The sequence below is a fragment of the Rhopilema esculentum genome, chromosome 13, assembly GCF_057945365.1.
Source record: "Rhopilema esculentum isolate cy_ngs chromosome 13, ASM5794536v1, whole genome shotgun sequence".
NCBI lineage: Eukaryota > Metazoa > Cnidaria > Scyphozoa > Rhizostomeae > Rhizostomatidae > Rhopilema > Rhopilema esculentum.
Genome location: NC_142827.1, coordinates 1,692,777 through 2,258,039, shown reverse-complemented (window position 1 = coordinate 2,258,039; position 565,263 = coordinate 1,692,777). Strand labels below are relative to the sequence as shown.

At 36.3% G+C, this 565,263-nt stretch overlaps 42 protein-coding genes and 1 non-coding gene across 52 annotated transcripts; 19 read left to right on the top strand and 24 right to left on the bottom strand.

Annotated features, from left to right (window-relative positions):
- Positions 1-4,829: 4,829 nt before the first annotated feature.
- Positions 4,830-17,063, bottom strand: LOC135691823 (adenylosuccinate lyase). Its single transcript, XM_065209800.2, has 10 exons — positions 16,837-17,063; positions 16,257-16,460; positions 15,057-15,101; positions 14,584-14,663; positions 13,570-13,741; positions 10,345-10,482; positions 9,388-9,605; positions 7,885-8,065; positions 6,511-6,687; positions 4,830-5,045 (listed from the first exon to the last, which is right to left on the bottom strand). The coding sequence occupies exons 1-10, from the start codon at positions 16,969-16,971 to the stop codon at positions 4,959-4,961; spliced, it is 1,437 nt and encodes a 478-aa protein (XP_065065872.2). The 5' UTR covers positions 16,972-17,063; the 3' UTR covers positions 4,830-4,958.
- A 287-nt stretch (positions 17,064-17,350) lies between these two features.
- Positions 17,351-30,399, bottom strand: LOC135691764 (diacylglycerol kinase epsilon). Its single transcript, XM_065209726.2, has 9 exons — positions 29,822-30,399; positions 27,898-28,285; positions 27,221-27,364; positions 26,503-26,651; positions 25,242-25,296; positions 24,529-24,642; positions 22,750-22,949; positions 21,092-21,203; positions 17,351-20,223 (listed from the first exon to the last, which is right to left on the bottom strand). Exons 1-9 carry the CDS (start codon positions 30,133-30,135, stop codon positions 20,083-20,085), a joined length of 1,617 nt encoding a protein of 538 aa, XP_065065798.2. The 5' UTR covers positions 30,136-30,399; the 3' UTR covers positions 17,351-20,082.
- Positions 30,400-31,296: 897 nt separating this feature from the next.
- Positions 31,297-39,202, bottom strand: LOC135691765 (WW domain-binding protein 2). The gene is made up of 10 exons (XM_065209727.2): positions 39,044-39,202; positions 38,603-38,708; positions 37,294-37,371; positions 36,924-36,984; positions 36,463-36,555; positions 35,604-35,726; positions 34,918-34,949; positions 34,076-34,154; positions 33,486-33,538; positions 31,297-32,717 (listed from the first exon to the last, which is right to left on the bottom strand). Exons 1-10 carry the CDS (start codon positions 39,097-39,099, stop codon positions 32,664-32,666), a joined length of 735 nt encoding a protein of 244 aa, XP_065065799.1. The 5' UTR covers positions 39,100-39,202; the 3' UTR covers positions 31,297-32,663.
- A 1,347-nt stretch (positions 39,203-40,549) lies between these two features.
- On the bottom strand, positions 40,550-62,931 carry LOC135692266 (ADP-ribosylation factor-binding protein GGA1). 2 transcript variants are annotated; one of them, XM_065210355.2, is made up of 19 exons: positions 62,791-62,931; positions 61,156-61,240; positions 60,367-60,442; positions 59,726-59,824; positions 58,682-58,805; positions 57,970-58,007; positions 56,445-56,501; positions 55,591-55,671; positions 54,318-54,452; positions 53,614-53,698; positions 52,868-52,993; positions 51,799-51,936; positions 50,562-50,611; positions 49,055-49,502; positions 47,812-47,901; positions 43,398-43,462; positions 42,247-42,354; positions 41,796-41,906; positions 40,550-40,955 (listed from the first exon to the last, which is right to left on the bottom strand). In XM_065210355.2, exons 1-19 carry the CDS (start codon positions 62,816-62,818, stop codon positions 40,863-40,865), a joined length of 2,037 nt encoding a protein of 678 aa, XP_065066427.2. In that variant the 5' UTR covers positions 62,819-62,931; the 3' UTR covers positions 40,550-40,862. The 2 variants fall into 2 exon arrangements, with proteins under 2 accessions (XP_065066427.2, XP_065066428.2); XM_065210356.2 differs by having other exon boundaries at positions 40,577-40,955; positions 49,067-49,502.
- Positions 44,347-48,177, top strand: LOC135692268 (melanocortin receptor 5). The gene is made up of 3 exons (XM_089112086.1): positions 44,347-45,037; positions 45,579-45,643; positions 45,885-48,177. The coding sequence occupies exons 1-3, from the start codon at positions 44,728-44,730 to the stop codon at positions 46,626-46,628; spliced, it is 1,119 nt and encodes a 372-aa protein (XP_088968212.1). The 5' UTR covers positions 44,347-44,727; the 3' UTR covers positions 46,629-48,177.
- A 2,052-nt stretch (positions 62,932-64,983) lies between the features above and the next one.
- Positions 64,984-101,944, bottom strand: LOC135692265 (uncharacterized). Its single transcript, XM_065210354.2, has 20 exons — positions 101,789-101,944; positions 93,688-93,932; positions 91,102-91,284; positions 89,398-89,575; positions 88,932-89,023; positions 87,568-87,805; positions 87,011-87,099; positions 86,339-86,591; positions 86,113-86,198; positions 85,184-85,409; positions 84,436-84,499; positions 83,749-83,807; positions 82,329-82,368; positions 81,689-81,759; positions 80,633-80,880; positions 74,082-74,217; positions 70,001-70,215; positions 66,649-69,403; positions 65,842-65,990; positions 64,984-65,332 (listed from the first exon to the last, which is right to left on the bottom strand). Exons 2-20 carry the CDS (start codon positions 93,919-93,921, stop codon positions 65,177-65,179), a joined length of 5,472 nt encoding a protein of 1,823 aa, XP_065066426.2. The 5' UTR covers positions 93,922-93,932; positions 101,789-101,944; the 3' UTR covers positions 64,984-65,176.
- Positions 101,945-122,519: 20,575 nt separating this feature from the next.
- LOC135692269 (uncharacterized) lies at positions 122,520-140,649 on the top strand. Of its 2 annotated transcripts, XM_065210360.2 has the most exons (3): positions 122,520-122,626; positions 125,513-125,817; positions 138,167-140,649. In XM_065210360.2, exon 3 carries the CDS (start codon positions 138,172-138,174, stop codon positions 139,567-139,569), a length of 1,398 nt encoding a protein of 465 aa, XP_065066432.2. In that variant the 5' UTR covers positions 122,520-122,626; positions 125,513-125,817; positions 138,167-138,171; the 3' UTR covers positions 139,570-140,649. The 2 variants fall into 2 exon arrangements, with proteins under 2 accessions (XP_065066432.2, XP_065066433.2); XM_065210361.2 differs by lacking the exons at positions 122,520-122,626; positions 125,513-125,817 and adding an exon at positions 132,349-134,401.
- Positions 140,650-149,161: 8,512 nt separating this feature from the next.
- Positions 149,162-152,537, bottom strand: LOC135692267 (C5a anaphylatoxin chemotactic receptor 1). Its single transcript, XM_089112129.1, has one exon. The coding sequence runs from the start codon at positions 151,016-151,018 to the stop codon at positions 149,810-149,812; it is 1,209 nt and encodes a 402-aa protein (XP_088968255.1). The 5' UTR covers positions 151,019-152,537; the 3' UTR covers positions 149,162-149,809.
- A 13,777-nt stretch (positions 152,538-166,314) lies between these two features.
- Positions 166,315-167,193, bottom strand: LOC135692042 (neuropeptide Y receptor type 6-like). Its single transcript, XM_065210058.2, has one exon. The coding sequence runs from the start codon at positions 167,191-167,193 to the stop codon at positions 166,315-166,317; it is 879 nt and encodes a 292-aa protein (XP_065066130.2).
- An 822-nt stretch (positions 167,194-168,015) lies between these two features.
- On the top strand, positions 168,016-188,721 carry LOC135696245 (uncharacterized). Its single transcript, XM_089112050.1, has 7 exons — positions 168,016-168,360; positions 169,142-169,298; positions 169,531-169,678; positions 170,620-170,810; positions 185,062-185,206; positions 185,629-185,694; positions 186,045-188,721. The coding sequence occupies exons 2-7, from the start codon at positions 169,143-169,145 to the stop codon at positions 186,863-186,865; spliced, it is 1,527 nt and encodes a 508-aa protein (XP_088968176.1). The 5' UTR covers positions 168,016-168,360; position 169,142; the 3' UTR covers positions 186,866-188,721.
- Positions 173,839-178,550, bottom strand: LOC135682519 (zinc finger MYM-type protein 1-like). Its single transcript, XM_089112049.1, has 3 exons — positions 177,854-178,550; positions 177,019-177,219; positions 173,839-176,684 (listed from the first exon to the last, which is right to left on the bottom strand). The coding sequence occupies exons 1-3, from the start codon at positions 178,164-178,166 to the stop codon at positions 174,439-174,441; spliced, it is 2,760 nt and encodes a 919-aa protein (XP_088968175.1). The 5' UTR covers positions 178,167-178,550; the 3' UTR covers positions 173,839-174,438.
- Positions 188,722-189,697: 976 nt separating the features above from the next.
- Positions 189,698-197,544, bottom strand: LOC135696194 (uncharacterized). Its single transcript, XM_065215508.2, has 15 exons — positions 196,768-197,544; positions 196,260-196,371; positions 195,628-195,848; positions 195,245-195,294; positions 194,882-194,936; positions 194,427-194,603; positions 193,911-194,056; positions 193,482-193,596; positions 193,165-193,260; positions 192,847-193,027; positions 192,458-192,547; positions 191,786-191,855; positions 191,282-191,365; positions 190,986-191,173; positions 189,698-190,515 (listed from the first exon to the last, which is right to left on the bottom strand). The coding sequence occupies exons 1-15, from the start codon at positions 197,290-197,292 to the stop codon at positions 189,836-189,838; spliced, it is 2,790 nt and encodes a 929-aa protein (XP_065071580.2). The 5' UTR covers positions 197,293-197,544; the 3' UTR covers positions 189,698-189,835.
- A 7,296-nt stretch (positions 197,545-204,840) lies between these two features.
- On the bottom strand, positions 204,841-212,147 carry LOC135691666 (C5a anaphylatoxin chemotactic receptor 1). Its single transcript, XM_065209603.2, has 3 exons — positions 210,783-212,147; positions 207,886-208,132; positions 204,841-206,554 (listed from the first exon to the last, which is right to left on the bottom strand). Exon 3 carries the CDS (start codon positions 206,365-206,367, stop codon positions 205,153-205,155), a length of 1,215 nt encoding a protein of 404 aa, XP_065065675.2. The 5' UTR covers positions 206,368-206,554; positions 207,886-208,132; positions 210,783-212,147; the 3' UTR covers positions 204,841-205,152.
- Positions 212,148-213,537: 1,390 nt separating this feature from the next.
- LOC135691665 (polycomb protein suz12-A) lies at positions 213,538-227,168 on the bottom strand. Its single transcript, XM_065209602.2, has 14 exons — positions 226,888-227,168; positions 225,698-225,744; positions 222,559-222,635; positions 221,990-222,079; positions 220,878-220,933; positions 220,275-220,387; positions 219,055-219,313; positions 218,304-218,560; positions 217,105-217,476; positions 216,271-216,416; positions 215,868-215,960; positions 215,042-215,147; positions 214,418-214,497; positions 213,538-213,958 (listed from the first exon to the last, which is right to left on the bottom strand). The coding sequence occupies exons 1-14, from the start codon at positions 226,973-226,975 to the stop codon at positions 213,742-213,744; spliced, it is 2,001 nt and encodes a 666-aa protein (XP_065065674.2). The 5' UTR covers positions 226,976-227,168; the 3' UTR covers positions 213,538-213,741.
- Positions 227,169-228,580: 1,412 nt separating this feature from the next.
- LOC135691667 (uncharacterized) lies at positions 228,581-231,980 on the top strand. The gene is made up of 5 exons (XM_065209604.2): positions 228,581-228,917; positions 229,479-229,628; positions 230,289-230,384; positions 231,106-231,214; positions 231,600-231,980. Exons 1-5 carry the CDS (start codon positions 228,681-228,683, stop codon positions 231,701-231,703), a joined length of 696 nt encoding a protein of 231 aa, XP_065065676.2. The 5' UTR covers positions 228,581-228,680; the 3' UTR covers positions 231,704-231,980.
- A 1,852-nt stretch (positions 231,981-233,832) lies between these two features.
- On the bottom strand, positions 233,833-250,173 carry LOC135691669 (charged multivesicular body protein 6-A). Its single transcript, XM_065209606.2, has 9 exons — positions 250,002-250,173; positions 247,514-247,558; positions 244,370-244,434; positions 239,529-239,616; positions 237,148-237,234; positions 236,537-236,602; positions 235,445-235,525; positions 235,052-235,130; positions 233,833-234,230 (listed from the first exon to the last, which is right to left on the bottom strand). The coding sequence occupies exons 1-9, from the start codon at positions 250,074-250,076 to the stop codon at positions 234,169-234,171; spliced, it is 648 nt and encodes a 215-aa protein (XP_065065678.2). The 5' UTR covers positions 250,077-250,173; the 3' UTR covers positions 233,833-234,168.
- Positions 250,174-252,375: 2,202 nt separating this feature from the next.
- LOC135691582 (actin, cytoplasmic) lies at positions 252,376-254,582 on the bottom strand. Its single transcript, XM_065209470.2, has 3 exons — positions 254,230-254,582; positions 253,999-254,109; positions 252,376-253,459 (listed from the first exon to the last, which is right to left on the bottom strand). The coding sequence occupies exons 1-3, from the start codon at positions 254,482-254,484 to the stop codon at positions 252,695-252,697; spliced, it is 1,131 nt and encodes a 376-aa protein (XP_065065542.1). The 5' UTR covers positions 254,485-254,582; the 3' UTR covers positions 252,376-252,694.
- Positions 254,583-258,314: 3,732 nt separating this feature from the next.
- LOC135691581 (cytohesin-1) lies at positions 258,315-279,961 on the bottom strand. Its single transcript, XM_065209469.2, has 15 exons — positions 279,643-279,961; positions 278,077-278,150; positions 277,340-277,404; positions 276,900-276,969; positions 275,546-275,664; positions 274,908-274,988; positions 272,319-272,431; positions 271,507-271,580; positions 270,444-270,518; positions 268,578-268,689; positions 267,567-267,643; positions 263,439-263,510; positions 262,619-262,700; positions 261,939-262,008; positions 258,315-260,558 (listed from the first exon to the last, which is right to left on the bottom strand). The coding sequence occupies exons 1-15, from the start codon at positions 279,674-279,676 to the stop codon at positions 260,477-260,479; spliced, it is 1,200 nt and encodes a 399-aa protein (XP_065065541.2). The 5' UTR covers positions 279,677-279,961; the 3' UTR covers positions 258,315-260,476.
- Positions 279,962-284,981: 5,020 nt separating this feature from the next.
- On the bottom strand, positions 284,982-294,100 carry LOC148958592 (uncharacterized). Its single transcript, XM_089112239.1, has 8 exons — positions 293,946-294,100; positions 292,323-292,391; positions 289,299-289,391; positions 288,954-289,017; positions 288,250-288,284; positions 287,852-287,978; positions 285,945-286,088; positions 284,982-285,524 (listed from the first exon to the last, which is right to left on the bottom strand). Exons 1-8 carry the CDS (start codon positions 294,083-294,085, stop codon positions 285,444-285,446), a joined length of 753 nt encoding a protein of 250 aa, XP_088968365.1. The 5' UTR covers positions 294,086-294,100; the 3' UTR covers positions 284,982-285,443.
- LOC135692043 (thioredoxin domain-containing protein 11) lies at positions 294,007-319,691 on the top strand. Of its 2 annotated transcripts, none has more exons than XM_065210059.2 (14): positions 294,007-294,274; positions 296,180-296,396; positions 298,809-298,946; positions 299,615-299,698; positions 300,596-300,686; positions 301,179-301,285; positions 302,612-302,680; positions 313,546-313,680; positions 314,017-314,883; positions 315,849-315,903; positions 316,806-316,951; positions 317,335-317,447; positions 318,192-318,272; positions 318,710-319,691. In XM_065210059.2, the coding sequence occupies exons 1-14, from the start codon at positions 294,087-294,089 to the stop codon at positions 318,837-318,839; spliced, it is 2,421 nt and encodes an 806-aa protein (XP_065066131.2). In that variant the 5' UTR covers positions 294,007-294,086; the 3' UTR covers positions 318,840-319,691. The 2 variants fall into 2 exon arrangements, with proteins under 2 accessions (XP_065066131.2, XP_088968363.1); XM_089112237.1 differs by having other exon boundaries at positions 294,140-294,274; positions 296,281-296,396.
- Positions 302,115-311,131, bottom strand: LOC135692171 (uncharacterized). Its single transcript, XM_065210231.2, has 2 exons — positions 310,134-311,131; positions 302,115-306,984 (listed from the first exon to the last, which is right to left on the bottom strand). The coding sequence occupies exon 2, from the start codon at positions 306,939-306,941 to the stop codon at positions 304,557-304,559; it is 2,385 nt and encodes a 794-aa protein (XP_065066303.2). The 5' UTR covers positions 306,942-306,984; positions 310,134-311,131; the 3' UTR covers positions 302,115-304,556.
- A 2,579-nt stretch (positions 319,692-322,270) lies between the features above and the next one.
- On the top strand, positions 322,271-324,251 carry LOC148958591 (uncharacterized). Its single transcript, XM_089112241.1, has 3 exons — positions 322,271-322,569; positions 323,021-323,108; positions 323,894-324,251. Exons 1-3 carry the CDS (start codon positions 322,303-322,305, stop codon positions 323,983-323,985), a joined length of 447 nt encoding a protein of 148 aa, XP_088968367.1. The 5' UTR covers positions 322,271-322,302; the 3' UTR covers positions 323,986-324,251.
- Positions 324,001-331,510, bottom strand: LOC135692174 (nudC domain-containing protein 3). Its single transcript, XM_065210235.2, has 5 exons — positions 331,131-331,510; positions 330,276-330,559; positions 328,826-329,025; positions 327,634-327,923; positions 324,001-326,790 (listed from the first exon to the last, which is right to left on the bottom strand). Exons 1-5 carry the CDS (start codon positions 331,323-331,325, stop codon positions 326,695-326,697), a joined length of 1,065 nt encoding a protein of 354 aa, XP_065066307.2. The 5' UTR covers positions 331,326-331,510; the 3' UTR covers positions 324,001-326,694.
- Positions 331,511-331,726: 216 nt separating this feature from the next.
- LOC135692177 (ribonuclease P protein subunit p21) lies at positions 331,727-334,728 on the bottom strand. Its single transcript, XM_065210239.2, has 4 exons — positions 334,573-334,728; positions 333,601-333,701; positions 332,943-333,025; positions 331,727-332,522 (listed from the first exon to the last, which is right to left on the bottom strand). Exons 1-4 carry the CDS (start codon positions 334,702-334,704, stop codon positions 332,407-332,409), a joined length of 432 nt encoding a protein of 143 aa, XP_065066311.2. The 5' UTR covers positions 334,705-334,728; the 3' UTR covers positions 331,727-332,406.
- A 16-nt stretch (positions 334,729-334,744) lies between these two features.
- On the top strand, positions 334,745-344,425 carry LOC135692172 (signal recognition particle subunit SRP68). The gene is made up of 11 exons (XM_065210232.2): positions 334,745-334,889; positions 335,473-335,539; positions 336,025-336,138; positions 337,576-337,771; positions 338,072-338,154; positions 338,565-338,757; positions 339,847-340,086; positions 340,904-341,223; positions 342,138-342,270; positions 343,366-343,494; positions 344,097-344,425. Exons 1-11 carry the CDS (start codon positions 334,790-334,792, stop codon positions 344,328-344,330), a joined length of 1,809 nt encoding a protein of 602 aa, XP_065066304.2. The 5' UTR covers positions 334,745-334,789; the 3' UTR covers positions 344,331-344,425.
- A 1,831-nt stretch (positions 344,426-346,256) lies between these two features.
- Positions 346,257-349,595, top strand: LOC135692176 (uncharacterized protein C16orf52 homolog A). 2 transcript variants are annotated; one of them, XM_065210238.2, is made up of 3 exons: positions 346,257-346,435; positions 347,391-347,531; positions 348,276-349,595. In XM_065210238.2, the coding sequence occupies exons 1-3, from the start codon at positions 346,333-346,335 to the stop codon at positions 348,467-348,469; spliced, it is 438 nt and encodes a 145-aa protein (XP_065066310.1). In that variant the 5' UTR covers positions 346,257-346,332; the 3' UTR covers positions 348,470-349,595. The 2 variants fall into 2 exon arrangements, with proteins under 2 accessions (XP_065066310.1, XP_065066309.1); XM_065210237.2 differs by having other exon boundaries at positions 346,261-346,435; positions 347,391-347,603.
- Positions 349,596-349,841: 246 nt separating this feature from the next.
- On the top strand, positions 349,842-355,119 carry LOC135692175 (transmembrane protein 11, mitochondrial). Its single transcript, XM_065210236.2, has 2 exons — positions 349,842-349,939; positions 353,535-355,119. The coding sequence occupies exons 1-2, from the start codon at positions 349,899-349,901 to the stop codon at positions 354,043-354,045; spliced, it is 552 nt and encodes a 183-aa protein (XP_065066308.1). The 5' UTR covers positions 349,842-349,898; the 3' UTR covers positions 354,046-355,119.
- Positions 354,480-357,085, bottom strand: LOC135692173 (uncharacterized). Its single transcript, XM_065210234.2, has 2 exons — positions 356,184-357,085; positions 354,480-355,780 (listed from the first exon to the last, which is right to left on the bottom strand). The coding sequence occupies exons 1-2, from the start codon at positions 357,003-357,005 to the stop codon at positions 355,397-355,399; spliced, it is 1,206 nt and encodes a 401-aa protein (XP_065066306.2). The 5' UTR covers positions 357,006-357,085; the 3' UTR covers positions 354,480-355,396.
- Positions 357,086-359,781: 2,696 nt separating this feature from the next.
- LOC135692170 (anoctamin-4) lies at positions 359,782-371,274 on the bottom strand. 2 transcript variants are annotated; one of them, XM_065210229.2, is made up of 10 exons: positions 370,933-371,274; positions 370,032-370,085; positions 368,836-368,883; positions 366,767-367,065; positions 365,239-366,107; positions 364,569-364,929; positions 363,792-363,919; positions 363,173-363,360; positions 362,554-362,759; positions 359,782-361,652 (listed from the first exon to the last, which is right to left on the bottom strand). In XM_065210229.2, exons 1-10 carry the CDS (start codon positions 371,155-371,157, stop codon positions 361,337-361,339), a joined length of 2,694 nt encoding a protein of 897 aa, XP_065066301.2. In that variant the 5' UTR covers positions 371,158-371,274; the 3' UTR covers positions 359,782-361,336. The 2 variants fall into 2 exon arrangements, with proteins under 2 accessions (XP_065066301.2, XP_065066302.2); XM_065210230.2 differs by lacking the exon at positions 368,836-368,883.
- A 2,648-nt stretch (positions 371,275-373,922) lies between these two features.
- Positions 373,923-374,408, bottom strand: LOC148958590 (uncharacterized). The gene has a single exon (XM_089112185.1). The coding sequence runs from the start codon at positions 374,406-374,408 to the stop codon at positions 373,923-373,925; it is 486 nt and encodes a 161-aa protein (XP_088968311.1).
- A 9,283-nt stretch (positions 374,409-383,691) lies between these two features.
- LOC135691755 (sorting nexin-8) lies at positions 383,692-398,323 on the top strand. The gene is made up of 13 exons (XM_065209716.2): positions 383,692-383,860; positions 383,968-384,092; positions 384,764-384,899; positions 386,478-386,671; positions 389,926-390,040; positions 390,705-390,826; positions 391,378-391,458; positions 391,940-392,060; positions 392,751-392,790; positions 393,419-393,551; positions 394,580-394,648; positions 395,858-396,154; positions 396,528-398,323. Exons 1-13 carry the CDS (start codon positions 383,839-383,841, stop codon positions 396,630-396,632), a joined length of 1,560 nt encoding a protein of 519 aa, XP_065065788.2. The 5' UTR covers positions 383,692-383,838; the 3' UTR covers positions 396,633-398,323.
- A 1,032-nt stretch (positions 398,324-399,355) lies between these two features.
- Positions 399,356-400,705, bottom strand: LOC148958589 (complex III assembly factor LYRM7-like). The gene is made up of 2 exons (XM_089112083.1): positions 400,537-400,705; positions 399,356-399,819 (listed from the first exon to the last, which is right to left on the bottom strand). Exons 1-2 carry the CDS (start codon positions 400,552-400,554, stop codon positions 399,502-399,504), a joined length of 336 nt encoding a protein of 111 aa, XP_088968209.1. The 5' UTR covers positions 400,555-400,705; the 3' UTR covers positions 399,356-399,501.
- Positions 400,706-402,632: 1,927 nt separating this feature from the next.
- LOC135692056 (sorting nexin-14) lies at positions 402,633-430,508 on the top strand. The gene is made up of 39 exons (XM_089112087.1): positions 402,633-402,877; positions 403,744-403,812; positions 404,810-404,867; positions 405,392-405,480; positions 405,886-405,913; positions 406,197-406,247; positions 407,067-407,110; positions 407,553-407,640; positions 408,297-408,381; positions 408,712-408,868; positions 409,177-409,252; positions 409,642-409,686; positions 410,127-410,210; positions 411,249-411,363; positions 412,141-412,208; positions 413,270-413,357; positions 413,738-413,795; positions 414,661-414,727; positions 415,503-415,561; positions 415,818-415,900; positions 416,331-416,389; positions 416,547-416,693; positions 417,483-417,540; positions 418,250-418,271; positions 418,855-418,904; positions 421,143-421,243; positions 421,829-421,940; positions 422,361-422,401; positions 422,870-422,946; positions 423,390-423,441; positions 424,303-424,325; positions 425,019-425,050; positions 425,372-425,431; positions 425,900-425,993; positions 426,416-426,486; positions 427,890-427,985; positions 428,412-428,503; positions 429,133-429,192; positions 429,544-430,508. The coding sequence occupies exons 1-39, from the start codon at positions 402,780-402,782 to the stop codon at positions 429,580-429,582; spliced, it is 2,796 nt and encodes a 931-aa protein (XP_088968213.1). The 5' UTR covers positions 402,633-402,779; the 3' UTR covers positions 429,583-430,508.
- Trnay-gua (transfer RNA tyrosine (anticodon GUA)) lies at positions 419,375-419,460 on the bottom strand. Its single transcript is given in 2 exon segments — positions 419,375-419,410; positions 419,424-419,460. It is a non-coding gene; the product is annotated as a tRNA-Tyr (tRNA).
- An 803-nt stretch (positions 430,509-431,311) lies between the features above and the next one.
- On the top strand, positions 431,312-439,323 carry LOC135691866 (zinc transporter ZIP11). Its single transcript, XM_065209857.2, has 9 exons — positions 431,312-431,714; positions 433,253-433,291; positions 433,890-434,057; positions 434,349-434,679; positions 435,433-435,502; positions 435,810-435,908; positions 436,841-436,904; positions 437,674-437,768; positions 439,115-439,323. Exons 1-9 carry the CDS (start codon positions 431,607-431,609, stop codon positions 439,191-439,193), a joined length of 1,053 nt encoding a protein of 350 aa, XP_065065929.2. The 5' UTR covers positions 431,312-431,606; the 3' UTR covers positions 439,194-439,323.
- Positions 439,324-441,539: 2,216 nt separating this feature from the next.
- On the top strand, positions 441,540-455,318 carry LOC135691865 (uncharacterized). Of its 3 annotated transcripts, XM_065209856.2 has the most exons (7): positions 441,540-443,375; positions 443,622-443,676; positions 447,902-449,860; positions 450,392-450,495; positions 451,176-452,897; positions 453,388-453,954; positions 454,188-455,318. In XM_065209856.2, the coding sequence occupies exons 3-7, from the start codon at positions 447,972-447,974 to the stop codon at positions 454,463-454,465; spliced, it is 4,560 nt and encodes a 1,519-aa protein (XP_065065928.2). In that variant the 5' UTR covers positions 441,540-443,375; positions 443,622-443,676; positions 447,902-447,971; the 3' UTR covers positions 454,466-455,318. The 3 variants fall into 3 exon arrangements, with proteins under 3 accessions (XP_065065928.2, XP_065065927.2, XP_065065926.2); XM_065209855.2 differs by having other exon boundaries at positions 441,540-443,676; XM_065209854.2 differs by lacking the exon at positions 443,622-443,676 and having other exon boundaries at positions 441,541-443,375; positions 454,188-455,317.
- Positions 455,319-456,846: 1,528 nt separating this feature from the next.
- On the top strand, positions 456,847-460,867 carry LOC135692058 (uncharacterized). Its single transcript, XM_065210080.2, has one exon. The coding sequence runs from the start codon at positions 458,103-458,105 to the stop codon at positions 459,654-459,656; it is 1,554 nt and encodes a 517-aa protein (XP_065066152.2). The 5' UTR covers positions 456,847-458,102; the 3' UTR covers positions 459,657-460,867.
- A 963-nt stretch (positions 460,868-461,830) lies between these two features.
- On the top strand, positions 461,831-470,645 carry LOC148958588 (mitochondrial substrate carrier family protein ucpB-like). 2 transcript variants are annotated; one of them, XM_089112045.1, is made up of 4 exons: positions 461,831-462,137; positions 464,198-464,454; positions 465,525-465,742; positions 467,832-470,645. In XM_089112045.1, exons 2-4 carry the CDS (start codon positions 464,222-464,224, stop codon positions 468,305-468,307), a joined length of 927 nt encoding a protein of 308 aa, XP_088968171.1. In that variant the 5' UTR covers positions 461,831-462,137; positions 464,198-464,221; the 3' UTR covers positions 468,308-470,645. The 2 variants fall into 2 exon arrangements, with proteins under 2 accessions (XP_088968171.1, XP_088968169.1); XM_089112043.1 differs by having other exon boundaries at positions 461,836-462,137; positions 464,301-464,454.
- Positions 470,646-473,376: 2,731 nt separating this feature from the next.
- Positions 473,377-481,205, top strand: LOC135692059 (mitochondrial substrate carrier family protein ucpB). The gene is made up of 4 exons (XM_065210081.2): positions 473,377-473,591; positions 474,074-474,227; positions 476,721-476,938; positions 478,865-481,205. The coding sequence occupies exons 1-4, from the start codon at positions 473,468-473,470 to the stop codon at positions 479,341-479,343; spliced, it is 975 nt and encodes a 324-aa protein (XP_065066153.2). The 5' UTR covers positions 473,377-473,467; the 3' UTR covers positions 479,344-481,205.
- A 3,258-nt stretch (positions 481,206-484,463) lies between these two features.
- Positions 484,464-518,917, top strand: LOC135691864 (uncharacterized). Of its 2 annotated transcripts, none has more exons than XM_065209852.2 (39): positions 484,464-485,003; positions 489,869-490,025; positions 490,953-490,980; positions 496,322-496,430; positions 496,994-497,086; positions 497,989-498,052; positions 498,743-498,841; positions 499,309-499,409; positions 499,537-499,579; positions 500,097-500,192; positions 500,821-500,939; positions 501,224-501,376; positions 501,703-501,789; positions 502,211-502,459; positions 502,927-503,142; positions 503,669-503,874; positions 503,996-504,065; positions 504,608-504,946; positions 505,362-505,645; positions 505,963-506,077; positions 506,252-506,407; positions 506,813-506,961; positions 507,768-507,912; positions 508,270-508,482; positions 509,589-510,053; positions 510,669-510,836; positions 511,201-511,281; positions 511,984-512,070; positions 512,375-512,452; positions 512,900-513,160; positions 513,641-513,802; positions 514,490-514,618; positions 515,013-515,101; positions 515,311-515,434; positions 515,542-515,625; positions 516,261-516,385; positions 516,758-516,866; positions 517,650-517,822; positions 518,125-518,917. In XM_065209852.2, the coding sequence occupies exons 1-39, from the start codon at positions 484,680-484,682 to the stop codon at positions 518,207-518,209; spliced, it is 5,835 nt and encodes a 1,944-aa protein (XP_065065924.1). In that variant the 5' UTR covers positions 484,464-484,679; the 3' UTR covers positions 518,210-518,917. The 2 variants fall into 2 exon arrangements, with proteins under 2 accessions (XP_065065924.1, XP_065065923.1); XM_065209851.2 differs by lacking the exon at positions 484,464-485,003 and adding an exon at positions 487,831-488,403.
- Positions 518,918-521,223: 2,306 nt separating this feature from the next.
- Positions 521,224-541,703, top strand: LOC135691867 (dual specificity mitogen-activated protein kinase kinase 6). Its single transcript, XM_089112039.1, has 12 exons — positions 521,224-521,514; positions 526,731-526,794; positions 529,612-529,660; positions 530,741-530,854; positions 531,536-531,655; positions 534,859-534,975; positions 536,357-536,408; positions 537,762-537,889; positions 538,406-538,483; positions 538,873-539,015; positions 539,401-539,446; positions 540,482-541,703. Exons 1-12 carry the CDS (start codon positions 521,493-521,495, stop codon positions 540,581-540,583), a joined length of 1,035 nt encoding a protein of 344 aa, XP_088968165.1. The 5' UTR covers positions 521,224-521,492; the 3' UTR covers positions 540,584-541,703.
- Positions 541,277-544,470, bottom strand: LOC135692254 (LYR motif containing protein 1). Its single transcript, XM_065210339.2, has 4 exons — positions 544,260-544,470; positions 543,817-543,877; positions 543,186-543,217; positions 541,277-542,831 (listed from the first exon to the last, which is right to left on the bottom strand). Exons 1-4 carry the CDS (start codon positions 544,407-544,409, stop codon positions 542,703-542,705), a joined length of 372 nt encoding a protein of 123 aa, XP_065066411.1. The 5' UTR covers positions 544,410-544,470; the 3' UTR covers positions 541,277-542,702.
- Positions 544,471-546,687: 2,217 nt separating this feature from the next.
- On the top strand, positions 546,688-559,895 carry LOC135692253 (uncharacterized). Its single transcript, XM_065210337.2, has 6 exons — positions 546,688-547,225; positions 550,903-551,325; positions 553,940-554,002; positions 554,835-554,964; positions 556,164-556,227; positions 558,114-559,895. Exons 1-6 carry the CDS (start codon positions 546,776-546,778, stop codon positions 558,187-558,189), a joined length of 1,206 nt encoding a protein of 401 aa, XP_065066409.2. The 5' UTR covers positions 546,688-546,775; the 3' UTR covers positions 558,190-559,895.
- The last annotated feature ends 5,368 nt before the right edge of the window (positions 559,896-565,263 follow it).

The window sequence follows — 565,263 nt, the reverse complement described above, 5'->3', positions numbered from 1 at the left end:
TTTTATACCTTTGATCTTTGGCAAATCATTCATGTTTTATATTGGAGCAAATTATGGATTTACTAGAGCAAAAATTTGGTTAGAGCTGAGGGGGTTGAGCCCTTTTGCTGTTTTGATCTATACTCCCAATCTATTTGGTTAGCATTAAAATAATGTACCTTTCTAGAAACTGAGCCAAAGAAATTGTCATGTCCTTACCACCTTAACCTATCATTAAATGAAAATATTTAAACTGAGGGCCCGAAGAGAAAATTTATCAGATTTCTGAGCTTCCAGTTAAATAGCGTATTATTGCATTAGAGACAGTGAGCCCTGGGCCCAGGATTCCCCTTGCTTACATGGGCCCCAAATTTTGGAAAATGCTTTTTCAGTACTTGAATACCGCAAAGTGATATTTATATTCATTCTCTATTCACAGAAGAGGGCACCTACCAAACAATATGAGTTTTCCTTTAATAGCAAAATTTTAAAAAAATTGTAATAGTTTTGGGAGGGCCCACCGGGCGATAGCCCGGTAGCCCGACCGGCCAGTCCGCCCCTGTTAAAGAGTCCCTATTTTGAAGCATTTTCTTACAGTTGAATCTAATGGACTCGTTTTAGTGCGTGTGCAGCTACCAAAACTCTCTCTTACGTCTTCACTTGAATTGGAACATATGGTTAGAATAACTACCATTGATAATTATGTATGAAGCCTTTGCTAAAACTTCAGGTAACTGGTTTGCCGCATAAGAACATTATCAAGCGTTTTCAAGAGGGTCCCCCCTACAAAATTTGCTGTAATCAGGCCTGAAAGCCTGTTCAGAAGCATTGTGTCAGTCTTCATTTTCCATAGTTCAGCGTTTAGAACATTGACCGAGCTGAGGTATTGGCAGTTGACATAGGAACTGAATTTCATGCCGCTTGCAATAAAGTTTTTCATCAAATGGTTGGAATGCAATGACGTCATACTACCATTCATGCATTAGGTTGCCATAGTTTGTATGACGTCATGTACGTTAGCTGGCTATGATCTAGTGCCTACCCACTATCAAGTGTAAGCAGCCGTGTCTGAGACTCTATAAAACTGACCCTTATCTCTGATATTTGATTCCCCTTTCCTTTGAAACCAAAGAAAGTTTATAACCTTTTCCTGAAATCAATTAGTTAAAATAAAATAAATATTTAGAATTAGATTTAGAATCTCTATTAAAGAATTCCCATATCATCATCAGCCATTGCTCGAAATTTATCATCGGCATGTTTCGCCGATTACAAAAATGATTTTCCCCCAAAAAAGTGATAAGTAAACACCGAAATAAATAAACAAAAACAACAGATGAAACATTGGTGAAAAGTTCGTTATATCGAGGGTAATTATGATGAAGGGACCTACAATTAGGTTCGTTATATCAGGGGTTCGTTGTACCGGGAGAATTTGTAAGGTGTTTGTTAGGCAGAAACCAAGGAAATTATAAGGAAATTGTAAGAGAAATAAGATAAGATTGACGATCTCGAACAGCATTGGAGAAAATGCATCGTGGAAATTTCGGGTTTTTTCAAGGCTTGAAGGATAGAATGTCGAAAACCTGGTTGCGGATTTCGCCGAGAAAACGAAGATCAATATTTTGGAGAAGATTTGTTCACTGCTCTTTCCAGTTTCTACTACATTAACGATATCCCCCTCTCGTCGTGTATTTTAAATTTTCGCCTATTCACAGGTTACACAAGCCTTCTCTATTCCCATGATAACTAATCGGTTTGGAGCATACAATTAACACTGAATCGATTAAGGATTCCAACTTGCTTACAGTAGAAATCCGCTTAAAAGAACCTAGGTTTTTTCTGGCAGCCTGAATGGGTTCTTAATTAACAGGCTGCTATAGCATAGATTCTAAATTCTAAATAAATTTTAGATTCTATATAGAATAGATTCTAAATTCCAGTCTAAAAGGTTCTTAACAAGGTTCTTATATACGTACAGGCCTTGCACGTACATTAACAATGTTTTCCACCGCAAGAATACTAATGGACACACTTAAACCGGTTTTTTATGTTGAATTTCCACCAATCAAATGAATTTGTGTTGTTAGATTGTCCATTTAGAATGCAACATACCACAACCTGTTTTACTCTAAAAATCCCTTTTTCTTACATATTTATATAAGAACCTTTCCACATTTCAACATCTTTAGGGTTCTTCATTATGGAGTTTTAAAGGTTAAATTTCAGCCTCAATGTTCTTATAAAACAGGTTCTTTTATGCGGGTTTTTACTGTATTGCAAATAAGCTCACATTAAATACAGATAAAATTCCTTCATTATACATCCAAGGCAAAAAAGAGCTACTCAAAAATAATATCTCTATAAAAAAAGAAACACTTAGCAGAAACAGGGTATGCAAACTATCTCGGGGTTTTAGTTGATAGAAACCTTTCATGGCACCTAATAAAAGAGAAGAGCGTTGAAAAGTCTACCAACAATCACGATACGCCCCACCCAAACACTTAATACCCTCATCAGAGCCAAGGTGTCAATAACCTTGTGTAGAAACCCAAAATACAGAACTCCTACTGCCCTATATCCCAAATGTATCGAAAATGGCACATAAGGACCTACTACCAGAATGAAAGCAAGATGATTGACACCCACAGAGGAAAAGACAATTCGGATAAAAGCAAAAAACCCCTAGTAAATCAAATGCTACAACACCCCTCGTGAAATTAACCCTGATAAATTTAATTTTATCAGCATAATATAGCTGAAAATCTAAAAAAATAGGCACATTGGCAAAAACGCGGTTTTACGTATCAAAACAGATCTTAAACAGTTATTTAATACATTTATTATGTCATACATAAATTATGGTTTAATCAATTTGGGAACTGCATCTAAAACTTTATTCCCTTAAAAGTAAAACGAAATTGAGCAGACTGGCATTCTTAGGACAATCTCGTCACAGCAAGCCTCACCTTAACGATTAGATATCGTAAACTTCGAAGTTGTTATTAATGGCAGTGTGCACAATTAATCTACCATGTAGCAAACACGATTAAGAATCTTTCTAAGCCAATCAAATCTACACATACAGTGAACAAAAGGCAGGCTTCGACTTTAAACTTTGCCCAAACAACTGCAAGAACTGCAATACGCTATAATGAAAATGGGCTTCACCAAAAACTAACTAAAAAAGAGGACATAATTAATTACGATCTTTATAGCATCCTGGTAAAGTAGCAGAACGACCGATTTATCTATTTTTCTTTTATTTTCCATTTTTACTTTCCCCTACTTTAAATACATATTAATATTGCAATTTATTCGCTTTCATAAATCTCCTTTTCTTTCTTTCATTCTTGCCATTTTATTATGCTGCAGTTACTGTTCTTAATTTTCGAGGCAGTTAACTAGTAACGCTTTAATGAGCAAATATAACAACTTAAAAAAATTATAATGATACCTCTCGTCAGGTTCCCAAATTGTGGAAAAAATACCAAGTTGGCAAAAATTATCAAGTTGATATCATGTTAACTTGAAAAGTTCTAAACTACTTGGTTCGAGTCATTTCTTAATGAAAAAATGCAAGGAACCGTTATCAACAATGAGCGATACCACTAGCTTCCTGAGAAACTTTTGGAGTCCCACAAGGCGCAGTGCTTGGGCCTATTTTGTCTTCGATATAAATCAATGATTTAACATCAGTTATTAGTGGCGATATACATCTTTATGAAGATGATTCTATGTTATTTGTGGCCCACCCAAAGGCAGAAGATATTTAAGTTAAGCTTAATAGAGAGACCAATTTCGCAGCGAAATGACTTACAGTAACCAGGCTTACAAAATAGAAAAACAAAATACATGATGTTTAGAAGGAAGCAAGACTTAAAAGTATTGACAAGATGCAAATCATGATTGGTAATGAAAATTGAAAAAGTCTGAAAGATTTAAATATCTTTGTGTTTTGTCCGACCAACACATCATGTGGAATGAACATTTTAAAGCATCTGCAGAAAAAACAGCATGAAAATTGGCGAAAAAAGCCATGGCAAGGTTACTGCTTGTCAGCACCCCAATGATACCACATTTTGACTAACGTAAAGACGCATGGTCATCTGCGAGCAATACTAACTTAAAGAGACTTGAATGTCTGTATAGCCATAGTCAATAGAAAAGTCAGTAGGGTTTTTTCTATTGACTATGATATAACATAACAAGGAAAGTGAACTCGAAAAGACAAGTTGCAAGATCGCCTCGGTAATAACTAAGTAACACTGACTTTTGTATCTGTGAATGACCTATCACTGTCGAATCTCAAGAAAATATAATAAGGTATGTGTTGAATGTACAACAGGGATTGATCTATCAAACATTCAACGCCAAAGCTACTCAAGTATTAGTGAAATAACCTCACTACATATTGTACAATAAGTATCAAATTTTTAAGAAGTTGAAAATGTATTCAACTTCATCACAGATTTTACTATGTAGGACCAATAAAAGTGGCGAGGGCTTAGGAAACGTTCCAGGGCTTCAGCTTGACCAAGTCCATAGTAGTGTCTTCAATTAGAAAAAAGATCCTTACTCTTCTCTAAGCCCCTTTACTCAATATAAAAATTCTTTCTCGCAGACCTGGTCACGCAGTTACTGTACAATCACACTTGTCTTGCTCTAGAATAATTACACTGAAATTTGTAAGGCTTCCAGGTTTATCCTAAAAAGGGTCGAACACGCTGTTTCTATCCTTCTTGATTGATTTAAATGCTGAAAGAGATATTAGTAAGATCTTAATACAACAGATCTTGATCTAAAATTGTCTTGCTCAGATTCAGAAGTCTTAAAAATGATTGGTCCAGTAAAGATTTAGGCTTCATTATATGCAATTAAAAGCAACCATACAAACAAACAGCTATAAATTCTCTAGATTTACTCCATTAATTCACAGTTATTCAAGATTCCACTTCAATCTTCTACTTGAGATCAGCTCAGACGTTTACAACCGCAACAACATCGAGATCTTTCTCGAATGCCTTCAAGACAGGCTGAACTTCTTTTTGGATGAAATCACTAACCTATGAAAATAAAAACATTGGATTACCTTAACTCATCGATAACAGCAGGAAAAGACATGGGAATGAATAGGAATTTGAAGGTGACGTTGCGTTCTCAGTTATGCACCATGCCATACTTTTAATGAAGAGCGTGAACGTAATTGAAGTCTTCTGAGCTAGGAAATACATATACATGTACAAGTATACATCGCGATACACACCGCAATACATATATATATATATACATTATATGGTGTGACGTCATCAAACGTATATACACCACTCAATCCCTTTGAAAGGGGATCTATTTAAGCTACAGAAGTTGCCGGAAGTATATACCAGTTCAACACTCGTTCATACTCTTGGCAAGGATTATATGGAATTTATTGACCTGCTAACTGTGATAGAAAAAGGATGCGAAATGGGAATGCCCTCAAATGGCAGGCATAATCTATAAGCGTGGTATGGCCTAAATCTGAGGTCCATCGTGATTAATCAATATCTGGCACTCAGAATAGATTTTCAGGTAAATTCCTGCCTAACTTACTTTTTAAAAACAAATAAAGTGATTTAGCGACAGATTTGCTGCCCCATTTCAGGAATATGGCGAGCTCTTTTGTGACCCTTTCACTTTTCTTGCTGAAGACGCCAAATTTAGATTAGAAGAAATATAGCACAAACCTTATCTTAACTGGAAGCCTTATATTTAAAAATCCAACTTAATTTGCCATTCGAAAAAGGTATTTTAGAAACATGTGCATGCTAACACAGATCTATGATAAAAATTCGTTCTGTCCTGACTACTACTAGCCCTGATGCTATGGTCATTTGGTCTGTGTTTAATTGCGCGTGCGAGTGCGATCGCACACCTTTCCCGGGAAGGCCTGCTTTCCCTCGCAATTGTTCATAGTCAGTGGCTGGCAGATATTAGGAAATCGACTGTTAAGTTTGGTGTACCATAATCAGGTAGGTTAAGTGAAATAAAAAGTACAATTCCCGCAAGAAAACCCTAAGAATTTAGGAAAATAGTGGCCGTATTTCTTTCATTGTGCACCTTGTATTTAAAATGCTTACAAGTTGAGAATGAATTCAGTTATCTAATCGGTGCTTTCATGAAATTTTGCATGTTGACCAAGGATTATTTGAAATTGTAGTCTGCATGTTGGCAATTTTGAACGGCAAACACTCTAAAATTCAAAAATTGAATTAAAGTTTACTTATATAAGATCTCCCCAAATTGCAAGGAAAATACCCCTTAGAATAAAAATCTTCGACCCTTAAATGATCATGAACATTGAAAATGAGAACAAAAACTTATCTCGCTATTTAGTTTTATAAAATTGTTTCAAAATTGCCTCCAAAAATCCGTATTCACCAAATTTCTGGGTTTTTGTTAGTAGAACGGCAAGGAACGTTTGTAAGTTGTTAAACATGGTTCAAACGTCATATAAGCACAAAGACAATATTAGCATTTTGTCAAAAATACCTGTTGCGGTGCTCTTCCTACAAAACTGCTAGGTTCAAGCAACTTGTCCAGATCTTTTTGTACCGGCCCAAAGTAATCCGATTTCTTGATGAGTTCAACGAGGTTATTATCATTGCCCTTCTCCTTCACTTCTGCTGCAGCTGCTTGCGAAAGTTTTCTTATCTCTTCGTGGCATTCCTGACAAAAAACCCTTCTATCAGAAATGTAATATTTCAAAACATGAAATTATGATGCAATGAAATTTTGATGCAATGGAACATATGTTCTCAGTCATCATTAGACTTCCCTGATACAGCCTCCATTTTCATTGCAAGCCCCTTCCCTTAATGCAGGGTTAGGAATCCACTGAGTGAATCTCAAACAAGTCCCTGTAAAGCTTCATTAGACTGAAGCTTTCAATCGAAAAGAGCAAGCAGTGTTTGAAACGGAACTGGGATGAAGAGTTGCTTCTCTAAAACTTTACAAGGGTGGCCTGAGCTTGGGGGTTCTTCTAGGCCCCGCATTTTATTGCCCAAACTATATAGAACAAGTGATATATATAATCAGTGATATATCAACGCCCAACAATAGTTCTAGTTAACATATACATTTGTTAAGCAACGCCCAACTAAAATTACACTCATTCGACGAGGGGGGCTATGCTGCTGGAGCCTCCTCACAGAACCTCTGGAGGGCTGTCTGAAAAAAACACTTCAATGGAATGAACTTAAATGTCCCGAAATAGTTGGCAATTAAGCGGGAAGGGGAAGGGCATTAGAAAATAAAAGTGATAAAACCATCAAAGGTAACAGTAGATTACACTTTGTTAGGTAATTCTTGATAAAAATGGCTATTCAACGCTTTGTGAAGTAACCCAAATTCAATTATAGAATGCTACTCTATTCATCACACAATGCAGTGTGATCGGTGATATATATAGCACGGAGCGTTGGACTGATATCTATCTTTTAAGGAATGTCTTGGTTGCAAAACTTCCACGACTGGTGCAGTCTGACGGGGAGGATGCGTGCTTAGCATTCGGTAAAAGCCAGAAAGGTACGAAGACTGAACCACGAGACAATGCAATCACCCAACTTACAAAGAAATAAGGGCACAAAGAAAAGCGCCCTCTCAGTTTCTTAGCAACTCTAAATTTAAATTATGATTTCATTCACTTTAAAAAATGAGTCGAGCACAAGCAAAATGTATAGGTAACGTATTGTAAAATTTGATTTTCTCATATAATAAAAAGGAAAGAAAGAAGGAAAGCCGCTTTGAGGGTTCGAAGATATCAGGATTGCTTGAATGGAAAACAGGGATGCACTGAAGAAATTTGGAAAGCGTTATCAGTCAATTTAGATCCAGATAATTTAGACATAATGTTTGAAAACAAACCTGCCTATCTCCGCCAGCTTTCACCATAGCCATGATGATATTCTCCGTGGCCATGAAAGGAAGTTCTTGATTTACATGCCTCTCAATTACTTTTGGGTAGACGACCAGCCCCTCAGATATATTCTGTACTGTATTCAGAATGATGTCCGCAATGAGAAAAGCCTCGGCCAGAGATATTCTCCTATTTTAAAAGAAATAAATAGGTTAAAACTGTTGTGTTTTTATGTAGAAGTACAGCTTCAACGAAGTAAGCAACTTTGTAGTCACTGGCAACAGAGCGTAAGAAAACCCAGAGGACCTTCTTTCTGCTATTCGCTTGGCTGTACCACTTTCAGTTCTCAAGCTTTCTAGCCAAAAATGTTGCATAGTTTCTACGTCCAATAGAGAAAAGCCTTGTAGATCTATTGAACAACTTTTTTGCGGTACAGAATTTGAAAATGGCTTTGAAAAAAGCAAACATTTTACGACATACTAAAAGCTTTTTCGTCTGACACTCCTCAGAGCATAAAACGTCAGAATAAGGTTCCGAAAGAACACGATGGAAAATATATACCCAGTTGTGGATCGAAATAGGCCAATCAGAAAGACGCAAGCACAAGACCGGTATAATTGACCAATCAGTGCCGCGAGCCTAAAGAAAAATTACCAATGGAGTCCAAGAGAGAAAACGAACTCCTTTCGTCTACACAATGGCGGCTTTTTCATTTTAATGTAGATTGACTCCAAAACTGCTAGATGGAAGGACGACCGGTCTCTGCCAATTATCCGAAACATGTCGTCATTATAGAGTTTTGCACTATCTGGGTTGTCTTTTATCCAAACTGTTCATGCAAAACACAGAACTATTGTAGGCAAAGGTAAGCGAAAAAAAAACAACTTTGTTTTAAAGCTAGAAGGAGATTGATTGATCTCTTTAAAAAATAATTTAAGGGCTGCGGAGCAACAAAAAAAATCAAAATTGATGCTTTCTTTGTTAATAATTTGAAGGCATATTTCAAAATATAAATGCCCAGTTTCGAGAAAAAAGTTCATTCAAGGACATTGCGAACAACGGACACCTTCCAACAAAGATCAAGAGCCATGATCTCAGAGATTCACGTGTTATATGAGTGCATCAAGGTGATGTAAGTGAATTTTTAAAGTTTCATGATTGTAGTAATAAAAAGATAGAGCGAAATAAAATCACGGAAGAAGTGCTATCAGGACTTTTTAGGGCCTAAGCAGCGAAAGTAACTACTAAAACATTAGGATAGAGAGAAACTTCCATTAAGAATCCACATTCTTTAAAGATATCCAGGGCCATCATATCTGAACTGAGACATTAAATAGTTAAAAGCAGCTTGCAAACCAAAAAGTCCAACAAGCAACAGTATACTCAGGGCTGGCAGAAGCGGGTCAGGGCCGGCCAGGACGACCTTGATTCGGTCCGTAGACCGCAAATTACTTGAAACTGCTTCTTTTGAATGAAAAAATATGAGAGCAACCAGATAAAATCATAGTCACCTGTTTGAGCTATCGTCTAAGGTTCTCTCCATCCACTGCGTGGCAGCTGTTTGCTGCGCATCAGCCACTAAAGCCATCAGATGCCTGGATAGACCGCAACATCGTTCACTTCGCATTGGATTCCTTTTGTAAGCCATTGCACTCGATCCAATCTGGTTCTTTTCAAAAGGCTCCTCCACCTCCTTCAAACTCGCTAGCAGACGAATGTCCGTGCACATCTGTACAAAAGATTGTTAACAGTTTCCCGTCTGCGGCTACGTTCGCGGGGGGAGGGCCGTTGCGCTAGCTCGTGCGTCAAGAACGCATAAAACGAATTTTTTTAGCGGGTAGGAATAAACAAATATTGTTATGATGGCTGTAGACACCGACGTAACGGAAGTGGTGGGGTTTTTTGGGAGTTTGCTGCTAAGAGAATCTGTCTTAAGAGACAAATCTAATTTGTGATAAAGATGGCAGTAAAAATATTCAATAATTTCTCCCTTATCGCAGTTAATGTTTTAGCAAACGATCTTTGAATTTTTGCATGCTTGCTCAATTTTTGAAGACAAATCGTTTTCGATCAAAGCTCTAACTGAGTACTCAAATAATCTGTTAGTTTCTATTTTAAATAGCAACTAACCTAAACAATTTGAGGCAGCTTTTGGCATCATTTAACATCAGGTTAAAGATATCATCACAATGCAAAAGATTCTAGACGAATTATTGCAAGATTAGAGCTGCATCGCTTCAATACATGTTCAAAATTAATAAAAATATCTTTGCGAAGACGTCTTGAGAAAATAAAACCCACGCGCACAAGTTTTGTGACATGAACCCTCATTTTCGCATGACACAGAATCCTTTAAATGTTGAATAAGGCGTTCAACACTTTTGGTTGATACCCCTTTTATGGAAAAGTCTAGCCCCCCCCCCCCATATCGAAGGTGAACGACAAAAGCAACGCAAGGCGCAACATACCTTGTGGATTGTCGCACCCAAACCCGCAAGACCCGACAAAACAATAAGATCGACTTTCCGACTGTATGTCTGTCCAGTGACGGAGTACGACGATGTAAAACCAGCCATTTCGGTTACACGGTTGTCGAGTTTAAGAACCTGGAAAATTAATAGATTAATTAGATACAACATTGAACAATCAAATTTCGGATCAATCTTTTACTGAAAGGCAAAGGAAAGTAGGTGCAGAAACTCAGAAATTTGAAAGGAAGATCCTTTCAAATGATAAAAAGTACGGGAAAACGGCCTAAATATAACTTCACTGGAGAGTGGAGACGAGTCAACATAAGTCAGGTTAATGCAGACTAGATATTGGCTAATGTACTTCAAATTTCTATGATTAAATAAGAATTTTGTCTTTCTAGCGAGGTCAGAAAACCATGCAGCGAAAAGGTTGCAAAAAAGGTTTTCTGGTACAGGTACAAGGTAGTAGGAAACGTATGTAAATTAGCTTGTCAGTCTCCTAGAGCAACGGCGGTGATTGGCTGTTAGAAACAAGACAATGGCAGCTATTGGTTGTTGAAAACAAAGCCCGATCAAAGTTCGATCCTAACCCAAGGGCATTGACTCTGGCGATGGCTTTCACTACGGTCCATTTCTTACTTAATGCAATCAAAGATAGAACAGAATGCCCAGTAAACAATCCAACGAAGGTTTTTTCCTTATAACAGCGCAATACTTCGGGGGCAGATAAAAAAACAGATTTAAACTTGCAAAGATCGACACCAGAAAAACAGATTCATTTCATGAAGATCTACGAATCATGAAAAAACAAATTATACGTGGTGAGATGCTAACCAGTTATCGCGCGTTTTAGTATTAGTATTATTCTGTAAATTTTTCTTTTGTAGATAGTTAGTTTAAATTGTTGTATTTAGCTATTGTAAATACCAACTTCAAATAATGTAATAATAATAATAAAAATAATGCGTGGAATGTTAAAGCTTGCAGACAGGTAAGCAATAATCGAGAATCTGAAACGTGGACCAACTGCCGAGCTAGAAAAGTCTAAAAGAGGGGCCAATCCTTTTCAGGCACCACAGCAAGCTTTTCGTGAAAGACTTTTTAGTTTTCCTGAACCGTGTCAAGGACCTCATTTCTCCCCGTTTGAAGGGAACTCGATCCCAAGACATTTACAGAACTCTCTTACTTCGTATAGGCAGGACCACTGTAAGTTTGTAACATTAAAATAGCCTGAAAAATTAAAATTGGGAAACATTGGGAAAAGCCGCACTAAATAACTCTTGATACTGTAGAAAGGTGATTGGCACATCATCACCACAAGGGGTTGAATATTCGATCGACTAAGATTTTCTTGGCGAAAGCTTCGTAATTCTAGGGAAGGAAAATGTTAAAACAAAGACGCAACGAATAGGGTTCTTTAAAGCTCGCTCAAAAGCAAACTTCGGTTTATCTATTCTTTGTGTACATCTGATACTAAGTGTATTGAGAGATACCCCGTGCAAAGTTCTCTTTAAGCTAGCCCTGGGAGGCATTATAATCTTCACCTTTTAAAAGAAAAGTTTGTAGATGTAAAATCAAAAACCTGTTGGAAACTGTAATTTGCAAATATGAAGTTTATCAGAGAAAGTGTATAGGTGCAGACGCAACATCCTAATGATCGAATTTTTGTATCAACCTAAACAAATATTGCGAAAGAGCTCCAATCTGAAGCTCTAAAAACCATGCTCCCCTGTGTTCCCTATCTATTGATTGTTATAAACAGCCCGTGCTCCAGACCTCTAGTCATAAACCACTAATTCTTTAATCGTATACTGCCTCGTTTTAGAGCTGTATCTTCTTGAGAACCTGTCAAGGGCTGCATAATTTATTATAAGCCTAAAGAGAAGCCAGGTGAAGGTGTTTCAACTCGCAAGGCATCTTCAAACGCTACGTTGGGTGATTTAACCCACCAAAAAGGCTGTTCGTGTGAAAATGAAGTTTGAGAGTACGGAAATAGCCCATTATACTCGAAACTCAAGCTACAGATTTTGAGACAGCTTATTATACAAAAAAGCGCCATATGTTTGCTCATCACAGAAAGACTTGAAAAAAGAGATTAGTGCAGCAACAACTACCTCTCCGTACGAGTCTGATTGAAAAGAAGAAAGCAGACTGAAATTCGTAAGCAAGCAGAGACAAAACCTGGTGTCCAATGGACAAAAACGTCATATTAATGGAATGGTCTAAAAAGACCCTACACACTTGGGATACATTCAAAATGCCTCAAATCAGAACATTTTAGCGCCAAAAAACAAATATTGTGTAGAATGCTTTAGGTCTCTAGGGAGTGACCCAAACATTGAAGGGGGGGGGGGGTTTAATGGCGGAAGAAAAAATGGGAAAATAGAGAAATATTTTGGGCCAAAATAGTAACACTCCATTTACTGTTGTACCACTCAAACTACTTGCTACACCTCTGTTTAACTTCTTGCTAAAGAACTATAAATCTCTCCTCTAGTCTAGAGTGCTTCTCCGCTCTTAAGTAGAGACCTGCATTTTAAAAAGGAAAGAAAGGCAAACTTGAAATGCTCGAAAGGTGATTCTGGGGAAAAACATTGCAGCTCAGCTGGAGAGAAGAATAAATATGAAGATATCTTTAACAAAGTAGTTGAAAGGAAATCTCTGCTTACCACAATAAATATTCGAAATAAAAGCATAAAGGCCGAAACTTTGTTCACGGTGGTTACTGAAGGCAGGTTGAAAGGAAAGACAAACGGAGGAAGGTAGAAAATATCAAGAAGATCAAAGGTACAAACAGTTTAAGATTAGGGTCACGAGATACGAGACTTATTTTAGTCCAAACACGTCTCGTAGCAGAACCCATTTAGGTGGAGTGGGGCTATCCAGACATGACAGTATGTTCGTAAGTATGATTTTATCAGTGCTGCACACGCAGTTTCACTCGTCACAGATGACTTGAAGGAATCTGTCGTCTGAAACATCCCTACTGGCAATTGATTTGACTGTTTGAAAACCTGCTAAGCAATGAGAAGCCAATCGGACAGCTAACTGTCATCTGGTCCAATCAGAGCCACTACTAGATAAACGTGTCATAACGCAAAATCCCTAGAGAATGTAAAGTTTAATCTCAGGCTATGTATGGAGTATCCGTGGACGGTGGTTTCTCAATTTTTAGCACGAATAAAGCAGGCTAGCGTGATTTAAAGACATATATGGACAAACCTTATCGTGGTCGCCGTTAAATAGCGCAAGGAAACTCGCTTGGGTTCCAGTTGTTCCCTTGGCCCCTCTGAACTTCAAATTTTCCTTCACTCCAGTGATATTTTCAAGGTCCATGAGCAAATCCGAGATCCAAAGGCAAGCTCGTTTTCCAACGGTGGTCAGTTGAGCTGGCCTGCAAATTAAGCAGAAATCATGTTCATCCGTCACAATATTGTTTACAGTCACATATAGTTTAGACCCAAATACACAATTAAATTCTGTGTACAGTCACAATCGCTTGATGTCACAGCTTTGTGAGCAACATTTGATGTGACTTTAACCAGAATCTACTGTAACTATATCATCGGATCAATTTGCTGATAAGCATGTCACAGCTTATGTTTGATAGAAACATTGGATTTCTTTATGCTGTTGTCATTTGGTAGCATCTTGCTTATACATTTCCTTGATTATACCAAACAAGCCTTTTCTCAAACATCATCTTCTCAGCACTTGACCATTTTGATTTAAAAATTAAGGAACAAAGAACAACAAAGATACATTTTCCTCTTTATTTGCATTTTTGTAGATATTTTTAGCGCGAACCACCATAAGCACGAAAAAACCGCTACTGTGTAGACAAAAGGAGTTCGTTTTCACCTTAGGACTCCATTGGTAACATTCTAATAGGCAAGCGGCACTGATTGGTCAACCTTTACAGTCATGTGCTCGTGTTTCTGATTGGCCTATTTCGATCCACAACTGGGTATATATATTTCTTAGCGTAGAGTTTTCGATCTATGTTCTGACGTTTTAAACTCTGAAGAGTGTCAGACGAAAAGCTTTAGTTTACTAAATGTTTGCTTTTTTCAAAGCTATTTACAAGTTTTGTACCACCAAAAGATTGTTTAGATATTTTTTCTATCACTTAAACAAGTAAATAAATGCTATCAAATCTAATTGGTCAATTTCAGGCAATGATTTGAAAGAATAACAAAACAACGCACAATTTTAAAGATCATATGTTAAACCTACTGAAAATGGGTGAACCCTAAGCAGGGTAAATCCTTCTGTTCCTCTGCAAATCTTGATAGACGATGAATGCACCTTGCAAGCTAGAAGAAATACAGTTCTGTGCAGAAAAAATACCTAAGCCACTTTGTTTCACAAAAAATGTTCATCATCACTAGCGGCAGAGGTAATAGCAAAAGACAAACAAATAAACAAAGAAAAAGCAATAGAAATGAGAGTATTAATTGTGTCTTTTTATGAACACTTTTGATAACCTACCAGATAGACAAAGCTTTCTACCTACATGTGCATAGAAGAGAAAGGTTTAAAGTTGCTTCAGAGTAGAGGGCCTAGTGGTTTTAAAGTATGGACAAATGCCAATATGTAACAATGGGTTTTGAGACTCATTGATAGAAGGCAATATTTGGTGCAAAATTCTTTGGGCAAGAAAATGCTTTGAATAATCTATTTCAGGAAGTTATGCACAAGACTCTTACTTTTGGAAGTATTATGTCCAGCCCATCTCTGATCACAATCAAGTCCTAAAAAGCAGAAGATTATACAGATAAAAATTTTCTATGCATTTAAGCAACAAAAGGTTGTTGAATATTACCCCTAAGAGTGGTATTTAATGAGAAAGAGATCATTTTAAGCATGCAAATTTCATTTAAATAAAATTATTTTACGATTTCTGGCCAGATTGCCATTGTCAATGAAAACAAATGCCCTTTGATAAACACTTGATGAAATTTTCTAGGTTACCATTCAGTGTTGCAGTAATGTTCTAAATATTGAAAAAGGTGTTTTTAAATTGAACAAAATGAAGATGTAGTCAAAAATTCATAGGTGCCCATGAACGTGTACAGTAGGGCCTAACTTTTAAACTCTAGCAACGGGTGCAAGAAACACTTAAGACTGGGCTGGGGTCAAGCCAGACTGTCTGGCCTCATTGTATTTTAAATTTTTTATATGTATGCCAGAAAGATGAGATAGTCAATAGGCTCTTCACAAAATTATCTTTACTTTGGGATGACAGTAAACATATAATGAGGAACAGTACAACATATATTGAAAATGATTTGTAAGCTAATAATTTAAAATATATGGACGTATATCTCATTCCAACAAACATTGCTTTATCAGAGTTAAAGAGGGTTACAGTCCACTCTGCCTATAGTAATTCTGCTTAAAGTCACACTACTGGTTACAGGCACATACATTTTAGACCCAAATATACAAAACTATTATATTTAGCTCTACTTACAATCTCACTCCATTTACAGTCACAAATTTTCAAGCAAAAATTGGAGTGGCAATAACTTGAGTCTAATGTTGTGGTAGAAAGCTACAACTTCTTTCTTTACAAAGTTAGCAGAGAATGTTTCACAATATCAATATACTAAAAATTACTTATTTCTGATGAGCAAAAATATCTAATAAAAAAGAGAATTGTTTGTTGTCAATTGTCCAAATTCCTATGAAGGAATCTTTTCTCTGGGAGCTTCATTGACATTAAAAGTAAATGCTTTCCTTGTAAATTTTGCCTATCATCATCATGTTGTTCAATCAGTTAATCATTGTGTATATGAACAATATACACCTCTCAAGTCCCTTTTAGGACTCTCTAAAGTTAAAGCATTTTCACCTCCATAGTATTTTATATCTTTAGAAACTAAATGAAAACAAAAGGCGCATACTGTATTGTCTCCAACAAAGCAGGAAGTTGCTCCAAGATGTATTATTGCTGCTGCTTTTGGGCAACAAACTCCAAACGCATGAACATGTGCCATCACATCATGCCTCCTTATCTTCTCTTCTTTTGCAGCTAAATCATAATCAATGTTTTGAACATTGCTCTCCATTTCTGTAATCTGTTCATCTGTGATTGACAAACCAAGTTCCTGAGGGAGAAAAATGTATTTATAATTAAGAGACAAAGGCAAACCACTGGGCAACCTACAATGTGAGGTCCAGTTCAAAAGCAAACTTTTATAGCAGTAAGCTGAGGGAATACTTTGGCTATGCTTAAAATGAAAATCATAGAAGTTCACTAGCCAAACACGGGGGCGCTTTTGCAAGAATGCCCTTGTCCAAACAGTTATCACCCCCCCCCCCCCCCCCAAAGAAATTCCCCTGCGTTCAATTTCTTTAATATGTCTTGGTTTGGCTTTGTCCCCCAATCACTTTAAAAAATATACTCAAAACCATCCAATATCCCCAATCACGATCAAGCATTAATAATAATAATTTTAAATCTAACAATAACCGTCGTCAAACCTTTTCGGCCTTCGCTAGAATAATCCACAATTTTCGCCAAGTTGTGAACTTCTTTTCTTCTGAAAAATTAAATGCCATTTCTTTACTGGCATATCTTCCAGTTAAAGGGCTATTGTACCGTGTTCTATCTGTCATTTTGTGTTTTTTTTTCAGTTCAAATTTTTAGTTTTGAACCACGCTTTGGGATTCTGTTCCCGCTAATTTTGTTCCAGCCTCGTTGACACAGCCTCGGTCACACGTTAACATCGAAAGCAAACAAAATACCATTCTTCTTTGAAATGCATCAGAATTTCTGTAAATCTTCTTAACAGCTGATAGCATGAACTAAAATAACACCGTAAATTGAGATATAGTTTACACCGCACTCAAGTTAACCATATGAAAAGGCCAAAGTGAATATATTTTTCCTAAACGAAGTGGAAATTTCCTTGGTTTTCTTGAACTTACAGAAAAATTATGAAATTTAACCTCAACATATTTTATACGTCGGTTGGTAAGTTGGTTTAAAAAAATTATAAAATGTCTTAATGAAAAATGATCCAATTGATTAGAATAATTTCCAGTGTCCAATGACTTTTTTATTTGCCCATGATGAATTTCTAGCACTTGAATTTTTCAAGGTAATTTCTGTAACATTAAAAAATAATCCACCCTTTACTATGTTATCTAGCGGGTATCATTTTGCATAATTAATTTACTAGGGTTTTCAACTTTTGATAGGTTAATGATTTCCAAATTAACGAATAAAAATAGAACAACATTAAAACCGTAAATGATACGGATCCAAGCTTAAAAATGTAAAATACCGGCCAAGAATTCAGCTTTCGTCGAGAAAATGGTATCAGATTTCTAATTCATACAGACAAATTCTGATATTCTAATTATTTGATATAATATATTCTTGCGTTATACATTATCCGAAATGTGAAAATTTATGCTTTTATGACATCAATATATGACCGTTCCATTCATGAACATAATTTTAAATAAGACGAAAAAGGTATTAACAGGAAATTTCTACTTCTTATAAAATCTCAGACAACCTATGTCGCTAAAAAATTTGCAAACCACTATCGCAATAATTATGGTGGAGTATTTGCAAAGATGAGGCCTCACGGACGGGAGGGACAAAATTCGATGCGGAACATTCAGACAGGGCTTGGTCAAACGTTATAATGTGATTTAGCAAATTGTAGGGGTTTTGAAGGAAGGTTTCTGCTTCCTCATAACAGCAAAGGGTTTGATTTTTGCCTGTCTAGCTCTAGTGCAAAATTAAAAGTCAATTCTTTCTTAACTCATATTTTCATAAACGTATCGACATTTGTTCACGGGCAGGATAAATATAATTTTTGCTGCAGATTTTATCATACGAATTTCTGATAGCATCTTATTAGGCCATTGTAAAAATGATTTGTGGGTTGTATGAAACTATTGAATTATTCGCAGAATAATTGGTTTGTTAAAATGCAAAAAAACTTGACCGTATGAGATGAAGATGAAAAATGACCTATGCCTGGAAATAAAGTGCATATTCCTGCATGCGACTGTTCATTTGTATCGTGCTCATTCCATGTTTAACAGTATTTAAAAGCAATGAGTCATGACAAATAGACGACCTATCGAAACATTTGCTTTCAGTGGGGTCACTGAACCATGTTTGTAATGGTTGACGACAATAGTATCAGTCTCGTGTCCATAAATAGTTTTAAGCAAGATGACCAAGACATGGAGTACTTGGATATAACATCTCCTTTTATCATGACTCAATGCCTTTAGATTCATATAAGAGATTATTTCATAAAATCATAACATCACGGTTAATCTAAATACAAACATAGGGCCTACACATACACTTGAAAAGGATGAGCTACAAAGTCTTTGAATTTAGCCACTTGCAAAAAATGTTTCAAGCATTTAGCTTCTGACACTGATTTAAAAAACAAAAGTATAAAAAATCAAGATCAATGGCTTCGAAAATTTCTCTGTTATTTTAAAGGTTAAACAACAGAGCATAGGTTGTCTAGAAATAAATAAGTAACGAAATTCATTGAAATAATGTCCAGTTTATGAAGCTAAATAGTTTTCGAAGCATAAATCTTCTTCTAGGTAAACACTATATTTTCTTAGAGCTGTATGACGTTCTGATTATTTGATAATTCCATTATTTACGAGTTATAAGTATGTTCCTGCTGAGTATAGCTAGATAAATTATACTGCATCACATAAATATTGTTTCCGGAGAAACCTAAATATTTCTACATTTATATCTTGGACGACGTAGAAAAAATTATTACTGCCAATTTTAGCTTCGGTGTAACAAGAATAGCCATCTTTAATATGATTGGAGAATTTAGTATCTGAAGTCTCGTTTTCATGTGTTATTAAATGAACGAACCCTTTACATTTTCTTAGCTCTTAATTATCTTCTATTAGGAAATTTATATTTAAATAAACTGTTTTCAGTGGCACCAAGGGGTGGTATGGGGGGGGGGGGTAATTACCAGGACGGACATTACCAGGTATGGGGCGGACAAGTATCAAATGAAATTGCAAGGGGGGAAAATCATGTTGTAACCAACGGCCCCATTATTTTGTCAATTTTAAGCAACAGGTTCACTCTCAAGGAATCGATTTTAGCAAGGTTTGTTGCGTGTCAATAATGCTAAGCATTGATTTGGGATATCTTCTAAACCAAATTAAGTGGCGCGTCCAAATATACTTCCATGGGAGCCTTGCCTACCTTTTAGTTCACCCTGGCAATGGCTGAGCTTCTAACCACGCAATGCAGATGCCAAACATGAATCACGGGGGCTTTTTAATGTCATGTAAATGCTTGGACAATTTATCAATAAATCTACGGGTCATTCAGAGACTGTTATCAAGTGACCAGGGGGTAAAATTTGATACAATACATGAGAATGAGCAAATCATAAAATTACAAGCTTAAAAAACTGGAGAATCCCGCTCTCGTGAGACTCATTACATCATTACAAGCCCTGCTTATTACAAACTCCATTTGTTACAAACCCCATCTATTACGAACCCAATTTATCGCGAACTTCTCAACACAATAAACGAACCGTCTGGTCCGTTGGGACACTGCCTGTATAACGAATACTCGGTATAACGGACTCTCGTTATTATGAAGTCTCGTTAATACGAATTTTTTTGGTGTATACAGAATTTGAAATAATGGGATTCCATTATATGCCCAAATATTTGAGAAAGGATTTGACAGCTTGCGAATTACGATTCAATGTGTTTTCTCTGCAGCATTAATGCCTTGTTGTGGTGCGAAATACTTATGCTACATGGTTTTTGTTCCCAAGGCTCTCCATCAATCTGCATTGGGACATTTCGTGCTTGCTTTGTCCCTTTAATTGTTATCTATGAAAAATATGAGAATGACGTCAGAATGCTGAAAGGTCTGGATCGAGGTTAAACCACTGATCTCAAAAAAAGACTGGATCGAACAACCTATTGTTCTCCTACATCAGCATCAGCAAGTGATAGAGTCTCTCTATGTTGGGACATCTCGCGCCTAAAGCTTAGAGCTGCCATGGGTACGAACGGTACACACACAGTGCTGCGCTTTTGACTGTGCATTAATCGTCGAATTCTTAAATAATCTAATAAACGACTGGCCTAAGAAATTAGTGAACAGTGGATTTTCCTTAACATAAACGAAATACCATGGCATAATTTTTACAATCACTTACGAATGCTCAAGTTCTTGTGTCAATGGCTTTTTTGAAATTTGTTATGAAAAACAAATTAAACTAAAGCCAACATGAATGCTCTCCAGTCTCGAGTAGCACATCAAAGTCTTTACACCAATGCTGAAATGTGGAATCAACGCTGGGCTGGAGAGGCTCGACCCAGTCTTTTTTAAATCAACGGGTTAAGCGTCGAGGGCTGTAAAATGTTAGATCGATTGTGGGAGATAATCATTTGCCAATAGGAATTATTGGTTACCAAACTTGCTGGACACCATTTATACACAATGTACAAATATCGGGTCAAATTTAGGATATGATATTAAAAAATTGAGCAACAAATATTTTTGAAACTTCATTAATAAGGTATTTTTCTGAATCACCGTTAAACTTCTTGGAACAATGCTTCCAGCCTGGAGATGGTCTCAAATTGTTCATAACTTTTGTGTGAATCTTGCCAGATGAGGTTAAATGATGAGTTGACAAACGACTACATAGACACAGAAAGTTTAGGGAAAAAACAACTTAATACAACTTGCCTTCACATTTTTTGCTTGTCCGATGATAATTGGTGGTGTTAAATTTACCCGCACTTTGGCGATATGTAACGAAGAATACAGACCAACTACTTCAAGCAAACCATCGCTAAAACTGAAGGCAAAACGAAAGTAAGATGATACACATAAAACAAAAAGTGAAAGAATTAAACCATTGCCTCACTATTTTACGTTTTGATAACTTTCAATTAGAAATTTTGAATCAAATTTGAAAGAAAGTAATAAATATTGGTAATGGTAGATCACTACCATAGTTTTTTATGGGTTTTTGTAACAGTCTTCCACAATATTGCGCTATTTAAATTGCCAATGGGTGTTGTGCGATCAACAATTTATGTTTGATTACAAACAGAAAAATACAGGGAAACGTACAACGTATACGCAAGGGAATCTTTGGCACAGATGCAAAAGAAACGTATAAGGAATACGCAAGGGAAACGTACGACGTATACGCAAGGGAATCGTTTGACACATATGCAAGAGAAACGTATAAGGAATACGCAAGGGAAACGTACGACGTATACGCAAGGGAATCGTTTGACACATATGCAAGAGAAACGTATAAGGAATACGCAAGGGAAACGTACGACGTATACGCAAGGAAATCGTTTGACACATATGCAAGAGAAACGTATAAGGAATACGCAAGGGAAACGTACGACGTATACGCAAGGGAATCGTTTGACACATATGCAAGAGAAACGTATAAGGAATACGCAAGGGAAACGTACGACGTATACGCAAGGGAATCGTTTGACACATATGCAAGAGAAACGTATAAGGAATACGCAAGGGAAACTTATGACGTATACGCAAACCGTTTGACACATAAGGAAAAGAAACTTTCAAGGTATACGCAAGGGAAACGCATGACGTATATGCAAGGGATACGCTTGACCAACAGGCAGAGGAGTCGTATGACGCATATGCATAAGATGTATGGAAAGGAAACATTTGACGTATACGCAAGGGAATCGTTTGACACATATGCAAGAGAAACGTATAAGGAATACGCAAGGGAAACTTATGACGTATACGCAAACCGTTTGACACATAAGGAAAAGAAACTTTCAAGGTATACGCAAGGGAAACGCATGACGTATATGCAAGGGATACGCTTGACCAACAGGCAGAGGAGTCGTATGACGCATATGCATAAGATGTATGGAAAGGAAACATTTGACGTATACGCAAGGGAAAGGTTTGACGTACACGCAAGGGGATCATATGACGCAGACGCAAGGGAAACTTATAGCGTATACGCAAGGGAAACTTAAAGCGTATATGCACCGCAATGTACCAAAACCAACAGTAAGGGGGAAACTGGCACAAATAAAGAAAAGGCAGCGATAATTTTACAGTCTGTCGGAATCTCATGAAAAGAAAATGGAAACATTGCAATGTGAAAAGAGATAGAAAAACAGAAAAGAAATTATTCTGAAATTTAAAAATATTTATTTTCATGGGCTTTTTGATCTTGACAGTCCTATTAAAGAAACTTGTCCTATTTCGTGTATGTTTTGACGTCCCTGCAAATGTCCAGCTTATTAAATCATCTTCCCACAAATGAATCAGGTTGTCCTTGACTCGTAATTCACCACAGTACTCTGCATACAGGAATGGGTATACCTCGGGCTTACCTGACATTTGGCACTGCATCTTCTGGCATGCTTTTCCATATTTCACAGCCACCACACCAGCTCTCGATGTTAAGAATAAGGATTCCTTCTAGTCTCGGCAATTTCACTTTCCTGCCATCCAATTCAAGTTCCAGTCGTTCGTGTAGATTTTTGCATTCCTGCGCAAGGACGTCTTTCGATCCATACATGAAGTACATCAACTGCAAAATGATAAGGATTCGTGGAAATCAATTTAAGACTTTAATATGCAATCATAGCCTTAGAAAGTTCAGTTTTTTGGGAGCCTGGAACGACCAAGAAACATGGTAGATATAACAAGAGGAAAATGCCTGTGTTTGTGAGAAGTAGAGAGTGATAACAAATGCGTGTTTCTCGCTGCGTGAATACAATCAGGCTTATTTGGACTATCGTGCTTAATAGATTGGACAACTTATTTTTTGTGAAATAAACACAAATTGTATATGCAGCAATTAAAGACTCTTGCGCAACCCGCATGCTTAGCGGCAGCTGTTTTGAGAAATTGATTGTGGTTTGTATTTTCATGCAGTACGATTTTAGGCCGGTTTTGAAGATATAGTCGCAAAGCATGCCGGTTGAAAACTGAGTCAACTTTCATTTCATTTATACAATAAAAGCAGCGTGACGGGAAACATTTGCTTTCTTCAAAACAATTGCACTACCAGGGCATGAGAAAAATCATGCATAAATTTCCTGCAAGAATAGGAAAATAAAAGAAGAAAGTGTCATGTGCCAACAACCGTAATGATGTGTCACCAGTTCAATAGAATATAAAAGCTAAACCAATTTTACTACCACTACAAAATCAGTTTTTTTTGGTGAATGAAAATCATAAATGTAAACTTTTATCAAACAAGAATTTTCAAACACATTCTCTAGGGTTCTGAGGTAGAAAATCCATTTTAACCTGTACAAGGCATATATATAAGATACATTTGTTTTGTCTTCATGTTTTTTTCTTTCGATGAACTCGAAAGAAACCAAGCTGCTTCTTGCAAAAGAGTATATTTAAACAAAATTCTTGCAAAACTTTATTCATGAAAATTTTCCTGCGACCGCAAGGTCAAGTGGTCAGGTGGGTTTTCATGCCCTGTGCACTACTGACAAAGAACTTTTAACACGAAGAAACGGACAGCTTTGTAAATGAGGGCTAAAACTGTTAGTTCCAGGAGGTGCAAGAAAGAAATAACGAAGAAATTCGTTTTATTAAATCGGAGTCCATGCAACGCTTTCTTTTGGAATCGGTGTCATAAAGATTTATTGCAGTGTTCCAAGACCTTTTGTATAGATTTGGCAAAGTTCGAAGGCAAAAATATAATACTAGAAAATATATAGATTAACGTTCAATCCTTCTAAAGACAAAGATGTTTCTGAATTGCAAGCGTCCTCATTAAAAAGCCGCCATTATGGGGGCCTAAATGCAAATGAATTTTGGATCTGCCATTTGGCAGCGCTCCACGGGTTACAAAGTCTTGAAATCTAAAACAATTTACTAACTTGGAGAGAGGGGGGGGGGGGTTATCCTATTCCAAACCTGATTGTATGAAGGGTATGTTTCTAGAGGGAGCTCATTCAGATGAGGGGAGCTTGTTCGAGAGGGGAGCTTATTCGAGAGGGGGGCTTTCGACAGGACGGGCTAATTCAAAACATTGGCAACAGTTGAAACAAACTAGTTCTGTTAAAGAACAGCTTGTAGAATAAAATATTCTACATTTTTCTATTAAGGTCAAAGTAAATAAAATGATAGAAAATAATACAAACTTTGTTAATGATCCTATTTGTGAACAGGGAGGGTTGGCTCTCTCTGTGCTTGTGAAAATTCAATACAACTTGCGCATCACAGCCGACTGATAGATAGCTATTCATCTTGAATTCCTGCAAAAGACAACTTGGCTTTTGACTTTTCTTTGTTAACGCCTTCTTGGAACTGATTTTTACGCAAATAACGTTCATTTAGCAAGCAAAATCACTTTTGCCCGGTCAGTTGTCGGATAAATATTAAATTGACTGAAATTATGCAGGGGACAGCATAATGCAACTACCAGCTTTCCAAAAATCTTAATTAGTAAGCTTATATAAATGAGTCAGACCAGATATGCGTAATATAAAAAACTGCATATTTACAAAGAATACGTAAAAAAATTTATTTGCACGCGTTAGGCTTTAAGTCGATTTGGACAGTGGCCTGCAGAAAAAAATCGTTTCCTTATTCCCCTGTTGTTTAAAGAAAGTCAAATGCCCTCCCAAACACTGGGGAGGGGTTCAGCTGATACACTTAAGTTTCTCTTTACACGGATTTCCTCAAATAAACTGTCGACAGCGCAAGGGTGTAAGGGAAAAACTGCCGGTATTCAGAAAAATTTTCAGCCAAATATACGGACGACGCATGGGACTGGAAATTTCTGAATAACTTCCAAAAGAAGAGCTTTTTCTCTAAAGATCTAAATATGAAACAAAACAAAATATTAGCTTACTTTTCGAGAGGACTTCACATGAAACAGGCCCTCCGTTTGTATGTTTACTTTCCATCTGCAAATGAATAAAAAAGATAGCCATTTAGAAAAGTTCGATAATTTTAAGTTAAAATGAAAACAGCAAGAAGAGGGCAACCTCGCAGCTACAGTTATCGCAAGTTAAATCACTTTGCACTTGAATGAAATACTCACATGTCATCTTAGCCAAGCATTTTCTAAATTGCAAAGAAAAATTATATTACATTCACATACTTTTCCTAAGAGTATAAAAAGTCATACCCAAAAGGTTCAATTGAAATTTAAATACAGGTGAGGGTTGAAAAGCTTTTGCCTCTCAAAAGGTTTTTGGCAGTCTTTCTAAAGACAATTAAACGATTGGATGTAGCAAATACTTAAATAGAAGTTTGCAGATTGTAACAAAGGTCATTGGTAAGAAAATGATACGCGTAACACAAAAACTATGCCTTCATTTTTGTGTCTTGTGAGGAAAACATTTTATTGCAGGATATATTGATGCCGTCAGAAAGGATATGGATACAACAGCAGAAGATTAAGATGGAACCTCAGGCAGATAGAGTGGAAAGGGATAAGACTGATTCGCTTGGGTGACTCCTCAATAAGATGTCCGGAAACCTGATGAAGTTTTTATTACTGGAAGTTGGTGAACACTTTTCTGTACTCAAAATTAAACATGGAAAATGATTCAGTTCATCAATCTTGGTTTGTATGCAGGGAGATAGCTGAGCAATCAGGCATTTGCTCTTTAGAAGTTGTCTCTTAATAGCTTGGATGATGTTGGTCTAAGATCTTAATATTTCTTTCAAAAACAGTATTTCTATAACTACATAAATAAATGAATTTCAGTGTAAATTGCTTTGGACCAAAATTGATTTCCAGAAACTTTTGGCAGTTTGTATGCATTTGTATTGAAAGCTTAAATAAATTTCAGTGGGTGAAACTGATGAGAATGTTGAATAGTAATGGCCTTAGAACTGAACCCTGAGGTACATCACTCATTGGGCATCTCAATTTAACCTTTTGACATTCTATAAAGTAGGGAAAATACAGCCTGAGTTGCAAGACACAATTAACTTCTATTATCAGTCTAATCTGTACCCTATTTTAGGGCCTTATTTTACATTCTGGCATAAAATTCAGTTATTCCATGGCAAGGTCACATGTCTATTCATGCAAAGTTCAATCAGGTTAGTCTGCTTAAAGATAAAATTTTTATATCTCAACCAAATGGAAAAAGGCATACCTATCCAATTCTACCAAATCTGCTTCCTCTATATCACACAGGACATCTTCAATTTCATGCACATCCCCAAAATACTTTTTACCCCAATGCAACACTCTGGCAAGATCATTTCCTGTTCCAAGAGGCAAAATTGCTGTGTATGGAGGTTTCTGAAAAGTATTATCAAGAGAAAGATATAATGGAAGATAACAATGAAGGTGGTTTTAAGTCATGTTTTCATACAAGCCTATGTTTGAAACTTTTACATAACATTCCTACATAATAACATTCCTATAGGTGAAAGAAAAGCCAATCTATAGGAAATGGCTTAGATATATATGTAAGAACACAGCCCCAGTCCATATCCTAGAATTGCAAATTAGCAAAAATTAAAGTAATATTTCAGTAAACTTAATGCCTTTTACTGGCAATCTCTCAGCCAATTTTGTGTTGATTTAACCGTTTTGTAAATATAGAGGTACTCATGTCCATGGTTCTTTTGCTTTAACTCATATATGTGTAAATCTTTGAAAACTCAATTAATGTTTTAGAAATTATAGGGAAATAGGTCAACCTAAAGGTTTGAGCTGTCAGGGTTATATTGTCAAGCTATGTATCATATGAATTTTATAGAAATTATACATGACATAGTCATTGGTAGAATTGTCATTACAAAGGAGGCTGTACTGTTGTTCTAACATCATTATGACAATGCAGAAGGGAAGCACAAACATCTTACCAATAATTTTAAAGTTTCTATTGCATTTAAAACCCATCCAATTGTTCCATCACCACCACATATCAAGACTCTAAAGCGAATCTCAGGAAGAAGGTTGCAGAACTCTAAAGCAACTTCTGGATTTATTTCTGAGAGATCTATCACCTGGAAATGATGTATTTTATCACATAGAATATCAAACATTTAAGTTAATGGCAAGATATCATAAGATTTCCAGTTTTAAATGAAAAGTTATTTCATTATTTTCAGTGGTGTTAGCAATTTTTACAAAGAAAACTTTAACTTTGAAAGAAAATACTTTCAAAAAAATTTGTTTTCAAATGTGAAATAAAATTTGCAGTTAAATTGGCAGTCTATAAATCTATGGTGGAAAAACCCTGATTTGATGACAGTATTTTGTTTAAAGATGAATTTTTTTTCAACAAATATTGTAGTACAAATATTGTAGTATTTTCCCCTATAGCATCATAAATTATATATATATATATTTAATAATATATATTGTAGTATTCATCAAAAAGGTCTTCAAATCTGGCAAAAACAAGTCTGGTAAGAATCTAATTAAAAAAAGCAATTAGAAAGTATCTAATTGCTTTTCAGAGGTGACTTGGTACATTTTCATATAAGAAAAATAGCAGATAAAATCTGAAGTCCAACAGAAATGATAAAGAAATTACCTGTGCTGGGTTTAAGAGTCCTCTAAATGCTTTCAGCAAATTTGTTCCCTCATTACCTCCACTTTTTGGGTTAGAAAAAACAAGAAGTGGGCTCCATTTTTTAAATCCAGGATCAGAAACTTCTTTGACAACAACTTTCCTTTGTCCTCTCCAACCAACAGTTTTCAATGTCAGACTAAAGGGTGGAATGATCAGCTCTTGCATTCTGCCAAAATCACATTCATGCTGCTGACGGCAGTAGCAAAACTTTTCATGTACAGTTCTGTGGCACCACATGCACTGGTAATCTGAAAGTCTTGGTTCATTTCCACATTCATTGCCACAAATGTCACATAAACTGCAAAGTGGCAAATTACCTCTTACCCAGTGATGGAACATGATTCTACCTCTGTTAAGAAAAGAAATTAAGTGTTAAGAAAATAAAGCAATTAAAAGCACACCATTGAAGAGTGACAAATTTAACTCTTATCTACATGATTCTAACTCTGTTGATGATAAGAACAAAAAGCAAACTAGAAGCAAAACATTGCAATGTGGGAAACTCTCAAAATGAAAAAATACCTCTAACAATGAAAGGCATTTAACAATTTTGTAAAATATCATTTTTGTTAGGTAATCAAATCATAGAATGTCCCGGTCATGTTACAGTATCTCTTTGCATCAATTGCAAATGGCTTTGAAAAAAGCAAACATTTCACAACATATTAACTAAAAGCTTTTTTGTCTGGCACTCCTCAGAGCATAAAACGTCAGAATAAGGGTCCGAAAGAACACAATAAAAAAAATTAATTGTATCAATTGTATTAGACAAAAACAATTCAACAGAGCCAGCTGAGATATCAGCCCTGATTAACTAATTTCTGTAGCCATTAGATGAAAACTGTGTGTTGCACATGACATCCAAACAGGAAAATGTAGAGCTGGCCCCAAAACAATTTATTGCTGTTGATATACAAACTATTATTATCAAGCTAAAATAGCCAAAAGTATAAATTATCAACTGAAATAGGCATTCTAGTTAAAGCATCAATTAAAATATAAAATAGCCACTCTAATATAGTTTTACTTTCGATTAAGATATTTGTCTATGATTGATTTTGCTAACCCATATCTAATTTCCACCAGGGAAAAATAGCCTTTTATCTATCATTTTATTCATCAAAGTTTACATGGTCTCTATCTGGTAGATTATGCCTTTCTTACAAAAGTATTCTCCAAAATTTTAAACATCCAAGCTTTAAGCACCAATTTATCCAACATTTTCCAAAATTTGATAGCAAGTGGGTAAGTTTGTTGAAAATGATTCTGTTCACACAGAACTTGAATATCCCTTGACTAAGAAACCTAAATCTTTTTAAAATTTTCTTTCATAATTTCACTGTTTTTCAAAATAGAAAGCTTTGAAGATTTGGGACGAAAACTGTCTGGTGCATTATAAGCACAAACTAAACCTTTACTACAATACACAGTTTTCAACACAGTTTTAAATTTAATGTTATTTTAAAGTTTGTTTATCCTTTTTAGCTCAATGGGTCCTTGATCGATAACAATATTTCTATTGAACAAGTAAACCTATAAAAATATTATCTAAATTTTTCTCAGAAAAAACATATCTTACAATCATTATCTTAATAAAGGCCATTCACAGATCAATAATTTGCAATTAACAGACAGCTGCTTGTCCTTTCAAAATTTTCCCTGACCGATACCAAACAATTTGTTTTTGTTTTTAAAGACACTTGGCATTATATCATGCCATTGAAATCTGAAATTGCATCACACAATAACATGTCAGAATAAATCTCTGAAACCAATTCCACCTGCTTCCAAACCCAATTGAGGGTTTTAACAAAACGGTCTTAGAGAAGACGACCATGTATTTATTTATAATCGACTTAGCGCAACACCTGCCAATAAAGCTAACCTTGGGAAACTGGTAACTTTGCAAGCAATTTGGCTGTTGGCCTTCTCTTCACATTCATCGTGCACACAAATCCAACAGGCATCGCAATATGCACCACGAACACACGATGTTTCACAAATGGAGCAATACGTTGGTTTCACAAGAAAGTCGCTGTGATGCCATGTGTGGCCCTTTCGTGGATCTCGAACTTTTATGCCTTGCTTCCTTCTGAAAACTTTAGTTATCACCCAGCACAAGACCATGAAAAATATGTACGTAAGAACTATCTGGCGCGGTTGCTCGAGCCATTCTAGAAATTTTGTTTGCTGCTCCATAGTTTAGCTGCATCTATTCTCTTTGGAGAAACTTGCAGGCCATCTTATCACCATCTGTCTCCAGGATTTATGTTATCATCTGGATATCATTCGGCATGGATGACAGTGCAATTTACTATTAGCCTCAACTTGGGAAAGAGGTTCATATGATTTAAGAATATTTCCAGTATTTCGAGTGATGACGTCACAAAATCCTAGTAAATAAATTTTCACATTATTTTGTGAAAAGCAGTGGTGGCACCAGGGGAGGTGCTAGGGGGGCTGCAGCCCCTCCGTCGGAAGCATCTAGCCCCCCCCATCGGATGAAATTTTAGGTTATTGTCGGAGCAAATTTGACAAAATAACGTACGAAAACTGCTTATTTTAGTCATTTTAGCCCCCTGTCGGAAGCTCCAACCCCTCTGTCGGAAGATTTCTGGCGCCACCTCTGGTGAGAAGTGGACAAATAGAGTGCTCTTGCTAGGATAGGAAGATAAAAATTAAGAAGACATGAAAATAAAAACAAGAGAAGATATGAAACAAAAAAACTATGAAATCATTGCTATCGAGTCCAGAAAGAATACCCAGGTATTGGGAAAGGTTATTGAAAGCAATTCCTGTATCCACAGTTAGATTGTTCTTTCATTTTACTGTTTTTTCAGGAAGGATTTTATAGTTCGGCTCATTAACTATAGGCGCATTTGTCATTTCACGACGTCACGCTTGAAACAGTTTAATAGATAGTCTCTCAATAGCGATGTTGATCGACAAAGATGTAGAAGAAGCATGTCAACAGAAAATGGTAGAAGGAAAAAAGGTCGAAAGCAACAAGAAAAAGACTGCTAAAGGATCCATGACTTCGGCCTTTTTCAAAGGTGAAAAGCTAAGAGCATATTTGGTTAAGCACAATATTATACACGTTCTATCAAATTGTCTCCTTTTCCGCAATTCCGGCTTTAGCTACATAACGTCATAATTATGGGAGGGGAACCAGAAGAAGCCATTTTGTCACAAAACATCAGAGATAGGCGACTTTGGGTCGAAACTAATGAAACTTAGGGTGATGTCTGTTTTTAAACGGCCCTGGAAACAGCAACAAGTATTCTAAGGTGTGGTATAGTCAAATCTGAGAAATATACGTTCCACGAGAAAGTGAACGTAACAAGAAATAAAAAAACTGAATCAGTAGTATCGAATATATTTAATCCAATGAAATGTAAAACAAGAAAGTTAATTTCAAGCCTACAATTCTGTACTTCGAAAATGTCTCGAATTTGGTTAGCGGTGAGAGGTGCAGTGAGGGGAGGGAGCGTAATATGATAAGTAATTCCATTGAGCTAAAACGGCAGTACAAACTGACGCATTGCTGAAAATTGCTGACACATTTCTTCCTAACCTGAGCTTAAGACCCCCGATAAACACAAATGGACTTTCTTGAGTCTATTGTACACTCCCCACCCCACCACATCGCTAATGACAATGATTAAAATATTTTTACTCAAAGTGCATATAAACTCAAGCAGAGGAAATAGCAATTAATCCACATATTTAAAATAATTCTGAAAAATCACGGGATAACGTACAGTCGCTTGGAACAAAGTGACTATGCTTGGAATAAAGTCGCTCATAGAATATTCTATTTAAGCTTTCTATCGATTGTAAATTTCAGGCAATCAAGATTTTTTATATGCTTACGTAAATTGAGAACAGCCAAAAATTATCTTGCTACACGATTTACAACTTGGCACAAGACAGACAACCAATTCCATCGTCACAAATGACTTGGACTTGGAAAGAAATGACAGGATTGTGAGCAAGATTCTATGAAACCTTCAATCAAGGAGGTCCCAGCCCCCTTTTTAGTCCCTGTACGTCCACGATTGGAGGATTCTGCTTACCTTGATTATGCTAGCTGTAAACATGGCGATTTCTCTGCTTAGGCCATCCACATCGACACCCACAAACATTACAAAATTAAGGAGTTATAAATAACAAACGCGAAACTCCACCTCTGTAATGACCATAAAGAAAACCCGGGTAAAGTGCTTGTAATTGCATGGATTAAAATACTTGTGGTTAAATTACGAAATCTAAGATTCAATACTCAATCTCTAAAACTAAAACATATATTGCCAAAAACGTTTTGTGACCGCCAGCCTGGTTTAGGGTGCATATTCTTCTGCTATTTACAGAACATTCCCTTTTGCTCTTGCCTCTAATAATTTCCAATCTCAACTTTTCCATGCTGCTTTTTGAGAAATCTTCAACACATATCAACTTTTCCATAGCAATTAGCTATTGAAAGACTTGATCTTTTATATGCTTTCCCTGGGAATGTTGGATAACAGAAAAATATAAACCCCAGGCTGTTTTTTACAATAATTTCTAATAACAAAATTATACACAATAATCACACAACTAGTCTAATAAAGATATACTAAAGCCTTAAATTTCTCCCATGGAGAATGCCAAAAACTATAGGCAAGCATTCCAAGAAGCATTATTATAATTATACGCAAGCAAAACTCGACGTAACAGCAGTAACAGCACTACTGGTTCTTCTTACTGTCAGTGTAACCCGGAGCGTATGGTGGTGGATTTTCCTAGTGACAAGAAAAAAGAGAATTTATATAGGTCATCTTTATGACATATGTAATACTTCTTGTGTAGGTTTCATTTTAAAATCACTAACCAGCATATTATGCAACATGAAAACAAAAATAATATGAAAACAAGAGTGACCTGGCGAGCAATTTGATGTACCGTAATGCCTCGAACAAGCGCCCCCCTCGAATAAGCGCCCACCCCTCGAATAAGCGCCCATCCTTCAACCTTCAGAAACGGCGCTTATTCGAATTTTCAACGAAAGCATAATTGGAAGGCAATTCAACAAGAAAGATTAATGAACAACACAATTTGCACCCAAATCTACTTTTTAAGTAAGCACCCCCTCGACTAAGTACCTCCCTCAAATAAGCGCCCACCCTGGAGCCTCAAAAATTAAATAAGCGCCTGGGTGCTTATTCGAGGCCTTACAGTAGAAATAATTAATTATAAGCGATTTGAAATTTTGATAAGGAATTTGAAAAGTTATCTATGACAAAGTTAAAATTAGTATTTAATAACGAAGTGGTTGAAAAGTTTGCAGCATTATACTTGAAGACAGGCAAACAAGTAGTGTTATAAAGATAAAAAGAACAGAAAAGACTTAAAAGATACTTATTTTAGTAAATTTTATGAAAAGTGCTCAAAACTCAACTATATGTACAAAACTTGAAAAAAAGAAACGAATCCAAAGAAAACTAGAATTATGCTTTGTGGTGAATTTAAGAAAAATGCAGAGTTTGATCAACTCAGTAAGTTTTACTTACATATTGTGGAACATACACATTAGGCCCATTGCTGTAAGCCTCTCTTTCTTTTTCTGTGGGACAAAAAGAGATAGCAAGTAAAAACCTGAGCATATATCCAAATGAAATATGGTTTCTGAGGTGTGGTAAATTTTAGCTTAATTATATAAAAAAAAATTAATTAACAATAAAAACATTGCATAAAACTGAATTTATGCAAAGTAACAAAAGTGGATATGATCAACATGTATTCAAACATTGTCTCAAAATTGAAACCATCATTTTAAGTGCTGCTTTTAGCAAATCATATCTATGACATATGTAATATTTCTTTAGAGGTTTTTTTTAAATCATTAACCAGCATACCCAAGATATAAACAAAACTGATTCAGCAAAGTCAAAGCAACATAACACAGAAATTTAAAATTTTCATGGTTAAAGGCCTTTTGACTTCCAAAAGACAGTGGTAAGTTGCACAACATTTTAAATTGTTTTTTAAATTTGAATCAGAACTCACTGGCTCGACTACCATCCTCTTTGAGCCCTAGAAATCCTGAATAATTTTAATAATCAATTATTTTATTGGAATATCAAAACTTGCTGAAAATTACCGTTTTGGCCAATGTGCTGGGGTGGTGCAGGTGCTGCTACCCCACCAGGGCCGGGGTAAGGAGGTGGGGCACCTTGAGCCTGCAAAAATGAAAACAAAAATTTCATATCAAAATTGGATGATAATAATTGGTTCAGAAATGTCTTGTACCCTGTAGATGGGTCAAAAGCAAAGGCTGAAACACTGTGTGAAGTGTGATCACAATTTCAGAGCAATTCTTCGGATAAACTGTCATATATTTAAATAACCAGATTACAACAAAGAATCGGCCCAGGATACAATGAAGGATTTAACAGACAGTCTATGTTACAGCTTTGTGAGTAAATATTGGCTGATGTTTGTTTTGGGCGAAAATAATGGCTTGCTACAACCCTCAAGTAAATTTTATTCTTGCATTCCAGACAATGCCACATTTGGAACAGATTCTCCAGTTCAAATTTCAGATTTGCATACATAGCTAATGCTTTCTCAAATTTTTCTTTAAAAAACAAGTTAAGAATTCAGGCATTTAAGAAAAAAAACATAAGGGAGCAACTGCAATTTGCCAGATCTTTGTTGGAGTAATTTAAAGTGACCTTCGTCATTAAGTCTTATTAAATTTTTATTTAGGTAAGTCCCAGCTGCTGCTTAAAGCTGGAGATTTGTGAAAAAATGAGGTTGCAAAAAAATAGAAGGGCATCATACTGTATATATTTTTAATGTGGCAGTCAATATATAAAATTTAGCTTATATAGTGGAGGTGGCTACATCTAATGATTTTTCTTTACTTTTTGGTCAGCAACAGTTAAATGTAATGCATGCTAGACTAACTATCTTGGTTCAAAAATGAAGAAATGCAAATACCTGTTGTGGGGATGCAAAATAAGGTTGTGCACCTGCAAAAATGAATTAACACAATTCAGCTAGTTTTCAGTTAATCAAGATTGATTTTGCTGCAAATTGATATTACTGATATTATACAAAAACTGAAACTTATGATGCTGCATAGTAAAAGAAAAGAACATGTTTCTGACAGCTTTCAAGGAACACGCAGGACAAGGGAATTAATGTGACTTTTTAATTTACCCTTATGGGCTTATTGAGTTTGGATGTTTTGGGAAGGAGGCTAATTTGAGGGGAATGGCTTAAACAAGGTTGTAGGCTTATAATGATTAAATATTGCAACAATCCCCAACAAAATTGTTGAGACAATTTTTGCAATTTTGTTACTTTAGTTTTCCCCTGTACATTTGAACCCCCTTCCCCCCAAATCAATCCTGGATTAACAGTTATTTCATTTATGCTTCAAACACATGCATTCATTACAAAACATTTTCATGTTATTTTCAGGCTGAGGGCTAATTCAAGGAGCATTTATACAAAGGCATCAATTCAAGGATCTATGGTATATAAATCAATTAACCTTGTGACCTCTAAAGTATATAAATCTCTTACTGAATACCCCCCCCCCCCCCCTTGTCCAACAGTTGAATTAAGAGCCACACAACTAAAGGAGAATTGAATTTAAAAAAAGTAAATCAAAGACATACCTTGTGGGGGAGGCTGAGCAGGATATGCAGATTGGTATGGGGCATAGTAATAGCCCCCGAGTGGGGGTGGTGGGTAGTACCCTGCAGTTTGCATTTGTGGAACTGGCTGTCTACCACTCCTTGCTGCAAGACAATGATATATTTTGGGATTACTAGCAATGTTAGGAAAATTACAGCTGAAATGCAATCAATATGTTTTCACAACTATTATAAAACAAGTAATGTTGTTCTTTGAAAGTCAAATTGTAAAATTTCTGTAACTATTGTTATAGACATGAAACAAAAGTTTCAAAAACCCCTGATAATTTTGTCAAACAAGGGCCGTCCATGAGATTGTTAAGTATGAAATTAGATGCAATTTTAATATTTTTATGAAAAAAGTTTGCCCAGTTGAACTTCGCCTAACAGCAGCCAACAGTTCACACACCCAAGGTCACCAAGAGCTGGGGGGTCAAGCCCCCTAAAGGCTGAAATACACGATCAGTTTAAACTGTCAGTTTTCGCTGATGGCAGGAAAACTGATAGTGTAGTTGGCTAAAAACTTACATTTTTTTCGGCAATCAGTTTAAACTGGGCTTGAAACTTCTAGCCTTGGGCTTGAAACTATTTTTATTTTCAATCAACACCAGCTTCAAAAATGCAGGAGGAAATTGATCTGGGATTCATTTTTGTTTTGGTTCATTCTGTGTGTTTCATGGAAATTATTTTTTACAAGGTCATCATAAAATCTTTATTGGTGTTGGGCATGGCTTGCTAGCATGTGTCATATTTTTTTTGTCCATCTAACCAAACCCAAAGTTAAACAATTGAACCAATCAATAAACAGATTTAACAGAATACGAAAATCAATAAATGGCACCTTGGCCAGCAGTTTGTTTTAACTGCTCAGCAAAATCAATGGCACCTCCACTACTGAATTCAATTTTGAAATTTGCATTTCCTTCCCATCCACCTAAAGATGAAGAATGAAACATGAATATATACCTTGAAAGGAAACCCAAACAAAGAGCACAACACTACCATGCAAGGAATAATAAAAATATTAGATAATGATCAAACATCAATAATAATAATAAATAAATGTTGATGAAGCAAAATAATTCATCTGCCAATCAGGCATTCCTATTTATTAGCTGCTAATCAAAACTACCTATCTATTATTTTTGAGAAACCACATCAAATTTAAAGACAAGGTAACCCTGACTGCAATTCAGCCTTTTATTCATTGCTGTTCCTATCATTATTCAGTCATTATCAAAACACTTAAAAATATACATTTAAATTGTCTAATGCAAATGATTGACAATAAGAATTTTTTACCTCCCTGTTCAGCCATCACAAAACCTGACAAATAATTTGCACCAAATATTGGCTGTTTGACCTGAGAGCAATGCAAATTTGATCAGCATCATAAATTTTTAACTTTGCATAAATAGGACATTGGACTATATAGAGATAGAATTTAAAAATCTGCAAATGAATGCTATATCGATTAAAACTTTCATATTAACTGAAAATAAAATTATAGCTTATATCTAAATAAAATATTTTTCAAGACAAAAAGGCCAAGTCTTTGTGCTTGTGTCTTCTATCCATATAGTTATCCATGTTGCTGGTGCATTGTTTCTTGATTTCACTGGTATTAAAGATTTTCCAAGATCATTGAAAACCTGTTGACATGATGGCTCACCTCAATGTTTTTGAGAGATCTGAACTCCATTGAAAATGAAATGTATTTTCCTGTTGAATGTTTATTGACAAATATAAGCTAAAAGGGGAATAAAAAGAACATGACTATAATTCATCTTTTATGCAGCATAATTTTGTCAACAATTTTCACTGCAAAGTTACTTAGAAGGGACCTTAAACTGGAGAAAATCCTGATTAATGCATTTTACCTATTTCTCCTTATTTTAATTCAAATTTTAATATGGTTGTTTAGGATTTCAGCTTCAGGTTCACTGTCGAGGTACAGTTTACCATTCTTTCTTAGAGCTAAAACATTGAAATTGTCATTCCTTTGAACTTAACATATATTCAGAAGGCTATTGAGCTTGCAAGGATGGCTGCAGGCAGTAGTGGTGCCATGGGGGGATGGGGGCACATGTCCCCCCCAGTTCTCGGCAGGATCTACTTCCTACAATGCTAAATTTGATGAGAAAATGACGAGGGAAAGGTAATACTTTGACAGTGTACTTTCTGTGATATAATCCTAGGATTTTCAAACTGCCTTTATGTAACCAAAAATTGTCATAGGGGTTCCCTTCAGTTAAAATTGGTGTTCCCTATTGGTAAAAAGGCATTTTCTGATGGTTAAAAGGGCATGGCCTAAATTTTTTTATTTTGTCCTTCCCCTTAGAGCTTAGTGGCTGGCACCTCCATTGGCTGCAGGGTGATAGGGCAAGAATAGCTACATGAAAAGGTAGAAGAAACCAATTCCTTCTACAGAAAAATTATTGAGATGATTCACATAAATTCTTTTATTCGTATAAACTCTTATAGGAATACGTAGGGGAAGAATGCAAAGGTTGAAATTGAGTATACCAGTTTCTCAAGGCTTATAAAGTCAATAATTTTTCACAGTAGATTCCTGTGTTTAATTTGTCCTTTTTGGAAATTTTCCAAAAAAACAAGAGCTTTTTCCAAAATCTTTTCTTTTTGGTCATTGATTTACACTTCTTGCAGTGTTGGCATAGAATTAACATTTGTATGCATGTGGCCTACACTGAAATTTCGGTAAAATGGTGTAAGGACACAACATAAAGCTCTTTCTTTAATTGTTTGTGTGTACTTCTGCATCATCCAAAACGTACCAAAAAAGGTATCACTAACTTTTCTGATAATTTTAGAAGCAAGGTAGAGTCACAGTGTTGTATTCATTTCATTTATTTATTGAATATGAACCTTTGCCTACACCTGGCCTATTCTTGGTTTGGTGTACCTTTGCCGTGTAGTTTACAAGGAATGCACAATGCAGGCTTGGTCAATGTCACACTTACCTTCGATGCTGTAAGGAAAAAATCTCCTTTCATGGATCCCCTCAAATAGTTTGGTAGTCTGTCCCCTTGTAGCTCAAACTTTACATCTTCTTGATGTTGTACAACGCTGTGAGACAGAGCACGATAAATTTGTTTCGAAATCGAAAGGAACTTGTTTAATCATAACAATCTCGAAAAAGAGCAATATTTCAATCACATTGTTCGTGGTCTTACTAGGGATCATGAAACCTGCACGATAACCCTTTGATATAAGATTGTTAACATTATATTCTACAACATCTGTATTTGCAAGTTTTGCGAGGTCAAAGCCTCAGTTTACTTTCAAGAGTTCATGTCTGTCAATCCAAAACAGGCCTAAAAAGTGCATCGACAGCTGAAGGGCGCAGGCAAAAGCTGTCCTTAGAACAAGGTGCCTTTGATTATGGCAAAAAGATAACTTACAAATCCCCATGCAGTGTTATCCGACCACCATTGCATTCAACTTTGTTAATAGACATGGTTCTTGTCGATATTCTCTGTTGTCAAAACGATGTGTCGTCCTGAACGATGTCGTAAATGTTTATTCCTGCCTCACGAAAAAGTGGCCTGGACTTCAGCATCAGCGCCTATGACGTCATATACCACAGGAACATTCTGTGCCCATGTTAAAACCACGAAAACAGGCGAAAAATCGAAAAAACCTAATCAACAAAAGATAACAAATCCAGAGATTGTCATCCAGAAAATTTTCAATCCATACCACCATCCTTATCGTATTCAAAATTTAATATCAAGAAAATACCACATTTCCTAACTAAAAAAATACTGTGCAAGAAGACAAATACAAATGAAGCAGATTAGAAACTTCATACATTTTCATACAAATCTTTGCTCTTCAAAAGTTACACTAGGGTGACCTTGTTTATGGCAATACTTCATAGACACTACGTCACCAAGTTTAGTTAATTCAGAACTTTGCAGCAAAACTAGTTACTTGTGATTGTTATGATGAATGAGGTTCATTAATTCATTCTTGCTAAATCATGTAAATATTCATTAATTCATTCTTGCTGCAAGTAAAAAGCCAATAGTATTTCGGAACTGTGCAATAAACTACCTACGCTTTCAAAACAATTTCAAAACAATTTAGGATTGACTCGTCATGTAATTCAATAAAGTTCTGCTTGTCACGATGATAATTTTGTTGAAGCAGAATAGGCCTAATAATAGGCCCTTTTGTGCTGCAGCTTCCCTCACTTCTTGGCATGCAGTGTACAGCCATAACCCCATATAATCGAGGGTTAATATCAGTTTGACATAAAACCTCCAGTAAGGGAACACACGAAGAGCAGATACAAGCTTGACATTCACGATGCTTATTTGTTAAAAAAATTGTGTTTTAATTTCGGGTAACCTGTGGATAGAATTTTGGAGTAAACTATCTTCATTTTTATTTCGTCTGTTTACAGGGCTTTTACAGAGTATCGGACTACACAGGCTAGAAGCAACATAATTAATAAGCGAACAAATGCATCATCGAACAGTCCGCTGAATTTCCCATGACTTCCTCTTGATTCAAACAAACTTAGCATAAAATCCACTGACTTTCCCAAATTTTCCCCGACCTTTTCTAAAAGTCATTCCATGTTTTCCAGTCTCTCTACAAACTCTGTGATTAGTTATACTTTACGTGGTAAGGTGCAGCTGGAATTAAGTTAAAGTTCCGAAATGAAAATTTTGATGAACAGATAGTGAAAGAGATGGAGAATTCTTCGACTAAATTTCAAACCTCTCATATGAGCTTCAAAAATTTAGTTGACTTTTTTGCCTTCCGAAGCTCACCACTATTCCACCGATAGGTAATCAGTCCAAAATCCACTGGTACAAGCATAAGAAAAATGATACTGTTGCTATTTGAGGTTTCTCCAATTTCCAATAATCAAAAAAGGGCAACAGACTTTGCAAGAGACATGGGAAAACAAAACCGAGAACGAAACAGCTACACAAGAATGAATAGCACTCAAGGGCCTCTCTTTATGATTCTGATGCATTCAAAATAAAGAAACAAGACAGACGGTTGTTTATTTAGATTAAGAACATCCATATTGAAAAGAATTCGACACAAATGAATCCATATTATTCATTGTGAAGTGGCCTTCTGCTAATTTTATTACTGACAACCAAGCCAAGAAAAATTAATTATAATTATAATTCTAATAACAAGAATTATAATTCTCTAAGAATTTAGATTCGATATGTAATTAGAGATTATGAGATCTGATCACGTGACAGGAAAGCTATCAAGAGTCACAATTTCTGTCTTGTTATTTGATCCAGCTTTGTATGATATTCTTATTTTGAGATGGATGGCCTCCTGCAAAATGAGAGGGAGTATTCGTTAGCAAGAATGGCATAAGATGCAATATGTTTACGTTATTGTATACAATAATACAAAACAAAGTATGAAAATAAAATATTTTACGATATATTAGATAAAGTACCGTTATACTAGTAAAATGACGATACAGAACAATACAATGCAACGAAATACAATAGAACAAAATATAATATGGCACAATACAACCAAATACAATGTAACACAATGAACTAGGGAACAATACAATGCAACGAAAAACAACACAACACAATGCAATATGGTACAATGAAACGAAATGCAATGTAACACAATGAAATTTTAACAATACAGTGCATTGAAATACCATAAATACAAGTTAATTGAAAGGGGATTAAAGATTCATAAAGAATACCCTAATATCATAAATTAGCAAGTATATGCATTTGTAAATTGGACTGCTGGTACTGGCCAAAATTTCGCTATATATACATATCTTGTAGCCCGTATGTAGATCTGATTGCATTCATTTTGGCATTTTTCAGATTTTGGCATTTTTGAGGTTTCAACATTTTACAAAACTACCACATAGAAACAGTTCAGATCAGCTCGAAATTCCTTGAAAATTATTCTCTCTGAAAAATTAAAAACTTTCAGCTTTGTAAGGTTGTTTCATGAAGCAAATTAATATTGTACCCCGTGTAAATTAATTTTCATCATACCCTGTGTTCTTCTACAGTTTCTTCTTCTATTCAACAATTTGTTCCAGTAGGGTTCTAAAATCTTTACTACAGTTCACATTATATACCACATAATAATTCATAAATCAGATGAAAAATTGATCAAATATTAACATTTTACCTTGGACGGATTTGCAATAAGCATAATCTGCGTGATGGCCGAAGGCGGGAGCAAAGGGTTAAAGGGGGGCAGAGCTGTTGTTGACGGGGGCTGTAGCTTTATTTTCATCGCCTAAGGAATAAAAGTTCGTTTATCAAAAGACAACAGCTTCCTAGCTGAAACTTCAATTCTACAGATAATAATGAGCATAAAAAGGTTTTTTATGTGTTGAAGTAAGATCATTCTAAATTGTATTTTAGGTTCTTTATTTTGCTTTTATTTTGACTATTTAAGAACTTAACTGGATAAATCTGTCATATTCTTTACTTTGACTCACTTCAAAAGTGAGGTGAAGCCGTCAAATAACATTGTGAAATCATCACACTTTCATTATGGTAACACAAGCAAAATCGATCTCAATAATGAAGTGAGAACAACATGACTCCCAAAAGTTATTTACCAGGGCACTTACCTTAGGCACTGAAACCTCGACTTTATATTCCGAGATCGAGACTACATTTGTTGATATTGTTGAAAACACTACGACGATTACATTAGGGTTCGCCTCTTCTCGTTTATCCTGCAAAATGAAAACAGTCAACATAAATACGTCAACTACAAACAACACGAGTTTATAATCAACCGTCGCAGTAGAGTTAGAACGTAAGAGCGCATGCTTGCGGGAGGAAATTCTTTGAAACAAAATTTTTCATTAGGATGGCATAATGACGAAGAGGAACCGTCACGAGTTCGGGTAGCACGTGACCTAATCACGATGCAATACAATAAATCGTGCTCTGAGATTCTCTCTGCGAGCTATATAAATCTATAGAACTTTCTTTCTGTATTGGTTGTATAATAAATCATATTGTTTCTTAATACGAATTTTTACATACTATGTAATCAAGGAGGGGTGTTAATATGAAAGAGGGTTCAATAGCCAGGAAGGAGGCTTGATATCCACGAAGGGGGCTTAATAGCCAGTGCTCGTAATAGATTGGAGGACAGGCTGGCTATCAAAAAGTTGTGGCTGATTATGGAAGTAAGAAGGGGCATACATGAAGGCAATGTTTTTTACTGAAAAAACCTCAAAAAATCTTATTGACTTAACTTTTATTGACATTTCGAGGCATGTAGCACTAATTAAAAAAACTTCTTTTCGCATACTTCTTCTAGCATGAAGCGAAGGAGCAGGAGGCTTCAACCAATGATTATAGTATAATCAAGGATATTACAAAGGCTTCTTGATAATGTTTGATTACAAGTAGAACGTAGAAGACTGCGTGTCAAAATTGACGGTGTAAAACGTAAACCATCGTTACTAAAAAGATTGTTAAGCGAATCATTTGCTGAAGGTTGAACGCTGACCCTCAAACACAGGAACTGGGGGACACGGGGGCCATGGTCCCCCACTTATCAGAGACAGAGTCTTTTGCAACTCCTTGGGTGCAGCACTTTTGCCTACATATGACTCCAAACTTTTAACTTGCTTCCTACGTCTATGCTGTTCAGTTAATAGCAATACTTAAATACCAGAAAGCAAATGTCTGTCCTTTTGACAAACTCAGCACTGAAAGACACAGAGCGTCTATTTATAATAACCCAAAACAAACAGGCACTTACCTTGACTATATTAAGTATTATTTTTAAACCATCTTTATCGAGAACGTTGATTGGAGTGTGCGATACTAAAAGATGAAAAAATTCAAATTACATTTATGACAATAAATAAACCAAAACAAATAATCCATAATAGATATAGATCGCAATTGGTTGTATTCAATACCTTTTCTACAAGAACCAGTAAATTTATGTTCAGGCTGACTGTTCGTATTTTTGTTAAAAATCTGAGGCAGGATTGTTCCTATTTTTTTCTTAAATTAAGAGGGTGTAAGCAGTGCTATTGCTAGCTTTTTTCACTCTAGGGAAGTGTTCAGGCCTCATTTGCCAACAAAGTGAATGATACAACCTTCATTTGCCGATAAAGTTGAATATTTACCTAAAAGCACCCACACATCGCTAAAAATCCTCGTTTTTGAGATAAAACGTTGCTCAAAATTTCATTTTACAGTAGCTCTCCCTCAGCCTTTTCTTGATTTGTTCTAAACTTTTGACCAATTTTGAGGCTCGTGTTCTTATAAAAAAGAGTGTATTCCAAATGAACAAGCAAAGAAAATGTAACATATAAAAGAGAGTAAGGAGCTCCCTTTTCCTTCTACTTTAAATTGCTGCCTACCTCTTGCAATTGCGTACTGTATGCAGCTCTTAAGTTTATAAGCCACTCAAACTTTGCGCATTGATGAATACTGCTTAGCATTTACCTATTTTTTGGTACTGAGAGTTTTCACGAGAAAGCCCATTTCCAAGTTACTTACTCAGTTTTTGATTAGGATCCAGATTTTGTTTAATTTGTGTCGACAGAGAGTTGCAAAAAACAGCAGAAAATATACTGCAGTTTGTGAATGCAATTCCGATTTATTTTTTACTTTCGCGCATCTAAATATATTTGATGCCTGTCCCTTGCTGATGCCCCTTACTTACGATGATGGTGAAAGCGACAAAGTTTTCAATTCGAAATTCCCGCCAACCCAGAAGAAAGGGTCTATGGAAATCAGTTGCAATCAAGCATGCCAAATTCCAGTTTTGTTTTTATTATCACAATTCAATGACTCTGCATTGTTAAAGACGGACGTGATTTGCACATGTCGAAATTATAATGATTTCGAAAGCATCATTGTGGCACTGAAATATTTCAAAGATTGGCATCATTGAAATAATTTCTCAAACAGGAAACAAATTCAACAAAGACACGTAGTGAAACTTAGTAGCCAAATAAACATTCGATATTCTGCACTTGACAATCTGAACAAGAAACAAAACAAGAAACATTACGAACAAGGAACATCAAGTTTTGCAGACTTAGTGGACTGCGATAATAGACAAGCTCTTCAAAATGGTGGACTGTTTTCCGGACACCTGGGCACCGAAGAGCCTCTCTCATTTCACGGCTGCTGCATCACTGGTCTTGTGTATCATCATAACAACTGGCAATTTGCTTATCATCCTCGCGGTTATCATCGATCCTTTAAAGAAACTTCGTACCCCGTTCAGCTACTTCTTAATCAACCTAGCCATCAGCGATTTAATCGTTGGCCTAGTCACCATGCCGGTATCCTACGACGTTCATAGCGACGAAGCAAGTGGCCACATTCCCAAATATAAAGTCACTCTTATACATGTATCCAATGAGGTGTATAGAATACGCTAGAGGGTCAACTCGAGGCAGCCCTGACCACAAGAAGTGAAGCCAGGAGAAATCTCATTTGCACGGCAAGAACGGAGAAGTGCCGTACAAACACTTGAATGAAACGTGCAATATTAAGCAAAGAATTCAGGCGAAAATTCAGTTTTAAGTGATTAAACTGGAAAATCTGAAACACCTACGAACCTAAATTATTGGATTTTAAGGAAAATGGGAAAGTAAAGCATAATTCTGGACATTAACAGTGATGGTACCGACCGTTGTTTTGGAGGATCTATAGCGCTTTTTTCGCAGCCCCTAAACATTATTAAACAAAACGAGTTTGTTGATCTGAAGGGGAATACCTGGTTTGTTTTTATTTATGACTTCTCTCATTAATTTTTTTGGCATACCTTCGCAAACAAACAGCCATATATTTAAAGCCGATATTTTTGACGAGGTGTATCAAGTGATCACCTTGCAAGGCATCGGTCATGAAACAAGGAGGAATATAGCAAGTACCAAAGAAATAAAATTTAAGAAAAAATGTATAAATTTTACAGAAAAGCGACAATATATTGAAGAACCTGATGGTAAGGATAGGCCTAATCGTCAACAAACCGGTGAAGTAAAATTGATCCATCCCCACTTATATCCGTAGAAATACTGGCGGGAGCCGTTTACTTCCAACCCTTTTATAAGAATGCCTTTTCTTATCAGTCTGTCAATTCTTAGAACAAATAGAAACGCACGAAACAACAATCCTAATAGCGAGATGCAATAGAACGCCATACACTGTGAGTCACTTCTTGCCGTGCAATGCGGAAATTGATAGGCCTCACTGCCTCCCTACAGAGTTATCCCTCTAGCGTATTCTATACACCTCATTGCATGTATCTTACTTCGTCTCCTCCACAGCAAGTGTCTTGAGCCTGGGTGCGCTCAGTGTGGATAGGTTTGTCGCCATCCGTTGGCCTATCAGGTATCGAAAGAGACTGTCGATGCTTCGATGTGCTTTCATGTCTTTCGCAATATGGCTTTTCTCTGGAGCAGTTTCGATGGTATACCTCAAGATTGGCTATATCAATCATCTAATGGTTTTTGTGCATTTGTCAGTCTTACTAACTTTTATTCTTCTTGTTGTTACATACCGCGAAGTTTACAAAGCGTTTCGAAGACAAGCGAATGAGTTACGCGCCTTTCAGAATCCAGGGAATATCCAAAATACGACATCGCAAGTGATTGACCAAACGGAATTTCGCCGTGTGCGGACGGAAAAGAAAGTAACGAGGGCATTCCTGTACATCCTTGGTCTTTTCATCTGCTGTTACTTGCCCGCTATTGTAATGATTTACATTTTGCAGTTCTGCGAAACTTGCAGTTGCGATTTGCGCCATATATTACGAGACTTGCAGTTCATATTGGTGAGCGTGAACAGCGCTATGAACCCATTTGTATGCACTATACGACTAGGCCCATTTCGCCGTTCGATAATTGCCGTAATACTGTGCAAAAAATTTCGACAGAATAAATATGCTATTCGAAATGAAAGCGCAAGAGGTATGGTAAACCACGGAGCGAGCAACAAAGAATCTTCAGAAGAAACAGTGTAACGCAATTGGCATTTGAGAATATTCACTTGAACGCTTTATCGCTGAGAATAACCGCATAAAACTGTTTTCAGCCATTATGTTTTCAGTCTTTTGGTGGTACAAAACTTAAAAATGGTTTTGAAAAAAGCAAACATTTGAGTATACTAAAGCTTTATAGGCAAGTGTAGTATACTTTTCACACGCCTACGTCTTTTAAAGGCAATCTGTCACGACGTTGACTGATTATAAGAACAAAGATATTTTTATTGTTTCCAGTCCCCCTTTAATTCATCGCATTGTAAAAAATATGACGGAGCGCTGGAATTGTGTTTAGGCTATTGTTCCAGCTATTGTTCTCGTTAACCAATCCACAACGAGACAGATTGCCTTTAATGCTTGATTACTTTTCACATACGACTGAACAAAGGTTTTCAGTGGGAAATTCGAAGAAAAATTTACTTCCATAAATTAAAGAAAAATCAAAGATCCTGGCCTCTCAATAAACTTTAAAATAATCAAATTTCCCTTTTTTTCATACGAAACACCAAAACATCTATGAATCCATATCTCAAACAGCATTAGAAACCATTCAGAGGTCTTTATCGAATGGAGTTCGAAAGTGATGACGTCACAAAAATATATTTTTAGAATTTTTGAATTTAGATCCCATAACCCGAAAGAGCATCATGAAATACCTCTAAATATGCAAAATCAGTCAAATGTGTTACGAATTGGCTGAGATATGGTCACATGTGTATTGGCTTTTCCCCCATCAAACCTTTATATTTTGGTCTCTGTTCATAACTTTATGAACAGAGCGAAAATAACAGTGATTCGTTAGCAAACTTCAAATCTTTCATTGGCAATATCTCAACTGATTTTACACATATTTGACTAATTTTGCATATGTGGAAGTATTTTATGAAGATCTTTTATGCTATGTGATTAAGATTCAAAAATTCTAAGAATAGGTTTTTGGTGACGTCACACTTTAGAACTCTGTAGATAGCTTCTATGCATTATTATCAAACACGCTTTGCTTGTCTTCTTTAAATATCTGACTTCGTATTGCCAATGTTATTTTCAATCATTTACATCAATTGTTTGAGCTTAAATTGTTAAGATTTTCAACTACGTATCTTAATATTTATAATGTTAGTGTAAATGAAGCTAGAGACAAAACAGAGTGAAGCGTATAACTCACAGGGTTCGATTGCTTCTAATGGTACGAAATATCCTCCAACAGCCGACAAACTTTCTGTCTTCGTCTCTTCTATCTTCTCTTCTGGTTTTTCTAATAAAAACAAGTCTACAATGAGAGGTTTGTAGCCATTAAACAAATGAGTTGTTGTGAAAACTGAGTGTGTATTTGCGGCAAATTTGGCCTTAAACCCTGTAAAAATAATTGACGATTTTCAATTCTTTGTCAAACAACGAATTTAATCCTAGATCCTACTGTTGACCTAAACACGCATGAAGTTACAAATTCAAATATTTGGCATGTGTTAATTTTTCTGCGACTTTTACCTAATTCTAACTTGTTTTTCTGCAATTTTATGCTGAGGCCCAATATGCGTTGCTATATCCTCCTATTTCTATGGCGATATCCATCCTCTGCTCGAATATAGGAGTGTTACAATGGTGAAATACATGTTATATCTAAATAAATTATACTCCATGTAACGATTCCTACAGCCCACTTTCAGATTCGGGAAGTTTTTCTTCTGATTCAACAATAAATTGAATGATTTATACCTATTCGAACCATGTTTTTTTCGTGGTTCAGATAGCCTAGGCATGAAGAATCGAATTCACAAAAATTAGATTCCTGAGAAACCTGACGTGGAGCACAAAAAATACCCTCTCTTTATCACGTTTCCTTGAAAAAACCAAAGAAAATCGAGAGCAAAGATGGCCTCGCTTCTCGAGCTGAGGGCCTAATAAGCCAATATTCGCTACAAATAACTGCAATTTTGTTAATCTCTTTATATAAGAAAATATTCACAGAAGTTTGAAACTTTTTAGAAGTTGAAAAGGTGAGCCATAGAGTGCTTCAGTACGACGTCACAATAAAATCTATGTATAAATTTGGATTTTGACCACACAACATAAAAGAACACAATGAAATACTTCTGAATATGCAAAGTCATTTAAATATTCAATAAACGGGTGAGATGAGGTCAATGAAAGATTTGAAGTTTAGTAAAGGAATACCGTTATTTTGGCTCTGTTTATAAAGTTTTGAAGAGAGAACAAATTACAGAGGTTTGATGGAGAAAAGAGATGTTCACACGAGGCCATATCTCAACCAATTTGTAATGTCTTTAAACTGATTTTGCACCTTTAAAGTATTTCATGATGCTCTTTCAGTTTATTGGATCAAAATTCAAAAAATTTTCAAAAATATATTTTGTGACGTCATCATTTAAGAACTCTATTCGTGTTATGATTCAAATTACTTGAATGAAGATTATTCTGAACATGATTATCATCATCTAGGTCCAACAGTGCCCCGGCTTGTGTTGCCTTTTTTGTATCAACATTTTTTGCTTCATCGACTTCTTTCGTCCTTTTCACATCTTCCTTTTTGAAATCAGCAAAAACATCAAATCCAAGAAGGTCGTTTGCCGGGGCTCTGGTCACCCCCGTCGTCCCCTTGTTCTGAGCTGCACCACCGGAGGTTGTGTTTGTTGGCCTAATTTGCTGCGATTGTGGCATACTGTAGTTTTTTAATACCATATTCCCCGATGGCATCATTGGTGCAATGCTACCCATGTTGCCAAGATTTGCATTGAATTGATTGTTGGGGTAGAACTGCCCCTGTTGGGGAACAGCCGTCTGTGGGGGCAGAGCTGATGCACTTCCGAAAGCACCCCATTCATATCCTGCGGAGGCCTAAAACAAGAAATCCCACCAGCGTCATCTCGTAGGCATTTCATGACTATTTGTTTAATAAAAGTTTAATTGGACTAAAGGAAATTTTCATAGAAATTCGTTGCAAGAAAGAGCGGTTGATTGCCAATTTAGTTTCCTGAAGCAAGTTTCATACTTCTATATTTTCCTTCAAATTTTACGAACACCTTTTTTCAATTTACATCCTGATAACTTATCTCAATTGCGCTAGATCAACAATTTCAACATTTTCATGCATGTTCTTACTACAAATTTACTGTACATTATCAAATACATAAAATATTTGCATTAAAGACCACAGGCGATCTCCAAAGAAAAGTGACAGGTTTTCAGGCTCTGGTCAATTCAACTGAAAATTTCACTGAAAACTTCCAAAATTGAAGCTCAATAAAACAATCAAATTTTTACTGGCCGTCTTCCTTAGTCATTAAAATTTTTTTAATGAATGTTCGAATCGCAGTGAATTGTTTACACTGCACGGGTATACAAAAACTGGCTATATGCCGACATCTTCAAAACTTTTGCAAAATTATCTTTTAGATTCACAATTTCAACAGAATTTCAACAATGATAAACCTAGACAAGTTTATCAAGCTTGGAACAAAACTAGCTCTATGGGTTTACTCCCATCCTCCCCAGAACAGAAGGGGGGGGGGACGTGATTATAGATTATAGAAAATTAAATGGAACAGAGTCAGCTTGTAATTCGAATATCGAAATCGACACTCCAATCTTCTTTACGACCATGGCTTCAGACGATTTGCAGAGGCCAATGTGTTGAAGTGAAAGTGGTGAATTGTAGGATATCGTTTACTCTATTCCAAATGATTAATCATGGTCATAAACATGAGCTCATATCGATTAATTCCCAGATTTATAACGGGAACAGATGACAAACTAAAAGATGGACTAAAATCTCAGCCCGTGTTGAGCTCAGCAAGTGTTGAGATTTCATATGTAAACGGCCTAAAAGAAACTTTGGTAGAAAAATTGCGACGAAGCTTTCATTTCAACCGATGAATACCGGTGCACTGCACTTACTTGTGAATTGATTGTATTAATGCTTGATGTCGAGATACCATCGTCAAGGCCTAGGTGAAAAATCAAATTCAGAACTTAAAAGCAACAGTCTCCGTTTCTTAAGGGTGCCATTCCGGTCATTGTCAACTGTATTACATGGCTTCGAGTTTCTAATTAAGCTTGCAAAAACAGCTCACGAAATAAAAGCATATTTAGCGAAACTATGCATTAAAAATGCTTTAAACTAAGTGACAAAAGATATATTGCATAAGGTTTTGTCTCTGGGCCTAGACAAATGTTTTGAAAATGTTAAAGCCAGTAAGAATTCAGGTGTTTTTAACGCAACAAAAAGATCTCTCTCGATACATAAAAATGAAGATATCGAAAAGCAGTTGGTGGAAAGAGTGTGTCAGTCGGCTTCCTTTTTCCAACGGTGTGCAAGGACTTTGATGCAGTGTGATACTTGTTCCGCCTAGCCTTTCTTTTTACACATTCAAAGTTAGTTTAAGTTACCTATGACATATCAACGTAAAATTACAGTTGATTTTCTCAAAAATTTTAAAAAATGCGTCCAAAAGTTTTTTGGTCGGAAGCTTCTTTGCTGTAACTTTTCTGTCTGAAAGTTTTCCATTTTAATGTATTCAAACTCTGAGAAAAAAACCTTCGATTAAAAAGGGAGAAAAAGAAAGGAGGCGAGTGGGAATCGAAACAAAATGATTTGGAAAGGGTAAGGGTATAAACAGGGGAAAAAGAGAGGAAGCCAAAAGCAAAGGAAAGGGAGGTAAAATTGGGTGGGATAAGTGGATAGAGAAGGGGAAGAACCAGGAAGGGAAACAAAAGAATAGGAGAAAATTTGAGCTCTAAGCCTGGCTCCATATAACTTTTATGCGTCAGCGAAACGTCGGTGATGCATCACCGACAGGTCATCGACGGCTAAAAGTTGAATGGAAACACTCCCACAAGGTTGTCGCCGACGTGCCGGCAATGCCCTACAGGAGTTGAATCTAGTTCAACGTTCAACTTTTTATGGAAACATGCATCGCTGACACGTGAGCCACACTAGCCAATCAAAACGATTATCAATCGCCATGCCCACCTGTTACGCGCGGTTTGTAGTTAAAGGGTCCCTTAGGGGGTTCACGTAAAAGCTATATGAAAACCAGGCTTCAAGGTTTGGAATATTTAGGTTAGGAAACGGATAAAACTGGCAAGGGGTAGGTGGACTTGAGGAGAGTTGCCTGTTTAAATTATAACCTACCAAGCATTTTGAACTGCTCATCAAGAAATGACGTAGATGACGCTTGTTGCCTTGATGCATTTGTTGGAGGCTGGTCGTCGAAACCGAGGCCAATGTCAAGCAAGGAATCTACCGAGTTCTGCGGCTGATTTGAATTTTCTAAAACAATAAGATCCACGAGATGTTAGGGGGTCATGCACCGTAATGCGGATAAGGGAGACTGCTGCATATGGAAGTTACAATGCCTTCACTAATTACCTGAAACACCCGACAATTTGCGTTGTATTATTATATTTCCATTTCGTTTCTAGAACATTACTACTTCCACTTCTTCTTTAAAATCAACGTTGATAGTCTAGAAAAACATCATAGAAGTTTGAAGGAAAAAAGTACTCGCTGATCTCCTTCTTTGTTCAAAAGGAGACTATTATCATCCCTCCTAGGGGTGAGGGAGGGGGGGGGGGGGGTTGCTAAATTCGCCTTTGAAGATTGACGTCAGCATTCCAAGATATTTGGCGGACATTGCAGGTGTGTGTAAACTGGCATGTGATACTTAAGCGATACGTTACAACCCTTATCTTCCCAACCTATTTTTTTCATTTTCTTGACACTTTCGGCGCTTCAATATAAAATTGTTATTATCAAACTCTAACCAGACTCTCTCATAACCTGGTTATTCCTGGTTGTAAAATAATAGCATTAGTTTGCGACTATTATGAAATACAATAAACACCTGCACACATGATAAAAAAGGTTATCAAAAATAGCGGTGCTTCTCAACATTATTGTTTGCTAAATATCTGCTACAAATTTGAAAAAAATCAAGCTCAATTCTCGCACTCTTTTAACGTCAGTTGGCAAACCCTTCATCAAATGCTCAGAGTTTGAGCGTCATATATTCTGTCAATTTAATGCATTGATACTGATAGTGTTTTACTTCCTACAAGTCTACGAAGATGATCACAAATATGTTACTTTTAACAACAAATACCAACTGGACAAACAGTTACAATGGCGTGCCTTTAAACATTTACTTGAAAAATGTTGTACACTATTTCATTAAATGGCTTTAGAAGATAGACAAGCCTACCAATTGATGGCTGCACATTTTCTGAAGATGTATCAGTCGATTCCGTTGTTTGTTCCCCCTGTATAACTACACGCTTGTATTTGTCAATAGCTTTGGTTAAGTCATCGCTCAATGCCAAGATTTCAGCTATGAAAAATAATAAGGAAAGTAATATATGTTCTACCAACAGTACTTTGAGATGGCCCTACCAAATTGCTGATGTTGAGAATGTACATGGCTCTACAATATTTGTACTTACTACATAAAAGTCTACAAGACTGTAAGGACATAGTTTTACATGCTTTGGTGAGTGGAATTTAAAAGTTACGAATCTGCTAAAAGCCGAAGTCTATTCAATAGAAAACACATTCTTAAACATTTAAAACCATCAAAACACAAGAAGCTTCAGTAAATAGAAGGAAGAAAAGGATCGAGTAGAGTGGAAAGAAAATGGACAAAGAAAAATGAAGAATGTTCGCTCGACCAAAATGGTAGAGAACTTAATGTAGAAACAAAACAAGACAACTAAATTCAAAACAAATGCAGAGAAACTTAAGGTTAGATTAAATTGTTGCATAAAAGGGAAAAAGCCCTTGGCAAAAAAAGATAAAAAGAAAAACTGCTGTTTAGAAAGTAAAAACTATATAAAGAAGAATTAGATGAAAGAAAACAAAAAGAAATTATAAAATAGGGAAAACGGCATGATGAAGCCAGGGGGTGAAGCAAGAAATACGGACAAAAGAGATGACAAAATCGTGTATACTTACATAGAGTATCATCTTTATCCTCAACGCATTGGCTTGCGATCCGGAAGAGTTGAGTCCTCATGCTTAAGCAGGCTTCATAAAGATCCTAAAGCAAACATTTAAAAAATGATATTTAATCTTATACTTTTATGGTAATCGATCACAAAAATCAGAAAATACCCTCTGATTAGTAATAAAAGTTTTTGTTTAGCGTAATTGACCTTTTTCTCGATGTAGCAATACCTAATGATTCTTACGCATAGAATTACAAAAAGTTGGCGACCCTTCTCATTGTCAGTAAAAATGTGGTGATGACACTTGAATCTTAGGTCCATGACTTATGACTACTGAACCTTGGAGTTTTAATCCTTGAATTAAACCTAAATGATAAACCAGACATGACTGAAGAATATATATGTATAGTTTCATGCTTTAGAACTTTGGCAATTTGGAAAGTAGGTTGGAAAGTGGGGGGGGGGGGGGGATGCAAGGAAGATTTTAACAATCATAAGAAAATAATTTTTAAAAAGCTCTATCGTTTTGCAAAAAAGTTGGGGCCATGGACTCCACTTCGTCGGAGGCCCTGCTAACATTTATAAGAACAAATTGACATCCCATAATTCCATTGCTTGAACAAATGAAAAGGACTTCAGCGAGGCAATACTCCTTACTTGCTGAAGATGTCACCTGGAAAGTGAAAGTTTGGCGAAGATGACGTCACTTACCCTCATGACAACTTGGTCACTCTCAGACATGGAAGGACTGTATGCATTAATCATTTCGTTGAGCAAATCTACATTGTTCGAGACTGTTTCGAGTTCTTGAACTCTTTTGGAAAATTTCTCTAGACGTTCCTCTTCCTATAAAAGAAAAAATAAATAAAAAAAAGAACTAAACACTTCCCTTTTATTTCCCTCCCCCTTATTCACTATCCCATTTTCCTTTGCTACATTTGCTACATTCCTTCCTTTTTACCCCTTTTCTTTGTTCCTGCTTTTGCTTGACTTGGCTCAAAACTTTGCGAAAAATTCGCTTCGAACTTGGCATTGGAATCCGATTCGAATGTTAACGGACATTGACAGCAAGCTTAACAGAACGAGTGTAAGGGGCACTGCACCATGTTTGCAAGGGACACTGCACCATGTTTGCAAGGGACACTGAACCATGTTTGTAAAGGACACTGCACCATGTTTGCAAGGGACACTGCACCATGTTTGTAAGGGACACTGCACCATGTTTGCAAGGGACACTGCACCATGTTTGCAAGGGACACTGCACCATGTTTGCAAGGGACACTGCACCATGTTTGTAAGGGACACTGCACCATGTTTGCAAGGGACACTGCACCATGTTTGCAAGGGACACTGCACCATGTTTGCAAGGGACACTGCACCATGTTTGTAAGGGATACTGCACCATGTTTGCAAGGGACACTGCACCATGTTTGTAAGGGACACTGCACCATGTTTGTAAGGGACACTGCACCATGTTTGCAAAGGGCACTGCACCATGTTTGCAAGGGACACTGCACCATATTTGTAAGGGACACTGCACCATGTTTGTAAGGGACACTGCACCATGTTTGCAAGGGACACTGCACCATGTTTGTAAGGGACACTGCACCATGTTTGAAAGGGACACTGAACCGTGTTTGCTGATATACTTGTCTTGAAGTATAAACTACCCGTCGCAAGCTTCTCATATGTCAAGTATAATACCACAAGAGCTCCAACGTAAGTCAAAAAGTGGGGGCGGGGGTAATCTAGGGCAAACAAAAGACTAAACGAAATATTGTAACAAATGATGGGGAACATTGCCCTGGTCCCCCGTCTTTGGGGCATTGTACAAACCGAGTGAAATGGTCGCGCGACTCGTCGCGCGATTGACGATCGTCTTAAAAATCGTCTAGTGGAGATCGGCCTCAAACTACCATCACTCACACTGCCTGACACCATAGACCAGATAAGGGTCACAGAAAACTGGCTACAGAAAACTTACTTGTTTGACCATAGTTTTGATTAGCTTGTTTGCTGCCTGTAAATCTTCGGGGTTTTTGCTCTTTAACAACATGGCAAGTAGCTGAAAGTGGAATAGAATTACCAAGTTATGATGTGATTCGAGTTCATTGGTGTAACAAGGGAAAGATGTAGGGGTGTCATAGCACGGGGAGCAGCTGCTCCTTTGCCCTCAACACACTTTTCATTTCATTTATTTTGCTACAGTTTTGCCGTTTTCTTTGCACTTTGCCGTTTTCTTGGCACTACAGCTCTTCTCGCCTTTCTGGTAAAATGGATCCGAAGAAACTGGAGGTTAGTTGGAACAGAGGTAATATCTGATACACCCCAGGAAACCGAAACCTCCCAGGACGATTGAAACCCTGGTACCACAATTCATGGAAAGACGGCACGTTGTAAATGAGCGTGGCGGGTGTGATGAAGAAGCAATGTATGCCGTGATGAGAGACAAGTTCGTTTGATCTAATCAATGAATGTCCATGTTACAAACTCTTTTCTCCCTAGTTCTTTGTCTTCTACGTTGTTCTATCTCACCGTTTTCATCGGTCTAATTCATCTGGATTCATCAATTCAAAATCGGTTTTGCCTCACATCATTGCCTTTACATTTGGCAGCCGTGTCGTTAGCATAAAGCTTTACGTCACTCTTTTCTGCTACTCTGGCCTATTCTATTATAATAATTTGTTTACAGTTTTGAAGCTAAAATTGACACTACTTGTAAACATAGATGCTGATGGAAAACACCCAATTGGAGCTCCTTAAAGATGACAGTTAGAGTATATACAACAGAAGATATAAATATATAAGATGATAAATGTAAATTAGATAAAGAATTACCTTTGATTTTTCTTCATCGTCTAATGCAGTATTTGAAGGCCGATTTGCTGGTCTTTGCTGCAGGAACCAATCAAAATAAGACAAACTTTGATACGAAATCTAAAGTTAAGTGATGCTCAAAAACAGCCATATTTTTTGGATAAGGTCTCGAATTCAGCAGCAGTATCCTTAAAAGGCATCAAAGATGTAGGATCGTGTTAGAAAAAGGGAATATTAAAGATAGCACTCTTATGCTTCTTAAGACTGCATTTTCAGAACGTCCAAACATTCATTGACTCAACTTTGAAGCAACATTGCAGATAGTTGTGGTCATGCCGATATCACATTCGTCCAGCCATGATTACAACCAGTGGAATTGCATCAAACTAAAACCTGTTTAATTTCACCAGAGACATGTTCTCATTAGATCTATGAAGCGTGATTGTAAAAATGAATTCTTGATATACAGCAGAAATTGTAGCAAGCAGAATCAAGGTAAACTAGGAAACTGCTGTCAATTTTTATCTAAAAAGAAGGATACATGTGGGTTCAAGGACATCATTGCTAAATAAAAATGGCAAGAAAAAATAAATCAACCCAAAAAATACATTTTGCAAGGAATTAATAACTTGGAAATTAGGGGTGTACCGGATCAGGATTTTCAGAATCCGGCAGGAACCGGATTTACCGGATTTCTTCGTGGAATATCCGGCCGGATTCTACCGGATAATCTGACCATTTATAGAATTTTCAGTAATAAAAGGTTTTGAGCCACTTTGCAAAAAAATGTATAGCGAGAAGATCAAAGAGTTGCCAGATTGAATTTACAAACGAAGGCTAGGCTGGTGAGCAAATTTAGCAAAAATGCTCATAAAAAGGCCAAATCAAAAACTCTCTCAAGAATCCATCGAGCAGGCACTGGTTATATTTCTAAGCTTGTGCCTGTTAGATAATTTCTTAACTTTGATAAGAATCTTACTTTTTTCCAAAACCCTTTGCTAATATAAAGATAATATTTAGGTTAGGTGATAAAATTTGAAATTTGGTTAACACTTTGTAGTTAACTACTAATTATTCTATGAATGTAGTAATTACTTATTAATTTTGGACGTTCTGCTGAAAAGGCCAACAAGGTCAAATTTATGCAGTAAGCAAAAGACAATTTTTCCAAGCAATCTAAATCTAAAAGCCAAAAATGAAAAATTTGGCCTAAAAAGCCAATCTGGCAACCCTGGACCAAATTTGTGAATTATATCATCCTGTTTCGTGATGACGAGCACTTTCATTTCAAATCTGTTTTCAAGGTGCTTGTTTTATCGTTGATCTTGTTTAGTTCTGAAAAATCCATTTTTAATCACTGTATGAAGGGAGTCTGACTTGGTTTTCCAAATTTTCTTAGTTATGATTAAAGTTCTGGAAAATCCGGCAACTGGCCGGATTTCGGAAACAAATTCGGCCGGAACCGGATTTTCAAAAAATCAGCGATCCGGCGCCGGATTATCCGGCCTACCGGATATCCGGTACATCCCTATTGGAAATTGCTTACTGTTGCATCGTCACTGACAGGATCTCTCTTGATAACACCTGTAACATAAAATATGGAAACAATTTTTTCAGAAAAAGGCAAATAGAATAATAAACAAAAATGGGAGGCAGGATAATAAGCAAACCTTGTTATAAATTGAGCGTCACACTTGGGTTTACAGAATCAATGATTCCTAAATAGGTAACATAATCTTAAGAGTGAATTCTCAAATGAAACAGAATTTGCTATCAGATTTCATTGGGAATAGAGGTATCTGTACACCTTTATCTTTTATTTTTATAGACTTCACATTTCTATACTCCTGCTATCTACATAATGAAATAAATTGATAAGTTGTTATATGCTTGCAATTTTACAAGACACTGCAAATCTTTAGTGGTCAAAAACTAAGAACAATGTAAGAACATGACCAGCCCCAAATGGAAAATAAGCTGAAAATGATCATTTTATTTTAACAACTAATTAATTGTGCTACTAAAAAACCTGCAAAACTGTTTATTATTAGTTGCCTTTATAGCATGTGTAAGTTAAACAAAAATCAATGTTTAAAAAGAACAACAGTAGGAAACATGGTACCACAAATGATCCAAAAATAACATTGAGTCTCTGCAAAAATCATCTGGTTCTTATAGGAATGTGTATGGCAGTATGATCAACAGATGATCTTTATTCTAGGGAGTTTTAAAAAAGGCATGGTATGATTGAGATATACCTTGCTGCTTCAGCATCCTGTATGCCTCTGCAATCTTCAGCTCAGATGGCAAACCCACATACAAGTTGTACATTATTTCAGCCACTCTATCTTTGACAGCTTGAGATGTAATGCCTCCGTCATACTGTTTAGTTAAGGAAAAAATTACCCACAGTTACTGAAAATCTAAGTATCTTGCATCTAAGAAGATATAAAAATAAATGAAGTGAAAACAAAATTCGGTTTTCACAACATGGATACCTAATGCCTTCTCTGATACAAACTGAGTTGAGAGCAGGACTACAATCAACACGTGTGTCATCATGATTGAGGCTTGAATTCATGACAAATCATTGTAAAGAATATTTTCAAACCTCTAAAAGAGAACTGGTCAGGTGAGGGGTGGGTGGCAATTCATTTTTTACTGACAGATAAGGTAGAAATGGGCACATTGGTGATAGTTCGTTGTATTTGACTTGTTGGCACCATAGACAATTATTTTTTGAACTTTTGGAACTGCCTGTCAAAAGCCATTGTCACACTGATCTTTCTCAAATAAACTTAATTCTATTGTTTTACTTATGAGTTTAGAAGACATTTGAAGAGGTGACAGCAGTTAAAATAAGTACCTCTTCCATTGAAAGTGCTACTCTCTTTTCAATATGGGTATTTGTGAGTTATTAATTACTTGGAATAGCAAAAGGTTGTTAGAGGATTTATTCAATAAAATTACTTAAAGATAAATGAAAACCAAGCTGTTTGTTAGAAAAAGTTGAATTTTGCAAGCTTGCCATCGGTGCCAGGCTCCATGTAATTGGCTTAAGCTCAATCAGAAGAGAAACTTTAAATCAAATATCAAACATTCAGTAACAGGTAGAAAATTTGCCAGTTAGCTTGTCACAAAGAACTTTGTCACAGGAATTCAATCGTGCAGAGGGACATAGCTTACCAAAATAGAAATTACACCTAGAAGTTCAACTATAGTGCTAACATTTCACGCAAGTTAGAAATAAAAAAGAAACAACAAGCGAAACCTACGAAACAAATTAACCACAATACACAAACCTTTGGAGAAAGGAGTTTTATTAATTCATTCAGAAATCTGTATTTGCCAATTTCTTGATGGAACCTTTGCCCACAGTTTTTCACACACACTTCTAACACCTATGGAGAAGAAAAAATATTTATTTTCTCAAAGGAAACTGGTAGGACAATAGATCATAATCTCTACTTTCAGAAAACATCAAACAACAATGTAGTTTAAAACAAAAAGCTCTGGAGACATTTTGAAACAACTGATAAGATCATAAAATGGTTGATGGCAATACTTTAAAACATTGGACAGTATTGATATAGAAAACTTGAAGAAAGTTATAAAACATTTAAACTAATTTAAAAAATATCTCATCTGGCATAGATTATCATTTTTCTGCATAGATTAAATTGTTAATATTTTGTATTAGGATTCACATCAAAGAGAAGTGTTTTTCCAATAACCTGGATCACTAAATAAATAATGTTATGTAGCTAATGATGATTACTGTTAACAAGAAATATATATGGTGCTCAATGACATGTAGGCAGAAGTTTGGTATCTAGAATAGGATGGTTCTGAGATGCAATTCTAACTTCAACACTAAATGCAATCATCTAGCAATGACAACAATTCTAGTTGCAAAAAATATTCAACTGCTAAACTGACTTACTGTTAAAGTTTGAAGGGTAACAACTTCCTGGTGAAGACTTAGCTTGTGTGATATAAGTTTAACTGCTCTTGCAGGTCTAAAAATGAATACAATCATTACCTGTTCATACAACAAAAATGAATACAACAATTTATTTCTCGATGTTCATACCAAACTCAGAAGATTTTTTCCCTGAATCAACTATTACAGTTTCTCAGAAAAAAAGAATTTTCATAAAACTTTGTTCATAATACCTGTCTAATTTCTGTAAATAAAAAATGGCATAGATGATTTAATACAGTAAGCAAAAAAATTTAACACCAGAATGAAATCAATTAGTTTGATAGTTAAAACCATGATGTTTCAAGCATGTGCTTGTTATCAAGAAATAAGAAATAATGTACATCCTAACTATAATATTGCTAACTATATTATCATCATTTTGGATGAAGTACCACATGCAAGATACATTTTTAATTGGATTTTTCTAGCATAGATGACTGCTTATCAACACAACCCAGTGGTCAAATGCCAAACATCAAACAAAAATATTGTACAAATAAAATATTGTACAAACAAATAAAATACTGCTCAATTAAAATTATAGCTTTAATTCCCTTACTGGTATCTCTACACATTTTTCTTATAAAATCCTAAATACAGCATCATAAATTTTCAAGCCTATGGTTGGTATCACTAGAACATCATTACATGTCTCCTAAGAATAATCTCATAATGTACAATTATCATTTTTACTTCAAAATGCTATAGACACAACTGATAGTGATGGCAAAAACGAACAACACAAACCCATCAAATTCCTTATTAATTTGTTCAGCAAAAACATTTGCAAATGTGGTGTTATCTCCAAAATTTTTTGGGTTGGTTGCTTTCTCTGTGAACAAAGAGAAATGTTCAGTTAATTTTCATGAAAATATTAGATAGAATCATCTTACCAATACTGTAAAATGGTTATATGGTTATAAATATGAAAGTTTGTATAAAGTTTGTTTCCAATGGAACAAGCTATATTTTCCAAGATTATCATTGAATATTGAAGGCAATTACTAAAAAATGTGCCATGGCTTTTGTTTTATTTGTTTCTATTTTCAAACACCTTCAGTTGAAGATCAAGTGGTACGATCAGTTAAAGAAGGTATTTTAAGAAGAATGGAAAGACACAAGATCCGAAAGATGTGTGGAGTGAAGTTTGATGATAGAATAAATACAAAAGAGTTGATGGAAAGATTAGGATTGGAGGACAAAATTGTTGAAACTGATGGTTTGGTCATGTAATAAGGAAAGGTGGTGAAGACTGTTTTGGAGATTGAAGGCAGCAGAGGGGGAGGAAGACCAAAGCTGAGTTGGAAAGAAATGATGAAAAATGAGTGTCATAAAGTTGAATTGACCTTTCTGGACACGAACAACCGATTGAAGTGGAGAAGCTACACCAAATCATGGAACGAAAGTCAGTAACCCCCTGAAAAAGGGAAAATTTGGACTGTAATAAAGTGATGATGACGATTATGATGATTCAGGGGAGCCCTTCAGCAAAGAAGCATGGTATATTAACTTGATATCAAAAAATTGAAATAAAAATCCTTAGAGACAGATCCTTTGGGGGGTTGCTTGTTTACAATCAGCTGAGAGACTGTTTTAAATTTGCGGACCTGTCGTGGTGCTTTTCTTCAGTCACCTTGGAACAGTTAATGTATTTTCATTCTGTGGCTTTTATATTTGTAAATAGAATCTTTCAACTCCATCATTTAATTTTGCTTTGGAAAGGGCATACAAAATCAAGAAGGTGGGTTGAGTTGGCCAAAGAAAAACAGCTAGAAATCATACTTAAGTCGTGTTGAGTCGGACACATGGCTTTGATAGCTCTATCTTGAGTTTTTTCATGTGTTCGTCAGCTGATTTAATTGTATATAGGGTTGTTTTTTCTTTAACGTTCTTATTGTAATTTTGGATTTAATAAGTGAATTTTGAACAACTTGCTTAAATGACGTAACGTGTAATTAATTGATTTGCTGAAAAAATGTTTTGAGTTTGAGTTACTTAAACACAGAAATACAAAAGCCATGGCTCATTTGCCTTGTCAAGCCCAGTCCTGTACTGTTTTCACCCTTAATATACAAACACTACCAAAAAAGTCAATAAATCAAAACTCGTTAAAAGACAGTCTACTTAGAATTGCAAAAAGGTATTCTAATCTCGAAATTAGCGCCGTTCAATAATCATTAGAATACGATGAGGTGTTCCTAATTCCGCAGTACACAACACTACCAATAACACAGCATACGAAATTGTTAAATATCTCGTTTAAAATTCAAACTTTTTCATCCAGATACTGTAAAACAAGCCTAATATGACATACTCTGGATAGCTAAAAACACAATATGATATTAGGATAACAAATTGCAAAATATCAAAGGAAAAACCTACCCAAAATGTCTTCCAGTGTTTCCGCCATTTCTTTGGGTGACCATTTGATAAGTACTTCGTGTAAAGGGTCGAAACAGCGAGGCAGGAAGCACTAAAGGAATTTTGTTTTTTAGACTTGTTTTTATATCAGTTTATAAGGTGATAATTTATTCTTAATTTAACTGGTGCTCGTCTCCATTTCTCCTTCGCTTCCTAACCATCAGGAGCGGGACTATGAGGGTATCACAGAAGGGCCTCCGACGAAAGGGGGGCCGGGGGCATGCCTCCCTACTTTTTTGCAAAACAATAGGGCCTTTTTTAAAATCGTTTGTTATGGGTATTCAATTTTTGCGGTTCATTAAACTCACCTCCTTCCCCCACAATGTGACCCAATAAATCAAATTTCCTTTTTATGTATAAATTCTAGATTTACAGTCATCCGAAAATCATTGAAAAAAGCTAAACCATGACAACATTCATAAATCTTTAATTAAATTCAACCTGTGCCAAACCTTACTATCGCCTTATCACACAGTACTGAACGCGCCTATTTCCCAATGAAAGCATACCTTTGCGTAGGAACGTCGAGTACCCATAAAGCCTTGTCCAGTGACCAGCACAAGATGTGAACCTATTCGTTTGTGATTAATAGGTAAAATCAAATCCTTTTTGCTGTCGTAGTCTCTTTTCTGCAGAAAAGGTTCAATGACTAACTATATGCGAGATTCTCGTAATTGTAATTCATTAAACACATTGATTACTCGTATATTTGAAAAGACACTACGAAAAGCTCAGCATCCAGTGTTTTAGATGCCTAATACAGAAAAGTTTATTCCATTTTCACAACTATTTGACTTAATACTAATGACACTTCTTACATGAATTTTTGTAATACTATAATCGATGTCACCAAATTTCTCTATGTTTATCAGCAAAAACTAAAGCAGGATGCGAAGTTCGAAGTTCGTATTTATCAATAAGTGATAAATATATTTTCTCGCTTAGTTGAGCTACCTGTATTATTTCAAATGCCAAAGGTACAATGTTATCTTGTTACCTGTACAAGTTTTGAATGCTGGTCTGTTTACATGAATAAAACTGCACAAAAAATCTTCTCTCAACAGCACTCAATTTTTTTTATAAGCAAGATGACAAAAAGTTATTCTTTCTGACATGTTGATACAAGGAACTATTGCAGTATTATTGAGGCCAGTGACGGATTTAAGGGGGGCAACTAGGGGCATATGCCCCTCCCTCACCAAGTTTAAGCAAGTCTGGCGCCCTTTTTGGAAATTGTGCGCCTCTTTTGAAGAATGAGAATCAGGTGAAAAGTTTCTGAGACATGTCGGTTAATTTACTTCAAAGAGTACCTCAAAGTATACAACAAATATTGTGATAATTCCCTTACAAAGTGAATAGAGAGCCTTCTGTCAGTAATTAGGGTCCGAAATTATTGTATACAGCGTACACTCGTCGCCCATTTTCGAAAATTTTTCAGCGCCCCCACTACCAAATGCCCCTCCTTCAAAGTTGTTCTGGATCCGCCCCTGATTGTGGCATTGCAAAGATGCCATATGAAACTTTCAAGAACATGTATTAACATAAGAAAACAAGGTAAAGAAAATATTGGTTTTCGTATTGTTTCGTAACTGGCAACATTTTTAGGTAAATTTCTTACTTGCGAATTCCCGTTACTACTTCCCCATTTCGGTGTCAAAAGAATTAAACATCACAAAAATCGAAATTGGATCGCATGCCTTCGGTTAGCTGCCACAAAGTCAGTCAATGTGACAATAACATACGTGAGATGAAATGCCTACACTTACTTTAGAAACAAAAATTCATCCAAACAAAATTAATTGTGGATTTCTGACAGTATACTATTGAAAAGGTTAAAAATACAAACAAAAATCGAGATGCACTGTAGGAAAGACGTTATTATTGAACTGGAGCGGGCAAGAAACAACGAATTTGCTAATAAAAACTCAGACCCGTCTTTCCATTTAATTCCTGAAAATTTTAACAACAAACCTTTGCAATTATTGGAGTAAACAAGATCCCACAAATGAGTTATTAAGAAGCATTTTGTATGAAAATTTGAAGAACTGTTATAGTTTAAAGCAGTAGAAAAATTGGAGATGAAAAATCAACCGTTTCCTTGTTTAGCAACAACCAAAATGAAAAATTCAAGAGAGAACAAAGAAAAAAAGTTCATTTTTACCATAAATGTGATCAAAAAGGCAAAACTGATATGAAAAAACAGGGTTTATAATGTCGGGGTATACATTCTGGGTAACAAAACAGCAAATCCTTATCTGTAAGTAAATTCAAAAGTTCCGTTAATTGTCCATACAATTCCTTGAAGGGATACAGCTTGCAATATACAGACTCTTTATACCAACTGCCTTCAGCCTTGAATAAGAGCAATATTCTGTTGCATTCGTATTCTGCCTTTTAACGTCGCAACATAGCCACATATCTTAAGGGCCGGTCCGAGTTTCATACCAGCGAATTCCATCAAGGATTCTCGCGTTAACAGCAACAATGCACTGCCATCAATCTCCTGGAGAAATAAGATATGAATAAAACATGGAAGCAATATCAAAAGAGTTTCAGGGAACTTAGAAGAAGACAACACGAATACTTCTGCCTGTAACTGCTATGAAAACACACGGGAAGCAATCATAGCTTCAAAAACTTCCAAAACAATAAGTTTCACATCAGAGCCCATCAGCATAATATACATTGATCTAAATTTTCCAAATAAAATCACACATTTAGAGAGTATTTTTTACAATAGCCTGATGATCGCATTATGCGTAAAACTCAGAATAGCAACTTGGAATCGTCCTGTACTATTCACAAAAGGCGAAAGTTTCACCCCCAACAACTTCTCGATTCTTTCTGTTCCCAACAATTCTGCCTTTAAGCTTTTGTGAAAACTTGGTAAAAAGCAGCAAAACAAGAATATATGTATGTTCTTTCATCTTATTTCCAAAGCACATTATTACAAAATAACTATTGTAAAGTAACATGTCAAAAAGGCCTAATGGTCAATTCGTAAAGACGAACCTGATCTTTGAGCGTCTCTGCATACTCAGAGCAATCAGTCGCGTTTAAAAAGCTGGCAACATCTTCCTCGCTCCATGAAGCGGGATTTCCTGGCAATTTGACTTTATCCAGGGGGTCCGTTAGATATTTTGTAAGATTCGCTGACGCAGCTGAAAACGAAAAAGAATAATTTAGTTACATACGGAAAATATGGAACATGCAACTGTGCGCGAAAAAATAACATTTTTTAAAGAGCAAATTTTCAAACATAGTTTTTTGTTTCAAATATGGTATGCTGTGCTGGAGAACATGATCTAACAAGAATAGGAGACTAATTGTTATAATTCAAATACGGAATAAACTAGGTAACAAGAACGCTCTCAACATGAGTATAAGTAGCGTCTAAGACAATATACCTTTTACGGTTATAGTCCAAAAATGGAGCAAACTGTTAAAAGTACCTTCTTAATATGGTGTACAACACCAATGAGATTAGCCTTAAAAGGATAAAACCTCTTAAGGTACCAATCCAAATGAGTACGTTTATTAATAAAGATATAAGTTCTATTTAAGAATCATACTTAAAAGGAACACTCCTAACGGTTACATCCCAAATATGAAAAATATTAAAACGAATTGTTGATTGAGGTGAAAAACTGACGGAAATCATGAAACAAGAAACTTGGTCATTTTCTAAGCTATTTGAGATGCTAACTAGAAATGCTGATCAAAACAGCAAAAAACTATTATGAACAGGCCTAAAACGTTCAAACAAACTTCAAAACCCACTAGCAGCTACAAATATAAACAATCACAATTAATACTTACTACTTATCTTCTTTTTCTTTCTTATTTTCGCGTCCTCTGAAGCATCCCAGTGGTCGAGCACAAAATCATTCTCCAGCCTCTTCCTTTTCAATCCATTCATTTCAATTTTTCCTGTATCTTGCTGTGAATGTTTTGAACCGTTTCCAGATGGCGGCGAGAGGCCTCTTTCCAAAATACTTTCATGTCCAAGACTCGCCTGTGCATCATAGTTTCCAAAGCCACTAGCATTGGCCCTAAACTTTTCGTCTCTTAATTCCAATAGCCCTGACTGACCATGAATGTCACTGTCACTAACTTTCGGGTGACAACCCGCGGGTGTCCCGCAATCATAGCTCGCCTTTGAAACAGGACTTGCTTCTAAATTATAAATGCAGGATTCTTCTCGAGAGATGGACGCCTGCTCTGGGATGTCTGTTGTTCTTCCCTGTGACTGCAGCGATGAAAACGACGGTCTTCTTTCGCGCAAAAACTTTGCTTGCTCTAAGGCTTGCTTGTATTTGACTTTAAACTGTGCACTGACAATCCCCTTTTGTCTCGACAGCAAGCGTTTCTTTATGCGTTGTCGCGCGTGCATCCCGAGGCCCTGTCCATGAGTCGCTTGATTCCCATTGCTCGCATTAACTTCACTTTCAATGGCCTCATCTGAAAATTCTTCACAGCCAAAGTCGCCATCCTCATTGCAATCATAATCATCATCATCATCACCAGATATTTCACCATAGCTCGAATTATTCGAATTATAAAACGAGACTTCATTGTCCAAACGAGAGTCTCCTTGAATCGTACTTTCCGTTCCATGTTTTAGTGCCTCAATCGTTCTGTGACGTGCCACAATTTCATTTTCATTTACTCTGTAATTCGAAGACTTCTCAGATAAATTCCCAGGTGACGTATTTTTCGGTGTGTAGTAGGCGACGTCTTGAAAGCTTTGTGAACTGTTAGACCTGATTGTATTTAATTTAGAGCCTTGTATTCGGACCGTGGTAAGCCCAGAAGAAAGTGGCCCGTTATTGGAATCTCTTTGGAGAGTCCTAACTGTAAATTTTCTAGTGACCCCAGAATAGGGCTGATGACTGATTTCCTCTAATGACGAAATTGGAATCTTATGGTGTGATCGATGTCCGCCACCAGGGATCCCATCTTGAAAGCGCTCCCCGTGCGATCCTGGCTTTGAATATATGAAAATCGGTTGTTGCTGATGTTGCAGTGGTTGTTGCTGTCTGTCCTTACTGAAGCTATGACTAACAGGTACGTATACAATCTTGTCACTTGGCTGTGTTTTCACCGGTATGTATGTGAGCGTCATGGTTCCATTGCTAGCAGGGGTGCTGATATTCGGTGAAAGAACATCGGCAGTTAGAGTACCCATCTCACGTGACACAACTTGCCCATTTGCCAGGCCGTTTGCTGCATCTGAGAAAGTTTTGGAAGATATTGGGGTGCTAGGGTGGTGAATAACACGACCCGACTGGCTAATAACACTAGTGGTTGTAGTTACCGGTGTGAAATCGAAGTGCGAAATCACCGTTGATGGGGTAAGGTTAGGGGGGCTTCGTAACGCAATGGATCGGTGCTGTCCAGACGGTGCAGGGCGAAGGGGCGGTGGGCTGTGTAGCGGGCTCAAGGCTGACTGTGAACCACCAGTATTGGTTGTAGCAACTTTAAGGTGATTTTTCATGTGGCTCGGCAAGCTGCTTGGCATGTGTCTTTTCATTCCATGGTGAGAAACGATATCGTATTTCATAGAAACGTTAGTTTTAATTGGCGAATTTGGGGACATGTTGGAGTGGACAGAACCGTCCATTTCATCATCGACAATATGCATTGATACTCCATCAGACAGCAGGGACTTTGTTCCATCTTGGATGCCATCTTGAGACATGTGATGGTAGGTTGAGGAGGCCGGATGGTGAATGTGAATTGTCGGACTCATTTGCTGCACAGGAGATGACTCAGATCGCTGAAAATGGTGGTCTTGAGGCTCCATCTTAATTTCGATTGGCGGTTTTATGGACCCGAACCGCGACCCGTGGTTGGTTGACAAAGAGTCTAGATTGCCGCTACGATAAACGGGGAAATCAGATGCTATATTTGAATCAGTCTCGTATATCTGACTTGGATTAGACTGGCTCTGAGAAGGAATGTGCAGAGCTTGCCCTCTCTGTAAGAATTTCACCCCGTTTTCGATCCTTGTTGATGATGACAGGACTTGCTTGAGTTCAGAGCTCGCGGCCATTGGGTTCATAGTCCCTGGCGCTTGGTCGAACATAGGACCATGTATTTTGATCGTGCCTTGAGCTTTAGACCTTGAACTACCACCTAAAACTTGGATCTGGCCTTTGCGAGAACTCGGAGAGAGAGGTAATCGCACCCCCTGGTTTGCCACATTTCCTCTGAGGGAGAGTAGACCCTGTCCTTGGTGAGTGGTTCCCGGGGGTTTTGTCACAACTAGTACTGTCGCAAGATTTGGGGATGTGAGGGATGGTGAAGACAAGTCACTGCCTGAAACAACCGATGACTGGGCACCGGGAGGGAGCATCCTCACGTTGACGGGGGTAACCATTCGCGATTGCGTCGCACTGGTAATGACTGTGTTTGAATGTACAGGATGAACGAATGAAGAGTGACTGCCAATTTCATACGGAGGTGGGGGCCGAGCATGATGTACTTGACTTGATGCAGGCATTATCGTGATGGGGGCTTTGGAGCCTGGGGCAATAGGAACTAATGGTCGGCCATTGTAAGATGCAAAGTTCTGCGAAATGGAAATAAAGAGATAAGTTATAAAGAGTTTGGATTGACGTCTTCATCATCGTCATCATAATCATCATCTTAACATTAGCAAGACTACAGCTTTACAACTAGCAAAGTGCATATAAGAGATTGCATTATGAACAGAAATACTTTCACGATAGAATCAGCGACTTCTTTTAACAGTAAATATTTAAAAATTGGCTGCAAGTAGCAACTTTGTTTTGATACTTGATAATACTGACAACTTGAGGTACTAAACACTGAAAAAGTCTCTCAGTTGAGTGTAATGGGGCAGCCAGAGTAAACAGTTTAAAAACAATTTATGGATCACTGTTTTGCATTTAAATTAGTTCAATTATTATGTCGTTTTTGGTTTTATGACAATTTATACAAAACTTTGTTTAAGATTTACTTTTTAATTTGCAAAATTATAGTAGAGGGCCTCTTGCAAACCAACAGTACTGTGGAAGGATTACCCTCCTTAAAAAATTGTAATTATCTTTTGACATGTAAGAAGGGTTAAAATTTGATAGTTAATTTTGTATTGAAATGAGTCCACGAAGGAAGATTAAATCAAAACAAATATAAGAGCCCTCACCAATACTCGCACTTGGGTGGTTGCCACACTTTTGGACACCCCATTATCATTTCCAAGAACAAACTCCCCTTTCATACTGCTGACGTCATGTTTAACATCGTATTCATCCTTGCGTGGTCTTCCTCGTTTCTTCCTGTAATCTTCACTTGCCATTTTGAGCAAATCTTCTTTCGTTTTCATGTTGCGCATAGTGAAGCCTTCCAAGCTGGTCGCACCTGCACAAAAAGTACACAAATTACCGTAAGTGCACGTGCGAGATAAAAACAAACAATTTTTGTGTGCATGTGCCAAATTACGTCATCCCTGAAAGTTGGCACAAGTACTCAATGTTTATATTGTTGCCGTGCAGTTCCATCCGAAGTTGATCTGCCCCTTGGTTGGTTTCAAATAACAGCAGGCTCGTATGAAAGGGTTTCGCTTGACCAAGGTTCGCGCTGGTTACATTCACGTGTTCCAATCACGTGAATGTGGTGGGTTCTAAAATGCACGTGCTTTTTCCGACTTGCTGGTATTACAACATATGGATGCTTCAAACAGTCTATTTCCGGGTATGGTCATCGAAAGAATGAAGGTTGGGTCGGGTAGCTACAATCCCCCAACAATTTATGAGAATAATGGATGGGTAACGTTGGTATTCAAATAAAATAAGCACTCGTATCTTGTTCAAATCTTGAACCCAAAACGCTTTGAGCTTTGACACTAAACTTCATTAATTCCTTGTTTAATTTGCTGATCAGAAAAAGCATGCTTCTTCATTAAAGTTGGTAGGGGTGGCTTGAGCCCCCTCTTAAAATCCCCAGGGGGACTCGAGCCCACAAGCCCTGACGTTGTTGGCGCAAATCGTCATGAAGAAGTATATTTCAAACAAAAAACCGGCCTTGTATTTTTGATTGAAAAACTATTGCTGCCGTCTCATTTTCGGCTACAATAACGCTTTTATTTCATCTGATTCAGAATTTGCTTACTTGCTTGGGAAGATCACTTATCTTTGGCTACTGTCTTTAAAAACATGAATTTTCAAGATATCACAACTTTCCAGTAGACCCAGGTGTCGAATTGCTGACGTAAAGAGATGAAACAGCTTCGATTTTTGTTGCTGAATATTTGCGAAATCCTCTCTATTTTTAACAACAATTTTACGACTAAAGGCTAAAGGGCAACCACACCCAGACCACGCCCTAGATAGTCTCTCGGAGCCCTCGTTTGGTTGCTCTGTTTTCAAAGGAATCACACTGTCTGAATCTGATAAGGTGAGCTAAACAGACTCGAGCGGAACGAACTATCAAATTATCAAATCCATAACCTTTGAAAAAATAGAGTGGTTGCCCATCCCACAATTTCTTCAGCACTGCTTCGGCGTAAAATATTAACTCATGATGATGCAAAGAACAGGTTACGCAAACGGGTAGTTTAATAATAGATATTCTAAATGCTGCCTGGACGGATATGACCAGAGCTCAAGAAGCCGCATGACGCTGCTTTGCAGAAACGGACCTGGCATACCTCCGGCTGTGCTTAATAACACAATGTCTTGTTTGTATTGCCAAGTATCAAAACACAAGGTCAGAAACAAAACCGCATTACCTTGTTGCTGAAAATCTAAGTTACCTCATCCAAAAACTCAGTGCTGCTTCCAAATATAAAGCTCAAGTTGCAGGCTTCATTTCCGCACAATCAAAGCAGGTGAAGAAGGTCTTTTCACAAACAAACCGGGGGTTCCTTGTCTACGGTTTCTTTGGTCAAGGACAGGGGCGAATAAAACGTTTTGCCATTAACACAGGCCGCAAGAGGACACTTTGTGTCTTACGTTATTTGTTTAATGTGGACAGGTGCTTGGAACTGTCACTCGGCATAAAAGGGGGCCAGTAAGGTTTGCGGCTTCATGGCCTTGACCCTATTTCTACGTGCGGCGTACGGATTGGGCAATGGATTTTCTGCAGATTGCGGCTTCAGCATAAGGTGTGTCTTTCGGTGCAAATTGGCAACGGCTTACGGCTTTGTGGATGTGGATGCGCTTTCACGAAAATATGCAGTCAAGAAATTTTGATAAGGTTTGGACCAATGCAACAGCTTTTTCTGTGAAACAGAGCCAGAACTATAAGAACCTGTCACACAGCAACTCCCCCCTTTCCTTGTAAGCAAATAGTTGGCATTTGTGTCACGGCACGTTTTACAACTGCGGCTGCGTCTTTGCAATTTGTTCATCGCGGATTGCGGCTTTTGGCCGATTTTTCACGGTTTTGCAGCCTTTGAAGTCCATAAAGTAGGCTCCCATTAAATGGTGGAGCTTTTTTTCGCCACAAAAAGCCCAAACCGTGCAGTTATACCACTTTCCCCTGGAAGCACCTCTCGGTGGTTAAAATGGGATGACCGTCCTCAAACCCTCAATACAGTCTACATCTTTCCTATGTTCATTTCATTCATCGCAATTATCAGCCACGTCACAACAGGATACCATGAGAAGAGAGCACATGCGCAGCTGGTCATTATTTTTCGATGTGAATAATTACAGAACAATGTAGGCGTCACAGGGTGGGGCCCGTAGAAGGGAGGATTTGTGACTCCTCCCATTTCTGCTCATTAGAGAGAAAAAATGCAATTCCAAGGTATAAGTATTGTATAATTTCGAAATATGATGCTGAAAATTCGCGGTTTTAAAAAAACACCCAAGACCCAGTATTTACAGATACTGTCCCGTCCAAAAGTACCACAAAACAAAATGAAAAAAGCACAAAAAATTTGTGAAGTAGGCTCGCTAAGTTGACAGACATATGCTACTGGCGTGGTTATGGTTGTGCGTACATACTATTTGCATTTGAATAACTTTCCCACGTTTCTCTGCATATTGTAGATTACAAATTGTTGATAGCTTGAATGAACTTAGTATAATTAACCAGAAAGTAACCAAGAGTAGATAAAATAACGATGACCATATTCCAACAGCTATGCACATGAGGCCTGTGACGAATCTTACTCTGTACAGAAAGGAAAACCAGAGTGGAAAGCCACAATAAAACAGGCAGTTGAAGCAACAAGCCATTAACACCCTTACGCAAAAGAGATAATTGAAAACACGAAGCCCAAACCGAGTACCAATTTTATAACGCAGTGACGTCACTTCCGACAGCCAAGCACCCTCTAGGCATACTTGTGAAACATTTTTCTGCTGTACAAAATGTTTTTAGGTATAGGAAAGTAAAGAGACGTGATTCACCATGGATCTGGAAAAGTACTGCACCACAAATGTTGGTACCAGCTACCTTTTAAATGGGATGCAACGCAAATAGCAGAATTCAGGCAACTCAATTCACTGGTAGAGCTAGGTTACATAGCACCTTGGACGTTGTAAACTCCTGCAAGGTGCAGGGGAAGTAGGTAAAAGACAAAATGCATCTCTATACCATCCTTCAGCTAACGACCCTCGTTTCAAATTGACTGAACTTTCTTGATGGTTATTGTGAGAACTATTGTGCGTTGTACGTTAAAAGGCGCAGATATGTGACAATATATTTTCTTAGGAGAAGAATTTCAGTTAGAGGTAATGCTAAGGTTGCTTAGGCCAGAGGAAATGAATCCTGAAATATAAAGCCTGACATCTTTGCTGTTAGGGAATATTTCATTGATAGCACAGGGATACCCCGTTACAAAATAGCAGCAACTGACAGAATGTTCTGGCTGCTTCTCAAAGACAAGATAACGTTAAAGAAACAGGAGAAGAAAGGAAGAAGTGAAAAGAAGACACAAAAGTATGAAGCAAAAAAATTTTCATAACGACCTTTCGTTAAGAGTTTCCATCTAAAAAACTGTAAGCTTTCATCAAACTTCGTTTCTGCAGAAAACTTCAAGTAAATGAATGATTAGGCACATTCCCCATGGGAAGAATTCTCATTCCTCTAAACAGTTAGCCACCCCACACGTCTGGTTAACTATCTAGTTCCAAAAACACCAAGGTCGAGGCTAAGGCGCCATTTTTATATGAAAACGGAGTAGACCCTATCCATTATTGTCTTGTCCTAACACTGTTCTACCACTACGGAGTAGTGTGAATGAAGCCTTAGAAATACGCAGGCATAGGACTTACCTGACGTGCGGCAATCGAGTGGACAAGGCTCCTTCGTAGGATCGAACGACAAGAAGTATTCACAGCTTTTCAGCTTCTTGCATAGTCTTTTAAGAAGTCTGCTGGCTCTAACTTTAGTGTCGAAGCGGCAAAGGCCCTAGAGAAAAATAGATAAGGTAATCACTAAAAGAGAATCAAAAATGCTTTAACAGCATAAGCTTCAAAATGGTTTAAAAGAACGTTAGCTTACATAAAAGGGATCGAGGGTGGCGGCAAACCCTTTCCACGTGTTTTTCAAAATGGGTCTTCATACCTCAATAAAACGCTATTTTACACCCTTTTTCAAAGGCAATAATTGCTAATGGGATGAAAAAACAATGGGTACTCTGAAGCAAGATGCCAGTATTTGGGCACTATACTAGAATATTTTACGGAATTGAAAACAAAATATTAAGACAATGAGAGACAAGGATCGTATGAATGAATGCTCGTGTAATAAAATCAAAAACATTCTTACATAGAGTATTGGCGAATGCAAATCAATGTTTGAATTCCAGCGAACGAAAGATACAAACCGGGTTTAAAAAAGTGAGAAGCATTGTTCGGAAAGCAGACACTAATACCAAAGCTTAAATTTATTTTCTTATATAACCATAAGAAAAAATAAATAAAACGAGAGGCAGTAGTAGACTCAAACAGAACATTCAGGTGTGTGTGGAACCTGATAGCAACAAAGACACGACGATCATGACATTTAGGGCAAGGATCATGAAAACAAGAAGCAAAGGAATATAACAGACAGAAAGAAACCTGTTAGTTTTGAGAAGAACGTAGAAAAGAAAAGGCGGAGATAAGAAAGAGTGGAATAGAAGCGAGGCAAATTAAAGTGATAAGGGTTCCGTCGAATGAAAACATGGAAGGGATATGATTAAAAATGGATGAAAAATAGACATGGTTTTCAGAAAAGTATTGAAACTATGATAACAACGCTACGAAGTACTGACGATAAAATTGAAAAATCATAGTGTAATATCAAGATAAAACAGGGAAACTATTCTATATAAATTAGAGGACTGACTTCATGGTGACTCAGTGACGTAAGAAAGATATCATTAGTACTGGAAAGGTTGCAAGATACCCAACAGCTGAAGGAAAAACACAAGCAAAGTGAAACAGAGGATGAGCTGGATAAAAACAGAGGAGGTTCAAACTGTTCTTTGGCTATACCGTTTATAAATCAAGCCTATGTAGAAGACGTTCGTTATCCAGCAACTTCATGCAGGAACTTTGAATCTTATAAAGAAAAACAACTATTCATTTAAACTAAAAAGCAAAAAGTTATCGAAAGTTATTGTTATTGAACTGAAAGTTATTGAAAGACTTTGTTTTGAATGCATGGCAATTATTCAATCTAGATGCCTCGTCTTCAGACAACGATAATACATATCCTTACCCTGAGGTCCTGTGAAGTAATGGGTAAACCCATTTTCTAATTTGTTTTTAGCTGTTTATATTTTTAAGTCTTGTATGAAAAACCATCCAAACTTTTTGACTAGCCCCCTAATGACTTTATCAAAGTGGTTCTTTTTTGTTCCATTTAACTGAAAATTTGCATTTCCGCAAAAACCCGACGTTTTCGTCCAAGAATTTCAAGACAAATTATTAACGAAGCCGAGGAAAGCAAATAACAGTAATGGCAAAATAAAAAGTAACAAGCACTTGTGAATGTTGACTTTTGATTGAGTCTATCGGTACTCGGAATGCGTTTCTGGTGGGAAAATGCATGCATCGACTTTGTCACCTCTAAGGATTCATGAAAACCTTTTGTGCACAAGCTTCGACAGGTAATAGAGAGCAAAAAAACGAGAAAAACAACACATTTTCACCAAGCCTTTTGTCTAAAGAATTGCAAGTCTATGATCTTCATGCGAAAAACAGCTGCTCTGCTCCAGCTAATGGGAGACAGCTATTATTTTAACGATAGGAAACAATTCGAATCGACTGTATTTATTGGGAAAGCAAAAACATGGGCGTAGCATTAAGATTAGATAGATAATGGCGTCAAAAGGATAAAAGATAATGACATTCTGTGTTTTCATTTTTTAACAAAGAAATGTTAGAGCAGGTACAGCGGAATTCCGATATAACGAACCCCAGAAATAACGAACTTTCCGGTAAACGAACTTAATGTCTGGTCCCTTGGTTTCTGCCTAACAAACACCTTACGAATTCTCTCGGTATAAAGAACCCCGATTATAACGAACTCTCGATATTACAAACCAAATTCTGGGTCCCTTCATCATAATTACCCTCGATATAACGAACTTTTCATAATTTGCACGGAAGTTGGAGATTTCCTAAAAAGCCAACCGCAGGTTTTTTAGGCGTAACGAACTATTTTCTGGTTCCATCCAGAGTTCGTTATATCGGGATTCCACTGTATGTTCTTTTAAGAACGGATGATAGAGTACTGGTTTCAGCGAGTATTAGCTCAGCAAACCCCGATTTTCAGGACTCCATCCGGGAATTTCAAATATTGAGGGTTTTTTACTACTTGTATTTCCGTGTCATTTGTTTCCAATTTTCATACAAAGTCTTCATAAAATTCTGAAAGATCCGAGACCCGGCACTCGAGACTCACAAATTCCTAAACGCGATACCCTTCCCTGGGGATCTTGGTCCCAAAATTATGCACATTGGTCCCACAATTATGTGGAGAAAGAGCACTTGCCGAAGGTACACACTCTCCTAAGGGAATAGTAACAAAGCATTTTGTCCCACTGAGAGCATCTTGATCGGGAAATCAGTAAAGAAAACAGAATAATTCATATCCGAGAACTGGATGATGCTCCGGAAGAAAAGGAAACAAGAAATCTGAAGCTGGAATGACAATTAGAAAAATTGGCAACGCACCATGTTCGAATGTTTATAAACCTCAAAATGAAAATGTCAACCATGAAACTGTGATTTTTAAATGATATAGCTTGCCATGACAACACTGTGAGCTGCACTGAAAGCAAATAACTACAACTAGCAACTTTTGAGACTTACTTCAACAGTACTCCGAACAATCCACAAGGCAGCACAATGGCCATACTGCCAAGCAGCAACAGCAACAACAAAGATGGATAATTTTCAATCAATTGAAGAAGAATATTTTAAAACGAAACCTCGAGAGCTTTAAAAGGGAACAGGTTGAATGAAAGCGAAAGCTATTGCTCACAGATTTGATTTTCCTACAAAACTGAAACAACAAGAAAGCGAAAGCAATAGTAAAATCGTATTCACCTTGCTTTACATGATCTGCTGTGAGTGCCACGAAATTTCAAAAAATTCTCCGCCAGATTTGCCCCTCGAAGTACGATAACGCTTAATCTAAACTCAGACAGTCACAGCTTTAAACTTTTGTCATCACAGTTAAAAACTTTGTTTTAACTTCCCTGTTCAACAACGCAAATATAAAAGAAACTTTAAGCTGTCGAATGACGGCGATCGACGCACCTCGTTTTCAATATAAAAGCTGCTTGTCATTGAATCATAGTAGAGCCGGTAAAAAACACCTGTGGTTATTCACAATTAGTCTGCAAACGAGTCTACATCAAAAAGTCTCGTATTTTTACACGATAGGGGAAGAGACTTAACTGATACTGTTTTAAGCTGTTTTGATAGGTTCAGAATCAAGGTTCTTGTTGATACTGAGAGTTTCGCAGAACGTTTAAGTAAATTGTAAGAAGCGATAGGAAAAACCTGTTAATGCTCGAGCCATTGAATAGCGAGCAGAAATCAAACCACCTGTTGACAGCTGAACACAAAGAGATTCGTATTCGAAACTCAGGGGTACAAGGAATGCTAAATTCTAACAAAGGGACCTATCTTTGGCCATAAAAGGAAATACTTTTCCAGAAAGATTGACACGTTAATAGAGGCTGTAGACCTAACGAAGACCTGACGATGATTTGACGGAGAACGGACGAAGAGCTGACGAAAACCTAACGAAGACCCGACGAAGAACGGACGAAGACCTGACGATGATTTGATGAAGTACGGACGAGAAGCTGACGAAAACCTAACGAAAAATGGACGAAGAACAGACGAGAACCTAATGATGATTTGACGAAAAACGGACGAAAAGATGACGAAAACCTGATGACGACCCGACGAAGAACGGACAAAGATCTGGTTCGACGAAGAACGGACAAAGATCTGGTTCGACGAAGAAGCTGACGAAGAACGGACGAAGACCTGACGAAACTTGACGAAGACCGATTAAACTATTCACAATTCAACAATGTACAGAAAGCAAATTCTTTTTAAAACGTAATGATGACAAGAAATGGCTACCCATCCACCCCCTCCCCTTCGGTTTCATTTTTTGTATCATTTTAATATGTTTTGGTTGCTCTTCGATTTTGATTGCCATTACAAGCAGCAGATGGAGGATTTAAATGTGTGTTTCAGCATTGAAATTTCGAATAACCAAGATGAAAAAAAATCGGTTAAAAACACTGCTTGAGTATTTTATCGAAATAAAAAAAACTCCTTTGACTGGGTTTGATAGCTCAGGGTCTTAAGTCAATATTGCCGTGGAAGAAAAACATGACTTTCTCGTCTTGGAGAAAAGTTTTGGCTTTGGTAACAGGGTATCCATTTAAAAATGGCCACGTGAAAGAAATTACCTCTAGCAACATAAAATCATCAATTATTCAATCAAGACACATGTGGGAACATTTGAAATCTTTCAAATCAATGACATTAAAACACTGCACTAGGAAACTACTTTAGAATCTCGCATTGTATCGAAATGACGGGTTACACAGATAAAAGTGATAAAAGTGCAATGATACTCAGTATAGACAAAGGTTCTCCTGAGAAAGCTTTTCGAGATCGTATGAATTATAACATTCAAAAAATTGCAGCAAAGTGACACAACTTTCCTAAAGTTGCATATGAACAATTTTTTTGCGGTACAGAATTTGAAAATGGCTTTGAAAAAAGCAAACATTTTACAACATACTTAAAGCTTTTTCGTCTGACACTCCTCAGAGCATAAAACGTCAGAATAGGTTCCGAAAAAACACGATGGAAAAATATATACCCAGTTGTGGATCGAAATAGGCCAATCAGAAAAACGCAAGCACAAGACCGGTATAGTTGACCAATCAGTGCCGCGAGCCTTCCAGCCCTCCAGTTTACGTTTGAAAAGGAAGAAAATGATTCCTTACCATTTTTAGATGTTTTGGTCGTAAAGTCTAACACTGGATTTCTTACCAGTGTATATCGCAAGCCTACTTTTACCGGTCAGTACATACGCTGGAATTCATTTTGCCCAAAACAACGCAAAGTCAACCTTGTCAAAACATTAGTACATAGGGCACTTATGATCTGCTCGAAATCTAAACTGCACGCTGAACTGGAAAAACTCAAAACGATCTTCTTGGACAACGGCTATCCTGAAGACGTCATTTTATCTTATACTAAGGAGAAGATCGCAAGTTTTTCGGCTGTTCAAAAGTTTGGTCCGCAAAAGTGCCCAGTTTATTTGAAACTACCATGGATTGGTAACACTTCCTTGCGATTCGAGAGTCAGATTAGGCAAGCCATAACCAATTGTTTCTTTGCTGTCAATCCTCGGATTGTTTACAGCACTAGGAGAGCCCTTCCATCCATTCAAAAGGATTGCGTCCCTACCAAACAAAAAAGTTCCGTCATTTATGAATTTACGTGCCAGTGTGATTCTGGCTACGTAGGGCGCACAACCCAAAGATTGGGGGATAGGATAAAACAGCATGTTCCTTCCAACATACGAAACAAAACTGCCCCTCAAAGAGAACAGCCTCCTCGATCTTGTAGGTCTAGAAACACTGTTAAAACAAGTGATTCTGCCATTGGTCAACATCTTTTAGACAACCCAGATTGTGCAAAACTCTATAATGACGACATGTTTCGGATAATTGGCAGAGCCCGGTCGTCCTTCCATCTAGCAGTTTTGGAGTCAATCTACATAAAAACGAAAAAGCCGCCATTGTGTAGACAAAAGGAGTTCGTTTTCTCTCTTGGACTCCATTGGTAATTTTTCTTTAGGCTCGCGGCACTGATTGGTCAACTATACCGGTCTTGTGCTTGCGTTTTTCTGATTGGCCTATTTCGATCCACAACTGGGTATATATTTTTCCATCGTGTTTTTTCGGAACCTATTCTGACGTTTTATGCTCTGAGGAGTGTCAGACGAAAAAGCTTTAAGTATGTTGTAAAATGTTTGCTTTTTTCAAAGCCATTTTCAAAGTTGCATATGTAGGAGAATCATTTGTGGATGCAAGAAGCTATCATTCGTTTTCTGAAGAATCTCTCAAAAGTTAGGCCTTGACAATTTCCAACGATTTAAGGAAAGCTTCCAAATAGCAAATTGCATGACAATCTTGTGATCTCCCTTTCTTTGCTACTGTCAAAGGGCTTTTCTTGCAATAACGCAAAAACTTAAAGCTTCTCAGAAGAAAAATCTACAGGCCTAATATGACCCTAACAACACCACAAAAAATTCTCAAGTTGGTAAATACAACGAAAGCAATATTCACCTTCTTGAGGACTTTACTCTTTCCCCTGGAAAACAGCTTTGCGCAAAACCCGTCTTGCAAGGCGTCCATTGTTTCGCTTGGATTGATGGCAACAGCTATGAGCCGCTCAAGGGCCAACCTCACTGCGGCTGGGGGTTTCGCGGTTGCAGTGGTAGCCGGCATCTTGGCGACTTTCTCTGGATCAAGAAACGGTCCAATGATACATGACTTGTTGAAATAAACACAGTAAGCGTCTTGTTTTTCTGGATCTGTCACAGAAAATGGCCATATTCAGCGAAAAACGACAAAACGTTGAGAAAGCGGACTACATTAGGTAGCCACTTAAAAAAAGCTAACATGTAAATCGAAAATAAAGCAATTTTTGGTCTGTTCAAACAGAATTAATGAACAATGAAAGCAGGATAGACAAAACATCCCTAATATGTTTCTACTATCAACATTTGCACTATTCCCTTTTAATAAAGCTTTGATAGTCACTTTTTGATTTTTTCATTTACCCCCCCCCCCCCCTTCTGTTTCCCTCTGTAACATGACTATCAAGTCGTACAATTTATGGAATTATTTTATTAAGTTCATTTAGCTCCGCTTTCAGTTTGATACAAAATTTGTGTAGGCATTTTATGAATAGCAAATCGAGCCAAAGAATGATACACAAGCAAATTCTTCGACCTGGTCAGCTAACGTTTCCCCTTTTTCTGGGTTTAAAACCTTTTTATGAGTTTGTAATAAGAAACACAGGCATTAATCACCAAGAATATATCCAAAAGGGTGTTGCCGACATTTTTCGGTAGTTGGCTGTCGTTACAAAAACTCGTTCGGGGGTGCAACGAAGTGCGTTCGCAACAGATAACAAAATGCCTTATGGAAAAGTTCCGAATATGTGTAAATTGCGAAATAATCTCACAAAAGCAACATAGAGGGAAACTTTTCAAGAAATTCTAAAGGAAATGTCTTTGGGTAGTTTTGAAGTCACACAGTGATAAAGATTCCCAAAGTTGTCAAGACAAGGAATGAAAAATCACTGTCCATTTGCATTCACAAAAAACAAAATCTCACCTTCCTGTGTTTTGTCTTTCACGATTTCTCGTACTGTTGGCGTTGAAATGTCATTAGCCACTGTCGTTGACCTACGTAAACAGACCAGCGTGTTAGTACCATAAAGAAAGACGGTTCATATGTGAATATGTTGAATCAACGAGCAAGATATCCACAATCTCCACAATGCTTACGTGACCAGAAGACAAAATCAGCTTGGTTAGAGTCAATTGCATTAGTTTCTTTTTAGGACTTGGCAGTTATTCCTTAAAATACAATAATATATTTGTCATTTTAGGGACTGTCTTGAGAATCTTGCATCTTGAGAATCACATCAAATGAATTTTCTGAGGGTAAACTGCTAACAACTTTCTCATTCAAACCAGGGCCGTAGCACTTATTGTTCTCCGGGGGGGGGGGGGGGGCGAGCACCCCCACCCCAAAAATAAATATTTAAACCTAAAACTTTCAATGAACAATCCCAAAAAAAAGGTGTTCCCTGTTATGAAATCCTTCCTAAGGTATTCTTACCCCCAGTTCTCCTACAGTAACTTAGATGCAAAGTAATAAAAACAGCAAGCAATGAAGAATTTTTATTTAATATCAACGAGAGAACTATTTGCATTAATAGGGGAAGGAACTGAAAACATCAAAAGCATACATATTTTCTGCCTTGGCTTTGAGCTTCTTGTTCAATTCCTCTGCAAATATAACGAGAAATTGAATAACAAACGTTGGCTTGGAATAAAATAGCTACCAATATCAATCGCACAAAATTAATCAGTGTGCAACACTATGACTGCTCGACTCTAGGAAGTTGTGGAGGTACATTGCCTGCCAAAATTACTTGGCAACTTACTTTATTCTATTATTCATTTATTTTCCCGGATATTATCAATGCTTCATAACGAACTGAGGGGCCTTGTTTGATTCACTCACATTTCGCAAGGTGCGAGGATGGCTCAGTTGTTAGAGACGCTGACTACAGACACAAGGGTCCGTGGTTCGAGTTTCTGGCAAGACCAAACTTTCACCCAAAGTGGGGAGAGTCGCCAGCTCTCTGTAATTCCAGATCCAGGCGTAGGAATCACGAGGTGTGGTCACATCGAGAGAAAGGACCAGGACACTGCTCGATAAACAGCTTTTCAGTGTCCTAAAAAACTACCTTCGGAAGCTAGGTAGCAACGAATACAAATACAAAAACATTTCGCAAGTATAAGCGGAAATCGTGAATAAAAACAAATCAACAGGTTTGATCTAGATTCCATGAGAAATAAAAACCCTGGATATAAACATTGCTCAAACAGATGATATTTCCCATTTAGAAATTTACACAAACTACCAATATTTCAATGTGTGAATAAAGAAAAGGCCACTGTAACAGGCTCCTCGACGGACTCCAGGGAGTTCTTGCGGCGAAAAATCGATAAAAATATAGCAAATAAGAAACACCGCAAAGCGGCGAGAATGAACAACAAAAAATACACGTAAATTAACGAAGGCTAATATTTCACCCCGGCATATAGGGCTTCATCAGAGCTTTGCTACAATTTTTCGATGCTTGCAGCATATTGTTAAAGGAGAAGAATACCCAATTCTTAGATGACTGTTCAGCTGAAGCATGTCGTGGCAGCAAAAGTGTCATTGGCATATGATTGTTTCAGTAGCTACTGAAACATATTGCGTTTTAGCTTACATATATAAGGCTCCTGGCAGTCCATTTTCAATAAGTGTCTCGATGTGAAGAAACTGATTCATTGCTTCTCTTGGATAATGCCCCCTTCCGATCCCCCAATAGAAGTCTCTAGAGAGGTGGGGAAACCCAGGTCTCTCTTTTTGGATCACAGGCATAATGCATAGGTTTTTCAGTTTCTGCTTCCCTGTCTGCCATGTCGTTATAACGTAATAATTTGAAAACCACCGAAACTGTAATACCCATTCTATCGATATGTCAATACTGAATGATTTGAAAACGGATTCTAACCTAGACATTTTACGGAGACATATGATAACTAGCATATTGTAACTAGAAGAGGGCTGATCGATTTCTGAGAACAAAACGAAAAGGTAAATGAACTTGCCTTTGACATGGGGCCCTTGTTTGCCCAGAACTGTGTGAAATGATGGCAGCGTCACAAATCTAAAAAGGTAAAGGGGATTGTCAAAGAGACTGACCCGATTAAATCAAATTTTACAAAAGAATTCAGTCTTGTTGGAAGTATTGGCAGAAGAAAAAATTAAAAATTAGCTAAAGTTACTCGTTAAATCCCTCGGTTATGTATAACATTCTAAAAAGGTTATAGTGGTAGACATGTTCACAAATTATATATAAAGTTATAAAAAATGTGTTTTTTACGAAATGTCCTGTAGAATGGGTGACAACAGTCTTAAATTTGCAAAATATACAACTAGAATTCAGTGGCCTTTTTGTTAATTCTGTATTGCTAGACACAAATAACAATCAAGGTACATATGCTTGCTTGTTGATTTTTTTATTTCTTCATACGTCCCCCCCTCTCCTACAACAAGAGCTTGGTAGAAAACCCTCTCATTAATTTTCGCATTGAAATATAGATACGAAACAAAAAGTAATTTTAGATACAAGAAAAGAGGTGTCTATTTTCAATTTTCGTTCTCGTTGCCTTTCGTATCTGCTGAGAACTCTGTTTAATTCTTTCCCTGTCTTATTAGGCCGCTAAAAGTATTCGAATGATATAATAGAATAAATTAATGACTTAAACGACAGAGGCAGAGTTGTTGACACTCACCGATGCCCACTTTCGTCAACGGTTAGCTCCACCCCGGTTGCGAAATCTCCTTTTGACGCGCGGACTGAGATGTAGAAAATAAGAAAGATTGTTTTCTGTTCGTTATCATGAAAACAGGCAACATGCCCTACTTCTTTTTAGAATTGAAAAGAATCTTGTTAAAAACAAGTCATAGTAAATACAACTATTAAATGTTTAAAGGTGGGATTGACGCATTAATATAGGCGCCACTCTCCAATCACAATCCAATAGTTGGCCTCGAAGTGAGTACAAAACCTTTCGTAACGCATTGACAAATATGTTTGCCCCGATCCGAGAATTTTTTTTGTAGTTATCCAAAAACCCTAACTTACAACGGGAATATTTCGTCTATTGTTCCTTATTTTTCAAAAGACCCCTAGGGAATTCTTACATTGTTGCCACTCGCCAAAGAAGGCTAACACATGCAGGTTCAGGCTAGATACGAGACAGAAATAAGGGTTAGGGGCCAAGAAGGCATTAGAACATTGCTACAAAAAACAGCTCTGCCGGGTTGCAGACCTTTCCCACAGGGCAACCACTAAATATTCATCTCCAATTCAGGGCCGTCGGAACCGGGGAGCTGGAAACCCCCAATAATTGTTTAACTATGGTATATTTCTTTTATAAGAGTGCACTGAATGAGAAGGAATACAATGGGCACCCCCCCCCCCCCCAAAATGTGAAAATCGTTTCGACGGCACTGCAATTCAACCAAGCATTGACATACCAGTTCCATTGGGTGTGCAGAGTGGATGACCGGTATTCAGAAGCCATTCAACAGGGTAGATATCTTCACTATCACAGTCGACGTACTGGAATTTGCCTTGTCCGTCAAACAGCAACAGAAGTACGCGTCCAATTATGTTGAAAACAGTGGCAACACGCACCAAATGTGGCTCCTCAAGATCGACTGCCGCAAGCTTTTCTCCAACTCTGAATGCATTCTTCACTCGCTGTTTGAAAACAACATAGTTGAAGAAACTTAACATGGCTAGCGAATCATTTGATAAGAAAGTGCAGTGTTACGCAGCCGACAACGAAAAGCCCGCGTTAGGCCTTACCGTGTTAAACAGGCCGCATGGAAAAACCTTTTGCAAACAAACACAGGAGTTGATTGCCATATCTTAGCATACAAGTGCTTGATTCAGAAGACGAATCTTATTTGGAAAGATTTAAAAGTAGCACGAGCAATCGATGGAGGTTTCGCCAATCATGCCATCAAGGAAAATTAATGGCAGAATAATCCCACTAAAAAACATCTGCAACCTTAGAATTATAGAAGTTTGCCCCGGAATTACAACTGGTTTTAGTCTGATGACAACCGTTCAACGACTGAAAAGTCCTAAACGTCTGGCAGTTTTCAAAAATATGTCTGAAAATTTGAGATTACAGAAAAAAGGGCGGCTAAAGATCGGGAAAACAAAAGAATTACAGCCTACACCCATACCATGTTTTGTTACATGGACAAAAGATTGATGAAAAAATTTCTGGATTATGGGGAATTTACCAAACAAGTCTTTGGCATAGCAAAAGTTGAAAATGGCATGAAATGGCAGAAAAACAGCTAAAAAAGAGAAATGGCGGAAACAAAGTGCTTCAATATGTCATGTTTCCGCTTACTCGTGCTATCTTCAAATATGTGGAATTTTTACATACTCTATTCTCACTATTGGTAGGTGGAGCAGACTTTTTGCGACACATGGCAAGATATTTCTCCTTGGTCAAGCCACTACTGTCGACATCTGAAAAACAAGACATTCATTAGGAAAAAATACGATATATACAAATTAATCAATTAAAAGAGTTTACTTTACTTAAAAGAGTCTCAAACAAATCAATGACTATGATTTCTCGGTAAATTCTTTAGTCGCATGACACTCACACGAGGGCAACGCAAGATCAATGCTGTTCTTTGTAGACCAACCAAAGCTAAAAATGCCTGTGCTCTCGCCTCGCCCATAGAACGTGTGTGAAGGGAGATTTGGAAGTGGCTCCGTAGTCACTTGGTAGAGATAAGGCCCCAGGCTCTTTGTGATTGTGGCTGGACAGATTATGCTCGGTCTCCTAGGGTGAATGACTTCTACTTTCAGTCCAGCCTGGAAACTATGAACTTTGGCTTGCGTTCGGTTCTCGTTCTGAAACACAAAACGACAATCATAAGCAAAGCATTTTTTGTGTATCGTTTTCTGCACGCTATGTGTTTTACAAGATGAAGGGAGAGCATCATCGAAAAGGGAAGTATTTGCATTTCATAACGGAAGTTACATCGAGGTTGCAGGCAGAAATATTCGATTTTATAAGGAGGATAAGGGAGTTGGAAGCAAATACAATTTGCGTAAAGAAATATATAAGAGTTTGTCGAAAAATCAATATTTAGCAAAAAATAGATCACCTTTCAACCTCTCTTTTGATACCTTAAGTATATAAAGCAAAAAAAGATTATGTTTAAGTCGAGGCACACCAAAAGGATCTTCTTTATTTCTCTATAAGGATAACATCAATTCTCTTTCCTTATCGTGAGGTAAAAATCATAGAAAGAAAGAGCTTCACAAACCTCCCTAAAAAGGTCCATCGGTGCAGCTAAGGCTCCTGTGAGTGTTTTAGTAAGAAAGATTTTCCAGTCCTCTAGTGTACTGCTTATACCTGAAAAATCAAAGAAAACTGAGGACATGGAACAAACAAGTTCTGTTGAGTGTAGATTATTTTGCTGTTATTCGATGCATTAGCTCTTGTTTCGTTTTAAGGTGAGGGCGTCATCAAATCATATTTTTAGAATTTTTATACTCTGAAACAACACCATGAAATACTCAAATAAGTAGTGCAAAATCAGTTGAATTTCAGCTTTTTCTCATCTTCATCAAGACATTTTCAGTTCGACACTTCTAAAGAAAATTAAACGTCAGACAGTACCAGTAACATTATATTAAACAGATGAACATAAATTTAATTAAAGATGCAGATGTAGAAAAGCGCGATTCTTGGTCAGAAAAGCAGAAATGTTTTTTCTAGATCGAAAAGTGCGTAAAATTTTCATAATAATTGTCATCCCTTTAACGGAGAAAAGACGGACCAATCACTGTGACGCCGTTTGACAAGATATTTGCAACTCACCCGTAGGAGGCTGAAGCGGGAAACTATTCTCTGCACACCAACCAATAGGGTACAGCTCCTCCGCCTGAAAATTGCACCAGAAGTCCTGACTATCGTTGTCCCCAAAGCCATCATATCGAATCCTAACGCGATGGCCAACAATCTCGATTACAGTGGCTACGCAGTAGTTGCACGGGTTGTTTTTATCAAGGGCCTCCAGCTTCATTCCGGGTTTTAGACCTTTTACAGGTTTTGATAGCTAAAAAAGATCCGAAAAGATACTTTATTCACATACATATGTCAGAAGTAGGAATTTTGTAAAACACAGACCAGAAGGCAAGGGCAGCGACAACTACTGCTTCACTATAGAAAAAGCCAGCCTCTCTTACGCCACGGAGTCTCCAATTTCTGCTAGAACAAATGTAAAAACGCGTTTGTTCCTGGCTCGAAGGTCTTTATCGAAAAGTTGCTGATGATACTGATATTGAAAACACCCTAAGTTACCTAAGGGGTTCTGTCCAAATTCTGTTTCAAGCGGGCACTAGTTTGAGAATACTGAATGTTTAGTTTGGGATGCATTTCCAACGCAGTGAGCAAAATACACTCTAAATTCGTAAGACACGAGTGGAAAGGTGAGGCCTGCTAAGAAAAAATTATTGCGAATTTCACAATAAACAACATAGAACCTGTATTAAATTGAATGTTTTCCTTAAATACAAAACCGCTTTTGGTAGACAAACAAAATTTCTGCGGTATAAACAAACGTCGCGAAATTTCTGACAGTTACGCTAGGCAACTTCAAGCTTTGAAGGAAATCTTTTAGCCAGAATCGCCAATTGTGAAATGCGTGTAAGGTCCCATCTCTTCGATGCCTATCAAATCTTAACACGAGGTCTATATTCAATTTATTATCCTACTTTTACTGCTCCTCTTTTAACCTGGTGTTTAATTCCCTCGAAATCCCCCCCCCCCTTCCAACCGCCATTCAAATGCATTGTTTTGCATTTTTCGCTGCAAGGAGATATTTGCTTTCGGCATGATCAAAGTAGTTTTCTGTTTTCGGCAACCATTCGTCACAAATAATCAATGAAAAACCTTTGCAACGTCAGTACGAGGTAGCTTCATGTGATCAGTCTCGAGTCCACCAATCGTCTTGAAGCACGAAAGTCATGTTGCTCTCCTTTCATGATCTCTCCATTTATCACGAATAGATGCCTTTAAGTACCGGAAAAGGCAACTATTTATAGAAATGCATTTTCCGTCCAATTCCCATTATTTACTTTTTCAGCCGGTGGGAAAATCTCTGGGTTCTTACAAGTGGGTTTTGAATCTATTCTTGACTGTGTAATTTTACATCCAACAAATTTTGACAAGCTATGGCATACCTTGTTAAAGTTGATCAACATTGCAGCACTTTTAAGCATCTCATCTTGGTATTCCTTCCAATTACACGGTGAAACAGCTTGCGTTTCAGCCTCTGTAAACAAATATATGATCAATGGTTAATATAACAATGAATTTAGAAAGATAACAAAGCAGATTTGGGATCACATTGATACAAATAGGTTTTATCACTGCCAAAAAATAAAAATAAAATAACTAAAAGCAATTGAGGAACAGGGTAACTTTGCATTGCAAATTGAACTTGCACATTTTGCAGTCAAAAAGCATTTGGTAAAGAGGCAAATCACTCTATGGGAATCCGAAACATTTAATGATGATGTAGTGCTTGTTGCTTTTGCAACATTTTGTGCAAGAGTCCTCTCCCCCTTGTTATTTTGATAGCAACACACCCCTGCTAGAAATTTTTTGCTGGTTGAAAAATTGTGTCACACATTTGGTAATACCAACCATTGGTTTGTTTGGATACAGGATCGATTTTGTCAGGTGCTGCCTTATTTGTTGCTCTTCTTGGTTCTTCAATCACCACACCCCCGGTAGCTTTGATTACACTATCCTGTCGTACAGCACTATTTCCCTCATATTGATCATTATTGTCATCATTATCCCGGTCATCATCGATAACTGACTACAATAAACCAAAAATAACTGACATCAGAAAATTCAAATGAGAGGAACACTAAACAAAAAGATACATTAAGAAAACCATACACTACTGTGAGATGTGTATTTTCTTTTGTAGAAACACCTGCATATAAGAACCCATTAAGAAAAAAGTGGTTTATTTTCTTATTACATTGATCTTTAGTAATTGCTTTTTAGAGCTGTCTGGTATGTCATCATTTAAGATCTTGTTTCATATATTTAACTGATTTTGTGTTGATTCTGTTGTAATCCTGATCTCTACACTGTAAAAGTTAACTTTTATAATCTTTTCTTAATTGTCTAAACAGGAACCTTTTTTAGCCGAATCAGAGTATACCATCAGAGTATAGCACTTTCTTGTCCACAGGTTTTTACAACAAGCAAGTTCTTTTAAGAAGGCATTTATTTTACAACTAATGTATCCTGGAACTTTTTATCCAGATAACCGATTAAATTGGTTCTGTAGAGCTTTGAAAACCTTACTCTGCTGATTCATGGTACATAGATTTGGAATGACTGTAGTTTGAAAAAAGTTGCTTTATTCACAAAACATTTGTATAATGTTTTCATTTACGTATGTGGTGCAATAATAAAATGGTATAAAAATTATCTTGCATACATGGAAATTTTTCATTGAAACTTTACAGAGTAATCATTGAAAAGTTTGTAAAAAATCTATTAAAATATCAAACACTAGCTCCAAACTTTATTTCAGCTGGAAATTACCCGCCTAAGATAAAATAATTGCCTGCCTATTACTTTTTAAATGTATTAAAATCTGCAAGGCCTTGAATGGATATTCTGTAGAGCTTCAAAGATTCAATTGAAGGTTGAAAGTTAAGTGGTTTAAGGGACATCAGTTAACAGTACTGTAATTTTGTTTGCAAATCCAGTGAAAAATGACATGTGGCCTAAAAAATTGATTATCTTAATCAAACAGTTTTCAATGAAATGTCTCTCAATCTACTTAAAAATATTTATAGTTTTCTTTGTCATGGACCACAAGATAAAAATAAATCCAAGATTTGTCTCAACAACCATTTTATTGGCAGGTTTTCACATTTCAATGCAGTGAATAGACTTTGGTATTCAAAATCAAGGGTCTGCCTTCAACCCAAACATGATAAAAATCTTGCTTTGAAGATAACCCACCAACATTAGTATTCCTTCCAAAAAGCTTAAGGTTTCTTTTTATTTGTTAGGAGGATTTAACAAAAGAAACAATCTAATACAAGAAATACTATCTAAAATCATACCAAAGTCAAAAAACTATTGGTAAGAATAATCTAGCTCAAGTGAAAACCAGCATAAATATATATTTCTCACAATGCTGTTACAGTCATGAAAAACCAATAAAAAAATGGCCTTTTGTATGGTTTTTGATTGATAAATTGATAGATCTCAAACCAGAAAGAAACCTTGTACAACTACCAAAAACATAACTTTTCATTTCACCTATCTTTGCCTTCCAATTTCATCTTCGCTATACTAAAACCATTTCATACATACCTGAGACATATTTTGGCTCTGAGCACAGTTTTTTGAGCAGAACTGCTTCCCACTGTTTCCATATCTCTTCAACTTTGTGATTGGACCATGGCATTTTTCACAAACCATCAGTGCATCAACTTCACAACTCAACAAATTGTCAACACTGTCTGTATTTTGGTTATCAAAATCAGAAGTGATTTCCTGAATATAAGCAAAACAATTAAATTAGTAAGAGTCTTCTGCATCTAAATATAAACTTAAAAAACACTTTGAAGATAGAAGAAAATTTATCAGAAGTGAAGCCTGAAATATGGACTAATGAAATAAACCCTTTTGTGGGTATTCCCTGTTCAATGAGCCTTTCAAAGGCAGTATTCCCAGATATGTGAATTGCAATTTTCCAAAGTAAACTTTGAAGTTGAACTTTGACAAGGAAGCAACATGTTATATGGGGCATCGTGCATCATAAGGAGGCAAATTTTACAAAGAATATGAATGTTTTAAAAGCAGCTAAGTATAAAATAGTTTGTTTTTACATCCTTAAACTTTCTTAATGTAATGTAAAAGAGCCTAAGACGTAAGCTGTTTTTTAATTATTGTTCTACTAACAGTACATATACATATAAAGTCTATGAGAAGAGAAATAATTACATTCTATAAAAATAGCAATATTAGGTTATAATAACAATAAGTCATATTACATGAATTGATAAAGATTTGTTTTATTTGACAAATAGTTTCTCTTATCAGCTTACAGACATGTAATTGATGAAAAGTCAAATCTCATATGATCACGATCTAGTAGTAGTAAAAGTGTATTTATCTTGAACTTTTTTGTACTTTTACTTTAATCAAAAGTCTCTAAATTCAAAATTGAAAAAACCACATTAAAAAAAGAGACCTGGATTAAATTTCAAATTAATAGTACTATTACCAGCAGAATATTGATAATATATGTTGAAAATTCAGTGCTTAAAAAGTAAATAATTTAAGAAGCATCATCTTTTCCACTCTGTTAATTTCATAATCCTACAGACTTCAGTTTGGTCTTTGGAAATAATTCTGTATGGTTTGGGTCAAGGATTTTAAATTATAGTGGTAAAATCTATAAAAAGGTAGAAAACAAATTTGTTTTAAAAAAAGCAGATCAGTTGTTGAGCATCTTTGCATGCAAAACAACATTTTGGGGTGACAGCTCACATGAAATCATATATTGCTAGATTAAGCTGCTCCTTTATGCCTTGTTTAAAAAGATTAATCAGGCTGCAAAGAAATGGTTGCCTGAAAATTTGAACCTTTTTCTTGGTACAAACAACTAATGAGCCATATTTTGATATTTTGAGCTACAATTGGTCACTTCTCTAATTGTAATTAAATGTGTTCTTAAACATGCAATCAGTTCAGTCAAATTTATTATTTGCATTAAGATTAAAAGCTGAAGATTTCATCCTTTTTGAAGAATGATAATTTTTGCACAAAGTGATTTTGCAGGGTCGAACCCCTGTATGTAAATTTTTTTCAGCAGGCAAAGCTGACTCTTCACATTTAGGGGGAGGGGGCTTAGTATGGATCTGCCCAAATGGAGCTTGCAATGCCATGAATAATGCCTGATCAGGGGGCAGGGACCCTCCCAGTTCCTATGTGTCCTACTCCAATGCCCCTTTGGTATTGCCTGTTCCTGCAGGCTCACTTGATGTTACCCTCTTTTTCTTCAAATGGTGTCTGTCTCATTACACACATTTATTTTTCAAGTAGCAAGTCAATTTGCAACCCTGCCTTGGCTCCTTAAGGATACTTTAATAATCAAACAAAAAAGAGAAGTAAATTTTTATAACTGTTCTCTTGTCAATGATGTACACGTTTTTTTATAAGAAATTTTTTTTCAGCCCATCACTCGGACTTGTTTAGCTATTTCCTAAATTAAGCACTAAAACTTTCTTAACACTTTCTTGACGTAAAATCGAAAAGTTTTACGTTAATAAGCATGCGCAGTGATGGAGAAGATGAAATGCTATAAAAATGCTTTATTTCTCAAAAACCCTCAACGTCATACTGTATTCATTGTTTCCTGTTCAGACCATTACTGTATTGTTGAAATATTTCACTCTTACACCACAATTTCCTTTGAAACTTTGAATATCTAAATTTTTCAACTTTCTTAGATCTCAAAGATCCAGCCCCGAACTTTCTTAACTTTTTGAAGAACCGATCACAACTTTCTTATAAAATACACTTTCTTATAAAAAACGTGTAAATAAAAGAACATACAAGGGAAAAACATTTAATTTAATTGTCTCCCTGCCCCTAGTTGGTGCTTTGCAAACACACTCTGCCTTTGATCGCCTGAAGATACTTGCTTCCTGTAAAAAGGGGGAACTGGGCAAATGAGATGGGTTTAAGAATCTCATTCCCTTTCATCATTACTGAAGCTCAAAAATCAAGCAAGTAAAATATTCCAAAAATATAACAACCACATAACTTCCTAAGGCTTTCACAAAACCCTTAAAAATTCTCTTAAAAACTGATGAGATTTAAAATTCTAAAAAACTATTACTGCATGTGCCGTTTAAGAAATCAGAAAACCTGGAGAAACAGAAAACTAACTTTATTCTCTCCTCTGTTGGTGATCTCGCCATGAGAATTTTCTTCAACTACCTCGAGATCGCCACCTGTGTCAATTTGATCATCTTCAAGTGGGAGACTTGGAGCTGAAAAATTCAACTCTGCTCTTTTCGACAAATCTTTCGAAAGAGACCCATCACTACCGCTAGAGTCCGTCAGGCCAACAATTCTTTCTTTCTCCTCCATTGCAAGAAGTTTCACAAACTCCGTCAGCATTCAGGCATGGCCTAGGCAAATGAAATGATAACAAACATGTCAAGATACAAATTCTCAAAATTGTTTATAATCAGGTGATATAGATTCCAAGCCATGTTAATTGAGGAAAACCCATTTCGCGACATATGGAAAGGAAGATAAGCAATAATTTGAATGAAGTGGTTGCACGCGGTAGTATCTTTGGGGTTTTCCCAGAGAATCATAAAAACCGGGGGTAATCTCACTATCATCAAAAAGTAAAGAAACTCCACTAATGATGAAAAGGTGATGAACGCATGACTGGAAATTATTTCAATGGCTCCATCATACAAGGATTTTATTAAAAACATGTCCTATATTGAAATCGAAATTTTTCGGAAAATAATATATTTGAACATAATTTTTCCGATATTTTCATTGTTGCAAATCTGGTCTAGTCCGAAAAACGGGTTCTCTCCGAAAGTTTTGAATACATGTTAAATAGGAAAATACAAAGATCATAATAGGATAAAAATTTCTGAACCTGTGCATAATTTTTTCTGAAATTCTCTGATCCCTATCACTAAAAGTTTCAAAGACCGTTTCTTCTCCTCGCCGTCGCCACAAATCAACTCGTTTCAGATGCTGTGGCTTGCCAAGGCAAGGCCTTTATAATCAGCTAAAGTTACCCGTGATTAATTAAGGTAAAATTTCAATTAACTTTAACTCATATTTTGCATCACCCAAAAACTATTCTTCCGAAAAAATTTTTCCAAACTTCTCAAAAATGCATCCAAAATTGTGTTGTCTGAAGTTTTTCTCCGAAAAATAGCTGTCCAAATAAATTTAATGATTAAATTTAATGATTGTCTACATCTTAAGGTTTACGCAGCCCGGCAAAATCGTGTTTACGTTAGAATTTTTTGCCTCTTGTTTAAATCAGACACATAGTTCGGTTTTGGAGATTGGAAATAAATTTGTAGCAGGGAACCGAAAACGACAAAGCTACTCTCCGCTAACTGTTACGATCAGATTTAAAAAATATCTATATCAAATAGCACAATCCTGAATAATTGTATGGTTCTTTTATTTACATCATTTTGTTTGTTATTCTTGTTCAAATGTGTTCCATTCTTATGCTCTCTGTGTCTTGTTGTTTTATTCAATGTAAAAAGGAACGTTGATAAATCCCTAAAACTTTGTACGACTTCCCTCAGGGTGTCAAAATTAAAATGGACACTATGGCAATAATCAGTGGCGTAACGGAGGCACCTGGGGCCAAGGAAAAACACTGAGACGCTGCAGATAATGTCGAACACAGAAGCAAGAGGTAAAAGTGAGAATATTTCTCGGATCTTGTGTTACAGAAGAGAAATAATCTTTTGTGGTACAGAATTTTAAAATAGCTTTGAAAAAAGCAAACATTTCGAAACATACTAAAGCTTTTCATCTGACATTCATCAGAGTATAAAAGGTCGGAACATAGATCGAAAACTTTAAGCTAGTAAATATATAAACCCAGTTGTGGATCATAAAAGGTCAATCAGAGAAACGAGCACATGACTGTTGAGGTTGCCCAATTAGTGTCGCTTGCTTTTTGCCTATCGATAAGAGGAAGCTTAGAATTCTTGCCTAAGATTTTCCTTGAGTGTTTATTTGTGTTGTGAATTTTGATACAGATCATTTCATCTCTTAGAATATGGTACTTTGATTACACTGACGGCCCTCCCTAAGGACAACATTATTCTACGCCCCCCAACTCCGTTTTTAATTATGATTTCCCGGCCCTGTGTACTTATAACAGTTTAACATCCAGAGATCAGTGGATTCATCTTGGAACCGGCTCTTGCGCAACCGGCATGCTTTGCGACTATAATTGCAAAACAGGCCTAATATTGTACTGCATGGAAATACAAAACACAGTCTGTTAGGCCAACCCATAGTAGTAGTATCTATTTCCGTGGCTCAACAACAAACCTCATAAAGCAGTGGCTTTATGTCTTTATTGGAATCATTCTTCGATCACGTATAATGTGCCTTAAATACTTCCTGTTAAAATAGTTTGCATTATATTAAGAAAAAAATGTTGTAGAACCAATTTAAAATGTTTTCGCTGTCATTTCCAAACTGTATTCTCAATGATTTGTTCTTTCATACACGCATTTTTAAAAGAAAGTTAGCCTATGCTCGGTTCCTCGGTTTCTTGCCTAAGAAGTTAAGAAAGTTTAGGGCTTTGGATCTTTGAAATCTAAGAAAGTTGAAAAATTTAAAGCGATATATTTCGTTTTGTGACAATAATGTGCGACACAAAAAGGCTAAATAATAAGCAATAAATCGCAGGTAACGCCTCTTTTTGTTCGGTTTTAGCCTCCTCCCCCCCCCCCCACATTTTTTCTAGATCCCATTTTTCTCAACGCTCCGCGGTGCCTGCGAAGTACCAACAACGCTTAGCACATATTTATTGGCAGCGCCATCGGGAACGTAAATCGGGGCGAAAACTACTAATAGATGTTCAAGATCATTTCTCATGGTTTTGGATTTTTTGTCGTTACGGGCTGTTCCTGTTCACCGTCTTATTTACATTTTCAAACACAGCATTCTTAGGTCCTGTCAACAACGAGGTAAGGTAACCCTTTTGTAAGGTTTACATTATTCATAAGAGATCTTCAATAAAGACCAAGCCCTAAGATGGCCATAAAATCAAGAAACCATAGAATTCACCGCCATGAACCTTAGGAAACTGCTCGCAACCTTCATTTTAAGAAAGGGTAGAAATTATCAGCACCTATTTCCTTTTTACATTCTTTTTCTATAAGAACAATTAAATGGAAGTACAGGCTGGCTGTTCCTAATTTGTTCTTAAATTTTAGGGTGTAAGCAGTGCAATTGCTAGTTATTGCGCTCTAGGAAGGTGTTTAGGTTTCGTTGGCCAACAAAGTGAGTGAGTGTTTGCCGCAAGGTTAGAAAATTCACCGAAAAAGCACCACTAGATGGCAAAAAACGTCTCGTTTTGTAAGATGAAACATTGTTCAAAATTTTACAGTAGCCCAGCTCAGCTCTGCTTGTTCTTAATTTGTTCTTAACTTTTGACCAATTTTGAAGCTCGGGTTCCTATAAAAAAGAGAGTGTAATTGACAGATTTAAGAAATGCTAAATTTCTAAAAAGCAGCTCTGCGGCATTTTATATCATACAAACCTTTTACAAACTTTTGTTATGAAAATGTACAAACAATTAAGAGACTGGTACCGAAATGAGTACTAATTCAAAGAAATTCAAAGATGGGGAGGTGGGGGCCCATGGAACGCCGAAGGAGCATGCCAACATTCTACTACAACAACGTGTAGATCTTTATTCCTTCCTGGTGGCCTGAAATGTTTCATGGTGGCCTGAATTTGTAAACTGAAAAAATTTGGCCCCCAGTCACTCAATTTAGCCAACAGGGTTTAGAGAAATATACAAAGGCTGGCAATGAAAACGATTCATGATTCATTTTTGCCTTTGTCGCATTTCCAGGTATGAATCTGTAATGGTATTGAAAGCTATTTAAGTCTAAAACTTAAATGCTGAAACGCTTTAATGGATAGCTTTAAATGTTGAAAAAAGAGCCTACGACTGGTCAGGCAACGCTATAAGAATCTCTAGGGTCAAAATACTAGCTTTTGGCTCTGTCCATATCTGTGACAAAGGGAGAAATAATAAATGTGAACAGTGACAGATCAATCATGGCTTGTTTGATGTGGGAAGATATCACCAGGTAAGAAGTTCAATACAAAACCACTGTCTTTTTTAAACCGTTACCACCCATTATTGAGCCTACATTCTCCCGACTACTTATAAGTGCTAAAAGCTTATTTAACCAAATTGTCGTACGAATTCAGCTACCTATGACAATAGTACATAACTTCTGTGAATGTAAAGAAGGAAATGTGGGGTATCACTGATCTCGTTCCGCAGCCACATTTTGTAAAGGCAGGATAGTGAATCCGCCCAGAGGACCTGCAAGTTTGAGTTCATTTGTCGTCCCTCACCTGGCGAATGAACTCCATCTTTCAAAACTTTCGTCACCATGTAGAAACTAAAGACGTATTATTTCAACGACATACAGGTGGACTTCTTCTTGTAGACTTGAAATTATTACAATTTCGATAATAAGTCTAGAATAGGCATTCCAGCGAATGTATAAATTTGTGGCGGGGGGGGGGGGGCAAGTGCAAATAACAGGATCATAACCAAAGATTGTTTCGTTCTACAAGAGGATGTGGATGCTGGCCTCTGATCCCATTCACCGGGGGGCCTTCAGGTGTCTTTAATAGCGCGATTAACTTCAAAGCATATACTTTCAATTTAGCCACGCCCTTTCCCGAATTCAAGCACGACTTTTTTGCCAAACAATATTGCATGACTTTGTATATCGCTACTCATATGTCTTCAGAGTTTAAAACATTGGAGCAATCAGGGAGGCTTGCACTGCAAGAGGACAACGTGAACAAAGAACACAGAAAAGCGCTCAATTTAAAAAAAGAGGGCAAGGGGGGCTACTACCCCTCGCTGCCCGCCTGGCGCAGCCGCCTTTGGGAACAATAGATAGAAAATTTAGAACTTCAAAAGAAAATCAACTTTTTTGTATTTGCCGACAAACCAAAAGTTGTGGGCGGGGGTGCGTCATTCACGTCGTGTCTACCTTGAATGTTGGTCTTAACATGGATGGAAACTTTCTCGAGCCCAGTTACACTTTGGTTACACTTTATCCTGAAAAGTAAAGCAAAAAAAAATCACGGAAATTTGAACAATGGAACTTGTTTGAAGAGGGGGTACCCAGGCCCCGTTTGCCGAAAAAATGGCTAAGACGTCCTTAATTTGGCAACAGGTCTGAAAATTTGCTGTAGAAGCATCTCTACATGGCAAAAAACTCGTAGTTCTTTTAGACCAAACTTTTCTCCAAGAGGGGTGTCACACCCCCTGAAAACCCAACGCAACGACTGCCCTGGACAGCTGCAATGCCAAGCAAAGCCATTCTTTTTTTGGTATATATCAGTTTTGATCCGGTCTATTGTAACCGGATTCTCGGCAACTTAAGGATTCTTTGAGAATGAAATGATCTCCGTTGGTTCCCATTTCTGTGCAAGTCATTTTTATGGTATCATTTGACTTATCCAAACAAAAATAATCTGTCATGCATGAAATAAAAAAACTTTAGAAAAAGTGTCCTACCTTCGGAGAGTTTCTTGTAATTAGAGAGTAGCACATTTAAGCAACCATTACCCCCCTGTAGAAAGCATAAGCAATTTGATATGGATGTAAAATGTCAACAAACATATTTTCCCCGTCACATATCCCTTGCCTCAAGGCCACACTCAAAGTATTTCAACGAAATTTTGCAGAGGTTTTTTAGTCCTAGCTGCATGATACCCCCCTAGTCGAGCTACCAGGGACAACTGGGGTATCAGTAACCGGGGTGATGAAATTTCGTCATGAGCAATCGAAGGCCTTCTAGAAATTCAATGCAGCGTACTCCAGTTTTAAAAATGTATTGCCGTCAATAATTACCCCGCCTTTATCTGCCACCGAGGAAACAATTCAGGTCGGATTTAAAAGACACGAAAGAAAACTACTGATATAGAGAAGTGTCCCCCCATTTTCCTTAGGACAATAGAGCCAGGCAACAAAGCCCATGAGACCTTCTAAACATGCGACCTTCTAAACGCGACCATTCCCAAGGGAGCGAGAGTGCTTATTCAAATGTTCACAAGATAATGCATTATTCTTATTACTTTGGTTTCGCAACAAAGACACACGAAACGCACGATCTACTCGCGCATTGTTGAGACGACAAACGGAAAGTTAAGATTGTCTGGTACTTTCAATTACCAACCACTCCCCCCCTCCCCCCCAAAAAAACACTGTCCATGCGCAGCAAAATTTGACCATCGCATTGACCTAAAAAATACGGGTTTAAAAAAAATAAGTCATGATTTCGTGTCATAAACCTATGGAGTCGTTGAAGAAAGACTGAAGGACATATAGCATACCGCATTGGAGCATGTTACCCCCGTTGAAAAATCTCTGTTTTGCTGCCCCTACCCGGGATGCATTACGTTAGGATTTAATTTGCTTGCTTTATAGAAACACGTCCTTAAACAAAGAATAAAAAATTCTATATGCAAAAATTTAAATTAAAAGAAAACAACTAAAAAGACAAATAAAAAAATTATCAGAAAATGCAATGTGATAAATTTTGCTAAGCAAACCCCTAAGAAATAATTGATAAAATGCAGTGCCGTCGGAACGAAATTCATATTGGGGGGGGGGGCTGCCCATTGTTTCCCTTCTCATTTAGTACACTGTTATAAAGGAAATATACTACAGTCTGACAATTATTGGGGGGGCTACAGCCCCCCAGCCCCCCCGGTTCCGACGGGCCTGAAATGCTATGTGAAACTAAAACAATTGGGCTCGAAGAATGGAACTACAAATTGTTGAGAAGTTTTATATGACATTAGTGCCAACATTACCTGTTGGAAGTTGGCAAATATGTCAAGTGTAACAACCCATGGATATTCACATCATGGTTATCTCAAGGTAACACATCAGCAGCACCCACCATAAAGCATTTGGCACGACCGCATTAACCCAGCGACCCCAGCGCTCGAGACAACAAAATAACTACTAAGTTGAATTTTTAAATGTTTCAGTCTTTTAACTGTTCATAATTAAGTGATCTTTTTCTGTGCGGTTGGAACAAAATTCATATTGAGAGGGAAGCTACTTGAAAGAAGAAAGAAACATCAATTGCTTAAAACTAAAATTCTTAATGAGGAAATAAACCCAGCCCCCGATTCCATGACGGTACTGCTTTTATTAAAAATTGCTCGCACTGTCCTAGTTTCAATGTTGGCAAGAAATTTGTAAGGACTGACAACATGGAACGAACTTCATAAAAGACACACGGCCCCCTTTCCTGGTCTTTTCAATTTACGGATTTCCGTGTTTAATAATATCACAATTACCAATTTCGTCACAATCTAATCAAAACAACAATAAAGTTATTAACACTGAAAAAAAGTTCAGCTGCATGGCACGACACTGCCAATACCAACCCATGTGGTTAAGGGATCTCCCAAATACCCCTGGGAAATGTTCAAGGCTTTCACAAAACCAGGTGCTAATTGACCGAGTCGTCACAATTATTGAGATTCATCGAAAGAATCGCCATGACAGTACCCCCCTGTGACAAATTTAAGAGCCTGGCCCGCACAAAACAACCATGGCCCAAAATACAGTTCAACGTGTCCGGAAGAATTTGACGGAAGGCAAACATCGCCCGGGGCGTGTTCATTGCAAACGCGAGCAGGAAAAGCCTCTACAGTAGAATTTTCGTGATCACGTGGTATATACAGTAATTAAAGCTATAAAAAATTCCAAAATAGTAAAAACTGATTTATCCTGAATTCTAAATTTCACTTCGTCGTAACCTGCCAAAAATTAAGGCTGCTAGGAAACTGCGAATTTTGCCTCAGATCTAATTTGCATATGAGAATGGAAAAGTCAAGTTGAAACACAATACAAGGCTAAAAGCCTTCAAACCAGGCTTCCCTAGTTAATACAATACCTAGGAAAAATATGTTTTCAGTAATCTATTAGACCTGAAATCACCTTGTTAGGCCCAAACAGTGTCAAATTCAGCTTTACAGGCCAGTTTAACGAAGTGAGATTTCGGGCGCCTGCCAGCGTTTCCTACAGCCTACACGTAGCGCCATGTTTACTGTCGGTCAAACAACAAGACAATACTTTACTACTTATGTCGTAGTCGACCTTCGTCTCCTTACGAGAATTTCAAAAAACAACAACAAAAACAAGCTCAACAAAACATTGTAAAAGAATCATTCATCAGTTCAAGGCAAAACTCACCCTTAGATATCTCGATGGATTTTTAAATATTAGATGAAAAACTCAAGTAATTTCTCCATCCAACACGTTTGGATAGTCGAGATCTTGCAATCAGTACCACTGCGCATGCTTAAGCTATTTTGGACTTCCAAGCAAATGGAGTGACCTGATTGGTCGCTGTAGGTAACTTATTCTTCTCAAATTGTTAGGTGCCGCTGATTGGCTGGATTGTGAGTGGGCCTTCGATTATCTTTGTTATGGAAATGAAGGCAACCAGCTGAAGAAAAACACGAGATAGATATTTCCTCGACGAGCAAAGTTTTCCTCACAGCAAAGAAAGCGTAAACCTGTACAGTGCAGTTGTAAGCGTTCAGTTTTTGTATGAGGAATTCATGGTATTTTTAACCGAACGGAGCTCCGGGCCGATCCTCTGCATAACAGAATCTCGATATCTCTTGCGGTGGTATGGTCGAAGACGGGGGTAAACGCAGACGGACCTTGGCAAGTACCCCGGCTTCTTCCTTGACAACGGAATGGAAACCGCTGAATTCCGCATATTAATGAACTGAAATTTTAACGATCTCGCGTATAGGTTCAGGGCCATCGAAAGCGGGGGAGGGCTTGGCCCCCAAATAATTGTCAAACTTGAATATATTTCCTTTATTACAGTGTACGGAATGGGAAGCAATACAATGGGCAATCCCTCTCTCCCTTCCTCCCCCCAATGTGTATTTCGTTTCAACGACATTGTAGGTTAGCCAGAAGCCTTTGTTCGGAGTAAATTCACAAAGCTGTCCCCAATCCTGTTTTATGCTTTCAACAAAATAAAGGAATGAAACAGTCTTTCGCCAATTCTATTCAAACAGGTAGGATTGAAATAGACAAATATGCTGTTTTAGTTTTTAGAGATAAGATAGCCTTTTTGGTATAAGTATGTAGCTGTGAGAAATTTTATATATTTTTTAGTAATCCTCTTGTTAAAATGTAGTATAACACCTTTCAACTAAGATTTGTCTATTTACTTTGAAGTAGACTGTCTCTAAAAATAATGAACTTGGAAGAAAATTTTTGATGTTTTGAGTTTCGATCTCTACCCCTCCCCCTTGGAACCCGCTGCCCGGTCATTGGGAGGGGGGCAGGCCTACGATTTTCCGACAAGATAACATCTTGGATCATGTCTAATTTTAAGGAAACTGCACATTTTGATGAAAATATGTGATTTTTTGGAGGGACCCTTAACAAATCTTTACAGACTACGCCATAATTAAATAAAAAGAAGAACAATCCATTTATGATTTTTGATATCAAGATCGATATCTCATCTAAGACAACTGATAACAAAATATGTCGACGATTACACTTTTGACAAGTTGTGCATGATAACAACATGATTGTAATTGTAACCTTCATCATGCATTTTATCTTGTTTTCGTCAGTGGGAAATACGTTTGAAAACAATTTTTGCTTGAAAGAGTCCGATGGAAAGTTCGGCAAATCTTTATGTGAATTGAAATTGACAGGCAATTCGGAGCGTTGAGAAAAATGGGGGTTCTAAAAAATGTTGGGGCTAAAACCGTATAAAGAGAGGCTTTACTGGTAGTTTATTACTTATTATTTAGCATTTTTTGCAAAAAGTGGGGGGCTAAAGCCCCACCAGCCCCCCCTGCTCCGCGGTGCCTGCTTAAATATGCAATTCGCAAGCAGCTTTAATTTTTGTCAAATGTTGCTTGTTTGATTATTTAGTACAAGCTAATATTTTATCAGCTTTGTTCAAATTTGCAAAAAAGGCACAGAGAGGTTGTACAGGCCCCTATTGTAAAAAGGGAAGACGCGGATCACCTGCGAGCGAAGCGAGCAGAAAATTTAGCAAAAATGCCCCTTGGATTAGTTAAAAATACATTTCAGGGCGATTTCTTGCAGTAATTTCGGCACGTTAAACGTTTGTCAATTATCAGACGAAAGCCCGAATTTTCCGACGAGATCGCTGATTAGGGGGACCCTAGTTTCCCCATACCCCCATTATTTCTTCCACTGGTTGGTAAAATAGATTAAAGGGTGCTATGGAGGGGGCTCTAGAGCTTATTCCTCTTGTTAAACTCCAGAGAGATTTCAGTGACTCAACCCTTCTCCCCCTCACAAAAGAGCACATGTTTGGTTGAATGAATTCTGTGTTGGCAAACCTTTATATTGGTATAGATTTTCCTTGAATGATCGAATTTTTATCACTATCAGTGTTGGATTTTGTTATCGTTTTTTGGTTACTTCGGACCCTTGTGGTCATTCGAGGACAGAGTCGAGAATCGTCCATGCAAGGAGCGGTGACGCAGGGAGTTGTGTCCGCATTTGAAACTCAACGAACGGTTATTTCATATCAATTACAGGTCATTCATTGTATTATCGAGCTGTGTAAGTCACTCAATTGGTTTTATTTACGAAATATATTCACGCTAACTATAGACCTCGTTTTTCATTTTGGACGTCTTTGGTCATATTACGCCGAACACCGCATTCTAGTTGCAGCATAAAACTTCTACAGTTCGTGCCTTGTAGTGGTGTCTGTAATATAGTCAATATTCAACAATCACTTTTAATTCTAAAAATTTACGTAGATGACTGAACCTTTCTTTAGAATTCCATTTCATTTCATGATGTTATTTGGTCAAAAGCTCAAAATTCTAGAATATGTTTCGATGACGTCACACTCTTGTATTCTTCTGTCTGCTCGAACAAAACGATGACTGATTTTGATGAAAATACATCCCTACTTTTTCTGAATGATTGCCAGATTTCTTTTCTAGTCCAAAATTTGAACTCAATTACTTCAAGTTTGTTTATAAGAACTCTTCAGCTCTTTTTTATTGCCAACTCAAACCAAGATCATTTCTTCAATAGACTATATTAAAAGGAGCATTATGTTGGACACGCTAGAATAATGTCCTAAGTTTCAGGTCAACATTGAGGAATGAGGAAGAGATTTTGACAGGAAACTGATTAAATTTTCAAAGGATTTTCATTGACTGATAAATATTGAAACTGCTCGTGAAAAAGGGATCTTTCAGTCCATGAAAAAAGTAAAGAATGGTTTTTGTGCTCCTGAAGACTTTTATGCAGTAGTGTAGTGCTATCAAAATAACAAGGGGGGCTCTTGCACAAAATGTTGCAAAAAACAATAGCAAAAGTAGAAATCTACAAATTTTCAGCATTAACAAGGGGGCTCAGCCCCCCTGACCCCCCTAGCACTACACCCCTGCTTTTATGGCTCATTTTAAGTAGCTTGATAATGTCAAACATATTGCTAAAAAGGTGGGAACATTCAACAGAAACAAAAACAACAACACTGCCTTTTAAATTATCATTGAAAACATCTTCGTGAAGCAAACTTTCCGTTTGAATGCACTCATTCTGCCAAAGTGATGCCAATTTTTGTCTTGTCGCCACATCAAATCACGTTGTCCTGGCAACAAGCCTACCAGCAAGCCTCAACCTGTTGTCTTGTTTACCGTGGTATGAAATAATGAAATAATGATGAAATGAATTAGATATGTTAGGAACTGGCCGAAATTTGGTCACGTGAGCACATGCCCTCTACCAATTAAGCCATTACAATTTTAGCCTGATAACCTTTGTAATGGGCTGGTTATCGAGCTACTATAATTACTCCAGAACAAAACAAAAGAACTCCAACGTCAAACTCAAAAAGTTACTTTGTATACATTTCTTTTATATCAAAATAGTTTTTAAGAATATTAAAGACTCATTTCTAACAATGAGCCTTTGCGAGGGTGGCAAATTATCCAGGCGACAATCCAAACAAGGGCAGTAAACTTTACGGATTTTAACCATAATTGATTTCAGACTGTCTGAAAATGCATTATGGGATGCTTGCGTAGCGCAATGGCTCATTGTTAGCAATGAGTCTTTAAGGCTCGAAATCGCTGAAATGTGAGAATAATTTATGAATAATGCAAGGCTCAAGCTTCAATTTTTTGTTTAGTCGAGTTTTTTGGAAAGCAAATCAAATCCAAGTTTCACTCCCTTAGTTACACATTGTGTCGATTGAGAATAATTTAAGAATAATCTTAGGCTCAAAATAAAAGAATCAAGAATATTGAGGCTCAGCAAAAAATTAGGTATTCTTGTAAAAAAGGGTGTGTATATGTTTCTCAGTCATTTGGTAACAGATGCAAGTGATTTTGCAGTATTTTAATAGCGCCCTTACGCATTATTTGATCGAAACTAAAATCTTCTAAAAATATTTTTAATGACGCTGGCTTTTATACTCTTTTCTGTTACACATCCATGCTATTCGTAGTTATTTCATACCTTGATACCCTGACATCCCCTAAGGCCCAAGAGCTATTGTACAGTTGCATATGTGAATTATCTGTACCGATCGTTGTGTAAAACCACTTAAAAAGGGGGTTTTACAAATGTGAGTTCGTAGGTCGTTCGCAGAAACGTACACGATAAATACGGCAAAAACTGTTATCCAATTCTCTATACACTTCTTCTAATTCATCAGTTCACGGCAAACGACTAAAAATATCTTAAACGGCTAACGGCGACAATGTAACGGCAAACTGATTCTGCAAGCTAGCGACAAGGTACACTGAGTTCGACAAAGCTTACGGCAAGACTCAACCTAACTATAAAGCCACCCCTTATATACCCTAAGAATAATACAATTTACAGAAGCTGATGCAATTGCAGCGCAATGATGCAATTGTCATGTGATGTCCTGCAATGAATGGGAACCCTGTGTTCTAACAGTTGTACATATGAAAAATGCGATCTCGCTATTACGAACCCCCTTATTAAGAACTTCATTTCTCAAGATCACAAACATGGTTTTGTGAAAGTCTGGTCCCTTGGAATGCTTAATTTGAGGCGAGCCTTGCTAATACTAACTTTCTTGATCCCTTCAGAATCCCTTCAGAATACATAATAGCTTGATTCCACTGTACGTTTACAGTCATATAAGGCGAGGGCGGTGAACAAATCTTGAAATTTATTTTAGGCGATCATAGATCGATGATATATGATAACTCTTGGCCTATATTCGTTGAAAATTGACTAACAGAGTCATATCGAAAAAAGAACCTCAACTAGCCCAGTGGTGGGCACTTGTAGTAGGATTGATACTTTGTTTATCACTCTATTGTTGTAATTGCACATGCGCACTGAATATAGTATAAAAAACCTTGTTATAGAGTTGTCAAGTGATGACGTCACAAAAATCTATTTTTAGAATTTTTGAAGTTTTTCTCATAACCTGAAAGAGCATCAAGAAATACCTTTAAATCTGCAAAATAAGTTAAAGGTATTACGAATTGGCCGAGAAATGACCAGTTGAGCACAAGCTCTGGCCCCATCAAACCTCTGTAATTTGGTCTCAGTTCATAACTTCATGAACCGAGCCAAAATAACAGTAATCCGTAAGCAAACTTCAAATTTTCTATTGGCCATAGCTCACCCAATTTTTGACAAATTTAATTGATTTTGCATACAAACTGGTATTTTATGGCGTTCTTTCATGTTATGTGGTCAAAATTCGAAAATTCTAAAAACAGTTTTTTCGTGACGTCACACTTGAGAACTCTATTTGTAATTGAGGGATAGTTGTTGAGTTGTTGTTGAAATGACAAAGTCGAGTGTGAAACTGAATGAAACATAAAGCTCTACCACACACTAGGGGGCGATGGGGGAGGGGGGAATTATATTGACAGAAGAGTTTTAAAATATTTTAAGCGGAGTTTCTCAATACTCAGACAGTACGATAACAGTATAGGCCTACTGTTTTGCAATATAGCCATAATTAAATTCTGTGTTAAAAGGCATTGAGTCATGATAAAATGGATTGGGTATACCCTAAAGCTTGGTTTCCACTATGGGTTAACGTGAGATAATTCTGAGCTAAATTGAAAATTAACTCATGGTCTAAATTCAAGTTAACTTGAGATAGTGTGAAATAGCATGAGCTATCTCAAAATTAACCCATGCACCGATTCGGTTTCCACTTGAGATAGAATTAAGTATTGAACTTTCAGAAATCACATTTTATTTGAGTCTTGCAGCTATGGCGGGCGTCTTACAAGAACAACTTATTTTACTTCTGCTTTTGAGAATACTTAGAAGGAAAATATTTTTTGCTAGAAGTGCCGTTCGCGATCTGCGCCAAGGTTTTCGGTACGGAGAGTCTACCAAAAAAAGATATGCGTTTGGTGAATACGACCACTTGCAACAGGATCTTAGAAATGAGAAAATGTTTCTCTTATTTCACAATTAATTTTTTTAGTAAAGAAAACTGTTTTCAACATCTAAAGTAATACTCAGTGCAAGTGCGTTGCATAAGAACCTCAGTGCAAATTATAGCACATTCCCCTCCCACGCATCGGCTTCTTTTGATAAGATGTTATCTCAAGTTAACTCATGAGCTTGAAATCAAAAAATTTTGTTTCCAAGCTCATGAGATAACGTGAGTTAACACGAGTTAATTTTCATGAGATAATTTTTAATGACCGTTTCCACTATGAGATAATTTTTAAACCATGTCAGATCACAAAATTATCTCAAATTAACTCACGTTAACTCATAGTGGAAACCAAGCTTAAATGCCAAAATCCGCTGAGTCATGATTTTCATGACTGCGATGCTATTGGTTGATCTTGAACTGGTCACATGAACTCACCTCGTACTGATTGACAAAACAATTTCCATCAAAAGCAAGTTGTCAATAACGGATGCCAATATCACATGAATCAGCAGCGATCACGCCAAAACCAAATGACCCCCTATAGAGAAGGCCTATTTACCATGACTCAATACCTTTAACTCTTTACATAACTTAACAGTTTAAAAAATGAACATTATTTTGTCTTTTGATAAAGGCATTGGACAATATCAAAGTGCTGCTTTCTACTGTAAATTAAAAATTAGGTACTCATGCAAAATAGAACCAGATTACTTTCAAAAATCTTTTAACTTGGAAGAAACAATAGTAAATTTCCTAGATAAATAATTGCTTGAATAATGCCCTTCTAGTAGGGGAGTTTCCTGATCTTAAAGTTTCTCGAAACATTTTACGAAGAGCCAAAAACACGTTAACTGCCTTACAACCAATCAACCAATTTTTTTCGTTGGTGGTACAATGTCTAGCTACAATAAAGCTAATTTAAGTCAGCTAATTTCAATTCAATCGCATAATATAAATCATATGTAACTGATGTTACTCACTGTATTTGTTCCTTGTCACAAGTAAAATTGTACGGTGAAAATCCTAAGATTTTTTCTTGAATATTTTCAAAGTTGGGAAGTATTTTATGTCGTTGGTGATTGAGTTCCATTTTTGGCTAAATTTATATGAAACGGTTTAAATCCATGTATTTCATATTGTTTTTCCGTTGATTAAATTGGAAGTTTCCTTAGTTATAATGGCATTCATTTATGGAAAATAGTGGCGTGCTGGCAAGGGGAAATTGCCCCCTGTCGATCAAATGTCAGGGGCGCCAAAATGAAGTTCACCTAAAAGGGACGCCGAAGGCACCCTAGCCAACTAGCTAACAAACGAGGACAATCTACATAAAGTGACCCAACAATACTAAATGCGGACACTGTAAAACAATCCACGATAAATCGCTTCGAAGAGAACAAGAATCACCTTGCAACATACCACCTCTTCTTTCTTACAAACTTTGATGCGCTTAACAAGGATCGTCAAACACCATCTCAACCTCAATCTCGATATCATAAGTCTAAATGATTTTTGCACAAAGAAGATACCAGGGGTGTACCGAGGTAGGGGGGTGCAGGGTGTTTTTGAGGAAACCGTCGATAATTTTGGGCTTGGCGGTAAAAGTTCGGATTGAGCCACAGTAAAACGACTGAACATTTTCACTGAACATGCACTGGACAAATGTCCAGCGTAGAAAATTGCATCGTTTTGCCACCTCGTCCAGTCTTGTTCAGCGATGTTGAGTGTTGTTCAGTCGATTTTGAAGGCTGTCAAAAATGTTCAGTGGACAGGATTAAATTTTTTTTGTTCATAGATTCTTTCACAGTGCATTCCTACCACAATGCAAAAGCTTACCGGACAATGTTCAGTCGTTTTGCCACCAACAAGATTTTCTGGATGTCCACACACTGAACAACGTGAGCAATGTCCAATGCATGATCAGCGAAATGAAATGATAAGAAATGCTAGAAAGAAGAAGCTGAGAGATTATGTCCCAATCTGAAGAAAATTATGTTGCATAAGCTGAAACATTAAACAACGACACCAGAAAGGTGATTAAAACGATTAAAATGAAATGATGATTTAAGAAATTATGAGCTTGACTAAGCGATTTGGCGTAGGCTTACAGCGGCTCTCCCATCGACCACCCGGATTTTTTTTGCATAGAGAACATTTCCAAGCATCAAAATCTCTATGGTCTAATAATGACATCTTCATCACAAAGCCCGATAAAGGGTCAGGAGTGGTTATTTTGAGCAAAAAGGACTACATCCAAAAGATGGAGAATATTCTCCTTGATAACGAAAAGTTAGAAAAACTGGGTGACGTTGAAACACAGGATAAAACGTCCAAGCTAGAGCGGAACTTCAAAAACCGGTTTGGAGCTGGTCGACTCAAAAGTGTTGACCAACGAAGTTAACGATAGGATAAGACACACAGGTTCACAACGTCCACAAATGTATGACCTCCCTAAAATACACAAGCCGAATGTTCCGCTTAGACCCATTTTGTCTATGATTGGCTCAGCACAACACGAGCTGGCTAAGTGGCTTTCTGAATTTTTGGACCCTGTTCTTCAAAATATTCAAAACATTGTATCAAGGACTCTTTTACGTTCGCTGAGTTCATGCAAAACTTCAACATCAAAAACGGAACATCTTCCATGTGTTTTTTTGACATTAGCAGTCTTTTCACAAATGTCCCTTTGAGTGAGACCATCAAAATATGTGCCGATGCATTGCTTTGTACCGGAGCGGGCTTAATAGCCCACCATTCCTAGAGGAAGTATTCAGTGAACTGATGGAAGCTGCAACAAGTTCAGTTGCATTCAGTTTTAACAATGAAATGTACCAACCAGCGAACAAAAGCCAGTTGTCTACGTTCCTAAAACGCCTTGATGGCCTTCACCCAGCCCTACAGTTTACATTTGAAAAGGAAGAAAATAACTCCTTGGCATTTCTAGATGTTTTGGTTGAAAATCTGGCGCTGGATTTCTTACCAGTGTATAACGTAAACCCACATTTTTGGGGTTATACACTCGATGGAGTTAATTTTGCCCAAAACAAAGAAAAATCAGCCTCATCAAAACGCTCACACATAGGGCACTGATGATTTGTTCCAAGTCTAAACTCGACTCGGAACTTGAAAAAATAAAAAAGATTTTTCTGGAGAACGGCTATCCAGAGAATATCATTTCAGTTTACATTAAGGAGAAGATAGGAAATTTCTCGGCTGATGTAAAATTTGGTGCCCAAAAGTGCTCGGTCTATCTGAAACTACCTTGGATCGCAGATCTAAAAGTACAACTAAAACCTGCGATTCTGCTATCGGGCAGCATTTACTGGAAAACCAAGATTGTGCAAAAACTATAATGGCGACATGTTTCGGATTATTGGTAAAGCCCGATCGTCGTTCCACCTAGCAGTTTTAGAATATATCTACATAAGCACGAAAAACCCGCTACTGTGTAGACAAAAGGAGTTCGTTTTCACCTTAGGACTCCATTGGTAACATTCTCAATAGGCAAGCGGCACTGATTGGTCAACCTCAACAGTCATGTGCTCGTGTTTCTGATTGGCCTATTTCGATCCACAACTGGGTCTGTATATTTCCTAGCGTAGAGTTTTCGATCTATGTTCTGACGTTTTAAATTCTGAAGAGTGTCAGACGAAAAGCTTTAGTTTACTAAATGTTTGCTTTTTTCAAAGCCATTTGCAATAAATTTACTTACTCGGGAATAAAATACCAATGCAATATAAAAGGCATAAAGCTCCCTCAGAAAAACTGCCATAGACATCGGAAAGGTCAGTCACGAGGCTACGTTCCCACATCATAGAGAGCAAGTTAGGCCGTTGGTGCATCGGCGCAAATCGCTCAACCTACCATATAGGGGCTACTAAGGGAAGTTACACAATAACCCCCCAAATATGATTGATAATTGGGAGGGAATGAGCAGGAAGAGCCTCTTTTCCCCACTAACAGCCGATGCACCAGTCCTAACTAATAGCATCAGAAAGCGCTAAAAAGCATAAAAGATGCCTAAAGGTATGAGAGGTTTTAACGATTCCATAAAAGAAACTCAACACGCAAAGTTATACTGAATAGGCATTTTGCTTAAAGAAACAAAATGAGGGAGGAGGGGGGCTGGAAAAAACAATAAAACAGCCTAGTTGTATTGTGGCTTCACCAAGCAAGGTGAGGCCCACGCAATGCCTTACCCTAGTTTTACAAATCAAATTCTCAGGAGGCTGAAAGAAATTGCTCATTAACTAGTAAGGCAGATACAAGAAAAACGCGACGAAGCAAGGCACAAAAAAACATAACGAAATAGTAATAACAACAATCTCAAGCGATTTAGTTAACGCTCAAAAGACCCTCGTGAAATTAACTCTGATTAAATTTCATTTAATCATCATTTTTTCAATCATGCAAATCTGTAATAAACCCAAACAAGGCCTGCCTCGCCTCGATCTTTAGTGAGTCTAGAGCGATGTTGTAAATATTTAGCTTGATTTAATAAAATTTAATCACGTTTAATGTGTGACAGGGTACGACGTTTAGGTGCCCCTTGGGCTTTTGTTTCGGACACAGATTGCACGATTGTGGAGTTTGTGTTTATTGTAGCAGTGCTCGAGTAAGCTTTACATTGTGTCTTTTATACGGCTAAAGCAACAAGCGTGCAAGTGGGCATTGGCCTTGGGTATATAAACTTTGCCTTGGTATAGTTTTATTCTCACACGCCACAAGATAACCTGAAGTTAGACGTAGAGAGGAAAGGTTTTTTCTTTGCAACCCTGCCCACCCTACCCATATCTAGGTATTTTAGGTGTTTGTAGGCATGTTAAATTCATCTTTCTTTTCTTCGTGCATTAGTTAATGGCCATATGGCTTGCAATTTTTGCATGAACAAGGTGTTGCTAGTCGGCGGAAGAAGGCCATTTTTCTTCTTCTCAACCCCCTCAAAAACGGTTGGGTCTTTATTATGGCCGTCTTTGCGATTGGCGAACCGACAGCCCAAAATAAATGGTCCAAATGATGAGAGAACGCCACCTTCAGTCCTATGATTGATAATTGGTGAAACATTCTGAGGACCATCTTACTCTTATTGTTTAACGGTTTTTTGTTTGGTAACCTGGAACAAATATTAAGGATGCATTTTCCGACAATCCCTTGAACGTCTTCTTTGTAATTTTTTGTCACCAAATATGGCGACGGCCTTCACTAAACTCCTGAACGATCTTACCGCCCCCTCTCTACCCCTAGTCTCCCTGAATAGTGATGTTCCTGATTATCATTGTGGTGCAGTTTGATGACCCAGCCGCTACAACGATGCCCAAAAATACTGCTAGGTATTACAAAAAATAACATATTCTGTTTGAAAATTCTCTATCACATCCTGTCAGTAATTGACTTCCACCTCTCTCCTCATTTAATGGTCTTACAGTACGTCACAGATCGATAGATATAGATAAATTGTAAATTTCTGCCATTTCCAAAATTTTGAAGGAAAATCCGAAGATAGCTAAATGAAGGGTGCCATTTCGACCCTTTGCCCCCCCTCCCGCGACCCCATACCCAGCACGCCACTGATGGAAAATATTTCATCTATGAAAAGAGGATTTAAGCCGTTAGATATTTTATTAGTTTCAATTGCAAGACATTGTAAATTTTTTCGTATGAGAACTGACTGTTTTATTTTTTATTCAAGTTGTTCAAACTTTGATTGTTAATTATTATGTACTATTCTCAATGCCATTTCATGAATCCTGAGGAGAATAATTAGAATATATTAGAAAGAATGTTTTCATTAAAAGTGTCTGCATTCACAAAATTTTTTTCAGTATGTCCTTCTATTCTAAGTTGTTGGTCCTAATAGACTTACTTTCTTTTCAAGTGAAAACCATTGATTTGAATTTTAGATTGCTCCTCTAAATCCATTGGCTTTAAATGCTATTAGCGTTTGAGTAATTAACAACCTTCTTGTCTTCCTTTTAACAATCATCTTCCTCCTTATTTTCAATGCATCAGTTCATATGTTATCGTTGATTATAATGGTCGACATATCACGTGATCACTATCTACCCTGTGTGTGATTTGTCATCCAACATCCTCCCCCATGTAGTTTAGGCCCTAAATAACATCAACATTTGACGCAGTCACTCAGCTTTTTGATATATTTCTGGTTACGTCACGGTTAATTTTAGGAAATCTCTCCTTAGATCCTAAACTCTGGTGAGGATAACTGGTGGATCTTTTCTGTAGGAGAGGAGTTGCAAAGGTCAAACTTTTGGTAAAGGAGATTAGGCCTAGCGCAAACCCAACGCCATATTTATCAACCAAAAGTCATTGGGATTGTGGTTGTATCCTTGCTGATCCCTTGTTCACAGCAAAAAAGCTATTAGATCAAACAACGTAGGTCCTTTTAATTCTTAAGGCATTGTTAAGTTTTTAGGTTTTTGGTGGCCAGGGACGGATATACTGTAGGAGGCGTTACATCTTAAAGAGCTAGAGGCAAAGACAACGCACTCAATACATTTTGTGTGCTCTATAATTACACTAAAAACTAGCTCTCTAACTAATTACAAACACTTATATATACGTTGATACGTGATGTGACATTGATTAATAGCTAACACGTGATATGACATGTGATTGTATAAGCCTGTCCTATTATAACACCCCCCCTCCCAATATTTCTTTCTCTTTCGGTAGTCAGTCAGATGTTGGTAGTCAGTAGTAGCAAAGCAACGCCAAGATGTTAATTTTTTTTAGTGTTTATTTTTATCAGTAGCGTAGCGGAGGAGAAGAGAAATATTCTGAAATGTATTTTGAGCTAATCTCAAGGGCGTCGTCGCAAAAATTTTCTGCTCTCTTCGCTCGCAGGACTCAGGAGGCCCTCCTCTGTGTCTCTACTGAATGTTCAACAACTTAACCTCATTTCAGAGTTTGTATAAAAAAGTCCTTTACTTTCCTGAGACATTCCCGTTAAAATAGAAACTAAAATGCTAAAGCAGTCCAATCCTTAAAAAATGGATTCTGAAATGCTCGCATGGATTTTGCTCAAAGGCGAACGGATTCGGTTTATAACGTTCAAATACTGTTTATTATTTTTAGATATTTGATTACAACTTTGGAAAATCACTTTTTACATGTCGTGCTTCCTCGCCTTACACAATTAAGGATATAAACATTGTGAAGGAAATAGACAGTTTAAAAATATGGTCAGCCACAAAACACTACATATGACATTGTTTAAAGGGAAATTGCCATGTAAAAATGCCATAGCTTTAACAAATGCATTCATAAAATGGGCGTTTTCCCAAATTCTTAGGGGTCTCGTCAGCAAAAATGTTCTCCTTTTTGCCCCACCGATCTGCCAACCCTCGCTACGTCACTGCTGCTTACCGTCTTTACCGAGAATAAAACCAAACTTTAAAAATGGGCGTTTCTATAATTTACTAGTGACCTGAAGGGTGTGGCACCAAACTTGGTGTCTAACACCAACCCCCCTTCTAATAATTGTTGCTTAAATCCGTCCCTGTATGTGGCTCAATATTTAGTTTATCCAGCCATCAGCATTATGATAATTCGAAAAACGTTATCAGTCATGACTCAGTGTTAAAACCATGTAAACTGTTGGTTGCGTGTAAAATTCTAGACGTATTGTAGGGAATTAATATTTGGTGTGGTCGATGAAGGCTGGTGCCTACAACAGTTGCCAGGCAGCTAATTTTATAGGCATTGATACAGCTCTCCTATAGTTGTAATATGGAATTTGTAGAAAAGAATAACCATCAAAAGGGGACATGAATAGATATACCAAAAAATTAAGATAAGAGTTTTCTAACAACCAGTGGCGGACAGGCTCAGAATCTTTAACCGGCCACAAATACCTGGAGGGGCCCAGATGGGTGTGGTCTGAAAATTAGGGCGTGGTCAAGTGAGCATTTCATCATAATTGATCAATTTCTAAGCAATATAATATATGTAGCACTAATAGCAAAGTTGAGCTGTTGATTACAAATGGGTACTGAGTACACTAATTGAAATTTAACATTAAATAATAAAAATTCTGTCTGATTTGGATTTCAGTAATTTTGCACAAGAGACTTTCTCGAAGAAACAAAGTTAAAAGTTATAAGAAAATTAGCCTAAGATGCATAAAGGATAGCAAGTTTAAATTACAGAATATCTAAGGGTGAGGAAGCCTTATCTTTACTAAAACTTAAACTAAAGATGGCAGACCTAAAAATAGCAAACTAGAAAGGAAGGTGCACTAATTCGATTTTTAGAAGTTGTGGCTCACATGCGGAATACATTGAACGTCTATCGGATTGTACAAATTTCTATCAAAAATTCAAAATGGAAAAACTTGCTTAGCGACAAATAAAGCCAAAGCGAATCATTTCTATATACGAAAATTTGATATCTTAATCATGATATTATAGCTAAATCATAACAAAAAGGTTCCCTTTAATTTTTGCGTAATCATCCGCTAAATTGGTTTGTTGTCTCTATTTTAGACTTAATACGTGCTTACAAACTATATTTTTCGCAAAACTTTTAGGCTCATAATTTCGAAGACCGTTTCAATCAAATGCTACCAGAAGATGCATTTCTTTAACTTGCATTCCAAGAAACCAGTGATCAATCCTGTCCCCTTTTTGCATCAACTTTGCCTTCCTTTCTGAGAACCACTTGCGACTCGAAGCTTATTCGTCCATTATGTGCAATTTGGCTAATTCTTGCCATTGTATTGACATCTTCTCTATGTCAATTTTTCATTCCATGAGGCAATACCTTACCCGTTCGTGTTTTATACTAAACGGTCCAGCGCAAGCAAAAACTAGATTATTCGGTAAACGAATCTTTAAGATGATGCAGCAACCCCCGTTGAATTATCATTCATATCGCATTATCTTAATGCTATGGCTTGAGCCAAAGAAAAAGTTAACGCCGAGTTTGTTACTAAATCATTCCTTACTTTTTTGCTACCTGGCAAAAATTTAAGTGAACTCTATAATTAATGCCGGGCAGATTAACTGAACCTGGGTCTATGAAAAATAAAAAATATCACAAAATTTCCATCATATTAAAAAGTCTCTATTAATCTCTCTCATAACCTAAAAAAAAGTCATCCTCTTTCAGCTTCGACCCAATTCATTTTATAACCACATGCTATGACGTTTATTCGACCTCAGTTTTGATGTAATCCAGGATATTTATTATTCGTAATGGGACATCTTAAGGCCCCACATTTCTAAAATGGGGCCTTTTTTCTGCAAAGATGGGGCCCTTTTTGCCAAATTTTAAAGAGGGCCCACCGTCCACGGGCCAATGGGCCGGTGGGCCTTCCACCACTGCTAACAACCGTACAATTATGTCTCAAGTTTAGGGGCCATCAGAGTTGTTATTTTGCAAGAATAGAGTGCCAAAGCACAAGTGACATGTGTTGCAAAAGGAGTACTAGGGCGAGTGACATAATCTGAAGCCAGTCACTCGAACAAAGCTTTTCAGACAAAAATCATTTCGCATTAAGGAATATTTTTAACAGTTGAGAGAAGTTTCTATTTAAAAGAAGCTCGTGAGAAATGCCTGATTGCTCAAAGTCAAAAACAAAGATACAATTATACACATAAAGATTCATAAGGAGTTGCTTTAAAACACTGGGTTATATGAATGAAAAATTATTTTTTCTTTGATATATTGTTGCAGAGTTTTTGCTTGTTGTGAACATTTGAATGGAAATTATTTTAAGTACGAAGTCATTATCTCGATAATATTCTTTCTCTAAAATATATTAATAAGAAATCGACAAGTTGTCAAAATTTTCAACCTTTGTGTGTTAAACATGCCGTTATTAGACAGAATGTGCTTACGAAAATCAAAACTTTTGGTGCAATTGTTGACTATAACGTGCTGCGTTGGTTTGGCCTAGATTTTATTAAACAGCAGGGATGTATCTTTTAAAGTGGATAATTAGACTAGTATTAGATCTAGTGTTTCATTAATTTGTGGCAAAACAAACCCTCTGGAAGTTTTTATATCATCATGCAGCGACTCTTGACGAACATAGATTGAGGTGCATTACTTGGAATAAAATTTTCTTAGATATTTTCAGTATTTTACCTTGAAATCAGAGAACGTCATTTTTGTTCACCTTTGGTACTTTCAACTTTATTGTTTAGGAGTTGGCTTTCAAAATTTTGCACCATATTCAAAAAAAAAGAAGAAAAAATCTAAAGTTAAGGATGTCACGATAAGAGTCAGAATGTATCTCTGATTCATGCGATGCAATTATGATATGCACTAATTTTGATTTAAATGCTTTGAGACGCCATGGGATGAAAACTTTGTCCACATATCTCATCCTAATTCGCATGTGCATATGCTGCTCTTTCTCATTGGTGCAGACAAATATATATAAAAATAGCTCTGGTAGGGACAAAATACTTCTTCGTAAACACCGAGATTCAGTCATTTTAGGCTTTAAACCTTTCAAAGCTAGCAATATTTTAATGAACATGGACCGTAGTTGGCCTAAGCAACCTTGAATAAGACGATGAGTTGGCCTAAGGCTCTTTCATTCCGTTATACAATGGACTTTTGTTACTACCAAACAACCATTGAAGTGGTAGTAGTTTAAATGCCAAAGTATAAAGGAATCCTTGAATTGTTTGTCTCTCTTTACTGTTTCTCTTTCCAGGCAATGCATTTGTCGGTGCTCATGTGACTGTGGTTTCATCTGCAATATTACATCAAACCCCTCATTGATCATAAAAAAAGCAGAAGTCCAGGAATTGAGCCCTGAAGTACTCCCTGATTTAGGGAGCCTAATGAACCCACCAAGTTTTAGTGTTTTCTTTCTGTTGGGAGTTGCATGTGTTTTTGCATACAAAAGAATACACTGGCACCACAGGCATGCAATTTTACAATAACTATATTCGTAAGAAGGCAGTCATGTGTCTTTGATTAATCCATGAAAACAGCAGCACATAAAATATGAAAAGCTGTTTTTTTAGAAAAGCAGCTAGCTAAACCTCTGCAGTTTGTCAAGCCTCTTATTGGTCGATAGTTTTCCTAATTTAAGGGGACATTTTTAAATAAACTGAAGTAAAAATTGCTTTTTGGGAAATGGGCAGGGAACCTTGAAATATAAACTTGAAAATGGCTTTGAAAAAAGCAAACATCTTGTAATATAATGCTAAAGCTTTTCGTCTGATACTCCTCAGAGAATAAAACGTTGCCTATGGAATCCTAAGGTGAAACACCTTTGCCTACACAATAGTGATTTTCTCATATTTCTGTAGATAGATTCCAAACTGCTAAATTGAACGACGATCGGGCTCTACGATCGGACTGTTTGGCCAACATCGGTGTCTTTATAGACCAAAACCTACAACAAAGCCTCCGTGTCCTCTCAGAATTTAGATAGTGGCTGCGCTTTTATCTATAAGATTTATAAAAGTTAATGATATGGAATGTGAGTATAGAAAAATGCTAGCAATAAAATGCGAGTATAGAAAAATGCATTTGTTATATTCTAAGGTCTGTGTGTAAAGTGGAAGGTTGAAAATTAGAGGCTCTTCCGCAACCGGCATGCTTTGCGACGTTATTTTTAAAACCGGCCTAATATCATATCGCATGGTAGTACAAAATTCGTTACATTTCTCCTTGCTTAATAAATAGCGATAGCAAAGCATGTCGGATGTGCAAGAGCTTTTAATGCAGTGATTGGTTAACCCAATCGGAGACCCAATTACTCAACTACGGAGTTCAGCAATCTTACACAACCATTTCAAAATTCAAGTCACACAGTGTTCATATATTGTGTTATTCTGAACAAGAGAAGTTATGTTTGATCGTTCGATAGTTCGTTTATTCATAAAAAGCTGAGACTTTAATAAAGGCTTGCAGTTAATAGCAAAAAGAGACAGCGAATTCCACTTGTCAAATTGCTAGACCACGTTATTAATGCTCAAAGGTCAAGCAATTGTTGCCAAACTGCAGTTAATTGAAACCTTTTCTTTTGCCTTAAACTCGTAGAAAGAAGTATGACAAAATATATTGAATATGACAAATTTCATGTTAAAGGGAACTTTTAGAAGCCATTTCAATTTTCATAAGACAGACAACAAACGAATACTTAAATGAAGCGCATTTTGCTATTGAGTTGACTGAATTCAACAATCTAGAGACTATCCATTGCAAGACTCCCGACGCCTGGGGGCCAGGGTGGCCTCCTCGTCATTTCTGCTTTGCAAAAAGAATGATGCATGTATGTATAATATATACTATACAAACATCGATCAAATCAAAACCCATTTATTTTTGCAGATTTAATGAAGATGACTAACGCAGAAGATATGGAAATGGAGGGATGATTTGGCAATAAAAGATATTCAGTGAATATTTGTGCATTTTGGTGAGTTCTTTCAGGGGTGTTGCAAAGGGTAAAAATAACATGGAATTATTGATGAATTGAGGTCTAGCCAGCGGTAGAGTTTTCAAGGTGCATGCTCTGACATTAACGTGGTTTGGTTCCTTACGTTTTTGTCATTTTGCATGCTAAAGGACCTTTCCGGACATCTCTAACACAACGCAATCCTCCCGCCCTCAAAGAAAGTTTGCATCATGCCATTTTGCCTAGCAACAGAAATAAAAACATTAACTATAATAATACCCCCAGTTCGAAATGTTCAGCATCGACTCTTTTGCTGTCTTTCATCATCTTCACTTTGTTTTTAGAGAGACTAGCCCAACCTCCTTTCCCCTGTATCCATAGTTTGCGCTCTCTGTTCCATAGAAAGTTATCTTGGAACAGAGGGTACTGGAACCAGTAATGGAGAGGTTTCAAGGTACGACACTGCGTATTGATACACTGCTTGCCATTTTGGTGTATACCTTTCAACGTCATTAAGTAAAGATGAAATGTACCCCAGGCAAAATGAGAACAATCACGATGGATGGAACTCAACATAACGGTCATGACCAAGTTTCTACTTGTAATCACATTTCATTACGCTGGTCTACCTACTATGATTAAATTCTTAATACATAGGAGGTAGACCAGTGTAAAGTATACATGGGAGGGGGGATATCATTTTTCTTTATTCTTACAATCACTGCCAAAAATCTTGGAACATTAACATTAGCTCTCAAAGGCGAATTTGCACCACTCTCCCCTAGGAACAATGCTGATAGAAAAAAGGAAAGTGTGGAGTACGTGTGGCTTTTATAACATCTTCTAAACTGTCAACATTGTTCTGTGGGAGAAAAGAGGGAGGGGTACCAAAAATTAGTATTTGGGAAAACAAACAAAAAAGAAATGCACATCGCAAAGTGCTGGGTGTTTCAAGTAATTTTGACAGTGATTGTAGTTAAATGGGAAAGAACAATATTTAAAGACATCAAAATCCAAAAAGAAATAAATTACTCAGTTCTTTATTAAATCGCTAATTTTTTATCTTGAGTTTGACAAGGTTGAGTTTTGGCCCCATTGCTATTCATCAATTTCATAAACAATCTGATATACCTACTCAACAAACACATTCCAACTTATTATGGAATATATGATGGCTAAGATAATGACATTTATGGGTTATAACTGAAGTAATAGAGGTGCTCTAAAGTAGCGATTATTGTAATTCGTAATCATATCCTCCGTGTATCTTTGTCATTACGGTCACGTAGCGACGCCTCTTAGTAGATCCACGTATTATACACGTTAAATCAGGTCTAAAATCAACTATACCTACAAAAGAACTTTGCAACATTACAGTTTGATATAGAAAAGCACCATTACAAGAGTCTATACTGCTTTTGCAACATAGCTACACCCATTTGATTTCAAAAACAATATTTCTAAGGCATTTCATTAAGTAGTTCAGAATTATACTGCGCATCCTCCCTTCCAAAGGACATTTACCCATTAATCCAAAACATTTTATATCAAGATCACATCAAGCAGCTCATTTTCAATCTAGCTTATCAAACAAATGCGTAGCATGATTCAAATTGTGTGTGCCCTGAATGTTGTGAAAAGTGGTAGCATTTATCATCAAATTATCTTAATTCAGTACTGTGCAAGGCCAAGAAGCATATCACGAATTGAAGGAGATAAAAGATTGGGAGGAGTAAAGATAAAATAAAATACATAGTAAGATAAAATACAAGATGATGTTATGAAAATTGGAACTTAAAATGGAAAAAGTCGATGATATAAAGGCTTATCTAAATTTCAAACACCAAAGACATTACATTATGGAAACTTCTATGGAAACTCCTTCCATTTCGCAGCCCCAGACAAATATTTAAAAACAAACGGTATACGACTGACTACATTGGCTTGACTATAATCGAGATCAGGAGTGGCTTGGGGGAGCGTTCCTTTGGTTAGAGAGGAGGGGGCAAAATTTCCCTGTTTAGGGACAATTCTTTTGATTTTCTGATACGAATTTTTAAAAATAGTGCCTTTTGTCAATCGATTTTCCTGTTGTTATAATTAAAGCTCCTTATCCTTTTTTTTTAAGAACTTTGTGATGATTGGTGACAACAGGGTTTGGCCTTCAAAAATTCCTGCCCCCGACACCCAAGTAATATGTGCTTCCTACAAATCTGAAAAATTTGTAAGTACTTTACAAGCATTTGTGGCAGAAGAGCCATTTATAAAATATCTTATCCTGTGAACATTGCCATTTCAATCTTTAAAGAACGGGAACGTTTCCACAGTCTAAATTGAAAAACCATTACAAGTCAAACGGAATCAAGGAGCCAAGACAAGGCTTAAAAATACAAATTGCCTTTCAGAAAAGGGATGGTTTGAAGAAGCAAAAGATTGCATTCCCGAAACAAGAGTTTGATATTCCAGACTTCCTCTGTTTCAAACATTTATTACATGTTTTGATATTCTTATCAAAGAAGCTGAATTTTTACGCAATAGAATTCAATCAGACTAGCCAGTTACAGCCTATCTTGAATAAGCGAGATTTGTAATGACATTATTGAATTAGAATAATAAATTTACAGATGTAAAAACAAATAATTCACAGATGAGTTTATTTTTATTAAGAATCAAAAACAATAATTATTTGACCTGTCTATTCGAATAAAAACCCTGGTTGGATTTTTGCTATCTTTCAAAATATTATAACAATGAAAAAGAATGAACAATAAATTTTCATTACAATCAACAGCAACGAAAGTTTTAGGTTATTGTACAGTTTTCAAGAGGAGATAATGAAGCCAACTTATAAATTAATTAATAGCATAAAATAGCGTAAACAAGTGATTTTATTGTTCGTGCTGCCTGGAACTTAGACCTATGTCAGCAAAACCCCCATTAAAACCTCTGATTTTGTTGAATTGTTCCCATACATTTAAAGCCTTGTTTTTATATCGAAGGTCCTTAATTGGCTTAAAACTATTTCTGTAGAAACAATTAAAACATTGATGTCTGAAAGCTCTTAATCTGCAGTCTGAATATATCACTCTCTAGGTGTAGTGCTCCTTCAAAGCGTTGACTGTCATGGCCTTCCACTCTACCCTGCTCTTAGCTGTCTTAATCAATTCTTTAGCTTCTACATTTGCCCACGTGCTCAAAGCCTTCACATATCCAATTCTTGGTCTTCCTCTTCCTTTCTTTCCTTCTATCTTTTCAGTAACCGCTGGGTGTTCTAAGCCTTCCCTTCTCATTACGTGCCACAAAAAACCCATCTGTCTTTTCCTGATTGATGTTAGTAGTACTCTTTTTGTACCCGCTCTTCTCGTTTGAATATACCCATTCATCGTGGGCTCCGATGCAAGTTGGAAAGTGGGGGGGGGGGGAGGCAAGGGAGATTTTAACAATCAAAACATAAGAATTTTTAAAAAGCTCTATTGTTTTGCAAAAAAGTGGAAGGGCCAGGGCCCCCCGGCCCCCCCCCTTCGTCGGAGGCCCTGTTCATTATTACGGAACAGCATCAGATAAATGTGGGTAGGTGGCAGGAAGAATTTCATCTATAAATAGTTTTCAGTAGAAATAGCTTTAAAATTTATGATTTTATCATATTTAAGAACAGGAAATAGATCGAAAGGAAGACTCTCAAATTTAACTTTTTCAAATTTTTTGAACCTTTCTTTCAACAACCGGCAAAGGACGAGAATTGATGTATTATTAAAAAAATTCAAAATTTAAATCTTGCCTATTTTCAAAAGTAGCTTTAAATAACATTACTATATATACAAGGTCATCTAGAAAAACTTTAAAAGCTTCGGACGGAGAGTCTCTTCTTTGAAGAAAGCGCACTTACTCATTTTGTTATTTTACGGATTAGCAGCCAGACAATTGATATACTTTTTCAAGCAGGGATCAAACAAGCACGGTAAGGAGCTACGGGGGTTCAGCCTCCCTCCCTACAATTTTTTCCCTAAATGCACTTTTAACTGTTCGCTGCATTTTCCAGCTCCATCTATCTGTAATATGCAGCGTGGTCTCCGGTTGAACGAAATATAATAAGAAACGACAATTACAATAACCTGGGTTTGGAAATAAACAATCAATTCTATAGACTGCTCTTTGCGTGTTACTGTGGGTTCGATTGTTTGTGCCAGTCTCTTTGCGTGTTTCTGTGGGTTCGATTGTTTGTGCCAGTCTCTTTGCGTGTTACTGTGGGTTCGATTGTTTGTGCCAGTCTCTTTGCGTGTTACTGTGGGTTCGATTGTTTGTGCCAGTGTGTCTGGTCAACTTGAACATGCATGGGGATTCGGCTTTCGATGGGTGTGTCACTTTTCCTAATAAAGCTAACGGTTTTTAGAACAAATGGGTTTTTAGGAATTTTTGGGGTATTTTCCTGAAAACAAGGGATTTTTGCCAAAGGGGTGCTAGAATTTCGTGGAGAGATATGCCCTTCATCGGCACTTGTTCCTGAACTAAACACACAGCTAGCTCCAGCTCGGTGGTACAAGGGCATCTATAAAATGTACGGTATGGTTAGATTTCTACTAATAGCATTTGCGTAACAGATTGCTAGAATTGTTTTCAATCGATCTCTTTTCCTACTCAAAGCCGATTACAGAACTTTGAATGCTTTCTCTCGGAACCTTATCAAAGGAGTGTAGCGATAGAGATAAGATTGCTTTGCAGAGCTTTCGAATTAAAACTCTAAAACAACTAGTAACAAGCAAGTTTGATTGTTTAAGAAGGGACCCTTGAACAAACGGACCAGCAGGCTGTACAATGAAAAAAAGATTATTGACATTGCCTTTGTGTTTATTGAAAAGAAAAGCCAGCAGTACGTCTTTTTGCCTTTTAATCTGCCATAAATGAATAAAGATATCATAAAATCAACAAATTTTCAAGCAAAGTCTTAGAAGGTTTTCAATGTCTAAGCAAGCTAGGGCTGCCACACACAAGAGTTAACGAAACGTACACGCTAACTGCCCAGGAAAGTCTTCAATTGATAAAGTATTTCTTGGTATTTAGGCACAGTCAAGTAGCAAAGCGATGTAAGCCTTGAGGTTTTTCTTTGTTCAAGGATTCACTCGTGATTAAAGTGTTTGATGTATGGAGGGCAAAATGAAGCGATACACTCTGACGTCGAACACTCGCACAAACACTGCCTGCGTGTGATCCAAGATATCGTAACAGCCAAGTGCAGTTTGATAAATACAAGTTCGGTTGCCAGAGAGTGATGTAAGAATTGAGATAAACGACTTACACTAACAAAACATCAATGAGGAGCTACTTGCTAAGATTTCCCTCAATGCTTAGCCCATGCGAGTAACTTCATTGCAACGAATCCTCCTGGTCAAGTCAAAAGAAATAGTCAATCAATACAAGGTGAGTCAATACAATTAAAGTCTATTACAAGCATTTAACCTGACATTATATTCTATCGTGAGTATAAGAAATTTAGACTTACACAGTTACAAACGCAGTATTTTATTGCTTTCATTATCTCAAAGCAGCCTAGGTGACTTTTCATAAACCTTGACAATAATTATGCCACAATAATTACTGGATATTTCAGAATAGATTCCGATTTAGAAATAATTATTTATCATGTTTTGGACGTGGGCAACTAATCGTGAAATTAGTAGATGTACAAAGTCTACGAAACCGTCAAAAATGTTTTGTTTATTTCAATCCAGCACAAAGTTTAATAGAATCTTTGCTTATTCGTGAAGTTGCAGCACTGATAACATCCTTTCAGGTTATCCATGCTACCGGCACTTTTTCAAGATTTATCATTATTTTTTTTGGCCTTAGTAGGTTGATGGAACATTTGGAATTTGTGACAGGCCGCGCCAAAAGCTGAAAAACAGTGTCCTCAAGCACTCTTTTTCTGTGAATTGTTGACTATTTTTCAACACTTGCCCGGCAGTCTGTTTACGTTCTTTCAAACAATGAAATGCTGGGAATTTAACAGAACAAGCTAGTAAAGAAAAGCAATTAACCGCATCTATTTTGAGTGAAAATTCTGCAAGCACCTTTCAATGAGAATTGCAACTTTTACTTCTTTTTAGGAAAATCTCTTTCGAGCTGTTTTTATGAAGAATTTTTCATCAACCTTCATTACGTTTTGGCCGAGCGATTACATTGTTTGGCATCGTCTTCTGCAATGAATGGTTGTAAACTATCTTTAAGATTCCATTCTTGTTATACAAAAACAATATACTTGAACTCGGTCTAAAAATCGAGATCGTGACCTTTTGACAACCAAAGAACCAAGTACTGTCTAGCATCAGACTGATCTTTTTCCAACTTAAGACCTCCTCATATAATTGAATTCAATTAGAACGGAGATGCTGGCACCAGAGATTTGTGTCGAGGGGCATTTCACTCTTGCAAATAGAGTACAAGATTTCCATCAAAACAAAATGATTTCGAGGGATTTTTAGGCAAAGCAATAGGGTGTACGAGATTTCCATCAAAACAAAAGGATTTCGAGGGATTTTTAGGCAAAGCAATAGGCTGTACGAGATTTCCATCAAAACAAAATTATTTCGAGGGATTTTTAGGCAAAGCAATAGGGTGTACGAGATTTCCATCAAAACAAAAGGATTTCGAGGGATTTTTAAACAAAGCAATAGGGTGTACGAGATTCACGTGGAGTGCCCCTCGACGAGTGCTACGAAAAGAGCAAAAAGGAGCTCACAATACCTCCCTTTGGCAATTTTTCTGCTCTGCCCAAGGGAAATTGATGCATGGTTAGTGTTGCAGTTGTCTGGGGCTACGTTCCCCTTTGCTGAGCATATAAGTGTGTCTTATGCAAAGGCTTTTCACAATAAGAGTAGTGTCGAATAATTTATAAAAAGGTCATTCTTAGCAAGAGATGTGTCGAATATATTATACAGAAGTCTTTTATCATAAGAGATGTCTCTGTGGACAATTTGGCAAGGATGCACCAGTTCCAAACCACAGCTTGTGAATAGGAAACCAAATTGTTGGTCTTGAGAATCTCTTATTTATTTTGGTCATATCTATGCATACTAATGTATGATCCTTGCGTCAAGATAAGATAATTATGGTTTTTTGGATAAGCATCTCAGCTACCTGATCTTAACAGCGATGATCTTCGAAGGCATGGGGATGTATGCGTGTACAGAAAGCTGAGAGACTGTATTACATAGTAACGTTTCAACATTTTTCAACAAGCTTTTTATAATTTTAGATAAACAATGCAATGAATTGCACATGGAAATATTTTTGTTATCAAAACGCAGTACTTCAGAATTAATTACTGAAGAATAATTTGGCTAAAACACGAAAGGAAAAAGCGCCAATTTTCACAAATACCACCCTTAAATTTGTCACAGTTTCACATCTGAAAGAAACGCAGATACGTTCGCCTTTAAATCTGTGAACACTACTGGGAGAGTGTGCTTTGGAAAACATATTTTTGTATAGGCTGACACCTGTGTTCACCGACGAAGATGCAGAAGAATGCAGTAATTTCTTTGAAATGTCAGCTAGCTAAATATCCTGCAATAGGAGTAGATCCTTGAGATTTATCATTAAGACGTATCTTACTGACCCCTTTTAACACTGATAATAAGCAAAATCGCACTTTATAACAGTTTCCTGAAGAAACATATTAGCTTCCAGGATCGAATGGCTCCACGTGGACAGAATCGAGAGTGTGGTAGCCTAGGGCCTGTTTTTTAGAAAGTGTGAAATTATATGTAATGGCATTGGTAATTAAAGACATAGAGGTATAGTGAAATTATCAAGCATTACTCAATAAGGCAATGTAAACTTACATTGCGTTGTTTACCAGTCTCGTGTCATAAAATACTCGATGAATGAGCAAAGCTGTACATGCTTTTGTTTGTAGTAAACGACGGCTCTAAGTTGCAACTGAAAAAAACTTTTATCGTTGCACAGACCAGGTTACCGAGTTCCTCGCTGAGGGTGAGCATAGACAACACACATTGTATTTATAGGAGGTATAACTTTTTTATTGCACCACCAAATACACTGCCCAGAGCTTGAACTCAAACTGGCAGAGCTATTTCGGAAGTGAATATGTTTTTATTCTCAAAAGTTTATTTCTAGACATTTCGGTCCTTGTTTCTTCTAGCCCCCCTTTTTCATTCCATAAAGTTACCTGTTTACCCTGCACTGCGTGTAAGTGACTAGGGGGACGGTGTTATGGGTTGGTTCTTGTTTCTTTTCAGACTATCTATTCTATCTTATCAGACATATCGTGTCGCTTTATATCCTGTTGAAGGTATGAATGTTTGTAGCCTTAAATACAACGTGTTTTACTACCACGACTCGAAAAAAAAGAAGTTCGTTTTGAGCACTTCCTAACTAAAGAGGGCACTTTATAATGAACCTGTAAAAAAAGTACACTTAAGGAAAAAATATTATATTGAAGGAAGGATAGATTACGAAGTTAACTATGAAAAGTAACTGATACTGATTCAACGTACAAAATGACGCGTCAGTCATTATCTCAACATTTTCAGTAAGGCATTCTCAACTGAAACAACTGTCAACCTTGATAATTTTATCTGATGTACATCTGGCTTTAAAATTTATTTTCATTTAGGTGACATTACTCAGTTTAATTGCTGTCAACCGAATCTTGTTTCCCTTGAAAGCTCAACCATATGGAGGAAACTTTCCAATATTTTCAGACTTAAAACGCAAGATTTGTTAGTTACAGGACCCTAAAACCGATGTTATCTCTTATTCAATGATAGATTAACCAGACTAATCCAGGATATTGATTAGTAATTCATTTTCAATTGCGCCGTTTCGAATGTTCTGGCTAGGCCAGGCCTGTGCAGCAGAGCAAGCATGAGTTTGAAGCGCATGCTTGCAACGGTTATACGCCAGAAGGAAGTGGCGGGAACGAGGACTTCTCAAGGACCGTGGTGCATCTTACGGTCTGAAAGCGCTAGAAAGTTTTTGGGGGCAAAACTTGCCAAAAAACAAGAGCAAGGTGATTTTTCTTATGATTTTATGAGAATTTTGGAATTGCTGGGGGGTTACGCCCCCTCACCTCTTCCCCCGCTTCTGCTGTCCCTGGGCCATCTATGAATTTTGCGACGAAAAACTTGTTACTAAACGATAAACAGGAGAGATGAAGAACAATCCAGTGTATATAAATCCAAATAAGAAGACTAAATTTATCTAAAATAAAGCTTAAGTAAACTCTTGTTGGGCCCCGACATACGGGACTTCATCGGAGTCGAAATCGTTAGCCTCGACACGGGAAGGAGGTAAATTTTAATAGCTATAATTGCAATCCCTTGAATTTGAGAAGTCCTTTGAATTCGCCATTACCGATCAGAATTCATCCTAGTTTCTTAATTTGGAATCCTTTAGAGTAGACATGGGTTAATATGCACCAGATCGTAGCAAATGGGCAGCTTTATATGAAATTGTCTTACGTGAATTACAGGTCTGAAACTTTAGGGGGGTATTAACTTGCGATTTAGAAATTTAATTGCCGAAGCAAAATATACCTTGTTGGCCTGACAACCGATCAAGATATTGCCATTTAACTACCAAAAATTGATAACAGGAAGTATTTTACGACATTTGCCATAGGATCAAACATTTGACTTATTATATGTCTGTTAGTTTGTGTTTGACAAAGAATTGGCGAATCTCAAATTCGCTCGATATCGCATTCGTGCTTCAGGAGTCTTAAGCAAGGTTGTTTTCCTAAGAAATTAGAAAGGGGGGCTGTGCTGCAAAAGCCAAACCCAGGACCACACTCGTGGCGACACCCTGTATTCTTGCACTTGTGTTAAAGACTCTTTGTTGTTCATATGAAACCATTCAAACTCCATTCAAACTCCATTCACCAACTCCAAAAGCCTAACAGAAATTTACCCTGGGTACCAGAGCCGCAAAAATTAAAAATAAATAATAAAAAACAATGAGAGCTGCGGAGGCGAAGGAGACGGAGAGAGGTGTGCCGCTTTTCTTCTTCTCTCCTCTCTCCTTTTCCTCCGCAACTCTCATTATTTTTTATTATTATTTTTTAATTTTTGCGGCTCTGGTACCCAGGGTAACAGAAATTGCTCATTCATGAAAATTCACCGGCATAAGAAAAGGTTTATTGAGATTGCCAAGTAAGGAATTTTCCCAACCAAATATATACTGACTTGTTGAGAGGGGGGAGGACTGAGCCCCCCAAAATCTCTCTTAATTTCAACCTCCTTCCACAGCCTCATTGGTTTTGAACAGGAAACTTCCGAAGAGTCTCCTTGGATAGGGCGAGATTTTAGGCCAGCATGTCTCCGGGAGTGCTATCCTGGGTACCAGTGCCTAGAAAACGGGGATGCTTAAAACGAAGTATTTAAGGGGTGTACTTTTTATTGATTGTGTGACAAATTTTACTCCAAAATATTTTAGTTTCTTCCTTAATGTTTCGTTTAATTTGGTTTTTGCATTCGTCGCTGAATGTGTTTTCAATCGCGGTTTGTCTTTCATCGTAGTTTTGGCCCCATCAGGACCTTAGCATGTTAAGGGGGAGTCTTTTTCGAGAATCAACGGGAATGATTTTGATAGAAGAAAAATACTATACTCATTACAAATTCTCCATCTTTTTAGCATGATTGAAAGCCACGAGTTGTTAACAATGTTTGAGCCTTTGACCTTGTTTGTGGGAATTCGATAATTTTTGTTTTCAGTAAAATATTTACAAAACAAATCATTCTAGCCGAAAGTCTGTTTTGTACCTATGTTTTGTTACTTTGACCCGTCATTGTTTATCAAAAACCTTACTGGGAGGTCGTTTATAACGATAAAGATTTCTATGTCCTGAGTCACGAGAATGGAAAGATTCTAATATGAAAATAAATATCGTTTATCTAATTAAGAATGACATTTATCCAAACAGGTAGCTTTTTAAAAAGAAAGCGTTAACCTAAATCCTGTTAAATATATACTTGCTGAAGAAAACACATTTCTTTTTATACAGGATTAGGAATATCAAATTATAGTGTAACAAAGTTTTCAAATGGTTCACTGTTTAAAAGAGTAAATCGATGGTTTGAGGCAGACGATCAAACATATAAAGGTTAAAAGAATAATTTTTTATATATGTTATGGTATGAGATAAACCTCTGAAATAATATCTCATTTTGCGAAATGTAGAAATTAAACGTTTCAATATTAACAACTCATTAAACAAGATCATCAATGTTAGTTTGTCGTTAATAATATTGCACAATCTGGAGACGTTGTCAATTAATTTTACAAGATTCTTTCCATTTTATTGACCATTATGTTGATAAGCGTAACCCTCAAGCCAAGGAACAGATCGGTATAGGAAAAACTGTAGACTCAAAAAGATGTGGGACCGAGGACAACCTCATCAATTGAGGCAGAATGTTTCGTTTTGAGGAACAGTTTTGGTCCGTTCCGTTTTAGGCCCCGTTTACACGAGAACAGATTGTAGTTTAGGCTTTGTAGTTTAGGATCCGATCTTGCGCATCGTACCCATATCGTACCTAAAAGGTCTGGATCTTTTGGATCCGTTCCTTTTTCTCTCGTGTAAACGGGGTCTTAGTGTCAAAGCATGACTAGCCAAATGGCTCAACACAGCCGGAAATGTATTTGCCCGTGTTTTTCGGTGGAAAAGAATACGTATATTTATTTGTTTGTACTCCAGAACACCTTTAATCAGGGACGGCGTCGGAGGGGGGGGGGGCAACCGCCCCTCTTGCTCTTTGAGAGGCGGAGCTAGGGGGGGGGACCAAAGTGCCTTTTTCATAATAGTGACCTTATTTTCGGCCATTTGTAATTATTAAAGAGATTCATATCAAATCCTGACTGTAGTGCCTTTTCATAACAAAATTTTTCAAATTTAAGAATTTTTTGAAAAAATTAAATTGCAATTTTTATAGATGAGATAGGGTTGCAAAGCCGACTATTAACAATATTCGTTCACAAATACCAAACTGCAAATTAAACGCAATTAATCTCATAAAACCACAAATAGTAACCAAAAATCACCAGACCCTTTCCTTGTTTATGCTCCTGTTTTTGATGCGACATTGATAGTATCGTCAACATCACGGCCGATAAGGTTTACGAAGATCAATAAATTTCATACTGGAGATACGTAACAAAGCTTGCAGTGGTTTGATTGGAGTTATATACAAGAGGCGGGGATCAAATTCGGAACCTTGTGTTAACCCAATACATATATGAAATTTCCAAGTGGCACTTGGACAACACGATATATACACTCATTTTTTTATAAGAAACAAAGGTCGATGTTGAGCACTCCAGTTTCTTAATGTTCTTGAAATTTCAATACTTAATGTTTCTAAAGAGTTTCTTAATTATGATGTCATGAATGATGTTATGAAATGTTCATGACCTCTTTTATCACGTCAAGAGATTCGCCTCCGTTCCGATGCTGTATTTAGATGTGGGAAGTATGTTTTTATCCCTTGTGTTTTAAGTTATAGGCCAACAGGGCAATCATGTTCTTGGATTTTACAAAATTTCGTTGTTCTTAGTTTTATCACGATTTAATAGTTTCTTAATATTTTTGCCTCGAGTACTGAAGTTTCTCAACTTTTTCTGACTGTCCAATACTCGTTTCTCATAGCAAGTTTAAAAAAATGAGTGTATTTCTATGAAGTGTTGCTTTCCGTTGTGATAGTTTGCTAATCAGAAAGGATTTAACAAAGAAAATCGAAATGATTTCATAATACTGGAATACTTCTGTTAAGATGAAAAACGATCACGATGGCCTTAGAAAAAAAGTTGGGACTTTTCCGTTCCTATTTCGTAATGTTTACATAGCTGATATCACTAGGCCATTACTTCTTTACTACTTAGGTACTGAAAAATTGCTGGATGAACTCATGGCTCTTCCTTTTCCTTTAGTAGTTTGCAGAGTCTGGCATGCAGTGACGTAGCCAGGGTGGTAAGATTGGGGGGAGGGGGCAAAGGCGAGTTGAGCTTTATGGAAAATGGGGCCCACACCTTTCGGAAGGCAAGATAACGCACTTTTTCAAATATATCTTTTGTCGTTTGGGGGGAGGGGGATATCGTCCGCCCCTTTTGCCTCCACCTCACTACGCTACTGCTTGCAAGTGTTCTTTGCGAGTTAAGATTGCATATCATGTTATTTGTAATTCAAGATGGGTCTCCTAGCATGAACACACTTTAAGCTAAACAGAGACAATCAAGAAGGAAACAAGATTTGTTTTTTTTGATAAACATGAGGTGAGACATTTGTGAGAATTTTAAATGACGGTATATGACAGAATGCGGTTTAGGTAGACAGTACCAAAGTCATTCCAAGCTTTATAAACTATTTGTTGGCCATTAAAATTTGATTGCAGAGGGAAAGAAAATTGAGCTTTCTCACTAATTTAGCGTTTTCTTGGTACAGCAACATGCTGTTTTGACATCCAGGAAAATGTTTTGAAGAATAAGAAGGATATATTGTGCAGCTGTGGTTTTCCGTTTAGTTATCCGAACGTGAAAAATGAGAACTTCAAATCAAAGAGGCAGATGATGACAATAATGATGATTATGATGATGACGATTCGTTGCATTTTGTTTCCGCGACAGAAAACGTGGTGTCGAGTGGGATCGAGTCTCGCACGTCGATTACCAAAACAAACGAATGCTGGAGATGTCATTGCCAACAGATTTTGAAGAACACACAGTGACTGAAAATTTTTACGAAGCATTGCTTAATATGCAGATCTAGAATCAACTGCCTGCACAAATATTTGCTAGGCCAATCAAGCTGCGGTGAATGGTCTTTTTAGCGACCAATTTGAGTATTTTCCAAGTAAATTCATTGACAAACGTGTCTTTAAAGAGCATTTAGTGTGGAAACAAGACAAGAAGGAACTGAACATCGCAATGTGTTGTGGTGAATGGGAAAGGGAAGGTGCTTCTGCGGAATCTTTTTAACGATTTGAGACAGGTAAAGCTTCGTTCTAGAGTTAAGAGCACAGAATCAACAACATTAGGTCACTTAAACATTTCTAGCAGAGAAGGTTCAATGCCAAACTTTGCATTTTACAAATTCACCGTCGCTTGACAAATTTAAATCGAGCCTTGGCCGCAGTATAAAGTTATAAATGAGCCTCTTGGTTGAGCCTGGCTTTACAGTAGTACAGTAATTTCAACACTAGAACTTTTTAGCTTTTCTTGTACCGGCCTTGACCTCAATATGCTGCTTCTTTGAATTATTCGTGATTTGGAAGATTAGTGAATTTATTGGATTTTTCTTAATGCGTATTCTATATAATGTACTCTGTTTTTGTTTTATGGGGATTCGATTCGAGAGGTCCTGTTTGAAGTTCTAACTGTGGATTCTGATGTTGAATGACAATTAATGAAACTATATATTGGCTAAGATGTGAAAAACTATTGGCTTATCTAAATAGACTTGATATCGGTTTTCAACAAAACTTAAAAAAACACTTCTTTTATATAGTCGCCTGTTTCAAGAGTCTGTGGCCACCGCTGGTCCCTTTTGAAGCAAGCCGCAAATTTGAACAGTTCTCCGACGACGCTTTGTATTGGCAATATGTTTAATCGAAAAAAGGAATTGAGTATTTCAATGTCTAAAACTTTGTTTTATTTCGTTTGAAAATTTAAAGTGTAATATTTATTTTTCATTTCAAAGATTTCATAGCGCGTCTCCTTTGCTTTCTGAGCAATGGCACATGTTTACTTAATTGTATTTACCTGCAACTTTGATCACGCAACGCATAAATATTCTGTTCGTTAGAGAAGGCGTTCAGCTTTGTCCACTTTTCATCAAAAACTAGAAACTTTTACCCAAATTTGCTGAAGCTGGGATGAAAACAAGAAATAGGTTCACAGAATGCAGACGCAGAGAGATGAAGGATATTGGGGGGGGGATTTTGAGGGGGGCCATCTATAATTTTTCTTCTTTCAAGGGACGCCAGATAAACAATCATTATAGGTGAACAAATTTTGCTCAAAAGCATATTAAGTTCATTTGTTGTTGAACAAAACATTTAGCTAACGTGTTCAGTCATTGAACATTTTTCGGTGAATGTTTGCTCGGAGTGAAAAGCGTTTGATGAAACAACCATTTAGCTAACTTGTTCAGTCATTGAGCATTGTTGAACATTTTAGTTACTTGGCCACTCAAAAGAACAAAAGCCATGAAATCCTCTTACATCGCCAAATGGAAAGAATCGAATCAGTCCAGTATTCTGCTGGCTTAGCTATAACAGGTGCATGGAAAGGTACTTCGAGAAATAAAATATACGAGGAGCTTGGCTGGGATTCTTTAAATGACAGAAGGTGGAGTAGGCGTCTAATTCTCTTCTTTAAGTTCATTAATAACCCTGCTCCGGAATATACAAGACATCCTTTCCACAAACTCGTTTGTCATCTTACGCACTTAGAAATCATGCTGTCGTTGGGCGAAAAAATGCAAGAACAGAGCGCTTTCAGTCACGCTTCTACCCAAATTGTTTACAAGAATGGAATAGCCTTGTCTCTGAGATCAGAAAATCGCCTACAGTCAGCTTATTCAAAAATAGAATATCTTCTCTTATCCGCCCTGCCCAGAAGCCTCTTTATGGAATTTATGATCCAAAAGGTGTCGCCATTCTCACTCAGCTACGCGTAGGCCTCAGTAAACTAAATTCACACAAATTCAGTCATAACTTTCGGGACACAGTCAATCCTATATGCCTAGTTAACGACGGAATTGAGGATACTGAACACTTCTTGCTGCATTGCCAGGCATATGATGATCAAAGGTGTGATCTCCTTGGCGCGATTAACGAAATACTACAACTAAATAGCATTTCAAACCCATCAAATCAAACCCTTGTGCGTTTTATGTTGTATGGTGACAAAAGATTTTCATATGATGAAAATAAAAGAAATTTGGAATCAACGCTAAAATTCATTCATACATCAGAACGTTTCTTGTACCACCAGAAAATACCACAATTGTTTAACTTATCTAACATTTCATCCTTCTCTATTTATCTTTTAGCATTAAATGTACTGTAATGAAGAATCAGCACTAAAGACCACACCAAAATCTTGTCCAAATTTTCTCTTCTTTTCAAGTTGTAGCCTCTTTGTCTTTTGATCGAACCAGCTATCCGCATGGACTAAACAGGATTTTGGTATAGCCTTTGGTGCTACTGTATTGTTTTTTGTTAAGGTCAATGGGTAGCCATGCCTATCATGCTCTCATTGGCATCGTCTTTGTAATCTTGTTATTGTAAAATGTATTTTTTAGACTGTGTATAAAAAAAAGAACAAAAGTGATATATCCCATTCACGAAAAAGAGCAGCGAAAGATTGGCGGTATTTCCTGAACGTTAAAATGACGGGTGAACGATTATACATGTTATAACTGTTTAGCCAACGTTCACTAAAACGTTTAATGGAATACAGTAGAATCCCGTTATAACGTACTCGGTTATTACATACTTTCGGATATAACGTACTGGTGTGCTTGGTCCCAGCAAAAGGTGTGTTTGGTTTTAGTCAATTTTTACTTACCCTCGTTACAACGTACTTCGCTTACACTGGTCCCTTAAAGTACGTTATAACCGGATTATACTGTATTCATTTCATTTCACCACTGGACTCAAAACGTCAATGAAAATTCTACAGTAGAATGCTCAGAGACTTGCTCAGAGGCCTTAAGTTTACAATTCATAATCATATTCCTTTTGAATATGAAAGAAGCCTCAAAGAACATTGTAACTAAACCCTAACTTATTTAAAATTTCTTGTAACTAAGAAAAAGGATCTATTTTTTGGAAATATTTTAACTTTTCTTTGCTTTACTTTTATAGGACACATATTGATAACAGTGTTCATTCGCTGAAGTATTTTATTCCTGTATTAATATTCGTATTTTCATTATTTTTATTTTTATTAGTCATACACCACAATGAAGTTATAGTTATGAAATTATATGCTGAAGAGCATCCTTATGTGAAGCTACACGGCTTCACCCCCCCCCCCCACTTTTTTGGAAAAAATTATATTTTTGTCAAAATCTTTTGTTGTGGGTGTTTGATTTGGCCTTTACCCCCACTTTCCAACCTGTGTCGGAGCCCATGTTATTAAGAACAAGGGGGACATTTCCACCGTCTCCAAGTCCTTCCAGGTCACTCACTATTCCTTCTAGTCCCCCCATTATCCCCTCCAGTTCCCCAGTTACTTTCGTCTTATGATGGATTTGAAAGAGTTTCGGCCTGATCAAAAATCAAACGGCAGGTGTAGGTTTCTTTTCCATTTGCAAATGGCAGAGTCTAAGCAGTGTACGCGCAAGTGCTCACAAATACGAACCGGTTGCATTGTGATAAAACCTTAAAAAAGCCAGTTATAACCAATTAAGCCAATACTTTCTTTTTAGAAGACACCATTTTCAATTACCTAGCGTTAGTTTGCCGACCACCCGCGCAAATAGTAGCAGGTTTCTTCTAGGCTTCTGAACCTAGATAACATCTTAAAGGACATTGATTCTATTTTAATTACCTGCTGGCCAAATTTGAATAGCATTAAAATCTTTCTGACACTTTTTTGCGTTGATAATGGAAATCATAGCCTTACTTGAAGAAGGTTACTTTAAAGTGCTTCTTTATGAATTTGTTAAATGTGCTGCAGGTGGCAATTTGGGAAGCATAAAAGAGCAGGTACAGGGAAAAATAAAAGCTTTTTATTCGTCTTTCAGAGGAGATGGATGCAAAAATCAAATCAGAAAACAATGTAGTAAAAGACAAAACAGCGCACGGGAAAACGGAACAAAGCCTCAGATTGATGAAATCAGCGCGCGGCTCTGATTCTGCTTTAAAGCGGGACAAACTTGCCTCAGGGAACTTAATAAAAAGAGCACCACGGAGAACGAATGCAGAAACAAGTGTTGAAACGTCAAGAAGTCGTGCGGCACAAAACGGAACAACAAATACGCCAAAATTTATCAGCCAGCGATCCAGAACGATGTCAAATCTAGAGATTTGCAGTGATGTCAAAAGAACAGGAGAAAGATCTACAAGTGGCAACCATAAAAGCCGCGGCAGCATTGAAAATGACATTGTAGGTTCCAGGCCTCGTAGAAAGATAAGCGGTTCTGCGGTTATTTTGCAGCGACCTCGAGCAGGAACGTCACTTTCAGACACGACGTCACCGCGAATTGCTGAGGAGAACGCGATCAGCAATAATCGTTCAGTCGAGGGAGACGACGGTTATGATCAGGTGTCCTTGGTCTCTGTTGAAGAAGAGCCGTTTGGAAATATGAGCAAGAAACGGCTGGGACGAACTAAAAGTGGACCTTCAAGGCAGGTGCTTGATAATGGCCGCGAGATTGATCAAATTTTGGGAAGCGCACGGAAAACGAGGAGCTCGTCCGATGTCGATGTGTGGAGAACTCGGAAAATTAGCGCAGGCTGTTCCGAAAGGAAGGAGATTATCGAGAAGTATATAAAAGACAGTCCGGAATCGAACAAGAGCAAGGATACATCGAATCCGAATATTCAAGAAGACAATAAATCGGACCAACCCAAAAGTAATAGTAACAAAAGTGTTAACCGAGGCTGGGGTTTATTGAGAAAGAAGCTTTTAGAAGTGACAAGACAAAACGAGGAAAGTGACACAATAGTTGAGCAAAATGAGCAGAGTGATAAACTAAATGATGACGAGGCGACGGCAGAGTATTGGAAAATGCTTCGAGAACGTCTGCGGAACTGCAAACCAGCTGATATTGTTGCGAGTTCTGATGTTGGAGAGATTACCAAAAGGAAACAAGACATTGAACGGCGTAAAAGTACAAATAGGCTGAAAAACGGAAGGAACTCTTTCTTTGAGACTGTTCTGACGGCGCATGAATTATCGAAACAAGGCAGGCTGGATACTGGACCTAAAAGGAAGACAAGCACGTCATTATCCACAAGAAGTGCGAGAAGTGATTCGTTGCAGTCATTGCCCGACATTTCATACAATTGCAAGTTCAAAGCCAGCCCCCACTTCCAGCGGGCAATGGAGCAAATTATGGGAACTGATGATAGGTTGCCCGAAGGGGGTAATGGGACGCTGCCTCTAGAACGGCCTAGGACTCTTGCGACAAGATACACGTTTTAATTATTTCGAAGCGTGTTTGTTCGTGGTGTGTTATGTAGATGCTCAAAGAGTTTGAGGAAATTTTAGGCCAAGCAGTAAAAAGTTAAGTTCCCAGTATAAGCTCGGCGCATGTCTCCTTTCCAAGAGTGTTTATGTACACAATTTACAAACATGCTATTTTCAGTACTGAATATGCGAAGAATTTACTGAAAAGAATTAATGTACTGGTGTATGTTGATATTTCTTTAACAGTGTTTTAAAGGGTTGTTTATCCTGACTAGGGTTTATAAACCATTCTAACTAACGCTCAACTCGGTCAACTCTTAGTTGAGCTAAATCATCAATTCTCCGATCGTTTTCTCTCTCGGTTTATTTCTTTGATAAATATACACCACAAACTAAATGCCATAAAAGCTAGTAGTTTGAATTTCACAGTGCTCAAAGGGGCTTTTTCTAGGTGCCCAAAGATCCACCTTTCATATACTCCACTACCTTAATTGTTTTAACAATTTGGATTTGATTTTCGATAAAAAGAAAGAAGAGCACAAGAACCAGAATCACGGTAAGGAATGTCACCTAGAACCTAGAAACAATTAACTTCTTGAGTTGTGCAAGCACAAGAAATACTGTTCATGTTCTTTGATGTTATTTACATCTCAGCATTTCCGAATTCCCCCATAATGCAACCTTCGCCATAAGAAGAATGCAAAATATTGAATCTTCAAGGCAAATATTTCAAACTAGCTGGCGCCTTTCCAAGACCCAACAGGTGCAATTAATATCTTTACAAATATCATATTTAAGTGCAAAAGAACCAGACATTTTACCAAGGAAACTGTTTAAACTTGGTGTGGCACTTGCATATGTAATGCTTAACGTTGATATGTTTCTTTTAATGTCAATATTGTACATACAAGCATGGCTCGAGAAATGAATCCTGATCGGCTAAAAAGCTGTAAACAGATTAAAAGTGGACGAATTTCTGTTGTAAGATATAGAAAGACTTATACCTAAGTAAAATTAACAAGGTATTCCTCTGTGTGTTTTCTCTATCTTTTCAGTTTACAAACATATGATAATTTAAGTAATAAGATCTATTCTGAATTCTACTGTTTCAGTTGACCAAAATGATATCAACGAGGCAGGGAATCGTTTTCAAACCGAGGCACGAAGTTGTTGCAGCTCTTTCTGTGCCAGAACTTTTTACCGGTAATGATGATTGCAGAGATTGTGTCGCTTTTCATCCAGATTTTGAAGCTTTTCGCAAACTTATTTGCAAAATTAAGTCAGATAAAAGGAAAGGCTAACAAATACAACAGAAATGGCTGATTCCAGACAATGTATGCTTAAAAACGAGTTGACAACTGCTCAGTGTTTGTTGAGAGATTTTTGCGGATTTGCAGAGCTGCAATAGGTTGTGGTCACCAAGGCTTTCCCAGCAATATTGTCTACGTGCTTACAATAAAGCAAGGCTTTGTCAGTTTGAGCACCATGACAATAATTACCCATTTGGATTCGTACTTGCTATCAGAATTGCAGACTGCTGATAATTACGCTTGCCATAACAGCGAAATTCTTTAAAAAGTCAAATCGGCTTTGAAAAGTTAAAAAGAATCTTACAGTTTATGAATTCATGTTATAAATACTCTTTTTTCACTAATCTGTACACTGCTTTCATTCGTGATGCTAAATAGATTATGGCAAATTAGCATATAGAGAAATGGTCTTAACTTTTTCCATAAACATTTCTTTTAATCAACATGTTTAAATTGATTTCAAAACTGGGGCGAGAGATTAAGTAGCCATGGGAACGTAAGAGGATTTCTGTGAAAGTATCCTTGGGGACTTACTGCAAAGAATGCCGCATTTAAATTTTGTTTCTATTTGCTGTTATACTTTCTGCTACCAAAAGTCAAGCACTTTTTTATGGAAGCATGTAACTTTGCATCGTCTCAGTCTGCTTAGACTTTGCTACATTTTTGTGGCCTTAGCCAAAGCGGGAAATGCAAACGCGAAATTCAAGCGCGAAATGCAAGCGCGAAATTCAAGCGCGAAATGCAAGCGCGAAATGCAAGCGCGAAATGCAAGCGGGAAATGCAAGCAGGAAATGCAAGCGCGAAATGCAAGCGCGAAATCAAAGCGCGAAATGCAAGCGCGAAATTCAAGCGCGAAATGCACTCTGCAGAGCTTAAAGTGATGTGTATTTTTTCGCAGCATGAAAACGAGGCTGACAATTGAACAAATCTTTCGTAGCTGCCATGAAAGTTGCACGACAACTTTCAAGGTGATACACCAACACGGTTTCAACATAGCCTGGTACAGAGTCTTGCATTGAATGCCTTCCAAAAGGATTTAACCAAAAGTATTCAAGAAACGTTCACATTTCAACATTACATCAAATAGAGGCTAGGTTAAAAATCATGTTGGTGCTTGAAGAATTATAACATCCATTTTCAGGCTTATCAGAACTAGTAGTGCGGTGGAAACAGAGTTATCTCGACAGTTTGGAAGACACATCCCATTAAAACTTTATTTTATTTAAAATATCTTTAAATGACAATGAAAGATCTAAACGCATATATCACAATTTTGCATCTACTTGCGTTTAAAAGTGTTTAGAAGTCGATACTTTGTCAGATACAGAGAAAAAGAGAATACCCAACACCAATCAACTATACATTAACAACCTTTGGCGAGAAAAGAAGACACGTTTTATTGATGTTTTGTATAATATAGGGCTGTGCATTTCATGCGATCGATCCCTGGCTATATCAACAGATATTGCGAAAGGTGTTGCAAACGTTTTATGAAGAAGGATTGGTGTACCCACTTATGCTACGAAATAAATTATCCACTATAAAGGGCGGTTACAAACCACAACTCAAGGTCTGCAACGGCTCGAACTTAATTCAATGGCACTGCTTCTTGCCAGCTAAACACTTCACCGTGGACAAAAATGGAGTAAATTGTTATATGACTGTTGTCAACAAAGAGGCAATAAGCTTTACACGAACCAACCAAGGATGCCCAACCAACCGATTATTACGCATGTGTTAACTACAACTCATTTGTGCATGAAGACGTTCGAATAACAATTTGCATGCAGCTCTTTGCAGGTGAATTTCGAAGTTTGGAGATAACACTAACGAACGGAAAATAGTGTCCAGGCTTAACTAATTCTCGTTCTTTGTTTACGGCCAATCGGCGGTCGATAACCTATCACCAGGTTAAGAGTCCAAGATAGAAAGCGAACTCTTTCTCTCTACACAATTCGATTTGTTTTGATGTAGAGAGATTCCAAAAACCCTAAATGAAAAGACAAACTTGCTTGCTCAATGATTCTAAAATTTTCGTCACTAAACATATGATTTCGCTTATATTCAGATAAAGAACCATTCCATTCAAGCTGACATGCCAAACAAAGAGAAACTTGTCAAAAAACGTTTTTGGGCTGCATTCAAAGCCTCTTGCCTTTTGAGACAGTTGTTATATTTCGATTACCGTTATTAGTTGATGCTTGAGGGAACTATTTATATGAAGAAAATCATCTCACCGTCCGGCCTGTGAGCTGAGAGGTGAGATCCACCGTGCTTTGCATTTATCGTATTGCATTGTTCCATTTATCGTATTACGAATTCTTTGCATATGCCAGTTCGTTTAGGTGAGATCCCCCTTCGTGAGAGGTGGGATCTCACTTCAGTGGGATGAATTTGTTCCATATACACGCTGGAAAATGGGATGAAGCTGGATGGTGGGATGAAATTTTTAGATTATGGGCTGAGCGGTGGGATAATTTGGCTGATATAAACAGGCCCTTGGTGAGCACACCGTTTCATGAAATCAATTCACTAATCACAAACACGCGGTAAAACGAGACGCCATATTTAGTTCTGTGCGCACTGTAACTGTCACGTGACGAGCCATAATATCGAACAATAATATACTTGTTTGAAGTTTGCCGACTTTCCCAACCAGTCCCTGCGATTAACTCAGTTTTATTAATCAGCTTAATTAATGCCCCTGCGTTCATCTATGAATGTAAAGAGAACTTTTAATTTCCTTTAGATTATTTTCAAACTCATCTGAAAAGTTTAGCAGTTCTCATATTGTTGGTAATTTGGCAATAATGATCAAGCATTCACACAATAAAGTTGATCTAATCAACACAATATTTAAAAAAACTGTTCGGTTAGGTTTGGCTGCTTTTCCATTTTAACCTAATCGATTAATTTCTACACATTCATCGTGTTTTCTTGTTATATTAAACTTCACTTTTCGATTTAATGTTTATGATCTAAAAATAAGAACAAAACATAATTATTGATCCAACGTTGAAAATTTGAGACTGGTTGTCGCCCTAGTGTTCAACTGTTCCCTTGCATTGGTTGAAAAATTGAGGTCATATTTCTTGGTTTTCAATTTTTGTATGAATAAAAAAATCTATAAATGATATCAATATACATGAATCGAAAACTTTAAAATAAAAAAAAACGGTCTTATGTATAAAGATTGATAGGAACTTGGAGAATGGCAAGGACATAAGAGGGTATAGATGCGGCAGGAAGTAAAAAGGGGTTACAGTTGGCATGGAGAAGGGAGTCTCAGGCCTCTGAACCCCAAGCTCCATACCCCTAGATCAATCAGATTTTACAGAATTCAGATATAACTACATTATCTTCATGTACAATGCTTGCCAAAGATCTTGGAACAATTTAGCAGTTTCAGCTAATTTCAATTCACGCCTATAGAAAAAGCTAACTGCTCCCTTTACCCAACACAATATGTAAATTTTAATACAAGTTTAAACAACTATCTAGGTAATATTATTCAGAAATGGTACCAACTTAAACTAAAGAATTACAAGATACATCCAAGTAGAAAATTTGCATGGAAAAAATCCAACATCGTTTGAAAGGGTTACAAAATGCTGTTGGTGTTCCGCAATTTATGGCAGGCGTTGCATTTCAGCTATACAATTTTCTGCATGGTGTGATTACATACAAGGCCCCCCACAAGCAGAGCGTGCAGAAAATTTCTGCTACCACGCCCTCCAGATTAGCTTAGAATGCAATATTTCTTGCTTTTTTTCAACGCTGTGCTAATTTTAGGCATACTTTTGCTACATTTGATTATTCCCATTCTTATTGTCGAATTCATTACTTTATGAGGCTCTCTATACCTGGGGTAACCCGTCCCCTTGTCCCTCCCCTCGGCGGCCCTGACTATTTATGCAAGAGAGACTCGTTAACTGTTTGTTTTTAGTCTTGCTTGTGTTGATGATTTCCTCGTCGCTGGCTTTTGTTTGCAAGCATCGTTCACCTCTTTTTCAACCCCTCGTTCAACCCTCTTTCAACCCCTGTTCAAGGACCTTCGAAATAATCTTCGTTCAAAAATTTCGAGGTAGGAATCTCTGAATAATACTTTTAATTCGTTGGTATCTAGCCATGGTTTACATAAATTGCCAAAAACTGTTTCCATAGTAACTGATCTGCCATTTATGTAACCTGAAGATAAAGCTAATGAAAATTCTGACAACTATGTTTGGTCGGCATGGGCACTAATTCTTTGAATAATGCGTTATAAATTTCTCCACTTTTTATCATAAAAGCATATTCCTTCATTTTGGGATCTTTTTACATGAGTAAAAGTTAAGTAACATAAAGTGAAATTAAATCTCTTCAAATTATATTGGATTATAAAAATGATTTCACGGTTGTTACAAGCTGGCTAGATATAATGGTTGATTTCGCAAGAAATTCTGTTTTGATTCCAAGAAACACCATCACAATGTTCATGTGTGCAGAAATAAAAAGTGAATATGTAAGGTTTGAGTTATCCCAAATTATCCCAAAGGCGAATGAGACAAATATGTGAAAAAGTATGGACTGGAAGGAACTAGGCAAATCTGCTAGATTGATTCCCAACACACGATTGGATTTATCCAAACAATTTTTTACGTCGATAAGTTTAGGCCAAACTACAGCTCCAAACATCCCCTATTCTCGAAGCAAACTAATTGTGCAGACACATCAATTTTTAGCTTTGTAACAAAGCTTGCATAATGTACACTTTATGCTAAAGTATGTGGTACTACCAAGTATTAACGGCATGTCTTCAGCTCATCTATATACATGAATCTTTTATCAATCTTCTTTTGCAATTCACAGGACTAAGGTAAAAACAAACGCTATCAATATTTATCAATCTTAGGGATTTTTATGCAAGTGATTTTGCACCAAAATGTGGGCAAAGGAGTTTTCTTTACATCAGCCTGGGCGTGAACACCAAAATACTCAAGAGAACACAATGCAAGAAGGTTCCAACATGGCCCCCCCATCCCCCAAACCGCCACGAAACCACATTAAAGCAACTATGTTCTTCAGAGGAAGGGGAAGCAGGCGCGGATCTAGCCAAAATTTTGACCGGTTTCGGGGTGCTTTACCTCGTTACAGCCCTGTGTGTTATAGAGTTCTCAAGTGTGACGTCACAAAAACTATTTTAGATTTTTCTAATTTTGCCCACATGAAATAAAAGAACGCCATAAAATACTCCCATATACGCAAAATCAGTTAAATTTGTCAAAAATCGGGTGAGCTATGGCCAAATATATTTTTGTGACGTCATCACTTGACAACTCTATTGGTCCATTAATATTGTTAAAAGTTGCTAATGATGTTAATTCAACTCCTGTCCGTAAAAAAGATATTGATAAAATAATCGATATATTTAGTTGCCGTGGTTGAAGAGATTTGTATTTCTTTTGATAACTCCGTGAAAATTTAGACATTAGTATTTTTTTGGGCGAAAAAATTTAAGACAGCCTTGCCTGAACTCAACCCGTACGCCTATGGGCGGGGGTGCAGTGTTTTTTACGAATGTGAAATCGATATGTACCATCTCCAAGAAACTTGTAGGACAAAGATATCTCTGGTTTACACATGCCACACTGTGCAGACTGGCCGGCCACACCAGCCAAGATTTAAGGTCTGTGACTCCAACTTTGAGGAAATGAAAATTATCTTAAACTAATTATCCAAAGATTTGATTATTTCAAATCAAATGCAGAACATTGTGCTCCTTTTCAATTATGTTTTCCTTACTAATCGGGCTACAAGCCTCGTTATGAAAGTGTGGAAAGTGTCCCTTGAGAAGTATGAAACTTTGCCGTGAAAACGATTGCGTCGTGGACGTTGTGGGCCACCGTAATAGGGGCACCGGTTTTCACAGGTTTTCAGAAAACAATAGCCACCGGTTTCAATATTGTCGCATAGATAACATACTCCGAACTGTCACTTCGAGTGGCGACTGATTTTCTCGATTTTGAATTCTTCGGATACTCTGGGATAAAAGATGAATTAGGAAGCTGGGAACTCTGTCGGAATCTTGTGGAGGTTCAATTCATTATGTAAACAGTCAGGGAGAAGTGCAGCAATTGTTGGAATTGAAATTTTAGATCAAAAATTCAAGATTTACGGAGAAACATAGGTCTTAAAATTTGACCGGTTTTTTTAAACCTGTGCAACCGGTCTAGATCCGCACCTGGGAAGGAGATAACAGCTCTATTTAATTGATTGATTATCAATCTTGAGCTGAGATCTTTATCAATGCATCTTGTTGAATAAAGCATATCATTTCAACTAAAAACAGCCTAATTATCCGACTTACAAATTTACTAAACGAGGGTGCATTTTCACTTATGAGATAGGCACAAGTGCGCTTATAGCATATCATGCTGTAACGTATCTTTGCAAGTTTGTGGCCCGATGGACATTAGACTTTTGGATCCAAATGCTGCTTGGTTAGGTATAACGTGAACCAAGTTCTTTGGATTTCTTAATAGTTGATTTGATGAACGAAAAATCCTCGTTACAAAAGGTGGGTTCAACTGCTTTACTGTTTTAAATATTTCAATGTAAAGAAAACTTGAACAATCAACAAACATCACGCATTTGTCTGACTTCAAAAGCAAATCATTATACGAAATAGAATGATTATTATTGAGAAATAAAAAAGCGTGTTCGTAAGTGTTCATTGTTCTGTGATGATTTAGGCCCTGTTCACACGATCCACAGCTTGATATTCGTATCGGATTGGGTCAGTGATTCCGATATGGAATGAATCCGGTATCGTGTGAACCAGTGACGTGCTGGGGGAAGAGATCGCAGGGGGGGGGCAAAGGGTCAAAATGGCGCCCCACATATCTTCCAATTTTCCTTCAAAGTGTTGGAAATGTGCAGAAAAGTACAAGAGTTCGGAAGCACCCCAATCTATATCTAACTATCTATCTATCTATCTATCTATCTATCTATCTATCTATCTATCTATCTATCTATCTATCTATCTATCTATCTTTGGAGGTACTGTAAGATCTTCAAATGAGGGGAGAGTTGGTAGGTAATTACTGACAGGACGTGATAGAGAATTTTCAAATAGAGTATGCTATTTTTTGTAAAACTTAACATTATTTTTTAGTATCGTTGTAGCGGCTGTATCATCAAACTGTACAACAATGATAATCAGGAACGTTACTATTGAGGGAGGTTGGGGGTAGGGAGGGGGCGGAAATATCGTTCAGGAGTTTAGTGAAGGCGGCCACCATCGTTGGCGGCAAAAACTTGCAAAGAAAACATGCTAGGGATGGTCGGAAAATGCATCAAAATATTTACAACATCACTATAGACTCATGGAAAATCCTTGAGAATACCTATAAGCTTTCTTCCAAATATGGCCCCAAGGCCGTAGCGAGACAGGCCTTGTTTGGGTTTACTACGAATTTGCCGGATTGAAAACCATCCTCCGCAATACATTGTGTCAATTTACATATTATCATCAGACCTTCCATCCCTTTAGATATATCGGAACAAGCACAAGATATAACTACACTGTCCGAGGCGGCACCATGGTTGCCGCCTCAGGGGAAAAACTTTGAATTTTTGTGCTTCCAGTTTGCTGGAAAATGCACTTTTTGAAGCACTTTTCAATAACGCAAGCTTTCTCTTCAATAAATATCCACAGGCTGAAAGCTATTAATCGATTGAACACATGGTTTTAATCGATTTTCCGGTGTTGTTGTTACATCTTTTAGCTTTTGCAACACAATTTTCTTCAGATTGGGACACAATCTCTCAGCTTTTTCTTCCTACCATTTCGCTTTATGTAAGTGAATCAAAACTCTTTGCACCCTCTCAATATTTTTATGAAATGGCGCCTTATCTGAACTTCTACCTCCAAGCCAAATTTTTTTTGACAGGCTCCTTAAAACACTCCCCACACCCTACCTCGGTACGCCCATGGTATCTACTTTGTGTAAAAATCATTTAGATTTAGCGTGGGATCTTGAGATGGTGTTTGACGATCGTTGCTCTGTACATCAAAGAGAGTAAGGAAAGAAGTAGTACGAGGTGATTCTTGTTCTCTTCGAAGCGATTTATCGTGGATTTTTATACAGTGTCTGTCTTTAGTATTGTCGTATTCTTTTATGTAAATTGCCCTAGTTCGGTAGCCATTATAACGTGAAAATCCATTTTGGCGCCCCTGATATTTGATCGGCAGGCCCCCCCTGCCAGCACGCCACTGGTGTGAACACGAAAACACTATACCTTAGAAGCTGAAAACACTATACGAAGAGACAGAAACAAAATATAAACGGGGAAGTGCAATTTCATACTAAACAATGAACAACCATCTCCTATTTTGAAGTTCTTTATGACTTCAAACCGCAAAGAAGTTTTTTCTGGTAATCTATAAAGAAAAACTATTTCAGTTTGGACATGTTGTTGTTGGCATAAAGTATATTGTGTATGAGATTTTTCAAAGGCTGTATGTCATTGAACGTTGTAGACTTGAAGGCAGAACAGAAACCTCGTTCTTTGCATGTTTCATTTGCAATAACATTATCAAATATCATGCTATAACATTACAACATTATCATTGCTATATAATCACAGTTGATAAAAATGCTAAGAAATGCATGTTAATGCCACCTTTAATGGTTGAATAAATACCACTATAATTTAAAACTTTATGTTGCTATTAATTCCAGGCATCTTCGAACTACATATTTCTAGGCATCTTCAAATGTTTATCCGCACTAATCAAAAAGTGAAATGAAAAAAGGATGAATGTTCGCCTCGATCAGTAAATCTGTTACTGCTTCCAGTCCGTCTTTTAGGGCAACACTGTTCAATAAAGTTTACATTTGGTGACACGTGACCGATTTAGCATTCGGTGATCATTTTTCCAGAATCGTCGACATAGCCAGTCACCGACTTGAAGCGCGCTGAGAAACGACATCGTTGTTGAGCGCAACCATCTGCATACCTGGAACAGTTTGCTGTCGTGAAACATGCACAAATATGTTTCCCCTTTGACGGCTTTGAGTAAGATTTCCATCACTGGCACAGGAGAAAATTGCATGGAACAAGGATCTTCTTGCCGCGCCGATCCTCTCCAAAACCGGACGAAAGTCGCGATGCCGCGCTCCATAGATGAAAACGTTTACAGCGGCATTCGAAGTTTGAAAGAGATACAGTACTGTATTAACACTGCGAAGCCACGCGAAAACTTGCGCGTTGACGCTTGCTCCGTCCACTTGCAAAGCAATGTAAAAGCAAAGTTGAAAAGCATCGAGCGGAATCGTGCAGACGCTGAAAACCACCAGCATTAAACGCAGCATTCGACGCGTGCTGTTTACATGATCAAGTCTATTGGCCATTTTCGTGCCCATGTAGCCATGTTTTGCCAGATTGTTTGAATTTGTGACTAGTGCCGTGCCTATCTTGCGTCCTGTGATCCCTATAATCGTTGTCGACACGATGTCGCGAATGAACATGGTAAAAGCGTAGGACAACGTATAGAGGTTTTTGTGGCCTACTGGATTACACATTTGCCTTGACGAACCTTCGACTGAATGAAGCTCCAATGCGTGAAATTTAGGCCCGGCTAGCAGAGTCCCAAGGAACACAAATGAGATCACGCACACGATCGTACGCGATTTCGTAATGCCGTTTCGAGCAAATGGTTTCGAAATTACGCGATATCTATCGACAGACATGAGCATTAGAATACATTGCGAAATAGTTACATTGATAGGCAAAACTGACAGCAGAACTTTGCATCCTACCATTCCGAAATCCCATCTTTGGAAATTTGTAAGTGTTCCGTATGCGAACATCGCAGGCACAACAATGACACAAACAAGGTCACTTACGCTGAGTGATATCAGCATTAGGTCGTACGCCGTCGCAGGCCCTTTCTTTACGAACCTAAGAATGGCGATCGTAAACAAGTTGCCGCAAACACCGATCACAAAGAGGAGAAACATGCAAACTAAAGCGAATATATCGAGCGGAGCCGTCGCATTGCCGCTATTCCTGGCGAAAGTCAATGTCGTATTGGCCGTTGTTGTTGGCGAAACAAACATTGCGGTTGTCGACGTCAAGCTAGCAAAGGTAGTGCTTGTATCATTCATGTTTCGACCTTCTTATTTTCTATATCAAGGCCACAATGCCGTCGTCGATATTACGATTTCGAGGTCATCTGTCCATATATCGGCATGGAAAGGTGCTCGAAAAGTAAACAAGTAAAAAGAAGTGAGTACCTTGTATGTTTTCGAAAATCCTCCTTCTTGACTGTGGGCAATTCAATTTTTTCACCTGAAAGACAGAATAAAGACGACTTTTAATACAGCCAACTCAGTGTGATTCGAGCTGTCAGGGACACTGTCAAAATTTTGGGATTACAAAATGCTCGATTAACATGGTGAGGTTTTTGAATTATTTCACCTCAGTTATCCCTACATCAGTTATATACAGCCTAAATCCATATAATTGCAGCTTGCACAAAAGTTGTAAGAAGGATACTTTTTGTTAACTTATTCCATCAGTGCTAATTCAGTCTTTTGATATAAATGCAACACAAAAATAGGCAGTGTTGTTATCTTTTTCAGTGCTCGGCACGGTGCAGGCAAAGATAATTCAATTTAGTCGTTTCATCTCCAAAAAATGACTTAGGCTAAATACCCTCCAGTAATTACAATAAAGTCAATTTCTAGAAAATTCAATGCAATGAAGGACTAAAGATCTAGCTAGAAAGGCTATTTTTTGAGGAGAAGGACAAAATTGATTGAACTACGAAAAGTTCAAATTACAGAGGTTCGAAATATAAAGAGCTTTCTTTAAGAGAACAACAAAGGAACTGGACATTTTGTTTGATTTGAATTAATAAAAGATCGAATCACACGAGTTCCAGTTTGGTTTAATTCCACAGTATGATTTTTCCTTGTGGTGATGTCATAGTGTAGGTGATTTTTAGGCCACAGCAGATACAAAAATATGCTTCACTTTCAACCATTTAAAGAATGTTCGCCTTGCATTATATCCCCAAGAAAAGACTTGGTTTATCCTCCATTCCAAAGTCAAATTCAGGCAATGTTGTAATCGGATACTTTAAACCAAGTATTTGTGGCTCCCAAACCGAAGTATTTGTCGAGTGTTTCGTAGAAAATGTGTACAAAGAATCATAAAATAAAACAAGTTTCCTATACCAGGCAAAGTCAAGTGCATAAAAACGTAAGTATGGAAAATAATGGAATTGCCAACCCACTCCTTGTAAAAGCCCCCTAACAGATAAGCCCCCAACCTAGAAGTAAATTTTTTTAATAAGCATCCACCCTCATAAGCCCCCACTCTATCATGCAAATTTCCTTGGTTTAATAAGCCTCAACACTTTTGCTTTCTTGGCCCTTGTACTTCAACTTGAATCTTTATCTCCTCCGTCCATAAAAGGAAAAATCAAACCAAACGTTTTCTGTTATCGTGCTAACACTTACAAAAAGCAAACAGTAACAAAATAACAGAAAGCTCAACAAGGTTGTTGATAATATACACCCTGAGCAAGTTTGATCCCATTTCATGGCTTTGTCATCACGAATTTAGATTAGCCAAAAAGAGAGTTTTCAATGACTTCTAAAACTTTTGGTTGACTTTAAGACTTTTACTTCGTGGACCTCAACAAAAACGAGGCTGTGATAGTTAACGATAACGTGAAAACTGTTAAACAATGTACTGCCTTTGCAAGTACAACAAAAATTAACAAAAATATTAGAATTATGATTATGAGAATATCAAAGTTAAATTTAAATAGAATATAAAAAATCAGCCTTTTGAATGTGACTTTGTGAGTGAAATTATGGGCTTTGAGCAACCACCCCCTTGTGAATTTTCAAGATGACTGCGTCTTTTTGCAGAACACGTTTTGAAAGGCAATAAAATCGCAGGATCTTACCACTTGTTTAAGCAACGGCAAATCGAAAAAGCTGCTTTAAGTTATTAATGTTCTCTATCGAAAAACGATCAATTTGTTAACCGTACAAGCCTCTTTTTAAAACAATATTTGGAATTTTATTTCCCCCTAGAAAAATTAAAAGTCGGCGTAATAACATTATCACCCCGTCATCAACCAGGGGCGGATCTAGAAATTATTCTGAGGGGTTCTAAAACGTAAGGCTTGGTAACCCAGGGTGTTGCTATGCACAAACTCCGTACCCCTGCTAATAAGCCATAATGAAATGAAAGCCTTCCATAAACTAAAAAGCCTGGATGCCTTGATTTATATAGTAATTTTTGGTATCAGCTTTTATGCCAATTGAACGCAATTTGCAGCTCGCCCCTCTTATATTCACTTAGGGTACAAAAGTATAGAAACTGTAGTCAAAGATGATATGATGGCCCGCAGTGGCAAAAGGCCCGAGCCCACAAATTTTCAAAGCAAAATTTAATTTTTGACTCTTTGCAGCCATTTATTAGAACTTGATCAGCTTGACCAAAATAATAACGTGGCTGGTGGAATGAAGCCCTTGAAGTGCAGTGCAAAAGTTGAACACAGGGATTCAAACACAGCATGCATCGCCAAACCAAACAAAGAAGGCCCTGAACGTTTCGCTATGGGCCTGGCGTTTTGAGTATTTTTATGTATTTGAAATTCTTAGAGAAAAAAGGATTCACAGGAATATAAGTAGGTATAAAAAGGAAACCCCTTTTGGTCAATAATAGTAAGGGCAAGTTTTTGAGATGTTTTTTATGTAGTTCTTGAATGACTAAAAAAAGAATAACAAGGGCTCGGGCAAGCTTTATCCTCTGAATATAAATCAGGGGCGGATCTAAGGTGCCGCAACTGCCTTACGCAAGGCACTCATCTGCCGCTGACAAAGACTGAAACATTTAAATTTCGCCAAACACTTCAGTTTCAGTTTCATTTATTTCAAATTCCACTATATACATCCTTTGATTTTTTTGTTAATGACTCATGCCCTCCCTGTCGTTGTGAGACCCTACTTTGCATCTTTGCTTCGCCTCATATTGATCGAATAAGTGATTCTTTCCCTGCGATTATGTGATCCTCTTCCCTGCCTCAGATGATTTGACATAAATTATATTTTGCGGCATTTCGCATATTAATTTTTGATGCCCGCGCAGTTTTAAACAATCGTTTTTGAGACCCTACGTCATTTTTATTGTTCTCCTTGCGGCATCGATGAGATGTATGAGAAATTTTTGTATATGCAAAATATGTGGGGTGGGCTCAGCGTATGGTTATTTGGAATCTTGAGGTGCCGCAGAATGCCGCATTTGATATCAGGGTGATACTTGTCATACGTAGGTGATCCACTAGATCAGTGCGGTGATCATGAAGACGATTAGCAGCCTCATTTCACTCTTGTACCGTGATTTTGACAGACAGGAAAATAAAGCTGTGAAGGGGAAAGGATATCCTGAAAAAGGTTAAGTTCTGTCAGAGATGTGAATATTGGAAGCTTCATGCATGACCTTAGCAATATTAAGCTTAAAAGACATGGAAATTCTGCTTCTATCTCTGCAGCTAAAATATCGGAGCTAGGCCTACTTGGTTAAAAGTTCTATATTGAGCCGAGAACAAACTTTTTTCTTTGGAGGTGAATTATTATTGAAGAAAACGTTTTTGAAACATTGTTATTTATGCTTCATTCTTGTTAACGCTCGGTTTCTTTTAATTTAGACGTATTTGAATAATGTTCTTTGTTATTTAATAACAATATGATTGCCAAAAAACTCTGTTTTTTATCGCATAAAATGTGTATATTATCAGAGTCAGTTAGCATTGTCAATTCTTTCCCAATACAACATAAAGTATAGAAAAAATATTATTTGTTTGATCAAATTGACTCGAATCATGACAATGTAAATTTAAAAATAATAGACAGAGTATTTAATAAGTATTTTATAAGTTTACAGACACAAGTATTTAATACACATAGAAAATCTGGTTTCAAAAATTCTGTGGAGGTTCCAGGGGAAATAGCTAGCCTAACTTTTTCTATAAATTTTTTTAACTTCAATTTCGATTTGTTTCAAACATTGCATCAGAGCATGCTGGGTTTTTTTTTCTAATTTTGTGTGCTATATTTCAAATTATGTTATGTTATGTTATGTTATGTTATGTTATGTTATGTTATGTTATGTTATGTTATGTTATGTTATGTTATGTTATGTTATGTTATGTTATGTTATGTTATGTTATGTTATGTTATGTTATGTTATGTTATGTTATGTTATGTTATGTTATGACACAGCAGACACAAATGTATCAGAGATCTTTCAAAATGGGAAAGCTGTTGCTGTTAGACTTAAAAACTAAAAACATAACATTACAGTCCGATGAATGTTTTTCTTTTTTCAGAAGTAAATGTTAAGCAGTGCTTTTATTTCTAATAACTTGGCATAGCTATCACCTGATTGGCAAATATGTGTTATTGTAGTAAGGATTATTGAATTGCTATTTATCGTTATGAAATTAGCTTATCTTGTCCTCTCTGGATGCCCTTGGTTGCTTTTTGAGATATTTTGGAGAAAATGCCTTTAAAAAGACAAATAAACTTAAGAGAAATAGAATTTGTGTATCTGAATGACTCCCAAATAAATATTTGAAAAATACTTTATTCTTTGATGTCTGTAATGTTAACTGTCTGTATAATCTTTATCTATGGAAGTAACTTAGTATGAAAAAATATCAATTACTTAGGGCATTTTATAGCAAAGCTTTATCTGTATGTAACCTTCAGTGCATTCTTTCACAATTTTGTTTCTTTGCTGGCAACAGACCAGACCCATAGGCTTATTGATATGCTTTTAAACTGTCAAACATTTGAGGTGCTTAACAAAGCAACATCAAATAACTTACACCCTGTCTGCAAAGCTTGATCAAAACACCATGTATCTAGAGGTTATTGGCATGACTGAAAAAAGATATCAGAAGTCTATATAAAATTCTATTTTGATAGAATGTTATCTTTGTTCAGTTTTTGATGGTGACAATGTTTTATAAGTTCTGGTAGTGCAAAGACTAGTTTTTAAGATTCAAGTGCAAATGCAAAGTCTAACTGTTGTAGCTTTACGATGAGAAGAAGCCATATTCAAGCCTTCTCACTTAGACCTTCATACTCCTAAAGAGAGTTCTGTTTCCTTTCATAAACTGAACCATAAAATCTCAAAACAGAAAATGAATTGAAATTGCTGTTTCAAATTATTCTGATAGTGGTTTTTTGGACAAGTTGAACTTGTTGGAGCAGCTCAGTAGTAGGACCTCTTTAACAATGCCTGGGAACCAGATGCAAATTTTAGAGTTCCTTCCAAATTTAGGAAAAAAGAAAGTTTTTCATTCTCTTGGCTTAATAGTTACCCATGGTTTCAATATTCTAAAGCTTAATATTATGCAATTTGCCTGCCTTTGGACATTTTTTATCTAAGAATTGGTGTAAATTCATCCAGAGACAAGCTGGTGAATTTTTTTGACAGAAGTTTCCTGTGCATTAGCAAGATATAGAATCAATGCAGATTTGATATCAACCAAACCCTATTATTAACCATGCTAACCTTTGTAACTGTAAAAGAAGTAGGCAGTGAAGAGTCATAATTGGCAGTGAAGAATTACTTAAGAGAATGTTGTTTTATAGTTTCCTTGAATAACATAAAATATTTACATGCAAGCAACGCCACTATTTAACCACTTTACATTGCGCATGCGCAAATGGGTTTTGACCACGCCCATTTTGCTATTTACTTTTGGACCACACCCTTTTGCGGCAGTCAAATTTTTCTTTAGATCCGCCCCTGTAAATCATACCTCATGGTCTATGAATAAGACGTGAAACACGGAGTTGAAACTTGAAACCGTTCTGTTATATAAACCACAGCGTTTACAAGTTCTGCCGTTACAGCATCGAGCATCAGGTAAAGATCGTCAAAAGATCCACGAAAACATATTGCAAATTTGCGCCTAAGCATTCGTCGCGTGCTGTATCATAATTCAACTCCCCCTGGTCAACCTCAACTCCCCCTGTTCAAGCTCAACTCCCCCTGGTCATAAAACCACTTATACATTTGACTGTAGATTGAAGCGAAGAAACTCCCCCTGGTTTGTCGGTATTCTTTGATGTTTTGGATTTTTGAAATCCATGGGTTCTGTTATACAACTTGTTTTGTCTGTCGTGCATCGTGTTTGTGGTTCGTTATTGTTAATGAGAATGTCTTTCGATGTTTGCGTCAGTCATTTTGTTTGTCATCGTGCCATCTCTATTTTAGTTGTTATTAGTCCATTTTTATTAGTCCATTTGCCGTTAATTTGTGTCATTAGGGTTTGTGTGCGTCACTCATGTTGTTAAAAGCGTATGTTCTTTCAGTGCAAGTCAAGTCGAGTCGAAGTTGTCGTTGAATGAAGTCGTAATGTTGTAATCGTTGGTTGTTGCTAATTTATACTTTCACTATTGAAGAACCTTGGTTTAAAAAAAAACGTTATTTTACAGTTCTCGCGCCAAAGTTTAGAACCCCTCGACCTGGCACCGTGATTGGCTAGATTCACTTCCACGGGTGCAGAAACTCGTATAATTTACAGGCCACGGGTTCCTTAAGTGGCTGGATATAAGAGGAGACAATGCTTTCCGAGTCTGTAGAATGCTATACAGGACAACCAGGGGGAGTTTCATAACACTTCAATGCATGGACTGAAATAACAATGTTGAACAGTTGTGAGACGGGGCATTGAAGCGGAAATAACAATTTCAGGAGATGTGCATACTTCCCGGTATTATTTAAATGGTTTAAATAATAATAAACAAAATTGCGGTAGAATAAGCTTTAATCCCCAAAAAGTTTTTTCTCAAATCTGAGGGGTGCTCGAGCCCCCTTCGCACCCCACTGGATCCGCCCCTGTCAACCTTACATATATCGCACCTGTTGGTAAAATTAATGATATTAAAATGAAGTAGACTCGTTGACTCCTATTTTCTATTTCTGGCAGTTTTTATATATCTGTCACTTTCACGAATCCTTTCTGTCTTCGTTTGATTCATAAAAATAGCTTTACTTTGTACGTTAAGGACTTCTTTTATTAGCTTGTTTGATATTTTTAGGAATAAACCACGTCATCGAGGACGAGGGGCAAATCACTCTTTAAAAATTTCATACAATTTTTGTAGAAATCTTATTGCTTCATCTGAAAATCCCTGGAAATCCTTTTGTTTTCTTGAAAATCCCGCAGCAAGAATGAACTGCCCCTCGATCGAGGGCATGCGGCTCAAATGCTCGCTGATGTCCTTTTGAGCAAATGGCTTATTAACTATGACTTTGTTGTTATCTGATCCATTTTTAGCTTTTTACATCCTTCATTACCCTGCATTTCACATCATTCCTTCCGAGAATATCTATAAAAAAATGAAATAAATGAAATTTTGTTAAATATAAATGAATGTACCTTAACCCTCAATCCTCTTTGAATTGAAGGGGAAGGAAGTCCGTCTTACTATCCACATTTTTCAACAAAATCCTGATAATGAAATGAAAATATACTTGATCGTATAGCCAGTCTTCACTGCGGTTTAGCATTCATTTACCGTCATTTAAATATGACCGGGACGAGTATTCCTGCACGACTCGATTGAGCTGAGTTCCATATTTGGCTACATCTGTATGATACGGTATTAAATCCATATATTTTGTAATGTTGTTCCGCTGTTTTGAATTGAGAGTTTCTTAAGTAATATGGGCATTCATTTATGCAAAATATTTCATCCATAAAAGGTGGATTCAAACCGTTAAATGTTTTGTAAATTTCTATCGCAAGATATTGTAATCTTTTCTTATGAGAAGTTATTGTTTTATTCTTTATTAAAAGTTGTTGAAAAGTTGATTCATAGTCATCATAAGCTATTCTCATTGCTCTTTCATGAATCCGGTTTATCCGGTTATTACTTTTCCTACTGCAAAACATCCAAATAAGAGGACAATAATTAAAATATGATATTATTAAAGTTTTCATTAAAAGAATTCGCTTAGATTTGTCCATATACGAAGCAATCCTGGCTAGAGCGTTTACCTTTTTCCCGGCTTCTTTCTAAAAAACTTCAATATGTTCTTCTAATCTAAGTTGATGGTCTAGTGTTACTCCCAAAAATTTAACATTCTTAATTTCTATTATAGTAGAACCATTTATTTGAATTTTAGATTCCTCTTAATTGGATCGATTGGCTTTAAATGTTATAAGCTTGCTTTTATCGCCATTGAGCACCATACAATTTTCATAAAACCATTTATTAAGAATAGCTGCTTTTGATTCTTAGTCGTCAGTTAGTTCATTCATATCAGTACTTGACAGCCAAATTGTATTATCATCTGCATAGTTGCATTAATTGCTTTTGTTCAAATGCAGAAAAATACCATTTATGTAAATATTGAAAAGCAACGGGCCTAAGACTGATCCTTCAGGAACTCCTTGCTTTCTTTCCACCCAATCACTAAAATTTGGGTATTTTTACTCATTGTACTCTTTTATCTAGATAATTATACATAAATTCCATTGCGTTGTCGCTAAAGCCATAAGATTTCAATTTGGCTAGTAGAAGTATATGGGGTAAACAATCAAATGCTTTTGATAAATCCATAAGCACTGCACCAGCCACATCTTTTTTATTCAGGCACTTTTTCAGACCTTCAATAAGTCGTAATAAAGCGTGTCGTGTGCTATAACCTTTTCTGAATTCACAAAGCAAAGGGGACAGTTTAACAATGTTGTAATTGTAGATTTGATTGAACATTATTCTCTCAAATACCTTTGAAGCTGAGGGGAGCACATTTATTGGTCTACAATTCTCTTTAATAGTTGAATCTCCTTTTTTGAAAATAGGGCACACATTAGCCATTTTCATAAGAAAAGGAAAAGAATTTATTAGAAAGAGATCGATTGAATATTTCAGCTAGTGGTTCAGAGAAAATGCCTATTGCCATTTTAAGAACTTTAGGGGTGATATTATCGGCTCCTGTTGATTTGTCTTTCTCTAGGTTGTAAATTTTCTCTCTTACCTCCTTGGAAGTTACATTTTCAAAGTTAAACTTAGGAAATTGATCAAACGTTTTTCTTCATATTCTAGGGTGGTTTTCAAAGCATTTCAATTGATCTAATAGTGACGAGGCTGTCCTTTCGTCAGACGTCTGTTGCACATTATCAGATAAAGGTCGGGCTATATTGAGGCTTTTAGTAATATTTACAAGTGATTATTCAACGTTTGTGCTACTATTTTGCTGTCAGACAGGATTTTATCGTTCTCTATCAGTATGATTTTATTTGCTTTTGCACTTTATCGTTTAAGAAAGGCTGGATAGTTTTCCAGAATTTTTTATTATCCTTGACGAGTTTTACATCTAAATATCGAAATATCTTCTTTTAGTGCGTCTAATTAATTTAACATATTTATTTCTGACTATTTGTAATCCTCCCTGTTAGAGACTGTTTTGTTTTTGTTGAACTCTCTTTTTGCCTTAGATCTCAGCATTATCAATTTTCTTATATCTTTATTCATTAAAGGCGCATTATTTGCTCTCACTAATTTTTTCTTCGGAGGGGCATGTTTATCAAGAATAGAATTCATAGCTTGATTGAAAACGTCGTACGTTGCATTATCTTTAGGTATTTTAGCTAAATTAAATAGAAAATCCTCGGTAAATTGATCGGTAGAAAACGTTTTATAGCATCTGTATGAAATAGAAGTGGGTTCAGATTTTACGAATTCAGTTTTTAGTACAGTATAGGTTAGTTTATGTTGGTCAGACAAACCTGTCTCATATGTATCTGTATTTATATAGCTGTATTTCTTGTTTGTTAAGATCAAGTCAAAGCATTTTGGCGGATCACTTTTGTATGTTGGCTCTTTCATCAGATTATAAAGATCATGGTTTTTCATAAAATTTTCTATGCTAGAAGAACCAGGTTTCATATTAAAGTCCTCAAGTATTAGAATTATTTCATAGCTTCGTGAATAAAAATCCAACAATTTACCTAATTCATCAAAAAATAGATGCCATTTTGGTTTGGAGGGTGATAGATTCCAATAATTATCCATTTTTGTTTTTTAAAATTTACTTCAACAGAAAAGTTTCAATATCATTTGCTGGGCTGAGATTTCTTAGTTCTTTAGCTGGAATATTTTCATTCACATAAAGTAGTAATCCTCCAGCTCCAATTTTATGTCGCGTCTAAAGGGCTTCCTAAACCCCGCAGCAGAATACTGAGATGTCGGGAAATATTCGTCTATCTTTGTTTCTGAGATAAGAAAAATATCTAATTTTCCTTTTATTAGTTCCATAATACAATTTATGTTAAGGTACCCTACAATTGTCTTTTTAGGGTTTTTTACTCTTATTGAACTGAAATTAGTTACTTCATTTAAAGCGCTATCTATTACATCGACAGAGCTCTGTTTGTTTTTAATTTCATCATGCTCTCCTTGCTCCTTGGGTTATAAATGAATGATTAGTTTTTGATTATAAGGGCATGAAGGCTCAATCATGGTTCAACTGTGCATTATCTTACCCACTTTTCATGTTTACTGCAGATGATTAATTATGTTTCTCGCAAGAAGTATGTTCCCTTGTCTGTTTAGATGGAGTCTGCTACCGTTGAAGCTATCAATAGTGATGTTATTGTTGTTTATAAAATCCAGTTTATATTCTCGGCATAGCTTGTAGTCCTTGTTCACTTAATCATTATCTCCTCTCATTATGATAGAACTGATGTACATACGTGTACACTGACTGTTTTCAGGGGCGGATCTAAGGTGCCGCAACTGCCTTACGCAAGGCACTCATCTGCCGCTGACAAAGACTGAAACATTTAAATTTCGCCAAACACTTCAGTTTCAGTTTCATTTATTTCAAATTCCACTATACACATCCTTTGATTTTTTTGTTAATGACTCATGCCCTCCCTGTCGTTGTGAGACCCTACTTTGCATCTTTGCTTCGCCTCATATTGATCGAATAAGTGATTCTTTCCCTGCGATTATGTGATCCTCTTCCCTGCCTCAGATGATTTGACATAAATTATATTTTGCGGCATTTCGCATATTAATTTTTGATGCCCGCGCAGTTTTAAACAATCGTTTTTGAGACCCTACGTCATTTTTATTGTTCTCCTTGCGGCATCGATGAGATGTATGAGAAATTTTTGTATATGCAAAATATGTGGGGTGGGCTCAGCGTATGGTTATTTGGAATCTTGAGGTGCCGCAGAATGCCGCATTTGATATCAGGGTGATACTTGTCATACGTAGGTGATCCACTAGATCAGTGCGGTGATCATGAAGACGATTAGCAGCCTCATTTCACTCTTGTACCGTGATTTTGACAGACAGGAAAATAAAGCTGTGAAGGGGAAAGGATATCCTGAAAAAGGTTAAGTTCTGTCAGAGATGTGAATATTGGAAGCTTCATGCATGACCTTAGCAATATTAAGCTTAAAAGACATGGAAATTCTGCTTCTATCTCTGCAGCTAAAATATCGGAGCTAGGCCTACTTGGTTAAAAGTTCTATATTGAGCCGAGAACAAACTTTTTTCTTTGGAGGTGAATTATTATTGAAGAAAACGTTTTTGAAACATTGTTATTTATGCTTCATTCTTGTTAACGCTCGGTTTCTTTTAATTTAGACGTATTTGAATAATGTTCTTTGTTATTTAATAACAATATGATTGCCAAAAAACTCTGTTTTTTATCGCATAAAATGTGTATATTATCAGAGTCAGTTAGCATTGTCAATTCTTTCCCAATACAACATAAAGTATAGAAAAAATATTATTTGTTTGATCAAATTGACTCGAATCATGACAATGTAAATTTAAAAATAATAGACAGAGTATTTAATAAGTATTTTATAAGTTTACAGACACAAGTATTTAATACACATAGAAAATCTGGTTTCAAAAATTCTGTGGAGGTTCCAGGGGAAATAGCTAGCCTAACTTTTTCTATAAATTTTTTTAACTTCAATTTCGATTTGTTTCAAACATTGCATCAGAGCATGCTGGGTTTTTTTTTCTAATTTTGTGTGCTATATTTCAAATTATGTTATGTTATGTTATGTTATGTTATGTTATGTTATGTTATGTTATGTTATGTTATGTTATGTTATGTTATGTTATGTTATGTTATGTTATGTTATGTTATGTTATGTTATGTTATGTTATGTTATGTTATGTTATGTTATGTTATGACACAGCAGACACAAATGTATCAGAGATCTTTCAAAATGGGAAAGCTGTTGCTGTTAGACTTAAAAACTAAAAACATAACATTACAGTCCGATGAATGTTTTTCTTTTTTCAGAAGTAAATGTTAAGCAGTGCTTTTATTTCTAATAACTTGGCATAGCTATCACCTGATTGGCAAATATGTGTTATTGTAGTAAGGATTATTGAATTGCTATTTATCGTTATGAAATTAGCTTATCTTGTCCTCTCTGGATGCCCTTGGTTGCTTTTTGAGATATTTTGGAGAAAATGCCTTTAAAAAGACAAATAAACTTAAGAGAAATAGAATTTGTGTATCTGAATGACTCCCAAATAAATATTTGAAAAATACTTTATTCTTTGATGTCTGTAATGTTAACTGTCTGTATAATCTTTATCTATGGAAGTAACTTAGTATGAAAAAATATCAATTACTTAGGGCATTTTATAGCAAAGCTTTATCTGTATGTAACCTTCAGTGCATTCTTTCACAATTTTGTTTCTTTGCTGGCAACAGACCAGACCCATAGGCTTATTGATATGCTTTTAAACTGTCAAACATTTGAGGTGCTTAACAAAGCAACATCAAATAACTTACACCCTGTCTGCAAAGCTTGATCAAAACACCATGTATCTAGAGGTTATTGGCATGACTGAAAAAAGATATCAGAAGTCTATATAAAATTCTATTTTGATAGAATGTTATCTTTGTTCAGTTTTTGATGGTGACAATGTTTTATAAGTTCTGGTAGTGCAAAGACTAGTTTTTAAGATTCAAGTGCAAATGCAAAGTCTAACTGTTGTAGCTTTACGATGAGAAGAAGCCATATTCAAGCCTTCTCACTTAGACCTTCATACTCCTAAAGAGAGTTCTGTTTCCTTTCATAAACTGAACCATAAAATCTCAAAACAGAAAATGAATTGAAATTGCTGTTTCAAATTATTCTGATAGTGGTTTTTTGGACAAGTTGAACTTGTTGGAGCAGCTCAGTAGTAGGACCTCTTTAACAATGCCTGGGAACCAGATGCAAATTTTAGAGTTCCTTCCAAATTTAGGAAAAAAGAAAGTTTTTCATTCTCTTGGCTTAATAGTTACCCATGGTTTCAATATTCTAAAGCTTAATATTATGCAATTTGCCTGCCTTTGGACATTTTTTATCTAAGAATTGGTGTAAATTCATCCAGAGACAAGCTGGTGAATTTTTTTGACAGAAGTTTCCTGTGCATTAGCAAGATATAGAATCAATGCAGATTTGATATCAACCAAACCCTATTATTAACCATGCTAACCTTTGTAACTGTAAAAGAAGTAGGCAGTGAAGAGTCATAATTGGCAGTGAAGAATTACTTAAGAGAATGTTGTTTTATAGTTTCCTTGAATAACATAAAATATTTACATGCAAGCAACGCCACTATTTAACCACTTTACATTGCGCATGCGCAAATGGGTTTTGACCACGCCCATTTTGCTATTTACTTTTGGACCACACCCTTTTGCGGCAGTCAAATTTTTCTTTAGATCCGCCCCTGGTTTTATTGAATTTCGTTGAAGTTTTTCCGGTAGTTGTCTATTGTTTTAGATTTTGATGCAATATCGTTAGTGCCAAAATGTACTATGATTTCATCAGAGTTTCTTGTTAAGATAGATTTAACATAGTGTATAGCATCTTCGGATGTCGCTCCAGGTGTCGAGTGGGTCTTTATAGATTCATTCTTGACATTCTATGGCCTTCTAGGTTTTTAATCATAGAGTCACCTATTATGTAAACCAGCAGTTTTCTTTTCTGTGAGATTGCAGTGTCCTTCGTGTTTGCTACACTATGAGATTGGCTGCTGTGTTGTTCCGGGTTGAATAAGGTTTTATTTTGATATGAGATATGTATAGGATTGACTTGCTTTTGTGATTTTGCTAAGGATTGAAAATGATTTGAGTTTGTTATAGATTTATAGAATATTGAATAGAATGGTTCAGAGTATGATTGTGGGGAAGGCTTTTTTATGTGGATTGGGCAATTTGTTTGTGTTACCTAATGTTTGAGAATGTATTTTGGTGTAATCCGTGATTGTTGAAGGGGCTTGTCAAGTTTTGGTTTGCATTTGTGGATTTTATTTATATTGAGATGGAAAATGAATGGGTGCCTGTGATGTAGTTCTTCTTATAGTTAAGTCCTTTCCATATTGATATATTCCTAAACATAAAGTAGATACAGTTTTCAAATGCAACAGCTAACTCACGAGGATATAGAGAGCTACAACTCACAAATGAAACAATCGAAGCCTTAATGAATCTCCAGTAATTTAAATGCACGACAAGCAATGGGCACGTCGTCTTAAAAAATACACTTAATGCGCATATGAGAACTCACGCGCTGGTATATCTACCAATTCTTGCCAGGTAGGTATCTAAGCAGTAGCGCTAAATATACTAAAGCCCTCGACGCAGTTTTTAAGACGTACATTGGTACGGGTAAAGTGGTTTTACTTACGTTAACGATATATGAGACTTAGAGGGTTTGATAAATAACAATACAATAGAATTTGTTTACATAACTTATACTGATATAAATGAGAAACAAGGAGGCTGAATATGGATTTATTATTTCAAACTATATGTTGCTAACAATTCAAACCTATTTAAGGTATTAAACACTAACAAAATTACAAGCAGTGTTTACCTGCACAAGGAAAGTCCATAAGAAAATGAAGAGAGTATAAACTTTTTGCCTTGACGAATAAATCTATTTCTACTTCCAGTCCGTTTTTTAGGGCAACACTGTTCAATAAAGTTAACATTTGGTGACCGATTTATCATTTGGTGATCAATTTTCCAAAATCGTCGACATAGCCAGTCACCGACTTGAAGCGCGCTGAGAAACGACATCATTGTTGAGCGCAACCATCTGCATACCTGGAACAGTTTGCTGTCGTGAAACATGCACAAATATGTTTCCTCTTTGACGGCTTTGAGTAAGATTTCCATCACTGGCACAGGAGAAAATTGCATGGAACAAGGATCTTCTTGCCGCGCCGATCCTCTCCAAAACCGGACGAAAGTCGCGATGCCGCGCTCCATAGATGAAAACGTTTACAGCGGCATTCGATGTTTGAAAGAGATACAGTACTGTATTAACACTGCGAAGCCACGCGAAAACTTGCGCGTTGACGCTTGCTCCGTCCACTTACAAAGCAATGTAAAAGCAAAGTTGAAAAGCATCGAGCGGAATCGTGCAGACGCTGAAAACAACCAGCATTAAACGCAGCATTCGACGCGTGCTGTTTACATGGTCAAGTCTATTGGCCATTTTCGTGCCCATGTAGCCATGTTTTGCCAGATTGTTTGAATTTGTGACTAGTGCCGTGCCAATCTTGCGTCCTGTGATCCCTATAATCGTTGTCGACACGATGTCGCGAATGAACATGGTAAAAGCGTAGGACAACGTATAGAGGTTTTTGTGGCCTACTGGATTACACATTTGCTTTGACGAGCCTTCGACTGAATGAAGCTCCAATGCGTGAAATTTAGGCCCGGCTAGCAGAGTCCCAAGGAACACAAATGAGATCACGCACACGATCGTACGCGATTTCGTAATGCCGTTTCGAGCAAATGGTTTCGAAATTACGCGATATCTATCGACAGACATGAGCATTAGAATACATTGCGAAATAGTTACATTGATAGGCAAAACTGACAGCAGAACTTTGCATCCTACCATTCCGAAATCCCATCTTTGGAAATTTGTAAGTGTTCCGTATGCGAACATCGCAGGCACAACAATGACACAAACAAGGTCACTTACGCTGAGTGATATCAGCATTAGGTCGTACGCCGTCGCAGGCCCTTTCTTTACGAACCTAAGAATGGCGATCGTAAACAAGTTGCCGCAAACACCGATCACAAAGAGGAGAAACATGCAAACTAAAGCGAATATATCGAGCGGAGCCGTCGCATTGCCGCTATTCCTGGCGAAAGTCAATGTCGTATTGGCCGTTGTTGTTGGCGAAACAAACATTGCGGTTGTCGACGTCAAGCTAGCAAAGGTAGTGCTTGTATCATTCATGTTTCGACCTTCTTATTTTCTATATCAAGGCCACAATGCCGTCGTCGATATTACGATTTCGAGGTCATCTGTCCATATATCGGCATGGAAAGGTGCTCGAAAAGTAAACAAGTAAAAAGAAGTGAGTACCTTGTATGTTTTCGAAAATCCTCCTTCTTGACTGTGGGCAATTCAATTTTTTCACCTGAAAGACAGAATAAAGACGACTTTTAATACAGCCAACTCAGTGTGATTCGAGCTGTCAGGGGCACTGTCAAAATTTTGGAATTACAAAATGCTCGATTAACATGGTGAGGTTTTTGAATTATTTTACCTCAGTTATCCCTACATCAGTTATATACAGCCTTAATCCATATAATTGCAGCTTGCACAAAAGTTGTAAGAAGGATACTTTTTGTTAACTTATTCAATCAGTGCTAATTCAGTCTTTTGATATAAATGCAACACAAAAATAGGCAGTGTTGTTATCTTTTTCAGTGCTCGGCACGGTGCAGGCAAAGATAATTCAATTTAGTCGTTTCATCTCCAAAAAATGACTTAGGCTAAATACCCTCCAGTAATTACAATAAAGTCAATTTCAAGAAAATTCAATGCAATGAAGGACTAAAGATCTAGCTAGAAAGGTTTTTTTTGAGGAGGAGGACAAAATTGATTGAACTACGAAAAGTTCAAATTACAGAGGTTCGAAATATAAATGTTTGTTAAGAGCTTTTTTTAAGAGATCAACAAAGGAACTGGACATTTTGTTTGATTCGAATTAATAAAAGATCGAATCACACGAGTTCCAGTTTGGTTTAATTCCACAGTATGATTTCACCAGCTTCGCATGATCTAAATAGCGTTAATCTACAATTCTAAAATTTAGATCCAAGATTGTATCTTTGAAATATGGTTCGATTTACCATCTGTTGCTTTAGAATATAGATTAGAGTCTATTGTCTAAATCATATATCGACAATTCTGTCGCTTTAAGTGGTCAAATCCCGGCGGAGGACTTTGTATAGGCGACACTGGCAAGACACCTGGACCCCGCCAGGCTGTGAGCGCGCTTTTAATTTCGATAACATTTTTGCTGTGCTGTGGCTGACCTACTCTCATCGCGTGTGCCTAATTTGAGTATAACGTTTTGTTGGAGGCGACAAGCAACGATCTAAAGCAATAGAAAAGGTAATTGTACAACATATATATTTTAAGATCTGATGGCAGGTTTAATTTTATCTCTCTCAATGTCCGGTCTCGGCGGCCATGTTATGTTATGTCGATTGATTGGCCTAGTGGCACACTAATGAAGCATTTAACTTCAGCGTATCATTTTGTGTTTAATACAGCTAATAACAGAGATATAAATATTAAATTGTATATACAAGTTACTTTTGCCTGTATCGTACGTTAGATTGACATTTTGCTAGATCGTTGGTTTATGGTCTTCAATGTTGCGGGACGATATAGGCCTAGGCCTAGATCCTTTTATTCCCTTGGACACAATTTTTGATTAACCCTTCCATTCCGCTTGTTTGATAAAGTTAGAATCACAGTCAAATCTTAAATATCTCATTGCAGTTGAGCATTGATTTTTAACCATGCAAATATAAAAACCCCATGTTATAATAGAAAGAAATGCTGGGACATCATTTTTCTCCCTCGAGTTGCGATATTTAATTTGACCAAACCGTTTCTGATTTTTGCATGAAGGGTATGTTTTATTTATTGCCCTTAATCTTTGGAAGTGAATCATATATTTTCACCAAGATGAAGAATTCATAATTTATGTTACTTTGCCCTGTCAGGGATGGGATTGTCCACTGAAAAGCATTCTTTGCTGTGAGTATGGTAACTGTGAGAGGGAAAATTAGCAAATCCAGCAGTGTCTAATGTTAGCAATCATTTTACCATTTTACAATCAAATTTGTGAGTAATGGATGAGAACCAAAGTACTTTTGTTTTCAAGGATGGATAGCAAACGACCAGCAACATACATGTTGGTTTCTGATGAACAAAGAGCGAAACTGATATCAAACTACAATGAAGGTATGAAATCAACTTTGGAGAAAGAGAAAATTAATCAAGCATCGAAAGAAACTGGTCTCCCAGTTGATAAGATAAAGGTAACATGTACTTTCTTGTTCATATTTAACTGGCACAAAATATTTGATTTTCCCCTTCCTGCATACAAAGTCTACAAGAAAAAATAAAAGACACAGAAACATACAAAAGTATTTTGCCAAATTGAACGTGATAACAATATTTCTACAATTAAATATATTGGTTGAAGTAAAACCATTCAGAAATGTTTTCTATTTTTGATGCTGTATTTTAATTGTGTTTTTAAATTTAAAGAAATGGATTGGAAATCAGAATACAAAAATGCAGAAAAGGTCAAGAGCAGAAAATGGAGATCAAATAGAAGAAAAAGAAATTAAAAGAGTAAAAGGAGCAAGAAAACTGACAGCACAGAATGTTTTTTATAGTAGTTTGTCCAGAGAAGGTATATATTAAATTATGATTTTTTCTGGTAAACCGTTGCAATTGAGATTATATACAGTATTTGTAATATGAAAATAGGCATTGTGCAGCATTTCACATGTCTTTATACTTTGCATGCGGGATGGCATGCAATACCAAGAGCTTTTTATCTGCTGTTTTTCATCAAAAGAATATTTTACCATTTTAAAGCAATGCACACATCTGATGATTGAAAATCAAATCTAATCAAAGCTAATCAAAAGATTATTGCAGTCCCTTCCTCCAGTGAAAACCCTAGAAGAGGTTTCAAAAATTGCAATTACGAAAAAACCCTGCACTGAGTGAAAAACAGAGTGCATAACTGAATTCAGTGTGATATTTTAGGTAGGGGTGGTGGGTTTACCACTGTCTTAAAAAATTCACTGCCGCATTTTGAAAACAATAATTCCTTCAAGGCTATTGCAGTACATTTGATTTGCTGAAGCATAGTTTTAGGTTTTATGAACATGCGCACATTTTCCCTTTAAATTTGAAGAGGAAACCCTTGATCCTCAAATTGAAGGATGTATGCATTGCTGTTTAATCTAGCCATTTTTGATGATAATGTGGCAAGCATATAATTGTATGATAAATCTTGTATTGGAATAATTCTACACCTTGGAAAATGATAGAACTGCCTTTAGATTTGGTGATGTTTTGCATGCCTCTCATAATTTGGGTGTTTGTGGATATGCAATCACACACCTTATGCGACAAAGACTGTATATATAAATATATATATATATATTTATGTGAAAGTTTTAAATCAAGAACAAGTAATGTTTTTGGTCTAAATTATTGCTTATAAACTTGATTTCTAATAAGGCATGAATAAACATATGAAGAAAAAGGTGTGCACTGCCCAAATAGAAGCTGAACACAAGCTTTCAAATAAAAAGTAAATATTAAAAACAATACTTCTAGGAAAGCTTGCTGGGTTCAAGTCAAATGGAGAGAGACATACGTATATGTCAATCATGTGGCACAAGCTTGGTGACGCTGAAAAGCAGTCATTTAAAAATGAGGCAGAAAGGCTAAACAAAAATGCAACCAACCTCACACAGGATGAGAAATGTATCCAAATACAGCGTGTAAAGAAAATGCTTGTTAATAATGTGAGTATTTCAATATCATTGCTAATACCTTTTTACACAAATATAATTTTTTGATGCTGTTCCAAATGTAACATAAGCATGTTTTCTGCATTAAATGTTTAGAAGAGAGTGTTTTCTACATCTCATTTACACCAAATCAGTTGGCAAACAAAGCCCTACACCTCAACATGTGGCATAAGAGACAGGGCTGTTGTTTACCCTATATTGGATAGCAGCTTCCTAGCTGGAACATTTTATGCCATGTGCTATAATTTACAGTGGTACATGTGCAGTTTTTTTAAAACTTTTTTTATTGTTTGAAGAGTACTTATAGTAAAGACTATGAATAGTTTTTTATTTACTATTGACAGAAAAAATTCATTTCTAAAGATACAGATAAATACACAAAGATGGTCAGAGTTTTGCTCAAATGAACCTTTTCCTCTGCCCTTTATTACAATGCTGAATAAAACAATATCAAAACATCTCCTCACTATTTAAACTAACTGTCTTGAATGGAAGTGTTATTAGGAATTGAATCTAGGAAGGGAGGTGTAACACAAAGAGGATGGCAGAGAAAATAGTTTTATAATTTTAGTAACTTTAACTTCTTCAAAAAAAGAAAAAAATGTTTGTAATGGAATGAATAGGCCAAAACCTTCATTAAACCATCAACATAAGCCACCACATTGTTCTTGTGAATCCCTTCAATTGTGCTTTTATTCTGGCTTTATCTTTAGCACAAAGTTGGCCACATGCTTGAATAATGTGTTTTCCGACATAATTTTTTAAAATGAAGTGATGACTCATGAAAACAGAGTAAAAAAATTGCAGGGGCATAACATGTGTTTACATGTGTCTCTACAATTTGTGAAGCTTAGTCTAATTCAACTCATGCACACTACAGTAGAATCCCGTTATAACGTACTCGGTTATTACGTACTTTCAGATATAACATACTGGTATGCTTGGTTACAACATACTTCGGATATAACGTACTTAATACGCTGGTCCCTTAAACTACGTTATAACCGGATTATACTGTAGATAAACTTTGCAAAAATTTTATGAGCATCCCCATCATATGAACTAGTAAGAGGGATGGAAGAATTGGCCCCACAAAGTTAAAAAAAACGAAGTTTTGGGTTGACAAATTTCAGATAGAACCATCTACCTGTTATCAGGCCTTGCTCTAAGCAAAATGAAGGTGTTACAAAGAACCAGCTCCTAGAAAACTCTAGTGCTCTGTTTATACCCATATATCAAATAAAATTACCTTTAATGCATCTTTATGAGGAGTGTCCTTTTTTGTAGAAAAGTAGAAATTCGCTCTTTTTTGGCCTTGATAATGGGAATTGAGCTCCCATGGCTCCACACCCCTGGGCCCTGGGTATGGTATTGTGTGGCGTTTTTTTGCATACAGTATCATGTTGTTTACAGGTCTCAGCCCATATCTACACACATATCATCTTCTAAATCTCGAGATACCCCTACCTATTGTGAAACAAAGCAACCATTATATATTCTGACTCCTCTGTAAATGTATTATCAGAAAAAATGCTTGTAGGCGCAAAAGTTGTGGCAAACTCGAAATACTTGGGAGAGGAAGGGAGTAAGTTCAGTGTGTCTGCTTAGTACAAACGAATCAACTGTTTTGCGTCCAAACGGAAATGGAGCATTTTCAAATGTCATTGCGTTTTCAAATGATGCAACTTAGGCAGCCTTTCCATTAGCCCGGGTTAAAACAAAAGCGGGTTAAAGTTATCCGTTTCTGCGTCGCGTTCCCACCAACCCACTTGAAAAATGGATAAGTTTGTAAACGGGTTTTAGAGTGGGTCAGTTTTATCCCGGCTATCTTTTGACCCATCTGTGAGTTAATGGAAACACCGATACCCGGATAACTTCTGACCCACTTGCAACAACAGCAAAGTTTGAGAATTGAGATGGCGCCAAAAATCAAAATAACACTGAGCCAAACGGCCCAATAAGTCATATTTATATTTATTAGTCAATAAACGCGATCCATGTCATAAAGAGAAAATCCACGCCAAAAGGAGAAAGAAAACACAGACCAATCAAAATCAAACGTGATTAATCGCAATCGGTAGAAAAAAGCAGCTTCTACCGCCTAAGCCAATCAGAAGTCTGCATTTTCCCAAAAAATCGCATGCCAGTGATATTGGCGCTAATCCTGATGACAGCGCATGGACGGGTGATAATCCTGCTTGATGCCTTTCATATTCCGCCTTCGCGGCAAAACACTGCATGCAACACAAAAAGAGTTTTTGACTTTTTCTACAGGACTTCGGGCGTGCTATCGCGACACTTTCTATGCAGAGGGGAGGGGTTTTTGGATGGTAGTCGCCCCACTTTCATGAAAAATCGGAATGTTTCGGTGAAACAAATCCTATGTTAGTAAACGCTTTATGTTAATTCCATGAAATTATTAAAAAACTTATATTGGAAATTTCGATTATAAAACGAAATGAGGCATTACCTGGTTACTGTAAGGTTAGCAGCAATCTCAACTCCTTTCTGTCCTTTGTATGAGCTTTAGGCTTTGCACCACATTAACCAAACCGTTTTCGCGCCAAATCCCATGCACGTGTTTGCAGTCTTCCCGCGACAATTTTCGCTATTTGGCATTGAAAATCTTGTAAATACTATTTAACAAATAATCCGATGGTTGGTATGGTCCTTCCTGTAAGTTACTCATGTTTTCCTTGGTGTTTTGTGAGAATTAACATGATGCGAATTGCTGTTACCATCGATCGCATGGTGTAGCCTGCGACACAGACCAAATCGAATGCATTCGATTTGGTCTGTGTCGCAGGCTACACCATGCTATCGCGGCTGGCAGCATGTTGAACAATCGGCCATTGATGGCTGTTGACAGCTAAACAGCTTTGAAAAAAAACGGAGACACCGTTGTGTATCCTCCGCTGGCTACGGTTGCCTTGAATCCAGGCGAGAAAAATTGCGAAGAGCCCCGTCTACGAACTAGGGTCAAAGTTAGAGTCCTGCTATAAAGGGACGTAAAAACGTAGAAGAACACTTAAACAGTGGTGGCGCTAGGTTTCCTCCGACAAAGGGGCTAGCACTTCCGACGGAGGGGCTAATTTTTTTAGAGAACGATAGGGCTAGGGGGCGACAAGGAATTGTAAGGGTACTGGAGACCGAAGGCGAGCGTTGCGAGCCGAAAATTCGGGGGGTCCGGGGGTACTCCCCCGGGAAAATTTTGGTGGCTACACCCATTAGATTGGCTAAAAATGCTATCAAAATGGTGTAATCGTGTTTTTTACTACGTTTTTTGACATATTACTAAGGGCACGTTTGCCCCCTCCCTTGCCCCTCCTAGCAAAGGGCAGGAGGGGCGCTTGCCCCCCCGCGCCCCCCTTCTCCGGCGTCCCTGGAAATTTTTTTTGAAAGCTGCCTCTAGATAAGCTTAAAACTACTCTAAATCTTTACAACTCATCAAACGTTGCCAATTCAAGTAGGGCCTATCTTTGGAAAGTATGAATTTAAATAAAAAGCAACCAACTGAACTTAAGGAAAACTGGAACACAACGTAACTTTATAGGAACAGACCTAAGCGGTGGAATACGCACTTCTACATATCGAAAATTCAAGTCCAAGAATCAAAATTGTTTCACAGAGCAATTCTACTCTTCGGGAACTTAGCCTTAAATCTGTCTACTACTGAGTCCAAGTCAAGAGCACTTCCACGGGCACGATGAATACCTAGCATCATCAGACTGTCTAGACGCTCGTCCTTCATAAGTGAGCGCAGATCACTCTTGATGAGGCGCATAGAGCTGAAGCTGCGTTCACATTCGGCTGAAGAGACTGGCAAAGTGCATGCGATGGATACAAGCCGGTGCAGCTCAAAGAAAGCTTCATTTAGCTTTTCCAAGTGTGCCTCTAGTTGCAGAAGTGTGCTTGGGCGGTGTTTTTCTTCTTTTCTTGAGAGCATATATTTAAATGTGGCAATTTCACTGCGTAGTGCACCAATTTCAGACTGAAAAAGCTCAGCAAAATTGACAAGAGTTGTTGGGTCCAAGTAGCTTTTCGACTTGGGGGCCAATGCAGTTATGCCTTTCATGATCTTTATGTTTTTTTCGTCAAACCGCTTGCAAAGTTCTGCAGTTGTTCTGTTTAGTATTTCTTTGACATTTTGTACGTAGCCATCAAACCCGCTTGCTACTTGAGGCTCTGAAGATGCTTCCACAACAAACTCTCGAAGAGAAGCAGGCGTTGCCCTCTTTCTTGGTGGTCTTTTTTCTTCCGGCAATTCCAAGCGATCCGCTGCTTCTTCGGCAGTATCCCAGAACTCTTGAATCTTATCCCTGCTTTGACAGTCATCCAGTTCATCTTTCAATGTTGCAATGAGATCAATGGCTTGACTCAAATCATTGGAGGGTTTCTGCAACATGTCAGACGCAAATTTGGCTTTGTTCAAGACGTGTCGGATGGCAAACAGGTATCTCACAAATTTCCTGTCAATCTGCAGAAGATAACCAGTAGCTTCTGTTCTGCGACCGGGGTTCGTATCTGTGTCAATCACATCCTGCAGGACTTCCACCAAGATATCCAACCGCTCCCAGAAAACATTGAATTGCTTCGCCTGGCAAGACCATCTCGTGTCAGAAACTTTTCCAATTTCCATCACATGAACCTTGTGATCCTCTTGGACCTTTACCCATCGTACATGAACGGTGCTGCTGCTCAGAAAAGAATGCAGGCTTCTGAATAGCGATATCATGTCTGCCACACAACTGATTGATTTCACAACATCGACGATCACAAGGTTCAATCGATGACAAAAGCAATGGACGTAGTAAGCCATTTCAGCACCGGTTTTCAGAGGAAGTTTCCTTTGAACGCCATTCAGGTGACCAGAAACAACAGAAGCTCCATCGTAGCCTTGCCCCACGCATGCTTTCATGTTGGCTTCGATGCGTTGCAATCGTTCAATTATTGTGTCTGAAAGACCATCTGCATCTAAACTTTGCGCCTCAGCAATGCCAATAAATTCCTCATGTATGGCATTCTCGTAGCAGTAACGGACTGCAACAACAAGCTGCTCTTTTTTGCTTCTATCTTTAGACTCATCTGAAAGGACGGTAAAATACTGAGCCTTATTGAGCTCACTTTTTATTTGCTCAAGAACCATGTCTTTCATAATGTCTAAGATGGCATTCTGTACGCTGTGGTGAGTATACTTTGCATTTTTCGGGCCAGTGCGGATTTTGTCAGCAACAACTGGGTCATGCCTTGCAAGAAGACCAAGTATCGCAAGAAAATTACCACAAGAAGGTCCATAGTCTAGAGCTTCTTTATTTATATCGGCAACACGAAATGAACCTCCAGTCTCACGTTGGGCAATCTTCCGCTGAGCAGTGAGAAGCAGGACTTCGCAAATCACTCGCATGTAATGCCTGTTGTCTTTAACCAGTTTCGAATAAGCGGCATCATGAAGTGTGGCAATGGTCTGAAAATTTCCAGACTTAACGTTTTCATAGTGCGCTTTAGCAGCTACACTTTGGGCATGAAGATGGCTGGTTTGATGTTGCAAGAGTTTGTTATCATTCACTTTGGTGCCATAGCATCTTTTCCAATTGCGCAAGCCTTGACTAACAAACGCTGGATCCTTCCGATTCTCTGAAAAATTACGACAGTGGAAACAGAAGATGGCATCCTCCATTTGCGAATACTCAATCCAGGGATACTTTTCATACAGCAAAGGTGTGAATGCGCGATGCTGATTGCCAATCAAATGTGTAGGGAAGGAAATATTACGAGGCTGCACAGGTCCGCCGTCTTTGGTTGAGGATATGTCCTTGGGGCCAGCGACGGATAGTGTAAGTTGCGGTCCTCTCGAATCTCCTTGAAGTGCTAAAACGAAAAAAATTATCCATCACACTTTGCAAACTTTTTTCCTGTTAAGTTCTTGGCAGTGCCCTATTTTATATCTGAGAAGTGCCTCTTTTCATTGTTTTAGACTTTTCTTTGAGCTTTAGTGCGAAAGAGGCTATGGGAGCCAAAGTGGCTGCTTATATGCAAAACTTTTCCGGGCGAGCATGCCCCCGTGCCCTTCTAGCAGGGTTTGCCTTCGTCTTAATTACATACCAAGGTGCCCTTTTTTCACGCGCCCTTCCACTTTTTAGTACCCCCCTACGCCGCTGGTTAATGGAGAGTTACGATTATATCTGATAGCTAGTTAGTATACCTTCGGCTGATAATCCTGCAGGATCAACTTCATCTTCCAACTCGAGTTCCAACTGTTCCAAATTTTCCTCGATATCCTCGTTGCTGTCGCTTTCATTTGCTGCTTCCACAATGTCCGACATCGACTGTTCGGCTTCCGAAATGGTGACGTAGTTGTCAGCATCTACATTCGTGACTTCGGGGTCCAAGCTAGAAGTTGTACCTGGAAGTTTAAACAAATGATTTACTACCCTGTTTTACATGTGTGAAAAAGATTATAATATCTCCTGGGAGATGGACAAAAAGGCATTTTTACTAATCAATCTTTTGTGACTCTTAATATCAAAATCATCCAAAAAATTATTTTTATTTGTAAATAAAACGAAGAAATTTATACGTCTAACAAGGTTTATTCCTCATCCAGTCATAGCCAGGTATATTTGTTTAAATATGTCGCAGTCGCAGTGAAATCCCATATTATATAGGTCCGAAAATAAGAAACTTTTAATTTCTGGAGAGCTAGGTTTCCTATAAAAATACACGTTTTTTTCTTAATAAGGAACTTGTTTATAAAAAAAACTAGAAGGATTTATCGTAAATAGTAATAGATGGTTTCCCTTAAAAATAGTAAAAAATAAGAAATTTGGAAACTATTAGTACTCTGGGCTTGAGTCAAGTTTCTTATAAATAAAAAAACGTGTACGTAGAAGCAAAACACTACAAATATGTATGGTTGGGATGGGGTAAAATGGCTTAGCTACTACGTAAATGAGTTTGATTGTTTTTATGGCTGAAGCCCTTTGCTAAGTGTTTTTCCTCGTATTAAAAGGACTTAAATATTAAAACGTATAACATACCACGTTCGATTTGCTCTTCGTCTTGAATTTTCGAAATTTCAACTTCTTGTTCTTCGGGGTCTTCTGTTGTTCTTTCAGTTTCAAAATCATTAACCTTTCGTTTCTTTGGAAAAGTACCGCCTTTTGATTGAAAAAATGTTTTTATTTTTCTCTGCTGCGAGTCCGTTTCAACTATTGCCGTCGTAGGAGCAGTCCTTCCCATTGCAGCCAAATCTTTGTGCTTGGACTTCGTGTGGCGGGCAGCGTAATCATTGTTAAATACGTCATTACATATACTACATCTAACACTGAAACGGGTAACATTTGTTGCCATATCGCTATCGCACAAAAATATTCCGATGTTGTAGGTTGGTTATAGCAAGCAAGATTTGGACGAACTGCACTATCCATAACATAAGATCAAATTTAACAGCATGCGGAAAACACCTGGTACTGAACATCTAAACAACCAATTCAAACTTCTTATAACAGATTATTATTTACCATGAAATTGATGTGTCGATGAGTTGTTTTGGGATGAGCTTCCTGAATTCTGATAACAGTCCTTTTAGAAATTTCTATTTCCGCCAAAACTTAAAAAATTCGCTCCGACAAAAAAAATTCAAGCATAATTTATCTTCCGACGGAGGGGCTAGCCTCCTCCGACGGGGGGGCTGTAGCCCCCCCTGCCCCCCCTCTGGCGCCACCACTGCACTTAAAAGGACTTCAAGAAATGAAATTTTTTTGAAAACATAGAAGAATGTTTAATGATCAAATATTGTATAGTTATTATTCTTGTGAACATTTATATACGGGAAAAATTGTTTTTCTAACTTTCGAAAAGATCAAAAGTGTACCCTGAGCATCTCTATAATGGGTTTTCCAAAGTAAGAACCGTTTCAATTTAGTTTTCATTATATAATTTACACTTTGAAGAAATGTTAAAGTCAAAAAAACTGTGGTCTAATTTGCTAGTCCTTTTAGTTTTACACTAACTTTTTGCCAAAAACAGGCTCTTCCTGCAAAATTTCCACGGTGTATGATATGATCCTGTCAGAAATGTTTGCCTTGTTCTTGTAACCTGTGCTCAAGACTCCTTATTTGAGGGGTCTGGAGCACAGTCTATTTCCTAGCTTTTGATAACTTTATTTCAAGTTGGATATAATGTTCTAACTTAATTTTAAACAATTATCATGGGCTATTAAATACCAATGACAGCGGTTTCTATCACAGATTGGAGGAGCTAAAGCGTTTTTTAGGGGGGGGGAGGGGGCTTAAGATGCTAAAAACTAAGAGCAGATTGGGGCCAACTTTTTGTATGGTTTTAAATATAATTTGGGAATTATTGGGGGGCTATTTAATTTCTTCTTAAATTAGAATGAGCATTTTCAGTTACGTTCGCTAGTGGTAATTATCATGACATCTAGAGAAATTTTGGCATTTGTGTGCCGCATTTTTTTGGAATACTTTTGTGGGTCAGGGTATGCTTTTGACAAATTTTTATAGGACAGGGTTAGGGTGCAAAAAGGTTTCCCGCACAGCCCCCTTGTCATTTTCCTAGTCAGGTCCCCCCACCCTCTGGGAATCTATCTATGTGATATATGCTAGCCCTGCTATATCCGGGTTCATAATTTGCAGGAGCACAGAATTTTGGTTTGTTTTATTAGCTTTTGGAAGATCTCTAGACTGTTGACATTTCTTACTTCGGCGGGTATATCATTCACAACAGCTGGATTTTGGTTACTGTTAGTGGATCCGAGTTATTTTTCAGCAGTTTTATTACTCTTTTTACAAAAACAATCATTTAAGAACACGAGCCTCAAAATTTGTCAAATGTCAAGAACAAATTAAGAACAATAATGTGAAATCACCCTTAAAAAATTTATATAAAAAACGAAGAGTTTTTTGCCATCTAGGGGTGCTTTTTGGGTGAACTTTCAAACTTGTCAGCAAATAACGCCTGTCGCACCAATTTTGTTGGCAAATGAGGCCTGAACTCCAATAATTCAAGGAATAATTTAGAACAATCCTGGAGCAAATTTTCGAAAAAATTAAAAACATCCAGGCTGAATTTCAATTTGCCGGTTCTTAAGGAAAGTTTTTTTTATTTATAGATATCTAGACCGAGATCCGATTTTACAAGGCATTGTCATATTTTAGAAACACGGCACAACTAGTGTAAAATGTGGCCAGAGAATGGCTTTTAAACATCACAAAGTCATTTTCAGATAGACTAACAAAAGTTTGGCATCTGGCAAATGATCTTCCCACTTACAATTATGGTGCAAAAAGTGTGAACGGGAGAGGGTCAGAAAATATTTTTGGGTGCTCTTCGTGGCTATGAATCCTCTTCTCGGGGTTTTCCAGTATAACTGTGTTTTCAAGGCATCGAGAAAGCTTCCTTGCAATAATGGAGAGGAAATTGCAATAGAATGACGTCATAAATATCCTTTTCTATAAATTTCGAATTCTGATCACATAACCTGAAAAAGCATCGTAAAATACCTCTAAATATGAAAAATCAGTTAAAAGAGTTACGAATTGACAGAGTTATGGTCAGATGAGCACCGGCTCTTGCCCCATCAAACCTCTTTAAGTTGGTCTCTGTTCATAAACTTTATGAACAGAGCCAAAATAACGGTGGTCCGTTAGCAAATTTCCAATCTTTCATTTGCTATATCTCATTCAGTTTTTGACTCATTGGCCTGATTTTGCATATTTAGAAGTAATTGATAGAGTTCTTCTATGTTCTTTGATCAAAATTCAAAAATTATAAAAATAGTTTTCTTGTGACATAACACTTAGAACTCAATGCCGTTAATAGTCGTGCCACAGATGTTGCGAGCGCTTGGATACGCCGACGAAAGACACTTGGATACGGTCTTGCTACGCTTTAATCAGTGGATTAGTCGTGAAGATTTAGAAAGTTTAACAGCAAAGTTAAAAACAAGTCAAGGGCTTTATCAGGGGCGGACACTTGGTGAAATATTGGGGGGGGGGGCAAGCCTATTGTTTTAATAAGATGAAATCACATTTCCCAATGTCTTAGAACAAAAGACCACTGTTCTCCAAGGTATTGGGGGCGACCGCCATCGAAAACCTTAATTTTTTTGTCTCTGTTTATAACCTACCATAACATAACCTGTTTGGCAGATTTAGAAGTATTTCATGTTGTCCTTTCAGATTATATGGTCAATTTTCAAAAATTCTAAAAATTTAATTCTAAAAAGATACAAAGCTAATGTCCAATCAAGAATTCTTGAAATTTTTTTATTGCTCACCTAAGGTTCAATTGAGCGTGAAGTTAGTCAACTGAGTTCAAGATATTTAGCACCCACCCAAAAGACCTGAACTGCCATAACAAGCATATGTACCTATTCCAAAGAATTCTTAAAATTGACATTACAAAAAAAACAATTTTAGAATTTTTGAAAATTGACCATATAATCTGAAAGGACAACATGAAATACTTCTAAATCTGCCAAACAGGTTATGTTATGGTAGGTTATAAACAGAGACAAAAAAATTAAGGTTTTCGATGGCGGTCGCCCCCAATACCTTGGAGAACAGTGGTCTTTTGTTCTAAGACATTGGGAAATGTGATTTCATCTTATTAAAACAATAGGCTTGCCCCCCCCCCCAATATTTCACCAAGTGTCCGCCCCTGATAAAGCCCTTGACTTGTTTTTAACTTTGCTGTTAAACTTTCTAAATCTTCACGACTAATCCACTGATTAAAGCGTAGCAAGACCGTATCCAAGTGTCTTTCGTCGGCGTATCCAAGCGCTCGCAACATCTGTGGCACGACTATTAACGGCATTGAGTTCTAAGTGTTATGTCACAAGAAAACTATTTTTATAATTTTTGAATTTTGATCAAAGAACATAGAAGAACTCTATCAATTACTTCTAAATATGCAAAATCAGGCCAATGAGTCAAAAACTGAATGAGATATAGCAAATGAAAGATTGGAAATTTGCTAACGGACCACCGTTATTTTGGCTCTGTTCATAAAGTTTATGAACAGAGACCAACTTAAAGAGGTTTGATGGGGCAATAGCCGGTGCTCATCTGACCATAACTCTGTCAATTCGTAACTCTTTTAACTGATTTTTCATATTTAGAGGTATTTTACGATGCTTTTTCAGGTTATGTGATCAGAATTCGAAATTTATAGAAAAGGATATTTATGACGTCATTCTATTGCAATTTCCTCTCCATTATTGCAAGGAAGCTTTCTCGATGCCTTGAAAACACAGTTATACTGGAAAACCCCGAGAAGAGGATTCATAGCCACGAAGAGCACCCAAAAATATTTTCTGACCCTCTCCCGTTCACACTTTTTGCACCATAATTGTAAGTGGGAAGATCATTTGCCAGATGCCAAACTTTTGTTAGTCTATCTGAAAATGACTTTGTGATGTTTAAAAGCCATTCTCTGGCCACATTTTACACTAGTTGTGCCGTGTTTCTAAAATATGACAATGCCTTGTAAAATCGGATCTCGGTCTAGATATCTATAAATAAAAAAAACTTTCCTTAAGAACCGGCAAATTGAAATTCAGCCTGGATGTTTTTAATTTTTTCGAAAATTTGCTCCAGGATTGTTCTAAATTATTCCTTGAATTATTGGAGTTCAGGCCTCATTTGCCAACAAAATTGGTGCGACAGGCGTTATTTGCTGACAAGTTTGAAAGTTCACCCAAAAAGCACCCCTAGATGGCAAAAAACTCTTCGTTTTTTATATAAATTTTTTAAGGGTGATTTCACATTATTGTTCTTAATTTGTTCTTGACATTTGACAAATTTTGAGGCTCGTGTTCTTAAATGATTGTTTTTGTAAAAAGAGTAATAAAACTGCTGAAAAATAACTCGGATCCACTAACAGTAACCAAAATCCAGCTGTTGTGAATGATATACCCGCCGAAGTAAGAAATGTCAACAGTCTAGAGATCTTCCAAAAGCTAATAAAACAAACCAAAATTCTGTGCTCCTGCAAATTATGAACCCGGATATAGCAGGGCTAGCATATATCACATAGATAGATTCCCAGAGGGTGGGGGGACCTGACTAGGAAAATGACAAGGGGGCTGTGCGGGAAACCTTTTTGCACCCTAACCCTGTCCTATAAAAATTTGTCAAAAGCATACCCTGACCCACAAAAGTATTCCAAAAAAATGCGGCACACAAATGCCAAAATTTCTCTAGATGTCATGATAATTACCACTAGCGAACGTAACTGAAAATGCTCATTCTAATTTAAGAAGAAATTAAATAGCCCCCCAATAATTCCCAAATTATATTTAAAACCATACAAAAAGTTGGCCCCAATCTGCTCTTAGTTTTTAGCATCTTAAGCCCCCTCCCCCCCCCTAAAAAACGCTTTAGCTCCTCCAATCTGTGATAGAAACCGCTGTCATTGGTATTTAATAGCCCATGATAATTGTTTAAAATTAAGTTAGAACATTATATCCAACTTGAAATAAAGTTATCAAAAGCTAGGAAATAGACTGTGCTCCAGACCCCTCAAATAAGGAGTCTTGAGCACAGGTTACAAGAACAAGGCAAACATTTCTGACAGGATCATATCATACACCGTGGAAATTTTGCAGGAAGAGCCTGTTTTTGGCAAAAAGTTAGTGTAAAACTAAAAGGACTAGCAAATTAGACCACAGTTTTTTTGACTTTAACATTTCTTCAAAGTGTAAATTATATAATGAAAACTAAATTGAAACGGTTCTTACTTTGGAAAACCCATTATAGAGATGCTCAGGGTACACTTTTGATCTTTTCGAAAGTTAGAAAAACAATTTTTCCCGTATATAAATGTTCACAAGAATAATAACTATACAATATTTGATCATTAAACATTCTTCTATGTTTTCAAAAAAATTTCATTTCTTGAAGTCCTTTTAAGTGTTCTTCTACGTTTTTACGTCCCTTTATAGCAGGACTCTAACTTTGACCCTAGTTCGTAGACGGGGCTCTTCGCAATTTTTCTCGCCTGGATTCAAGGCAACCGTAGCCAGCGGAGGATACACAACGGTGTCTCCGTTTTTTTTCAAAGCTGTTTAGCTGTCAACAGCCATCAATGGCCGATTGTTCAACATGCTGCCAGCCGCGATAGCATGGTGTAGCCTGCGACACAGACCAAATCGAATGCATTCGATTTGGTCTGTGTCGCAGGCTACACCATGCGATCGATGGTAACAGCAATTCGCATCATGTTAATTCTCACAAAACACCAAGGAAAACATGAGTAACTTACAGGAAGGACCATACCAACCATCGGATTATTTGTTAAATAGTATTTACAAGATTTTCAATGCCAAATAGCGAAAATTGTCGCGGGAAGACTGCAAACACGTGCATGGGATTTGGCGCGAAAACGGTTTGGTTAATGTGGTGCAAAGCCTAAAGCTCATACAAAGGACAGAAAGGAGTTGAGATTGCTGCTAACCTTACAGTAACCAGGTAATGCCTCATTTCATTTTATAATCGAAATTTCCAATATAAGTTTTTTAATAATTTCATGGAATTAACATGAAGCGTTTACTAACATAGGATTTGTTTCACCGAAACATTCCGATTTTTCATGAAAGTGGGGCGACTACCATCCAAAAACCCCTCCCCTCTGCATAGAAAGTGTCGCGATAGCACGCCCGAAGTCCTGTAGAAAAAGTCAAAAACTCTTTTTGTGTTGCATGCAGTGTTTTGCCGCGAAGGCGGAATATCAAAGGCATCAAGCAGGATTATCACCCGTCCATGCGCTGTCATCAGGATTAGCGCCAATATCACTGGCATGCGATTTTTTGGGAAAATGCAGACTTCTGATTGGCTTAGGCGGTAGAAGCTGCTTTTTTCTACCGATTGCGATTAATCACGTTTGATTTTGATTGGTCTGTGTTTTCTTTCTCCTTTTGGCGTGGATTTTCTCTTTATGACATGGATCGCGTTAATAGCCCTTCATTGATGATATCAAAAAGTAATCTTTTTTCTCAATAATCTGATAAAATTGTTTCTGATTGTATTACTGAATTTATGCTCTTTAGCATATTAACATTTACTTTATACTGTTTAGTATACCATTGATGAGAATCATTGAATTTACTTGGCTGAAAACGATGTAACCAGATTGAATACCAAGCATTAGACTCAATTTACTCTTTAACAAAAATACTCTAACAATCTAGTTACCGGTTGACCTAATCTGGCTTATTAATTTTTAGATAATGCAACTGGAACAACTTGGAGTTGAAAGCGCTAGCATGATACTCGATGAAAATAAAGATGTTTCATACTTTGGATCTCGTCATGGCATAGAGTTTTTGAACACTACTCCTCAGATTGACTTTGAGTTTAGAAGTTTTTTTGGTAAGAACTTACATCTTTTGTTTGACTTTTCATGAATAGATTCACTTGATGCCAAATTTCAGTCAACTTCAGCTTTTCCGGCCAAATCAATTTTCGGCAGCCAAGGGGGTTGTAAAAAGACCAGAATGGAGGAATTTGGATGCATACCTTTTTTTGCTACACTACCTCCCTCGTGCATTGCTACTGACAGCCAAATTGTGGCTCTAAGTCCTCATTCAGTCTAGCTGTACAGTTGTACTTCTTTTCTTAATAGATTAACTATCTGCTCAAAATGTTTCCTTTGTGTAAAATAGAGGACAACTTTTTGTAGAAGGTTATAATGTAAATATATCATACCCTTAATTTTCTCTGGGAAATTTGGGAGTATTTCATTGCTACATTTTAAGGTTTGTTTGTATGATAAATCAATCTTAATATTTTAGATGTGAAAGAAAAAGATCAAAATTTTACATATAAAGATTTGCAAATTGCTTTCAACAAAGCGTATGGTAGGTATCTTGTATTGTAATCATGGTCCTCAAAAAAATTAAGTGAACGAAACGAATCAAAAAATCTTCTTGCAAAAGTAATGTTGTGTATTGTCTTCTAGTCAAACTTGTTCCATTTTTTACGCATTTTGGGGGCTCTAGGATATTTTATTTTTTTGAAGCTAGAAATATAAATAAAACATCCTTCGAATAATATTTTCTGTATTAACTTTTAATTAAAAATGAGACGGCTGCGAAAATTCCATTGCTTTTCCTTTGAAATAAAACTTGAGTTTACTTGAACTGCATATGGTTTTTTAAGCTCTTTTAATAATTGTCTGCGACGTATATTTTTTTCTATTGTTTTACAGCAAAAGCCATCAACTGCAAAAATGCCAAGGTTCCCTATTTGAAAGGAAACTTTGAGATCGAAGGCATCCCAGACGACATTCCATGGAGAAAGGAGAATGGCATTATCAAGAAGCCTTCGGATTATGGGCAATCTCAAATTAATCGAGTTATGACTGTTAAAGAGTCTATTACATTCAAGGTCATTACGCCACTATTAGCTGCACCACCAAATGTAGAATTTCTTGCTGCAACACCAAGTGTATTGGATGCTGCAAGTGTATCAGATGAGGAATCTGCTACGGAAATCGAACCCCAGATAACACTGGACACGGATTTACCAGTCTGCATGTTAAAAATTGTCGAAGAGGAAGTGGGATTAAGGGCACTGAATGGTGGTAGAAAGATTGGGGATAGTGAGATAGACGTTTTCCAAAGCCTCAGGGATGAAGAAGTCAGGCAGGTGATAGACATCTATTCCAAGTTTTTTACTGGGGATGCATTGGAGGTTTTCAAGAAAAATTATGCATCACAAGAAAAGGGTGTTGTCTTGGCAACATATACTGATCATGCGAGTGTCTTTTGGCTATTTTATTATGAAGGCTTTGCAAGGGATCTTGCAAATTTGAATGGTGATGATTCGGTGCCTGGATACTGGCTCGACAAAAAGAAGGGTCCAGTTTACCGTTTTTTGAATACAGCAACGTCTATTCAATATAGAAATGTTGTCAAGGACGATCGCCAAAGTGTTATAAGCTGGAAACACAAAGTGGAGATTAACACGAGGCAACTAACAGTGGACCGAGAGTTTCTCCGCTTGTTGAAGAGAAATCTAACTGTTTAATTAAGTGCTTTGCTTTAAGAAACAATGTGTGCTATTCGGGAGACTTTTAATTTTCAAATTTTGATGACTTTTGTATTTTGATGATAGTTGGTAACTGTTTCTTATGTTTCACTAGTACTGTCTTTCTCACCGAGTAAAGTGTTGAAGGTGATTTCTTCCTCGTTCATTTTTTTTATCTTGCTGAATAGGGTATGCAACACAGTTGCTCCTGTTTTTCTGATAATCTTAAAATATGTTTGTATTTTTGTAATTTTTTATTTACTACTTGCAACTGATTAATTGTCTTAACTTTATTATCCTAGCTTAATGTTTGCAAGATTTTTCAAAGCCCTCTCTTTTCACATAAAAAAACCGGAATACTTCATCACTGGTGCTAATTTTTAACTTTAGGGTTTAACGCGACTTTGACTGTTTATTGTCAAGGCTCTCAATTTTAAGTATTTGATCACAAAAGTTTTATTTGAAACTCTAAACATTACAAATGATCACAACATTTGCATACAGCCCACATATGACGCTTCGCCCTCACAATTTTTATTGAAGTTCTAATTTTGATATATATGCTTTTGAAAATGGCTTCGGAAAAAGCAGTCAAACAGCCTAAAATCGTGTCATTTGTGAGAATGGAGGTGATGTTTTAGACTAGTTAAAATAATGGAGGGTCTTATACCCCCACACCCACGGCTTTTATATGTCTTGTTGCCACGCTGTGGTATCATTAGCGAGGCGATAGTTACTGTATTCCTCATGTGAGATGCGGTGGGCAGGTGCTCCGTAAGTTAGAGAAAAGAAAGCGTGAAGCTAAATTAAAGGTAAAGGGAATTTTCTTTACGGTATGATTGCACGATCAAGTTCAAGTCATATTTTTCACCAAAAGGAAATATAATGGTCATCTGTTATCCTATAAATGTGCTAAACATTAGCATGATATTCAACTTTTAGCACTAGAATTCTTATCAAAGTTTGAAAGAGTTTTTGACCTATCAAAATTTTGTCTCACTCACCATATTTTTCAAAGAAACAAACCAGTAGCTTCTTTTAAGTCTAAATGAGGCTCGATGAATATTATTTTTGAATCGAATCAAGGGAGAGGAAGGACAAATAAAGGCTAGAGGCTTAACAGAAACTCGACGACAGCGCGCAATTTAATGGGCCTCAATCCTAGTCTGGCTAAGCTTTTGTCGTACATGAATCTAGAACATCAGACAACGGAACAATAGCGAACATAGAGATGTAGTCACATTTCAAATCTAGCAAATTCATTGAAGTCTAAATCTTTCTTACTGCGGAATTTTACGTGGCCGGAGCCAAGTAAATACAACTTTTCTTATAAAATTTCCAGCTAAAAAGTAGATATACCCTTCATGTTGCCCGGTACGATAAATATTCCCGTATATCTACAGTTATTTTGAATATAATGAAAAACGAAAAACTTTCTAACAAAATATCCATCCAAACACTAGATATACCCTCCATGTTGCCCGGTACGATAAATATTTCCGTATATCTACAGTTATTTTGAATATAATGAAAAACGAAAAACTTTCTAACAAAATATCCATCCAAACAGTAGATATACCCTCCATGTTGCCCGGTACGATAAATATTTCCGTATATCTACAGTTATTTTGAATATAATGAAAAACGAAAAACTTTCTAACAAAATATCCATCCAAACAGTAGATATACCCTCCATGTTGCCCGGTACGATAAATATTTCCGTATATCTACAGTTATTTTGAATATAATGAAAAACGAAAAACTTTCTAACAAAATATCCATCCAAACAGTAGATATACCCTCCATGTTGCCCGGTTCGATAAATATTTCCGTATATCTACAGTTATTTTGAATATAATGAAAAATGAAAAACTTTCTAACAAAATATCCATCCAAACACTAGATATACCCTCCATGTTGCCCGGTACGATAGATATTTCCGTATATCTACAGTTATTTTGAATATAATTAAACACGAAAAACTTTCTAAACAAATATCCATCTAAACAGTAGATATACCCTCCATGTTGCCCGGTACGATAAATATTTCCGTATATCTACAGTTATTTTGAATATATTTAAACATGAAAAACTTTCTTGCAAAATATCCAGCTAAACAGTAGATATACCCTCCAAGTTGCCCGGTACGATAATGATTTCTGTAAATTTTTAGATATTTATGTATATGTATGATACGTGAATAACAGGGCCAAGCCTAAAAATTGTTTGCAGTTTGACTAATTTCTGCTTTTGTATATTCATGGCCATTTCCATATTGAGTAAATAGGTTATTTCTCCTGAAGATCGTGTGATGTGTAAATAGGCAGTAAATGAATTGTTTTGTTTTTTGGCAAATAGGCTTTTAGTAGCTTTATTATCTATATTCTATGTTCATTATTCTGAAGACTTCCTTCAGATAAAGGTCTTATTGCGAGCTTTCATTGAAGGTGCATTAAAAGTTTTTTTATGAATTTACACATTCAATCACATATTCACCAAAGGTGAGAAGTGGTCGATTGTCAATTTGCTTCTTTTTGTAGAAAATGACAACGTTCATTTTATTCGGATGAGGTATTATATGGTTTCTATGTGCAGTTTCATGAAGACGAACCAACTTAATCTGAACTCCAGCTGAAACGGACTCTATTGTACATCAACGAGATAAACAAGTTGATATTTTCTGTATAATGAAAAAAACACTTCTCTTACAAAATACCCCACCCAAATAGTAGATATACCCTCAATGTTGTCTCAATTCTGCAGCTATTTTCACCTAATTATCATAATCAATTTGACTGAGGTAAAAAGAAATAAAACGAGAAAAAAGAGAGATTAATCAGCAGAGTCTACGAAATTTCAAAAGAAAACGTTTACAAGATTAGGTTGAAAGAATGTCGGGTTAGCAGGTTTGCCCTGTAAATATTAATAGCATCGTAAAACATGCTAACAAATTTGATTGCTGAATAACAATTAGAGTTCTTCAAAACCATCTTCATCGTCATTGTCATCATCATCATCATCATGTTCTTCGTCGTTGTCATCATCATCATCATCAGTTTCATTGATGGCATAATCATCGTCATCATCATCAATGTCATATTCAGTTCTCCTTGAAAATGCGACATTCGCCAGAAATTCACAGCTTGTAGACGTGATAGACGAAGGGACTTCCTTACCAAATTTTTCGTAGGTAGTTTTTTCAAATAAAATTTGGTTTCCAATAATTAGCATGTGCTTGTTTAGGACACCTCTTAGACCCAATGAATATGCGCTTCTGCTCCTAGATAGTTCTTCCACCTTTTTCTTCAACATTTCTATTGTTTTTAACTTTGACGTCAATAGAAGTTCGCATTCTGCATAAAGAAAGCCTTGTTCTTCATCGCATCTTTTTTCCAACTCATAAAGCTCGATAATTCGGCGTTTGGCAGCAAAAGGTATTTTGTCTCTAAGAGAGGTCAAAGTAGCTTCGAATTTTTGATAAAGATTCGAATTTGGATCTCTTGCTTCCTCGAATGAAACTTCTTCAACGGACAGCAAAATATGTTCCTTAAGCAACGATAGTTGGGCATTGTATTTTGATATTTCGAGCTTTAGTCGCTTTGTGTATTGGCCTACCCGTCGTGCAAGACGGATTGCTTGTTTCTGTCCCTCTATGAAAGGAAGGCATAAAAAATTAGGATAGCAATATTTATTGGTGCATTACTAAGAGAAAAAATGATACTTAATTGGTGCAGAAAATGTAAGGCAGCATTATCATATTTTCCAGTATCTGGAAGAACTATAATATCTTCTTCTTAAACAAAAAATTTAGCTATTAAACAGCATCGGGAAACACATTTCTCAGCTAGCACTTGTAAAACATAGCGCAAAGTAAGGAAAACAAAACAATTGATTGTAATATCTTTGTATGACACAAAAATTTAGCTGGAAGCAATAACTTGGTCATTCACATTTGAAGTTACCTAGGAAACAGATTCTTAGAATATTACATGAATTTTTGACAGCATTAAGTATTGCCAGTAATATTTTATTAGTATCATCTGTTATATCATTATCAAAATATCGTAGCAGTGTTTCTTATTCATGAAGTAGAGAAAAAGATAAAAGGTTTTTCACGAACGCGAATATCTTTCTTTTAGCATTAATTGCAGATGACGCTCAACAGCGATTGAGCGAAGGTTTTGAAGAAACATGTCCCTCTTTTCGACTTGAATATCTTGCATCGTGGTAATCAACTTTGGATTGTTTGCTTTCCAACGAATTGATATTCCTCTTTGTTTTTCAATTTGTTTGAGTTTGTCATCAACTCTGTAATAAAAGAGACAAATCAAAGTAAATGTAATTAGAAATATAGAAAAATAATGCAGTGCTGTAATTAATACGTCAAGACAACATATATTTTAAAATATTATTTACCCTTTTGCCTTTGAAACCAGTTGCGAAGGACTTGAATCATTGAACGAATCAGCTGCTGCTATGTCACATGTCCCTAGCGTGTTCCTGTGTTAAAATAGAATATTAGTTTTGGCATCTGGCCCCTTCGAGGCATGTCATAAGTAAAATATTCATTTCATGCTGTACAAATCATGATCATTCCAATAATCTGAGAGGCCTATTATGATGAAATTAATAAATAAATTGAGTTTTTGGATTGTTTTTTAATCTATCCACCCTACAAGGTAAAGAAATCGTATAAAGAATGGAGAAAAGAATCGGAAACAAAACCAACAAAAGACGTTTTGTATTGCAAGTAAATAATTCTCAGGTACTTGTATCATTTTTATACCCTCAAATGTCAGACAAGCCTTTTATGAAGGAATAAAATCTGTCTATTAACCTGATAGGTTCAAAGAATTCGACGCGAAAATTGTGAAATAGCTTCAGATGCACTATTTTGCATAATAATTCATAGAAACTTACAATAATTGCATGTGTTCCCAAAGTAGTTGCGCATACTTCTGCTCCCAAGAGGAAGTAGATTTGGCAATGGCTAAATGACATAAAAAAGTTATGATAAATTTCTATATATTCATTAACAGAATTGGTTTGGTTGCAATGCCCTTTAAGTGGCACTTTTATTAATGCTAGATATGTTTTTGATTCCTGGAAATTTAGATCAAGCTATATGAGGCCTAGCCACAAGTACAACCTAAAAATGGACGAACCAGAAGATTAAAAACCATGGAAGCTTTAGCAAACTCTTACAGTTGGTATAAAATAAACATAAAATATAAATGTTTAAAAATATAAACACTTTAGCAAACTCATTTATATTTTGAGCGTTTGAATTTGTTATAAAAATATATAAAATATAAATGTAAAAATGCAGTGCAAAGACGAATACAGCAAATCAACTAACTTTTATTACTGTTAACTAGAGCAAGTTCTTCTTCTTTCCACTTAGAGATGGTTGACTCAGTCAATGGTTTGGCATCAGTTAAAGAAATTAACAATAAATTAAAATACAGCCAAGATTAGTTATGATGAAATTTTGAAAGCATGGACATGAGAAACTCATTTCCTTTTCTGCTTTCCATCAATAAGAATAAGAATAAACATTGCAATTTTTATTGCCAAAACAAGAAAGCACACCTGGCAATGCGGATATGATTTTGTTCTTTTCCATTGATGATTTCATTTTCAAAGTCTCTGCCTTCAATAGCCCATGGGAGAGATATCTGCCTGTTGGTTGTAAATGCTATTCATTAACTGTTATTGAATTGGATACATTAAATGAAAACAAAATTGCTATTTAACCAAAAAATATTTCAACATTATAGGTGGTCACTGGCTACTGTTCTCAATGGGGTCGCTCAAGTTCCATGTGCTGTTAAAATGGGCAGACATGTTTTAACATGGCAGAAAACTCAAAGTTTTTGCAACAGAAAATTTTGTCACACATCCCCATGCCCCATCACAATGACAGCCCTGCTAACATTGCATTCAAACATTAAAAAACAAAAACATTACAAAGATACGACCTTGACTTCTGGAAATTCTCCTTGCATAGTGTAGAAGGGCCTCTGAAAGGATATCTGTTCGACGACTTGGGGTCATTTCTTTTGTCATGAAGCAAAATCTTCTGAGGTATGACCAGAGACGTTCTATACCTTCACCATCTGTTAGACCAAAACCTTCATTGCGACGTGGTGAATATAAAACCTCAAAGAAAATATCCATTTGTAATAAAAAGCATTATTATACTGTTCCATGTTAAAAAGCTGCCAAAAATAACCGATCCTGAGCAACTAGAATGTATGTGCAGTACATGTGACAATTAGAAAAAATTTGTTTCTTACTTGGCACTTTGAAACATGAACATAAGCATGAAACAAAGGAATTCCAAACTCTATTCGTTCTGTTAAACCTTCTAACCCATAACTGGCAGAGTGCACCTTTTCAAAAAAGAACAGATTTAAATTCCTTTTGATGTAAAATTTGCCGGAACAAAGATCTATATTTCTTCAAGCAAATTTTATAACATGAGCAGTAAAAAAATTCAATGCAAGCAAGTAGTCTCAGGCTGTTTTGAGTTAAAATTGGAAAGGATAATGTTGAGCATTTAGATCAGAATCTAATAATACAAACACAATGTGGATTTTACTAAAGTAATTACCTCAAGGTGTCTTTTTAGAATACATGCAATATCATACATGCACTTTAATTTGACATTCCCAGAGTCCATATATGGCTCCACCATTCTTTTCAATTCATAAACAGCATAGGCAATACTGAAATGACAAATGCATTGAAATGAGTCCCAGAAGCTTGAGATGATTATAATTGAAAAAAACCTTCAATTTCTTGACAAGCTTGACAACTTTTGTTCTACATATAACAAGAGATTTTTACTTAAGTTTTGATAGTGAAGGAAAAAAGACTATAAATTTACATGCAACCAAAACAAAATAAATGTTGGATAATCCAAAAATTCAGTTTTACATAATGTGGAAGATATTTGGTTATTCCTGGAATCAAAAATAAAAACTGTTTGCATTTCAATCACTTGATAACCTTATTTAATAAGATGGTTTGAATATTTTACCGCTCTCCGTGTTTGAGGCTTATGAATCCCTTTGGGAAACCATGTCTACAAATTCTACCAAACACAGCTTTCTCATCGTAACGCTTATTCTTTCCCTTTGATCTCAAAGATGTCTCAATCTCCCCAGCTTTGTACTGATTACAAGTCTACGGAAACAAAAAAAGCACAGAAAATTACAGTACTGAATTACAATATTGTATGGTTTAGATCAAGCCTAATTCTTGGAAGTAATATTAATTCTTTCAAACATTCCCAGAGAGGAAACAATGTAAAATCTATAGAAATATACAGAAATATACTGACTCAAGGTGATTCTTTCAGGATAAATGATAGACTATGATTGTTGAATAGATCTAAAAGTTTAAATATGACATCTTTTGCATATAAATGTGCTTTAAATGACCAAGTTAAAATGTTTTAGTTGAGTTAAACTTTGGTCTAAAATCATTCCCATTGATCCATTCAAAATTACTGGTCATTTGATGAAAAGCTGTACCAACATTCCAGGATACTAACATTTTCTGTCTTTTTCAACACTGCTGTGTGCTTTTCAATAAAGTTGTCAACATCTGCTTGATCTGCAAACATATCACAACCAAATCTAGGTTCATTAACACTTGACCCTGCACTCTTCTTTCTTGGGAAGCCGAAACATGCATCCATCATTTCTATGATTGTTCCACTTTCTCCGGGCTATAAAAATACATAAGATATAACATATTTGTTTATTTTCAGTCTGATCTACAGCCTGAGTAATGTCAGAAAGAATCTTGAAGTGTCTAACATAATTGCTTGATTCAAAACCACTTTTAAATTAAGTATAAAAAGAAAAATTTTTTACATTACATACATCCTATTCAGTCCATTTTGAAGATCAAATTTTGAATAAATAAAAAGGGTTCTGGCTATTTCCTTCTTTGTTGAGAATAAAATGAGAAACAGAAGAATGACTCTAATGAAGTATTACTTACTGATGGACATAAGACACATTTGTCATTCTGAATCCCCATAGAGTACAGAAACAATCTTAAAAATAAGGAACATTAATTTTTCATGACTGCATGTAAATAATCTCTACAATGGAACAAATAAAAACAAATAATTTCATGCAAATCATCCACATTAATTTTATCATTCCCTTTAATCAGCATCAAACTGGCTGACATTTTGCAATTTCATGGAATTTTCAAAAATAAAGGCAGCCTTCACTGACACTATCAACAATAATAATAAGAATGTATCATATAGACAAGGAAATAATAGAATTGCATAATATAGACAAACTGTAAATAAACAAGATAAGCATCTCACAAGAATAATGTAGTAATTCTAACCTGAATTCGTCAAACGCTGGACCATTTAGAATCCTGTATATATTGGTGGCCTAAAAATTGATAAACTTACAAGATAAACTAAATAATGTATAGATTAAAATCCACTAAACATTAGGGAACAATGTTGATTGATATTGACGTTGGCTTCCACTTTGTTTATATTATGCACCAGCACTTCAAGCTCTGATAGGTTCCAAGACGGTAGAGAGTTCTATTAATCAAATTGTTACCATTGTTTTTTGACAGACTTTATCATTTTTTTTCTCTGTAACATACAAACATACATTTTTTTGCAACATACAAACTTCTGGAATACCATACTAAAAATTCATGCAGTTAAGTGTCATAGAGAAGAAGTAAAATCAAAATTAGAAATCACTTACATATGTAGGCAGCAAAGGATTTTGAAGCAATTTTATGGCAGCACATAGCTTATCCAAAGAAGACTGACATTCAAAGAGTAATGTCATCAATAACTGTAGTAATCTGAAATCAAATGCAGTCTGGGGTCTATCACCTGTGCTTGGCCAGAACCCCATTGATACAAGAGTTTCAGCTTCACTTTGGCATTTGCAAAATGCTACCCTTTTCAAATGTTGTCTTCCTACAAAACAATTAGAGACTTAGATGTCTACTCATTACAGACTGCAGCCCTATTATTACCAATGGTTGATTATGTCATGATTTCACAATAATTGAACATTTCAAAGAAATTTGATTGAAAGAAAGATTGTGCTTGCACATGCATCTACTAATACTAAAATTCCTATTATGCTAACAAGCCAAGGCAATAGATTCCCACCACACCACACCACAGTTCAAACCCTGTTTCCGCCTGAAGGACAGAAAGGATTTTCCCTAGGAAGATTTTAATCAAAGCTAGGAGATTGATCTGGACCGTTAATAGTAGTACATCTTTTTTGGTGTCTTGATTTGCGATATATTTGTATAAATTCTTAAGATTATTGATCATTTATAAAATTTTATGAATTGAATATTTCATAAAAGAATATACCTTGGGAATCAACAAAAACCATCTGTTTGACATAGTTTGCTGTACTGCACAATTTGTGTCCAGGTGGCTCTAATATAAAATTGTTGGCAAATAGTGGCACAAATGCTCCATCCTATAACAAAATATAGCCTAAATTGAAAGTTAATTTTGTACAATCAAATAATTAAACAGGTAGCAATTTATTCAGGAGGTGCACCCCAGTTCTTCAATACAGTTATCCAAAACATTTCTGTATGTTGATTTTTAGAGACGAGGCAAGGGTCATTTACCATATATTCACCATACAATATTTTGGGATATTTACAGATCTGCTTTTACCAGTGAACATGAAAATCGATCAAAGCTGACGTTCCTTGGATTCCTCTATCACCAGGCAAGAACTTCAGAAGAGTATCATCACCGATTGGTACCAAATTTTGCACTAAATGGATGACTTTGAATATTTAAAAACCTAAATATTGATGTTCGTAATCAGGTTTCTTAGGCATCTAAATTATTATGAAATTACCTTCCATAGTTCAAGAATATGGAACAAGTTCTTGTTCTTGTGCGTAGCCGTAGCACAGTCAATACAAAAATTTTGCTGCCAGCCACAATCTTCGCACCTACATACAGCCTTCCGAGGTTCAGTAGGGTTGGTATCAAGGCAAACAACACAGAAAGCGTCAGTTGCTAGATACTGCTGACTCAAAAAGGCCAACTTCAACTTCTCTCTTATACTCTCCCAGCAAGTTTCCTCGCGCAATTTTCTTGCTTTGTAGAGATTACTCCCTTCATTTGACTGATCCAGTACCAGTTCAGAATCATGGTGTACATTTCTACAGTAATTGGCCGGTGATAAGGCTGATCTTGATGGGGTGACTTCTGGGGTGACACAAGAAGTTCCATTGCGGCCTGGACATTCAGCATCTTCTAAATTATGATCACTTTTATTCAAGCTTATTGTGTAGTGTCTTCGCTTCTTTATACCGCCGATATTTAACGTATATTTATGACTAAATTTTTTAAATTTCTTTCGTGATGGTGCCATCATCTAGTCTGTTGGAAACCATCTGGTCGTACACCAAGCGCCAAGCAAAACAAAAAGTAAAAAATGCTTAGGTCGTTGTCCTGGCAACGCCGCAACCGCCGTGCTTGCGCCTTTAGAAAACAGGAGATGATTTAGACAATAGACTCTAATCTATATTCTAAAGCAACAGATGGTAAATCGAACCATATTTCAAAGATACAATCTTGGATCTAAATTTTAGAATTGTAGATTAACGCTATTTAGATCATGCGGACCCGGTGATGATTTTTCCTTGTGGTGATGTCATAGTGTAGGTGATTTTTAGGCCATAGCAGATACAAAAATATGCTTCACTTTCAACCCTTTATAGAATGTTCGCCTTGCATTATATCCCCAAGAAAAGACTTGGTTTATCCTCCATTCCAAAGTCAAATTCAGGCAATGTTGTAATCGGATACTTTAAACCAAGTATTTGTGGCTCCCAAACCGAAGTATTTGTCGAGTGTTTCGTAGAAAATGTGTACAAAGAATCATAAAATAAAACAAGTTTCCTATACCAGGCAAAGTCAAGTGCATAAAAACGTAAGTATGGAAAATAATGGAATTGCCAACCCACTCCTTGTAAAAGCCCCCTAACAAATAAGCCCCCAACCTAGAAGTAAATTTTTTTAATAAGCATCCACCCTCATAAGCCCCCACTCTATCATGCAAATTTCCTTGGTTTAATAAGCCTCAACATTTTTGCTTTCTTGTTTCTTGTACTTCAACTTGAATCTTTATCTCCTCCGTCCAAAAAAGGAAAAATCAAACCAAACGTTTTCTGTTATCGTGCTAACACTTACAAAAAGCAAACAGTAACAAAATAACAGAAAGCTCAACAAGGTTGTTGATAATATACACCCTGAGCAAGTTTGATCCCATTTCATGGCTTTGTCATCACGAATTTAGATTAGCCAAAAAGAGAGTTTTCAATGACTTCTAAAACTTTTGGTTGACTTTAAGACTTTTACTTCGTGGACCTCAACAAAAACGAGGCTGTGATAGTTAACGATAACGTGAAAACTGTTAAACAATGTACTGCCTTTGCAAGTACAACAAAAATTAACAAAAATATTAAAATTATGATTATGAGAATATCAAAGTTAAATTTAAATAGAATATAAAAAATCAGCCTTTTGAATGTGACTTTGTGAGTGAAATTATGGGCTTTGAGCAACCACCCCCTTGTGAATTTTCAAGATGACTGCGTCTTTTTGCAGAACACGTTTTGAAAGGCAATAAAATTGCAGGATCTTACCACTTGTTTAAGCAACGGCAAATCGAAAAAGCTGCTTTAAGTTATTAATGTTCTCTATCGAAAAACGATCAATTTGTTAACCGTACAAGCCTCTTTTTAAAACAATATTTGGAATTTTATTTCCCCCTAGAAAAATTAAAAGTCGGCGTAATAACATTATCACCCCGTCATCAACCTTACATATATCGCACCTGTTGGTAAAATTAATGATATTAAAATGAAGTAGACTCGTTGACTCCTATTTTCTATTTCTGGCAGTTTTTATATATCTGTCACTTTCACGAATCCTTTCTGTCTTCGTTTGATTCATAAAAATAGCTTTACTTTGTACGTTAAGGACTTCTTTTATTAGCTTGTTTGATATTTTTAGGAATAAACCACGTCATCGAGGACGAGGGGCAAATCACTCTTAAAAAATCTCATACAATTTTTGTCGAAATCTTATTATTTCATCTGAAAATCCCTGGAAATCCTTTTGTTTTCTTGAAAATCCCGCAGCAAGAATGAACTGCCCCTCGATATAGGGCATGCGGCTCAAATGCTCGCTGATGTCCTTTTGAGCAAATGGCTTATTAACTATGACTTTGTTGTTATCTGATCAATTTTTAGCTTCTTACATCCTTCATCACCCTGCATTTCACATCATTCCTCCTGAGAATATCTATAAAAAAATGAAATAAATGAAATTTTGTTAAATATAAATGAATGTACCTTAACCCTCAATCCTCTTTGAATTGAAGGGGAAGGAAGTCCATCTTACTATCCACATTTTTCAACAAAATCCTGATAATGTGATGAAAATATACTTGATCGTATAGCCAGTCTTCACTGTGGTATAGCATTCATTTACCGTCATTTAAATATGACCGGGACGAGTATTCCTGCACGACTCGATTGAGCTGAGTTCCATATTTGGCTACATCTGTATGATACGGTATTAAATCCATATATTTTGTAATGTTGTTCCGCTGTTTTGAATTGAGAGTTTCTTAAGTAATATGGGCATTCATTTATGGAAAATATTTCATCCATAAAAGGTGGATTCAAACCGTTAAATGTTTTGTAAATTTCTATCGCAAGATATTGTAATCTTTTCTTATGAGAAGTTATTGTTTTATTCTTTATTAAAAGTTGTTGAAAAGTTGATTCATAATCACCATGAGCTATTCTTATTGCTCTTTCATGAGTCCGGTTTATCCGGTTATTACTTTTTCTACTGCAAAACATCCAAGTAAGAGGACAATAATTTAAATATGATATTATTAAAGTTTTCATTAAAAGAATTCGCTTAGATTTGTCCATGTACGAAGCAATCCTGGCTGAAGCGTTTACCTTTTTCCCGGCTTCTATCTAAAATACTTCAATTTGTTCTTCTAATCTAAGTTGATGGTCTAGTGTTACTCCCAAAAGTTTAACATTCTTACTTTCTATTATAGTAGAACCATTTATTTGAATTTTAGATTCCTCTTAATTGGATCGATTGGCTTTAAATGTTATAAGCTTGCTTTTATCGCCATTGAGCACCATACAATTTTCATAAAACCATTTATTAAGAATAGCGGCTTCCGATTCTAAGTCGTCAGTTAGTTCATTCATATCAGTACTTGACAGCCAAATTGTATTATCATCTGCATAGTTGCATAAATTGCTTTTGTTCAAATGCAGAAAAATACCATTTATGTAAATATTGAAAAGCAACGGGCCTAAGACTGATCCTTCAGGAACTCCTTGCTTTCTTTCCACCCAATCACTAAAATTTGGGTATTTTTACTCATTGTACTCTTTTATCTAGATAATTATACATAAATTCCATTGCGTTGTCGCTAAAGCCATAAGATTTCAATTTGGCTAGTAGAAGTATATGGGGTAAACAATCAAATGCTTTTGATAAATCCATAAGCACTGCACCAGCCACATCTTTTTCATCCAGGCACTTTTTCAGACCTTCAATAAGTCGTAATAAAGCGTGTCGTGTGCTATAACCTTTTCTGAATTCACAAAGCAAAGGGGACAGTTTAACAATGTTGTAATTGTAGATTTGATTGAACATTATTCTCTCAAATACCTTTGAAGCTGAGGGGAGCACATTTATTGGTCTACAATTCTCTTTAATAGTTGAATCTCCTTTTTTGAAAATAGGGCACACATTAGCCATTTTCATAAGAAAAGGAAAAGAATTTATTAGAAAGAGATCGATTGAATATTTCAGCTAGTGGTTCAGAGAAAATGCCTATTGCCATTTTAAGAACTTTAGGGGTGATATTATCGGCTCCTGTTGATTTGTCTTTCTCTAGGTTGTAAATTTTCTCTCTTACCTCCTTGGAAGTTACATTTTCAAAGTTAAACTTAGGAAATTGATCAAACGTTTTTCTTCATATTCTAGGGTGGTTTTCAAAGCATTTCAATTGATCTAATAGTGACGAGGCTGTCCTTTCGTCAGACGTCTGTTGCACATTATCAGATAAAGGTCGGGCTATATTGAGGCTTTTAGTAATATTTACAAGTGATTATTCAACGTTTGTGCTACTATTTTGCTGTCAGACAGGATTTTATCGTTCTCTATCAGTATGATTTTATTTGCTTTTGCACTTTATCGTTTAAGAAAGGCTGGATAGTTTTCCAGAATTTTTTATTATCCTTGACGAGTTTTACATCTAAATATCGAAATATCTTCTTTTAGTGCGTCTAATTAATTTAACATATTTATTTCTGACTATTTGTAATCCTCCCTGTTAGAGACTGTTTTGTTTTTGTTGAACTCTCTTTTTGCCTTAGATCTCAGCATTATCAATTTTCTTATATCTTTATTCATTAAAGGCGCATTATTTGCTCTCACTAATTTTTTCTTCGGAGGGGCATGTTTATCAAGAATAGAATTCATAGCTTGATTGAAAACGTCGTACGTTGCATTATCTTTAGGTATTTTAGCTAAATTAAATAGAAAATCCTCGGTAAATTGATCGGTAGAAAACGTTTTATAGCATCTGTATGAAATAGAAGTGGGTTCAGATTTTACGAATTCAGTTTTTAGTACAGTATAGGTTAGTTTATGTTGGTCAGACAAACCTGTCTCATATGTATCTGTATTTATATAGCTGTATTTCTTGTTTGTTAAGATCAAGTCAAAGCATTTTGGCGGATCACTTTTGTATGTTGGCTCTTTCATCAGATTATAAAGATCATGGTTTTTCATAAAATTTTCTATGCTAGAAGAACCAGGTTTCATATTAAAGTCCTCAAGTATTAGAATTCTTTCATAGCTTCGTGAATAAAAATCCAACAATTTACCTAATTCATCAAAAAATAGATGCCATTTTGGTTTGGAGGGTGATAGATTCCAATAATTATCCATTTTTGTTTTTTAAAATTTACTTCAACAGAAAAAGTTTCAATATCATTTGCTGGGTTGAGATTTCTTAGTTCTTTAGCTGGAATATTTTCATTCACATAAAGTAGTAATCCTCCAGCTCCAATTTTTTGTCGCGTCTAAAGGGCTTCCTAAACCCTTCAGCTGAATACTGAGATGTCGGGAAATATTCGTCTATCTTTGTTTCTGAGATAAGAAAAATATCTAATTTTCCTTTTATTAGTTCCATAATACAATTTATGTTAAGGTACCCTACAAATGTCTTTTTAGGGTTTTTTACTCTTATTGAACTGAAATTAGTTACTTCATTTAAAGCGCTATCTATTACATCGACAGAGCTCTGTTTGTTTTTAATTTCATCATGCTCTCCTTGCTCCTTGGGTTATCAATGAATGATTAGTTTTTGATTATAAGGGCATGAAGGCTCAATCATGGTTAAACTGTGCATTATCTTACCCACTTTTCATGTTTACTGCAGTGGTGGCGCTAGGTTTCCTCCGACAAAGGGGCTAGCACTTCCGACGGAGGGGCTAATTTTTTTAGAGAACGATAGGGCTAGGGGGCGACAAGGAATTGTAAGGGTACTGGAGACCGAAGGCGAGCGTTGCGAGCCGAAAATTCGGGGGGTCCGGGGGTACTCCCCCGGGAAAATTTTGGTGGCTACACCCATTAGATTGGCTAAAAATGCTATCAAAATGGTGTAATCGTGTTTTTTACTACGTTTTTTGACATATTACTAAGGGCACGTTTGCCCCCTCCCTTGCCCCTCCTAGCAAAGGGCAGGAGGGGCGCTTGCCCCCCCGCGCCCCCCTTCTCCGGCGTCCCTGGAAATTTTTTTTGAAAGCTGCCTCTAGATAAGCTTAAAACTACTCTAAATCTTTACAACTCATCAAACGTTGCCAATTCAAGTAGGGCCTATCTTTGGAAAGTATGAATTTAAATAAAAAGCAACCAACTGAACTTAAGGATCTATTTCCGCCAAAACTTAAAAAATTCGCTCCGACAAAAAAAATTCAAGCATAATTTATCTTCCGACGGAGGGGCTAGCCTCCTCCGACGGGGGGGCTGTAGCCCCCCCTGCCCCCCCTCTGGCGCCACCACTGGTTTACTGCAGATGATAAATTATGTTTCTCGCAAGAAGTATGTTCCCTTGTCTGTTTAGATGGAGTCTGCTACCGTTGAAGCTATCAATAGTAATGTTATTGTTGTTTATATAATCCTGTTTATATTCTCGGCATAGCTTGTAGTCCTTGTTCACTTGATTGTTATATCCTCTCATTATGATAGAACTGATGTACATACGTGTACACTGACTGCTTTATTGAATTTCGTTGAAGTTTTTCCGGTAGTTGTCTATTGTTTTAGATTTTGATGCAATATCGTTAGTGCCAAAATGTACTATGATTTCATCAGAGTTTCTTGTAAAGATAGATTTAACATAGTGTATAGCATCTTCGGATGTCGCTCCAGGTGTCGAGCGGGTCTTTATAGATTCATTCTTGACATTCTATGGCCTTCTAGGTTTTTAATCATAGAGTCACCTATTATGTAAACCAGCAGTTTTCTTTTCTGTGAGATTGCAGTGTCTTTCGTGTTTGATAAAGTATGAGATTGGATGCTGTGTTATTCCGGGTTGAATAAGGTTTTATTTTGATATGAGATATGTATAGGATTGACTTTCTTTTGTGACTTTGCTAAGGATTGCAGATGATTTGAGTTTGTTATAGATTTATAGAATATTGAATAGAATGGTTCAGAGTATGATTTTGGAGAAGGCTTTTTTATGTGAATTGGGCAATTTGGAATTGGGCTTGTCGAGTTTTGGTTTGCATTTGTGGATTGTATTTATATTGAGATGGAAAATGAATGGGTGCCTGTGATGTAGTTCTTCTTATAGTTAAGTCCTTTCCATATTGATATATTCCTAAACATAAAGTAGATACAGTTTTCAAATGCAACAGCTAACTCACGAGGATATAGAGAGCTACAACTCACAAATGAAACAATCGAAGCCTTAATGAATCTCCAGTAATTTAAATGCACGACAAGCAATGGGCACGTCGTCTTAAAAAATACACTTAATGCGCATATGAGAACTCACGCGCTGGTATATCTACCAATTCTTGCCAGGTAGGAATCTAAGCAGTAGCGCTAAATATACTAAAGCCCTCGACGCAGTTTTTAAGACGTACATTGGTCAGTGGTGGCGCTAGGTTTCCTCCGACAAAGGGGCTAGCACTTCCGACGGAGGGGCTAATTTTTTTAGAGAACGATAGGGCTAGGGGGCGACAAGGAATTGTAAGGGTACTGGAGACCGAAGGCGAGCGTTGCGAGCCGAAAATTCGGGGGGTCCGGGGGTACTCCCCCGGGAAAATTTTGGTGGCTACACCCATTAGATTGGCTAAAAATGCTATCAAAATGGTGTAATCGTGTTTTTTACTACGTTTTTTGACATATTACTAAGGGCACGTTTGCCCCCTCCCTTGCCCCTCCTAGCAAAGGGCAGGAGGGGCGCTTGCCCCCCCGCGCCCCCCTTCTCCGGCGTCCCTGGAAATTTTTTTTGAAAGCTGCCTCTAGATAAGCTTAAAACTACTCTAAATCTTTACAACTCATCAAACGTTGCCAATTCAAGTAGGGCCTATCTTTGGAAAGTATGAATTTAAATAAAAAGCAACCAACTGAACTTAAGGATCTATTTCCGCCAAAACTTAAAAAATTCGCTCCGACAAAAAAAATTCAAGCATAATTTATCTTCCGACGGAGGGGCTAGCCTCCTCCGACGGGGGGGCTGTAGCCCCCCCTGCCCCCCCTCTGGCGCCACCACTGACATTGGTACGGGTAAAGTGGTTTTACTTACGTTAACGATATATGAGACTTAAAGGGTTTGATAAATAACAATACAATAGAATTTGTTTATATAACTTATACTCATATAAATGAAAAACAAGGAGGCTGAATATGGATTTATTATTTCAAACTATATGTTGCTAACAATTCAAACCTATTTAAGGTATTAAACACTAACAAAATTACAAGCAGTGTTTACCTGCACAAGGAAAGTCCATAAGGAAATGAAGAGAGTATAAACTTTTTGCCTTGACGAATAAATCTATTTCTACTTTCAATCCGTTTTTTAGGGCAACACTATTCAATAAAGTTAACATTTGGTGACCGATTTAGCATTTGGTGATCTATTTTCCAGAATCGTCGACATAGCCAGTCACCGACTTGAAGCGCGCTGAGAAACGACATCGGTGTTGAGCGCAACCATCTGCATACCTGGAACAGTTTGCTGTCGTGAACCATGCACAAATATGTTTCCTCTTTGACGGCTTTGAGTAAGATTTCCATCACTGGCACAGGAGAAAATTGCATGGAACAAGGATCTTCTTGCCGCGCCGATCCTCTCCAAAACCGGACGAAAGTCGCGATGCCGCGCTCCATAGATGAAAACGTTTACAGCGGCATTCGAAGTTTGAAAGAGATACAGTACTGTATTGACACTGCGAAGCCACGCGAAAACTTGCGCGTTGATGCTTGCTCCGTCCACTTGCAAAGCAATGTAAAAGCAAAGTTGAAAAGCATCGAGCGGAATCGTGCAGACGCTGAAAACCACCAGCATTAAACGCAGCATTCGACGCGTGCTGTTTACATGATCAAGTCTATTGGCCATTTTCGTGCCCATGTAGCCATGTTTTGCCAGATTGTTTGAATTTGTGACTAGTGCCGTGCCTATCTTGCGTCCTGTGATCCCTATAATCGTTGTCGACACGATGTCGCGAATGAACATGGTAAAAGCGTAGGACAACGTATAGAGGTTTTTGTGGCCTACTGGATTACACATTTGCTTTGACGAACCTTCGACTGAATGAAGCTCCAATGCGTGAAATTTAGGCCCGGCTAGCAGAGTCCCAAGGAACACAAATGAGATCACGCACACGATCGTACGCGATTTCGTAATGCCGTTTCGAGCAAATGGTTTCGAAATTACGCGATATCTATCGACAGACATGAGCATTAGAATACATTGCGAAATAGTTACATTGATAGGCAAAACTGACAGCAGAACTTTGCATCCTACCATTCCGAAATCCCATCTTTGGAAATTTGTAAGTGTTCCGTATGCGAACATCGCAGGCACAACAATGACACAAACAAGGTCACTTACGCTGAGTGATATCAGCATTAGGTCGTACGCCGTCGCAGGCCCTTTCTTTACGAACCTAAGAATGGCGATCGTAAACAAGTTGCCGCAAACACCTATCACAAAGAGGAGAAACATGCAAACTAAAGCGAATATATCGAGCGGAGCCGTCGCATTGCCGCTATTCCTGGCGAAAGTCAATGTCGTATTGGTATTGGACATTGTTGTTGGCGAAACAAACATTGCGGTTGTCGACGTCAAGCTAGCAAAGGTAGTGCTTGTATCATTCATGTTTCGACCTTCTTATTTTCTATATCAAGGCCACAATGCCGTCGTCGATATTACGAATTCGAGGTCATCCGTCCATCATGTTACGGCATCGAAAGGTGCTCGAAAAGTAAACATGTAAAAAGAAGTCAGTACCTTGCATATGTTTAAAGATCCTCCTTCTTGACTGTGGGTGGTTCAATTATCGCACCTAGGGGTTAGAATTGGAATGGTTTTTAAATGTATTTGATTTGTGATAGGTATTTAAGGGTGAACAGGTTCTAGAATGGTATTCACATGCTATCGGTAGTTTTTTTGTGGACAATTACCAAAACGCTTTTTAGTCTAATATTCACCCATATTTTTAGCAGAGAGGCTGCTTACAATCGCTTCATAATTGCCTGCCCCTTTCGTTCCTATTGCTAGTGATTTTAGTCTCATTGATAAAATTTCTATACATTATCCAAAAGGATAATCGAATGACACAACTGCAAAAGAATCTCTCAAAGCATGAAAAAATTTGTCAAGGGGATTTTTCTCTTTTTATAAAGACTAGTAAACTTTTGATTAAGGTAGGCCGATCTCAATTTTCCAAGAACTTTGTGTCTGCACTGTTCTTTTGTTCTTGGGGTGTAAGCTAGAGAACTTCAGATGTAAGAAAAATTTCTTACTGCAGGCAACATTGTAATAGATGTTAAAAATAAAACAGATATTGCTTTAGAGTCAAACAAAAACTTGCCGTGTGCTATGTTTTCGTTATTTCGTTCCATCTTCAGACGTTCCTTTTCACAACATTAACAACAGATAAATCCGGTCATAAAAGATTTTTAGCTTCTTAGCGACATTTGAATCAAGGTTAAGAAAATATCAGTTTCTTATCAGTTGCATTTCAACATTGTCAATCTCTTGAACAGAAATTCGGTCCTCTGTGCCACCTGAATTGTTTCTAGACATTTCATTATTTCTTTAGATCAATACGAAGGCTGTTACTGAGTTTTCTAAATTTCTGTGTTCTTTTTCTGCAGTATCTTGTAAATGGGTTTTTGTCATAAAACGTGTGCCTCAGCCCCAGTTTGTTTTGAGCTCGTTTCTTGTTTTGACTTGTTTTGAGGCTTGAGGCTCTTACGAGTTCCCTTAAAAAAGGGTTCTTTCTTTGAAGTGATTAATTTTTTTTAACATACCAACTAGTGGGTCTCTTCAACATACATCCAGCCCCAGTGTCCTTCCATTACTTTTAACAATAGGTTATTGTCCTTCTTTTCATATAAACAGAGACTTACCCCCCCTCCCCCTCCCCTTCTCTCAGCTCATTTCTCTTCGAAAAATTAATGAGGTAATAAGGTGGGTAAGCAACAAACTGGAACAGCTCGATCTCCAAAATTATACTAACAAGACTAAAATTTAAGATCTAGCAAAGACACAGTAAAAACGAATCACAAAGCTGTAGTTGTATTTCCTTCCAGTTTGGAATTTGCACATTCATGAATTCTTCTAAAAAAATATCTTTCTCACAAACAATATACTCAGCTTTATCAAAGTTACCTGTTTAAATCAATGTGCTTATCAATCTCTTGCATTCCATCAGCCGTGAGTTTTTAAAATGTCATCATTCTTGAGCAGCAGAGTTTGATCAAGTCATATGTAGTAGCAGTTTTTGAGCAAATCAATATCATGGTAAATGATCACCTTCAGCAGGATGTCGCTCACTGTTTCATCCTTGAATCGCTGCAATCGCGTCTTATATAGCATCACCATAACCTCGGCTTGCTCCTTCTTAAACATGTTATTTCTAGAAATGCATCGGTTTTCATTAAAGTCTTCGTTAACAGCCGGGTTGCATGAAATCAAAGCCACATTGTCACGATAATGTCAAAGCAAAATTTGATACATTATCTTCTAAAATTATTTTTTTAATTATCTGTACACTTCAAAATTGCATAACGGTGGCAACATAAATATCAAGATGATTTGTAATTTTAATACAAACGATGACCACGAAACTCACTCAAAACCTTGCTGATAAGAAAAATTGTTTTATAGAGATCAGAGAAAGGCCGGTTTTAATGAAATCTAAGAAATGATTAATTCTCAAGGCTTAAAGCAGTTCTTTTTGCTTCCACAAGGATTAGAACAAATAGTTTATTTTTGATAACAAAATGCTAATTTTAAGCTTTCTTCAACAACCAAAGATAATTTTTATCTTCTAGTAAAATCGATTTCCCATCAACTTGATCACTGACCTAGCCATTCGGTTAACTTGCATGAAATATACAGCATTTATTGCAAGGAAAAATTCTACAACGATAAAGAGTGTTGACAAAGCTTTGAGGTTCTTAGCTCGAGCAACCTGCTTACATTCAGGAGTGCATTGTTAAACGATACAATGCTCAATAAACGGCCTATCCTAACGCATCAAATGTCAAGAAATGGTTGCTTTTTAACTTGTATTGAGTATCGTACACCATACGAGGGACCATTCATTATCCAGGGCTGACAAGCAAAGTCATAGAAAGCATTTTAAAAATGGGTTAGGGCACGTGTAGGCACAAAGGGGCCACCTCCGTGTTTGGCAAATAGGTGCTTTACTTCTGTTTCTGAAAACCAGGAGCAGGAGCCCCCTTGTGCCTCCGTTCTCTACGTCTTTGCTCATAAATGGTCGATAGTTCTTGGTGCTTTTGTAACATCACGCTTTAGCACATTAAAGATACTCATTTCTTTGAATCTGGTAGGCAGGTGTAATAAGTGAATGTCTTCTCAGGCACATCTTCCTGGTGTTGTCTTGAACATACGAGCTTTGATTAAGTTATTTTATTTTGTCTAATTTCGAACCGTCTCCCTTTTCTGGTTTCGAAACTTTTTAAATTTTCGAAACATGAAGGATAGGCGGGCAGTGACAATAGAGTTTTAAAATGTGACGTCTTAAACATATATTTTTAGAGCTTTTCAATTTGAATCATAAATCCTGATAGAAAACCACGAATTACCTCTAAACATACAAAATCAGTCTAATATGTTTCAAATTGGGTGAGGTATGTCCAACGAACGATTTTAATATTTTGGGAGGTCGCTACAGACAGTGCCGTCGGAATGAAATTCATATTGGGGGGGGGGGGGCTGTCCGTTGTTTTCCATCTCATTCAGTGCACTGTTATAAAGGAAACATACTACAGTTTGACAATTATTTGGGGGCTCCAGCCCCCAAAGCCCCCCGGTTCCGACGGGCCTGACAGATTTCTGCTGATTTGGCATGGTTCATCAAGTTTAGAACAGCTCTAGGTCTGATGACTTCTCTACTTGGTTTATAAATGTAGTAAGGCCTTCAATTCGGTTCTTAATGAACTGAAACATACTTAGACACCTTGACAGTTTAAGTCAAGATAAAGACTTTAGCTGCGATTACTTGTACCTCTAATCTATGCAGGCAAGTCGGGTCACTTGGAGGGACAAGGGCGGCCAAATGCGCCCATGCCTGGTCCCGGTCGAATTAGACCCCTAGGGCCTTTTTTCATATTTCTAGATGAGGGGGGGAAGGGCAATTTGAGGATTTACGGTATGTGTAAATGAAGTTACTTTATGTGACGTAAATTGCTCTATACACTATAAGTAAAAGTTGAAATCAATCAGATTAGAACCCAGATTCAATGTAACCCAGATTTGGGTTTATCTAGATTTTTCACTTCTCGACAACCAAAAACCTTATTGCATAAGACCCCGTTTACACTGTCCCGGGACAATTTTGTACCGTTACGGTTCGCAAGTGTTTACACTGTCGCGGTTCCAAATTGTTCCGTTTAGCCGTTCCGTTTACACTGTACCGGTACGACCTTAATTTAATGGTAGAACATTGTTTAGAAGAAGCTGTATTTAGTCAACCAAGGCTTTTATTTTGCCGCTGTAGTCAACAATCGAATTTTTATTGTGAGTTAAAATGGAGCGGAAAGCCGATTAAAACTTTACTTGGACGAAAGACAAGGTGGCTTTAATTTTCAGTGTTATTTTAGACTACAAAACTGCCAAGTCCAATCAAGGCTTGGACTGGGAAACACTACAAGCCTTTTCTGTGGTCGTCTTTTCTTCAGAATTTCCTTTTCTTCAGAATTTGAGAACGTAGTTACGCCACAATCAAAGCCTCGATTACCTGAAACAGCCATACAAAAGACCTCTTTGTGAATCCGTGACAAAATCGTCTCGGATAGGTGTTTACACTGTCCCGTTCAAAAACGGAACCGTGACGGTACAAAATTCGTTCGCTTTCAAAGCAGGGTCAAAACTGTTCCGGATAGCAGAGCAAAATCGTCACGGTTCCACAGTGCTAGTGTAAACGCAAGGGCGAACCGCGACAGTTTTGTCACGGTTCCAAACTTGCACGGGACAGTGTAAACGGGGTCTAAGCCGTAACCGACCGGAAACTGTAATGAAAACGAAACTAAAATACTTACCAATTCTCCGACGACGGTTTTGTAAATATGACAATTATATTCCTTCAAAGACATCCCTTGCTACGAACACGTGGACATAAACTGCAAACGCTCTTTTCACATTGAGTCTTTTTGCACACTCTCTATAAACACAAAGTTAATGGGCACTGGCCAAGATGATTATTGCCCGAAGGAAGATTCAGGCAGTTTCCAATTCTTGATTGAGGAATTCGCAACTCATGCCTCGTTTATTTAAAAGAATAGCCTGCTTTACATGCGAGAGCGCGGAATTCATTCATCTTGTCAATTTGCATCTTACCCATGCCATTGACGATGGTGCCATCTTAAAACCCCAAGGGTACGCGAAGCAGTAAACATGAGAGCTAAATATAGTCGATAAAGACTGCGCGGGTTCACAATGGGAAAGGTTGCTAGATTGATTAATGCCAGCAGGCAAGACATGTGACCAGTTTATGCTAAAACGTAAAGAATGCGTTCAAATTGAATTTTTAACAAATGGAATACAAATGCTCACAGGGGGCTATTTCATATGGAAAATAATCTGGTGACTTCACAATTACGGTACAGAGTTATTCGGACGTATGATCAAAAACAGCCGACATGGCAACGAAACAGCCAAGAGCATTCAAATATATGACTTGATCAGACCGATTCAACTCATGCCAGAAGCTTATGACATGATGCTACGGAATGAAAGCTTGGATGGGCTGATTTTTGTCTTTGAAAAAATGTGAGTCAGCATAGTTTTGAATCGAATTTCGTCCATATCAGTAGAAAAAACAACAGAAAAAGAGCACGGTTTCCAGAACTCTTAAATGGAACATTTGATTTTAGAAAGAAATATGGTATTTTCTATGCATTGTTAGCATTAGCAAAGTACGAAAGCAGAATCAATTGTTTCAACAGGGTTTTTTGACCTTCAAGATCGAGGAGGCTGTTCTCTTTAAGGGGCAGTTTTGTTTCGTATGTTTGAAGGTAACTTGTTTTATCCTTTCTTTGGGTTGTGCGTCCAGAATCAAACTGGCACGTGAATTTATTAACCACGGAACTTTTTTGGGTGGTAGGAACGCAATACTTTTGAACGAATGGAAGGGCTCTCCTAGTGCTGTAAACAATACGAGGATTAATAGAAAAGAAGCATTTTGTGATGGCTTGTTTATTTCACAAGGAACTCGGACTTTCAAACCGAAAGAAAGTATTACAAATCCATGGCATTTTAAAGTAAACTTGGCAATATTGTGGACCAAACAATTGGTCAATAGAAAACTTGCAATTTCTTCCTAGTGTAAGAAGAAGTGGCATATAAAAACCTTGCTAATACTATGTTGTAAATTCTGTGCGATTTTCAAAGCCATTTTCAAATTTTGCACCGCTAAAAAACTGTGAAGATAAAAATCTTCGAGCCCTCTTAATTACTGCATGCTCGTTAAAAAGATGTGAATTGGTTTAACTAAACAGCAGTTTACAACAGCACTGGCAAGCAAAGAGCAGACTGGAATAGTTGAAAATATTATATGTAAACCAGTTTTAGGAATAAGGGAACAATTTATCAAACTGCGAAGAGATATATACTCATGGGGCAGTTGCATGGCTGCATTCCATTGAGAAGACGCAATTAGATTAATTCTAAAAAATTAGAAATACCAAGCCCAGGGGCCACTCCTAGCTAAAACACGCATGACGCATAAATAGGGGCTCATCTTGACTTCAATTTCTTTAGTGGGTGCTTCAAGTTTGCCTTTATGGGAAGAAGGAAGATTAACACACTTCTAGAGTTGTCTAGAAACAAAAGAATAGATAACAACGAATAAAAAATCATGGAAGGTATGATTAACAATGTGACCAAAATACAACATATAACTTTAAATAACAGATAAAAGCAAGAAAAATTGTAATTAGAAATCAGGCTTAAGTATCAAGACTTGAAAGCACTACGAAATTAAAAAACCTATGGCCTAAATGACTGAGCATGAAACTTAGTGATAAATGATCAATTCAATGAACAGAATGTTTTTCAAAATACCGAAAGTATTCAACATTATACATCTCCTAGTTTAAGGCCTTTATTTACATAGTCTGCAGTGCAGTTCCAAACAAATCTAGAATAAAAACATGCATTTGGCTTATAAATGAATGCTTCTAGATGCTTATCAGTTCTAAGAAATCTTCCTACTTCCGGGAAGCTAAAAACGGTCATCGCGATTTATTTACATGTGCGAAACAACACATGCATTGACTTCTACTACTTAATCGTTCATTTTTGTACTTTACATGCATGTTTTGGAATCATCTAAATTAAAGCCTGCAACAGTATTGCACAGTTGATAAAAATTTCTTGAGAAAATTTCATCTCATGCCACCGACACAGGGGAATTGTAAATTCGATATGAAATAATTTCTATTTGGCAGCTAAAGGTAAAAAAGTTTTAAGACATTTGAATAATCAACGCTAAGCTATTCAAACACTGCAACAATGTCAACTATAAAAGAAAAACGAAATTAATATTCTTCTTTTTCGCTTGATGCAATTAAAGATTGCATCATCAACTTTCTTTTCAACAACTCGCTGAATCTTGCTTCGAAAAACTTCGTTATCAAGATAAAACCTGATCCATGCTAGAAATGTATCCACCCCTTCAATTAAATAACATAAGTTACACCTTTCTCCCTTATTATCAACAATTAGATTTCCTTCTCTTTTCTTTCATTCTTCAGTGATCACCCCCCAACCTAACTCTTGCACAAATCGTTGTCTCTAGTTCCTCTTTCACTTACAAATCCCACATTAAACTATCATTGAACTTCTCCATAATCTTTTCTCCGTATCTGATCAACACCAATTCCTTTTTTGGTCTCTCCCATTTTTTTCTTTTCATGTCAAACTGACGGCAACTTTACACAAAACAAGCGAATATCTTACAACTATTCCAAACATGTCCCTAAATCCATCACGATTCTATCAAATCTTTTCATTGTCCCCGTGCCCTGAATCAGAAACAATGTTTTTAAAAACAGTCATTGTTGAGAATATAGTTGGTTGACTAATCATATTGAATTCACACAGGTTTACCAGATGCAGTAGCAAATTTCTCGCCAGTTTTTTCTCCATTATCTCACGAGCATGCTCTTCGACGAACGATTTACACGCAAGCGGCAGTTGAAAATCCGATATATAACTAGGGAGGAAGTGAGAAACACGTCACAAGATGGATGTAATTTTTATATTATTTATAAATGAGGCTGAGAAAGGGATCTACAAACAGGAATGAAATTGCTTTCTTTATTACTATAGTTCTATTACAAAAACATTTTTAAAAGTGACAGAGAAGTGCAATTCGGGCAAGGTGCGAAAAGGAATCAATAGGGGCCACAGGCTACAAATCTATGCATCCTGGCATAACAAAAGTGTCATTCACAGTGAGGAGCATCGCCAGCTCTCTGTAATTCCAGATGTAGGAATTATGAGGTGTGGTAACAGACCGGGACACTTCTCGACAAGCATAGCATTTCAATGTTCTAAAAACCTTCCGACGCAAGGTAGAAAGAAGAAAATACAGTATATGTATCTGTTTTTCCAAACACATCATACAAACAAAATGTAATAAATGATAATATGAAAAATAAGAAAAACCCACCATCCTTTCATAATGTGACTATTCCACATTTTCATTAGTTCTTTCTCACCCTCATTTACATCAGTAAATTCGTCTATCATCTTTGGAAAAAAAATACAAAAATTACCAAAGAATGGAATAAACATAACAAATGATGTTCCTCTACATAAACTGGAAAAAGACAAAGAGACCAGCTTCTCAATGGTTCGAGCACTCATGAGGACCGCAGCTCGTGAAAAATGAACGATTTGATAAATAGAAACATTTCATAAAACTTCCGATCAACATTTCGTTGTTAAAAATTTCAATTCAACTCAGTTTCAATTTAGCATCAATTTAGTCCAAATTCGAAGAATAACTCAGTTAAATTGAGCGATCAACACGTCGTAGCCAACCAGGAGGATTTGAAATGTTTTGCAGCGAAAATCGGTTAACAAAAAAAGAAAAACGCAAATTGCTACACATCCCACAAACCAAAAATAACTTATTAAGTTCTTGGCATCCAAAAGCAAAAACTAACAACTAGAAAGTGGTAGATAAGCTTGCTGATAAAAATCGATTTGAAGCTTCAACTTGAGAAATGTCGTCTATGACGTCATTGACACTGAAAGTAAACAAAAGAGAAGACAATGCAATGTCTCATACGTATTCCATCTGGGATTTCAGCCAATCAGGCGTCGCATCGTGTTCACTGTTATAATCTATTTCAGATGTTTTCATCGGGATGCAGCCATCTGAATGGTAGTAAACTCTAAAATTGAAGATCATTAAAATCAATTAACAGCTGATTTCTGATTCATTTCACTCACTAGTTCACTTATGCAAATATTCACTACGTAACTAAATTACTTAGCTAATTCATTCTTTCATGCATATGATTATTCCATCTTTTGCTCTTTCATCCAACTAGTCATCGATTCTTTCTTTATATAAAGTTATGGTTTATTCATTTAATGAATATTCTTCCTTTTTTTCCTTTTATTTAATTCAGTCTTCAACGTTTTGCATTTTATCAGAGGATACTTGCATTTGATTGCGTTAAATACAAAATCATGTCAAAGATTATATTACGAGCGAATCGTTGAAAGGTTTATGTTTAATAATAACAAGATTCGAGAGTGTATTCAGAATCTAGTTAAATTTGAAGGCACACAAAAGAATAAAGATTTATTTTTCCATGTAATCTGTTAACATTTAGACATTTTAAAAAGGGGAAAACCCACCCAAATAAAAGCTACCAAAAATTGGCGAAAAATCAATTTAATCACATACATCCAGTATCACAATCACCCGTGAATGAGTTTCATCACCAAGTGATCAAATGATTGTGTGTCTGTCACAAAAGCTTTTCGAAAATCAGTTCCCAGCCGACATAAGAGTGACCACGAGCCACTCATGTACACTGGTGCTTAAAAAGCTCCCATATATTAAAGTCATATTGTAACTTAACATAAACAACTGGAGCTGTTACCTATCATGTCCTTTAAAAAACGGTTTTACTCCATCTATATCAGTGCAGTCAGGCTCTGTGAATTCCTGTAGATCTTCGGCATCTTTGTGTGGCCTGAAAACAAAATGAGGTCATTTTAGCACAAGGAAACAAAGACCAAAGACCTATTTACGAGTTTCTCTGTGTAACATACTCTACCACACAAAAATTGGACGTAGATCTTATCTTCAAGCAAAACCACAAACTCAGGCCTTGATATGATTTCATGATGTCATAAAAGCGGGTCAAACATGCCTAAAAAGGTTGCATAGGGACATCATGTAGTGTTCCAAAACTCTGAAAACAGATTCTGTCCCTGGCAAAAGACAATTTTGCCAGGTAAAGGCATCTTTAGAAACCGATTGAATATCATTTAATGACATACCTCCATACTATACATTCAGTTACAGGCTGTTTCCTAGTTGGAAATCCACTGAGCCCTCCAGATGGGATGACTCTGTTCTTTCCACCAAATGAATACCCGTAATTTTCATTGATGCAAACGTCTATCCGAGCACCTTTCGATAACGACTAAAAGATTCAAAGAAGATAATTAGTGAAGTAAATAAACATTTGGTAACGCAACATCTGAAATAAACCGGAAAAGCTGAGATATATTGTTCTGAAGTACTTTTCGCACGAGGGGCCTAGGGACCGATCAAACGGACTGTTCTTCTTCTCGTGTTACTTTTGATTTGCACATAGATGCATGGATTTCCGCTTACCCTTTTATCCGACTTCTATACTCTGTCGGGTGTCGGATGAAAAATACATCAGCATTACCTGTTTCTGCTTTTCCCAGCAATTTTTAAATTAGTAAAGCAGAAATTGATGCTGGATTTTAACCTGAAATGAGCTGAGATTTTACCTCATGAGCACAGGCTCTTCCCCCCATCAAACCTCTTGCACTTTGGTCTCTGTGCACATAGTTATGAACAGAGCCAAAATAACAGTAAGCAAACTTCAAACCTTTCATTAACCATATCTCATCAGATTTTAGACATATTTGACCGATCTTGCATAATTGGAAGTATTTCTTGGTGTTCTTTCAGATAATGTGATCGAAATTCAAAAATTCTAAAAATATATTTTTATAAAGCTACACTCAAGGCCTCTATAACATACTTGATAACTCAATGTCGAATAGGTTGCAAACAAAGTTGCCTGGCGATAAGAAAGCCATCTAAAAGTAATAGAGCTATAGGAGACAATTTCGTACCGTATACATAAAAATGAATCTGCTATGACAAGTTTTTAGATGCTTTAACAAACTATACAACTTCATGCAATCGAGGGAACACCATGGGCAGTAGTAATCATCCCGAGCCTCGGTCTGCTGCCTTGTGTTGTTGTTGTAGATAAATTGATAAAAAACTCGCTGCGAAGGAACGCTCAGCTGTTGTTGTTGTGGCTGCTGTTGCTCTTTTGATACAGACTCAGACGTTTCTTGGCCTTTCTTGCTTTTGTTTTGCTTTGAAAGCTTTTGAATTAGAGAAACTGATCTGGTTTGGAAAGGCGCGATAGGCTTGTCCTTCCAGGCTAGTTTGAACTTGATCGTTGGACCAAATGCGAACATTTCAAACGGTCCAAGCTGAAAACCAAGCAGATGATTATTACATAAAGTATCTTAAAGCATGTAGCCTTGATTAATGGACACAGTAACTTCATGATTTGGAAACATTCTAAGAGTAATTCGCCTTTAAAAAACACAAGGTAGGGTAAACAAAGGGTATGCAATTCTAAACCATCGAAGCAACATTTCTAGATAATAACATTTCCCAATAGCTAAGAATGTTAATTTCAGACGCGCAGTCTCATATTTTCAGAGTAAACCTGTCCGCGCAGGAAACAAAGTTTCTAGTCTGGCCAGCGTTCTTTCTAAAAAGCCTTCCTTTTCAATGAGAAATTTGAAACATGCTCCTATTTCTGTTTAGCCCCCGATATTGTTTTGATGATTTCTCGCGTCATATCTCTGACATCCAATGGCATGTGCTTGAACCAATTCTGCTCTTAATATTCTGGTAGCCTTTGAGACCTGCAGTCATAAGAAATAAGTGTTCCTAGAACAACCGGTCAAAATTTAGTATCCTTTGTTCGATGTGGATATGAGAAATTCCCTTTAACGGTCAAGAAAATTGCAAAGAAAGAATGACAGCTTGATTGGCAAATAACTAAAATAATTTTGGTCTTAAATTCTTAAAAATCGTGGTGTTATATCTCAAACTGCTAAGGCATAATGTTTCTTTCTTGCCCCTCTCTGAATTCTCTCCCATATTCAAACCCCTCTAGAGTCTCTATAAATAAATAAAACCAGCCGTGTGTTAACTGCCCAATTAACAAAGCTTATATGGTTAATCAAACTGCTTTTGCTACGGCACTGGAGTCCTTAACGTCGTTTAGACCTCTCGTAAAATTCACCTTATTCCTGAATCCGTTTTCCCATGTTTTTCCCTTCTGTATGGTCTCATCATCTCCGTCTTGCATCCAGTAGTTATGAAGCAGCAATTCATATTCGCCATTTGTAAGCAGACAGTTTTTATGCTTGTCAAAAACAATGAGCTCCGCAGTGTAAATGCGTTTCTTGCATTCAGGTGTGGAGGCCACGTCATCAGCACCATCTGAAAGCAGAATCTTTGGCCTCTTCGTAGGAGGCTCCGACACAGTGCTTGAGGAATCTATGGATAAGACACCAAAAGTCAACTGAGTTTTGGCAATTCACTTCATTTTTTACATGAGGACAAGACAATTCTTCAATACAAAGAGGAGGTATGACAAAAATTATTCCAAATCTAGTCTATTGTGAATAGAAGTAAAACATTTCTGCGTTGCACTTCCTTAGAATTTTAAAAATTCTAAAATTATAGTTTATCATAGTCATAGTCATATAATCATAGTCAATACTCGGAGCATCAACTTAAAATAGTCCTGTCTTACTTAAAGCGGCATCAAGCACTTTTTGACAGACTTGTTATCAGTAGTTTTCATAAACTCGCAATAGGTGAGTTTATCTAAGGCAGCAATGACGATTTACAACCTGCTTGGGCGTAGTCCCTAACTGCTATGGCATTTTCACCGGTCTACTTTATGTACAGCGTACCGAAAGGCAACAAGCAGGGCATAACCTACGATATGTTTATGACCCTTCTGATGCATTAAGCACTTTATTTACCTTCAGCGTCCTTGTCTGACTGACTTGCGTCCTCAGAACCACCTTTTTTCCTGGAAGACCTCTTAGCTCCCCGTTTGGAAACTGGCACAGTCACCTGAATAGAGAGAATATGCGTTTTGACAGTCTTGCCCTCCTCTTTGAAAGCCTTGCGTGGAATGGAAACAGAGCTTGACGCTGGAGCTGAAAGGGCCTGGGAACTAGGATTCCACTTTGATGTACATCGACCAAGATCAAGTGAATCGACTGGGAACTCTTCACCCTGTAAGCAAATTTTGATCTCGTGAGCTTTGTAACATGTATATATCTATCATTATGGGAATATAGAAACAAACAATGGTTTGTGGTCACGTGATTATCATCAAAAGCAATTCACGCTGGCCTACACTTGTAAGCAAGCGTTTTCAATTCTGAAAAACGAGCTGTATGCAAATGGGGTATAACAATCACCTTTAAAAAACCCTGTACAAAGCCTTGAAAAATAGTGCATGCATTTAAAAGTTAAACGCTGATGCCTGGAAACCACTAGTGTCCATTTTGAAAGAATGTAACAATCATACTGTCATAAGCTTTTGAAAAAATTTTTTTAAAAAGAAAATAGTATGGACAGACCTATATCCTGAAATGTAGAAAAAATCAAATAATGTTCACAGATTAGATTAATCTTGATTTGGATCAAAGTGACATGAAACAAAGATTTTTTATGGATTAAAATTATATGACATGTGACATTTCAAATAGTCGACGCATTACATCACAACATATACCCGTGCGCCTTATTTCTCAGAGAAATATACTAGCGACTTTTGCTATTTCATTTCTTTTTTCTCCGTACAAGTAAGAGGGCAAGGAAAACCTTCTTCAACGGCATGTCTGGAAACTATGAACTGAAAAAGCTTATTGCGTATCATTTCAAGCTTTCCACGTGCACACGCAGAAAACGTACGTGTTTACGCCTTTGGCATATGCAAGGCGAAAAGGCATGCGCTTCAAAGCTTACCCTTGTGCGGTATTTAGCGCACGCTAATAAGTTTAGAATTAGAACTATGAGCCAGGGTTAGGTGGAAATGACTGAAATCGTCACATATTTCTTAATAGGAATAGCGCAAATGGACGCTGAGTTTCAGTGGAAAGTCAGCTATAAAAAACTTTTGAAAAAATGAATATCTAGCACCAAACATAAATGTGTGTAACAAAAACAAATGACAAAATATCTCAAATACCTTCTTTTTTCTTGTCAAAATTTTCATCAGCTGCAAATTTACATCCACAAACTCATCTTTTAGCGAGGCTTGTTTACTTAAGTCACTGGTATTAAATATTTCTTCACCAAACTCTGGAAAAAATTGTTTTTCAAGTTTAGAATGCTAAGACCTGAAAATATACGGCATCCCCTGCTTCCTTAAATTAACGTGCATCAATGCTTCATAATCAAACGTGCTTACATCAAATAAGCATAGTATGGCCTAATTTCGTAATTCCTTGTAGAACTTGCAACAGCGAAAAACAATTTTATCTACTGATGAAACACTTAAACAACTTTCTCCTAATTATGGAACACATGGTTGAAAAAGTCATTGATTGATTTCACCCTGGTAGTGCATGCAGCAAATCATGATGAAAAAAGGAGCTCATTTTTTACTGATGCTTTCCTGTAAAAAGACCATTCTTCTGAGAGAGTTTTAATGTGTGTTTTTAACAATCATAGGGTTACTTCAAATCAAATAGCAAAACTGTGTTTGTGAATAGCATGCATTAACTTGCATTGATCAAATACGTTTGCTGAAATTAAAGGTAAATTGTACACTTATAAATAAAAGAATTACCTGGACCATGGAAGAACCCAGCAAATGTGATGTTGAGAAAGTTTTCATTTTGATTGCTAAGAATGAATGGGAATTGAACTACAGACACTGGGATCTGATGGTTTAACTACAAAATATGGCTTTTTTGGATAGAAGACTTATAGCTTCTTCATATCATATACAGATCATGTGCATATTTCTATTCGTTCGTTTCATTTACTCTGTTGAAGCCCGGTATGCCGGGGCGAAATATTAGGGTTCCTTAGATTTAATTTATTTTGAAAATTTTATCTCATTACATTTGATTATCGTCGTCATTTTGCATTGTTCCTGAATTTCTTTCATATTTTAATAGACCAATTCGACTTACGGCCTCATTTTGAAAATTTCTTCAAATTATTTTGTACAAAATTTTTGACCTCAGATTCGGATTGCGAGCAATGATTTAAGTATACTTTGAAGTTTTCACTATGGTATTGCTCACGATATTGATTTTATGACGACAAAAAGATAAAAATTGTATAAGGGATTTGACCGTGATTTGCGACTAGGGGGGTAAAGTTCCCCCCCCCCGAATGATTTTTGCGGTCAAATCCCTTACAAGTTTTCAAACTTCATTTCTCCGTAAAATCTAAAATACAAGCACAAACAATATGAAAAATTGTATCCGGCCTAAAATTGTGGTGATAAAACCAAATTTGAGCTTTAAAAAGTCGTATAATTAGGTTAGGAGAAATTTTCAAAACGAGGCCGTAAGTCGAATTGGTGTATTGACTGAATTGTAAACAAAAGACCGTTTCGAATTTAATTGATTTCTTGATCTTTTATCTTGATCAACTTTGACCTTGAAAACATGGACAAACAACAATGAAGTCTTCAGAGGAGAATAGAGACTGGGGTTGAGAGCAATAAATATTTGGTTGGCACCTGTCTCTTGCTCTCAAGAAGTCTGGGATACGCTTGCTATGTTAAATAAGAAATAGCTTACCCAAATGGTATTTAATTAAGTGCTGTTTACGGTCAGGGCACCAAAATGACGTACTTGTGTGTATGAAATTATCAAAAGTCAAATATAGAAAACATAATGAAAAATATATTAAGTTACAAAATAGAACACAACAAACATAATAAACCTTGAGAACTCATCATCATCAGTCTTGTTCATTATTTCTTGCAGCTGTGCCTTTCTTTTGTCCAGTAAATCATCAAGTTTGAACTTTTTTCTTATAAAGAAACATTGAAAATGTAAGAAAAGTGACATCAAACTTAACAGCAAGAATTATGATTCTATGAATAAAAATTGAAAAAATTGTTGACCAAGAGATCTGTTTTTCAGTGTATGTTTAATTTGGTTAACTACAATGGATTATCAAAATGCTAGCACTTAACTGTGTAAAGAAACAAAGGGATAGGGACTGGGGGCAAGAGTGCCCCCTCCCCCAAAAGTTTATGTGTACTATAACTTTAGATTAGATTAGCTTTCAGAAATGACTTATAGAGCAGTAAATTGGGTGAAGACTGTTCTATAAAGCATTTTATGGTTAATGTCATTAGCTCCTTTCTTCACTAGAAAATCTGCAGATACAGCTTCTGAATTAATTATCATCAAATGTTTAAACTGGACCAAAATGATATTTATCATAAAACTATTCAGCATATTATTGAAAACTGATAAACTGAAGATGAGCTTCTTATTGCATACCTTCTTTCTTTTGAACTGTCTGCATGACTTGTCCTTCTATCCTTCATGTATGATAGAGAGCGATGCAAGTACAGTGGCTATGAAAAAAATTATCAAACAACATCATAACTAATAATGAAAGATAAGATTTCAGTGATTCTGACAATGGTCACTGTTTCTTAAGCATAAATCAGAGGCTGAAGTATTTAGCATACTTAGTTACCTAAAATAGGTTTTGATAAAAAACTAAAAAATAAGCAAAATTTCTAGTGTTGAAAGGGAGCACAAAGTGCATAGCAAACTGAAAAATCTTCAGGCAGTTCTTAGCCCCCTAGAGGAACAGGAAGTGAATCCCTAGACTCAAAGAAACTCATAAACCACCTTCAAACAAAGCTATTAACTTAAATAACTGTGGCAGACATAAGTGTTTAGCAGAGATGCAAAAATGCTTGCACGAGTGCCTGTTGCAAGACACTTTAAAAACAAGCATACACCATTGAGAAAAGATGTGCAACACAAATTAAATGCAAATTTCAAAACTCAGTTGTGTCATTTTAATATTTGAAAATCTTGACCAAACAATTAAGAAATTAAGAAATATTTTATTTAGAAATTTATGACACTCAGATGTTATTTAAACCATTGGTATCAGACTAGTGACTTGACAACATGGTCACTAATATCAATGGATTTGAGCTGTGAATAATGAAGCTAATATATACATGACAGTAGTATTATAAGAGTGGCGCAGCATGAGTTGCAGGAGTGGGTATGTCGTATTGGGTCTAGGGCCTGTGGAAGAACCCAGTGGGGTCAAGGGCAAAGCTCTGTTGAGGACCAGGGGGCAAAGCCCACAAAAAGCTACAGCTTTTTACAACACCTGATAGTAAAAAATGGAACTTTTTACAATAATTTCTATCATGTCTAAACAGAACATCTACAACACACTTCGAAATGAAAATTATGAGAATAAAAATATGTCAATTTTTGCTACTACAGCAATATTGGTATGGACGTTGTCAAATAAGTGAAATGTATACTGTACATTTTATACCCATAGTCAGGGTCGAAAGCAAAGGAGGGTGCGTTGTTACAGCTATGTTCTTAGAAAGAAAGTACTGACATTGAAAATTTATGCCATTAATCCACATTATAAATTACTGGTGGTTTTGGCTCTATAAAGTGCAGGAAAATTCAGAAAACATAACAAGCCAGTAACCTACTTGTGCAGCAGCTCAAGAAGTCTTTTTTTACTTAAAAACTTAGTTATAACTGCATTATAGAGAGCGTTAATCTCGTTCAAGTGTTGAAGGAGTTCTCTTTCAATAAAAATGAGGCTCAGATTACATAATCTGTCCTGTCCCTTGGTGCATCTTAGGTAGGTATGGATTCTTTTCTATCTGGAAAAAGAGCGTTCAACAGAGGCTGTGGTGCTTGGTCAAATTCAATGTAGCTAGTTTGAAAGCTTCAGAAAAGAAAGTTTTGTGGAGAATTCAGATGAAGATATGATTATACTTGATTTGTTACTTGATCGTATCAAACATGCCACCCAATTGATTGTTCATTGAATAATTGAACAAACTACTTGATTGTTCTTTGAATTTTTTGACCTGAGTCGTGGAGAACTCCTTCTTATAGCTGTCGTGCATTTCTTGATGCAGGAGGTTACGAAATTCCAACTGGTCAAAAGAGGTATAACGGGTATCAATCTGACCACAGATGCTGTCCATGATTTCGGAGAAAATCCAACGATAATCCTGAACTCCAAATTCTATTCTTTTTTTGTTAAATTATCTGGCTGCTGAGAACATTCATGGCTAGTGATTGCTGACTTCCAGAATTCATCAAATACATGCTGGTCATCATTACAGAGTTGTGCTAGTACTTGCCGGAAGGGCAGAACTCTCCAGCTCCAAGAAAACAAACAATGTCTATCAAACATTTCAAAACTGTTTTTTAATCTGTTTGTTATGTAGTATTTTGTTCCCTCATCTGTTAGTCAATGAGTGTGTCAATCTGTGAACATTTTCAGCTCAAAAAGAGTCAATGATACTGTTGGTTTCTTCATGCTTTTTCATGCCAGTTGCCAAATTGTTTGCTCTACATTCCATTCTCTGGAGAGAATAGATACAAGACCAACAAAAAAGTTCATTTTGAAGTTGAACCAGCCCAGTCCAGTCCAGTTGTCACCAGTCCGCATTCTCATACTGCAAAACATTGCAACGTCTAACAAAAAATAACTGCTTCCATTTTTTGTGCAAGGTCCAGGTAGCTCTGGCTTAGGCTTACCTGCAGTGATAATACTTTTCTTTTCCTCAAAGGTTCCCTGATAAAAGCATCTATCCAATAACTCCTTTACAGTATATATCACTAAGTTTTTGAGCACCTGAAATTGATCCAACTGAAATAAGCAGTATGCTTGCTTGAATCAGAGTACAAAAGCCAAACATCATGATGGGTGTCAAATATTGAATTTTGTATTTCACTGCAGATGGTAGGTGACCCTCATTGTCTGGGGTAGTTCCACCACTCTATCTATTAGTGCCTTTCGTGACTCTGTCACTTTCAGTACAAGGGTAGAGTTGCAGGATTTCTGCCAGATAGTACAGAGGCCCAAACCCATTGGTAGGGCTTTGGGAGGTTGCCTTATCAGTTGGTGAATAATCCTGGGCTACCATTTATGCCAGTTTGGTGGGGTCTGTGCATTTTTTTGTTCTGATGTGCAAACATCCCCGACTGGGTAGCCTACTCCTCTGGTACTATCAACCCTGCCAGTCTGGATGCAGAGGCCTTTGCCATTGCAAATGATATAAAACAAATGTTATTAGAGCCTTCTCAGATTCCAGATCTTGCAGGAGACACAGCAAATACCCCTGACTTTTTTCTGACTACTAACCCAAATATCTGCAGACTGCTTTTGATAGATGCACCTGTTGGCAACTCTGACCACTGGAAAGACTCTGAACTGAGGAAACGCTATGCTACTCATACATAATACATTTCCAGCTTGTCAAAAGCTATTTGCTTCTAAGCAAAACTATAAATAAACTCAATCCAAACCAAAGAAAATATAGTTTTATTTTAAGCACAAGAAAAGATTTTGTGACTAGATCTCTAGGACCAGGAATATTAAAAAAATAAAAATTCTTTGTTTACTTACTGAAAGAGCTTGTCTGCTCCTCAAGTATCTGTAAATTTGTGTAGGCTCTGTTGGAAAGAAATAAGTCATCAGTGGTTTCCTGGAAATTTAATCAACTTTGGAAATGTCATGGATTATCTAGCTATGTTGAGCCAGAGCTTTATCAAAATTTCCTGGAAAATCAGGAAGTCAAGATTTTTGAGAGAACGTATATATGATGAGAAAAACTGTCCCAAGTTTAACATAATATTGAGAATTTTCCTACATATACATACATAAATACATAATTTACATTGTACATGTTATCTTAAGGCAGTTTAGGTAGCTGATGTGGACCTGTTTCTACATTGGGTATAAATTATTTGACAAAAACTTTATGAAATATAGTGAATATGAGAAAATGAAACCTGGCTAAAAGTAAAACTATAAAAGAAACATAATGACAACATATTTATCCAACCTTGTTTAACAATACTGGAAGCAAAAGTCAGTTGTATGAATCAAACTGATTCTTTTCTAAACCTGTAGCTCTATATTTGCCCTTCTTTAGTCAGTTGTTCTTTTATTATAAAAACATAGCAAGGACAGCAAAATATATCTACAAAAGCCCTTCACAATGTGTGAGAATTGTGTGATTTTTTAATTATGCATGAATAATAGGCTGGTGTTAATGAAGCAACTGAGCTATTTTGTACAGTGAAAGCTTAATTGTGCACATTGTTTAGAATAACTGACTTGATTAGAATGTTTAGAATGATGTTTTGAACAGAAACTTACACATGTGGGCTAACTAAATTAAATCTGATTAATTTGAATTCCCTATGGCATTTTTATGGTTGGAAATCAGATTTGATTTTGGGCAATTGCGATATGTGAAATGGAGAAAGCAATAATATGTATTGTTACTTGTTAAATTCATTAATCCTATTGAAATGTTTTGTGCACAAAATGACAAGAAAATGAGCTAATTTAACAAATTTTGAAAATTCTATCAATTTCAGGTAAACATCTTAGTATATTTTCATTTTTTGTTTATGATATCATATTTATTTTGAAATTAAACTACTGTGACATTGATTGTTGATGAAAATGAGCTTAAAAAGTGTTTAAGAAGCAAGATAATTCGTTCAGATAGATGGTGATACTTACTTGTGGGCTTCCCAATTCCACAGACTAAGTTGGAAATGATACTGAAGAAATAACTAACTTACTTTCAAAAGTCTGAAGAAACAATTCATAATCGGCGCGAAGCTGCTCAAATTTCAGTCTTCTTGGACTTGGGTTTGGTGATTCCGCCATCTTTCCTTTCTTCTTCGAGCATTCATAAAAGAGACCGAGAAATTGTTTATCTTGCTGTTTAACTTAGCAGCCTTGCAAACTGGCGTGTTGTGCGTTATTTAGGCGACCTTTGCTTGCCGCAGTTCCTCGAATTAGTGTTTCGGTGCGGCCATGCCAAGGCCTATTGTGCCCAAAGGTTCATTCGAAGTTGTTGATGTTGTCATTTTGTTCTTTTATGCAAATTCTTTGTTCATTTGTGGCGGGAAACCAAGATTTGGTATTTGAAGACCACCGCAGATAGTGGCAGATGACAGATGGAGGCCGACTGGAAACAGTTAATCAGTTATCCTCAAATTCTCGAAATCCTCAAACTGCCGAAATCCTCAGATGATCATGTTATTCAATTTGGTATCGATGCAGATCATAAAGGCCCCGTCAGATCCAATAAAATTTTATGAATTTTGATTTTAGGGGATAAGAATATCTTTAATTTATTTGTGAATGTTACCAATGGAATCCTAAGGTGAAAACGAACGCCTGTTGTCTACTCCTATTGGCCAACCTTAATTCATTTGTGTTTGTTGTTGTTTGTTATCTGCGCTTGCAGTGTGTCTTATTTTCATTATTTGATCGGTATATCAAATTTCTCATTAGGTCATCAATTTTCCCCGGCCTGGACCTTCTATACCTGAATGAAAGATATCACTTCCTTGATAATTTATCGGAAGGAATTTTCTCGTTCTTGTCCTACTCAGAATAACTTCCGCAAACATTTTAAGGTCGGTTAAAGGGAGTACCAGGTATCCATGCTGAATCACGCGTGAAATAATTGCAAATCACGCTTTCACGATACTAGAAATTAAATTTCACAATCACGCCGCTCAGAATCTCTTTGAATTTTAACAAGGGATCAGCCTGCCTGAGCCGCCCTGAGCCCTCCCCCCCCCCCTACGTCAGCACTGGTAATTAAAAACACGTAAATTACATCAAAGGTAATTAAAAAGTGCCGAAGAACATATGAAATAACTCTAAAGAGCTTTCGAGTCGGTGACGCATTTTTTATCTAATAAAATAGAACATTAAAGTTACAAGTCAACATCACAATAAATATGGTGAAATGTCAATATGCTAAGAAAGGCATTTAATTTTGCAAAGGTTTAATCATTATTGAATAATCATATCTAACATTCATTTAAAAAACAAGAACTGAAAGATAAAATAAAATGAAAACGTGAAAAGGAATAAAATAATGCGGAAAGTAAGGGTTCTGGACAATGTATGTATTATATTGCTGGTCCGTTGTATTTAAAAGCTATATAGTATCTAATAGCAATTTTTTGAAGTTTTTGAGAATATCCCCACGCCCTTTGCTCGCCCATTTCATTGGTTTTCATAAAACTACTTCGAACCTTTTCGAAGACCCCCAGCCCGTGTCTCTTTTTATTCTATGAATACGTCCCGCACTCCTTTCTCTCCATTTTTGCTTGTTTTCTTTTTCTTGAGTGTTTTGAAAACAAAATTTTACACCACATGCTTTGGAGGAAAACTGTCAACCGGAAAGGTAATTTCAAAAATAGATCCCGGAAGTTGTAGTAGAATGAAAGTGAGGCTGCACCATGGATACCGATTTAGCGTTACAGTTGCTTAGGCCTTGAAGAAAGATGAGCAGGCGACTCGACGACGAATTATGTTAGATTAGCAAAATGTCGAAAATATTCTTGATATAATGGAATCATCAGTAAGGCTCGGAGGACACGAGTCAACTATTCTCACCAATGCTTCCAACCACATAACGATAGTCTCTGATTTGCCGTACAAAGCAAGGACCAGGACAAATTTTGAGAGCTCTTCGTTATCTGCAACAACTGGGAAGTACTTGAGGGGGTCGCGGCCAATGCATAGAACGACCCTGTGCTTTGAAGATAAACCATTTAAACTTGAATACATAACGTCAACACAAAAGGTTTGCCTTTTCTTTTTCAGGAATCGAATTTTTGAATACAGATTAGGTTTATTCAACACAAAGCCTCTTTTATTCCCCCTTTTCAATTTTGTTGTTATCAACGATAAATGCTGATTATTTATTGAGAAATACTGGAGTTTTTTGGAATGCTTTTTCGTCTGAAAATAAACATAACCAGGGTAACCTTACATACCAATTCTTATAATGGTCAAGAAAAGTTATTGATGTTCATGAAATACAATCATTTGTTTAAAGTCAGAGTGGCGGGAAATGCATTGAAATTAGAGATGTAAGAAGAGCTGACGGGCAAGGGGCTAAGTGCCAAGATAAGGACAAAACAATAGTTGAATAAAGAAATTTGCTAAATTTTGGTAGGGCAAGGGTGCAACTGCAGATGAAATTTTCTGGATTTTAAGCCTTTTGTTGCGTCTCTTCTGAAGCCCATAACAAATTCATTTCTGCTTTCTAATCAAAACTGAAATTGGAAAATCCCATTCGGATTTCATGTTACCAAAACAAGAACGTTTTTACTGATAGTTATTATGATTTCCTCTCACTTAGGCACATTCAATAAAACAGAATATTCCAAGAAGCAGACCCCCGTACAAATGCCAATCATTGCATCATTCACACTTCTCAATTGGCACGACAGGAAGCCTTGATCTGAACACACAAACAATGACATCCTTTGAGAAGAAGCCATTGATACCAGTGAGTACCGTGCTAGTTTTTTAACAAATTCCACGGTAAAAAGATCTTGATACATACTGCATCAGATGATGGCCTTTTGCCTGTGTAGGACTAACAGCCCCTATGAGATTTGCCCAAGGTAGGGGTGCTCCTGTCAAATGCAGGAATTTTCCAGCAAGGTTTTAGATTAGGGATACACCAAGAAACAAAATAATGTAAATTCTCCCCATCCTAAAATGAACTGAGCATTAGTTTTTTAATGGTTAAGCATGGGCTCTGACACAGATTGGAAAGTCGGGTGGCCAAGGGAAAATTTGATACTTGTGACAAAAGATTTTGAAAAAAGCTCTATTGTTTTGCAATTAAGTGAGGGGGCCATGGCCCCCTGCCCCCCCCCCCCTTCGTCAGAGGCCCTGTTAGGATGTGATCTCAAGAAAGCTTGTGCAACATGGAAATGTTTGCATCGGTTGAAAATGTTCAGGCAACACTGCAACACAAGCACCTTTCATTTTTCTAACAAACAAAAATATGGTGCAGCCAAGGTTTGCTTGGCATAATTCTTTTGACAATGTTAACCTACCTTCTAAATATTACCTAACCAGTGCTACAAGTTATTCATTTTCTGTCAGTGGAAGGGTTTCTTATAAAATAGATATGTTTCTTATATGGACATTTCTTTAGGCTAGCAAGCTTCATCAAGACAGAACAAGATGGAATGACCAAGTTGTTGCAGGTCATCACATGGATAAATCTTTAAGACATATTGGCTTTGAAAAGGTATGTAATAATTGTTCTGTCCTATAATCAGAGTTTACAAGTAGTTAAAGTTCCTCCTAAAAAATTGAGGTATATCAACCAGAGGTAACAGAAATACAATGACCACCAAAACAAGTTTAAATGCTGAGTTTGCGCTTTTAATGAATGCATGTTTTCCATCCTTTTACTTATTTCAAATGAACAGATCACCCTCCCCATTAAAAAAAGTTCGGAAGGAAGACAAACATTTTGCTAACATCTGAAACAATGTCTTTATTCCCACCTTCATTTATTGTAATTTTCTACCCAGAATCTGAAATTTCAAAGGGAGAGGAAAGCCTTTGAGTCAAATGATGATGACTTTTGGTGGACATTGTGAATTTCTCCTTCCCTAGAATTAAATTAGGGACATTCCACTATATCAAAACTACTTGTGGTAAGATCAAGAGCTTCTGAGATGACCAAGAAGAGACTGCCTCAAGTAATTTCTAAAATGTATTCTATAATATGTAACAAAGAGTCTAGCCTGCATGCAGACTTTACTATCCATTGCCAAGGAGAGCCAAAAATTCCTTCCGTATTTGCTCTCATTCACAATGGATAGTAAAGTCTGGACTCAGACTACAAAGATTCATGAGTAAAAGAATGTCCCCTTTATAATCTCACAACCCCCCTAATCCTAATATCTATTAAAGCAACCCTGACTGGTACTACCAAATTCATTGTGTTGTGAAAAATATAGGTCACACATGAAACAACATATGACAATGTGCATAATCTTCTGGCCAAAAAAATACCTTGTGGACTTCCAAGAATCAAGAAGCAACCCGAAAAGTTTGATATAATATCTGGTGAGTATTGAGTTTTCTTTCTTGGAATTTTGGGGTAAAATACTTTAAGGATTCACAGACATGAGAACAAGGTCATTGTAATTGTAAATATGGGGCACCACAGAAAAAGGAAAAAAATCAAACATATTTTACACAAGTTTGAAAAACCCCAGCATACTAATGCAAGGTTCTTTTTTTAGAAACTTATCTTTCAAAATTTTAGACAAATCCAACAAATTTAAGAAAGGGAGGGGGAATTGTGATCCTGCCCCTGTCATGACATCAATATATCGTAATCTATATAGTGACCACCTTGCTAATCACCTTTTCACAATGGTTTAGAGATGGGACTGGACTGTCCTTGATGAAAAGTGATGTTGAAGTAATATGTAATTTCTTTTTCAAGGAGCCTATATTGGACCAGCAGCACAAACATCACATCGATTGTGTTCAGGAAATAAAGTGTTGCAGAGAACAAGACAAGATACAAATGAGAATATATTTGGATGATTGGGATTTAAAGGAAGTTTCTTACATTTAAATTGAATTTCTTTTATCTGTAAAAAGAGTAAAACTTAGGTTAACTATTATATATGTAATTTCTTTTATCTGTACAGGTTAGTTTTCACACAAAATTTCAAGCACTATACGAAGCTTGTTAAGAAAATGCATATATTGTATTAATCCAACATTAGGCCAGTGGTTTTAGATTAATTTTTTTATTCTTTTAGAGGACAAGGCTAATAATTATTTTATATATTAGTACTGCATAAGTTTTTTACTAAATTGTTAAAGTAGCGAGAAATACTCGTTAAAATATTTATATCATAGCAAAAAAATGAAAACTTGACACTTTTTCTGTGTTTAAGTAACCTGCTTACTTTTTAAAAGAAATTGGGAATTAGATTTATTCCATGAGATATTACAACTTGTTCTTGATATTACAGCTGGTTCTTCATATTCAATTTAGCTTTTTCTGAATAAATATTTAGAGGAAAAATATAAATCTTCCAAAACAAAAGATTGTCAAAATTTTTCTAATTTTTTGTTGTACTACTATTAACAAGTCATTCAGATATAAGAACAATTTTTTACAAGGTTTAGATAATTTGACACATTTTCATCCAAGTTCTGAAATATACTCTGGTTTGTAGACAGGAACTGAAATAAAAGGATTTTTTTGGAGGATAAAGTGTAAGAAAACTATGGTTGACAGTAAGCCAGTTGAAATTTACTCAGTAATAGATCCTTAACATTATACAGTTTGGTCATTTCCTTTCTTAATTTAGTTAATTCTTGGAATTTGCATTATGTTATATTATTCTCTGACGGAAATAAGCAGTGGAATTATGACTTAGATTCTCTGATTACTTTAAAATATTCCAACTAATTTGAGGAATTTCAAAGATTGGGGATATGACAGCCCTACATCCATTGGTATTTACATGCTTGTGTGTAGAAAATGGATGTCCCTGAGTATTGTGCTTTGTTTGGTGATATCACAACAGCATGGCATATATCACTCCATCAAGAACTAGTAAGAATAATCTTTATTAAGTACTGAAACATACCAATAGTAAGGTTGAAATTAATTGATTTAATCTTGACTATAAAAATACAAGTTTACATCAAACAAATCAAATGGCAAGAACACAATATTAGTTTAAATATTAAAAACCACCCACTGTGTGAAACAAGGATTTTAGGATTTTCCTCTTTCCAATTTCTTAAATTTTTTTAGACTTTTAACAAAAAAAACTTTGCTAACAAAAAACCTTCAAAATATTTCAAGAAACTGTAATTACAGTCGACTTTGCTTATTGTCACTCTGCTTAAAGTCACACCTCTGGTTACTGTCGCATAGAATTTAGACCCAAATAGGAAAAACTATTAAATTGAGCTCCATTTACAGTCACACTCTATTTACGGTCACAGGTTTTTAAGAAACATTTGATTTGACTATAACCAGAGTCTACAGAAATTAAAGCAGAAAAAGATTTTGCAGTGTTTTTGAGCTTAGATAAGGATTTGCCACCATACATTTTTTCCTGATGCATTTGATTCATACACAATAAATATTTTGTTAAAATTGTTTGTGCTTTAAATTTTTTGCATTTGACTTAATATTAAGGATTTAGAATCCGAGAAATTAAGGGATTTGACTGCAATAACCGTTATGGGTGCAACTTTTCATCATCAGTTGTGAATCACAGTCAGATTGATTATAAAATTTTTCACATTTACTTTGACATAAAATCAATTTCATGAGTACTAACATCATCGAAACTAACATAAAGACTAAAAAACTTATCCTTGAACTGATTTTGAGGTCAAAAATTAGTACAAAGGAATGTTGAGTATTTTTTTGAACATGAGGCCCTAAGTTGAATTTATAGACCTATTTTTGTTTGGACAAATAGTTAGAAATTCTTGACAAAAAGTATGTCATTTAGCATTTGATGGTACCGCTACATTGAAAGAAACAAACAGTTTGGATGGGAGGGCCAAATAGCAGGAAATGACTGGGCAGGAAATACAAAGTTGAAATGGAAAAAGAACCAAATCTGTCATCTGAAAAGCAAAAGGGGACATGTCTCCCTGTCTCCATCACCTGCCATGCCCCCTGGCCTCAAAATTGCTTATTATACCAAAAATATAAGCTGGTTGGTCAGAGATACTGATCTTCAGCCAAAAATCTAGCAAAAAACAAATTCTAGGCTTGAGGTTGGATGGTACACACCATTGCAAATATTTCACTTGAGCCATCAACCTTGACAGCTCAACCATACACTAAATTACTCAAATTATAAAGTGTTCTGAGTTCATTCAAGTTATTTACAGACAAACATCCAATCATTAAGCTTTAGAAGAAAATTAATAACAACTATTAAATGCACAAAAATTATTATTGGAGAATTTCTATACAGTTGAAAATAAATTTCAAAGATTATTTTACTTTTTGTGCCTCCACTTGCTTATGATGCAGCAACAGCAATTGGTTTTTGCTTTGCACTTTCTTTTGCTGGTTCAATATCACCTGGAAGCAAAGAAAAGTTATTCAAACTTGCAAATCAAAAAAGCTACCAAACTAAAAGATACAGAGGATGCTGAGGACAAGGGCCTCTGCACATCTTGAATTAAACCCTGTTCTTGAGAAAAACAATATTGAATACTCCTAATTTGTGCAATTACACTTTTTAATGTAGTTATCGAATTTTGCCAAATATGCCAATTCATCATCATCTAGAACCAAGTTCGACATATTTTGCTTGTTTACAATCAATGAAGGGAATCAAGAAGGATGGGGCTAGGAAGAAGGAACATGACACTTTCTTCATACTTCTTGCTGGATCATTTATATCTGGGGTTGCTTCTAAACTCTTTTCCTAGAATCTATGTTTGATGCTAAAAGAAACAAACACTAATAATTTTCAAATTGACTTTTCCCATTTGTAAAAGTAAAACTCTTTGCCCATGTTGAGGTATGCCTAGACTCCAATTTGTTGCCCATAATTACAACAGAGTGCAGTTGCCCTACGTCTATAGTGCACCCATGATTTCCTGAAATTGTTTTTTTCCAATATTGATTCCTTTGAAATTGCCTTATTTATTGGATTTGTGAGGTGCAGTCTTCACCTATACACTGTTGCTTCACATCTGAAATGTCTATTGCTCTCCAGTTAATTAAAAATCTAGTCTGGGTCCATCAGATTTCTATACCTTCTTTCTTTATGAGAAAAATATACTGCCTAGTTTGTGTCTGTACCCTAAAGAACTGTTTTCCATTAAAGAGCTACTAATAGAATAATATGCTATCGTCTCTAGCAGCGAGATCAATCACATGGAGACAAATCTTACTTGGCTCAGCAACTGGAACATCTGGCAGCTGATCAGTTTCTTTTGAAGGTTCTTCAGTTGGCACAGATGGCAGTTCAACCTACCAAAAATAATAAGATAAACATTAGAAAAAAGGTCACTTACACTGATTTTAGGAGCACAGAAGCTAGATGAAAGTGCAGTGAAATCAGAAATGTTGAACAAATTTTCACAAGGAAGGCATTTTACAGATGGTCAAAAAATTAAATTAAAAAATGTGATCTGCGTTGCAGAAAATATCAATGAAAAGAAAATGAATGGTACAAATGCAATGCAATAAATAGTTACACAAAAGATGCTCTGGCAAAAAGTAAGCAAGAGACATTGAAAGTAAAAGAAAATGGTGGCATTTCAAACATCCTAAGAAAAACAAACCTTAGTTAACTCTTCAAGTTCAGCAAGAATGTCATCTTCATCCTCTTGTGTGAATGCACCACTTATAAGAGCATCTATTTCCTATCAAAGTATTAGTATTGTCAGACAAATTCAGTTATTCATCAAATCCTTGGAGGTTAGGGAATATCATGTGTCTTGAATGAAGCAAATTTTCCCTGATTCAACATTTCTAGATTATCGATTTAGGAAATATTGGAATATATTGTTATATATTCCTATATACTCCATGGTTTTATACAAAATAAATCTAGGAAGTACAACAATTAAGTAATTTGTGTTGAATACAAGTATCTTAAGATACAGGATGCGAAAATGGTAGTTAATGCAATAAATATTAATTGCTTCTTTGGTAACTTGTGTTATGAATTGTGTTCATAAACAGTACAACCCTGCTAATTTGAGCATCCATGGAACATTGAAAACAGTTTAAGCAAACAAATCTTCAGGTTAATGTGCTTTATTAACAGAAAAGTAGATTTATGATTTGTTTATCACTATTGATATTGATTAAGAACCATTTTGCAGAACACAACTGATTTTGAAACTAAGACCCCATCTACACTACAGAAAGAAGAACGGAACTTTTCGGTTTTGTTCTTGTTTGGGCATCATATCTCTTTTTCATCACGTTTACACTGGAGCAAAATGGAACAGAACCAAATTTTTGCCTGTTTACACGTGAGTAAAAAAAACAATGATGTCTGATACTATAAAAAAGCCTCTTCCCAGCACTAGATTAAGCCTGTTTCAATCATAACCAAAAATTCCGTTCCTGACCATTTACACTAGAGAAAACAAGCACAATAGTGAAACCAAGTTTCGCATTTTAGTGAAACCAAAGAAGAATAGAACCATTCCCAAACTAGCACAGAACCAAGATGCCAGGCCTATCATCGCTTTTTCAGGCAAGTAACCAAAGAGTTATCTTTTCTGTAGTGTAAACAAGGTCTAATTTAACACTTGAAATAATTTAATTCAAGTGTAAAACAAGTGCTTTGTTGGTAGTAAAGTAAAAAACATGAAATTTCAAATTATCAAGGGTTCAAGCTATCTTGATTACATTGTACTTACATTCTGGTATTCAACAGCTTCCTGGGTGTCTTCCATAATTTTCTCAACATCTTCTAAAGTCATTATCTAAAAAAATACTCCATTGAGCATTAAACAGAAAATACAAAAGGGTATCAGATACAGGGGCGGATCCAGAGCAAATTTGAAGGAGGGGCAGTCGGTAGTAGGGGCGCTGAAAATTACAACAATTTCATATCTATTTTCAGAATAAACAACATAACTTTGAGGTATTCCTTGAAGTAAATTTGGTCTCAGAAACTTTTCCACCTGATTCTCATTCTTCAAAAGGGGCGCAAAATCTCCAAAAAGGGGCACCAGACCTGCTTCAACTCGTTGAGGGAGGGGCAACTGCCCCTAGTTGCCCCCCCCCTTAAATCCGCCACTGATCAGATATCAAATATACATCATTCATTATTAATACTGACAACACCTTGCAAACTGATAAAACCCTGTATGATAGAGGGGTAAATGAGCTCAATGGAAATGGCTGCATGGAAACATTTTCTATAGCTTTAAACTAAAAAAGTATTTTAAAAAAATTTCTAAAATAAATAATCATTTTGGAACATCAATTGTTTATCAATCAAGAACAAAATACTGCTTCAAAATACCTTGTGCAGGGCAGTAAGGCAATCATTTCCAACTTTAAGGTTCTGGACAACTTTGGCCTGTACTTGGGCAAATTCAATTTCATGAACCTAAATTGAAACGGAAAATTAAAAAATAGCACGACAAAAATCAGAAAATAAAAACAATTCAACTTTTGAAAACATCTTTCACTGTCATATGTATAACACAGAGGTAGCAGGACAACTTTATTCCAGATTGAACAAGTCAGAGTTTCTCAAAAAAACATTTTCAATATAAAATAACTCTCAATCATACAGAAATCTTTTGAACTATAAAAAAAATAAACACTAATCTATTCAATGGTGGCGCCAGAGGGGGCAGGGGGCTACAGCCCTCCAGCAGAGCTGCTTAGCCCACCCATCGAAATATATACAAAGTAAATTTATAATTTTGTTGGAACAAGATTTTGCTATTGTTTGTAAAATTTTTACAAAAGAAAAGTAGTAACTGATTACAGAAACCCATTGAGTATAAATGTACAACCAGGTAAACTCCAGAGTCACTGGGACATAATTTTAAAAGATAAATAACTACAACAATTATGGAAACAGCCCCCTATACTAGGCTTTTAAAAGACATAAAAAATTGGAGATCTTGTAACCCACACTTGGGGACACATTGGTGATACCCGCCTAAGGGCTCAGAAACTGTTCTTAACTCGACAGATTCAGCATTTTTGGTGCCTAATCAGGCCTTGCCCGGAAAGGCGCTCGATCGAACGTGCGCGCCTAGAGCGCACACAAAAGAAGCCTAAGAGAGCGATTTATAGAGCCCCTCAAAACGTAAAAACAATATTACCACGGAGCAAAATAATTTGTTGGCCTTTGTCTAATAAACTTGATCAAGCATAAACAATCTTCCCAATAGACCGCAATATTATGTTTTGCGTAAGATTACCCCTTGAGAAAAAATTTCAGCAAATTCAACGTTGGGTTTTCGATACCCTTTTTAATCTAATAACCCTCTGATAACCATCAAGGACACAGGCCATCAAGCGTATTCTCCGGCAGATTTATTTGATTTTCGAGCAAGCGTTAATCTTCTGTTGAAGTATTATTTTCTGTTTTTTCTAAATAATTTAAAATCACCTTTGCAAATCAGGGATCACATTTCCGTCCAAATTACCGCATTGCTTTTCAGTTTTCATTTGCTTTCGCGAGTAATAGATGTTCTAGTGTGTCTTATAGAATGGATAGCATAAAAAGTGAAAACAAAGTTAATGTTCGACTTAAAGCCATGCGTTTTCCTTTATTTCTATATTTGTATAAGAGGCTCTTTTTATGGAGCACCTTCATTTTGCTTAGAGCAAGGCCTGCCTAATCGGTAAACTTGGTGGTGGCATTGATTAAAATATCAATGATAGTTTATGGTATATTTGATTGTTTTTATTTATAATTTTGATTTAACTCTCATCACTCCTCGGCACGTTAATATTTTAACTGTTAAATGGCAAACTTTAACCAATGAGAAGCAAACTCCACATTAGAATGTTTCAGGGTTGATTTGTGCGAATGGCAAGAATAATTATAAAAAACACCAATTAAAACCGTATTCCGCCTGTGGATATTAATTCCAAGAGTAAGGTTGTATTGTAAACAGGTAGAAAAAATTGATCCAATGAGTGCATTTTCCAGTGAACTGGAATCATCAAAAATCTTAAAATTTTCCCACCTTATCTGGCAACCTTAGGTGTTTATTGAGACACCAGCAATTACCAGCAAAATGGTTCCTATTCTGTTTTCAATGATTAAATTACACCTTTCTATCACTCAGAAAAGTTCCGAACCTTGAGAATAAAGAAAAATCATTGAAAAAGATTTACAAAGAACTTTCATAATTTATGTCTTTTGTCTTTTTAGGGACATTTTGTTATTAAAGTGAATCCCTCATAAAAAATATAAATCCCACTCTAAGTAGCTCCTCTTTCCTGTTTGTTAAATTTATGTCATGTCATTATCTTAATATTTGTGCGGCTGTTTGCAACTGGGATTCTGTGTTTTCTCTCTGTGATTGTCTACAACCCACCCTCCTCCCTATCAAAATTTCAGACCCTCTGTCGGAGAATTTCTAGTGCCATCACTGAACCTATTGACAAACAGGCACAATAAAATTTGATCACATTTTGTTCCCAGGTTTTTTGGTAGAATTTTCCAAAAATATGTGATGATTCTTATTTAAATGTTATTAACCAAAGATTTTCCCACTTCAGAATTTCCAACAGATTTTAAAATGCCTGAATAATAATTTGATATCCTGCTAACAGTTGTTTTAACACATTCAATAAAACATATTTGGTTGATGAGTTGCTTGGCTTAAGTATCAACCACCTTTTATAAAAATTCAAAATAAAGTTCATTCTTACCAGTTTTTCTAATGTTTCAAGTTGATCGTCAGTTTTTGTAAGAAGCGACTCCTGGTATTTTTTCTTCTTGAGTAATAATCTTGCTTTACTAAGTAAAAAAACAAAACATAGAAAATCATTCAAAAAGGCATCATGAATAAAACTTTCAACCGACGATTTAAGAGACATGTTAAAGAAAGGACCAATAACTTAGCTGAACAGAGATTTGTCTTTTTCCTGAGCAAGAATTGACAATTCAGTGAATAAATGTTGACTTTAAAATGTTTTTGAATCTTTATGATTTAAAATCTTTAAAAATCTAAGACCATAAATTATCAAGAAATAGGGTTTTCCTTTCCAACTTACTTTATTTTATAAAATATCGTTTTCTTATCTCTTTGATGATAACTGATTTATGAACGCAATGAAGATTTATTCCATTTCCTAGCGCTACTTCAAGGCAGATTTTTAAACTTGAATTAGGAGGAAAAAGATTGTATGTAGGAATAAGTTGATGTTGGAGGGATCAATATCTCTGAAAGGAGAAACGCGGTGCTAGCTAAATTATTCAATTATGAGTTTGATTGTCGTTTAGGCTTTTGGTTTGCATAGCATACCCGGAATCGACCACAAGTTGTCGAAGCAAACACAGTGATATCAAACCAAGAAAGCTTGTATGTGGTGTTCCTCAAGGTTCTGCTCTTAGTCAAGTACTTTTTGTATTCTATACAGAAAAAATTCCAGAAATTGTTGTAAGGTATTGCAGAGATTCAACAGCTGAAGTCAGTATACATGGCTATGCAGACGACTTGCAATTTTGTCCAGGCTGCGCAACACAAACAACTGAAGTCTGTATTCTTAATTTGGAACGATGCTGTAAAATAATATGAGACTGGTTTTCTCACTATAAATTAAAAGCCAACCCAGATAAATTCCAATTTATTATCTATGGAACAGGACAACAGCAAAAAACATCCCTGCTTAGCTCAAATCTTTAACTATAAACTAAACATCTTTGAGAGCAACTCTAGTTGCAAAAAATCTTAAGAAACCTGTGCTCGACGACTCATTCAACTTTCAAAATTAAGAGGATTCATGGGCAAAGAAAAGTTTAAAAATGTTGTCAGCGCCACAGTTATATTGAAAATAACATTAAATATACCAGTAATACCAGTACCAACTTGCAGAAAGTTCAACAAATTTAGAACTTGACAGCAAGAGTAATAAACAGAGTACCTAGACGCCATCACACAGGGCACCGCGCAGCAATTGGGCTAGCTGGGGCTATGGCGCCCCCACTTTTTGCAATAATAGGCTAGAAACATTTTTGCAAGGTTTACTCTAACGCAACTTGTATCGTTTACTCCTATGAAGTAGCAGTTTTTTTTGACTGGGAACCTTTTTTGTTCATTGTCTAGGTGTTTTATCTTGTTAAATGATATGACATATTTTCTAACTTGGTTAGCTTGGTGTTTTATTACCCTTTTTATAGTTGTTGACATCTTCTCTGAGCCAGACTGTTTATAAAAATTCAGCCGAAATAAGCAAAAATTTGCGGCCACACCCATTCCAGCCCTTCCACCCTTAGACTAGTGCGCGGTCCCTGCATCACACTTCCAAACTAATAAGACATATTGACTGGAGGAGAACTGAACAAATGAGACAATTTCATAGTCTTTCGGTGATATACAAAAGCTTCAATGGAATTGCTCTTTGACATTCATCTGAAAATTAACTATAACAGAGATATTCGCATTCATAACACAAGATAAGGGAGTAATTTGCATGTGCCAATATCAATTTTGTCGAGCCACCACAGAAGACTTCCAATCCACTACCAACAACTGTGAAACAAGCTCCAAACTTTGGAAAATCTAGGTTTTCACTGAACTCGTCTTTTACTACTTAATTTTGCACAAAGAACATAGGTTGGAACTTTAAACGATCATTTCATAAACAAGTGTAGATAACGTATTTAATTCGTTTATCAAATTTATTATGCGCTGTGAAAAACCTTGTATCAAGATCTGTAACCAGTAGTGTGAATTTAAGGAGTTTGACTATAGGCGGAGTCAGCTGTATCCTATTCCAATAAACTGTACCTGGTAAAATAATTTATCTTATTACAATGGTATCCTATTAGACTTTGCATTAAAGGGTGTCTTTACAAAGTAGTTGTTTCCATCCCTTCTTATGATGCCGATTGAAGATTTTCTGTCAAAATATATTTGATACTTGATCTAAATCCGATAAGCAAAGTAAACAAAGATTTCTGAAGTTTCTATCCTTTTTGAAAATTTTGTACTTGGAGATTCTAGTACAATATCTTGATTTTGATACAAGGTATCGTTGGGTGAATGCAAGACAACCCATACACAATAAACACAAATACACATAAATAATAAATAATAAACAGTAAATAATAAAGTTTGGAAGATTTATTGAAAAGTTTCAAAGGATGACCACTCTGATCCCAACAATATTTACCATCGTTAAATTAATGGAGCGTCAAGTGTAACAATCGAATTCAAGGCACATTCTTAAAATCAGAAATTTCGACTATGGAAATACATAAGAAAATCCATTCAAACAACCAACTAGGAAAATGGGTTGCGCTTCCCCCGCCACTTAAAAAGCTCAGTTTTTGCCACTGCTCACACAAAGATTATGCATAAATTCAGTTAAAATTCAAGGGTGAGGCCAGTAACATATTCGTACGTTACGTAGAGGAAGTGTCCATTAGGGCTGAGACTTGTCCGGAACCTGAATTAGAATGACGTGGAATTGGGGGTATGGTGACGTGATGGAGTGGGGTCGAGATGAAAGCTCTCATGATTATGACAACGTTTCTTCGTTGTTTCAAGAATTCTGAAGGAAATCTGCTGAAATGTTCAAGTAAAAGGGCAACTTGAGTCACACAACCCTTACCTATGCCCCTGGATGAATCATAGAATAATGTATTCAAACAAATAACCTCTATGCGGTTTAACAGACCTCCTGCTTCACCTTGCTTATATCAAATTTAATGATCATTTTTACTTTAACACACAGGATGTTTTTTTACTGGTCATAATAGCAACGTGTCTGCCCCGAGGTGCACTCACAACAAAACAATAGATTCCTTTGTATATTATTGATAAAATACTAGACTTTTTCTGCGTTCGGTACAGCTTTAGCAACGAGTTACCTAATAAAACAGTTGCCATTCATTGAACAACGTCTATACGCCATATGCTTGCATTCTTTTGACCATCTGTAGGATGCACTCCAATCGTGCGACAGGTGGCCTATGCAACGAGTCAATTACAAACGCGAATAGTCAAATACTATCTAGCTTGTAATTAATCCTTCCTAAATATCACTGTGTGCTTTCATTCAGTCGAGCAATGACTGAAACGATGGCAAGACTCGCCTGCTTAATTTTTCAACACCATTATGATAACTGGAGATTCATTGCAAGCAACTCCATTAATGAAATTCGCCTCCCCAAATACAACGCTTATTTCAATTGCAAAATGAGTTACAAAAGTTCAAAATATTGACTTTTGCGTGGGTCCACATTGTTCCAAATATGTCTGCCAAACACTGTTTAAATTAAACATATGCCCAAAAATTTGAGCTGTAGAACTGGATATTTTCTGGTGGTAACTTTTCACTTCATACTTTATGCGCTGTTCCAATAATTGCAGCACAGATCTAGTTTCATAACATTAATCATTGGCAATAAATCGTCTAATAACCGCTATTGACATACAAATCTAAAAAGCCATTATTTCAATAACTAGAAATTTGTATGATACCTTAAATACTGTCAAACTTCGGTTTTGTATGAGGCAAACAAAGAAAACTAAAGCTGAAACTGTTACCATCCTAGTGATATTCAATTATATTATCCTTAGTTCTTAGAACTTCCTCAACTCTTCGTTTTCCATATCGGAATCGATATTCCATTTTATTCATGGCGTCTTAATCTACAAAAGCATTGCTACTGAAGACTAATAAAACATGTTAGAGCTTGCTAAGACAAAAGGTCGAGTTATGTGTACAAGCCAGAGTTGAAGTTTGTCAATAGATTAGTCACAAGTCAGGTCTTAAAAGAATTTAAACTGTTTTGATGTCATGAAATCAAAACTGAATGCTGTAAAAGCCATTGGGCTTATTTGATTCTAGAGGATTATTTGATTGATAAGACATTATCCCCTTTCCATTTCTCTCATCCATCGTGGAGAAGGGGGGCTGGGCAAGCTTGAGCCCCCCCCTCCATTTGCCAAAATGCAAAAAATTTAGTTATACCCCCCCACAAGTCAAACTATTCTATTCAGTTATAGCCCCCCCCCCCACTTTTTTAGACCCCCACTTTTCTCAATACCTGGCAGTGCCTGTCTCTTGTGATTTTCAAGGCTGTAAGAAAACTTAGTGGGCTTTGAAAATATAACAAGTATTAGAGCTGCTTTCTTAGGCATGTATCATCTGCACTGTGAGGAGTACTACAGGATGCACTGTATGGTTATACTGTATCCGTAATTATAAAGAAATTAGATAAATCAAATGACAGATCCAGCTAAAGCTAGAAAAATGAAAAGCAGAGCTGGAACAATTTTTTTATCTAAAATGTATCAGAATTTAGAAATAGAAACCATTATGCATAAAAACATCAGGAATGATGCCACTGTCTTATATTTTTGTATTAGATAGGTGGTGCTCCATAGAGAGCGGGCTTGTTTCAAATTTCTGCTTGGATGGTGTGACTTATTTGAGAGGGGTCTCAATAGAGTGATAAATAAAGCCTTACAGTAAGCACAAATTATCACACCCAACTCCCAGTTCAAAGTAGAGATTACAATCTATTTATGAGTACTTACTCCTTTTTTCCATCTTTAAGAAGTTCTTTTGCAACTTGTCTTTCTCTCTCAAGATTTGTTGTGATCTGATGGAAGATATGACAGTATGTTAGTGACAAGGCTTTTATAACATTCTATCTTGGAAGCAAGTGCTGCTACAGTCCCAGAGACTTTCCATTGTTTCAAACAATAGGCTATTGTTCTACTCTTTAGACAAAGTCTTACAATTTTCTTTGAAAATACGACAAGTAGGAAATCATTCAGGCTTACTACACCCAAAAAATGCTACTCAAACAAAAAGAAAACAGGAATATTCATGAAATAGCTAGCTACATACTTTGTCTATTTAAAACTTTTTTTGACAAATTTGCAACATATAAAGGGGAAAGAAAGAGCAGCATCAAAGATTATAGTTGTTTGTAAGAAAGTTAAAGATATCAGAGAATATCACATGAGTATAAACATATTCAAGATTTTGCAGTAAATAAAATGTTATTTGATTTCTTCTACCCAGTAGTGTAGGTAGGGTGGTAAGATTGGGGGGGGGGCAATGGTAAGTCAAGTGAAGGAAAAATGAGGGTTCACACCCATTTGGATGCCAGAAATCACCCTACATCAAAGACAATTTTTGTCATTGAGGGAGCTCCTGCCCCTTCTTCCCTCCTCCTCACAGTGATACTGTTTCTACTTTCAAATATAATGATTTGTTATTTTGCTATGCCAGCTTTCACATAAGAAAGACAAGTTGCTAAACTGTGCAAGAATCTAAGATATATTTAAATCATTCAATGACATAAACTAAGAGTTTGTTTAACTTCCCATTAGGCCCAAATGGCTGTAAAGATAGAAACTGGAGGAGCATAAAATTTCATGCTGCAGGACAGGAAATCTTTTAAGAAAATTTTTTTCATAAACTGGGTGTATAAGGTTTTTGCAGAAAAAAAATCTCATAAGAGCAACAAACTTTGAATGATTTACTGGGATGCACTTCCAGTTCTTTTCCTGAGCAAAATTATGTGTGTGTGGCAAATCGCACATGTAAACAAATTTGCATGAACGATCACACTTGTAAGAAAATTTGAAGTGCCAAATTGATAAAATTGGTAAAAGGAACAAGAAAGGTAAAAACTACTTGAATACATGCAAGAGCAAAACTCAATTCAATCAATGCATAACAGACTTTGTTGCCCTTAGCAGCCATCTTTCAAAAGTCGTCGTCACTCTTCAAAGTTGCAAGAGCAAATAAAAACTGTTTCCAACAGCTACTTGCTTTCAGGGCCTAATTACGTTTTGACAGGAAATCAGTTATTACACTTAACATGCTAATGGCGACTTAGCTGAAAGACAAGACGCTAAGTTGAAAGGAGCATTCAGTCAAAAGCCAAACATCACTTCCGAAAAATGGAAAAATCATATTGTGGTCAAAAGTGCTAATCAAGTAACAAGGGAAAATGATAAACAATCATGAGACCATGCGAAATTAATATTAATAGAAAACTGCAAAAACACCTGTTTGCGCGTGTGATGAAAAGCAAACGCAATTTAACTTGGGCATGCGCAGGCGTGTGCGGGTACTATCGCACGCGCTAACTAAAAGGACTGGCACTTCATATAATGACTGGCCTAAAAAGTTAAGTAAATGAACTTCAAGCAAATCAATTATGATGAGGAGGATGATGACATAATGATAACAGTTCCTTGATTCTGTTTGAGAGCTTATTTTGTAGGAACATTACCTAAGACAGGGGTGGGCAACCTACGGCCCGCAGCCAGAATCTGGCCCAGGAAGAGAATTTTCGTGGCCCACGAGATTAAATATATCATCTTGTAATTTTTTTGAATAGCAAGGATGATTTTCCGAGGGGTTGCAAATAATGAATTAAACATATCGATTCAAAATTAGATTATCTAATGTCTTCATCAAATTTGGGAATCATGGAAAGATTAGTTTACTATCTGTTGTCAAGAATTCCTCCTGCTTGAAGAAAGGACAGCAGAATCATTGAGGGACTGGGTGAAAGTTAACAAATGCAGCAAGGACGATTGCATTGGGCAGACTTGACCAGGGATCAGGGTTGTCCCTATTTTGTCATGTCTCAGTTACCAGTGCCCCAGGGGTCTATATTAAATAATGTGAAGTGTAGAAAACCACTGAAACATCAACTAGTCGGCTGTAGACCGGTTTAACCCAATATTAGGGCTGGTCAGCAAGGCTGAATGAGGACCCAATGCTGACCTAGGGCCAGCAACTAGGCTGTCCATGGCAATGCATGTGGGACAGTGGCAATGCATATGGGAGATAGTGTCAACATTAAGCATCTGTTTTTCAGCTCAGACCATTCACTTTGACATACGTAAACACCAAATTATCCAATTATGAAGGTATGCATCAGTCTTCAAGATTTGACAGTCTCTAATTACCAAAAACCGCACCTCAAAGCAGTGCTGAAGTCCTAATTTCTTTCCTTTCCACTGGAAAGCTGGAGTACTTTATGATTTTCTTAAAGAGACTGTCAAGATTCTAAAACTCGTGCATAATTTCTATATTGGATAATTTGGTTCATACGTGTATAAAAGTTAATGGTCTAAGCTAAAAGGTCGATGCTAACCATGATTGGTGGATGATTCTTCAAACCCTGAATCACATCCTTTTTAATTTTGGTTGGTTATTTCAGTTTTCCCTTTTGAGCTAACGACTGTAACAGTTATTTCTATCATTGCAACTATCTATGTAAAAGAGAAGCTTGTACTTTTAGTGTAGCTGAGTTAAAATGAAAGTTTTCATAACTATCATTATCGTTTTATTAAAACTATCGATTTCATTCTTCTTATTGCCTTTGTCCCACCTAAAAAAGGTTTGAAGGATCTTGCCCAGTCCCCAAAATGGTTGCCCGCCTCTGATCCAAGAGCTACTTCCAGGCATTGAAGATTCACAGCATCCCAGAGGTTACAGTTAAGAGGTTTATATAGTTAGGGAAAGCTTGCACCAGGAGAGACAGAGCTTTGATTTCCATCGGTAAAAAACAAAAAATCCCTTTTAGTAATCTTTATTTTACAAGTTGTTTGCAATCTTTGAAAATATGCAGACAGTGTCTTTTGAAATGGCAAATAAAAAAAGGCAATGGATGGTAAGAGAAAGGTTTTTAAAATAAAGTTCAAACTTACCTTTTTCTGGTATTGTTTCAATTTGTCTCTTTGATTTTTGAGTGACTGCAAGATAGAAACATCATTTAAGGTACAAGGTTGTATCAGATTCAAATTACTTAAAACTCAAACTGAAGGACATCAAAACATTCTGAATAACAGGCCTTTTCATAAGAGCCTGTTACTTAGAATGTGCATTAGTGGCCTATGGCTCCTATGACTTCTTATTTGCGAGTGATCGCTCTTGGTAAGAAAACTAATAATAAATGAATTTCCACCCAAAAATAAATAAACATGCTGTTTCAATTTTATTTTTACAAATAATTTAAGATTATCCATAACTTTTGAAAATCTTCATATTAATTCAGTTCCTTATGCAGTCATTGACAGGCCTTTTCCTAAGAAAGACCAAGGTTTTCCTTTTGTAAAAGATAACCTATGTTTATAATGAAGGTCAACAATTCTAAAAGTGTTCACTCCACAACGTTGTAAAAAATACAATCTTATGATAGCATACTTTGGTATTAGATAACATTAAATAAAAATTGATGTTTCAATGATCCTTGATGCACCCCAAGAAAGATTAAATACCTAATATAAATGTGCTTCATTTAACAATTTTTGCGTTCGTCACCAAGATCATATAAAGCACCCATATCACTTGTTTGGGTCACCAAAGATGTGTCTATTGTTGAAATATTTATTCATCACAATTAACCGTTTTGCCCAAGCGATCAAACATTTGTATGGTTGAGTTTGCATAATAAATTCCACTTAGAAAACAACCCATTTTTAGAAAACAAATAACATCAATGAAATCTATTTGAAATGGAAGTTTTTTTATTGAAATAAGAAACTTGCATAACACTGTGATTTTTGTCTTGTTTTCTGGTGTGAGGCTATTCTAGTGCTTGGGTATTAAATATCATTTTTTTGACCCATTTGTTTGAGCATCCTCTTCTTTTCAAAGTCTAAATTATGGATTTTCCATCATTTTAAAAGAGGTATCATCCCTTGGAGAACAGCTACCCCAAAATTATCCAAACTGTATGGCAGGAGAAGACACTTGGTCAAATATTGGGGGGAAGCCTATTGTTTTAATAAGATGAGGTCACATTTCCTATTGTTTAAGAACAAACTGCCATTGTCCCCTAAAGCAGGCCTGGCCGTAAGACTTTTTACAGGAGAGCAGTAAACAGCTCTCCTAGTAGTATTCAGGTGAGCTATAAGAATAGAAACAAAGGAAAAATTGATTTCAAGGAGAGCTTGTTTGCTTTTTAGAACAATTTAGGAGAGCAATCTGTAGCTCCCCTCCAGCGTTTGAGGAGAGCCTGGAGGGGAGCTAGAGCTATGGCTCTCCTCAAATGGCCAGGCCTGCCTAAAGTATTGGGGGCAGTCACCCCTTGCCCCCAAGTGTCTACCACTGCTGTATGGAGTAAATATCTTAACAGTTTTCTATCATAGACATTGTTATGATAATAATAGCTGACTTGCATTGCATTATGCTTACATTATACCTTATTTGGCCCTGTTAGAGAGTATTCCCTTTATTACTTGCTCTCCATTACCTTTATAGACCGACATGCCACAACACCTGACTTGTTTATTTGAGTCGGATAAATATTTGGAAATAGCATTTAATTGGAAAATAATCAGATTCAAAGGGAAACAAGAAATGTTAAATCAAACAACAAAGGCAGATTATAGAGAGTATAGAGATAAGAAATATAGAAAATATTAAATTGGTCTTCTAATAGATATTCAAGACTCCAGATACAGCTAATTTGCTGAGTAAATGAAATTTCAACATGCAAACAGCTAGTTTTCTTATGTTCTTGCCACACTGTAAAGTTTGGGAATGTGCGCAATACTTTTTTCCTTATTTCGTCAGCGCATTTTTACAAATATAGATTTATCCATGCAATTGCAGCACAGACTTTTGAAGTCAATCCCACAAACAGCTTCACCACGAGGCTTAGAAATGCTATTTAAAAATAAAATCCCATAGCTTTTAACCTGCTATTGTGCAACATGATTTGATCCCACGCAAGCATAAGTGGCAGAAAATAATTCCCTGAACACAAAAAATACTTTTGCACTCTGGGGTTCTTGTTTGTACTACTGCATACAGCACATCAAATGCAAGGGATTCAGAATTTATTTTTACAAGAACTGTTTTGTTTCAAATTCTTACATTCACCTATTTATTTCTAGATATGGTTTATACCAATAGCAGTGAAAACCAATGGTTATCAAATTTTTGAGTTTTATCAGAATTTAGTTTGAAGTGCTGGACAGGACAAATATTGAGGTTTTTGTCGATTCTATGACAATAAAATTCGAAGTTGGCATGCAGTTTTCTGAACATCGCCGGGTATCACCAATTATTCCAGATGGATATAATGGGACACAATGTTTGGACCAACTTGTGCATGTTTGTGTTGTTGTAAGCCTAAAAGCCTGGTTTATTTTATCGAGGGCACTGATGTCAATATTAAGTACACTTTACCAGTATTGCTTTATCCTGTTCGGTTATCCTGTTAGCCTTCTTGGGCTGTTCCTTCCTAGAAAATAATCCACCCATTGCTTCCACCAGCCCACATGAAACAGAAAATCATTTCCTGACCATTTTGAACAGGTTCCTGTTATTCAGTTGCTGCCTCTCTTCCATTTCTTTGCCCGGATAGAGACCCACAGCAATTAGAATTTTCTTTGTAACTGCACTTATCTTTAGCACTTATCTGCTAAATTATATTTGAAATTATTAAATTTTGAAACATTCTCTTTCTTTAAAAGAGGCAACACAAACAAATGACTTTTTGGATAAGAAAATGGTTTGGAAAAAGAGCAGAAAAAACAAAAAGATTTCATTGTAAAAACTGTATCATGTTTAAATAAAAAGGCGGATCAAAACCCAGGGGGGTACTCGTATAGATTTAGGATAGGGGTGCTCAGGTTACTTTTTTGGGTCTGAAGATATTTTTTGGTCAGCAAATTATAGAATTACTTTTCTGGGTTCATGAAATGCCGAATTTTTTTCTGGGTCTTGAATGTGAGGAAAATGTAAGAAATGGAGAAAAAAATAGTTTACAGGGCCTCCGACAAAGGGGGGCCGGGGGGACCTTGCCCCCCCCCCCACTTTTTTTGCAAAACAATAGAGTTTTTTCAAAATCTTTTGTTATTGGTGTTAAATTTTCCCCTGGCCCCTCCATTTTTCAACCTTTGTCGGAGCCCATGGTTTACACACTAAACATGATTTATTTTTCATTGATTGCAGATGAAAACTTCATAATCATAAGAGAATTCAGAATGATAAAAGGAATTCTCATAAAACTCAACACATAACGACATAAACATGGCCCTAATTAGCAGCCCTAGACAGCAGACTGACTGGAACATTCGAAAGGTTTTTAGCCAAAATACAAAAGTGAAACTACAGGATGATGTAAATTGTGTATCTTTGATAAATATACTATACTTGCTTCTGTGTTGTGCATGTGATCTCAAGATCACGATATGGAGCAGTGCTTCTTTGCTTTTTTTTATTGTGCAAGACAAGAAAACAAATTTTTTGGGTCAATTTCTAGGCTAAAAATTATTTTTTGGGTTGATGGTTCGTACCCCCAGCCTGAGCACCCGACATATATATATGAGAACTCCCCCTGGGAATCACAGTGTCACTATAATTACAATGAAATGGTGAAAGCCCCCTCTAAAGGCTCTTCAAAAGTTCAATGTTTTCAAACAACATTAGGTAAACCAATAAATTTCCTTCTGTCGTGCCATTCTGGAGATTCTTTTTCGTGACTCTATACACAGCACATCATGCAAAGTTTGGTTGCTATCCAAGAGTTACTTTTATGGGTCCAAAGTTTGAGCAAAAATTATTATTGGCTCAGTCAATTGGACAGTTACTTTTTAGGGGTAATTAAATTCCGACTTATTCTTTTAATCTTGAATATGAGAAAAACATGATTTACAAATGAAACATTGGCCACCGATTCACGATGTAGACTTCATAACCACAAGACTATTGAGAACGACATTAGTAGCACTCACAAAGCCAACTAGGTCAATATTATAGGGCCCTTAGAAAGATAACTGACAGGAAACTTTGAAAATTTGACCACAATCCTAAAATGAACCTTCAAAATGTATATTGTAAGACTGCATATATAATAAATACAGTGTACTTTGCAATTTATGGGCAAAGGCAAGACAAAGTTTTTTGGGTGAATTTTTATGCCAGAAATCATTTATTTGAAGTGATGTTTTGTGTCGCAGCCTGAGGAACTCTATTCTAAATGTAAACGAGTGTCCCCTCCCCCGCTAGGTTGCCATTAAGTGACGGGTAAATAGAGAGCCCCCTCCCAGCTCAACCCCAGGGGTACCCTTTCTTAAATAAGGAAAGGTTTATTTCGATGTCTATAGCTAAATGTAATTAGTATGTAGGAAGTTTTTGTGAGCAGCTACCACACCCCTCTTGAAGTCCATTTATCTACTTCCTTCGTTTGCTGTTTGTCCATTACATTTGCTTGAGCTTTCCGCAAATCTCCTTCAGTTCGTATTTTCAGAAAAACGCAGAGCATGAACCGATTCCATGCACGGTTTGTGGACCTATGAAGATGATGGTAAAAATGGACGACCCCTAACAGCAATAACTAACAGACCACCAAACAGAGTGCTTCCCTTCCATTATTTTAGGTAATTTAACTTTGATTTCTTCGGTTAATCAAGGTAAGTAACTTGCTCCAAAATACTATCAAATTCATTGTCTATAATTATTAAAGGCAAATTTATATCCAATAATAGAAAATTTGATCCTTAACTAGAGGTTCTATATCTGTAAAATCAACCAGAAAAAAGTAGAGGGAAACGAAAAATTGCGATTTATAAACTGTCTTCAAAAATAACGTCGAATTTAGAAATTTACAATTACTTGACCTTAGTACATATAGCGTTAATTTTGCAAGCAAAGAAGACGAAATTGGAAAAAATTTAGTAAGAAAAGTGCTGGGTTTAGATTCCTTTTGCATGCGTACAGAGTTCGTTTCAAAAGTTCTACCCCATCAGTTGAGTCGCTGACTTATATACACAATACAAAACTAACATTGAAAGATTTGCAAAATTATCAACCATATATATCAAGGATAGGCGTGAGAAGGTGAAACAGAAACGGCAAGAGCACTAAAGTTCTTCTATTTAGAAGCACTTCCTGTGGACGATTGATGGGCCAGATTCATCATATTCCTGCTTGGAGATCCACATCTGTTGGAAGGTGGAGAGTGAGGCCAAGATGGAACCTCCGATCCATACAGAGTACTTCCTCTCTGGTGGGGCAATGATCTTGATCTTCATGGTTGATGGTGCGAGGGCAGCAATTTCCTTCTGCATTCTGTCAGCAATACCTGGGAACATAGTCGTACCTCCGGACAAGACGGTGTTGGCGTACAAGTCCTTACGGATGTCGACATCGCACTTCATGATGGAGTTGTATGTGGTCTCGTGGATACCGCTTGATTCCATACCAATGAATGATGGTTGGAAGAGGGTCTCTGGGCACCTGAATCGTTCGTTGCCAATGGTGATCACCTGACCATCAGGAAGTTCGTAGCTCTTCTCCAAGCTTGAGCTGGTGGATGCAGTGAGCATTTCCTGTTCGAAGTCAAGGGCGACATAGCAGAGCTTCTCCTTGATGTCACGAACGATTTCACGTTCTGCGGTGGTGGTGAAAGAGTAGCCACGCTCGGTCAAGATCTTCATCAAGTAGTCAGTAAGATCACGTCCAGCCAAGTCGAGACGAATGATGGCGTGAGGAAGGGCGTAACCTTCGTAGATTGGGACAGTGTGGCTGACGCCATCACCAGAGTCGAGGACAATACCAGTGGTACGACCAGAGGCGTACAATGAGAGGACAGCCTGAATGGCGACGTACATTGCAGGGCTGTTGAAGGTTTCGAACATGATCTACAAAAAAACAAAAATATAGTTAAACAGTTGTTTATTTACAGTTATAAAAATATCGTAAAACTTGTAATTGCACCCGAAAACCCTGCGCAAAAAACGCAGTCGAAAGACTTCAGAAACGCCCACACTATTGTTTACGGGAACAATGGAACGGGTGGCGTCTACATATGAAGAGGGCGTTGTCACATGGTAGGAGACTATTCGTCAAAATGTGGTCTTTGGCTGCCTTAAAAATAAACAGAAATTGCCCCCTGACTAACGCTGATAAACATTTAGGAATTTTAACATGTTATTTGTAAAAAAACTGGGCTAACACAAAAACACTTCCCAAATGAAACATCTTCCTTTGCAAATTTCAGGTGGGTACTTCCGTCATGGGCGTTGGCCTAAAATATTTTTCCTCTGGACGTAAAAACGTAATAAGAACAGGGCCTATTAAACTGTTTTAAAAGCAGGCAAACAACGGTGACAAATCTTAATAGAGTTTCTTGCAGTCAGCGAAATTCTGGGCGTAGCCCTAAAAATTCATCATCACTCACCTGGGTCATCTTTTCTCTGTTGGCCTTTGGATTCAATGGAGCTTCTGTGAGAAGTACTGGGTGCTCCTCTGGTGCAACACGAAGTTCATTGTAGAAAGTGTGATGCCAGATCTATAAAACAAGGAGCAAAATTTTTCAGAACTCGGCCTAACATAAACTCCAACGAACAGTGAAATTTCTTGAAAGAATGAGCAGTTGATATAGCTAGATATATGTGTTGGAAGCATTTACCTTCTCCATATCGTCCCAGTTAGTGACAATTCCGTGTTCAATTGGGTATTTCAAGGTAAGGATACCTCTCTTGCTCTGGGCTTCATCACCAACATATGAATCCTTCTGTCCCATACCAACCATGACACCTTGATGTCTTGGCCTTCCTACGATGGATGGGAAAACGGCCCTAGGAGCGTCGTCTCCAGCGAAACCAGCTTTGCACATACCAGATCCATTGTCAATGACAAGAGCTGCAACATCTTCATCACCCATGTTGATAGATTTTGTGTTTAACTAAAGTCGACGAGTAGTACTAAATAGTCTGTGACCTGACCGTTTCGAAGTTTCACTTCAAATAGGATGATCTAAGGTTGTGCACGGCGATATCTATAGGATGGCCATGTGAAAAAGTTGTCGTGCGTATGACCATATAAGGTAATTTCCTGTAGCTGATCCTATTGTTTGTTTACGCACCATGTTTTACATACCTAACAAGGATGTAACGGTCGGCCTTCTGCATTCACTCAAAAGGGTCATCCCCATCTAATGAATTGGCGTACTCTGATTGGACAGCTTAAAAATTTCGCCTTTCTTATTGGCTTAGTCAACAAATGATTGACTTTCAAAATTCTTTCTCAATACAGGTGCTTTCGACACAGCCACATCAAACAATACGTTCGTGGTGAATAGCCGCCCTTTGTTAGGCCACTGCCCACAAGGAAATCGTTCTGCTTTTCAAGGGTCATTTGTTTGCTTGAAAACAAAAGCTCAAGCAACAAGTTCATTTTTTAGCTTGGACATTTCCGCTAGGTAGCGTTTTGTTGAAAAACCAACAAGGGTTTGCAGAAAAATAATTCCTAAATTCTGCAAATTTTCCATGGATTGAAACAATTATACTCATTTATTTGGCTTTGAAAACAAAAGTTTATTCCTGGATTATCTTTACAAATGCAACCAATCCTAAGAATTTTCTCCTCCTCATTTCCAAATCGACTAATTTAATTTCGTTTGTTAAAGGGCTCAATCGACTCTTCAAATCCAAAAAGAGTCTTTACTCCGCGAAATCCTTCTTGATTTATGCTTTCCGAAATCTCTAGACAAAGTATTGATTTTTCAAGATAGGCCTATGATGTGGTTTTCAAAATAAAGAGAGAAAATATATGAAAACTGAAAAAATCATTTTAACTAGTAGCTATATTTTTAATGGCTCGCAGATGTATTATTTCATTAAATATGTTCTTTTTCAATTTTGTTAATGTTTCCTAAAATTCATTTTTCGCGTCCGATATAAGTACAGTATTTCCTTGTTTTTGTCGATCGTATCAAATGTCTACTATAAGGGGCTGGGGGCCAGGGGTGCGGCTATGGTTGAAAGCCTTGAGAAAATGAACAGGACTTGCGTCGCTTGCTGTCTAAAAGGAGAATGCCCCACATGACGTTTGCCTGAACCTTTTCTTTCAGTTTTTTGGCACGAAATTACCCTAGATTTTCTGTTATATTGTAACGTTCGTGTGGTTACGTTGACAATTTTGAAGGTCAAAGTGCTAATCGGTGGACTAAACACACTCAAACAATCACAAAACATTTGCACAAGACCAAGCGGCAGAAATTTGGCGTTCCTTCATGGTAGTATTTAATTTGACAACAGGTGTAAAATCGAGTCCAGCAATTTTCTTGCCAAATCATTTGGTCTCAGATATTTTGTAAACCTTTATAGCAGTTTAAAACAAGTGAATGAAAACTGCCTAAAACCCTCATTTCCATATGAACTAGCAAAATGTTTGGGCCTAAATCGGAATGTCTCCTTACTGGAAACAACACGACATCGTGCATGGAATGTCTTCATCAAAACAGCATGAGAGTTAAACTCCGTTATCTCGCCATGTTACCAGACGAAAACACATTGTTTGTGCGATAAACACAAAAATCACAAGATCTTGTCAACTTTCCTTCCCTCTAGAGCCATGCTGTGAGAGGTAATTTCTTCGAAAGAAGCGATGAATAAGCCAGTGTGATGGAAGGTGTGTCCAAATAATGGGCGTTTCTACACAAAAGGTTCTCTATTGCTTTGTGTTGTTGCCTTTATAAGGCATGTCAGATACCAGAATAATTGCTCAATGAAAGGTGAAACAAAACTCAAAATAATTCCTTAATAGATTCTCTAAAGCAAAAATATGGGAGGGTAAAGCCTTTGTTTTTTGACATTCCTTTTCCGAATTGGCAAGAAGTATCCGGTCGCCCTACCAGTGCTAGAAATACACAACCAATGGCTGCCACATCCAAAAATGTTCGGCTTCAAGACTATCTTGCAATGCCACGAACAAATTGCATTACAGAACAGATGAATTTGGTAACACGTTTCAAGCCATGGTTTTCGAAAGTAAATTATAAGATGTAGCTTGGCCAAGGATTCCTTGCGAATGTTCATTAAATAGTATATTTTCTGACAGAAGCCTGAAATTTCAGTTGCCTTTTCTGCAACAAAATCCCTTTTCAACCTCTGCATATAGGAAATTGGGATGTAACTATAATTATTTCAAACGATGCTGTATAGAGGTATCAAAATTTACATTTTCCGGGAAATTAAGTTTCTGCATTGAATATGTAGTTGCTGGGATCTTTGCTAACCCACTCACGACTCCTAAAATCATCATTTGATGGGGACGCCAGCAGAAGGGACATAGGTGGAAAAATTGATACAGCCTTAAGCAGGACTAGAAAGGCCCCCAGTCACAAGTGTAAAATACAAGTGACGTTGCTGAAGGATGTAAAGCATGAAGGACAATGGCTGAAGTGCATTTTTTCGCTACAGCGTTTTAATTGGAGTTCTAGAGGGTTTTCTTTGCTTCTATGTGGTCCCGACTATAAAAGGGCTGTGGAATGGAGTATTGAAACGGTTTGGAGCAAAGATCCTTGTTCTTTGTCGGCATTTTGATATGTGTTATTAATCTAATCTACAAACATTCAAAGGCAGAATCGAGTAAAGATGGAACAAAACTCAAATTATTTCAGAAACACAAAAGTTTACCAACAAAGAAGCACAAGGAAGGTTACAGGCATGATGTCCCATTTGTGGAGGTTCTTTCTGAATAAAACGTGTTGCGAAGTTTGTGTGTATTATCCGAAAAATTATGAAAGTTAAAACCCCCACAACTGTACTGCATCGCCCCCTCTAAATCTCAGTATGCCATATTAAAACAAGTATGAAGTGCCTTATTAGATAGAAAAATAATTATCATTATTTACTTTAATGAGTGCATGTGCCTTTACAGTGTGACGTACCTTCTGAAGTCATCACAAACCCAGCGAGGCACCATCTTCTAAACGTCGCCATTGATCCATCTGGCAACACCCTTTTTGGCCTCTGTACAACATTACCTTATCTATAATGCTATGAGTCGCGAATGTTGTATTAGAAATGCTACGTTTCGGGCCTCATTCTTCAAAGGATCTAGATTCAATTTTTATAGATAGTTAAACAACAATGTTGCTTTGTTTGTGGACATCTAAGCAAATTTTCAACCTTGGTTTAAGAAACACAGAAAAATCAAGAGAATTAGCACTCAATAAATAAAACCATAGGAACCACTAGCTGTTTGGCGAAACTCTCAATAATTTGTTTGCATTTCTTCGAACCCTGCTTCAAACGCCCTCCTGGCATATGAAATTCCTAGTTTGGGTGAATGTTTGAAGGAGTGTCTCACATAATAGCATTACCCTCTCTTCCAAATTGAGGTCTATTTAAGGAAAAATTTTCATCCATATGGCACTTTGCAAAGAATTAGCATTCGTCTTATTGTGTCAAGTCAAAAGATAAGAGGGAACCTTTTGTCTGGGGTAGGCCGATCGTGAGCCGCAATAAAAAGGATTTTCTTATAACAACAGCGAAATCCCCTTAAATCCATGATTCTTATGAAGATTAACAACCATTCAGTCCGTTGAATCTGGTGATCATGCCCAAATATGGAGCAAGGAAAACATGGTAGTAGGACGAATGGGCGGTGGTGAATATTCACCTTGAATTAATGATAAAATAACAAAGGAGTTCATCGTTTGAATCTAGAATTAACAAGACTCGGAAAAACGAGAGAGAAAACAAAAAATGCACCATACTTCAACTGCAAGATCATATAAATTGTCTACAAGATGCAACTTGATAACATAATTGGTATAACTCTATATATTTATATTAAATAAAAAATCAAAAGCATAATTCAAAGCGAATATTGACTTGAAACAGATCTGGGATCTGCGAACATTACACAAAAAATTCACTCTGTTGGTTGCCAGAAACAGCAATAACTCGGTTTAAAAACCAATTTTTCTTCCAATTAAATGGGGTTACAGTAAAAATCCAGCTATATTGGTTGCTTTATTGGTTGCTGAAATCTTCAACCGTCAAACCTCAATCAAAAAACTGTTTTTTAAGACCACGAACTTCGTGTTGACTTGCATTCTGATTTATTAAAACAAAATATTATCAGTTAAATTCAACGTCATAGTTAACAGATTATTCACTGCTTCAGGCAACCCATTAAGACATAGTCACTAACACTTTCTTTTTTCCTAACTTGCGTCAACAAGTAAATGTGTCCGCCATTAAGGTGACTGGACGCAAGCAAAAAACGACAGTCGAACACACAACTCTATAGATGATGATAATTAAGTTTGCTGTACATCGTTGATCAGTAAAAGAGTTCGCTTATTTTCAAGACATTTATCAATAACAAAACCTGAAGGAGCCGGGTGGAAATACGGTATCATAACTGGAGGTGGGGGTGGAAGTGGGGATGTGAAAAGAGCCTGAAATAAATACCTAGTTTCTTTCAACGCGACATCATACATCTTTTACTCAGAACGTTCTTTAAAACATGCTAAGATTGGAAGTTTATTTCAGTTGGACTGATACTCCTGAGCCTGTTTTTGCAAATAATACAAAGGTATAAGGGGGGGGGGGGGGCTAAAATTGTCAAAATGAACAGTCAGTAGAACAAAAAGATCAAGGGGAAAAGATTGGGAAATACAGAGGGTCATCATTCCAGTTTTTTGCTCGCCTTTCTATGATAAAGGATGTGTTTTCATACAAAACGATTATCTTTTAGTTAGGATTGTGAAAAATACGTGTAAAAAGAAGGTTGTTTATTGAAGGTATGACATAAAACCTTCAGGGCAAGTTAAGGAGTACAAAAAGCAACTTATTAGACACCCTAAAATGGGAGAGCCAATGACAGGGACGCAATGAAGATCGAGATTTTAAATATGTTGATAAAATTATGAGAGTAAAACCTATCAGAAAAATACTTAAAGGGACTAAAAAAATTACCCCCAGGGGTTGCCAAAAAACCAAAAGTGCATATAGATTATTAATTATTATATATAACATTAATCAAAGAAAATATCAAATCAATTCCTTGTTTAATTTATATATATATATAAATGTATAAAAAATTTGTAGAATTAACTAATAATTTCGAAGAGAGGAATTGCGCTATATTCATTATACAGCCCCCTCCCTTTGAAAAGCTTCCACAAAAACTTGAATTTTCAAATATCTACAGCAAGAAGCTTTATCAATGAACTAAGGTACTTTCTCAAAGAATGTGAAAGAAATGCTGATCAGCCAAAAGCAACCATTCTAATTGAAAACAACTAAAATTCTATACAGAAATAAGTTCAATTCAACGATCTTGCAGATTGTGCTACAAGGCAAGCAGGCTAGAATAAACTGCTAGAATACTGCAAAGATTGAAGAATATCACGTTGAGTGGATACGTGAGTTTTATCAAAATACGAGGGCAATTAGCTCATATGAAAGACAGGGCGCGTGTGATTGGATCAAAAAGTAAAGGAGACGATTGTTTCTGCGTGTATAACGATGATAGCGGTAGAAGGGCGGGAAGAGATAACAGATTCCAGGGGAAGAAAGAGGTTCTGGGGAGAACTTTATGCACCGAATTTTTTAATATCTTCTTCTTGGAACAGTCAGCCACGCCATTTTCAGGCTACTGGCCAACCGCGATGCAGGCTTTCGCCCTCTGCTGTATTCTAGCAAGTCAAGTGTATATAAACAAAAGATATCCTTGCAAGATTAAAGATGCTTCGTTCTTAATATTCCCTCTCTATAAATATCAAGAACAGCGAATAAGATATGGCCACGTTCTAGGCACACTACTAGCTGAGTTGCTATGAGATTGAAAGATTTTTATCCACACAATGTTTAAACCTCAAGATTGATGTACACGTTCAATTCATTTTCACATTCGCTTTAAGAGCCTTGCAGCAAATGTGTGGCCCTTTTCTTCCTGGCTTGCAACATCTCGTAGAAAGGATCTCTTGTTATGCTATTGCTAAAGAAAGAGGAGAGTTCACTTGCAATTTGCTGGCAACAAGGCTAAACAAATGGGCAGAACAATTTTCAATAATATGAATAACAAATATAAAATGACGTTTACTTGGCAGCAAAAGCCTTGTATTCAAGCATTAAAATGTTTTCTAGGCAAAAGTAAATGTTTCTTCTCGGTTGTTTTTTCCACAATGTTGTAGCTGACATGCAGTTAATTAAACCGTATTACAAATAAAAAAGTTAATGTTATTTGCGGATATAACCGTGGTATTGAAAAACTGGCTGACATCAAACTTGAATCAAGGATGCCACATTCCCACAATCAACTAAAACTCTGACTGAAAGTAATTTAAAAACAATTTTCTGCAGTACAATGAATCACGAAACTAATCTTTATTAATAGTGTATTTTTATTGCAGTCACTCATATGCTTTGATGTTATGAGATGTTGTTAGAAGCAAAACGTATTTTGTTGCTACCATTGTTTTCACTTTGAATAAAGAAATGACACTTGCCAAAATATGAAGGGTTGGGTACACGATCAAAGGGGCCAAACAAAGTTAAACAACCTGCCCCGAAAGATGCAGGTATCGGATTACAGGACTATCGCTCTCGGGAAACATTCAAGCCCCTAACTCCCCCTCCCCCCACACCGTTATGTATTGTCGATGAAGGGATATGTATATTATAAAAAGTCTGAGGGCAAGTCAACATGTTTGATAATTATTGACTGTAGTGCAGATACATGGGTTAAGAGATTGAACTCGAGAGACCTCGAATGATCAAGCTCCACAACTAAATAGCATTGTAACAACTCTTTTAAACCATGAATACTCATATTATTCCTATTGCTTTGTCTCTAGGCATGTGATACCATTTTGGTTCAGGGCAGTAACATATATAAAAAAATGGATTCTTGTTGTTGAAACAAGATGATAACTTCATTACAATTTCGTTGTATTTCCTCAGTATAATTTCTCTTAAAATCCACTGGCAACTTCTTAGGCTATTTATTTCCCAGAAAATCGAACAATTAGATATGCGACATCAGAGTACCATGAGCTTGGGACTCAAAGTCACCCCGAAAGATAGGTCATGTGATTAGGCCCATAGACGTAGTAACCCCCCCCCCCCCCCTCCTCCCCAAACTTCAAAAACAAAGATATAGTGTCTACTTGCGTCCACCTTTCGAAATGCTTCCCACGTCTATGGTTAGGCCCTTCGCCGACGCCAAAGGATTCTGATCAATCGATACGAAATGACATTTGGTTTCAGCGGCTCTATTATCTACCAGAGCCAGGCCACAAATATTCCAAGCTTCTTATGGACTCCACAGAATTCAACCCAATATTATTCTTATATCAAAGGAGTATATCTCACTTACGTTATATCTATAATCCAATTTTCTCTCTCGTCGGCAGATGATGCGCAAATTCTGTAACTATCGTGGTGACCTGGAGAAAATTTGATGCAAATGAAGGAAAATGACATTACAATTCTTGTAAACTGTAAAGGTGGTGGCGTAGTCAAGCTTTAACTGGCAGAGTAAAAATTAAAGAAAAGATGTGGAAAACGTGGATACCAAGGAAATCTGTTGGGATAATGCCCTTTGAAACGTCAGGAAAATGTACTCTCATTCAAAATGATAAAAGAGTTAATACTCCAAATTACTACAAAGACATTGCCCCCCCCCCCCTACCCCTTTCAAATTTTCACATCAGATTTAGCAGAATTATGTGGACCATTTTGGCTGACCAGAAAAGAAGCAACTGACCTATTTGCCCCTCCGTCTTGGCTAAGCCATTCACTGACTGTGGATGATTCTACAACCTTGGCCAGGCCGCGTTGTGATGTCCTCACCCCAGCCCCCCAGCTCAATGTTAATATATTTGCTATAAAAAAGCATGCACCCCAACTTTGAATGGGGGCAGGGTGGTAGATGTTGGACTTTGCAGGCATGCTATCTGGCTGATGCTCAAGATATCTAAATATAATGGCATCTAAAATTGATAAGATCCAAAGTAATACAAAGCAGCTGGTCAAGAGCAAATATTTACTACCCACCAACGACAACTTTGCCATCTGAGTCTGTTTTGCATGCTTTGATAACGGAACCACTGTTTGGTGCATAAATCTCAAAGCAGAACTGCAAAAATAAACACAACACAGGCATAAGATGAAAGACATAACACAGTATGATTATCAAGAAGAAAAGTAACAGACGGCGTTGGAAAAACATTCTCAGGACATGTATTTGAAGACTGGGACACCTCGCAAGGAAAGAAAAACAGCGACACGTAGACTAGCATAACAACAAAGCAACTGAAAGACAGCAGGGATATCGATTGGTCTCTAAACAGCCTAATTCTCTCACAACCTTTTTGTAACTTCTTCTCAAGACATTCCAATGTCAAGATCAAGTTACGTGATTTTTAGTTTTTAATGGATGCTTGAAAGATTGATAGTTTTAAGTAAAATATGAACAGTCTGCTCCATCTGATGTGTACTGGACAAAATATGTCTACACAAATTTTATATAAGATAAAATTCTGTAAAAAATCGCTGAGAATTAAGAAAATAATCTTAAAATAATGCAAGGCTCAAGCTTCACCAAGAACTAAATTTTTGCTTTTTTGGAAAGCAAATCAAATGCGAGTTTCACGCTATATGTTTTGAAATAGACGTAACCGCCCTTGGAGCCTCAATTACATCTTGTGTCGCTTAAGAATAATTTAAGAATAATCCTAGACAAAATAAAGAATAAAGAGACTAAGTATTAATTAGATATTCTTATAAAAGTTTTCGCACGAAAAAGCAAGAACATGGAATAGCAAAGCACGGTGTTTCATGGGGACTTCATGAGTTGAAATGTTTGGTTGCAAACCTTTCGTTTAATTTCATTGCATTCTTTGACTCGAAGGTTTTCAAGTGGTATGATCCCTCTTGGTTCTTTGTCCTGGGTGAAAAATAAAACATTTTATGATTGATGTAATTTCGTAGTAAAAGCCATGCTTTGTACAACAAAACAAATCAGCAATAAAAACACAATTCCCGATAAAAACTTTGTCGTCAAAATTTCAGCCATGAAAGAGACAATAAATGATAACAGCTTTATTGCTCATGGTTCACAGAAAAGAACGGATCATTGCGAAAATTTATTGCTCGTTAACACTTAGCTCTGCATTAGACACGTTACTAAATCTGACGGTTAACAACTCACGGAGCATAAGCTCGAAATAATCTAGAAGCATTGGAGAGGAATACACTATTCCTTGATTTTTTAGCCGGCACGAAAAGTGCACTTAAGGTTAAAAAGATATTTTCTAAAAGTTTGAAAAGGCATTTTTATTTCTATGGCTTTTTGTAAGACATGTTAACTTGTTTAATATCTTCTTAGATAATGTAATCTTGTGTTATCTAATTTTAACAAAACAACACAGACTTAATCTACAAAACAACTGTGATACTAAAAACGTCTCAAAAATAATTGTTAGTATGTAGTTGTAAAAAAAGTCAATTTTCGAGAAAAGGATCATGTTTTAAGAATAAAAACAACATTATTCTCGAGCCTCTAACACTCGAGCCTCCAATTTTGGAAAAAATTGAGACTATTAAATGAGACTATTAAACCTCAACCAAAATTATCCGGTTAAATGTAGAAAAGGAGTGAAATGAAGAAAAAATAAAGAAAAAACATTTTGAATGTTAAAATCAGATCCTTGCAGGTAAGTTACAAAGAACAACAAGTTTAATAAAAATCAGACCTGGATCAAAAGCATAATATTTCGGAGAAAAAACTTTGTCTGCCAAGCAACCTAATTTGTTTTTCTCGACCGTACTACCTCAAAACACAATTACTCAATTTGTTAGAAACTGTCATAAAATGCGTATAAGTGGTTTAGATTTTCACCAGGGAATATTCTGACACACCACAACAGTCAATTATTGAGTCGTAAACTTTTCCTTGGTGGGGAGTCACCAAATTTTTCTATGACTGTGTATTCAATTATTAATTCAGATATGAAACTAGAATATTTGTCGTGAATAGAAAAGTGAAGACCTCACAACCAAAAATGTCATTTTCTTAACCTTATAAGGAGGGTATTTCGAATATTTGACTTCTCTACATAAAACTGTTATGCTGGCTATTTTTAGAGACTAAGGTTACGGGGAAGTTGAATTATTGATTGGTGGTGACTCAAAAGTGGAATCACCCTGACGGAGGTTAGTCACGCATTACCAATTGAATAAGGGCTGGTGGTATCAAAGAAAACCTATATTTAGAACAATGATATCTCTTCTACAAATCTTTAATTATTCCAATATATTGACGAAAGCTGTTTTTTACAGAATAATATGTAGCCATAGCTTTGGCAAAAGTGAAAATATCGTGAACAAAGCTATCAACATTTTAACTCAAAAAAGGGGCACGTTAAGTTGCAAATTTTTCAATCAAGGGTTTGGCCTCAACACTTCGAAAGCCAGGGGATTTCTGATCTCAGGGGCACGAGAAAGAAAACGTTACACTGAATTATTTTATAAGGTGGCTAAATTGTACCTTTATAGAGTACAAAAATGCGGTTTAACTTTCAGTTTGTTCGATTCCCAAAAAAAGTTTTTAAACAGAAATATGTACCTTAAGCATTACTCAGTTGATCAAATAATCCATCGTCCATAAAAATATGGTTTGTTCAACGATGCAAGTTGCCTGCTTAATAGCGAAAGATTGATAATGGAATAAATACCTGAGAAAACTTCAATGTAGGGGATAAACTGGATAAAATTATGAAAGGCAGAGAAGAGCCTTCTTCTAACAAGATGGTAACAGAGGGTAAAGCTTACTGGAGAGCGAAACTAAGATGTTTGATATATGCTTTTACTAGTATCAAAGATGTTTGCATCTGCTTCAATCAGTGGCGGAAAATCATTGTCCAGTTGGAGGCAATGCACACAAAAGCAATTAAATTTGCCGACAAAAGACATTATCTACCGACAAAAGCGTGTCTTAACCGACAGTTTAGCAAAACCTGGAGCACTTGCTCCCCACACCCTGGCTTAAATTGTCGCCCTGGATCAATTGCACAGAACAAAAAATAATTCAACGTATTCCGCGTCCTTTTCTCCACTGAGCGATCATAGAGTTGTGGCAAAGGTATATGTACTTTGCATAATGCTATGAGGCCTCTGCGATTTCTATTAGTTGTTTTCCGATATCATTGTAATTAGTATAAATTTACCTAATACTGAACGTACTTAAGCCGGTTCTTCGCTGCCTTTTCCGGATGCTCTTTCGTACATTACTTGACAAAATGAGCCGAGCTCGGTACTATGCCGAGTAACGTGGCCAAAACATAGACAGCATCCACAACCACGATGTTGTCCATATTGTGATTTCTGCTCCAGTTCTGTTCCAGGATTCTCTCATTCATGTTTAGTCATTAAGAATGGATTACTTTAAGAAGTCTAATTCATGAGAGAATCCACGAGGAAAAGTTAGCAGAACTTAGGGTTCATATGCAGATTGGAATAAAACAACCTTTAAAATCTCCTCATCCAACTATACTATAAGCTGTTAAGCGAGCCAGGCAGTTAGCAGTTCGATTACCATTGTGAGTTATGTTACACTTGAAAAGATTGTACCACAGGAAATTGTGTCGCTTTATAAAAACGATTTTTTCTCAAGCCTCAAAAAGCCTACAGTCTATTCGTGACTGGGCGGGTTCTTCATACTTTTCAATGTGAACAAACTATTAGCGATTTTCGATTTTTTTTAAAAATTTCTCAACACTCCTTATAAAGATGCAAGCTGTGTCAATAAGCGAAAACTTTGAACATTAACATCCGAGGCTGCTTGATTGTTCAGTCGTACTAAAAACATAAAATAAATTGAATTTCTACAGGTTCACTTAGCTTGGATGTAACTTACAGTGAAAGTAAATAAAGGCTTTAATGACACTCCTAAAGAGAAGCAAAACTGAAAAGAATCTGGATCGGAGGGGCAGCTGCATCATCCAATCTATTTGCCATTTGCAGAAGTTCAAAGTGATATATGACCTCGCTTTCAGATGTGGACCAGGAATACGAGGCCGATGAAAGGAAGGAAATATATTTTACATTTTGGGCAGAAAATTTTGCAAAAGTCGTAGCCAATGCAATTAAAAGCATACTTTTATGTCGCCACAAAATGCAGCTTCGATGTCAGATAAGTCCTGGTGTCTTAGAGGTAATCGTCCCCAGCCCTACCCCAAAGGTTTACGTCACTGCTTGGTCAATAAAAAAGAGAGATAGTCTCGGACTGTGATGATCTCACCCTTTATTTTAATATTCTCTCTTGTTGTGCTTTATTACATTGCGATTTCTAACAAAACGCACATTGTTGACCCAACAATTTTGGTATCATATTCACAGTAGTACAATTGTTAGCCCTATGACGTGATACAAGGAGCTTATTTACTGACTAATTCTTGGAAAATAAAATAAGGAATTACAAGAAGATAACGCTCCGTTGATGCCTGTTTATCGACTGATACCCGTTCAGATTCAACAAGCATTGTTTTATGGCTGGGATAATCACTACATCGCCATACTAAATGATAAAATCCATCACAAGCAATATACTTGAGGTATGATATCTAGGTGTGATAGTATCTAAAGGATGATAAATAATAGTGGGTCTACGTCAACATCATGACGCCAATTATAGACAATTGTAAATAGTTTTTACCCAACTTTTAAAAACGAACTGTGATAAACATCCTGGTTAAAGCCAAAAACTTCCTTGCCAAGAGGGGAAATAAAGTTAAAAATAGATAAAATTAGCTAGAAGAAAAAAATTATGAGCCTGGATCACAATGTAACAGAATTCATATAATTTCTGAGTAAGCGTTTATTGAAATAAATACATAATTTAAACTAAACACTTGGGTATCATAACCCCATAGCCCCCACCCTCTCCAATTAAACAGCCTTTCCCCAACCTATTTAGCAAAGAGATACACAATAAATAACTCACCCCTTTATTCTTGAAATAGTATAGACAGTTGTCTTTAAGGATGAAATACCGCGGCTTCCATGTCTTGTGAAGTCCACCTGAAAAATTTACACCACGTGAACACGACAACTGCAAGATTTTGATAAACGGATAAAAGCTATGAAAATGATCACAAAATACCTTCTGTTCAAGCCCACAATCCCTTCATAGTCGCAATAGAGCGGTTAATTTGATGTGATAAGAATTTGAGCTATTAGCATAAGATAACTGAAATGGAACATTAAACCAAGCTTATCAAAACAGATGGTATGAGAGACTTCAATTTTTTACCGGCTCACGCGATTCACAACGACAACGGCATTGAAGAAATTGCAGTCGTTACTATTTTAGACTTCAGAATCTACCACAACATATTCAAGGGATGTCCTCAGAATGGAAAGAATTTCGAAGTTTATGGTGTTCTTTATTTTCAATTCAGAAGGCAGCAGTATTTTCTCTCAAAAATAAGCTGTAAGAGGAGGGGGTGTAAGTTAAAACCTAAAAGATATGAGAAACAGGATAGGGTAACATGGAGGAAAAGAGTCTGGGGCACAACTTAAGAGATAGTATCACCTGCCAGATTGGTAGACAAATATGATCTAACCGGCCTGTTATACCGTGATCGATTCAATATTAACAGAGTTTTCCACAAATTGAACTCAGAACGGTCCTGTTCCTAAAACCAAAACAGGAACATAAAGGGGCGTATCAAAGAGAGTGTGGGGAGCTAAGACACACGACAATTCAACCTTTTGAACAAATGTCACGGTGTAAATTTCGCAATTCATTTGTTTATTTCTGCTGGTGGCAGAAGTCACGTGAATCTTTCCTATAGATGACAAGCCTCCTTATTCTTCAACTGCTTTATGCAATCCAAGAACTTTCCAAAAACACTGTCCTGTGCCCTCCCTTGCAAACCAGCCTGCCCAAGTCATTGCTAAGACTATATACAGTATTTCTTAACGAGGAGGCAATCCAACATAAATCGATTACCTTCTTTGGTCAGCATGCCTTCTCTCTCGGCATTAAAGAATGTTTTCGTCAAATCATTGCCATCATCCTCGGGGATTTTGAAGGGCTCGTCTCGAATACTTTCATAAAGTTCCTGAAGAATAAAAAGTTTCTCTTAGATAACGATGTTTTTAGAGATAAGGAAATAGACTTGATCTGCATTTCACTAAAAACAGCATCTATTGCAGGATAAATCAGTGAATACCGTGAAGGTATATTCGATGTAGAAAAGTGGTGGGGTTCAATGCTGTTGAATATTTTTCAAGGGTTTGTCCTAGGAATAAGAAAACAAATAAAAAAGTAAAGAGTAGAAGGAAAGTGTGAAATACAGCAAGAAAGAACGAAAAAAGAAAGGAAAGGTGAGAAGAGATGAACTGAAAAAACATTTTGAGTATGATAGAAGGACTTAAAAGTACAATAGAACATAGATAACGCTTAACGTTATGATGAAGACGTCAAGGATCGGTTCCGGTTTCTACACACTTGTGGTATTTGAGAATCATTTAGTTTCATTGCTTTATACGTAAAGTACGTTTCATGCAGACTGAAAAATCAATCGCATGACGAAAACCATGGTAGACAAAAACAATTTGACGCAAATGATTTAGTAGTGTGGATAAGGAAACTTAAAGGACAAGTGACACACTTTTCATTTCATTAACTTATAGATCAACTTTTCTTTTCATTAACTTATAGATCATCTTTTAGAAGTAAGTTTTTCCTGGTTTGGAACAAAAAATTCTAATCAGGGGGCGCAGGGGGCGCGATTTTGCTTTTTATCATGTGACCCTATGACGTACATTGTGATAACTCAGAATTTTCCTGTAATTGATAGAGAGTTTACGAAACACGACGCGACAGGTCCAGACGAACTGTATTCGTTTACAAGCGTGTTGTAAACGTTAATATTGCACTCTATACCAGTAGCAGCAATAACAAATTATCACAATCTACGTCACGGTGTCACGTGATTCATTTCCCGCCATAATTTCAAATGGGTTTTTAAGTGGGAAAATGAAATCAGAAAGGAAAAATATTTCAACAACACTCTCATACAGCATCTTATTTAATGTTAAAAGAAAAAAAAAATTTGGCGCCAAAAGCGTGTCACTTGTCCTTTAAATATAAGTTTCTTGTCGCGTATCCACGCATAAAGATTACATTGTTTTGTAAAAGTAACTGTAAAATTTGATATAGAATTTAAGGCTAATTCTGATCTTCTTCCTGTTGAAGCTTGTGTATATTTTCAGTAAATATCCACCATTCTTTACAAAATACATTTTGTCCATTAACACGGTATCCTTTCTTGTACGGTCGGTTTTCCATCCCTGCTAGTAAGTCTAGATTAAATTTCTTCCTTGTTTAGTTCGTTTATCAAATCAAACACGAAGTTTCTACACTTTTCAATATTCAAATAGTAGAGATTGTTGATTGTTTCAGAGGAAGTACCTTAAAACTTTATAATCCTGAATCCTGCAAATGGCCTTCGTCGAATTACCACACTGTTGTGGCTCTTAACAAACTTTGAGGGTAAAACATCGTTTTAAAGGGCAAAAGACAAGATACATTCGTTGTAAAATACAATCAAAGAAATGTAAAGAAATGCAACATTGTGCAACATGGGAATTTGACTTATCAGGGCTTTTTCTAACTACAGGACAATGATTCCACGAGTCCAGTAAGTAAAGTTTCCTTGTTTTAATCAAAAGCTTATTGTATCTTTTTAGAGGAACGGAGACTAGGCCAAGCAGCTAAAGTCTTGTGACTATCGAAGCGGATTTGTTAGGGTTTCAGAATTTCTTTCCAATCTGAGAAGCAACAAAATATTTCAAAAAAATCATAGAATACCTTGAGCATTTCTGGAGCTAGATCACCGCCGTCATTTATTCCTCTATTCATATTGATGAAACCATCCAAAGATTGCTGTGAAAAGATAAATTCAATTTGAATCTAAACTAAAAAGGGCATCTACTGGTATATTAATTAAATACATAATTGCTTAATATCCACATAATATCCACACAGAGAGTTGTCTGATGATCATATTAAGCGTGAAACTCGGAATTGCAACTTAGAACCGTCCTGTTCTATTTACCAAAGTGTAGTTAGAGTATTATATAACAGCATAGTTGCACATTTTATTAGAACTGGCGAAAATGAACAAAAGAACTTGGACCTGAAACTTAAACTCTTTGAACTAAAGAGCAGAATGTTATCATAATATCAACATGAAATTAGAATAGTCATTGTTAACAATGAGGGCCACACCTAAACTTCGCTTTAAACAATAACTACGGTAGGTGCCTTTATTATTCAAAAAGTTGAAGAGAAACATCACAGTTGAAGAGATTTTTTGGTACACTTTTTTGGTACATTGAATTTAAAATCGTGAAGAGAAAACAGCTAGTATAAACAGGAATGTCGCCAAAAGAGGGTATGGTGAACGCTGTACCCCCCCCTCCCCCCTACCAACACTTTGTCCATCGGCACATAAAAGTTTTTGCTAGGCAAAAAAAGAAATTTTTCTCTCACCCTGTAGCATAATTGTAACCTTTTTTCAACAATGGTAGCATATAAGCATATCTGTAGCAGTTGAACTTTCAAAGTATGACACAAAAGAATGAACTTTGAAATAGAATCGCATAAAAGATTATTTACCTAATGGCTATACCCTTGACAAGAAACGCCTTTTTCAGCAAAAATCATTTTGGTACCACCTCCCAAAAAACCTTTTGGCTTCGCCCCTGTGTATAAATCCATTAACAAGGAACCTTCTGTCCTAGAAACAGTCTTGTCATCCAAGAGTTTCAAAAACATCTTTAGACCAGCTTTTGGGGCTTTAAACAACTAAATTTTACTAGAAGCTTTGAGATATGTTTGATATACATCGAAAATGAGCAGGCATACAAACCTTATCTTTAACACTTGGATTATGCAAATTCGTATTCAGCATTATAATTGAGAAACTTAGGACATAGCATGTATCTACAAAGAAAGTAAGTATCTAAGATCAAAGCAAATTCGCAAGGTTTCAGTAACAACGATGAACCGGGCTGTGATTTACAGAAACTCTAGCAATATTTTTTCAGCATAGTTGATGAACTGTGCTATATAATCAAAAATAAAAGAATATGTAAATAAATATATATACAGTAAAGATAGATTTCTAGGTTACAAATAGTGAAGGGCTCTCAGAAGTTTGTTTCATTTTTATCGCGAACAGTTTGAATTTGAATCCAACCCCAAAATCTCTTAACAATCATCACCATCATCACCATCATGACAGACACTCATAAAATGCCATGATAGTGATTGACAGCCTGTCATGTGCTCGCGCTTCTGATTGGATTATTTCAATCCACCAACTGATCCATTTATTTTCTATCTCCACACTGTTTTCGATCATTATTCTAACTTTTGGAAGTTTCAGATGAAAAACTTGAGTGTATCTATAAATTTTTAGCTTTTTTCAAAAACATTTTTAAAATTTGTACCATCAACAGATTCTTTGCAAATACTAATAGTCATTTTTATGTAACTCCTGATAACAAGTAAATGCTCAAAATGTCGTGTTTTTAAAAATCATAGCTTAATTTAGTTCATTTTTGTACTTAATTCGTTCGCTTATTCTTTCTTTGTCATTTTATGGTTCAAAAAGGTAATATTGTATGGATTGGAAAATACACACAGAAGGTAAAGTTCGGAAAGGAAAAGTTTTGTAACCTGGCATTTTGAAAGCAGTGTTGTTTTGTCTACAGTAATGCTCTGCAAACGCTTCCATCATCCTGTCTATTTTTTGGGCCTCTCCTGGCAAGCGGAATTTCCAAAGATAATCCCTGGAATAAAAAGGAAATTACACTTGTTACAGTGCTTCGAGGGATTAGCTTTACAGAAATAGGACATAGGGTAGTGGAATTGTGGGCAAGTAACCAATTAAATACAAGATTTGGCAAGACAAAAATATTAACGGGAAAGGGTCTAAATTAAACAATGCAGTATTCACGATGGAAAAAGATGCCCATTGAAAAAGATTTAGGGCTGGAAAGAGAATCTTTTGATCTTCCTGAAGATAAAAAAATCTGCCTGCATTCATCCTTTGAAAAATTTTCACTATAGCTTGATTAACCAAGTTTTTATTCAATGTTAGATTGTTTGAAATCAGAGTAAAACTGAAGATAGCAAAATATCTTTGAATATAAAATGTTTTTGGTTTCATATTTATTGCACTTGAGATCATAAAACCCCTTCTTATGAATCATATAAGGAGGGTTAGGAAAGGTTTTGGAAGTTGAGTGTATTTGAGTTCAGTGCTGCAATCCTGAACTGGTAGCATTGAGGCTTTGCCTCCTTCCTGTTTAATGTTGATATCCTTGTCATAGAAGTATATAAAGTCCAACAATGATTGAGGGGATGAGTAGATATTAGACTTTCTACATAGCATATGATTCAGTCAGGGTTTTTTAAGGAAAATTTAGAGTTGCACATTTTCTTTGGAACGCTGTGTTGAAGGAATAATTGTTGGTTCCTATAAGTATAAACGAAATGTACATGATGCGCAGGTACAGGTAGGTTGTGCCCCAGGCCAGTAGCGTAGTTAGGGTTGGAAAATTAGAGGGGCAAAGAGGATTCTGACAGCAGAGGGTCCGGGCTTTACCCCCGGGAAAATTTTTGCTGACCACACCCTTGAGAATTTGGTGAAACACCCCCATTGTGTAAATGCGTTTGGAAAAGCTATGACATATTATGTAGCAATGGTTGGCTAACCAACCACAATAACCGTCATATGTAGCTTTTTGTGGCTGACCCCCATTCTACAACTGTCTATTTTCTTCACAATTCCTCTAACGTTTATATTCTGAATTGCGTAAGGCGAGGAAGCGCTACGTGTAAAAACGTTGTAAAAGCGATTTTCAAAGTTGTCAGCAAATATAAAAAAAATAAGCAGTATGTATAAGTTTCAGGATTAAAGTATTTTAGCATTTTAATTTCTACCTTATCGGGAATATCAAAGAACATGAAGGACTTTTCTATACAAACCCTAAAATGAGGGGAAGTTGTAAACAAGACGAGGGTCCATTGCGAGCAAAAAATATTTGCGACCGCACCCTTTTGATTAGCTTAGTATTTGAGAATATTTCTTACAGCCGTTTGTTTGCAGTCTTTAAAACATTTCAATTTTGTCTGAAATATCAACTCCCCCCCCCCCCCCTGAGGTACTAATTCTTTTGCAGATTTGCACTATTTTCAGAAACCAACCTTCTGAGCATTGGAGGGGAGGTGCCCCCTTGCCCCCCTTGCCCCCCCTTGCCCCCCTTGCCCCCTCGCTACGCTACTGCTCCAGACCCCTTATTGGAAACAGTTAGAACATTGTTAATATGCATGTTTAATCGCCATGCTCATCGGTAATATATTTTAAGCTTTTTTATAACACTTCATTTTAAAGAAAATCTTTCGAAAAAGATTTATAACGTAATATCAATTTTCAGAAAAAACAGGTAGATTCTAACTCAATTTGGAAGCAAATTTATAAAGAACATTATAAGAGAAAACCAAATTTTCGAGTATATGACAACCATTTGTTCATATAGAATCACAAAAAACCAAATTCAACTACATAGAATCTGAAAAAACAAAATTGTTTTTGGAGCGACATTTAGTAGCGATGTAAAATATAATTTTTTAAAAACTTTAAAATCGTCTTTTTTCGAGCTATGCCAGTTAGGCGGATGAAACTGATGACGACAAAGCAAGGTATAAATAGCAATTGCACAGCAGCTTGAGAAGTAAATGTTAAATTGTCTCCAGTTTAGTTGTCGGTCTGTTTTGTCTGACCATACAACTGTAAAAATTAAATTCAAAACTAGTGACATGATTTATTTTTTTGCTCTGAATTTTTAACGTTCTCTGATTTGATAGTTTAGAAAGGCTCCTGCTTTCAATTTCATTCTTTGTATATGTGTGACACAAAAGCGTTATAGCGACTATGAAGTTATGTACAAATTATATTTCCTCTACATCGAATGTTTTTCAATACCTATAAATTTTATATCCCAATAGGACTTTGTTTAGTTTGAGCGCTATCTTTGATAAATTTTCTGTGTTTCACTTTTTAAACTTTTGTTTGTTTATCTCTGCAAAAGTTTTCCTGAATTATCTTTTTATTTAATTAAAATTTTAGAACAGCAAAGATTTTTCTTTAGCCGGCACAAAAAAACTTTTAGAACTGCACATTTTGTATAGAACTGCAAGTTAAAAAAAACCCTGTGGACTCAGTTTGTTATAAGTATTAGAGATTAAAAAATGTATCTTTACCTCAAAGCAGCGACAAGGTGTTTGTCTTTGAAGTCATGTAGCCAAACATAATTTTTTAGGACTGAAATATTAAAATCATCCCTGGAAAATAAGGATCAAAATATCAAATAAGACAACAACAAAATTTATTAAAAGGCACTAATAGAGAGAGCTAAAATAAAATCCACACTATACATGTATTATTAAGTACTGAACAACTTGTGGCTAGAAGCCTTAAAGGCAGTGTGTCACCCTGTTCACTGGCAATTGTTTGTTAAATTTTGAGGGTCCTTGAAATTAGAGAAGCATGACAAATTAGTAGAACTGATCAATAGTAAGTTAGAGGCGTTCTTTGTTACGAAATGAAACCCAATGGAATATAAATTTTGTTCTTTGTTTCAATAAACTAATGAACAGCGTAATGTACTTCCTTTAAATTGCAGAAAAAACAGCTGGAAATTAATTCAAATGTCAAAAAGTCGTCAAAAAGTATTGTTTTAATCTTATTTCAAGAGAGCGCTAGACTGGGAAAATCAGTTATATCAAATGTATAAAGATGATATATCTGTCTTTTCTAAAACACACCCTTTACTTAGCATAAACAGAAAGTAAATATTTAGCAAAATGAATAATAGATCTATCAATACAAAAACTCATACTTTTCCCCAAGATATTCTCCTTTCTTTACTTTATTCAATCCCTCTTCCTTGTACAAGAACTGTGCAACATCTTCAACAGTCATATTAATAAGACAGTTTTTGTACAAGTATTCAAGGCCCTGTAAGAACAAAGTTTCAATAAAAAACAATTTAAAAAATAAGCACATGCTTATTGCATCTTTTTGCAACTCTAAATGGGAAGTACCTAAAAATTATTTTGCGGAGTTGAGGTAAACGGATGTCTGGCTTGAAACCAATGTGTAACTAGCTCGATTACTGAAAACCAACACAGCTATTCGTCTGTGAGCCAGCATCTTTTTAGGTTTTACGTAAATTTTAGCAAATTGATAAAAAAAATCATTTCAATAGTTAAATTGGCAAGACTAAAAAAGACTATAAATTTTTCCCAATAACTTACTTCAGTACCTATCTCTAACCATTGGGTGCAAAGAGCAGATCAAAAGCAAAATCAGATTGTTATAAGCAGTCACCAAAAGATCAGGTGTAAAAAGTAGCAGAAACAATTGGAATCCAATAGGTATCCTGATTGCATTTTTGTGGGTATTATCCTCATAGCTTTATTAGCACTATTTTATTTAATTAAGGACTGCAAGCCCTGTCCAAAAATCCTTAATAAAGAGTCTGTTGTTGAATAAGCCCCCCACCAACATGAATAAATTCCCACCTCTTTACTCACTTTTAGCAATAAACCCCTTGAATAGCCCCCCCCCCCCCCTGAGAATCAATTTACTTGTACACTAAATGATGTTGATCTGGCTGCACCATCCAAAAAGTTAGCTGATTGATAAAAAAAATAACTATTATAAATTCGTATTTGCCCTAGTGTCCGAGCTAAAAGCTCAGTTAACATAAAAGGTATGTCTACTAGGCTTGTGTTATCCACCACATACATAATCACTTCATATAAACTGTGAGACACAAGATTTAGAAGTCATTCAATGTGAAAATGTAATATAGAACTTATTGTATCTGATAATCGTAATAATAATTATTAAATAATTATATTTGCACGAGATTGTGAGTTTGAAATAAGGCTTTAAGTATTCATTTTTACAAATAAGCTCCTGGGGCTCACAGCATTTATGCAATAGAGCAACTAACCTCCTGGAAAAATTAAAAGTGTTTATCAAAATTTCTTCCGTTAATTGCTTTTAGGATAGAACATCAAACTGAAGAGCACCACTTGCAATTTAAAACTCCATCTGCAAACTGTTGAGCGGAACAATTCACACAGTTTACGCAAGGAACTTTGCCATAATCAACTGTGCAATCAGCAATTGGCAAAGGACATGGAAAGTATATTAAGCAAAAAAAAATTGAAAACAAAAATCACCTTTGCTGGATCAATGTTGAACTTCTTTCGACCAATATTTCGCAATTTACTTTCATTTTCAGTCTGCGTACTGTAACAAGGACAATAATAATACTTGCAAAGCCTGATCTACTGAAATCAGACTAGCTACTAAAGGAAGAAAATTTTTGCGGTGACTCCAGTAATTGTTTCTAAAAACAGGACAAAAACTCAATAACAACTGCATACCAATTATGAAGCATACTTCTATTTGGAGATAAAATGACATTATTTCCATAAAGGGCAGATAAACTTGGATAAATTAAAGATTTTCTTAACTTTTGATTCTCTAACAATGACAAAACAGCATTTTAAGAATGGCTCCTATCCTGAAACAAAGAACTTTTTGAGAGATAACTGTAATTAATGCTTCCATTCTACTGACATTGAACTATCCTAATCAAGTAAATGTGTTTACTAACTTCTCATCCATTTGATCCATGTAGTCAAGTTCCTTTTTTATTTCTGAAATTTCATCCTTCAATTGCTAAAATAGAGCAGAAAAACTTAAATTTTGAAGCTTCCATACACACTACCAAAGCCTACTACGCCACCAGCCACACAAACAGGAAATTAGGACTTACCACAGGAACCAATGATATAAAGGAGTCTGACAAACCACATTGAACCCAGCAAAATTTTATCAATAATAGCATTGATTAATAAAGGGATGATGTTATGAACCAATAAACTTTTCTATCACCCCTTGATGACATTGAAAAAGGAATATAGCTTTATATAAAATCAACACTTGAAAAAGTGCTAATATTGATTTTTGATTTTGAAATAAATTAAGCAATGTTGCAAATACATTTAAGAAAACAAATAAAAGAACTCAAAGCCAAAAAACAAAGTAACCTCCATTGTTTCTCCTTCCATAAGCTTAAGAAATTCTAGACATATCAAAGAAACTTTAAAATTTTGTAGATCTACAGTTAATTTGGTTTCTAAATGATAGCAAACTGGTTTATCTGCCTCATACAGTTAGAATGATCACCAAAAAGCAGGAAACAAATAAGGAGAAAGATCTACCAAACAGCGAATAATTTAGAGCAGATGGACAATAGCAGTCACTAAAACAATAGGAAGTTGATATGAAGAGCAATACATTTAGTAAACATAAACCTGGCAGGTTTTGTTTGGCAGATTTTCATCATACCTGTATTTCAACAGTTAGTTCTTGCTTCCTCCGTCGAATTTCTTGAAGTAACAGCCTTTCTTTAGGAGTTAATTCTGAAATTTGATACAAAAAACATAAGTAATAACAATACCAGCCAAAATTGCTGTTACTTACAAACTTACTAACAGGAAACAATGTCAAATATTGGTCAACCAGGAATAGTCTCTGCACTTTCACACAAGCAATATCATTTGACAAGACACCTGTGAATTACACCTACTGCTATGCTTTGTTGAAAACATCACACATAATGCAAATTTCACATGGAGCATGTGGCTTGTTGAAAAGAAAATAGACTAAAAACAGCCTCAAGTACTTCCACATACTTATAAATAATCATACTGAAACACAAACTTATTGTCATGACTTAATTCCATCAGATTCATAATTCATTATTTCATTAAATGTCATTCTTTTATCTAAAATAAAATCAAGCCTTTTAGAAGGTCAAGATTTAGGACTCCACATGAGGTTAATTTGCTCCTTTTCATGAAACAGCCAAACACAAAGCAAAATATTAACTTTAATCTTTTGCTGTTTGTTGGTCACCACTTAAAATGCCTCTAAATCTTTTTGAATTTTCTCCCAGTTCTATATTGCATAATATAACTGGTCGAGATGACAAAGAATAAGGGAAAGGAAATTTTCAATTCACACCCTACTTGATTTTTTGTCAATTCAACCTGTCTAGTTTCAAGTCTGGTTCTTTGGAAATGCCTACATTTAGTAAGCACCAGTTATAGACACCTTTCTATTCTGTGACTTGTCCTTGGCCAAGTTAGGAAGGAAAGGCTTTTGATAGGATTTTGATTAGGATTTGCAGTTGGCATAGACTTGACTTTGGTAGAATAAGTGTTTTTGGTTTTTGATACGGTTTAACAGAACCAAATTGCAAAATTAGGCAGCAATTCCCCATGTTTAGAAAAGAATCAGAGCAGAAATTTTTGAGGAAGAATTTAATGCACAGAAAAATTAACTAAAACAAAAATTTTATACGATTAAAAACTATTCAGATTTATTTCGGAAACACACTTTAATACTTGGTACTACAATTCATTAAAAATATAAAATTTTATGGGGAGCCTTTGATGATCAACATACTCTTTCTGAGACCCAGATACCTGGCTAAGATACCAGATATCTAACAGAAATTTATATATTTTAATCTAAGATTGATGGTCAGGTAAGCTTTATAACTTACATTTCATAAATTTCAAAGATATCTTCAATTTCAAACCAAGAAACAATTCGTAATTCATTTCCTACTTTTTTGATAGCATGCAGAACAAAATTCGTGTTGCCAAATCGTTACTCGCTAAATATAATTTTCGATTGTCTTTTTTTAAATATCCTACATACACAAGTAGCTTTATTCGACATTAAGGATTTGAATCACTTCCTTCGTGTAACCAAAGTTTTTTTCACTTCCTGTTTGTTACAATAAAATCAGTAGCCAGATGGTGGGTTTTCTGTTAGAAATAGTATTTCCAATTCTTTACTAACTATTAATTCGCAAAAAATAAAGAATATTTTTAAATAGATCACCTGTTCTAAAAGCACCGTTGTTCGTGAACTCCATCAGTACAGCTGTTTATTCAAAACCAAAAACAAAACCAACACGGCCTAAAATGTACCGGCGATCTTGGTATTGCTGCTAAACAGCTTTAGTTCCGACACTTCCGTTAATTATCTTGGCAAATGGTGTCACAGGAACTCGGATCGATCTCTGTTTCTATTCTACTGTCCAAGGAAGCGCCTTTCAGCTGACTTGAGAATGTTTCCGACAGCACAACTACTCCTTGACACAAAATGGCGACCTTTGGTTGCTATCATCATGAACTGTGACGTCATGCCCTGTTGTTGAGATGCCTCTGTACCTCCATGGGGAAATAAAGATTACCTCGTGAAATAAGTGAGCTTGGGGGTCCTCTGTTTGATATTTCTTAGCAAGTGAAATCTGTTTCTGTTAACGATTAATCTGTTTATGCTATAATGGGTAGAGCTGCCCCTAAGCTTCGCTTTTTGGGAGTTCTCGCATATAATAGATTGTTACAGTTACTGTATTCTTTGCATTACACGAAATGAGTGACGAAAAAATAATGGATTACAGGCCTGCCACAGCCGTTAATCCTAATATTTTTCAAGCCGAAAATTTGTGCACTCAATGTAGAAACTGCATATTAATGTTCTGGTATGGGCTTTTCTCAATAGTGGTGAAAATATCAACGAATATATGAAAAGAGATCTTTATATGCAACGATTGTCAATTCTTCATCAGTTAAAAATAAAAATCAAAGAATAGCGTGTTTGAATGGTCCTATGTTTTTGCCCAATCGCACCCGCTAATCACCTAGTTGAAAAATTCAAGAGAGAAAAGCCACGGGGCGCAGCGGCGCGGCACGGGGGGCAGCACGGAGGTCAGTACGGGGGCAGCGGGGGCAGCACGGGGGCAGCAAAGTGCCCTTTTCACGAAATTGATTTTCCAAGCAATATCAATTTATATCAATATTTTGGATGCTAATGAAATCTAGGTTTAAAGTATCTCTTGATACCTACATGCAAGAGAAAAACCAATATTTTCCATTTTGATAAGAACTGAAAGTCGATTTGCCAAGCAATTTGATCGCAAAACACTTTTTGTTAATAAGTTTTCTTTAACCTTCATGATCATGTTGAAGATGTTTCAGATTGCTACCAACGTTGGCTCGCAAATGTTCGATTTATCAGTCAAGGCATCAATGATGTCTTAAATTCAAGCAAAGGCGTAGGAACCGGGGGGCACAGTGGGTACGTGCCCCCTTTTTTCCAAAATTCTGGTTACCTGCCCCTTTGCAGCTCACCGAGTTGCTGCTTTTGCCAACTGCATAATCAAAAAGTGCCTTTTAATTGCTTAGGTGCTATACGAAATGAGCAAAGAGGTGACCTTTTTGGGCCAAGATCTAAAATTTTTCTTCTCTTTCTACTTTTGGAAACACCAAAAATTAAGGTCCACAAAAGGGTTACCGAAAGGTAGTGGCGATGGAAAATTGGCCATGGGCCTTGAGGCCTAGGGGCCTCTCGATGTTTCTAGTTTGTCAAAGCAATTAGTAAGACATAATTAAATTGTGCAACTTCATAAATGATTGCAAGAAAATGTCTGCAAAAATATTCTCAAATGTTTTGTTAGTTAATCTAAAGGGCATGGTCGCCAGAAATTTTCTGCTCGCTTTGCTCGCAAAGGGCTTCCTCTTTTCGCTATGCCACGGGCCTCCGAAAACCTCTCGGCGGCACTGTTCACAACTAAGTCAGAAAATGATACCTATATCATTGTAACAAGGCTTTATGTGACAGCCATTTTAACCTTTCTAGAACCTCTATTGAGATGCCTCTTAAACATGCTTTTAAACCTTATAGAATGTTTGTAAGGGTGCCCCTTCAAACAGATGTCCCCCATTTTCATAATCCTTCACTCAAGATGTTTTTTGAATCAAGAAGCTTTCATGCAACACGGTATTTCTATTCGAAGCTTTTAACATACCGACTGGTTGGAAATTTGTTCCAGTGGGCCAATTTGCTTGTCCTAGTAGGCCCTTCTGAATCCCCACTAGTAGAAGTCCTTAAGAAATATCCTGAAGACTTGGCTTGAATTTGGCAAGCAGTGCTAGAATGCACGTGTATTTTTATGAGCCAATACTAAAAGCTTCTTAAAGATTTTGAGTGATTTGAGTTTCTTATGAGATCCTTATGGGAACCCTGGTGCAATCGGAAATTTCAAAAGCAAGATTTTGAAGCCTTTTTTAAGCCGAATTGTCTCTCTTCAGAAGTAGCAATAATAGAATGATATGATCCTTTTTTTCTCAAGATCTTTGTCATACAAATGTAGCCAAATATGGATCTCAGTTCCAAACGAAATAAGTACTCCCTATCTTTACAAAAATAAAAAATCTCAAAATTTTCATCGTTCAATTGTATTTGAGACTTTTGCAAGGAATATGCATGCTAACATGAGTTAGCGTTGGTAATTTAAATTAGTCGGCTTTACTTAGCTTCAATATAGCTACAGATTGAACCAACTTTAAATCAAGCCATGTAGATGATCATCAAAACCTCATCAGAACAAATTTTTGTTTTTATGTAAGGTAGGATTAGGTCCAGCCTCCCTTGATGGCTTATATTGGGGTGAAAGAAATTTGCGAATGAAGTTTGACTGTAGTCCTGATTTAAATGTATTTTAACGTGTGTTGCCCCTCATTTCTAAGAATCTTTAGGGCGTAACAACGCAAAATTTCTCTGAGGCGTAGCCCCCAGACCACACGCCCTATTTACCTTAACAGCACCTTCACCTACATCCAGGCTTCATCATTGGCTAAACGACGATTCCCTATCTGTTTCAGCAGCAAACTTTGATACCGCCAAGGTTCCCCGCCGCGACAAGAAGCATCTTCCTCTCACATAAGGTTCCATCCGCATCTGGACATAAATTTTTTGCTTACCTTTGGACATCATCCACTATTTATGCTCTGACGATTGTCGGACGAGAAGCCTAGGGGGGGAGGTAACTCTTATGCATGGGCTCTGACGCAGGTTGGAAAGTGAAATGGCGTGGGGGGGGGGGGGTGCAAAGGGAGATTTTAACAATCATAAAAAAGAATTTTGAAAAAGCTCTACTGTTTTGCAAAAAGGTGAGGGGGGGGCTTCGTCGGAGGCCCTGCTATGTGTAGCTGAACGGGGTCGTGGCGCCCATAGAGGTTGGTTGGAAGTCCTCGAAGTCGCTGAATATGGGTCTCAAAAATGCATTGATTCTCAAAGATTAGCCCTACCTTAACTTTGGGTTTACCAAAAATCTTTCCTGACCAAAGCGTCGCTCTATCGAGTATAAAGTTGAGATATTAACTGGTTTTTAGGAACTGTATAATTATTGCGCTTATTACGTAATGTAACATGTCACTTGTTTGTCGTTTCTTCAGTATCTACCATGCTACCTAGAGGTTGATTTCATCGACCATAAAACTGGGTATTTTTTCTCCAAATCCTGAAATGTTCGTCGACAATAAGAGCGGTGTTTTGTATGGGTGGGCATTTTGCTATATTCCGTGTGGCACGCCATCGCACCCTCATTCTTTGGTTCAAGTCTCTCCCCCCGCCGCCCTTCCCCAGGACGAAAAGCCCCATCCATTTTGCTAGGTTTAAGTTTGCCATTGTTTGATTACCAAATTGTATCAATATTACAATCATAAAACATTATCAAACAATTTCCAGGCTTTTCTGTTTGGTGTTTCACAAAGAGATGACGAAACTGAACATTAAAACAGTTTTGAGCTGTACTGCGCCACTTTGGATAATCGGTTCATTAATATTAGTTTTAATAAGACTATGTTTCGAAGTGGAATGCATTTAGAAACTGAGATCTGAAAGAAGGCTCTGTGAAGCAAAAATTCACCGAAATGCAGCTATAATTCTAAGTTGTCTAAAACTTTCAAGCAAAGAGAATTGTAAAACTTCAATGAGTATTATGATTCCAGAGTCATTATTCAAACTTCATAATTCAGGAAACTCTTCTCGAAATGCTTGAGCTTAATTAACTATGATGAAGGTGACGATACTTAGACTTTTATTATACAGATTTGATGAATTGTACATAATTGGTTGCATTAGAAGAGAGATTTACTAGAACTGTCAGATTACTTGCAATCGATTCCATCTTTTAGAAAGCTAAACTCTGCAATGATTCTTTGTCAACGAACAGAACGAGTCATGAAAAATTCATATAAATTTTAAATTTCCTAGTTCGAGACTGAAGTTACAATATAAGTTGCAGAACATGTAAATAGCCAGACACTCTTGCCAAAACAGGGCCGTCGGAAGCGGGATGGAAGGCTGGGGTGGGGGGGGGGGGGGGGCTGGATTTCCCCAAATAATTGTCAAACAGTATTATATTTCCATCTAGCTACATCTTCATCATGTAACCACAATCACAGACAAAATGTTGAGACAAAATGGAATTTTTGTAATTTGCTACTTTACCTTGCCCCTGTAAATTCGAATCACCCCTTTCCCCCCGAAGCAATGTTGGATTTGTAGTTCTATCATTTCTTCTTCAAAATCATGCATTCAACATTGAATTGTGGGAGAGGGGGGGGAGTTATTTTTTTAAAGGAAAATGAAAATATAAGCTTTCCTTGAAAAGTTTCAACCATTTTGTCCTTAATCTTCATCTGAGTACAGACACTCCGATCTTCTGGGCAAGCGTTTTAGTGCAATAAAAATTTTCATTTCTAAATGGGAGCCTGGGGGCTTCTTTTCTCTTCAACAGAAATACCAAAAGTCAGTTATTTTACAGGGACGCAAAATATCCATAAGGGGGCCCCAAACCCGCTTCAACTGCCCCCAGTTGCCCCCTAAATCTGCCTTCCAAGATGGAGAAGGGTTCATGAATCAACCTTTAAGCCTAGCGCACACTAGCGATTTTTGTCGCCAGCGACGGCGATTTTTGTAGCCAGCGACTAAAAACTGAAAATCGTGTGCGGGGCGCAAAAACAAATTTTCGTTGATCAGCCAATCATAAAGTGTTTTCAAGGCACGTGGAAAGTGTGTTGATTTTTAAGAATATTGACAAGATGGAGGTCACAGGAACATGCTCGTTCTCTTGGACAACGCATAAAGAGGATTTCTAAGTCGATTTGTGGCGCGAGAAACCCTGCTTGTACGCCATATCCTTTCGACAATACGACGATAAGACGGCAAAAGCTGCAGCCGTGGCTGAGCTTGCTGATGCTCTTAGTGCTACGAGCGGGTACTACTGCGACAAAAATCTTCGTCGCTGGCGACAAAAATCGCTAGTGTGCGCTTGGCTTAAATATTACCTTACGTGTTGTGAAGCGTGACAAAAAGGAATAAAGAAGATATCAATAAACAGAAAGTTTTATCGTTACAGAGTTCATTATCAATACATTTTATCAAATCCAAAGATTTACTTTCCTTAAAACTTTATTCACAAACAGCACAAGCTATTCATCATGGATTCTAATGGATGACAAAAAGGTTATTTTAAATGTTTGTTCATACGGGTAACTTCTATCGGAAAATTGTGTTCACCAACTTTACTTAACTGTAAACCGCTTACAGTAAGCGTGGTCTAGCTAGTTTCGCAATTTTTTAAACATAAGACTTTGCAGTTACTTAGACTGTAAATGGCTAATTTCTAATAGCTGAGCTCTTCAGCAAATTGATTTAAATTGGAATACACGAGACATGACTTCAAAGGCAGGCCAGTTGTATTGACGACAAATTAAACGAAGTTCCTTGCAAGTGTTCATTTTCCTTTCAGCCACAAATTATTCGCGTTGACGAGTTCTTAGAAACAAGCCTCACCACCATCGGTAATGTGCAAATGCTCTATTAGCTTCCGCAACCTTGTGAAGTTCAGTTTTCTTCTTGATCACAGTTCCCTGTTTAAAAATGAAAAACAATATTTAGAAAAAGTCTCCAAGGCGCTGAGACGGACTATGGAAGGAAAGCTTTTAGGAGCCCTCTCGGTTGATGGCATGAGTAAATACAGATGTTGGTTCCAGGTTGGTCAAATTAGTAAAAGGGAAAAAAATATTTAGAAAAAGTCTACAAGGCGCTGAGACGGACTATGGAAGGAAAGCTTTTAGGAGCCCTCTCGGTTGATGGCATGAGTAAATATAGATGTTGGTTCCAGGTTGGTCAAATCAGTAAAAGGGAGAAAATATTTATGCTCGGGTATACTAGTCAATTCACTATATCATCAAAGTGGTGCTCTATCAGCTTAGAGATTAGCGGGATAGGGGAGAGGGGGTGGTGGATAAGACGCAAACTTCCCCTGAATACGAACATTTCGAGCCTACCTCGTTGTAATAAGCGTCAATGAATTCTTTGGCAAGTTTGTTATGCATTTTGGCGTCTCTTGGGCCATTCTGTTCACGTGCAGCTGTTATAATCCATTTCATTGCAAGAAACCTCCTGCGACTTTCTGGCAACGGCGTAGGGACCTGAAAAATAATTTGAAAATTACAATAAAGGAAAAAGCAGCCTCATGAGAGTAATGAAAAGTATACCAAACAAATGGCTAGGGATGGGTATCATGCCCCAGAGAATTGGAACATTCGAGGATGAGTGAAATATATGACAAAGAATTTATCCTGACGTAGTTCTAAATAAAGAAATAAAGTAGATGGCTTTGAAAAAAGCAAACATTTAGTAAACTAAAGCTTTTCGTCTGACACTTTTCAGAGTTTAAAACGTCAGAATATAGATCGAAAACTCTACGCTAAGAAATATATATACCCAGTTGTGGATCGAAATGGGCCAATCAGAAACACGAGCACATGGCTGTAAAGGTTGACCAATCAGTGCCGCTTGCCTATTGAGAATGTTACCAATGGAGTCCTAAGGTGAAAACGAACTCCTTTTGTCTATACAGTAGCGGTTTTTTCGTGCTTATGTAGATAGATCAAAACCCATCCCCAAAGAGAACAGCCACCTTGGTCTTGCAAATCTAAAATTACAACTAAAACCTGCGATTATGCTTTCGGGCAGCATTTGCTAGAAAACCCAGATTGTGCAAAAAACTATAATGGCGACATGTTTCGGATTATTGGTAAAGCCCGATCTTCGTTCCACCTAGCAGTTTTAGAATCTAGCATGTCGTTATGAATCTGTGTTGAATGCTCACAAATATGGTACACGGCAAGCCACAAAAATGAAATTTTTTAATACGAAAAAATACTTTGCAATCTGGTATCAGATCTGTGCGTTTCTTTGGTGCTAGACTTTTGGAACAATATTCCAGTAGATACAAAAAGATCATTGTCTGTTATCAGTTTTTGTCGAAAGCTTAAAACGTTTTTAATCAAAAAGAACTATCAAATTTGATTCTGAAGCAAAATTGATTGTTCTGTCACTCATGTAAAAGATCAGTTACATTCAAAACCACCTTAGAAAAGGTGGTGCTCTCTTCTCGATTAGTCCAGCTACTGATAGAGTTCTTCCTAAAGAAACTCCCCTGCAAACAACATCTTACGTAATTGTTATTTTTTGTTTGTTATTATAAGTATTTTATGTAATGCGTGAAAATTATATGTAATTATTTGTAATGTAGTTGTAGTAAGATATTGTATGTAGAGAAATTTTAGAATATAAAACTGAACTGAACTGAACTGAACTGAACTGAACTGAACTGAACTGAACTGAACTGAACTGAACTGAACTGAACTGAAATGAACTGAACTGAACTGAACTGAACTGAACTGGTGTTCATATGTATGAAGAATTGAAAAATGCTTGTTAGATTTTTGACTGAAAATCACAGTTTTTTGCCCCTCCTGTGAAACTTCCTAACTACACCACTGTATATAATTATATCATAGATAAGGTTATTTGCTTTAAGAAACATACAAATAAAGCTAAAGGCAGACTTACGAAAGTAGTTTGTCTGCGAACGAGTATCATTAAACATCAGCGCCGAAAAGGGGGAATGCAAAGCAAGTTTTAAAATATTCCTACTCTGCATTTAGGTCCGAAAATTTTTTTGCTTGTGGTAAAAAGGGACCCAACTACAATTCATGATGGGCCTTGGTGTCCCTTTCTTCAAAGCAATTGTTAGGCCCCGTTAGATGCAAGCTGTGATGCATTATAAGAAAGCTTACAAAAATTCTGATGAGAAATAAGAATATAAATGAACGAGCACTTCCCGAAGTTTCTCACGAGGAGCATATAAAATGAACATCAATAAAAAATTCAATACTTAACAAACCGAGTAATTTTTCCCTCCTTTTTTCATGGTTGTACATCCAATTACAGGCTTCGAATTTTCGACAGCTGTCTTGAATATTTTTAGTGGATCAAGTTCAATTGTCTCTGGATCTGAAGATTTTTGTGCTCTAGGAAAATAAATTTTGATTTTATAAAATTTTACACAAAATTTTATAAATACTATGCTATTGACAATAAATTTAAGTGTCCTTTTAGCATAAGAAACACTAAACATTATCAGACAATGATAAAAGTAGCAAAAATTCTATCAAAAATAATGGACAACATATTTCAGAAAAAAGTATATTTTGATAAATTTTCCATTGGAATGACAGCAACAAATACCCTACTTTTGAAATTCAAGTCAGCTACATGGGATATAAACTATTAAAAGCTTACTTTGAAATTTGAATCTCTTTTACTCTTTCAAATGCCTGTTAATAGAAATTTCTGAACATGAAAAATGTGGTCTAAAAGTTGTCCTGAACTTTGGTGATTGGAAGCAAATAAGTTACATGATTGTTGCCAATAAACACAGAAAATATTACCTAAGATTGTTGAAAAACCACATTCTGGTATTATCGGAACCCACCTAACCCCTAGATTCTACCAAAATAATTTATTTTTAGAAAAATGCTATTGGAACCCAGAACTTATGTAGGAATAAACCTTGATAGCAGAATAATCATGAACCATTATTAACACCTGAATTTGCCTTGAATAAAGGGGTGGCCAAGTAATGCAGCTACCATGGACAATGCTATCAATTGTCTTGATTGAAGAAGATTAAAGGAGTTCAGAAAAGCACTTGATTCTTATTAACTGAAAGAAACAAGACACAATCAAAGTAGTGCCTCCATATTCTAAACACATGTGGGACCAGGGCATGTTCCATAAGGGGCATGATTATTGTCAAGTTCAAAGAAGCACCAGTTGACTTCCTGGGGAGTTCAAGGCTTTCATGAATTGAGTGAAATGTTGGGACACCATACTGTCTATTGTTTGGAAGTGTTAGGTAGGTGCCAGCAAAGGAAGGCACTACTGAATCAATACCAGTAAAATTAGAACATTACTTAGATGGTTTTTATTAATCATTTACTCACCGATTTCATGATATTATTTGCAAGGGCCTTTTTTCCATCCCACATCATACAGTTGACAAATTTGCTAAGAAAAAAAATTTAAAAATTTACAAAAAAATTAAAATAAATGACCTTTCTCAAAATGAAATGTCAAAAAGACCTTTCTAAAAAAGTTCTTGAGAGAACTTGAAGACACTTTTAATCACTAGAAAATTTATACGTTTTCAGAAAGCAAGATTAAGACATTATAACAAGGATTTTTGTGTATGCTCAATAAACTTTATAATACACGAATCTTGGACAAGTGTTTACTTACATTACAAGCAGAATACAATTTTCATCAAATCTCGATTTTTGTGTATTTACCTCACAAGGTCATCATCAAACTCAGAGAGATTGACAAAATGTGAATTTGCAGGCTTTTTTAATTTGGCTGCTTCTTCTTCTGTTACAATTACTCTGCAACAAAAATCCTTAAATCAATGATTAAGTTTCAAGAGACTTTTAAAGGTAAATTTTTGCCATCTTTTCATGAATTTAAAAAGATCATCAAGAGAATACCAAATGGCTTATCAAGGTGTTGTTAATTTTTTTAAGTTTCAAGAGAGTTTTTAGAATATGTTTTCACAATTTTTTATAAATCTAAAAAAATCATCAGGAGAAACAGATAAATTAAAGGGGCTGTGTCGCAAGGGGCATCCTGCATGGCAACACGCCAGGTGAGGGAAGGCTGTTTGGGTGAAACAACCAGGGTTCAATAGGAAAATCAATATACAAATGTTGAAATATAGTAATTGTCCTTTCCATGTTTGACAAATAAACTCATAAAATATAATTTATCAAACATATTGAAGTACCAGAGCACCATCTGCCATTATTCCAATTAGCAAAACTGTGTATTTGGTTTGTTTACAAACCTTGACACGGTCCCTTTAGTTTTATTGAAAATTGTCAGGCATTTCTTTTATAAGTATAAAGAAGCTAGAAAATCCTAGCTACATGTCTGATAAGACGCTAATATCCACATAAAATTTATTTTCATGCCATGATATCTTCGAAGCAGTATGCTACGAAACATTGAAAGAACCTCAAAGCTTGTGAAAAAAAGAGTCAACTTTGTTTGAAAACTGATACCGTTTCTTCAAAGTTTTTATTTTTACAATTACAAATAAAACCGCAACATGGGGGGTAACTTATCAGTTCCTGAAACCTTCACATCCGGTGAAAATGGCATATAATCCGCACAAGTCGACTTTTAACCCGCCTTTACTATTTAATATCACTATTCAGTTAACTCGTTTGAAACATTGAAAAACAATCATAGAATGCTACACTAATAATGAATAACTTGCAGTTCCGTTTAGGGCATCATAGGCATTTCAGTGAATTAGGCCATACAGACAAAGCAGTCTGGACAAAGAAGCCTCAATCTGAAATGAAATTCTAGTTTCACGATATCTGATCTCATTTAGATTGTAGCAATAGCATTGTTTTAACAGAATTTCCATATCAGTTTGTACTTCCAGTCGGTTCTTTGTTCATAACATCGTCACTATTGAGCCATGGGACGACTGTCTGCCCAAGCGGCAGCGCTGGTTGGTAGCAAAAACTCAGACGGCTTAAACTCTCCATTTGTCTCGAAATCAGTGTAATAAAACTCCGATTCAGAGCCCCAAACCATTGAAAAAGTCAATTATGTGTCAAAAATGCAAAATTAGCTCCTTTCACATGCACAAAATAAACATTTGTCCGCAGCATTTTGTTAAAGGTTTCTATTGAGAAACACAATACTTGCTGAGAACATGTCACTTGTGACGTCAAAGATGATCGCCCACTCGTGACGATTTTCGCCTCGAGTCTCAAGTTGTCGGAACAATTGTCGTTTCTCAACTTAAAACGCCTGTATTTCAAAAACGGTAACTGTGATTTAAAAAAATTTTTCGATCCTGGAATTTGCTTGTCACAAACTACCGTTTTAGCCAAACTTATTTTTGCGTGTCAGTTCTCCTTTAAGAATCAGCAAAGAAATCTTAGAAATACTAAATAACAATTCAAAGTAGATTTGCTGATTTATCTTCAACTTTGAAAGCACAACTCTAATGACATTTGCTATCAAACTACCCAGCCATCATCCAGCAACACCACCTTTTGATGGTTCAACTGGTTAACGTGCAAGCACCTCCAGTTGGAAAACAGCCCAGACTGACTGCATCCTAGTCAGAAGCTATTAATCATTTTGATGAGAAAATAATAGTGCTACACTTCCCTAGAAACAAGACCAACAAGCGCAGTCCAATGGATTTTGACACCTGTCTTATGGGTTCAACTTACATGAAAAAGGGCCCCAAACCATAAAAATGCAGCACCTGCAGCCAAAAAAATAAAAAGAGCAGTGTCATGCTTTCAGATAATTGCAGAGTTTGTGACTCAGTCAAAAGAGAAGTTCAATGAGTCTTTCTCATACTTTGGAGAAAAGTAAACATCATAGATGCCATCTACCGCTCCATCACAGATCCAGTCAGGCTTATTAGACACCACATCACAGTACTTGTAATAAACATTTGAGCACTACAAGGTAACCCTCAGTATTTTTTGTTAAAAATACTTCAAGCCAGAAGGAAACCATCTATAAACCTTTTAACATCAACACAAATAATGTATATTTCTTTATATTTATGATAAACATGGATATTAAAAAGGTTTCAACAACCATGTGCAGGTAAGGTATTTTGTATTTGTTTGTATTTGTTTCTACCTAGCATCCCAATGTAGTTTTTAGGACACTAACAAGCTTATGCTTATTGAGCAGTGTCCTGGTCCTTCCTCTCGATGTGACCATACCTCATGATTCCTATGCCTGGAATTACAGAGAGCTGGCGACTCTCCCCACTCTGGGTGAAAGTTTGATCATGCCAGGGACTCGAACCACAGACCCTTTGGTCTGTAGTCAGCGCCTCTAGCAATCCTCGCACGATAGATCATATTCTGAAGCAAACAAGCCTACAGTATGTCATCATATTCACTCAAATGACCACCGTCAACAAACACAATGAAAAACAGTTCCTTCAAGAAAAATGCTAATGAACATTCTAGCAACATGTCAGACTGTACTGCAAAATATTAAAGAAGAAATTATCTGATCAAGCCTTTACTTTAAGCCTTCAACTTGGGGCTAAAAAATGTTAAAACACAATCATCAATAAGTATGCTTTATGTTATCATAGGGCACAAAATCAAGTTTCCCTGGAAGCAGATTGTGCTCAGTAGAAGGCATTTAGACAATCTGGAGAAATGATCCATGTGACAGATCACAAGGTTGGTGTCTTCATGTTTTCAAAGAATATATTTTTATTTGTAAGTATTATAACTTTCTACAAGACATTTTCTTACACTTTTTGCTTTCTTTTTGCTTGAACCTTGGGAACATCTTTTGCTTGAGCTGCTATTGAACTTAAACACCTGAAATAAAAAACATTTTATAAATTAGACTTTGTCTAAAAACTCAAAGTCTTTCATTAATTAATACAATTAAAGTCATTATTTTAGCCACATATTTTCAAAATTATCTTCTTCTCTCAGTATTTATTATTTTTGGAAATGGAATCTCTTTGACACAATTAGCTGTAAGCAACAGTATTTAAGGTGGAAACTAAATATGACATTTTTTTCTGTGCTAACACTTGATAATATTGTACATTTGCCTCATCATGCAAACAAATACTTCATAATTGTATGATAGAAACTATTTATCATCATTTTCATAACCACTGGTTGTCTATAAGTTATACAGTGGCCCAAACATAGGCAGCAAACCCACCCACATTATTTTCCTTCATTATACACCAGTACGCCAAGGAATGCAAATTATGAAATCCACACCGGTAGGCTGGTAAATTTCACTGGTTAGGGATATGTTTAAAAAAGTAGAACAAATTCTTATGGCTTAGGAGTTCTGTAAAAGGTATAGTTTCATCATCTTTTTAAAGGCATTTTTGTTGCGGATATTCTTTAGTTCAATTGGCAAGGAGTTCCAATGCTTAACCCCATCGAATGTCAGGAAGTTTTTTTTGAAACTATGATTTTCCTGTTGATTTGAAACATAAATTTCGCTGTTTCGAGCTTGTATAGAATTTCTAGGTTTAATAACTTGAAACGTTTAAAGATTGGCTCTGTGTGAGCTGTGTAAGAAGCAGCAAAGAAGCAAAATCTATTACTCTGACAGCTTTACGTAGGGTTATTTTCAATGGTTCGAGAGTAGTCTTATTAGCACAGCCCCAGTTAAGAAGTCCATAAAGAGCATGAGATTGAATAAAAGAGTTGTATAGTGTTACAAGGGTGCTTTTTGGTATAAAATGTCTTAATTTATAAAGGATACCAATACTTTTAGATATTTTGGTATTTAATTGGTTTATGTGGTGTTTCCAGTTAAGTTTGTCATCAATTAATACACCAAGGTATTTTGAGGAGGTTTCTTGTTTTAGATTTTCGTCATTTATTTTTAGATTTACAATTCTATTATTTTTACGAGGTCTTATTATGAGAAAATTTGATTTAGCTACATTGAGTGATAACTTATTAGCTAGAAGCCATTCAGAAACATTTTTCATTTCATAATTGACTGTTTGTTCAAATGTATCTAGGCTTTTATCAGCAAATAAAATATTTGTGTCATCAGCAAAGAGACGAAAATCAAGGACTTCGGAGGAGTTGTAAATATCATTAATGTAAAGCAAGAAGAGGAGGGGGCCTAATATGCTTCCTTGAGGGACACCACAATTAATTTTCAATTCTGTAGAGTTCTCACCATTCACAGTAACAATTTGAGTTCTATTATCTAAGTACGATTTAAACCAGCTGTGACCTACACCCCTAATTCCATAGTGCTCTAATTTACTGGAACTGCTTTGGACAAATTTTTGCGGCGTCAGGAATCAGGATCTAAACACAGATTTGTATCATTTTCGATTTAAAAAAGGAGAAAATGTGGAAAAATAGAAGCTGTATAAAACTAACCTGCATCCATGTTTGCTTGGTAAGAGTAATCGACTTGTCAATCTAACAACATTTAGTGTAGCCATGATAGCAATATTCATGTGAATTGGAAGGTCTGTTTCCACACCCTCGATTTCAACCTGAGAAGGAGGCGGGGCCATAATGACTTCACCTTGGAAGCAACACGACATTGATGCTAAGTCGCGATGTAGCCTGGAAGTTAGAGGAGAAATGTTGGACCCTTGTGAGAGAGTGGTGCCCAGATTTATTGTTTGCATCATGAGACATCCGTGTGTATTTGGATTTATTTTTGGTTTTTGCACTGTGATGTTTTGGTGGACCTGCTCTCGGTAAAATATTTCTAACTAATAATTTGTAACTGAAAGTGTGATGATCCATTATTTACTTTTGGTGCACAGGTGTTAGTATCTCAGACCACTGCCTATTCACTAGCAAGGAAAATACAAATAGTACAATGCTTTTGCCATAATGAATACCTTATATTTCAAAGCTGAAATTTTGTAAGAATATCTACCAATTGTTCATGATCTCTTGAATATTATACAATATTTTGCAGTAGTGGAGGCTGGCACGCAAAATAATATGAATCTAGTAAAGAAAAATTGTGAGCAAAGCAAACCAGTTTGTGATAGGATAGTGTAGGGGCGTGGCCTCTGGAGGGCTTTTTGTTTTTAGCTAACATCACCAAATTGTCTTTGAATGGCAGATTTTTAATACCTTGATTTGCTTTTTATTGTTTTGTACTGTTAAAATTGCTGCTGGGGTTAAATAGTCATGCAGTATTACATCTGGAGTACTGCAAATGAAGATTACTGTTGTATTTTTACTGAAATAGAAACAACTTTACATCATGATGAGCCTCAAACTGTAGTGCTCCTGGGTATAAGCCATGTAAACCTCATGCAGGATATTGGCTAGTAAATTATGAAGATGTGCTAAAGGTTCTGCATCTTAATGCTAATGCCAAAAGCTGTCTGTTACACCAAAAGCTGCATGATACAATGCATAACAGAAACTATTAATCATATTTATCAGCGATGGTTATTTAAAAGTCAGGGATAATTCATGTGCTGGTCCAAGCACAGGCAGAAAACCCACCCACCTTTAGGCCAACACAGTATTTTTTCTTCATTTTAAGATAGGACACCAAGGAATTTATGAAGTCCATACCAGATATCTCTGGCATAAGTTACATGGATTCCACCCTGGGCAGTACTGGATGAATGTACTTTGGTGTACTTTGTAATTTCCAGTACTTTGGTGTACTTAACAAAGGGACTTTGGTGTACTTAGATTGAGTGCCATATCAGAAACCTTTCTCTTAGCTTGCCAGGTATTGCCAGCCCATTTCTTAGTGCAGCCTACAGTTTTGACAACATGAGGTTTTCTCTGTTTCTGTACAAATAAGCCTGCTTTGTGTGATAAAGTGGCTTGCTTATTTTTTGGCATTTTTGACAGGCATCTTTGCTTTTGAAAAGAAATATTTTTCGTGCAAATTGTTTATGCATTATCTTTCATTGTCTGTGTAAATTTCCTGTAAGTTTTGGTTAATACCATGCAAGAAAGTAATTCTACAACTTGTTTGCACAAGGAGATAGCACAGTTTTATAGTTTTGTGTGCACCAAGAAGATAATTTGCTATTGTTATTGGTATTTGTTATTGGCAAAGTGAATAGATCTGTTTCTAAACTGATGCTCGTTAGCATGAAGTAGATTCAAGCAATGTTGAAGCATTGTGCATTTTTAGATTTATTTACAATACACAGTACTTGATCAGATGATATACATAACAAACCTAGTAGTCCATCATAGGACCATCATTTGTTGCACCTTTGACTGTTATCTCTACATTGATATGCATCTTAACTTCATTGTGAACAAAAGATCTCAAATCTCAAAGCTCAAAGCTCAAGAATCAAGAATCTCAAAGCTTAAGAATTCATAGTCATCTCCATTTCTTGATATGATCGTGAAGTTTGATAATTGAAACTGAAGTCAGGAAGATTCGTCATCTAAAGCATAATGACAAAGGCAGTCCCCAGTGTTTTTGGGCATTCATTTATTAAAAAGACAGGCTGAAAATAGTTCAACTCAATGTTTTGTAATCAATGAGCTAATGTGAATTGAACAGTTATTTTTCTGTTAAAATCACAACCAAATTACACAAAACAAAATATGCTCTTAGCTTTGTTGGAAGGCAAGCATGATTTTCTTGATCTCTGTTTTCATTTCAGTGTTACATTAGCAACAAGGAATTTTCCAATAAATCAGATGCAAATGTTTCCAGTTGGTAGTTATGTGCAAGACATTTATGATGGCTCACTTGATTCATTAGGCAACATTCTAAAAACCACTGATCTGAGGTTTGTGGTATACTATGCACCATGGTGTGCTCAGTCCAGAAAAATAGTGCCTCAAATGGGTCAAGCTGCAAAATTTCTTAGTCAAACTGTAAGTATCATTTTATAATCAAATTAGTGCTTAACATAGGATATGATTTCTGAATTTGATATAATAGTTATCTGTTAAATTATCTTTGAATGTTATCTATAAGTCTTGTCTGTATGTATTTTATCAGCAAGGCAGTGTTTTGAGGATAATGTCTTGTGTTAGCATTAACACTTTGTTGTGGTTTATAGGCAGTGTTATGACAGTAAAATTATCCTCACAGGAAAAGGTGGTATTAGAGATAGTGGGCTAAAGTATTGCACAGGCTGAGACAGAAATGGCAGCACTGTGGCAAAATTCTTTTGCAAACCAAAATTCAAATGGCAACAGAAAGTTTCATAAAAGTTATAAGATGACTTTTTAGTTAGAATATATTGGAAAATTTAACAAGGTTTGATGCTAAAAGTAGCAAATGCAAGAATATTCTTAATTTTGTCTAGGTATTTCTAAACAATATCAACATTTGCAAAAACACCAAAATTGAGCTATGATGATCAAAGTACCTGTGAAACACATGCAATCAAAAACTTTGTCTTTGCACCAATTTGCGATATCTTATAAAAATTAACTTGGGGAAACTTACTTTATGGTTTGGTGTCTAGAACTGTTCATTTTCCTTACTGTTATTGGAGAATATGCTAAACTTTTTGGTCGGAAATTTTTGGAGCTGCACTGGGCCTAATGGCAGCAGCTGCTTTGTGATAAATTCCATCAGAATTCAATCAATGAAATGTGTCACAAATCATCAAGCCCATCTTTTCCAACCAATTGCGATGCTGGTAAGGGAACAAATAATGCTCCAAATTGCTTGAATCAACTTTTTATCTTCTCAATGAATAAAAAGTCCTAAATTCCTGCGATAAACAGGTACACTTAAGTGCCTCAATAGCTGCAAAAGAGTCAACATAATAAAGTGCTAGAAAATATGTCACTTTCCACCAAATACAAGGCCACCAGTTTGGCACTCCCAGTCCTGGTAATATTAGGCGTGCGATCGTACGCACACACCTCCACACACACCTAGAACTCCCGAGGCGTGCTTTCTATCGCACGCCCAGTTCCACGTTTTGATTTACTATTCTTTTTCTCTTTTGTTTTTTTCTTTTTTTCTTGTTTATTTTCTCTGAAATAATTTTTAATTTCTTTTGTGTGGGTTATATTGATGGCATTCCCGGAGGCATTTTAACTTTTTAATTCGTTTCCATTAGGCCCGGTTTCCATTACTCCGTTTTTCCATTACTCCGTTATTGTATGTCTCCGTTCTCTCTCTGCGTTCTTTTCTTATTTTCTTGAACACATTGCCCCGGGCCACTCTGTTTTGGTCAAAACAATAACGTGGGTGTTTCAATTACTCCATATTTGTCTGTTATCATATCCTTAGCTTGAGCTCTTTTTGAAACTGAGATTGAATGACTCCGTTTTTGAATGCCTCTGTCTTCGCTGTTCCCAATATAACGACGCATATTCAAATGATTCTGTTCTCGGATGACTCCACTTTAAACCGCGTTTTTGAATAACTTCGGTTTGGTATCTGATGACACCGTTTTTGGGCGTATTAATGAAACTCAAATTCTAAAACAGATTCACTTGAATCTGTTCTCATACGGAAACAGAGTAATGGCAACAGAGCCTAAACTTGTATCCTTTTTGTTAAATTATTTTGTTTTCAAGAAACTTCTTCTAAAATTCCATGAAACCTTTTTGGTTTTACGAAAACCTCATACGCTTTTTCAAGCAGTGGTACACACATTCTAATTCAATAAAAATTGTAAGGTCTCTATTTTATTGATCGCACGCCATTGCACGCCTAAACTTTTCAAGGCCTGCAATTACCAGCACACCGCCAAATTTCAGATTACCAGGACTGCACTCCAATGACTAAATGTGATCTTGCAAATGTCTTTCTGAACCTATAATGTAGCAATTAACAGAACCTGTTACTAAACATTTTGATAAAGTTTTAGCAACTCTCACAAAGGTTTCAAAGCTGTGAGACTGTCCAATAAGAAATCGATATTGTTTACTTTTAAGAAAAATAACATTTTTCAATTTTAAAATTAAAAGAGTTGCCAATGGTTTGAAGTTTGGTTTAATTGGTTTTTAACTATAAAAAGATGCCTGTTTGATTAACAAAAATGGTTTGAATCTTGATCACCATGTTGTTTGCAACAACGAAGTTGCCATTGCTGATTTGTCAAACCTGTGCAGTACTTTTGCTCACTAAGAGTAGAAATAATGATACTGCAAATATGTAAAACACAATTGTTGGTAATTAGTTAGAAACAAGCCTGTTTGCCCAGTGTCCACAGACCTTTGACTTTTTTGGCCACTAAATCCATCAAGCACAGATTGTCACTTACAATGTACTGCTTGCATATCCTAAATCTTACCTTATTTCTTGTCCTCTTCATACAGGTTGATTTCATTGCAATCAATTGCTGGGTTGGAAGCTGCAAACAAAATTTCTCACTTCATGAATTCCCAAAGTTCTTTGCATACCATACTAATTATCCACCAGTTGAATTTCTGGAGCCTCCTGACGCATGGAGAATTGTAAGTGTTTTTGCTGGTATCTTATTTTCCTTTCTGCATTAATCTTAGATCTTAGATGTGACTGGTGGCATAATTGATAATGTTATCTTCAAAATGTAATTGCAATTTTCGTATGACATACATTATAGATGAGAAAGGGGTGTTTTCTGACCCAACAGAATGAATCTTATTGTAAATTAAGTATTTACAAATGTTCCCTGTGTGAAGTTGAAAAACCTGCTCTGACCGGGCTGTCAGGCTTTACACCAAGATTGTCAGTTTTCTGTAATTCTAAGTGTAATAATGCCAAGGTAATCACACAGAGAAAAAAGGTTGGGCACAAATGTCACTTCAATATGCCAAAAAAATTTCATTGAATGCTTGGTATTAGGTTACATATTATGAGGATGTTATTAATTGTATGGCTTGGAATTCCAAGGAAATATTTTAATGAGTATTTCCACTTAAAAAGGTAGCAAATGACTGAATGTCAACAGGAGGATGTCAGACTTACAGGCTATTTGCCCCTCCTCTTTACCTTCTCCCACAATGACTACAAAATCCACAGTGCTGTTCCCATATCAAAACATTCCCTTATTTGTTATTTGTATGCCAATAAATCTGTCTGATTCTTGCTGTGTTTTATTCTATGTATGGGATTTTAACTTATTGTATCATTCCCATTGTAGGTGAATTTTCTTCAGAGTATTCAAAGGCCATTTCATTACATTGGAAATGAACAAAAATTACAAGAAATTTTATCATCCAATGAGGTGAGAATATTTCACTTTCAACCATGTCAAAGGATTTTTTTCATGATTTCAGGATAAACATGAATCATGATTTCAAAACTTTGCATGAGCAAAGATCTTTAATTGTATATTAAAAAGTGGCATTTGTCTTATAAAAAACCCACATGAATGTGAAAAATGCTGAAAAATAGAATAAAAGTAAGTATTGCTCAGTTTTGAATTAAACCTTTATAATTGTAGTGCCATATTTTGTTTTGGAGAGATAAAGCATGTGCTAAATTGTGACTATTCACACAGTTTAGGCGTGACCATGGCTTAATGTTATAAATGAAGATCCCTTTTTATTGAGTTTTATCCACTCCAATTATTGTGCTCAGTAAGTTCTTCTGATGTCTAAAGGAATCCATGAATTTCAACATATATTATAAATGTGTCCTTAAGTGATATCTTGATATCAAGTTGTGTATTTTTCATGTGTCTTCAAGTTTAGAAAGCTACTCCACCCAAGGATGTAGTGGATGCAAAAATTTAGGGGTACTTACCATGGGTCTTGCCTGAATATTGTTGCTTCGTTGAGATAGAACTGCAATAAAGTTACCTGATTGGGGGGCTGCAGCTTTCCCAGCCCATATATCCCTTACGCTTATGGAAACAACAGGTTGTTTTTATTGTTTCTTTGGTGACACTTCCTAAAACATACAATTTAGCACTTTTCCTTGTAAAAAAGAAAGTTTCTGCAATCAAAAAAAAAACCTGCAGCAAATATATCCATTGTTTTGCCTGTGAATTATTTCAAGCATGCATTGCTGGCCTTTTGTCGCTGTTACAAATTACTTCAAAGGTCCTTGAAAATAAATGCTTGTGGGGTTAACGAGCTTTTTTACAATATATTTATACTTTATATTTTTCTTTAAACAGGCAATAATCATTGGTTATTTCAACATGGATAGTAAAAAAAACAAACGATTTCATGTATTTTTAGAGTTGTGTGTTGCAAGTGTCAGTAAAGGTATCCATTTTTAATATTTTCTCTTTTGACCTTACACCTTTTCTGTTACACAATCCATTTTGTAAATGAATGAAATCAAAATGAGATGCAATGTTAAATGTGTATTTTATAGTGTTTAAGTTCATGAGAAATATATGCTTTCCATCAAATGCTTTCCATTGAACTTCTCATCTTCCGTCCATAGTTAGTCTGTAAACCGGGCTTGGATGGTTGTTATATAGTACTTGGGCCTGACTGGTATTAATTGGGTTTAGGGAGAAAACCACATAAATTATTGAATATTTTCTGATGGTTGGCGTTTGTGGCTCGAATGTTTTCACATTTCTGTGCATCTATTACATCAGATCATGTTTTAGATTATTTTTTGTTCACAAGCAACCTTGCTTTTCAGCAAACGGTAGTCCCAATTTATCCTAATCGTAGACTCAAAACTCTCTAAACCTGCCTCAGATTCTTATATTTGTTTTTCATTGCATTTTCGTTTTATCGTAGATTCAAAAACATTATTTGGAATCGTCACAAACAGCAGAGTAGCAGCACTAGTTGGTTTCGAAAAACAAGGACAAATCGTTTTGCACCAAATTTTAGGACAGCGGAATGTAAGATCATGTCTGGTATTTCAATTATGTAATAATTCGTCCCTAGTCCCTTAGGTCTTCTTAAATAGCAGCGAGTTATGGCAAATACTTGTTTTATGCATGGTTCATCTGCTCCACGTGATCAGTCTCAGGTCCACAAATACAACAGCATCGCAAAAGTTATGATTTGGCTTGTATGGGTAAATCATTTTATCATGACTCGATGTCTATAAAATTTGAGGGGAGATTCCACCAAATTTTGAAAAATGACTAAGCACACACTGGAACCAAAGAACAATGTACTGTTAGATTTAAATTCTTAAATAATTTTCTGTTGGTGTGTTATAGAGTAAGCTAAGAAAATAAATGCATGAATAAAGAGTAATTCACTAATTAAGGTGAGATATAGTTTATGACTGCCCAAAGCTAACTCGATCTTGTAGGTCTAAAAAACCGTTAAAAAAGTGATTCTGCCATCGGACAATATCTTTTAGATAATCCAGATTGTGCAAAACTCTACAATGACGACATGTTTCAGATTATTGGCACAGCCAGATCGTCTTTTCATCTAGCTTTTTTTTGGAGTCGATCTACATACAAACGAAAAAGCCGCCATTGTGTAGACCGAAGGACTTCGTTTTCTCACTTGGACTCCATTGCTAGTTTTTCTTTAGGCACGCGGCACTGATTGGTCAACTTTACCGGTCTTGTGCTTGCGTTTTTCTGATTGGCCTATTTCGATCCATAACTGGGTATATATTTTTCATTGTGTTCTTTTGGACTCTTATTCTGACGTTTTATGCTCTTAAGAGTTTCAGACGAAAAAGCTTTTAGCCAATATGTTGTAAAATGTTTGCTTTTTTCAAAGCCATTTTCAAATTTTGTACCACTGGAAATTGTTCAGAATTATTTCTGAATGGTGCAATAGTTATCCTAAGTTTGGTACCCAGATTGTGTCAGAGAAAAGGATCGCAATTTTATCCCAAGTTTATTGATACACCTTCCTTTCTTTATTGCATTCTGTACAGTAATGTCATAGAAATCTGAAGCTATGACTGATCAGAAGTTGCCTGGCATTGACAATTATTTGTCGAATGATTTTCCTCGCATTATTCAGGGGCGTCGGAGCCGGGGGGGGGCTAATTATCAAATAGTTGTAAAACTGTAGTATATTTCCTTTACAACAGTGTATTGAAGGAAGGGAATACAATGGGCAGCCCCCCTCTCAAAATGAATTCCGTTCCGACGGCACTTATATTCTAAAACCAGTGAATAAAACTAGTTTCATTTTCAAAATGAAATATTCTTTCATCTTACTAAAATTTCTTTCATATATATCTATTTTAGTTTTTTCCAAGCAATTTGAATTTCACCGTTGAAACGATTTTCTCTTGGATCTCCAAGCACCATATCGAGGTGAGCTCAATTATAATTCATTTTAAATGAATTGCGATACTCTTTGTGCTGGTGACCTTAGCCATCTTCTGACAAGTTAATAAATATTTCTTCGAAATGAAAGGAATGAAAGGTATTAGCAACGCTAGATGCGCTGAATTTCTTCAAGTCATTTCTTCCTGCTGTTTCGCGATACTCTCAGAAAAGGAACATTCTATTTACAATAAAGGCCTTTTTTAAAATAACTATTTTAATATTCCTAATGATTTATAAATATTATCACTTGACTTTTCAATAACCAAGAATTTTATGAGACAGGAAGATTATCAAAACAAACTGCCCCTGCCTCGTGGTTGCTTATTCAAATGCAGAAATTGACACATATTTCTCGGTAATTAAAATTATTTCATGCAGGTGCCATTTTCGACCAAATTGAGACTCTCCTCGTTATTCGATACAACGTATTTTTTACCGGTATCAAGAGCTTCTATTTCAATAAAAATAATATCCTTTTCTATTTATCTTTCTATTCATAAAAGATCGAAGCGCTGAACTTTCCCGTCGTAATTTACTGAGTTTCCAATTAAGTTATGTTTTGTGATCCTTCTAGATCCCATTCAAGCTCCCATTCTTAAAAACAACGTGCATTTAATTTAAAATTCATAAAATACTGAGAAGTTAAAACAACTTCCATTGATTGTCAGAAGTTAAATAATTAAAAATTAATTTTTAAATCCTGCAATGTCAAGCTGCCCTCTACTTGATGTTTCCCCCCTTCCTTAATGAAGTGTTTGTAATTAATTTGTCTAAACGCATCTTAAATTTGTGACCAATATAGGGTGGGAATTGTAAAATGGAATCATTTGACCAATAATTGTAAATCAAAATGTGAAACAATTTGTTTGGAGCTGGCTGTTGCTAAATGCAGATGTTCGCTAGAAGAAACTTCAATCTAAGATTTAACTACACTTGATGTTTTCTTTTCCAATAGATATCTCTTAAAATATTGTCTGGCCCTTCCCATCACGAAAGGCTCTTGTTAATGGTCTTTCCTTCTAAACAATCCTATCTTTGCTGTAGGCTATTGCGGTTTCCCAGACCTTTGATACCCTGTAGCTACAGTTTCATAGACTCCAAAATAAGAGCCACAAATTATGCTGTTTTAAAGGAACTAATTCAGTGGGCCTACTTTGTTTTGTCTGTCGATAAGATTGACAGATAAGATGGAAGATTCCTTTGTACAGAACAGGAATTTCGAGGATTTTTCTCAGGAATGGCATAGCAAAGATACACTTAAGAACAAAGTTTTATTAATATAAGTTGAATCTACATAGGTTGACCCTAAAAACAATATTAATAAAATGTTATACGGGAAAGAGTTAGCTACGCCACTTTCATTAGCTGCTAAACCGCATTTTATGATTATTTTCTAAAGGTGATCCCCTTGCCGGATTCTTCGTCTGGTTTCTTTGATTAACAACCAAATAAATGTTAATAAAAATGATTCTAGCTATGTATCAATGTGTGTTTCACCTTTTTCTTATAACGTTAAGTCTAGGTTTGAAATAGTCAATATCCTGTTATTAGACGGGCTAATAAACAAACTTTAAAGTCAAGAAAATTAAAGATGGTTGCCTACAGAATCAAGGTATCTTGAAAATTTACCCTAAAAAATCGTCTAAATGTAACTACAAAAATTCCAGAACTAGATGGTGTACATCTCCGGTGTACAACTCGGTTTTCTATGGAAGGCGTACAGCCTATTAAGACTCATTGTCAGATACAATTTGTAGCAAGTATAAATATGCTTCGAAGTTGAAGCTGACGTCACAATGGCTGGGCCTTGATTGCGTCAGAACAAGTTCAGCGGGTAAACTGCATAGGCCAATAGTGTATCTCAGTTGGTCGCTGTAGCTTGAAACCCTTCAGAGTTGTTTCTAACGTCATTTTCTTGGTTATCCCGAATAACAGTTTTTCTGCATTTCATGTTTATGTTATTCCTGATCATATTGGCCTTTGTCAGCTGTGCATACTCGTTGGGGTACAGATCACTGGCAAGTTTTAAAATCGTGCGAAGCCTTCTCGGACAGAGCTGTTCTGTTTCAGTGTTATTTCCACGATACTTTCTAACCCCACCAGCAACTCTGCATTTCATTAGCTCCTCCCTAGTGTAACAATGATCCATAAGCCGGTATATGAACGACATACAGTTCTTGCTACCATGGTAGATTTTCTGGACAACTGATAGATCGATTTCTGCAATCAACGGAAGACAGCCCATCAATGCCAATGATTGATTCAAAACCCGTTCCATGGATTTCCTTGGTGCATCTTTGTCATTGTTTTGGTCAGAAGGAGTGACAACCAGAACTTGGACGATTTCAGACGACACACACATCGTACTTAGCGTCAGGTGATTGACGTTTGACATCATCTTTTTATTGTCAGTTGACTCTGCTTGCTTTCCAACCTCGTGTTTCATATTGTCAAACTCTTTGCCATTCACTGTAAAGGTACCCCCGTCACCCTTGCCACTTCCAGTTGTAAGTGTACGAGCAAGCCATGGTGTAGGTTCAAGACTTTCTCTCTTGCGAGAATTAGGGCTTTTGAAACCATCTGTGAGACTGTCCTCTTTCCAAGGCTGTTCATGAAAGATATAGGTGATCCCCTGCTCGCCAAGAACAGTGTCGCTTTTCACATCACTCGGCTCCACCGTTTTGCCGCTTTGTGAATACACATTAGCTGGTGCATAATATTTTTGTGGAATCAAAGCGTTGTTCGTTTTAAATAGATCAACCATTGATGGCCTACTGTCCCGCTTAAGGCTTCTTTGCGACTCTGTGCTGCTTCTTCCCATGGTAAACTCAGAGGAACTAGCTGCGTGTGACGTTTCTTCTACGTCACCGTCAAGCTGTTCAGTACGACGGTACTGTGGCTCATCATTTTGAAAACATTCACCAGTCGCTAAAGCTGAGTTTTGCTTTCCAGTGGCGGGTTCTTGCAAAACTTGCACTCTGCCTGGCGAAGGAGGATTCACAACAAAATTTTCTTCCAAGCTGGTGGAATAAGGGCCGTTTGGTCGACGATCAATCTCTCCACTGAAAGAGTCTCGGGACATTACTGTGGGGTCATGGCTTCTGTACCTCTCAGTTGAAGGTTGCCTTTCTTGTTGCCTTGTATCCATGCCTTCACTTCGAACTGAGTAATAAGACGATATTCTTGGCTGTAATTCTTCATTCCCACGTGTCGCCTCATTCCGATGTCTTATCCCGTTCTCAGAAGAGACCACGTCTCCTCCAAGGTAGCTGTCAGCAAGCCTTGGTGACAAGTCTTGCTTTAAATGATACCTCGGCCTCTTTTCAGACGCATGTGGCTCGTAATTGGCTCTGCTTCTATCGGAGTCAGAAATCCCCCCACGTGGTCTTTTTCTTCCAGAATATAGCATGTCATCATTCCTCCCATAGTGTGAATCTCTTTCCTTTGCAGTCAATGCACGAACGGTCTTTCTCAAAAGATTCACCATAGCATCAAGTTTTGTCACCATTGTATCCTGATTGCGTAGCATTTGTTTGAGGAGACTGGTGCTCTCCGGCTGATGCGGACTAGATACGCGTCTGCTATTTGGTCTTGTGTCATTTTTCTCTGTAGTCAGGTAATGATGATTTGAAAAATCGTTATCTTGATGACGGGCATGGTGTTTCTTGCCTGATTTCTTGTGTTTTCCTCGTCTGTTTCGTGATATTTTATATGCCAAGGTGTCTCTTTTTGATCTAACATCTTCTCGCCCCCACCCTTGCTCCCTGTCAAGTGACCCATCGCTTGCACTTCCCTCTGAGTCAGAATCAGCAGAGCTCAACGAATCGTTATCCTCTGACAAACTTTCATCCGAGTAAAAATAGTCTTTTTGCGTTTCGTACATACTTCTTTCCCTTTCCAACGACCTTCTGTCTTCACACATTCTCCTATCCCGTGACCGTTTTCGGTGTCCTTTGTCAAAACGACTTGATCGTCTACGACTATTCAACCTATTTTTGCCTTCGCGCCCTTGGATTAGCAAATCGGACTCTCGACGCTGACCGGACCGGTTAGAAATTCCAACACCGTTTTCCTGTTTTTCACCCCCATACTTAGTGCGTTGTTTTGCTTTGTCATGCACAATTTGTATGTCTTTGTTGTGCGTTTCTTCAGCCTTCATCTTTCTTGTGGTGAAACTGGTGGCTTCGACTGCTGCTGGTTGATTTTCTGGATCCTGATTGTACTCCACCAATTGTTCGTCTGACATAACTTCGATTTAGGCAGCTTCCTCTATTGGCATATCTTCAAAGCTAAAGAATAAAGACAATCACCCGTACAATTCATGTTTGCATGTCATCAAAAATTTGCAATTAAAATAGAGAACAACGTTACTTTGCTTGGTGTTCAGATTGATGAAAATTTAAGGTTTGACGCTCATATCGATAAGATCTGCAAAAAAGCAGCTAAACAGTAAAATTCTTGAAAAAGATAAGTAAGATTTATGGGCGACAGAGGAAAAAAGATAATTACGAATTTATTTATACTATGTCTCTTCGATTATTGTCAATTGATATGGATGCTATGTGGTAAAGGAAGTCAGCATAAGCAAGAGAAAATTAACGAGAGGGCATTAAAGCTAGCCTATTCGGACTATTCATCTTCTTACAAAGATTTACTTGCTAACTCAAAAGAAACTACCATACATGTCCAATCAGTTAGAATTTTAGCGCTCGAAGTTTATAAAACACTTAACAACCTTAATCCTGTTTTCATGAAAGACTATTTTCTACCCAAAACAACAGGTCATAACCTTCGACTCAAAAACCCCCTTGACATTCCAAAAGCCAGAACTACCAATAATGGTATCAGATCATTAAGTTTTCATGGGCCTAAAATCTGGAATACATTTCCGGAATCAATAAAGACAGCACAAAATACTAGACAATTTAAGAATTTGATCAAAACTTGGTTCCTTGAAAACAAGTGCGCATGCTCATTTTGCAGTAAATGAATTGTCTTATGCAATCTTTGAAATTGCTTCATGTTAGTCTTAATTAGTGTATATTCACTATTGTAAAAACTAACATTAAATAATTTACGATACAAATACAAATCATTTAAAGAGGGTCTTTTATAGAGGGTCCAAATGCTGAAGGCCGCGCGTAAAAAAAGGGTCCAGGCCGTGAAACCGCAAACCTATAATAGGCCCCCTGTCTTCCAGCATAAGCGTCAAATAAATCGTTTTTATACAAGACTGTTATCAACTTAGCCTTTAGGGCGACCAACCCTAGTCAGCTTTTTTTTAAAAGGAAGCATGGCCACTAAAAAGAAATTTTGCAACGGTATCAAACTGATATTTATACGATTATTTGTGCTTTTATACAGACAATACAACGGATATTGAATTCATTTTTACTTTTATTTAATGCCTAGTGGATCTCACTTTTATATAAGTGGAGCTTAAGGTGCTAGGATGTGAAATAAATACATTCTAAATCGGATGTATTTATTAACTTGTTTGGTCCATATCTTTTAATGAAATTTCCTTGTTATCCTCGTTTTCCTATTATTGACATATTTTTCGTTCTCGTTGTTTTAAAATTAAGACAGAGTCAGAGAACTGTTTAGTGACAAACGCCATGCCAAGGGGGGGGGGGTTGGGTCATATTGTCCCCGCGCCTTTAGGTCGGAGATTTTTCAACTATTACTACACTATAGCCCCACCACTTTGAAGTTGAAGGCGTGGCCTCTGTTGAAGCATTCATTTTTTGGCATTTTCTAAAATCATAATTCCTTAAGATGCTTCAAAAGGTATACACTCTAACGAAAGGTGTAGGGCTATGTGCTCATGGGGGCTGAGCCCCACTTGTCAATCACGAAAGTAAATATCCACTTCTCTTTCCTATTGCTTTTTGACAAATTTACACGAGGGCCCCCTTGTTTTTTTATAGCACCCTTTCTGTGTTCCAGAGATCTACGTGAGGACTTACGTCAGAAAATACACTAAAGGAAAAAATTCGCCAAAAAACTGTTCACACCAACGGTCTTTGATTGGAAGGGCTTGGAATGCAGTGGGGCATAGCATTTCACCCGTGCCCTCAACCCACGCTTAATGCTCGTCTTTTCACAAATCCCTTTGGCATACCACTATACCCAGTTGTGTAGTGCTATCAAAATAACAGAAGGGGGGGCTCTTGCCCAAAATGTTGCGAAAAACAATAGCAAAAGTAGAGATTTGCCAATTTTCGGCATCAACAAGGGGGCTCGGCCCACCTGGGAGGGCATTTTTTAACATATAAAGTAGTGGGAAAATACCCCACCAGCCCCTTTCATTGCCCCACCAGTGGAATATGTTTGCCCCACCACTTAAGTGCCCTTATGATTCGGTGACTTTTTTACTTTTTACTTTATTTGAGATATTTGTGGATGAAATCTTTATTGAACAGGTTTCAAATCTCAGTTCATTTTTTCCCTGGAACTGTTGCTTCTATATGTGATTCTCCTTCTAATTCACAAAGTCTATTTTTGAAAGCCTGTTTATCTGTAAATTCTTCCTTTATCTATATGCCCTTTTCTCAAATGCCCCACCAGTGGAAAATTCTTAAAAAATGCCCTGCCCCCTGAGCCCCCCTTGTTCTACACCCCTGACTATACCCCCAGCTATAGGATCCCTTTGGCATACCACTACCCCAAGCAAAGATGCCTACACTACCTACAGAAGCCAATTATTTTTTCTCGCCGATATCAAAAACATGCCGCATAAATCTTGTTGTTGGCAAGTTTCAATGTAACAATGACCGTGGGGCACATCACTCAACAAAAACTTTGTACGCCTTTGGCAAAAATTCTTATGGTTTCAATAAAATTTCACAAAAAACACTTTATACTGTATTGTTATAAAAACAATTTGGTACGCAAAAGAATGACAACGACAGTCATATTTTTCAACAAGATCAAACCTTTCGCAATAATTAATAATATTAATAATTTCGTAATAAGGGCACGTTTTCCAGACTCGCCTTGCTAACGTTTTTCGTTTATGGCACCACGTTAAAAGAGAAAACTTATTTCTGCTTATTCATCCTATACTTTTTCCAATTGTCTTTATTGTATTTACCCGATGTTTGAAATCAGACTCTATAAATCGAAGAAAAAACGCACGATAGTTCCCTTATTCAAAGGGGCAGTTCGTTTCAAAGCAAAAATTGATAGTAACTAATCTTTAATGAGACGAAAGATGTTATCATCAATTAAACGCGAACATTTTTATAGTCGAGTCCTTAAAATGAAATTTAAAAGGCCGATTTTTAATTCTCTAAAGTCTTATATAGTTTCGAAAATGACCCTTGTTTCCGATTTGTGTTAAACTGAAAACACACGAAAATTGAATACTAGATAATGGAATGTTTTGCATCCTTATATAAAGCAATAACGGTGCAAATTAAAGTCGTCAAAGTACCTGTCAGCAATCGCCCGTTGGTTTTCTGCTCTCGGACTTGCGATCTTCTTCAGCTCTTTCGATGGCAGATCTACACGCGTATTTTGAAAGGCGTACGTCTATCTATCCTGCAGCAAATGACGTTTGTGTCAGCTTGTTTATATTCGAATGTTTAAGCGGGAGACGTGTTCCGATCGACAGGCGATCGCGTTCCTCAGGCTTGCTTCGATCTCAAAGTAAATCCGAAACCGATGTTAAATGGGAATCGGCTCTCATAGGAAATTAGCATAACAAAAGTAACAATGGCCGTCTCCGCCATTTGACGATTTAATTGTTCGTGAAATTCAATAGGAATTGGAGGAAAGCCTCAAAGGATTATCGGTTTGCAAAGCGCCTTGAACAAAAGCCAGAGCCTGTTTCAATTTCCACAATAACACTCAACCCGCCTGGATCAAATTCCTTTTGTGTTGAAATAGGCCAAAAAGTGGTATGACCGTTAAAAATCATTTAGCGTTGGTTTCCTTTCACCCTATATGCTCAACAAAAACGCCATCTTAAAATTTTCTCTAATCCGTATTAGGCAAATGTTTTAATTGGCTCGAAGCCCTTTTTTTAGGGTGGCATTTCATAGATTTTTAAAGTAGACAAATCCTTTCAATACAGTATCGTTCTAGAGCCAATTATCAGCTCACAAACACGTATATATTCCCAACTTCAATTGAAATATCCGATGTTATAATGCAAAAATTGTTTTGTGAAATCATAATGTAATTTCTGCAAACATTTCGGCGTTGTATTTCTTGTCTTTACATAATCAGTCAAATTGAGAGTCAGTTTCAATTTTCAAAATGAAAGCACAAAAATTCCATCATTGGCCCTTCGGTAGTATCCAACCCTGCTTAAAGGCATTTGACATGCATAGGTACAGTGAATCCAAGAATAACTTAGGCCAAATTGATCAGAGCATGCGCGCATTGAAGTACATTGAAAATTGCTCACGTGAAACCAGCTCGGGGGGGGGGGGGTAAACTAAGCCTAATTTTTGACGGGGACGTGCCATTTTGGTTAACATTTTGGACCCATAATTCCGCAAATGTCTGAAATAATGTGACCCATAATTCCGCAAACATGCTTAAAATTATACCAATAATTCTGCATGTTTCTTCAAATGGTACCCATAGTTCCGCACATATTTCAAAAAGTGATACTGATAATTCCACACTTTTCAGAAAAAATTACCCCTAAATAATTGCACGTCCCCGTACCTTCAAACATGTTAAGGTACCCCTCCCCCGAGGAAACCAGTGTGTGCTGCTTTGGAATTCCACCGCTTTGCAGATGAGCGTTAAATGTTCCATGTTTTTTCTCTGTGTGCAATTTGATTGGGCAACCGCTGGTGGTCTAATGGCTGTAAACCACTTTAACCTGTGTCAAATGACTTTAAAATGATTTGTTTTTTTTGAAAAATTTTTTAATCATCACTGGTATATTCTTTCCTTATGAAAAATACTGTTTACCTTTCTGCCATAAAGTGCTCTAGTTGTCACAAAGTCCTGATGATGATCGCAATATACATGAAATTCGGGGTAGCGACTTAAAACCGTCCTGTTCTTTACACCAAAACTTTACACGTTCTTTACACGGCTTTGCCCCTCGTTCCCCTTTTTGTATTAAAAACCACCCTTTGAGACTGACAGATGACAGAAATCATTTGATCCTTTCTTCTAGTAATGCTAAACTTTTAAAAAACGGATAGCTTTGCTGGTATAAAAAACTTTGCTGCCTTTTCCAGGACCATATAGCGACGATAGCAGGGTAGTGAATATCAAATGGATTCATTGCCTTGATAATTTGAAGCAAAATGGCGCTTTGTTGGTATTTAGTAAAATATAGAGCCCATAGGAGCTTGTGGAATCCCAACTGAACAATTGAACGTGTTTAATAGACGCTTGCTTTTACAATACCGCTAACAGCGAAGTGTCATAAATGCTTTGGGAGTTGCCAGATTCGATTGGTAGCATTGAATGCTGCTACACAGAACCCGAGTGTCAATGAATGCGGCTAGGGTGCGTGTTGTTATGGCATGAACATCGCTTTATCTTGTGCTGAGTTCAAATCCTTACTGGATAACGGGATTGTATATTGTTGCTAAGTGTTTTCAGGCAAACGTATTCCTGATATATTGAGCCCCGTATTCAATTTTTCCATAACCCCCTCCCCCAGGGGTCTACCCATATATTTAGGATAGGTTTGCTAAGGCTTATGTATGTGCAAGCCATCAACCAAAAAATTTAATTTCTCGCATAAAAATTGACACAAAAATTAAGTTTCTTCCCCCTGCACAAGTAAATTTGAATTTTTCCAAAAATTGGTTACCTTTCTCATATTCAAGGCACCAAAAAGTGCGAAAGTTCAGTGAATACAGACGGACGGACATATGTGTAAATAAAAGAGAAGTTTGTATACAAGCTTTTGTGAATGAGCAACATTTTAGCTCAAAAATATCTAATAAAAAGATCAGTTGTCTGTGGCGAAAAGTTTGCGTACAAAATAAATTTTTAATCTGTTTCAATCTCGGCGCATTGAGTGTGCCTTGTCTCATTTTTCCAGGCCCGTCGGAACCGGGGGGAGGCTGGGGGGCTGGAGCCCCCCAATAATTGTCAAACTGCAGAATATTTCCTTTATAACAGTGTACTGGATGAGTAGGAAAACAATGGGCAGCCCCCCCCCCTCTAAATGAATTTCTTCCGACGGCACTGTTTTCACATCCACTTCTGCAGTCAGGGCCTCACAGTATTTTCCAACATATCACAGTATTTTCCAACATATCACAGTATTTTCCAACATATCACAGGATTTTCCGACGGTATACCAGATTTGCCGACGGTAGACCAGGTTTGCCGAAGGTAGACCAGATTTGCCGACAATATTTTTTCCAGGAGGGGGGGGGGGTTGTGACGCCCCCACGCCCCCCATCCCTACGGGCCTGTCTGCAGTATTCGTTTGTAGATCTTCATGTTACCGTGGCCTTTCATTATTTGCGTATAAATCATCTTTTTTATTTACAGCTATTTGATATCTTCGATTTTATTTAATTTTTTCTTACATCCTTTCTTGATCCTTTCATGCAACAAAATTTAAGTTACAGAATAACCTGCTGCTCTAAAAAAGCCCTCCAGCCCGCAAATCTTATTGATTTTCTCCGACAATTTTTTAAGTTTAGACTTTAGAATTAGATTTCCAAAAATTCTTTGAAGCCCACACCGTGCTACATTTCCACATTATCGGAATGGAATTCCTTCAACGAGTTCCTTAAACCACAAGAATCTTTTGTAAAACAAAAGCCGAAACCTTGTTTTTCCAAATATACATTGTTACCTTATCGTATTCACAACTGAATTCAAAGACTGAAAGCTATCTTATTTCTTTTTAGTTTGTCACAAAGCTGTCCCCAAGCATGGCTACAATGGACCACCATATTGCACATCTAAAACGAGGTCCTGCATTGCTTTTATTCTTGTCACAGAAAGGAGGCAGCTCAAAGCGGTCTCCAGAAGTACTCCGAGAGGTTTGTATCAAAAAAATTTTCGCTCTTAATTTTTGTCTCGACTCTAATTCTACCTTGAAACGTTTAAGCAAAGAGTTTTTCTATATTTTCGGCCATTTTTATTGAAGTTCATACTTTAAGAAAATAATATACACAAAGTAAAATTAAATTGATTTTGATGTGAGGTCAAGAGATTTCGCAAAGACGTACGAGGTATCCAAGTAACAAAATATCCCTCACTCTTTGATGAGATAATACACATTGGGCAATATCGTGCGAAATTATTCGTAATGCTAGCGATAATTGACTTGTCCTGGAAATACTTCTCCTAAAAATGTCTTCTCATTTTTGTTGCAGTATCGCCGTTTAGCTGCAGTTTATCACAATTGCAGTGCAGACTCTTTCCTGCCTCCAACCCTGAGTTCGTCTTTCATCAACACAAGACCTAACCGACGAAAAAACCCTGAGATGTGTATCTCTCTTTTTAGACAATATAGCAAACATTTATGTGACATCTGCCAGTATCCCTTAGCAGATTGTAGGCCTCGTGAACAGAAACTGGCAAGCTTTGAACATTTATGGAATCATCCAGTGCATATAGAAGATATTAGCATAAGAACGAATTCGTGCCGCTGTCTTCGTCGGCATTACCAGAACATTTGCGACTACAACTCATTATGCTGTGTTGAAATTGGTGATTCAAAAGGCAACTCTGCGACCGATTTTCTAGAGAAAGTTCAGATAGAGAGCAAGGAAAGAAAAGATGCGATAGCACGGGACCTCAAGAGTTTAAATGATAGTTCAAACAGTAAAGTAGCATTAAATGAAGGACTGGATACGCTTGTTGATGCTTTCAAGACATTACTAGATGTTGTTTCCGAAAGCAACGATGAAATAATGGCTAAACTGCAGGGAAACAGCTTTTTCAGTCGTAAACTGTTTCACAAAAACTTTGAAGAAGCAGTAAAGACCGGACAACAGGAATTACGAAAGTTGAGAGCGAAAACAAAATCACACGAAGAAGAACGAAAAAATAGGTTTTCAGATATTGTGTCACCGAGGAATTTTTCATTTTCTGATTTCAATGGATTGAGATGTAAAACTAACAAAACAGTTAATTTCTTTTACTTGGACATTGATAGACACGAGAAGATGGTCAGGGATCTAGGGATATTTGAGAATGCATTACGGCCACAAATGGTTTTAACTTTGGTTGATGTAAAGGTGGGTAGTCAGCGCTTAGTTCGATTTGCTTAAATTTTCACTTTGGATTGCGAAGATTAAGGGGGGCTTGTGGATGTATTGTAATGCTTGCTCAGACGTGAAGTGCCCCTCATCCAAGCACCATATCAATACGGCCTGAAAGTTCTAGGACCGGTCTATGTGAAATTTCTAGAATTTCTGTACCTAGGTATTGACTGTAGCGATTTTTCAGCAATACACAGACAAATTGATTCTAGAAGGTAGATATCGAGTTCTGGTCCTTCTGAATTTGAACTGTGCTGCACTTATGTATAAAAAAAGAACATTCTACCCCATAGAATTGATGCTACAGCAGAGATTATAGGTCCTTTAATGTTTTTCATGATTTGCACCTTGGACCAGTTTTCTGATCAAAACAGTTTTCCCCACGCCCTTATGATTATCCATGCAATGCATGGAAGAAAAAACATTACTAACAATTCCGATCTTCTTTCTTACCTTTCACAAGACAAATATATCTTAATTTTTCATAGAAAAATTTCAATTAATCTGTTTAATTTGTGTAGATTCATCATTTCTAAAAAAAGGTTTATCTATGATTTTGTTGTGCAGTATTTGGTAGATATGAGATATTCAGTCACTCCTAACAGATGGTGATTCTCGTAGGGCTTTCCTGCCCCAAAGATAGCCCATTAATCTCTCAAATCACTTGAGTCGTGGGCCCATGTCTAATTTTCCTTGTAATTTATTTGGATTTTAACGCGATGAAGTTATTATCTTTACCAAAAGCGCGCTTTCCAAAGAGCCTAGGAGTCGATTTTCAAGTGAGAAACGGCTGTCCTTTGGCAAAATTCTCGCACGCTTTCTCTACCATATGCAGTGTCCATTTCTAATTCAATTTGTAGCCATGAGAATTTGAGGAATCCCTAAAGGCTTAACCTTATCATATGTTTAACGTTGCTCAATTGTTATCCCTTTTATTGTAGAATGAAGCTACTTACGTTTTTAACAAGAGCTTTGCCCTGTCTTACAACAACGTTGGTGAGTCCCCTATTTTTACTCTTTAGACTCTAAGCTTCTCTAATGCAGCTCTTAATTTATTTGTGCTATAAAACTCGTCCCCCGTCAAATAAAGCGCTTGAATGACCTACAATGCCTGCCAAAAGTACTTGGAACACCCAGCAATTCACACTGCATTTGATATCTTTCATTCCTTTCATGGAGAAAAATTACTACTTCCGCCCCCTTCCCCCTAAAACAATGTTGATAGTTTAGCGAAATATCATAAAAGAAGCGCAAAGGAAAGTGTTTCCTAATGTCGTAACCCGTTTGATAGTAAACCAACATTGTTCTGTAAGGGAGAGGGGGATGATTGATTTTGACCTTGGAAACCGACATCAGTGTTCCAAGACTCTTGGCAGGCACTGTACATCAGATTACGGAAACTTCCATGATATTCAGAATAATTTCTCTGCAATTCTATTTCCTTGAAAACCAGAGTCCTTAAATTTTTAATTTTTAATTTTTATTTTTAAATTTATTTTTAAATTTAAATTAAATTTTTAAAAACCCTTAAATTATGTTTATTGTGCATGAAATACATGATTAAGGGGTGTTAATAAATGGAAATGGGTATGCAAAATTTCTGAAAATGGAGTTTACCCTCCCCCCTACAATTTTGTCTGAGAACCACATTGTATCATTATATTCCCCGTGTCTTGCTGCATCTTCTAACATGATTCATTTTTTGGTGCATCCATAAAAATGATGCATGGTCGATAGGATTAAGCTAGAGAATATCAAAGGGGATTTCCTGAAATAAAATTTTACAAAAAATATTTGATATGCTAACTTTAAGCTTATCTTATTACTTCTTTTTCCTCTATTATGTACCACTTACATTTTCATTCTGGCAATCTACAAAACTTCCTTTTTATATCTAGTAAACTTTATCACAAATTATACAAACGGAAAACTGAAAAGGATACTGCGATCGAGTGATGACATCAGAGACTGCCCTGGAGTTGGAGCATGCATACATGAAGTAACGACGAATTCGTTTGATGACATAGTCCTAGATAACTCTGTTGTAAGTAAAGAGTATTTTTGATTTCATCATTTTTATGTTCAACAACTTAAAAACATTAAGAAACGGATACCTACTATGAACGAACTGAACACAAAATACAAAGCCATTAGCTCATAGATTGCGTTTCAGGTCTTTGTCGTCTTTAATTCTAACGTATTCCATGAAGAATTTTGTGAAATAGTTACCCTCTATAATACCCTTTAAATCAAACGCTTTGAATCAATGCACTACAAAGTGATCTTTCAGTTGAAATGAATTGATAATCGAAACAGACAATGCAATTTATTTAGATACTTGACTTTAGGTAGGCAGAAGATTCTTGTCTAACAAGACGAGCCATTCTGTTGAAAGAAGTCTTGGAATCACTTTTCTTTGTTTTACAGGATGTTTTTCTAATGTATTACGCACCGTGGTGTGGCTTTTGCAAGCATGCAGCTAAAAGCTTTCTTCAGCTTGCTAGACTGTTTCAAGGAATAGATACGCTACGATTCGCAAGGTTTGTTTACCTTGACATTACGTCATCAATTTGAAACTAGCTCCCAGACTCCCGCTCATTACATTTATTGCTGAAATTCTTTTCAATAGCAATATCGAATTCTGTTGAAGCAGTTGCCATGGTTGTTTAGATACCAAAGCCTACCACGAAGTAGATGATTATCTTTGACTGATTTTGTACGGAAACCACTCTGAAAACGAAAAGATTTATAGAACTTTGCCTCTAATGCTTTACGTTGACCAAATAAGATAGAAGGTGTGACTAACGTGTACTTTTTAATGGAACACCTTAAGAAACATACGCACGTATGAAGACATGGACAATAAGCATTGAAGTTCCCGATACCTCAAGGGACATAAAAATTTAAATATAATATTCCCCATAGATAGATAAGTTTTAATAATTTGCTGATGACCTGATTAAGCCTGAATCTCGGTGTAACAACTTAGAGCCGTTGTGTTCTATACACGAACATCGTATAAGTAAAGACAGATACATTTTTATCCATTTATCGTATATACAAATGTTCTAAGATTTAACCCTTCCTCATTCAGCAACACAAAGTAGCATGCAGCTTCCTTTGTTTGTGCACTCGTGTAGCAGGGTGGATTTTCTGAAAAATGAAATTTTATGCTTTTTCTAGCTTATAACTTTCCATGCATCGTTTTATCTTGCATATGTACAACTGTAACTGGTTTTGTAAGTTACAATATCTCACCCTATCCTTTCTCTCTTACCTCCTAGAATTGATGCTGATAAGAATGACTTGCCTTATCATTATGCTGTGGATGGTTTTCCTACTTTTATTCTTTTTCCAATTGGCAGGTGCGTAAATTTGTAAAATTAAACCTGGCTTTTTTATCAGTAATTTCCATTTCCTAGGCCTTTTTTAAGCTCTATTGAAAGTTGATAAAAACGGCATTTGACGATATGTGTTTCCCGCATATCTTAACTTACCGTGATGCTTTGCTGCAAACACAGCTAGCCATGATGCTTTGCTGCAAACTCAGCTAACAATGATGCTTTGCTCTCAGTTATGCTAACCATGATGCCTTGCTGTCAATGCAGCTAACCATGATGCTTTGCAAATTTTGTTCAGGCGCAATGCTTGCGACACCTAGTTTCTTTACTTGGGACAGTTTCTTATTTTACAGTTGCCAATTGCTTGGGACAATCATCATTTATCTAATTTCAATCCCCCTCTTTTACTGTCATTTAAGTATCCAATACATAATAAATCGAGTGTCTGTTATTTTTTGCAGGAAGTCTTACTCCCGTCCATACCCTGATAGCGAACCCATACGAGTGAACGAAATGAGAGACTTCTTAACAAATTATACAAGCTACAAGACAAGATCGAGTTTAGAATCGTTTTTAAGGAATGTAACCTAGAAATGAAATGTAGAATTTTTTAACCAAATAAAACTGTTTTCCACGGATATTCAGCCTAGCTCAAAATATGGTGAGATTTCGTGCATGTAATCCAAAACATTTTTATCTTGTACGTGCATGTGCCTAAACTTTGGATAAAGGCCAAGAGGTGGCCATGATTCTCCCCATATATGGACAGAAGCCAGCCAATAAGAAGGAAGACGGTCTTCATTGGCTATATTTCGGCGAATCAGGGTTTCCAAACGTCTGACGTGATCAAATCGTCCTACAGAGAAAGCGTTTTGTTTTTATGACAAATTGATACAAAAAACTATTTGGATGAAATGGCCTAGTATAAAAGGCGAAGTGCCGAAAAGATTAGGTCGTTTAGCTTCAATTTTAAAGGCTGTTGGTTCGATTTCAGGCCTGGCTTGTGAGTCTTGCGATCAACCGCTCTTCTCCTAACATAAACTGGTGGCCAGTTTCAAAACTAGATAGCGAGAAAGAAGACTTGCCACCATACGTCTTTGTGCTTTTTGGGCAGGCTTCTTTTATTATAGGAACGCCTCCTAACCTGAGGGTGGTACGAACGTACCTACTACCTCGCTTAAGTTTAGTGTATCACCCAACAACTCATGTTTTAACACAAATTATTTTGCCTGTAAACATGCAAACGGGGTTTCATTACCTTTTCGAGCTTTGCTGAACCTCTAATTAAACATTACAAAGCTATATTTTGATACAGTATATTTGTTAATCAAATAAATTGAGTTTGTATGTTGAGACGTGTAACAGATTCCTCGAAAACGTAAAATTTAGGTTGGAATTTTTCATTACAGAATGTACCTACAACAGATGCCCAAATAAAGACGAGATTGATTCTCTTTTTTATGGATATTATTCTTTAACCTGATTAGAATTTCCTGGTCAGTCCAGGACCGAACAAGTAGTCAATTGAGTCTGTATAGGGCATGGGCAGCCTTCAGTACTTAACCCCTCTTGCTTGGAGAACAGAGAAGGTTTCGATTAAGGTATCTGTTAACAAATGTTTGCAAGAAAAAAGAATCTAAATAAAAAAATACATAAGACTATACGAATCTATGAATTGGGAAGTTTTTAAGTTTTTTGCCCCCCCTCCTTTTTGCATAAAATTGAGCGTATTTACATAATCCTTTGTCATGGGTCTTATTTGCTTTTGCCCCCCCCATTTTCCAACTTACATCGTAACCCCTTCAAGCTTGTCAATTGTGAGTAATCACTATCTGATTAAAAATAAGTTTTTACGCGCACCTCGTAACTGATAGAAAACCCTTTTAAGATTAACACTACTTTCTTTTAAATTTATGGAATAGATTTTTACAAGCTGTGGGGATCTTGGGCAACCACCTAGCCAACCTACCAGTAAAGCCAGGATTGGTTATAAGAAGACCTCCTTAATGTTTTTAAATCGGACAAGATTGTTGCTATGCAAATAGTAGGGCAAAATTACCCCTTATAAAGTATGCCATTGACATTGCTGAATCAGGGATGAAGCTACATCCCTACAACAATGGGAGAGATTTAGCCATAGATGCATCGGCACAAATCGCTCAATCTACAGGGGATAGTCACACCAAGAAGTCACACCAAACCCCCAAATTGATTCGGGGCAGGGAATGGAAAATTAAATCCTTTTTTCTTCTCAATGAGCAGGTGCACTAGTCCCCTACTTTATAGCATCAAAACCTTGAAAGATGCCTAAAAGACAAAGAAAAACTACGTGATTGACGACAACAATGTTCATATTTTCGATGGCAGCAAGAAGCATAATGGTCACTTAGAGCAATTTTTAAGTCCTCTGATTTAGGAATGTTTTCAGGGAGGTTCTTTGCGATGTGATCAATCCATATAGCAGTGTTCAGAGGTATCGCATATAGTAGCTATGTTTCCTACATTAAGAATTTTCCAATAATATATTCACAAAACGTTACACCAAGAAAGACAAATTTTTTATTTTCACAATCGAAAAATTGAGATAACTTTCGAGCTTTGTAAATGGTGAATCATTTGAGTCCTGCCCAGTCAGAAGATGTTTAGAGTCATCAACATAGGCAACTCCACCATATTAAGGGGATACTGGCAGGGGGGGGGGCATTGCATAAACTCAATTGCATAAGGGGTGTTTTTGAGGCACCCATCAATAACTTTTGGCTTGGCTGTAGAAGATCAGATTAGGCGCCATTTCATAAAATTATTGGAAGGGTGCAAGAAGTTTTGATGCACTAAAATGATAAGAAATGCTAGGAAGAAAAAGCTGAGAGATAATGTCACGATCTGGAGAAAATTATGATGCATAAGCTAGAATATTTAACAATGACATCAGCAAATCGATTTAAACCATCAAATAGCTTTCCGTCTGTGGATACTCATTCAAGAGAAAGCTTACATTATTAAAAATTGCTTCAAAAGTGCGTTTTTTCAGCGAACTGGAAGCATCTAAATTCGAAAGTTTTCTTTCCCTTTGGCGGCAACCAAGGTGCCGCCTAAGACATTAGACATATATTTCTATCTTGGGCTTCTTCCGATATATAGATCTAAATGGTTAAAATGTCTGATAATATTATGTAAATAGATGTTAATGAATTTTCTAGGTAACCAAACAAAGTCGTTAGCAAATAAAGGGTTAAAAAGGTGGTCCACAGAATAATTGGTTTTCTTTCACCATTTGGACCATTTATTTTTGGGCTGTCGGGTCGCCAATCGCAAAGACGGTCATAAGTAAGATCCCAACCGTTTTTGAGTGGGTTGAGAAGAAGAAACAATGGCCTTTTTCCGCCGACTAGCTACATCTTGTTCATGCAAAAAGCCGAAAACCATACGGTCATTAACTAATGTACGAAGAAAAGAAGCAGAAAGTTAACATGCGTGTAAAAACCTGACAAATACTTAGAGATTGTTTGGGTGGACAGGATCCCAAAGGAAAAACTTTTGCTCTCCACTGTCCAACTTCAGGTTGTCTTGTAACGTATGAGGATGAAACAATGCCAACAAAAATTAAATATATCCAAGCCAAGGCCATTGTTACTTGATGATACAGTACCCTGGGTACCAGGGGCGCCATTTTGACCCTTTGCCCCTCATCCCCAGGCGTTTTGGGCGGGCATCAAAATATTAGATTTTTGTAGCTTTCATGATTGAGTTCCAGATAATAATTCCATGTCGATTATAGAAATAAATTGCAGAAAGTACAGTATTTCATTTCTTTACTCACCGAAATATTTTCTTTCCACCGGAAATGTTGAAATTTTTAGCCGAAATTTACGCCGAAATTTTAAAAATATGATCGAAATATTTTCCACCCAAAAGTAATCCACAGAAATTTTTGGCACCGAATTTTTTGGTACTTTAATGGATAGCAAATCTGCATAGATGTTTCATCCGCTCCGAAAACCGTATACCCAAAATGCTTTGCAGCATCGAGGTCTGATCCTTTCTCGTGGTGAAAATGGCTGCCACACGAGCTTGCTGCAACTTTGCCCGACGTATGCTGACTACACAGCTCAGTATAGGCCAAAAAGCATTATTTTCCTACAATCTTAGGCCTAGACAGTTGTGCTCACTTGTAAGTCGAGCACCTCAGATCGCCTTTGCTACAAATAAATGGAATCAACCGACAAGACTGTATGGAGACTATCCTATCAAAACTGTCGAAGAATTAAGGGACATGAGCTTGAGTGTGCTGAAATTATTTGATAAAATAGACCCTTCGAAGGTAGGAATATAAATTATTGCGTGAATTTTTTTATTAGCAACACTACCAGTTCATTTGAGAAAAATTTGAGAAAGCAGTACTACACTACCAAATTTTAGGCCACCCACCTAGTCAGTCGTGTGCTGTCAGGTGAGAAGTTGCAAGTAGAGAACATTTTATGTTAGTCGTTAATATACCTAAAGTTCGAAATAGAATTTGAACAACTGTGTAGGACAAGTAATCTTGAATTTGTAGTAAGATGATTAACTAAGACATAAAATTGTTCTGGTATGTAATTTTCTCAATATTATATAATATTTTATTTTTGTAAAGTAACTTTTATTATGTTATGCGGCTTTTAATCTATGATTTTTCTTGCTTTAATTTTTTGCAGCATTTACCCGAAAGAAAATCGAAAAAATTACTTTTTTCTTATAGATGTGTTTTTAACTGGGATATTGTGTTTTTCCAGGTTACCCCAGAGGCACATTTTATAAATGATCTTGGTCTGGATAGCTTAGATGTTGTTGAAGTTGTAATGGCTTTTGAAGATGAATTTGGTAAGAAATATTTTTCAACATATTTTCAAATTTTTGTTTGTGTGATTGTTGAATGCTTTCTGTTATTTCTTCAAACTCCCTTCAGAAGCTTAGTAAAAAATTCCAAAACAAATCAGTACCATCAAATGAAATTCATATTTGGAGGGGGGGGGGGGGCTGCCCATTGTATTCCTTCTCATTCAGCAAATTGTTATAAAGGCAATATGCTACAGTTTGACAATGATTGGGGGGCTCCAGCCCTGCAAATTGGCAAATTGCATCTAATGATTGTCTATGTCCATTTTTGATGTTGGAAGAACTGCTAGATGCAAAATGCCAGAAGTATTCTTTTCTGTTTGAAGAATGCCAGAACAATAAATTCAAATTTGCAGAAAATGAATGCTTCGTGAGAAATTACACACAGCTATTTGTAGCAAAAAGATCTTGCTTTTGTTTTTTTTTCTGTCATCAAAAGTCAGAAGTTTGAATTGAAGAATATTGGCAGGGCGCATGACCAGCTAAACAATTATAATGCACCGACTCTATGACGGTTTTTAAATAATGCAACAGTGGCATGAAAGATGAAGATTATTGTGCGGAACATTTGTTCCCTATGAAGACCAAACAGTCTAGGAGTAAAATGTAGGCCTAGATTTTGGTGCCATCTGCAGGATTCATTTCCTTCACAAGTGAAACATTTGAAGTTATTGAACTGAAAACATGCTGTATGTAAAGTGCCATTTTGAAATATATATAAATACATATTTTTAAAAACAAATTAATGTTTTTATAACTTGCTTCCCTAGGCTGTGAAATATCAGATGAAGAGGCAGAAAAGATCTTCACAGTGAATGATGCTGTTGAGCTGTTGAAGACCAAACTAGGCGTTGAACACTAAAGTTTTTTCAGACAATTATCACCAGTTTGCTTAATTAGAGTGACAATGCTACAAAAGAAAACATTAATGTGAAGGGGCATGGCCCTTTCCTTTCATTGTTATTAGCAAAGTTAAAAGCAAGATTTTTTCAATTGATTCAGTAGCCACAGTAATTCTGCCAACTATTGGTACATTCTATACCCAAGAAATGCTTGACCATGTCTCTCACTTCCTTTGAGACTATCAACATGTAAATTTGCGATGACTAGATGATTGGCTGAGCTTTATAGCATGTATTTCTTGCTCAAAGTTCCTGCACAATATTTGGGTCTGTGTTCTATTGTATTCTGTTTCCTGGCCTTACCTTCTTTTTAAGGCCTGTTTTTGCAGCATTAGCAATAGCATAATTCCTATTCCCTTTTGAAAAATTCTCATGGCAGCTCATATTTTTGTTAGCATTCCTACAGGTAACTTGCTCAAGGCAATGAATAATCTCCTTATTTTGAATAGTGTGGTTCCTATAAACGTTCTCACAATTTGTTTGTTACATTTGTTGAACCTGTACTGATATATTGCAAATGAAACATATTTTACTGTCTACATGTTTTTTTCTTCCCATCTCACCAAGTTTTCCTGAATTTACTTAAAACTCTTGAGAAAGTGTTGTTTCTAGGTATATATATTTTTATACCGGGTATATATATTTCTTAGCGTAGAGTTTTACGATCTATGTTCTGACATTTTAAACTCTGAAGAGTGTCAGACGAAAAGCTTTAGTTTACTAAATGTTTGCTTTTTTCAAAGCCATTTACAAGTTTTGTACCACCAAAAGATTGTTTGAATACAATTAAATTAAAAACACTTAATACAAAACTACAATCTAAACAAAGAAATGACATTACATAACTGTATAAAATATTGATTGATTAAGTTTATCAGTGTGGTTACCAAGTGTTTGGACCATGTGAATATTATAAAACAATGCTTGTATCTTAGTCAGTTACAAATATAGTAAAAAAGATTGTTTTATTTACAGTTATTTGATCAGCAAAACTGTAAAAATTGGAAATGTCAAATCAGCTCCAGCACTTCTAGTGTTACCACAGTCAGTTGCATCAGAAAATGTATAAAATTTGTTTGGTTGAAAGCCTGATGTAGCAGCCTTCAATGTCCCTTTGATTTTACCAAAAATGCCATTTGGAACAACTTTTACATGTCTTGTCTTGTAGATATTATTTTTCGATCCACAGAATGTTGATTACAAAAAATCTTGGACATAAAAAAATTTCAGACAAAGATTTCAGAATTTTTTTGCTTGAGATGTTTTACTCTACTCTTTTTGAAAATAGAAACACAAGGCAAGTAAGCAAAATGGCAGCTTATAATGATCAAAGTTATAACTCAACATAAGAAATATTCTTCTAATATGTATTTCATTGGTTTTGGTCTATTTTGCCTTTCCCTCCTTGTCACACACATGGTTGTATGCCCCATAAAAGTCATATTCTGATAATTTTGGGAAAGAAATTTTGAAAAAATATATTAACTTTACATGCTTCTTCTTTAAAAAGAATATTTTACAAAAACATTGAGTCTAAAAAATGCCAAAATATAATGAAATGAGATAAACCTTTTCAAAATTGGTTCCGAAATTTTATCTAGAATCTCTCTAACTGTCAAAAAACTTTATGTTAAAAAAGAATATCCAAAATTTTTACTTCAAAAACTTTTTTAACTTATGTATTCCATAGAGTGAATGCTTCAGATTTCCTTTAGTCACTTCAACAAATCTTATGTTGTCTCAGTACAGTCAATGCTGGGCACTTATTGTTCTTTCAGTGTTTTGAATTATCCATAATATGATAATAACAAAAAGAGGTACAATCAAAATATCAATTTAAATAATTTTGACCACATAAACAATCTTTATTTATAATTCAAACAAAATTCCCTCCAGACTCTGGTACCATCACAACTCACTTGTTTACTTAAAAATCATGGTTTAAAGCTTGAGCAGAAGTTCAAAGAATGTGTTTTAGTTGGTTTCATTAATGTTGGTTCCCATGGCTTAGTCACAGGCTACTTGTTAGTACCATTAGACCCATTTTTACAATGTGAACTTCCATGCTGATTCTTAACATGGAGCAATGTCTAAGCATACTAGATATGCCTTTTTAAATCAAATCTCCTCAAAGGTAAAACATTTAGAATTTTGAAAGAACGACAAGCTTGCCTTTATATATACCAAAACTAGGATTTTAAAATATAAGAGAGCTTAACCAACTGCAGTTTTAAACAAAAGACAACAAATTTATGGGAAGAAGATTAATCTTTACAAGTAGGCACTCTTTGCATACCTCTAACAAAGCAATGTTATTTCAGCATGTAATATTAATGGCCTAGATTGACATGTCACATTCAAATTTGCTTGATGCCATTAAAGATCTATTTCCCTATACAAGCGCATGAACCTAGTGCTGCCAAAATTTTTCATTGTTTAGAAAGTAACATAATCTTTCCCCCAAATGTCAACAGTTTTCATAATCCAATGTGTTCAGTCCTCCATAACAAAGGAAGGTTGGATGTCTTAAGACCAAAACAACACCAACCACGGTGAGCTTCGACTTTGTTGGTTGAAAAATCAAACAATTCTGGGGTAAGATTCATCAAAGATTCCTTTAGAGATTTGGATAAAGACTTTGAAGGAAGATAATTTTATCCCTGTTCTTCTCAGCTGGAAATGTTGACACTTGAAGGATCAAATGGTGTGCCTTTGAATGGTGAGCCCTCTGCATCCCATGCTTGCTTCAATAGTTCATGTGTTTTCTATGTAAAAAGATGTAGTCATCTTTAGGCCAAATAGAAACAGCATTGACTTTAAATAATAAGACCTAATAACAAATATTTTAGCTTCAAATTTCCAGTATCATAAGTTAAAATAATCAAATTAAATCTTTTTTGTTCTGCTGTAGAGTGTTTAGGTGTAAAGCACCTGGATATTGGGTTGCCATGGAATGATTGAATATTTTAAAGCTTAATTGTCTTTATTTGGAAAATGGACAGTTAGATTTTTGGAAAGAAGCTGTGCTTTGCTTGCTGTTTACTCAAGAACTTAATTCAATACACACACAGCAGTACAATGATCATTTCCTGGTAAATAGGTAACTTTATATAGAGAGAGTAAGAAAAGCCGCTGACACTTTGAGCATTTGTTGGTAGACCCAAAGCATCCATTGGTTCACCCAGTACCTCAGCAGTACCTGCTACACTGAATGAGGTCTTAAAGCTACCCCTGGGTCAATCCTTAGGCTGTCAATGGTAATGCAAGTGGGAGAAAGCATGAAAAGAAAAGAAGAAAGCATAATGATTAGAAACACTAGCAGTCTTTTCATGAAGATCACCAAGAGCTGCAGTGGTGTAAGAGGCTTTGGCAGACTGTGTACCATCTCAAAGAGCTGTTGTCGAGCAACTAGATTCAGCCTCTGAATAAGCTGTCAATCTGGTCACAGATAAAGTGAGGCAAATTATGTTAAATAAATTCCAAATTTATAATTCCAAAATAAATGTAATAAGCCAATAAAAAAATTTCATTGGATACTTTGCAGATCACATTGAATCATATGGGAAAAAATTGATTGTGAAAAGGGGAAACTTTTCAATTTGCTTTACCTGTTCTTCACTAGTTGGTTTTCCTTGAATCTTCTGGCGATGATCGTACATGACTTTCTGAAAATCTGCTTGAGTTTGTTCATCAAATTCAGAAACGTCTCTTGTTGTGTCCAATTGCGTTTTGTCAATTTCAGGCTCACCTTGCAATAGAGCAGTCCAAAAAACTTCCTTTGTCTTTTCAATATGAATCTGTATGCATTCACCAGGAACAAGACTCCAAATACTTTCTTCATCTCTTATTCGCTGGGTAAATTTCCCATCAACAATAAGCTTGCTTGTGAAACCAGAGTCTGTAAAATGCAAACACCAATAGCAAGAAAGTGCAGTCAATTTGGTGCATATCACAAACAGTGGGCAGTCAAGAAGTGAAGGGGTGATGCATTTGAGTTTCTGCACCCTTTTAAAATCGAGCCATTTGATACACATATCAGACAGGCCTTGTGAGAAGCAAAAAGCAGGCACTTGACAAACTGAGCATCTTCAACTTTCTAGGTGCTCGATTGAGCATCATCAAAGACTATCAAAAACAAAGTTTGGTTTTGCGCATTCAATTTTTAAAGATCATTAAAACGCTAGATGCATTATCAATCAAGCTCCTAGAACTTCCTAGGTGCGTGGAGTTGTTTGATCGAGCTCAAGCCACTCTCCTTGCAAGGCCTGATATCACAAACAGTGGTGCCACAGACAGTCAAGAAGTTGAGGAGTGATGCATGTGAGTTTCTGCATACTTTTAAAACAATGTTTTTTATATTGCAGAATGTTCCTTTTGTGCATGCCAGCATTAAAATCCCTCTAACATTGCTATTTTCTTTGGAAAATATAAAAAATGTGACTCACTCCCTTAAAAACTAAATCATTTGCATTTAAGAAAAATGCAGTGAACCTTATTGCTTTGATTACCTCTACTTGTCATACAAATTATTTCCATAAAAATTAAAGGTATTATAATAAAAAGGATATATTATGATTGAAATTATCTGATTGTTGGACTAAACCCTTTGTTTGAGCAAAAATTGTTGTTTTCAACAAGAGACAATGAGGTATTGTTTTCCAAGATAAGTTACAAAAATAAGCAACCCTTCCCTATTATAAAAAATCAAACTGGAGATTAAAATGAGGATACAATAATAATTCAAGAATAATTCTATAAAAATTGAAATACAAAATGAATAATCTTATGATATATATTTACCAACTGGGGGATTATTCTTCAGTGATATCCTCAGTTTATCTGGCTTTATTTCAACTTCTATATCTTTAGATTTCTTGACAAAATCTGGGATAGGAACTTTAACATCAACATCAATGTGTGTTTGTGCCCATGAGTATTTGTCAGTGACTGCTCCATTGAAAGAATCAGCATCTTGATGTGCAACTGCCTTGCCTTTCATTCTAAAATTTGCAAAACATAAAATATGAAGAGGAGCCCATAATATTAATGTTATTGTTAAATATTTTCTTGCAAAATACCTGATTACTAGTGGAATAGCTCCTGTGCATGGTTATGGAAACTGAAACATCTAAAGACGAGCAGAATAAGTTACATGCTTTAGAAGTGTAGCTACTCAGAAAAACTTTCCATTTCTTTTAGTTTGGAACTTGCATTTTACCAATGAAGAAGAAGTTTGAGCACAATACATGTGCGTAGAAGCCTTATCATATTGCTGAGCAAGGCCATTTGGATATCATTTGGATGTGTTATGCATAAAAAAGGGCTAAAAACCTATTACTGGTGGCCAGCATTGAATATAAATGTAATGTTGCAAGAACATTCATCAAAAAATCTAAAATTTTGTCTAAAGGTTATAGGAAAAACTGCAAGTGTTAAAAGCAAAAAGAAAATACTGGCCATCAGGCCAGATCTGTGTAAGGCACCAACAGAAAGATAGCATATATCAGTCTTTGTCATTTATTCAACTTTTACCTTGTTCCTGTTTTCGCTATTATCAGGGTAAATATCGATAAAATTGCTCAAAAGAAAATGGGCTTTTTTATCATAGATGCGAGAGGCAGGCAACAAATAGACCTGCAAAAAGAATATCTTCCAACAATCAAGGTTAATATCAATCTAGTGATGAAGATAGAAAAATTCATAAAAGGGGCGAGAAAATTGGAATTTCCAACAAAAATTTCATAAGAGCCTTTATTTTTCAAAAATTTGTACACAACTTCACATAAGTCACATGTCATACATCATGCTAGTCAAAGATTCTTCTTGTCTTTCCCTCTAAAAAAGGCATTTTAAAGTTCTATACCTTATTGAAAGAGATTGCCAATCTGATTCAGAACAACAGAAAAGATCACCATATTCAGCTTTAAAACATTTTCTCTCAAAATTTAACATTTGGAATAAAATAGAAAACCACGTAAATTTCCGATCAGATCAGAAGTTTTCCGACAAAACAGCTAGCAGTTTAGCTGTATAAGGGGGAGGTTTGCCCTGCCCCTTGACCCCCCTTAATCTATGCCACTGTATCAATCAATATTTCCCTATATGTGAATCGCACGCATAAAAGAAAAATAATGAGTGTGGTTTACCACATGCATGGTGATTTCCTTATGATGAAAACTGATATAAATAATTGAAAAATTATCATTTATTTAAACAATATTAGCCATTTTGTTTAATAGGGATCACTCACCCTTCTGAAGTTGTCTGCTGTTCGGTCTTTTTTTCTTTTGTATTTCTGGCAGTAAGGCTGTCATCATCACCCACATTCTTAACTTTATCTTCTGGATCCTTTGGTTTTGTAGACTCAGCTTTTTCAGCTAAACTTGTTTCTACCTCTACAATTTTGGCAGCATCAGGAACTTTTGCAGGTTCTACTGGTGCCGCTTTTGTTTTCTTTTGAGGGGACTTTGTTTTTTCTACGTTACTTCTCTCCTGCTCATTTCCAAGAACTAATTTCTGATACTTCTCAAATATCTAAAAAAATAGAATAGATTTTGGCTAGTCTGCACTTTAGGGATCCACTTTTTTGTTACCTTGTTGGAAGTTTTAGAGTCATAAAAACATTTATAAAAAATACAATATATCTAGTACAAATACTAGTCCAACAAATCAAGGTAAAATTCAAACCATTTTTACAATCTTTCTTGATATTAAATTATTCAAATAAAAAATCTCATGGGTATGTTCTTTACTTCATCTGATTCTAAAACGTTATATATGATGTTGCTTGATAATTTTTTGCTCCATTTCAAAAACCAAAATTTGCAGAAGATTTTTTCAGAATAAATTTTTGAGCATCTCAGAACATCTGATTGTTTGTTTATTTTGCATATTTTCTGACACCATCAAAGTTTATTTTCATGCCAATCGCATATACGGGTTAACCCAAGCTTTGCAGTATGTTTTTCATTAATGCAAAGGTTTTTATCTGCCATTATTGTTATTTCATAACGAAAATATGTCTTCTTTAACAGTCGAGGTTTATTAAATAAAGAAGGCAATACGTTAGACGCAATGGATTGAATAGAAAACTTATTGTTTTTACCCTTATCACGATCTGTTTTGCAACGCCTGGTGGAAAACCCATTTTATCTTCTCTGTTATGCATTAGTTTGAAAAAGTCCGTTCTCCTAGCAAGGAAGAAGAATATTGCCTCCAGAAAAGGCTCAATTCTTCCCAAATGCTGTAAAATCCCTAAGAAAACGTCGTCAAATTTTGCAAGATCCACTTCGGCGGCCATTTTGTGATAAATTCACGGGCCTCGTAGCCAACCGGGGTCTGTCCCTTGTTCATGTTTCATATCAGTTCAGCGTAGACAGAAACAAAATAAGATTTCAAAAAACATATAATCATCAGAAGATATTTTGAGGATCATTTCAAAGTTAAAGCTGATAAAAATGATATCAAATACGCCTTTAGTAAGAGACAATAAGGATGAGCAAACCACTCATTTGTTCACGATTAGCAGGAGGTACCTCAAGGCTGGTGTCTTGGACCACTGCTCTTTCGTTATCTGTAAATACCGTATTCTCTCTTGTATTCCCGCCCTCCCCAATATTACTGCCGCACTAATGATCCCGCCTTTTCTCTATGTTTTGACAAATTAATCCTGCCTCCCTGATAATCCTGAACGTAGGTTTGATGTGTTGCAAATTTGGGTTCAACAGAGAGAGAGTTTGAAGCAAAAGACAGACAACGTGTTTCAGTGAACTCTGTTAATCAAAAGCTATTAGAGACCTTTAGCAAGTGGTTATAAGCATAAGCTATTAGCGGAAAACAATAACAATTAGTATACGCTTGGGTTAATATTAAGATCACGCCAATGCATTACAGATGAGAAGAGATAGATGCTGATGTTGATTTTGTCGATGGAATATCGTAGAAAAAGTGACACACGACGCTAGAAGCATAAGACGAACTTTTTCCCACAGAAATAGGCATAGGAGAGATGGGGCTGCGGCCCTCCCAAAACAGCAAAATTTATGGTATCACAGGCTCAATTTGTGCAGCTTTACCTTAATTAAACGACGATATAAGGGCAAGATCCATCACGATTAGCATCCGCTCCGCTACGAGGCTACAACTATGTCCAGAGGTCTATTGTTTAATGAAGATATAGGGCTATTGCCATCATCTTGTTCTTTATTATCTTGAAGATCTTCAGTGAATAGTCAATGATTTATTCACGGGTAAAACTGCAAGCCATATCAAAAGTCTGACAAAAATATATGCAGTGATAACATGGGCTAAAAGAGTCTTTATTGAGACTATTTTTTGGTTACAAACAATTAATAATATTACTCATAGAAAAAAAACTAATATTATTTTTCATCCAATTCCAAAGCTTCATCCTTACTAACATTACATTTACTAGTCCTCCAACGCTTTACTGTCTTACATGTCAAACAAGACACAACCATATGTTTCTCTCTTTTACCTGTGGAAAAGGGAGAAAATAGATAAACAACAGTTGGGGATTTAATCAAAGAGCCTGAACGTTTCAAAGAGCCCGAATCAAAGAGAATTTTAAAGTTGAGGGTTCAAGACACTTCAACCATAGATTCAAACATGACCTTATGAGATAGCCAAGACACATATAGCAAATGTAAATGGCAAAAAGAGAGATAAAGTAGGCTTCTGTTGAAGTCATGATTTCACTCTAGTTTAAATTGCTTTATTGTGAAACGTTTTTAATGTTTGGCTTCTACCACAAGCCAAATAAAGTGGCACACTCAAAAATGAGAAATTGCTTGCAAATGAGAATGAGGAATATGACAAAAAGTTCTTAAAAGCAGTGACAAATAGGTAAAAATAGCAAGAGAACTTGAGTAAAAATAGCTGGATTATAGATTCAAACCTTGCAAACGGTGTGTTGATGTGATTCCAGGAATAAGAAGAGCATGACAGCACTTGCATATTGTCCTTTTGATTTTGGGATCACTTCAAGAAAATATCAAACAAAATCAGCCTTAATACCAAATATTATTAGTCAGCAATGACATCATTCAGGCAGCTGTGATCATAAAAACATGATGATTGCAGTAAGTGTAAAACTTGGAGTAGTAATTAAGAAACTCAGATATTAATGCTCAGGTCGTAGATTGCAATTTTCAGGGATTTTCCCAAGTCTTGCAGAGCCTTCAAATGCAACATTTTTCTCATTCTGAGCATTAATACACTTATTCAAAGCCTTCATATCCACACCACACCTGTCATTGGCACTCTTCATCTTCCCTTTTGGCAAATTATAGATAATTAGAGCAATTTATGATTGGTCAACAGTAGTTCTCATGTCCAGCTTGATAATTCCATCAAGATTCAGTCTCATCTAACATGATCAATCAACTCATGATCTGTAGATATCATCAAGTTCTTTCAAAATACATCTATCTTCTGGTAACTTACTTATAGCATTAGATATCCAATAAAACGAGTTAAAATAAATTTACTAATTCTATTGTATCTGTTGGTATTTATACAACAAGGATATAAAAAATTCTTGGCATATAACATACATTTTCAGTACAAGTTTTTCCGTTATTTTTTTTGCTGTTGATATGTAGAATCTTGACAATTCTACATTTTCCGGGTTTTGTGAAAGTGTCAAGTGTGCTGCCTGTAAAAAATCAGAATGAGGGATATTACTCAAGAGTTAAAAACACTACATTACATAATTTTCATTTGCTCTAAGAATAAAAAATCAGGATTAGACTTGACCAAATTTCAGGGGTTTTGGTTGATACCAGGGTACATTTCATGTCAACCGTATGCCAAAGGTCCACCAGGGCATTTGTTTAGGTACGCCAAAAATATAAAAGCAGTTGAGTTAGTAAAACTGTAAACATTGTTGCGCCAGACAAAGAAAACTGATTATTAAAGAAAAATTTGGTGTATGAGTCTTTGTTTTACGTTAACTATGTACATGGCTTCATGTTTAGCATGCCAACTAACGAAAATTTTAAGTACGCCAAAAAAATCTTTATTGGTTTGCACGCCGAACGCCGAAATAAACCTGGGTGTACGCCGAAAATCTTCGGGCCTAAGTACATTGAATACACCTTGGGATTGATAGCGGCATGGGGATTACGTAAAGATAGCGGCTAGTAGCTTGTTCATCAACATACCCAACATACCTAAATTCTGTTAGATCTTCATTTATCTTCCTAATCATATAAATATTGCTTTTAAAAAGGCTCCCTTGTATTGTTTAGCGCTGTGTTTCCCTTTCCATACAGAGAAAATTTAAGGAAAATTTCAATTTATAAAACTTAAAGTAAATTCTACCTTTCATCTGATACGAATAATAAAATATTTGCTGTTCCAAACAAACATTCTATTGAATTCCTTTTTGCTTTTACTTCTTGTTATTTTGACCATCGCATATTATTCGATACAGTATGCTGGATATCACAATTATTCTTGAAACTTAAAAAAAAAGGTTCACGTGACGTGAAAAGTGGACAAATAAGACTGGTTGAATTTTTCACCTGATATAAGAAATTTATTCTATCATATGCTTCTCTGTTAGGAACAAAGAACGACTTTTGCCTTTTCTTCAATTTCTTTGAAACATCTACTTTGCTTGATTCGTCAACCATTTTCAATCTACTGTTTACCATTTGTTACTGCCATTTATCAGATGCCTCGTATATGATTCAAGCAATTTGCACCGAGGCTAGTGATTGTTCCTTAACGTGTATCAAAATGGCCGCCGAAGTAGCCATTGATACGAAGCGAAACCCTGATGAAAAGGAACTTGAAGAAGTAGAGGAGAGCAAGAGTGACGAATTTTTCACATTAGAAAGTATCTTTCACTTAACACTTTGTTTTTATGTAAGTCAACGATAAATACAGTAAGTGGTTTGTAACGGAAAGGGCTGTTCTGGTTTGACAGGCCGAAACGGGGCCTAAGAAATCCTGTTTCTCTTTCTGGTACATAAAACTTTAAGATTTTATTTAGAATTTAGATCTTGAAAATGGCTTTGAAAGAAGCAAACATTTAAGTACACTAAAGCTTTCCATCTGGCACTCTTCGGAGTATAAAACGTCAGAACATAGATCGAAAACTCCACCCAGTATATATTTCCTACCCTAGAGTTTTCAATCTTTGTTCTGACGTTTTATGCTCTGAAGAGTGTCAGACAAAATGCTTTAGTTTACTCAAAGTTGTGCTTTTTCAAGTTTTTTACCACCAAAAGATTGTTTGCATAATTCAGATCTTGGTCGATAGAGAATGCAAAAATATTTTTGCTGTGTTGATTATCTACATTATTATCAAGCTGCGCTTTGTAAATTATCGTTAATTATCTACATTATGGTCTTCTTGAATATTCTTTAACTAAGATTTAACTTTTGTTGCGAATTCTGTTTTCTTAACACAATTAAAGTCCTGCCAGTATTAAAGGATGCACAACAAAGACATGGGCTGCGCCATGGAGATTACCAAAGATACAGGTATTATAAATTGTACATAACTCATTGTATAACATCAGCATTAATATGGTGGTGGTTTTTAAAATTTAAAAAGTTAACTGAAAAAGAAATTAAAAAAAAGAAGTGGGCCTAGACTACACCCAGAGTTTTTTCTTTGAAAATTATGGATTCCTTGAAAAACAGAAGCACCTAAAATTCAAGGACAGCATCTCAATTAGCTGTCATTTCTATCACTTCTGGTGTGAAATAAATGGATTTTTATCACAATAGTTAATCCACTTTCTAGAGTCTCTAAGACATTTTTCTATATAGCTATGGCTTTAAAACTAATGAAATATATCCATTTAATCCCGTTTGTCTGAATGATCTGTTGTTTATTTGCATTGAATTACCATGAATTAATTTGTTGCCAATGAACTGAAGCACCGTACCCTTAGGATTTCTATATGCAGTAAGCTCATGTATTGCCCTGGAATCTGACGCTTGAATCTGTGCTTTATTCATAGGCAGTATTGTGCCAGGAGGCTAGCCAGAGTCAGGCATTCACTTCATTTCCAACTTGGATCCAGACATGGTTACAAGGGAAAAAAGTTAACAAAAGAAATCATTAATAGTGTCAGGTAAATTTTGTTTTGTTTCACAGGCCTTGCTCTAAGCAAAATGAAGGTGCTCCATAAAAAGAGCCCCTTATAAACTCTAGGCGCTCTATTTCACACCTTTAAATAAAATATCCTTGAGAGTATCCTTCAAGAGCTTTGGAAGATCGAGAGCTTCATATCGAAAGCTTTGGAAGAGTGTTAAATAAGAAATTCAATGGTGATACCAAAAAGCACCATAATATGAAACAACAAAACATGCAGCAAACACTATGTTAATTTGATACAAATATAGAAATATAGGAAAACGCATGGCTTCAAGTCGAACATTAGCTTTGTTTCCCTTTTTATGCTATTCATTCTATAAGAGACACTAGAACATCTACTACTCACGAAAGCAAATGAAAAATGAAAAGCAATGCGATAATTTGGGCGGAAATGTGATCACTGATTTGCACAAATGATTTTACATTATTAAGAAAAAACAGAAAATAGTACTTCAACAGAAGATTAACGCTCGCTCGAAAATCAAATAAATCTGCCGGAGATGAGGGTTGATGGCCTGTGACCTTGGTGGTTATTAGAGGGTTATTAGATTAAAAATGGTATCAAAAACCCAACGTTGAATTTGCTGAATTTTTTTCTCAAGGGGTGATCTTACGCAAATCATAATATTGCGGTCTATTGGGAAGATTGTTTATGCTTGATCAAGTTTATTAGACAAAGGCCAAGAAATTATTTTGCTTCGTGGTAATATTGTTTTGACGTTTTGAGGGGCTCTATAAATCGCTCTCCAAGGCTTCTTTTGGGTGCGCTCTAGGCGCGCGCGCTCGATCGAGCGCCTTTCTGGGCAAGGCCTGGTTTCAGTGTCTTTATTTTTCTAGTTTCTCTTATAACATTCAGAGTGATAAGATCAACAATAACAAATACTCTTTCTGTGTTTCTTACAACCTGTTTCATTGTTTTTATGAATTTATAAAATTTTCTAAGATTGTTCTAAGGTTTTGTGTTTTTTCAGATATCTCAAAAATATTAAAAACTGGTGAATTTTGCAAAGCTGTCAGAAGTTGAAAGACAAAATCCTGATAATTGCTTTCCCAGTTGTTGCTATGAATATTATAATTATGCTGGTTTTCAGGATTCATCATCAAGACTGTTATCGGAGGGTCCATTGGCACACCCATCTCTTGACATTCAATCGCCACCACTCTTTATCCTCTGCCTGATGGTAACTCTCCAGTCCTACCATCCTGGTTGATTCTCTCGTGCCATCCTGCCAAACCAGCATCTGCCTTCCTCTACATCTATTTTCTTGCAATTCCTTTGCATAAAAAAGATCTGTCCATGCATCTCTCCTCACTTAAGGACCAAAGAATGCCAGCTTCCTTCTCATAGCAGCTTCCATCAATCTCTATGGTGTTTTCCCAACACTGATTATAAGATATAAACTTGCCATTTTAGGTATCTCTATATTCCACTAATGAATGCTGAAAGATCTTGGAGTTATGCTATGGAGTTAAAATTGCTTGCCAACACGGAACCAAGAAAAAAATTTCACATGACACGGAAGCTGCATAAAGCTGTTTCATATGCAGAGGAGCTTCACTCTTTATGTGAAATGGACAAAGTTGATGCAAGAACGAAACTCGAGTCAGAGGTCTGCATTCTTTCTTTTTGTTACATGAATATTTTTTAACTGAGTAATGAGTTTATTGAAAATTGCTGTTTACATTGTAAAGTTCAACACAATTATGGTGTCTGGCACTGTTTATATCATTAATACTGTTTATGAATGTGGGATTTGCTATATTTTTTGAAGCAGCCAGCTCACTTCTTTTCGAGGAACTGTGAGATTTCATACGGATGTTACGGGTTATAACAAGCATTGCCTTTTGTTTTGTAGTTTAACTTCTTTTCAGACTCATAAACTTCAACTGTTTACTGATAATTCCTGTAGGCGTATTTATATTGGATGACTGCCAATCAAAGATTTGAACTTCAAGATTGGCAATCAGCTATTGATCTATATGGAAGTGCAAGGTAATATAATTTTCTAATCCAATGCCTGCCTTTTCCTTAGTCTTGCCTTTCTTCTAAGATAATTAAATAAGTAAAATCCCATTTTTTCAGTTGAACCTTTTAACAACTTATTGAGTTGAAACATGTCTTTTCTACAGGCCTTTTCTATGAAATAGGCACCACACCTCCACAGACCTTTTCCTATAAAATAGCTACCTATTTATTGGGTGGGCTATTTATTTCTTGTCAAAATGTTTCCCAATTCATAGAGTGCTTCTAAGTAAGCATGGAAATCTTTCTACTTTACTTTTTTGTAATTCTACTTTCTTTTTACTTTAATGTTTGTCTTCATACTTCTTTGCATTCATATCTTTGCTGTTCTGATCATAATTACAAGCTCAATGTGCTTCACCCTATCTCTCTAATTCAAGGACAATATACGAAAAGCTTGCTAGTGCGTTCATTGATGACACAAAGATGCTTTACTTGCAAAGAGTGGAAGAAATTGCTCCTAACATTAGATATTGTGCATACAATCTTGGGGATACAAGTGTTGATATTAACGACTTGGTGAAGCTGCGAATGAGTGCCGCTGGGCAGGACCTGCTTATCGCTAAGATTGATGTGAGTATTGTCTATTTGTGAAAGCTGTTCTTTGTCTAGAAGTTTTGTTTTCTTTGAGCACATGAAGAGACCTTGTTTGAACAACTGACTGAACATAATACTCTCCCTTATATGTCAAGTCATTTTGATGTAGATTGCAATATAAAATATTATATTAACATGTAATATTCAATATCTAAAGTCTGACACAATATCTATTTTTTAAGAATACTGCAGCTTACAACAAAACTTTAAAGTTCATAGAAACTTTCAAACATGCTGCTAAATTCTGTATGGAAAGGTAGCTTGCTTTGTACAGTATCCGAAAACAAATTTTGTAAACCTACCTTTTTAATGAAACTTCATCTAGACCTACGGTTTAGTTAGTTATAGATATTCATGAACGGAAATAAGAAAAAGTGCTTGTTTGCCAGTTTCATTTGGTAATAAGTACACAGCTTCCAAGTTTCAAGCTACTCAAGACAACCACCAGTGAATTCCTGAACCGATTTTGATGTGATCTAAAATTATAGATTTTGTGCTTTGCCTTAGAGAAAAATCTAATATTTTTGCACTTTGTCCGAAAAGCTTCAATGTACATAAAGAGCCGGTTAGATCACACAATCAGATTCCTTTGCAAAACTAGGCTTTCTTGTAAAATTTTACAGCAAAATCATATATATTTAAACCACCTTAAGAGGTTAAAGCTAATACATATCCCGGAACCAGGTCTTTTTGCTAAGGTTACCCCTTAGACTCTTCCTGGTGACAATGGTGTAATGTGTTGCATGCTTAGCTTACTGTATTTTTATTTTGAAGTGGTAAGAGTCCAATGGTGTAACGGAGGTAGCTGGGGCCCTAAAGAAAATCATTATTTGTGGACTGACAGAATGTCCTACCAAGGGTGTAAGGCTTGTCATTTGTTGTTTGTAAAGCAGAGTTATTTGCTTACTTAAAGATCTTTTTGAAGGCAAGGTGAACTTTGGATATAAAAACATGGATATAAAAACAATTTGGAGGGCCCTGTTTCCATCCCGGGCTCTAAGTTATTAAACTGCGTTACGCAACTGTAAAAGTCCAATTTTGATATTGATTTTTTTGTCTTTAAAGGCGGCAATCAGCCAGACCAGAGAGAAGTTATCAGCAACTGTTGGTGAGGTAACATGGAGAGGAAAGACAGTGCCGGTAAAGACCGAAAAGGCGCGTGCATTTATTCTGAGGAACCAAACAAAGGATGAAGAAATCACAAGATGTGTTACGTCTGATGAGAAACTCGAGTTCTATGATAACTTTCTCATGGACTGCAAGGAGGCCTCGCAGGCTGTCAAAGAAGATCTCAATTATGAAGCTGTAAGTTTGCTTTTTGGTGACGTTGTATTAAGATGTGATTATTTGAGACACCGCACCCTCTTAATATCTTGAATATCCTTCGTTTGAAGCTTGACGTTTTTGTTGTTGTTTTAATTATGTCAATAAACAATGAGAAAAGCTCTCTGACCTCCGTTTTGTTGCATAACAAAATTCACTAGGCATTGTTGACATCACAAGCAAGTGCGATTCGGCATCCTCTGGTGATGCTTGCATTTTTGTAAGCTTACAATGCCTGCCAAAAGTACTTGGAACACCCAGCAATTTACGCTGCATTTGATATCTTTCATTTCTTTCATGAAAAATATTGCTACTTCCGCCCCCTTCCCCCTAACACAATGTTGATGATTTAGAGAAAGTAAACCAACATTGTTTTGTAGGGGAGAGGGGGATAATTGATTTTGACATTGGAAATTGATGTCAGTGTTCCAAGACTTTTGGCAGGCATTGTCGGAGACAAGGTTGCTAAACTAACTCGTTGGCTGATAGTTCCATTTCAGTTACAACTTTGCAACCTCTGGTTCTTTTTTCTTTTTAAAGTCTTCCCAGTTTTGTTACATTAGGCTTTTGTGAAAGGTACGGCACAGTACAGTAAGAGTAAATACTTTGTGAGCTCGTGTTTGATTAGTCTGTAACTTGGTTATACTAAACGCGTATCTGACCTTGATGGAAAACTATTATTCTTTCATGATTGTATCATTTTCCAATAAAATCTTATAGTTACACTTATCTTCTGAAGATGTGTTTATAAAATCGCCACCATTCTCTTTCTCTCATGTTATTTCCGTATCTTTTACAGGGCCCAAAAGGACAAAAGAATGAGTCCAACATTTCAAACCTGCGTTTTGTCAACACTTATTTGTCATTTTTGAGACAAACCTTGACAATCGAACGTAACTTGGTTATCATTGAGACATTGAAGTCGAGGCTGCCATCCCTTATTGCTGGTGATACAAAGTCAACAAATCGAGGCAAGCAGACCAAGCCGGAGGATTTAATGAAGATGTATGACGTCACAGTGCAGTGTTTAGTAGAAATAGGTCAGCTACCAGGGCTAGAGGATGACGCAGATCTTAGGTTGGAGTTGGATGCACAGATGACAGGATACAAAGCGTACAGGTAAAATAGCGATTTCAATCAATATCTAGATGACAGATTTTATAGCCGTTGCTTTCTTGATTGCTATAAAAGAAAGACACAGCATGAAAGAGACAGCTTCATTACAAAATTGATGATTTTTGAGGAAATTCAAAAACCTTCGACAAAACATTTCTAATCCTCTACCATTAGCATATGCTGTCCTTGAATAATTACTGTTGTTCAACGAGCTGCTTTCTTAATGGGTACGTCGATTAATATGTAATAGGCTATTTAACAGCTATTTTAATTTCCTTAATTTTTACAACAATTTCGTCACTTATTTTGATTATTACAGGCGCATATCTGTAAACAACCGATTCTATCGAATAATATCTACCTCGTTTTATACAGTATCAATATTAGACTTATATCGAATGAAATCCCAAATTATATAAAAAATCGAATAAATGTAAAAAGAATATGCGAGTTAAGCTACAAAAGGGATCAGCTGCTAGTTAGAGGAACACTCAAAAGTAAAAACTAGAAACAGATTCAAAGAAAATTTGCAAATTTCCGCCGGCTCTTCAGCTAAATCTTGTGTAAACTTGTCAAGTTAGAGTTAAGCAAGTCATGGTTTGGGTAGCTGGAATTCCCTTGTTTTCTTTACGATTTTCCGCCGTACTACTCTTTTCTAGGTTCAAGCTATAGGTTTCAATGCTTCTTCTTTTTCTAAGTCCTTTCTTTTCTTCTTTTGCTCCACCCTCTTTCCTTTTATTTTCTTTATCTACTCCCTCTTTGTCTTGTTCTTCTTCCTTTCTTCTTCCTCCACTTCCTTGTTCGCGTTGCACGGTAAAGCTTTCAATCTGATTGCATTCGCGATGCTTTTTACATCAGAATTTTACCCTGCTAAACAACTTGGCTTCGGGATAATGAGATTTTTCTGTATTTTCCAGGTGCTACTACATAGCTCAGTCGTACCACAACGGGAAAAAATTGAAAGAGGCAATAGCTTTGTATGATAAGGTTATAACATATGTCAAGAAAGCCTTAGAATTGGCTGCAAAGTCATCAAAAACATTGTTTAAGGTACGTCACATTTTCAGCTGCTGCTTTGTTTGTTATATGGTCAGATATTTCTATCAGATATTCATTAGATGGATATTAATTTTTGGATGTTAATGCTGCTAATACTAATATATATTAATACTTTTGCTAAAAATAACCTTTTTCTTGTTTCCGTATAAAAGTTGCAATATTTCTGCAGAAAAAACTCCCTCCGTTTGACAATATTTTCTAAAGAAAAAATCTGACCGTGTAACAGGGATTCAACAATTGCAAAGACAGCAGAATATTATCATTCGAATGGTCTTGATTGTCATGAAAGGATACCTGACTTCCACCTAGCTAATTTAAAATGTCTTTGTGTGAAGGAAAAGCTTGTGTTTAAACCAACTGAAGTTGATTTTCAAGCTAAGACAAGAGGGACTAGAAGCTACAATTGTTCTCCCTGTTGTTGAAAACAGCCATAAAATGACTACAAGAGCGAAAAGAAGAGCATATTTTCAAGTTAAAGAGTGACAACAAAAGAGCAAAAATTTTTCCAGAAATCAGCTATAAAAACATGGGACATACTGCCTGCTAGCATAAAAGAAATAGGAACCATGACACAATTCAAGAGAACTTTAAAATCTTTCTTAACTAAGGAAAGAAATAACCCATTTTCTCTCCTCAAGTAAGGACAATACGTGAAGTTTTTTTTAAGTAAATTATGCGTACAGTATAAAATGATAATGATGTTTTATACAAGAGTTGGTTGGTTTAAATTGGACATGTCAACAAGAATTAAAAAACCACCCAAAAGATCATAAGCCTGTTGCACCTCTTCTTCAGCTAATAAAACCTTTCAATGGAATTTTTCGCAAATAGGTTGCAACTGGCCTAAATTAGGGCTAGACAGGCGTGGGTTGACTGGAAAAGGCTTCTAGGCTTTTCTGACCGTTGGATAAAAATATGGGGACAAAACTATAACAGCGTGGCCGTATAAATTAGAGAGATTTAAACTGTACTAAAAATGTTATCTTGCCGACGCAGCTTTGATATGTTATTTGTGGAGCAAAGCGTTTGTGACTTAATTTTGTTTTTATATTAATTTTATTAATGTTTTGGTTAAATTCCCTATAGGTTGAAATTGACAAGTTGCAGGAGCTTGCGAACCAGGCGAAAGGTCAAAGATGTGCCGCGCATGCTGCCCATATTCTTGAAACTTCAGAAGTTGAAGAAGTCGTTGAAAATCTTTCAATTGATGACAGGGTGAGCTGAGCCTCTGGCAATCTTATATTCTACCTGAGATCATACTGAATCCAACGCTTAATTGTACTAAATGTGGATTTAGGCATATCCATCTTAGAGAGCTTTACACGAGAATTGGGCTAAGTTACGCTCCACCTGCTAGATCCTTTCTCTTGGGGAAATCGTCTACGTAAGAAAATTCAACCTGTATCTTTATCCTGCCTTCTGACTTTCTCTTTCATACAAGGACCGCGGAGGCGCGGGGCGTTTGAGGGGTCTTAGAACCATACAGAAAATCTGCTTGCTCTTTTGTTTAGCCCCCAAAGACGTTTTAGCCCCCTTAAACTGTAATATGCTTCGTGGCTTAGAGAGGAGCGTGTAGAGTCCTTAGGCGGTTTCTGAAAACATCTCAACCCTGTATCCTGGCTTACATATCGAGACAAAATTCGCCCCTGTAAGTTTTTCTCATAAAATTTCGCCTTTAATACACATTTTATACTTTTTTGACAAATATATAGTATAGGCTAGATAGCTAGCTCCCAAGTTACAGCAAACTAGTAGCATTTTAATTTTGCAACCCCCGACATGTTTTGATTGTTCAATTTCGTCTTTCATTCCATCAGCCCTTGAAAGATCGCCCGGATGTTTACCGGGAGGCTGCCGGTGCATCATTGAAGAAACCGAACTTGGTCAACTTTCCACCAAATTTCCAGCCAGTGCCCTGCAAACCATTATTCTTTGACCTCGCCTTGAATCATATCGAAATGCCGAATCTGGAGGCGAGGATGGAAAAAAAGAAGAAGGCGGAAGGCGAAGGAATAGCTGGTTTTGTCAAAGGATGGTTATGGGGAAAATAGATATTTATGGGTCATGACTACCGGCTAAACATTACATTATAGCAAAAATATCTTGAGAATTATCACAATGAATTATATTTCATTTTCTGACTGAACTGTTGTTTTTTCTTGCTCACCTCGCTGAAACATTTCTTGTTTTGGTAGAAAAGTTAAAGGGACAGGGAAAAGACATGCTACCTGGTTTATTAAGAAAAATCCTTTGTGTTAAAGATTACTGAGGCAAACTGTCTCTTGGTCTTCGCACCTCTAGGAGAGGGGGTGCCAGATCTCTGTGCTTTGTGCATCCAAAAAGCATGGTCGTCCAAAATGTTTAGATAACAGCTCGTTGTCTTGTAGCCAATTTTCAATGCAAGACAGCTCTTTATATATCACTTTTAAACTTGAGGATCTGCTGATGAATAAGCGTGTGATTTGCGTGCATGCTTGCCTTTGCCTATTTAAAAAATTGCAAATCATTCATGTATGTTTGAAAAAAGGGGCCCAACCAGGATCCCTGAGATACCTCAATATTGATATTTTCTTTGTTAGATACCGAATCATGGACGCTACAAACTCATCTCGATTTTCTAGATGGAAAACCCCCTGAGTCCGGTAAGGCGGTAATATTTCAGAGGTCCACCATATCGGTACTCTGGGTACCAGAGCCACATAAATCCGGGGATAAAGTATTGTATACAGCTGTGGTAGCAAAAAATGTATAGTTCCTATCTATTTTTCTGAGACTAAATAATGGAGGCTCTGGTAACCAGGGTATCGAGGTTTTATTTAGATCTAGGTAGATAAACATAGTCTTCTATACTTCATTGGCCAATCTCAAAGTAGCCGGGGAATACTTTTTGCTGGGGAGTAAATTACCAGGGCAGTTTACTTGAAAGATTTTAACAAGAGGCTTTGCTTATTTTTGAGGTCCTTTCAATTTTTTTCTTCTACGGCTTTGGGAAAACTTTAAATTTAATTCTTGAGGCGGTCGATTAAAATGCTGAACAAATGAAATTTTATCAGAGTTATTTTCATGAGGGATGTAGAATTTGATTTCGCTAGAGGTTCTTATTGGTATTAGTCTCATTTGGGTGTCAATTGTCATGCTTCAATTTGGTATTTAAGTCCTTGTGTGCTTTTTTGATGCCATTGGGAATGATAGACAAAAAGGAGTTCTGTAGTTTGGGCTTCTGCACATAAGTGTGGGTCCCTTCACTCAGATGGATGTATTTAATTGCCTTGGGTCGGGATTATCGTGCTTACTTCGTATGCTGTCTCCACGCTGTTCTCTTCTCCCGTCCCTCACTCCCCTTTTGATATCAAGCGTAGTGTGTTTACTCGAATCCTTTTTTATCATTTTGTATTAGGCTAGGGCCTGTTTACATCACGGGTTTCATTTCAAAGTTCTTGTTATTTTTCGTTTAGGAAAGACTAGACTCTTAATTCAATCATGTTTTCTCTTCCCGTCTCTTATCTTATGTATCTAGGGTAGGACTGATGCATCGGCTCTATGGTGGGGAAAAGTGAACTTTTCTTGCCCATTCCCTCCCAGAACTTACAGTTTTTGTGAGTCTTCAGAGGGATATGGCAACGTCAACGTCGTTAATATTCAGCATCGGATCTAGATTTTGGAAAGCAGCGACTCGGGTAACAATTTGCTGCATTGCTAAAAGAACTTAATTTTATGTTACGATCCAAGCATTTGTTAATTTTCCGAGTGTCCGTGAAGCTGCTGGGTAAAGTGAATCATTGTGTCGTGGTAACTGTGTCTTCTAAACTTTCATTTATGTCTTTATTGGTACATATTATTTCATTTTATATTTATTGGTTCGTGTTTTGTTTGTATTTATTTTACCATTCAAGTTTGTATATATATATTTAATTATTTTCTGGGCGCAGCATTCTCAGGGTGGAACGTTGCGAAGGCGATCGTAAACAAACGGAGCTGCGCAACTGCCCTCAAAAAATTTTCGGAGAGCAATGGCGGCGGTGTGAATTGATTTCAGTTTTGTTTCAAGCAAGTATGGCCAGGCTGGGTTTCATAACAGCCTCGTTTTTTATAGTAGCAGATGCTTTAGTGACTGTAGCCTTGCTGAAACCTGAATGGATCGTATCCAAATTTGCTGGTAAGAGTGAATTGTATTATTACAGTTTTTGTACACTCTAAATTCATCCGACAGATTTTGTGTCAAGTTCAAAGGTGCTGGCTTTGCGCCAAGTTTATGAATCCTGATCTCTGACGAAATGAGAGGGCTTTGAATCATAGCATAAGCGAAGAGAAAGCTCGACTGCATATATTTTCATCAACTTTTCATCAGCAACTGTCTTAAACGAAGCTACCTAGTCGATTTATACTTTCAATTATGAGCAAAGGCTTCCTGCCTAAAGCAAGCAGACAAAAAGATACCTCAGTCGAATTGGATAGATATTTTCATGCCCCTTCAATTTAGGCCATCATAAAACCACAATCTCGACTCTTAAAATTTTGTTTGTCCCTCTAATTTCTGTTCTGTTCAGGGTTGCCAGATATGATTTACAAAAGAAGGCCAGGCGGGTAGGCAACTCAGGCCAAAATGCTCATAAAAAGGCCATAATTAAAAAATATTTCTTGAAAATACATTGTGCATGCGCTGTTTACATTACTACACACGTGTCTATTAAATAATTTCTTAACCCAAATAAGAAACTTACTTCTTTAAAAAGATCTCTACCTGATGGTTAGGATCTACTTTTTGCCTGACCAATAGGTGGTGATATTTGACCAAAAACAAATTTTCCAAGCAATTTAACTATGAAAAAAGCCAAAATTGGAAAATTTGGCCTGAAAAAGGCCAATCTGGCAACCCTGGTTCTGTTCATTGATGATATACGTACAATCCCGCCTAATTTTACATTTTTCATCTCTTTTCCTGAATACTACTACTTCTGGCCCCTTCTCCCCCCAGGAGCGATTTTGTTTGTTTAAGCAAGTGTACAAAAGAGGATTTTTCTTCAGCAAAATATTTATAATATTTGGACCATAAATGGTTAATTGTCTCTCAAAACATGACTCTAAATGGCTGATTGATTTGTTGTTTGCAGGATCTACCAGCTTTGGTTTGACAAAAACATGCATCACTTTTAAAGGGCAAAAGGAAATTTGTACAGCTCCTCATTTACCAAGTGAATGGGGAGCAACATTGGTGTTTCTTGTTATTGGCACTATACTTATAATGGCTTCAGGTATTTTGATCATTTGTTCACATTGGAAAGAAAGTTTTCTTAAAGGAGCAAGATGGATGTCATTTGTTGGAGGTACATAAACATAGTGAAAATTTTCTGTTCAGTTTATTTTTATCAGTGCCCTCAGAACAAAATTCATATTGGGGAGTGGGCTGTCCATTATATTCTTTCTCATTGAAAACACTTTAATGAAGGATATATACTATAGTTTGACAATTATTTGCGGCTCCAGCCCCCTGGTGGCCTTTTTTATTGTCACTCATACTCAGCTTAAAGCAATGCCATAGTTTTTTTAAATATATTGGAGTGAAGCTTGTATGTTTTTGCATTTATTATATTTCTGGTCCTTATGAACTTTTCTAGAATCTTTTGCAACCAAATTATTTCCTGAGGTTAATTGCTGACTTTGTCTGAAACCACCTCATCCTATAAAACTAAAAAACCTTTGAAAAGGGTGGTAATACACATAAGGTTTGCCAAATAGACTTAAATTTGTGAGTCTATTCACAAATTGGCAATTCCATAGATGACTGCCTCATGAAGTTTCCACAATGTTGTATCTCCTATGGAGTGGGCTTTTCAATCCTTTGGTTAAATTTTTCCTTCTTTTAATGAACCATATTAACTTGCTTTTTTTCAAAAAGCCACTTTTCTCTACCCTAAATTTATTTCTGTGTGCATATCAATTTTTTAATATAACATAAATGTTTGAAATGTGATAAAATGTTTGCGTTTTTCTTTCAGTGATCCTATTCTGCTTGTCAGCTGTTATATTCCCATTTGGTTTTGATATTCCTGAAATTGGCGGAGAAGCGTACAAGTTACCACCAAATACAGAAGTTGGAATGTCATATTACTTGTTCTTCGCTTCACTGTTTTTTGCTGTTATGGGCTGTGGACTCTCAAATTTGTATGTTCTGCAAATAAATTTTCAATAATTTTTTGTTTTGAGAAAAGTAAAGAGACAAATTGTATAAATTAAGAAAGGTCTCTGAAGTGTAGTAAATATTGAAAATGATTGTGTTCCTAAGATGTTGTACATAATAAACTGGGACTGATCAGTAATTTCCGTATTTGCTAGAAATAATTACTGTTCTTTCAGAATTTCCATTTGATCAGTTTGCTGATCAAATTGGAATGCTGAATCCAGTACTAGTTATCCTAGGTAAGTAAATTATCAACTAAATTGAAATTCATTGTAGACGACAAGTCACAGTCATGTTGTCCCATTATAGGTAGAGTATTTTCCCCAGTATGGAAGCTTTCTGTTGTTCTCCAAATCAGCTGTTTTTTGCTTGTATTATTTGTATTTGTTTCACTACCTAGCAATAAAAGGTAGTTTTTAGGACACTGAAAAGCTCATGCTTAACGAGCATTGTCCTGGTCCTTCCTCTTGATTTGACCACACCTTGTGATTCCTATGCCTGGAATTATAGAGAGCTGGTGACTCTCTTCTCTCTGGGTGAAAGTTTGGTCATGCCAGAGACTCGAACCAGGGACTCTTGGGTCTGTATTCATACCGCTAACAGCTGAGCCATCCTGTTGCCAGGCGTGTAGTGCTAAGGGGGCTTTGGGAGGCTGAGCCCAACTTGTTAATGTGGAGATTTAGCCAACCTCTAATTTTGCTATTGTTTTTTGCAACCTTTTGCATAAGAGCCCCCCCCCCCCTTAATATTTTGATTGCATTACACCTCTCGCATTTGCCAATCTGAAGCTTCGTACAACTTTGAGTTCTTCTATAACTGATGAAAATTTGATTGTGATTTTGGATTGTTCTGGATGGTTTTGCTCATAATATGTCTCTTTGATCATTGATGTATTATTCTCTATAGCTTGATCTTCGATCATAATTTATGTATTATTCTTCGACACAGTGCTATTTAATTAGCACTTATTTTTGTTTTGTAGCACCCTTTTTGCCAATCTTGGCAAATTAAAAATGCCTTAATGCTCTTGAGCTACATATGGTTTGCAAAATTTGATTGTAAAATTGGTTTGGTAATTTTTTGCATTTATAATTTAAATGTGAATAGTGATTTAAAAGTTAAGAAAGCACATCGCATATGAAGTTTGTTTTTCTTTTGTGAAAAATTCTGCCTAGTGATAGCCAGAAAAAGTGGACCTCATCAGGTCAAATACAATTGTAAAAGCATCTTGTCCGATTCTGGCATGGAATTTATTTCAAATTGTAGGTGCAAAAAATAAAAAGAGTAGACTTTTCTTCTCCCAGAGTTAGTGTAAAAAGATACTGTTAGTGTAAGTGATTTAAAAAGAGTTAGTGTTAGTGTAAAAACGATTTTCGAGTTGTGACGTCATCTGCTCCTTTGCATGCTGGGATTGGGTTGATGACCATGTTACGGCGGCAAAATGGCGGATGAAGTTGTGGAGTTGGAAAACGGCGTATACAGGTAAAAATGCTTTTTCAAGAATTAGATCTTTTACTTTTGCGGTCAAAGATTTATGCCTTACTCACCTGAGACCCTGATCTTGAAAAATTACTTGAATACAGCTTCAAATAGTAGTATATATAAAGTGGTGGTATTTTGGCCTATAAGGTCTTTAATCGTCAACAGGATCAAGAGTAATGCTGCACACCGAAACTCAAAATTGAAGACCAAAATTGCAACTACTCTAATGTCAAAAAATCTTCAGTTCAGCCACCAACTAGATGGCACAGGTAAAATGAGGAGCACGCACTAGAGATCTCTGGACTTGAGAACTGCCATCATCTCCCCGTGTAGACTGATAAATATGAAGGTTAAGGCAGCTCGTTACGTTGTTACTCATAAGCTTAAAGTCTATTCTGCCATCTTGTCTGCAGAATGTGACTTGTATTTTTCTTAGATTGAACCAGCTCTCTGCAAATGTGTAATTAAGTACCAGTATTTAAAGGGCCTCTCCAGCCAAAAAAAAAATTTTTTTTATTGACTGAAAAGTTAGCATCTGGTGCGTGTATTATGGCAAAGTTGTTGTTTTTGCAAAGTTTCAATTAGTTTAGAAGTTATAAGGCTTTAAGTTGCACCTTTCCGAGAAAAAAACGACAAAAGCCAAATCAGTTTTGTGACATTCTGACGTCACAGTGTACGGCTCTCGTCCGTAATGAATTTCGTATATCTTCCACTGAATCGCGAAGAAGTCATGGTCATGCGTTGATAACTGCATCTAAATCTAGAGCAGGAGTTTTTTAGGATCGAAAAATATTAAATGTTTACAATCATTCTAAGTTTGTGGGTCGGAATGTGTCTATGCTGTGTCACGACTTTGTTTTGATCACCTGTGTAGGCCCACAAAGCTATGGCTTCCTGTTCCAGCTCTTCCCTCGCGTATAATTAGTCGAAATTGACACTTCAGTTGTTCTCCAAAAACGATGAACAACTAATGGCTTCAGAACTGATGTCTGAAATGCTCAAACTAAAAGCCGGTGGAACAGAACTGAGAGTACCATCACTTGCAGTGTCCAAACCGAAAATTTTTTGTCGGTTAATTCAATTCAATTAACGAAATGCAAGAGCTTATATCTCACAAACTGTAAAAAAAATCGAAAAACAAAGAACGAATTCGTGATCAGCAGGTTCAACTCCTTTAGATTAGCTAATAAAATGCAAGTGCAAAATTTGGCTGGAGAGGCCCTTTAATTACACAGTTGGCAAGTTTCCTGTGCCCACAATTCTTCATATGCACATTAGTTACGAATACAAAAATGTTTTACAATTGTGTCTTGCTTGCTTGTATTGCTTTTATTTAGGATTTGTATAAACCAATTGTATTAGTTGGATTTTGAATGTATAAGTTCCTTGCATATTGAGCAGTTAACTGGGGGTGTTGGCAGTTCTTGATATAATATTTGGACCATATCATATCCTAACATCGCTGCAGATAAAAAAACTGTTGCCATACCAGAACTGTCATTAATAAAACACTCATTTTGTGTTTAAGAAGTTTTCTCTAAAGTTTGGGTTGAGTTAATAGGTTAAAGGTTTCTTGAAAGATTTCTCTACTTCAATCAGCAAAGTTATCAGTCTTCCAGCTTTAATAGATATAATGGCTTTCTTAAGGAAAATCTGAATCTTTTGTAAAAAAGACCTTAACGTTTGTTGTAATTTTTTCAGTATATCCATAAGTCAATAATTCAACTTTCAAAGACCTTCCCCACAACCGGAAAGACCATTTTAATGAAGACAAAAAGTCAACCAAGGGATTGTAGAACAAAATAAAGACATTAAGAAATAAAAATATGAACCTTTTTAATATTTGTCACTTATGCTGGTTATGAAGGAAAATCTCTAAAACTTGGCTTTTTTGCCTTGACTTTGGCAGCCTTGACACCAGGGCTTGAAAAATTATTTTTCTTTCTGGCAGCAAAATTTGAAAGGTCAAGATTTCCTGCAAAGTTTTGACAAAGCTCCAGCTACTGAAATTGATATATTAATTTGCTTGATTTTTTATCACAGCTATATGAAGAGGAATCATTTTGTTTAAACTGTATTAGATGATCAAGGAGAATGTGATTGAGCACAATACTTATAGTTTATTATCAAGGTTAAAGTTAGTAGATCTGAAAATCTATAAAATTTTGATTTAATTTCATATCAGTACTATTGAAGTATTGATGTATCCTACATCTTGCTCTGGGTTTCATGTTTGCTGCTCATTGTTATCGAAAAAGCTAGTAGTCATACAATATGTAAGAATAAATTTATTTTTCAATGATTAAAATTAATGTTTGAAATCAAGGGTGATGCTAGAGGCAAAGATCATGTAAGCCCAAAACACTTACATTCTATTCAGCTAGCGATGAAAAATGTATGGGAATGCCAGGAGAAAAGTATATAATGGACACATCAACCTCTCTTTTGGGGTATGTTCACCTTAAATGCAATTGACATAACAAGATTGGCTGTCTTAAAGTGTTTTCACTTATCTGGAATGGCTAATGTAAAAAGAGAAATGAAATTTGTTTTTGCTTGCTTGAACTAAAATAGTCGCTGAAAATCATCCCCAAAATTGCCCGAAATATGGTATAACAGATGCTGATAATACCTGATGATTGTATTTTGGGAACATTATACAGTATGTATGTTTATCACAAGAAAACAGCGTTTCGGAGAAAGAAAGTAGCATAAATTTGATGTTCATATTTAAATCAAGCAATGGATATTTCACGCTAAAAACTTTCTGGCAAACAGCAACAATTTCCTGCATCAAAATTGTGCTGAAAATTTCCTGGCAGCTTGACACTATGAGTGGCCTCTTTGAACCTTTTGAAAACCTAGCCCTTTGCCTTTTTAAATAAGATGTTGAAAGCAAACAAGCTTTTACCACTTCTCAAAGTCTAAAACTTTGGCACCTTCAGGGTTTTCTAGTTAATTTTAATTGGTGGTACCCTTGGTCTTCAGAATTTTGAAGTGATCACACCCTTAAGTTCTTTGTGGCTGATTAAAAGTACTGAGCCAGTCTGCCATTGTTGACATGCATCTTTGCCTATTTTAAAATGAGGAACAAACGGAACAACCCAGTAACAAGTGGAACAACTCAGTAACAACCCAAGAACAAGCAAACAACCCAGTACCAAGTGGAAATGTGAATTAATTGTTTTGAAAATAACACTTATTATAATCCAACTGTGGGCAAGCACGTATACTATTCTGTGATACTGTAAGTTACTGGACATGCACGTGCATGGCAAATGACAATTCGCCAAACATTGGTTGCTTGTTTGAGTGGCAATTAAAAGAAAATTGAGTGGCAATTTAAGTCATTCTTGTCAAGAAATTTGACCCACAACTTGCCACAGTTCTTAACGATCTACTTCTTTTCCTCTAGTTCCTGGATACATTCCAATCTTCAGGACATTTTTTTGTTTTTTTTCTACATCAGACTACAGTTTTAATTTCAATTATCTCAGTCATTTCAGCTAGTTCTTGTTTTGGATCTTTTTGGTCCAGTAAACCAAGGAGATTTAATGTTTAGTCTAAAATTATTGAAATTTGTATTTTTTTCAAGGGAATGGAGCCCTGTTCCTGAACATGTTGTTATAAGGAAAGAATTTGAAGAGGAACAGGAGGAGTATTATGAAGAGCAATTGGAAGATGCATTAGATGACAAGGTGCCGTTTATTATAATTGAACCAGAGCAGATAGGAAATGAGACTACAAAATGGATACAAATGGGAAACTTTTTGCACAAGACTGGAGTATTGTCAGGTGCTGGAAGTCTAGTGGTGCAACTTATCTGTCCTCAAAAGTATAAAGATTATCTATGCATTCCTTTAGGTGTTTTGAGTTTGTCATGCATAACATTATATAATGTTTCTTGGCAGTTTGATCCTTGTTGCAAATATCAAGTTGAATATGACACAAGCACTTTAGAAAAACTGCAGTTAGAGCACCTTACATCATCATCTGTTGTGGTTTTGCAGAGACGTGATGATATATATAGAAAAAGACTCCATAACTGTTTGGGAATTTTAGTGGTGACTCTATTCAGCTGGAAAGTGTACAAATGGTATTCATAAAGTTTCTATTTAGGCTATGAAATTGGTGGAAGAAGACAGCAGGGCCAATATTAACTGGCTTTATATGAAAGGACGGGCCTAGCCCGAAGCACAAGCTTTTCAGCAATAATTCACTTTCATTCTGGAAACTGCAATGTCAAAAGAGATCAAGAAAAATTTAATATCAAATAATCTTAAAGTTAGTATAGCTGTTTGTAGTTTATTTTGTCTTTGTTTATTTTAGATGTGTTAATGTTTGTTTCCAGTTTGTTATCATGAAACTAATAATCAGCTTAGTGTAATTGATATGAAACAACTCAAGTGGAACCAACATTTGTCCAGTATTTAATTGATCATTCTCTTTATGGTTCTTAAGTACAAAAGTTGAAATGTATAAGTAGATAATAAACCTTAGAATTTTGTGACACAGGTTTAGCACTATCCTTCTTTCTTAAAAAAAGATTTTAAGAGATAAAAGATGCAAAAAGATTTCAAATTTAGTAAAATGGATTTCGGGGGTAAACTGGTTTCAAGTAAAACCACCTAAAATAATCTCATCCTATGACTTGTGTCTTTAGAATGTAGCAAGCTAGTATATCCAAACTACCAATTTAAGGCAGTGTGTCTTTCTGTGTTTGATGGTTTATTTGTGGTTGTATTATCATATTACTGTGTCTACTTTTATTTTCTTAATTTGTTGAAAATTATTTTTTGCTTCCTCAAGTTAGTGCACCTATTAGTTTTTGTGAAAATTAAAATAAATGGAGAAATAATACTGAAATTTAAAAAATTTTTAGGATTGTTATGACTTTTTTGCAAGTGCTCAAACTTGTTTCAGATTGTTTCAATCTAAAGACATTTTTCATATGTGCACAATATTCCATGGACCTTTTTCTAATTTCCAAAAATATGTGCTATTTGGATTTCCCCGAAGTGTCACAGGAAATGAAAGAATTAGAATATGTATTTGGTGTTAGATTTAGAGGGAAAATGTTAATTACCTGTGATGTTAAGCAAGTCTATTCACTGTTTCTTATGAGGTTTTTCAACCAGTGTTTGTAAAATGTTCTTAGACATGTATTTACTATTTGCAAATATGTGATTTTATTCTTGTGCTCTTTGACCTGTAGTTGTCATATCCTCAAGAGTGTTGTTTGATAATATACAGTGTTGTGTTAAACATTATATTTCCATTTTGAAATTGTATCTCATTGTAATATTCTTGTAGCATTTACAATTTGGTTGCAAATTTATAAAAATATTCCATTGCAAAGTATTCCATTTAAGCTTCAAGATTTGTTTCCAGGTGTAATTGACCCTCAGCCTTGTTGTCTTAACTAAAACTAAAACAGCAAACAAAGGAAAAATTAAGCTACTTATCTACTAGAGAGTAAAGTTTTGTGATTTCTCTTTGGTAGTCACATTCTGGTGTCTCAAGAATCATTGGTAGATTGTTAAATCGTGCATCATTCATTAATGCTTCAAACCCAGCTATTCCAATCTTTCCATGACCAATGTTCTCATGTCTGTCAAGATGGCAAGAGAACTCACCCTTGGAGTCATTTAAATGAATAGCTTTAAGATAATTCAAGCCAACAATCTTATCAAAACTGTTCATTGTTTCATCCAATTTTTCCTTGCTTCTTAAGTCATAACCTGCTGCAAAAGCATGACATGTATCAAAGCAGACACCAATCCTGTCTTTAACTGCAACTTTGTCAATGATTGCTTTCAGCTCTTCAAATTTGCCACCAATCTAAAACAATTGATTTACAATATGATTGAAAAGAAACACTTAAAATCCAAAGGTTGCATGAATGAAATTCTCGCTCACAAAAGAAGGGAGAAAAGAAGTGACTGGCATTTTATAAATTGTTTTGAGGATGGAGGGAACTACATTCTTGTTTAGCAGAAAATTGCAATAGGAAACTTGCAGTGTTTCATGAAAAAATAAGGAAACAAGTGAAGGTTTGACATATATTTTTTTGGTTTTGTTTCTACCTAGCATCTAAAGGTAGTTTTTAGGGACACATTAGATATGTTTATTGACAGGTGCCTTTCCTCTCTGCATCAATGCTTTTATTGTATATCATGAACAACAGCTGGCTGGCAAATCTAAGTGACTGGGATTAAATCTTTAAAATAGCCTTTTGACTCACAGTGTGGCCTTGACAACACATGTTTTCAATCAAAGTCACAACATATTTTGTCTCTTTGTGGGCAATGTTAATGCTTTCTGCAATCCTATCAATACCCTCTTCTCTAGTGATCTTTCCACATGTAGAGCCTGGGTGAAAATTGTACAATGTCAGACCCAATTTTTCACATCTTTTTAGCTCGTCAATTAATGTATCACGGCTTTTCGACAATGATACATCATCTGGAGAAGCGCAGTTCACTAGATATATACCATGCGGTAAAATATAGTTGGGAGAAAACTTAGCATCAATGTATGCGTTTTTGAATTTTTCTGCATCTTCGTCTGTGAGTGGTTTCGATGCCCATTGTCTCTGATTACGTAGAAAAAGGCCAAACGCATGTGCCCCTAGGTCCAGCGCATTTTTAACTGCCTTGTGCAAGCCCCCAGACATGGACACGTGCACCCCAACTTTCTTCAATGGCCCATTCAGAGGCTTTTTGGCCGATGCTCCTATCATCAAGGATGCACCATCTTTGGACTCTTTCTTCTCATGAACTGGACTTCCATATTGATTGTTTTTTAGTTCAATGGTGCCTTCCAAATCAGACTGTGATGTCGGCTTATTTTTTTTGTCACTAGCCACCTTTTTTATCACGTTTTTTCGCTTTAAATTTGCGTTTATTTGTCTTCCTTTTGCTTTAGAAACCCCACCTTCTGTTAAATTATTTCGTGACCGGCCTCGCTTCCCACCTGTCAAAACTCCAGCATCATTATTTTCATTTCCTGCATCTTTCTTCACCGTCTCCTTTTCTGCAACTCTCCTAGATTTTCGTTTGCCCATCCTTTACCAGTCAAGGCAATCAGCTGTTTTGACAAGGCCCTATGGACATGTGCACATGATATTTCCCGCGCTTTTTATGCAGCCTCGTTTGAAAGACTGAGCCGATTTACAAAATAAAATTGAGAAATGGATTCAGACTCGATGTTTTTAAAAAGAAAGAAGGTTCCTTGCTACAGTTTAAAAATGGAAAAACCAAGTTATTCGAAGTTAGTCAAATTATTTCTGTTTGCTTTAAATCAAACTCTTGCATTGAGATTCTTATTTATTTCTTGGATATCAACATTTGTTCATAAAGTATCTTACTAAGAAAGCAATTGCATAGCACTTATACTGGGGCAAATCGCAGCATGCAGATAAACAATTTTGCCTTTGGCCTAAATTTGAGTGTAGTAAAACGGCATCCCTGAAATTATGGATACTGCCAAAAAATCACTGTTGACGAATATCTAAGAAGAAACGTCGCGATGTGGGAAAGAGCAGAACCCCTTTAACATAGGCTCCGACACAAGTTGGAGAAGGGGGGGGGGGGGGGGGAAGCAAGGAAAATTGAGCAGCCATAGCAAAAGATTTTGAAAAAAACTCTAAAAGTTTTGCAAAATTGTGGGAGTTCATGGTCCCGCCCTCTTCGTCGGAGACCCTGTATAATTGGCCCACCTAGAATGCCGTAGGTTCAGGGCCGCCAAGAGGGAGCAGGGAGGGGGTAAATTGACTGTGCCAATGGGCCTCGGGGTTTGGAGCAATGAGGTTTAATCACATACCTCATTGGCAAATGGCGTAGGGAACGTCAAGGGGGTATCACTCGATGAAAACCTTGCTCTCCTTTAGCAAAAATCCTTTTGTTTTCAAGAAAGATCTCCAAAATTCCCTGAAAATAATTTTTTCTAAACAACGATTGAGAGAAAGTATTTAAAGCTATAAAAAGCGCGGTCGCAAAGATCTCATCTTTCATCAATTCCTTAACCAAGGGGTAGCGTGGGGTGGTAATGCAACCTCTGGAGCAAGAGAATACCAGCTTTTTCCTATCTCGAGAATTTTACTTCTAAATTCTTTAATGGAGGTTTCCTTTGTTTTCGCTGGATAGTCGTGACAGTTTGAGTCAAGTTAATACAATACTGCAGGGAAGAAAATGCTTTTAGGACTTAAGATCAGGGGCGTAACGTGCGGGGGGGGGATGTGGGGGTGTACATCCCCTCAACTTTTAGAGAACTCGTCGGTAGAATTAGATTTATAAAAAACATAATTATGTAAAAAAAAATTTTGTCAATGTAACAAATAATTAATGTAACAAAATAAAGTATGGTTTTGCATCTCTTATACCACCCCCCCTCCAGCAAGAATGGCCACGCCCCCCCCCCCTCCAGCGAGAATGGCCACGCGACGTCACAGCTTGAGATTTTGTCTGGCGCTCAAAAAAACTTTCGCTGCCAAGCAAAAACTGAAACAACTGCCTGCAACACGATGGTCAGGGCATTTTGAATTCACAAATTATATGAACAACAATTTTGTGGACAATGTACTGTAGTATATAGGCACGTAGTGGTTTAATCAGTGGCTTTTAAAGTAGAAGTGTCATATTCTATTGTAGAAAAGACGAATTTTTTGAGTTAGTCTTTGAAATAATATGATATTGCAAAGCAGGCACTAAAAATTACCTGAAAATCAAGATCATCAAAGAAGTTAAGAAGCGAAGACCGTTGCTTGGATAAAGATTTGCTGAATCAGCTACAAGAGGATGAGGATAATTCATTGTTCATTTTTGTGAATTGCATGCTTTTGGACTTTCTAAAGCCAATAAACATAGTCATGAAGCAGTTTCAATTTTCCAGTCTAAATCTTTCACAGCGCTGTCTGTAGTAAAAGCCGTGCAAACTTGGCTGAGGCTCCATACACGAAAATGTTTGCTGATTTCCGAAAAAGCAAACTAAATGCACTGTGAAAATCTGATTTCTCACCTAACCGATCCAAGATGGGTCCAAAAAGATTTTGCATCAGAATCACGTGATTGATGACGTCATCGATAACGACAGAAACAGTCACAAATCCGCTATAAATTTATAAAAGATGACAAGGTTCGAGAAGAAAGTTTTTTATTGTTGCTGTCACGATAATTGTAAGATTACTTTAAAAAGTGTTGGTTTGCATTTTCTAATTTGTTTGCAGTTAGATTTACTTCTTTTTTGTCAATACTGAGTTTACAGTTAACAAAGCTCCCTGCTTTAATAAAAAAATTATTTTGCCCATAGCTTTTAATCAGATTTATAAAGACTACCTAGATGACAATCTTAGTTGACTGGTGTAGAAAAGGAGGGGGACTATTCATTGTTCACATTTACATTTCGTTGTTTATCTTCTTTAAAGCATGTTTGTTTAATGCACAAACTCGATGTTGAAATACACATTGTCAGAAAGTGGTGGGTTGGGTGTTTAACTAATCTGTCTAGGTGGGGGATGAAATTCTTCTTGAGTTCAAATAGCTCATTTGTAGGTAACAAGGCCGGTTCCATCAACTTTTATTTGATCCTACAAGGTCTTGTTGCAAGAACTGCAAAACTGTCTCAATCCTTCTCGAGGCAGGTTTGATAAGTAGCTCTTATATTTAAAACGAATAATTTATTAGAACCGAAACACATCGTGTTAACTCCCTCCCGCTATCTTCATCGCTTGAAAGCCTCCTTCTCCTCGCTTGTGTTTTGATATAGGCCTTCAGGGCCATCCCTAACATAGCCAACAAACAAGCACGGAAAATTGCAGAAGAAGAAAAAGGAAACTCATTCAATCCTTTTAATAATTCTGTAAATTGTAAGAAAATAAAGCTTGATAGATTAACATAAAAAATTGTGTTCCAACAACTGAGCAGCGTTTTTATCCGGTGCTACAAAAAATGCGACATAGGAAAACGTGACTCGCGTAAACGCTACGTCTTGACTGGGCGGCGCTAGGGAAATTTTTTGGGGGCGGTGTCAATCACAGCTTGGCAGGATGATTTCATGAATAATGCCAATCACAAAGTTTACCGGATAAGCAATAGTGCCAAATCAATCGAGTAAGAAACCAATTAATGACTCTTTGAGGGATGGGTTGGTGTCACACCCCCAAACTCTCCCTAGCACGGCCGCATGTTCTCTATTACAAGGCCTACAAGGTGTCAACAAATAGTTTGCTTATTGTGCATGCTGGGAACCTACGTGTTTTGCTAAAAACTAAATTGTGCATGGTGAAAGGATAGAGATAGGGGTAGTACGAGGTTGATTCTAACAAATATGTGAAATTCTGTTTACTCCTCGCATCTCTTTTAGTGGAATGTTGGTGTCTATGGTGCATCACTCGAGCGGGTTTGGCTTGTTCTTAAAATACCTTAGAAAGGGGACTCCTCGTAAGTTTTATTGTAGGAAATCTTATGTTAAAATTAGTAGAGGAAATATGTGTTCTTATAAATAAATAAGATCCAGCAAAATTTTAGGCGATTCCTGGCAACAGCTCGTTAAAGTGGGAAGTAGTTTATCGGAATCAATTGGAGGAAGGAGGGAGGTACAAAAAACCGTATGGACAACACGGTATACGAGCACGAAAACGTCAAATTAATTGCAATTAATAATTATTCAATTTTCTTATATACCTTAAACCCAAGATTTACAAAAAAACAGTAGAAAAATAATACAATAAGCTCTAAACCTCCATTTACGTGCATAGACTAGTTGCTTTTACAGCGAAATGTGGAATGATCGTATTATACACAAAATACCCTGTATAAATGACAAAAATTTAAGTTTTAAGACTTTAAATATGACATAAAGAATATGCATTCTTCAACGAAAACTCAAAATAGAATTAAAAGTTTGCGAGGCGATCGTTTGCTACGATAAAAGAGATGAGTTGAAATAAATACTGTTCTTGTTTTGAAGTAACGTCACAAAATTAAACAATCAATAAGAGATTGATTAGCCACAAAGAGGACATAACAAACTGGGGTAGGTGTACGACTGTGGGGAGGGGCACTGGAGGTAGATGACTTTAAAGAAAATTATAGGGAATGTGATGTACGAGGGTGTAGCTAATATCACAGTAGCATAGATGTGATATATACATGTGCTGCTCGTACAAGGAAAGATAGTGGATTGCCAATATACAGAGTGAGGGCAAGAGAAAGATAGGCCTCATTTCAGCACTTTTTCGAAGAGAACATAAAGCAAATCCAGGCTATAGTGAATACGGACGAGTTCTCTGCTACAAAAAATACAGCAACAATTAAATACAAAAATTATCAATAGCGATTACATTGACTGATTCTTAAGATTAACTAAAGATTAACGTACAAAAAAGTTGTCCCGGGATTACAGCATTTGTGTCTCGGTCTTGCTGAGGTCCTCGCTCCACTTCGAATCGCCTCTCTGCTTTTCTTTTGTGCGTGGTTTTCTCTTGCCTGTTGCTTCCCTGTGGGAAATCTCTTTCTCCTTGGCAAGGAAGTGTTCACGCTTGATTTTCAGATCGAGGCTCTTTGGCATGTCGGGGATGATGTAAGCAATAACTCTGCTGACGACTGTGATAAACCACTGGAAAACAAAGACGAAAGCGAGACGAGCTGCCAGTGTGATCCAATATACCTTGCTGTAGCTATACGGGCTTGAACCATCGTGGAATCCAGGATACCTGTGGCAAAATAAACAGTCATTCGTTTATCTACACGTTTATCTAGATTGCATGCATAGTAGAGAACAACTGACAGCTATTGATAGCCCTGGTAGATTCTTTTTACTAGCTAAGATGCGAGCCGCTCGCTTCATACAAACAGAACTCAAGACACATTTAATGTATATAAACTTGCTAAAAGTCAAAAAAATATGTCAAAATCGACACATGAATAAGAGTCATCAATTCCTAAAGTCTGCTAGAAAATAACAAAGTTTCCAAACATGATTTCCCCATTTACCATACCCATTTTAAATGTAGCAAACGTAAAAACGGAATCTGGATCATGATCCAGATCATTTTTTAGTACAGAGGCCACATAAATGGACACTGTGCCTGGTGCCCCCGTCCTAAGGGAGGGCCCAATCCTTCTGGTATATTTTTTTCAAGATATGCGAGGATACATAAGATTTTCGATAATTGTAACGGATTTGAATTTTCTTATTCCTGAACCTCACTCAAGGCACAGTGACAGGCCTGATTCTCACAATATTGAGTAAATAGCTGTGTCATAAGCAAAGCTCCATATATCTGATTCAACTACCATATAAAACAGGTTTATAAAGATATTGAACAGTAAGGGTCTAAAAGCAGACCCCTGTGGTACTCCAGCTGAGATTTCCGTTGGCAAGCTATATGTAGAATTATCTTATGTACCCTTCTCAAAGTATTGGGCGCCCTAAAAGGTCCAGAATATAGTCGTGTGTTAAAGAAACTGAAACTCTGACGCAGCACTGAGTATGCTTGCCTTTAGTTCAAAAATCAACTTTAACCATAGAAATCGCCATTCAACTCAATTAACAACACAGTGAAAATAAGTCCGCCATTGTTAACAAATGCAATTCAATTATCAACATCTCACCTGCAAAAAGGCATGGTGTAGTTAACATTGGCGGTTGGGTTGTCAGGTCTCGATGAGTTCGTAAAGTCAGCAACATTGAAATAGGACATACTGAAATCAACGTAACCATGTAATGTGCCTTCGATGTTGTACTTGTACGTGTAGACCAGTTTTGGGATAAGCTCTGATGTAAATGCAAGCACGAATGCATTGACCAACACTGACATCTGCGAAGAAAAAACATGTTTATACATATATTGAATATTGAATATACTCACTGCTATCATGCTTCAACGAAGCTTGTTGATAGCATGGAAAGCAGGGGCGAAATGCTATGGGGCTTCTTGGAAATCACCTCTTCTTGTTAACCATCAACCCAACACGTCGCTCCTGAATAAACTGAAACTGAAAGCACTAGCAATGTTTTGAAGAGTTATGTTTTTGCAGAAAATTATCGTCAAAATTATAAGTGCTGAAATGAGAGCATTTGGAAAAGACTCAATGTCAGTCTATGTCCACATGTAATTCTTATGGCATTGAATGTCGAGCACTGAAAAAACTAAATCTTCCATATTTCTCTCATGGTTCATCCCAACCCGTTCATTACAGCTTTCCTCCAAATAAATTCACTAACACCCACCTCTGTCAGTGTACTCAGGACGTAGAACCAAGCTCCGATGTCTTCAGCCCTCTGGGCGACTGGTCTGCGGAAATTCTTTATGAAATTGACGGCATCCAATCGAATTTCTACGATGTTGTTCAACCAGGCAAAGAACGGAGCCAATGGGAATGCGGCAACAAACATTGTGACGAAGCCGTATTGCAGAACTATAAAGTAGAAGCGAATTTAAGCTACAACATGTTTGTAAGAGAGCTAGGAGGAGACAAATAAGGTCTTTGCACAACTGGGGTGAAACCTGCTAATGAGTTGTTTTAGCGCTCCAGATCAGCTACATGGGGTGGCTTCCAGTTCTTTGAACAAATCATTGGGAAGGCTGAAGCAGAAGGTGCTGTTTGACAAATATGTAACATTGCAATTGGCCAAACAATGTATGCCCATACAATCCCATGCCAGTAAAATAAACGGGTCAACCCCCCGATTAACCTCACTTTCAGTATACTTGAATTGAAAACAAGTATATGAAAATATCTACAAAACTTTGACATATTATCAGATCAAGACTAATGAATGATAAAGAAAATCAGTATGTTGAACTAGCTGTGTAGCTGTCACAAATGCAATGGAAATCGGCACGTACCAATTTCAAGATACTGCCAGAAAAGTGACAATTCGTCTTGGGACTGCAAGTCGTAGTCCATCTCCCACTGGGGTCGAGAAGCTGTGTATTTGCTGGCCTCTCTTCTTTTCAGCATCTTCATCAACCAACTGATAAAAAAATTCAGAATGATTCAATTCAATATGAATCAAATATTAACACAGGAATTTAATCGAGTAGCGATTGGCCACTTTATCGTTCCGTTTGATAACACTTCTGTTTAGACTCAAAATGAGAGAATAAACAGGAGACATGCAATTATTGATGTGATTCTTTTGGCTTTAGAATGTACAACGCCTGCCTACAGTTTTAGAAAAACCCAAAAGTATTTTGTCATTCGCATCAGCAGTTTTCCCTCTGCCTATTCAAAGAATGTTCGATTATCCTCAATAGAAATATACTATTTGAACGACCTGTTTGAAACTAGAATGGCTGAGGTGCAGTTGCAATATTGTGCTGGGAGAGAGAGAGGGCAACTTAGCTTTGCTAAGGCATGAGTTGTAAACAAACGAGGAATTGACTAAAACTGAAGAATTGACTAAAACTGAAGAATTGACTAAAACTGTTTCAAGCAGTTTTGGCAGGCATTGCACAGGATGAAAGTCATGAAAAGTCGATTGATAGAAAAGCGCTTTAATACCTTGCAGTTTTCAATTAAATTTTCGGTGAATATGTGCACTGGCCCAAGTAAAATAAGTCCCACGGTAAAAAAGCTGCGACATCATAGGATAATGTTTATATGGGATCAAAGGTACGTACGGGATTCCGATTTCTGTGACGTTTCCAATGAACTGCTGACCGACCATGATGATTATCAACTGGACACACAACTCCAAGAAGCAACCCTGTGCTGAGCACCCTTCAAATCGGAAAGCAGTTGCCCCGCCAAATCGCTTGTACTTGCCAGGAGAGCCAATAAAATACTCGTTCTTGAAGAAAGCGACGTAGAAAACCGATGCGTATGTGTTGACAAACTGGAACCAGAACATTTTGACGGTGAAGCTGTCTTCGTAGTCAGTCTGTGTTCTAGGATTCTCCCAGTCAGTAAGCATCACAGCAACCCGTTGGTACACGAATTTCAAAATGTTGATCACCAGCAAGTTGATGCATGCCGCGGTACCTATAAGGTGAATAAAAGAATCTTTTGCTGGCAAACCAAGAAGCATTTAGGAAACTGGCTGCAGCTGATAGGGTGCAATCTGCAATCAATATTCTGTGGAGACTGATCATAGTGATCGTGGTTGAAGCTGATCAATGACGGTGATTGAAGTTGTTTGATGATGGTTGATAACTGATTATGGCTGATCACTGATGATGGCTGATTACTGATGACGAATGAAGATGATGATGAATATATTAGACTCATTGATGACGTGAAAAGTGTTAAAACGTCACTAGTATGTTAAAAAAAAGTTTCGATTCAACCTACCTGCAACAACTATTTTGGCCCTAGTTCTGATCTCAGTTGAACTAGTTGAGAGCAAGATGGCGTAAATGGCGGCACGATAGACAATCACACTTGTTACACCAGCAATGACGAGGATAATGAAGAAAACAACAATGCCCCCTGCACCAACCAGCCTTGGTACTTTCTGTGACGGAGGCATCACTGGCTCCATATTTCCAGTCACTGGATCTTCTTTCAGCGTTGTCACCCTTGCAACGTATTGTGGTCGAGGGCGCTCTTCCTCTTCTTCAAAATCCATCGTATGCCATTCATAGGCCAGAGAAACCTGTCGCCTCTTCCAGAATTCCAAGAAAAACACAGCCCAAAATGACATGAACAATGCAAAGAAGAGGGTCGCCTGGTTGTCAAACCAATGTGTAACCTTGGCATATAAACACGTAGTGGTGCTCAACAGATAGTAGGAACAGAGCTTGTCGCAGAGTGGGCACATGTAGAACAGACTCTCGTTGGACGGCTTGCAAATTTCCTTGACGGGAACATAGTTGAACGAGCTTCCAATACCGTACAGAAAGCATATAAAACCAACAATAGAGGCAGGCAAAAGCATCGTAGTGTAAAACCCAAGCCATGCGAAGTACAAAGCAACTTTCTCGCCAAAATATTCTTTGATAGCTGGTATCGGCTGGTACTTGAAAATGCGCTTGAAGCTGGCCCAGTCATGGTGCAAACGCTGCCGGTCGTTTTCAGGTTGCTGCCCTTCCTCTTCGTGCACTCTGCCATCATGAAGTGTATACTGCGCCAAGAAGATTCCCTCGTGGACCATGTGATCAATCCCAATTTGAAGCCTTCCATCTCCGTAACGTGTTTTCTCGCATATGTAGTATACAAGTCTAGGAAAAGGAAATAAAACCGAATTTATATCTTCCGTGCTTTACGTTTCACTTGTTCCTTTTCTTTCGATGTTAGTTAAAGGCTGTTGGTTTTAATTACTTTCTGCTAAAAACGACACTACCTAGAGTGGGAAAGTTTGTTGGCATATTGGCCTAACCTTAAATCGGTTAGGTAGGCAATGACTGTTGATGAGGTGCAACAGCTTTTGAAAAAATTCTCGATATAACTCGCTGGTGTAGGTTAAGCAACGAAAAGCCAAGTATCAGGGGGTATGGCGTGTGAGGATATGGCGTTGTGGGTTAACTGGCATGTGGGGATATGGCGCTGTTAAGTCTTGTTCCCGTCTTTTCATAAATGGTTGGCAAAATCATTAGATGTTTGTAACATTCCCCGAATGTAGGAAAAAAAGGATCAGAATTTGTGTTTATCTGTATCTTCGTCTTAAAGATATATTTCAGACAAACAAAGAGAAACTTATACAGAGACACAACTACACAGAGACAAAGTTAGAAGGGTATTGCCTAAATTTGGTTTGTTTTTCAAGACAGATAAACAACATAAAAGTGACCAGCAAATGCAATAATAAAACTGGAAAATTGCACGTAAACACCGCTCGTAAAGAATTTATTCAGATGGACTTATGCTTCCATCACAGTACCTGCTTCTTTCTGCAGGTGAAAAAAACTCGTCTTGGTTTGATGAGCCGATGAAATCTTTCAACCGGAACTTGTCGAAGGTGGCTACAAAAAAGTTTGGCTCTTCCTTTACGTAACTGTCTCTTACAACAAAAGGGTCGTTCTTTTTAATCGCCCTGTCGAGCCATGGTAAATTCTTCTGTACCCAAGACGTGATTACGACATCATTTTCTTGGATTGGCATTTTCATCTTCATATCCTCCGCAATGTCAAGAAGCTCGTCAAACGGGGCATGAATTTTGATGAAATGGGTCAACTTTTCCTGTAAACGAGAAAAATACCATTTACTTGCTTGGGGCTCAAATAGAGAGATCAGGCAACACTTTCAAAGAGCCTTCACCAAAAACCCCGAAAATTCTGACGCTCTTTATTAAAAAAATCGTGTCAAGAAACGAAAAGAACTCAAGGATTAATTAAGGCTTAAAAATCAGAAGTGATAAATAAGACGAGATTTGAACTCGGATTTAATTGCAAGCCCGATTTTCGGGGCTTAGGTATGTGTTGATTATTACTAAAACTTGTGAAATCAAGTCACGCAAAAGGTTGGTCAAACTAAATAGCACATAAAAAAAGCATTTTAAAAAAAGATAAGAACAACTTCGATGTGATAGATAAGGACAGTTTTCTGGGAATAATTGATTCATATTCCTCAAAATTGACTATTTTCTTACAATCAAAAAGATTTCTTCAGGTTATTTGACGTAGATGAAGACGGGGATACCACTGAAATAACGTTAAAAATTACCAAAGATTCACGGTAAACATTTATTGAAGCCTAAAAAATCAGGACAACCTTCCCTTTCTTACAAGCAAAGAGTCAGGCTCCAGCAAACTGAGCCCTCTTTTCGCACTAATGTTTAAATCTGTTTGAAATATTTAAATCCTGTAACATCCTTATAGTCAGTACATTACTCTTAAAATCAAGCATAGACTTCTTAATGTGAAACTTATTGAAAAAGTTGGTAAAGAATAATAGTGATGCATACACTCATGAAAAATCAACAGCAAACATCAAGAGATTGGACAGAAATAATTATTGTGTACTCTGTAAGAAGTACATTAAATAAATAGGGTGTGGGCTTCTTCCTTCCCCATGCTTCTAACCCTGCTTTTGTTCGTTTTAAATCCTCATGGCCTGCTACTTGTTAATTTCTTGACAGAAAATCATTTTCAGACAGTATATATTACATTTTTGCCAAAATAGTTATGCAAGACAGACTTATCTAGAGGATGTGTTGCCATCAACAGACTCTTTGATTTTAAAATTGATTAACCTGTTTGTGGGCAATGGAGGATCCTTGGACACATAACTTTGATTTAAAAATGCAAATAACTGATAAAGAGGAAATGCAGGGCAACTGACGTGTGGAAACTGTCAAATATAACTTATTGCAAATTTTCTATTGCAACCATTTAAAACTTGCGAACTGGACAGCACATTTGAAAACTGATTTTAGCATAGGAACAACAATCTTAAAGTTACTAGCCACCATAAAACTTAGAAAGTTGTTTGCTAATATGGCTTGTTGGAGAAACCACAAACATTTTCAGAAATCACAAAAACAGACGACAAACAAAAGTTACTCAAATTTAGCTATCATACATTTATACCAAAACTGATTTATTTGAAACAATTACTGACTTAACTGACAACTAACTTATCTAGAAATCTGACATTTTTGATACTTGAAAATTCTTAGATACTTCCTCTGTAGATCAAGAACCTATTAAAGAAACAGTCAAATCACAGGGTCTGTGGCAATAACTTCTGCTTTGACCCAGTTTTCACAAAAATCAACACCTTTGTTTCTCTGGAGATCTTGTGACATATTTACACAGAAAAAACCACAACAAGGACACTTCCTTTTTGTTGCTTCACAAATGATTGATCTACTGAGGAGAACTTAAGCTTGCAATGTTTCTAACTATTCTCTCAAAAAGAAATACTACCATAATGCAAAATCAAGGATAACTAGGAATTATGTTTACAATTACCTGTCAGTGGGACCTTAGTTCATAAAAGGATTTTTACCTTTTTCTTTGTGCTGGATTCAATGATCTGTGTTGCTGTTTCATCAGTCTTTGAAAAGGGAAGTTTATTTGAAAGACATTGAGTAATTTTTTAAAGTTAACATATATTTTCCTTGAAATTGAACAAATAGTTACAGGTTAGTAGGTTATATATTATTAGAATTTAATATCAATTAAGACAGTGATTTTCAAGTGTTTAGTTTTAGACAGGCAGCAAGTGCTTGCAAAAGCAATATTAAAATTATCATTATGTTACTGTTAATTAATTGTAAAAACTCTTGTGCTTTGTTTGATTTCTCATCACAAATAAATCTTGAAACAAGAATCATAAAGGCAAACACAAAATTTGAGATCGAATTAGAGCCAAGTATCCCAAAAAGTAGTTAAAGACATTTTGACATCTTTAAAAGTAGAATAATAGCATGACTCAAAATGTTGATAATTTGCTTTTTGGTCAAATTTAAATAAAATACATCAGAGGACAGAAAGTTAACATCTTGCTGGGAACTGATAAGCTCTAGGCTTGAAGTTTATTAGAACCCCTCCTGATGAAATGTTTGTTCCACAAGAGATTTTACAATACAACGCTTTTAGGATGGTTATCTAGATGGTAAGATAAGATTGCTAACATTAATTAAAAGATGTTATTTGTGGTTAGTGGGTTAGACAGACAAGTTATAAACAGACTGAAAAGAGAAGTTTTGTTAGAGATATCATGTTACATTAGATTCACCTCAAACGTTTAATGGTAGTGATAACTAACAACAACAAAAGTCATAAAGCAGAACAAAATAATGTCAAAACCATAAGACTTCAATAATTTAGGATACTACAATAAGCTTTAACAAAACTAGCTTCATAACTTGTTTCTAAGGTAGAAAAACTTTCTTCTAAAGTAACTGGAACAAACTTCAGCAAATGACAAAGGGACAAAACAACATGTATCACATAAACTGGAGGCAAAAGTGCAGGGCACAGCCCTGGCAATGGTTGCCATTGTAGCGTCTCTATCAATTATAATATAAGGATTGATAACATAATGTTCAAAACATCTACAGTCTCTAATAAAACACGTACACTCAAACTTTGATTGGAGGGAGGGAATAGATTATCAACCATATATGCATGCTACCGGGTCAGCAAGCATGTGAAGGTACCCCTGACTTTAAAGGAAATATAAAGAGATGGCCTTGATACCTTTTCACCAGAGGGTGTGGGAGACGTAGATCCATAGTCATCTCTTGGGCTGTCCTGAAAACAAAAACATGAAAATAAATCATTATCTTGACCACAACTTGTAGGAAAACATGAATAAATGGGAAAATTCGATGGAACAATCAGTTTTTAGAAAATAGTATTAATTGGACTGAAGTTTTTTTGGGGTGAAATTACGAGAAGTTCTCGTTGCGTTTAGCGCACCCTCTTTTTCAGGACTGAAATTTGATCGTTGAGCAAATCATAGGCACCCATACTACCCCCCAAGCACCAACACACTCCCTTCCCCTTCCCCCACTCCAGATCTTTTATGTTTCTATCCGCCCTGCACTGTTTGGGAATCAAACAATGGGAATACAAAGAAAAAATTCTCGGTAGGGAATTTAATTAAGGAGAATATCACTGTTTCTGAAAAGGGGTGTGGCCATTCCATCGATTGAATTGCCCTGAAAATCGAGAAAAACAAATCGACTCAGTTGACATCAGTCAATCTTTCTGAAAACCAAGCTTAGAGATTGCGATAAAACCTGCCAAAACAGTCTCTTTTTCGAATTAAATTTATATTTCCTTGATGTGAGTGACAAATACCAGAAAACTACGAAGGTGTTTCTTGTTCATATCACGAGACACTCTTTTTGTGGTTCTTTCTTTGTAGAGCGGCGAACCTCAATTTAACAAACGATAAGCAAATCGTTTGAATCGAGCTTCATAAACCTTTTTTCGGCTGCCTGGATATTTTGGAAACAATTCCAGCAACAGGGTACCCCAAGAATTTGCGAGGCCTCAAAGGAAAACGCCCATTTTGTTCCCGTTCATCGCTTGAAACTGGATAACATTTTAGAACAGCAAATATAAATAAAAAATGGCCTAAAAAGCAGATTACCTTTGTGCTTAGGGCCTCTTCGACCTGCAATCCTTGATGTACTAGATTTTCAAGGAAAACTTTTCTCATTTCACTGTTCTTCTGCAGTTCCTCTTCATCCTCCTCGTCATCGTAGGCCAACACATAATCGATCCTGCGAATTCCATCGTCAAAAAAGAGTGTTTTCGTAGCATCATCAGTATGTTGCAGCTCCATTCCGTTGATAAGACCAAGCTGCTCAGCCATCCCTCGTTGTCTTTCTAAACCTTGGTATGCACAACAAGGAGTGGTCCTTTCGGTCGTAGCAACCTATTCACACTGGTTGGCAATCAGATGAATTTTCGCCCACTGTCACGACGGCACCGATTGTTTCAGAACATTTTGGCTTCCTGTAAAGATTGTTTTGTTACCTTTGTTTTCACCGCACGTGATTGTTCCGCAACAGGAAGTACGTTCTAATCGACGCCTTCGCTGCGTACATTTCGCATTAAAGAAAGCCCGGGAATTGTATTAGTTCAAAAATCGTTTAAATTTATAATAGAACAGGCTGCGGTTAAGGCAAGTACCACAAGAGCCCGGAGAAATTGTGATGGGCATTTTCAGTTAGCTATAGACATGGGTGTTCAGAATTGCGATGGTAAACTTGTTCGGAAGACGAAACCTTCAGTTCGTTGTTTCGAAACAATACCGTTATAAACCAATCAGTGTTGCAGGGTCATAGCACATGCGCATTAATAACAGTATTCGCACAGGTGTTCTCTCTGGGACCAGACAACTTCCCGCCAGTGCTTCAAGCGATAATGCGCACGTTCAATGACCCTGAAACGGGGGTTAGTGCATGTCTAGAAGACAGGCATGGTTCATCTCCCGAATAAAAACCGGAATCTGCTGGTGCGTCTTGGAGCTGGGGGCTTTTCTTGTTAGTCTCTTTGGTCTAGTGCCTCTGCGGAGGAGGTTTTGAATGACTTTTGAAATATTTTGTTGACAACACATCGATAATCATCAAAACAAGTTTTGGCATCATTGGGGGGGGGGTGATTTTGCAGGTCACCTGACTTATAATACCCTTTGCCAAATATGGAAACTTGTTTCTCTTAATGGTATGTCATTGAAGATTGGTAGTTGAACCATTAGGCTTCAAAAGGCTATAGGTGCGATCTGAAAAACTGCTATATTCAGTTTAAAAGAATTCTGTCCATAGGGTATGGCTACTTTTCTTGACAGGCTGTCACACTTTACCATGAAAGGAAAAATATCCAGAACCTTTACACGGATCATCAGTAATAACTTCGCTTTTTTTCATTTTGTCAATTTCGATTTAAAGAAATCAAACAAAACAATTCATCTGATAGATCTCTTGCTGGGTCGGCCAACGAATCTTCCTTTTCATCCGAAAATTCTTTATCGAGCCATTTGACTTTCCAATTAGAATTCAATTCTTGCAACTAAATGTCAGGTGTTTGTAGCTGTGCTCTATCCATAGAGATTTCTATGGCTTTATCAGAATATCTCTAGATTCTTGCAATAATATTGATTAGCATGGTTCTCAAAATCTAAATAGAAATCTTCTAGACAATCTATGAAGATACCAATCATAATGACATTGATATTTGTGTTTGCGGAGGACGATCGAGCAGTGGTTGCTTTCTCAGGTGATCTATCCTAACCATAGAACCACATAGCAAGAAGAACAATCCATTTATGATTTTTTATATTAAGATCGACATCTCATCTAAGGCAATTTATGATGCAAGTGGTCGACCAATTACACTTTTGACACGTCGTTCATGATAACAAAATGATTGTAATTGTAAAGTTCATTTTCTGCATTTTATCTTGTCTTCTTCAGTGGGGAATACATTTGTTTGGAAGAATCCGATGGAAAGTTCGGCTAATATTTATGGAATTGAAATTAAATATGCAATTCGCAAGCAGCTTTAAATTTCGTCATATATTGTTTGTTTGATTATTCAGTACTAGCTAATATTTTATCAGCTTTGTTCAAATTTTGCAAACAGGGCACAGAGAGGTTGTAGAGGCCCCTGGGGTCAAAAAATGAGCCACCTGCGAGCGAAGCGAGCAGAAGAATTTGCAATAAAATTACGTAATAAGTAATGGCAATAAAATTACATATCCAAAAAATTTTCTTAATGCCTTGCGATAAAATTGCGATCGTTGAATATTATAAGTCAGGTGATCTGCAAAATCACCTCCCCCAATGATGCCTAAAAAAGCATTCGGTGTTGAAATTTGCCCCTACCATTACAAAAATACAAAATTTTTGATATATGTTTTGACATAGCTACCATTAAATGCAACGCATGAAAATATTGATTTGTGAGTCGCCCCCTCGGAAATTATGTTCAGTTGTTAAATTGTTTCCGGGTCTATTCTTAGTTACGCCTTATTTTTAAGTCATTTAATTTCAATCAGTTTGCTAAAATGTTTTATGAAACAGAAGAATTCAGACGTTTCTCGAATCTCGAGAAGACCTGCCATTCATTGTCGCGTCGCTACTCGATGTAAAAACAAAGATTGAATTTTAAAGCACTATAATGCGGTTGACCACTTGAAAAATATGATTAATCAATAATAAACTCAATAATTTTAACGAAATTCCTCTTAGCGCAACGCTTTTCCAAGTAACGATCTAAAGGTCCGAATAATTGGCATTTAACAACGGTTGGCATAACAAGCTTTTAGGGGTTTTACAATATAGCATGGTCGCAAAGGTTTGAAAAGATCTTCGAGATGTCATTAATTTCTCATTCCATTTATTTTACGCTTGTGAAACCTTTCTAGAATTTTATATCCACGAATACGAGATCAATAATAGGTACCTCAAAGAACTTATTGTACGATTTAATACTGCACTCTAATAAATAGGAATTTGTTTGTTATGAATAGGAAATTTTCTCAAAGACAACCTTCTTCACAGTTTCTCTGTTGATTTAGCTGAGAGAAGAGCCAAACTGTAAAAATGATAGCATATCAACGATCTATCTATCTATCTAAGTACCATGTCCCTTGTGGACGTAGGCGACCATGGATTTCCACAACTTTCTGTCCTTACAGGTTCTTATCAGACTCTGGACCTTATACCTTCCTTGCTGTTCCTCGGGAACTTGATCTTGCATCCACTTGCTGAGACTTGTCAGGTAGTTCAGCCGAGGTCTTTCCCTTCCTCTCTTTCCTTCTATCTTGCCTGTGATAATAATCTCTTCTAAACCCTCTTTTCTCATGATATGCCCAATGAATTCGGCCTGTCTCTTTCTAATCATTTTATTTAGCTTTCTTTCTTCTCCGGCTCTTTTCAATACTTCTTCATTTGATATATGGTCCACCCATGATATTCTCAACATCCTTCTGAGGAACCACATCTCAACGGCTTCGATCCTGCTCTCCATACCGGCTGAAATTGTCCAGCATTCGCTGCCATATGTTAAGATGGAATAAACATAGCAGCGTAGAATCCTTTTCCCAGTTCCCAACGACATTTTTCTATCTTTCAACACTCTCTTTAACTTCTGAAAAGCTTGCTTAGACATCCCAATTCTGCGCTTGATCTCGGAGTCGCATTTTCCATCGTCTGTTATTAGGATGTTGTTATTAGTAAAATTTCTTCTGATAGTTTGAGAAAATCAATAGTTCCCGGTAGAAGCTACCGACACCAAACTGTCCCTTCTAAATTCCTTGAAGTGCGAGATTTCTCTCTAATTTCGAGAAGGGATTAATTTGACGGCATTGAACTTCTGAAAATAAAATTAACAACATTGCTCAAATGAAAATCTTAAGCTGAATTCTAAAACAATTTCCAGGAAATGAAAGGCCACTTGTCTCGTTTCTCCTTTGTGTTCTATCATTTTCTACTTGTTTTGTTTTGGTTTTTCTACTTCCTACCAGATTTTCGTCGAAAGTACTTCCATGGAAGAGGAAAAATAGGGCAAAAATGACTAAGTAATAACGTTTTTATCAATAGTGCACTTTTTAGATTGATCAATATAATGGGCGACTCTGGCTGGTTGAAGAAGTTGTCCGTTTTTCTTCTTCTTTACAAAGGTTTGTACATAAGTCATGTTGGCTCTCTGATGATATCTCAAGTAGTTTGACCTTATTTGTCTCTTTTCAATATCAAACTATTTCCTATTTTAAAAATTGCTTTTACAATTCGGTTTTATCTATGTTCTGTTATCATAAATTTACATTTTTCGTCATTTAGTAACAAAGAATAATCCTTGAAGCATTTTTAGAGTTGCTGTTTCTGTTTCTAATTTATGTATAATATCATCAACATAATTACTTAAAGTCAAAATTTTATGATAATCTGCATAATTACAGAGGTTTTCTGTAGTTGCGAACTAGAAAAAATCGTATTGAAAAATGTTGAATAATAGGAGGTCAAGTAATGAACCCTGTGGGACTCCTAGCAAAATGTTGTTCTAATTTCTTGTTTGAAATTAATGTTTACTCTTTGAGTTTCTTCCTTTAGATCCAGAAAGAGACGAGCTGACTGTCGACTTGACGCAAGTCATATCCAGCCAAAGCTGACTGCAGATGAAATTGTAGGACACAGTGGGCACTAGAACACGGGTGAAGGTTAACACTGGGATAAACGCGAATACCTTTCCCGGAAAGAAAACCAGAGAAGACAGGGCTTTAATCGTTGCAGAAATCGAAGGACAGTTCACTCTTGCAAGTGGCATGCGAGATTTTTGCAAAAACGAAAGGATTTCCAGGTATTTTTTAGATAAAACAATAGAATCTCCACAAAATTTGTGTGAGATTTTTTGTGAGTGATTTGCCCCTCGACAAAACTAAGCCAGATAATAGCAAGTAAAGCAGTATAGTGAGGTAAGAAAGTCTATACTTCTGCAAGGTAACAGCACTGCAAGCAAGCGCTACGAATATCAAATGGAACAACTATGTGATGGCTGAAAATATAGCTACACAAAAGTTAAGTTATAGATAGACAAAGTAGAGTTTATTTGTAAGTGGTGGTTTCGTTGGGACGGTAACTGTTGCCCATATGCAATTCAACAAATCGGCTGCAGTAAGGCTTTATATTGTCATCTTCCAATCAGGCGTGTTGGCTTTCGTTTTTTGAAGAGGGCAGCAGCTATAAGTATGCTTGCAAGAGCACCAACCAACACCTCTAACAACTGATAAGATTTTTCTGTAGAAAAGATCAATTTCACCATTTGCAGGCACAACATTTATCCTTGTCTTATAACGGTTATCGACACCTCTTTAACCAAAGTCCTTGCTGGAGTTGGAGGAAGGCGGGGAGGGGGGGGGTTGGGGTTGTAGTTCTCTTTCTTTTTTGCTGAAGTATGATATTGATGTTGCAGCATCAACGAAAATGGTAGAAAAACTATCATAAAAATTGTCAATTTATCTAAAACCACCTCCCCTCGCCTCAAAATGTGTCCCGGCATCCAGAAATTATTTTACTCTTGTCAAATCTTTCTAGAATTTTATTCCACGAACACGAAATCAATGATAGGTACCTCAAAGAATTTGCCGTACGATTTAAGACTGCACGCGAATAAGCCGTCTTGGTATGATTAGAAAATTTTCTCAAAAACAACCTTCTTCTCAATTTCTCTGTTGATTTAGCTGCGAGAAGAACCAAATCGTGAGGATTATAGCAAAATTTCTTTTGATCTTTTGAGAAAATTCCTTGAAATGCGAGATTTCTCTCAAATTTCTAGAAGGAATAAATTTGACGGCATTGAACCTCTGAAAATCACATTAATAACATTGCTAAAGCAAAGAAAGTAGTGTGCCATTCAGCGCATGAAAGTTTAAAAAATTTTAAGCTGAGTTCAGTTTTCAGGAAACAATTTCCAGGAATTGAAAGCCAACTTGTCTCGTTTCTTCGTTGTGAAGGTTCATCTTCTGCTTGTTTGGGTCTGTACTTCGTACCAGATTTTCGTCTACTGTTCGTCAATGAATAAAGAAAAGGAGGGCAAGGATTTTTAGTGACCAAGTATAAAAGTTTTCATCAACAGTGCTCTTTTAAAATTTATCAATTATATTGGGCGACTCTGGCTAGCGTTCTAGAAGATGTTTTCTGTATTATTGCTTCTTTACATAGGTTTGTTCTTCAAAATCAATTTGGCTGTCTGATGTTATTTTAAGCAGTTTGACCTACTTCGTCTCTCCAATGGTGGTATTTCCTCTTTTAGCATTTGCTTCTTCATTTCGGTTGTATTTATGTTCTTTTATCATAAATTTACATTTGTCTTCGTTCAGTAACAATGAATTTTCCTTGAACCATTTACTTAAGGCTTCTACTTCTCTTTTGACATACATGATATATCATCAACATAATTATCTACAGTCCACATTGCATTATCATCTGCAAAATTACAGAAGTAAAATAAACGTTTAAAATAATATTCAATAATAATAGGTCAATAACTGATCCCTGCTGGACTCCTTGTGAAATACTTTCCTGTTTGCTTGTCCGAAAATTAATTTTAATTCTTTGAGTTCTGTCCTTTAGATCCAGAAAGAGACGAGAGACGTTCTGCTTTCGTTGTTTGCAAGAACACCAGCACCTCTAATAATTGAGGAGATTTTTTGCAGAAAATCTCCATCGCATGCACAAGCTTTATCCTTATCTTGCAACGACTGCGGACACCTCTTTAACCAAAGTCCTTGCTCAGAAACTTACAATTATCAGTTAATGTTGTTTCTAGATGTGTTGGAAATTTCGTTCCATCGGCCAACTGAAAAGCTCTAGCAATTCACAATAACTTTAACTGCTGAATACTCAGAAAAACTTTAGCAAAACGCATAACCCGACTTGTATAGATATCTTGTCATAAACTTACAGAAATTTATAAAATTGCCGCTGAATCCCAGCAGTAGGCGCCAATTTAGACCAAATTATGACGCGCTTTGAGCTGAGCAATGAATTCAAACTAGTTTACAACATGACAAGCATGAAAATGTTAATAAAATGGATGTTATAGGTGAGTACAAAAACCAGGTAATATTAAACACGGCATTAACTTTCAGTTGACGGCACGCTTAATTAAAACGTGTGTTGATATATGATTAAAACAAGTCATCCAAATTGCCCTTTAACTTTGATTGTTCAGTAAATAGTAGATCACATAAAAGGGTTCTTAATCTATAATTAGTCATTTTTGACAATATTATCTTGCTGTGATATGCACACATGAACAGATGTTTTTGCAGACAGATGGTAAAACATCCAAAGAGAGCCAGATGAATTTCACCTTTGCATGGCAATCAATTAGAAATGGACTACAACATTGACAGCATTCGTCATCAATCAAGATTCACTTCTCTGAAATTCGAAGGTTTAGATATTCTTAAAGGGAAAAGAAAGTAATTGAACGTGAGCTACTTCGAGAAAAGGCATCTTTTATTAGCAGATACCTTCTGATAACGAGAAAAGAATTTTGTCCTAATTTCACTTGTCGTATCAGAGCTTTTTTCAACAAGGAATAGCTAATAGCAAAGCAAGTGAAGTACTTCCATTTTGAATAGCATTCGAAGGATCTTTCAACACAATATTGAGAATGGAGGTAACACATACTTTTGCGTTCCTGGCAATAGGTGTGGCTGGCATCGTCTTAAATGTCCTGGAGATGATCTTGATTTTGAAAGGAGGACAATACAGAGTACCATTTCAAATGTCTGTGCTCAGTCTTGCAATGACCGATTTGCTGGCATCACTGTCACTTGCAATCAGCAATGCTTTGGTCTTGGTACTGAAGTTAGATCCACCATATCCTGAAATTTTGACTGAGGTTCACAGATTGTCTGTCGTCTTTAGCACAATATCAAGCCAACTTTACGTAATATTTATAGCCATACAGCGACTGATTGCAGTACTGCTCCCGTTCAGCTGTAAGCGTATAGTGACGTCATTTCGATGCAGTGTATTTCTAGCGTTGATTTGGATCATATCATTGACTGTTACTGGTTTAATACAAAACATGGCCGATTACATACATGCATTGACTGTAGCCACTGGTGTTGTAATTGCCTTTCTGTATGCCTTGATAGTGTATCTGGTCCGAAATCGTCCCATTACTGGAAGTTCAAACTCAGGTTCAGAAGTTACTTTATACTCAGGAATTCTTTTTCTTCTTTATGTCGCTTGCTATTTTCCATTTGTTTGCAGCGCGATCATCTATGGTAAAGACAAGGGATTTGACGGTCCATGGATAACAGTGTTTTATTTGTACTGGCTAAATATAGTTACAAACCCTAGCGTTTATTTCCTGTTTAAAGTGTTTAAAGGTGGTGTTCGAAGGTGCTTTAAGAGCCGAACAACCACAGTTACTATACAAGACGCCACGATAAACTGAATAAGCAGCTCAGTAAAGTATGTTCTTGTAAGTTTGTGGTACATGACTGAGCGCTTTAGAACCTTATAAAAAGAGCATCGTCATTGCTTCTTGCTCCTACAATCACTGCCAAAATTACTTGGAACACCTAACACTTTCCGCTGTGCTTTTCTATTTTTCATTTGTTTTCCTGAATACAACTACTTCCGTCCCCCTTTCCCCCAAAAACAATGTTTAAAGTATAGAAATATATCAAACAAGCCACAAGATAAATCATACTCCATAATCCTTTTCTTTCTTCTATAGTATATCAACATTGTTCCGAAATGATAATGGGGGGGGGGGGGGGGGTGGCTGAATTTGCATTTGAAAACTACATTAGTGTTCCAATACTTTTGGCAATGATTGTAAAAAAATATTTGCTAATTGACTTTCTCTTCATTTGAGAAACGTTTGTTAAGAAGTTTGTGCTAAGCATTTCTTCCCATTGGTTGTTTCGTATTTAGGGAGATTTTAGTACCCACGTCTTTAAATAAAACTAAGCCTAGCTCAAGTAATAAAGATAAACGCGTGCAGATACAGAGTCGTCCAATAAAGAGTAAAAGGTGCAGATATGATCCTTGCAGGACGTCGCACATCAGTCTGATTGTTTTTTGATGAAGGACTGTAACAGATACTGCAGGTTATTCTAATTGGCACACAGCTTCTACTTTTTGGCTTTAATTTTATATTTCACCGTTTTGAAAGCTTTGTTAAAGGCTGTGTGTGTTTGTCAAAGTGTCATAATTCCAGGGGGTGCAAGTCGGTTTACGCCAATCAACTCACGAAACCGCTGTATTCATGTCAGTAAAATCAATAGCTTTAATGATCGTGCGTGAAACGTGAATCTGCATTTGGTACTGGCAACCTCCGGCCCGAAGGCCAAGTTCAGCCTGTCGCCGTCTATAACCAGGTGGTAGATCGTATCACTTGGCAAGCTTTTTTGCTAGACGAACCACTAGAAGGCAGACTGACACTGAAATTTGTGAATAGCTTTTCAGGTGATTTATATCCAGGGGCGAAACTACCGGGGGGTGTGGGGGTGTGACACCCCCCCAATCCAAAAAATAGTCGATTTCGCAGGGCAATCGAAGATTTCGCAGGGCGCCAAGAAGAGCTTTGTTGCCACGCAGAAATGCCACCTATGAAGTTCGTAAAGGGCCGTTCACGAATTTTGAAATGGAAATATTATATTTGTTATAAACCTCCCTTCCTGACATTGCATTTTAGAGAACGGAACAGGTATGTCAGGAAGAGCTCCGTTATTAGCAAAGCGAAAGCATTCCTTACCGAAAGTCATAGCCAATGGATGCAATGATTGATGCATATGTTTATGAGGGCAAGATTGAGTCCATATAAATTAATTTAAGTTGTAAATTATTTTCATGACAAGCACGGCGTCACTGGGGAGGAATAAGGGGATGAAGTCCCTCACTTTGGTCAAGATAGGATTTTTTTATCATTTTTTCTATTACTTTTTAACAGTGCATGAACTAAAAAACATAAAAAATCGTTAAGATACCGATTTTGTTTCATCGAATTGCTAACTTTTTCACGTAAATTTTTATTATTTTTCTTTTATTTGCATTAATTCAGTAAATCATTTTCTGTATCATTGCAATGTTTTAATTTTGGATGTGTAAACATGGCCTTCTTGACACAAGAAACTGCACATTTCTGTTCAGGAAAAAAAAATTCTCCCAATAAAACAACATCTTCCTCTGTCATTCACAACTACGTGCAATCTGAAACGAAAGGTTGCCGTTTCTTTCCTTCCCCAACGTCTAACACTAGAGTTTTAGCATGACATCCCCTACCTATTTTTCCCAATCAACAATAATATTTTCAATAAACAATCAGTTCTTTTAGCACAATAGTATTTTGCTAAATTTTTGTCTGAAAGATGCTTTTCAGCCCTTTTACAAGGTATAATTTCAAAAAAAAACTTCACGTCGGACCCAACCATGGTGGGTCCTCCTACCTCACTAAACTCGACTTTTAGCCCCACTGGGCTAAATTTCGTTGCGCTGTCTACATCATGTACCCCCCCCCCCCAATTAGCTCTTTATTAGCTTAATTTTGCAAACCAACACTAAATGAAGTGAATATAAAAAACAATTTATGCTCACGTAGAAAAATAGAAATTTCATAGGCAATGAAATTCCAAGTTTGTTTCTATTGCTTAGAAGTTTGTCCTTGGTAAAGACCAGTGTACACTGGTAAAGCTTTCACTAGTAACCTATAGACAAACCGTTGCTACTAGGTCTGCAGGGCACCACTCAGTTTTGCAGGGCAGAAACCCTTTTCACCCCCCCAAAACTATTGGCCAAGTTACGCCCCTGTTTATATCTTAGCAACAGAGCACTTATTGTTGAAACTCTGCGGCTTTTTAATGCAGTCCAGGAGGTGTTCTTCTTAAATTTAGGATGTTAGCTCTTACGATATGCAAGTTCTTACATTTATCTTGGAAGTACAGTCGAGACAATTTTTCCACCAGATGCTCAGGAATAATCGTAGTTGCAGTACATGGTGAAACATTAATGACAAACATTAATAACATGAACTCTAGTTTAAAACACAATACTCAGACATTAAGTTAAGATTATGTAACAATATGCACAGACAAATTTTTTATTAATGCATGGAATGTGTGATGATACTATTTTCTTTATTTAGACTTTATATATTCCTATTTTAAAGCCGATTGTAAATCTAAATACCTGTGTGAAATCTTTAGATGATTATTAAAAAAATTGTCGAGATCAAGTAGCAGAAGGAGACAGCCAAATTCGGCAATAGTTTATTTGTGTGTAATTAGTTTAAGATATGTAGTTTCCATTTTTGTTGTATTCAGTCATTGATGTTAAGTTTACAAATGATTGAGTTTACTAGAAGCCTGTCAACGTTGTATGACGACTGTCAGCAATTCTAGGCCGTTAGTAGGAGTGTTATGACTTTTTCATAGTTCAGCAACTCAAAGCTGCTGATTTGAACTCACGCATAGATTATGCTCGAAGTTTGAAGTAACCATAGTAAAGGGAAATACCAATGCCAAACCTGCATTTTCAGACAAAGTTTTTGGAGACTTTTCAAGTAAGTTTATGCTTGCTCCTTCCTTCAAGAAAAGCTTCTCCCCTCCCCCCAATTCAATGTTGAATGCAAGTTTTTAAAGCATATTTAACAGAATTATCCAAAATTGATTCGGGGAAAAGAGGAGATTCGAGTTTGCAGAGGCAATGTAAAGTTAGTAGGAAGTTGCAAAAATTGCATTTTGTCTCAACAATTTTGTCCAGGATTGCAGAAATAGTCTCCTGCAGCAAAAAAAGAATTGAATTTTTGTTTTTCGTTTGACATGGCTCATTAATTTTGGCCACCTGTGTATAAAGAACAATGTTCCAGCTGTTGTGGTGTTTCAAGTAAAGCAATTAAGCAAACATTTTGAAAGTCCTCTTTGCTCAATTAATAGTGGGAATCTTCAATTGATTTTGAAAATTTAAAGTGAGGAGCAGAATGTTCCATTCAAAAAATCCCGGGGGTGGTAACTTCAATAGGCAGAGGAAGGAGGTGTGCCATTTTGAAATATGGAAAAGTAGACTAAAATTTACAAATTCTCCAAAAACCCAACCCAAAAATTTTTTTAATATAAAATGCATACCCCTAAATTTAATGCAAATTTGCAAATTTCCAACAGCTCGATTAAGTAAATTAAAACATATTACCTTTCTTCTTTTATACAATATTGAAACTTAGGTACTAAACAGCCTTTCACAAGCACTGTTATGCCATTAAATTATATATATACATGAAACGAAACCTCGAGTGCTTTCACAAGCCACTCGGGTTGAATACCATCAGTCCTTTCTTGGAGAGAGACTTGTAGCAAGTCCAGCCCTTTCTTAGCCTTTCAATCCATGACCGTTCTGTGTGTGTGTGTGTGTGCGAGTGAGTGTCTACAAGTTTGATAGCAGTGGACTTTCGCAAGCACCACGCTTCTCTCTAACTAACTCTGTTTCTCCTTACTCTACTTTATATAACAGCATTACAATATAGCAAACTAACATCAATAATTGCAGGTGTTATTGTCGGTATCTATCGTGCAATACGTAAATGAACTAGTAGGAGGTGTTAGATATATTAGGATACGCGGGAGAACTTTGTAGGTTAAAGGGCATGTAAAATATTACGTTACCGGAAAACATGAAAAACTAACGCGCGACAAGCTAATATTTCCTAACTAAGAGAAGCTTAAACAAATATAACCATTAACGCAATACTGACCTAAAATAAAATAAGTACCTATATTACAAATAAGTGGGGGGCTATGGTCCCCAGCCCCATTCTCCGCGGTGCCTGCAACAGACCTGCTTGCATGTATAGTGAAACAAATAGGACTCAAACATCTGCAAAGGGAGAAGGGGTTTTCACTGCTCCTTCAGTATCTGATCTGCGACCCTCCAATGCCCCTTTTAGCTGTTGGCCAACTAGCCAACCATCAAGCTGTGAAGGAGCCTTATACTCATTTTCGCAAAAGGGGCAGTGGTGAAACGATTCGTCTAAAATGGCTGCACAGCTCGCATTTGGTGGGTATTATTCTCAGTTTTAGCCAAGTGTCACTTTTTTCTTTTAACATCTCAGGGAAATGAGTGAAGAGTTCGATTTATTCAAGTAATTATTTGCTATTTTTCAGGCACTGTGCCCCCCTTCTATCGTGAATTATTTGATACGATATGCGGAGGGCAGGAGAAGATCGACTTCGAAACTTTCCAGACTCTGTTAGGAAAATCGGGCCTAGCCAGACAGAATCTTAGTACGGTGAGACAGCAGCTATTTGATTTTCAAAATATCGCCATCTTCTTTTTAACTTTAATCTAATGTGTCTTTAAAAAAGTCATGCTACTTGCGGGAATCATCAACTTGCAGTTACTCGACATCATCTCTTTAGAATATAAACACATGCTCTGTACTTCCTTCAAAATTATTTTGTGGTTAAGACACCTTCCAATAGAATCCTGGTTCATTTTTTATTTTGACTGATTTTAAATTGGTGTCACCAGCTATTTTTGATTTGTTTGTAATTGCTAGATAATAGCATATTACTATAATTTCATTTGCATTTCATTCCTATTATCAATTAGTCCTAAATACAATTTAACATTACAGAACACTTAAATATTACAACATTAATAACTAAAATACATTAACAATAAGGAGTAAATAAATCAATCTGCATCTAAATAAATTATATGTCTTTGCAAAGAATCACTTTTGTGCATTTGTGCCCAAAATGCCAAGAAGAACTGCTAATACATGTAAATTTTTCTTTTTTATATATGTTTATATGCCTTGAAACTTCTTTCAAATAGCAAAACTATAATTCTGTGATGCTGTTTTGTAATTGTCTTATACTATAAATAACTTTGAGAATGAAAAAATACTTCTTTATCTGAAAAAAATATTTAAAAAAAATACTTCTTTATCTGCAGATTTGGGAGCTAACTGATCCCCAGAAGAATGGATATTTGACAAGAGATGGCTTGTACAAGGCATTTGCATTGATTGCACTTTCACAGCAAGGAAAAACTGTGTCAGAAAAGTCCCTTGAACTGCTCATCGACTCAGGTTAGGGATTTTTCATTTCATTTCCATTTATAGATATTCAGAAAAAACACTATCGCTTAAACGTTTCAACCAAAGTCTTCACCAGTAATACTTAACAAATAAAATGGAGCTAACAAAATCAATACAATAGAATTAATACAATAGAGTTGGTACAATAAAGTGAATACAATGAGGAGGTTAAAGGAAAATTGCCTTTTGTAGTTACTGTTAAAAGTGTAACTCAATGGGAGGGTTTGAAGAAAGCACAGGAGAAGGTGCTGCTAAAGTAGGCAGCAATGCAAGTCGCAGCTTTGTCTGTATGGCCTAATTGGCTGAAATGCTCAATGTAACATTCTATGATTGTTTTTCAATTTTTCAAATGCCTTAACTGTATCGTGATATCAAATAGTAAAGGCGGGTTGAAAGTCGCACTTGTGCGGATTATATGCCATTTTAACCGGGCGTGAAGGGTTTTGAGAAACTGATAACTTACCTGGCAGTCAAAAAATCTGGAGATACAAAATAGGCTCTTAGCAAGAAAAAACCGCTACTGTGTAGACAAAAGGAGTTCGTTTTCACATAAGGACTCCATTGGTAACATTCTCAATAGGCAAGCAGCACTGATTGGTCAACCTATACAGTCATGTGCTTGTGTTTTCTAATTGGCCTATTTCGATCCACAACTGGGTATATATATTTCTTAGCGTAGAGTTTTCGATCTATGTTCTGACGTTTTAAACTCTGAAGAGTGTCAGACGAAAAGCTCTAGTTTACTAAATGTTTGCTTTTTTCAAAGCCATTTACAGGCTCTTAGCTCTTAGTCAAAGAATTTGATTTCTTAGTCAAAGAATTTGAGTTGCTTTTTAGATGTCTTAGTAATATTAACTTGCGTATTATCTTTTGCAAACAGTTTTGAAGTGGAAGGGGGGAAGTGGTCTTTTTGTAAGAGGAGGTTGTTCCGTAGTGCCTCAACCTCTGTTAAAATATGATAATCAAGTTCAGTGAAATTATTTTTCAGTCACACTCGCAGCTACCATGATCCAACATTTATTCTTGAATTCTTATTTCTGCACCCAAAGCAGGTTGCAGGATTGCTTTTACCGCTGTCTCGACTGGATTTCGCTTGACTTTTGGCTATTGCTTCAATTCTCCCTCGCCTCTGTTGCAATTTTATTTGTAGTTATAGAAATAAAAACTTTGGGGAAACGGCATCAGTTTTTCAAACAAACTTGACTCCTTTTTTCATTAGCTTAGAAGTTCTTTCAATGTTTCAAAGCATGCTGGCTCAAGAATATAATGGCATAAAAATAAATTTTATATGGATAATAGCAACTTAGCAGACCTGCAGCTAGGATTTCTTAGCTTCTTTATACTTATGAATGAAATGCCTGACATGTTTTTGTCTTTTTATCTAGCAGTAATCTTGTTTTCTTCAACTCCCCTAACTCTAGGTCTGTGACCTTAACCACTGAGTTTTCCTCACACTAAAAGAATAAGATAATCTTATTATTTAATTTCTGTATGATTTTTCTTTTATTTTCTGTCTTTAATTTTGCTTTATTATTTATGATAATTGATGTTAAATATCTTGTTTTTCAGATCTTCCAAAGCCAAATCTTGGGGATTTAGCCGAACTTAAATCTTTGAAAATCAAATTGAAAAGGACGAAAAACCCAAATGTTCTTGGTTTTTCATATCCTGAGCTCTTAGAGCTGGACAGAATAGAGGTAGAGCTTGAGCCAGACAAAAAAGGATTGATCTTAAAGCACAGAGAGTACACAGTGTCAAGTAGGGTAAGTCTGAGATTTCATAAGTAAAATTTTGTAGGAAGACTAAGGTTTCTTCTGTCTATTTTATAAATAACCTCCTTGTAGTAAGGGCTAGCTATGTCAATGCTAACAAAAAGAGATATTGACATATATATTTAGATGAAGTTTTGATTGGAGAGAAAAAATTGGTTTTGTGCGGGTACTTATTATCAGGAATTTAGTGAGGGCATATTTGTGGCATTTGAGTTTAATTTTTTTTTGATGAAATTAGGTTTTATTCTTGTCAAGATGAAAATTTCTAGATTAGAATGTCAACCACCTCAGCAATCATTTTGTGATCATGTTTTTCCAGTTGCACACACTGAAAGCAGAATCAATATATTGTTTATTAAACAACCAGCTGCTGAAGCAGAAAATATTTGGGCAGGATTGTTATTGATATGATAGTTGGTTTGTTAATAATTTACCAAAACAGGTTCTCTGTGTAAATAAACATGGCGTTGTTTGACAAATTGAATATTTTTATGCATATCTGTGCAAAGCTATGCACAATCATTCAACAGTTAAACTGCCACATGTTTGCAGTTACAGGTGGGAAGTAGCTGAGCAAGTTGCTTTTGATAGAATATTCCAATTTTGCTTTGTATTGATGTATCAAATGTAATGTATCAATGTTTTAAGATTTATTTAAGTGGCCGTGTAAATGCAGATCACAGCCTTAACAGACTTTGTTTTAGATGCTCAGTCAAAATGAAGATCATCCCTTTTATTTTAATTATTTGTCTATGTGTTATTTATATAACAGAATCTAAGAATTGTATTTGAAAAAAAAATTTGCCTGAGTAATGGTTCAAACAATGCCATTCTAAGACACTCTACCAGGCCCTCCTGGGAAAGCATGCGGTGGCACTCGTATGCATTGTTACATGCCACCCTGCACTGGGAAGTGTATTTTATGGCAGGCCTGTCTTATAATTATTTGTTTGTTTTTTACCATAGCACAGGAAACTGCTTAAGGTGACTGAATGGCTTTGAATCAAGTTATCTCTATCAGTTTTACCTGAAAAATCCTTCTATTTGCTTAAAATTTTTTCCAAAATGGATAAAAATTCTTCCGATTTCCCTATTGCTAGATTTATATGGATTATTGACCTTCATCCGTTGTTTTCGCTTTCAGCTTACTCAATAAATTGTTCCTAGTGTTGCCTTGAATTCACTAGCTTTATTAAGTTTCAAAACTCACCTTATTTAGTTCCCAAACTTTCTCGAAACTTTTTGAAACTTCCAAAACATTTAGAACTGGCAAGTAGTGACAATAGAGTTTTAAAGCGTGGCGCCATCAAAATATATTTGTAGAACTTTTAATTTTATGCACCACAAATTATCTTTGAATATGCAATATCATGTTACAAATTGGGAGAGCTATAGCCAATAAATGATATTAGGTTTCCTACATATTTCTGCTATCTTTGCATGGTTCATCAGATTTAGAACAGAAACAAAATTACTGTGATTTGATGGGGACAGAGCCTGTGCTCAAGTTGCCAAATCTCTATAATTGTTTAACACTTTTCACACAATTAGAGATCTTTCAGGTTATTTAACCAAAATTAGAAATGGTAAAATTCAGTTTACTGGCCTCAGTTTGCATAAACCTTGAAGCTCTGTTGAAAATGTAGTTGGCCCGCTTACTGACTGACAAGCCCATTTTCTAATTTTTATATCAGAAATATTCATCTCAATTTCTTACAAATTCCTTCTTTATTTGTTCTAATTTATGATCCTTTCTCTTTTCCTTCCAATAAGCCAAAATTCCTGAAGAAAGGAATAAATCCTTCCAAGTGAAAGCACTGTTGAATTGAGGGCTGTAAAGCTCTTCATCATTTCCTCTCTTCATCGAGGCTCACTCGGCAAAGCACATCTTTTTACTTTCTGATTAGAGATGGAATGTATTCTTTATGGCTATTACAACTCCCTCTTGACAGTAATCAGTAAAATTTACATTTATTTTAATCCGCCCTAATCCACCAAATTTTTCCAAGCACCTTTTCAGCTCTTTACTGAACACTAAGCACGCAACAAGATGGCTCCTGCAGACCAAGCTACATCGCTTGAGGAAGACTCAGGCACTGCGCACCAGTCTAAAAGTGGGTGGGGTAAAAATGGTGTGACCAAAATTTTTTGAAGCCACACACTTTAGAGTGCTGGAAAACGCCTGTATTAGTAAATACTTGCTTCTTTCCAATTTAAGCAATTAGATCCAGCGAAGAAAAAAAAGATCTGCTACTACTTAGGATCTGTTAGAGTAAACTTTTCGAAGTTGCATTAGAGTATACTTTCTAGAAATTTCCTACCTATTATTGCAAAGAAATGGGTGGGGCTATAGCCTTTGCTTGCCCAATGGCTGCGCAAGCCTGTGGAAGACTTTACTACATCAAAAGCAACAAAACTGTAGGAACTAACAGGAAGTTTATCTCACAGACCCAATCTGATGACCTTTAATCAACATTGATGGAAATGAGGACTGAATCGACCGCTTTTACTTGACCACTTCAAATTGACCACTACAGTCCTCCTATTTGTAAAACTTAGCTATAGAACTGGATGCAGATGTGCATGAGAATTGCAGCCAGAATCTGAGCTACAAAACAATTTGATAAGGATGAGTCCTTGGGACCAAACATTTAAACAGAACATGCAAAAAATGTCCAAGAGGAAATATTGAAAGTGCTTTTTCAATGTCATGGCAACTGTCCAGCAGGAAGTGTGCCCACAATAAACTCTAACCTTTGGGCATGCTTGCCAAAGGCCTAACAAGGGCTATTGTGGTCAAAGAGACTCTAATTAAACTTAAAACATACCTTGATAAATTTCCAATTTATGTCATGATCATTTTCTGGACACATCTTTCCGATAAAAATAAATGAAATACAATAGCCTGACACACACTAATTTTAAAGTTTCTTCTAGCTTACCTTGCTTTATATATTTTTGTTAAAGTTGTGGGAGAACTGAAGAAATGAGTTCAAAAATGAGGTTTTTATGGCTCCATATACTATGAACCTTTTGTAGAAATCATCACAGGCACTCCATCACACATCAAAAGCACTCCATCACACTCCTACCACAGTTTAGGACTTCAAAATGCCACATTTGTGCTAATTTTTTCCTAGGAAGGCCTGCTGTACTAAATTCTGGTGAATTCTCAAATCTCAGTCTTTAACAGGTGGACAATACTTCTTACTTCCAGTTCAATGTAAATTTCTTTTTTTATTTAGAAACACAATACCAGTGTTCAGCGGAGATACAATGACTTTGTCAGTTTTCATGAACTTTTGATGTCCAGGTTTTTGTACAGGCTTATACCAAAACTTCCACCAAAAAAGATTGGAGGTAAGTTACAAATTTGTTCTATAGCTGCTTGATTGAGACTCTTTCAAGATTTCTAAGTCTAATTCTAATTGTATTAGCACCTTGTGAATTTAATTTCTTTATTTCTTGTTAGCAATTCTTCTTGATTTTAAGTGCAGAACTTCAAGTGGCCACTAATTTTGATCCACACAATTTAACCTGGGTTTTATTAACGAGCATGACCTGCATTTTAGGCCTGCAATCAAGTTTACCCCTTAGGTTTAAATCTTGTGAAAATGAAACAAATTGTATCTTGAAAGCTGCATGTATCTCAAATGCATTGTGTCCCATGAGTCATAGTTGACAATAGGCTCTGCAGCATGCTTTTGATTGAGAAAACATTGATAATTAGCCTCAGGTTTCTGACTGGATAGAGACAATGAAAAATTTAAATGTCCATCAAAATATTGTGCCTTTAATATATGCTTTTGCTGAATAGAATAGGACAGGGAGCTGCTATTTTGAGTTTCATGCTTGACGTGATGTCTGATGATCAAACAAAGCCAAGGTGCAAAAATAGATCGATAAACTTCTAGCGTTTAAGATAATGAGTTGGTAAGTATGCTCAAGTGTATATTCATGACAACATTTTTACCTTTTTAATTTTTATACGTTGTTATGTTTAAAATGTGTTGCTTTTTCACAGCAAGTAAAGAATTCATTGAAGCAAGGCGAAGAGCCCTCAAGAGATTTATGATGCTGGTTGTGAGACACCCAGTCATGTCAAATGACCCAATTGTGACATACTTTATGACCTTCAAAGGATCTGTAGGTTGATTGTTTTGTTTATCTCCATTTTGCTGTGTTTGTATGGCATAGTTATGTGAAGAAAACCAAATGCAAACTTTATTAGAATTGGTTAAAAGATTGTAGCTTTGAAAGAAACTGAAAGCATTGTATGCATTGTTATTCCTCATAACATATAAGCCCTTTTATAAGGAGGTTTCCACAAGCACAGCACGCTTCCTACGCAGTCTTGCTTGGTGAAGGTGTCTTCTTTTTAAGTTTATATAGAAATATACAAATGCCTTCAAGGGCTTAAGAATTTATTAGAAAATGGATCTTATCATGAGCTCCTTATTTTTGATTTTCTTTTTGTATATAATTAACAACATTTTGTACAAAAGTGTTGATGAAGTAATGCTAAGGTTTGAGAAAACCCAGTCATGATTGTTGTGTCTTGTGAGTTAGGCACATTTGCAAAGAGCTGTGGGGTAAAGTAGGAAAATTGTATTGATAATTCTGTGTGTGTTACTACAATTCAGGGTTTCTTTTCATTAATTTGTGCTGTTTAGGGGTTTTATTTTTTTGTTTAACAGGATGTTGGACATAAAATAAAAGAACATTTTAAAGGTGCACCTGATGAATTCCTAACCAATAGTCTTGCCTCACAAGCAAAGGTAACCATAGCAAGTTTTGGGAGATTAATTTTGAAATTTTAATCAAAATTACAATTACTGCAGTTTGTCTCAACTATTAACATTGAAAATCACATGATATCTCTCATGATTCATAAAATAACTATCATCAATTGAGACAAGTATAATGACTCGCTAATAAAGAACCAAAGTTGACTTGCAATATTTGCTTCTTTGTCATCATAGGAACTCTGACTTGATGACCTAATTATGATGATGATTCTTATCAACAGCATCATAACTGTCACAGTTTAAGTTGAACTGTTTTTAATGAAAATAAAATGAAAAATGATTCTATGAAGCATGCAAAACATGATGTTTCTCTGTTGACGATCTGCAGCATAAATAATCATCATCTCCAATTTTCATCACCTTTCTGTATTCTTGTCAATTTTTGCTTTGCAACCATTTCTAGAAATTCCTGTTTTGCCAGTTTTGTCCAAAGTCAAAATTTTTTATGTAGGAATTGGTGCCTGCTGATACCCAAGTATGTTTGTCATCCAGCAGACAACAGATACAAAATATTCATGTCAGTGTGCAAAAAATGAAGGAAATGATGGACCGATTGTCTCTGAGATCATTAGGTGTGTAATAAAACTTGTAGACATAAAGCCCTCATGATGTGTGGCAATTGCAGTCCTTAGCTGTATTGAAGTTTAGTTTGTAAGTGGGCATTAACTTTTATATTCTGAGAACATTACAGCACCAGGGAACTCTCTTTTGTCCAGGCTCTTTCCCAAGTTTTCAAAAAGTTGTAATAAGGTGTGCTGTGTGCTATAATCTTTTCAGAACCCACGAAGCAAAGTGAATTTTTGTACATTAATGTTTTAGATATGATAAACAGGATTCTCTCAAACAATTTGAAGCTGAGACAAGCACCCTTATTGGTCTATAATTTTCTTTACTAGTTGCATCTCCTTTTTTTGAAAATAGGATGCACACTAGCCATTTTGTAAAAAAGGGAAACATTTCGTTAGAAAGAGAATGATTATGTATTTCAGCTAGTGGCTATTCTAACAGAAAATATATCCCCATTCAAAAAACTTTTGATTCATTCTTATTGACTAATTTGGTACTCCCCCTAGTTAGAGACTGTTTTATTATACACATTTTTCACTTTAGACCTCAGCATTATCAATTTTCTAATATATTTGAATAGTCAATACAAACTAATCCTATTCTCTGCTCAAATAAAATACAAGGTTTACCAATACACTCAGTTTTATGTTTTTGCTTATCTTCCTTTTGTCTTAAAAAAGTTCTACTTTTTACAGGAATGGGAGGGGATATGTACAGCTTCTCAAAGGAACTCGTGTAAGATGTCACTTTTTTATTATTTTCACTTTACTAAATGTCTCATATTACCAAATATCTATCTCTTTAGCATAGATTTGTGACATCGCATGGCTTATGAAAATATCATCTTTTAGCCACATAAAAACTTATGAACTTGTAAACTATGTTAATTGCCCATGGTCTATTTTAAATCATGTTCTGTTCTTAGAAGGCCAAAACAGCCGAGACCTATTTCTTTTTCTCATTTTGAAAATGTGTGGTTTTTAATAGTGGCATGTTCAGGGGTGGAAAATTTGGTCTCCTACACACCAAGGACGGACGACCAGTTTTATCTGCAGGAGACCGCTTATCGTTTCACAGGGTTACCATTGTGTGACCAAATTGTTACTGGAAATGTCCACCCCTGCCATCAGAGTTCTGTTCTGGGGCACCACAGGCCATATGCGGAAGACCACTGGTAGAGCTGCTGGTATCCCACTGGGGAACCACTTTCATATCATTTCCTCCTTGTCTTTCCCTGGCATTGGGAATGACCACACTAGATTCAGTATTCAGCTTGATCCCATATTTTTAGGTACCATTTTGTCATTATTCAAAAACATTGAATATTCTTATCTTCAGTTTTCTTTTACCTTTTGTGCCTCAGATGCCTAGCCAATGATCAGCATGGAGCAACAAGCTGGGCAACTGGTGGAAATGACACATGGGATAAACTGAAAAAAGGATTTCGATCATTGTCAAAACCTTTTGGATCCTTGGCAGAGAAAGGAGTAGTTTTTGTATGCACTTTTTTTTGTTAATTATGCCCCTTTCATTTTTATGGTGTGATGTTGAATACATGGATAGGAAAGCTAGGGCTGTCCAAACCTTCGGATATTCCTATTTGGTTATTCAGTTTAAAATTTAACGAATATTTGGTTATTCAGCTAATATGAGTGTGGTCAAATGGATGTGGTGGGGTCAGGGTCAAAAGCTGAGATTTGAAAATGTCTGTAATTTGATGAATATAACAAACAGCTAATCAGTTATAACTATTTCATAAGTCAGAACCTTTAATATTTTGTTTTCCTATTGACATTTCCTATGTTTCATGTTACTTCAAAGGATGTGCTGCAAAGCAAATTTCAAAGCGATTCTTTTGTCAAAAATAAAAGTTGCCCTCAATGGCCAAAAGGGTTAAAGTCAGTATAAAACACCTACCGAAACACCAAATTGCTTTCTGATCAGTCATTGTTATTCAGTTGACAATTACTTTTTGACCAGTAAACGCTATTTGATCAGTCACGGTTATTTTAACACCCATGTTATCCAATAGTGAGCTTGTTTGAACTATTTGTTTGTAACTAAGTAATTATACTATTCAAACTATTTGCTTGCAACGAAATATTGGCCTTGGGCTTCATCTAACCAAATAGTGAAACAGGATATATTATTCTACCTTCAATGGACAGCCCTAGTGACAATCAATGTATGTATTTATTTTTATTGATCATAGCTATGAAATACCACACTGAAAAACTGTGTATATCAGGTCAATATTTATATCATTTATTCAAGCTGATGTTCCCAATATCTTTATTTTGATTTGTTTTAATGGTTGAAACAAAACAGCCAACAGCAATGAATATAAACTACCTGGGACTGTTATATGCTGACATTGAAAACAATTCCTGACAATGTTTCCTCATGGCTCTATCTTTTTTTTAATGACACCAAACCTACTGTTCTTTGCTGCAGTTTTTTTATGCATTTGCCACAGAACTTGTGTGATCATTTCATCTAATTGTCTTTTGCTTTCGATTTTCAGGGGGAGAAAGAAGAAGACCAAGTATCTGACTATTTAGCAACATTTTTAGACCTAACAACTGGTTATAAGGTATGGCTCTTACACCACATCTAGTACACTGTAGCATATCAGACGATAGTAATTTATGTAGGATTTTTAAGTGGTTTTAAACAGATAGTTAAAGCAATTCCAATTTCTGGTTCCAAATACAACAGAAACAAATTATCTTATACACAATTTCAGAGGTTATTAAAACCGGCTAGATAAGTTTAATATATGAAATTCATTTATTATAGTTGATTAAAATAAATAATTTAAAGGTTAACTTAATAATGTTTTAAATATCTAGGACCCCATACCCCATATGTTTCAAGATACAATTAACAACTTTCCAATGTCTCACACAATATCATAGTGGAGGTCCACCCCTATTTACTGCTTAACTGCTTTTTATCATACCCAGTACACTATAGCAGACAAAACTATAGTAATTTATGTAGGATTTTTTATGGTCTAGAAAAGGGGCAACGGCACTCTCCTTCTAAGAGTTTTAAATAGATAAGAATTTTCAAATGATTAGAGTAACACAATTGAATACCTTTAGAAAAGTAAAAATAGACTAATTAAGGGCTAACTCTATCTCATTCAACAAAAATTTATTGAAATCGCCCTGGAGGTTTCAAAATTTCCCTATTTTTGGGTTAGCCAGTCTATTGCTAATTTTCTTCAAAATTCAGGAGAAGCAACTTTTTCATGCAGCTTGCAAATGTTTGGTTGTTTACCTCCAATACTAAGAATCTGTCATAGGTTCTTCATGTTTCTTTCTATCAATGGTAATATTGAGTGCAAGCAAATATAAGTTTTGCTGATGAGATGGACCATTGTTCAAGTTCACAGAAAGGATCTGTCAAAGTGCCTAGACATATCATATTATAGTGGTGCATTGTTGACTGCCTAGCTTCCTTTAAGTTAACAGCAAAGAAACACATTAGTATTGTTTTTCAAAATAATGCCATTATTGAGTTAAAAGATCCTATGCTTTTTAGCAGAAATTTAGTTTATGTTGATAACACCATATATTGCAATTCATTTATGGTCCAAATATAATGAGTTTCCTTTCAGCAAAATGGAACAATTCAAAAATATTTTTAGATGGCTGGTTGGATTTGTCTCACAATACATTTTACTTGGGTGCATAAATTTTTAACATTTTCATTTAAGAACTCATGAAGTTTTTCATTTTATATAACTCTTACTGCAGTAAATGCAAAAAAATTAAAAAAATCTCTAAATTTCTAGGAGTTGCTGGAAAGGCACGAAAAAGGAGTCTTGCGTGACCACCAACTTGCACTACATCGGATGCAGCAATATAAGCAAAAAAGAATGTCAGCAACTGTTAAAGGAATGGAAGATGCTGCAGACCAGCTAGAACACCGAATTGTAGAACAGGAGGATGCAATTCACACAATGGAAAACAGAAATTATTTCTCACTTTATTGTTTGCAAATGGAGACACAGCTAATTCATGCCAATATGGAAATGCTAGCTAACATGTTAAGGAATTTAACTGACCTTCAAATAAAAAAGCATAATGAGGTATTATTCTTCCGTTGATTAATTTTCTTGATAGAGCATGAAGTCTAATAATTCCTAGTAATTTTTAGGCTGCTTCTAATAGTATAATAATGTGTTTCTAGTGATGCTCAGTTCAAGAAATGATTAATTTACATCAAAAAGCTATACATTCCATTTAAAATGTACTTGGAGATAAGCAGTACAAGTGTTTAAAACTAACTTAGCTTTTTTCTAGAGTGGCATTATAATTGAAGGATACTAAAAAACTAGTATATTGATTTATATCTATATTTGCTTATAGATGAATCACAACATGTCACCTGAAACACAAATTAATAGCCTGGTATTGTAGCAATCCTGGTTCTTAATGTTAAATTGTTCATTTTTACTCTAGTTATCACTGATTTGGCAAGAAATGAAAACAACAGTTGACTCAACTTTGCCTGCAGAGTTGTCTCCCAGTGGCACACCAATCCGAGCTGGGTCACCACCATTCTAGTTTGCTGTTTGAGTATCAAGTTAATTTCATGCAAACAATGGGTAATCAGCTTTATACCACCTATGTATATATATGTAACTCTTGAATTTTACCTCACATTATCTATTTTTATAGAATTTATTGGCAGTGATCATAATGCAAATATGAAACATTGTCACTTTTGATGGGACTACAATTTTACCTTGAAATAACCCATTCCCACCATGATGCATTCAAGGTTGTGTTTTGATGAATAAGCATGCTTTTTTCTGTATGTATGCTGCTGCAGTATCCACATTTGGTTCTGAACCAATTATCCAGGTTCTGCAGAGATCTGTAACATGGCCCTGTGTATCTGTTTATCAAAGACTTTACCAAAGAATTAGTTGTCTTTGGGGAGCTCACATCTAATTATTTTCTTTTTCAAGACCTCCTCCTTCTTCTTTTTCTTCTTCTTCTTCTTTGCTTTATTCCAAGCTGGGGTTGGCAATTCTTGTACCTCACCTCCAAAAGGTCTATCTCAAGCATCTTCTATTCTGATGTTTTTTTTCTCACATCTTCTTCAAACACTCTCCATCTCAATCTTTATCTTCCTACAGATCTTTTATTTTCCACTGGTAGTTCCCATGCTCTTTTCAAAACCAATGTTTTCTAATTTGCATTTTCCCTCAAGATTCCCTCTGCCATTTTGTAGCTGCAAGAAAGAAGTTATCCAACCAGCCTCCAGCATTTTGCATCTCCATTTGTCTCAGTTTCTCCTATAGCTAGTACAGTGACTTGTATAAAGAGCTGTTTATTTGACATTCATGAAAGAAAATTTGTTATAAAAGAAATTCTGTAATGAGGAAAAGTATTAAAACAATCAATAATGAAGACACCCAACTAAACAATCTTGAAAGTTAAGTCAGTATCTAGAGCATCATATTCAAACTGAATACTCACTCTTTCTGGTCTCCAAATTTGCCAACACAGCAATCCTTTTTGTTCTCTTCACCCTGAGAAAAGCTATTTTTCAAAAGGCAGATAATTGGCATTACCCAATCAATAAATTCCTGTGACTGGATACTTTAAGTGTTCCTGCCTCAACTATGATAGTCTGGTACTATTATGTTATTGGAAAATCAGGATTTTTCAAAGGAATAACCTTTCATAGCTTACCTCCCCTCCCTTCTTTGCAATTGTGAAACAATCTTGTCAACTATGAAATGACAGTTAAAAAACTAAGGTGAGTTTTCTATCAAAATATTTTGTTTTTGCCTTTGAAGATCACTGAAATATTATTATGCCTTATTTTGTGGTTAATTGCCATCCTTATCTATCATCAGAAGTAAACTACACAAAGGTTTAACAAGTTAGAATACTTCAAAAATTAATGTGATTATTGATGCTCAGTACAAGAGTTTCTGGTCAATCTCTATTTTGAGATTTATTGTCAATAGTATTTGATTTTGATCTAGAAATACTCAAGTTTGTTTGTCAAGCAAATATATTTTTGGTATTGTTTAATGCATTTTGACACATAATAATATAATAAGTCTTATGTTTTATTAGATTATGTTGTATAAAGAGCAACTAATGAATTGATCACTGCTTGTATTGCTTTTGTGATTTAATCTGATAATACAGATTGTAATTTGTATTAAGTAAATCACACCATGGTTAATTCTTTTCGTTCTGATTTCATCGATGAACAAGAATATTGATAACCAAACTTGTGTTTATCTTATGTTTATCTTTATGATATGAGTTAAACTTGCCAGTTTCTGCTGCTGTTATTGTAAACAAAGGAAACTTAGAGAACAAAGTAAGTAATATGGTTTGTTATATGTGGTTTATAATATTTAGATGTAATATTAGTTTAAAGCTTTATGTTTAATGATATGGTTCCAGGGTTGCTATGTTTTTTTAGACTCCTTGTGGCATCGTGGTTGCTCCTTGAAAGGAATAGGCTGTTGACCATTCCCCTCCCCTCAGCTATTTTACCAGGATATGATCTTAATGGAAGGTTCTTACTTATGGAAATTGATTCAAGTTTAAAGAAATGCCTTGACTTTTTATGTCAATTTTTATGTTGTATGATTTTTATGTTTGATTCAATGGTGCAATAACTGTACCTGCTTGATGAATCCATTAGCAAATTTAGTTACATTACTGAAAGAAATATGATGGAGCTATAAACTCTGTTCAAAATTTTATCAAGGAGATCTGCGAGAAAAAAAACCTTCAAACTAAATCACATCCAATAAAATCTTTAAAGCAGCTTTAAGTGTACATCTGCATTTATAACAGAATAATTCAGATGAATTGCCTTCTTTTACTTTTATTCCCTCAATTCTCTTGAAAATTCCTTAGGTTCTAAGAAGAGGGGAGATTCAATGGCTGTTTATTTAATTGTTCACTAGGAAAAATAATCAGTAAAGGATCAATAAGTAAATGAGGCAAGGATCTCTTCAATATTGCCTCTTAATAAAATATGGTTGTATTTGATTGTTCATGACCAAATTTCATTTACCTTTGCTCACTGCTTTTTCAAATAATAATTGGATATTAATTTGTTGTCATTTTTATTCATTTGTTGCTGGTTTTTATTCATTTAGAGTCATTCGCATTGATACAATGTATTTGGTTTTCGTTTTGAACCTTAGGCTTTTTACTGCTTCTAGGCATAGAGATTTTATAATTGCATCATTATTTTTGCCATTTGAAATAGTAGATTTGAAAATTCTACATTCACAGACACTGTATTAAATCTCTGAAGCTAAATATTCATAAGACTTTATTTAAACAGAGTATATTCACAATTAATCTTAAATGCATATTCTAATAAAAGTTGGTCCGAAAAGAACTACATGTATGGCAAAACTATAACAAACAGCTTGCAAGTGTAGATTTAAATTTGTTTCTTTTCTCTTCTGTCACACATATTCTTTTTTACCAGCATAACATTATTTTGTAAAAATGAATCATCAGTCAAATTGAGTTTGTAATTTCCTTTATCATTCAAAACTGCCTGAACCACTGTTTTTCTTAATATAACAGCAGTTTCTTCTGCAATTTTAACAAGTTCTTGCACCTTTTTTTCATCTGTCACTTGTGCGTGCTTCCGAAACTCTTCCCTTATTTTATATTTACCAGCTTCAAGTGCCACATTGTCATTTTTGAAAACATTTTGTCTTGTTCTGTGCAGAACTTTGTATGCAGAGAGGACCTGCAATATAGAGCATTACATTAGCACGTGATATTTTCTAGACCATTTGGTGGCTGAATAAGCTAATTAATAAATTTATATTATATTCAATTCATATGATAATGTTGGTTATTAAATACAATTGTTATTGATCACTGTCATTACTAACATTTTTAACATGCTATGAGTGAAAGGTTATTGTTTTCATATTTGATAAACTTTATTTGTTGTGTTTCCATAAACCAAAGAGCAAAACAGACTTACTTTTTGTAGAAATACACTCAAGAAATTGCAATGACAGCCAGCAATGAAAGAATGAAAAAATTGCTTGGTTCTTTAACACACTTCTACCAACATTTCAAAACAAACTAGTTTTCGTTTAAATAACTGTGGAGAATATTAGGGAATAAAATCACTACACAGAGGCAAAAAACAGTCAAACCTACCTTTCTTACTAGAGAAAGCTTAGCCACACAGGAAAAGGCTAAGCATCTAACGAAATTTATCCCGTCTTAATATCACAAGAGTAAATGGCTCGAAAGCTAATTTGTAGGATTGTTTCCACGCGCACTTCTCGACAAAGTATTTCATAACATACATACACTTGACAGTAAATTTGATGTTGATGTTGTAATTATACTTTACTCTATTTTGTATAAGCTAACAGCTTAGAAATGATAGGAAAGTTACCCACACAAGGTCGATAATTTGCCTTTCAATTAAACTCTGTTTACTTACCCTTGACCTTAAGGACATCTTCCCACTCAGCGAAAACTTTAAAAATCAAGTAAAACTGTGGCATAAACACCAAAAAACCTTGCCAGACACCTAGGCATTCGCCTAATACCTCTTCTTTACATCTCGCCAGACATCTCGCAGTGTGAAATGTTTTCACGGTGGACTGCATGTGACAATAACCACGTGACTTGATAAATCAACCTCTTTTTCAATCCCCGCTTTAAAACTTTGGACAAAGATGACCCTAAAAACAGGTAACTACAACTAATGCACACAGGAAATGTCAGTGAAATGTCTAGGTTTAGCTCAGGGGTGTAGAGCTAGGGGGGAGAGCCCCCTTTGCTGATGCCGAAAATTGGCAAATTTCTACTTTTGCTATTGTTTTTCGCAATATTTTGTGCAAGAACCCACTTGTCATTTTGATAGCACTAGTTTAGCTTGTTGTTCTCAATACATTTAAGGTTGTTCTCAATACAATTTGCTGACATCAAGTGAAGACGTTACCAGTTCCAAAGTGATGACGTCACAAAATTTTTTTGAATTTGGACGATATTTTATTGCTTATTGACTCGCATGATGCATGTTGTACAACAATATTTCGTAGAAAGAATGGCTTACTACGTGTGAGATAGAGGCCAATGCTAAATCTAGACCCGATAATACGATATATCTTGTTGTATACTAATCATGAATTGTGCCGTCGACACGAAATTAACGTTGGGGGGCGCTGTCAATTGTATTGCTCCCCATTCAGTACACTGTTATAAAAGATTAATGGTACTGTTTGTCAATTATTGGGGAGCTCGACCCACCCAGTCCCAAACTATTGAGGAAGCACCTTTTATAGATAATTCCCTCCATGCGATTTAGTTTGTAATGTTCTTGCATAGAATTTGAATTTCCTGAAATAAAATCGCTGTATTTTTAATTGTTTGTTTAGTTATCCTAACTAAAATTGTATGTAGTGAATTTAAAGTGAACTGAAGTGAACGGAACTCCCGATCAAAATATTTACACTTTTTATAGTTAGACGCCATGTGACTATCCTAGACAGCGCATGCGTAACGTGAACACAAAGTGAACCTGTTACAATTTCTAGAGATGGGGTCAAAAGACACACTGCACCTTGCACCCTTCCGGCCTCGTGCCTGCTAGATAAAGCATTGTTACCCTGGGTACCAGAGCCTCATGAATCCGGAGATAAGTATTGTAGACGGCTGCGGTGCTCAAAAAATTTTTTTCTGTGACTTCTTTCTAACTATATTTCTGAGACTGAATAATTGAGACTCTGGTACCCAGGGTAAAGCATTGTCAAATTCGAAGACTGATTTTTTTGCTGAACCATGAAGAAGTGCAGAATACCCATGCTCTGTATAGATTTTTGAACAAATCCATTTTGAAAATATATATTGAAAATTATTCGCATTGCTCCATATTCAAATTTTCTTTTTTCTTTTCAAAATCAGCAAAATATCCCCCAGGCCCCCAGGATTTCATTTTCCAGCGCAGAGGGCTCCGACGACAGGGGGCCGGGAAGGGGCATGGTCTCCCAACTTGTTTGCAAAACAATAAAGCCTTTTGCAAAAACTTGGTTATGGGTATTTGATTTGACATTTGCCCTCTCCCACTTTTCAACTTGCGTTGGAGCCCCTGGGCCATGAAGCAACAAATATTGAATAAATTTATTTATTGAAAAAGAGATACAGTAAATCTAAAAATTATTACATTGTTTCAACAAAGTTGCCAAGTTTTGGAAAATTAAACCTGTGAGATTTCAGGAGCGCAGCTAGTGAACAATGGAACTGGGTCCAGGGTTGGGGGCAGAAGGATTCAGAATTTCAATAGATCTGGAGTGCTCAAATGACTTAAAACTAGACCATTCAGAATGCCTAAACATTTGTTTATTTCACATTTAAAACATTCCAGAAAAACACAGAGAGCAGGCTTTTAAACGTAAGAATAAACAATCGAAGCAATGAACAATAATAATTTATAATACTGACACATTAACGCGTTTGACAATCATTCTCGCGCAAGTGATTGTCATAAACAATTTAGTGCAATGGAATGTGTGAGAAGAGGTGAATATCCGTGAGTCTCACGGCCAAACTGTGAGATTTGGCAACCTTGGTTCAGAGAATTATTTTATTTATATAATGAATTTTTACACTGAAGAGAGAAAGGAAGCAATCTGATGACATGCCCTCTGTTTCCCTGTGCGTCGGAATCACTTGACTAAGAAGATGGCGGAGGCGTCTCCCGGTCATACAACCGGGAACGTAAATGGCTTCATTGTCTTTTGTGCCGTGTCATTTGTGTTTTTCACATTGAGTTTAGTCAGGTACGAGATTATTTGTCTAGAAAGATAACTGTGTTTAATTACAATAGCCAAAGGTCATCCATATAAAGATAAAAAGAGAAAGTTCATCCTGACTGATTTGATATTGTCCAGACCCGACATTCGTGACATTAATCTGTTTGTCCCTTTTCTTCTGGTCACAATGGCTTTATTCATTCGTCTCTATGCTAAAAGTATCCTTTAAAAGCTCGATATATATTATGTTTCTGAAATATAATGCAAGGGTGGGCAGTTTATAATATTAGACGTGCTGGAGGAATTCCGCCTCTGAATTGTGAATTGTTAACGATTATCTTTAGGTCTCGTACAAATATATCTCATTATTCTCATTTATCACTGTTTCAAATTTTGTTTCATGTACACATGAAAATATTCTAGATGAAATTTGTAATTGCATACTGAGTGCTGTCGTCAAATACTCAGTTATTTGTTCGGTGCATGCAAAAATCAATGTATTGTTGTTTGCAAAATTCCTGTGTCTTTCTACCTTATCTACCTGTTGCCATTTTATATCTTGAAAAGATTTGTTTAGGAATGCACAATAGACAGTATATGAATTTTTTATTTGTTCATAGGCAGCTATTTGCATTGGGGGTAGGAGGTTAAAGAGGCACCCAATAATTTCTCATTGCTGTTCTTTTATCTCAACAAAAGAGCATTAAATATAAGATAACAGATCCCTTTATATTCTTCCTGACCCCCTCAAATGTTTATGTTGTTCCAACCTCTTTGCTTAACTAACAATCTCAGCAATCCCTAGTCCTTGACTTTTTTATTCAATATAAACTTTGATTGACTTATCAGAGGTATTATTATAATTTTCAATACTAAAATTATCTCTTTTTCAGATATGTATTTGTTGTGTTCACTGTCTGGTCACTTGCATTAGGGGTTGCTCTTGGGTTTCTGTTGTTAAGGTAACTAAAAACATCTTCATTTATCTTTTTTGTAAACCTCTTATATGCATTGATTTTGCTTTTTATCAATTAATTTTAGCTTTTTTTCCAAACAAAGATTGATTCATTTTCATTAGCTCTTATGTTAAAAATGTGAATGAAATTTAATTTGAAAAATCAGTAGAACTGGTATATTGACAAGAAATGTGTCTTAAATGTGGATTAAGTCAAAACTTCTATTTGTAATTAGATTCTGGAAACTTTTTCCTGTTATATTTATTGATTTTATTACACTTATTCCTTTTATAATCTACATTTTGTAGATTATAATTCTCTCAAAATCTTTATCATTTTCAATGCCAAAGACATGCACAATTCATCCTTGTTTTTAAATAGTATATACCTATAAGAATTTAATAAAAGATTGATGCAAGTATAATGCAGTTAATGAAGTTATGCAAATAAGAAATACTTATTGGAAAATTTGTAGATTTTACAGAAAATGTTCCTCTATTATGAGTCCAATTATTATGGAGAACTGAAAGGCTTGTGTTTAATAGTCTAGTAGTCTGCAAAGAAGCAATCGCCGCAAATCTTAAGAGCATGGTTTGTAGTCCCCATCCCATCCATCCCGCCAGAGTTTACAACATTGAGTTCCATGTCCCAGGATAAAGGAAGGCAAATTGTTGCATGCCTGATCAATTATCAATCAATGGCATATAGCCTATTTGAAAAAATTTTTATAAATTAATCTACTTTTTCCTTAATTTAAAGAAACATGATACACATGCTCTGTTTTGGAAACAAAATCAATTTTTAATCTATTCCTGTAATGGAACATCCTGTCACAGCTCCAAAAGTTGACAGTATTTATACAGGGCTGGGAACATTCTGAAGCAAATATATTATACTTTTTGTCTTTATCTTCTTAGAGTTATTATGATACGAAGTGAATTGACTTATTATTAATTGTTTACTATCTGAATACATCCAACTATCTAATAAAACTTTTTTGTAGCAATTATCGTGAAATTCCAAATTTGCTGATATTGCTGTCACCATCAAAAGTCCTAGAGGTAAAGGGTATTCTTTTTCTAGAGGCTGTTAAATACTAAACCATGTTTTTCCTGTTCAGATCTTATGGTTGGTTGTCACTTGTTTTCATCCTTGAACCTGCTGAAGCAATGAATGTCTTTAGGATTTGCCTTAGACAAGTTTATGGAAAGAAATAGTCCTGATGTCATTGTCATCACTGCCATTGTCCTGAAACAAACTGTGGTTGATGATAAAGCCAGATCATCAACATATTGTTTATAACTAATGGGCTTCATTGTCCAACACATACCATTGTACCTTTTGTGTTTATCAATCAGTGATCATAAGGCACTAATAGCTGGTAGGGCATAGATTTTAAATATGAATTAAAGACCCATTAAAAATAGAACATGCGTGTGATTGCAAACCTTGCTTTGTTACAATTGCATATTTTTTATGAAACTCCCCAAAGCATTAGGTAATGAACACATGTACGCAATAAACATTGTTTCTAATGGTAAACCATAAAATAATTTTTTGAGGAATAAATACATTTCATTTGCAGTCATTTTCAAAGTACAATGTTGACAAGAAGAAGGAAATTAAAGGCACTGTTTGCACTGCTTGTGGAGCAGCAAACTGCCCTAGACACAGGTATGATTTAAGTTTTAATGAAATTGCTTAAAATAAACTGTACATACATTTTTTTCTTATCTAGTAATCTGAAGAAGATCTGAAAGTTAGGTGAAGCATGTCAGTTTCAATAATATATTTGTTTGTTTTGGTTAACCCTAGAGATCTATTTAAGAGATCCATTTTTATGTAGAAATAAGTAAATAGGATACAATTTTCAAAGAAAAATAAGAATAAAAACTGAATGGTTTCTGGCACACTTCAGCCTTAAGACACATCAGGGCTTTTATGGCACCATGGCCTTTTAGACTCCATCCAAGTTTGATTGAGAGTATCCAAAATGATAAGATAGGACTAGTCATTAAAGAATATTATTTTTTTCTACCTATTTAAAGATTATAATTTTTATTTCTTTCCTGTTTGTAGGCCAGAAGTCTCATTTGAGAGCCTAAATGTGAGTTTGCCTTGTTTGTCTTTAAGTATTATGCTCGTGGAATATGCTAGAAAAGAATATTTTCAACTGATATTACAAGTTGCCATGTTTAGTACCTATAAATTTTTAAAACAGTGAAATTTCGTACTTAAAGGGAAGTTTTCAAAGTGAGATCTTAAGTTAAAGTTTTACATTGATAGATTGAAATAAGGGCTTTCTGTCATCTTCTTCAATGTATTTTAAAAAACATTTTTGTTAAATGATATATCCAGAGTAGCTGATCTTCTCTCTGTTTAATTTTTAGCCATGGGAAGGGCTAGAGATACCCGAAACAGTAGATAAGGCATTCACAGAGGTAAGTATTGTAAATCATCATACCAGCAGGGGTTTAAGGGACTCCCGGTGCACAGGGCAAAATATTCTGTGGGGCCTTGGACTGAATACATTCGAGGGTCCTTTATTCTTCTGTGGGCCCCTTCTGGCCATGAAAAGCTGTGCCCCCGGGCACCCTCTTGAAATTGCCAACACATCTTACAAAAAATCTTCTTTTTTAGAGAATTATGCTCTCTTTGTAACCAAAAAAAATGTTGCTTATTCAAAGGAGATTTCTTGGTAGAAAATTAGGAAACTTTATACCAACAGCTTGACCTGAATTCTCTTAGTTGAATGCTATCAATAGTTAAGGCGTTAATGCAAAAATAAGATAGTCAAACTTAATATAACAAGGTGTTGTGTCATTTTTTGGTTGCCAACAAGTCGATTGTTCTTTATCTATCTTCATACATACGTATATTCATACATACATACTCCTAAGTATAGATATCCTTATATAGTTCATATAGCTGATGTTTACTTCTTTTGTCATATGTTTTCTTGAACTTGAGCACTTGTTGATCAAAAACGATAGCAAGAGATATGGTCACCCCCTTTGGCTCCAGCAGCATGGCTGCTGTTCTGATGAAAAACTTTTTTATGTGGTATTGCCATGCTGAATGAAAGTACATAATACTAAATATATATATAGATGAATCATTTCATTTATATAACCAATTATATGGAAGATGTATATGGAATTATTAGTAAATGAATTTTGTACCAGTATCTGTTTTTATGAGTGCATGTTTTCTGAAAAAGTCATTCTTTTATTTCTTATAAAAATGTATTGTTTTTTTAGTTTTTAGAAATATTACTTAGAACTCATGTGTATGCATGGTATTGGTGAGTGTTTTTTGATACTTTTTTATATAATTTAATAACCATTGGCGTGTGTCCAATAGATTTTCCTACTTTTTAGCACTTATAGCAAGCTTTATTTGATAAATCAAGTCAGCAAGATATATTTAGCAAATATAAGGATTTCCCGAATTTCGTTTCATATTTGTCCGAATCTTAATTCGCTTAAGAGCTTAGGCTCCATGTTAAGCAAATTTAATTAACTCGGCAAGTGATTCTTAAGAAAATTGAACTGATCGCATCTTTCAAAGCCTGTTTTACTGATAAATCCTGCACCTGCAACGCTGACAGTGAAGCTCATCGTATGTCGAAGAGATATTTAAGATATTTATTTTGCTTCCTTTCTCTAAAATTTTCATGCAAATCCGATAAGCCGTAAATCTGTTTCATTTCAACATTCAAATATGTTTTCATCTTTATCTTGCAGGGACCTTAGCCATGATCAGAGATTTGTTGATGAAATGAGAAAGAATTTGCGTTTTTTGGTTTCAGTTCTCGTGCATAGGATCAAAAAGGTACAAATATATTGGCAATGATAAGATACACATAGATGTATGAGTTTATGTGTTATTAAACATTAAACAGGGAGTCTGTTGCAGCTGATTTTGAATAGCCTTAGTCAGAGGTTAGAAGATAGACTTGATCCACCTGCTCCCTGAGGGGAGGACAGATCTGAAAAAAGAACAGCCATGGCCTCGTAAAAATCAGAATGCTCACATAAAATGCGATTTTGCCATATCCAAGTCTTTGCTCAGATTCAAGGGTCCGCCAAAATATAAGTTGACAAAAATTCTAAAAGCTTCGACCTAGCAAAGTCGTCTTTCATTTCCGTGTTTTGGAATAGACGGAATGAGTTCGTTTTTCTTGTGGGCTCTTACCCAGGTGAAAGGTTATCCGCTGCTGATTGGGCAAAAAAGGAACCAATCAAACGCTCTATTTTTCATGTAGCACCACTTTCGAACGGCATCTAGATATTAATCCATAATGTGGATTACTAAATTCAGCAGAATTGGATGAAAGTGTAGTAGTTTGAATTTATTCCAATCAGCATGGTGACCTTTGACTTTCAAAATTGGAACATTTGGCCTTTGACCTTCACAATATAGATTTTAATATCACGAGAAAGTTTAGATAGTTTTTAGTGCCAATTCTATCTTTATCTCCCAAATAGATAGATGTTCCGAAATTTCTTCTTGGAAAATGTCTAAAAAGATTTATGGTCCACCTGGACTGTTATGCACGAACCAGAGAGCGAGGTAGGTCGGGATGTTCCCTTATGCTGTACTCTATCTGCAATTTTTGTTCTACATATGTGCTTGTACTTCTGATAGTTTGCTAAAATGCGTCTTAAATTCGTCAGGGGGAATAGATTTCACCTTAGATTACAAACACAAGTACGGTATTTTAAAGAAGATGACTGCACCATGATATAGGCACAGTTTCTGCGTGAGAACAATTTGGACTGCTAATTAGCAGGTTAGGAGGATGACGAAATTAAGATGATACATTCTAACAGTAACTTTTAATGGTACCAATCAAATATTGAAATATTGTTTAATTTTCTTTCACGACTTTTTTTCATGCAGTGTTACACGGTGAAGATCTGCAGATGGCCACTCTAAACACGTTGGGAAACCAGAAACATTTTGCATTAGAAAATGAAGCTACGGAGGTCGATTACGTCAGATGCCTCTCAGAGACAATTATTCCATACCTATTACAACCAAATTTTCTTAGATGCAGGTATTGGCATGTTTGATTTCTCTACCAGTTCAACTCTGTCATTCTGGCTTTGCCAGTTTTGGTAGTTTTAACGTAAATGAGTGCCTGAGACCACCCCTTCATACCCCTGTCTTCAGGGATACTGTAGCGACGTTTGCAGATTTTTTGCAAATAAAAGTATCTATTTTCATCGTGTTCAATAAAGAACAGAAGTCGCTTCTTTTATTAGAAAATTCACTCTTACCCTCACCTTTGCACCTCTCTCTGTTCAACGTTTGATGAAAAGGCAGTTTGTGTCTGAAAGCCACGATTTCCTTTTTCTGTTGAAGATCTGCAATAGTATTCATACGAGAGCTGTTAACGAACATCATTCTTGTTCCTACTGCAGAAAAGGTAGCTGACCCGGTAAGTTTTTGTTTCCCAAGCCTAATTTTGTCAATTTTTCTTATTGCATCTCATTAAAAATAAAACGGTATATTGTAGCTATCTTCGTCTTATTGCGATTTCGTGCCGTTTAATTCTTAAGTTCTATTTTAAAACAGTTAGCTTTTGTTGTGTGCTTATTTTCATTTCACTTTCAGCCAAGGCTTTATTTTCTTCCGTCATTCAGGGACCTTTCCCTGGGCTCTTTAAATTCATTTATCCCAACTTCTTTGATTTCTCATAGCATCTAGAAAACATTTCCAGTAAGTTTCCTGTTATTTGTAAGCTTTCCATCGAGAAAACCTATGCCTGAACACTTGAACTTCAAGAATAAACCTACTGTTATATTCTTTTGTTTTTTTTGAACACAGGACTTTGTCAACCAACTTTTGCTTGTGTTGCTTAGTGACGAGTCGGTAAGTCATTAATTCACTTCAACGCTTCACTTGCAAATTCATATCAATGCTTGCTCATTCTTCCAAAAATTGTTTTAATTCTTGGCCTTTGGGTTTTTTTTTCATACTGACTTTTGAGCTAGGCGCTCAGCTCAATACGCTAAGTGAGATGTCTCTCAATTTGTCATTCAAACGAAGATTTAAAAAACCTTTTAGAAATCGGTATGACAACTAATTCTAGATTGACTTCATTTATTTTACTTTAAGAGCCTCTTACTTTAATTCCCATTTTTCCCTTGTTTCCAACTCCTTTTCAGTTTCTGTTGATATACCATTTTGATGATTTTCGAATCATCATCTTTTGCAGCCGAATGAAAATCACAAAGAATATAGTGTTAGTGAAAGTATAATTTCAAAATTATATGTTTTTATGTTTTATTTTCCATGGCTATTCATTCTAGCTTAAAGAGCCGACAAGACCGCCTAGCCCAAATGTTAAAATACTCGAAAACTTTGCCAAAGCAAGGTCTACACCCGCCATAACGGTACGCTCTGTTTATGATATGTTCCCTTTTTATTTGATTCAGATGTTTTAACACATCGCAGTTAGTTGTTTCAAATCAGTTGTAAATGCCACTAGATTAGCAAATATCTCATGACCTAATCGAGATTTGTTTTTCTGTAACTTATGTTTTGTCCTAGAATAATTATTGCTGAAATGTAATTTTTGTTTCCTTTTTCTAAAAAGTATTGCAGCAAAACGATAAAATGCCTGTGTGTTTAAGAACATCCTGCTTCTACAACCTGGCAATAGACATTATAAATAATGACAAGAGTTTTGTTTCATCAATAGTCTTTATGCGCACAAATTTGCCTCCTTTTTTACATAACTGATTCATGCACAACTTCTTAAGTCTCGATTAGGCCCAGCAAGCATGTTTGCGCGGAAATATTTCTGATACCATCTTCATTTATAAACACATGTTTCAAAGATATTAGTATTTCACGTGCATATGAAATGCCATACTAGTTAATGTTTCCGCTTGCCTGCAGGGTGTATAAGTACACTTTTTCAAGATTTTTAAGTCTTTTCGAAAGAAGGGAAATATCTCGGTTGCATGAGCAACAAAGCCATTGCGAGAATGTATTTTAAAACAAAGCTCGTGTTGTCATACCCTAAGAATGCGTATAGTCTATTAAAGAAGATAGAACAACTATTTTTTCATTTGGATGCTACAAAACGATGCTATCACGATGCTATCAAGGGTTGACATTTGTTCTTCGTCTTAATGACTAATTATCTTTGGTGCAGGCATTAATGTTGGTTTGGGGTAGGGCAGGGGGAGAGGTTGAAAAATAAAAGAAGACTTTTGTTTTGATTCATAAACTCTCTTATAAAAGTGAGTTTAAGTAGCGAAACAACTTGTATAAAAGTGGGGACATGTGTTTAAAAAAATGAGTTATTCATGATATTTGCACTAGCAAAACGAAGAACCTTCATCTTTCTTTCCTGTCTATAATCTGCCTACTTTTCGTCATCAGCTAGAAACTTTGTTGATTGTTAGTAATGTTTTCTATACCAGGCGCTGAATCTGTCCGTGTTTGATTTGATCCACGACCCAAAACTGTTGTTGCCTTTTATGCATTTCATGAGGAAGGAAGGAGCATTAAACGTCCTGCAGTTCTGTCTTGATATCGGTACGTAAGGCGATTTCATGTAATCTACTTCACCTTAAAAAGTCATTAACTTTTTGACGCCTGTTATGATATGTCTATTTTATAATCTTATGACATGCTGATTTGTGCACCTTAGGCTATTTGATTCAGGTTTCTCATTTTGTAAGTCAACCATTTAACACTCCTGCTCCTTTTAACATCACATCTCATTAATGACGCCTTTTAACCCTGCTAAGTAAAATATATGCACCTGCCCTTTGTTAGGATTCATTTCTTTCAATAAACTGCAGAAAACAAACAAGGTACTTTCAACCTTTAAATTCTCTCCTTTTAACTGTCAAAAAAAAGTTATTTTGCGAAGCATCATTCTGATATACACTGATTAACATCAAAAAGTAAACACATTTGTTTTCTAAACATTTTTTGACGCCTTCTGTTTGAATCCCAACCCTTCCGATTAATTTTATTTTTCAATAAGTTGTCTTTGGATTAATTTTGCCCCTTAAAATCTTTCATTAGAAATCTTTGAAACTTTGAAATGATCAGAAAATGACGGATCCCTGTAATTCTGCCATAATGGAAAGCCTGTACCAGGGGCAGGAGCTATGGGGGCAGACACTGGGGTTTTGTCCTCATAGAAAAAGCCCTATAAATAGGACAGCTTCGAACTCTTTAATTTATAATTTGTAGAATTTTTAAAAAGTCAGCAGTTTCATTAGCTGTAGTATACAAAATAATATTGCATTGGGTTGAATAATTGTTTTCTCCACGATGACCGTTTGATACTCGCTGTTGTAGAGGATTTTAACAAACGAAGCTTGGCACCAGAACTTTCGGACGATGAGCAGAAAAGAATTCTCAAAGAGGTGAAACTTTTTTTATTACATATTCTTTTCATGTTAAGTTTAATTTACTTTATATTTATATCTATTAGGTGATAACTATGTATTTAAACGTTCGTTTTGACTTTTGATATAGAACGCACTTTTTTTGCAGTATTTGGAATTAAATTCCATCCTTTATAGAAAACTTTTTTCAGTTGCTTCTAAACAAAAATTATTGATCGTATATGAATTCAAGACCTTACATTCTCATATCCTGTTCTTGTAATAGCATCTGTTAAGACCTCATCCAGTACAAGAAGTTTAAACAATCTTTTGGTGGTACAAAACTTGAAAATGGCTTTGAAAAAAGCAAACATTTATTAAACTAAATCTTTTCGTCTAACACTTTTCAGAGTTTAAAACGTCAGAACATAGATCGAAAACTCTACGCTAAGAAATATATATACCCAGTTGTGGATCGAAATAGGCCAATCAGAAACACGAGCACATGACTGTTGAGGTTGACCAATCAGTGCCGCTTGCCTATTAGAATGTTACCAATGGAGCCCTGAGGTGAAAACGAACTCCTTTTGTCTACACAGTAGTGGTTTTTTTCGTGCTTATGTAGATAGATTCCAAGACTGCTAGATGGAACGACGATCGGGCTTTACCAATAATCCGAAACATGTCGCCATTATAGTTTTTTTGCACAATCTGGGTTTTCCAGTAAATGCTGCCCGATAGCAGAATCGCAGGTTTTAGTTGTACTTTTAGATCTGCAAGACCGAGGTGGCTGTTCTCTTTGGGGACGAGTTTTGTTTCTAATCTTAGCCGGAACATGTTGTTCTATTGTTGTTGGCGGAACATGTTGTTGACAAGAAGTTTTATTGAGACAATTTTATAGGAACATAAACCTTTGCTACGTGAAGGATCCAGAAGTCTTTCTGCCATGTTCAGGTTTCCAAAGAGTAGCAACCGCCCAGTTTTGTACTTTGCGTCACGAAATTTATATTCCTTTTCAGAATACCCCCATCTTCCCAGCATGTTTTTACTAGCCTAAATTGAGTATTATAAATACTTTAACTATCGATTAATGTTTACAGGCTCAAGAAATCCATTTCTCGTATTTTCGAAAAGACGCCGTTGACCGGATAGATTTCCCGGAACAAGTTGTTCAAGAATTTGAAGAAGGTTGGTTATTAAATGATTGTACAGCGTTCCATCAAAGTTGTTTAGGAATATTTTTGTTTCATCTTACTATTTCGTTTTATAATGCCTGTTCAATTCAATTCACAACGTACGAAAGAAAAATGAGCGTAAATAAACTATATATATATTCATATGGCAGACTGTTCTTTTAAACCATGTTTAGAATATGTGTTCATAACTGCTAGACAATAAGTGTTTTGAAGTTACCAACAGAAGTCGAATTTCATATACATATGGTTTTGAGTCAGTCAAAGCTTGGTGTTATATTATGCTTTGACAACGTATGATAAGTTTAAGCAAGCATTTTTTTGCTTTATCAAAGATAGGGGTATAAATCAATTTGGTATGTTTCTGATTTCCAGGTATTGCCTCTCATTGGACCGTAACATCGAAACTTCGAACGGCTGAGCCTCTTTTCAAGTAAGGGAAACTTTTTATCATCATGATATCTTTATTAAAGATTTAAACAAAGACGTGACAGTCAACTCGAGGTACCCTTATCGATTAGAGTTTGTCCGATTAGCGCATGAATCTCGGAGTAACAGCTAACATGTCTCCTATTGGATTGAACCTCTCATATTTCAATTGTTTTTGCCTCTGTGCATCGAACACTGTTATATAAGAATAGGCAATACTTGATTTGATTAAATTTATAGCTATAATTACTTCATTAAACTTTGTGAGAGGTGAAGTGACCAAGTTTTAACGCGCCTGACAGCAGTGCTACATTATCCGAGGTCTTATCCACGCTCGACCCATGATATGGATGCTCGTCTCCGATCCACGCAACAGCAAATTGGTAACACGTGATGATACTCGACTTGATAAATCGTGGCTTTAAGACTTTGTAGACCTGCCGCTAAGTGTAGAAAAGTTGCTGCTTTTTGGAATGGCCGGAAGTTTACTTGTGCTTTTGTTTCAGCGAAAAATTGACAATCTTTTCCGTATCTCTTTGGTGAAACTTAAAACCAGGAGAGAAAAGATATTTTCAATATCGTGATGTTTCAATCCACAACTCAGTTTGGAGTGATTCCAATTTTCAACATAAGCACCATTAGCCAATCAATAAATGAGATGCCACTCACACGCTCATCGATTGGTCAAAGGTTTGATTGGCAGGTGGCTCACGCCACTTTAGCCACTTTAGTATCTTTCCGAACAAAATTCGAGTGAAATGTTTAGTCGGTTTGCCAGGGGTTTATTTGCCAAAATCGCATTTTCATACTGGGACAAATTGTCGTCATCATGTGTTGATTTTCAATGCATTTGTGTTTTCCTTTGACAGAGCCTACGAATATGCGTTTAACCTCATTGAATACAAATTCGCTCCACTTTTTCATGAAAGTGATGAGGTGAGAGACTTACCTATCATATTTTTTATTTGCATCGAAATTTTCTGGCGAAATTCAATTTTGTTTACTGTATTAGTGTTTGAAACTGTGATTTATTTGTTAAAAGCTGCAACTCGTGGCCGAATGCCGAGATATGTCGTGTTTCATTCCCCTAACTAGTATATCTCATTACGCCATATTTTGCACCACCTTTCGTCCCGCAACGCTGTCGTAACAACCAGACAACAAATTAAGCATTCAACATTGCCCTGCGACTATACGTATTCCTACTAATTTTAAGTTATTGAATTTGGGTAATAATTATTGAGTAGATTATCATAAAAATTTTCATGCTTGCATTGCTGCTGTTTAGTTCCATGTAATTGCTGTTGTATTTGCTGCTATGACTCAATTGGTTAGATCAAGATTGATTTAAGTGTGTTTATCTATGTGCAAAGAATTAAAAATAATCCTCCAAAATGCAAAATGAATGCATGTCAACAATTCAAAGTATTGTAGTCTTTGAAGAGTATTTGAAGTTCGGATAATACATTCTGAAATCAAATTTTGCTAAAAATAAATGCAAAGCTAAATAAATTTGTTAATTCTTGATTTGTTAGTTTGATAAAAGAAGAAAATTATCTGGACTTTCTTTCATGAAAAGTCTTCCATGTCAAGTTTTTCTTTTTTGCAGCTTTTAATGGCGGTTTTTGCTTAGTTTAGAAACTAGGCAGTTTGCTTTAGCAGAAGTAATCTTTTGGTAGCTTTCTAATGCAAACTTCTATTTGTTTTGAAGTTTTACCGTATACTCTGTGGCCCAAGAGAAGTCGAGCAGCCAAAGAAAGAACCAATCAAGTAATTTGACGATATCCTTGACTTCTTTTGATTTTGATTTTCTTTTTACTTTGGAGTGCATCGTCATGATAGATGAAAATCGTCATTCCAACTTTTATGCCGTTAAGTATTTTATTCTACCTATTTTGAAGTTATCTAGGATTCGTAGATATTTTTTCATCTAGCCATGTGCACTCATTTTAACCTTAAGCAATATTACTTTGTTTACCGTGAAATCTGTCATGTTTTGTAAAAATCAAGTACATCTTGTTTCTAGAATTCCTAAAAAGAAATTTATGCCGCTGGCTGAGTTAACGAGGCTGGCGAACCGTATCAAGATGAGAAAGAGAGTAGCTAAAGGTAAAGGATTGTGATCGAAATTACTCGTGCACTGTCTCCTCTTCTTAAAGTTGCCCTGACAATCGAACCTATATTGTATTGAAGAATTATTATACTGAGTTTTTGAGGACACATCGTACTATGTTACTCGCCGTGTGGTAATTGAAATTTTCCAGACCTTCTGCCAAAGCTTTACTATTTATAACCGATCTTTCCTATTTTTCTAGCCTTGTAGCTAATCTCCCAATTTTCACCCTTTGATATCTAAGTTTTCCTACATGATTGATATTCAGTTTTTTTATCGAACGTCAGTGTCAAAGTCAAGATGATGTTTTTGTTCTCAGAAGTAACTTTTCTTAGAATATCTTTGGAATAATAATAGACTGTTGAAGACATATCACTTCCGCTTTGATTTGAAATTGCAGTGATGTTAGAAAACCTTTAATTGTAGAAGATAAGTCTCTGGCAATTTTTCTTGATGAAATGGAACCATCGGAATCATCTCCAGAGGTATGAAGCTCATTTCTATTCGCCTTGAACAAATGTCCTAATAACTCTCTATTCATTTCAATATTCTCATCCTTATAAATCCACCTGAGCTGTGGAGATGTAATCGCCTTAGAACCTGTTTCTATTTTTATTATTAATTGCTTGCTTGATTGTGCAGCTTTTAGATGAAGAAGAAGATGAAGTGGAAGATTTTTCTGCTGGTTTAATCACAGAAGAAGATGTTGATGTATCAGAGAAAAGAGATTTAAGTTATTGGCATATTACAATTCCCAGAATTGAATCAATATTTGAAAGAAATAAAAAAGTGAGACTTTACTTAAAACTTGTGCTATCGAAATGACTAATTAACTTTTGTATGTATCAGGTAATAAATGGGGATGGGATGAACAGAGCTTCAGAAAGGATCGAAACCTGGGAGAAACTTTTAGGGTAGAAAAATTTTTCCTTAAAAAGTAATGCACCGGCAAAAGCTAAAATGGTAACAAACCAAAGTCTGACAACAAATTTATATTCGTTATCGTAAAGGTTTAAATGAAAAAATAATTACTTGAAAGCTTTCTATCATCATTTTATGTGAAAAGTTTTTTTATATAACAATTTCATTTGTTATTTGTATTCTCGGAGGATATTTTGGCAAAGCCTAGGATGATAATTTTCAAAAGCTGCTTGCAAGTGTTGAATGCATATTAAATTATTACACATCCTCGTACCAAGTACATACTCGTAGAAACCGAAGTCTGATCACCAAATAGATGATTTAAGCTAAACTGTACGATTTAAAATCAAAATATACTCTATCATGGGTTTTCACAGCAGAAGATGAAATGTCCTTCAAGCTGTCAGTAAGTTGTGAATCCAAACCAGGTCGAGAAATCCTTATTAGTACTGCTTTTGCTTTTGGACCTATTCAATGCAATACTTTTATCCAGCAGGAAATCTTTCAACAAATTCCATGAACGAACTTTTTTTGCAGCCATGGGGATGAAATAAGCCACTAAATTTTCGTCTGAAATTAACTCTTTTCGTCTGATTTTTTGCTGTGAATTAAACCACATTTATTTCTTTGAATTAGTTATCCTTTTCTTAACCGCAGGTATATGTTTTTGTTATAAATATCGAGTCTATTGGCACTGAAAATGGAATACGTGCAGGTATTTTTTGCATTGGCATTTCTTTTCGCGTTTCACGTTTTGCATCTTCAGTTTCTAATATGAATTTTCTTAGTTATTGGTTTAAGTTTTTATCTCAATCGTTATTAATGCATTAATGTGATGGCTTCATAAAAATGTTACTTTGATCCATATCAAGACCATATTATATCCATATTATTACTCATATTTTTTAACTTATCATTGTATTTATTATACTTTATCGTTGTAATTTACTTTGAAATATTGAAACTGTACTTAAAACTGATAAATAAGGGATTTTATGTCAACATCTTTTTATCTAAAATATCCAGTTTGTACTTTATTACTACGCTTACTTTTAGGCCGTTGTTGTGTTTTTTATATTCTCTTTTTATCTTGTTTATTTATCCATTCATTTTATGGGCTTCTAGCTTCAAGCTTTGTAAATGATAACTGAATAAAGATGGCCTTATTCTCTCTGTATTACAGTGCTGTTAACTCTGCCTCATAGAAAGAGAGTCGAACAAAGCGATTCTTAGCTGTAAACCGAGTTTCACACTTAATGCTTTCATCACCTTTGCTCTCATACTTGATGCTTTTATCACCTAACTCCGTAAAATCATTATAACAAACAGTTGCCCTATGACTTATGTTCATCTACTCTACACTCAAATGCTTATGTGAAATTTTATATGCTGCCTCTAATAGATCTCGTATTTTTAATTTATAGATACAAAGTGGCAAGTTTTAAGGTAACGTATTTGCTTGGAATTATGTTTTTTTCTTTTTATTTAATTGTTGCGATTCTCACTCAAAGCCATGCCATATAAATCGGCTCCTTGTTTCGGTTGTTACATAAATCGATTCCTTGTCAGGACAGAGGCTGCGAAAAAGTCATTTCGTTTCCAAGGCCCTTCTTGCTTCAACGAGATCTCAATTGACATCCGCCAATTAACATCGATTGTTCAATTCAAGCATCGATTAAAAGAACATTTCCTGGGCAACTAGTTCACTCCAGATCCACTAAAAACGATATTTACTCTTTATTACTTTCATTTTTTAACTTTTTATTTTCAACTTGTAATTACTTTTCATTTTTAACCATGTAATAACTTTTATTTAGAACAGGGCCGTTATTGATAACAGTTCCTTTGGCACTGAAAAGGTTTTACCCTGTATAAATATATCATCATTATAAATATATCATCATTATAAATATATTATCATTATTATTATTATTAATGCCCAATGTTTGACTTCGGCGAATACTGTTAGATTTTTTAAGTTTGTTCCGCTGTCAGGAAGTTCTTGAAAATCTTCTGATTTCTTTTCCAGGAAATACAACGAATTTTTCGTTTTGGATAGCAAACTACGTCGATTTCATGGTAATTATCATCGTATTTTTGTATTTTTATCTTATTTTCTTTACATGTGTGAGGCAAGTTTTAAAAACAAAACTGAAAATGTTGCCAAGAAAAAGATAGTGAATGCAACTTGTCCCTTAGTTAGCGCTGGTATGAGAACTTTCTTTTCTCCAACAAAATAAATTTTTACGGTATTGTCCAATTTTGTAGAGGAGAGGAGAGCTTGCAGAAAAACTTAACCTTTTCAACCAGATTATCTGTAAAATCCTTTTGCAAATGAACCTTATACCACTAATTTTGGATGCAAAATAGAATTATTCACGAATTTCCATATATTGGTAAAATATTTTTGAATCCAACTAGAACAGGATGAATAAAAAAGCCCATCCATTATAAAATATTTCGACCAGCCCTCGCTACCCGGTTGATTTCATGCCACTGCGCAGGAGCTTCTCGCCTTGCGACTGGTTGACGAAGAAAACAAAATGGAGTCCACCGAGCCGGATTCGAACCAGCGACCTAAGGATTTCTACATTTCTTCTACAGTCCTCCGCTCTACCAACTGAGCTATCGGTGGCCACGAATAGTAGTGTTTGTTTAACTGTAAATAATGTTTGTTTTCCTAATTACGTCATTAAACATCTTTAAATGCAACGAGGCACAATATCATGTGAACCGTCGTTGTCAGTTAAATGGGCCAACTCCTTTCAACGAAGCCGGAAACGTAAAAGACATGCCAATGTCCCCGAAAATAATTTAAATTGTAATTACCCTTTCCTTCACAATGAGACTCCCTAAATCGCATTTACATTTTTTTTATAAGAACCAGTAAATTTAAGTTCAGGCTGGCTGTTCTTAATTTTTTCGCTCGTTCTCAATTGCTAGCTTTTTCGCTCTAAGGAGATGTTCAGGCCTCATTTGCCAACAGATTGAGTGAGACAGCCTTAATTTGCTGACAAATTTGAATTTTCACCGAAAAAGCACACTTCGCTAAAAATCCTCGATTTTGAGAAAAAACGTTGCTCAAAGTTGCATTTTGCAGAAGCTCAGCCTCAGCTTGTTCTTAATTTGCTCTTAACTTTTGACCAGTTTTGAGGCTCGTGTTCTTATAAAATTTTTCTTATTAAAAAAAAGAGTGTAGTTCGCAGATCATTCACAGATCAAGGGGAAATTCATGCAAGTTATTATCTGTATTGCAGATATTGAATTGTCTTTCATTTAAAAGTTTAGAATTTTCATTTAAACATTTTCTGGATATCAACTGAACTTTTGTTGACTATCACGTGCACTGAAGAGTCATATCACGTGTGCACTGGCAGCATATCATGTAGATGGCAAATTACCCATCTTTTTGTCCTTGGGCCCCTCCATGCCCCTTTTGCCCGCTCCAAAAAGATGCCTATAACGGTACTGTTTCTATAAGCTTTTAGAAGACTTCTCTCTCTCAATTTTTTAATTCTATGGTCTCTACTCGTCCTGATCGAAAACTCAAGGAACTGAATAATTCAACATGTGGCCCATCTTGCCAATTCAGAATATGGGTTTCTGTAATTCAACAGGAGATACACTAACATGAAATTGGAATTTTTTGCCAAGATCAAGTCTGAGGGGCTCCCGTTTCTCGAAAATGAATTTCCCAACAGCAGGAAAACATAGATTTTTAGATGTTTAAACTAATGTATATCCTAAAGCTTTAGAATACTGGCGACCATGGCCTTTTGCAAGCATTGGCGTGTGTTTTCTGGAACTACTAGGTTCTAGTTTAAATTCAAGACTCGCCATTACACGTAGATTCCGGCAAATTTACTGACGGCGAATGCATAAGGTTGACTCAATAGTGGATGAGACTCAGTAGAAGATGAGTTTGACTCAATAATGGTAAAAGATTGGTAAATGATATGCTGTTCGATAAGCTTACTACTTTATGAATGAAAGAATCAAAAGTATCACTGTCTTGCCTAAACAATATTTCTATTGCGCAGGCTTATGGTCAAAGTGAAGACTAAGACGATTTTCACTGTATGCTTCAGGGTTTTAAGATACTTTTGCTTGAATGACCCAAATTTTCATTTTTTTTGACAAGATGAAATATGTTTTAGTTTTAACTTGATTGTCTATCGCTTTTGACATTCTTAGTCATGCAATTTAATCGTTTGTGTCTTAAAGCTCATTTTACGTGCACAATTTTATTCACAGTCGATTTCAAATTGTTTAAACGATTTATACGTTTTCGTTATATATTTTATGTTTTTTCTTTAGGTACTCTTCATCGTGCTGAACTTCCTGGAAAACGAACGATTCTGAAAAAAGACCTTGATTTCTTAGCCACATGTCGCCTGCCCTTTCAAGAATATTTACAGGTATATAATGAAAGCAAAACACAGTCAAAGTAAAATAAGTTTTACTTGTATAAAATAGAATAATTTAAAACATTAACGAGATTGCCTTCTCTATCATAATTCATACAGTATCGTCCTAAAGGATGTTTTTTGATGCTTGAAAATAACATATGTCAAAGGTGTATTAGATATGCCAGGAAACCGGGTTTTTAGATGATCCGAATTTTAGGTCAGAATTACTGCCGGACTCAGCTGTTGAACCGTGGTCATGTTAGAACCTCACACTATGACAGTGGGTGCCTTCCAAAAAGAACTGTTTTTGTCATGTCATGTCTCTTTATGATTAGATCAATTACTTTCTGCGATTTAATCTAAAATATAATATGTCTGCTGAATCGTCAAGGAACAGTTTTTCAAAAAAATTAGTTTTTTTCATATTTTGATCCTGGAGCTTCCAATAAGTTTCCCGTAAAATATTTTGTCTTATTTCATTAGATCAGCAAAGAGTAGGGATTCTTCTGGCAACTCAAATCTTAGATGACCTTGCTCTTAGCAAATTTCTTTGTAAATTTTTTCAATATTAGGTACTGTTGTTTGTTATTTTAGAGTCTGGTTCGAAACCCGGTTCTTCGTGGAAGCGGTTTGCTACACATATTTCTTTCACCCGGCTCGGAACTAACTGGAATGTTCGAGCCGGAAAGTATGGGGCGAGAAGCCGGTAAGTGAGCACGAACTGCAAGCATATTCCCAATCTTCTAAGAAAATCTTAGAATGAGAGTTTCTTAAACCTCAGCTAACCAACGATTTTCTTAGGAATATTAGCATTCTTTTCTTTGTTGGTAGTTTTTGTCGGATGTCTACATAAACAGCTGCCTGACCAAGCGTGTACAGGTCTGCCTATACGGTATCGAGTACATCAAGGCAGACCGGTAAACAATCATTTTAATTACAACGGCAGTTATACAGAAACAGGACCTCTTGCATCCCAATAATTTTCAGCTCTTTGATAACTCCACATTTGTTTGTAGCCACACTCGACTTACTCTTCTATGCAGTTATCAACTGTACATAACTCTCTGCTAATTGATTCCATCCTTATTCAATATGTTTTCTATTTTTGTTTTTACTCTGCTAACAGGACGAAAAATACAGTCAATAAAAAGCAAACTTGTCATAGAGGTACGTCTCTCGTTCAAGTTTCAATTTTTTCTCTGTCCATCTGTCCATCATTATTTGAAATAGAAAGAAGGGTTTCGATTTTTTGCTCTTCTTTCCCCCCTGTAAAGGTCTTACGCTGTGTTGCGCAGATTTATGCGAAAGGATTTCATGAGTCTAAAGAAATGAGATCTTATTGTGTGCTTACATCCTTGTAATCGTGCATTTCCAAAATCTAGTGATACATAAATACATGATTGACATAATACTAAACGAGATACAAATGAATACGAGACAAAAGACGATTACTGAAGTGCAAAACCCTGTTACACCCCCTCCACGTACTTTTATTTTAGAATGCCTTCCTATGAAATCAGTCCATCAGATTCTCTGTCAAACTACTTGTTCTGATAGCGCTGATTTTTTTGTAGAAAACATTTGCATGTTCATTGTTTTTAGCTCAAAATAACCAGTCTTAATTTTTGATTGTAGAGAGGTCAGAACCTTGACGAGTTTCTACAAGCTTTCCTTGCTTCGGCTGAACCACCAAAAAAGAAGATCCCTCCAAAGTAAGCGGAAAGATCGATTCATCTACTTACCATGATTGAAATTTATAGCAACAACCGATTTTGATAGTTATTGTCAAAAGTAATTTAGAATAACTTACATGTGCTTTTTAACTGTGCCTTGTATGATTGGAAAAGGGTGCATAAAAAGTTGCGATTTAGATTTGATTGTCAAGATGTGAAAAGTCTCCTCTAAAATGTCATATTGAATCTTTTTGGAAAGTCAAAGAAGAAACACTTTACTAAAGAAATATTTAACTCTTTGAAGCAGATGTTTGTATCTGCCGATAATAGATAAAACTGTAAATGTCTGTACTTTTATACTTTTATAATTCATATTGTCTAATAGATATTAAATGTATTTCTAGAAAGTAGCTTTTTGTTGAATTTAAATTGAAGGATGCGTTATTTAAAGTTGCCTTTTAAATGAACTGATATGATTCTAGGCCACAAAATGAAAAGATACAGCGACCCACTAAACAAAGAAAGAATAGTAAGGTAGGCGCTAAAGATACGCAAAACTGATTCTAGCAGTTAAGTTTTTAGCAGCCAGGTAGCAATAGGATTTACCCTGTAAATGGAGACATATAGGTTTCAACCCTTTACTGAAGCTAGTCGCATATTGGTTAGTTGGATTACTAAATTTGTGTCCAGCAGTTATTGAAGTGGCGCCAGTTGAACTTGGATTGCACTTCTGTTTCATGGGGGAAAAATTTAGAAGTGATATCCAGTCAGAGGCTTGATTGCGCTGGGTCCAAAGCTGTTGGCACTTATAAAATTTTTGAAGTAATAACACAAAAATAAATCATCAAAATGGATAAAGCTTTAAATTAAATATTAGGGTGCCCGCCATCAGCATTAGCCTTTCTGTATGCTACATTAGGCAATCCCTATATTAAAAGCATGATTTTGCAGTTTGTAATGTTGTCTAGACGATGAAAGAACATACTGATTGCGCAATCCCACAAGGAGCAAATATAGCAGATAGGATTTATTGTATTCAATATAAGGCAATTTGGCCTGTTAATCCAAGTTTTATGTTTGGGCGTGGCGATTCGTATCAAAGTGTATTATTTTGCATGTTTTAAACACAAGGATCTTAACTATGAGTTGCGTCTTTTTAACTGCTCACGGTTGTCTTGATAACAAAGAGACCCGGCTTGTAGGCATAAAGATCTAGGTAATTTGTCGAACAATAACAATTTTTGAATCTATAACGACTCTATTGAAATCACGTGGAAATAAAGGAGCATAATCAAAGGTGCAGATTAAAAATCATCGACCTTACCCAAACAAAATAATTTGTGTTTTTGAGTTTGCTATCTAACAGTTGAAATATTTGCCTTTTTTATTTTTTAGCTTTATTTACCATCCAGACCTTGGTGAGTTTTTCATTCTAACTGCTTTTGGACGGAGTGTACATTTGAAGGAAGGGTGTTCATTCAAGGGGGAGGTCATTGAATTTCCTTTTTTGGGGGGGGGTGCATCCTCTTTCAAAGAGGATGCTCATTCGAGGATTTGCGGTAGCCTGCTATGCCCATGTGAATTCACGTTATCATGTCGTTTAGAAGAATTCCCACTAGAATTTATCTCAGAAGTAAGTAGCAACGGAAGCTACTTGTTGGTCAGATGACAATCCTATCTTACCTCTGACCACCTTTCCTCTGATTGATTTCTCTTCATCTTATTCCTGTGAACTGTTAAAACATTTTGGGAGTTACTTTGACAGCTCGTGGGAATTAGTACTAGGGATATTTTGGAGGTTCTACCCTCAATTGTTATTACAACAGGTGATCAATTTTTACTGCATGCTATTGCTTTTGGACATCCATACGAGAGCTCCCTTTTTCTTTAGAGTGAACTGCGCTGTTAACCGCTACTCCAAAAAAGCAACCCTTACCAAACAATGATGTCTTTTAAGCTCATGGGTACAAATCAATCGTATTGTTTTATAGTTCTCACCATTTTCTCTCCGATATATTGAATTTTTAAAACATGAATACTTGGTGAATGACATAAATTGCAAGAAGTTTTGAAAGAACTTTTTCAAATGAGTTTAAAATGTTTTATTGTAGGTCCAAGCGCCCTCGAACGTCGTCTATTTCAGGTAAATTTTAAACAAATTGTTGTATATTTGTATAATATTTATATCTTAAAATTTGTATTATATATTATATTATATTATATTATATTATATTATATTATATTATATTATATTATATTATATTATATTATATTATATTATATTATATTATATTATATTATATTATATTATATTATATTATATTATATTATATTATATTATATTATATTATATTATATTATATTATATTATATTATATTATATTATATTATATTATATTATATTATATTATATTATATTATATTTTATTATATTGTGCCTAATACTATGTCATATTTTGTTTAGAGAATACGACGAAGAATCTTTCAAATGAAATGACAATAACTGATTACATAATTTATTCAGGTTAGATATTGTGTTATTCTTTAGTCATATACTGAGTGGACCATAACTTTCTTATTTTTAGCATATTATTTTGCAACCACTTCGAATATGCCTTCCTACAAATGCAAATTAATTTTGATAAAAATATCAAAGTAGATATATATATATAAGTGAAGTGAAACACATTGCCTTCCCTTTTGTACAAATTCCTCAAAATGATATTTTTCTGCAGTATATCCTTCAGTCAAAGGCTAAATTCATGTATTGTTTCTGTATTTCACTGTCTAGTTAAATATATTATATAAGTTGAGTATATTTTTTTGAAATTGCCTATCTAAAGGTGTACTTTTGAGTTTTTTCTTAACTGTTATCGTTGAGAGAAATCTTTTTCAGTATTTGTAATTTTTTAAATTTTCATGGTAGAACCCTGCAAATAGTTGTTTTACACTTTTCTTAGACAGATTGTCATAATAATTTTTTCATTTTCAGCCCGTGTACTGCTGAAGGTTTCTCCGTTCTTGCACCATGTTTTAATATTTGTTAGATTTCTCGCAAAAAATACCTTAGATTATTTTATTGAACGGTGAGTTTGCAGATCTTTGCTGATTTCAATTACATTTAAGTTCAAAGATATTTAAACCTATACTTAGCTCTTCAGTCAACCTTTGTCTTGGTTTGAAGATGTCTTAAATTGGCTCGATATGCTTATAATCTACATTATCTGTATTTTGACAAACGATTGTATTTGGTATAAACGATTGTGTAAGAAAACTATTTGGTAACAAACTGATTTGAATTCTAGAAGAGGAAGTTTGTCGCATTTTTGAAATGCTCATGTAAGGCTGTTTTCATTATAAGTAACAACTCAACTTCATCTTAACTCCATGCTTATTTGCCAATCTCCATGTTTAGCAAGCTTAGCTATTGGTCTCCTAATTATTCTTTTTGCTTCTTGAAATTTATTTATTTCTGTAACTTAAATGTGATAATTTTCTAACCTTTCAGATTTGTCTCCTACAAATTTGCACTGGCGACCCAAGAAGATCAAATTGTAGACTTAACTCATTTATTACGAGGTATGTCTCCCTTACCAACTTTCTAGCAAACTTCTATTTTCTATAATTAAATTTACAACGTAGCTAGTGATCTCCGCTATGTAGCTTAAGTTCTATTCAAAATTCCAAGCTAGGTGTAAAATGTCAAGTCTTTTTCTTGCCAAAGGCTTTCAAAGTTTGCTAGATGTGTTTGATAGATGGTTGAAAATACAAATGGCCCATAGTCCGCATGGCATTCAATTGACAATCACCACCTGCTCGCGTTTCAATTTGTATACAATATGGATTAAAGCCCCGGCAAAACGACTGGACATTTTCACTGAACATGCACTGGGCAAATGTCCAGCGTAAATGTTGCGTCGTTTTACCACCTTGCCCAGCCTTGTTCAGCGATGTTGAGTGTTGTTCAGTCGATTTTGAACGCAGCCAAAAATGTTCAGTGGACAGGATTAAATTTCTTTTTTTAGATCTCTAATGAACATTGTCCAGTTCGCGCACGCGCAAATGCTGTACTGGGTTGGATTTGGCGTCAATTTATTTCCCATATTCAAATCTTCAATAAACTTTCCTAGTAAAAAACCGCAAAAGAAATGAAATCAACATTAACATTCAATTCAAAGAAAAGCAGAAAAAGGGATTTCATTAGTAACGACGAGTCTTATGGAGAGATAAGCTTTAGTCCCGATAAGAAAGTCCGCGATGGTAGAGAGCGGGAGTACGGTGATTGTGGTGAACCTAGCAGTCCTAGCAATTCTTTGATAATACACTCTATTTCATACGATGGCGTGGTTAGGGCTATGAAAAGTGTATTTTCAAAGGTAAAGGGATGCCCTTTGCCAGTTTTCCCACCCGCATTCTTCAACAGGGAAAGAGTTCACTGGACAATGTTCAGTCGTTTTGCCACCACCAATATTTTCTTGAAGTCCATACTCTGAACAAATAAGCAATGTCCGGTACGTGACCAGTGCAAATGTCCTGTCGTTTTGCCGGGGCTTAAGAATTTGAATCTTAAGAATTCTAAACATTCCCTGAATTTGTAAAGACAGCCCTTGACCCTCAATTGCTAATGAATTTTTTTACCCTCAATTGCTAATGAAACTGAATTGGTCATTTTAAAAACAGTTATCAAAGAAAACAGGGAATGTTTAGAAATTTAATTTTTTTCATACTTCAAAAACTAGCGAAATAGCATATATTTATACATGTATTTATAATAACATAAAATTATGGATGTATTTTTTATCAATGTAATAACTGTTTGCTTTAGGGGCTAAGCGTTCGATTATAGGCAAGATTACTCAACCCTTCCTTCAGGCACTTCTTGCAGCTTTTCCTTTTACAAAGCACAGCCTGTTGTTCATTGCCTTAAAAACCCGTTTGAAGCTTTCCCTTGTATTGATATAAGACTATCCTTTTTCTCCAAGATGTTGTTTTCTTCGACAATGATCCTCCAAGAACAGACAGCGAGAAAGTTGCTCGGAGGGACGAAACTTTTGAGAAGATGATGAAATTTTTACCTGGTAAGAAAATTCGTATGACTATTTCATACCTATCCGCTAAAATTATTTTCTTTTTTTTCTGTTTCCTTGAAACAATATTTCGTTTTCTCAGTCAAAATGGCTGGTTTAATGTATGATTTTTTGTTTAATTTTTCAATCAAGGAAAAGAAAATAACAAAAGGAAAACAACATAGACATAATGCTAACACTAATTACCTGTTTTTCGAAATTCTCGATATTTCTATAATTTTTACACGAAGCAATTTGCTGATATAACTTGTAACTTCATGATAAACCGTAGTTGTTGCAAAGAATGTCCTAAGAGATGTTATACTGAATACTGATACTGAAATACCCCGGCATCCATACTCTGATATTTCTGACCGATATGCTCGGCTATTTAAGACATAACATTCTTTATACATTTGTTCTGGATCTACATTCTAGATATTGTTAAGAAGATAATTGGTAATGATACTCATGAATATGGCATTAGGTTGATCTTTGAAGTTTTTCAGCATCCGAAACTAAATAAGCAGGTGAGCTCCCCTTTATGTCAAAACCAATTCTGTGGCATCCTCTTTACTTTATAGAAGACATACCCCATAACACATACACCTTTTGAACTTAATTATTTGACGTTCACCCAAGGCATCCTTTCATTTATACTCGTTCTAAATATATAAGCAAAAAACTCCCTTTTTAATCAAGCAAAGCAGGCAAACCCTAGTCTACATCACTTCTTTATAAATAAAATCTCTAGCAGATGTATGGAGCAGGACGGTTCTCCAAGATGGAAATCCAAGTTTCATACTTCGATCGTCAGGCAACTACTCTTTTGTGCATGTAACTCAGGTTGATTTTTTTAGAAGAGGATAGTTGTACAAGATCATACAGGAACCAAGATTTTCTCGTTTTTGGCTGCATGTTCACTGGCATTCGTTCCTGTTCCTGAAATATTCTACAATTTGTTCTTGCCTTTTTTGTAGGTCTTAATCTCCAGCTGATTATTCCTTAATCTAGCTAAATTATTCTTGATCCACCTTTCAATAATTTCATCCGCGTTTTTTCTGTCTTCTTTTCTGTTTTCTATCCACGTTTAAGCCTGGAATTCCCCTTTAAAGGAACCCAAACAACAAGTTTTATTAAATCAATTCGTTTCTTTCAGTTGGTTTATACTCTTCTTGATGAACTGGTTGTTGAGTTATTTCCCGAGATTTCCACACAGGTAAATTAATTTTCATTCTTAGAAATCTTGTTACTTTGTAGCTTTAAGCTACACTGAGAAGCGGCAAAATTACTGAAGTATTTTCCGTCTGATGTTTTCCAGATGACAGTAATTTTCTAATACGACAATCCTCCGAGTATTGAACATCGAATAACGACCAACATGTGAGCGAAAATTGTTGATAAAAAATAGCTTAGGAGAGTGTTTGGTGCGATTTACAAATGGGTTTCTGTTACGAATAGGTTGCTTGCTGTTCTTTGTACCCATGTAAAAAAAAGATGGCCTAAAATTTCGCAAGAAGATAGTGCTGTGGAGATTTTACTGTAACAGTTATGATCTATTCTAACGCAGGAAGCATCAATCACAAACGATGCTCAAGAAGTCTACTGAACTGGAGGCCCGCTTCGGAACGAGATTTGCTGAAGTATCCATCAAGGAGGTTAAGTGACCAGTTTGTTACCATTGTCGACAGAATGCCTATGTGAGACCCAACACTGACTCGAGGCAATAAATTCAGAGTATCATTTCTATTTATTTAGAGACAGGATAGTTCAGTAGGCATTGGTTTAACTAAGGGAAAGATTATGACAAATTATAATGAGTTTTTATGATCTGGTTATGGTTTGCAAAGTAGGATTATGTTAGGTTCATCTTCTTCAAACACATCTACCCTGTGTACATTTGGCTGTATTGAAAAAAACAGAAGCGCGAGGGATTTATCCCCATTATTGGAATCTCAACTGTGTCTTTAGTCAGTAGTGCCTTATGACTAGATGAATGCATTTCTAAACTATAATGTGACTTAGAGTGAAACACTTCAGAGGGAGCTGAGATTCCAATAATGGCCTAAAAGTAATAACCAGTTACCAGACGTTTACCATTTATCGAAGAAGTACCCTCACTTAATCCTAATGGTATATTCATTTAATTTAGCTACTAGTTTCCAACAAATACGATAATTCTGTTGTTTTTTGTTTTTAATAATGAATTTAATTCAAGTGTTGTAAATTCTCTCTGTTTACAAATTCAGTTAAAAATCAAACAAAGTGCGTCCTTTCAATTTATTTTTCCCATCGTTTGTAAATCAATTCCAGCTAGATTATTTATAGTTTAATTTATATGTTTGTATTAAATTCAAGTAGTCTCGTTCATTTTCATATAGTTTCAATTTTTAGAATGCTTCCTTACGCAAACTGGAACAAATGTTGTGTTGATGGGAAATAGATGATAATTCTTAAATGTGCTTTTTACAAGTAGGACGTAGAATTTTGTCTTAACTTAGAGTAAATTATAGTTGAGAAATGAATCAATCTTTATCGTGTTGTTGTTACTGATTTTAGTTCATTCAGTCTGAAACCTGTCATTTTTATTAACCCCCATCAAATTGCTTAAAAGCTTAGCACTGTGTATATCCATCGCAAACTATTCGTGTACAAACAAAAACGGATTTTAAGTTATTCGAAGCAATGTTTTAAAGCTAACTAAGGATTCTTTTCTCGAATCAGCCGAGTCATCAAGCATTTTAGAAGACATCAATATCTGGCGTTTTGTGGTAGGATTCTCATAAATACCGTTTTATATGACGCATGGGAAATACTTCAAAATAAATCCAACAATGAACGTTCCCCTGTCTTAGCACAGGAGTAAGCAGTTTGCAGTTTCTGTAGAGGGACTATTGTATGTGCACTCAGAGTCTTGAAATGATAAAGTTATATCATATATTTGAATCTTTTGGGAAATTTTAATCTTATATTGATTTCAAAGATTTGATACATAAATTAAATTTGAGAAGCAAGCAAAATAAATTTTCAAACGTCATCTTAGGATTTCTCGCCTGAATACAGTAATACCCCCTAAATGTTCCCACAGTTAGACTCGGGGATGGGGGCTGCCCTTCTGCTAGCACCTTTTTGGTACCCAACTAAAACTTAGTTATAATGATAATAATTTTAATCAATTTCATCTCCTAACTCACCCCTCTATCTTTTTCTATAAATTCTTTTGTTTTCACTTGAAATACATTTATACTTATCATTACCTGATATCCAGATTAAATAATTTTGGTGATGCTGATAAACTAAACACAAGGTTTCTTTACAAGCAAGAGATGGTTTCATACAACAGCAACAACCCAGCGACGTGTCCATGTTGTCCTACGAAAAGAAGCGGGAACAATGCAGGTTCATATATCATGCTGAAAACTTTAAGATCGTGTCCATTCGACGAAGATTAGTACACCTCCGGGTCTTGACCTTCATTTTAGTTACAAAGACCTCAAAAGGAAAAAATCTGGTCATAGTACAATCTAAGGATCTTCCTGGTTCATCCGTCCAGCTTACAATAGGCCCTACATAGTAGATTGGCCTTGTTTACTTTGATCGTATCGGACACGTCAAATATTGGCAGTAAGCAGAATGATTGCCGACGCTAACCCAGTATTTCAAGCATTTCTTGGAACACTCTTCACATGGGGGTTGACTGCTGCTGGAGCCGCCCTCGTGTTTGTTTTCAACAGTGGCCAGGTATGAATAAATTCTAAATGAACTTTTTTATCTTGCTGTGCACATTTCCGTGAATTGTAGTGAAAGAAGACGTTTTTCAATATGTCAGTATGTTGAGTTCGGAGTCTGACTATAAAGAATATAAAACGTTTTCTATGATGTACCTGGAATCAGTGTTTCAAAGAGTATTTTCTTTATGACAAAAATTTGCTTCAATGATTTTAGTGTCCAAATCATAGATTAGCAGCTAACCTATCTATATTAAAGATACCTGTTTTGCCATGCAGTTGAGAATATGCGGCAATCCATGGTAAAATGCTGTCCCTGTTGCTTCTTGTTGGAAGTAAGAAAATTATCGTTTTAATTAAGTTTCATTGTCAAATCTGTCTTTATCATCGAAGTTTGTTTTTAAGTTATTTTTAACACATTTGAACTCAACTGCACTCGAATTTCCCCAAAAAATTCACATTAGTGTGAAAGCTTCAGACCTCAGTAATTTAGTGTATCATGCAGCATTTCCAGCAAGGTAAAATCTCACTTATAGCTGATGATTGCATTGGCTGCATTTTTCACACCATATTGCAAATGAATAATTTTCAAGAATAACCTTTTATGACAGAAACTAATGCCAATGTGAAAAATATGATTTATTGAAATTATGGAGTGACATCCTTAAATTAAACCAAGGCAACTCTTTACTTCTGTCAGAAACCTAAAATGTTTTTTTCAGAAGTTTCACCTGTTCTTTGTGTTGATTTCAAAAGATCTGTCATCACTTTTAATTTTCTTCCATGGGTTGTGGTTGATTTGGCATTGACAGCTTGTTGCTTACTTGACTTTGAGGTCCTTCTCCCCTGGCCTTTGAGCACACTTGTAATTAAATACCTCTTGCATTTACCTCTTGTAGTTTTCTGTGCAGGAACAAGGGTTCTGCTAAGGATGAACTGATCATGATATTGTGTAAAGTTCCGCTGCTAATTTGAGTAAATCGATATCCAGTAGAACAAGGGATGCTCTGTCCTTTAATTGTGTATTTTCAAGTTGCTCCATTCAGTAATTCACAACACATCTATATCTATTATCTTCTTCCACTTTTTATTTATAATCATTGCTTGGTTTTATCCTAAGTTACTTTCTGATGTTTAATTTTAATTGTCTTTTGAAATGTTGAGACTTTAAAATGTGGATTGAAACTAAAACTATACTGAAACTCTATATGCATGAAGAGATTTATCAGTAGCTCAGGAAGCTTTGCCCCCTTTTTACCTTTTTTGTGTATTGCATATGTATTCCCTTGAAATAAATATTATAGTGAACAAAAAAGGAGAGTCCTTTCACAGTTTGATTCTAGATTATCAAAATCTGCTGCAATTTGGGTTCTGTTTTTGTAACTGATTTTAAAACTTTCAAAAATATTTTTTTGTTTGACAATTTAACAAGCAGTAATTATCTTAGTGAATTAATTTTTTTAAATAATATTTTGAAAGTTGAGTCTGAAAGTGTTAATTAATTTTTGTTTTGTCAGTATATTTTGTCAACTATCTAACTTTTATTTTCAGAGAAAAGTTCTTGATGGAAGTCTAGGATTTGCTGCAGGGGTGAGTTCAACTGTCCATATTGTCATTAACAGATAGTACATGCTTAGCTAGTTTTTATTTATTTAAATCCTTTTGATCTGCACGTTGTTAAATGTTGTTATGATTTTTCAAACTATCAGTTAAGAATGTAATAACTAATACCAAGTGTTGTAGACTTCAATTATCAACTGTTTCCCTTGTTTTCTGTTTTAAAATCACCAATTTGTTCAGTTTTATGAACCAACTGAAATAAAATAGACTTTTTAGAGGGCTTGATAAACATTTTTAGGCAGCATTGTGTTTATAATCCAATTACCTTGTTGATAAAAAATTCAACATAAGCATCCACTAACTCTTGGATTTTGAATGACCAAGTTATGCTATCACTCTTTGATGCAAATAAGACCAAAGTGACTGTTTTTTAATTATTCAAAATACCTCTGCTTTCAATGCAAGGGGATTATTTGAATATATTTTAAAGTGCTATCTCAAATATATTGTAAAGTGCTAATTTGTGTGTTTAATTTGAACCAAAATATTACTTAAAGATGTTTCTAGTAAGATTCTAATTGTATGTGTGACCAGCTATTAATCACGGTTGATCTTTTGAAATTTTTAGGTCATGACAGCAGCCTCATACTGGTCTTTACTTGCTCCTGCAATTGAAATGGCATCTTCTTCAAATACTTATGGTACTGATGGAAAATATTCTTTTGTTCCAGTTAGCATTGGGTTTTTCCTTGGTGCCTTGTTTGTTTATGGCTCAGACCAATTTTTAACATTTATGGTAAGAATACCAGTCTTCATTTTATTAATATTTTTTCTGCATGTGGGATTAAAACTGTGCTAAATGTGGACAGATCTTTGCCTAAATATGCCTAAATTCTGGTTAAGGGTACTGAATTAAGTATCCCGTTAGATATCCTTAGATGCAGCATTGGAGTTGTTTGTACTTTGCACAATATTTTGTTCAGTTTTGGCCATTTCAACCCTGTTTATTTTCACATCTCAACTGTAACATTAGCTTTTTTTGTTAAATGGCAAAATTTTAAGATTGTCTTCAATTTTATCTTTATAGGGTATATCATCACCAAACATAGCCTTGGCTTTGGAAAAATCAGATAAAGAATTTAAAAATGATGGACAATCTTCCTTATATGGTATGGAGGGCCAGTTAAATGACCAATTAGTATCAGAAAGCATAATTATAGAACAAGCAAAAGATTTTTCCCCATTCGAGGATGGAGAATCGACTGTGCATGCAAGGAAAAGAAATCCCAAGGAGAGCTCAATGAACGAGCAAATATCAGATGACACTTACGCAGACAAAATAACACCAGATGAAAAAAGGAGAAGCTGGAGGAGGATATTGCTGCTCATTGTTGCAATAACTGTTCATAACATACCTGGTGAGTAGATTCTGGCAGATGTATATGTATGTATATATTAATGGTTGCAAGAAAGGACCTTTGTAAACAAAGTGATTTGAAGTCACAGCCCTTCCATTTCCCCTTTCAGGAGATTTCCGCTCTATGGTTTTTTTAATATGATCCTTGTCAGTTTTGCTTTCTGCTAGATGTTAAATGTTGATCAAATATTTGCACTTTTGCTCCACTCTTTTCAGGAGATGCTTTTTATATCCTTAAGAGGCTTTTTAAATATCTTATGATAGATAAGATAACTAGTTCAAACTCTTCACAATCCCAGCTTTAAAATCACTTTTCTTACACTTCATCAGAGGAGTAATCTGATTTTCACAATGGCCCTTTAGCTTCAAATTTCAAACTATAAAAATGATTTGTTATTGCCTATTTTAATTTTTGAGTAGATGGGAATGCTTAAAGGCACTAAAAGCAATTGTTTTTTTTTACATTTTATGATATTACTTCTACCAACAATACAACCTGAGTTATAGTTTTAGAACATTTATTTCTATCTTTGGTCCTTTTAACATCCACAATTATGGCTGTGATACAATACAATGTATGTTGCTGTTATATATGTTTTAAAATCTCATTAGTCTTTAAAATCTGAAAATTGGCAATGTTGTATTTTAAATCATATGCCTTTAAGTTGGGTCCTACCCACAAACTAAATCTGACCCTGTCTTTTTAACAATTTTACATACTAAATTTTCAATTTTGATATTTCTATAATTATAGAAGGACTAGCTGTCGGTGTTGGTTTTGGAAGTATTGGTAAGTCAAAGCTCTCCACACTGGAGTCTGCAAGGTGTGTTATTGCTGCTATGATATTGTCATGATTTTTGAAATTGTTTTTGAAGTTGACTTTGAGATTGTGTTTAGTGAACTTTCTAGTCAACTATTGAAGTCTTGCTGCAAAGTGGATGGCTAATTCATTTGGGGAGCTTGTATTCAAAAATACCTGTTTGTATTCTCGACCTGGTAGTCTCTTGACTTTCACAAAGTCTATTTTTATCAAAGAAGCAAGGTATTCATACTACTGCGAAGGAGACAAAACTGCGAAGAAGTCTCCTTCGCTTCTTCTAAAGTTTTATAATCTTCTTCTTTACTTGAAGAAATCTTGCGATTGGCATTGGCATTCAGAATTTCCCAGAAGGATTGGCAGTTAGTCTCCCGCTTAGAGGCTCCGGTTACTCTGCGCTAAGAAGCTTCTGGTAAGAACCCTTGCGTCCTCTATTTTGCTCCATGAACTGTTTTCTTCGTGGCTTTACTTTTTTTCGATTTGATGTGGAATTTGTAACGCATTAGTTCTTACAAATATTTGTCTTGGTAACCTCAAAACAGTTTATTAAAAAGTTTGAAATTTCGAGCCATATAACAAGTGAAAATTAAAGCCTTCACTTATTTAGAATGGCTTTTAGAAGTTCCCAGACAGAAGTTAGAATTGCACAAAACTTTAGGACTGGAACACCGTTTTTTAAAAAAATTGAGACATTTGAAACTTTTTCTTTTTGTAAGATGGCATTAGAAGATATTTTCTAAGCTACGAAACTTCAGCTTTGTTACTCTCGAAAATTGGAAATTTCACAGACAATGCATTTCACTTCATATTTACTTATCGTGTAGAATAATTTATAAATTTATAGATTTTTAATTTAATTGTTTAATCCAGTTGTTAAACTATTAAAAAGAGGATTATTAAGATATCGTAAGATAAGACATGATAAGGGATAAATTCAAAGATTTATGACCACATCAACCGGCGAAATTTAGTTCTTTCGCAGAAAAAAATTCTGCAGTGATTGTAGTTCCAAGAAAAGCCGAATTATTGCAGCTATCGTAATCAAATATAAAAATGTAAGAAAAAATAATTTGCTTAAGTTAATATTAAATACATTCTACTTTTCGCATACAAACTCCCAACTATGCATTCTCTTAGGAATTAGGATTAGGACTTCGAAGTTTTACTATTCTCTAGAGATTCAATCTTCTGCAGGTATTAAGATTGAAGTGAATCGCTCTCTCAGAAAAATTTATAGCTAGTTTTTTTATCTATTAATTAAAAGGGTTGTTAAGTTTTGAAGCAAAATTTGTAATCGTTATTTTCTTTTCCCTGGTTGAATTATTGTATTTATTGATTTTTCAGGTATGGACAATTAAGTGGAATGGTTGAGCCTATAGCGGGTATTTTTGGGGCATTTGCAGTAGTGGTATGATGTCTTTAATTTTCTTTTTTTGGAACAGAGTAGAATTTGCAATGTTTTAAAAATGATTGGAAACTTGCATCCTGTTAGTTTTTGTTTCAATGGATTTTAGATACATTTCTGTCAATTATCTGCAACAATTTTTCGGGTGACCAAAAGCTTTTTAAAAATAAAAAAACGGCCTAATTTTTACATGCAAACCAGTAGTGGTTTGCTGTTGAAGTTCCCTTCACAAAACTGGAGAATGCTACGCGGTACGCGGGCTCAGACCAGATGTTTCTATTTCCTCCTGCCAACTTACAGCAGTACCTATGACTGATAAACTGGATAAGTACGAACACTAAAATGGCTGAGTGACATCACCAATATGGGGTGTTTGTGTAAAACAGATAATTTTTAGGCAAAATCGTCGTTTTTAGAATTTTCTTTTCGTAGGAGATCATTTTCAAAGCTTTTTGAAGTCCTTTAGTAAATACTTTCAAAAATCAGATTTTTGTTCTTAAAAAGGATCAAAATTTTGAGCAAATGGACAGTCGCTAATCAGTTTAAGTTCGTTGATTGGGAGGGGGTGAGGTTTCAATTCTTTGAGTGGGGGAGGGGTGAAACAGCCTCTTAAATCTGCAAAAGGATTCCAATTGCCAAGTGATTGATAAAAATGGTCTAATTAGTCCTAGTTCCTCCCTCTTTAGGTGCCTGAGGAGTCACTGGTACCCACACTTTTGACAGTCAAACTATTTTTTGTTGAAGATTTCATGAAGACTTTTTCTTCCAATAGATAGCAGAACCTTTACTACCATACGCTCTTTCATTTGCTGCTGGTGCCATGATCTATGTCGTTGTTGATGATATCATTCCAGAGGCCCAGATGTCGTAAGCATTTGTTTAGTTTTATTTAATCAATTCAGGTTTATTAATTCTGTATGAATTGTACAAAGAATCTAATGTGCCGTCTTTGTCGCTCTCCATCCGTTCTTGTATCACAGTTCCAATGAAAACCATATCTTTTGTGCTCTTTTTATGAGTTTAGATAAACGCTTGACAGCGAATAAATCAGAACCACCGACAAGCAAAGTGAATGACAGGGGCTGATTAAAGGTTTTTCTTGCAACGCTACAAACCTTGTCAAAGCGTCCTACAAAAACCCCATAAACACTGGACTGTCTTCAAGATAACTCATGGAAACCAATCACTAAATTCAAATCGCTTAAGTTTGGAGATAATTTTTCTTAGTCTGGTAAACAAATGTGTAGAGCAACTTTCCTAAAAAGATATCCCGAAGTTTATATATAAAAAGATATCCTGCAGAAAAGATATCCTGCACTCTCCAAAATTTCCTGGGAACGTTGTTTCCATATTCCCATACTTAATAAAACTGATGATCAATAATTCCAAGATATGAACCACTGATCAAAGAACCACTTTTTTTAGGTAGAGGAGTAGTATGGCAACTCCTCCTCTTATAGGGTGGAGATTCCATCGAAAACATTATCTTTCTTACACTCCTTTCTTTATTTTTCCGTTCTTAACAACTGCCAGCATTACTATCTATTCTAGTTGTGCCGTCGTTACTAGCTGTTCTAGCTGAAGTAATACGAAACACGAAATTTTGAAAATAGCCTAGCAGCCTTAAGCTAGAATTCAGCCTTTTACAATTAGACTTAGAAAAGTTTCCAACCCCCCCCCCCCCCCACCCCTCCCTCTGTAATGAGTTTTTTATATTACGTTATCGAACTTGTTTATCTTCCTTTATCTTAAGACGGTTCGGTTGTTCGTTTATCAAACCCTTTAAAAAGCTGTTTTGTTTAATCCATGTTTATCACAAAAGGGAGCTTGTATATTGTTTTCGATGTAACTTGGGTTGGGTAGAGATGAACAAAGGAAAGTTTCTTGCATATGTTTCTCAAATTTTAACAATGGTCTGAACTGTGGACTTCTTTGCATTTGACCAAACAAGTCCACTAGACAACAAACTCAATTATGGGTCTCAGACTACAATTTTCTTATAAGGGACACCATTCGATTTCCATTGGATTAATCTACATTTGAAGTCCAGACTTCGAAACCGACAAGGGTCATGGTAACGTTAAATTCAATAAGGAATTAAAGAATTCCATGTCCTTGATATCCTAAATTCAATCCACCAAGTTTGTTTAATGCTGCTAAAATCTCAAGTTGAAGTTAGCTTACTTTAAATATATTACTTTTTTAATTTTTAGCGGAAATGGCACATTGGCAAGTTGGGGTTCAGTTGTCGGTTTCATCGTGATGATGTCACTCGATGTTGGCCTAGGCTAGAAGTACCAATGGTGTTATAGCGTGAGGTCTTTATTTAATTAACTCTGATTTTATTGCAGATGTTGTAAAGTAAATAATAGCAGGAATATTATTAATGTTAACGCTTTAGAGATGAAGAAATTTCTCTGAATTTTTGTTTTTTTGTTAGGTCTCGCGTGTTCTTATCCTTTCTTATATTTTTGCCAGTGTTGCTTCACTCGTGCCTAGCTCTCCCACTAGTGCGTTAGTTTCAAACTATGCAGGATGTATCAGTCCAGTTGTAGAAAATTAGTCTTTGCAAGACTATCACAGCGCTTGCAAACACATGGTGAAAAACCACTTCTCCTCTTAACCTGAACACCAGCCTCCGTCACGCTTGCGTTAGAAGACAGCTTTCTATGCAGAAGTTACTCTTAAGGTGGGCAAATTTAGAAAAATAACCAAACAGCTTTTTGCACCTTTAGCGTAACTCACGATAGCGTATTGGGATACAATATTTAAAAGAACCAATGGTCAAAGTTTCCGGAAAAAGTCTTAGTTGTGGAAATTTTCTGAGAGAAAAAGGATCTAGGAGATGATATAAAGAAAGGGTCCTTTTGCTATAAGAAATTCAAACAGGCTATTTTTTTAAAAAAGTGCATTACTTGAAATGAAATCACTTATTAGAGGCATTTGAATGTATAATTTTCAACATTCCTTTGTGTTATTATTTTCCCCCCGAATTCTCAAAGCAATATACAGCTGTTATTAAACAGTCTGGTTTAATCGGAAACTCGTCCCAAGTTACCCTTTTATCCTATTTTCTGCTGTAATTGACTTTGTATTCAACAAAGAGGCACGATAAAACATTTTAAGATTTTCTCATTCGAATAATGCTAATAACTAGTACATTAATGACTTATTATTTAGCAATATCCTGCTAGTCTATTCTAGTGAAATTATTCGGGATTATAATTTCTAAACATAAGGGAAAGTGGCAATCGACCAAAATGAGGGCCTGTTGAAGTTCCTCTTTGTTATTCTTGCCTTTTTTTATACGTGAAAAATAATTAATGGAAATGAAGAACATGAACCAGATATGAATGTCATTACATTTCCAGACCCTCAGGATTCGACCTGTGATTCGAAATTCCGTCACGTGGACGTCGACAATAGGTGGGCTTTATGGGGTGGGCCCCCAGTTTTTTAAAGAATACACAGTGAACCCCACTGTTTTCAAAGACTTTTTAGTGGATTTGTGGAACTTGCTGAAATTTCTGCAAACTTTGTGATCTTGTATCGTATCCTTTCTAAGGTTGCTGAAGTTTCATCTGCATAACCATCACATTATTGTTAACGAATATCAAACCTCAGGCACGACTCCACTTGGGGGCTGAAGTCCCTCCCCCCCTTTTTTTTTTCTTAAGAGATCGAATTTTTTTGACCGTCTGTTTTATAATTTTTGAAAACAGAGTATAAAATAAAAAGAGAACAAACTGTTTATATACTGCTTGATTTTATTTGATCTATTTACAAACTTATTTAGGCAGATTTCTATAATTTGTCTGTTATTTTCATCAATTCAGCAGATAACTTTTTGTATCAATGCAATGTTTGCATTTTGGATGAGTAAACATGGTCTACTGAAAATACTCGAGACTAGGAAGATGCAAATTTCTGTTCAGGAAAGAAATTCTCTCAATTAATACAACAGCTTTTTGCTATTTACACCGATGTGCACTCTGAACCAAAGGTCTTTCTTTTTTTCCCCAGCGTCTGTCACTAGAGTTTTGGCGTGACTCCTCCCCTCCAAAAATTTTCCTAAATATCAATAATCAATGTTTTTTTAAGAATCGTCGAATTGTCTATTCTGAGCGGTGTAGTATTTTGTTAAATTTTAGACTGGGATATGCATTTTTAGCCATTCTAGAAGGCTAAATTTCAAAAATTCTCTTTCGCATCGGACCCAACCATGGTGGGTCCTCATATATCACTAAACTTGATTCATAGCCCACCCAGGTTCAATTTCGTGCGCGTCTCTGATCCTTTCTGAAGAAGTTTTTCGGACCAAATAGGTCTCAGCTTCTTCGATTAAACATGAGAAAAAGCTCTGTTGAATTGAATGCAATTTTGGCCAGCAAGAGCGATCAATCCATGAATAACTAGCCGAAAAAGATTTTTATTAAACCTAATCTAAGAATAGCATTTTGTAGCATTTTATGTGATAGACGCTTTTTACTCTCAGTAGCTTTTCAGGCATTTAAAAAAATTATTTTCTAATAAAACATATTACTAGTTTTTTATTTTTTAGAAAAGGTGGCCGTGAACTCCATCCTTAGTGTTCATTTAAGTTTTGCATGAGCCCAAAAATGGGTACAACACGATTCTACAAGTTCCGTACAAGGGGTGTAACACGATTCCATCCTCTTGTCTGATTCCATGCTATCATATCAGATAGCAAAGTAAATATGCAACAATTTTGTTCAAATTTGCACAAACCTTTCTAGACTTACGTAAAATAGCGTTTACACAATTTGGCATGTTATTTGTTAAACATTCTCTCCAGGAAAGCGTGGGTTTCGCAACGAGCCCCCAAGACCAGGTGGGGTGGCCCACTTTTTGCAGAACGAAATAACTCGAGTACAAAATCTTTTGTGATGAGTTTCCCGTGAACCCCCTCCCCGCCTCCCATATGCACCTAACTGAAGACCCAAAATTCCCACAAATGAGTTATTTTTCGGCGGAATTTTTTCCATTCCTGACATTTGTGCAAATGTGCTTTGTTGTTATTTAACTCGAAAAGCAAGTCACTATTTGAACTTCCGTGCGTCTTGTTCTCCCCCGATCGGCAGTCATTGATGTAGGGCCTAGGGTGTTAAAATAAGGACGTTTTATACTCTGCGGATTGTCCAACCAAAAGCTTTGGTGTCACCGTTCTGTCAATTTCATCAAATCGTGGCAAGGCAGCAACTTTAAAAAGGACGCCATATTTATGGAATATTTCCTTGCGTTTTCTAATGCGCTTTTGCTAACGACGTTTTCGCGTTGCAAACCTTTGTTGCCAGAAATGATTCTTGGAGGTTCATTTTACTTCGTTGAGAGAAAAACTGCGTTGAACTAAACGTTTTTTCAAAAGAATTTCTTGTCAATAATTTGATACAGGGCCCGAGGTTCCAACAGCATCTTAAATCTTAAAGTGGCAGTTCCCCCTCTCCTTTTCCCCCACCCCCACACCATTTCTTGTAGGTCACTTGGACGTTATAAAGTGATCCTAAGGGATCAGCCCCATTTCTCCTCGAAAAAAAAATTTTTACAACCAGAAACCTCCCGAAATCCGAAAAGTGTGGCAAATACGACACCTCTAAACCTTTCTGTGGCTCTCTGAGCTCTACGTGGACTTACGCCGTTAATTGTTATTGTTCTCTTTCATAAGCACCTTGGCATAAAATTCAGACCAATGTGCGCGAACGATTTCCTGACGAACTCCAGAGCAATCTTTGCAATGCAATTAAAATTTGTTTGCTACTCACTAACTCAAAACCATAACACTTTCTTCGTCAAATATCTAAAGTTGGGCATGAATTAATTGACAGTCGAGTTGGTGAAGGTAGATTTGCAAAAGCTATTTCTAGCTGTCAATGTGATATCTGAAACTTGAGTTTTCCCTTCCAGAGTTCGCTCCACAATAGCACAAAGCTGCAATGTAAATTATAGCAAAAAAATTTGAAAAACCCTCCTTCTGCGTTACCATACAAACCAACAATGCTTGTATTTCATCTAAAAGTTCAACGAAGTTTTATTTGGTCCGGATTTTGTGTCTGGGCTAAGTTGGCAAAATCCCTTGAGCATCGTTTAAATTGATCGTTGACAATGCGCAGCTGTGTCGAGTACATTGTTATAGTCACGTGGGTATGAATCAGCCGATTTGATTGGCGTGGAAGAAAGACTCACGTGCTTAATAAGTGGGTTTGTCTTTAATAAAATAGTCCAACACTTAGGATATTCTTTCGCTGACAGTATGTTTGATTTCATAAGATACTGAAGAACTTTATGTTCACAGAAGGGAGCAGTCGTTTCGTGCTTAATGTATGGCCTTTGTTTCATCAGCTCATTATGTCTGAGTTATAAACCAACTCGATGAGACGATTTTGCGAGTTAACGCGAACAAATCAAGCAATTCCAATGTAAGGGAATCACCACGACTGTGCTTGCTAACGTTTATTGGTGAGTAAAATGTTCATAACGGGTGTCAAGTTGCTTTGGTGTTCGTGTCGTACTGATTTGCTTGTAGAAATTGACCTTCCCCTGGCATTGGCCTTCAGTGTTTGGAAATTCTGTTGCCCGCATTGTTCAACCCGCGCTGCAAATGAGCATACAATAGTTAATTTTCTCAGGCCGCATTTGTTTACAGCTCAAAGCTTAGTTTCATTTAAATATCACAGTTGGATATCCAGCTTTTATTTTCTACAGTAGACGGTGATGGACAGGTAACTCAATGTTTACGCCCACGAACTACAGCAGCAAGGTAAGGATGATACCAAATCACAAAATTGTGTGGCCAAACCCGTGAAACTCATTATAATGTTAACAGCATCCACTGAACGTGCAAAAACATAATCTTGTTCTCAAATTAATGTGCATTCATGCATATCGCATGTAATCGCTTCCTTTAATTCGCAACTATCTGGATAACAAAAGCTATTATTTTAACATCCAACGAAAAGTGTTGGTTTGTAATAGGGACTTCCGTTCGGCCTTATTCAATTGACCCTTTGTTGTTACTTCCCCAATGAGGAGCATCAAGTTGGCTTCGTTTGCTCACATGACACCCTACTGAAAAGATGCCCTTCAACTGACCCATTTATACGGATTTCTCGTTTAAGACAACTTTTATGGCCAGTGCGCTTTATCTTGCTCTTAATAGCTGGTTGGAAAGGTTTTATTACTTATTGTGGTTTTCCTTTTTAAGCGCCCAAAAACGAGGAGAGATTCACTATCATACACGAGATTCCTACCAATACAAAACGATTTCTAGGGATTTACAGATAAAACAATAGAACTTCTCCAAAGGTGTACGAAACTCACATGAGGCTATTTGCCCCTCGCACAAGACCATTGCCACGGTGCCGTGCGCACCGTGGAAAATCCTCCCATTTCACCTAGATTGTCATAAAGATTGATAATTTTTCCTGTTATAATCCTCATTATTCGTGCAATAATTATTACCCTCAAATAATGTATCGTGCTGTCAGGACCGTCGCTAAGCACTTTCACTTGGGGGGTGGGGTGCTAGTCACCAATTTGCCGACAAAATAGGGCGTGGTCAAAGACACGTCAATTTCTGGGTGTGGCATTTTGACGCAATTGATTTGTTTATCAAAGAGTATGTTTTCGTTAGTCAATCATCGCTTCGATTTTCGAGTAACTGGGGGTACTTTCTTCGATTTTATCCTGGAAGTCAAGTTTGAGCAATGAGATACCCTAATTAATTCAAATAGTTCAGCACGTTGATCTTACTGACAGAACCGCCGAGGGGCTTCGGAGGCCCTGCAGCAAAACTGAAAGACGAGGCCCCTTGCGAGCGGAGCGAGCAGAAATTCTTTGCGACCTCGCCTTTTTAATGTCTTAAATCTTAAAATGCATTTCAGAATATTTCTTGCAGTCATCTCTTGCAATCAATTTAAATATTTGCTTATGGCCTAGGGCAATCTTTTCATGAATGGATGTTAATTACCAACAAGGAAACAAAGGGGCGTCGTGGCGAATGAATTCTAGGGGGGGGGGCAGAAAGAAAAATTTTCCATCAAAATTTCTTTGATCTTTATAGATCATATTGAAGCATTTCATGTCAGTGTGTAGTAAATTGGAATGAGGCAGAAAAACTCATAACTTTTGCCATAGCTGGAAAGATATTCAAAATGTACTTCTTTTGTCTCTGTTTTTTCGTACTTCCAGTGAACGTCCATGACATCCGTTGATAAGGACAAGGGTAGAATGAAGTTACTGCATGAGGCGGCACCATCGTTACCGCCGAAGGGAAAATTTTTTATAATCTTATGCTTGAAATTTGCCGGAAATCGCAATCTTGGAAGCAAATTTTAATAATAAAATCTTATCCTTAAATTGATTATCCACTGGGGGAAAGCGATGGTTTTGACCAATTTCCATAACCAAATTTGGCCCTTGAAGATTCGGATCTTAACTGACAAAATCCGACCAGCAAATCACTCTACGGTAGGAATAGGTAAATCCTGAGAAATCATTTTCATTTATGGAAATCTAGTATTTTCTTTACAAAAGTGAATTGCCCCTTGAAATTACGGTAAGCACTTTAGTCCAAAAAATTTATGTTGCTAAAAGTTTGAGAATTACCCACAGCTCAAGTTTGAGAATTTCCGTCAAAACGATGAATTTTTCAAAAATCCGTCAAATTTTGAAAGCAGAGAGGTCCATGGCCCCACATCCCTGCTGCCCCCGACCACGACGCCGCTGAGGAAACACCACTCAAGAAAAAACAATTAAAAAAACACATACGCTGGATATGACATGAGACCACCTCAGGTTGCAATGTTTGCTCACGAATGGCAATATTCGCCGACATATCACAGGACTTTCCAACATATCGCAAATCTGGTCTACCGGGTTTGCCGACGGTAGACCAGATTTGCCGACGGTAGACCATATTCGCCGACAACATTTTTTCCAGGGGGATTGTTTTTAGTACGTTAATTCGAGGACTTGATATTACAAAACACAAAATATATAAATATTTCAGTATAGATATTTTGGATATTTCAGTATATCGATACCGAGACTCGCCCCGTTTCTTTGTACAAGCTACTGTAACAACAAACTAGGTCCCAGATCTCCTAACGACACAATATTCTTTCACAACTCCTAGGACAGTTGTTCATAGTCTATTCAAAGGGATATTAGCTGCGGGGGGTAGCCTTTGTTTAAATGGAGAGGAGTAAAATAGCCTATTGTTTAAAACAATATTTTGTTACTCATTATAAAATCATATATCCTTTACAGTTTGGCTTTCAAGAAAATCATTCGATTGATCATGCATTAATTAGTATGACTAAAGCTATCAAAAGTAGCCTTGATAACAAAAAATATGAGTGTGGTATATTTTTGACTTACAAAAGGCCTTATATACTGTAAATCATAAAATTTTGCTTTCCAAACTTGAGCACTATGGAATTAGAGGGAATGCATTTGGGTGGTTCAAATCGTATCTTACAGACACAGCACAGTTTGTTTCAATTAATGGTAGAATTAATGGTTACATATGGTTTGCCCCAGGAATCAGTGCTAGGACCCTTGCTCTTTCTTTCATACCTCAACGATTTACCAATAGTTTTAAAACATTTAAAATTCTTCCTCTTTGGTGATGACACAAATATCTACTTGGAATCAGAAACACTTGAAAAGCTCACTAAGAAGGTAAACAAAGAACTAAAATATGTCAAACGTTGGCTTGATGCGAATAAACTCTGTTTGAATATAAGTAAAATTAACTTTATAATTTTTCATTCTTCCTCAGCCTCATTACCATTAGACATTATAATCCAAATCGGCAAAAAGCACATTTCCAAGGTAAAATACATCAAATTCTTAGGACTCCTCTTGGATGAACACCTTCGTTGGAAAGATCATCTTGCTGAACTCTCAAAAAAACTGGCAAGAACCTGTGACATTCTTTTCATAATAAGAAACCTTCTTCCAACAGTTACATCAATATCAGTTAATAATGCTTTGTTTATGTCCTTCTTACAATATGGTATTATTGTTTGGGGACAAACGTTTGACTCGCATATTGAGCCACTATTCAAATTACAAAAAAGAGCTGTTAGAGCTATATCACATCAAGAATTCCTTGCTCATTCTCTTCCTATTTTTAAAACTTAAAATTACTTAGAATCTCAGATATCTTTAAACTGAAACTATTATATTTTGTTCATGAATCAATCAATAAGCTAACCCCTTTTTCACTGTCACGGCACAAGGCAATCAACACGTGGTGATCTCGTCCTTACTATGGCAAATACTTCACAGTACGGCTTGAAATCAACTCAATATATGGGGGCAAAATTATGGAACAATCTCACTGTAGAAATAAGACTACCTCTTCTAGATTCTTATTCAAAAAATATTTGAAAAATTATCTTCTAGAAACTATTTGAAAGTCAGTGAGCTTTGCAAAATTTCTTGTTTAGTCCATAAAGTAATTTTATTTAATTCAACGAGACATAATTATAGATGACCATATGAACTAAAATTTTCTAAACAGCGTTACGCCACTGTGCTTTAGTTTTCCCTTGCTTTAAGTACCTGAAGAAACTTTGGGTATGCATTCATTTTTCGACGTTTATTACTCGAAGAGTATCGGACTGTGCCGTGTTTCCGCTGTTTCGTGCCCTCTTCAAATTTTGCGGTACAAAACCTTGTTTGGTTATTTCCAGCGGAAATCACTTAATTTTTTTGTAACCTTCAGAGGAAAAATATGGGTTTAATGGTGTGCTTTAATTAGCTTCGCAGCTATCATGACGTCAACTTTAAACAAATAGTTTATTAGCTATTATAATTATCTTCCAATACTGACCAGAACCAGGGTCCCTCTGTGGCCCCCACTCCCTTGATTTTAACTTATGGCAGACATATGCCAATTATTGAAAAAATTTTCTCTTGTTAAATTTATCTTTCTCATTTCTGCCTTGTTGTTGACTCGTACTTTTATTTCCCAGGCCAGAGAATAGAGGATACGAGCAATTGCATGGTTTTTTTTCGCTAAATCAAGACTTCTGCTGTATAGTTATGAACCTATCTGAATCGAAAGAGAACTTCATTCATGCATTGGGGTTACGAAAGCTGTCAGATGATGAGATCATGCTTAGATTAAGTGAAAGTAATACAAAGACCAGTCAGTCAAGAAATTTGCAGAAAGTTCGAAAGAGACCGTTACGCAAGACAAGGGTGACAAACGTTGTACGAAAGCACATTTTTCACTTCTCACCAGACGGAAAGCAAAGTAAAAGAGGGAAGTCAACGCGAGCTACTGAACCTCCAAAAAGTAAAGCGGATACCTCAGTAATGCCCAAGTCGGTTGTTTTCAGCTACCCGAACAACGCCAGTGTCAAAGCAAGTATGGCGCAGCACTCTTCATCTCCAGCCCCATCTCCCCAGCTTTCATCTTCACAACTTCCCTCTCCTCAACATAACCTCATCCTTCTTCCAACGCAAAATAAAAACCAACAGGGCATTCAAGCTCAACCAAGTATAGTTTTAGGCCAAACTATTTTTCAAGGCCCAGACGGAAAGAAGTTTATTCTCATTCCCAGCAGTACGACGAAACCAGCTAGCCCTGGAGTGGGCCATGCACCTAAAGCAAAAGCTTTCACCCCGGGACACACCCCGATTTTGCCTCTGTCAGGGAATTTGAAGATCAAAACCAGCACAGAGGCTACAGCTCCGCAACCAGGATACTTGTATTTACCACAAGGCCAAACTGTTATGTCAAGCACGACGGCGACACTTAGAACTACAAGCGTGGTCACCAGCGTTACAAATGTTCTACCTGGTAGTCAAGTTATTGTCAGCCCGTCGCAGAAGCCTGGTACCAAGCAGTTTGCCAAAAAACAAGTAACGTCACAACAGAGCAGCAGCCAATCTAATATTATGCATCTTCTAAATATGACAAGGACGGCCCTTAGTGAAACGCAGTTCCCTGTGGCCTCTGTGAACTTTGGTGTCTGGCCACCAAACAGCAATCAAACAATTCAACTCATGAAAATAAAACCTAATGATATAACCCAGAAAGATGCCTCCTCTGTAAGTACAGCCTCGCTATCAAGGCCAACAGCTATAACTGTGCAGTCGAATGCTCTTACTTCTTCGATGGTGGCATCAAGCACAGTTAACATACCAATGGCTTCGTTAGCTTTAATACCTAAAAATACCACTAAGCAGGTTTCAGTAGATATCCCAAAAGTGGACAGAATATTGAATTCCTTGTCCATCGCAAACAAAGCAAGAGCTACTCTAGTGGGCACAAACTCAATGTTCACATCGCCATTGTCAGTTGATTTCAAAACTGTCCAGGCCAAAGTACCAATCTCATCTTCAATCAAAATGTCTATTAACACCGATACAGCCAGCCTTGGCGTTGCAGCGTCGCCCGCTGGTGCTGCGAAGCGTACAAATGTGCATATGGAGACCTCTTCGAAGAATATAAGTTGCAGTCCCCAAGCTAAATCTCAAGTCAAAGTTAGCCACATCAGCCGGTATTTAGGAGATCCAACTAAAAATGTCCTCAACCCAGACACGAACTGTTTGGTGATTCAAGGCAAAAAGCGACGAAAGAAGAGAGAATTCAAAAGTTTTAACTATCTCCAGTATCGACGCTACGGAGGACCACCCTTTGTTCCATGCAAAGCACCTCCTGCCCCAAATACCCCAAGCAGTGGCACCTGCTGCCTCTACGAGCATACATTATTGAAAATGGCAACTCGGGGTTTCTGGGGATGTGAAATGGGTCAACTTCAAGACGTATTTCGCTCCATTAGAAGCGAATCTATTGATATGGATACCGTCGAAGACGTGACCAAACGTTGTTATGGTTTCGTTAGGCGAAAAATTGTTGCTGCGGGAGAGGACAGCAAGGCGATGTATCGGTACATGAAAAACTACATCGATGAGTTTGACAGGTATTGTTCACTTTGCCTTTTTTGTTATGTTTTACACCATCTTGTATTCACTATGTATCATCTTAGTTTCCAACCGATTGTTTTAGACTAACAAGAAGCAATCAACCAGGCAAAGCATTGTCTGTACTAATCGAACTGTCTTCAGTAACGGAATGGTTTTGATATACTGTTGAACTCCTATGGCACTGTCGTTTTCCACAAGAAGATCATCGTTTTTATTATATGTGATCGATGTCATATGTACAAAGATGTACGCGCTTTGGCGTGTAGACTAGGGAGATTTTAAATTGCTTTTGGTATTTTGCACTAAATGTGATCATCAGAATTGTTCTACGCCAAACAATGATTACTTTGCGTTACCCTTGATTCAGCCTCTATTTTCTACACATACTTATCTTTGAGATTATTTGCAATGACCAACCGACACTGCATCATAGAGTACATGTCACAAATATTTATTTAGATATTCAAATTACTTCTCTGTTAAAAACCTATATACTGCTTTATCCAACCAAGCAATTTTCTTTGAAGTTTTTTAGACCGTGTTTACCCCGTTGCTATCATTGCGATGCTTATATACCTACCAACTGCTTCTGATTACTCTCTGGTCACGTGGCATGGAATACCACCCACAGGTAAGTCTTTATCACTGCCACCTTGATAGCACCACCTTAAGAATACGAGAGTTTTTACAGATGGCATATTTGTATGTGTTCATTCCAATTGGGAAGACAGATACGCAAAAGGCTTCTTTCGAATGAGCCACTCCCTGCTTATAGCTGGTTTCAATGCATACGATCATTGGTTGTAATGAAGGGGGATAGCTCTAGAGACTCACAGACGGGGGATAACTCATTCGACTTAAACATTTACTTCCTTGTGTGCCCAACACATTGAAAATTCCAACGATTCAAAATGCTTTTCACCCAAATGGTATGATGTCCAGAAAAACGAGAATGAAATAGTACGAAAGTGAATAAGGATAACAAATTTTAATGCATTCTTTATACCATATTGCATGCTACCTTTATACTTTATACTGCATGCTACTTTAATTCTCATAGCAGAAAAGTTTATCATATTAATAGCAATCCAATTTTGGCATGTATATGTTTCGACCATTACAACTCAGTTGTTGCCATTTACCTGTTGATTCTGCACTTTTTTTGTTTTCCTAATCCACTGTTCGTTTCTTATTCTCTACCTGGCATCAAACATCAACAATGTTATTTTCAGAGATTGGCGGCCGTTTTGCCTAAGGTCCCCTGAACTGCACTGACTTAGTCACTTCAGTAACGTTATTCCTCTCCCGTAGGTTGGTCCGAGTACCGTCGAGCTGTCGTCATGAGAGAGGTTTTTGAAGTTGTTTATCGCTTTGGCACTGAGTTGGACGCTGTTCCTGAATATCAAAAAGAATTCTTTGATAGTCCGGTTAAATCAGCTCTGCTTGTCCCGAGAGTTTTTGATTTGCGACAAAGCTACTCCGATCCGACAACCTGTGTCGTACAAAAACTGTCACAAACCGATAAAGGTGCTGCTACTGACGAATCACGGTCACTATCCTCGGAGACAGAAATGTGCAAAGAAGACATCCTGCAGCGGAATATCAAGTCGGAGAATTTACCCGGATCAATGCCACAATCTAAGATAACAACAGCTACAACGTCATCTACTTATGAGACTTCTAAGACTAAAGGCTGCGATCTCCTTGAGCACAAGTCTGTTATCGTGAATCTGACCGAATCAGGTTTACCAAATAATGATCCGGAAAGTGGCAAGAGCTCGTCTGCAGCTTGCGGTAGTCAGGCTGATGATGTAGATACACGCCGTCAAAGTGAGGCTGCAAAGGTGTCTGAATCTGTGCAAAATCAAAGAAGTGTTCGAAATAACCTCCAAGGGAAGCCATCTCAAAATGGCGGCCTTGGTGAAAAAGATAAAATGTTAGTGAAACCTAGAAATAATTGTTTGCACGATGAGAATTGCAGTTGTCACAACAGTGAAAATATAATAGATCAATCGGCGTTCACATCTCAATCAGGTGGAACAAAGTTACCTTTTAGTGATTATAACAATTATTGTGAGCTGTTATCGCGAGATGGTGTCAGCCAAAGAAATGAAGGAAGCACTAGTTTCACATTTGACAGTAATGCGAACAGGATAATTCGATTGAAAGAAGAACGAAATATCTCCCCGATGCCAAAGAACGGTGCAGAGTTGACTCACGAAAACACAGAAGCGAAAAATGGAGAGGAACACCAAAGGGTCATAACCGCAGGATTTGCAGAGAGCATTGTTGCCGCCTGTGGAAATAAAAAGGCGTGGATGCGAGACAGTATTAAACAAAGAATCGAGGCTAGGGACGTACCTGAAAATACTGGTGTTACATTAGACAGTGAGAAGAAACTGTCGCTCAATACAGTTGTCAAGAACTCAAATCCGGTGACGTTGCCAACAAGATGCCTAGAAACAGGAACTAGTTTGTTAGAAACCGGACTAGGACAGGATTCAGTAGAAAACCGACAAACACCATATTTGCGGTCGGCCGCAGACCCGGTACCACAGGAGAATCTGGATGCGGCTGACGCGAATGAACAGATGGTGTATTCTGATCAAGAAAACGGCAGTTGTAGCAATGACGGGAGCTTGATGAGCCGACGAAGGACATCACGTCGAATAACAAACTCGACTCGTTTTGATCTTCTTGGAGCCTCAGACGAACTGTCGCTTGAACGTGATCTACGCAAAGCTATAAAGCTAAGCAAACTTGAGGTTTCTGTTGGCAGTAGGCCGACCAGTGAAAATGAGGAAGCTCCTTCCGAAAGCCTGCAAGTCGAAGAAATAAAGAAGACTGAAAAAATTCCAATAAGAAATTCTTTAAAGCCGTTTAATATCAAACACTTTGGAATTAAAGATGGCAGTGACAACGATGTGCCTACGCTTAAAAAGATTAATCGTTCTGTAGCTTTTGAAGCTCTCTGGACGCAGATGTCAGTTGAAGAGCCATCTGTCATACTGGACAACAAAACCTACAGTCTAGGTGAGAAACGATTCCTTTTTTCATTCAACAATTACGTCTTTTTCTGTATTGTGTCGAAACAAGCCTAAACCATCAGTGGCGTAGATGGGGGAGGGTTCAGAGGGGGCGAGAAACCCCCTGCAATGCTAAATTGCTTTTTTGTCGGAAAACATCTAAGTATTGCATTTGAGTGGGAAGATTTTATAGCTGAATATGATGACTTCTAACTTTGTTTTGAACCAGACTGACAATCTCTTTAATAAAGAATGATACTTAAAAATGCTTTTTTGAGGAGAGGATCAGCCAGCTGTATGGTTTATGACATTTAACTTTGCATAAATTATTAAATGTCACAGACTTTATCTCTTGGTTTATTTCAGATCTGATGGCGTTATGTTGCGTTCAAATATAGTTAAAAATAAAAGTGCTTATCAAATTTCTGTCAGGAAACTTGAATTTCTCGCCCCTCTCTACGCCACTGCAAAACACTTGTTCTTCTCTTTCTTTCTAGGAGAATTTCTCGAAAAGTTCCCAGTAGAGACACATTGCCCACCTGAAAGAACTGTGATTCGAGCAAGTGGTCATGAATACAAAGCTCGTGATATACTAGGGTACCTTCGACGGGGGAGCCAGCTTGTAGAACAGGTAGACAACGAGGTTGTCATTGATACAACTAGAACAGTAAAAAGTGATGCCGTTATTTTAGCTGTTCGGAAGGTACCCCCTGGAAAGATCAGCAAGCTTGTACACCCAGATCTTCATTTAGAAAATTATACAGGCTTTTTACTTCCGATTGGTGTTAAACAGCCAGGCAAAGGAAGGAGAGGAACAGGAAGATCTGCAGCAAGATTGAAACGCAAATCAAGTCTAACTAAAGAGGAAGGCGTTATTAAAAGCGAACCTGAAAGCCCCTCCATTTGCAGCTCTCCATTCCAAGAAATCGAGGACAGCCTCGCAAGCCCGCCTCCGCAGAAGCTATCAAGACTCAGGAGTACAGATGAGCAATTTATTGGAGAGAAAAAAGATGCAGAAACAGAAACCTTTGTGGCAAAGGAAAATAAAGAAATGCAGACAGATGGTGAGTTAAAATTTAATGGTTTTTTCAAGAAGTTCTTATTTGTAAGGCCTTCTAGGATAGAGAAGTTGGAAATTTGCTTCATTTAGCCAAGGTATCTGACAAAATATGACCAAACGTTTCCTGTAGCATAAAAAAATCAGAATAATTGCTTTAGTAGCAAAATGTGTCTCATATGAAGTTTCTATAGCTAGTATAACTGCAGTAAATATAAGATATATTTTTTCATCAATCAGTTATGGATCAGAATCATAGCATTTCGTGGGCACCATCTATTACCAATATCACTGACGTTGATTCGTTGGAAAAGGCTCTGAATTCCGTTCTCGAATCCGCGATGGGTGCCATTCTCAGATCTGATTCAGCTGCCAACGTATCTGGAACTTCTGAAGACCCTTTCCAGTCTTTGATAGCAAGTTATGAAAAAGCTGGTAACTTTTTAATAAATACTGCTAAGTCACTCAGCAGACTACGAGCTAAGGGTCTTCGTGACCCTTTGAATGAAAATCTATGAAGATGTTATGATGCAACCTCCCTCGTTTCGAGCTGGATCTGGACACTGGTGTGCATGTCCCTTTCGCTGGTCATTCAAACGTTTTTTACGTTCAAAACATCATAGCCTTCAAAGTGATATTTTGTAATTGCATTGGGATAAAGGAAAGCCTCTATGCAGGTTTATATGCTTGTCCAGCCAATATTTCTGCCAGTTTGACTGTGTAAAAGTAACAACTTAGATTATCAAGTATACAGTGTTTGTGTGGTGTCGTTTTGAAATAAACAGAATACGCCATGAGTCCTTTCAACCCGGAGCAGGGCCTCTATTAAAAGAATTCTCGTAATGGAATCTCAAAAAACGAATTTGACAGACCCCTGTTTTTAAAGTACTTCAATTTCATGGGCCAGCCAGTACTTGGAAAATTTGATCCTTTATTTCATCATATAGACGTGCACTTGCTCTTCGTCTAAAAATATTCCATATATGTTTATCTTTTACTTAAGCGCCGATGTTATTGGGTGTGTTTTCACAATAATGAAATGATGACTAGGACAGATAAGCTTAGATAAACGAGTACACCTGCGTCGTGACTGGAATTACAGTATTTAGAGACCTATCATACATGTTGATGTCTTCAAGTTGGAATAAATTGAATCTTTTGTAATTTTAAGGATTTAAGCTCGCTGAACTTGAGAATTTTGATAAATTTTATAATGCATGAGAAAAATTTATTCAATATTCCATTGATTTGTTGCGTTTTTTTATTTGCGGTTTCATATGAGTAGTATGAACATTTTGTAAAATTATTGAGAATGAGATTAATATTTTTTTTTATTTCACTGCTTATTAACATGCATCTTTTCTCCGCGATTCCACTTCTAAGATTTTTTGTCTCCTGAAAAATGAGGAACTTGTATATAAGTAAAATTCAATCTCTAAAAGAACAAACTAATTGACAATATGGAACCAGTAACTTTTCGAATAATGCGTAAGGTGTTATTCACAACTCTATTCTGGCTCCTTTCCTTTTGCATATCTTGCTAGAAAAGCTTAGAATAGTCTATATCCTGTTCCGCTCAAGAAATCAAACCTTCGTTAATTTACTTATCGGGAAGAAATACCAATGCAATATAAAAGGCATTTAATTTCATTTAATCATCATGAAAATCGTTCAATGGTTCTAAGGCAAAGGTTTCAGGGAATCTGCTCTTCTCGATGACATTTTTTTCATAGTAGTTCCAGGGGACCGGCATTCAATCTTTCTTGAGACTATTAATGAAGTTTAAAAAAGTTTATTTTTCTATTACAGCTTGATTCAGCTGTCGAAATCGCGTAGAATAATTTAAAGAGACCGGAAAACCCTCTGAATAAATCAAAACACAATTTCCATTTTGTTCCTTTTGGTCAAATTCTCGCTTCTGCGGAGTAAATGATGGCTGTACTCGGCCTACATCTATCCACTCTCCAGTTGTCGTTGTAAGGTCTGGATAACCTTTATACTTTTTGAGTCATTGCTAAAAATGATGTGCAGCATTGGACAATGGTATACTACATCAAAGATTTTTAATAAATTTTTCTTCATCAAATGTGCAGCTGTCTTTATACTCATGATCCTTTTGTTAGCATTTCTGAATTCAACACCCTGCTTGTTACCTAGATCTGATTTACGTTATTTGTGTTATCAACAGAATTAGGAACCAGAGAGCATCCTGTTGGGCTTTCATTACCAAGTTCAAATATTGAGAAGGCCACCTTGTTTTCTATCATCCGGGAGAACCTGTTTTCATCTTTGTATACATTAACTTGCATATTTTCTAGCCATTTGTAGTAATTCTTCAAACACAGGCAGTCCAATAACCCATATAACAGCGAGACACGACAACTAATCAAACTAAAGATAATTTGTTTGACAGATTCATTAAACCATTCATTAAATTATAGGTTCTTTAGCTCGACCGATTCCAACTATCAAAAGCATTGTTGCGACAGTTCTAGACTCATGCTCTCTACAAAACAAGAACGTTCGATGGGCTTACAAAGAGGTGTTCTGTCCTTAACATGACACCTGTTGTTTTTCAAATTACAGTCTACGGGTAGCCTTGCGAGATTGAAATGAAAAGATGAGATGAGTCTTTTCGTATCAACATAAAAAAGTTTTATGTATTATGTCTGAAAAAGTAATTCTCTTCTCTATCGGGGTGTCAAAGGATTAAACAGTATTTGGATAGAGTAAAGTGGGAAACAGGAACATGCATCTATTCCTCGATCATTTTTAATGTTCCTCAAAGTCCTCTATGTTCAAACTGGGCTTGTCACGACTGCAGATAACGTATTGTAGTAGAATCATAGAGGCTTTCTTTTCATAATTAACATTATCTACCATGAATACAATAATATATGAAAAGCTGTCCACTTTTTATGTGCAAATACACCTTGCCTTCGGGTTGATATCATGAAGAGATTCTTTACTTGGTTCTCTTGCATCTGATGGCATAATAAATGACGTATTTCCTTAAAGCTTAATAAAATCTTGTTACTATGCAATGCTATTTCGCATTCGTACTTCACAGGAAACACGCAAGCGTTTTGTTGTACAAAAAGTCTTTCATGCTAAAACCCCCGGATTTGATTATGTTTCGACGTTGGTGGTACTTGATTATTAGATTGCTGTTTTCAAGAGTTTATAATATATCACGGGAGTCAACCTGCTTACAAAGGACGTAATCAAATCATTTATTGAAGCCATTGACATTGATTGTTATCACGATTGTATGTACATCCAGGCTTTGTCTGCTATGATATTTTTCTTGCTCAAATGTCTAGGCAGGGAGCTCTTTGACGCTTTCAAGTAGCTTGTGTCCTCGAGTTTTGTTATACTGGTTCTCTCAATGCTTGATGTGTGGTCAACGATCAACGAATGCTGCATCCTCGGATAAACTGTAAATTACAAAGCATTCTTTGCGGATTTTGCACAGATATTTTCGTCGTGATAAACCTAATGGCTGCAAATAACACGAAGATACTTATCTAGGAGGCAATGCTGATAACACAGCTGTAGTTCTCTCACTCTTCAGAGGTTGAAGGATAATTATCTGTGCATATCATCTTCGCTAGAAATTCACGACAGTGTACCAAAAGGATGATGGTTTTACAGATTCTTTACGACTCGTATTAATGCCTGGTTTGTCGTGGACGTGTTTTGACTTAGCATCCTTCAGTAAGCATTTTGCCATATAATGCATTGTTAAGAATCAGTGTTACTCTAACTTGTAAAGGAGAATGAATCATCACGTTTTACAAAGGACCCATTCGATATTCGGCATCAAATAATCGAAGATAGAGTGTGGACAAACGTGCACTAATTTGTAACATTGCAGCTGTTTTTCAAACGAAAGTCAGCAGTTTGTTTCGATAGGATTTTATTGGAAAATGGTGCAGTTGAACACAATGAAAGACACCCATGCCTTGGTTAGTTCAGTAATATACATGAAAGGAATATACTGTTCTTTAATAGAAAGAGATATCTAGCTCAATGTTGCAGGCATTCTAACATCGAACCTGTTTGGAAAGCTCATGAAGCATCATCTGAAACAAACGACTGTCAAAAGAAATAAATATGTTATGGTTTAGAACCTGAGCGTAACTCATAACAGTAATGGAATCAAAATATGGATCAGATGTTGTTGTTGTCTACTTCACAGCTATCTTTATAATTGCGTTTCTTGGAAATGTGACGACTATAATTGTTGTGGCGGCCTATCGCCAGCTACAGAATATCAACAACTTCTACATTTTGAACTTGGCAGTAGCTGATCTCTTGAAGTGTATTGCTACACTTGCCACTAGAAACATGCTGGTATTTAAGCCTAGGTATCTCTTCTGTGCGATTGATACCTTCCTGTCGGTATTCTTCTTCAATGCATCCGTGTTTGCAATCCTATTCATTGCCATCGATCGCTGGTGCTTCATATGCAAACCCTTATACTATCGGACGCATATCATCACGACCAGAATTGGTTATTTGATCGTGACGTCATGGGCCGTTTCCTTCATCATCGCCATTATTCCGTTAACTGCTTGGGCCCTTCCAAGTGCGGCTCATCACAATCTAAGTGGACCGTGTACATACCGGTCTGTGTTTCCAGCTTCGTATGTGTTGGTGCTTATAATTCTAACAGAACTATTTCCACCATTTGTTTTCTGCCTTGTGTATAGCAAAATAGTTATTGTTGCCCGTCGACATGCAGTTGAAATCGCCCTGCAATTTAGGAACAGTAAAACAGTGGAAATGGATTGGTTAGAAAGGAGACGGTTCACAGAATCCTTAGTATCACCGTTCAGACACCGGTTGAGCTCGTCCGACCGGCCTCTTACGGCAGACTGCGACCAATCCAAAGAAATAAGATCGATTTTATACCGAAATTATGACTCGTGGATGCAAAAGAGAAGAGAAGAACTGCAGAAAATGTCACAACAAGAAAATCATGACAGCGAGGATGAAGTATTTGACAATCTTGACCAAGCAGAGAACTTGACAAAAGTTGGAAAAAGTTTGAGGGAATGGAAGAGAAGGGCGATGTTGACAGGAGGGTCAATAATGGAGAGTTGGGACCCTAAGGACAGAGAAATTATTGAAACAGAATGTCAAAAACACAGAGCAAGAAAAAACAAAGTAGCACCCAGCACAACTCAGGAAGCTAACATTCGAACCAACACGAAGATACTGAGAACATATTCTCAACCAGTGGAAAGAAAATCACCAAACGCTGATTCTAAGAAGACTTTGAGACGTTTCTTGTCCTTTAATGTGAATGGACAGACAAAAGTTGAAGAAGGGAAGGTTGGGCCTAGAGGAAAACGCAACATTGCCATCTTAGCTAGTATATCGAAGTTCTCGGTTTTGAAGAAGGAAAAGCAAGGATCTGCTAAAATCAAAGTGAAGAAAGAATTCAGAGCTGTTAGAATGCTTGGAATAGTCGTTGGAATGTTTGTCTTGCTGCATATTCCAATTGCTCTTCTCGACATAATTGATATATCAATACCATCACTGAAGCTGCCATCTTGGATGTGGAAAACAGCGTTATGCCTTACCATGTCAAGCCCTGCAGTGGACCCACTTATCTATGTTATCATCAAGCGTCAATTTAGGTCTGCATTCTTAAGATTTTGGAGTTGTGGACAGATAGACACGCGGATCAGGGAATGTTGACTTATTTTGGGAACAGGAATGCGGCCAATGGGCGCTGTAAATGTAATATTGATTTCCGTGTAATGTAACCTGTGTTCCAGACCCCTAACTTGAAAGTAGAGGACTAGTATCGAATGAGTCCTCTACTTTTAAGTAAGGGGTCTGGAGCACAGGCTAGCCAAATTTTACAAAGACGTTTTTCTTATGAACACTTGCTTTCCTTGGTTTGTAAAAAGTTACACCCAAGAAGGCAGTGTTTCAGTCTAGCAAGATCTTGGACAGAAAAAGATTCACTTTATTGTGCTTGTATTGTACTGAGATAATAGAAGCACGAACATTTACAGGTTCAGGATTATGTGACTGCATCCTGCTATTTCGGCAACCTTTTCCCAAAAAGGCAAGTTATTAAAGGTTTTGCAGGAATGGCAGCATGAGCTAAAGATGTCTAGCACAGAGAGTGTGTACGTAAGGGTCCTGGGGCCTAAAGAAGTTAAACATGCGTCACAGACTTTCAAAAATCCAATTCCCTTTTCTACGTGAATGTAAACAAAACCAAGTAGCTTGATAACCATAAAATCACTTGACGTCAAATCTTCACTATACACAATACCGTGGGCTCGAAACTTCATCGTTTATAACTTTTGATTTTAAGATTTGACGAGAATGCTTTGATCTAATTTTTTTTTAAATCATAACAAAAGATTTTTACAACTCTGTCTTGAAGGAGTTCTGATGGTCACATGTTTTGATGTCCTTTGTCATCCGACCTTGACACAGATAAAATTCAGGAAGTTCGTAACACCTTCTCTTTGCAACATTTTCTACCAAAGCTCGGGAATTCCTTAAAAGTATGCCTTATGAACATTTCCAACAGCTTCATTTCTTAAGACCATTATTGGTCAATGGAAGAATTTGGAGCCAACGAATGAATATCGAAAAGTCTATGTCAATTAGCTCTGTTAATTCAATTCGTAACAAAAGCGGTTAAACAAAGGTTGCCTCGCTTCAGTGCCGGAATGAAGATGAGGATTTGCTCAAACCCTATGAATATGAACTAAGCTGTCTTCAAAAGTTGATTTATACGGATCCAAAATCGTAATTCACTTCTTAAGCTCTAACAGATTCTCGATCCTGTACGCAATCCAAGCACTTTGTTTGTAATTAGGAAATATACACTGTATATTATTAATAGAGTGCAAAAGATGTGTAGTAAAGATGTCAAATTTATAGAATAAAATCTTTATATGATGTGCAAAGTCTGCCGGAGTATTGGAGTGTAGTAGGGAGGTGGTGTTCACCTAAAAACCCAAATTCTTAAAATTCCAATTCTCTCAACAGCTCTGGCATCCTTTGCGTACTGTTGTTCAATTTCACTTCTACATTTTTGCTGGCCTACCGTTCTTAGTGTAAAGATTGTTCTTCCATGCATATTGGAAAATATCTGACGCAAAAAACTTTTTGTGTTCCACTAAGTTTTCACATCTTGTGCGTGTTAAACAGGAAACATGACAGAAAGATCCGGTTTTAAGAGAAGCGAAATTTCAGGGGAAAGAGAAGAATTAGTAACATTAAAAGTGTTGTGAATCTGTGAAATTATCAACATAAATTTCCATTTTAAATTTATAAACTATGCAAAAACTTCAGTGGATCAGACCCTATAAACTGTTCGAATGTAAAATGGTTATACAAAAACCAAACCTCACTTGCAGCTGAGGAAATCCACGAATCTTTTTTCTAAAACTGAAAATAATATCATTTAAAGAAATAGTATTAAAAATAAAAGCTGCTGTTTTTCCTCAAAAAGTTCAACATAAATCTTGGAAAGTTATTTTTACAACTGATTCAGCACATATACCCAGTTATAACTGGTTGCAGCTGGTTTGAGACAAAAGAGGAAAGGTATTTTGAAACTGTTGTGTTTTGTGGGAAAATGTGGCAAAACAGAGAATAGTCTTATTCGATAAACAAGGTCTTAACTTTCGGGATAATACTTTTAATACCGGTTGTAAGGGAATTATAGTGCTTTGTACCCGAACATCGTAGATTGTTACGAAAAGATGTTGTTTTGCGGTTAAATCACAGTTTTTGTCCACGTGAGCCACGTGAAAAACTCTGATGTTTTTGGAAAATTGAATTGAATTTAATGGTCACATGTTGCACCTGACAAAAGAAAACAATAGAAATTCTCTTGAACCTTACGTAACAAGAAAAAAGGCATTTACAAAAGAAGCAAATATCGAATTGCCACGAAGTTCCACCCGAGAAGATCGACGTTCTAGACCCACTGTCGCTTGAACTAAATGAATTTAATCTTTAGTAAGAAAATTCTTTTCACAACATGGACTCGCCGAAGATGCAAAAGCCAATTTAAAGTTTCCAGCAGGTAACTGCAAAAGCATGCCAAGATGGGATGTCTGGATAGGCACGTCGAGCAGTATTTGGAAAAGGACGTCTTCACCCGCATTGGCCTTGCTGGGCTGTCAAGCATGGGCGCGGCTGTAGGTAAGGACTTAAGTTTGAATTTGTGAAAGAGATTGCTTCTAGCTTTTTGCTGGAAAGAAATGTCTGACAATTTATAATTCCATTATGAATTCAGTTCAACAGATTTAATTGTCATGACACTCTTTCACTTTCGATTTTGTTACAGTTTCAGTTCAGTTTGGTTTATCTGCCAAAAAAGAATTTCTTTCATGCTAATGCTATTTCATGCTATTTCATGCTAAAAGAGAGCAAATTTTATTAGCAAATCAACCCTACAACTAAAAATGTGTTTGCAGAGCTGTTTTTTAGTGATCTAAAAAAAAATTTAGATAAGATATTTAATAATAAAATCATCATATTAGCAAAAGATAAGACCATCAAGCCTTGACTTGAATTTTCCAGGTTCTTATTAAAACAGAATATATAATGAAATGGGTGTTTGCATTTGCATGTCAGATGTAGCTTCCCAATCCAAGATAATGACCAAAATAATGGGGCAAATGGTAAAAATGTTAACTACCCCTGCCCCAGATTTTATATCAATCTGAAACTTTCAACAAAAATTTTATATTTTGGCAAAAAAAACCAAAACAAAAAAGTCTTATTTTTCTTTAACTATATAGTTTGTAGAGTATGGCAGATTCTGAGTTCTAGCAAGACCTTGGTGCCAACAGCACCGCACATGGATGTGAGTGCCCAAAAACCATTCAAAAATACCAGATGCACCAGCTCTATCAACTTTTTCAGTAATTTGATTCAAAAGTTCTAGGTTTAAGTCCTTCAGGGTTACCATGTCTGCCTCTTGTGTGGGCAAACTCCATGATGAAGGTAGTAGAGTAAATTTACTTCCTTGAAATAAAAATGGCTCTCTGTTTAATGACATCCCAAGCAGTGGCGGACACTGGGGGGTGGGGTTGAGGGGGGCCACTGCCCCCAGTACTTTATAAGGACAATGGTCTTGTGTTCTAAAACAATGAGAAATGTGACGTCATTCTATATTAAAACAATAGGCTTGCCCCCAATATTTGACCGCCTCTGATCCTAAGTTTTGGTGTGAGGCATATGGTTTGGTGGCTTGCAGTGCCATGATAATGAAATTAATATTTGGGCGGGGGGCTGCCCTTTGTATTCTTTCCCATTCAGTACACTGTTATCAAGGAAATATGCTACAATTTGACAATTATTGGAGGGGCTTAAGCCCCTTGGTTTGAATGACTCTGTGACTGAGAGATCCATCACAACCCAATTTTTGCAATGAATGGCAAGATTTTGAGTGAGTACAGAGGATTTTGATTGAAAAAGCAAGGTGCAAATCTTTGTGGCAGACAAATGTTTGAGTTTGGCAAACAAAATAGAATGGTGTGTGAGAGTGACAAGGATGGAAATTGTTGCCTGCCATTTATAAAAATTATCTGCTGAAATGCTCAACAATTTTTTTTTAGAATCGTAGGAACTCACACAATTAGATAAAGAAATTGCTGCAAATCAAATTTCCTATTTTTATGTATTAAACTTTTTAACCAAGCTAAAGAATATTATTTGGATAAAACTGTTAATTTAAGATGAAGTTTAGCTGGTGTTCTAGAAAGAATGATAAAGGGCTTTTTCCTGAATTGCTAAAATTGCCAAAATCGCCTGCAAGCCAGAATTGGAAATAGAGATTACCTGCAAACTTAGAAAACAAATTTTGTTGAAAACTTCTTCTCAAATCCAAAAGCTCTTAAGTTTTGTTGTTAAACAAGTGACTTCTACTGCATAAAGACAGTGCAAAACAGCATTGTAATAGTATTGATAATGTTTTTGGCAAAATGGGCACCTTGTTAATTATTTATGAACCATAAAGTATTCATATCTTTTCCTGTTTCACTTATATCTTGCCCCACCTTTGATTTCTAAACTACCCTCCAGAAGAGGCATTCACAAATATGTTTCATCAAATTTGAGGGTATGCAATGTTTCAGTTTTTTGGATCTCAATAAGCTTTCTTTGGCATGGCATTAGTCTTTTATCTCTATAGATTCTTTTCTTAGCAATTTTTTCTGGGGTCCTTGATTTTAAGCAGGATTATAACCTTTTTACAGGTATTCAAGGTATCATGATTTTTCATGATAAATTTCATGCAAAATAAGAACATTGCTTTTGTTATATCATTACATCATGGTAATGATAACAAACCTCCTCTAGTCACCAATCCCATCGATGTCATCAAGATCAGACTTCAACTGGACAATGAATTGTCAGACCAGAAGAACATCTTCAAGAATAGAAAATATAAAGGATTTGTTTCCGGAGGATCACTCATCTTAAAGGAGGAGGGTATTAATGGCCTTTACAAGGGGTAGGTCTTTTATTCAGTATCTATCTTTTGCTGTTTATGTTTCGTGTCTGCCATCAGGTATGTGTAATACAGACTTGAGGTCAATATAGCCTAATGCTGATCTGCAAGGATAGGAATCTCTGGGTACACTGAAGATCTGCAAAAGGGCCACTCCATGTGAAATCAATTTTTTTCACATGGAGTGCCCCTTTTCGTAAAGTTTATAGTCTATAAACATTTCGTAAAGTTTATAGCCTACTCTACGAAATTTAGCTGAACTTTAATTCCAGTTGATGATGTAATTGAAAAGAAAGATATAACTTGATTTTATCAAGACTGTATTACAAAATTGTTGCTAGCTAAGGCAATATTTAACAAAACCAGATTCAAGACAATATTTTGCAAACCTGTAGAAGCATATTTCTTTGTATTTCCAAATTTATCCAAAATTTAAAATGGGGCATGAAGGTGTAATTTCTATTGACTGTTGATCATAAGTTTTAGGTAATTTGTCATTTTTTTATGACAAAACAGTTTGTAGCATGTCCTCCAGAAAATACCTCTACTCTCTGCCAATCTTCACTTAAATGAAATATATGAATGGTATTAATCACTACAAGCCTGAAAAGGATTGTAATTGATTTAAGCCCTAAGCATCAATATTTTTTAATTTAAGTTTAAGGCAGCATCTTTAATGGTTGTTAGATAAAGCATACAAAGTGTCACAGAAAACTCGGATAAATTTTTTTTATTGATTAAAGCTGGTATTGATCCAAAAATATTGCAAGCAAGTCCTGTAAACCTTATTAAATATAATCAAATTTTATAAATTAGATTTTAAATTTGAACATTGTCAGATTTTGACATTTTTTTACATTATAGTACTCAAACTGTATTTTTAATTGACAAGGGAGAGAATATGCCAGTCTGAAAATGGGTAAATTGTTGGGTCCCATCAATCTCATCTCTATCAGACCGTGTGGCATTTATCTTCTGTGTTTGTTTGTTTGTTGTGTTTGTGTGGCATTTATATTAAACTGTGTTTGTTTCCTTCAGTAATTTTTGCTCTCTTTTTTCTTTGGAAATTGCAGAATATCAGCTTCATTGATGAGAGAGGCAAGTTATAGTTCAATAAGACTTGGTCTTTACGAACCTCTTAAAGAAGTGCTTGGTGAGACGAACAAGGCAAAGACCCCATTATTCAAAAAAATTATCTGTGGTGGAATTTCAGGTACAATTGGCAGTGCTATAGCAAGTCCAACAGATCTTGTCAAGATTCGGATGCAAGGAGAAGGACCCCTTGACCCTGGTGAGTAATTTGTGGACCACAACCTTATACTATTTTTTCTTCAGGAATTGAATCTGTATGCCAGACTGTCATTCAAGTGTCCCATAACCACACTGACAGGAGCATAGCTAGCAGGGGGTGTAACAACCCCCATACTTCATGAATTCATCAGTAAATCTTTGCTTTGTCTACAAAATCCTTCATTTGGTGGTAAAATCATCTATCAGTCGTTGAAATAGCACCTAAATTCTTCTCCATGTATGTCTTCATCAGTAATTTTTTCTTCTGATGACTCACAACTGCACATTGATCATAATTTGTTTGTTAGTGCCTGTGTGAATTAAAGGAGGCACAGCCCAAAGATTTGATAGAATTAAACAGTATGTCCCTTCCAGCATCAATAACAAAACTCTCCTCCTAAGAGAACAGTCTACTTTGATTTGCATTTCTGCCAGTCTTTTGGTATTTGAAGCTTGTGACATATTTTTCTCCTTACTTATGTTTCCTTTTTTCTATTGATTTTGCTACCAAAACCAGACTCACTTTCGACTAATTCAAAAAACATATCAAAATAATGCAAATTTGGATCAGGATCACATTGGTCATCCTCTATTATTTTATTCCCAGCTTGATGTGATTACCTTGGTCATTATAAAACATATCATACTTTTTAGAATAGTCAGACGACTAAACATTACAGTGCTAAAATATTTTTGCTTTTCAGGCAGTTTTAGATTAGGGGGCCTTATTTTGGTTTGGGTATCAGATATTGCTTAGCCTCATTTATTGTCAATACTGAAGTTGTCCAGTCTCTAGCCCTTAATGCAGTTTGATTCCTCTGAAGGATGATAAAGGGTGATATTTTGACAAGGTCTGACGTTAAGCTGGTTTTTTATTCAATGTGCTTAAGCTGCTAGGTTACTATGATGATGTTTGTGCTTTTTCTAATGTTCCATCTTTCTGACCCCAATGGTTCCAAGCTTGACAGGGGTTGAACAAGGTCTTGAAAATCGCTACATAACATGACATTTTGCCTTTGTGTGTCACTTCGCAATTTACATACCCATCTTTTCATTGTCTCGGGGGATGAAATGGTAGCATTGTCACCCAAGCTGGGAGTTTTAGTTTTTTAATAGCGTAATTTTAAAGTTGTAGAGTAAGGTTATTCCTCCTTTTTATTTTTCATTCACATTCTTCTTTTGAAATCGAACACTACACCTATACACGTCCAATCCGGCATATGATCTAGATAGCTCCTTGTGAGTTCTTTTCATATGTCCGACAGCAAACATACCAAACTTTGAACTATCTACTGTATTTGGTTTTTCTTTTTTGTAAAAAATAGTTGTTATTTGTGGTTCAAGTATTAAATAGAAATGTAGTAGTTAATTATTGCTGTGAATGAAATGTTTTGAGTTTTTTGAGTTTTTTAAGGTTAATTAGCGGACTAGGTACAATCGGTAAAGCTATCCCTGTCTAAAAATAACCTTTGGGCATGTTTAAAGCTAGGTCTGCATTTTCTCCTACATTGATATGTCTTCATGTTGAATTACGCCAAAAAAGGCCAAAACAGATGATTGGGTGGGGAACAAGTACCTGTGTCTAAATTTCAAAGCTGACTCTGCTTCTAATCCTTTTCTGCATATCAAATTATGCCAGAAACATAAAGTCAAGGCTTACAACTCGATTTTTTTTAGAATAGAGTAAGACCTAGCATAGGACAATGTACAGGTATCTGTCTAAAAGTAGACTTTCCGGCGTTTTCAAGGCTGGGTCTGCACTTCACCTTACGGTTTGGTAACTGTGCCAAAGTTGCTCATTGCTGATCTTTAGTCGTTTTTGTAATGCCACATTGACAGGTTTTTGTCAAAAAAACAGGTTTTTGTAACTGCTCAACTTTGGTTGGCTATTTGACAAACATATACTAGAAACTTTGGTTCCAATCTTTCATAAACTTTAAAAATGTACTAACTATTCAACAAGAAAAGAGAATATTGAGGTAAAAGTTGGCCTAAAATGTTCTTTTGCAGTATAGCTTTTTATCTCAAATGTTTTGCAATGATTACCTATTATGTTTTTTTTTCCATTTTATAGTTTTTCGATTTCTTAGGCCAAACCCCAAGATACAGAAGTACAATGCATGCGTTTAAGAAGATTGCTCGCCATGAAGGAGCATTGGGGCTCTGGCGTGGTGTTACCCCAACTGTTCACCGTGCTGCAATTGGAACCTCTGCTCAGATCTCTTCATATGATCACACTAAACACTGGCTGCTGAACACCAATCGTATAAGAGAGGGGCTGCCCCTTCATATTGTCTCTGCAATGATGTCTGGATTCATAACTGCTTTTATAATGTCTCCAATTGATGTTATAAAGACACGGATCATGAACCAACAGGTGCAGAACAAGAATGGCAATACCTACAGGAATGCTAGAGACTGCCTAGTGAAGACGTTCACTTCTGAGGGTATCTTCGGATTGTACAAGGGCTTTATTCCAAACTGGCTTCGACTTGGTCCTCATACTATCACTACTTTTATTTTGTTCGAACAGCTCCGATTGTACTTTGACCTTGACCCAGTGTAGGAACCTTTTATTTTGCATTTCACAGTTGACAACAAGGCACTGGCTGGCTGGTTTGCGCTTAAGTAAGGTTTCCTATGAAGGCTTATCGGGTTTACCCTCTAAAGAAATGTTCTAAATCGTACTCATATACCTGATAAAGAGCTTCATATGCAGGCTTGCAGAGTTTCACCTGGGTGACTCATAGACAGGCACTACTACTCCCAGACACAACTCATTGGCATATTTAACATAAAAATTCTTTGTTACTTTCATTTGTCTACAACCAAGATGTCCTGTTTAGATACTCTTTAGGTGTTTGCTAATGCTCAATACTAGCCAGCCGGCCAGTACCAGACTCTGTGACCCATTTTATTGTTGTCATGCTCGTCACTATAGGGGGCATGTGGGGTATGAAACTCCCTTGAAAAAAAATTCCATTTCAAAGACGTTTAGTTTTTGCCATCTAGGGGTGCTTAGTGGGCAAATTTCCAAACTTGTCGGCAAATAAAGGATGGCTCACCTTCTTTGTCGGCAAATGGGACTTGGAAATTCCCTTGAGCAGAATTGCTAGCGATGGGTCTGATTGTGATTGAGGATTGTGATAATCTATATTTAGCTGGTGACAAAGGTGCTGGCCCTGGGGACCTTTTTTGCCTTAGGCCCCGTCTGCAAGAGTACGTTTTCAAATGAAAACGCAACTTTATTTTGCGTTTAAGCTTACTGTCTACATGAAAACGGATCGTTTCCTTTTAGACGGCCGAAAACGCAAGTTTTTGAAAACGATTAGACAAAAACTCAGATTTTTGCGTTTTCATGTAGACGGAATGGACAATGTGAAAACGTGCGTGTAAACGGAAAACCTTTTATCCGTTTTCATCAAATTGAAAACGCAATTTTTTGAAAACGTATTTGTGTAGACGGGGCCTTAGCCTCAAGTCATTTTCCATTTTATATCACTTCTTACAGAGCTGGCATCTGTCCCTCCGTTCTTTGTATTGCTTTTAATTTGTGACACCCAATGAGGTGTATTCTTTTCACCACATCAGTGACACCTTTATAAAGCCCATATTGCTAAAAATGCTCTACTGTGCTCGCAGCGTCCTTCTGCAAAATTATTCACAGCTGATATAAGCTAAGCCCCGAAGCTCATTAGTCTGTCTCTCTAACAAAAGTTACCTCGCTGAAACATCGAGCTGTCATTTTCGCAGCTGTTACATTTTCTGACACCAAACAAAATAGCGAAATTTTTTCTCATAAGAAGCTCTTAGTAGCGCAAAGTAAGTGTTGCCAAGGAAAAGATTACTGTTTAGCGTTTTTTCTTTTTCTCAAATATTTAAAGAAGTGGATACGGATAAAACTTTGTATATGTACTGAATATCCGTCTAAAAATCAGTTTCTGTTTCCAAGGAGTACTGAATTGCAAGCTACCTGATACTCCAAATGCGGATATTTAACTATCCGAGGATCTTTGGATTTTGTAAGGTTCGTTTTGAATTAAGTAAGGTCAGACCTTATGAAATAGTGGAATTAATCAATTGTTAAGAATTTGATAAAATATTTCTACATTTAAACATTAATTTTGTATTTAAGGTCCAATTAATCTTCTCTTGCAGAATATAGATTAATTAATTATCTTATCCAAAATATCTTAAACTTTGAATCTTTCTGGGGTTAACTTTGAACCTGTTTTTTCTTTCTTTCACTTTATATCTTTCCTTAATTCTGCAAGAATTATCGTACTAATGATAGTTTTAAGAGAACAAGTAAGTTAGGTTTCTTGTTCAACTTTTTTTCTTTGTGTTGTCTATTTGTGTTCATTTTTGCCTCTTCTTTTCTGCTGAATTAGTTAACTTTATAATTGAGTAAAATCAATTTTCCTAAGTCAAAGAATATATGTATACATTGCCTGAAAGGGTTTTAAGCGCAGAAATGCAATTACTATAGGTATTATTTTTTTTAATTTAATGCTATCGATTAGGTAAGCATTCTGCAAAGACTTGCAATGCAGTATTTCGTTTCAGATTAACTTCTCTGTAAAAGAGAAGGAGCTTACATTTTGTGGACGAATCCTTATTTTATTGTTTATCGAGTTTATGTTCTGTAATGAAGCCGAAAAACTGCCCAGACTTCAAAATGTAAGCATGTTATTTGAAGACGAATTTTGCAACAAAAGAGGTTGGTTTCCTTAAGAATTTAAACAAATGTGATTCCTGTTCCTAATTTTTGTATTACAGTAGTATGGATCGATTTATAGGTTCCTAAAGAACTCATCCAACCGCATAAAATGTAAAGTATAACATTGAGTTGGTAAAAAGAAGACATTTTGAAAAATACTTTTTAATGTAATTCTTTTTTTAAAGAAGAAAAAAACCCATTTGCTTCACACTATCTCCAAAGACTTTTTTTCGCTGGCAAAGTCAGTTAGATATTTTGCAAATTTGTAAGCATTTATGCCAGGTGGAAGAGAAATTACAAAAGACAAATTAGATATTTTGTATGTTAGAGCTAGTACCTTTTCTGGCCGATTTTCAGGTCAAGGATAGAGCTTTTATCTTTGATAAATAAATTCATGGAGGGTATTTTTGTATACTTAATAGTCATTTCTCATATAAGGCTGAAAGATGTATCTGGCTCTGAGCCATTTGTCTATTGTAAGCGCCTTGTAAAGGTTATTTGTATACTAAAAAAACCAATTTGTGTTGTGCCCTTGTCTATATCTTCTAAAGGTATTGAAACGCAATTATACTATTAAGATTGTATTTGATATACATAATGAAGTCTATATGTAAACAATTCGATGCAATTAAGAAGTTTATGAATTTCAATAATAAAGTGTTGTTTTTTTGTTGCACCTTGAAAAATTTCCGGAAATGCGAGAATTTTTTCTTTTAAAGTTTTGTCGGACCCATTCTTCCCTACAATCACGTGTACTCTATAAATTCATTAAAATTTGGGGCAGGGGTATGGTGATGTCCAACATCAGTTGAGAGTGTTTTCCCTAAATTGCAGACCAGGTGTAAGAGAAAAGCGCATTTGTGTCGGGAGAGCCATTTGTGAAAAAGGCTGTGACAAATGTGAGAGGTTTATTTATTGTGTATTTCTATGGTTTTATTTTTACTAGCGGTGGAAAACACCACCAGGTTTGCCTCTACCAAATACAAATCATCAAATGAAGGGACGTTGGCTTTCAAAGCCTCGCACTTGTGAATTGAGGCCTGAAATAAGCGAAGTGAAAGCAAGAAATGAAGTTAAATATGAAGTAAGCCGTTAATACATCCATCAGAAAATCAATTAAATCTGATATAAAAGTATGGTATTCCAAAATCGAATTCAAATGGACGGTATATCAAGTATCAACCAAGGAAATCTGTGATATCTTCAAAGGTTGACACTTGTTGCTATAAAGTGTAGAATACCTAGACGAAAGCAGCTGCCATTTGTCCGGAAAATTTTGATGAGAGAAATTTAAATCAACGAGAAAAAAATATTTTTATAACATTTATGAGAAGAAATTTCATTTCATTTGATTGTTTATTTGAAATTAAACATTAATGCAAATCTAAGCATACGAAGAAATCGTACAAATGATGAATGCAAGTCCATGAATAAAATTGCGATGAATGATAAGTCGAATACCAAAATAGTAAATGTTAACTAGAATATATACAAAAAAGTACTGTCTAATTTGCACATACTAGAATTTCTTAAAGGAGGAGCTCCCCTAGTAGTTCGAAACTAACGAGAGAAGAGAGAGCATTCCCTTGGTTGAGAACATCAAACTCAGAGCATATATTTTACATTTCCTTACAAAGCATTTTTAATTGAATAGTTACAAGGAAAGTTTAATGTAATTTTTCGGATTCTTTTTAAATAAAAATGTAGAATACGCTTCAATGTATCAAATTTTTGTTATATCCTTGCCTTAAGCATGCTTCATGCCTTTGCTCGCTTCATTTGCTTCAGGGGGAGATAAGGGACCATTTCATTAAGTTAATCTTGTATGTAGATTACCACAAATGCATTGAACCTGTAAAATGTTGCTTAAATCGATTCTCAGGGCCTTTTAAAAGGCAGAGGATGGCCAATAAATGATGCGACGTAAATCGGTTAAATCTTTCCTTCTTTTCTTTCGATAAAATCGTCCCGGCAGCTATATAGCTTGCATGCTAACAACGGCATAATAATTAACGCGTGACATGGGCATAATCTTTCTCAAGAACTATCCCAGAGGTCTTCCAAAACTGACACATCTCCTATAAATATCTCAAAACGACTAAGAGCAAAACGAAGGCGACAAGATCTTTCACAAGCATCTTGCCCCTAAAATGGTGCATGCCTAAACTGCTTTCTCTTGCTGCTACTTTTCCATAATTCTTACCGCCTAAGATGAGGTACGGGGCTCCTATGAATTAAAAACAATAGACATACGTAAATGAAACGGTGAAAGGAAGTAATTTACTTAGTAACGAGCGGGGTGGGGGTAGCGCGATATCCTTAAATACTGGGTTGCTATGGCGATCTACTTAACATGCTGATAATTGACGTAGGTATGAAGTTACTCATGATAATACAAAGATTATCCTAATACACGTGATAGAAAAATGCGGAACGAGCAAGGAAAGTTACAGATAAACAAGAGTGATTGGTTAAGGAAAATCAAACAAATGGACTAGAGAGAAAGGCCTAAAATTAGTAGTATTACAAACCAATTAAAACAACGTCAGAAAAATATTTTCCACAATTGAGGCTGAGGGGGTGGTAAGAGGTACATTTTTTTCACTGCTGGCCCCTCCAGGTTAAAAATCAGTGGTGAGGGCCCTGTTCGTGCTTGCCCTTGGGACTCCACCGTTCCGATGTTACCTGCTTCTCCTTTGCAGGACCTTTTTTAACATACTAACTGGAAGATTTTAACAAAAGATAATCTTTCTCCTTTGTATTGTCCTCTTCTTTATATAAACAACGACAAAGGCTCTGCCAAATTCCCTTTGGAAAGGCTATGCTCTTTTATGTTCTGTGATCTGTTGATTTGCTGTGAAGGAGCATGTAAAATCACATAACTTGGAAAGTAATAAGTGAACACGTGCTTTACAGAATTGCGTTATGTTGTTCTTGTGACGTCACACTGGTCATCTCAACGGAGCATTGGTAGGGGTCAGTCGATGGCCTAACGATCTCGCAGATATGACCGCTCTGGATTCAAAGCAAGAAGAAGCATTCACTGTTATTCAGAAGAGCATAATGGTTGAAAATGAAAATGCCACAAGATTTGCATTGTCTGGTATATCATGCATGTCGGCTGGAATTGGTAAGTCTGACCTCTTGGCAAGCCCGCCCGCCAACTTTTTCCTCGCCTGGGGGAACGGGAAGGAATTATGTATTCCTCATCTCTTTGTGTGGGTTTTGCCTATTAACAGCTTTATTATGACGGCATCCATTTAAAACTCTGTAAACACTTACCAGATGAAAATACAGTTTTGTTCCAGCCTTTGGCCTTTGTCATTTACACCAACTGTCCGATCTCTTGTTTGGTATAACCGGATAAAATAGTTTCGATTCACGTGTGTGGTACTCTGGTGAAACTTCAAATAGAATGTACGTTTTTTATCTCCCCTGAAGCAATAATTCTGTATCATGTTAAGTGCATTGCCGCACACGACAGCGAATATTCGTTGTTCCACACTCATGTATTTTGATGTAATTTCAGAAGTGATAGGTAGACATCTCTACATCGATTACTAGAGTAGAAAGATTTTTCATGGCAATGTTGATCTGTATACTTTCATTTAGTTACAAATCCAATAGATGTCATTAAAGTGAGACTTCAACTAGACAACGAGCTGAGTGCTTCAAAAAGTATCTTTGCTGACAGAAAATACAGGGGATTTTTTCAAGGTGGAATTAGAATTGTCCAAGAAGAAGGAGTTAGGGGATTGTACAAAGGGTAAGTCTGAATTTTGTTAACACCTACACCAACAGTTATATGTTTTGTGTAGAAATCAAACTGGTAGTGTCCTGAATATGCTCCTAGGGTGACCACACAAACACCTATTTTCTAAACACATGCTTGCATTGTGCAGGTAACCCACACAAAAAACATGTCAAGCGCTATTTGTACTGGGGAATGTAGTCAGGACCCTGGGCTCTAAGTCTAAATCAAGCATAATAGTTTCATTAATAAGATTAACAGGTGGCTCTGGTTTTGAGTAGCTGTTTCAAGATATTTAATCAGAAAGTAATAGAATACATGGACAGAATGCACAATCAGTAATGGGGTGGTCTTCTTTCTAGAGATGCCACAGGCCAAAATGGAAAGTAGTGGTGTAGCTTTAGGGGGCCACATCCTTAGGCCCTATGCTTATAATAGCCAGAAAGGGTACAGCAGATGTGCACCAAAGAAAAAAGAATAAAAATTGTCAAAAAGCAAGGGTCCCATAGATTTTTTGGCCCTTGACCACACAGAGTTGGTGGAAAGTACTCTTTCTATTGGTTGAACATTAACTGGATTTATAACAGGTTGCGCTAGATTCAAAACTACTGAAGTAGATATCTAGGGAATATCTTTATCTAGCAAACTAATGAACTTATGGTACAAAGCCAAACAATGATGGGGTTTCAAACAGAGACATAGAAAAGCTGTTACTGAATATACTTTCAAAAAAGACCAGAAGCAGCTCTGTCAGATTGCTATTGCCGCAGAAAGTAAAGTTAAAGATTCTTACCAAAAATCTAACAATTTATTTTACTCAAACCATTTGCATTAACTCCTATCTTTCAGGCATTATGCAAATGAAATAATAATGATAATACATTTTTTATACAAGGTGATTCAATCAGCTTGCAATGCACAATTAGCTGCTATCAAGAGAAGCCCTGTTTTTAGAGCAAATAGGAAATAAAAGATCTGTGACCTAAATAGATACTATAATATAAAAAATGTTTACAATTTTGCTAAAAAAAACTAATCCATAAAATGTTCTCTGAGTGCTTGCTTGAATGGGAGATAAAATTTAACTGTCTTAAAATTTTTTGGCAGTGTGTTATAGACATTAACTCAACCAGGGCTGGAAAATGTCTGACAAGAAATTTTTAGCACAAATTCATTGCAGGAAATTTTTGCTGTTTGGCAGGAAATTTTTAGCGAGAAATCTTCATTGCTTGATTTTATTATGTAATTTATGTTAGGTACTTTCTTTCTATGGAACGCTGTTTTCTTGTGATATACATACATACTGTATAATTTTTATTCTCAAAATACAATCATCTGGTATTATCAGCATCTGTTATACCAAATTTCGGGGATGATTTTCAGCGACTAATTTAATTCAAGCAAGCAAAAACAAATTTCATTTCTCTTTTTACATTAGCCAATCTAGATAAGTGAAAGCACTTTGAGACAGCCAATCTTGTTACATCAATTGTATTTAACGTGAACATTCCCAAAAAAATGTGTTGATCTGTCCCTTATATACTTTTCTACTGGCATTCCCATATATTTTTCATCGCTAGCTTAATAGAATGTAAGCATTTCAGGCTTACATCTTTGCCTCTAGCACCACCCCTGGTTTAAAACATTAATTTCAACCATTGGAAAATAAAAAGAATTCTTACATGTTGTATGAACTACTAGCTTTGATGATTAAAATGAGCAGAAAAAAAGAGATCCAGAGCAAGATGCAGGATACATTGATACTTCAATGTTATCTAGTTTGCTAGTTCTGATATGAAATTTAATTAAAATTATTAGAGATTTTCATATTAACATTAACCTTAAAAACAAACTATGAGCAATGTGCTTTTTCGCGTTCTCCTTGATCATCCAATACAGTATAAACAAAATGATTGCTGTTCAAATATCTATGATCAAACATTGAAGACAAACAATTAGTTCTTTTTTTGTATAATATGTTTTTAGTAGTCATTTTAAAGATAAATATTTAAACAAATCAAGCGACTTAAAGTATCACTTTCAGTGGCTGGAAACTTTGTCTAAGCTGGAGATTTTGCTGCCAGGAAGAAAAATTCTTTTTTCAAACATTTAACTTTTAAGTTGCATTCATTGGCTCTTGTAGCTTTGTGGTGGTTAACCCTCTCAAAATAGTCATAAAAATCATAGCAGTTTTGTTCAAACATTTGAACACAAAATCAGCACACTGCGTTTTCTGAATATTGGCAAATGAGCAAAACATAAAATCATAAAAAATATGTGAAGACACAGATTTCTGTTTTCTCCAGATATTGTCCTCCACTGGCAAGCCTCAACCAAAAATTTAATGTTGAAAGTACAAACTGTAAACTATAACTTAGGGAATCTATTTAAACCAATAACTATTGACTATCATTAGACACTTAAAGTGCTCATAACTATTCAAAAATTTAATATTCTATTTTTATTTGGTAGAAAGCCCGCGGTTTGAAAGTAGATGTTTTTTTGTAGAGTGTATGCATCAGCATTGAGAGAAGGTGTCTACAGTACAATTAGACTGGGACTCTATGAGCCATTCAAAGAATTGTTTGGAGAAAAAGACAGATCAAAAACACCTCTGTATAAAAAGATTATGTCAGGTGCTCTATCAGGATCAATTGGAAGTGCAATTGCCAATCCTACAGATCTTGTTAAAATTAGACTACAAGCTGAAGGCAAGCTAGAGCCAGGTAGGACATTTTATTTAAAAGCCTTATGGGTGTAAGCTTAATCATTGTATTACGTTAAGCTCTGGTTTTTGTAGAAAATTCAGGGTTGAGTTTAGCCAAAAAAAGAGGTTATTCTTAGGTCCATATTTAGTTAAGAGACACGTTACATTATGTGACTTGTCTCTAAGATTTTATGGTAATGTGCCTAAGGTAGCTTAATGTCCAGAAAAATTTGCATAGTTAGAATTTTCCTCAACCATTCTTTCAAATGTATTAGGTTTCTTTACTTTAGTTATCCATTGGTTTGATCTGCCATGAAGACATATTGCGTACCCCTGGAAAATACTTTGACTAATTCAAGAAGTTGTCACATACATAATTTACTTTAGTTTTCATCTTGATAGAAATAGTTTGAGAGTTATGAAGTGGGTTTTACAGCTTTCATTATCTTCACAACCAAATAAAATATGGTGAATTACCAATAGGCTGGTGGCTTCACAAGTTATATTGTCGCATGCTGTTGTTTGTGCCACAGAACTAAAAATTTCTCAATACCTGGTAGACTTTCAAGGCTAGCATTTCTGGGGGCCCCCATATTCCCTACAGACCTAAATAAAATTTTTAGAAAATATTAGAAAGAAATGTGTTTATTGTGCTCAATATTTCCTTGCTTAAGTTTAAGTTTAGTTACTATGTCTTTATCATATTATATGGGAACTTGGTGCCAAATCCAAATATTGGAGTTTCATGTTTGTATGGCCAAAATCTGGCTGACAAACTCACAAAAATGTTGCAAAAAGTGAATAGCATTTGTTGAGTGAAAGGAAAGCACTAGGAAAAACATTTTTGACAATCTGAGAATTCCTGTTTCATCTCAACACTAAGATAGATAAAACTTTGGGACAAAGTGATTGAAGAAAGTTTTAAAATGTTGCCTTGAATTGTCCTTCAGTCAAAATCCATCCCTACTGGCCATCCCTAGAGCACCATATTTCAAACAATTTTCTTCCTGTCAACCATGGTGACGGCCTTTTCTAACCTTTCTGCAATTGTAAAATTTTGAAACCTCAATGTTCAAAAACGTTTTGTCTGCCCTGCATTTAAATATGTCTGGTCTTTTTCCCCCTAAATGTCTGGAGCAGTATCTGATACGCCCTTGTGCTGTTTTAGGCAGGGGACCATGAAATAATACATAATATACTTTTGGGCTGCAGGGACAGATAACTGAATAAGTATATGAATTAGGTATTGAAAGTATCTAAAGCCAATATATTCTTGAACACGTTATATTTTGCTTTAAGATGTATACATTTAGGCCTTGATTTTTACAAGTGATTTTATGCCACATTGGCTTCTTTTCAATTAAAAAAGATCGGTTTATGAAGAGATTTATTCAAATAAATTCGGTATTTACAAAGCACTTGAAGGATAGCTTAGGAAAGAAATTTCAAGGGAGATCGACTCAAGGTCGATGTACTCATTCTTGGTTTTTTGGTACAGATGATTATATTTGTTACCTAAATGTGTTATTCAAACATAAGCAATGATTTAACCCAGTCTGTATCCAAATGAAAATCCATAGTCAATAGTTAAGTAAAGCTTAGCATTTGCCATAAAATCAACACGTTGCTAATCACGACAATGACAAGAACTAAAGTGATCACTAAGGTGACTTGTTGTAAGTTTTTGTGGCTCATTGTTTTATGCAACCAGTCTCGGTAAGTTGACCCAGTGCATCCACCCTGCCTCCCATATTTTCCCATCAAACTTCGATAAATTAGAAAACAGATTCTCAATAAATATAGCACCATCCCAGACAAAAGTGAATGCATCAAAGCAAGATGTAAACAATGTTTTGTCTAAATGCATTTTTTCTGCCTGTTTACATAATCAGTTCTTTAGATGCAGCTCATTTGCTGTTTGCAAAATTTGTGTCTAACTTTCTAGGTCAAACGCCAAGATATAAAAGCACGTTTGATGCATTTGCTCAAATATCAAGAAAAGAAGGGGTGCGCGGACTATGGCGTGGTGTTGGTCCCACTGTGCAACGAGCTGCCATTATAACTGCCTCCCAGATCCCTTCCTACGACCATACGAAACATGCACTACTTAACAACAAGGTAATGCATGAAGGTTTACGCCTCCATTTCGTGTCGTCCATGGTTGCAGGACTTGTTTGTGCTATTGTTACTTCACCTGTTGACGTCATAAAGACGCGGATAATGAATCAGAAGATCATGGCTAAAGAGAATGGATTACTGTATAAGTCGACCTTGGATTGTTTGTACAAAACATTGAAATTTGAAGGGATTTTAGGACTTTACAAGGGATTTATTCCAAATTGGATGAGAATTGGACCTCATACTATAATTACATTTCTTATATTCGAGCAACTACGGAAGATTGCTGGATTAAAGCCCCTATAGATTTTTTGTATGCAATATTTTTCACTAGCTAGGTAAGTTAGTAGCAGTTTGTAAAATATTTAATAATTTTCTCACTCTGCTGACAACTGGGGAAACTTTAGGGAAATTTTAGGCAAAATCACTGAAAGAGGAAAGTTATAAAATCCAAGTTATAAAAACCTACATATAGTCCCATCTATTAGGAACTTTTCGCTATTAAGAAATGTTTCCTCCTGAGGTGTTCCCTGTACAACGAATCCCCGGTATAACGAACTCTCGCTCTTACGAACCCCCTCCTTTATTAGGAACTCGTCACGATTTATTTTATTTAGCCGGTATATTTATTCCTTTAACATGTATCCATTGATTTACTGTAATTGAGTCCCATTTAAAAATGTAACAGGGTATTATACGGTTTTACCCTTGGACATTAGATTTTTTGGCGAATTCTTGAAAATTTCCATGTTCCTCTTTGTGGGTTCCATTGATGGTTCACCTTAATTAAATAATTTCTCTTATTATCACCTTAGAAATAACATTCACTTATTTCAAGAGGCTCGCTCTTTTTTCTATCTAGGCCTCTTTTATGTATTTAATATTTTTTTATTTCAATAATTATGACCATATTGATTATTATCGGACGAGGCAGATCGAATTTTGAATATGGATTTTGAAGAAGAAGTTGATAAAATTTTGAATATGGATTTTATGGATAATAATTTATTTATTCCTATTTGAAAGGGGTATAAAACCGTCAAGTTCCGAAAGTCAACGGTCCATTTACCTTTCACATCAGAAGCATCTGTGGGCGCTGCACTAACTTACTTACTATTGTATCCTGATTATTATGGAAACGTAAGAAAAACGTAACAAAAACTTCCCCATAAATGAATTTTAGATATGGAAACAATACCTCAATAATCATTAGATTATTCAATACTTTCAGATTATTCGAAGGAACTCGTAGTTCCTTTTATTATATTTCTTTGTGCTACTTTTATCAAAGATTCGTATCGCCAGGGTGTATCTATGCACAAACCCTTATTCCGCAGGCTTTTCCCAGTCAACCAAAATTTCCTTATCGCAAATTGCGGGTGCCCTTCTTTCCATTGAAATCTAGAATTGTGTTATCAAACGAATAGTTCTCTTGAGCGCTTCCGTTCGGGAGTGTGTATTTGGCCATTAAAAAATTTTCTTACTTTTGGGTTTCCCTTAGGTTCTGAACTTTACGGTTTTGGGTTATTTCGAGGTTGTATTAATTGTTATTTTAGATTTTTGTCAAAATGCTGTCACGGTATCATATCAATTTTTACATTCCCCCTTTTATTTTTTTCAATTTTGGGAAACCGCCCGGGCCTGAAAAGACCAAGTGGAGATGGGCATATGAGGCGACCTAATATTGTATGCACTCCAGAGTACACTCCCAATTCCTAGGGTTAACAAAACCTCTCCTGTGTTGTCTTATTCTGTAGATTTAGTTTGCCTAGCTACATGCCATTGTCTTAATTCCTCACCCACCAGTATTTCTTTCTAAGTCACCATCCACTTTCACTCGTTCAATAACTTGTCTCGGCTATAAAGCTGAAGATATAATTATTATTTTCCAACCATCGAGCTAAAAAGTTCTGTTTATAGTTTAAGCCCTTCACCTTCACACGCCCAGGTCTCCAGTCCCGGCGGGCACTTGCTCCAGGCATTTTTCCTTATATACATCATATGCATACATTTGTTGTTTTTAAAATTTTTTTTGTAAATATATGCTATTATTCTTCGGTTAAATGTTTATGTTTCTATTTGATATCTAATTGTACGTTGCAAAATCAACATTAACATCATTTCGCTTAATATGTTGCTTTACATTCATAAATAATTTTTTCAATTTACTCCTTGGACTTTCACTATATTTCTATGAATAGGGAGGAGAGGGGTATGAGGAGAGGGGTATGAAGAGAGGGGTATGAGGAGAGAGGTATGAGGAGAAGGGTATGAAGAGAGGGGTATGAGGAGAGGGGTATGAGGAGAGGGGTATGAGGAGAGGGGTATGAGGAGAGGGGTATGAGGAGAGGGGTATCAGAATAAATAGGGAATGCTAGAGCATTCCAGAATACTCTCGTCAATTTGGCGGTGCTTTTTTATTTTATAAGCCCTTTTTCGAAGATTCCTGATTTATAATAACATCATTACTTATATGTTCGCTGCGTTCTGAGTTCTTAAGTGTCCCTTTTCCCAAAAACCTATTTGTAGATAGCATTTCTGGTTGACTGCGCTGAAAATTCGTGAAATTTAAAGGGAATTTTGACCACATATGCTCTCAAATCGTATGATCGTTTGAAGACCTAGGTACTGGTTTCAATTCAGTATTTCAATTCTTATTAGTCACTGCGCCGACAACCCTTCCTTTGCTTCGGTAGTGCCAAGATAAAATAAGAGAACTATTTTATCTTATTTTTCTCTTGTTGTATCTTGGTGGTACAATAAACTTGCCCGCCAAAGTTAATTAGATTTTTATATTTTCAATTGATTTACTGTTGTTACTTACTTTGTAAATAGATTTTCAAAAAGGACGTTGTCAAAAAGTGTGATTTCTGGCTCATTCTTTTCATCACAACATATGGCGCCCAACGTGGCAGATATTGATGACGATTACAAACGATACACAGATAAAATTTTGCAACAGTAACAAAGCATTTAAATTAGCTTGAAGTTAGTGGGGAAGGAAATGGTCATGAATTTCTGGTTCCGTTTTCCAACTTCTACCGAAAAACCTCGCTCTTGAAACTAACACAGCATATTTTTACATAGCTAGCCTAGCCAGTGTTCCAGACCCTACCACAAATGTTTTTTATATTCATCTGCTTTCCTCACTGTCGCTGGAAGCTTCCTTTTTCCTAACCTTGCTGTTAGAAAAAATCTTATTAGTAATTTTGACAAGATTTTTTCTATAAGAAAGCTGTAAATTTTTTCAAGCTTCGATATTCTCAAAAAATTTTCGTTTTTAGTCTGAATATATTCTTAAAGCATTCATATTTTTTCAAATCTGATATGGTATTAGGGGAACACCATCTGCTTTTGAATAAAAGCCACGCTTTTTAAGAAACGAAATAAATTTGACAATTCTAAGATTCCTTTTTATGAACATAGCAATACAGGCAACTACTGCTGAAACATTAGACACAAATAGACCAGTTGAGACTGAGAAATATTCTTGTTACTATAATCTTAAAAATTGTATGTTTCTGATTCTGAATAATCTTATAAAAAATTTCTTATAAAAAGGAATGTATTTGATTGCAGTTCGCTAGCTATTAGTCTACAACGAAAATTTCCTGTAATAAGTTAGTCTTGCTAATAACATAGTCAATAGAAATATTTCTATTGACTATGCTAATAAGTAAGAAAATCTAATTTTAACGTAAATTAAAAGCTATAATTGATTTTCTGAAGCAAATTATTTTAATATTTATTTTTTCCTATTTGATCCTTAATTTGATCATTTATTTGATTTTTCATTAATTTAGTTATTTATTCCACAATATATGACAAATGACATTTTCACCGTTTAGGTCTTGTACTCGCCTCTTTTTTTTAAAAACCTTTGCCTTGATTTGGATTTTAGTATAATGTTTGAAAATCTGGCATAGTTTCAAAATAGGTTTGGCATAATTAAATAATTTGAGATCTGCTCTCAAAAGAGCTCCGAAAGCTTACTGATGTAAAACAGGCATTCCGTAAAAGCTTTGATAAGCCCTGGGGAGAGCTTATTCATTTGTTGAGTCCTAGAGGAGGGTTTAAAAGAGAAGGCGGCTTATTAGAGAGGAGGCTTATTTATAATCCAAAGTAAAAAATGTTATAAAATGCCCTTTTACATTCTTTGTTATACAGATGTTCTCAAAAACTTTGCTAGCAGCTTCGAAGTTTATTAAAATTAATTAATTATAATGTCCTCATCTTCATCACAGTCACCAGGATCAATTGATAGTCCTTCAATTGATAATCCTGGGACATCTTCTAAATAAATTTCGACTGACTTGACTTGACTGAAAGGCACAACATGATCTTATCATCATCACACCCATCAAGATACCCACTCAATGCACATGATTCCTTTGTTTGACATCAGGGACTAAAGAGGGGGACCTTAATAGAGAGGGGGGCGTATTTAAAATTTTGTTTTATTATCAGCTGTCATTCAGCCTGGTGGGCTGCTTGTGCTCCCTCTGTTGACCATCATCCACAACATCCTATCCTGGATTTGCTAGCCTGCGCGCAGACTCTGTTGACAAAATTTAAAATAGGAGAAAAAGTGACTCTCCTCTTTTAAATTTTCGAGTCTGCACGCAGGCTAGGATTTGCTTGATATTGGAGGCTTGATAGAGAGTCAAAAATTAAGAAAATTTCACTTTGTTGGCAAATTACGCCTGTACACCCCCCTAAAGCACAATAGCCAGCAATTGCACTGCTAACAGCATAATAATTTAAGAACAATGAAGAACAATCCAGCCCCAGATTTTCGAATAAACAGCCAGCCAGAAGTTTAATTTACTGGTTCTTATAAAAGTGTGTTATGTATAAAATCGCTTCACTACTTTTTTTTTCATACAGAATGCCTTTATTATAAGAATGTGTATACATTTTTTAGTTTTTAATTGTTTGCATTACTTCACCAGAATGTTATTAAACAGCTTTGAAATATTTCAAATTATACCAGATAGGGATTGCATTTTTGTGTGTCTGGCATCCAGTTTGTTTGTTCTTTTGCATAACATGAAATGCGTGTGTCTTCATAATATTGTTGGGATCAATCTGTTTGATGCAAAGCTCTAATTCGAAGAAGCAAATGTACCATGAAAGGTATCTTTAAAGTCTTTTGTCAAAAGAAGCTTTGGAATTTCACCTTATTGATTTCACTGCTAAAGCCCTGTTTATAAACAGGACCAATATTTTGAGAATAAAGAGCTCCTCGCGTTCATACATAATGCCTTCTACAGCTTTCGGATAAACTCTTTGAATAAGTTGAGCTTTTGCATAATTTAATTTTCAAGTGTCTTTTATGAAGCACTGGCGTTCTGATCCTTGCTCAGCCAATCAAATGCTAAGCTCTTTCAAATAGCGAGCAGATGGGCGACGTCCGTAAGTGCCCTAACCTGGAGAGGCAACACTTGACTTGGAATGCAGAGGCCGTTGTAGGCCATCCAGTTTGTCAATTGTTGCTTGCACTTATGACGTGAGATAGGTCAGCATCGGAGCCTCTTTCTTATTTTTGACGAGTCTTAAGGATTCTTTTGACCAGGAGACTAATTACAACACGAAATATTGTCTGAAGCTTGTCCTGTTTTCGTCAGTATTTTATTCCCAGCATGGAGAATGAAATGAAATATCTAGTGGCCGACAAGGGACAATTGGCTGACCCAGTTGCGAACGCAGAATGGGCGGCAAAAAAACTCGTCTGGGTTCCCAATGAAGAACATGGTTTTATTATTGGAAAACTCAAAGAAGAGAAGGGCGAAAAAGTTGTTGTTGAGTTCGACGGTGGGCGAAAAGTTACTATGAGCAAAGATGACATCCAAAGAATGAACCCACCAAAGTTCGATAAAGTGGAAGATATGGCGGATCTGACATGCTTAAACGAAGCCAGTGTTCTCAATAACTTGAGGGAGCGTTACTACTCAAGTCTTATTTACGTATGTATGCTTTTTATTTTTTAATAATGATCATAAATCGATGAAGCTTTGCAGTTTATCTATCATGAGGAATGTATAAAAGATATGAGAAAATAATGTTTACATTTAAATGGGTAATACATAAAGTTCTAACTGAGTCCTAGTCATAAAATTGCCTGAATCGTTAATGCTAATAGGGGCGTGTGCTCTTACGTAAAGAAACCTCCTTTCGGATTATGAGTGTGAGGCGATTATATGCATTACGTCACTATCAGCCAGTAACTGTACTCTTTTGGTCTCAGCCTCTGATTGAAGGTCCCAACCTCGTTAACTGTCTTCTTTCGAATTCACAACCTAATAGTTTTTGAAATACCTGGCAACCGGGATGGGGGTAAAGTGGGTGAGCACAGATAGTTATTTGTCTGTCGGAGCGTAGGTTGATTGAACGGTGTCATCAAAACAATGGACTTTAGCAGCCCCCTTCTCCTTTCCCCCGAAGTTTTCCTCATTTTATTTGACTATTGCTCTGTCAGGACAAGAATCAGCAGTAAGTAGCCACAAGAAGACTTGCATTTCAATCAATGTTTGAAATATTTGCTTCACTGGTAATATCATCAATGCAAATGTGTGAGCCTCTTTTGAAGGTTAACCTAAAAACGACAAAATTTCATTCCAATTATGGAAAAGTTATAGAAATATGCTATATAAAAAGTACGTTTGCTGGTCAAATTTCATCTCTGGTCAAGCAAGGATACAGTGTATTTCTAATCTGTGGCAGGGAATATAGAGAAAAACTAGTACTCGAAGGGGTTGGCAAAAGCATGTCACAGTCATATTTATATAAAACTGTACTCACTTTGAGGTGGGACGTAGGGCAGGAGCACATATCGGGCTGCCTCCCACTCCGTTCAGGTACTCACAAATTTCTAGGACAATGTTGTATCAGGCGCGAGGGTGGAAGGGGCTGGAGGGCTAACCCCCCAAGATGGATAAAAAGACTATTGTTGGGTTTATGTGCTATATTATAGTTTGAATTTTTAGCCCCTTCCCACCCAGGAAGTTTCTCCTGGTCTCGGGGTAAGGGTGTATCGAATTTATTCAAACCAGTCTGGTAACAATGGAAAGTATTCTTGATTTTACTGCACCAGCTCAGCTCTAGAACGTAATTTTAATACAACTTTCTCAGTTACAGCCTACAGAAATTTGGCTGTTCCCAAGTTCTGGTGTTTTTCAATTAATGTGGCATCTCTATCTTTATTTTTATTTGCTTCCCCGGCTTCCCAAAGCACCATATTTTAGCGGCGTTCTCGGTGGCCAAACACTCTTCGTTAAAATAATTAGCCATAAATTGGCGAAGATCAATCAATATTAAATTTGCATGTCGATTATATATGTATGATATTTTTTCTGGTTATCTTTAGGTAAATGAGGTTTTATAGGCCTAAGAATGGAGGGTGTTAGCATATCAATATTACTAGATTGATTTCACTTCAAGCTGTGTGAGTCAATAGCTTCTGTTTTGCTAACAGTCTTTGACGCAAAGCTTTTGGACAGAACCAGCGGAAATATAAAAATCACCAAAAAAGGAAATGAATTAATATCACATTGGGCTGCCACTGTACACAAGCATTCAAAATATTTGGATTGACTTTTTGACAGTAAAGAACTGAAATTCCATTATTCAATACTGACCGACCGCAGAACGTAATCGTTTACTTACAAGTTTTTATTATGACTTCGTTAAGACGCTGGAAAGGTTTACACAGAAACATTTAGCACACGTCATTGGTAGACATTCAATAATTCGAGTCCACGTGGGCGTAGCCTGCCCCCTCTGCGAAGTAGTGTCTTCCTCTTGGGGCGTGTAACATACAAGGAAATCGTTGTGACGGGGGTAACCGATCAGACATCAATAACATTATCAAGATCTCCTTTTGTTTGAGTTGTTGAAAATATTATATTGTGAATGGTGGAACAAAGGTGGATTAAAAGCTGTGTGCTAGGGAATGATAAAATGCGAATTGGTCGGTGATATTTTATTCTTGTATCCCAATTCATTGCTTTTATTGAGGCCCATCAGGGCCCAAAGGACGGGGGTCGAGGGCCATAATCGCCATTACATCACAGAATAAGAATAATTATTCTTATTCAGTGTTTACATGTGCAAAGCAAAATAGCGTTTTTGCAAAATATCTAATTATTTTTTCATAATCTGCTCTTACCCCCAATTTCTAACTTGCACTGGAGCCCCCGCCTGTTCGTAAAGTAGAGGCGGCGTCAACAGCAATATTATGTGGTTGAATTAATTATGCCATTAAAGTATCTGTGGGTATATCATTACCAAAACAAGATGAATTTAAAATCACAGCATAGCACATAAAGCACAAGTGAAACATTGGATTTTAATCATTGGTTCAAGGCTTATATTAACCACAAAATCATCGCGTTAGAATATTTACGAAAGGGCTTGAAAATGCGAAGGATATAGAAAAATAACAGAACTATTATTTTTATTTGGAAATATTAACGTATAACTTTTTGCAACGTTTCATCTTTCGTTCAAAAATATCATCGTATAAATACTGTAAAATATGACAATAGATGAAATCTAATAAAAGTATTTTATTCTTTATTGTTTGAGAATTATAATGTAAGACGATAAAAATGTTTTGTAATTTGTTCAAATTTATTTTTTTGTTTTTGTTCCATATATTATGTTTATTATTTTGGTATTTACCCCCTGCAAAATGTATGGTTGGGTGTTACTTCCGTAGTGCATTGCCAGAATAATTTAGAATCAACCAATCACATTTGGAGCTGGGCTTGGTTTAAATGTAGGCGTTTGTATTGTACATAATTTCCATGTTCTCCCTTGCCGTGGGATTCACCTTCGATACAAGCTGCAGCCGCTTATCTGGCTCCTTAAAGCTATAATACGGATATTATACTTCTCAGAAGGGCGCAAGAGAAGATATTAGCAAAGGTAGATAGCCTTCGCCAACGCTAGCAAACATACAAAAGGACTTTGACTTACTTCCTTGAGAGTGGCTTAGGCCCGAATTGTTTCGCTGCACCAGTGACAGTGTAAAATATGGAGGCAGATCCCGATTTTAAGTTTTTGAAGGTTGATAGGACCAGCGTTGGTGATCCAGTTGCTCATGCAGAATGGGCTACAAAGAAATTAGTTTGGGTGCCAAGTGAAGAGCATGGGTTTATTGCTGCAAGCGTCAAAGAGGAGAAAGGGGACAAAGTTGTTTGTGAAATTGAAGGTGGAAGGAGACAAACTTACCACAAAGATGATATCCAAAGAATGAATCCGCCCAAATTCGAGAAAGTAGAAGACATGGCAGACTTAACATGCCTGAATGAGGCCAGCGTCTTGCACAACCTCAGGGATCGGTATTATTCAAACTTGATCTACGTGAGTATGCAAGGCCGTTAGTAAGGAAAACAAGGCTATCCGAAATAAACCATCCCAGCCTTTGGGACAAACTTTATTTAACATTACCGGAGCTATCTAGGGTTATCTCCCAATGTAATCAGTCTTCACCGGCTAGACAAAGAGGGTTAAAGATTCAAGGGGTATTTATTTGAAATATACGAAAGTGACCTGGAAGTCAATTCCACAGACGCGGCGCACTCAGGGCTAAACCTAGACTGGCTGATAATTTTCACAAGGTTGAATTTAATGCACCTGGGGAAAAAGTTTGTTTTTGAAATATATTGGTTATAAAATTTATTTGACAACGGTGCAAAATATGGAAATTAATCACAGGATGTTTTTTAATGGCACATCTTCCCATGATTTTTTCCCAGTCATTTCCTGCTAGTTCAGTTTGGTGCAACGGTTTCGTGTCCATTGATCTCTTCATCATCTATGCAGAGGAGTCGTTGAATATGTAATTAAACCCAGCGGTAAAACTGTGCATTTAATGCTTTGTCCCTGCCAACTCAATTCAAAGGCGAGACATAATTTCTAAGTCGTACCTGTCCCATTGTTTATTTAGTGAATGTGATAACCACCTTTATTGTCAGAACTTATTATGATGGCTTAAAGAATGTTGTTGTACTTTTTGAATTTTGTTATTCAGGGCAAATATATATCAAAGCTTGGTACCTGTTTTTTCTGTCAAAATTCTAGAAGCCATAAATTTGTGTCTAAGTTTTTTGTTGTCTAGTGTTTTGGTGAACTTTTAGCTTCTTGGCTATTTTTATATCTCTTGTCAAAAACTACTGATATACCTAAAGCTCTATTAAATATATAACTCTAAATTTTTATTTTCAATACCTCTTTAAGCAAATGTTTTGGTAGATCATTGTTTTTTTTCACTGAATAAAACAATTAGGCCTTTTCTAATTTTGTAATAAAAATATTCCCAATGTGATGTTGAGAATGTTTTATGCAAACAATTCTTTTTACTCAGTGTATTTGCCAGCTTTAGATTGAAGCCCTCTCTGGATTGAATGTGAATTAAGCATATAACTATTTCTATTTCTATGGTTGAGTCAAAGTTAAACTAAATTTTCATGAATATCTCTGTATTGCCTGTTAATTTGTATAATCATCAGTGAAGCAATAAGTTTATCAATCTTTTAAGGTAATATTTCAAAAAGCACTTGCAGTTAACAGTGCAATCAATGGTTTCTAAATGGAATTTTAAATCCTACCCTAGGGATTTTGCCATAATCAAGCAGTTGTTTCTTCTGTTTTGTCTTGAAAGACTTCGTCAGAGTAATATGTCCATGTGTATTTATGTATATATATATTTATTCATTGAGTCAATGCTATATACATTTTTGTATATATGTAAGTAAGCAAGCATTTTGCCCAGTTTTAATATGTGGTTCTATATATATATCAAATTTTTTTGGACAATTTTTTTTAGACTTACTCTGGCCTGTTCTGTGTTGTTGTCAACCCTTACAAATGGTTGCCAATTTACACTGACAATGTGGTTGAAAGATACAAGGGAAAGAAAAGACACGAGATGCCTCCTCATGTGTATGCCATTGCAGACAATGCTTACAGAAACATGTTGCAGGGTATGTATGCTTTTTTCTATATGAACAGTGTTCAAGTGCGGGATTGCTCTTGGCCTCATAGTTTTTTATGAGACAAGGTATCAAACTTTAAAGATCCACTGTCAACGAACAAGAAGCCTCTATGTTTTACAGGGTCTGTTTTTGTTTATCAACATTGTGCCTGCTCAATTTCTTGATTTTCTGTGTCAGAAAATAAAGAATACGTAGTTGTGTGATTCTTGAAGTGTTGGCATTCAGAAATTAATTTCAAATTCCATGCAATTTGCATAGGCATTAAGCTGTATCCAAGGACATGATTGTATGGAATGTCTGATAACAAAAACCAGTTCAGTTTCACATATCCCCATAGCTTTCATCATGCAAATTGTTTTCAAACTTTGCAAATTGCAATATTTTGTTTTTCTCAGTCAAATCTGATGTGGCTGATTAGCAACTTTCTATTCGTTAGCATGCATTCTACAAAACAGCTCTCTAACTGAAATCAGCAGCTTTGTTTGTTTGTTATGTTTACCTTCCTGGTGTATATAACTGCGCATATTCTATTTTCTGACACAGAAATTTGTGAAATTGAGCAGGCAGGATGTTGATAAACAAGAGAAGACCCTGTAAATTAAAGAGGCTTCTTTGTTGGTTGACAGTGGGTCTTTAAAGTTGGATACCTTGTTTAACTTATAACTCAATTGTTTCTAAATTCCAAGAATTTATAATTGTTTTATAAGAACTTATATTTGTTTCTAGAGGTTTTCTTTGCTATAACATGGAATTTCTGTTGGAACAAACAGATTTGCAATAAAAGAGCTTTTAACTATAATATGCGAATGACAAAGTTTTTTTAACTTTGTTTGGTTGATTTTTGGTATATAATTGGATAATTTGACATTTTGTGGGAAGTTTAAGTGTTTAATAATAATCTCTTATTCTCCACAGATCGTGAAAACCAGTCAATTCTTTGCACGTAAGTTTTTATGGCTTTTATGCATCCATCAGGGGGCAATTGACTGATCACTTAACTATAATTCCAAATATATATATTTCTAAGTTTTAGTTTGTTATTAATCTCATGAAAGATTTAAGCAGGGTAGAATAGCAGTGTTGCCTTCTATGCCCCAACTTGTGCATAAAATTTTTGTACATAAGATTTTTGTACCTTAAATTTTGCTGAAAGTTCCTTAAAACAATGCTCATTTCTTCTGCTTTTTCACATTTCTAACAGCATCATGAGAACATATGAGCCAAAACTCATTATAACTTTAGAAGCGCCATATTTTTGTAATTTTCTTAAGATAAGTCCTGTATGAATGGATTGACTTAAGAGATCGAAAGTTCAATAGCTTTCTCAAAGTATTTGATACATGTGGTACATCCTGATGCCATATTGATGCGAGAAAAATGATTTTTCACATTTTACATGTTTAGTTGGTAATCTTTTTGTGCTATTTTGCTGCAAACTTCAACATGTTGTTTTTAGCTTGTTAATTTTCTTACCCAAGTGTACAACACAAGATGATATCTTCATTACAAATTGTTACCTTTTAATTGCTTGTTTATAAAATAGTTTATCCAAGTACACCAAATAACAAACCCCTAGTTTTCTTGCATCTTTATTTTGGCTTCTGTGCCTATGAATAAAGTTTTGTTCTATTGTCAATGACCTCCATGGTCGAAGAATTTTGGTTGGTTTCATCCTCCAACTTAGGATATTATTTTTTAATAAATCCTTTTTCTGCTAGCTTCTTTGTGGCTTTGCAGACAGATTCCGATATAATCAGCCTTTGTGTTGAGTGTAGATTTTGTGTTGGGTTTCAATAAAGACAGAAATTGTTTGGTACCTTGGTTTGACTCCAAGGCACGTTCTTGACAAGCTCGGTTGTGTGGTTTTTATAGACTTTTAAGTCGATCTTTGTTAAGATATCTGATCTTTTTCCTCCCTTGTAGAGGCTGGTTGCCTCATGCACATTTTCTGTATCTTTTAGACATCATTGTGTTGAGTGAACACAAAGGTGTCATCACGTATCTTGATATGTGATATTGCTAAGATGTTTCAGTCATGAAGAGTCTGTTAGTGTCCTGCAAAAGAATTCAACACCAGACTAAATTATTTTACTGAATTTTCCTTTTTGTTCTAAGCCATTTGCACCTTTCAATTTGATAATAACTTTATCATTTTATAAGTATTGGTATTTGCTTTTCAGGGGCTAAACCACAATAAATTTTAATCATATATAATAAGTATAAGAAGTATGTTATGTTTCAAAAGAATATCATTTATAGCTACAAAAAAGAAACCCAGTTTTAATTTTGATAAACTCATGATTATTTTGAGAAACCAGTTACAAGTGACGACATGGCTATACAAATTTTCAGGAAAAATAGTGAACTCTCCCCCATTCATTGTTTTTATTATAACATAAATCTTATGGCCCCAAGCTTGTTGAACAGCCAGTTGTTTTCCCTTCATTTATTGTTCACAAAAGCATTATGTTTGATCATCAGAATCGGGCCCTGAGGATGTCCATATATTATCATTATCCATCTTGCATTCATATTTTGGCCAATCTCTTCATGGATGATTCAAATGTAGCAATTTTGTAAGAACCTCATCTCCTCTGCTCTTTGAGTGGCTGTTTTGTTGTCCATTGATTCAAGAGATCCATTGATTTGAGACTTAGTCTTAAGTCACCTAAATCTGACAAAAACAACCGATTTTCTTCCATTATTTTGAGACTCTGTCTTTACAAATACCACATTTGTACCGAATTAGTTGACTTTATACCGGATTTGACATCATAACCACTCTAAAGATAGTCATTTGGCAAACAATCACATTGACGGATCTATTCTGCATTTCACATTGCTATGGTCATGGTCATCGCAAAGAATGAAAGTGATTTAACACACAGTTGTAAACATGCTCGGACTTTCAGAAACCCTTCAGCTGACTTATTTGGGCGATCGTTTATTAGCTTTTGCAAACGCTGGCTAATCCTCCAGACTTTTTAACAGCTTTTCTTCATCGTATTCCTGTTTTGAAATAGCAGGATGTGGTCCAAGGTCTATTCTCTTGATCTCGTGTCAGGTACAATATGGTTGGTTTTAAAGCTTTACTGAAGCTTTTTTATTTGATTTGGCCTATTGTGGCTCTAGAAGAAGCTCTGCTAGAAGCACGAGGAGTTTGACTTTTCTGAAATTTTTAGTTTCCAAATTTTCAAACTTTTTTGAAAAGCAATGTAAACAAAGCGTGATCTAGGTAATTGTTTTGCTTTTTATGACCTTCTCCCCGGTCACGGGCTGTGTAACCGCCATTTTGTCTGGATTCTAGCAATAGATGGCTCCAGCTATTCTGTGACCGACTTTGGACGATCACTTGTTTCCAGCAGTTCTCGTTATTCAATGCTTATCTCTTAAATCGTGCGTAAAAGTGATGAAATTTCGGATGTGGTTTGGAATTCTTTTTCTAATCTTTTAAAGCTGGCTGGTTAAAGCGAATAGTCAAAGATTCTTTCCTGGATTTGCAGCAGACCTCATAATTGTCTTTTACTGTCAGTTATTTAAAACCTGAAAATGAGTTAAGCCATTTTCTATCCCGAAGCATTACGTTTTAGGCCCCTTTTACCGCTGTGTATGTCAGTAGAGCTACTTTTCGAACTTGCTCCCTATTCGTTTTTATCCATTTTCATATCGATCCGTTTTACCTGTTCACACTGCTCCGAATACATTTGATAACGGTGTGAAAACGATGAAGCGTTCACATTGTTCCGCTCTGGATGAAAGAGGAAAACGCCACGAACTGGTTCACAGACATTGCGACTGCTAATAAACTTTTCAAACAATTCGCTGCCACTATTATTCCTCCAAGTAGTGTACTAACTTCGAGTGAATCAGCCTTGTTAAGAAAAGTTGTTCAAATTGGCGCGGTCTAAGCATCTTGCTGTGTTGTTGTTGTTATCGTTTTCAAAAGTATCTGTTTTCGGTGTTCACACTGCGTTTTGCGTTTTCGAATATCTCCTTTTTCAAAGTGCGTTTTCAAAGGCTCCATTTTCGCAGCGGAGCAGTGTGAACGCAAGGTGAAAACGGATACTTTTTATCCATTTTTTTTAGAATCCGGGGCAATGTGAACGGGGCCTTAGGCTACTCGTTACTCCCTATTCGTTTCGCTCCGTTTTCGTTAATGAAAACGCTGTCCGTTCACACTTATCCGTTTTCAAATTATTACGATTTGAATACGGTAAGTGTTCACACTGCTCCAACAAAAACGCTGATGGTGGTCTCATTTTGGAACAGAGGCTTTCATGAATCCTCATCAAACTGGCGTCATTATGAATGAATTTAAATAAAAGCAAATCGTGAAAAAGATTTTTGTAACAGCTACCAGTCCATTGTGAATCCTCGATTTCAAAAGTTTGGAAATTTGGTGTGCTAGAAAGCACGTATTTTGTTAGCGTTTTCAAATGTATCGGTATTCTGTGTTCACACTGAAAACGGAGAGTATTCAATACGCACCGTATTCGAAAGTATCCGTATTCATCAGCGTTTTCAAACGACTCCGTTTTCATAGCAATGTAGTGTTAACGCAAGGCGAAAACGGTTTGACTCCGTTTTCAGTTGAAAACGGAGTAGTGTGAACGGGCCCTTAGAGAAAGCTTCCTTTCCAGAAAGCCTCATTTTACGTCCAACACCCCCTTGCACCGGTTCTTCTAGAGCATCATCCACAACTTTTGTCGAAATGATTAGAGAAGCCTTTGTACACTGGCATTAATGATAGTGGCAGTACAATGCCAGCAGGGACATAGTCCTATGAATAGAGAAGGGGTGGGGCACTTGCATGTAGTACTATAAATAGTCCAGGGGACATCTTGTCAGAAGTGTCTCAATATCAGTTTCTTGTTTTTCTGTTTTAGAAGCTAACCCCTTGAGCTGTCAGACCTTTACACCCCTGCAATCCCCAACAACACAACTCCGGGACAACTATACACTTGACCTCCCGGACCACAACATCCCTGAGCTTCCGGATCCCTACATCCCATGTCGAGTTTTCTCCATTAGCGTTACCCCAAAGATAAATTTCCAATTATTGAATTCATTTTCTAAACGTAAATGAACGTATCATTTTGTCACTAAACGTTGATGCTTCTGGACCATCTTGTTTCGGACTTTACTGCAACAACTGCACCCACATCAGCTTTATCTCGAGACATACTAAAGCACATACATACGGCTACTTCAAGTTTTAATCTTCCATTTCGCATTGGTAGCCGTTCTTAAGCCGATTGTTTCATAGAGCTATGAATCTTTTGAGATTGCGCTCCCACAGCTATGTCGAGCATTTAATCCCTAGATGTTTCGACTGTCTTTACCGTGTTTAAAACAAATTTGTGGCCGAACCGCATACCCGAAGTTGCGTTAAGAACGTCATAACCAGCGGATTTATGCAGGCATTGGCTTGTCGGTGTTTGACTTTTCTTGTTATCATTACCGAAATCGAGGCTAACAATGTTCTTCGAAATTAAGCAGCAGTGAACAAAGAGAATAAAATATTTGAAATTTTCTTAACTTCTACCGCTTTTAAGTATGATTTAAGATAAGATTTAGATATCGAGGATTGTTGAAACAAGTGGTTGACCAAAATCTGTCGAGCAAGCTTCAACATTAGCAAAATATACATGTTACCGTTTATACTGGAATTCACACGTAATGTTTCTAGGTACAGCAACTCGCCTGTGTAGAGACACTTCGCTTACTGAAAATTGCCACCGTTTTCTCACCGCCTTCACTAGGCAGCATGACAGGCACCAAAACAGTGAAAAAGAGCATGCAACTCATAATTTTTTTGAAAACGACCCTGGCAATTATTTCAACGTTTTGATGCCCTTGTCTTTGTTACTTCATGATAAATGCACGAAATCCTGATTTGAGAATACTGCTCAAATGCTTTGGCTCCTCCCGATCAGGCCTGGCCGTTTGAGGAGAGCCATGGCTCTTACTCCCCTCCAGGATCCCCTCAAATGCTACAAATTGGGTACAGATTGCTAGCTACAGGTTGCTCTCCTAAATTGCTCTAAAAAGCAAATTGCTCTTCTTGAAATTAATTTTTTCCTTTGTTTCTATTCATAATGTCAACCTGGAAAATACTAGGAGAGCTGTTAACTGCTCCCTTTGTAAAAGTCTTATGGCCAGGCCTGCTCCCGATTACGTACGAGTATGTCAGTTTAGAAATTTAGTACTTGAAGCAAACTACAAGTTTGCCAGTCTCTTTGTAATGTTCATTCTTAAATGTTATCTGCACGTTTTCTTTGCAGTGGTGAATCGGGTGCAGGAAAGACAGAAAATACGAAGAAAGTTATCCAGTATCTTGCAAACATCGCAGGAAGACACAATTCTAAGGAGGTCAAGGATCAATCTGGCCAGGTGGGTAACACTGACTGTTCGTGTGTGGATGGTAATATGAATCTTTGTTGATCAGCTGTGGACTGTTTGTGATAGGGATGCAGTTGCCCCAATCCCAATAAAATTTGACAGGAATAATCGAAATTTGTCAGTTGACTTCGAGAACACCACCTTTTTGGGAAGCAGGGCTTTGGCTCCTCAATTATTTGCCAAGTTTGCTGCATTGATGACGTCACATTTTGAGTCTTAGTATTCGAGTTAAAAAGCTTAGTCATGCACAGGATTGACTTAGATCGACATCAGCTTTTGCTTTCTCCCTATAACGTAGATCGATAAATACAATCAACCCTTGGAAAAATATCAGCTCTCAATTGCGTTCATTTATTTTAAAGAAGCTTGCTGTTTTCTTTTCAAATTCCTTATACAAGATGTTTATTGGCAAATTTGTTTCTTGTATTTTTAGACTTGACTGGCTTTTTTACGCTGCTGAAAAGTGTAAGCCCTCGATTCCTTCACCCGATTGGATAGAACAGAATATGAATTCCTTCACTTTGATTTAAAAGTTTATCGAATTTCTCTTCTAGGTCAAACTGGAGGTTCAGCTTTTGCAGGCCAATCCAATTATGGAAGCCTTCGGAAATGCAAAAACAGTGAAGAATGACAACTCATCTCGTTTCGTAAGTTCCTAATTTATGATAATTTAAGCAGGAATAACCGTATTTTGTCAGCTAATGTGATTGAAACCCCCGTGGAATCACTTCAAGGTTCTGAAGCTTTCTCAACCAAGACCATGCTTTGAAATTTTCCTGGAAAGGCAAAAGAGACAGATTGGATCAGTTTTCCTGAGAGTGTCACTTTGTTTGATATTTCCTGTTTGATTTAAGTCCATCTGATACTTTTTGTTGTCAATTTTTTTTAACCTTGCAACATTTAATACACTGATGAATATTGAAAAAAAAACATTTGGTTCCATTGTTTGGTGCCACCCACTAAATATTTTCTATGTTTGTAGATTCACTCTCCTATTAGAAAGATCCTTTTGTTTGCGAAATAGTGATGAATTCGAACCGTTGAAGCTGGGGAGGAGTAAATCGCCCTCATTAATTTTCAAAACTCTGTTTAAACAATAAAAAGCTATCTTTCTTTTGGCTTTTTGCATGTTTATCCCTCCAAAACCTGTTACAAACCTCCCCCATAAACTGTAATCGATCGATCGATCGCCGGGGACCATGCTCCTTGGTCCCCGGCGATCGATCAAACCCACGAACGAAACTGCTCTTCGCCTACGACGATCTGATATCATTATTATGATATTAACATGATGATATCGAGCGATCTTGGCACTGTCTTCCTCTCTTCCTTTGTTGTTCTTTTCTTTACTCTCTTAGTGTCTTAAAAAGCTCTCAATGTCGAATTCAATTTTATAAACATCGTAAATGAGAGAAGTTAGAAATTTCTAAGCATAAGAATATATAGATATGTGAACAAATTATTTTTTTATGCTTACGTATCCTCCGTATATACCTAGTGATGAAATGACAATAAATGTTAAATAATAATGTTTTCGTGTTTTGTTTAGGGAAAATTCATCCGCGTCAACTTTGACAATTCTGGATTCATTGCTGGAGCTTGCATTGATACCTGTATCCTTCAACGATATATTACTTTTTAAGCATGTTTATATTCAAACTATGAACACTTTTGTGTATAGAACAGGACAGGCAACTGTTGTACTTCTCTCTAAAATGAGCAATTGGCTTAACTGTTGTCTGATGAGCGCATTAAGCGTGAAACTTGGAGTTGTAACCTAAAACAGTCTTGTTCTATACACCAAAGCGTTAACAGCTCTGCCTATACGCCATCGAACACTTTGTGACAAACTGGTAAACAATTATTTGAATATATAGACACGGAAGTAGTACTTGCAAGTTACGATTTCCAAGAAAACAACTGCCCAGTATGATCACTGCTATTAAATTGCTGCTAAAATTATGTTGCAGAACATAGAATTTTTGAAAGCATTGCTGCTACTTTTTTTCATTATTAATTATTTGAGTGTTTCGTTAAATAATATTGAAAAATAGTAAGTAGACTGAAAATTTTTCTAGACGCTTTTTCCTGAAGATCAAAGTAGTCGGCTGTCTCATAGAGCAAGAATGACACAAAAACAGATGACATGTGACTGGGCCTACCACGAACATGGTCCTTATATTTTTCCAGTGCTATACACTACGAAGTTTTAAGATCTTAGTTTGTCCCAAGATATTGTTGACTCTGTTCTTGTGTTTATTGAAACTCATTTAGTCATGATAGCCCTTAATTCGTGGGCACAGATTTGTTGGAGAAGGCTCGTGTCGTCCGCCAAGCAAAAGACGAGCGTATCTTCCACTTTTTCTACCAACTGCTCAACGGAGCAAGCGCTGAAGTCAAAAGTAAGTTTGTGTGTATACATTAGTTGGTTATTCTCACGTGTTTCTCTGCAGTCTTGATCATGCAAGGCTATACTGTTTGTGTCTGCAAAAAATACATTTATATTTACTACTACCTATGGAATGCTTCGGAAGGTTGTTTTGAGGATACTGAGCAGCTTTAGATGTATAAGAAACCAACTTCACTATATGCTATGTTTTTTAATGTTTGTTTTGCCCATATATTTGTCCATTATGTATTGGTATTTGGTGTTTTAAAGTTGTCACCTATTTTCTTGGAGATTGGTGTCCCGCAAGTGTTCGAAATCAGAGTATGCTAATAACCCATTTGAATTTAGTCTCAGGTGTTTTCATCTTTTGTTTTTTGGGCAGAAATTATTTTCTACGGAAATGTATGTGAACTTATGTGATATATCTGAGTATGCAGTTTTTGCAGGGTTGACATTGAATTATTCCCTCTTTTTTTGTAGAGCAATTTCTGCTGTTAGACCCAAAGCAATATAATTTCATGTCAAATGCAAATCTGTTGGTGCCAAACATGGATGAAAAGCAAGAATTCAAAAACACGCTTGTAAGTTTCAATAACCTTATATAAATTCTCAACACCTTTTTCCATAAACAAGTAATTATTGCTCCTGTTTACCCTGTGTTTCAGCTTCGTGTCGTTTGCTTTACATATTTTGTTTTTGCTTTTGTAGGAAGCCTTGCGCGATATGGGAATCACCCAAGAAGAGCTGAATGGTAAGTAGCTTTGACTGCGATTCTGTCCAGTCCCTGTGTGCTTGCGTGTAGCTTATAAAAAGATTTATAATTGATTTATCGTTCATTGGGACATAATTTCAGATTTACGAGGTAGATCGCAAGGTATATTAGGCGAGACTGTGGGCCAGTTGGATCATTACGTCATAGGTGATAGGGGGTACTTCTTGTCGGCTGCATTTCTACATTTCCGCATTTGTCAGTACAGGTACTCATTCACTTCAGTCTATGGGGTAACTGACGGCTAAGATATTGGTTCGAAGCAAGACCAGCAGAGAGTTGTTGGTGACGAATTGTTTTTGATGTGTAAAATTACAAACATTGTAGTGAGCTCGATGGATCATCACAATTTGATTGTAAGATGGTATCGTCAACGTATATAGATATTTCACATCTATGTAGGTCAGTGTTCTCGTCTGAGTTCTTCAAGATTTTCGAAGATAATCCTCTGTCGCTATGATGCGAATTTCGAATGTAATAAAATGTTTTTTCTTGGCAGCCATCTTCAAGATCATCTCTGCCGTTCTTCTCTTTGGAAATTTGGTTTTCAAACAAGAGAGAAACTCTGACCAGGCAACGCTTCCCAACAATGAAGGTAAGTTCTGGTTCCAGTTATTTGGTTAGACTGCGCTGTGACAGATAAGGAGTTCTTCATGTTAGCTGTGTCCATCATAATCAATAAATACTTTTAAGCATGTTCAAAAGTTGGCATTGTGATACACAAGAACAACATTATGCTGTACGCGTTCTATGGTCACCTCAGGCAGGATTTTTACCCATGATTTGGGGCAATATCTTTAAGGGACAAATAATTTTATTTAAAGGCAGTCTGTCCTCTCCGCAATTGGCAAATTCTAACCTGAAAGCCTCGCCTTGAAAGAAGGTCTTCCTCTGCTATTTTAGCATCCGACACTTGTTATTGTGGGTGAACAAGACAAAATATGCCTAATCTTTATATCATCGAATCTGACTTAGTCGTTTGACACCAAAACAAAATTCACAGCAACTCGCTCAGGGAGAATACGCTTGTGTGGTTCTTAATTCTGATTGGTTATTTATGTATTACACTAACGATGCATGAATATCGTGGCCACGAAAAGAGATTCTGAGAACAATGGGGGAGAGACTGCCTTTAAGAGACTGCTTTTATCCCCCTTTAGATGTACAATATTAACATAAACTAATTCCTCTTTCATCTTTCATTTTGATGTTTTTAATTATAGTTGCCCAAAAGATCTGCCATTTGCTCGGAATGAGCATTGTTGATTTCACAAAGGCATTGCTCAAACCAAGAGTCAAAGTGGGACGAGAATTCACACACAAAGCCCAAACCAAAACACAGGTAATTAGAGACAGAGTTTCGAAATAATTTGATTTTTAAACAGCTTGTTATTTGTACTGCTTATTTTTTGTATTTGTACTTTGTATCAATGGCAAAGTTAGGATGTCACGACTTCAATTTTTATAGAACCGGGTAGTATCTGGTCTTCGGTAGAGGCTGAGATTCCTTTTTGCCAATTGCGATGGCTGGGTATTTTGACAGTTGGATGTCATTAACTGGAAATATCTTGCTCTCAGTTCTTTGGAATAAACATCGGTTTTGAGATAACTGTGTTCCTGTTGTAGGTCGAGTTTGCTGTAGAGGCCCTTGCGAAGGCAACGTATGAAAGACTTTTCAAATGGCTTGTTGCAAGAATAAACAAAAGCTTGGACAGATCAAAGAGAGAAGGATCGTCATTCATTGGAATTCTTGATATCGCTGGTTTTGAAATCTTCCATGTGAGTTTCGAAATTCGATTTAAAGTCCCCGTTATTGATTTGAGGCATATCACTCTTTTTACCTATATGTAACTTTGAGAATAAATTCTTTTAAGTTAAATGTAAAAACAATATTGGAACAAATTATAAGGTGATCAGACAATTTTTGATGTTCTTGTAAACGATTCTTATTGTTTTACCTGGCATTTGCTGAAATTATTTGAAGGCGGTTATCAATGACAACGTTTCGGGTAAAGAGGTCGTGTTATTTTTTATCATGAACTCTGACCACATCAAGTACAGAATTAATTACACCAGCTAGCTTAACACTTTGTTCATGTTTGTAGCTGAACTCCTTTGAACAACTCTGCATCAACTACACAAATGAAAAACTGCAACAGCTGTTCAACCATACCATGTTTATTCTGGAACAGGTAGGTCTCATCCGTCAAATTGATTGATTGACTGGTTGATTGACTGATTGACAATTTGACATTGATTTGACATTGACATCTTTCCTTGCGGTAGTGAGTAAAGATGTCGAACTACTTTCTATCTTTGAACAGTTAACTATATTCAGTATGTAACAGTGTTTTATTGCTGTACAAATTCATTGCCTTAAAGGCAGCCTACACGCTATTGTCTTGAACGAATTTTCATAGCCAAAAATAGCGCATGAATGACCGTTTGTTAGAGAGTGCCTATCGGAGTTAGGGATCCTTTATTGATATAGCATAGCATTTATGTTTTTAAATCAGACTATTAGTGTGGGTATAGATGTCTACATTCTATACCATTAAGCTTCCCATCAGAATGTGTGTTTTTCCTACCCACCATTCCTACCATTTTTCACAGGAAGAGTACCAGAAAGAGGGCATAGAATGGAAGTTCATTGACTTTGGCCTTGATCTCCAACCGACCATCGATCTGATCGAGAAGCCCATGGGTATCCTTGCCTTGCTTGACGAAGAATGCTGGTTCCCTAAAGCCACCGACAAAACATACGTGGACAAACTGCACAAGGAGCACAGCAAGCATCCAAAGTACTTGAAGCCGGATTTCAGAGCCACTGCCGATTTCCTGGTTATTCATTATGCCGGGCAGGTGTGTATGTGAATGTGTTAAGAATATTTAAGATTTATTTTGTGCTGCCAGAGAGGCATGGGCCAAATAATACTAGGTTGTTACTTCTATCTCTACATCTACGTCTATTCTTCGGTTATATCCATATTAGTGCTTTCATATTTTTTGTTTCGTCTTTCTGTATTATTTCCTACTGTATTTTCAAAATTTTAATAATTCCCCCACCGCTACAGATCCCTGATAAACTGTAAGTATTAAGAGGGAAGTTTTCTAATTATCCAAATGTTTACAATATATGGTCTTTTATTGTTAGGTATCAATACGTCCCTTTAAACTTATCGCTTAGAAATCATTCCAAGTAATTTAAGATCTTGACATTTTTCCTTGACAATATATTGATCAGAAAACGTCCAATAAGGCGGTTGGAAAGTAACTTACTTAAATATAGTAACAAAACCCCCTGATAATTGTGGGAATGTTCGTCCTAGGTCGATTATTCTGCCAATCAATGGCTGATGAAGAACATGGATCCACTGAATGACAACATTGTTAGCTTGATGGCAAACTCAACCGAAGCCTTCATTAGCGGACTGTGGAAAGACCAAGACAACATTGTTGGCTTGAACGTCACAGAAGGGTCAGACACACCTTTTGGTACCAGAACAAGAAAGGGCATGTTTAGAACAGTTGCACAGCTGTACAAGGTAAGGCAAATTTTCAAGCATTATGTATCTTCTATATTGGAGCTTTTGTATAAGTTGCTCTGTGAATGACTTACTGGCTTACACGTTTTCTTAAACATGTCGCGTCTGAATAAATTTAGACTCTGGCTAAATACCTTGTTTTGTTGATTCGAATAGTGGTGTGTTGTATGTCATGAAATATGTGTATGTTTCTTTTTCAACATTTCACAAGCTTCCATTTCTTCATCGTAGTCCTGGATGTTCGAAAATCGAAAAAGTTTTTATTTTTGTGTGTTTTATATGCCTAGATGAAAGTCAACACTGAAGTAAAAATTGAATAAATTTTTTGTCATTGTGTATTATAATGCTTTGAAATATAAAGTTTGGAAGTTTTGATGTTAAAGAAAGAAAACAATCGTTAATTACGGAGTTAGCCAGACGAAGGTTAGCCAAATTGTGATTAGGCCAATTATTAAGTAATTGTTTTTATAGTATCCAAATAATGTAGCATCTCTAACGTTTGTTTTGTATCTCCTTTGATGCGCAGGAACAACTGACCAACTTAATGAACACACTGAATTGCACAAGTCCAAACTTTGTCCGTTGTATCATCCCAAATCACGACAAAAGAGCGGGAAAAATCGACGCACACCTTGTTCTTGACCAGTTGAGGTGCAATGGTGTACTCGAAGGTATTAGGATCTGCAGACAGGGTTTCCCCAACAGAATTCTTTTCCAAGAATTCAGGCAAAGGTATTTTATTTGTTTCTTAAATTTGCTAGGAATGTTTGGCGTTTTAAAATGATTGAAGATAATCTTCATGCCACCTCCTATTTGTTAGAAAGAAAGCTGAGCTGCAATTGTCTTTTGTCAGGTACGAGATCTTGACTCCAAATGTTGTGCCAAAGGGATTCATGGATGGCAAGAAAGCTGCCCAAAAGATGGTAAGGGTTTTAGTTACTGTTCTTCAGTTTTGTCTTTTGTCATTCGTTTTAGTGGGTATAACTGTCAGTTAAATACGAGTGTTGCTTGAAGTCAGAAATATATAGAAATTTATAGTGATAAGAACAAATAAAAAAAACATTCATTTATGATCTAGCCTATTGATAATCTCCCACTAGGTTATTTTAAAGTAAGAAATATGTTGATGACTAAAATGAGCAAAAAGTTCATGTCGCAGGCAATTTACAAGCAACATTCTTTTTGTTGACTCATCAATTTAACGTATTGAAGCTATTGTTTTCCTTGGTTCAATGGGGACCACTTTAATTCTAAATTCAGAATCTAGATTTTTTAGTATTTTAGTATGAGCAAAGTATTTGTACCTCATAAAATTTTTCATTATAAACATCACATATATATTGACATTTCGTAACTTTTATTTGTAATCTTTAGAATATTTGATTTATTAAGTCGATAATTGAATACGTAATCAGACCTGCTCTATAGCAAGCGTGTTTTGAAAGGCTCTAATTGCGATTTTAAGGTCGAAGCGATGGAATTGGATCCAAACTGCTACAGAATAGGGCAGTCGAAAATTTTCTTCAGGACTGGGGTGTTGGCACACTTGGAAGAAGAGAGAGATATCAAATTGACCGAGATTATCACCGTTTTCCAAGCATATGCGAGAGGAAACATTGCGAGACGCAATTACAAGAGGCGCATCCAGCAGTTGTCCGCCATTAGAGTTATCCAGCGAAATGGAAGGAGCTACATGAAGTTGCGCAACTGGGCCTGGTGGAGGCTGTTCACCAAAGTCAAGCCTCTTCTCAATGTCACAAGACAAGAAGATGAGCTACATCAAAGAGAGGATGAGCTTCGAAAGGTAATAAGGGGTCTTGATTTAGTTATTCGAATGCGGAGCTCGCTGGCTGTAGTGGGTTTTTTATAAAACAAAACAAAAAGAGAAAGTTAGATATGAATCTGTTATAAGATTGGTTAAGCCTCCCTGTGTTATATTATAAATTGTGTAGGGAGGGTGTAAGATGCTTTTTTACAGATTAATGTCAGTTCTTTTGCAATATTCGTGAAAAAGGGTGGTCTTATCTTCACACCCTTCTCAATCTAACGTTCACAGTAACTTTGACAGCTTCCAACAGTGAAGCGACACGTTTTTCTGACATCGGCTGTATCCTGGTATTTTCTTCGTCATCTTTTTACTTAAACGTTAAGACCTAATAGAATTTCAAGCCTAAATTCGTTGGATCTGATATACGATCTGTTCTTTTTAAAACGCGTAGGTCAAAGAGAGATTTGACAAAGTTGATGTTGAATACAAAGATCTCATTAGAAAACACGAGCAAATACTGGATGAGAAGAACATCCTTGCAGAGCAACTGCAGGCAGAAACTGAGTTATGTCAAGAGGCAGAGGAGGCCAGGAACAGATTGCTAGCCAAAAAGGAGGAGCTGGAAGATTTTATCACCGAGTTCGAGGCGAAACTCAATGAAGAAGAGGACAAAGTTATTAAATTGCTAGACGAGAAGAAGAAGTTGCAAGCTGGTATTCAGGATTTGGAAGAAACGTGAGTTTCATTTAATGTTTTGTATCGAGGGATTATGGTGATAGTATCAGATCATAGAGTGTTTTATAGGTTTTCAATGAGGTTTCGACTGCTGTTAGAAAAGAAGAATTTACTAATACATACCCTGGATAACTAATACTTTCACTAAATTGGATTGATTTTCAAAAGCCACTGGATTTTCTTACCCGATCGAAGTCAAAAGTCATTCCCTGTAATTAGGCATTCGCTAAGCCAGACCATTCTCTTACATCCCTTGGAGGTCCAGCTTAACGCGATTCAGCTGTAGGAATGTGTATGATTTGAAATTTTATTTTTAGTCTTGAAGAGGAGGAAATGCAGAAGCAGAAAATACAACTGGAGAAGGTTCAAGTCGATGCAAAGCTTAAAAAAATTGAAGAAGATTTGTTGCAAGTTGAAGATGCTAATACCAAGGTATTTGAGGAAATCATGTGTATATTGAAAATGTATGATGCAGCTTGCCACTGGCCTTGGCACTCGATATTTATAAGGCAAAATTCTAAAAGTAGGTTTTGGGAACGTCAAAATTGGTTTTAACTTCAGCCAGTTTTAAAAAGGAGATTTTCAAAAGACCTTTTTTCTTGGCAGCTTCTCCGTGACAAGAAAGCATTGGAGGACAAAGTGAATGAGTACACGTCTGTTCTGGCCGATGAAGAAGACAAAGGGAAACAACTGGCAAAAACAAAAGCCAAGCAAGAAGCAATCATTCAGGATTACGAAGATCAAATCAAACAGGGAGAGAAGGTCCGTGCTGCTCTGAAAATTTCATTATTGATCGAGCTTTTCGATTTTGTCTCCTAGATTCTTACTTACGTTCTAAATTAAGCAAAACTCTAGATATCAAAATAACCATTTTTCTTAATTATATAATTTTGTTATTTGTATTTGTTTCTACCTAGCATCTGAAGGTTGTTTGTAGCTCACTGAGAAGCTATGCTTATCGAGAAGTGTCCTGTTCCTTCCTCTCTATGTGACCACACCTCGTGATTTTTACGCCTCAAATTACTTTACTTTGTTCATGGCTTGAAATTAGGTTTTTAAATAATATATATTTTTTCTTACGTGCCTGTCGCACATTCCTAGCCCTTTTCTTCCCAAAAAACTCACTTGTTTTCTCGAGATTCATCGAGACCCTATTAATTCACCTAGACTCGTCATGATCTTGAAAAAGATAGAAGAAAACTTGAACAAGAACTGCAGGATTTGAGAAACCAATTGGAAGAAGCCAAACAAAAGATTGCTGAACTCGAGCAAGCATTGGCCAAAAAGGAAGCAGAGTTGGCTGCAGCCCTGAAAAGGTACATATTACCAGCAGCAATATTGTATCGGATCCTTTCAGATCCTTTTCTCATCTGCAGATATTTTCTTCCTGGTCATTTTCTCAGAACTCAATTATAACTAACATCGTTACGGTTTTCTCTGAATTTGTCCCCACAAAGTCCAGCTAAACACCTGATTAAAGAAGGAATATTAGAAGAAGGCACTTAGCACTCAACGCTTGATGCTTAGGTATAAGGTTTCTCTATAAATTTGAAGCTTTTGTTACACCCTAGGATTCCAATTTTTCATTGACTAGAAGCTCTTTTGTTTATTGTCGTGAAGGTGTCTCTCATTGGGCATGACTTTCTTAATTTACGCAAAGTTTCCTCATTTGACCTGCGTATACGGGCCATCATAAAGGAGCCTGTTTAGCGGAAGCAAAATGAGCTTATTTACAACAGTGGTTTCATGTCACATGTTCCTGTTGAAATCATACAAGATCTTGCACCTTAGCTTACGATATTGGATTTCTTTTCGACAAATTTTGGCTAGATTGACTACACTTGGATATTGTTCTTGGTTTTTAGAGAATTTCCGGTGATTGCTTAATGATTAATGAGGTAGCCTGCCGACCTGCTGGGGTTTGGAATGACCTAAAAGGCCTCAAATGCAAGCTATTGTTATTGTCTTAATGGTTTTATCGATCTATTGCTTAATTATTCATTGCCAATTTCTGCTACCACTGTAATTGTATCACTTGAATTGCCTATTTGAATTGATTTAAAACCGAATGTTTGTATGAGACGAGGCGAAGGGCTTACTACAAAGTTTGTTTTTGTGCCAGGGGAGAAGAAGAGGCGACGAAAAGGGGTGATTTGGAGAAACAGCGAAGGGATTTGCAGGTTCAATTAGAGGAGCTAAGGGAGGATTATGAGGCTGAAAGAGCTGCCAGAGAACGAACAGAAAAGCACAGAAGAGAACTCGCTGAGGTATCAAGTCTTTTAATTATCTCATCGGTTTTAAATGTCAGAAACCTTATGCAGAGACGCTGGAAGGGTTGTAGGGCAAGGGGCAAAGCGCACAGAAAAGGAACAAAACAATAGTAACATAAAGAAAATTTCTAAATTTTTCGATGGTAAGAAGGCGACCGCCCCCTGTGCCAAGTTATATCGGCAAATATCTTAATTTAACATGGGACATAATTTAGAGATTTTGCCATCACCTTCCTGCAGCAGTTATGGAACCTAAGTTCGTCACATCCAATTTTTCTACTGTTGTACCATTCAGAACGGAAAGCATTTCTTATTGTCATCTTCTATTATGACATTCTTTGCTCTGTTTCATAGGAACTCGATAATTTGCGAAGCGAGCTCGAAATGTCAATGGATACTACGGCTGTCGCTAAAGATTTGCAAGCGAAACGTGAAGGCGAACTTACAGATTTAAAGCGAAATATCGAAGAAGAGACGAAAAGTCACGAAGCTGCGATGCAACAGCTGAGATCAAAACACGCTCACCTCGTGGAAGAGCTTAATTCTCAACTGGATAACATGAAGAGGGTAAAAAAGAGTTTTCTTTTTCTTAACAGTTTTATTTGGCCCCCCTGCCGTTTGCAACTTGTTCACTCCCTTTTAGATCTGTATTGTAAAATACCACCTGAAGCTAGTGCTTTTTCCGGGAGAGGTAGTGTGTACCGTATTGGACCTAATGTGGCTGTAAATCTCTTCTTACTTCATATTATGAGTAAGTTTAGAACTAGAATTTGCTATTTCATCCCCAAAAACAAAGACTTAAAATTGGTTTTGGACTTAAACAGTTGTAAAAAGGTGAATCATTTGCATATTTAAATTAAAGCTAGGAAGTTACTGAATTTCTACAATATATTTTTTAACAGAATCAAAATTATTGAAATTCGAGTTCCCCTACACATGAGCGACTGTTCGAAAGAGTACCCCCTTAGCCAAACATTTAAGGTCTCATTTTGAATAAGGCCCCTGGCGATCATTTACATTAATAAAAATTTGTAAGAAAGCAAGCCTCAAAGTTGGTCAAAAGCAGAAGAACAAGTTGACTCTTAAGTACTGTAAAATGTGATTTTAAACAAATTTTTTTACATACTGTTTTTAAAATTCTTCCTACCAAAAATATCGGTTTCAGAGAAAGAAAAGTTTTTTGCCATCTATTGGTGCTTTGTCGGCGGGTTTTCAAAGTTGTTGACAAGTTAGGAATGGCTTGGCCACTTTGTCCGCGAATGGAACTTGAGCCCCATAATATTACCCTGCTTGCACCCTAATTATTTCAAAACAACAAATTAAAAACAAAATCCTGCCACAAAGTTTTTGAAAAATGAAGAACAGTCACCCTGAACCTCGATTTACTTGTGCTGGCAATGCCTATGAACTATGATTTAAATTCTTTATCTAATGAAAAAACAACTGACCTTTCGTTTAACTGTAGAAATCTGCCGGACCATGTAAAACCCCCGCGAGCCTCATGCATTTCATATAGGCCCACTCTATTTTGAAGCCTTTTTTAGGGGGTTAGGGTTATTATTTTTAGCTTTGCACAAAGCCCAGCGGTAATCCATTATAGAATGTGTGCTGTAATTATATTTATGGCTTTATTTATTGATGCTGTTTCTAAAATCTGTTTGTATTGGTTTTAGGCGCGATCAACGCTGGAGAAGAACAAAACCATTCTGGAAGAAGAAAATGCTGAATTAGCACAGGAATTGCAGAGAGTAACGGGCGGCAAGTCTGAAAGCGAGCGCAAAGCAAAGAGCTTGGAGCAGCAATTAAACGAGGCGAACACAGCTCGTTTTACAAACGAGGAATCGATCCAACGTTTGGAAGGCCAGGCCGCAAAATCAGCAAGGGAAGTTGACAATCTCAATGCACAGCTAGAAGAAGTTGAATCGAGGTGCTCGAATATCGAAAGAGTGAAATCCACTCTTGATAACCAGCTGAATGAAGTGCAGGATCAGTTACAAGAGGAAACGCGTCAGAAGCTTGCATTGAACACGAAACTCAGGGAAGCTGGCGATGAAATCAATCGTCTCCAAGAACAACTTGAAGAAGAGGAAGATGAGAAGAAAGCGTCGCAAAAACAAGCTCAGACCCTCCAATCTCAAGTGGGTTCTTTTTTGTGTGTATTGTCGGTCCTTTCATTATTTGCGTGTAGGGTGTTTTTGCAGTCTCTTTATGTTGGGTTCATCACATGGTACATCGCATGAAGCATACAGCTAAAAGAATGATCTTCCGTATCATCCTCTTAATGTGTCTTATGATTTCTATGATTTGTATTGTTCACTTGTTAGTACCTTTCTTTATTGTAAAATAATCCTTTACATATTTAATCATTAAAGTTGATTCCAAATCATTCAGAACTTTCCCCGTATTGTTGGTTTCATAATTATTATCCAACCCTTTTGTAGTTCATCCATCTCTTCCTGTTTTGTGCATGGATAATTCAAGTTTTAATTCTTAATTTCAGTCAGTCGATCTATCATCTTGAAAAAACCCCGAATGCTAGGACATTTTGAATAAAAATGAAAAAAGTATAAAGAAAATTATATGAGGGGCAAATGAAAATACAGGGGACCCCCACACTTAGCTTGTTTTTATGAAATCCTGTTTTGTCAATATGTAGACTCGATATGTTATTTGTCGAAATTCATTTGTTTCTAGATATAAATGTCTATTATTTTCTCGATGTGATTAAATCTTTTTGTTTTCATGAAATTTAGTTGGATCAAGTGAAGAAGAGTTTCGAAGAATCCAAGCTTGCATTTGAAGACATGGAGGGAGCCAAGCGAAAACTTCAGCGGGAAAATGAAGGCTTGCTGCAACGAGAAGAGGATCTCCTGGCGGAAAATTCACGGCTTGAGAAGAGCCGAAAGAAGTTGCAGGAGGAGGTAAGAATTCGATCTTGTTTGAGAGTCAGAAAATTCGAAAATTGTTAGAGGGTGTGAGCTTAATTTGCAATAAAGCGCCATTGCAATTTATACAGGTATATATTTCAAGGACAAGAATAGATTGCTCATCTCAACTCAACACGGCAGATGCATGACTGCACCACGTCTTGCAGTCGAGTCTGGAGCTAATTAACAAAAAATACATATCGTCAAATTAGCAGGGTTGCCCACCCTTTTTAAAGAAGAGCCACTTGCAAATTGAAGTCATGAATTTGCTTTTATGTAGCATCGACCTGTTTGCTTGCATTTAAATTTACATCGGTAGAAATGCAGATGATTGATGTTATAGTTCGTTTAATTGCAGAACGAAGATGTTGTTTTGAATCTTGAAAAAGAAAGAGCTAATGCCTTGAATTATGAGAAGAAACAGAAGAAATTCGACCAGGTCAGTTGAAGTTATCTAACTTTCTGTATCAATAATTTGTTTCCTGTGTCCTTTGTGTGGTCGGAAGTACGAACATCTCGTGTTTCTTTATACTTTGGCGTTTACTGCAAACAAAAAGGTAATGAAATTAGCCACTTTAAAGCGCCAACCGCCCAGAAAGATGAATAAAAAGCCAATTTAATCATTGGGGGTGACTTAGTTGGAATTGTCTAGTTTCCATACTGCTCGATCTGATAGTCATAAATAAGCATGATTAGTAGTCATAAATTAGCATAATTAATTATTTCAAGTAAAGGGTTAGGGTTAGGGTTACGTTTAGGGTTAGGGTTAGGATTTGGTTTAGGGTCAGGGTTAGGGTTAGGTTTAGAGTAAACTAATTACGTCATCAGGTCGAGCAGTATGAAAACTAGACAGCTCCGACTTAGTTTTTGTGTTTTAAAGTTACTTGCAGTAAGAATGTTTCCATTTGTAAAAGCTCAAATTAAATCCCGTTTATTGACAATATATAATTAATTTTTTCTTTCTGCTTTCTTCGAAAGAACACTAATTAGCTTCGGTAGATAAGTTAATTTTTCAGATGAGTTAACTCCAAAAAATCCACACTGTGTTTCTTTGTTTTGCAAAGAAAACCAGGTATAAAATTAAGCAAAGCATTTCTTTCTTGTATTTTTGACACTTTGAGCAACCTGATTTCTTTCTCAGATGCTTGCTGAAGAGAAACATGCCTCTGAACGTTTGGCACAGGAACGAGACAATGCTGAGAAGAACGCAAGGCAAAACGAGACAAAGGTATGTTTACTCTTGCTTTATATGCCTCATTTTCGAAACCATGCCTCTTTTTCAATAAATACCTGGATCACTATAAGCTTCCATCAATCATTAGCAATATTTGTCTTCATCGTAAACCATAGCGAGTTATTGGCAAATAATTGAATGGCGGATAGTTTATGATACATAGATGTTAAAAAATCGGGCTCTTTTATTCGCTGCAAGTTTTTAAATTAGTTTTTAGACTGTAATCTGGATTTTTTTTAGACTGTATAAAACTTCTTACAAAGGATTTTTTTATAGCTTGATCTCTCTATTCCTTTAGGTCCTGTCTTTAACACACCAATTGGAGGAACTCGAAGACAACTTGGCTGATAGTGAAAGAGTACGAAAGCAACTTCAGGTGAGTATCATTGAACTTTTTGATGCGCAAAGCTTTCATTCTTCTATTTTTTAATTTCGAATTTGTCATTTCCCTTAGGTACTCCTCAGCTAATTTGAATTGTCCAGGTCCTGAACAAAAACTTGTGTTGGGAAACAAAGTTATTTGTCTCTTTCACAAGAAAGATCCTTGGGAGTTCCAAAATCAGGCAAATGGGAAATGACAGCTAGCGAAATTGTCTTTTCTCTTAAAAGGGTGAAAAAATTATGTCGACTCGTCTCTTTTCTGTTCAAATACTAGAATCTGCATTCTGCATGTTTATTCTGTCCTAATTCGTTCACGATAAGACACCAAACAACTTAAAGAACTGAAAAGTTTTTTTGGCCAGGGAGCTTTGCGAATTGTTTTTCAAACAAGTGCCTTTCATTTCCGTGCCCTTGATTTAGGAACTTTTCCTTCCTTCTTCAGTTTGAATTACAAGAGTTAGTTGACAGCAAGGACGATGTTGGCAAGAACGTGCATGAATTGGAGAAGGCAAAGCGTCTGCTCGAACAACAGGTGCAGGAACAAAAAACCCAGGTCGAAGAATTAGAGGATGAATTGCAAGCAACGGAGGATGCCAAGCTGAGACTGGAAGTGAACATGCAAGCGCAGAAGGCAAACTTTGAACGCGACCTCGCAGCCAAGGATGAGCAGATCGAAGAGGCTCGTCGTGGTGTTCTTAAACAGGTGAGCTTGTGACAATTGCACAGAGGTTTCCCTTTGTTTTAAGCCCTTTTCTGTCATGGGATTGTTTCGGAGGTTTAAGAAATTCTAATTTTTGAATCATTTTGTCGCTATTCTGAAGTGAAAATGGTCGATGACTGAGTTTTGTCCTCAATATCGGTGTATTCTTTGATGATTCGAAGAATTGTCCAAATTCTCTATCAAGAGCGTTTTAATAAAGAAGGTTGGATGTATGTTTGCAGTTTGCATTTTAAGGCCAAGGGGGCAGTAGTTTTGAGATGATACCAGGAAACAGCAATTTCTGTGGTGGTGGTGGGGGTAGATATGTTGCATTGCCCAATATTTGCCCTGGAAAGGGTCTCTGAATAAGGAAAGAGTAACTTGACTGGCAGTTTTTTATACGTGAAACCCTGGGAAAATTTGATTAGACTGGTTCTATTGCACACAACCCAGCTTATGTGAATATGATAATATTCTTTTTAGCTTCGCGAGCTTGAAGCTGAACTCGAGGAGGAGAGGAAAACCAAGTCGAATGCCGTCGCTGCAAAGAGAAAATTGGAAGGCGACATTAAAGATCTCGAAGGGCAACTTGAGCAGGCGAACAGGATCAAAGAGGACGGCTTGAAGCAACTCAAGAAGTACCAGGTGAGTTTTAATAATGTTATTGAATGCCTTGATATGCCGAAATAAGAAGGCATTAAGTTATTAATTGATGTGATTTAGGCATCTTGCTTACCTTGATTATGGAACTAAAGATCCATTCAGGTAGGAATTACATTTTCTGTCATTATTCGACTATATCTGTATATTGTTAGCTGAACTAAACTTTGGGATATATCACGAGAAGTATGTACAGGCCAAAATTACACTAGCAACTTGCATTCAACAAAAACTTTTATGTGTAAGTTGCAAGTGCTGTACTGTTAAAAGAATATTTCTCGTCAAGTTGTGCCTTGTTTTAAGTACTTCATGTAAAGTGATCTGAATGCAAGATGCTATCGCGATCTTATGGTTCTGGTTGTGTCCATTAGAGTACTAGTTGTTGATCATAACAAGATTGGAGTTAGTTACAAATTTAGTTTGTGCATAACGGTTTTTGTGCTCTGTATGTACCTTTTGATGACTCTGCTGCCCATGGAAAGCTCTTTAATCTAATCGTCTTTATCCATGCCTCTGGTCAAGGGTTCTAACGGAGGGCTCCAACTCGTTTTTTCTTCTAATTCTTCCATGGTGTAAAATCTTTTGTATAAGCAGTGAGTTAGGCAGATTTTTGCTTGCTTTCCGCCAGAAGATTTTTTGTATATACTATAACAGCATTTTTAATGGTTCCAGGGACAAATGAAGGACGTTCAGCGTGATCTTGAAGACGCGAGACATTCGCGTGATGAACTCACTGGACAGGTTAGAGACAACGAGAAGAAACTAAAAGCTTTGGAGGCAGATTTCATGCAGATGCAGGAGGTAGGTAGAACCAAAGACCAATTGGTTAAAAACTGTTGACTCAACCTTTAGAGATTCAGAATTAAGGCAAAACAGGGCACATGGGGCGTCAACCGAAAGAAAAACAGGAAAGCAGGTCAGATATTCATATCAGTGTGGTGTCCTTAATCAAATTTTCTTTCCGCTGACGCGTTCCACTATTTAAAACTTTGATGACATTCATTCTCCATTTTGAATTCATTAATAGTAGTGGATATTAGCTTTATTGAGGATTTTTATGGAGTATTTTCTTAGCTGGAAAAATGGCTAAACCTCTAGGCTAAATGCCCATGATTTCACGCAGTGGGTCCCCCGACTTTCATAGCGTTTTATTATTTGGTTGATCGTCATGCTCACTCCATTTTTGCAATTGCAGGACTTGAGCTCAGCCGAAAGGGCCAGAAAGGCCATCGAAGCAGAGAGGGATGAGTTGCTGGAAGAAATCAACAATAACTCTACAAACAGGTAGATGATTTGTTTACATGGATGTACCCCTATTTTTTAACTTAAATATATTAAACCTATTACGAGAGAATTGCCTGTTTATAAAGTATGTGAAGTTTTTAGTTAGCTTCGATAAGGAGAGATCATCACTAGTTATTAAAGCCTAGCTATTACTATAGCCTGGTTATGAGAAAATTTTTCTTAGAAATGATCTTGCTAACCTTTTCCAGGAACTTGATGGCGGAAGAGAAGAAGCGGCTTGAAGCTCAAATCAATCAACTTGATGAAGATCTTGAAGAAGAGAGAACTCAGAATGAACTGATGCAAGAGAAAGTCAAGAGAGCGAATCTCCAGGTAATTTCATATAATAATCGAAAACAGTGTATTTGCCTTTCCTTTTGTGGGGTTTTGTTCCATTGTTTGTTTATTCTAACGTCATTTTGAATTTTATTGAATTTTAGATGGAACAAATGGCAACAGATTTGGCATCGGAGCGAAATGCTGCTCAACAACTGGACAACACTAGGATGATGCTTGAACGCCAAGTACGTTGCATTAATCTTGTTAATTTGTATCATGATTTGCCGTAATTCAATGCTAGCCCTGTGGGCTTTTAGACTTAGTTGGATTTCAAAGTTACCAGTCAAATCCAGCCTTTATCAACATTACTGTCAGGGAAACGCCAGGTCCCTTATGGGGTAAGGGTATTCCTTCTCCCCTTCCCGGATTTCTAGAGGTCGCTCAAATCCAATATTCATTTATGTTTATTTTAACTGAAGTGACAGAAAATTTCATCAATTATTTCCCCAACCTTTTCAGTATTTTTACATTTGGATGGGCACCGACATTTAAATGTTGTCCGCCTCTCTCTAATTTAATCTCTGTTGGCTTTATATAAATCCACTCCTCAAAGCCTATGTTCCTCTATATATTTCGGTCTGATTCTGTCAGCATCATTTTAGGCCCTGCCTTTTTCTTGTGTCTGGTAACGGATTGTTGACATATATTCACGCAATACCTGTACATCTGATTTCCAAGCGTTGTGAAACCAAAATATCTTTCTGTGCTTTTCAAAAAGTCTAATTGCTTTGCCTTCTGCTGGTTTTATAGCTCGAACCTTCTAACCTCATTATAAGCCACAAGTTCTATTAAGTTATGAATTGCGTTTTATTTTTCAAAGAACAAAGAGCTGCGTGCCAAATTGGCTGATATGGAGTCCTCTCTCAGATCCAGACAAAAGACAACAGTGCAAGCTTTGGAAGCAAAAATTGTCACCTTGGAAGACCAACTTGATCAAGAAACAAAGTGAGTCTCTTACAGCGGTTTTGTTTTGGAACTTTGATGTTTTTTCCAAGAGAGCTTACTCTGTGCGTTGCCGTGAAACCTGAAATTTCCCGAAGTAATCGTTGTCAGATCTGGGAAAATAGATTCGGGTGTTTTTAATGTAGTCAAATGATATTTCGATGATTATTTTAAAAACAGACAAGAATCTGCGGTTTGAGAAGGGCTACCGCCAATGCATTTTCTGTTCCGCATTAGACCTCTCGCAAGCTTTGTCTTTTTTCGCTTGCATACTTAAAATGCTGCATTCCGCTAAAATTTGCTAACAACGAATGAAATCAAAACTGTAAATTGGTGGATAATTTTTTGACGATAGGCCATATTTCTATTATACAGAGAGAGAGCCAATCTTACCAAAGGAAACAGAAGGTTGGAGAAGAAATTAAAAGAAGCAGCTTTGGGCGTGGAGGAGGAACGGCGAAATACAGATCAGTACAAAGACCAGGTTTGCGTTTTTTCCACTGGTTTTGCAAAGAAACCCTTTTTGTATTTGAAGTTTTGTTTACTGTTTCCACATTAGGGCTGCGATACTCGCCACCCTAATAGAAATAAAGATATTTTAGCCAGGCCAATCGATCTGATGAAGATTTTAAGACGATGTAGCAGCTGTTCGGAAGAACCAAACAGAATTTCCAATCGGAATCTGGGGCGAGTCACAGATAGCTTTTGTTGTGTTTTCATATATTTAAACGTAGCTTTTCTTATTACGGTGACACTGTAGAACATATTTGCGATCATTAGAGCGGCTTTTCCTTGAGAATCGTCCGCTGTTGGCATGCACCCACGCGCATATTTCCCAGGATTTGATTTATTGTCTTGAAGGAAAGGCCAGTTCATCCATAATTATTGACTAGCTGCATTCAACTTCATTTGTGTCTAGAAATATGAGGCATTTCCTGTTTGGGAAGATTTGTATATCAATTTCCCGGCATGATATTTCTAGGCTCATCCTTCGGTGAAAAGCATGGATGTTGCTTGCTAGCAATTTCTGAAAAATTCTTTTTTACATCTAAACGGCGAAACGTCTGAAAATGCTTGCTATGTCAATTAATGTAAAGAAATCTATTGAAAAAGTAGAAGTAAATATCAATCTTCTGAATTTTTTGTTAATGGTCTCAAGTCGTCATTTCTAGTTTTGCTCTCAGTTAATGGTTCTAATTTACTGTATTGTGGCTGAAATTTCGAATAATTAATTGCATTTTTGATTGTTTTGTATTAATTACATCAGGTTGAGAAAGTCAACCAGAGAATCAAGCACCTTAAACGCCAACTTGATGAAACGGAGGAGGAAGTGACAAGACTGAACGCCGCAAAGCGCAAGTTGCAGAGGGACTTCGACGAACAAGTCGAACAAAACGAGGCAGCTCAAAGGGAACTCACTCAGCTGCGAGGGCGTATGAGGTAAGGCCTATTTTCATTGTTTGCAGCTCTTCAACGAATAAGCTTTTTTTGTTAGTTATAATTCGGTATTTTAGCAGTATGATGTTCTTTTAACGTGTCTTCTCAAAAGTTCATAGTTTTATAAAAGTTTTCGATGAATTGTCTTCAAAGGCTTCTGGCAATGTTTATTTAACGTTTTTGCTGGAAGGGTTTTGCAATGATCAGTATTCAAACGGACACATGTGCTGTCTCTTCCCCAACGGGTTTGCCTTGACAAAGCTGAATGACTGAATGACTGAATGAAGAATCTCTTCTTTCAACAGGCGTGGTGCAGGTGGCATCTCTTCTACTTCACGCAGACGAGGCAAGGACGACGAGGAGGCTGATGATGATATGGACGACGATTGAAGAAATGAACTGATCAAATTTTAAAATTAGCTTCAAAGGGCTGTCTCAAAAAGATTTAAGGGATTTTTTCAGCAAATAATAGAAATTTTGAAAATCGACCTGTATTCAATAAATTCTCGTAACATACGTGATTGGCAAAATGACAGTGCAGAATAGTTTGACTTTTCTGTTGTAGATTGGGGGCTTAAATGGGGTTACACCTGCAGTCCTTTGATCCCTGATTTCAATACATCTTTTCACATTTTTTCGTAAGCTGTGCGTTTATTCTCGGAAAGGCTCAAGAAATGGTGAAGCATGGACAGATTTTCGCAGTTATTTGTAATCTCTTTGTGGACCATTGAAGACCTGAACAAGATGTCGTGCCTAGGCCATGCTGTTTTCATTTGTTTATAGTGAAATGAATTCAGAAAGCTGGGAATTAGGGCGGACTGCACGGGTTTCATACATGTTAAAACAAATTCTTTCCATCAAAATACTTCATGCGCAAAACACAAATGCTTTATTTTTTAATCAACTTACTCTAATCATCTGGAATTTCGAGCGCAAAGATTTCAAAGTTATTCATTTACTTATATATCTACGGCGTCAGAGCAACACCGATGAAACTTCAGAATGAAGCGCCGATATCTAGATCTTATATGTCAAGTAAATTTGTAAGAATACAATCGCTATTTTAGATTTAACGAACATTTTGATATTTACATCTAATTGTTTTGTTGTTTTTGTCTGCTCACCTCCGATTGCAGTTTTCAACGTGTTTTAGTGGATTTTGTTTTATCTGTGCCACCTGTGAAAATTTGTTCCATCGCGATGCTATAAGTCGTGCACCAACTGTGGCAGTGAAAAGGAAGTTGTTCTGGGTAAGGGTATTTTCTCCATGGTTTATTTCCACCACTGAAAATCGTAGCCCATTGGCTTTTTCAATATTATTCAGGTCTTTTTAATGCCTCGGAGACCCATTTTCATGCAGTTGTCCTTTTTTTAGGAAATTACGAGGAAAGATCATTTTTGGAAATAATAATATTTCGCTTGCACACAGGTCAACTACTAAAGATAATAATGAATAGCAAAAGCAATTTGTCTGCAAACTTAATCCAAAAATGGCATTGTAGAATTTTAGAAATGTTTCCTTTTTTGTGGTTTTCCAAGATTTTGTAGTTTAGCAAGGCTGTGCATTTTAGTTCTACCGACTTAAATTCAGATATCGGTGTCAACGTGAATGTAATTTTTCGGCTAAGTTAAACAGCAATGCAATCTAATTTGAAAATTTTGTGAAAAACCAATTTTTGGTAATGGTTTGAGAATAAAATTTGAAATTGATAACATTTAAGAATTTACTCTCAGAAATATTTGATGAATACCAAAATACAGTCCAAAATTGCATATGACCAAAAAATTACAGTCAAAATACAAAAAATACAGTCCAAAATAGCATTTTTTTCAGAACTCGCCTTGAATATCTGTAAAAGGCCAATGACAAAATATCAAAGCTGGGTAGAGAATGCCCTTAATAATTTTTCATAAGAAAATTTGTTTTTAAGGCTGATCCGTGAAAGCTTCTAGCAAGGCCTATAGTTCTGCATGATAAGAGACTGTTCAACGGGCGCCGGGAATTACAACTTACTGTAATTGCTTTGGTGGATCATTTTCATATAAATATTTGAAAAAAATTGAGACATAGAAATTAAACAAAAGTGCTAATAAACTCAGGGGCGTTCCTCATTCCGTAGGAGGGGTGTGCCTTTCTAATGTGGTATAAATGCCAGTAAATTGTTGCTTATTTGATAAAATATATATGGCCATAGAAAATAATTCAGTTCGAGAGAAAGAAATTAACATTTCGGTCTATTATTTGCATCTATATTTGGTCTGTGCCTAAAAAAATGATTTTTTAAATCTTTCAGTATTTAGTGTTTGTGCAACACAAGAATAATAAAGCTTTATGCTTTAATAATTCAGAATATTGAACTTACCAGATGCATCGTGTGAAATTGCGTCACTAAAGTGAAAGGACATTCCCGAAACTCATGTGACCGGAAATTTTTGGCAGCAGCAAGAAAATTGATTGGGACTCTGTGAGCATATGTTGTGAGTTATTGATCGTCGTCAAATAAGCTGTGCGTGCTATTATTTTATATCATCTTACGGTAAATGCGACTCCTTTATTTGTCTATCCTATCAACTGGCATTCAAACTCAAACACAATTTTTTCAGCATATCAAGCTAATTAATTACAATAATTAATGGTAAATTGTAAGATAAGACAATACAAGATAGTTAAAATAAACAAAATAAATTTACCTATTTCTTTGAACATGGTAGCAACATAAATGATGCATCTTCTGTAAGATGAAGTTTTCATGAAGAGATAGCAAAATGCTGTTATTTACAGCATCATAAAGTTAAACAAAACAAAACTGCTTGTTTAGGGAAATTTATATATATGGACATAGTACGCATAGACGTAGGAAGCCAGTAGCAATCATTTCAAAAGTGGGGGAGGGGGGCACCTGAAGTCAAAGTACGGGCACCTCTCTGAAAGCTGCAAGTAGGTACTCTTCCACTGTTTCTGAAAAGTGGGGGCACGTGCCCCCTGGTCTCCACGTCTATGAAAATACATTTAATCGGGTGCTAAGAGCTGCAACTCAAATATTAATTCAAATATTAAGTCTGGACACAGCCCCCTCTCCCAAATAATTACCACCAAAAGGTCTTTACGCCGTCAACTGAAATGTTTTGGGTAATTGATCTCACACTTTGGAAATTTTTGGCCCCCTCTCTCTCCGTATGATGCTTCACAGTCACTGAATGGGAAACAGTTAAGGATATTAAGACCAATTCGGGGATTCGACTCCTGGTCTTTCCAAACTCTTTCAGTTTAATTTTTTCTTCGTATGTACATAGAAAATTTCCTTTGCAACGTCACTTTTGCCAACTTCCTTGTCTCGTTTCCAGAAAGAATTCAGGGGAAATCCCACTGAAGCCGCGTGCCATTATTTAAAGGTATTGCGGGCGCATAACAAACGCGCCTTCTTTCGAGGTGCAAGTTGTCAATGGTGCAGGCTGTGCTCGTACGTTGTCGATTGGTTTCCTGTTGATGGATCCAGTGCTATCAAGAGAAAAAAATATACTCAATAATTGCTGTATTTCCGCATTATGATTGCCAGTTTCAGCTGTCCAGTCGGAGAAGTTGGTCACTGAATCGCAGACGAGTGATCTCAGCCTTGTCCGAAATCAAGTACTCTTGCAGTTAGAAAGCATTGCTCAATAAAAGTCTGTAATTATGTCAGCTTCTCATCCAGGAGGTAATTGTATGCTTTATTATTCAAGTAACGTTTGAGAGACCTCATTGTTCTGCTTATTTATAACATTTATCGGTTTTTTTAATCATGGTAGGAAATGTAACAAATAATGTCGCGGAGTTGAAGCCAAATCGGCATGTCGCACTCCCTGAAGTGGACTTTAATTTAAAAGAGATATGCCTTTTTATTTCGTGCTGTCAGGAAGTTTTGTTGTTTGCGAAAACCTAAATTCACTCCTATTTGCATCCTTTGCCAAGTCTTGATTTTCGAAGAAATATTTGATATTTAGAGTGTTGATTATTTATAAATTACAATTGTATTGTTTTGTTTTATCGGGCTCGAAAAGCGTCCCGATTCTCTTATCATCCTAGGTAACTATACTAACAAAAACATTGTTATTTTAATTATCTTAATATTTTATACACAGCGTATTAAATATCAAAATCAATTCTAAACCAAAATTATTGTTGCTGAATTACATGAATTTGAATTTTATTCATCATTAAAACATCGAACCCAGGTAAACATATATTTGTTGTTTGTCAAAAATTGCAAGCCTTTCGTCAGGCAATTTTAACATAGACAGTGTCATATGATATACCAATTAGCTATGGTATTGTTTTGGTTCGTTTCCAGGGCAGTCAACTAATTAATTTTAATCCGCTTTGGGCCAACATAAACCATGAAACTGTGTTTGAGGAAATATTTCCCAATGATATATTTGTCTTATTTATTAAGAGAAAGTTTGTCTATAAATCGATTCATTTTTTGAAAAAAATCAATCAGTTGTAGACAAATTTATCATCAGTCCATTGGTTTCACCTTGGGCTACTTGGTTTGTGATGTTTTGTATGGTGTCTGTTCTTGATATTTTGCACAAAATGGAGATATTAGGAAGCATGCAGCTGTTTTGCAAACATGTGTGTGCTTCAAGATCTGAATATGTGTGAAATGTCAGCTGTTGTAGAGTTAATGAGGTTGTTGGAGAATGACTTTTGAAATCACATTTAACATTCTAACATGTCCTATGAATATTAATTCAGGAGAAAGTTTTCTAAATTACAATCCGTTTTAAATTTTCATTTATATAAAGCCTTTTTGCAGAATCCAAGTTTACATAAATTTTCTGGTCATTGTTAATGGAAACCCATGCTAGTGAGAAGTGTAAAATATTTTAACTACTGGAAGGTCAAAATAATCAAAGTGGGACTCTATTGAAAATAACCATAGAGTCTGGAAAGAGTAATTTAATTATAGACTAAAAATAGTATGGAATAAGAAAACGTTTGGACTACAAATTTGCAATACACAATTAGCCTGAAGATTTTAGCAATGTAAACTTAAGACGCATCATAGAGCATGTTGGAGATTGGATTGGCATTAAAAGAAACTGGCAAATGTTTTCAGCTTTGCTATGTTATTTTTACCCATTTTGTGATTTTTCAACTGTTACAATGAACAGAATTTTCCTTAGAAGAAATCTAGGTTTTACCATGTTTATTTGAATATCCATATTTAACTGTTTTTGGTAGGAATGTATACTTTTGAATTTTTGCTACTTAAATATATATATATAAATCTCTTAAATTTAATTTAAATTTTTAATAATAAAGTAAGGATTGTTTATAGTAGTTTTAATCATTAGGGGGTCAGTTCATAGCAAAGATGATTGCTTGAACCATTTAATCATAGGTTTTTATGATCTTTGATAGGAAAAGCATAAAAGCTAGAACAAGCAACTTAAGTTTTATTTCTTTACCCCTTCAAGAATTAGATACATGTCACAAGTCATCTGAAAGAAAAATTTATATATATATGAGCACAAATTAAGGAGCCAGAAAAGCAAAGCGACCATGTTAATTCCACAGAATTGTCAAGAATTTCAAAAAACAAATTTTAATCATTCTAAGTAAGTTGGTTTTTACAACGACAATAAAAAGTAAACAATGATTTGGCTGAATTTTGAATTGTATGAATTTTCAAATTTTTTGAGTGCTCAATAAATGATAATCCTTTCCAAAGCAAATAAAGTATCTGCTGAAACATCGCACACCTGAGCCCAACTACCCAAACAATGGTATATTATTTCATATTAATGCTTTGGGAACACAACTGTTGTTGTCAAAGTTGTTCTGGAATCAAATGCAAATGAATTGATAACCAACATTGTTTCAGGGGGAGATCAAGGCAGGGAATTTTTTAAGAACATTTCCGTGTTGGGAAGAATAGCAGCAAGTACCTGGATAGCACAATCTAACAAATTGTAAATCAGACAGAGTAACAAAATCATCAATATACTAAGAATAATAGTTTCATATTTTCTCTTAAATATCTAGTGAATAGAAAGTGATTATCACAACAACAACAAATATTTGATGAACCTTTAGTTCTTTAACTACATGGCAAGCTATCTTAAAAGTCTTTTTACAAAAGCATGTTTTTTGTATAGGCTAATAATCAGGAACACTATTTCTTTTCTCTTTTTGCTTCAAAAGTTCAAACACTGCTGATCTTTGATTATTTGTTGCAGTTTCTATACAGTTTATTGAAATTTGCATTGCTGCATTGAAGGTGCTTTCTGTCAGCCTTTTTCTATTTGAAATTTTCATGTTGTTGCAGAGACACCAAGCTCTTTTAGTAGCCATACTATGTGGAGTCCATGTTAGGAATTCAGCCTGTAGTCTCTAGAGTATTTTGCAGTTTCCAATTTTTTATTTGTCCTGACTTCAAAGCATAATGTGCACCAGATTTATCCATCTCTTCTTCTTCATTTTTTGTTTCTTTGCCCTCAGGCAATGTTAGCCCAAGGCTGGTGCAACAAGAGTCTTGCGTCAGCTTTTCAACTGCTGAAATATCTTCCACATAGATTAGGTTGCCATGCAGATTTTACCATGGCACCATTTATGATGTAGATGTTCATAAGGGCCTCAGGTACTTGGCCAAAATCTGGAATTTTACTCTCAGTGGTTGGGTAGCCCAAAGGGCCCAGTAGGGGGAAATTTTCAAACTCTAAGTTTGCTAAAGAACTGCCAGGGTTGTAAGGATAAAGTGTGCTGTGTTAGCAGTTTGGTTGTCTTGAATGGTAAAAAGAGCCCTGTGTGTTATACTTTTGGAATGTTTTTGCAAACATATTAAAGAAAGAACTGTGATAGTGTTTTTGTTTATAACATGCTCATAATAGCCATCAGGCCTTGCTCTAAGTAAAATGAGGGTGCTCCATAAAAAGAGCCCCTTAGAAACTCTAGGCGCTCTATTTCGCACCTCTAAGTAAATGTCCTTGAGAGCATCCTTCGAGAGCTTTAGGAGATCGAGAGCTTCAAATCGAAAGCTTTGGAAGAATGTTAAATATGAAATTCAGCAGTGATACCACGAAGCACCATAATATGAAATAACAAAATATGCAACAAACATTATGTTAATATAAATATAGAAATATAATAAAACAAAGTCGCAAAATTGTTCAGATTTTTCTAGATATGTAACTTGCCATCATTCGATGAGCTTTCAACAGTGTCAGTATCACTACTGTTATGTTTAGCTTCAAATATTGCTTCATCAATACGCATGGCTTTAAATCGAACATTTAACTTTGTTCCTTTTTCATGTTATCCATTCTATAAGAAACGCTAGAACATCTACTACTCGCAAAAGCAAATGAAAAATGAAAAGCAATGCGATAATTTGGACGGAAACGTGATCGCTGATTTGCAGAGGCGATTTTAAGTTATTAAAAAAATAGAAAATAATATATACTTCAATAGAAGATAAACGCTTGCTCGTAAATCAAATAAATCTGCCGGAGAATACGCTTGCTTGATGGCCTGTATCCTTGATGGTTATTAGAGGGTTTTCAGATTAAAAATGATATCGAAAACCCAACGTTGAATTTGCTGAATTTTTTCTCAAGGGGTAATCTTACGCAAATCATAATATTGCGGTCTGTTGGGAAGATTGTTTATGCTTGATCAAGTTGATTTAATAAATTCCAAAAATTTTTTTTGCTCCGCGTTAATATTGTTTTTACGTTTTGAGGGGCTCTATAAATCGCTCTCCAAGGCTTTTTTTGGGTGCGCTCTAGGCGCGCGCGCTCGATCGAGCGCCTTTCCGGGCAAGGCCTGAGCCATATAAAATTATCATATTTTTTGCAATGAAGGAAGGAAGTTATTTCTATCCTTTTCTGACCTTGATCTCCTAATTATTGCACATCTTTTAGACCCTGATCTCCTAAACAATGCACCCCATGTAAGCCTTTTCAAAGCTTTATTATATCACCTAGAAATTTTTGAATTGAAAGATGTCATATTTCTCGAGCTTTTGTTGATTTCAATAAGAAGTGCTTATGATAATTATTTGTCATTTCAGTTATTTTATGGTTATTGTGTGAAGATAACATTTAAACTTTATAACTTTTCAACAATGTATATGATTTTAAGAATTTTTCAATTTTTAGAACTTGTTCTTAACCAAACTTATATTGCCTCATCATTCAAAGCTGATCCTTTTTAGTTTTTGAATGTTCCTCAATGTGTTGGATATTAGAATCTAACAAATCTCTGCTTACCTTGGTCAATTAAACACTCCCCCCTGGCATATATGGATGCATAAATTGGTTTACAATGCAATCTTCTGAATAGTAAACCCACGTTTTGGGACTCAGTCAGTGTTTTGGTTTTTTTAACAAAATGTAATACATCCAGTAAAAAGGCTTAGGCAGTTAGTGAAAGGATTTTTAAGAAAAACTAAGAATCACCCATCTCCTTGTCAGTTTTATCATTAACACTTCATTATTACCCTTGGTATATAATTTTTAGTTATCAGTAAACAATGGTTCACTTAAACAGGGGCACAAAATCTAAGTAACTATAACCAATCAACCAAAATTGAAATGAAGCATTGCCTCCCTCCTCTGAATTATCTAAAGCTGGACAATCAGAGTGCATCCTGTATCTTATGTGTAGCAGTCAATGACCAATTCAGGGTGTTAATACACAATTGATAACTGAACGAAACTGACTGAGCCCTTGCTCTTGAAGTGTTATTGTCTTAAACTAACATACGAAGTTGTCATGGAAATAGCTATTAGGAAAATGCAATCTTGAATTAAGTGTGCTTTGCAAGGAAGCTGCCTTCACTTTGCTGTTTGCAACTTGAATCAAACTTAATTTCATGTGTTCAATCTGCTCTGTGTGGCTGTTGAGTGTAATCTCATTATTTTTTAGGAAAGGAAAAGAAGTACAGGCCAACAAAGATACCTTTATCAAAGAATGGAAAAGAAGAAGCCAGGTAATATTATTTTGTTTTAACTTTTCCTAAATACTGTTTTTCCAAAATGGCTCAATAAAAATTGAACCATGCATACTTGTGTGTTTTCAAAGTTATCTTTTGAGAAATGTTAACCTTTGGCCTTGTTGCCAGTGTTCTTTTTGCAACAGTTTGTGTTTGCAACAACTGTCAATAATGGCTGGCCTAATGAGAGCAATCAATGACACTGTTGAATTTAAAGCTGGTTTTGGTGTGGTGTCATTGTTGGCAATCATCTCAGAACGCTGTGATTATCACAGTAACTATTGTATTGTGCTTTATGATTAAATTGCCTTGTTTGTGACAATAGTTGTCCATTGCCAACGCTCTCAAGAAATCAAAAATTGTAATTTTTCCCTGCCATTGCAGACTGCAGTGTAAAAGTTTTTAGAAAGCACCCTGTCTGCAAATTTTTGAATTGGTTGATACTTTAAATTTGATTGCCAGATTCCGTACAACTCCACTTTGCCTAACTAGTTCAAAATGGCTGCCGCTAACTTGCAAGGTAGCAAAAGAGAATGCAATAGTGCCCTTGCAAGCGCCCAAGTATTTTTTGCGCTTGATGATGGCTCCTGGCATAAAAAGTCATTTACCCGTTAGGCCTAGTTATTCATGTGCTGTATTAAATGAAAAGGAACCAGCTTTCGTTCCGTTGAACCCTGCGACATGACCTTGTGATGCAGGCAACCTTACATCTTATGATTACAAATTATAAGAAACAGGGATTGATTGACATGGCCTGAAAACAAATCCTCTTCTTAATGCGGCAAGTTTTGTAGTATAACTAAAAGTTCTTTTTCTTCTTCTATCTCGGTTGTTTAGCAGTACTAATTTCAATTTTTTCATTATCCCCATCTTGGTTGCGGTTCTCACTCAGCAATGCTTCATAACAACGAATTTTTTATGGTAGAACAATAACAACCAAATAAAAACGGTTTGCATTTAATACGGCGTTTGAATCAACTGCCGTATTTTCTATTTTATTCGAATCAAATAGCCCATTATAGAATATAGAATCATGATACGGCACGTGAATAACACGCCGTCTAAACCAGGCCTAAGAGACACAACGAAAAATGGCAGTACAAGTACTTTCGGACAATTTGAGTTCTGCCGAGCTGACGGGTCAAATTGTAATGAAACCATAATTGCTTAAACTTTAACGTTTTGCAGCATCCTTTTTCAGTACGTTCATTTTAACCTCAACACTGAGGATAATTCTGCTTCAAAAACGATTTCTACAAACTTAGAAACCCAGAGTGAGAAATTGTAGTTAAACCTACCCTCTAGGCCCAATTTCGCTTTAATTTGTTTTCACATAAAACGGATTGATTTGCATTTTTCTTGCCCTGCCTCCACACAACGCCACAAAGAAAACGGATACTTAAGAATATCTATCTTGGTACCAAAATGAAGATGGGAAAATTATAACACCAGTTGGCCTATAGAACAATTCGGATCGTTTAGAAAATGAAAATGTAGAGCATCCGCATCGTATAAAAACAATGAATGGTCATACATTTTGCAATATTCGGATAACTTTGAAATTAAAGCTGTTTGTAAAAAGTGAACTAAAAACGGACGTCAATAAGTAGGGAGCAGTGTGTACATGCACTCATATGCTCCTTGGGACCTTAAGGAGATTCTTCATTTTCTTCTTTTAGGCGATTGCCCCACAGCATAGCCCACAGGTAGCCTGCTGCCTTTGTGGAAATTTTCCCACAAAAAGGCCTGTCTTGCGCAATGATGTTTTCTTTTATTGGAGCTTCACGTATTAGGGACCAATTTCTTTGCAAAATTGAAATTAAATGCAGCTGTTTTGTTTACAGAATTACTTGAGAGTTTACTGTGACGGAGAGCCGAGTTGACACAAAATTTCACAACGACGTAGATCACTTGTGCTTTGAATGTTCTCACAGAAAAAACCAGCAGCGCAAGCACGCGTGTAATAAGAACGGAATGTTTTGATGTTCTTGTGCGTGTGCTTTTGTTAAGCACTTCCCTACTGGTGCAACAGTCCCTTGTCTCACTAGCGAGGGAAAGATTTATCGAAACACCTTCCGCCATTAGCTTAGTGGGCAAATTCGATTGAAAAAGCACAATATCCGTTTGTTTGTACAGTGTTTTTGTTTGTTTGCAAAATCTTGAAACAGCCCCTAAAAGGCAAAACCTAAAGGCATAAAGTCGGGAAATACTGTTGATGCATCCATTAAACCTGAGTCCACAAGTTAAGTGATTTCAGCTTTTTTCAAATTCTTCCACATTCCCGAGTTTTATGAATTTCACGATTTATAACAATAGTTGTGGTTAAAAGGAAATCAAATTGGGATTGCTTTACGAGATGAATTTAGTTAATTCTAAGGTTTGGGAGTGGGCGAAATTCACCTTTCAGCCATACACAAAGAGTTTGGCAGGTCTGAAATCTTATTTTCCGTCGCGTGTCTTCTGCCAGAAATTGGCTAGTGGATCAAACTGCAAATTGGACATGCACCTGTCTCTTAAGACCAAACTGCCAATCAAGAAGTCACATGGGGTTTGGACCATTACAAAGATCTTGGTTGATATTTAATGCCAAAATAGAGAAACAACTTAGTGATTACAAGCGAGATTTGCAAGATATTTCTTGTTTTTTTATCAGAGACTGCATGGGACATGGCAGGTTTCCTTCTCTTTTCTGGTGCATAAAGCTTATCATTCAACCACCACCATGTAATTCCAAACAGAGTTACTCTGATAACCTTCTATTCGCCGACGAATTATTTGAAACATCCAATTGAAATGTTTGTATTTTGATTTTAGACCACCAGGGAATTTGTCCGATAGTACAACGTTGACAATCGATGGACAGGTTTGTCCTCTAACTCTCGTTATTCTTTGTTTTTTTCGCGCCAAGTCTTCTTGGTGTGGAGAAGCTTTTCTGTAGCTATTTAAAAATTGCCTGGAGTAGGAAAACATTTAGCTAACCAGCAGTGATTGGGCGGAAATTAAATTCCAAGATATCTTTAGCTCTGAAATATGTAAGAAATTATTTTGAATTTTTTTCGAATTTTCTGCTAGTTTAAAGTTAGTTTTACAGTTTTTTCCTTTGGACAATTATCGAAAATTCTGCTGTAATGCGTTAGAGCAGATACCAAGAAGAAACATACCAAAAATTGTTTATAATAGCAAAAATTCTGTCTTAATGACCTTAAACTGTTCAACAAGCGGACTCTTTCACTCTTATTTGAACCATTCATTTCTATCTGTCGAGCTTTGAGAAGGAGCAAAACTTGTTGATTTTTCGCTTTTGTTTATAGAGACATCTTTCTAAGCAAACACCTTTATTGACCAGCAACGTTTTTCTTACTTGTCTTAATTATCGTGCACACATGAAATTCATATTTCACCTCAAGACTCTGTTGGCAACCTTAGCAGTCACGTGCTCTGGTTTCTGATTTTCCTATTTCGATCCATAGTATATTTCCTAGCTTAGTGTTTTTCATCAATGTTATGACATTTTATACTCTGAAGAATGTCAAACAAAAAACTAAAGTATCTCCAAAAGTGCTTATTGTTTCAAAGCCGTTCTTGAGTTCGTCTTTATAAATATTTAGTATATAAGAATATGCTGCAGATTAAAAAGCAATTCCATCCAAAGTCTTTGTAAAAACTGACCGAAATGAAGTCAGCATTCGGCTTATTTATAAATCTGGCGCTCTTACGCGGTTACCAGAACCAACCCAACATGAGGCTCCTTTCACCCTTTCTCTATATGCTCTCTGTTAATGCCGCTTTTGAACCGTAAAAATTCATTCTCTTTCTTTGATGAATATTCCTGAAGCAACTTGACTAGAGAAATGTATTGTAATAGTAAATGACAAAAAGAGTCGATATTTACTTAAATCAAACTTATTTTTTTATTTGAGATAATTTTTTCTTTTTTCAAAAGAGGGTCGAAACACATTGTAGTGACCTAAAAAGTGTCAAAGAATTGGGGCGTGGAGCATATGGGGTTGTGGAGAAAATGGTTCATCAAAAATCAAAACATGAAATGGCAGTCAAAGTTAGTATCAATGATTGTATGGCAGTTTTTTTGCTTAAACAAAACCTCCTTGCAGAACGACCGTGTGTCGTTTATAGGGCTTTTCTTGTTGTGCCTAAAAGAAGACCATGTTGATTGTAAGACATCAAACCTTATTAGAATCTTAGTTATACACTAGTTCAACTTACAGCCTCATTTTGAAAAATGCTTAGCCAGAATTGAATAATTTAGAGCTAGAAACTTAAGTCTACCTGGGAGTTTTCGTTCTGTTATTGCTCAAGATATCGATTTTACGACGACATAAAGATACAAATTTTATAAAGGGTTTGACCATGATTAGTTGATAAATTTTCACCCGGTAGGATTTTTGCGGTCAAACCCCTAACAATTTTTCAAACTTCATATCTCCGTAAAATCTAAAATACAAGCACTAGCAATACAAAAACCCTGTATCCTGTTTAAAATTATGGAGATAAAACCAAATCTGAGCTCAAAAAAGTCGTACAATGAAGTTTGGAGTAATTTCCATAACTAAGCCGCCAGTTGAATAGTTATATTGTTTTCTGTTTCTTTGATGCTTTTATCGATAGTATTAGAAAATATTATTTTTATTTTTAACGAGTTTGTTAAAAACTGTGTCAAAAAGGCAGACTAATTTTTACAAATCCTCCAGTAATTTTCTGTGCAATTCTCGTATTACAGCGCATTAGAGCAAGCGTTAATACAACTGAGCAAAAGAGATTGCTTATGGACCTCGATGTTTCAATGAGATTAGCTCAGTGCCCATACACAGTACAGTTTTACGGTGCTCTCTTCAAAGAGGTAAGTACTGCATTGGTTACCACATGAATTATAATCAGCTTAGGCCGGATTGAATTGCTTTTTGTCTGTCAATCATGTTTGCTGAAATTGAATATTTGAATAGAAATCTTAGAAAAAGAAAAGTTATTTTCTCTTTTTTATGATGAGTTAAATCTTTATTTCATTGAATTGAATGTTTGTTTTGTGAAAGCTTCTCATCTTTAATTATCACACGATTAAGCCGAAGTACGTTTTTATGAGACCATGAAATCCCCTTTTCAAGTTATGTAATTTCTAGATGGTCTCAAGTTATTGTTAAAAAGCGTTGTTAAGTTAATCGCATCGTCTTGTTGAGTATACTCACGTGGACGCTTCTGCCATTTTGTTTGTCTTTCTCGGTCAAGGTGGAAAAAATGACTGCTGCTTATTAATAAGACGTACATAAAAAATTCAATTTGAAAAGTCAATAAATCGGCATGATAAACTGAATGCAGTTTTAGACAATACTGTAGTAAACATTAACAAATGTAATTGATTAAAGGCAGACCTGGGCAACTTACGGCCTGCAGGTCTCATCCAGCCCTTCGGATCAGAACATAAATGAAAAAGTATTATAAAAAGTATGTTATGATGATCATGTTATACAATTGTGTTACTTTGACTTTGAAAATCTTTCCATTTTTTAAAGATACTTTTATAGAAGTAATTTTTTCCAATTAACCTTCACCGTAACTTCAGATAGTTATTTAAATATTGGTAGCCAGTGGTAGCTAAAATAAAGTATGATCTAGTGCTTTTAACATTGGGAGAAAATGGACACTGCTCAGAAATAAAGTTATCAATGGTTCGGCCCTCCAACACGTCTCTCACGAGGCCCCTTGTTAAAATCAATCACCCACCCCTGATTTCAGGCGTCCTTTAACACTTTGAAAGATAATTCAAGTTTAACTGCCATACCAAAAACGTTTCACACTCCAGCACCGATATAAAAATTCCTGCTATCTTAAGTTGGAATTTGGTATAATTTGCTGTAGTATCCGATAAAAAGTATTGCAACATCTATACAGAATCTCAAAAAGCCTCTCTTCTTAGAAGAAACCGAAAGACAAACGCTTAAAATCTTTTGCTTTCTACCTGTTATCAATGCCCCCAATTCATTTCCTGTCCCTTTTCTCAGCTTGTCCTTCGTTCTACTGCAAGAAACTCAAAACATGAACTACACAGCATTTTCTTTCATCAAAAAGCTGTTCAAGCTTATTTATAGCGTCCGTCTAAAAGGATTAAATATAGCGAAGTGTGTGTTTGCTAAGGCTCTCATTCCGCGTTAGACCGTGATGATAGAATTTGTTCCAACAAAAGGAATAGGGTAGGTTGTGAAGATGGAAAAGAAATTGCAATAGAAAACAGCTCGGGATTTGTACTGTTATAAGTATAAAAATGAACTTTTCGTTGTTAAGGTGCCACGCTTAGAAAATATGTCTCCGTGATTACTTCAAAGGCAAAACGATTTTTGAATTATCATTCGAAAATGTTTAAGACCTATCAGGCTTAGTCTATGCTGGCAAAGACTTCTCTTTTCCCTCAGAGGCTGCTGAATTGATGTGATAGTTCAAAACGGGATTTTTTAGCGGATATTTGTATACCATATCTATTCGAAAATGACTTTGAAAAAAGCAAACATTTAGTAAACTAAAGCTTTTCGTCTGACACTCTTCAGAGTTTAAAACGTCAGAATATAGACCGAAAACTCTACGCTAGGAAATATATATACCCAGTTGTGGATCGAAATAGGCCAATCAGAAACACGAGCACATGACTGTTGAGGTTGACCAATCAGGCGAAAAGCTTTAGTTTACATACCAAGTCGCTTTAAGATATGTTATAATATATGCTATGGTATCTACTACGATGTTTGCTGTGATATTTGCTGTAAATTGAAAGGAGCGATGTAGAGTGACTACATGGTCACGCTGCATAAACCTATTTTAGACGTTTTTGAATTTAGACCATGTAAAAACACAGACCAAGACCTCTAAAATGCTAAGTTGGTAAAACCAAGCCATACCCAGAGACGTATGCACCAACCCGCGCCTGTCCCTTTTTCAAAGGCACTCGGGTTTTACATTTGCTGTTTTTGCAATGCAAAAAGTTGATCGCTGTTTGTCTAATTATATTTATACCCCCAGTTCTCATGCTCTTTTGACGTTACATGCCTGTTGCAACTTCTTCGTATCTTGAATTTCTCCCTTGTTGTTTAAGCAGACGCAACACATATTTCCCTTGCTATTAGCTTGTCAAAAATTGCCTTGATAAAATCAGGAATATTAATAAATAGGCATTTAATACATCTCCATGTCTTGAAGCTGCTTTTCTGGTGAGAGCCTTTTCTACCCTCGGTGTCTTTCGGGGGAGGTTTAGTTAAATCCGTTACCATTTGGCTAGGAAATGGTTATTGAAAAAAAACCAATAAAAGTAAAATTGGGAATATTATGTTTTTCGTTTGGATTTGATTTTGCTAATTTTGAAGTTCGGAAATGTAAAGATAATAGATATGTCGTTATAGATTTCTTTGTGCGTCTACGGTGCAAACTTTCTTACCCTGCGTCAGCCCAGTTGGAAAGAATGTTTTTTTGCACTCCTGAGTTTTTTTAGCAAAACAGACCTCGATCCCTGCAAGTCAAATCTCACCCTCCTTTAAAGGAAAGCTGATCAGAAGTTTCCTTTATGATTATCAGCTACAGTAATGGTGCAAAGATTATATTGCATTCCTTTCCTGTATATGCTGCCCTCTTTTTAATCCTCTATTTCTTTTTCAATCCTTTCATTGCCTTCTCTTCTTCCTCCTTCCTCCGTTTTTTCTCAGTCACCTTTTTCTTCTCGTTTCTTTCTCTGATCTCGTCTCCAACCCTCTCTTTCAATGTTTCTTTTCCTTTTCTTCATTCCCTTTATTAATCCTTTCTGTCATTTCCTCTTCTCAATCATGTTCCTCTTCTCAATCATTTTCCTTCTCTATTTGCATTCCTACAAATATGTTTTCTCAGGCTTGAATCGTAACTCCTCTCCCTGCTTCTCCTGTCCACACCTGTTCTCAAGCATCCATCCCCTATTCCCTTTGTTTCTCTCTGTCAATTTTCATTCTTCGTATAAAATTTCATTGAACCTGCTTTTCTTTGGTCATCTTTCCTGTTCCACTGCCTCAGATTTATCATATGTTTGCATTATAGGGTGACGTATGGATTTGCATGGAGCTGATGACGACATCACTTGAAAGGTTCTACAAAAGCGTGAGCACCAGTGGGCAGCAGATAACAGAACCAATCTTGGGAAAGATTGCGTTTTGTGTAAGTAACTTGCTCATTGCAAATTGCTAGCTAAATAGCTGCTGTTATACCTGATTTAATTAAAAATAGATCAACAAGATGATCTGTTGTCTGAATAGCTAATGTGCAGAGAAAAAGCTTCAGTGCGGAAAGGGTCACTCAAGCCCGAACAAAACATTGTATTCATTTTTATCTATTTACAAGTGTCTGTTGTGTCTAGTTAATAAAACTGCTTTTCTTGCAAAATTCCAATTATTCATTAAGCTATTTGGCTGAAAATTTCCCCTTTCCAAAAAAAAGGAACAAAGGCTGATTTGTTCGGGGACATCGCTTTATCACAATATTAGGCTCTTATTCATTTTGAATCACTAGCTTACTTGAAAATTGTTATAGACGACTTGAAGGGCCTTACCTATAAAATATATTTCTCAGGTTGAGAATGGTTCAAGTTAATAACACACTTCTAAATCTGACAGTTTGATTTGATCAGTTTGATTGCAATTGTGACGTGTTGACTGCACACGGTAAATTTATTTTGGCCAGGCATTTTGGTTTTCCTCTCAAGTATCTTGACTTGACGTGATAGGAAGCATCTCGACTTGACGTGATAGGAAGCTTTTATTTACCTTATTTAGCATTGCTAAACAATTGAGAGCTTACTATTTGCATTCAAAGGCAACAGAGCTGCTATTTTACCAGTTCAAACAAGCATTAAACAAATTGCCATCGTTGGAATCTGTGTCTTAAGATACAAAAGGAAGGTTGTCAGAAATACATTCTGACATCAAATTTAGGTGGCAGTGTCACCAAACAAAAATTTCCTTTCTCATAATTCAACTCACTTGTAAAAATGCAGGCACTTGTGACCTCAAAACTGTATATGAAAATTGTTTGCGAATAGGTAGCAAAGTCATGATCAGCAGGTTCTATTCCTTTAGATAGTTAATATTAGAAAATTGCAAATTTTGCTTGGAGATGCCCTTTAAGTTTGATACGCTGTCTAAAGAACATTGAAGTGTAGCAGATGTGATTAGCAGCCAATAGAAGGGCCTATTTGTGTCTGAGTTTATCCTATCAGGAATTTGTTGCCTCTATTCAAAATTATTTGTCACAATTTTTTGTTTTTCTATACATTCCTTTATGATATCACTGGGGAGTATTATAAATTTTAAAAATTGAAAGACCAAAGGTTGCTAGTGAGAAGATTCAAGAAAATTGAGATTTTGATCTCTTGCAGGGAATTGGCAGCATAAATTCTTTAAATTGCTAGATTGATCATGCTTCTGTTTATATTGTATTTTGTATACCATTTGTATTTTTTGACAAGCATTAAATCTTGTGTTGTTGCTGTTGTAATGCAAGCAAGCAGTCCTTTTTAATTATCTTACCGTTTTTGTTGCAGGTTGTTAATGCACTGGAGTATCTGCATAGTAAACTTAGTGTTATTCATAGAGGTAATGTATTTTGTTATCATATTACCTCTCAATTAATCTCACCCAGTCTTTGTAATATGAGGCGTGCGATCGCATGCGCAAAACAAAGAATTTTGACATAACACTTCTTAAAAATCGCTTATGTTTCGAAGATTTCTAAAGCAGCAGTAAATCAAAGTCGCCAAGTTCAAAGGCAGTTTTGTCGTTTTCCAAAGTGTTGTTAAAGTATTTCCATACGGGATTTAGCAAAGGCGTCACAAATTAGTACAAAAAAGTCGCTTTAAACATAACAGTTACTTAATCAAGGGGCTGCCAAGGGGAAGTAATCTTACAAAAAGATTCTATAATTACTTCTTAAAAAATTTATGAACTAATTAAATCTAACATCTTTAAAGAAGAACAATAACATTTTCTCCGTCAATTGCCTTGGTTTCTGTTCAGTTTGTATTGCAAAAGTTCTCCTTGAACGCAGTACCCTATAGTTCTTGACAACAGGAATGAGAAATGACCAATAAAAAAGCGGTCCATGTCACACGCCATGGCATGCACAAAATAATCAAGACATGCGAAACATCGCACGCAGCCTATTTTCATATTGCGAAGACTGCTCACCTTTGATTTTTGATGAGAGTAGACTCATTGTATTTTACTTGAATGGTTTTTACACAAAATGCTTCTAAAGGGTTGAGTTATCTTCATCATAATCATCATCCTCATTTTTCATCATCAATCAACAATGCTTATCATCAGTAATTATCTGCCAATCATCATCATCCACCAATCATCAATGTGAATCGTCAATAATTATCTGCCAATCATCATGATCCATCAATCATCAATGTCAATCGTCAATAATTATCTGCCAATCATCATGATCCATCAATCATCAATGCTAATCATCAATAATCATCTGCCAATCATCATGATCCATCAATTATCAATGTCAACTGTTAACAACCCTAATAAGTAAAGCCATGAATGTTTCTCAAGTTTTCCTTGTTTATATTTATGCTCAGTGTGCTCCAGTTCCCCTTTTGTTCTTTTTTGAAAATCAACTGATTTGAAAATAAGTCCTTTAATATGCATAACAGTACCATGGCAATGTAGGGCAGTTCAAGTCAACATATTTTGGTTTGTGAAAGAGTTGCAAAGTAACAAGTTACTGTTAATTTATATCATTGATCATGCAAACCGATTTTTTTTTAAATAAATGGTACCATACCTGGCCAGGTTTGGTTCATGTTAGAGCCATGATACGCAATCTCTAAACTTCCTCCGTTTTATCTTCTGCCCCATCCATTTTGAAAGAGATACAAGGTATTAATACAGCTTATTTAAAACACCTGTCACCTTTGACCATCATACTGCTTTTAGATGTTAAGCCTTCAAATATACTTATTAACTACAATGGAGATGTAAAGCTTTGTGATTTTGGAATATCTGGTCAGCTTGTTGACTCAATGGCAAAAACAATGGAGGCAGGCTGTAAGCCGTACATGGCAGTGAGTTTGCTACTTTCTCTCTTCAAATTTGAGATTATTGTGAATGGCCACATCACAGAGTTGTTATGAAAATTCATGCCCCAGGTCATTGGTATCGTTATTGTACTGTAGTTTGTAGTAGTGTTTTGTAAATTTTAATATGCATAAGAATATTTTAATCTAAAGAAAGAAGTCTGCCTGGAAAGCAAGATGTGGTGTCTCCAAGTCAGATTGACTTTAGAATTAATTGATTTGAAATTGATCTGTTCCAAGTAGGAAGCATAATGAAGCAAAGCATTAACTACCAGTTTCTAGGAGTTCTGGTGCAGCATAAAGTTTGTCTGCTTACCTGTGGCTACCAGGTGTAATGACATGTGTAAAAGCACACTTCTACATCCCCTTTCAAGACAATCAAACAAATGTTATTTTTTTATATTGTCTAGAGCAATGAAATTTTCTTCTTAAATTTGGTTGTTGTTGGTTTTTGAAGAATAATAAATTATCAATGAAAATGATTTGCATCATTTTGAATTTCAGCCTGAAAGGATTGATCCTTCCTGTTCTTCTAAAGGCTATGATATTCGATCAGATGTTTGGAGTTTTGGAATAACTATGGCAAGTTTTTTAGATTTAACCCACTTTCACTGGTTTGTTTCTATTGTGTGTCATCACTGCATGGAAGTGTCAACTGGATCAGACCATGATTTTCTAGTCCATTGGTTTCTAAATGTATGATTAAACTCAATTTTTAGGCAATGTCTCTGATATTGAGATTTAAATATTAAAAAAACCATTTACCTTGCTCGTGTCTCATAAAGATTGGACTTGTCTTCAAGGGAATGTAGTTAGGTTGTGCCAAAAGTTTTTATAAGGGTGCTGGAAAAGGCAAGGGAGACTGCCAACATAAAATGTAGACATTTTAAATGCAATTTCATCTCTCTAGTATTTTGCAGAAAAATCATGTTTTTACTATGCACTTCTAATTATACATTATTCCCTTGCAGGTAGAAATATCAACAGGAAACTTTCCCTATCAGGGATGGAAAACACCTTTTGATCAGCTTAGGGCAGTTGTTGAGAGTCCTTCTCCATCAATCCCAGTCGATCTTGGTCATTCCGATGATCTTCATCAATTTGTTGATTCATGGTAACTTACGTTTGAAAATGTTTTTTCTTACATTTCTACACAAGCAGAAAAACTCTTTATCAGATAAATGTTTGTTTTTGTTGGAGCAACCTATCAAATTTTGTTGGAAATTATATACGCCTGTTCTGAGACAGCCAAAATTTATATTATTCAATCAATGATTATACTTATGAACCTAAAAACATTAAACCATATCTCATTAGGCAGGACTAAATTTTCTAAACATGATTTGTTTTTGTTCACAAACATATTTTTGATACATTAGCTTTGCGTACATAGTTATAAGGACTACAATTTGAACATAGATTTCATACCATACATGTTCCTGAGGTTATTTTATGAGAAATGTATTTTGTTGATCTTTTATATGAAATCTTTCTTTTAGCCTAAAGAAAGATTTCAAAGGAAGGCCATATTATACAGATTTATTGGTAAGCACTTCCTACAAAATTTGTTACCTAAGCAGTTTTATCCAAATTGTGTGAAAAAGTATTCAGTCTGAATTTCAGTCATCCCTTATCCTAACAATGAGGTGTTTTTATTTCATGTTTGTATTGAAATCCAAATGCAAACAATCTTTTGGTGGTACAAAACTTGTAAATGGCTTTGAAAAAAGCAAACGTTTAGTAAACTAAAGCTTTTCGTCTGACGCTCTTCAGAGTTTAAAACGTCAGAACATAGATCGAAAACTCTACGCTAAGAAATATATATACCCAGTTGTGGATCGAAATAGGCCAATCAGAAACACGAGCACATGACTGTAAAGGTTGACCAATCAGTGCCGCTTGCCTATTAGAATGTTACCAATGGAGTCCTAAGGTGAAACCCAAATATTATATAGATACCAGGCCTTTTAATTGGCAATTATACATGCATACATACACATGTCTGAGAAGGCAGAAGTTGTCCTTTTGCATGGGCAGGTAATTTATCTCTTTTACCAAATGCCTGTTTTTATCAGAAATATTGTCTTTGTTGAATTAGCTAGAATTTCATACTTTTTCAGTAATCAAATTTTGGAGTTCCTGCTTAAGTCTGTTTGATTCCATCGTACCTAGTTGATGTGTTCTAGTGACTGGTTCTATATTCTCTTGCATGATTTTAGAAAATGATACTTCTTAGAAAAATTTAATCATATTCCCTCCTCTCTCAAAAGTATCTGAACAGTCAGATGAAATTATTTGCCTAACTTTTATTTACCCCTTGTGAGAAAGTATAAATAAATTTTAGCGGGATAATAAAGCAATAATTTTAGGAAATAAAAGAAATAAACAAACGAACATATCAGGGTTGTGTTGTGTTTCCAAAACTTTTCTAGCAAAAATTTTTTTATTTCATTTTTACATCTTGCCTAATTTCTACACTATTCAAATCTTAGTTGGCCTGCAGGGAAACTTTAAGATTCTCTAAGATTTTTAGGAAACTAATGTTAATAAACCTAAATTTTCATTTTTATTCTCTTCTAGGAACACCCATTCATCACAAAGTACAAAGATGTGGATATTGATGTAGCTGAATTTGTGAAGCCGTTCTTAGAACAAATTGAGGGTGCAACCAACACTCAGTAGGCTTCAGACTTATCTAGTTAGTGACCAGCATTTAAATTTTTTGTTTAGCATTGTAGATTTGTCAGCAGAGACTTAATCAAGTTAGATCTGGATTTAATTCAGCTAGCTCCTCCTGCTAGCAAAAAAACATCTAAGCTATCATTAACAGCTACTTTACTTGCATTTGGGGACATTGGTGATCATTTGAGGGTTGAAAATACAAATTTTTTATTCCTATTATTTGATTTATGTCTATTTGATGATAAACCTAATAACATTTGATATCATTCGTCATTTGTGATGTATTTTCTGGCTATATCATATGTTTGCAGTTACAGAAATATTGAAGTATAATTAGTGCAAACAACTCATGTAAGTCGTGCAGTTTATTTATCTGTATTAAGGTTTTTTCAAAATTTGGTTAATTCTTGCTGACTTTAAGTATCTACATTTTTGAGCTTTATCAATGTACTATGCAATTTATTATCACACCCATCACAAATATTGAATAATATTCTTGGAGAGCCCAATTTTATTCCCTCTAAAAGTGGGTAAGCGGGTAAGAGACAAAAAACACCTATCCTTTTGTGGAAAGTTTTTTTACTATAAATGTTTGTAAACTTGCTTTATGATGAGAGTTTGTCAGCACTTGCTAGCCTAAATATGGTGATTGGCAAACACATTAGAATTTCAACATGTAAGAGCAATTTATTAAAAGTAATTTGAATTGATATTATTACTGCATTTTAGAATAAGAGTTATGATCATTAAGTTTTCGTAAAAAGTTATGTTGGCTGTTGTTTGAAAATATCATTTTTGTATAACTTATAACAAAAATTTCTCTAACCTATTGTTTATAAGAAAGATAACTCACCTATTGTCTTAAACAAAAAAATCATTTAAATTAAATATTTGACTTAAAGCAAGATATTCCTGATCCCAAAATTGAAGTGAAAGAATGCAAAGCTAGGTTTCTTGTGTATTAATTTTCTTAAAACAGATGTACAGTAAATCAATTAGCAATGTTAGCAGAATGTTTATCCAAACTTAATCCTTTGTTCCAGTTTTAATTGTTTTCCCAGTTTTTATGATGGCTAAACATTTCATTAGAAACCAAATTAAATCAAGAGATTTGTTGAAATTTTGAGCTTCTATTTTGCATCTTCTCTTATCTTTGCTTGAGATTGAAGACCTCTGGCACCTAGTTTCCACACCAAATGGTACATTGCATAAAGCCAATATTTCCTTGCATAATGCCTTGATTTGATTAAACGCTGCAGCTTAGATTAATTATTTGGCATGTTTCAGAGTAGTTTGTAATGTAGGGTGGCTTGTAAAAAGGTTGGCTTACATTGTTCTCCAGATCCTGTCAAGCTTTCCTGCTACCTTTTAGCTGAGGGTGATGATGCAAATTTGCATGATGTTGATAATCCCATGTTGGATGAAATTGTTGTTGGTTGAACTTCTGATGTCTGTTTTTACATTTAAGTAGTTTTTGAACATGTACCAGGTGGTAAGGTTTAAGTACACAATCAGGTTTTGATCTGTGTTTGCACCAGTTATATCAAATTAAATCCCTGCATTGTGGATGCAGTTTATTATCAAGGGTGGCAAAACCTCAATTGCTGTGGTTTATAATCAAGGGCATCTTATAATCAGATAAATATTGTATCTGACTCAAAAAAGCTGTATTAATCTTCACTTAAAAAACAAGAATGAGATCATGAATAAATTTACATAAATGATGACTAATGGGCAGATGGCTATAAAAAATTTCATGTGTCAGAATTAGGCCTATTCTGATTCTTTTCAAACTTCAAATTTTTTTAATTGGAAAATGTACGAAACTGATAAAATGAATTTAATTCTCAATCAATATCTAAAATAGACATTGCTTTGCTGTAACTTAGCTTAGCTAAGATTTTTCTGTCACAAGATAAAGCAGGTGCAAATAATATTGCTCAAAAATGTAGATTATCTAACTTAATTTAGTTATAAAAATTTGGACAGATTTTCATCATTTCTCAAAGTAATAAACAAAAGTCTATTTCATTACATTCAAAATTGTAGCAACAATATTGTCACTGCACACTTTTCCTGAAGAACTCATTGAATTTCATAAAGCAAATATGGCAAAGCTTTAACTAGTTTTGTCATATTCTTCATAAGATTTTATATAAATAGGTTTGGCAATCTTTCGCCTTCTTTGTTGGCCTTTCCCAAGCTTCTTGCCTGCAAGTTGAGCTGTTGCTAATGGAGGAACATTAACCTGCAAATTAAAAGAATGGAAATAGAAGGCCATGTAGGGAAAAGTAGCCCGCTTTGTTGGTTTCTTCGTTATTTAAATACAGAATGAAAAAATTGATAATGAAAAAGCTAGACCATACAAAAAAGTTACAAATTAAAATATTCATAATTGATTCTGTTTAATTTGTGATTATATGACTTTAGATTCAGGTTGATTTAAAATCATATTTTCTAAAGCTAAGTGTCTTATCTTCAAAGCATATTTGCTCCATAATAAATTTTTCTAGGGTTCAAATTTGTTTAGAAACAACTAAAGTATGCAAAAGGATGGAGCATTTCATTACGAAACACTGTAACAACTAATGGCATTACTTACTGGTCTTGGGTATGGATTTTTGTAATGGAGAGCTGTAAAAGATGAGTGAATAACTTTGTTATCCTTACACAGTCATAATCCAAAATTTAGAAAGCATAGTATCAAAAAGAAAGAAATTTTCAAAAATTATCTATTAGAACTTGAAAAGTCTTGTGCTTATTGGTAAAAATTTAGTACCTTCAAAATATTTTAATAAAATTGTCTTATGATTGTTATTTTGATGGATATTATTATGTAGTCTTCTGTTTAATCACTCTCTTATTTTTAGTACATGTTTATAGTATAGGCTAGACAAAATATGTTAAAAATGTTTGAAAACAAGGAAATTTGTCTTTCTCTGCAAAGTTTGCTGCTTTCTATTGAAGGGTGTGTTGCTTTTCATCTCAAATGGGTGCATGGACACAATTGGTTCATAAATTGAACCATGCAAATTTTTAGAATGCTTTAAACATCAATATTGAGCCTACGCCAATTAATGAGAAGAGGAGCAATCCGATTGTAATGATGAAAATGATTGAGACTTGTAGTTGGAATAGGACAAAGTGAATGCCATTCCAACTGATTTGATTATTCAATTTAACAGTATCTCTAATTGTGTCTACTTTTGTTCAATTCATAGTAATTTTCGCACCTAATTCAAGTCGTGTCTCTCCCTCTTTGAGTGCTAAGTAAATTTCTTCTGGGTCACTGATCTATGAGAGGAAACACCTCCTGCATTTTAAATATCCAAGAAAAGGATTGTAAATTTGACCCATAATAAATATCCAGTTTAATATAACTGTCTTGTAAATAGCCTGCATTGGTCACTGCGACAGATCAGCATAATATGCTTTTTGTGAGAATATGCAGAAAGGAATTAAAAGGAAGAGTAAATAGGCCTAAGAAGAGTCACCAGTCTCTTTGGCAGAAAATAAAAACTCTCCCAATTTGTGTACGAAGCTTGGAAAAAAGATCACGAAAATACATAAAGCAAGAACCGGCAAAAAATTAGGGCTCAGAACGAAATAGACTACTTAATGGGGTCAAACAAATAAAAACCTGGAGCAAACCAAGTTAATTTTTATATTAACTCACCTTCATATTCTTACGGAAAAGTCGCTGAGCTTCATTTTTTATGTAGTTTCTCTCTGTATTTGTATCATCTTTCTGTCCAGATGAAGATTCCCATATCTTCGCGGTTCGCAGTATTCTTCGATACAAAGAGAACACAAGTTGAGCAGACATTACTTCATAACATTTCCGCCATGCTGCACATTTCCAGTTCCATCATGTTTTGGCCTCTTTCTGGAAAAGTAAAGATTCCATGTTTAGCATAGGGGAAAAATGCATGACGCTGGTCATGGCGGCACGGAATCGCGGGCGCAAATACTCCACATGGCTTCAACATATGCAGTAAAAACTTCAAAGTCAAAGTATAAAAAATAATTGTTTTCGAAAATCTAGTAGACATACTACTGGATGAAACTTATAAAACAGAAATGCTTAATCAAGGTATATCAAGAAAGAACTTTTAATCATTATTTCAAAACAACAAACAAAATTGCAGGTAAATGTCGAAATATCTACATTTATATAAAATTACAATATTGAGATGAAACATTGTCGCGATAAAAAGGGTAACTTACAGAAAAATCTAGCTATTGCTACAAAACGAAACTATTACCTAAGTAATTGCCAAGCATCAAGGTTTTTGCTGGTTCTTATCATTTGTTGTGAATGTATTGCCTTTTCATGGAAAATGGAAGAAACTGACCGCTACTTTTGATTATTATGAATGTGATTTCGTGGTCGATAAGGAATATGAAAAGGCTGAATTGTCGCGAGAAAAAGGGTTACCTACAGAAAAATCTAGATTTTGCTACAAAACGAAACTATTGCCAAAGTAATTGCCAAGCATCAAGGTTTTCGCTAGTTATTATCATTTCTTTTGATTGTATTGCCTTTTCATGGAAAAATGAGGGAAGTTGCCATTACTTTTGGTCATATATGTGACTTCGTGATCGAGAAGGAATATGAGAGAGTCGAATTGCCGCGAGAAAAAGTGTAACCTACAGAAAAATATTGATCTTGCTACAAAACGAAACTATTGCCAAAGTAATTGCCAAGCATCAAGGTTTTCCCTGGTTATTATCATATCTTTTGATTGCATTGCCTTTTCATGTAAAAAGGAGGAAAGTTGCCATTAATTTTAAACATGAACGATCACGAAGTCACATTTATGACCAAAAGTAACGGCAACTTCCCTCCTTTTTCCATGAATAGGCAATACAATCAAAAGAAATGATAATAACTAGCGAAAACCTTGATGCTTGGCAATTACTTTGGCAATAGTTTCATTTTGTAGCAAGATCTATATTTTTCTGTAGGTTACACTTTTTCTCGCAGCAATTCAACTCTTTTACATTCCTTCTCGATCACGAAGTCACATATATGACCAAAAGTAACGGCAACTTCCCTCCTTTTTCCATGAATAGGCAATACAATCAAAAGAAATGATAATAACTAGCGAAAACCTTGATGCTTGGCAATTACTTTGGCAATAGTTTCGTTTTGTAGCAAAATCCAGATTTGTCTGTAGGTAACCCTTTTTCTCGCGACAATTTCTTTAAAATAATTTTTTTTCGATTACAAAGTTACTTGGCTAATCTAAATTTTTAGACTGATTCAAAGGTTTGTATTTGAAACTCTGGGCTTTTATTTCTCAATTACTAATTTTTAACTTTATAATAGCATTGCATTGAGTGGCTTCCTCTTTGGGAAAGTCAATTTAAAGTCAAATGGAAAATTTTGAAGATTTTGTTCAGTGGTTGTTGGAATGGTTTCTGAAGACATGTTGTGTAGTGCACGTGTTTAGCACAAGTCGCATTTTTATTTATCTTCGGTCAAGGGAGATGTCTTTTTCGGAACCTCTTCTCTGACAATTTTTGTTCAAGGATTGTACCACTCTAGTGCTTGACAATTTTCAAGTGATTTTCATTGCCTAACAAAACAGGTTTTGGATGTATCATTTCCTATCCTTAATGGGGAAAACGTGTACATTTTCCTGGATTCTTCAAACTTTGGTTGCAAAATGTCCTCAACTTTCTAATGGTTGGTGTGTTTTCGCCCTTTTCTGCTTATTGCATCTAAATTATGTATTTTATTTTATTCTTTTGTGGTGTGTAAAAATATGTACTTGTATGCAAATGCATTTCCAGATTGGAATTTGCATCAGTTTTAATGGAAATTTTAATCGAGACACACTTAATGTCTATTTTTTAAAGTTTCATCTATGTTATGGCAATAGAACTAGTTACATTTGTTGCTAGAACAACCATGCAACTTTTGTGCTGCCTTTGTTTTGAATATGTCGATCTATCGACGAATCTTTAATCATTCAAAACAATGTGGTGTATTCGTCCTGAAAGGTTGCGTGAGCAGTGTTGACATTTGCTGTAACCCCTGTGATTCATCGCGCGCATGGCAAGTACATTTTTCCCCTATGCTTCCATGTTTGTGTATCCTAAAATGAAGTATTACCAATTTGTAGTGGCAAAAATGGTTAGCAAAAGGCAGTAAGAAGTGAAAAATTGCTGCTGCAAATCTCGGAAATGGATGGCAAAAGATTTGGCAAACAAAATCAAAAGCGCAATAATCAATCAGCTGCTGGTAGAAACAATTTCAAAATAAAACGGAAGTCTACCAATGATTTTAATAGTTTCAAGAATAACCAGAAAAGACGTAAAAACATGCCAAATGTTGTTTTCAAAAAAGATCAGAATTCTGGCAAAAAAGGCCTTGCTCAGAAACGAACTGAGTTGAAGAGGTTTCAAGCATCCATTGGTGGTAAAAAGAACGCCTCGAGAAATAGTCAACTTTCTCGACAACGCTTTTTGAACAGACCGCAACAAAAAAGTAACAACTCTAAGAAAACTCAAGGTGTATCAAACAATGGTAGTTTAAAACTGTTTACAAAAACATTTGATGCAAGAAGAAGAATTGAATCAAAGCGAAAACACGGTGATAAGGGAGGAACAACTGCCCTAAAAGCTGATTCAAAGGTAAATATGGGGGAAATGATTTAATAAAGGCAAAATAAAATAAATCTTTAGGCTTGCTTTCATAATTTGTAATTCATTGGTAATTGTTTCAGGAGTGTACCTAAGATAATCACAGACAAACTACTATGAAAACAGTAAGGTTTTTCCATTGTTGTAATTATTGCAGACCTTCACAGGAAATGAAATATTTTAGCCCTAAAGGAAGGAAAATATTTTTATTTTCCTGACCATCTGTTTGCAATATAATAATCAACTAATGAGGCCACCCTGTTGGGGACTGTCTGTGATGATATAAGAAAGTTGACTGACGGATTCTGTTCTGTGTTGCTCTGCTTTGCCTGTTTGAAATGTCTGCTACAAGCTTACAGGATGACCAGCCATTGTGGAATCCAGGTAACTTGCACCTAAGGATTTCCCATTGTCTTTCTATTGTTTATTGGCGTATGTCCAGCTTGAGCTTCACATGGATTCCACCCTGGATGACCAGTGCTCACTTATGGAGATTATCAGGGCCATAGCCATGTTTGGCATGCTGGGGGTGCGGCACCCCTGTGCCAAAATCTCAGTCGGCAAATAAAGTAAAAATTAGATTCAGTTGGCAAATTGAGGAACAGCCTGATGACGGCAAAATTCAGTTTTCCTAAATTACGTCACAACTCGAAGGTCATTGGTGTTAATATTGCTAAGCAATTTGTGAGAAAAGAGCATAACAACAAGGGCCACCACTCATAAAACCCAGAAAATATGGTGTAATAATACAAAACCCAGGTGATCACACTAGGTGATGCTCCACAGCAGTAGATTGTTTGGCTCTGTAGATTCTTTGTATCTGTTGATATTATGCTATGCCCATCTTTATATTGTTGTGAATATGGGTGGCATTGGTATTAAATATCTCAAAGTATATGTATCGAATTTATATTTACACACACTGTATGTGTGTATATTATGGTGACTCATCAGCTGATCTTTATTATATTTTAATATAGCTATAATTTATATTCAAATTTGTTTACTACATTCAATATATACCAAATTCTAATGGTCTGGGCACCAATGGACAGACATTTTTACAGTCAGTGATTGGCAACAGCGAAATTCCTGTGGGCCGACATTACATCTGTCTTGCAGATGAAAGGGATGTCTGTAAAAAACAGTGGCAGGTAGAAAAGGTTGGAGCATAGGATAGAAAAGTGGGGGCCATGGGGGGATGGTGGAAATACAGTACGCTATGATGAAATGTGACTTGTCAACCTAGCCGCTGTATACAAGCAGGGCCGGTGATTGGACCTCATGGTTAGAACAATCCATCTAGTAAAAGCTGGTTTCCAAACTTGAATACCAATTACAATTGCAACCTTACAGCAACCAAGAGTTGCCAACGCAGGTATTAAGTCTGGTTAAACTGGGTTCTAACTGACATGAACAATCTTCGTCGTTTGATGCGTGCGATCGCATGCGCACGCATCAGCACACACATGGCACCAATAATGCGAGCGATGAATCGCTCGCATGAATTGTACATTGGAAGTTTTGTTTTTCATAAGCTGAGCAACATCTTTGAATAGTGCCTATTTTGTCTTCCTAAAGTGAGGCTTATTGCTTTGCTTTGTTCAAATTCCCAGGGAAACGTTGCAGTTGTCAGGTAGTGTGGTGTTCTAAACTTTTCCCTTCCAGCTTTCGCCATGATCGGGGTAAATATCGATAAAATTGTTTAAAGGAAAATGGACTTTTTTCAATGATGCAGCAGGCAGGGGACAAATAGACCCGCATCTTCCAATGGTCAAAGTTATTATCAACCCAGTGGGGTAGAAAGGAAAATTCATAGAAGGGGCGAGAAATTTACAGTTTTTGACAAAAATCTTATAAGAGCTTTTATTTTTATTTTAATTGCCAGGGAATTAACAGATCTTCTGACAAAGATGTTTCTGAAATAAAAGCACAGTTGCACTGTAATTTCAGTTGCTTTTGAGGTTTCACACCCTCTTTATTAGCAACTTGAGCAGGGGCGTCGTAACCGGGGAGAGGGGCCGAGGCCCCGAGGCCCCCTGCTTTTCAAAATTTGACGGATCTTCAGAAAAATCATTGTTAAGTGGGAAAATTTTCAAACTTGAGCTGCGGGTAAAAAGGAGAAGTGTAATGAACCCTTTAGCGACATAAATTACTTAGAATAAAGTACTTTCCATATTGTCGAGGGGCAATTCAGATTTGTAAATAAAATACTAGATTTCAGCAAAAAAATTATTTGTCGGGATTTACCGATTTCTACTATAGAGAGATTTGCTGCTCTGATTTTGTCATTTAAAATCCGAATCTTCAAGGGCCAATCGGTCAATATTGGTTATGGAAATCCGTCAATATTGGTCATAAATTATATCTTTATTTGATTTTAAAGACCGGGAAAGTGCCAATTTTGTGCTTTATACAAGATTTGAAAATTTTGTCCCAGATGTCCCATATGCAGTTATGTTGCATACAGTTGAACATTTGAAAACGAGAACAAGGAAGTCGATCAATACAATTGCTTTTTGCCAGTGCCAGTTTTTTATTAAAATTTGCTCCAAAGAATGCAATTTCTGGCGAACATGAAGCATTAAGATTATAAAAAATTCCACCATTCGGCGGCAACCATGGTGCCGCCAGAGGTAGTAACTTTTTCTACCCTTGTTCTAATCTACCGATCTATAGGGTTGCAATCAAGCAGAGACAAGATAAAAGTGAATTTGAAATATCTTTCCAGTAAAGGCAAAAGTTATTAATTTTTCTGCCCCCCTCCTCACTATACTTAATGCTTCTATTTGGTTAAAATAAATCATAGAAATTTTGTCGGAAATCTTTTCTCTCTGGCCCCCTAGAATTCATTGGCCACAACGCTCCTGAACTCGATACCCTGTTTACACTAATCTGTGCAAGTTGGAACCATGACAAAACAGTCGCGGTTCGCCTTTTCGTTTATGCTAGCACTCTGTAAATGAGAAAATTTCGCTCTGCTATCCAAAATAGTTTTTGACCCTGCTACAAAAGCGAACAAATTTTGTACTGCCACGATTTCGCTTTTGAACCGTTGTGGTTCCGTTTTTGAATGGGACAATGTAAGTGTGGTCTGAAATAGCCAGATACGTTAAGAGTGTGAATCGCACACATGAAAGAAATAATGCGTGTGGTTTACCACACGCATAGTCATCTCATTATGACGAAGACTGCATGAAAACTTGAAAGAAATGGACTAACTCTTTACTAATTTGGTTGATTTTGTTGTTTTGACATACTTATCCCCAATCTACTCACATGTCACTCACATGGTAGGCATATCTATATTTGAGCTAAATACAACTGAAACTACTTGCAAGCAGCCCCTGGTGGTGACTAAATTGAAATTCTGCTTTATAGATATACCTTTTCTGGTAAGGCAACAAAAAACATCTATAAAGCCTAAATGTTTAGCAATTAAAGGAAAAATAAAGTTATCAAAGGCATCCAGGTCTCAACATTGAACCAACTTCCAAAAGAAGAGAAGACTTTGGGTTGTGTTTTTCAAATACTTTGGGTATTAGATCTTTCATGTTGCTGTCATGCCCTTGAATTTGACATTTATTTTCCTGTTTGTTTCAAGAATATGTCAGACCCAATAAAACAGGCTTCTATTTTTCTGCTTATGAAAATTATAATTCTTATAGGCCATATTAGCAGAAGCGAGAGAACAAATGAGGGATGCAACATTAGCCAAGAAAAGAGCAATGTCTGTCATTGGTGATCAAATAAAAATAATTTCAAAAGTCCAAGCAGAAGATGAACGGAGAGCCTCCTTTACAGGCACATCTTTGAAAGTGACAACCCTGCAAACAAATGCTGACAGACTGAAACACAGGGAGACTTTACAATCTGGTAGTTCATTATTGATTACAGCAAAAAAAGGAGAAGATGATACAGCAGAGGAAGTGAGTGAGTACAGCCGATTTGAAGCCAGGAGGAAGGCTGCACTTTCATCAAAACCTGCTGCAGAAAATGATCGACCAAAGTTGTCTTCTTTAAACCCAATCTCAAGGCCAACAAATTTCCAGCCTGCTTACCACATGGAGGAGGAAACAAGCCACCATATGGCAAGTTCTTTAAGAATTGTTGGTTTCTATAACAGCTTAAAATGTAATCTACAAGTTATTAAACATTATGTTATGGTTTTATAAAATAAGGGACTTGTGAACTGCAGAGCATTTGCTCTTCCCATTTTAAGAAACCATCTTATTTTGATTAATGCTCATGGTTGGGCTTGCTTACATCCATTCACACAGATAGTAGTAAATGAGTGGAATTGACTGCATACATGAAACCAATAATGATTGAATATTATTTATAGCTATACTTGCTCTACTTGAAAACCAGCTCCAGTGACTTTTTGACTAAGAATTTTGATGCAGGCTTTGACTTTCAAAAAACGAAATGCTTGAGGTTCCAAAAATAATTTTTTGGCTTGTATTTTGCCTAAGAGGAGAGGGCTATCAATCACAGTTACATGACTTGTTAGGCTATGATGCTTGGAATATAAATCCTGTAAAATTTATGCTTGTTATCCCATTCAAGTCTTTTCACTTGACAGCATCACTCTTGCCTTCTTCTCTTTGCAAAAAGGGACTTTGCATTTTTTATACCTGGATAAATAATTCCACTAAATTTAAAAAGATTTTGAGGATAAATGTTACTGAAAAACTTATGCTACAAAGAACAGGCTCAAGTGCAGCTAAGTTTATTTTTTTTAAATGCAAGAACCACCTTAAAATATGAGAGAGGCCAATAAATTCTGTGGTGATAATGAAGTTGAGGGACAAAAACTAACATTTATTTTCGTTGCTGATTCTGATGATTAAAGCAACTCTTTAAAAATTTTCTGTAAGTTTTAATGGTGAATTGATTTAATTTTTTCTATGAAAGGGTGCCTTGTCATTGCTATAAAATGTGGCATGCAAAGGTATTGTGGCTTTATGTATGTCCCAGCTTTGCCTGCTGTTCACATAAATTTGTCCTTTTTGCAAAACTTACCCACATTGTAAAAACAGAATTGAAATTCACTTTTTATAATTAACAAATCTTGAAGAATAACAAAAAGCTTTCCCCCTTAAATCAAAGCTTCTGCTATAGGCTAAAATTTGCTTAGAATCCATAGGGTGCAAAACATATAAATCATTTGAAAAGTAAAATTGATTTTCGTTTAGGCCAGATGTGTTTAACAAATGGCCCACAGGCGACATCTGGTCTACAGGAGTTAATTATGTGGCCCTTGTTAGACGATAACTTTTTTGATAATTTGACCCCTGCGCTATGTCTGAGCAGTGATGTGCCTAGACAATTTTGTTCAGAAAAAAAGTGACCAACTTTGCTTTTTTGACTGACTATTTCTCCATAGAAAATTCATTAACAATGAAATAGATGATCAAATACACATTTAATGATAACAAGTAAGAGCAAATGATGGCATGAAAGTGTAGGAGATTAAATTTGCAGAAACTAATATTCCTAGATTTCGCGTTTTTGGGTGAATTCTTTTTTCTTGCGAGAAGCCAATTTTAGGATGATCTGCAAAAATGAACTGCAGCTTCTTTCGAGCTCCTGGTAATAATTATTTCAGCTTATAGAATTTCCTCTAATCTATAGAATTTTATAAGAATTGAAAGGCAAATATGGCTGGATTAAATGAATGAATTACAGGTTGAAAGTTGGTCAAACTTCCTAAATAATGCTAAGGGTCCTGCTGCATGGCCAACTTTCTTGAAGCTTGTAGACATTGGGGGCATGACCCCACACACCCCCCCCCAATCGGCACATCCCTGTGTCTAAGAAGTGGCATTCCCACCAAAATTATTCTAATTTGTTATTAGTCATACCTAATCATTATTAGGCCTATTTTCTCAACATTAGGCAGATCGATTTCAATCTAAAAGCAGGTGTTTTCTCTCGAGAAGCTGAACAAGTCAAAGCCACAAATTTACATGATATTTTTCGCACGCCAACTACCTGTTAAATGTGTGATATTAATGAACTTTTTGCAAGCAGAAAATGTAGCATTTTGTATTGGTAATTTTTATCTTGCAACAGCTTCTGTAACTTTCATGTAATTGTTGATGTAATCAATTTACATAAGCTACAAAATTTGCTGACAATTTACGTAATGATCCATCTGGCCAGCGTGTGATGTAAGGTTTTGTCTGTGGCCCAACCCAGAAATTTTGTTGGACAAATTTGAAATTTGTGTATATTAAAGCAAAGTCCTTGATTTGGGTAGGCATGCAGAGCTCTTTTTTTTACGTGGTCTCCACTTCTGCCTAGAGGTGTTATTCTTAAAGGATTGATCAAAAACGAGAGACCAATCATGCATGTCTTTCTCTGTCATTATTTTCAATCTGCACCTAGATTTAAATTTGGGTTCACTGTTTGGTTTTTATTGCACAGCTTCACATTTTATTGCACAAGTTTCATATAACAGATGATTCAGTGTTTTTTAATTCTGTTTAAAGCACAGTCTTGCTACTTTGGAAAGTTCTCCTCAGATTGGTTATGACATCTAGCCATAACAATGCCCCTTTGATCAGTTTCTATTGACTGAGTTGACTTTTACTTTAGGTTTGGTCTCTACCTATTTCATTGGCTGATGAATGGCGTTATCCTCCTTGAAACAATGTTGTCTCATAATAACAATTGATGTGTTTCCATTCCTCATTACAGAGTAACTCTTCAAAGATTTCAATCTCAAACCTCCACCCTAATGTTACACATGATGACATTTATGTAAGTAAATTCTCCAATTTATAATGTTTCTGGTCTCTGTTGTATTCTATGTACTGAGATCCGAAGTTTGGAATTTGACAGTATAACACTGTTTGAGGGAGGATTTTTCTTTTTCTGTTTTTCCTCGAGCCACCTTGAGCCACACTGTCTGAAAAGTTGTTGAACTCTATTGGCTAATATTTTGATGGTCATCATAGTCTGACCAAGTCAATTTCAATTCTACTTTTCGTCAAGACGATATAATTAGATGGATGATTATCTTGGGTACATCCACTTTGTTATCAATACAACTCTGATAACAGGAAAAAACATTCTTCAATTCTGTTTCTTCCCCACAAAAATTCACATATGATAAATTCTAATCATATGCATCTGAACTTTTGATTCTTCGAGTACCAATCATTTTCATATTTATAGTTGTTTATGTATTTGTTAACCAGCTTTGGAAATAAAAACATTTTTTCAAAGATTCATAATCATGAACTTAAAACGAGTTTTTGTTTTTCATTGGTCCCATTAACTTTATTTAGGGTCTTGAAGATATAAGATATAGCCATTTTATTAAATGCACAATGAAAACTGTTTTATCAAAAAGGGTGTTTTGAAAAATATGCTGCTTAAAAGATTGTGTTAGAGGCTTTGAATCATAGTAAATTGGCGTCCTATGCATGGACACAAAAAACGTCATATCCCCTTTTCAACCTCAACATTATGAATTAGCATGAAGGTCAAGACACAGCATATTCGGGTGTACCCTTTTCTTTTTGCATCAGTCAACGGCCTTCAATTCTCTTAACTCTCTTATATGAATCTACCTGATTTATTATTTCAGGAATTATTCTCTGCAGTTGGTCCATTGAAGAATGCCCGTCTGACCCGTCCCGGAGTAGCAGAAATCATCTACCGCACTCCGGAACATGCAGCAGCTGCTTATAAGAAATACCACGGCCGGAATCTTGATGGTAAGCACGTTTTGAACATTGTTTTAATACAAAGATTTTTACATTTATGTTGATTGACAAAGTTTTTTTATTTAGTTGCTGTTATCATAACAAACAGATTACAGTGATTGGGTTATGGTCGATGGAGGGCTCTGACCACTTAATAGAAACCTATCTCATTTTTATAACATCAACTGTCGTTAATGCTTGCATCTAAATTTGATTTCAATTTGTTTTGATCTGTCCTTCACAATTTATTCTCTGTCTTATTTCCAAATCTCTTTGTATTAAGTACGAGATTCCATTATTCTTGTTGCATGTCTGAGACACAGAGAGTTTTTTGTATCCTGGTTGCAAAAAATAATTTTGTACTTTTAAATAGATTTGCAATGATTGTGTATCAGCTATTTGCCAATACCTGAATACTTTTCCATAATATTATTCAAGAGCTTCTGAAAAAATAGCTTACCTCAAAGGCAGTGATTCACGAACAGAGACTTTTGGAACCAGAGCTGCAAATTTATGGAAGCAATTAGTTTCCTAGAGATTATTCAAAACTGATGGAAAACATTTAACCTGAAAAATACATTTTACCAGCAAAATTCAAAAATTGATCTTATAGGTAGAAAATATAATTTTGAAGTTAGACAACTTTGTGGACTGTTGAATGCAGTTCTCTCATTCGGCCGAAAATTTTTCTGAGTATAACAATTTCCGATAAGAATTTCTTACCAGCCATGGTAAAAACTTTTATCGTATGGTTTCACGTGATTTCTGCATAGTTTGCTATGATACAGCTCCTGTTAAACTTTTCCTGCGTAAATTATGTTCACGGGTCAGCCTCTGTGTAAATACGCTTTCGGTAGTGTCCGCGTTTTGCCAATGTTTTCTCAATTTTTTTAAACCTTATTTAAATGTTTTGAGAATCAACTGACAGATAAAATTTTCTTTCTTTTTGATATAATTTTAGTCCGTAAGTCTCCTAAAATTTCATATTACGAACACCACTTGCCAGTGTTCGATTCAACCGTAAAATTATCATTCGAAAACCCTCTAGCTGCTTTAAGCATGCCGATATTTAACATGTGACTTTTCAGAAGTGCCTTTAAGTTTATTTTCTACCATACATGTCTTTGAGGCATATAGCAGCAAACCCTGTTTATGCTACCGTCTCATTTTCCTTTAAAATGTAAATAGGTGTTCTCCAATTTCATTTCCAGGACAGCCTATGATCTGCAAGATTACTCCTTCAGAGCAAACCATTTATTCGCCACCGACATCTCGGTAAGCATCCTCAACTACAGTATTCTCTTCAATTAGCGGACACCGTCAGGGCCAGAGCAAGGTGTCCGCTAATTGGAAGTGTCCGCCTTTTGGAAAGTTTTGCAATATAAGTCCTTAAGTTGAAAATAGACCCTAGTTTTGTATTTAAAAGGTGTCATCAGTGGTGGCGCCAGAGGGGGGCTAGGGGGGCTAGAGCCCCTCCGTCGGAAGCACCTAGCCCCCCCCCCCCCCCCATCGGAGGAAACTTTGATAAAATAACATGCGAAAAATTGCATATTTTAGTAATTTTAGCCCCACTTGTCGGAAGCTCAACCCCTCTGTCGGAAGATTTCTGGCGCCACCTCTGGGTGTAGTCTGGGTAGTTAGTGGCTATCGGGTTGAGAAATTAGAAGGTATTAGAAAAAGAAAGAATATCCAAATTGAGCGCAAGACAATACTTTCATGGAAGTTAGAAAACTGGGCTGTAAAGAAGCTCGAAGCTGTAAAAAGCCAACTAGATTGTCAAGTGTCAAATATATGAGTGCTATTTTGATAATAGAGAGAAGATTCGAAGGCCAGATAACAACGCTGACAATAAGATGGGGGAAGCCAAGATCAGCGAATTCAGTTATGTACAAGGTTTTCAGATTCCAGTTTCATTGACAGATACTTAGAATAAGGGAATTCAACCCGAATAAATCCAAAATCAAAGGTGACTCCAAAGTCAAAGTCCTCGTGAATTGAAATATGCATGTCTGACCTTCATACAATAATCCCCGGATCTCACGTGTTCCTCTATTCAAATCCTGTTTTTCAGCCTTCTGTATAAGCCACATGTCAAAGTTGTTATTTCACCAAGCAGGCTGTTCTCTTTGAGGGAGAGATTTGTACAAAACTGTGCAAAATTATAATGGCGACATGTTACAGATTAACATTTTCTAAAGACAAGCGACACTGATTGGTCAACCTCAACAGTCATGTGCCCGCGTTCGATCGACCACTGGGTATATCTATTTCCAATCTTAGAGTTTTCGATCTATGTTCCGACGTTTTATGCTCTGAAGAGTGTCAGACGAAAAACTTTAGTATGACACAAAATGTTTGCTTTTTTCAAAGCTACTTTATTAGACTTAAGAAGCAGCTAGAATAAGGTATTTTTAATAAATTTATAGGGACAAAACACACAAAAGCAAACATGAATTTTTTTCCAAGGTACCTCTTCTTGGAAGCTCTTACATCTTTTTAGATTGTCTGAAACCTTGTTAGTTATACTAGAGCTCCCTTGGTGGGCTTAATGGTGTTCTTACGAGAATCATATTAAAGAACACCTAAGCAAAATGAGCCTCTAAATAAGAACAGAATATCCACGGATTAAATTGAAAAAATAAGTTGTTAGATAATACGTTCTCACAAGACTGGAATTTCGCTACTCTGCGCGACAGACCATTATCACAACGACTGGGCCTTAGAAATCATGGAATTAGCAACAAGCAGAGATTGTAGCCGAACTTAAATTTGCTGGCAACATGGTCCTTTTCTTGAAGATAATGCGGGTTTGGGAGAGGCTCATCGATTTAGATAAGAAGGAACAAAAATATCACACAAGAATATTTTATTCAAAGAAGACAAAGATAACCTGTAAAAAAGAAATCACGAACTATCACGAAAAGAAATCAGAACAGAAAATGGAGTCACCCAAGGTTTCAAGGAGAAGTCAACTAATATTACAAAAGACATGAACAAAGAAATATGAACTGCATACTTTGTAAATTCATTCTTTCCCCTCTTCTCTCGTGTTGATTTTCTCCAATTATCAAGCGTTATACCAGTTAAACCCTTTTCTTGTACTTTAGCCTAATGAATGGAGTGATGCAAAACCCAATTATTGACGTTTCAATATCTTTCAGGCCACCTCGAGGTTCCCCCGTACTGCCACCAAAATCACCCTCTACGAAACCGGTAGTCTTTACCGTCAAGATCTAATCGATGCATGGGCCTAGTTGTGCAGTTCTGTTTTGGTTTCTCGTTGGGTTTACAGCATATGGATGTTTTGGATGAAATTATTCGTGACATCAGGTGACATCTTTAATGGACTGTTTGCACGTCACCTCGGAGTTACAATTATCTTTGCAGTTATAGAATTAGCGTCACATAAAATTGGAACAAATTCAGCTACTAAGGAGAAATAACCAGAGGGAAATTCACAATAAGTTATTCACGGAAACGAATTAGCGGACTTTTGTTGTTTCCTTTGAGAAATACCCACAGATGTGCACAGAAACTGATTAGAAACCGGAAAAGAGAGGGCACGAAAACTGATTTTGATAGCAACGAGCAGGATGAGAATATGGTGTACCAACAAGCCACTTTTTTAAAAAAAATGTTTTTATAAATTATTTAGCTTACTATGCAGATAATACTCTTGCAGGGGTAACGAACTAACCAACAATGTAACGTTTGCTCACCAACTTAAATCACATGACCAAACCAAGAAATATTACCCCCACCTTGTTTTGAATGGACATCATGTGAAATACAGGATTTGCTTGTTTGATCCAGACAGACTTATTTCAAGCCTTTTGAAAATTGTTAAGTCTTTAACGTGATAGTGGTGTACCACGTACCACTGGAATTGCATCAAAAATTGCGCATTTGCATAAACAGGCTTATATAGGTTATCGCTGAAATTTTGGCATTCCGTTTCTTACATTTGTTAATTACGAATACCTTAGTTCATATGAAGCTAGCCTGTTATCTTAGACTGGTACCATACCGTAACAATCTAATTCTAAAGGCTGTCAAACTTTTAAAAGCTGATTCTAGTTCAGATTTTAATGTAGATTCCGAATTTTGCTATTACCAATTGAAACCTCAAGCGGAAGCTCAATTTTCGAAAGCTGGACAATGAAGATTGCCAAGCACTTTGTTACATATACTGGTTACTCATTTCAATGAAATTTCGACTACAAACTACATCATTATTTGTACTTCTCAATGAAACACGACAATTCGAGATGATGACGTCATCACAAAAATTGAAAAGTGGCTAAAATTATCTTGCTATATGTCATTTGAAAGGTCTTGATGTCCTCTATTCAGAAATCTATATTGTTGGCTTTTGCTCGAAATATAAGGTAGGAGGAGTGTAACACGTGTTGCGAGTTGACATTTTATGACGTCATCAAAAATTGAAATTCCCTTTTAGATTTCAATTGGTAATAGCAAAATTCGGAATCTCTACATCAAAATCTGATTTAGTGTCAGCTTTTAAAGGTTTGACAGCCTTTCTATCTCAGACATACCAGTCTATCTATCTCAGACGGCTTAAACGAATAAAAAGATGCTCTTAGAGATCGTTTTTTGTCTTTGTGGCATTTTGTTTTTTTTATGCGTGTCAAACGCCATTACGTACTTATCAAAGAGCGGTTAGAGCTAAATTTTTAGGATTATAGCCTTTTCAAATGCTTTTTCCGACAAGCTTGCTTGCAAATTTACTCACAGAAAGCATAACTTGGCGATAATGAACTTTTTTCAGGTCAAATACCTCATTTCCCTTATCTACAAATTTACCTTAAAAGTTCGAAGCAAGGATTTTATCGTTAGAACTTGTTATTAGGTACTTTCAGACTTATATAAAAGCGGTTGCGTTTAAAAAATTGAAAGAAACAGGATATTTTTGTCTCCACCTATTTTGGCCCTATTTTCTTTAACAACCTGTGCTAGTTTCAAGGGTGACCAACTAGGGGTTAAAGTAAATGGTGGGATCACCGCGAAGTCCAAAATTTGATAAAAGGGCTTTAATGAAGGAGCTTCAACCTAGATAAGATCTATCAGTAATGTCTGGTGCTTCCTCCAAATAATGGAAAAATTATGAGCAAATAATTCAAGTACCAAAAATGGAAAAGATTGTGAAGAACACGACGCTTTGAGCATATACTCGAATGCAGGGCCGTCGCTATTGTGCTTAAGGGGGCTGCTCCGATCCCATTTTTCGACAAAGTTCGTGAACCCTCCTTTGCTTGCCGAAAAATCTGAAAATTTGACGAGTTTTTTGCCGATCAAGCACCCCGATTAGATGGTAAAAAGCTCCTCATTTTTTTCAACCAATAAAATTTTTTTCAACCGGGGTGTCGCATTTTAGAATTGTGAAAAAGAACATGCTGTAGAAATTGTGAATAATTGCTAAGTTCGTCAGGATAAAGAGGTTTCAAGCTAAAAGTTACTCGTTATCCCAAGGAACTGAGTTTGGTAGTGTCTTGATGTCCTTGGAAGTCAACCGTTGAGTGGTTAGCTAAGTCAAATTGTTCGAAGAAATGATGATATTTTAGTTAAAGATTTACCGAATGTTTACTAGAAACAGACATTTACCGAATAAGAGTAGGAAAAAATGTTAGAAAAGATGTTTTTTTAATGTTTATGGTCTCGTTCTGATGTGTGCAGTTTATGCTCAAAACGAGACCTTGTTGGTTGTTGACCAACCCTATAAACCATCGAGCTATTTCTAATGTAACGTATATTCTTGCCGTGATACTCCAAATTTCATGCTTTAGGCAACGTTCTGTACACCGAAAACATGTACAGCTCTGCCTATACGACATAGAACACTATAAAAGGCTGGGTAGAAAGATAAAATCCTCAGATAAGGTGCTTAATTTATTTGGAAAAATTAATTTCTGGATTGGGCTTATTTGCTGGGGAGGCTTATTCGAAGGAGAGGCTTATTCGAAGGAGAGGGGTTTATTCAATTATGTAGTAGATATTATGTACATGCTTCCGCAAAGAAAACTTGATCAAGTTTACAAAACTCTCTTTGAAAGCCATCTTCGCTATGGCAACATTAAACCTTATCTCAATCTCGTGCAAATGATAAATTTGGTTATCAACTGTCTTGGTCAATCTCATCGTCAATCAAAAAGATATTCAGATGGTGCAGCGAGATTAACATCGGATAATTTAGGATTAAATTGTTCCTAAAGGGAGGTCTTATTCGAGGGGGTGGCCTCTTTGCGTGTAAACGCTGATTTACACGATAGCTTATCCTGCATATAACTAGAGGTCTCCTTGTATCCAAAGCGTAATTTCAAAAGACTTTAATTCATGTTCAAATAATCTTTTCCAAGTTTCTCACAACATTATTTGAACACCGAGAACCATTTCTAAATTCCTGTTTACATGAAGTGGGCTAGCCCACTTAAGTGGGATCCGTGGTTCTCTGTATGTGCGTTTACATGGAGAGTGGGCCAGCCCGCTCAGGTGGGATCCGCGTCAGGTGGGATGGAAATTATCCATGTAAACGCAATCAGGTGGGCTAGCCCACTCACTGAAAGCCAATGCGCTTGCGTAAAGGAAGTTAGCGCCAAACTAAAGCAAATCCCCCAAATCATAATGTTGTATAAATCGGCAGCAACAGTTTTGGCTGTTCTGCTAAAACAGTAGCAGAATCGTACAGAAAGGCCAGAAATATAGAGGATTACGTTTCCTCAATTGGAACATAGGATTGAAATGACACGAGCTTGTCGATCGCATACTTTTGATAGATTGAACACAAAATCAGAAGTACGTGTAACTGAAGTACGAATCCGAGCATATCGTATAATTTAACGGTCAGAAAAGGAATCCAAATGTTGTTTGCTGTTGTTGAGGACTGATATTCATTATTGTGGCGCCAAAAACTAAAAGAACCTCATTTACAATTTTCAAATAAGAGGCCATCCCACCTAAGTTGGATAAATCGCGTCCTCGTGTAAATACTTGCGAGTATGACCTCACATGTGGGAACTAGCCCACTAGAATTTACAATAGATAAAAGAAAACCATCTTTCCGAAAGGTTAAAACGCGAGAGACTAATTAAAAACAGCAAAACAGTGGCGTGCTGCGGATGAGATCGCAGGGGGACAAAGAGTCAAAATGTCGCCCCTCATTTATCCAACTTCAAATTTTCCTTCCAAGTTTTGGAAATGTGCAGAAAAGTACAAAAGCTCGGCAGGGGCGTTGTGGCTAGGCGGGACACCGGGAAATTTCCCGGTGAGCCCCATTCAACTACGTTTGTAAAACCCAAGACAAACAGGCCCCTGTGAAAAAGATGCGTGGAATATGAACAGGGTCGTGGAGAAGGGGACAAAGAGGGGCAAACTGCCCCAGGGTTTCGAGCTCTAGGGGGCCTCTAAAAGCAAAGAATTCCAATTTAAGAACTGCATTTTAACGAAACGCAACAAAGTATGCCTAAAAATTGTAAAACGTGGTAAATGACTGCAAAAACATTCTGAAATGTATTTCAAGCTAATTTAAAGGGTGTGGCCGCAAAAATTTTCTGTCGTGTCTGTGTTTCTATCAGTTGTGCACAATAGCACTGGATTTGTTACACATTCTTTTGCAGTCTTAACAGACTATGGTTAAGTGAAAAAGGGTAAACCCCCAACAAATATAGCAAATGACCCTTTAAAAAGGATTAAAACTGACATCTTTTTAATTGTTGTTAAGTGCATGGCTTCCAGGTACAGATGTACCCTTTTTTGGCGACCTGTGGTTTGTGATTGGAGATGGCATACAAAATGGCGGGCCCCTTTTATTTATGATGATTTTCTCCCGGCCCTTTTCTAGGAGCCACAACGCCCCTGAAGCTCGGGAGGAAGCAGATATATATCTATCTATCTGTGGCGCACTGAAAGATCTTTAAATGAGGGGATATAGGGGTAATCATTTACTGAGAGGACGGTTTACTACGAATTTTCCTGATAGAAAAGAATTACCTGAAATTCTTAAGTTGCTGACACCATCCTGCGCGCAATACATTGTGTCGATTCACAACATCTATTTACAAAATTATATCAGAACTTCCAACCCTTTAGATCTATATATCGGAACAAGCCCATTATATAACTATACTGTCCGAGGCGACACCATGGTTGCCCCCGAAGAAAAAAAACCTTCGATTTTTGATGCTTCTAGTTTACTGGTAATTACATTTTTTTGAAGCAATTTTCAATAACGCCAGCTTTCTCATCGCTACGTTGTCTTCCTATCATTTTTCTTGTCATTTCAGTGAATCAAAACTCCTTGCACCCTCCCAAAAATTTTGTGAAATGGTGCCTAATCCAAACTTCTTACCTATGGTACGCCCCTGGTCTCTATTTTGTGCAAAAATCATTTAGATTTAGCGTGGGATCTTGAGATGGTGTTTGACGATCGTTGCTAAGCGCATCAAAGTTTGTAAAAAAGAAGAGGTGGTATGTTGCAAGGTTTTTTCGTGGATTGTTATACAGTGTCTGCCTTTATTATCGTTTGATTCTTTTCTGTATATTGCCCTCGTTTGTTAGCTATTTGGCTAGGGCGCCTACGGTGCCCCTTTAAGTCGAAAATCCATTTTGGCGCCCCTGATATTTGATCAGCAGGGAGGGGGGGGGGGCATTGCCAGCACGTCACTGCAGCAAAAAGAATTATAAACAACACAAGGTGCGAAATATGCATTATTACAAGTTATTCAAGAGGAGAGTTTATTTGATAAAATTGATTCAGAGGTAGTGGCGTATTGAAGAAGGGAAATTCTATTTTTTGTTTTTACGAAATTCGTGCGGCTTCTGTTAACTTCAGTAGGAAAAAATGCGGCTTCTATTCAAGGGCGGCTTCTATTTTTTGTTTTTACGAAATTCGTGCGGCTTCTAATCAAAATGCGGCTTCTATTCAGGGGCGGCTTCTATTCAAGAAAATACGGTATATGTTATTTTCATCAGTTAATAAATTGCCAATAAGTGGTCCATTTCATTGCAAATGACTAAAAAATTACAGCATGTACAACGTTTTTATGATTCAATTTTATGAGCGTAATAATGTCTTCGATTGAAATCGATACAAATGACATACAAATGAGAAATTGGAATGTACGGCGTGGGACCAGGTTTGTAGTGGCTCAAGAGGGGTACTCGAAGCCCATTTGCTGACAATATTGGTGAGCCATTTTTATTTGCCGAAAAATCCGAAAAATTGCCGACGATCCAGTCCCAAGTAGTATAAAACTCCTCGTTTTTATAGTGAAACTATTTGCCAAAGGGGGTGTCACGCCCCCCATAGCAACGACCCTTGTAGTGGCCAGGGGGCAGGGGCAGGGTAACAAAGCAATTGTTTGCTTGTAATATTTGGCTAGGAACATCAAAATTGATCGTACACGTGTAATAGGGTTATTCGCCAAAAGAATGTATCCACCCTATCATTATCGTCGAGACTAAATGGTTCTTCCATCCATGAGAACTGAAACAAATAGACACAATGATAATGTTCAAACGTCTTTCTTCAGATCAAACAATCTTTCCGCGAATAAGGTTCTATAAATATAATGTTTCTCTACGGTTGTCCCGTAATGTCGATTCGTTCTCTTAATCTCAGGCACAGTCTTTCTCAAGCACTGTCCTCTAAAACATGTCAAATAATCCACAATAGTCCACAATAATCGTCACGCGCGATATCATAAATAACAATACCTATCCTATAAATCCATAGTTTATGCCGACAAGATCTTTTACAAGCATCTTGCCACATTTATAAAACGTCGAGAACCTTAATATACAAAATATCAAAACTTAACCTAATCGCTCTTAACCGTAATTCCATCTCCAACTTCAACTCCAACTCCAACTAACTCTAAATGTAACACGCCCAAAATATAACTAAACAAGAACTATTTTTTTGCGGTACAGAATTTGAAAATGGCTTTGAAAAAAAGCAAACATTTTACGACATACTAAAAGCTTTTTCGTCTGACACTCCTCAGAGCATTAAACGTCAGAATAAGGTTCCGAAAGAACACGATGGAAAATATATATACCTAGTTGTGGATCGAAATAGGCCAATCAGAAAAACGCAAGCACAAGACCGGTATAGTTGACTTATCAGTGCCGCGAGCCTAAAGAAAAATTACCAATGGAGTCCAAGAGAGAAAACGAACTCTATCTGTCTTCACAATGGCGGCTTTTTCGTTTTTATGTAGATCGACTCCAAAACTGCTAGATGGAAGAACGACCGGGCTCTGTCAATTATCCGAAACATGTCGTCATTATAGAGTT

What these genes read in the sequence shown, in the direction of transcription:
- LOC135692171 (XM_065210231.2), bottom strand. Translation starts at nt 306,941, where the DNA reads ATGTCAGACGAACAATTGGTGGAGTACAATCAGGATCCAGAAAATCAA.
- LOC135682519 (XM_089112049.1), bottom strand. Translation starts at nt 178,166, where the DNA reads ATGGCAACAAATGTTACCCGTTTCAGTGTTAGATGTAGTATATGTAAT. An exon ending in CGAAGAGCAAATCGAACGTG is followed by an intron (nt 177,220 to 177,853) that starts GTATGTTATACG and finishes TTAAACTTCCAG; the next exon opens with GTACAACTTCTAGCTTGGAC. An exon ending in TGCAGGATTATCAGCCGAAG is followed by an intron (nt 176,685 to 177,018) that starts GTATACTAACTA and finishes TTTTCGTTTTAG; the next exon opens with CACTTCAAGGAGATTCGAGA.
- LOC135692173 (XM_065210234.2), bottom strand. Translation starts at nt 357,005, where the DNA reads ATGGGCAAACGAAAATCTAGGAGAGTTGCAGAAAAGGAGACGGTGAAG. An exon ending in TGTGTTGTCAAGGCCACACT is followed by an intron (nt 355,781 to 356,183) that starts GTGAGTCAAAAG and finishes CAATTGTTTTAG; the next exon opens with ATTGGTGGCAAATTTGAAGA.
- LOC135691667 (XM_065209604.2), top strand. Translation starts at nt 228,681, where the DNA reads ATGGAATCATCAGTAAGGCTCGGAGGACACGAGTCAACTATTCTCACC. An exon ending in AGAAGAAGCCATTGATACCA is followed by an intron (nt 229,629 to 230,288) that starts GTGAGTACCGTG and finishes ACATTTCTTTAG; the next exon opens with GCTAGCAAGCTTCATCAAGA. An exon ending in GACATATTGGCTTTGAAAAG is followed by an intron (nt 230,385 to 231,105) that starts GTATGTAATAAT and finishes TGAAAAATATAG; the next exon opens with GTCACACATGAAACAACATA.
- LOC135692266 (XM_065210355.2), bottom strand. Translation starts at nt 62,818, where the DNA reads ATGGCGGAAACACTGGAAGACATTTTGG. An exon ending in TAAAACTCCTTTCTCCAAAG is followed by an intron (nt 58,806 to 59,725) that starts GTTTGTGTATTG and finishes TTAACTAAACAG; the next exon opens with TATGACGGAGGCATTACATC. An exon ending in TCAAAACTATGGTCAAACAA is followed by an intron (nt 54,453 to 55,590) that starts GTAAGTTTTCTG and finishes TTTCTTTTATAG; the next exon opens with GAAGAGGAACGTCTAGAGAA.
- LOC135691764 (XM_065209726.2), bottom strand. Translation starts at nt 30,135, where the DNA reads ATGGAGCAGCAAACAAAATTTCTAGAATGGCTCGAGCAACCGCGCCAG. An exon ending in GACTCTTAAACCCAGCACAG is followed by an intron (nt 27,365 to 27,897) that starts GTAATTTCTTTA and finishes CATCATTTCCAG; the next exon opens with GTGATAGATCTCTCAGAAAT. An exon ending in GACAAGCAAAAAATGTGAAG is followed by an intron (nt 20,224 to 21,091) that starts GCAAGTTGTATT and finishes TATTTTTCATAG; the next exon opens with ATAACAATTAAAGGGACAAA.
- LOC148958591 (XM_089112241.1), top strand. Translation starts at nt 322,303, where the DNA reads ATGGCTGCCACACGAGCTTGCTGCAACTTTGCCCGACGTATGCTGACT. An exon ending in ATAAAATAGACCCTTCGAAG is followed by an intron (nt 322,570 to 323,020) that starts GTAGGAATATAA and finishes GTGTTTTTCCAG; the next exon opens with GTTACCCCAGAGGCACATTT. An exon ending in GGCTTTTGAAGATGAATTTG is followed by an intron (nt 323,109 to 323,893) that starts GTAAGAAATATT and finishes TTGCTTCCCTAG; the next exon opens with GCTGTGAAATATCAGATGAA.
- LOC135696194 (XM_065215508.2), bottom strand. Translation starts at nt 197,292, where the DNA reads ATGATGGCACCATCACGAAAGAAATTTAAAAAATTTAGTCATAAATAT. An exon ending in ATATTCTTGAACTATGGAAG is followed by an intron (nt 196,372 to 196,767) that starts GTAATTTCATAA and finishes ATTTTGTTATAG; the next exon opens with GATGGAGCATTTGTGCCACT. An exon ending in TTCTAAAAAGACACCTTGAG is followed by an intron (nt 193,261 to 193,481) that starts GTAATTACTTTA and finishes TTTTTTGAAAAG; the next exon opens with GTGCACTCTGCCAGTTATGG.
- LOC135692269 (XM_065210360.2), top strand. Translation starts at nt 138,172, where the DNA reads ATGGATGCAAAAATCAAATCAGAAAACAATGTAGTAAAAGACAAAACA.
- LOC135692056 (XM_089112087.1), top strand. Translation starts at nt 402,780, where the DNA reads ATGGCGGAGGCGTCTCCCGGTCATACAACCGGGAACGTAAATGGCTTC. An exon ending in TAGATAAGGCATTCACAGAG is followed by an intron (nt 406,248 to 407,066) that starts GTAAGTATTGTA and finishes TTGTTTTTTTAG; the next exon opens with TTTTTAGAAATATTACTTAG. An exon ending in CCAAAGAAAGAACCAATCAA is followed by an intron (nt 415,562 to 415,817) that starts GTAATTTGACGA and finishes TCTTGTTTCTAG; the next exon opens with AATTCCTAAAAAGAAATTTA.
- LOC148958592 (XM_089112239.1), bottom strand. Translation starts at nt 294,085, where the DNA reads ATGGCCCCGCCTCCTTCTCAGGTTGAAATCGAGGGTGTGGAAACAGAC. An exon ending in CCAAGCAAACATGGATGCAG is followed by an intron (nt 292,392 to 293,945) that starts GTTAGTTTTATA and finishes TTTTTATTTCAG; the next exon opens with GTGTTTAAGTTCAATAGCAG. An exon ending in AAGGAGGGAAAAATTACTCG is followed by an intron (nt 286,089 to 287,851) that starts GTTTGTTAAGTA and finishes ATTATTTTTCAG; the next exon opens with GTCCCTACGCCGTTGCCAGA.
- LOC135692175 (XM_065210236.2), top strand. Translation starts at nt 349,899, where the DNA reads ATGGCGGATGAAGTTGTGGAGTTGGAAAACGGCGTATACAG. An exon ending in TTGGAAAACGGCGTATACAG is followed by an intron (nt 349,940 to 353,534) that starts GTAAAAATGCTT and finishes ATTTTTTTCAAG; the next exon opens with GGAATGGAGCCCTGTTCCTG.
- LOC135692042 (XM_065210058.2), bottom strand. Translation starts at nt 167,193, where the DNA reads ATGAATGATACAAGCACTACCTTTGCTAGCTTGACGTCGACAACCGCA.
- LOC135692170 (XM_065210229.2), bottom strand. Translation starts at nt 371,157, where the DNA reads ATGGCTGAGCAGCTTGGTCTTATCAACGGAATGGAGCTGCAACATACT. An exon ending in TCACCTGCAGAAAGAAGCAG is followed by an intron (nt 366,108 to 366,766) that starts GTACTGTGATGG and finishes TCCTTTTCCTAG; the next exon opens with ACTTGTATACTACATATGCG. An exon ending in TACACCATGCCTTTTTGCAG is followed by an intron (nt 361,653 to 362,553) that starts GTGAGATGTTGA and finishes ATTTTGCCACAG; the next exon opens with GTATCCTGGATTCCACGATG.
- LOC135696245 (XM_089112050.1), top strand. Translation starts at nt 169,143, where the DNA reads ATGGATAGCAAACGACCAGCAACATACATGTTGGTTTCTGATGAACAA. An exon ending in TAGTAGTTTGTCCAGAGAAG is followed by an intron (nt 169,679 to 170,619) that starts GTATATATTAAA and finishes CAATACTTCTAG; the next exon opens with GAAAGCTTGCTGGGTTCAAG. An exon ending in TGAGTTTAGAAGTTTTTTTG is followed by an intron (nt 185,207 to 185,628) that starts GTAAGAACTTAC and finishes TTAATATTTTAG; the next exon opens with ATGTGAAAGAAAAAGATCAA.
- LOC135692059 (XM_065210081.2), top strand. Translation starts at nt 473,468, where the DNA reads ATGACCGCTCTGGATTCAAAGCAAGAAGAAGCATTCACTGTTATTCAG. An exon ending in ATGCATGTCGGCTGGAATTG is followed by an intron (nt 473,592 to 474,073) that starts GTAAGTCTGACC and finishes ACTTTCATTTAG; the next exon opens with TTACAAATCCAATAGATGTC. An exon ending in TGAAGGCAAGCTAGAGCCAG is followed by an intron (nt 476,939 to 478,864) that starts GTAGGACATTTT and finishes CTAACTTTCTAG; the next exon opens with GTCAAACGCCAAGATATAAA.
- LOC135692172 (XM_065210232.2), top strand. Translation starts at nt 334,790, where the DNA reads ATGGCCGCCGAAGTAGCCATTGATACGAAGCGAAACCCTGATGAAAAG. An exon ending in GAACGAAACTCGAGTCAGAG is followed by an intron (nt 337,772 to 338,071) that starts GTCTGCATTCTT and finishes TAATTCCTGTAG; the next exon opens with GCGTATTTATATTGGATGAC. An exon ending in ATCTTTCAATTGATGACAGG is followed by an intron (nt 343,495 to 344,096) that starts GTGAGCTGAGCC and finishes TCATTCCATCAG; the next exon opens with CCCTTGAAAGATCGCCCGGA.
- LOC135692058 (XM_065210080.2), top strand. Translation starts at nt 458,103, where the DNA reads ATGGAATCAAAATATGGATCAGATGTTGTTGTTGTCTACTTCACAGCT.
- LOC135691864 (XM_065209851.2), top strand. Translation starts at nt 488,074, where the DNA reads ATGGAGGCAGATCCCGATTTTAAGTTTTTGAAGGTTGATAGGACCAGC. An exon ending in TTGGCTGCAGCCCTGAAAAG is followed by an intron (nt 506,962 to 507,767) that starts GTACATATTACC and finishes TTTTTGTGCCAG; the next exon opens with GGGAGAAGAAGAGGCGACGA. An exon ending in TCAAGAGAGCGAATCTCCAG is followed by an intron (nt 515,435 to 515,541) that starts GTAATTTCATAT and finishes ATTGAATTTTAG; the next exon opens with ATGGAACAAATGGCAACAGA.
- LOC135692265 (XM_065210354.2), bottom strand. Translation starts at nt 93,921, where the DNA reads ATGCTGACGGAGTTTGTGAAACTTCTTGCAATGGAGGAGAAAGAAAGA. An exon ending in CCCGCTTCAGCCTCCTACGG is followed by an intron (nt 87,100 to 87,567) that starts GTGAGTTGCAAA and finishes TTGATTTTTCAG; the next exon opens with GTATAAGCAGTACACTAGAG. An exon ending in ACTCGATTGCCGCACGTCAG is followed by an intron (nt 70,216 to 74,081) that starts GTAAGTCCTATG and finishes CTTTTTGTGCAG; the next exon opens with GTGCGACCAGCTTGGAAGGC.
- LOC135691755 (XM_065209716.2), top strand. Translation starts at nt 383,839, where the DNA reads ATGGCTGCACAGCTCGCATTTG. An exon ending in TTATGACCTTCAAAGGATCT is followed by an intron (nt 390,827 to 391,377) that starts GTAGGTTGATTG and finishes TTTGTTTAACAG; the next exon opens with GATGTTGGACATAAAATAAA. An exon ending in ACCTAACAACTGGTTATAAG is followed by an intron (nt 394,649 to 395,857) that starts GTATGGCTCTTA and finishes CTAAATTTCTAG; the next exon opens with GAGTTGCTGGAAAGGCACGA.
- LOC148958588 (XM_089112043.1), top strand. Translation starts at nt 462,041, where the DNA reads ATGGGATGTCTGGATAGGCACGTCGAGCAGTATTTGGAAAAGGACGTC. An exon ending in AAGCATGGGCGCGGCTGTAG is followed by an intron (nt 462,138 to 464,300) that starts GTAAGGACTTAA and finishes AACCTCCTCTAG; the next exon opens with TCACCAATCCCATCGATGTC. An exon ending in ATTAATGGCCTTTACAAGGG is followed by an intron (nt 464,455 to 465,524) that starts GTAGGTCTTTTA and finishes TGGAAATTGCAG; the next exon opens with AATATCAGCTTCATTGATGA.
- LOC135691582 (XM_065209470.2), bottom strand. Translation starts at nt 254,484, where the DNA reads ATGGGTGATGAAGATGTTGCAGCTCTTGTCATTGACAATGGATCTGGT. An exon ending in ACTGGGACGATATGGAGAAG is followed by an intron (nt 254,110 to 254,229) that starts GTAAATGCTTCC and finishes CTTGTTTTATAG; the next exon opens with ATCTGGCATCACACTTTCTA. An exon ending in ACAGAGAAAAGATGACCCAG is followed by an intron (nt 253,460 to 253,998) that starts GTGAGTGATGAT and finishes GTTTTTTTGTAG; the next exon opens with ATCATGTTCGAAACCTTCAA.
- LOC135691765 (XM_065209727.2), bottom strand. Translation starts at nt 39,099, where the DNA reads ATGTCTATTAACAAAGTTGAATGCAATGGTGGTCGGATAACACTGCAT. An exon ending in TGTGATGGCTGAACAGGGAG is followed by an intron (nt 36,556 to 36,923) that starts GTAAAAAATTCT and finishes CTTCATCTTTAG; the next exon opens with GTGGATGGGAAGGAAATGCA. An exon ending in TGCTCAGCCTCCCCCACAAG is followed by an intron (nt 34,950 to 35,603) that starts GTATGTCTTTGA and finishes TCATTTTTGCAG; the next exon opens with GTGCACAACCTTATTTTGCA.
- LOC135692177 (XM_065210239.2), bottom strand. Translation starts at nt 334,704, where the DNA reads ATGGTAAACAGTAGATTGAAAATGGTTGACGAATCAAGCAAAGTAGAT. An exon ending in GAATAAATTTCTTATATCAG is followed by an intron (nt 333,702 to 334,572) that starts GTGAAAAATTCA and finishes GATTTTTTACAG; the next exon opens with GCAGCACACTTGACACTTTC. An exon ending in GAAAAACTTGTACTGAAAAT is followed by an intron (nt 333,026 to 333,600) that starts GTATGTTATATG and finishes ATTTTCTTGAAG; the next exon opens with TGATCCCAAAATCAAAAGGA.
- LOC135691669 (XM_065209606.2), bottom strand. Translation starts at nt 250,076, where the DNA reads ATGGGTGGATTATTTTCTAGGAAGGAACAGCCCAAGAAGGCTAACAGG. An exon ending in TTGAAACATTAGAAAAACTG is followed by an intron (nt 237,235 to 239,528) that starts GTAAGAATGAAC and finishes GTTTCAATTTAG; the next exon opens with GTTCATGAAATTGAATTTGC. An exon ending in TGTTCCAGTTGCTGAGCCAA is followed by an intron (nt 234,231 to 235,051) that starts GTAAGATTTGTC and finishes CTTTGCTTCCAG; the next exon opens with GTGATATTGAACCAGCAAAA.
- LOC135691665 (XM_065209602.2), bottom strand. Translation starts at nt 226,975, where the DNA reads ATGGCGGAATCACCAAACCCAAGTCCAAGAAGACTGAAATTTGAGCAG. An exon ending in AAAACGGATTCAGGAATAAG is followed by an intron (nt 217,477 to 218,303) that starts GTGAATTTTACG and finishes CTTGGTTTTCAG; the next exon opens with CTTGGACCGTTTGAAATGTT. An exon ending in TGAAATCCCAGATGGAATAC is followed by an intron (nt 214,498 to 215,041) that starts GTATGAGACATT and finishes TTTTTTCCAAAG; the next exon opens with ATGATAGACGAATTTACTGA.
- LOC135691823 (XM_065209800.2), bottom strand. Translation starts at nt 16,971, where the DNA reads ATGACAGATAGAACACGGTACAATAGCCCTTTAACTGGAAGATATGCC. An exon ending in TTAGGGTTCACCCATTTTCA is followed by an intron (nt 13,742 to 14,583) that starts GTAGGTTTAACA and finishes CTTAATTTGCAG; the next exon opens with GCCAGCTCAACTGACCACCG. An exon ending in TTAACGGCGACCACGATAAG is followed by an intron (nt 10,483 to 13,569) that starts GTTTGTCCATAT and finishes TTAATTTTCCAG; the next exon opens with GTTCTTAAACTCGACAACCG.
- LOC135692254 (XM_065210339.2), bottom strand. Translation starts at nt 544,409, where the DNA reads ATGTCTGCTCAACTTGTGTTCTCTTTGTATCGAAGAATACTGCGAACC. An exon ending in AGAGACACGACTTGAATTAG is followed by an intron (nt 543,218 to 543,816) that starts GTGCGAAAATTA and finishes CATCTTTTACAG; the next exon opens with CTCTCCATTACAAAAATCCA. An exon ending in AAAATCCATACCCAAGACCA is followed by an intron (nt 542,832 to 543,185) that starts GTAAGTAATGCC and finishes TTTAATTTGCAG; the next exon opens with GTTAATGTTCCTCCATTAGC.
- LOC148958590 (XM_089112185.1), bottom strand. Translation starts at nt 374,408, where the DNA reads ATGTCGTTGGGAACTGGGAAAAGGATTCTACGCTGCTATGTTTATTCC.
- LOC135692268 (XM_089112086.1), top strand. Translation starts at nt 44,728, where the DNA reads ATGGTGGACTGTTTTCCGGACACCTGGGCACCGAAGAGCCTCTCTCAT. An exon ending in CAATGAGGTGTATAGAATAC is followed by an intron (nt 45,038 to 45,578) that starts GCTAGAGGGTCA and finishes TAAATTTTACAG; the next exon opens with AAAAGCGACAATATATTGAA. An exon ending in ATCGTCAACAAACCGGTGAA is followed by an intron (nt 45,644 to 45,884) that starts GTAAAATTGATC and finishes TTATCCCTCTAG; the next exon opens with CGTATTCTATACACCTCATT.
- LOC135691867 (XM_089112039.1), top strand. Translation starts at nt 521,493, where the DNA reads ATGTCAGCTTCTCATCCAGGAG. An exon ending in AACATGAAATGGCAGTCAAA is followed by an intron (nt 530,855 to 531,535) that starts GTTAGTATCAAT and finishes CTCGTATTACAG; the next exon opens with CGCATTAGAGCAAGCGTTAA. An exon ending in ACGGTGCTCTCTTCAAAGAG is followed by an intron (nt 531,656 to 534,858) that starts GTAAGTACTGCA and finishes TTTGCATTATAG; the next exon opens with GGTGACGTATGGATTTGCAT.
- LOC135691865 (XM_065209856.2), top strand. Translation starts at nt 447,972, where the DNA reads ATGAACCTATCTGAATCGAAAGAGAACTTCATTCATGCATTGGGGTTA. An exon ending in TACATCGATGAGTTTGACAG is followed by an intron (nt 449,861 to 450,391) that starts GTATTGTTCACT and finishes TTTTCTTTGAAG; the next exon opens with TTTTTTAGACCGTGTTTACC. An exon ending in CAACAAAACCTACAGTCTAG is followed by an intron (nt 452,898 to 453,387) that starts GTGAGAAACGAT and finishes CTTTCTTTCTAG; the next exon opens with GAGAATTTCTCGAAAAGTTC.
- LOC135692267 (XM_089112129.1), bottom strand. Translation starts at nt 151,018, where the DNA reads ATGAATGATACAAGCACTACCTTTGCTAGCTTGACGTCGACAACCGCA.
- LOC135691581 (XM_065209469.2), bottom strand. Translation starts at nt 279,676, where the DNA reads ATGGAGTTCACGAACAACGGTGCTTTTAGAACAG. An exon ending in GGAGAATATCTTGGGGAAAA is followed by an intron (nt 274,989 to 275,545) that starts GTATGAGTTTTT and finishes CTTATTTTCCAG; the next exon opens with GGATGATTTTAATATTTCAG. An exon ending in AGATGGCAAAGTTGTCGTTG is followed by an intron (nt 262,009 to 262,618) that starts GTGGGTAGTAAA and finishes AATTTTCTCCAG; the next exon opens with GTCACCACGATAGTTACAGA.
- LOC135692253 (XM_065210337.2), top strand. Translation starts at nt 546,776, where the DNA reads ATGGATGGCAAAAGATTTGGCAAACAAAATCAAAAGCGCAATAATCAA. An exon ending in AGGAAACAAGCCACCATATG is followed by an intron (nt 551,326 to 553,939) that starts GCAAGTTCTTTA and finishes TCCTCATTACAG; the next exon opens with AGTAACTCTTCAAAGATTTC. An exon ending in TTACACATGATGACATTTAT is followed by an intron (nt 554,003 to 554,834) that starts GTAAGTAAATTC and finishes TTATTATTTCAG; the next exon opens with GAATTATTCTCTGCAGTTGG.
- LOC135692176 (XM_065210237.2), top strand. Translation starts at nt 346,333, where the DNA reads ATGGCCAGGCTGGGTTTCATAACAGCCTCGTTTTTTATAGTAGCAGAT. An exon ending in GATCGTATCCAAATTTGCTG is followed by an intron (nt 346,436 to 347,390) that starts GTAAGAGTGAAT and finishes TGTTGTTTGCAG; the next exon opens with GATCTACCAGCTTTGGTTTG. An exon ending in ATGGATGTCATTTGTTGGAG is followed by an intron (nt 347,604 to 348,275) that starts GTACATAAACAT and finishes TTTTTCTTTCAG; the next exon opens with TGATCCTATTCTGCTTGTCA.
- LOC135691666 (XM_065209603.2), bottom strand. Translation starts at nt 206,367, where the DNA reads ATGAATGATACAAGCACTACCTTTGCTAGCTTGACGTCGACAACCGCA.
- LOC135692174 (XM_065210235.2), bottom strand. Translation starts at nt 331,325, where the DNA reads ATGGCCGCCGAAGTGGATCTTGCAAAATTTGACGACGTTTTCTTAGGG. An exon ending in CAGCAGACAACTTCAGAAGG is followed by an intron (nt 329,026 to 330,275) that starts GTGAGTGATCCC and finishes TGCAAATTTTAG; the next exon opens with AATGAAAGGCAAGGCAGTTG. An exon ending in AACCAACTAGTGAAGAACAG is followed by an intron (nt 326,791 to 327,633) that starts GTAAAGCAAATT and finishes CTTTTTACATAG; the next exon opens with AAAACACATGAACTATTGAA.
- LOC135691866 (XM_065209857.2), top strand. Translation starts at nt 431,607, where the DNA reads ATGATTGCCGACGCTAACCCAGTATTTCAAGCATTTCTTGGAACACTC. An exon ending in TCCACACTGGAGTCTGCAAG is followed by an intron (nt 435,503 to 435,809) that starts GTGTGTTATTGC and finishes CTTTACTTGAAG; the next exon opens with AAATCTTGCGATTGGCATTG. An exon ending in TCTGCGCTAAGAAGCTTCTG is followed by an intron (nt 435,909 to 436,840) that starts GTAAGAACCCTT and finishes TTGATTTTTCAG; the next exon opens with GTATGGACAATTAAGTGGAA.
- LOC135692043 (XM_065210059.2), top strand. Translation starts at nt 294,087, where the DNA reads ATGACTTCACCTTGGAAGCAACACGACATTGATGCTAAGTCGCGATGT. An exon ending in TGTTGCAAGTGTCAGTAAAG is followed by an intron (nt 300,687 to 301,178) that starts GTATCCATTTTT and finishes GTTTTATCGTAG; the next exon opens with ATTCAAAAACATTATTTGGA. An exon ending in CCTGTCTTACAACAACGTTG is followed by an intron (nt 315,904 to 316,805) that starts GTGAGTCCCCTA and finishes TTTTATATCTAG; the next exon opens with TAAACTTTATCACAAATTAT.